This window comes from Papio anubis, chromosome 7 (assembly GCF_008728515.1).
Source record: "Papio anubis isolate 15944 chromosome 7, Panubis1.0, whole genome shotgun sequence".
Classification (NCBI taxonomy): Eukaryota; Metazoa; Chordata; class Mammalia; order Primates; family Cercopithecidae; genus Papio; species Papio anubis.
This window is the reverse complement of record NC_044982.1, coordinates 88,505,446-89,082,161: the sequence shown is the minus strand read 5'-3', so window position 1 is coordinate 89,082,161 and position 576,716 is coordinate 88,505,446. Positions and strand designations below refer to the sequence as shown.

Genomic DNA, 576,716 nt, shown 5'->3' with positions numbered 1-576,716 from the left:
TCAGTCGCACAGCTGCCTGGTAGGTGACTGGAGGTGTTGATCAGTGCTTGCTGGGATTTCGCTGATGTGGTCCCAACCTCCCCTGCCTCCCTCCCCACCCCATGATGGCAGAAGAAACTCGACAGAGCAAATTGGTGGCAGCAAAGAAAAAGGTAAAAACGCACCATGTCATGGCCCCCCAACCCAGCCACAGATCCCCTCTGATGACAAGACCACTGCCAGAGACCATACCACTTCTGAGGCACATTGGACTGGGCCCCCCAACCATGGCCTCTCTGGGTTCCCCCAACCAAAGTCTTGTCAGTCAGCCCCGCCCCTTCAGCAAGCAGCCCAGTCCCTGCCCACAGCAATAACCCCAGGGTGACTTTGGGCGGGTGATTCCTGGGGTTCCCCACTCCATTACTGGGCCCTTACCACCTGCCACTCCAAGCTTGACCCCCCTGGGCTCTTTGGGCTCGTGTCTCCAAGGACCTGGGTCCCCCAGGCGCAGGCCCCGCCTTTGGTAGTCATCCCTGGGTGACTTTGGGCTGGTGACTCCTGGGGCTCCCTGCTGCAGACTTTGCCCTCCCCTCCTGCTACCTCAAGGTTGACCTCCTGGGTTCTGTGTGGTGGCATCTCCAAGGACCTGGGTCCCAACCCTGTGTTTCCCTCCCTCATCATGGAGCAGCTACTCAGACATCACACTGATGTGGTCCTTTCCCCCAACCAGGAGGAGTGGAATGTAGTGATGTCACAGTCTGCCTAGGAAGTGTCATTACTGCAAGACCGGCCTTTGGTCTTATGACACAGTCCCCTAAGCATTCTCACCCCATTTCTGGTTCCTCTGGTCACAGCACAAATTTCTAGCTGGAAGGGGAATGGAGACTATAGGACCCAGGAGCAAGAGGTTTCAGGCTGCCTCACTCCCTTCACATAGACATTGACAGTGGGGAAAGCCTACACTTCCCCCGTGAGCGCAAAACATTAACAGTATCTCTGGGTGGCAATGGGGGATGGGTTTGGTTTGGCTTTTCTCCCAAGCTTCTACTTTCCAGAGAGATTTCAACATTTTTTTTCTGAGTTCTCCACCTCATATTCTGATTCTCCATGGTTCTGGGGCCAGACTGCCCTTCATTCAGTGGTCTCTGAAGTGAGATTTGCTCATCTTCTGTGGAATAGATCTTGGGAAACTGAACTTGACAGCTTGAATCTTCCTCATATTATCTGAACCTGGGGTACTCTGAGTGCCACAGGATAAATGTGGGACATCTTTCTGAAGCATCAGTTTCCCTTGATTCTCTTGAGATCAAGAGAAAAAACAATAATGTACTTAGGGATGTCACATAGGTCACCTATGTAACATAGGTTTCTAACAGTATACCAGACTTCTCTCTGAAATGAGGTTTGGGTTGTCTTCTTTCTGATAAATTCCCAGATTTAACAGAAAGGCTTCCTTCTGCCATGAGGACACATTGATATAAAATTTGAGAGGTACTGGTACACTGCTTCACACTAATAGACAAGTGAGGATGTATGACTCTAAACCACATGGCATACAGTTCCTGCCTACTTAATGTTTACTTTTTTACCTCTGCCTCTGGTTTTGGTCCCTGGCAGCCACTGTTTCTTGGCAAAACCCCAAAGCTTGGAGTCAGAAGACTGAGTTTCAAAGTTCCAGTGTTACATTTTTTTCTTTTCTTTTCTTTTTTGTTTTTTTCTCTAGCCATGATATCAATCCCCCTCAGTCACTAAATGATTGTACCAACACCTTGTACAGTTGTTGGTATCATAAAATCAGATGGTGTATAAGAGTATTTTGTAAAAACTGTAAGGGAGGATGTGGCTGTAGGGGCTGATAGTACTCATGAGTATTACTGCTCTTCTCTCCCACAGTTAAAAGAATATTGGTAGAGAAAGAGCCCTGGCATTTCAGCAGGAGCAAAGACGAACAGGAAAACAACTGGCAGTGGCCCTGAGACAGCTACTGCTGATGGTTGCCACTCACCTGGAGATGTGAGTCTTGGCTGGCCAGGCTCCTGGGAACAGGGGGCCCAAGGGTCAGTGGAGGGTAATTGTTAAGATTGTGAATGGACTGTTAGGTACTGGTTAAGAATTCTGGGTTTGAATCCTGCCTCTCCGTCTACTAGGGATATGATTTAGGGCAAGTTGCTTGAGCTCTTTGGGCCCCTCTTTTCACATCTGTATAATAGAGGTGGTATTGTTTGACTTCCATTTGTGAAGTTTAAATGAGATTTGTCATTGTTATTTTTATTTAACCCCTAGTACATGACCTGCTGTAAACACCCAGGACACCCAGGATATGGTCATTGCTGTTTGATTTTCCTCATCCCCAGTCTCAAGGGGAAGCCAGGACAATGAGAACAGTCACTTGCCATCAGGACTCACTGAAAGGGTCCCAGGGTGGGATGGTGGGGAGATAAGAACCATGAGAGAAGTTGGCACAGAGGAGTTTTGGGAGAAAGGGTCCAAGATAGGCAGAAAAGAAAATGTTGCCAGTTGATGGGGAAGAAAGGAAGTCAGAGGGCTTAGACACTGAGGTGGACAGAGCATCTCTACGTACACTCTCATCTCTTATAGTCAGCAACAGGTATCCATGGGGAGGGCCCTACATCATCTGCTACCCTGAAGGATCTGGAGGTAAGAGGCTCTGGGCGGAGGTGCAGTGACCCTGCAGGCCAGCCTTCCAAGCTTCTCCCACAGTGGGGACTGGGTGCCCCTCTGCCAGCTGAGACAGCCCACACACACCCCAGCCCTAATGATTGTTCTCTCTACTTCTTGACCCACTCCTCCTCCATGTCCTCCTTACTGCATGCACCTCAGAGCCCATGCCAAGAACCAGCAGTAGTCCTGGACTTGAGGTCTGTAAAAATCAGTCAACTGAATAACACCATCAAATCTTTGGTAAGAGTCCAGTGGGGTTCCCTGATTCCACGTTGCCAATCTTGGGTTCCAGTTTCCCCTTGGGGCCCTGAAGAAAGGGCCTGGGTGCCCCTGGTGCCAAGGACAAATAGGGAGCTGGGGCACCCAGGCCTCAACTGGAGGGAACCCACAGCATGCAGCATGGCTCTTCTTTTGCTGCCCTCTTTGCTGACTCTCTCCTCTCCAGACACCCCTGCTTGAGTCCTAGCTACACACGCCCTGGGGTTTTTGCCCCTCGGGGAAGTGCTAGCCTGACTGGTTGTCAGGGGCCCCATATTTCTGCCGTGACTCAGTCCCTAATTTGCTCTTTGATTCTGAACAAGCCACCTCTCCTTTTTGGGCTCGTGTTTCCAGAGAAGGTAGGGAATACCAGAGTATCTTTCTGTTGGTTCTGAGAGTCAGAGATTTAAAGGCCCCCTAGAATGGAAACCTTAGGGCTAAGGGTTCCTGTCTGTCCTTTTCCATCCTATATGTGCTGTGAAGAACCGTACCTGGTCCATACATGCTTAGTAAATGTTTATTGAATGAACACACTTTTCTAAATCACAAGCTGGCAGAAGGGGTGGCCTCTCTCAAACTCCATCTCTAGAGGCTTATGTTACTCTCCTCTCAAGAGATTCCAGATTCAGACTGAGTTCTGTGGCTGTGGTTGAAAACCAACAAAGACCCAAATCCTCTGTCCTTGGGAGCTTGAGGAGAGTTTACCAGGTAGTGTTCCCTTTGGGTCTGAGAACTTTGCCTTTAAAATCCTTTCCTGGCCACTGCCTGCTGCTTCCTGGTCTGGGGAATAGAGCTGAGGGGGCCACCTTCCATCACCTTAATTTGACTCTCCCAACAGAAAGAACAGAAGAAACAAGTAGAACATCAGCTGGAAGAAGTGACGTGATTTCTTTGTTTGCTCACGACATGACTGCTGGGTTTGGGGGGCGCTCAGATGTAGAAGCCCTGGTCTCGTCTCACCCACTCCCAGCCTAGGGAATAAGGCTCAACCCTCAGATTCCACCCCATCCCTACAGGGTCCCTGATAACCTGGTCCCATGGGTGGGCCTGTCCTGGGGTATTGGTGGCATTCTGGGGGCCTGTCTCTTGCTGTGCCATCTCTGCCTCCCCCTGGTAAGAGCTCTGTCTTCCTCTTCCTACAGGAAAAGAAAGCAAACAATGAGAAACAGAAAGCCAAAAGGCAGCTAGAGGTGAGTGGAGGGTGTGAAGTTTTATCCTGTCCTCCAGAGAATGTTTCTTTCCTTCTCTTTCAGCACTTGCTTGGCTTTTCTCCCAAAGGTTCAAATCCAGAGATTGAATATACAGAAAGGGAAACTAAATACAGACCTGTATCACATGAAACGTTCTCTCAGATACTTTGAATGTAGGAATCTGGGCACCCTGTCATCCTTCAACCTGGCACTTTGACATGTCTTTAGGGGGAGTTCTTTGGGCCCCATCTCAACTGTCTCATTACAGATGAATCCAAGGATCTGGCTGGCCGCCTGCAACATTCATTGCAGTGTATAGCAGAGTTAGAGTGGGCTCTCTCTGCTGTCACCGCCACACAGGAGAAGAAGGAGATCAGTGTGAGTTCGGCCACTTGTCCCTTCCTCTGGCAGCTTGGCTTCCTAGATGGAGGAGTGAGCCTAAAGCTCCATTCTACAGGATGGAGTGTCCTGCCCAGAACGCAGCATGGCCTTTTCCTTCTGCTTTTGTGTACGGTTGTTAGAGCAACCTGGGCTGAGTCAACTGTTGTGGGTGAGTTGGGGGGCACTGTGGGGAGTGAGTACTGGATGCAGAGCTTGGAGGCCAAGTGCCTGCCCTGCCCTTACCTGGCTGTGGTCTTGGCCAAGTCCTAGGTGTTGGGTACTTACTTGTACTGTGATGGTACAGAAGAATACCTTTAATATGTTACCACTTCTGTAGTGAGAGGAAGCGTGTGTGTGTGTGTGTATGTGTGTGTGTACATACTATGATAATATACATAAAACATGTCTTTAAGGGTTCATTAAAAGCTCAGGAGATAGCAACAGGGTGGCTGGGAGACACTTCCCTGTGTTCCTTCTGAGTTTTAGACTATATGAATGTATCATCCTTTCAAATAGTGAAAAAAGATTAATTTTCACCTTCCTATCTGTGCCCCTACCCCCAACAGAAAAATTGGCTTGGGAATTGGATAGACCTGGGTGTTCAAATCCCAGCTCTGCCTAAGTGATCTTAGGCAAGCACTTAACCTCGAATACTCCATGTTTTTTCATCTACACAATAGAGGTAATCATAGTAACTGTCTCCTACAGTGGTTGCAAGGATTAAATGGGATTGCTAGCATGGTACCTGGTGAAGCACTCAATAAAAGTTCAAACAGTGGTAATAATAACAGTAATAACAAAGCAATATTATCTGATCTCTCTGGATGTCTGTTAGCCAGCTGTAAATTCGATCTTTTCCCTGTCCCTTCCAACTTGACTGAGTTCTTTTAAAAACCAGACCATGGGCTTGGAAGTGCCTTGATCTTTACTGACCGAGTTGTATATTGAGCCAAGCCCTAGCCCTTTTAAGGGGCACTGTGTGGAATGCCCCAGGTCCCACAGATTGGAAACTTCTCACTCTTCACCATCCAGACCTCGAGCCGCGGTAAAGCAGTTATTGAGTAGCAGTTAGAGCAGTCCATACGGGAGCAGGCACTGCTGAAACACATGCGACACAGGTGAGGTTTTGCAGAGGGAGGGATGTGGAAGGAAGATGACCCCAGGTGGCCAGGAGCAGGTAAGGACCAGTGACGGCCCTTCCTAATTTCTGTGCCCGTTCTTGCAGTTGAAGGAGTTGCTTAAACAAGTCCAGCTAGAGAGAGATGAATATGCTTAACACATAAAAGGAGAGAGGGCCTGGTGGCAGCAGAGGATGAGGAAAATATCTCCGGAGGGGAGCTCTGACCCTTCAGTCCCCCACCTTCAATAGGTCACTGGATCTTTCTGGGCATCTGTAAAATGGGAACAGTACAGCCAGAGGTGGTCATGGGCTTTATGGAGGTGGGAGCAGAGAGGGAGATGGCAGCCTGTCCAGCCACCAGCCCCTCTCTCCAGGGCCCTTTGCCCCCGTGCTTTGGGCAGGTTTGCACATTGGAGAAGGAGAAGAAGCATGATACACGTCGGGTAGAGAAGCTGGAGAGGAGCTTGTCCAAACTCAAAAACCAGAGGGGTAAGATGGGGCTGGCATGACCTGGGAGCAGGCCTGGCATCAGAGGGCCCTGGGAGTGGCTTAGAGTACCCCAGGGAGGTGGGTGGATGGAAGGGCTTTGAGGCAGAGGGAAAGAGGTCTGTGCCAGGAGATAGCAAGTCTTGTCTCCATGAGCCTCAGTGTCCCCATCAGCAAAGAAGGCCCATTGTCAGCCACCCACAGTGCTCTCTATCTGAAAGTGGTTCGGAAGATTGGCTACCATCTGGGTGCGAGGAATTATTAGCAGTGTGGTCAAGTTTGGGGAGCCTGAGAGGAGCTGTGCACCAACAGGAAGTGTTTTTGTTTGTTTGTTTGTTTGAGAATCCAGAGGCCCTTATTGCCTGCTTCCTTTCTCCGCTGAACCCCTGCCTCTGGAGCCTCCAGCAGTGCCCTCTGAGGTGGAGCTGCAGCATCTGAGGAAGGAGGTTGAGAGAATGGCAGGAGAACTCCAAGCCCAGGTGGACAACAATCAGCGCATGAGTGTCCTGATCTGGGGGCAAAAGGAGAGGCTTCAGGAGCAGGAGGAGAGGCTTCAGGAGCAGGAGGAGAGGCTTCAGGAGCAGGACGAGAGACTTTAGCAGCTGGCTGAGCCACAGAGCGGCTTTGAAGAGCTGGTGCGTTGCCCACCTGGGGAGCCTGCCCTCCTACCAAGTCCTCCAGGCCTTGGTAGGGGCGTTTTAGCCCTCATGTGAAATGTTATTTCCAAAGGCACCTGTGAGCCAGAGCGCTGCACTGGAGGCAGTGGAGAGAGGGGATGATGTTTCTCACCTGCCTCCACCCTTCCCGGTGCCATGGGAGGCAGACACCAAGTTCTTGGTTCTCCAGCTGCAGTGGGTGGCTGCTGATTGCTTCTCTCTGTCCAGAACAATGAGAACAAGAGCGCACTGTAGTTGGAGCACTAGGTAAAGGAGCTGCAGGAGAAGCTGGGCGAGGTGAAGGAAACAGTAACCTCCATCCCCCATCCAAGAAGGGCTGGGAAGCGAGCACCAGCCTCTGGGGAGGGGAGGTACCAGGACAGAGGCCGCTCCAACCTGGGGTCAAGTGGCCCCAGCACCCTCCAGGGCAGTCCTGTGACTGTTTCTTGCTTCCTGCCCTCTGACTATTAGACATGTGGAGCCCTGGGCTCCTCCCAGGTCTGGACATCATCATCCCAGCTAGAGGTATGGAGCCCCCAGTCATAGGGGAAGAGACAGTGGTATATGAGGCTCCTTATTCTAGGCACGGCGGCTCATGCCTATAATCCCAGCACTTTGGGAGGCTGAGGCAGGAGAATCACTTGAGGTTGGGAGTTTGAGATCAGCCAGGCCAACCTGGTAAAACCTCATCTCTTATTACAATTACCAAAAAAAAAAAATTAGCCAGGCATGGTGGCACATGCCTGTAATCCCACCTACTCAGGAAGCTGAGGCATGAGAATCGCTTGAGCCCAGGAGGAGGAGGTTACAGTGAGCTGAGATTGCACCACTGCACTCCAGCCTGGGTCACAGAGTGACACTCTGTCTCCAAACAAAACAAAAATACTCCTTAGATTAAAACTGGATTCCAGCCTCAGTTTCACAGGTCACCATTCAAGTACTTTGCATCTCTAAGTCTCTGTTTGTTTAACTTCAATAGGAAGTTATCATTTTCCTTACAGAGGAGTTGAGGATTAAATGAGATAATACTTGGAAAGCATTAGGCATGTAGCGCACTTAGCAGATGGTGGTTGTCTCCCACTGCTTTTCCACCAGTCTGTGGCCTACAGTTTAAATGATGAGAAAAGGGTATGAGATTTGAGGCTGGGGAAGGAGGCATGGGGTTCTAGGAAAAGGAGGCAGTCACTTAGGCCCGGAACAAGGGGCCAGGGGCCTGGGCAGGCGATAGAGCCCCACATTTCTCTCGCTACCCTATCAATGGACCCAGAATCTGGAAGCCAGCCACCACGTGCCCTCACGCCCAGGGTCTTCCTGCAGGTGAAGCTGAAGAGCCAAGAGGCTCAGAGTCTGCGGCAGCAGCCAGACCATTACCTGGGTCACCTGCAGCAGTATCTGGCCACCTACCAGCAGTAGGTGGCCGCCTATCAGCAGCTGACCACTGAGAAGGAGGCACTGCACAGGCAGTTACTGCAGCAGACCCAGCTAAAGAACCAGCTGCATCAGCAGGAAGCTTGGGGCAAAGCAGTGGCCAAGATGGCCCACCAAAAGTTGCAGGAGACCCAGGGGAGGGAGCTGCTGAGGGGGACTCCCTGGCACACTCCGTGCCTTCTCACTCTTTCCTTGCCCCTTAGGAGCGTCTGGAAGCTGCCAGCCAGCAGAACCAACCCCTACAGGCTCAGTTGAGCCTCACAGCTCTCCCTGGGGAAGGTACGGGGACCTGCTCAGAGGAAGAGGAGAGAGCCCCAGGAGGAAGGGGGACTGTTAGCAGCACAGGATTAAGGAGTTGGAAGAGACCTTTAGAACAGCTGGTCCTTATGCCGACTGGGTGCCCACACTAAGTTCGGCATCAATATGGTGACTTCCTGGGAGCGGGGTCCACCAAGTTGCCTAAGGATAGCTGAACTGGCCCAGGTCAGAAATGGAACAGGTCAGAACTCTCGCACCGACTAGTAGTGGGACTGTGCCTGGGCAGCATAGCAAGATCTTGGTTCTTAAAAGTAAAAATAAAGAACAGCAGCTTATTCCTCTCTGGGTAGGGGCTGGCTCAGGGTTACACAGTGATGGTGGAGGTAGAGGTGGGCCCATAGTACCTCCCTTGTTAGGTTGTCTAAGGACCCTTTTGGCCACCCCCCACAGGAGATGGAGGAGGACATCTGGACAGTGAGAAGGAGGAGGCACCTCAGCCCATGCTGACCGTCCCGGAGGACCTGGAGAGCTGGGAGGCCATGGTGAGCCTGACTCCCCGTGCACCCATTTTGCCACCTTCCTGTGTGCTCCCTCCAAGACCCCTTTATGCTCTTGGTTTCCCTGCCTTCTGATTTCTCTGGACCCTCACCCCATCTGGGAGCCAGTGGTCAGACACCATTTCACCTGTGACCAACAGGTGCACTTTCTGAGGCCCCAAGGGAAGGGGCTGCACTCCACCTCTCTGCCCGTTTGTTCTGTGTATGCCCCCACAAGAATGCTCACGTCTTGTCTTCTGGTGGCATTTTACAACTCCACTGAAGTCAGTGCCCAGGAGGAGCAGGCATGGTTACAAGAGCAGGTGAAAGAGCACAGAGTGTGCTGCCAGCGCCTGGCTCACCCGGTGGCCTCTGCCCAGCAGGAGCCAGAAGCAGTGATCCCAGCCCCAGTGACTGGGGCCGAGTCTGTGAGTGGGGAGACCCACCAGGCCCTGCAGGAAGTCATGGAGAAGCTGGAGGTGAATGAGTTTTGGCATGGGCCAAGAAGGGCAGGGGTGGGGCAGGTCGCTGCCAAGATATGACCCCATTATATTGACTCCAGAGAGGCCTTCGGACCTCCTGGAGGAGAAGGTGGACCTAAGGGAGTGGGTGGAGAAACTAGAACTTCGATTCATCCAGTACTGGAAAGACAGACGCCATCAGTGAGCTGGAGGACAGGGCATGGCAGTGGGAACTGCAGGGCTGTCAGAGGGGTCTCAGTGTCTGAGCCCTGTCCTCCCTCAGGAAAGTTCATCACCTTATAACGGAGCCAGGAGGTAGTGCCAAAGATGCGGCACCGGGAGGAGGACATCATCAGGCCCAGGACAAGGAGGAGATGAAAGTAGGGTGTGCAACATCTCTGATGGGGTGGGGGTGGGCATGAGGGTGGGCACCGGCATGACAGCTGAGGACCCCTCCCTCCAGGTGAAGCTGCTGGAGCTGCAGGAGATGATGCTGTGGCTTGTGGGGACTACAACAAGGGGCACGGCAAATACCTGGCCACTGCCCAGAACCCTGCTGATGAGCCCAGTCTGGGAGCCCCAGACCCCCAGGAGCTGGGGGCTGCCGACAAGCATGGTGGTGAGTAGAGTCCTCAGGCGGGTGGGCAGGCAGGGGCAGGGGAGGCTCGCACTGCGCTCAGATCCCCGCCTCCCTCTCCCCAAAGATCTTTGTGAGGTGAGCCTCACCGACAGCGTGGAGCACCCAGGCTTGGACATCAACCCCTGTGTGCCATTCTTTTGCCGGGCTTGGCTGCCGAGAAGGAGATAAACATCACCATCATCAAAGAGCTGGTCAAAAAATTTTACAAAAGGAAACAAGTTATGGGGTTAATCGCCTACCCAATTCATTTACTTCATTGGAATGTTAGAGCCACTCATGGTTATTTGTGTTTCTAATTTATAATTGAAGTTTATTTGTAAAAAGTTAAAGGAGAGTGGGTCTCTGTGACTTTCACTGATGTTCACTCTGGCATCCTTTAGCATTTTTCTTTTTTAATTCCATAATCGTTGGTCATTAGCATGCATATCGAGTTTGCCCTTACATGGTGGGAGGTCAAACACACAAACCCCCACTATTTGCACAAAACTATTGTCGCTGGTTTGGAATAGGCTGCTATGCTTTTTTAATGTCATTGCAGCATGTATGTTCATTATGGAATTCAGATAAAAAATATGTGGTTTGCCCTCAAGTGTGCACTGGTTATTACTTTGTAATGTGCCACTGTGAGTACTGACATTTAGAGTTGTTTAAAGGCTGAGAACTGGAAACAGCCTTTCCCCCGTTTTCTGTGTATTGGTGATGGGAATAATGACATTTTGGGGGAGCTTTTCAAATCTCACAGAAGAGGAAAGTGGCCTGCTCTGGCAGGTGTGTGCGGGATAGAATGTGTTTCATTTGTTCCGGTGCCAAGAATGAGCGCTGTACTATGGTAGTTCCCCCAGGATTTGTGTGTGCTCTGGGCTCATGAAGATATTGCACCATGAGCTGCAGCAGTTGTACTCTTTCTCGATGACCTAAAAAGGGATTATTTCTGAGGAATGAAAGGCTCCCATCGTTGACTGTAGATGATGAAAAAACAATCAGTTCTAAAACCAAAGCTGATTTTTAGAAAATTTGAAAGTATAAATTAGCCCTATCCATAATATAGTTTCTCTAAAACTTTATCTGAGTCATTTAAAAATAATATAAGTATTAAAAAATGTAACTGCTATCTTAATGTTCTGAAATAAGTTAAAACATTTTAAAATACGAATACTGCAGTTTAAAAGAAAGAAACGGTAGGAAGGAAAAGTAGAGAAAGAAATGCCAGTTCCAGTCCAAAGCTTTAGTTGCCAAGTTTTCTTAGAATGAATTTTACCAATTTATGAATTCTTGTAAACAGAATGTATAATGGAAATACTGAAAGACTTTTGCCTGAAGTGGCATTATTGACTGCTGGTGTGATGCTACTGTAATGTAATAAATTATTAAATTGTTGCAAAGTGCCGTTTTTGCCTTAAAATTTTATTTTGTGAGTCTTGAAATCTATAGTATTAAAGGTATTGATACTGCGCAAATGCTGGGCATGCTTGGCATGAGATAATCTGTTTCATTTTTACGAAATTGGAATATAACTATGCAACTGTTTATTAAAAGAACACAAAATAAAAAAATTACGGGATTAAAAATGTTATGGGGTGAAAAAGTTGTGGGATAAAAAATGTAAAAAATTTGTGGCAAAAAAAAGTTGTGGGATAAAAGTAGAAAAAAGTTTTATGAACAGTTACAAAAGAAAGTTATGAAAAAGAAGTTATGGGATTTTTTGAAAAGTTATGGGATAAAAATAAAAATTAAAGGCAGGCCCCTGTCAGCAAAGCCTGGAGAAGTGGGGCTGGAGTCTCCACTGCCACCATGTCCCTACCACCCCTTCCCAGTCACCCTGTTACAATTAGGGTAGCAACACAAGACCTCTGTCTACTGGGGAAAGACAAACAGACCCTTTGCCACCTTGACCAGCGCTGAGTCCTTAGATTTCTGGATGATGATGATTGTTATTTAAGAGCCAGAGGCTGGTGGAGTTGGTTTGTTCGGAGGAGGTCTGATGGTCTCCTTACTCTCACCATAGCACGTTTTCCCTCAGGGGGTCTCCAATCTTCTTATTCAGAGAGGTAGCTGAGGCGGGACAGTGGGGCGAACTGTGGACCAGGTGAGGGCATGGGCTGCTGGGGTGGCCCCCTTCCCCGATGTACATATTGTGTCTGTGTAATGTTTTGTATATTCCAGAGGGTAGGACCACCCCTGTATCGTAGCTAGCGGAGGTTGGAGCTGGCACATGGGGAGGAGGGTCTAATAATTATTTGTGGCTGGGAAACTTATTTATTGCTAGCATAGGACAGAGGAAGGAGGAGGGGATGGAGTTGTGACTCCCTGGTGATTGGACTCCTGTTTATTTTGCTTTTTATTTTGGAATAAATGGATTTAGCCATACTGCTCGGCCTGGTGTGTTCCCATTTCCCTCACTGGGTCCTGGAGTTTGTGCCACTGAATGGGGAGCCCCAGAGTGTCTGAGCATGTCCAGCTGGGCTGTTGGCGACCTTCCAGACCTGTTACCTGTTGCTGCCTGGTGACACCTGGGGGATTCCATGGGGACTGCTATGGAGCCTATGGCGTGCAGTCCAGCCCTGACAGCCAACAGACTCAGAAGCCTGATCTGGCGGTGGCCGGGAAGACAGGTACCAGCACATAAGGGCACTGACCTCCACCCACCCCAGGCTTCTTCCGTTCTGTCCCCTTGCCTCCCTCTACTGTCTGCACCTGGTGGCCTGTTCCATCTGTCCCTCTAGAATGCTGGCTGCTCCTCAATCTCCCTCCAGGCTGAGTTCATGGCAGCCCCCTGTTGGCCAGAGCCAGCTTCACAGGATAAGAGCCAGCTAAGCTTCAGGGGCTTTCCAGGAAAAGTGTCGCTTGGAAAGGGTATGGCCTTTTCACCACTCCCAACAGCACTCTAGAAATGGCTTGGTCTTTCCCCTCCTGTGAGCTCCATAGAGAACACGGCCAGCAGAGGATGCATTTCCCCATCATCCAGAAATGGGTTTGATTCTCAGCCAAGGGACAGCAGGACTGGCAGAGACTGTCAGGCCACACAGAGGCCTGCACAGCACTGCCATGCTTGGTTGGGGGCGGGAGGGACAGCAGGTGTTGGCTGTCCACAGGCCGGGCATGACAGGGAGGCTCACTAGAGGTGGTGCCCTTTGGAAGGCCAATGTTAGGGGACAGATTTCTCTTGTTGGGGCACAAGACTCCACAAGACCAGCACGGTGACTGATTCCCAGTGCTAGAGGCGAGGCGGTCGGCCACCTGTTGGGGTGTGTGTGTGTGTGTGTGTGTGTGTGTGTGTGTATATATATATAGGTATTTATAGATATTTATAGACCAGGGCAGGGGCGTACCACAGAGGGGGCACAAGTTTTCGGCAATGGTCACACCTGGATGTGTCTGCTCACCACTACAACAGACTAAGTCACAGATGTAGGGGGCTGGCTTTGGGGCTGGGGGAGCCATTGTCAAGTCACAGAACAGTTGCCCAGGCAGGCTTGGAAAGGGAGGTCTCCAAGAAGTGGAGGGATCTGTTTAGAGGTCGAAGGGGTGCCTGGGCTCTGAGGACGGGATGGTCTTGCCTGACCCAATTGACTGGCAGTTGGAGAGAAAGCAGAGAGAAAACAGGAGAGAGAAAAGCGAGCAGAGAGCTGGTGAGGCAAGTGCAGAGCACAGATGTGCCACAGCAGCTGTGGTAGGGCCGGGGAGGGGAGGGCGCATGTGTGAGTGTGGCAAGCTTCCTGGAAAAGAGGGGTTGGAAAGGAAAGGGGAGGAAGATGGAGGAGCCGGAGCTTCATGGTTAGTGCCTGGGGGCTGCGGCAGCCCTCCCCACCCCACACACGCTGGCCTCTTCCAGGGCACCCAGGCAGTGCACCCACCGTTCAGAGCAATGCCAAGCCCCCTCGGACTTCCCTCTTCTCTGGTCACCCTGTCTTCCAACCCACTGGCCCAGGGCCACCTCTCGCTTTTTGGAACCCAATGCAGCAGCCACCAGACCTGATAGAGAAGGAACAGTGCTTGAACCAGGATGATGAAGCTAAAAGGGATGGATGGCTGGAGTGATTGCCGGAGCTTCCTCTGGGCAGTCAGAAAGCCCAGGACCCTGGGGGAGACAGGGAGGGCAGACAGCCAGATGCCATAGGCTATAGACGTATACGTCTAGGAGGGGGAGCCTCAGCTTGTTGGGGGTTGCAGGTCACACAGGTGAGGCTGGGCCCTTCCTGCTGGGAGAAGCAGAAGAAGGAGAGTCCATGGCAAGGGAGATGGGCGGGCTTGCTGGGCGGAGCTCAGCCAGGCCAGCAGGCACTGTGGTCCCCTTGGCTGAATAGCAGAGGTGACCTCTAGAAGCAGCTGGCCAAGGTGCGTGACTCTGCTGGCTGGCAGTAGTGCTTCAGTGGGGGCCAGGGACCCTGCCTTCAGCCACACACTAGCAGCTATGATGGTACCTGGGAGGGAGAGAAAGGGGCTGTGTGTCCCTGCCTGGCCTGTGAGGTGTGCTGTGGGTTGATCGTGTGTATGGAACTCTCAAGGTTTTATCCTAGATCACTACTGGATTGCCGACAGATGGAGGAGGTGGGACCCTGACTATCACCCCTGCTCTGCAGTGGATTTGGCTCTCAGCACTCCCAGGCTGGGAGCTGGATGCCCTCCCCTGGCGCATGACTCAGACTGCACAACAGGTACAGTGGGCCCAGGATGACATTGCTAGGCCTCTGGCCACCTCAGAGTACAGCCCCACACACAAGCCTCTCCAGGATCTCAGCCCTTACACCATAAGCTCCAGAGAGCACCCATGTCTGCCAGCTTGGGCACAGAGCCTGCTCCAAGAGCTCCCAGGCCCAGTCATGGAGGCTGGGGTGCTTTGGGGCTACTGGGGGCCAGCCCTGGTACCTCCATTCGGCCAGGACGCTCTGCACCTGCAGCCAGGAGTCGTCAATGGGCCCCCATGGGCGTGCTGATGGTGGTCATGTTGATGTCACCCATGATGCTGAACGCCTCCTTCAGCATGTGGTGCATGTGCGGTATCTCGTCGCGCCGCTGTGCCTGCTATGCTGATTCCTCCATCAGCGTGTTCTGGTCCCCATGCGAGTACAGGTGGGACAGCAGTTCCGAGAAGAGGAACTCCTTCGTCTGAGAGTGGGCAATGAGGGAAGGAGGTTTGGACCTGATACCTGTGCTGCCCTGGCCTCCCACCAGGCCCTGGTGGGACTGTGTGCTGGACTTGGAGTCCGGAGTATGGCTTTTCAGATGTGGCTTCTACACCACTTAGACTCAAAGATCTGCCTCCCCACTGCCCTTTTCTCACTCAGATAGGGACACCGAGATCCAGAGGAAAAGTCACCTGTCCAAGGTCACAGATCTGGGAGGGGACCCTGGACCTATCATGCTACCAGGACACCTGTCTACTCAGTTTTTTCAAAATGTTTTTGGAGACAGGATCTTGCTCTGTCACTAGGCTGGAGTACAGTGGGCGAGATCACCGCTTAGTGCAGCCTCAACCTCTTGGGCTCAAAGTGATCTTCCCATGTCAGCCTGTTGAGTAGCTAGGACTATAGGCAGGTGCCACCACCAAGCCCAGCTATTTTTAAAATTTTTATGTAGAGGCCAGGTCTCACTATGTTGCCCAGGCTGGAATCAAACTCCTGGGCTCAAGCTATCCTCCCACCTTGACCTCCCAAAGTGCTGGGATTACAGGCATGGGCCACTGTCCTCAGTCCCATGTTATACTTCTGAGACACCTCTGGTTTGGACTATGTGTCCCTCCCTGTACCTGGTCCCATAGGGCTGGTCGGCATCTCCCCCAGGCCAACATGGCCACCTGCATGCCCTGTGCCACAGGAGCCCCCTCCCACCATGAGGCGGTGCATGCACGTTGATCATGATGTGCGTGGTGGTCTTGGGCATGACACCAACCATGAGGTCCCACACGGTCTTGTTGATAATGGCCATGTAGGACTCCACCAGGTTCTGGATAGTTTTCTTTTACCACTCCAGCTGTGGGTCCATGGAGTGCATGAAGCTGTTGGAGCCATTCTCCTTGCCCTTGCTGTCCTGTCATGGAGCACACAAGGGCATCAGGGTGGCCAGGCCATGCAGCCAGGCTCCAGGGATCCCTGGGATCTCAGCCCCTCCAAGGGTACCTGGAACATTGAGGCACAGAGAGAAGCAACTGGCCTGAACACACACCCAGCTCTAGAAGGTCTCACGCCTCTGCCTCTCAGGACCACAGACTCCTGTGATTCAAGTATTGTCTTAGTTCTGACTCTAGTATCCAGAATTTGCCTCAAGTTACCAATCCAGAAATTGTAAAAGAACATCTCCAAGTTCCTTGCTTGAAGACCTGGCCAGAGCTTGTGCCAGGCTGCAGATGCCTGGCAGGAGGCAAGAAAAGGGCACACTCACTTTCCCCTTGTCCTGGGAGGCCCACACACCAACACTGCCACCCCCACTGCCACCAGGGAACACAGCAAAGTAGACACACACAGAGAGGAAAATGGGAAGGGTTGGGTGAACCTGGGACACTGCACCCCAACTTTAATGTGCTGTTGAATTCAATTAGCTAATATTCTGTTGAGGATTTTTGCATCAATATTTATCAGTGATACTGGCCCGTAGTTCTCTTTTTTGGATGTATCTTTGGTTTTGGTATCAGGATAATACTAGCCTCGTAGAATGAGTTTGGAAGTCTTCCCTTCTCTATTTTTGGAATTGTTTGGGTAAGGTTGGTATTAGTCTTCTTCAAATGTTTGCTAGAATTCAGCAGTGAATCATCAGGTCCCAGGCTTTTCTTAGCTGGGAGACTTTTTATTACCACTTCGATCTCATTATTTGTTATTGGCCTGTTCAGGTTTTGGATTTCATCCTGGTTCAATCTTGGTAGTCTGGATGCGTCTTGAAATTTATCCATTTTTAGGAGGTTTTCCTATTTGTTTGCATATAGTTGCTGATAATAGCCACTAGTGATCCTTGGAGTTGTTTGGTATCAGTTGTCATGTTTCCTTTTGTTTGTCAATGTTGTTTATGTATTTTAAAAACCTTTTTTTTTTTTTTTTGAGATGGAGTCTTGCTCTGTCACCCAGGCTGGAGTGCAATGGCACAATCTTGGCTCACTGCAACCTCTGCCTCCCAGGTTCAAGTGATTCTCCTGACTCAGCCTCCTGAGTAGCTGGGATTACAGGCACACACCACCACACCCGGCTAATTTTTCTATTTTTAGTAGAGACGTGGTTTCATTATGTTGATCAGGCTGGTCTTGAACTCCTGACCTCATGAGCCGCCCACTTTGGCCCTGCAAAGTGCTGGGATTACAGGTGTGAGAAACTGCACCCAGCCCACATTTTGTTTTTAAATTTTACTTATTTACTTTTTTTTTTTTCTTTAGAGACAGGGTCTCATTCTGTTGCCCAGGCTGGAGTGCAGTGATGCAATCATAGCTCACTGTAACCTTGAACACCTAAACTCAAGAGATCCTCCCACCTCATCCCCATAAGTAGCTGGGACTACATGCCTGCACCACCACACCTGGCTAATTTTTCTAGTTTTTGTAGAGAAAGGGTTTTGCTATGTTGCCCAGGTTGGTCTTGAACTCCTGGCCTCAAGCAATCCTCCTGCCTTGGCTTCCCAAAGTACTGGGATTACAGGCATGAGCCACCATGCCCAGCCTATATATACATTTTCTTTTCCAATTTATATAAAGTATGCTGTATGCATCCTTATGGAATTTGTTTTTTTCACTTAATATTATATTGCTAAGATTCTTATTGTTGTTTATAGCTGGCGTTCATTCTTTTTGACTGCTTGTGACCTCACCAGAAGATAGAGATCCTGAGATCTCTTAAGAACTGCTGCTGGGAGTATACACTGGTATGATCACTTTGGAAAACAGTTTGGCTCCATCTCATAAGGTTGAATATTCACACTTTTCCCAGCCTAGCAATTCTACTCTACATGCAAGAGAAATTTTTGCCTATATAAAACAGGGGATGTGGACAAGGGATGTTCCTAACAGCTCTGTTCAAAATAACAAAAACCTATTGCCCATCAACTGGAGAGTAGGTGACTAAATCGTGCTTTTTATGCCCTTTGATTTCCTGTAGTCTTATGATGCAAGTGGCTTTCCCATGGCTAGCTTGGGGAGGGGGATACTCTTGGCAATCTGTGGTGGCAGTCCTGCTTAGCTCTAGGGCAATCGGTGCTGCCCAAAACAAGAGTAAATAGAACAAGGTGCCCCATTGAGCCAATTCCTTGGGTCCCTGGAGGTACAGGCTTGTACCTGTAGGAAATAGCCACCATACAAATCAGTCTCTTTAAATGCTTCTGTCACTGGGCTGAGTCCAAAGGACATCCTCCTTTACAACGTTACAAAGTTTATTAGGGCTACCATTTATCAAGCATTTATCATGTGCCTGATCATGTACTAGTGTACTAATTGCATGCATTATTTTATTATTTTACTTATTTACTTACTCATTTATTTGAGATAGGGTCTCTTTCTGTTGCCTGGGCTGGAGTGCAGTGGTGCAATCACAGCTCACTGCAGCCTCAAACTCCTGGGCTCAGGTGGTCTCACCTCAGCCTCCCGAGTAGCTGGACTACAGGCATAAGCCACCAAGTCCAGCTCATTTTTTAAAAAACATTTTCATAGAAATGAGGTCTGGCTTTGTTGCCCAGGCTAGTCTTGAACTCCTGGCTTCAAGTGATCCTCCTCCTTCAGCCTTACTATTGCATTTAATCTTCACCATCACCCGATAAGACTGCCTGGGGGTAGGTGCTCCACACAGTAGCAATGTAGCAACCTTCACTCGTAGATAACAAGACTCAGTGTAGTCAAGCAACTTCTCAAAGGTCACACAGCTGGAGGGTGGCTGAGCCAGGATGAAGATCTAGGACTCTAAAGCTGGTGCACCTGTAAATAAGAAAATCTCTGGGGGTTCAGGATAGCTTCCTCCCAAGAAATCTTTCTCCAAAGTTCTAAAAACAATGACAGATCCATCTTTCACAAAGCAAACAAAACTAACAGCCCCTTCATTTTAGAGGGGTGGGAGGGGCGATAAAGATTAGCTAAGCTCCAGGGCATCCCATTTTAATCCTACATATTTATCAGGCAACTGCCAGCACAGCACCCCCAGCCTAAAGAACCACACACAGCTGTCTCTGTGGGCATGGTGTGTCCATGGATGTAAAGATTTTCCAGTGTGTGCTTACAGGGCAGTGGCATCACCCTCAGTCACAGGGTAAAGGGCAGCTAGGCCTGGTCTGCTAGGCACCACCGTGAGAATCTGCTGAGCTTTCCAACTAGTTTATCTGTTGTTTGCAATGAAAAATGAGAAAAATCTCTGCGGGTTCAAGATAGCTTCCTCCCAAGAAATCTTTCTCCGAAGGTTCTAAAAACAATGACAGATCCATCTTCCATAAAGCTAACAAAACTAGTTCCCCTTCATTTTGGTGGGGGAGGAGGATAAAGGTTAGATAAGCTCTAGGGCATCCCATTTTAATCCTACATATTTGTAAGGCAGCTGCCAGGACAGCACCACAAACATAAAGAACCATGCCCAGCTGTCTCTGTGGGAATGGCGTGTCCATGGATGTAAAGATTTTCCAGTGTGTGGTTACAGGCCAGTGGCATTATCCTCAGTCACAGGGTAAAGGGCAGCTAGGCCTGGCCTGCTAGGCACCACCGTGAGAATCTGCTGAGCTTTCCGACTAGTTTGTTTGTTGTTTGCAATGAAAGATGCCCTGAAAAGAAGGTGTGTGGGTGGGAAGGGTTCTGATTTGAGGTCCCCTGATCCGGGCATGATCTCCTTCCCCAGTGGCAGGAATCAGGGTACTCCATCTGTGAACACAGGCTCAAGCTATGACCCCCAGCCCCCTCTTTCAACCAGGTGCCACCCTCTGCTTCTCTTCCATAGACAGCCTAGAGCTGCCAGCATTCCCTTAGGATCTGTGCTCTCTGGCCTGGCTTAATTTTTTCCTCTCCAAAGAGCCATCTGTAGGGCCAGACACCAGCAAAGTCTAACTCATTACTGGATGCCAGTTCCTCTGCCTGACTTTCAGTGATTCCTACCTTACCCTGGGGTTTTGTTTCTTGTCTCAACAGTAACATTTCTCATTCCTCCACAAGTTGAATTGCTCACTCCAGCCAACTGAAGCATGCTCTTCTTGACACAGTTAGCTCTAGGCACATGGTTGGTGCAACAACAACAACAAAAAGAGCATTATGTCAATTTCATTGATCAACAAAAGTGATGACTCCACTGCCAAGTCAAGTTGATAGTGCCTGGGCCTCTGAGTTCAAGAGCCTTCTAGACAAAGAGCTCTGAGCTGAAACATGAGCATGCACACATGTGCATCTCTCTGGGTCTGATGAGATAATTTGTATTCTTGGTTGTCATCCTTGAGCATTTTCCTACCTCATTAATTCACGTGTTGCCAAAACAATAATAATCAGAGCTAATAACGGCTAAAGCTGAGGACTTTCCTGAGCCAGGCAGTGGCTTCAAAAGCTTTGAAGTTTTCACATAGACTCTCATTGAATAATTTCTGATTTTCAGATCAAGAAACTGAGACTTACTATCACATTTGGGATTAAGTTTAAAAAAAAAAAGAAACTGAGGCTTAAAGCTGGCAAGTATTTCACAGCCAGCAAGTGACTAAGTTGGAACCTGAACCCAGGCAGTCTAGTCCCGGGATCCTGTGCCCTTACCCATTATCCAGTGCTGGCTACACCAAACTAACCTGTGCACATTTTCAACTCTAAGTGGGTGACATATTTTTCACTATATTTTATGTAGGTGACTTTCAATTTGGGGGTATTCTATTTACACAATCTATTGAGCTGGATATTAACTGAGAACAAATAGAAACTAATGAACTCTGAAAAACAAAACACGAGCAACATGATGTCACTGCAAAAGACAAAACAGCACAGAGCCTTCTTGTGACTGTATTTTGCTAACAGTCCAGGAGCTAATTATCAGCCTGAACTCAGCAGTGCTCTGTTCCCTTGGGAGACACACAGGCACACTCACTCACACTCAAGAGAAACACACACACTACAGTTGGTGGTTGTGCCACCCTGAGCCTCCAGTAGGGGAGTGTGAGGAATGGAGGGACCAGACGGGTTGGGCAGAAAGGTGCTGGGTCAAGAGGAGGAGGGGGCAGCTGGGAGCCCGCACACGCTCTGGACTAGTGTATCCCCCGGTTTGAGGGGTGAGGGTTGAGCGGTGAGAGATGACGGTGACGATGGCAGGGTGGGGGCTGCCCTTTCCCAGGCTGTAGCGGGGGCGGTGGTGCTGCTGCCCTTTTAAGCTGCCGCTTGACAGGAGCCGCGCCTTCTGTCGGTGGAGTCCGTTACAAAGGGAGCAGCCCCCCGGGCCGCCACACAGCTCCCCTCCAAGTCCTCCGTGCCCCTTGCCATTTTCCATAGGCACTCCCACGAAAGTTGAGGCGGCGGGGAGAGGCGGAGCCGCCAGAGCTCGGACGGGCTGTCCCGCCAGGTCGTCGCGGCAATGACAACGGCGCAGGACCGTCTCCCCTTCCGCGCCCCTCCGGCAGGAGATGAGGGGAAGATGTCCGTGTCAGGGTTCAAGGCCAAGCTTAAGTTGCTGGCTGTTCTATCTTCCACGAGAACAAGGAGCCTGGAGCCGCCGCCCAGGCTCCACTGCAACATCACCGTGAGGCGCCCGGCGGCGGCTTCGCTGGGCAGGGCGAGGGCGGAGAGGGGGCGCCCGGAGTCCCGGGACAAAGGGGAGCCTGCCCCGGAGAGGCCCCAGTTCCTCGCCTACTTTCTCCTGCGACTAGCCCGGCCCCGGCCCTGGGACTGCGCGAGGCTTGGCTGGGAGGAGGCGGAGGGTCAGTCTCTCCGGCTCCTCGCGCGGGCCTGGCTTGGGGGCTGCTGGCCCGTGTTGGCCCCGGTCGCCGCTCCCCGAGGTTGGAGCCCGTGCAGCAGGAGCCTTCTCGGGACCCAAGGTCGCCCTCAGTCAGCCGGCCCGCTCCCGGGACCGCGACAGGGCGGGGCAGGGCCCTCCAGCGTTGTTTGAGCCCAGGCGCGGAAGGGAAAAGGCGTTTAAGATTTTCGTGGGTTTTTTTTTTTTTTTGCCTGGGCGCGGTGGCTCACGCCTGCAACCCCAGCACTTTGGGAGGCCGAGGCGGGCGGATCAGCCGAGGTAAGGAGTTCGAGACCAGCCTGGCCAACATGGTGAAACCCCGTTTCTACTAAAAAATACAGAAATTAGCTGCGCGTGGTGGCAGGCGCCTTAATCCCAGCTACTTGGGAGGCAGAGGCAGGTGAATCTTTTGAAACCGGGAGGTGGAGGTTGCAGTGAGCTGAGATCAAGCCATTGCCCTCAAACCTGGGGGACAAGACGGATACTTCTCTCTCTCAAAAAAAAAGTTTTCTTTTTCTTTTCTTTCTTTCTTTTTTCTTTTCTTTTCTTTTTTTTTTTTTTTTTTTTTTGAGACAGTCCCACTCTGTCGCCCAGGCTGGAGTGCAGTGGCGGGATCTCGGCTCACTGCAGGATATATCTCTTGACAGTCCTCGGGTTAAAGAGATTCTCCTGCTTCAGCCTCCCGAGTAGCTGGGATTACAGGCGCCCGCCACCAAGGCTGGCTAACTTTTGTGTTTTTTTTTTTTTAGTAGAGATGGGGTTTCACCGTGTTGGCCAGTCTGGTCTCTTACTCCTGACCTCAAATGACCCACCTCTGCCTCCCAAAGCGCTGGGATTCCAGGCATGAGCCACCGCGCCAGGACCCAAGGCCCTTAAGTTTTAAGGCCTCATTCTTCAGTCAGGTTTTCCTTGTTCCCGCCTGTTCAGCCAGTTGTTTTTAAGTTGGTGTTTAAGGAGAAACTAACAATGAAAACGGAGTCGTTGACGGAGAAAAAGTTGGAATGCAGCCTCTGGTGCTGTTTGAGCGATCCCTCTCCCCAGGGCCTGGCCGCGCTGCTGTGTTCTGGAAAGGCCCATTGTACCGTGGAGGCGGCAGGTAAGAGTCCTGTACAGGTGCTCTGTCTGCTTTTCCTTTCAGGCTTCTGTGTCAGCTGTTTTTCCCCTGTAGAATGTGTCCCTGACCTCCACCCCTTAACCCTACCCAATTTGTCTTTACATGTCTGACCGTCAAGGCTCTTCTGGGTCATATTCAGTTCATGCTGATATTTTCCCTTCCTCCCGTCTTTAGTCCTTGCTATTTTTGCTTTGGTCATGTTATGCTATATTCTGTAAGCCTTTGTGCTTTTTATCTTCCAGTCAATAAATGCTTGGTAAATATTTATTTTATTGAGTATATGACCCTATTCTAGCTATATTGTGCTTGAACAAAAATCTTAACTGCCTTGTAAGTTAACTGCTAAGAATTTGTCAAAAGTGCAGAGATAACATCAAGAACTTGTCATGGATAGTACAAAAAGGTCTCTAAGGACTTGATGGAAGTCTGTAAATTGACTTCACATGAAAGAGAATGTAAGCAGTGAAAATATGAAGCATGACTGGAGAGCCAGAGTGATAAAGCAAGCATCCCTTTCTCCAGATCCTTTGTAACAGTATTATGTGTCTCTTTTAGAAATCATTCTGAAAGATAATGCCAACTCAGAACCTAGGACACCATCCAGTGGGTTTCTGCAGCTTAGGTGGTTCAATTCCTCATCAGCACCTTTGTTTTCTCTGCCTCAGCTTGCTTACAGTGATGTTCTCAGTAGCTGTAATTGCTGTCTCTGAATACTTAAGCATTTTTTTTAGCTCAGAGGGGAATATGTGCATTTTTATTTAACCAAGTGTTAGAATTTTTACTCAGCTTTTGTGGGCTCTGGGTTATCTACTTGGTTGTTTAGTTGTAAAATGATTAGCGGGGAAAACCGTGTGTGTGTGTGTGTGTGTGTGTGTGTGTGTGTGTGTATGTGTGTGTATTTTAAGTTTCTTTTGTTGTCAGAGCACTTAGAATTTTAGTTTATATGGTAATTCTGTCAGTTTACTTTATTCTCCACCCCAGATTTATTGAACAACCAAGTATGAAAGTAATGTGTCCCACAACCAGCCTTCAGAAGAATTACAACTGCTGTATGTCTGAACTTTCTGTTTTTTTGTTTTTTGTTTTTCGGGGTTTTTTTTTGAGACAGATTCTCACTCTGTCACCCAGGCTGGAGTGCAGTGGCACGATCTCGGCTCACTGCAGCCTCCGCCACCCAGGTTCAAGTGATTCTCCTGCCTCAGCCTCCTGAGTAGCTGGGATTACAGGCACCTGCCACCCCACCTGGCTCATTTTTGTAGTTTTAGTAGAGATGGATTTCACCATCTTGGCCAGGCAGGTCTTGAACTCCTGACCTCATGATCCACCTGCCTCGGCCTCCTAAAGTGCTGGGATTACAGGCGTGAGCCACCGTGCCTGGCTCTACTTTCAAGAAGTTTGTGCATCAATTTTCAAAAAATTATGATATCAAAAGAGAGCTGTGTGCAAAAACTGAACATTCTGGCAAGCAGTTTAGCTTGCTGGTGCTTGAGATAGAGCCACACATTGGTCTCAGTGAATTTATGGAGAAAGATAGATACAGAAAGTTATTTCTAAATAAGACCAAAAAATCATTTTCTTAAACAGTGACAGGTAAAGAGGTTGTCTTGGTTAACCTTGAAATGTGTTGCCCTTGATCAAGACAGTTTTATGGTAGGGATGGTAGTGGTGATAAACTTGTTTGAAATTTGTCCACTTATAGTAATCTTTGTGGTAGCCATCACAGACAGTTTCATCCTCACAGGCCTTAAAATTACTGTAAAAATAGTAGAATGAAGGAGAAACAAAGGACCTGAATAATTAGATGCTTAGACAATTGTAATGTGTTTTCATAACCGGTGAAAAAGAACAGTGTTAGAAGCACTTAAACATTCTACGTAAGGAACGCTGCCTGAATTTATATTGTGATGTTTGAGCACCATTCACTGTTTAAACACTGTCCTATTGCAGGTCATATTTTAAAGACAAATAGAAAACTTACCTTTTCAAGATTGATATGAAGCTTAACTTTATCAAAATTACAAAATTTGAAGCATATGATTGAAAAATATTAATGCATAGGTTTAAATACTGGTCATCATTTTAGATGTCTTTCAAAATAGATTGTCTCTTAAATATAAAACTGAACAAACTTTTAACATGTTGTAGAGTTTGTGCTGAAGGTTAAGTTTCCTGGGGTGGTGGACATTTTATAATATGGATAACAGGACCTTCTTATTTTAAGAAATTTAGAAAATTTTTAGGCAAAACTAGAAAATATTACCGATAATTCTACTACTCAGAAGGTATCACTATCAGAATTTTGTATGTTTCCAGTCATCTGCTCATCTCTTTTCTCCTATGCTTGTATATGTTCCCTCTCCCTTGAAATATCAGATTTTTTTTGTAATCTGCTTTTTCACTCAACAATATTGTAGATCTATGTCATAACTTATTCCTCTACAGTGGCTTCAGTTATTGTGCGCTTTCTGTTGGATGACTGTACCATCTAGTCAGTCAGTTTCCTGGTACTGAATACATGGTGTGTGTGTGTGTGTGTGTGTGTGTGTGTGTGTGTGTGTGTGTGTGTTTCTACCTTAACTAATGCTTTAGACATCAATAGGTAGAGCTAAATGCTTGAAACCTTCCAAGTGGTGGTTTTCAGTTCTCATTGCTGAATTGGTTTCTAGAGATGGAACAAATTATTTGTATGGTAAGTTTTTTTTTTTTGTTTTGTTTTTGTTTTTTGAGACGAAGTCTCGCTCTTGTCGCCCAGGCTGGAGTGCAATGGCGTGATCTTGGCTCACGGCAACCTCCGCGTCCTGGGTTCAAGTGATTCTCCTGCCTCAGCCTCCCAAGTAGCTGGGATTACAGGTGCGTGCCACCACACCGGCTAATTTTTGTAGTTTTAGTAGAGATGGGGTTTCACCATGTTGGCCAGGCTGGTCTCGAACTCCTGACCGCACATGATCCACCTGCCTCGGCCTCTCAAAGTGCTGGGATTGCAGGTATGAGCCACCATGCCCAGCCTTTTTTTCTTCTAGGTACCCGCTTGTATTTATCAGTTTGGTGAAAATGTTAGAAAGTGTGCAATAAAATGGGCATTCTCACAGTCATGGCACAAAGTATAATTATCTAGAAAGCAGTTTGGCTTTGTAGAAACTTGCCTAACTTCTCCTCGTTTAGGCGAGATAAATTCTGACTACCCCAAGGTGGCCAACCTTGTCCCTGTGATTCCAGGTCTCCCAGAAGGAGAGGTCTAGTCTCAGGGAAAACCCACATTTTCTTGGCTTAGCCCACCTGACAGCTAATCACTGGAAATGGGTGGGCTGGTCGAGTCCTGTAGTCAGGTTTTGTGTCAAGAGAGGGAGGTGGAAAGATGGGAGGGAGGTAGCAAAACTGGCCTCAATGGAACTCTGTAAGTTAATATGGAATGGCAAAGGGATGTTTCTTTCAATGAAGAAATTCTAGAGAAGGAGAAAGTGGAGGAGAAGGCAGCAGTTCTCAAAGTTTTGGAATCAAGACTCCTTTACACTCTTAAAAATACATTGAGGCCGGGCGCGGTAGCTCAAGCCTGTAATCCCAGCACTTTGGGAGGCTGAGGCGGGCAGATCACGAGGTCAGGAGATCGAGACCATCCTGGCTAACACGGTGAAACCCCTTCTCTACTAAAAAATACAAAAAACTAGCCGGGTGAGGTGGCAGGTGCCTGTAGTTCCAGCTACTTGGGGGGGCTGAGGCAGGAGAATGGCGTAAACCCGGCAGGCGGAGCTTGCAGTGAGCCGAGATTGTGCCACCGAACTCCGGCCTGGGCGACAGAGCGAGACTCCATCAAAAATAAATTAATTAATTAATTAAATAATTATAAATAAATACATAAAAATAAAAATTCAATTCTTTAATTAGCCATGTTTCAAGAGCTGAATAACTACATTGTGCAGTACTGATTTATAGAATATTTCTGTCATAATAGAAAATTGTGTTAGATTGTGTTTATATAGACTGAGAGGTCTCTCAGGCAGATTTTTCAGAAAAGAAAGTAATAGAAATTCTAAAACTAAAGCAATGTAATATGTGAAATAGCCTAAATTAAGAATTCAATGGATAAGATGCAGAGAGATCATTAAATGGAAGAGATGGAAGAAGCAACCATCAATAATGATGAAAAGAGAGACAAAAACAGAAAACATGTGAAAGGAGATAGAATAGTCCATAATTTTATATTATGCATGAACTTGTGTTTGCATATGTTCATATTCATATATATATATTTCTTGCTGTTTATGCTAGAGAAATGACATGCATATGTGTGCCTGGATGTTTAATCATATATGATTTGTGATCAGTAAAAACACAGAAACATCAAAAATGTTCATCAAAGCATTAAGTTCATGAATTATTGTATATTCATACAAAGAATCCTATCGAGCATACAAAATGAATGAAATATGTGACTCAAGAACATAAACAAATTTGAAAAAGAAAATGGACTGTAGGTAAAATCATACACAAAGACTACATGCTTTATGGTTCCATTTATATACGCTTAAAAGGAAATTCTTAAGAGTGGTAACTAAATATAATAAGGAATTATTGCCATAAATATTTGAACAGTGTAGTAACTATTCCTGTAGTGGAAGAAAGGGGGCTGTGACTGGAAGAGCAGACAGAAGGCTTCTAGAGGGCTAACAGTGATGGTTTCATATACAGGCAGTGGCTCCTTGGCTTTCTTTCCACACGGGTTTCTTTCACTTTCTCTGATGCCTTCCACTCTGCCTTGCCACAGGGGTTTTGCACATGTTTGTTCCCATTCTGATAGCCTTCCTTCCTTTCCTTTTCACTTTCATATGCCAGGTCAGCTATCACTTCCTCAGGGAACATCAGCCCCACCAGATGTGGAAAAGTTTCTTTCTTACTCTCTGAGAAGGACATTCATTCCTTCCATCCGAGTATGCTTCAGTTTGCAATTTTGTAATGTCTGACATTATTGAAGTAATTGTACCAAAAATGCAATTGGTATAACTTTCACCATTGAACCTCCAATGTCTTACACATTGGCTAATAATGGCTTGTTAAATTAATGGATGAATATAGTTAGACAGCTTGAATTTTGTGTCTAGAACATGTACATCTAGTAAGCGGCAGGATACAGGGACTAGTTGTTCCGCCAAGTTTTCTGTCTAGAGATAGGGAGTCATGAATAAATAAGGGCTAGCCTAGCTAATAGTGTATTTAATTGCTCTGGAAGAGGCAAAAAAAAGTCAACCAAATGAAAAGGCAACCCAGGGAGTGAAAGAAAATATTTGCAAACCAGATGTCTATTAAGGGGTTAACATCCAAATTATCTATGAAACTACAACTCAATAGCAAAAGAAAAACCTGATTAAAAATGGGAAAAGGACTGGAATGACATTTTTCTAAAGAAAACATAAAAATGGCCAATAGGTACATGAAAAAAATGCTTAACATCACAAACCATCATGGAAATTCAAATCAAAACCATAATGAGATATCATTTCACATGTTAGGATGCCTATTATTTAAAAAGAGACAAGAGATAACAAGCATTGGCAAGGGCGTGGAGAAAGAGGAATCTTTGTACACTCTTGGTGAGAATTTAATTCAGTGTGGTCATCATGGAAAACCACATGGAGGTTCCTTAAAAACAAGTAAGTAAATAAAAAGTTAACTACCATATGATCCAGCAATCCCACTTCTTGGTATATATGCAAGGAAAACATATCAGTATCTTAAAGAGATATCTGCACTCCCATGTTCACTGCAGTTTAATTCATAATAGCCGAGATATGGAAACAGACTAAAGTATCTGCCAACAGATGAATGGATGAAAAAAAATGTGGTATATATACAGTACAATATATATGGAAAAGAGGAAATCTTGCCACTTGTGACAACGTGGATGAACCTGGAGAATATTATGCTAGGTGAAATAAGGTAGACACAGAAAGACAAATACTATATGGTCTCACTTATATGTGGAATCTAAAGAAGTCAAATCCACAGAGGCAGAGAGTAGAATGGTGTTTGCCAGGGGCTAGGAAGTTGGGAAAATGGGGAGAAATTGGTGAAAGGATATAAACGTCCAGTTATAAGATTAATAGGTTCGAGTGATGTAATTTACAGCATGGTGACTATAGTTAAAGACACTGTGTTGTATAGTTGAAATTTGCCAAGAGTAGATCTCAAGTGTTCTCACCACACACAAAAATCCAGTAACTATGTGAGGTGATACGTGTTTTACTTAGCTTTATTGTGGTAATCACTTCACAACACATAAACATATTAACTCATTATGTTGTATACCTTAAACATATATAACTTTTATTTGTCAATTATTTCTCAGTAAAGCCAGAAAAAAATAGGAGCAAAACATACATCTCTTATAATTCAACCTTGATGCCTTGCTCCAGCTGTAATACATTTGACCCCTTTTCAAGATCTACACTCCCAGTTCTCTGGGTTACATGTCTTTTCTGAAGTATTTCTTTTCTTCTTCTTCTTCTTCTTTTTTTTTTCTCATCTTTATTTTCTTATGCTTTATGTCATTTTCCTGAAATGCCTATCTCTTCCTTCTCTGGATTACTGTTTGTCTGACAATGTGTTCCATAGTTTAAAATTCTGAAACAACGGCAACAACAACAATAAAACCAGAATACCAGCTCTTAAAACTAGAAGATTTTTAAACATTGTATTATGCAACAAAACTTGACACAACTTGAACTCATTTGGTGGCAAAACCTGATCTGGAAACACGGGAGGCAAAATGTGGTGCTGTCCAGTGCTGGAATAGGTGTGACTTTAAAATGGCATACACTTCACATTGTCATTCTCAAATCCAAATAAATAGAACTCTAAATTTTGCAACATAGATGTCCCCAAATGCTCTGTATAAGATTGAATATACACTTTGTATTGTGTCTTGCATTTCATAATGATTGATAAATATTGCCATGTAGAATGCCAAACCAGTGAGTGATTATATGGTTTTATAAGGCTCTGTCAATTTCAAACAACAGGTAAAATACCTATCTCATGTATGATGCTGGAAGCTAGCTGATATAATTAGGAATATTGGGACATTTTTTACCCCAAGAAGTTTCTATTCTAGTGACGAATGCCTACACAGATGATAAGACGGTGAAAACCTATTGAGGGTTGAATGTAGAATAAAAATAACAGAATTGGGGTATATGTATAATAAACACAGAGTAAAGTTTTGTGATATTATAAATTAGAGTAGGTAGTTTTAGAGTTTTCAAAGTAAGAAAAGTAATACATTAAGGAACATATTTGCTTAGAGAAGTATGATTCATACCAGTGTGCAAAGAAATAGAAAAATAGAAAAGCAATTCAGATGATCTCAACTTTATTAGTTTTCTAAGAAACACTCAGTATGTAATATAGACTGTAGTAACAGTCTGAAAAGTTAAAAGAATGTAACCTTAGAAATAAAAAAATTGCGGGGTGAAGAATCCATTTCCTATTTTCTGCAGACTTACCTTGGAAAATTTGAAGTATTCATTGTGCAGAGCATGTGGTTACATTGAGGTTACTGTTGCCCCACTACTTCATGGAATACACCTGTCCATGCTTCAATTTTTGAATTAAAAAAAAAAAACGCCTAGAAAACTAGTAGTTCTGACTCACACTCTTCCATGCCAGTTGTTTCTCTAATTTAGTAATAGTTATTGGTATTTTCCCTTTTGATTACATGCAATTTGCAGCCTGGGATCCGAATTTGGAGTAAAACACACAGGGATCCAGTGTTAGAACAAGCACTTAGAACGAAAAGACTTTAGAACTGAAAGCCAGGCTGAGGCCTTGGGTCAGATCATTAAAGGGTTTCAGTTTTATTGCTGGAACAATGTTTGTACTTTTTTTTACTTAATATTTCCATGAAAGTAAATATGACTTTCTCTTTTCATTTAAATGAATTTATCATACTTTAATATATCTTAAAATAATAAATTGAGTTACTACTTCAAGTCATGTTTATTATTAACGCGTGTCTCTGCCATCACCTGCAAAGTTCAGTTAAATATGTACCATCTAACGAGAGCAAGGACTATTCATGTAGATTTTCAAAATTTACTTAAAATTACGTCCTTTACAATCACCTCAAATTATTTCTTTTCTTTTTTTAATTATGTTTTGAAAATATCTAGCTGTGTAATATCAAAAAAACTTTTGCCTTTTTTTTTTTTTTTTTTTTTTGAGACGAGGTCTCTCTCTGTCACCCAGGCTGGAATGCAGTGGCGAGAGCATAGCTCACTGCAGCCTTGAACACTTGGGCTCAAGCCATCCTCTGTCCTTAGCCTCTTAAGAGTAGCTGGGATTACAGATGCATGCCACCACGCATGGATACTTTTTGTTGTTGTTGTTGTTTTGTTTTTGTAGAAACAGGGGTCTCACTCTATTGCCTAGGCTGCTCTCAAACTCCTAGCCTCAAGTGATCCTCCCACTTTGGCCTGTTTTTGCTGTTTTTGAAAGTTGACTGAATTTAGTTTAGTTAAATAATGAGCCAAATCAACAATGCTATTCATAAATAGAGAGACACAGGCTAATTCATTTGAAAGAATAAAAAAGCGTGTTTGTGAGTGGGTGGGTATATAAATAATTTGAATGTAAATAACAGAAAATCTGTTTTCTTGAAGGTAGCCCATTGTACCCGCCTCTCCATTGTGTAGCTGGACCCTGCCCTTCATCTTGGGCCTCCTGCCTGGAGAAAACTGCACCATAATGCCACTAACTTCCACTAATTGGAGTCTGCCTTTCCCTCCCCACTCTCTTTCCTTCCCATCTCTACCCCCAATTAAATCCCTAAACTTTGCTGATTAACCATTTAAACATCTTTTTAATCCATCCATTTTTTCACTTTCATTTCTTCATAGCTAACTCTCTATGTGAAGCCACCTCACCTTTTTCTCAGAATGTCAGCTATTATGGCCTAACTCCCAGTCATTCCAGGCTTGCATCTGCCCAAACTACCCTCCACTCTACCCCGTGCTGTATTCTAAACAAGAAATTTTATCCTGTTGCTTCCCAACTTCAAACTCCTCAATGACTTGCAAATGCCTTCAGCATATAGCTGAACATGATATGCCTCATTTTATTTCTGTAGCCTCATGTTTCCCTTTTCACTGTATATTTCATTGTGTATTACAGTTATACTTTGAATTTCTTGAAGTCAGGGAAATTGTCTTATTCAGTGTTGTATTCCCAGAACCTAACACAGTTTCTGCTATGTAGCAGGTTTTCAAGATAATTTTTATTTTAAATTTCAGTTTGATGAGTTTAAATCAGATAAATATATGACTTTTTGGCATCCCGAGTCTATTTCTATTCTTTCATTTTAGAGTTTAAGTAAGCTTGGGCTACTATGAGAGTTACTTGAAAACTGTTATCCAGATCCTCTGGAGGTTGAAATACTGGTAATAGAAGCATCTGGTCCGTTGTCAGTTCTAATTTTGCTCAACCCAAACTGGCAGATAGAAATACTTGCTAATAAAGGCCGACTCATGATACACCAAAAGTGGCAATCGGCTGGGTGCAGTGGCTCACACCTGTAATCCCAGCACTTTGGGAGGCCAAAGGGGTGGGGGGGGGGTGGATCACCAGAGATCAGGAGTTCGAGACCAGCCTGGCCAATGTGGTGAAACCCCGTCTCTACTAAATATACAAAAATTAGACGGGCATGGTGGTGTACACCTGTAATCCCAGCTACTTGGGAGGCTGAGGCAAGAGAATCACTTGAACCCAGGAGGTGGAGGTTGCAGTGAGCCAAGATTGTGCCATTGCACTCCAGTCTGGGCGACGAGCGAGACTCCATCTCAAAAAAAAAGAAGAAGTAAAAAGGCAGTCAACTCTTCATTTCCAGAATTAATATTCAAAAAAATGTTTCCTGGTGGATGAGAACAGATCTGGTACTGTGTTTTATTCTATATATATTTCCTTGGACTACTGTAACAAACCTGGTGACTTCAAACAACAGATATTTATTCTCTTGTGGTTCTGGAGTCTGAACATTTGAAATGAAGGTGTGGATAGAATTGGCTTCTTCTGAGAGCTCGGAGGGAAAATCTAACTCATGCTTCTTCCCTAGTTTTTGGTGGTTGCCAGCAATCTTTGGTACTCTTGCCAGTGGCAACCTAACTCCAACTTCTGTCTTCATCTATACACGCATCTCTTCTGTGTGCCTGTGTCTGTCTCCAAATTTCCCTCTTCTTATAAGAACATCAGTCATATTGGATTTCAGATCTTTAGCAATCCAGTGTAAATTCATCTTAACTTTATTATATTTGAAAATGTTCTATTTCAAATAAAGTCACCTTTACAGAGCCCAGGTAGAAATGAATTTTGGGGGAGTACATTCACTTTTTTGATGAATATAACGTAAAAAAAGTTGAGTATAAAAATTAAAATTAGAAAAGTATTTTTAACATGGAATGAGAATATTATTTTCAATGAATCATGTTTGTTAAAGTATTTCAATAAAAAAATGACAAAATCCAAAATTGTAGTAAATGTTTAACAGTTAATTAAATACAGGATCCTGAATCACTGACAGACAGAAATATTCTCTCAAGTTAGAAATATAGAAATGCTCAAGTGTAATTTAATATATTTTTTTCTGATATATGATCATCCAAGATCAGCACCAGCCAATCTCCTACATATGCCTTTCCTTAACAGTAATGGCAAATACTAATAAAATATGCCTTATCAAATGGAATTATTTTGTGTTCATGGAAGTCAAACAATTTTTGAGTAAGGACTTTTTCTGGCAAACTCAGGAAAACCATTTTTATTGCTTCATTTAGAAGAGGACATGGAAATATTGAGTACAAGAGAAGATGACTTTTTTAAAACCAATCTTTACGTCATGATTATTAGAAGCTGTGACACTCCCCATGATGAAGCACTTAAACATTTTAAGGATATTCATTCACAATATTGAGATATCAATTTGCACTTTTTGGAAGGCAAAAGTTAAAATGAAGTGCAATCCTGGAATAATTTACAATGAATAGCAAAAGTATTATGAATGGACTGAAACATTCAACAAATATCTATTTAGTACTGACTATGTGTGAGGCACTGTTCTATTTGTGGGGAACAGTGCAGGAAACAGAGGGACAAAAATCAGGCTCTCTTGCAGCTTGCATTGCCCTAGTCATGCTGAATATTCTCCACCTGTTCCTCTGGCTCCGCTTCTCATACTTCAGTGAGCTTTGAGCTCTGGTCACTGACTCCTAAGTACTGATTCACTTTCTACACTCTGGCTTTGTGTTGCTTTGACCAATAAAAGACAAAGACAGCAGATCAGAGGTTGGAGGAGAGATCAATCTGAGTGTGATTTCTCAGGATCCTTCCCTGCTGAGGCATAGCTTGGCAGTGCCTGATTTCTGCTACTTAAGGCCATATCTAATAGGTTCAAGTGTCTGTTCCTTATCCTTCCTCCTTTAGATAATGGAAATAGCTTTAGTCCATCTAGCTTTCTTGTAACTTGTGAAATTCTTGAAAACTGCGTACATATTTATAAATAGCCGTTTTGTTAAATTCTCTTTAATTATCCCCTTTGAATATGCCTTCTGTTTCCTAAAGAACCTTAAATGATGCATGGGGTTAGAAAGGAAATACAAATACATGAGATATTTGAAAAAAAAAAAAAAAAGACATTTTAGCAGATGCTGTCAGCAACCCATCCATATCTCCTTGGCTTTCACCATTTTTGGGTATACTCCCTATTGACAGGTCTTCAACTGAGCACTCTCTTTGGCTGCTACAGTTTGCCAGGCTTAAAGATAAAGTAGATTGGGCATACTAGAAATGAATACATTCCTTCCATTTCCTTCCCCAAAGCAGCCATCAACCAATAACTGGCAGATGGTGTGGACCAAATTTTCAGCTTCTTGGAACCTTGGTTGGATCAACTCTGGGTCATATTCACCCTATCCTTCTGAGTTTCTTACTGAGCCTAGGCACCTGGTGCCCACAGCAGTATGCTGCTTGAAAACAAACCTTTTATTGGCTTCCTTTCTTCCCTGCCATATTTTTCCACTCCAGTGTTGGTGATTCCTAGGATTATCCCACAAATATACATTCTCTCTCACACACACATATACACATGCCCATACAAACACTACACAAACTCACATTCTTGTGCAATAGTAAGCTCTGGAAAGTTCTGAAGAGAGGAGACATGCACACTTTTTAGGCTTCAATGGGCCCACTCTGGATATTGTGTTGACAGAGATTTGAAGGGTTGTGAGGGCAGACACACTGAGACTCTTTAGGGAGGTTAGTTCATCTGTTAGTTCATCTGTAACCACATTTTAATGTGTACCTCTTCAAATATTTGGGTCTATGCATATGTGTTCACATTTTTGCATAAAGTGGGTCACAACAATGCAATGTTTTTGCAGTTTGCATTTTTTTACATAATGTATCCTTGACGTTCTTCCATATCAGCACACGTGAATCTAATTATATTCTTATTAGTTTAACTATAGCATCAGCTGCATAATTATACTACTTTAATTATCAATCACATTTTAAATTTATGTTTAATAAGCTTTTAATTTTTAAATAGTTTTAGATTTACCAAAAAATTCGTAAGATAGTACAGAGACTTCTATACAGCCCACATCAAATTTCTCCTATTATTAACATTTTTCATTAGTATGGTACTTTTTTACAATTAATGAATCAATATTGATCTATTATTAACTAAAGCCCACACTTAATTCAGATTTCCTTAGTTTTTCTCTAGTATCCACTTTCTGTTCCAGGATCCCAACCACAATAATATATTACATGTGGTTGTCATATCTCTATAGGCTCCTCTTGGCTGTGACAATTCTGCTGGTCTTCATGTTATTGATGACCGTGATCGTTCTGAGAAGTACTTGTTAGTTAGTTTATAGAATGACCCTCAATTGGGATTTGATGGATGTTTCTCTCATGATTAGACCGAAGTTATGTCTTCTGGAGAAGACCACAGTGGAAAAGTGCCATTTTCATCACACCATTTCAATGACATATTGTCAACAAGGCATATCGCTGTTGATTTTCACTTTGATTAGGGTAGTGTTTGTCAAATTTCTCCACTGCAAGGTTACTCTGTTTTTGGTTTTTTTTTTTTTTTTTTTTTTTTAAATTTTCATTTGGTGTATTGCTCAGGGTTCTCTTAGAGGGACACAACTAATAGGATAGATATACATATATATAAAGGGGAGTTTATTAAGTATTAGATTTGACAGTCACAAGGTCCCACAATAGGCTGTCTGCGCCAAGCTGAGGAACAAGGAGAGCCAGTCCGAGTCCCCAAACAGAAGAACTTGGAGTCCAGTATTCGAGGCCAGGAAGCATCCAGCATGGGAGAAAGATCTGGCTGGGATGCTAGGCCCATCTCTCCTTTCATGTTTCCCTGCCGCTTTATATTCGCTGGAAGTTGATTAGATTATGCCCACCAGATTAAGGGTGGGTCCACCTTCCCCAGCCCACTGACTCAAATGCTAATCTCCTTTGGTAATACCCCACAGACATACTTAGCAATCAACACCCTGCATCCTTCAATCAAGTTGACACTCAGTATTAAGTATCACATATGGCAGTCTTTGGAAAGAGGTCCCTATGCACAGCCCATACTTAAAAAACAAGGAGTTATGCCCCATCTCACTGAGGGCAGAGTATCCACATAAGCTATTTGGACTTCTTCTGACCAGAATATTTATCTATTTTTCCCATTTATTTATTTACACATCATTTATTGTTAGTCTGAATTCATAGTTATTTACACTTTGAGTTATAATACTACTGTATTTTTTTCTGTTGCTCAAATTGCTGTAGCTTTTGTTGAGAGCTCCTTCAGTTGGTTTCTTTGTCCCTGACATATCCCCATTACTGAGCGTTTTAGGATATTTTTGTTTGTTTTGTTTTGCTTTGCTTTGCTTTAGCACTTCCTTACTTCAGCGCTCCCATCCTCCCCACCCTCGGAGAGTTTGTAATATGGTTAGATCCTTTCGTCACATTCTGCATTCTATCAGGGATGCCTTTGACCTCTAAATAATTGATTTTTTAAAATTTGCATATACCAAGGAACAATTTTTATGTTTTATAGTTCAATTGGTTTTGACAAATACATAGTAGTATGTATCAAAAATTACAGTATCATATAGGAGATTTTCTGCACGTTAAACAATGTCCTGTGCTTTACCACTCTCACCCTGTGTTGAAACTCTGGACACCACTGATCCGTTAATTATCTCTATAATTTTGCCTTTTTCAAAATGTCATGTAAACTAAATAATGCAGTATGAAGCCATGGCCTTTTTGGCCTGGTTTATTTATTTATTTATTTGAGACGGAGTCTCGCCCTGTTGCCCAAGCTGGAGTGCAATGGCGTGGTCTCAGCTCACTGCAACATCTGCTCCCCGGGTTCAAACAATTCTTCTGCCTCAGACTCCAGAGTAGCTGGGATTACAGGCACACGCTACCACGCCCAGATAATTTTTTGTGTCTTTAGTAGAGACGGGGTTTCACCATGTTGGCCAGGCTGGTCTCGAACTCCTGACCTTGTGATTTGCCCACCTTGGCCTCCCAAAGTGTTGGGATTACAGGCATGAGTGCCTGGCCCAGCCTGGTTTATTTCATTTAACAATATGTACTTTAAGGCTCAGCTATGTGCTTATGTGGTTTGATAATTCCTTACTTTTTATTGTTGAATAATATTCCATTGCATCAAAGTATAATAGTGTGTTTATTTGCCTAATGAAGAACTTTTTAATTGATTCCAAATTTGGCTATTATGAATATAGCCACTATAAACTTTACCTGCAGGTTTTTGTGTGGTCAATTGTTTAAAAAACGTTCAGTAAATACCCAGAAGCATGACTGCTGGGTCAAATCATAGTACTATGTTTACCTTTGTTAGAAACTGCCAAGCTGGGTCTTCCAAAGTGACTGTATCATTTTACATTACTATCAGCAATGAATGAGATTTCCTGTTGTTCCATATCATCAGCAATTTGTATTTTTGGTTTTTTGGATATTAGCCATTCTAATAAGTGCATATCTGGTTGTTGTTTTAATTTGCAATTCCTTAATGACAGATTATTAGAGTGTATTTCATGTGCTTGTCATCTGTATATCATCTTGGGTAAGATGTCTGTGCAGATCTTTTGCCCACTTTTAAATTAGGATGTTTGGTTTTTTAGTGTTGACTTTTAAGAAGTGTTTGTATATCCTGAATACCAGTCCTTTATCAGATTTTTTGCTATGCAAACATTTTTTCCCAGTTTGTGGTTTGTGTTTCCATTTTCTTAACTTGTCTTTTGCAGAACAGGCACTTTAGTTTTAATAAAGCCCAACATCAAACTTTTCTTCCACAAATTGTGCTTCTGGTATTAAAGCTAAAAGCATAACCAAACTCAAGTTCACATAGAATTTTCTCATGTATTTTATTCTAGAATTTTTATAGCTTTATATTTTACAGTTAGTTCTGTGATCTGTTCTGAGTTGATTATTGTGATATGTATAACGTTTGTTGTTAGGTTCTTTTTTTGCACACAGATGTATAACTGCTTCAGCATCATTTGTTGAAAATATAATTCTTTCTCCATTGAGTTGTCTTTTCCCCCTTTTTAAAGATAGCTGACTGTATTTGCGTGTGCTACTTCTGGACTCTCTCTTCTCTTCCACTGATCTATATGTCTTATTTTAACCAACACCATGCTGTTTTGATTATGGTAGCTTTATACTGAATATTAAAACCGGGTAGCATGAGTCTTCAAACTTTTTTTCTCTTCAGTATTATTTTGCCTATTTTAGGTCTTTTTCTTTTCAACATAGACTTTAGAATCAATTTGCTAAGAGCTATTAAATATAATTTTAATTTTTATTGCTTTTATTTTGAATCTATATATTCAGTTGACATCAAACAATATTGAATCTTCCAATCTATGACTATGGAATATTTCTCCATTTATTTAGATCTTCTTTTAGTCTTTTGTCATGTTTTGTAGATTTCTACATATAGACTCTGTATATATTTATACATATGTAATTCATTTTTTGGTACTAATGAAAAAGTTTTTTGGTGCTATTGTGATTGTGTCATTCTTTTTTAAAATTCTGAAATGTTTGTTCATGGAATATAGGAAATAAATTTATTTCATATATTAACCTTGTATCATATTGACCTTATTGATCTTGGTGGTATTTTTATTTTTTAACATTTCTTTGGAATTTTCTCCATTGTCAACCATGTCATCTGCAAATGAAGACATTTTATTTCCTTCCTTTCCAATCTATTAACATTTTCCTTCTTTTTCAGATATTACGTCAGTTATTTCTTCCAGTAAAATGTTGAATAGGAGTTGTAAGAGAGGGTATCCTGGCCTTGTTTCTAAACCTAGCAAAAATACTTCCAGTTCCTCACCATTAAGTATAATGCAGGATTTTTTGTAGATGTTGTTTACTGAATCAGTTACTTTTTAAGATGACATAACGCCTAAGAAGCTATGAATTCAGATGAGGGATATTATTTATAGATATTAATTCCAGTTAATTATTCTGAAATCATTCCTGTTATTATTTACCACAATTTAGAAGTTATGGTTTTAGTAAAAATAGACCTTGATTTACTTATATGTGGAAATATTAGAGAAAACAAACAAAACAACCAGGGAACTGGAGGTTAAAAAACATAAAAGTAACAAACTGGTGGTATCAACTTTGGAAAAGAAGCATCGGGAAAAGTGAAGGAGGCTGAGATGAGATAACCCTTAGCTAGCTGATGAATGCTGATGGGAAGAGATTGGAATTACTCTCATTTGCTATAACCACAGTTGAGCTCGAGGGAGTCAATATCAGTAAATCCTAAAATTAGAGATGGTCTAAGTATTGAAAGAAATAGTACATGCATACAAAAATATCTCTAAACATATATATTACTCTCAGAAAGCAACATATCAACAAAACAGTCAGGGAAGTAATCTTGGAAAGTTTCTGGAAATTAAAGGAAGGTAAATAAAAATTCACTGTAAGACAATTCTCAAAAGAAGATACTTACATGACCAACAAACGCATGATAAAAAGCTCAACATCACTGATTATTAGAGAAATGCAAATCAAAACCACAGTGAGATACTATCTCACACCAGTCAGAATTGCAATTATTAAAAAGTCAAGAAACAATAGATGTTGGCGAGGTTGTGGAGAAATAGGAACACTTTTAAACTGTTGGTGGGGAATGTAAATTAGTTCAACCATTGTGGAAGACAGTATGGTGATTCCTCAGGGATCTAGAACCAGATATACCATTTGACCTAGCAATCTCATTACTGGGTATATACCCAAAGGAATATAAATCATTCTACTATAAAGACACATGCACATGTATGTTTATTGTAGCACTATATACAATAGCAAAGTCATGGAACCAACCCAAATGCCCATCAATGATAGACTAGATAAAGAAAATATGGAATACTATGAAGCCATAAAAAGGAATGAGATCATGTCCTTTGCAGGGACATGGATGAAGCTGGAAGCCATCATCCTCAGCAAACTAACACAGGAACAGAAAACCAGACACTGCATGTTTTCACTCATAAGTGAGAGTTGAACAATAATAACACATGAACACAGGGAGGGAAGCAACACACACCAAGGCGAGGGGAGGAAACTTAGAGGTTGGGTTAATAGATGCAGCAAACCACCACGGCACACGTATACCTATGTAACAAACCTCCACGTTCTGCACGTGTATCCCAGAGCTTAAAGTAAAATTTTTTTAAAAATTTAAAAAAAGAAACCCTAAAAGAACAATTTCACTGTACACCACCAATTATTGTTCTTATAAGAGATATGCTGTCCTTTTTTTTAAGCCCATTAATGGGCAAAACCTCCATAGGGACTTTCATAAATGTATGCAAATTTTAATTTATCAGATTTATTTTTCCCAGAAGGTCTTAAACTATTCAAGCGTGAGCTCTACTATTATGTGGTTTTTTAAGAATATGTGGCCTGTATATGCACTGTATTTTCAGCATAGAACCTAATGCTGATTTACAATTGATGCTTTAGTACTAGTATTCATAACACAATTATTAAAATATTAAATTGGAACTAAAATTGGTAACATGTCTAAAACTTCTGGAAGCATGTTTGTATTAAGTGAGATTTTCATTTGCAGGCCATTTGCTCCAAAAATCACTGGAAACAGAGACATTTCTGAGAGCAGAATCCTATAGTGGGTGAAGGGAATTTCCTTATATAATTGTATTTGTAAGATATCAAATGGAAAATGAGTCCTTTTGCGGTTTCATTTGTTATCCTGAAAGCCTATGGCATTGACTTCAAAATGCTATAGGCTTTGAAAACTTCCAAACCCTAAATGATCAGCATTCCTACCTGACATATAAACAATAATAACACTGAAGAATCAGATATATTGTATACTCAGTAAAAAAATGAAAAATAACACATGTAAGTAAAATCAATGATACTATGCTACATTGAAAGTAAAATCTTACAGGTGAACTTAATGAGAAACAGCAACAAAAAACCCTCAAATCAACATTGCAGTGTTTTTTGGTTTTGTTTGTTTGTTTGTTTTGTTTTTTGTTTTTTGGAGACAGAGTCTCACTTTGTTGCCCAGACTGGAGTGCAGTGGCACAATCTCCACTTACTACATGCTCTGTCTCCCGGATTCATGCCATTCTCCTGCCTCAGCGTCCTGAGTATCTGGGACTACAGGCGCCCACCACCACACCTGGCTAATTTTTTTTTTTTGTATTTTTAGTAGAGATGGGGTTTCACTGTGTTCACCAGGATGGTCTCGATCTTCTGACCTCGTGATCTCTCCGCCTTGGGCTCCCAAAGTGCTGGGATTACAGGCATGAGCCACTGTGCCCGGCCTCAACATTGCATTTTTATACTTAAAGCTCTATATGTTTTTCTAAATAAGACTAATCCATCAATTGTGATTTTTTTGAGGCATAAAATGAGTACAATGGACATGCATAGCCTAGCATTTTTAAATTATTCAAAGTATTGTCAATAATTAAAGACAATAATCATAAACTAAAGTCATAGTTTCAAAGTTTAAGGAAATTATTTTTTAAAAGTAATTATTTACTGATAGGGAGAATAATGAATTCAATTATTTCTGTCTTACTTTACGACAAGGAGAGAGACGTCAATGAAGCCAAGTTTGTTTTACAAAATTGCAAGCAGGTGGTTGCTTGGCCAGGAGGATAATCTAAATTTCTTGATTCATATCAAGAACCGCTTGCTTCCTCCTTTATGACAAAATTTATTTCAAAGACATTTTGTTATCCCTTGTAATTCTACTTGGAACTGAGTCCATTTAGAAGAAAAGCGAATTATACTTATCATGGCTTTAAAATAAACAATGAGTGTCACACCACTGGCAGTTTATACAGTGTGATTTGAAACTCAGTGCCAATTTTAAAACACAATTTAATAGACAATCAAAACTTACCAAGGATTTCAGTGGAGATATACAAATAGAGTTTTGTGTTAAATAAACATAAGGCAATTTGAATAACAAAAGCATCACTTACCATGATGGACAGATTTATTATTGGCAAGAATCAAATTATTGAAGAGAGCTTATAGGGGAAGCCTATAGCTATCTGAATTTCCTATAAAACTCCACAGCAACTAAACAAAAACTGATGGAAGAATTTAAGTTGAACTTGGATTAAATTTTTACATGTATCCTAATGTCAGCAACAACGTTATGGAAATAAATGTTTGTGGTTTTCAGGTTTCTTATTAATTTAGAAATATGCTATTGTCTGCTTTGGATTAGCGAGGAAATAGAGTGCATTTTCTCCATATTGTGGTAATATATCAACAACATTCAGCAAAAGCTCCAGCTTTAAAGACCACTATTACACACGAAGGCAGAAGGAAGTCTGTTGCATACTGGAGGTTCTAGCTGGTGATTCTACACACTTAAATCCTCCTGACTGATGAATAACCACCCTCCATGAGAAGGCCCTCCTACTGGAAGCTCACATGTAATGGTGTTAGAGGAAAGTTATGCCTAATGAGCAATTCAGAGCCACTCAGTTAACTCTTTTGTCAAAAAATGACATGCCCTAGTTTGATCCTCCCTTCATCCAACAAAACCTAGTACTAAATAGCATGCTTTAACAGGGATTGATGTTTTAATCTATATAGGGAATAATTAGCAAAACAAGAACTTGAGTTTTGTTCTATTAAATATATTAAGGACCGACTATAGCTTTGTTAATGTCTGAAATAAATCTGGAAACAACAACAAATCTAGACATCTGCTTAGTTTGTAACTGAAGTAAAATGAGTTTAATTAGAAATTAAATAGTTGGATAAATCAAAATAGGGCAAAAACATGGAAATACCTGTAATTAATTTGGAAATATTTGATAGCAGAGGTGAATGGTGGTTACTCAAATAATTAAATCTGCACTAGGAGGAGGCTTTACTTTGGTGGATAAAATAGGAGCAAAAAATATGCCTAATATTGAATATCAGCCATTAAATTTCATATATTTTTATAAAATGATTAGTATGGTGCTGTCAATATAAACTGAAGCATGTATCTTAAAATAACTGCAGAAGAATAGATACATTTCAAAGACTGAACATGGCATTATTTGACCAAACAAATAATGTGTAGAAATTGGCTTATTTCGTTTGTAGCAACTCAGTATAATTCTATCTAATACGAGGTGTATAGATGATAAATAAATGCAGAAATATCACAAAGCAAAGTAACTTCCTAGAACAAAGCCAGTTTTTAATATTCTTATTGAAAATAATAATGAAGAGATATATATATAATCATATATGTATATATTTTAGATTATTAGTGATTATTTAGGAAAGGTCTCACAAACATTTTAGGATATAAAAGTACTTTATATCCTAAGAGAGGCTATCATGTTATACTCAATCAATAAGCTGAACACATTTGACTGCAGTACCATGTAAATAATAATAATCATCTCCCCTTGGAACAAGACATGGTTTTTCATATTTTCCTTTCATCATATCAGAGCCTGAAAAATGCCTGGACCCCTAACAGACACATTCAATGAATATTTGTTGAATGAATGAAAACAATACATACTCTATCATATATTCTCCTTAAATTTCAATACAGTAAGAAGAGTTTAGAATGGTTAGCTTCCATTATTCTCAATTAAAGATACCATGTGGCCTGTATGGCAGAAATGTCTCTTCAGAATATTTAGCCTTTGATTCTATAATGAACTCAAAAACAACTTTTATGTTAATGTCTGAAATCAAGAACTCTATTATTATAACTGTATTTCAGATTAGTGTTCAAAATCTACTTGAGGTTTGATTATCTGCTTAGTGTCCAGAATCAGAGCAGAACCAAGATTCCTTGTCATGTCTCTGACTGGAGAGGAGGAATTTTCTAGTCCCTGTCAACTGAGGGTACAGCATTTATTCCTGGGCCTATGTAGGCAGCTTAGATTCAGCTTTTTGCTTGAAAACACATACAAATCTTATTGTCTGGCCCTGCAACAGGAGCACTGACATCCAAGCTCCTGGAGGATCTCAATACATGCAAAATGCACTTGATAAAAGTCAACATTTGTTAGTTGTAGTTATAAAGATCTTAGCAAATCAGGAAGATAAGGAACACTTTCAAGTTGACAAAACCTACCGTGAATATACTACTAAATTGTGAAAGACTGACGAATACCCTCTAAGGTTGAGAACAAGATAAGGATGTCTGTTCTCACCATTTCTATTCAACATTAGGCTGAGGTCTTAGTGAAAATAATAAGGGCAGAAAAAGAGATAGAGGCATGCAGACTGGGAAAAACGAAACTGTCTTTATTAAGGCATGTTATAATTAGCTGTTTAGAAAATCTCAGAAAGGCTACAAAAATACTAAATTGATTTAAATGTGAAATTTCCAAGGTCATAGAATGCCAGGTCAACATATATATATTATATGTGTATATATATGTGTATGTATATATACTATATATATATTATGTGTACTTATATATACATACACATATATAATATATGTTTTTATGTAATCACACCCTTGTATATGAGCTAAAAATAACTGAAAATTGAAATTAAAAAGCATAATACCATTTGCAATATATCAAAAACATGAAATTATTCAGAATAGATCTAGTAAAATATAAGCAAGGTTTGTGTGCTGGAAATTAAAAATCATTGATAAAAAAATCAACATAAAGCAATGGAGAGATACACTATGTTTATGGAATAAAAGACTAAATATTATTTATATCTCAATTCTACCTAAAATTGATTTATAAATTCAATTCAATCCCTATGAAAATCCCATCAGGTATTTTTGTTGAATTGACAAGCTGATTCTAAAACTTATGTGAAAATGCAAACCTTGAGAATAACTAAAACAGTATTTTAAAAGAACAAATGTGGAGGATTCATATGGTTTGATTTAAAGTCACACTATAAAGCTATAGTAATATAAGGTTGCATTGAGGTAGTGTAGAAATTTATAGAATAATTTGGAACAGAATATAGTGTCTAAACATAGATCCACATATATATAGCTAGCTAGTATTCTACAATGATTGATTTTCAGTGGTGAAAGAAGAGACTTTTGACAAACGATGCTTGATGAACTTGGTGATCATATGAAAAAAGATGAGTCTTGATCTTCACCTTTCTTGTTATAAAAAATATTAAGTTGAAGTAGATCAGAAACCTGAATGTAACATCTAAAACTCTAGAACTTCTAAAAGAAAATATCTGAGAAAATCTTTATGAACATGGTTAGGAAAAGGTTTCTTAGATAAGGTGAGAAAATGGGATAAATAATAAAAATAAACATAGAAAAATTAGACTTTATAAAAATTAAGAACTCCTGCTCTTAAAAAAATCACCATTAAGAAAATTAAAAGATAATCCACAGAATGGGAGAAAATATTTGCAAATCATATATCAGATAAGGAATTTGTATCCAGAATATACAAAGAATTCTTACAACTCAATATTAAGAAGTCAAACAATTTGGTTTAAAAAATTAGGTAAAATATTTGAAAAGACACTTCACCAAAAAACAATGATAGTGATGACAAATAAAAAGATGACCAATGTTATTAATCATTAGGAGAATGCAAATTTAAACCATAAGAAAATGTTACTATTTATTGGAACATTGAAAATACAGATAAGGTAACAAAACCATGTTCTGGTAAGGATGAACAACAAAACGCTCATATGTTTTTGATGAGAATGTAAATTACTATAGCCACTTTGGAAAACAGATTAGCACTTTATGTTATAAATTCATACATGCACTTATTGTATGACTGAGAAATTCCATTTCCAGGTTTTGACCAAGGAAAATGAAAATGTATGTCTGTACAGTATCTGTACATGAATGTTTATAGCAATTTTATATGGGACAACCCCAAACTGAAAACAACTATGGTGTCCATTAATTGGTAAATAAATAAACTCATTGGGGCATATCCATACAATGAAATGCTACTTAACCAAAAAAAACCAAAAAACAAAAAACAAAAAGTAATGAAGTACTAATACATATAAAGACAAGACTTACTTTAAATGCATTATGCTAAGTAAAAATGTTAGTACTTTTCTCCTTGTAATGAATCGCAGTCTGTGAGGAGACACTTTGAGAACATGCAAGCAGGATACTTCTCATCCACCTCTTCCCAAAGATAAGTATTCTGATATTTCTTGCCTGAATTATTCTTTACCACCATTGTTGCAAATGGTATTCCCCACCCTACCTCCCTCCCACCGCCACTCCATGACGCTTCCTTTCACATGTATCAGCTGGCACACTAATTTGAAGAAATGTTCTCTTTTCTCCTCTGCTTATTTATCCGTTTGTGTATGCATGTATCTGTTTGTTTGCTTATTATAATAGATGAATAATTTCCTACTTTATTTAATCATCTTGTTTTATTTAATCGTTACAATCCATTGCAATCCTCATTTATTTTGATACTCAAATTGTCCCTAGATTTGGTCAGCAAGAACCCCTTCAAGGTATTGCCTATTTCTTTTTGACATGTCCCCATTGTTTTCTTGAGCACTTCCTCTCTTTCTGGCACAAAAAAGATGTTCCAGTTTCATCATGTGCCTTCTTTGTCCCAGCCCTGGAGCCAGACATTTCTCCAAGAGGCTCTTGTTCCTTTCAGTAGGGACAGGTATTCAAAATCATCTGCGCACAAAATTCACTTATGGCACTTAAGGAATTAGTGCTTCTTTTGTGGGTAGAATTAGGAGAAAAATAATACATATATATGTGTGTATATATACACATATAAATATATATGTGTATTGTGCATACATATATATCTGTCTTATACTGAGACTCTAATCTGTTTGCTTAGCTACATTTGACTTAGGTGCCAATTTCAGCCAGAATTAGGAGAGGGAAGAGATGAGGGAGGAGGAAGAGTGAGAGAGAGAGAGAAAGAATTCCTCAGGATCACTTACAAAGTAATTTCTAGAAGCAGTGAGTAGGAGTGGTTGCATTTTACTTCTGGATTCTGAGCATTAACTTTTCACATTCATGTCTATGAAGATGTTTTCTGTTCCAATGCTAACCTTCAACTGGGCTTCGATGTGGGGAGGGAAGAGTTTTCAATTCATCTGTACCCATTTGCTTTTCAATTTCTCCTGCATTTTACTATATCCTAGAAAACCACTACTCAGGTACAGGTACCTGGTCTGTACCTGTACACTTAGCTTTAGAAATAAAAATTATAAGGTAGAATTGAAAAGATAATGTTTGAATAAATGGCTTAAGAATGCCCAGACCACCTAAGAGAAAAATGAACACTATATAGATTATGTTATCATGCCCACAGATCACTGTCATAAATAAGACTCCATGAACAAACCTTGAATAGTGTGCACTGTTCTGTGGCCAATTCATTTGCCATTTTGAGATATTCAGCCACTCAAAGGATTTAAATCAGGAAGAATTTCACAGGATCTATGATACAGTCTTTTTAAAAGCCACTTTAGATAGTCATTGTATTTTCTCATTATATTTTAAGCAAGCACAGAACAGGTGGGCAATACAGCTTAGTTGGAATGGAACAAAGGAAGATTTGATACTTTTTTAGGAGCTTTTACAATAGAATCTATTCTTTAATGGATAGCATTATGAGAGAAAATAAGATTATAATGGAATAAAAAGTGGTCTAATGTTCATTCAATTTAGTGGATATGTTACAAGATTATTTCTAAAATCTTTTGTAGATAAGACTAGATGCCTTTCTTGGTTCTGTGACTGGTATTACTCTATCATAATTTCTGAGCCCTTCACTAAAAATGTTTTACTGCACATACTAAAGCATATTATATAAAAGATAGTGAGCTATGGTGCAAGATACTATGCAACATGCCCCCCAATATTATGACTACCTCTCCACCTATTTATAGATAGAATTTACATGGTATAAACAGGTTGGCAAATATTGTAATTGTTATAAAATGATTTTTCAAAATCTGTATTTGTATCTAACAAAATACTAAAAAAGAACTGTGTCAAAGTGTTAGAATTTCATAAGTCTTTTGTGCCTAGAAATTGCTGAGATGTAAACCTTTTTTCATGAATGCTTTCTCTACTGATTCCTCCTCGCCCTAAGTCGCCGAGTACTCTGCCCCTTGCTCTTTGTACTAAACACAGACAAGAGTGAGTGGTGTTGGTTATGATTAAAGCAGAAGACATTTTCACTGCAATGAGATGGAAAAGTATTAGCAGGGTCCTGGGTCTTGAGAATCCTTGATCTGGTTTCTATGGCTATCACAGGCTCCTGAAAAAGTTACATAGTGAGGACACAATGAACAAGGAGACACTTTTTATAATTAAGGCTTTGACCCATGTGGCCACGTCACCCTGGCATACTTGGTGACATCACCTTTGAGTCTCAAGGATGCCTCTGTCCCTTGGGCCAACAGCTTAGATACTGTGTCCTATGCCTACACTTAATTTTGACTTTTGGGTTTTAACTACTCCTAGGATGAAAATGGGCAAGTAGCAATTACTTCAAGGAAAAGACGGCTGAAGGAAGTAGAGTTTTGCTTCTTAAAGTTGGGAGCAGCTGAATTGTGTTCACTAAGAATATCCTCCCAAATCCTGTAAGGCCTTGGTTAGTTGAGTAGGGGGAAGTTGGCAGAAAGCTCAGTGTTAAATTGCACCAGGATAAATTTACTTGTTCTTTTCCACTGAACTCCACATTGATGGCCCAAAGTTTCTATCTTTGACTTGTATCATCTTTCTTCTATTGAGTTCACACTATATGTTAAAATGTACAACTTATTGTTATAGCTATTTCCTAGAAGTATTTCATCATTAATCTGTTTTCAACTCAGATGTTATATTGTCAATAACAGTTTCCTGGTGGTCCTCTGCAACATTTTTTTAAATGACCGAAATGGTCATAGATCCCAACTGATGTAAAATTTACAGCATTATGCATTCTTTTTCTGGACATATAACTATATAATCTGAGTTACAAAAATCAAAGAAACTAATTTAATATGTGAATTTCTGTCATTGAACATTTTAAATACCTTGTATTCAAGATAATATCACAGATTATATACCCAAATTAATGTAAATGCACAGAGGACAACATTATATTGTCAAAATCACACTGACACAGAATCTCAGAAATAGAAGCTTCCTAACAGAAGGTTAATATTTTCTGGATATAATACAGCAATAATAAAAAGTAAGCTCTGGATTAGATAGAAATCCAGGGATTTAAATCCTGGGGATTGCGAATCTAAATTTATGTTCAGTATAAGTACATGCTATTGTAAGACAGTTATCCATGTGTTCCTTACAATTCTGCATATCTTACAAGTAGGGACACTGACTGCCCTTTGGACTACTTCATCATGGATATTTGTATAGTAAGCCCCGGAAAGTGGAGTGTGTTTCTCTGGAACAAAGACCAAGCTGGCTTGGAGCCTTAGAGATTGTGATAGTGTCACCCTGCCGAGAAGAAGCAGGTGTACCTCCTGTTATAAAAGCTGTGGGTTCCCTAAGCTCAGGGTTTCTTTCCTGTAATCAAACTCATTGTGTCAGCATGTGCCATCTGACCATCTTCATACTGACTTGTGTAAAGTGGGCTTGGAGACTGATGCAAAACATGCTGGTCTTCTGGCTATTGTTATTGTTGTGAGAGAACCATATCATCTTCTGCCATCATTCCTAAATCTGTGGTTGGATAACTTGCAAGAAGGGTAAAATCTCAGAATATTCACATTTTTATATGTGCATCATACTGAAAAATGTGTGAATGGACGTGGCAGAAATAAACATTTGGAAAAGTTTCCATTAAAGGGTTTGCCTAGATTCAAGGACCTTTATCACAACCTTTATCACAAAATTTAAATTTGAACAGGCCAGGCGTGGTGTCTCACGCCTGTAATCCCCGCATTTTGGGAGTCCGAGGCAGGTGGATCGCCTGAGGTCAGGAGTTTGAGACGAGCCTGCCAACATGGCGAAACCCCGTCTCTACTAAAAATACAAAAATTAGCTGGTCATGGTGACGTGTGCCTGTAATCCCAGCTACTGAGTGACTGAGGCAGGAGGACCACTTGACCCTGGGAGGCGGAGGTTGCAGTGAGCCAAGATCACACCACTGCACTCCACCCTGGGCAGCAGAGTGAGACTCAGTCTAAAAAAAACAATTTACCAGCCTAACCAACATGGTGAATCTCTGTCTCGACTAAAAATACAAAAAAATTACCCGAGCGTGGTGGTGGGCACCTGTAATCCCAGCTACTTGGGAGGCTGAGACAAGGGTATCACTTGAACCTGAGAGGCAGAGGTTGCAGTGAGCCGAGATCGCATGACTGCACTCCAACCTGGGCAACATGAGCAAAACTCCATCTCAAAATAAATAAATAAATAAATTGAAAACTATCAATAAACTTTCTAAGGGAAATGACTAAGGATAATTGCATTCCTGAAAAATTTACAACGCTCAGAAGCAACTATTTCACTCATTTTTTTTTAAATTTGGAAACTATTTTTATATGTTTAGTTATGCAATTTTTTTTTGAGACAGAGTCTCACTGTGTCGCCCAAGTTGGAGTGCATTGGTGAAATCTCAGCTCACTGTAACCCCCACCTCCCAGGCTCAAGTCATCCTCTCACCTCAGCCTCCCTAGAAGTTGGAACCATATAACTTTTTACTTTTCTGTTATCTCAGAGGAAAAAATATTTCTCCTCATTTTCCTGCCTGAACATTTCATTCCTTTCTTCTTCACTCAGACCTCATTATTTTCTCTTTTTTGCCACATTCTCACTGAGGTGCTAATTTACTTCTGCCAAGTGTTTTTAGAGTTATAAAACTGGTTCTTCCAGCATTAGGCCATCATGTACTTTCAGGTTAGATAAGACTATAATTTATCATTAAATATGGTAAGACTCTGATGAAGATTTTTTTAAAAGAGAGTAGTTGGCATATTAATATGAATTAGTAAGGGCCAGGCATGGTGGCTCATGCCTATAATCCCAGCTACTCGGAAGACTAAGGAAGGAGGATTGCTTGAGCCCACGAGTTCAAGACTATAGTGGAGCCGGGATTGCACCACTGTACTCCAGCCTGAGTGACACAGCGAGAACCTGTCTCAAAAAACAAACAAACAAACAAAAAACAAATCAATCAATGGGATAGTACAAAATGTTAGAGAGCAGCATAGAGAGAGTAGGGTGCCTTGTCTCATATTAATCCAAGCACAACATTTGAGGTCCTAGTAGGGAACACATAACACACTGAGTTTTCATTAAAAATTTTAATAGAGGAACTGTTTATAAAGTTGTGGAGAAGGTGTGGGAAAACAAAAATGGAGCATCTGGTGTGAGCAGCAGAGCAACCATAACCATCCCTGAACCTAAAAAGGGAAACGGAAATGGGGGTTTCAGAACCCAGACCTGTGGCAACATAGCTGAGGACAGGCCTCCAGGAGGAGCTGGGTCTTTAAGACAGGAACAGCACCACTGCCAACCCAAAGCTTGGCAGGGACAGGGTCAGAACAACCAATGCCTCAGCTCCTATTTCCTCCACACTTTCTTCTCCTGATGGTGCTAGACAGAACCAGAGCCAGAGGACTGGAAGCTGTGACAAACCATCCCAGGGGCAAACAGGAAGGGTTGGAGCCAGATAGAGAATGGACATGGAGGGGTAAAGAGAAGGTACTGGAAGCATCAGCTGAGGGGAGCTTTCAGGAAGATACACAGAGAGCTTGGTGTATGTTCTACTACTATTATTATTGTTGTTTTTGTTGGGTAATATGTAGGGACTTGGACCTGAGTCATGCTTTAAAAGCTTAAAGGTCAGAGACTGGCTTGAGCTGGAGAGTGCAGACATATTTTATTTATTTATTTATTTAGAGACAGAGTCTTGCTCTGCCGCCCAGGCTGGAGTATAGTGGTATGATCTCAGCTCACTGCAACTTCGGCATCCTGGATTCAAGCAATTCCCGTACCTCAGCCCCTGTGTAGCTGGGATTACAGGTGCCCGCTACGACACCCAACTAATTTTGGAATTTTAGTAGAGACAGGGGTTCCATCATGTGGGCCAGGCTGGTCTTGAACTCCTAACATCAGGTGATCCCCCAACCTTGGTCTCCCAAAGTGCTGGGATTACAGGTGTGAGCCACCGTGCCTGGCCAAGAAATATTTCCTTAGGAGAGAAATGCTTCAGTATCTCCAGAAGTCTGGGCAAAAGTTCAGTTATGTTTTCTTTGGGCTAGATGTTGGCCTTACGGAAGAAATATGGTTGAATTTATCTTTACTAAAAGGAATTTTACCCGAGGAGATGATTGGAGATAACGGTAACAGAGGGATGACCTCTGGCAGTTCATAAGCATCTTGCCAGATATGGGGGCTGAGGGTGGGAGTGGAGGCTGTGGTGGGTAACATCAGGGATGGGTTTCCCAGGAACCCATGTGGCCAATGGCAGAGTTGGTTTTGGACAGTTGCCTCAGCCAGAGGATAACATTGTCTGATGACAACTCTGCTTACATAAAATGTCATCTTTTCTCATTCTTACAACTTCACTCCCTGAGCCCAAGCAGTAGCCAGTGAGTGTGACGTAAGAAGAGGCAAGAGAAAGATGTTGACCTCACCCCAGCTTCCCACTATAGGTTTCCCAGACTCAATAAAAACAAAATGATGAAATGAGAATTTTACATTGACTGTGTTTTGATTTACGAGACTGGATTGGAATATTTAGTCTTTCAAAATGACACTATAAATTCATGCCTGAGCACAACAAAGACGGCTATACTATCTACCTGAGATTTCATCTAGAATTGGTATAGAATAAGTCCACAGACGTATTTTAAAGATAATGATATGGGAAGAGAAAGCCATCTTGTAACTTCCTCTATAACAAGTCCCATTCCTTCAATAAAGTGTAACATTTACACCAATATATTGTAAATTTGTATTCTCCCTTCCCTGACTTCCCACTCTGCCTACAATCATGCTTAAGTTTCCCACATTCTAAAAATCGTCCTAACTATTGACACTGGTAATACATTTAGCCATCAGTTTCAGCTTCTTTTCTTTGTCAAATACTTGAAATAGTAGCTTTCGGTAGTATTCTTAGTTTTATCTTTTGAAACTATTTTGATTTAATTGTTTTAATATTTTAATCTTTAAGTCACTTTTAGAATTACTTCTATATGAGTATCACCAGTGACTTTATATTACAAAATGTAAAACAAGAAACAAAAAATCTGGTGGAGTTCCTGAAGATCTCCTTCCTGGAGAACCTTGATGTGTGTTACCTAAGATGGTTCTTTTTCGGCCAGCTGCATTACTTATTTGATAATCGTGGAACTCCCCTTATCAAATGATGAACAACCTGGATTGATCCTCTAAATATTTCGTTTTTTGCCTCTTTAATTTTCTTTATTCTTATCTTTGTATTAGATATTTTTCTGAAAGTTTTTTCTTAAGTTTCTAGTTCTGTAATCCTTTTCTCCTTCCACTTATTTCTTCAATTATTCTCTTCGTTATGTAAAATTTTAATAAAATTATACATGCATTTTAAAAATAAAAAAATCAAGTGGTATGAAAGATTAATAATGAAAAGTGATCATTGTTCATCTTCTAAACCATTATGCTCCCAGGGATAATAATACTAATTCTGATAGCTATTTTTCTGGTCTTTATTGCCATCTATCTAAATAAAAGCTTGTTGTGATATCTTGACTTATTTATTTTAGCATTATGTACTGTCCTCTGATTGTGCATTAGTGATATGGTTAAACAATATTCAAGTGATTCAATAAATCAATTTTAGCATAATGTTGACTAGCAAATATTATTTGTTTCAGTTAGTAAATTATTTCTTTTTCACTTAAGTACAACTTTTGCTTTTCCTAGAAATAAAAAACATTCTACTTTTTGTTTTTCTTTGTTTTAAACATACTTTTCTAATTACCAACTAACTCTTGTCATACTTCAAATGATTGATCAATCAGCTATTTGTCTAGGATCTCTCCTACATCTCATCTGGATGTCCCACAATCATTTTTATCATTAATAGCAATCATATTATCTTTCATTTTAGAATTTTGTATATATGGTTAATTTATACTATCAAACTGAAATTATTTAAGAGAAGAATCTTATCATCATCATCTTTGACCTCTTCAGTGTTTAGAAAATGCATGTTACTCGAGTTTAAATGAATTTGATTAAAATAGTTGATTTTAAGTAAGTATATGCTATATTTGCAAAGAATGTGTTAACCTAAAAATAATTGACGAATTATTTCATAAAATTGCTTATACAACAAATGTCATTTTAAAATTTGCTGTTCTATTTTAAATAATAAATGCATTTTAGTGTATGCAATATGAAGCCATTCATAATAAAAATGCAGTTATCATGAAGAAATAAAATATGACATAAAAAATATTCCACTTTAAAAATAAATAAAACACATTAGTAGTGATTATCAATTTGTTAGAAGTAATCTTGACTCCTGGTTCTCAGAAAATTATCTCTATGTATAAATAATAATGTGTTTATTGATATGCTAAAACATAATTGCTTGACAAGAAGCCCCTTAAGTATTTTATTATTTTAAATACAAAGTGAGTGATTTTGTTTTGAGAAAATTAATGATCATTATTCTGCAGTTACTTTTACATTTGTTATTATAAAGTAACAGTTGTGATTTAGCAAACTACTTTTTAATATTGATGTGACTAAATTTATTTTTGGTTGCTAAATATGTGAGTCAATATAGAAAGTTAAATTTAATAAAGTATTCATTTGTTTTTCTTCAATATCTTAATACCATTAATAGATAGTGAGACTTGTATTATTGTGATAAAAGATTGTTAATATTTTGCATGGACACACACATTGCCTAATATCACCCATCTTTATTTCACACGATCCTCTATGGGTATGTCGTGTTAGTGGTCAATCTAATCATTAAAGCCTGAATACTAAACTTCATTTAGTCACAGAGTTTTGTCTTTACACTTTTTAAACATTTTCTTACATCCTAATTTGGAGCTACTCAACTTGTCAGCGACATCTCTATTAATATGTAAGTTGAAATCAGCAAATATTTCTTATGAAAATCTTTAGAATAAAACTGAGGAAAGAATTAAAATGCCCTGTTTGTAATTACTGGTATAGATCTCCATACCGATGTCATCCTAAGTGTATCTTAGAGTGTTTTTAATCACTGGTGTATCTACTTATCTTTTCCCCACCATTAGTATTAAGAGCAGTTAGCTATTTACTTTTTAATCTTCTATAGATTCTTAGGTCATAAAGAATGACTAAAGTTAAGCATTTGGGGGGCAGAAGTCAAATTAACCTAAATAATATTTTTTTTCTACTTTTCCTTGTAATAATATATCAGATTGTCAGTGACCAGATTATTTATGACAATCAATTGTAAGAGAAGAATACCACGTTAGTTTGGCTTGAAAGATATATGTCAATAAAATCTTACAGAGTCATTTGTGCAAATAACTATGTAATTAAGATATTCAAGAAAACTTGCCTTAATTTTTAGAGGTTACTTGGTAAAAATCAAGAGGGGAAAAAAAGGATGGAAAGTCTAGCTACTGTTCTTAATTTCACTGGTGCACCATTTAAATGACAAGTTTTATTAATTTCACAATGGCAATTACCATGGGAAGAGTACTTAAGAGCTGCACATAACTGAAGCATTAGATGTTATTTCCTTTTAGCTATTGCCCAAAATGAGGGTGGTACCTTTGTCAGTTTAAATTCCTCTAAGTATGTAACTCCTATACTGAGTATACATTTTGTAAATCCTTGAAAAGTATAGTAATTATATTCATTGTTATGTTACTACCAGTCATTGCAATTTATAAAAGTTCCCTGAAATGATACATAGAATAAAATTTTTGCATTATCAATTTTAGTGCAATAGTGAATAACATATGTCTGATGCCTAGATAGAGAAAAAAATCATAAATACATATCAAGTTAAGTGAATCTTTTGTGAGAATTACACAAGGTGGGAAATAGAGTGGCAGTTAAGAGACTCGGGTAAGAAATTTAGTTACAAATGGAACTAGGAGCTTCTCGGTGAAAAAAGAAGTAAGCAAATGTAAGGAATACGAACCCTGGAAAATAGCAGAAGGGAGAAAGATTAAACTGGTATCTGTTAGAGCAGAAATCTGGGCCGGGCGCGGTGGCTCAAGTCTGTAATCCCAGCACTTTGGGAGGCCGAGACGGGCGGATCACGAGGTCAAGAGATCGAGACCATCCTGGCTAACACGGTGAAACCCTGTCTCTACTAAAAAATACAAAAACTAGCCGGGCGAGATGGCGGGCGCCTGTAGTCCCAGCTACTCAGGAGGCTGAGGCAGGAGAATGGCGTAAACCCGGGAGGTGGAGCTTGCAGTGAGCCGAGATCCGGCCACTGCAGTCCAGCCTGGGCGACAGAGCGAGACTCCATCTCAAAAAAAAAAAAAAAAAAAAAAAAAAAAAAAGAAATCTATAGTAAAATGTGGGTGTTCTGATGAATAAAAGGAGACTTAGAATGGAAAGAAGAGCTAAAGGAACTGAATGCTGGATTGTTGATTGCTGTTTATTATGATACCACTGACTTCTATGCAAAGCGTGATTTCTAGGTGGCAATACTTGATGTGAGGGGATCAGGTAGAAGTTACAGCAGATGATCTCTGATCGAATCTTTGAGGAAGGAGTAACTTGGTTCTGAGACTGCTTCAGAGATGTTCCAAAGTCCTTCAGGGCAAAGTACTCGAGCAAAATCACCATGCACCGGGTATCATTTTCTAAGCCCAAGAGCATTACATGTGTTCTTTTTCTATTTTCAAATTTATTGTCTGATTTATTTAAATATCCTATAACATTTGAAATAAGGGTCTCTTTTTAATATAATGAAACATATCAGTATATTTGTTCATGTGTATGTATTATATTTAATATTTTATTGATATTTGCCTTATCTGTTTGAATATTTTGTGTATTTTATCTTTCATGACCTTAGAGAGGGAAGAAAGTCTTTAGCATCATTTTGAGTCTATCTTTTCCCGTTTGTCATTTCTACAGTTAATGCAGTTCTTGCTTTATGCATTTTGAAGCTGTGTTATTTCATACATAAAGTTTCACAAGAGATAATCATATGTTATAGCATTTTCCTTTTACATTGTATGTTTCTCATAAAATACCCATCTTTAAAGTTGGACATCTGAGCAATAAAATATTGTAATCCTTTGTATAAACATGTCCAATATTATCAGCAATTGGATGTATCCAGATTGTGATAGTGTAAAAACACGGTTCCTAAAATACATTATAGTAAAATAGGAAGAACAATGTTATATAATATTTCCTTGCTAATTTTATTTAATATTTGGATACCAGAAGTATTTTGTAGTATTCATAAATCACTGCACAATCTGTTTCACATTTACCAGTTATGTCCCCCGTAACTTCTCTGCACATCCAGACTTTTCTACACATTATTACATACTTCCAAGGTATGCTATAGTCTTATTAAATAAGCATATTTGATTTCAAGATGCCACTTCTGATCACTGTACATTGGCAAAAGACTAAAATATTGAAAACTCTCTACGTATTTCTATAGTGGAAGCACAAACATAAATTTTTATATTAAAATGCCCTGTAGGTATCAACTTATTAAATCTTCTTTAGAAAACTTAAATTTTATCTCACTATCCCTCTAGATTATTCTATTTTACTGGGGAAAAACATAAATCCTTATTTTTATCAGCCTTTTCATTTGTTTTACATGCTTTTTGGGTGTAGGTGTTGTTGGTAGGGGAAGTTTTATTGGTCAAAACAGTTTGGGAAATGTTTCATTGCTCATAGCCTTTATACCCCTTCTTGGAGACTTAACATAAACATTAATTAGCATATTTAAGACCATAAGAAGTCTATTTTACTGCCTTTGCAATATTTTTTAACATCTAAGGAACACAATTTGATAATTTTACTCTAGATACATTTATTTTAAAAGCAGGTTCAGGAAGGCTATATAACTTCTTAATGCCAATGAAAGATCAACTTTTGTTGTAAATTCAAATAAACAGGAATATTCCAAGGGCAAGCTCCTTCTGTGGTCACTGTGTGTGTTCCCTCCCAGTGATCCTGCTAAACCACATGTTCTATAGAAATGGGGGCACACTGACAGGTTTGCATTTTCCACCCTACACTTCACACACTGCTGGAAATGCAAGCTTCTCTTTTTGTGGTTCAAATGATTAACACATTTGATTTTATGTCTATTGTCTTTCTAGCTCTATTTGAAATAAAATATTCCTATTGCTTATGAAATTGTCTATAATGATAAGCCTTAATTGTCAATGTAACAACAACTGTTGTGGTAAAATAAGCAGTGGACTTTGAATTAGACAACAGAGGTTTAGCGTCTGGCTCCACCACTGCTGAAATATGTGATGTTTGAAAAGTTATTTCAATTATATGACTCTTCTTCCTTAAATGTAATCATGTACATAAGACTATTCGTACAGATTTAATTATATGACCCTTTTAAGGGGAAAAGTATTACTGTTTTGTCATTTTGCTTTCTATATTTAACAAAAAATCTCCTGTTAAATGTTTGGAGGTTATACCAAAGTTTTAGCTTTTCACATCAATATGTTGCCCTTCTGGAGAGTTAACACTATTTTGTAAAAGATATTTCTAGAGAAATCTCACTCTGCAATTAGAACTTGCTTTTTGAATAGGTCAAGATTAGTGTCATAGAATGAAGATGTAAGAATTTGAAAAGGTATTTGAAATAACCTTGCTTTTCAGTGTCTCTCTTCCTACCCATTTCATTGTTGAGAAAATGGATGACTAGAGAAGCTGAGAGAAGCTAAATTACTTGCAACAAGTGAGTGACAGACCTGGACATTGAATCCAGAGGCCCCTAATTTGCTACTCTCCCAACTTTCTTGTAACGAACCATTTGAATTATTCACAGGAGTAAGAAAATGGCTTCTCTGCCCAAAAGCAACTCACGATTCTACCAAGTGACCTGAAATGTCAATACAGATGATATCCGACTTACCCTGGTTTGAATTAGGATTTCTTTACTTATATGATGGATTTATCAGGACATAATTCCATCCTCAGTGGAGGAGCATCTGGACTTAAAATGGTTCAACTTACAACTTTTCAGTTTTACAATGGGTTTTTCAGGGTATTAAATGCATTTTCAACTTAGGATATTTTTGATTTCCAGTGGATTTATTGGGACATAACCACATTGTAAGTCTAGAAACATCTGTCTTAGAAACTTAAAGGCTTTGTTATCTTCAAATATATCTTAATGAAATGTAAGTATCTTTGAAAAAATAATGCTTTAGTAAATATTCATCTACATCCAATTATTTTTAATGGTATTAGACAGACAAGGAGAGCCATAGCAAAAAACAAAAAAGGGACAATAATAAATTATATTTGGTGAGTGACAGTTGATAGGGTGGAGATTCATTCTTTTGCTGAATATCTTAAAAATTCCTGCATAAAATCAAGCTTCTTAGCAGAGCACACAGAACCCTTCATAAGCTGATAATTCTCTGGCTTCATTCCTTTCATTCCCATTCAGTCTTAAATTCTAGGCAAACTGAATACTGACTTGATACTTTCCATCTGGCATACATTTTCACTTTTTGTTCCTTTCTTTTTGTTTTGTTGTTTTTTTTAAAAAATTCTAAAAGAACTTTTTTAGAGACAGGGTCTCACTCTTTTACCCAGGTGGGAGTGCAGTGGCACCATCCTAGCTCACTGCAGCCTTGACCTCCTGTGCTCAAGTGATCGTCCTGCCTCAGCCTTCTGAGTAGCTGGTTCTATAGGCATGCACCACCACACCCTGCTAATATAAGATATATATATATTTAATGTGGAGATGATATCTTGCTATTTTTTCCATACTTCATATATTGTGAACACAGTTCCTGTCTCATTATTTTTTCTTTATCATTGCAATCCTAATCATTTTGGAAGTTTAATTCAGGCTTATTGCTTCTATAAAGCCTTTCTTAATCAATGTCTGAATCATTTAGGTCAAGTTAGATGTCCTCTTCCTTGGCAATAACCCATTTGCACTTAATTGCTTTGCATCGTAGTTTCTTCATTTATAAAATGGGGATATTGACATTGCCTACTAGGAGTGCTGTAAGGATTAATACATGTAAAGTGTTTAAAAGCGTTCCTGAAAAATAAACGTTATTTTTAATGTTATTTTTATTGTAGTATGCTTTAATTACATGTCCATCTTTTCCACTAGACTATGAACTATTATAGGGCAAAGAATGTTACAAACATCTTACTTAAGTGATTATCATTTGTGTAATATACACCCTGTTCCTATCATACTGTCTGACACAGAGCAGGCAATATTGTTTTTTCACTGATTAGAAAGGTGAATTCTGCTGGGAGAATGAATGCACCTTTTGTCTACCAGGGTCTCTATAGTGCAATGTGAGCACTATGAGAACAACATAAGAGTCTTGAAATTCCAAAGGAAGTTGTGTTTGTCTTTGATGCAAAAGTTGCCAAGAAACAACACTAACTGTGGAAATGTGTTGGTGTCAAAAACAAGTTTCGTGACTTTATAGTTTTTCTAAGAAATAGCCCTCTCCATAAAATATGTTTTACTGGCCTCATTGAATAGTTTATTCCTTTATTTGTATCATATGTATAAAGAATATAATAGAGACAAAAGAAAATAGTGTAAAATTTGAATCATTTTCCATATGGATTCAAGTCTCCAAGAAGTTAATAATAATTTATACTAATAATAATGACTGAGACTCAATATTTATGGAAAACTTATCCAAATGTAGATAACAGCACAATTCGTGATGTGCTTTGATTGCTCTGCAATGGCAGTTTTTAATAAATATTGAAATTAGGTGATAATCACTAGCATTATGTATTGTTTATTAGCATTCAGATTTCCATGAATAGGGATGCCCTTTTACACATTAACCTCCTTTCAAAGAACTTGGAGAAAAGACCTAATTCCAAATGCAGTAATATTTTTCATACTTTTTCATTCTTCATTATTTATTGTAGAAATGTGTGCATACTCCTGGGGTAGTAAGAGAGTTCATTTTTACCCAGTCATGTCTAAAATAACTCTGAGCTAAAAATATTCTCCCTGGTACACAATGCAAATAAGCCTACCATGCAATTTTCGTGGTTGATTCTCAGCAACTTTTGTAAAACTTAAGCTCTAAAATATTTGGAATCTTATGGCAGTAAAAATAGTAGGAACATCCTGTTTTATATACTGCCATAAAATATTCACCAGAACGATGTCTTTCTGTACTAGAAATTCTTAGTTTGATTGCCTGAGAGAAAGAGAAATCTTTTTAAAAGAAAAGAGAGATATTTTTAGTATTTTAATAACAATTAAATTTTTCGCTTCAAAATTCATTAAATAAGTGTTTGGAATAAATCCTATAACTAGAACATAGTCCTGAGCATTAAACAGTCATTTGCAAAGGGAAAGGCAAGTGGGCTGATAAATATGGGAAAAAAAATCTTGAGGACTACTAGTAGATTCTATTTTATAGACATTTGAGAACAAAACTATAGATTTTTGAAGGTGAATTTTCATCAAAGAAAATACTTTGAATACATTATGTTACTGGAATTTAAACATGGATTATCTTTTAGTCTTGGGGATCCATTTTCTGAGATGGTGATGGGAAAGATGTTGGTTTTCAAGTGGAATCTCAGCAGTCATTTTCAGAGAAAGTTAGAGAACACAAGTATGGAAGATGCCTGATTCTCAAAGAGTCATCTAGTTTTGGGATTACCGCCTATGTCCATGGAAGTAAAAGTCCTCTTTTTCTTTGTACCACTTACTGAGATAAGTGATAAGTCTGCTGCAATTAATTTTATTAGTTACATTCTATTCATTGGTTATAACTATATATATACTCCGCCTCCCGGGTTCACGCCATTCTCCTGCCTCAGCCTCCAGAGTGGCTGGAACTGCAGGTGCCCGCCACCATGCCTGGCTAATTTTTTGTATTTTTAGTAGATACGGGGTTTCACCATGTTAGCCAGGATGGTCTTGATCTCCTAACCTTGTGATCCGCCTGCCTCGGCCTCCCAAAGTGCTGAGATTACAGGCATGAGCCACTGCGCCCGGCCAGTTATAACTATGTTTTAAATATAGCTGGTTTATAAGAATTTAACCTATATGCCATACCATAGTTATTGCTTCAGAAGCCAAATGTGATTTTATTATGGTCATAAAATTATTTTAGATACCCTCATACCTCTTATGTATCTGAACTGCCCAGAAACTTTCATGATTATAATGTGCTACATAGATGATCACTCAGCAGAGGAGTCTACCTAGATTTAGCAAAAAATGTATTGAGATTGATATGATTAGTCTTTGTGTCCCCACTCAGGTCTCATCCTGAATTGTAATTGCCATAATCCCCATGTGTCAAGGGAGGGACCAGGTGGAGGTGATTGAATCACAGGGGTGATAGTGAGTGAGTTCTCATGAAATCTGATGGTTTTATAAGGGTCTCTCTCCTTCACTTGGCACTTCTCATTCCTGCCACCCTGTGAAGAAGGTGCCTTGCTTCCCCTTCACCTTCTGTTATAATTGTAAGTTTCCTGAGGCTTCCCTAGTCATGCTGAACTGTGAGTCGGTTAAACCTCTTTCCTTTATAAATTACCCAGTCTCAGGCAGTTCTTTATAGCAGTATGAAAACAGACTAGTACAGAGATGAATCTTAATTTTTCCTTTCAGAAATGCTGAATGCTGTTTCTAGATTTGTAAAAGTGCAGTGTGCATAAGCTGCCTCAGTGTGATACTTTCCTTTTTTGAGACTAAAGAAATTCAGGTACTACTATATGGTACCTCGGAATTGTCATCAAGAAGTTTTAAAAGCTGACTTGAGTGCATTTCTTTGATGCTCCTCCTAGCAGAAATTAGAACATGTATAAACTATTATCGATATTTCATCAGGGAAATCTTGAAATATATGATAAATTAAATTTGGAAATTGTTCTGAAGCAATGAATGAACTCTCTAGATTAACTAAATGAGGATAAAATAAAATATTCCTGTTTATTTTCACTCACAAAATAGTTGTTCTCTAGCTAATCAAATATCCATAATAATGATGAACCCAAAAAGTTTTTATTTTACCTGATATGTATTATAGTTAGTTCAAAGTTCAATAGAAATCTTTCTTTTTTAAATTTTTGTACACAAAGTTCAACTTTACCTAAGGAAATGTTAAGGCTATTTTTACATTGAACTTCATTTTTTTTTCTTTTTTTGAGATGGAGTCTTGCTCTGTTGCCCAGGCTGGAGTGCAGTGGTGCTATCTCAGCTCACTGCAAGCTCCACCTCCTGGGTTCAAGTGATTCTCTTGCCTCAGCCTCCTGAGTAGCTGGAACTACAGGCGTGCACCACCATGCCCGGATAATTTTTGTATTTTTAGTACAGATGGGGTTTCACTATGTTGGCCAGGCTGGTCTCAAACTCCTGACCTCGTGATCTGCCTGCCTTGGCCTCCCAAAGTGCTGGGATTTCAGGCATGAGCCACCGCACCCAGACTGAACTTCAATTTTAATACCACTTGGGTCTTTATGTATTTTAACTAGTATGAATCTTATGTTTTTTCTTACTTAAAAGCATCAGTAAAATGCATTTTAAGATTAGCTGCTTGTTCCTCATAAGGTTTTCATGCATGAAAGCTGGTCAACACAGAAGGAACATAAAACTCATTATTGGCACTAGTTCAGGTCTGTTACATTAACTGGCCTCATCACAAAGCACTCTATTGTTTGCTTACACATTGAAGCAAAGTAAATGAAGGTTAGATAAAGTTTTACCAATAAAGCAAAATATCTGGCCATTTCTAGTGTTTTTCTTTTACCTTTCTTTTGAATCTTAGAACAAACCTGCCAGATAGGTATTACTTTTCCTCCAAAAAACTGAAAAGAAGGGAGGTAATAACTTATCTAAGGTAATAAGTCAGCACATATGTATTCCCCAACCAACCCCCTTTCACTCACTCTCTCTTCCTTTTTTCCTTTATTCCCTCTTCCTGATTCACTTGTTAAATACCTACTATATGCTAAGCATTTTTATTGTTCCTAGGGTTTCAAAGATTTGGCATGTTCCTTCGTGCCCAAGTTGCTGGAAGATACCAATATTCAAATAGAAACCATAAGCTAGAATGTAGTATGATAACACAGATTCATGCACTGAATCCCTGCAACGAGGAGCAAATAGGTAACATTCTGAGGGTTGGGGTGGAAGAATTGGGGAAAACTGCATATAGGAGACTTAGCCATATAAGTAAAATAATAACAGTTTTTCAAGACAGGAAAAAAAAGGCAAGGCAAGAAAGGATATTCATGACAAAGAGAATTCAGAAGCAAATTCACAGAGGCATAAATTAGGTTATATATTTAGAATAGCACAATTGCCCCCTATACATTATGGTTGGAGCACAGAAAAGAATGGAAAAAAATAGTCTAGGCAGAGTGCACAGAGGTAGTCAAGAAGATCATGATGATTGTGTATAACAAACAAATGAGTGATTTGTTTGTTCTATACAACATCTTCACAAATGGAGTCATGCGGAGTAACTAAGCTCAAATTCAGCACATGCAAACATGTACACGCACAGGGATAGGTGAGTGCTTTTCTACTTTAATATGAATTTGAATATTAATTGGATCATTCTTTCTTTATATTGGATCGTTCTTCCACTCCCTATTATATCTGGTCCAAAATAATCCATTTATATTACAAGTTTTCCCCGTGTATGCATTTAAATTTAAAAATTGTCTCTAGACAAAGGGAGACAATTTAAGATTTTAAACCAATATGGCTAGAACTATGTCTGAGAATTGCCTACCATTATAGGATACTCTTTTATAGACTATAAAGTATTCCTAGATAAGAGCAATGGGTAGGGGTAGAAGTAGCATATTCTAAGCTCAGTTGGTCAAATACATGGCTAAGTGTTTTTAGATAAGTAAAGTTTCACAGCTCTTGGAAAGGACTGTGCACAATTACTGTACAGTTGACATTCAAACAATGTAAGAGTTGGAGGTGCTAGCCATCCATGCAGCTGAAAATCCAAATATAATTTTTGACTCTCTCCAAACTTAACTACTAATTGCCTACTGTTGACGAGAAGCCTTTCCAATACCATAAGTGGTCAATGAACACATATTTTGAATGTTGTATGTATTATATACAGTATATACAGTATTCTTACAGTAAAGTAAGCTAGAGAAAAAGAAAATATTAAGAAAATCATAAGGAAAATAAAATATATTTACTATTGATTAAGTGGAAGTAGATCATCATAAAGGTCTTCATCCTCATTATCTTCATGTTGATTAGGCTGAAGAGAAGAGGAAGAAGAGGTGTTGGTCTTGATGTCTCAGGGCAGGCAGAGGTGGAAGACAATCTGTGTGTAAATCACCTGCACAATTCAAACCCATGTTGTTCAAGGGTCAACTGCATTCTTGAAAATTGCTAAAAAAGTACATTGTAAATGTCACCACAAAAAATAGTAAGTGTGTGATGTCATGCATATGTTAAATCAGCTCAATTTAGCCATTCCACAATGTATACATTTTTGAAAACATAATGTACACAATATATATAATTTTGTCAATTAAAATGAATAACTACTTTAATTTAAATAACTGTACACAATCTCACAGACAATCTGAGGCTCTACCATGGTGGACTGAAATTGAAAATCTCCTGACTTATTATCAATCTCTTCTATTAGAAGGAGAAGGAGAAAAAATGTCTGTTCTTATTTTTATGTCTGATATTTTACTTTTTTTTTTCTGTCCTTTTCCATTCTCTTAGGGAGATGAGAATATTGGCAATATGTTAAACAAAAGTCTTTTCCTAAATAAAAATTATTATTTCTCTAATGCAAGCCATTGTAATCAGAATTGTAGGTGCCACTAATGAGCCTGAATATGTTGCTCTTCTCCAGAGCACAATCATTAAAAGTAATTAAGTTGGTCTTGGGGAAGAGTAGGGTAAAATGGGAAAGAGAGCTTTACATTTCTTCTCATATTACTTTATTTTCAAATAAATAAAGTCGCCTGGGCGACAAGAGTGAAATTCTGTCTCAAATAATAAATAAGTAAGTAAGTAAATAAACAAACAAACTGAAAAAAAAAAAAACCCACATATGGGAATACTTTCTTTACTGGCAGAATCTTGCTAGATATATGCTAAATAATATTCTCTTTAAAAGGCTCCAGAAATAAGACATAAAATGGGAGAAATAACTTCCAATAAATTGCTGTGCTAGTAAGAAAGTTAAAAAAAACCTACAAAATATCCAGAAACCAAAAATAAGATCAAAGGACATACAAGATGATGAAATATATTCAAATATACCCATACTTCCCTAAATATGAATGGACTACACTCTACAGTTGTATTGTTGGGGAAAAAAAAGCAAATTCATCTACAGGAGATTTACAAAGACACTTGAAAAACGCATGAATTTGAAATGGTTGACAGTGACAGCACAGAAGGTTCAAGAAAATATTAAATAAAAGAATTGAAAGCTATGATAGCAACAGTTATAACAAGTAGCCTTCAACATCACTTTTTACTGCTTCTGCCACTCTATCTCCTATAAGTCACCAAGTCCTATGTTAAATGTCTCTTAAATGTTTCTTCTTTGGGATGATTAAAACCTTTTGGAAACAGTGGCGATTATTGTGCATTATAAATGTAATCAATGACACTGAATTGTACCCTTAGTAAGGCAAGTTTTCTGTTGTATATATTTTACCAGAATAAATTTTTTTACAAAAAAAAAAAAAGTCTTAATTTAACCCTCTCTCTTAATCCAGGAAAATTCTCCGTTAGTGAAGGCTCCTTCCATGAACAACTTATTACTTCCTAACTGGCCTTCTTGCTCTCCCTGTTTTGTCCTTCAACCCCTTATCAGCAAGGAAGCCAGAGTGATCCTTACGCCATTATTCTGCCTAGTAAGGGTCCCCGACCACCATCAGTAGTTTTACTCTGTCAGTAGGTTAAACTCCAAACTCATTAATACAGCTTCATTATCAGCCCCTTCATTTTCCACACCCTGCAAATCTCTGCACACTCATCCTTTAGTGTATCCTGCTTGACATCTTGCCTTGAACTGTGTTCAACTCCTCAAACACATGCTTTCTTTAAAATCAAGGTCTTTGTCAGGCTCTAGAAAACCCTTTCCCTTTCCCATCTTCCATCTTCAAGCCAACCTTTCCCATTTCTCTAGCTAATCCTTGCCAAGTCTTCAAATTTTAGCATAGGCATCCCTTCCTGCAGAAGCCTTTTCTGGTTCCCTAAATATAGTTCAGGTGCATATTTACCTAATAATTGCACTCACTGCACATTATTAAAATCACCTGCCTGTAAGTCTGCATATGTCATTATATTATAAGCAGTAAGGTCAAGAAATATGTCTGTTGTATCAAACATTTAACATCTGGGTCTACAACTATGTTAAATAATTGTCAACTTACAATGAAAATGTTATTTATTGTTTTGTAAACACCAATACAAGAAAATCTCCTGGATGATAATAGTAATTGTGTCTATTACTAGATAGTACTAAATAGATACAGTGTCACAACTCTGGAATAGTCTACATTTGAGGTTAAAGGTTTTTGTTGTTGTTTGTTTGTTTGAGACAGAGTCTCGCTGTGTTGCCCGGGCTGGAGTGCAATGTCACAGTCTCGGTTCACTGCAACCTCTGCCTGCCAGGTTCAAGCGATTCTCATGCCTCAACCTTCTGAGTAGCTGGGATTACAGATGCCTGCAACCACACCCAGCTAATTTTTGTATTTTTAGTAGGGACAGGGTTTCACCATGTTGGTCAGGCTGGTCTCAAACTCTTGAACTCAGGTGATCCACTGGCCTCAGCCTCCCAAAGTGCTGGGATTACAGGCATTTAAAGTCTTTCCTGGCATTGATCAATAGGTAGAAAGAGGATAAATTCTGAATTGTTTCCCCTTAACATGACAATTTGTTTGGTGTACATTTATTTTGAAATGCTACCAAAAATTTTCTTTAAACTCATTCTACATGAGATGTTAGTTAAAAACAAACACTAAATTCATGTTAAACTTGCCTTTATTTTTTATTATTTCATAGTTATCTAACATAGAATAAAAAGGGTTAAATAAGAGGGGATCAGAGCGACAGAAATCCTCATAATCTGGAAGCTAAATTTCCCATGAGAAGTTGAAAAGCTTTTAAGGAGAGAAGAACAACACATAAGGATATCAGAGTCAGAGACAACATTAAAAAAAAAAATCAGAGTCAGAGACAACGTTAAAGAAATTGGGGCCAGGTGCTGTGGCTCATGCCTGTAATCCTGGCAAGGCGGGTGGATCACGAGGTCAGGAGATTGAGACCATCCTGGCTAACCTGGTGAAATCCTGTCTCTACTAAATACAAAAAAAAATTAGCCGGGTGTGGTGGCAGGCATGCAGCAGGCCAGCTTCAGGAGGAGGCTGAGGCAGGAGAATGCGTGAACTTCCGAGGTGAGGCTTGCAGTGAGCTGAGATCGTGCCACTGTACTCCAGCCTGGTGAACTCTATCAAAAAATTGGTCTGACATTCCAAACACACGAGAAATTAGAAAATTAAAATTAATGCATGAAGCATTCTGCTACGTTCAACCTCCCTAGCAACAATTTGCATCCATATGAATTTTTATATTACATACTTTGACTGTGAAATTTAATTAAAATGATTATCGCGCCAGCTCCCTTGACTTTACTAAGTTTCACAGTTTGAATCTTTACTTTTGAAACATTTTATTTTCATAAAATATCATGCATCACTAATGGTCTTGTCAGAATTTGCCTTCAGAAGAAATGACAACTCATCGAGTTCAAATATATCCAAGTAAATTTAGATGGAATGACCTAGGAACCTTGACTCAGGGTTCAGTCAATATATAAAGTGAATAAACTGAAAACTGTCCCTGTAGTTCCAAATTTGGCCTTGATGTTCATTCATTTCAGATGGAAGCTCTCAAGGGAACACAGCAAGCGAGCTGTCTTCAGAGCTACTGAAATGTTAATTCTGCAAGAAAATAACTGGATAAATAACAACAACAAAATGAATGAATGAATGAATGAATGCCAGATACTATAGTAAAAAGTATTTTAGGGATAGAGAAGGACTAACATAAAGATAGAGTCATTTATCCTATTAAGTTTTGGTTCCTATTTTTTCCTCTTTTCTCTGTCTTCTTTTGACCCCAAAGTAAGCTTGCATGCAAAAATGTCAATGAATAAAATGGATGCCTACACTAAAAATGCGATCTAGTTTGTTTCCTAGGCATTATTTCGAAAAAATTGCAGTCCATAGTTTTTATTTGACATTATCTTAGATTTTCTATGAAAAGGGGGAAAAGCCTGATTCTGATTCCTCCACTTGCCACCCAGAAGCACTCAGTAATTTTGTGGAAATGTAATTGATTTATTTTTGTTTACTTGATAAACTCAACACTTTAGCTGGCAGGACGTCAGACTGAAATGCAATTTTACAGTCTCTTCGAAGGATGCAGTTAGTCAAACATCATGTAGCTAAAGTATCCATCTGGCTCCTGAATGTCTTCAGGACATGGAAGTAAGTGCCCTGGTTACAGGTTTCTCCAAATGAGCATTAGGAATATTTCCTTTTCTCTTCATCCATGTTGAAAGTTTTTTTTGCATTGTTTTGTTTTTGTTTGTTTTTAATTTTTCCTGGCATTATATACTGAACTCCAGAAGATGAGGATGCGGATGGTTGAGATATGCTTTTGGAACTTGGGATTAATAAAGACAGATGCTAAATTCCTGAAAGCATTAAAACAGTAAGACCTGACACTGCATGTTAAATCATTGTAAGCAAGATCCTAACAGAGCATTTGTGATTCGTAAAATAAAAATTAAAAAATAATAGTGTTCTGGGTTCCCTGGATATTTTACATCACAGGGGAGGAAATTAACAACAAACAGCTGAAGCATTTGTCTCTCCATATTGTAGCTGCTGGTAATCTTCAGCACTGCAGATCATGCCAAATAAGGTGGAAAATCTGTGTGCTTTCTGAGTACTCTTTAAATTATCAAATATTATTTTAATGTTGTCACTAAACATGTATACAAATAATTCATAAGGTGGCTGTTTTATGATTAAATTGGTTTATCAGTATTATGACTTTAGAATTATACTGAATATATATGTTTATATATATACGTATATGTATAAAAGTATATTTAGTAGAAAATCTTCACTTTAGATTTTTCTAATCTCTTAGTTTGGGCATATTATATGCCATCTGAATATTTAAACATAATGTTTATTTTTTGTTTATGTGTCACTTTATTTTGTATTTACATCTTAGCAACATTTCTTTCAATACTTCCCAAAGTAAGTGATATTTTCTGAATATCAGTGAACATGGATGTCAGTGAAAAGACTAGAGGCCTGGAGTTTTAGTTTGGGGACTGCCACCAGTTATAGGTGTGGCCTTGGTTTGTCACTTAAATTTTCTGGGTGAACAACATTTCTTCATCTGAAAAATTAAGAGTGTTAATTAAATTAAGTGATTCAAGGTCTTCAAAGCATCTCTGTCTGAATGAAAATGCATGTGTATACTTAGAAACAAGTGTGAAACTTTTGTGTAAGAATAGCAAATAAGAGCAGTGACAAATAAGTGAACTAGATGAAATAAACTGACAAAAGTAACAATATAAGTATATTTTCACATTGTCACCTTTGATTTTATGATGACTTTGAGAGAGCTCAGAGTGGGATTCTATTTTCCAGTAAGCAAGAATGAGGTTCACTAAAAATATATGACTTTCTCAAAATTACCGAAAAGATTACTCCATAAAACAAAGTGAATACTATCTTTTGACTTCCAGACAAGGTCTATGCACAACTCCTAATTGTAGGTCTACATATGGTAGGCGACTCTTACTACAACCATTGTTTATGACAATATAATAATAAGCTAATATAATTGTGCATAATTTGTGCATAAATTCATGAGAGAATGATTTAGATTATCATTGACAGAACACTGGCTGATTTTATTGATGTCTGCATTGACCTGGAGCGAAGAGGTATTTGGTCTGCTTTGGTTTTAGATCCCCATTTAAACTTTGAAAAGGAGGGCATAAAGCTTTCTCTGGTTAATTCTGAAAGTCTTCTATGACAGTTTACTTACAAAGAACAGTTAAGAAGTGAATTTAATAATGAGGTGCAGAAAATATGGTAAAGCATCTGGATCTCTGCCTCCTTGAATCTAGGTAATGATTTGGAAAACTGAGATTTTAAAAAAAATTATGCCATCAAATATCATTAAACACCAGAGGCATGTGTTGTTGAACTAGGTCTTATACCCACCACACTGGACCATATGTTTTCACATAAATACCTGCTTAACTACATTACGATAATATTTGTACACATTTTAATCACATTCAAATTACATAAAAACACAAATAATAAGATGCACTGGGTGAAGTAAAGCAGCAACGATTACAAGTGTTTACATGTTAATGCCCTCTTGTGTTTGACATAATATTCAATTTAAGGTTGGAAGTAGATGGGAATGGGGACATTTCATTTCAAGTGATATTTTTTCTCCTTTTTCTGTAAACATGACAGAGTACTTTAGCTAAATTTGAAGGAGGGCTTTTCCAAATACCGGAAGCAGCCTGAGACATGTTTCACCATTGGTTGCAGAAAAAATTGGGTAGTGTCAACGATGAGAGGGTTATCAAAGATGCAGAAGAGGAAATGGGTTAATTGCTATAGGATCACAACCCTCAAAACTGAAGTTGAACTTTTTAGAATGCTTTACAGTGGGAGGGCACTGGTGTAGGCCTGGCAGCCGTCTTTGTGAAGGTAAAGCAGAGAAATAGACAAGGAAGCAGGGTAAGGAGTGTCTTACCATTCATTCAATAATTTTACGTAAAATCTCTCCATGTCAGTCAGGCACTGTACATTTGCTCTCACCTATGTCTGCCATCCCCATGTTCAGAGCCTTTTAACCCCTTGTCAAACCTTTCCAGAAAGTGACACTCCCATACTTGCTTGCACTGAGCTGGGAAGTAAAGTGTAGTATCTGGTAGCTACTTAAAAAGATCTTCCGTCAACCCTGTTTTTAGCTCCATTTCACACTCCTCCCATCTAAGGAAGCTGATTCTCCACTTTCTGAGCCGCCTTGGGGTTTATCAGTAAATAGAACTATATCTTTCTGGCAACCTGAATATAGGGTTATGTTTCACCTTCTCTGGCCTACTGAGTCAGTTACCACCACACCAGATTATACAATTTTGTCAATGTGGGTTTTCTGCCTGTTGTTTCCTTTTCTACACTCTTTGTGCTTATAGTTTATGCCTTTAAAAAAATTCCATTACATACATTTTAGTGGTGTTTTGGGAAGATGGGGAGCTAAATGTATTTAAGTGGAACTTCTCCCCACTCTCTCTTTAATCCTCTCCAATCAGACCTTCATCCCCACAAATCCACTGAAATGCCTTTGTCGAGGTTATATACGTCTTACTTGCCATTTCAGGGCATTTGATGCTGTCGGTTAACTCCTTGAAATACTTTCTTTCTTTGACCCCTTAGACACACACACTGTACAGGTGTTCATCTGATTAGTTGTGTCTTCTTGGTCTCCTTCACCGTGTCCTTCCTCTCAAGAAAGTCAGGGTACTTATGGGCTCAATTCTAGAACATCTTCTCTTCCAATTCTAAACGTATTTCCTGGTTGAAAAAATCCGGTCCTCTAATGCCGAATGCCACCTCTGTTGATGATTCCCGTATTTATTCGTCTAGCTCTGACATCTGTCCTGGGCTCCTGATTGTTTTATCTAACTGCCTACTTAACATGATTCTCCAGATGTCTAACAAACATTCAAATTGTATGTTTCCAAAAAAGAACTCTTCATCCCCCATACTTCAACCTCCAATCTTCCTTATCTCGGTACATAGCATCGACACTCACTCAACATTTACACATCCATGTTATCAGCAGTCTCCTTCCCTACCTTCAATATATAATTCAGATGGAATCACGTTTCCACCATGGAACCAGCCACTGTCATGCACTCCTGCAAATATTGTCATCTTTTCTTCTTAGTTCTCCCTTTTTTTCTCTACAGTTAGTTCTCAACGGACAGAGATGTTTTAAAAACTTAAATTAGTCACTTTATCCATTCATGCTCAGATTATCCCAGTAGTGCTGAATCTCTCTGATCTGCTCTCTCTTGGCTTCTCAGTTCATCCCCATCCTCAACCTCACTCACTCCAGTCTGGCCACACAGGCCATCTTGCTTTCCCTCCATTGAGCCACGCTTGTTCCAATATTGGGACTTTTTGTAATCACTGTTTATCTCTGACCAGAAGGTACTCTCTGCTGCTTATGAACTACTCACTCCCTCATAACACGTAGACATTTTCTCTCAATTGGTACTTCTTCAAGGAGCTTCCCTATGATCAAATCTACCTCGTTTACAGTCCCTTCATTTTTCTCCCTGCCACTTATCTCCTGATATTCAACATATTTACTTGTTTATTTTCTATTTCTATTTCTATTTCTTGAATGTAAGCTCCATGAAGGGTGAAGAATTTTTCTGTGGTCCTTACCTCTTCATCCCCAGTACTTAGAACACATGCCTGGCAGGGAGTAGACATTTGTTGAATATAAGGGTGAGAGAAGAAAAAATGGAAGAGAGGAAAGCATGAGGAAGACCTGTATGCTCCAATCCACTCTCTCTAACCTTCAGTTAGGAGGGTATGTGGATGGCTGAAATATAAGCGAAGGTTACATGGGTTGACAGGCGCAATGGTGGGATATGGTCTTTATAAACTCAGTATACTCTTTCATAAAATGATATAGAAGAGAACTCCATTGATGTGTGGCTTTCATAGCCTGTCTTCAGTTCTTGCTTGACATAGATGTATCAGCAGGCCTAGCACAATGCCAGCCACTTCAGGGAAAAGTGACCCTCAGCTGGAGTTAAGGGTGGACTCCCAGATCAATGGCTTGGGCGAAGGACTTAGCAGGTGCTCACATTTATTAACGAAGAAAGCTTCTTGGAGCTTGAGCCAGTTCTCTGCAACATCACTGACTAAGACAAAGATCTCACTCATAAGTAGAATCTGAAAAAGTTGATCTCATAGAAGTAGAGAGTAGGGTGGTGGTTACCAATGGCTAGGGTGGTTGGGGGGCGGGGGAGTTGAGGAAATGTTGGTAAAAGGATATATAATTACAGTTAGGAGAAATGAATTCAAGAGCTCTATTCTACATCATGGTGACTATAACAAATGATGATATGTAGAATTCTTGAAAAATGCTAAGAGAGTGGATATTAAGTGTTCTCATCACAAAAATGACAACTATGTGTGGTAATCAATGTGTTATTTAGCTAGATTTTACCATTTCACAATGAACATACACTTCAAATATGTTGTACATGATAAATATGTATAATTTTATATGTTAATTTAAATATACATTAAAAGTAAAACTTCACCAGGCAGAGACTGCAAACACAAACCAGAAGTGACAAAACACCCAGGGTAGAAAAGGGCATTGCCGGCCGGGCTCGGTGGCTCAAGCCTGTAATCCCAGCACTTTGGGAGGCAAAGGCGGGCGGATCACGAGGTCAGGAAATCGAGACCATCCTGGCTAACCCGGTGAAACCCCGTCTCTACTAAAAAATACAAAAAACTAGCCGGGCGAGGTGGCGGGCGCCTGTACTCCCAGCTACTGGGGAGGCTGAGGCAGGAGAATGGCGTGAACCCGGGAGGCGGAGCTTGCAGTGAGGCGAGATCGCGTCACCGCACTCCAGCCTGGGTGACAGAGCGAGACTCCCTCTCCAAAAAAAAAAAAAGAAAAAAAGAAAAGAAAAGAAAAGAAAAGGGCATTGCCCTAGAGTTGATCAGATACAGCCATAACTCACACTGGGGGCAACTGAAGCCCGATGTCCACGTTCCCCAACAGGGACACACATCAGTCTCCCCAGTCAATGTACCCAGTCATCTTAGGAAGAAACGCTTCTGGAGGGGAATCAAATCTTTGAGACAAGACATTTTTCTGACTCAGAGACTGAGGCTTTCCTAAAAGCGTGGTTTTAAATATTTGATTGAACTGAGATGAACTGATTTAAACATTATTTTTTTCCCAATCAGCATATAAAGGTTGATGAAGGGGACGTGAAAAGTTATTTTAATAATCTTACATCGTTTTTTCATCCTTTTAAATGTTAGCATTAGTTGTCTTATGGAATCCCGCTACATAGTTCTATATTTCATGTGACTTGTACTGCTGAATCAGATCAGACACATAGAAAGGACAGGGCCAGGCCACATGCCTAGAAAGAGGCTAACAGTGTTATTATACAATGAGAAAACCTACTAAACAACAAGCTCATAGCTATCTGGACAGGGAGAACTATTCAAAAGGGCTTATCTAAAGCAGGTCTTGACAAACAGAAAGTGCTAAATAAATAAACTCAACAAGGAAACAGAACAGTGGGTAGCAGTATAAACAACTCAAGTGTCTGCTTCAGAGAGCAACACACACAATGTTGAACCTGCAATAGCAATGTGGGCTGAAATCTTTATCATAACACTTGAATTGATGGAGGAGTCCTCCATTGCAGATATTTTGTGATCCAAAAGAGAATAGGAAGTGAATTCAGAAGGAATGTTTGAGTGAAGTGTCACTTGTCATGACTCAGCTCTGATAGCAGATTAAACAACCACGAGAAAAGCAGTGGGAAGAAACAAAGGGAGAGAGTAACGACATCCCCTTGAAGGTTTTGTTCAGAAAAGTTAATGTTTGGAACTGTCCCATGTGTGCAGTCTGTCGACCCCGGCTTAGCTGCATAGGAACAGGTTTTGGGCTGGCACATTCCCTTTTCAATAGATAAACAGTCCTCACAGCCTGTTCTGGGCTTGTCACCTTGAATAGGAACAGCCTTCCACATTTCAGACTCAGTGTGCTCTCCTTTGTTCTGCTTAAGTGCATGCTTCAGTGGCCCTCATGCATGCCCCTAGCTTTCTGTATTTCAGACTCACCCCCTGCCCCCGCCAGGGTAAGGCTTCAAGGTCCTTTCACTACAGCAGGAGGTGGGCTATGTGCAGTTACATCATCCCCTCATGTTGGCTGGGGAATAGATCCCTGGCCGTGGTGGTCTGCAGTATTGCAAGGAGCTGGATCATGTGCACTCTCTCTCTTGCTATAAACGCTGCATCACTATCGCCTAGTGTGCACATTGTCCGTTCCCAACAACTTCTAATTATGCACTCATCTCTCCCCTGGATGGCACTCATCAACCTTTTAACACTGGCCCCACAGCCAGAGCAACAAGCAGTAAACTAGTTAATTTTGTTCTTAGCACATGTACATTTTGTAATACCAGTGATCATTTTGATTGACTTAAGTAAGTAGGATCATACTTTACACACATGTGAAACAATGATGAATGTTGTATTTCTCTGGCATACAAAATACTAATTCTGAATCCTATGCGGACTTCTCTCTAGCTGAACTCATTTTATACAAGTAAAAGAACTTGATTGGGTCACCACAGACCTGATTACCTTATTTGTTGTAAGAATGAAACTGTTTATGGAATTTGGCAAAGCAATATTTAGAAAAGTAACAATTTATTTGGGTTTGAGAATAACACAGTAGCATGATCGTAAAATCTCATGAATTATTCTTCTACTCACTAACAATTTTATGATGTTTAGGAAGAAAAAAAGTTTTTTATGATTTTAAAATAAAAGAAATCAAGATCTCTTCAGAAATGTTGGGCAGGATCCAATTTTGTGGAATAAAGCTGGGAAACAAAATGGACCTTTGAGAATTAGAGAATCTTGTCTCTAGCCTCAGGGATGAAAAACAACAGTAGAAAATTGCACCGCTATGTGTAAATGCGTGATGATTCCTTGCTGCACTGAACTCATGATTCTCAAGATTTCAACTAAGTCTTCTCATTTGAAAGGACAGGAGAAAAGGAATATTTTCTAGGCCTCTTCCAGGTTTTGGTACAGCTAGTAGATGGAAATCTTTCTAGTGTTCCTCAACGCTACAAACAGCTTCATAGGAAGAGAACATCGTTAGTGCTAACTAATCAGGACCTACAATGAATGCATTTGGTAACCAAAGTCAAGAAAGGTTTACTCAACCGACTTGAAGAATGGGTCCTCTAGTAGAGATATAAAGAAACTGCCACATCCTTTTCTTCCCTTGAGATATAACTCTGGAAAGCACCCCCCTCACCTTTACTTGAAGTGTCTCATTACTTGCACAATTTCTGCCAATGTTAGTGACAGAGAGATTTCCATGCATCTTGGTTAGGATGAGACTTCTACATAGAAAGACAATAATTAGAAATCTGAGCAACAATTACTTTAGAGATCAAAGCAATTTCTTTAATTGCTTTATGACCCAGGATGCCAACTGAATGGAACTAATACCTCCTCTATCAGGGAACAGAACAATTTCCAGATAATTATATAAAATGTGCTGTTGTAAATAGTGCTGCAATAAACATACGTGTGCATGTGTCTTTATAGTAGAATGATTTATAATCCTTTGGGTATCCCATCAATGATAGACTGGATAAAGAAAATGTGGTACATTTATACCATGGAATACTCTGCAGTCATGAAAAAGAAAGAGTTCATGTCCTTTGCAGTGACATGAATGAAGCTGGAAACCATCATCCTCAGCAAACACAGGAACAGAAAACCAAACACCACGTGTTCTCACTCATAAGTGGGAGTTGAACAATGAGAACACATGGACACCGGGAAGGAACACCACACACCAGGGCCTGTCCGGCTAGGCTTCTAGGTTTTTCATTATCTAAGTGCAACCTGCTTTACTGGACCTATTTCTCACACTGTTGTTCTTACCCGTTATGCTTTCTGTTCATATTGTGGATACCTGCAATTCTAAGAATAGTGCATAGTCTTTTATTTCTCTGGATATTTGCACATGCTATGCCTTATACATGAATATCTTTCAGCCTCACCTATGAGAATTCAGTCTTCACTTCAGAATTTCTTCAGAAATTTCCTTGCAGTTTCTCTAACCATGATGTTTTCAGGAAACACACTGGAAAATATTTGGCAAGCTTGACGCCATTCTGTCTTCTCATATTGAAAGCAGACATGACTAATCCATCACTACAGTCTTCACAAGTTGCATGTTCACAACACATTTAAGCACCCATTACCAAATATTAGCATCAGCATATAAACTAAGCTCTGTAAACCTAGCTGGGCATATTAGTCAGTTTTCACACTGCTGATAAAGAGATACCCGAGACTGGGCAATTTACAAAAGAAGGAGGTGTAATTGGACTTACAGTTGACACTTGGCTGGGGAAGCCTCACAACCATGGCAGAAGGCAAGGACAAGCAAGTCAGGTCTTATGTGGATAGCAGCAGGTAAACAGAGAGCTAGTGCAGGAAAACTCCCCCTTACCATCAGATCTCATGAGACTTACTCACTATCATGAGAACAGCAGAGGAAAGACCTACCCCTGTGATTCAATTACATGCCACCAGGTCCCTCCCACAACACATGGGAATTCAAGGTAAGATTTGGGTGGGGACAGAGCCAAACCGTATAATTCCAACCCTAGCCCCTCGCAAATCTCATGTCCTCACATTTCAAAGCCAATCATGCCTTCCCAACAGTCCTGCAAAGTCTTAACTCATTTCAGCATTACTAAAAAGCCCATAGTCCAAAGTCTCATCTGATTTTTTTTTCTTTCTTCCTTTCTTTCTTTCTTTCTTTATTATTATTATACTTTAAGTTCCACAGGGTACATATGCATAACGTGCGGTTTACATGTCTTATGCTTGTGTATTGGTGTGCTGCACCAGCTCGTCAGCACCATCAGCTCGTCGTTTTACATCAGGTATAACTCGATGCAATCCCTCCCCCTCCTCCCCATGATAGGCCTCGTGTGATGTTCCCTTCCCGAGTCCAGAGTGATCTCGTTGTTTCGGTTCCGCGGTGAGGAACATGGGTTGTTTGGTTTTCTGTTCTTGTGATGGTTTGCTGGAATGATGGACAAACATCATTGTCCTAGGGACGCAGGCTCATCCTTTTATGAAACATAATTATTCCATGGGTGTATATATGCCACATTTTCTAATCAATCTATCACTGATGGACATTTAGGTTGATTCAAGTCTTTGCTATTGTGAATAGTGCAATAAACGTAATACATATTGCTATAGCATGATTTATAATCCAACTAGGTATATACCCAGTAATGGGATAAGCTGGAGTCATATGGTATCTAATTCTAGATCCTTGAGAATGTATACAATTTTCCATAATGGTTGAACTAGTTTACAGTCCACCAGCAGTGTAAAAATTGTTCCTATTTCTTCACATCCCTCTCAGCACCTGTTGTTTTCCTGGTTTTTAATGGTGCCATTTTGCTGGTGTGCGATGGTATCTCATTGTAGTTTTGATTTGCATTTCTCCTGTTTAGCCAGTGATGATGAGCATTTTTTCATGTGTCTGTTGGCTGTATGAATGTCTTCTTTGAAATGTCTGTTCATATCCTTTGCCCACTTTTTTGATGGGGTTGTTTATTTTTTCTTGTAAATTTGTTTGAGTTCTTTGTAGGTTCTGGATGTTAGCCCTTTGTCAGATATGAGTAGATTGCCAAAAATTTTCTCCCATTCTGTAGGTTGCCTGTTCCTCTAATGGTAGTTTCTTTTGCTGTGCAGAAGCTCTTTAGTTTAATTAGATCCCATTTGTCCCCGATTTTAAGCACTGCTGCCGTTGCTTTTGGTGTTTTAGACATGCAAGTCTTTACCCCATTACCTATATCCTAGATAGTACTACCTAGGTTTTCCTCTAGGATTTTTATGAGTATTAGGTCCTAACATTTAAGTCTCTAATCCATCTTGAATTAATTTTCGTATAGGAGTAAGGAAAGGATCCAGTTTCAGCTTTTCACCCACTTAAGCTGCTTAATTTCCCAGCACCATTTATTAAATAGGAATCCTTTCCCCATTTCTTGTTACATCAGATCTTGTCCCAGAGATCGGATGGCTGTAGATGTGTGGTATTGTTTTCTGGGGACTCTGTTCTGTTTCATTTGAGTCTCTATCTCTGTTTTGTTTTGAATTACCATGCTGTTTGAGATTCTGTAGCCTTGTAGTATAGTTTGGGGGAGTCAAGGTAGCGTGATGCCTCAACTTTGTTCTTGCAACCGGTTGTCTTGGGATGCGGGCTCTTTTTTGGTTCCATATATATAAAATACAGTATGGAGTTCCATTCTGCCTATAGTACGGAAATCAAAGCAAGTTAAAGATTACTTCCTAGATACAATGCGGGTATAAGCATTGGATAAATACAGCCATTCCAAATGGGAGACATTGGCCAAAACAAAGGGGCTACAGGCCCCATGCAAATCTGAGATCCAGCAAGGCAGTCAAATCTTCAAGCTCTGAAATGATTTCCTTTGACTCCATGTCTCACATCCAGGTCACACTGATGCAAGATGTGGGTTCCCATGGTCTTGGGCAGCTCCACACCTGAGGCTTTGGTGGGTACAGCCTCCCTCTTGGCTGTTTTCATGGGCTGGCATTGAGTATCTGTGACTTTTCCAGGTGGATGGTAAAAGCTGTCAGTGGATCTACCATTCCGGGGTCTGGAGGATGGTGTCCCTCTTCTCATAGCATCACTAGATGTGCCCCAGTAGGGACTCAGTGTGAGGGCTCTGACCCCATATTTCCCTTTCACACTGCCCTAGCAGAGGTTCTCCATGAGCCCCCCACCCCCACCCTGGTTGCAGCAAACTTTGCCTGGGCATCTAGGCATCTTCATACATTTTCTTAAATCTAGGCCGAGGTTCCCAAACCTCAATTCTTGACTTCTGTGCACCTGCAGACTCAACACCATGTGGAAGCTGCCAAGGCTTGGGGCTTCCACCTTCTGAAGCAACAACCCGAGCTGTACTTTGGTCCCTTTTAGTCATGGCTGGAGTGACTGGGATGCAGGACACCAAGTCCCTAGACTGCACACAGCAGAGGGACCCTGGTCCTGGCCAAGGAAACCATTTTCTCCTAGGCCTCTGGGCCTGTGATGGAAGGGGCTGCTATGAAGACCTCTGACATGCCCTGGAGACATTGTCCCCATTGTTTTGGGGATTAACATTGGGCTCCTAGTAACTTATGCAAATTTCCACAGCTGGCTTCAGTTTCTCTTCATAAAATGGATTTTCTTTTCTGTCACATTGTCAGGCTGCAAATTTTCTGAACCTTTATGCTCTGCTTCTCTTTTAAACTGAGTGCCTTTAACAGCACCCAAGTCACCTCTTGAATGCTTTGCTGCTTAGAAATTTCTTCCACCAGATACACTAAATCATCTCTCTCAAGTTCAAAGCTCCACAAATCTCTAGGGCAGGGGCAAAATGCTGCCAGTCTCTTTACTAAAACATAACAAGAGTCACCTTTGCTCCAGTTCCCAACAAGTTCCTCATCTCTATCTGAGACCACATCAGCCTAGACCTTATTGTCCATATCACTATCAGGCTTTTGGTTAAAGCCATTCAGCAAGTCTCTAGGAAGTTCCACACTTTCCCACATTTTCCTGTCTTCTTCTGAGCCCCCCAAAGTGTTCTAACCTCTGCCTGTTACCCAGTTCCAAAGTTGCTTCCATATTTTTGGGTATTTTTTCAGTAATGCCCCACTCTACTGGTACCAATTTACTGTATTAGTCCCTTTTCATGCTGCTGATACAGACATACCAGAGAATGGACAATTTACAAAAGAAGGAGGTTTAATTGGACTTATAGTTCCATGTGGCTGGTGAAGCCTCACAATCATTGTGGAAGGGAAAGAGGAGCAAGTCACATCTTACATGGATGGCAGCAGGCAAAGAGGGAGCTGTGCAGGAAAACTCCCACTTATAATAACCATCAGATCTCATGAGACTATCACGAGAACAGCACAGGAAAGACCTACCCTCATGATTCAATTACCTGCTACCGTGTCCCTCCCACAACACATGGGAATTCAAGATGAGATTAAGTTTCAGAAGATGAGAGGAAACTCACCCAGCACTTATTCTTCTGGATAACTTCTTGCCTTCACAGGCCCAAGCTCCTTTCAAGATGGCCCTTTCCTTACAACTCTCTCATGCTAGATTCCAGAAACTCCTCCTCTAGCCTGTTCTGGCCAAGACAGTAATGGCTTCACTGTCACTAAAATAGGGCACTTCACTTACCTCTGTTCTTTTCCTATACACTGTTCTTACCTTTGTAAATAAGTTCTTTATTCAATCTTCTGCAATTACCTTTATTTGTTTGTAACAGCCAGCTGCTTTCTGCTGGTAAACTGACTGACATAGTAGGAATTTTGAAGCTACCAGTTTAAATAGAAATATAATTTTCATAATTAAGTGGGATTTATCCCTGGGATGCAGGAATGGCTCAACATACACAAATCAATATATGCTATCTGCCACATTAACGGAATGAAAGACAAAAATAATGTGATCATTTATATAGATGCAGAAAATGTGTTTCACAAAATTCAGCATCCATTCATGATAGATACTCTTAATAAATTAGGAATAGAATGAATGTATCTTAACATAATAAAGGCCATATATGACAATCCCACAGCTAACATCATACGTAACAGTGAAAAGCTGAAAGCTTTTCCTCTAAGATCAGGAACAAGACAAGGATGTCCACTCTCACCACTTTCATTTAACATGTTACTGAAAGTCCTAGCCAGAGCAGTTAGCTAAGAGAAAGAAATAAAAGGCATCCAAATAGGAAGGAAAAAAGTTAAATCGTCACTGCTTGCAGATGATATGATCTTATATAGAGAAAACCATAAAGACTCCACCTAGAAACTGTTAGAACTAATAAAGGATACAGTAAAGTTGCAGTATAAAAAAATGAACATACAAAAATAAGGATGTTTCTACAGTAACAATGAACTATCTGAAAAAAAATTTAAGACAACAATCTCATTTACAATAGTTAAAAAATTATGTAAGAATAAATTTAACCAGGGATATGAAAGATCCACACACTGAAAAGTACAAAATATTGATGAAAGAAATTGCAGAAGACATAACTAAATGGAAAGATATCTCATGCTCATGAACTAGAAGACTTAATATTGTTAAAAGTTTATGCCACCCAAAACAATCTACAGATTCTGCATAATCCATATCAAAATTCCAATGATTTTTTATAGAAATAGAAAAATCAATCCTAAAATTTGTATGGAATCTCAAATAGCCTAAGTAACTTGATCAAAATGAACAAAGATGACAGCATCACATAACTCAATTTCAAAATCTACTCTAAACCTATAGGAATTAAAACAGTATGGTACAGGCATAAACAAATAAATACATCATTTTTGGTCAATTGATTTTCAATAAAGGTGCCAAGAACACACAATAGGGAAAGAACAGTCTCTTCAATAAGAGGTCATAGGGAAAGTGAACAACCACACACAGAAGAATGAAATTCAACTTTTATATTACACTAAATACAAAAGTCAACTCAAAATGGATTAAAGACTTAAACCTAAAACCAAAAACTATAAAACTACTAGAAGAAAGTATAGGGGCAAAATGATACAACATCGATGTAGGCAATAACTTTTTTAGATTTGACCTCAAAAGCACAAAGCAAAAACAGACAAAGAGGATTGCATCAAACTAAAAACTTCTGCATAGCCAAGGAAACAGTCAACAGAATGAAGAGACAACCTACAGAATATAAGAAAATATTGGCAAACCATGAATGTGGTAAGGAGTTGATATCCAAAATATATAAAGAACTCAAAAGTAAGAAAACAAACTATCTGATTAAAAATAAGCAAAGGATATGAATAGACATTTCTCAAAAGAAGTTATACAAATAGCCAACAGATATAAACATACCCAACATCACCTATCACAAGGGAAATGCAAATTACAACCACAGTAAGGTATTATCTCACATTTGCTAGAAGGGCTATTATCAAAAAGTTGAATGACAACAAGTATTGGTGAGAATCTGAAGAAAAGGGAAATCTTTTTAACTGTTTGTGAGAATGTAGATTGGTACAATCATTACGGAAAACAGTATGGAGCTCCCTCAAAAATTAAAAATAGAACTACCATATGATCCAGTAATTCTACCACTTGGATATATTTCCAAAGGATATGAAATCGGTATGTCAAAGAGATATCTGCACTGTCCTGTTCATTGCAGCACTATCACAAGAGCTAAAATATGGAATCAACATAAGTGTTCATCAGTGGATGAATGGATAAAGAAAATGTGGTATATATACACAATGGAATACTATTCAGCTTTAAAAACGAAGGAAATCTTGTCCTTTGCAACAGCATGAGTAAACATGGAGGACATTGTATTATGTAAAATAAGCTAGGCACAGAAAGACAAATACCTCATGATCTCATTTATATGTGGAGTGTAAAAAATCCACCTTATAGAAATAGGAAATAAAATGGTGGTTACCAGAGGCTAGGAAATGGAGGGACTGAGGACATGAGGGTCAAAGGGAGAAAATTTCAGTTAGGGGAAGTAAGCTCAAGGGCTCTATTATACACCATGCTGATGACAATTAATGCAAATATATTGTATATTTGAAAATTGCTAAGAAAATAGATTCTAAGAGTTGTCCCCACAACAGAGAAGAATGTGAGGTAAGGTATATGTTATATAGCTTGATTTAATCATTCTACAATGTGTACCTATATCAAAAACATCATGTACAACATAAATATATATAATTTTACTTGTCAATTAAAAAAGATACCCTTTGGTTGTTTCTGTACATATGTATATGCATATTTGTATAGTTTGGATATTTGTCTTCACTCAAATCACATGTTGAAATATAACCCCCAGTGTTGCAGGTAGGGCCTGGTGGGAGGTGACTGGATCATGGAGGTGCATTTCTCATGAACAGTTTAGCGCCATCCTCTTGGTGCTGTCCTCTTGATAGTAAGTGAATTCTCGGAAAATCAGGTTGTTTAAAAGTGTGAGTGTCACACCTCTGCCTCTGTCTTGCTCCTGCTTTCGCCATGTGGTGACTTCTCCCACTTTGCCTTCCACAGCTAGTAAAAGCTCCCTGAGGCACCTCCAAAAGCCAAGTAGATGCTCGTGCCATGTCTCCTGTATAGCCCACAGAACCTGAGCTAATTAAACCTATTTTACTTATAAATTAGTCAGTCTCAGGCATTTCTTTATAGCAATATAAGAATGTTCTAATATACATATAAACACATCTATTTATATATTTTTACATTTAGTTGTGTTTATATGTATACTATACATAATTATTAAAATGTAAAATACTTTTTCTGATGACACAAATGCTACTTCAGTGTGCAACTCATTGGACTAATTTGGGAGACTAGAAACCACAGCTCTTACAGTGAATAATTATCCTTTTATTTGCATTGGCCAGACTTTGCAAAATGTCACTCTTTTGGATTTGTGCTTAGCCTGAAATTTTGCTCAACATGGGTCATTCCATTCTTGAGATAATTTTATCCTTTAATGTTTAGTTGTCACCTTTCTTCAATTTGAATTTCTTTGATTTGCCCACAGTCTTTTCCCCTTGAACATGCTGTCCTTAACAATGGTTGCACACAACTGTTACACTTCCACTTTAAAACGTATGAAGTTATCCTAAGTGAGTAATGAAAGTGACAGAGATCTCTTTCACCTCTGTAATAAAGTCCTGTCATTCAAACATGGAGAAAGTTTTTAGAAAATATGCTTGCTTTCTTATTTGAGAATATTCAATGCTTTTACAAAAAGAAAATAAACAGAAGTGATACAACTGACAACAATGTTAAGCATAGATCGTGAGAAAGCCTAGCTTAGGATAAAGAAAGAGTGAGAGAGAGAGAGAGAAACTTTATAGGATGTGTTAAGTCTAGGTGTGAATAAGCAAGTAGTTTTTGCTACATAGGCAGAATTCAAAAGAGATGTTAGCTAGATGATGTACGATGATAATCTCTAAGATATGTTAAAGATAGAAAGAATAAGTGGGTTACATGATGTAAAAAATACAAGAGTTTCTTCTGAAAAAGACAATATGGAAAGACTGAATCATAAGATATGATTCTCTCAGATCACAGTTATTTTTAAATTCACTGTCCATTGGTAGCACATGCAATAGTCCCCTGATGGCGCCACATATGCTATGCCCAATAAATACAGATAAAACCCACATCTGTTCAGCAAGCTAACTGGTGATGTCATCTGTAGTCAGGAATACTTGCCTGATTATCTCAAAGAGAGCAAGTGTATTCTGTTGCCCCAAGCATCATCTGTTGGCTCCCAACATCAGTTGGGAAGGGTGATAAAGCAGAGAGAGAGAGAGAGAGCATAAATGTGTTAATGTGTTAATCTAAAATCTATAATTCAGGGAGGATGGCCCTTCTACCTGCTTGAATCCTACCTTAGCCCTTTTTTCTTTCTTCTTGTTTCTTGCTATGTATTTAAAATAAATTTGATAAGTGTGTGATTGAAGAATATTAATTTTGACAGTGAGTTTTCTCTTCCATGATCTCTGAATGACCACTTTCCTAGAAGTGTCCTGCAAAGCTACTATTGCATTAATTTTCCTACATGACTGTTGCAAAAAAAATTCTGGTCTTCTATTTGAATTCTGTGAGATTATCACTTATTAGGATCATATGATGTATTTTTAAGATGACTGGATAATGCCATTCATCCATGTGGTTATCAGGCCTATTACTTGAATCCATGTATTCTTCTAGGCCAAGTCGCTACGCTGACACCATTTGTGATGGTTAATTGTAGTCGTTCACCTTGACTGGTTTCAGGAATACACAGATAGCTGGTAAAACATTATTTCTGGGTATGTCCGTGAGGGTGTTTCTGGAAGGAATTAGCATTTGAATCAGTAGACTGAGTGAAGAAGATCTGCCCTTACCAATCCGTGTAGGGACTAGATAGAACAAAACAACAGAGGAAAGGTGAATTTGCACTCCCTTCTGGAGCCGGGAGCTTCTCCAGTCCTCAGACAACAGAGCTCCAGGTTCTCAGGCCTTTGGACTCAGACTGCATTACACTATAGACTTCCCTGGTTCTCCTGCTTGCAGATGGTGTATCATACGACTTCTCAGTCTCCATAACTGGGTGAGCCAATTTCTGTAGTGTATCGCCCCATGTATCTCTATCTCTTTCCCTTCTTTATACCTATTTATCTAACCTATCTGTGTCACATTAATTCTGTTTCTCTGGAGAAGCCTGATTAATACACCATCTTATTCAATTAAAGTAGTAGTGCTCAAATTTGGTTGCTCATTGGAATTACCCCAGGAGTTCTGGAAACTGAGCTGCCTGCTTTAGTGCTGTCTGGGGCTAACATACATAAAAGGGTTTCAACTGAGCCATGTCACTGTTCCTCTTACCTTGACTTCCATAAGCCCAACTGCACCATTCACAACAGAAAATAAGAATGCTTGTCCACTTCTACTACAAAAGGAGCTAGGATGAAATTGGGAGCCAATGGTCAATCTTACGGTAAGTACGTTCAGGATTTTGAACAGTTCTACAGCATTTGCAACCACCAGCACTTTCACAAATAAACCTTCATTGCATTGTCTGTCCTTATTGACTCCCAACTGCACATATGTGCAAAATCTTTTTAAAAAGTCTAAAATAACGCATATGCCGATATCATTTTGACTCAAAAACTACATAATAAAGTGATTTCTTTATTGCCAATGTTTTTGATTTTTTTCTGCTCCTTGTTTTATTTTTCTTGTAACCAGACCAATCTTTTGCATAGTCTCTGTTTCTTATGCTATTTACTTTTTCTTCTGTAAGCTTGCTCTCATATGACTTTTATTCACTGCTTTTCATAAGATTTTGTACTTTGTGACTTGCAGGATATTAATTAAATAAATAAAAGTAAAACTTATAAACTCAGGAAATCAAAGAGTTTTTAGTCCATTCCAGTTTTAATTTATCTTTGTAGGATCTGAAATATGAAGCTTTACTAGCAAGGGAGGTGACTTAATGTAAACCACATGGATTTTGGAAATTGAGGTTTGAATCTTGGTTTAGGTAGTCTACAACCTTGAGAGAGTTATTTATGTATCAGCAAAACAAGGCTAATAATATCAAACTTTCAAGGTCATTGACATACATACATATATATATACATGTCTATGTCTATCTGTCTATCTATCTATCTATCTATCTATCTATCTATCTATCTATCTAGTATTTGGAACATATTATTGCTCCAAAATGGTAGCTACTAATAGCTTGCCAACTCTGGGCTAAAGCAAGATTGATGACTGGGGTGATGGGTTGGTGAAATGCAGGTCTTGTCAATTAGTTTTCAGACATACTTTCACAATTATTCTAAGTAAAGGGCACCAAAATCTCCAAGAGGAGAATGAAAAAGAGAAGCATGACAGGTAGGATGTGGATTTGAATATAATATACCCACATGACATTCCCAATGACTTATGACTAAAGGCAGGCAACCTTTTATAGCTTTTAATATTGCAGATAAAATTACACAGCCTAGTATCTTGCAGATTTGCTAGCTAAAATCTTAATGTGTCTGAATGATCCATTTTATTTTGAAGATTACATCACTTCAACTTTTTAAAAAAGTACTTATTGCAGGATACAAAAGAAGATTAAGATATGGTTCTTGACCCCATTGAATTTGTAATTGCAATAGGAAAACAAGCTATATACAGTTGAAGTAGTTTAGATAGTGCTACAGGATGGTATGTGATTTCAAGTTTATGACTGACATAGATAAGTACAGATAAAGTCTTTGGAGAAAAAGATCAATGTTGGCTAGAATTGTCTGAGAAATTTTACTCAAAGTCATGTGACTTGAGCTGGCTTTAACATATTTTGAGGTTAAGGGATGGAGGGTATTTTCTGATATCAAATGATTTGAACTATGGTTTCCTATCACATAGGGATTCATTAAATTATATTTTACTTGCTCTAATTTTTCTTAGAGTTGCAGGGTTATTCATTTTTAATGTCTAATTTTCAGGCTCTGACATCAAAGGGAGATATTTAAGGAATATTCTGTTGCTTTAGTGCTAAACACCTTGCTCTAGCAGAAGTGCCACACAGCTTCTCATTTGTAAAACTTTATGCATGTGCAGGGAACTTATTGCAGTGTCAAGGTACAAAAATTCTTTCAATTTAAATTATCTTCACAATGAGAACCAAACTTTAAAATGTCTTAATGAAGAAAAACCCATGCGACCGCCCATCCATTCCGTCTGCCTTCAAATGCCCTCTTCCCTTTACATATCTAATTCTTCACTGGCAGTAACAGATCACTGCACGATTTTTGCTGGAGGAAAAAAACAGTAGGAGCTTTTCGTAAAGCACATTTGTGTCTCTGAAGGTTTGAAGTCAAAAACTAATATTATGAAGAGAGCTGATTTTATACTTACTCTGACTGAAATTAAAATGAATATTGGTGGTATCTGGAGGGATTTTGTGAAACAATGCCAGTGGAAGAATTAGAAACTGAATATATACATACACATACACACCTTTATGATTAAGATGGCATGGGGTCCACTGAAGCCAAGTAAGAAGCTGTCAAACTCATCGGTCTTGATTGGCTTTCATCTTAAATGCACTTGGTCTGACACCATTGCATGAGGGGAATGCACACTCTATGTGCCGGGGAACAAAAATTAAATCTCCTTTCTTGTAGCTGAATGCTTTCTCTTCAATCTAGCCTCAGTCTGAATCTGGCTTCTAGGGCAAGACTGAAGATACACTGGAGTTAAATATTAAATATTATTTTTAAAATTTCAATGCAGACTGAAACTAGCTCACTTCTGTCCTAGTCAAGAGAAACAAAATGAGATAAATACACAGCAGTACTGAGAGTAATATGGGCTCAGGGTTTACATGAGCAGCTCAGAGATTTTTGGAGGACTTCTGAAAGACAGGAAGTTAATGGGATTCTATTTACGTTATAGTTTCCTGGGGCTGCCATAATGAATTACTACACACTTGGTGACTTAAAACAACTGAAATGCATTCTCGTGCGGTTCTGGAGGCCAGATGTGCAAAATCAAGGTGTTGGCAGGGCCGTGTTCCCTCTGCAGGCTCTGGGAGGGTCCCAGCCTCTTCAGTTTCTAGTGGCTTCGAGTGTTCTTTGGCTTGTGGCTGCATAACTCCAGTTTTTACGTCCATTTTCACTGCATGAATGACCTTTCCCCCTATGTGTCTGTGTTTCAAATTACTTGTTTTTTAATTAAAAAATAGCAGTCACTGGAATTAGGACCCTAAATCCAGGATGGTCTCCTTTTGAACTCATTAACTTAATTACATATGCAAAGACCCTATTTCCAAATAAGATCACATTTTCAGTTACCTGGGGTCAAGACTTGAACATATATTTTTTTTGGCCACTATCCAATCAGCTACACTATTATAAGAATAAAAGAGAACAGAGTTGCTAGTTGTCTAAAATTTGCCCAGAAGGGAGCAGAAGAAGTAGGGAAGATGGATACTATTGTTAAGGGTAGGGCCTCAGGAGGTGTTAAGCTTCATGTGAGCAACTGAGTAGAGCAAAGTTGTAATGGAACAAAACTCAGGGAAGTCATTGAGATTTTGTGGATGTATAGTTCTATCTCCTTCCAACTTCCCTTTCTCTTCCCTTCCTTTGGCCCATTCTGAGATAAAAGCTGGCAGAAGTGCCTTTACTCCTGACCTTCTTGCTAGCTACGACCAGCAAATAACACTCTCATGTAATAAACATTTTTCCTGAGTAGGGTTAGTCCTTTGATTTATTATGATTCTCTGGCATTTTAGGGCAATCTCAGCTGCTCTCCTGCTGACCTCAAAGTTGTCTTGACATGCCTGTCTGCACATAGAGTTCAGAGCCAGCCTGCTCACTCAGAAGAAAGACCTGCTGATGATGAAATCATTCACAACTGAAACAAAATCTTATAGAAGCTATGTGTGTCAGTCATCTAGTTCCTTCACATGAATATAAATAGAGAATCAAAGATCATCAGACACACGCAGAAAACCCAATACTAAGAGAGAATGATCAAGATTTTTCTGATAGTTCATATCAATTATGACAATGTCTAATACTGATAAAGAGATTACTATGCTCCAGACACTGAATGAAACTCTTCAGGTGAAAATACAGCAAACTTTGAAAAAATTTAACTTACTAGCTTCAGAATGATTTCAAGAAGGTATTGCCTCAATTTTCTCTGTCCAAAAAATAGGGTTGTTAGAGGATTAAATGAGTTTCTACATGGATGCACTTAGAAAAGGTACTAGCATAGTTGTATCAAAAGAGCAGCTCTCATTCAAAAGTCATTTCCTTGGAAAAAGAATGATTTCTCCTTTTCTGTATCACTCTCAGTTCAATCAGTAGAACATTCGTGAGAAATTCCCCCATGATCCAATCACCTCCCAGCCGGCCCCACCTCCAACATTGGGGATTATTACAATTCCACATGAGATTTGGGTGGAGACACTGATCCAAACCATATCACCTCCATACACATTAATTCTTTTATTACTCAGAGCTAGAGTACCAGGGATGAGATTGCTAGATTGAAGGGTATGTCTAGTTTTAATTTTAATAAGTGTTGCCAGATTAGTTTCCAAAAAATGCCATAACAATTTATGTTTCAGCAACAGTGTACTAGAGAATGCTTTCCCTGAATCTTTGCCCACAACACATATTAACATATTTTGTTTTTAAATCAGTTTGATGGGTATAAAGTGGTGTATTGTTTAATTTGCATTTTTCTAATTACTGACAAACTTCAGCACCATTTTATCTTGGTCATTTGGATTTGCCCCTCTGTGAATTGCCGTGTTAATTGGATTAGATTGATTTGCATATGGCAGAAAAACCAAAAACAACAGAGGCTTAAATTGGATAGAAGTTTATTTTTGTCCCTTGTAAAAGAATTCTGGAGGAAGGGAGTGCGGGATTGTTATTATGGCTGTGCAAAGTTATCAGGGACCCAGACATCTTCTAGGGCTGCATTTTGCTCTCCTTGGGGAATGGCTGTGGTCCTCGGCCCCATGTTTCAAGATGGCTGCTAGAGTGCCAGGCATCACACCCTCATTCCGACCAGCAGGAGAGAGGCAGGCACAAAGGAGGACACACTCCTTCCCTTTAAGGAGTCTTCTTGGACACAACACACAACACTTCTGCTTGCATATATTGGATCAGAACTTAGTCACATGGCTATATCTATCTGCAAGGGAGGCTGGGAAACATGGTCTTTCAATTAGATAAATGGCAACTCTGAGAAACATCAGGATTCTATTACTGAGAAGGAGGGGGGTTAAGGAGATGGTAACTGAAGTAAGTACCTAGAAATCTCTGATAAAAGTGCCTTCCTTTTGCCAGTTTTGTTTCCATTTGGCTATTTGCCTTTCTTTTATTATTATTATTTTGTCAATACAGATGGTCCCGAATTTACCATGGTTCAATTTAAGGACGTTTTGACTTTACGATGGTGTGAAAATGATATGCATTCAATAGAAACTACGTCAATTTGGAATTTTAGTTTTTTCCTGTGCTAGCAATGTGCGGTACAAGATCGTCTGGCAATGCTGGCCAGCTGCAGTGGTCACAGCTCCCAGTTGGTCACTCAGTTAGGAGAGTAAAGAACTGATACTTTGACTGGGTGCAGTGGCTCACGCCTGCAATCCCAGCACTTTGGAAGGCCGAGGCGGGCAGATCACAAGGTCAAAAGATCAAGACCATCCTGGCCAACAAGGTGACACCCTGTCTCTACTTTAAAAATACAAAAATTATCTGGGCATGGTGGTACATGCCTGTAGTCCCAGCTACTCGGGAGGCTGAGGCAGGAGAATCATTTGAACCCGGGAGGTGGAGGTTGCAGTAAGCCGAGATTGCACCACTGCACTCCAGCCTGGCGACAGAGCAAGACTCCATCTCAAAAACAAACAAACAAACAAACAAAAAAACTGATACTCCACAGTGAACTGCATTGCCAGAAGATTTTGCCCAACTATAGGCTAATGTCAGTGTTTCGAGTGTGTTTAAGGTAGGCTAGGCTCAGCTGTGATGTTTGGTAAGTTAGGTGTATTAAATTCATTTTCAACTTAACAATCATTTCATCTTACAATGGGTTTATGCAGATATAACCCTATCTTAAGTTGAAGAGGCTGTGTATACGTATGTATATGTGTATTCATATATCATTTCTTTGGAGCGTTTTGGATTTTGGAATTGTAAACAAGAAATTTGTGACCCCTATTTTACAGAGGAGGAAACTGAGACACAGAGAAGTGAAGTAACCTGCCTGAGGTCACACGGTAGAGGTCTAAGTCAGGATTCAAAGCCAGCGGTCTGGCCCAGAGCTCCAAGTCTTTGGCCTTATAGCACTTTGCCACCGCAATGGCGTGATCGGTGACAGGCCCACTGTCTGGCCTGGGACGGGTCAGCTGAGCCCCCACTTCTGAGAGTGAGCCCTCTAGCTGCTTGTTGCACACTGGGCTGCTTGTTGCACACTGGGGTTGCAGGCCTCCTGACTGGCTGGCTCCTGGGAGCCCTGTCCTCCCACAAAAAGCCAGCCAGGCCTGAGGGCTCAGGGCTCACAGGTCCGTGGAAATCAGCCCCAGGTGACTGCTTCCCACCTCTGCCCATGAAATGTGCCTCCCAGGCTCCAGGTTTCCCCTGCAACACAGGCCCAGGGTGTTCCCAGTGCCGCACATGCAGCATTTGCTTTGCTCTGAGGCCATGGCATTATTGACTTAAAATAAGCTGCTTGGACTTTTAAAAAACAAAGCATCTGCACACGCCGTAGCCCTTTTCCTTTCCAGCTGTGCTGGGGAGCATGGCAGTGGTGAGGGTGGGCAGGCCCCTTCCTGTCGCGTAGGTCAGGCCCCCCCCCCCAACAACTCTGCCCCATGCTCTGGCCCCTCTATCAAGAGCCATTTCTCATTTTTTCCCAGAGTGAGGTCCAGGTGTCTCCATCCTCCCAGGCCTCCGGCCCCCGCCCAGGGATGCCTTCTGTGGGACCATGTCTGCTCTCAACTGGGCCGCTCTCCGAGCTCTCTCCATTTTATTACCCTGATGCCTGAAGCGGTGTTTTTTTTGTTGTTGTTTCTGGAGATCTGAATACACAACACTTGGGGTTGAGTTTTTTTTTGTTTTTTGTTTTTTGTTTTTTTTTTACTTTCCTGGCTGGAGTCTACTTCTCTAAGGGTGGAGCTGGGAATGAAGAAAAGTCCCGAGCACATTGCTTTAGAAACCTAACGTAGTGTGTGGTCAAGTGGAAACTCACAGGCAGTCTCTTTTGGAGGAGAGCGAGAAGGGCAGGCAGGCAAGCCGTGGGCTCCCTCTTCTGGGCCTGCCGAACACGGCCTGCTCCGCCCATGCCTCACATGGTCCTTGCAACCCAGGACTTGTGTTTTTTCTCCCCCTAGTCAATTTAGTCCTTTATTTTTTCATTCTCCATAGAACATTGGTTTTGTAACACTCAATACAGTCTAATATATACCATTTAGACAAAACTTCCACCTTATGAAAGATCAGCAAAAATACATCAGCAAAGATATAACTAGTGCATTTATAAAATACATCATTACAAGGAAACCAAACGATCACACACAATAATCTTCGTATTTGACATACTGGTTACAGCCTAGGAGAGCTCGCTAAATGCCAGTGTCTGGTAAGTGATTCATATATATAAGCTGTAAACCAAAAACTATCTGAGACAGGTCTCAATAAATTTAGAAGTTTATTTTGCCAAGGTTAAGGACATGCTTGGAAAAAAGGCACACAAAACCACAGGAACAATCTGTGGTCTGTGACTTTTTCCAAAGATGATTCGGAGTGCTCCAATATTTAAAGGGGAGAAGTGGGCTGGAGGGGAACGAGGGAGGGATGGTCGCATTACTGAATCCACATGTTGCAAGAAAGAAACAGGTAGGGGAATGGTCAAACATGTATTCAGTTTTTCTTTTTCTTTCTTTCTTTCTTTTTTTTTTTTTTTTTTTCTGAGATGGAGTCTCACTCTGTTACCCAGGCTGGCGTGGACTGGCGTAATCTCAGCTCACTGCAATCTCTGCTTTCCAGGTTCAAGCGATTCTCCTGTCTCTGCCTCCCGAGCAGCTGGGATTCCAGGTGAACGCCACCATGCCCTGCTAATTTTTTGTATTTTAGTAGAGATGGGATTTCACTGTGTTGCCCAGGCTGGTCTTGAGCTCCTGAGCTGAGGCAATCCACCCGCCTCGGCCTCCCAAAGTGCTGGGATTACAGGTGTGAGCCACCGCGCCCGGCAACATGTATTCATTTTGTGCTCAGAAAATTAGCACTTTACCCAGGATAAAGTGACCATAGAGTAGCTACCTGTGGAGATATCTGGCCTTTCATCTGTAGCTATCTGCTTAGGAACAGAAAGAAAGGCAGTTTCTTGCGTGACCCAGCCTTCAGCTTATTTTTTTTCCTTTCGGCTTAGTGAACTGGAATCCTGAGACGTTATTTTCCTTTTACAAAGCAATAGCACTGATCAATCCTAACACCTCTGAAATGTTAATTCTTGATCAGATAAACCTAAAATAAATCAACAAGAGTACCGAAATATAACAAGGATGAAATCCAAAGTTCTCGGTAGGGGCAATGTTTCATAATAAGAAGAATGTTGAATTGGGAGCTAGTACATTTGGGTTCTTGTCTTTTTCCTGGATGATCTTGGGCAAATAATCTAGGATATTTGATTATTTGATAAGTGAATAATCCTTCACTTTTATTTATTTTTACTATTATTTTTATTTTTTGAGGCAGAGTCTTGCTGTGTCGCCCAGGCTGGAGTGCAGTGGCGTGATCTGGGTTCACTACAATCTCCACCTCCCAGGTTCAAGCAATTCTCCTGCCTCAGCCTCCCAAGTAGCTGGGATTACAGGTGTGTGCTACCACGCCCAGCTAATTTTTGTATTTTAGCAGAGACAGGGTTTCACCATGTTAGCCAGGCTGGTCTCGAACTCCTGACCTCAAGTGATCTGCCCGTCTTGGCCTCCCTGGGATTACAGGCATGAGCACCATGCCCAGCCTAAATCCTTCACTTTTAAAATGGGAGAGTTGGCTGCATGGTTCTGTATGCTCTTTCTAGGTTTAACTTCATGATTCTAAAATCTTTCATGCTGGTTCCTTTTGGTGTTGCAAAATGTAATCTCCAACAATACTAACTGGGTAGCTGGGGTGAATCCAGCTCTTTCCACACAAATCTGCTCAAATACTTGTCTATCTTCTGAGCCCCAAGAGAGCTCAGTCCTCAAATTAACCAACTATGATGACAGGCTTCATGAAGCTAACAGCTGGTTCTCCACCAAACACAAACTCAAGATCGGCAGTTTTAAAGGTCTCAAAATCATGGTTTGAACATCCTCACCGCTGGGGCAAAAAGGGACACACCCTAAGTTTCTGAATTCTCATTATGTACCACCTCACAAATTCTAATCCCAGCCTCTTTCCTTATCCCTTACTAAGGTTCTCCAAGCTTCAATAAGCACCTGCTATATGCCAGGCCCAGGGCAAGGAACAGACAGCCCTGTCCTCAGAGGGCTTTCAGTGGAGGGCAGTGTTTCTAAACCTGTGTGGATATTCCAATTCCGGGGCATGAAATTAATTGAGGGAGCTGCCCAGCATCCTACAAAATGGAATAGGATGGGCTGGAAAACAGCAAAGGTCAACATCATGTGTGGCAAGGGCAGGCCTTTCTGCTTGCCTGCCTGCCTTCCTTCCTTCCTTCCTTCCTTCCTTCCTTCCTTCCTTCCTTCCTTCCTTCCTTCCTTCCTTCCTTCCTTTTCTTTCTTTCAGACGGAGTTTCGCTCTTACTGCCCAGGCTGCGTGTGCGTACCTGTATTCCCAACTATTTGGCCCCAGGAGGTTGAGGTGGGAGGATCACCTGAGCCCAGGGAGGGTGCAGTGAGTACGATCACACCACTGCACTCCGGGCATGGGCAACAGAGTGAGAACCTATCTCAAAAAATATATATAAAAAGTAAAGAAAAAAAAAAAGAAAAGAAATGCATGTGGCTGCTGCTGCTGGGGGAGGTTGTGGCTCTGTGCCCTCCAGGGAAGGTGACCTAGCACAGAGCACTCAGGTGCAGGCTGGACAGGCCAGGACTGCAGGGCACACAGCCAGCCCTGTCAGCTGGCCCCAAATGAGCCTCATGCATTGCAGACACTTAGGAAGCAAAGCCTTTCACCAGGACGCTGGACAACTCACGACACACAGACTATGCTTAAGGCCGACAGCTAAGGGAGGAGGTCTGACCTGGAAGAGTAGGTTGTTACTTGTCCTTCCTTTGTGATGGGAGCTGACACTGACAGAGGAAGCCATGGCACCTTTTTCCAGCTAGTAGGAGGGTGGCCCCATTTCAGACCTGTTGTTCTGTTTTTTTTTTTGGTTTTTTTTGGTTTTTTTTGAGATGGAGTCTTGCTTTGTTGCCCAGGCTGGAGTGCAGTGGCATGATCCTTGGCTCACTGCAACCTCCGCCTCCTGGGTTCAAGTTCAAGTGATTCTCCTGCCTCAGCCTCCCAAGTAGCTGGGATTACAGGCACCTGCTACCAGGCCCAGTTAATTTTTGTATTTTTAGTAGAGACGGGGTTTCGCCATGTTGGCCAGGCTGGTCTTGAACTCCTGAACTCAGGTGATCTGCTGGCCTCAGCCTCCTAAAGTGCTGGGATTACAGGCGTGAGCTGCCACGCCCAGCCCTGAGCTGTTGTTCTTGGCATTCTTAACACTCCCTTTGTCGTCTGCACTTGATTCAACTAGGGTATTCTCTGCCCTAGTTAAAAATGTCAGGTATCATTACAGATGGCACCTAGACTAGGCAGATACTCCCTTTTAGTGTCCCTTCCAGAGGCCTGTGCTGTCATCCGTCATGGCCTCAGCCATTGCACCTTCTACAGTCACTTCCAGTACAAGCCTCTGCTTTCCGCTTTATATCTCCAGGGCCCAGCCTGGAGCCTCAAACATAAACACATGGAAAGTTTGTTGACCCACAACCTACTGACTGTCCAAGTGACTGAAAACAGAGTTTCAGAACTTCCTGTTGCTTCAAGAAATTCCCACCAGGAAAAGTGGGCTTTAACCCACAATCTTCTCCTGTATGCAGTTGCGTTTCCAATTTTTTTTTTGTTTGTTTTTTCTTTGAGATGGAGTTTCGCTCAGTCACCAAAGCTGGAGTCCAGTGGCATGATCTCAGCTCACTGCAACCTCCACCTCCCAAGTTCGAGAAATACTCCTGCCTCAGCCTCCCGAGTAGCTGGGATTACAGGTACTCCCAGCTAATTTTTGTATTTTTAGTAGAGACAGGGTTTCACCATGTTGGTCAGGCTGGTCTTGAACTCCTGACCTTGTGATCCATCCGCCTCGACCTCCCAAAGTGCTGGGATTACAGGTATGTACCGTCGAGCCCAGCTGCCTTCTCTATTCAGTCATCTCAATTGCAGGGCCCTTCCCTGCTCCCCAGGTGGGCTGGGTTAGGAAGCCAGGACACAGGCTTCAGTGAGCCCTGAAGTGGGCTCCCTTCCCTCCCAGATCTGGTTCTTCTATAGTGAATTCTTTCCTGGCTGTCAGCTCCAGCTTCCTCCCTGAGAGGTACTCAGACAGCCTTCTTTTCCTTTTGCCCTGGGAGAAGTATTTGTTCACTTTTTTCCCCCCCGGGAGACCTGAATTTATTCTTTAATGGAAATTTAAGCACTTTGAATTTCATCCAGCTTCTGCTTTATTATCTTAGAGTTAAATGCTAATTTTTGTTTTTAAGAAAAGCCTTTCAGTTTTTTTTTTAAGTCTTGAATCCAGTCCCAGTACAATCCAAAAAGATGGGTTTATTACATCAGGATCCTAGACAGACGAGACTTTTGCCTTAGAAGGAAGCAAATAGTATCTGGTTCACCCTCTGCAGTTTGTTAATTTAAAAAAATCTCAGTTCCTCTTATTTCCCATGCCTGGCATACAGAACTGGATCCAAGTTTTGGGGACATGAAGCTTATTATACAATTTTGGGCATAGGTGTTGTCCTCTTGATGAGAAAGAGACAAAGTTACAGATAGACTTCAGTGCAGGGCCTTGGACAGGGCGGCTCAGGTGAGAGACTCCAAGCTTAGGCTTTGGTGCCTTCACAGTAAACCCGCCTCTGCAACAGGGATGTTCTGTGGATGCCTTGGGTGCTTCCTGTACATTCCTGTGTCATTTTACCGTCAACACCGGAACAAGAAGTATTTCCTGAGTAGGTACTTTATACATATTACCTTGTTATCTCCAGGTAGTGCTATGCCCATTTTATCATGTCTGTACATAAGGTAGATACTTCATTCCCCTACAGGGGAAAAAAAGAGCTTACTGTTCCCAGTAATTCCAGGAAAAGGCATGGGAAGGGCTCCCATTGTCTGCCTTGGGTGATGTCGAGCTGCCTTAACCTGAAGGCTTGACAGTGGGGGTGAAGGGTGGTGACTCCCCCAGGGAACAGCAGGACATTGGAATCAAAGCAGGTGGCTGCTGGCTGCAGAAACAGAGGCCTGCGGTCCCCAGGGTGCCAGGCCAGTATGCACTCCATGTGCCTCAAGGGTTGGATCGTTAAAGTGGGTGAAAGGCATTTGGCTGGGCTGGGGGCGGCGGTTCACGCCTGTAATCCCAGCACTTTGGGAGGCCCAGGCAGGTGGATCACCTGAGTTCAGGAGTTCGAGACCAGCCTGGCCAACCTGATGAAACCCTGTCTCTACTAAAAATACAAAAATTAGCTGGGTGTAGTGGTGCATGCTTGTAGTCCCAGCTACTTGGGAGGCTGGGGTGGGAGAATCACTTGAACCTGGGAGGCAGAGGTTGCAGTGAGCCAAGATCGCGTCATTGCACTCCAGTCTGGGTGGCAAGAGGGACACTCCCTCTCAAAAGAAAAAAAAGAAAGGCATTTGGCTGAGTCTTTGCTAGAATGTGGGAGGGCAGGGCAGAGGCAGGGCTAAGACAATAACTTCAAGATAACTTCACTCGAGGCAGGGTGGAAAGTGCACTGAATTCATCCAACAGCCTTAGCTGTACGTTCAAGGTCGGCCTCATTCTCCCCAGCAGGCAGGTGAAGAAAGAGGCTCCATGGCTTGTCCTGGCCCAGCCCTTCCGTGACAGTGCCTTTGGCCTCATGGACTGAGGCTTCAGGAAGTTTGCAACAATGTCTTCGGGTCTGAGCACTCGTGTGACACGTGGAGGACGTCCTGCAATGTGCTGGGGAAACACCCTCATTTGTCTCCAGTGCTGGGGATTACCTGGGGAAGAGCCACCCGTTGTCAATTCCCCAAGCCTTGTAATACTTTCTCGAACTGTGCTTGGGGGCCCTGGAATTTGTGTAAGAAAATCCATGGGTCCACATCTGGGCTGTCCTGGTAGAGGGGCCATCTGTACCCCTCCCTCACTGTGACGGGTGGCATTGTGTCCTCTGAGGACGCAATGTTGAAGCCCCACCCCCTGTACTGCAGAATTGGTCCCATTTAGGTTGTTGCAGATGTAATGAGTTAAGATGAGGCCATGCTGGAGTAGGGTGGGTCCCTAATGCAGTGCAACTGGTGTCCTTATAAAAAGGGGAAATTCAGACCCAGAGACAGGCTCACACGTGGGGAGAACGCCACGTGAAGATGAGGGCAGGGATGGGGCGAGACCTACAGGCCAAGGATTACGGAAGATTGCGACAACCACCAGAAGTTAGACAAGAGGCCTGGAGCAGTCCCCACTCAGGGCCCCCTGGAGGAACCAACCCTGCCTCACCTTGATCTCAGACTTCTCGACTCCAGAGCTGTGAGTCGATAAATGTCTGCTGTTGAAGCCGCAGTTTGTGGTACTTCATGGCCATCCCAGGAGGTTAATAGATGCACATCATACAGCCCATGACCCCAGCAGGCCTGCAGGCTCTGGCCGCGGCTGTTGGAAATGGCCTGTGGCCTGCCCGAGGGAGACACTGACAAGGCCTCCCAGGCTGCCATTAGCCTCCTCCGGTCTGCCCTGACTGGCTTTCCCCCTTTCTCTTTTCCCAAAACAAACCCCAGCCCTCTTGGGACTCATTCATTTCTGTTTACCAGAAACTCAGCGTGTAACTGTCTCAGAGCTGTTAAAAGTGCCGCCTCTTCACCACAGGGTCCTTGCCTCAATTTAATTAGCCTGAGGAAATTTCCAGACCCTCCCTTTCCAAAAGGCTGTTTGGAAAAATTCCTCCCTGGGTGACCTCTGGCAGCGTGAGGGGCTGAGGGCTACCATCCTCCCTGGCAGTGGACAGCTCTGCCACTTCCCCATGTGCATCCTCCAGTCAGTTACTGGACATCTCCAGGCCTCAGCTTCCCCACCTGTGCAGCGGAGGGCTGTCAGGAGGATTAACTAGAACACTGAGGTGCTTGGTATGTAGAGAGTCCTCTGCATGTGTTGGTTACTAGACCCTTTGTTCATGTTATTTCCATAGAGAATAAAACAAAACAGGAACACCTGCTTGGGGGAGGGAGGGTGCAGGAGAGGCTGTCCAGCTGCAAGCATGAGAGAGATTTATGTGTGTCATTTTGAGCCTCTTAAGTGGCAGATCCTTCCAGGGAGGGACAGTCCCTGAGCCAGCATCCCCAGCACCCCCAGGGAGTTAGAAAGGCCAGACCTAGAGTGCCACCCAGGAACACTGCACCAGAACCTGCATTTTAACACCCAGGGATTGGGGGTGCCCCATTACAGAGGCACTGCTTTACTGCTGGGGCCACCACCCATGCAAACCCTTTGCCTCAGAAAGACCAGCCCAGATGCCTCCCTCTAACAGAGCCAGCATCCCCGGCTACCCTCTGGTTCCTTCCCAGGGGTGCTCCTTGCATTGCTGTGACATGGCCCTCACTTGCACCCCAATTCATTGCTCTTTGCAGACACTTCCCTCCCCCAGCAATGTGACTGAGGAAAGAAGGAGGGTTCTATGGTGAGTATGAGGGATGTGGGCATGGCATATCTGGGAAGGAAAGGGGGACACCTGACACCCCATCCCAGTTCTCCAAAGCCCTCAGAGCTTGCAGAAGAGCTCTGCAGGAAGGAATAGGACTGGCAGAGGGACAGAGCCTCTCTGTCAGGCAGAAGTCAAGTTGAGTGATAGGCACCCACCTGGACAGCTGAGACAGGGTCTCAATGTCTGACCAGGCTGAAGGGGAACTTGGGAGGGCTGGTCCTTAGCAATGGAAAGGTTGGCGTGACACTGAACTCTGCCTCTCGAAAGCCCAGCCCCACCTATGGGAGACGGTAGCAGCAGAGGTCACCAGTATTGCTTAGAAGCAGCCCACTGCAGACCCCCTGTCTCCCCTACCCCCACCCTGGGCACCAGAAGGGTGAGCCCCCAGGAGAGGGCAAGGCCAGCTCAGGATCAAAGTTCAGCCTCCTCTCCAGCTCCAAGACTGTGGCTCTGGCTGGAATGGGGAAGGGATATGAGTTTCAAATGGAGCTTGAGAGTGAAGATTTAACCAGTGAATGGGATGGAATCCTAGCTCCTACAAGGAGTAACCAAAAGAAGTCAAAAGCTTATGGCTCCCTAATAAGGACTTAGGGAGTTGCTGTCCAGTGGGAAAGGGGGTTCTACAGTTGAGAGGTAGATGCTGGAGGAAACCAAACCATGTCATGTATAAACCCTAGGGGAGAGTCTCCTCAACCACATGGCTCTGCTGACCCGTGGTGAGGATGAAATGGATGAGGATGCAGACCCTGTAACTGGATCAGTAAAAGGCCCCACCACTCAGAGCAGTGAACCTTCTGCTGAGCTCCTTCACCCACTGTTCTTCCTGCTCAATCAACTCTTAGGCCTCCACATAGTCCTTTCTTTCAGCCTGAAGAGAGGTTTTCATTACCACCCATAGTCCTTTCTTTCAGCCTGAAGAGAGATGTCCATTCCCCCCCCCCCCGCCCCAGTGCCCTGTGCATTAGTCAGGGCTCCCAGTGAAACAGAACCAATAGGAGATTCATATAATAAATAATTGCCTCCTGTGACTGTGGAGGCTGACAAGTCCCAAGATCTACAGTTGGCCAGCTGGAGACCCAGGAGAGCCGGTGATGTGGTTGCAGTCTGAAGCCAGCAGGCCCATGACCCAGGAACAACTAATGCTTAAGTTTGAGTCCAAAGGCTGGGGGTGGTGGGGGGCAACAAATGCCCCAGCTTGAAGGCAGTCAGGCAGGAGGTGTTCCCTCTTACTCATGGGAGGTCAGCCTTTATGTTCTATTCAGACCTTCAGCTGAATGACCACTTTCTCCCTCTCCTTGTGGTCCCATCAAACTCCTGGGAAGGTAATGAACACTTGCCCTCCTACTTCCTTGCCTGCCTCAGCTCCTTGGCCCACTCCAGTTGGGTTTCTGCCTCCTACACTGTCATTGAGTGAGTGGCCGATGGCTCATTGACTGCCAAGTCCAGTGGATATGGGCAGCCACACCTTACTTGACCTCTTTGAGACTCTCAGCCCTGCTGGCCTTGCCCCATCTTCAGTCCCTCCCAGGGGTTTCTGAGGTGCCACTGTGCACTGCTGGTGTTTTCACAGCACTGACTGCCACTTTCTGGCTGGCCCCTTCATCTTGTTTGCTGACTCCTGGTCTTGTGTTTCAGCCTCTAACACTGGTGTTACCAGAGATGTTGTAGGTTCTCTTTCATCCTTGACCCTTTCCCTGGGTTGGGTCACATCCTTTCTGCCCACTCACCAATGGCCCTCAAGCCTGTCCCAAACCTGTGGAGAACCCACAAGGTTCTCCACAAAGAAGAACCTTGACTTCTGCCTGTTTTCCCAACCTGTCTCTCCCACTGTTTCTGGACATTTCTGTCCAGATGCCTCAAGACACATTGACACACAGTCTTCCCCAAACAGAACCCTTTATCTTCCCACTCACTCCCTTGATATAGCCTATGGCCCCAACACCAGCCCCATACCATCCTGTACTTCTCCCTCTCCTCATGGTCAATGGCACACAGACACTGCCAGCTGAACCTCTTAATCCCCATCACATCCATTCCTTCTTCCTCATCCTTATCAACACTTCAAGTTGTCCAGCACCACTTCTTGCTTCCTTTCTAGCCTCCCTCTCTCCCATTTTCCCACATTGCTGGAATGATCTTGCTAAAATACAGTTTAGTTGTATCTGCCCCAACCCCCAGCTCTGGAGGCTATTACACAGAGCTGCTCATCATTTGCTGTAATTGTCATGCCCTTTCACTTATCTGTGGCTTAGCTCATACCATTCCCCCAGACCAGAGTTATTCTTTACCCTTTCTGCCTTATCACAAACTGCCTGGAAATAATAAAGCTTAGATCAGGGCAAAAATATAGAGAATAGAAGAATGATAGAGAAAATTAATGAAATGAAAGTTGGTTCTTTGAAATGATAAAAAAAAATTGACAAACCTTTAACTAGACTGCCTAAGGAAAAGAAAGAGAAGATTCAAATTACTAAAATCAAGAATGAAAGAGACAATTCCAACTGCATTTTTTTCAAATATAGACAAGATGATCTTATAATACATGTGGGATTAAAGGAGCCCAGAATAGCCCAAACAATCCTAGAAACAAGGTTGGAGGATGCACAGTTCTCTAATTCAAAACTTACTACAAACCAACAGTAATCAAAATTGGCACAAGAATAACCATGTATCTCAGTGGACTAGAACTGATAGTCAAAAAACGTCCTCACATTGAAGGTTAATGGATTTTTTTTACAAGAATTCTAAGACCATTAAACGGATGAAAGAATAGCCTTTTCTACAAATTATAAATTCTCATCTCTACCACATACCACATACCAAAAATTAACTCAAAATGGGTCAAAGATCTACATATAAAAGTTAAAATTATAAAAATCAGAAGAAAACATAGGTTCGAAAACTTGTGATCTTGGATTAGGCAACAGCTTTGCAGATGTGACACCAAAAGCACGAGCAATCAAAGAAAAAACAGATAAGCTGAACTTCATCAAAATTACAAAACATTATGCACCAAATAACACTATCAAGAAACTCAAAAGACAGCCCACATACTGGAAGAAAATATTGCAAGTCATATATCTGGTAAGTGTCTAGTTTCTAGAACATATAAAGAATTCAAAGAATTCATACAACTTAAAAAGACAACTCCATTTAAAAATGGAGAAAGAAATTGAATAGGCATTTCTACAAAGAAGACATAGAAATTACCAATAAGCATATGAAAATATGTTCAGTATCACTAGTCATTAGGGAAATACAAATCAAAACTAAAATGAGGTACCACTTCACACTGACTAGGATAGCTATAATAAAAAAAAAATAACAAGTGTCAACAAGGATGTGAAGAAATTGGAACCCTTATACATTTGTGGGTGGGAATGGAAAATTGTGCAGCAGTTGTGGAAAACAGCCTGGCAGTTCCTCAAAAAGTTAGATGTCCGGTTACCATATGGCCCAACAATTCTACTCCTAGGTATATATCAAAGAGAACTGAAAACATATGTTCACACAAAAATGTGTACGTGAATCTTCATAGTGGCATTATTCGCAATAGCCAAAACAGAAACAACCCAAATGTCCTTCGACTGATGAATGTATAAACAAAGTGTGATAAATCCATACAATGGAGTATTACTTAGCCATAAAAAGATGTGAAGTATTGATACATGCTAAAACATGGATGAACCTTGAAAATGTTGAAGAAAATGTCAGTGAAGAAAGAAGCTAGATATAAAAGACCACATATCGTATGGTTTCATTTATTTGGAATATCCAGAACAGGCAAACCTATAGAGGCATCAAGTAGATTCGTGGTTGGCAGGGACTGGGAGGAGTGCAGAAATGGAAGTGACACCTAATGGGTAGAAGGGATTTTGGGAGACGATGAAAATATCCTGGAATTAGATCATGGTGATGATTGCACAACTTGGCGAATGTGTCAAAAATCACAGAAACGTATCCGTTAAGATGGTGCATTTTATGCTACATAAATTGTATCCCAAGAAAACCTGGAATCTAATCTAGGATCACACATTGCATTCATTTTTCATGTCTCTTTAATCTTCTTTAATTTAGAACACCCCAACTCTTTTCCTGCTCCCTTTTTTCATCACATTGGCATCTTTGAAAAGTCTAGGCCAGTCATTTTGTAGAACGTCCCACAATCTAGATTTGGCTTGTTTCCTTATGATTAGATTCAGGCTAAACAACTTTTTGGGGAGAAATTAATTTTCTTAATGTTTGTTGTTAGTGTAAAGAAATGCAAATGATTTTTCATAGTAAACTTTAACCAGTAACCTAGATAAATTATTTCATGAGCTTTGATGTTTTGCCTGTTTTCTTTTAAATTTTTTTATGCATACAATCATATTATCTGTAAATAACGACAGTTTACTTTTTCCTTTCCAATCTTCACCCTTTAGTTGCCTTTTCCTGCCTTACTGCACTGAACAGACGGTTATCTCCCAAACCTCCTAACATTAATCCCAGGCAACCATTAGTCTGTTTTCCAGCTCTGTAACTTCGTTATTCCAAGAATAATGGAATCATATAGTGTGTAACCTTTTGAGATTGGCTTTAAAAAAAAAATACTTCCCTTGAAGTCCATTCAAGTTGTGTGTCAATATCGACATGATTTTTAGAACCAGATTGCACAGATCTATTAGAGAACTGACATTTTCAAATATTGAATATTCCAGTTTATAGCACAGTATATTGCTTATTTTATTTATATCTTTAAAATTTTCTCTAAATGTTCATCTTTTTCTTCTTTTTTAAAAAAGGTGGTACATAATTTTAATTTTACTCCCCTTTTCCTATGCTTTGGAAGATTTTGTGTAGAAGCAGTGTTATTTCTTTCTTAAATGTTTGGAAGCATTCACTGGCAAAATTGTCTGCACCTGGTTTTCTTTGTGAGCAGATTTTTAATTACAGTATCTTTTACAATTTTTTTGCTGGTAATGTGTTTCTCAATGCTGTTTGTCTTTCAGCCTCTATTTCTCCTTCACTTTTCGATGGATATTTTCACTGGGTATAGAATTCCAGTTTGGCAAGATGGCATCAAGATGCCATTCTTTGTTTCCTGGAGTCCATTGTTTCTATTTTAAAATCAGTTGTCAGTCTTAGTGTTGCTCCTTTGAAGATAATTTTCTTTTTTTTTTTTTTCCAAATGCTTTCAGATTTTTCTCTGTTTTTGCTTTTCATTAGCTTGCTGTAATGTCCCTAGATATGGTGTTATTTCTATCCTTCTTGGGAATTATAGTGCTGCTTGAATCTGTGGTATCACATCTTTTATTCATTTTTGAAAATTCTCTTCTTTTCAAATGGTGCTTCTGCTCCACTCCATCTTCTCCTTTCCTCTGTGACTCCTCATAACAAATATGCTAGATATTTTTACCCCACTCTAGATGCCTCTTATATTCCTTCTGTATTTTCCAACATTTTGTCTTTCTGTGCCTCAGCATGTATTTTTTTTCTGATTCCATCTCCCAATTCACTTTTTCTTCAGTTGAATTCAAACTCCTATTAAACCAATCTATTGATTTCATAATTTCAGTTTGTTCTAAAGTTTTAAGATTTAGGATGTCTATTTTGAATCCTTTCTCATTCTCTGACGAAATACTTTCATATTTCTTAAACAGATTAGTTATAGCTGTATGAGGTTTATTTCTGATAATTTCAAATCCTGGATGCTCCAAGGATATGTGCCTACTGTTCATTGATTATCTTGAGTTTTGTTAATATCTTAACCTCTGCTATTCCTAGCTTTTTAAAAATTAAATGCTGGGCATTATATGTAGACATTTAAGAGGTAGTTTGAGGTTCTGGATAATTGTGTCTACCTTTTAAGAGGATGACTTTTTCTCTAGGTAACGAGACTAGAAGCACTAGTTACCCCAAGTCATCTTAACATAATCAGGGACTGACATAATTTTGCAGTTGGTCTTCAGTTCCTTTGAGGGCTCATCCCTTTTTAGTATCCACAAGTCAAAATGACTTCAAATTCTGAACTAACTTCTCTGGGATTCCTTCTTTTTTCCATAATTTCTCCCTCACTTCTTTGCTTGCCAATGATGTCAAGATTTTCTGTTGTTCTTGAGGGATAGCCGTTCTGATCCACTCAGTCTACCATTACCGAGGATGGAACCTATTTCATGACAGTTTGTTTCTTCATATGCTTTGTGACTTTTGATTATAAAATCATGTTCCCTGTCACTATCTTTGAGAAATCGTTAAGGCCTCAGCTTACACCTTTTGGAGAGAACTTATATTTGCTTATGCTAGGTGCCAGGAAGCACAGTCAATTTCAGATCACTTTAAATAAAATTTCTGGCTGAGAGCAGTGGCTCATGCCTGTAATCCCAGCACTTTGGGAGGCCTAGGTGGGTGGATCACCTGAAGTCAGGAGTCTGAGACTAGCTTGGCTAAACTCCATCTCTGCTGGGGTAGAGAAACCCTATCTCTACTGAAACTACGAAACTTAGCAGGGCATGGTGGTGGGTGCCAGTAATTCCAGCTACTTGGGAGGCTGAAGCAGGAGAATTGCTTGAACCTGGGAGGTGGATGTTGCAGCGAGTCAAGGTCACACCACTGCACTCTAGCCAGGGTGACAGAGCAAGACTGTCTCAAAAAACAAACCCAGGCCGGGTGCAGTGGCTCATGCCTGTAATCCCAGCACTTTGGGAGGCTGAGGCGGGCATATCATGAGGTCAGGAGACTGAGACCATCCTGGCTAACTCAGTGAAATCCTGTCTCTACTAAAAATACAAAAAATTAGCCAGGAGTGGTGGCAGGCACCTGTAGTCCCAGCTACTTGGGAGGAGGCTGAGGCAGGAGAATGGCGTGAACCTGGGAAGCAGAGCTTGCAGTGAGCCAAGATCACGCCACTGCACTCCAGCCTGGGCGACAGAGCGAGACTCAAACAAACAAAACAAAACAAAAAAACACAAAACTTTCTATTTGCAAGGGGGCTTCAATTTTCACAAAAAATATAGATTCTTGCCCTCTTCCTAGTCAAATATGGACAGGTGGTTAAGAATGTGTTAGGGGAATGTTTGTATCTTTCCTTCTGTGTTCACCCACTGAAAGCATTGACTTCTGGGATTTCTGACTTTATGCAGGGGCCTCTGATTAGAACTCTTCCTCCAGCCCAGCTCCCCTCCGACTTTTGTCATTTGTACCCAGCACAGTTCAGTGTAACTGTGGCTGTAGGCTGCTAGAAATCAGCAGAAGCCTTCAGGACAAAGTTCAGCTCACGCGTATGGAATTTTGATTCCAATGTAATTTCCGCCCTCTGATTATTTTCCTTACTCTATTGCTATCTCAGTAGAACTTTAAATAAATGAATAAAGCTAAAATTATTTTATTTGCCATTTTTATATGTAATGATCTGGGAGGGATTCTTGAACAGATGTGGTCTACCGTTTACAGCTAATATGTAGCTGCCTGCTTTCACTATGTTCACTCTTAAGATTAATACAATGAAAAACAATGCTGATAATAGTGGTTTCTTTTCTTTCTGCTTTCTCCAGTAATTAGCATATGGGGGGACATTCAGAGGACAGGATTTAGGATCAGCAGACCTGGGTCTGCCTCCCAACTCCACTGCTAAGAGTTGAATCAGTCCATGCAGGCCACTTAATCTCCCCATCCTCAGCCTATTCTTCTGTCAAATTGACAATATAATCCCCTAGTTTTAGGGAATTTTGAGGAATACATCAGATTACCAAATCATGAGTTCCTTGAGGTGATAAAGACTGAGCACTTACCATGTGTAAGGCAACCTTCCTAAGTGCTAGGGATACAACAGTGAACAAAACACACAAAAATGTGTGTGTGTGTGTGTGAGTGTGTGTGGGTGGGTTGGTGTGGGTGTGCACATGCATACATGTGTGGTAGCAGACAATAATATAAGAAAAATAAAGTAAACTATATAATGTTTTAAATGGCAGTAACTGCTATGTCAAACAACAGTGCCGACGAAGTAAAGGGGCTAGGAATGTGTGTGCATGCCTGTGTGTGCATGTTTGTCACCTCTGCATCCCAGACACCTAGACACGATCTGGCACACAATGGAAGCTCAATGAATGTCCAATGGGTGAATTAACACTCATAGGACACTTACTACCATGCCTGGCAAATAACAGTAGCTTTTGGTTTTAGAGTGGATGCGGTTGCTTTTGGGCTCGCCTCTTTATGTCCAGTTGATGGAAGTAGGTGCTGGGTCTCTAGAGGCTCACAAAGCTGTACTTGGCTCAGGAGTTATCCAGATAAAAACTAGGATAGAAATCCAACTCCCCTCATCCCTCCATCTTTCACCCCTGCAAATCTGTTGAGCTCCATGAAGCTTTCCTCCCAGGTGACATTGTTGCTGCTCTACTTATGGGACAGCACAGGGCACACGCGTGCGGGACAGAGCTGACACCTTCCTGTCTGGGCTCTTCCAGCCTTCCCTCTAGAACAAAGCGGGAAGCCTCAGGTCCAAGGTGAGAGCCGCAAAGGCCGCATTGAACGCCCAGGTGCACGCCCAGGTACGGGCTAAGTGCGCGCCAAGGTGCTCGGGAAGGGGCTGATGCGCGGCCGCACTGCCGGGCGGAGTGCACAAGTGAGGGCGTCCGGCCGGCAGGAGGCACTGTGGCGTCGCCGTGGGCCGAGCCTGGCGAAGCGCTGCTCGCCCAAGATCGCGCAGCTTGGTGAGTGGCAGAGCCTGGCTTTATACTCGCGTCTCGGACACCAGTGTCCGTCATCTTCCCACGTCCGTGACTCATTGTCCTTCCAATGCAGGCTGCGGCCTCTCAGCCCAGAAGACCCTGGGTTCTGGCACAGGCCTTCCCTGTGGCAGACGGAAGGAAAGCCGACAAAGGGAGTTCACCGGGTTTGCTTGACTTGCCACGCTCTTGTCTCTCCGTGCCAGGTTTAACCTGGGAAGTCACACATAACTTTAGGGCCTCTGATGTCTTCAGTGTCCTCGAGGCCCATGCTGCTCAGAGCCTCACCTGGCCGCAAACTCAGGTGCCAGTACTTGAGCGTTGCACCTTGAAGTGGGAACTGCAGAGGATTTTAATGGCACCAGCTCCAAACATTTCGCCCACAGCGTCTGCAGTCCTCCACTGTGGAAGGCAGAATAAAGACCCCAAGGGTGTCCACGTCTTACTCCCCAGAGCCTGTGACTTTGCCGCCTTACATGGCAAAAGGGAATTACAGTTGCAGATGGAATTAAGGTAGATTAATTGCACACACAGAAACACCCATTTTTGTGTGTTTTGTTCACTGTTGTATCTATCCCTAGCACTTAAGAAAGTTGCCTTACACACAGTGAGTGCTCAGTTAATCTTTATTGACTCAAGGAACTCACAATTTAGTAATCCGATTTATTCCTCAAAATTCCCTAAAACAAGGGGATTATATTCTCCATCTGACAGAAGAAAAGGCTGAGGATGAGGAGCTCAATGGGTAAGGAGATTAGCCTGGGTCACCCAGGTGGGCCCAATGCAATCACCTGTCCCTATAAGGAGGAGAGGCAGGAGAGAGAGAACAGAGATGGCAGGCAGCACCAGGAGGTTTCAGCCCAGTTTTTCTGGCTTTGAGGATGGAGGATGGGCCACAGAACAGGGGAGCCTCTGCCTAGCAGCTGGAACAGGTAAGGGACTGGGTTCTCCCAGTGAACCTCCAGAAAGAAACACAGTCCTGCCAGCAGCTTGATTTTAGCTCAGTGAGACTTCTTTTTACTCTTTCGACCTCCAGGACTGTAAGATCATAATGTGTGTTGTTGGAAGCCACCAAGTTTGTGGTAATTTGTCACAGCAGTCGTGGGCCCACTGACACACTGGTTGTGGGCCTTGTGTCCAGAGACCTCAGCTAAAACGCACTGGGGACCTGGTGGTGTGTGTTAGGTATAGTTGGCTTGCTGTGTTGTTCAAGTCCTCTCATTTCCTTTCTTACCTTCTGTCTGGTTGTTCTTTCCGTTATTGAAAGTGGGGGACTGAGGTCTCCAATGATTATTGTAGAACTATTTTCCTCTCCAATTCTGTCCCTTTCTGCTCTGCATATTCTGTTAGGTGCTAAGTGTTTATAACTATATATTGTTGCCATATTGAATCTTTTCTCGATATATAATGTTCTTTTCTCTTGTAACCTTGGACAAAATACAGACTATTTAGACTATTGAAAATCCTGAAAGTGTATTTGAAACATGCATGTGGAAATGGTTTTATTTTTTTCAGTTACTGCTTTCAACTGTGTGTTGGTTGAAACTCCTTTCCCCTGAATAGAAGATCAATTAAAATAACCCAGCTTGATTCACTAACTTGTCAACTACTTTTGGTCAGTCAGATCTTGTCTTTGGCCAGAGTTAATCAGCCTAACCCGTTGTCCCCAGATCATCAGTGCAGCTTCACCTGGGTACTTGTTATAAATGCAGATTCTCAGGCCATGCCCCAGAAACTCTGGAGGTGGCCCTGCAGTCTGCGTTTAACAAGCCCTCCAGGGGACCTTGAGGTGTGATAAACTTTGAGAATCCGTGGTAACCCATCTGCAGAGATATTTCTATTATTTCAACAATTATATTTTAAAGATTTTACTTTTCTGGAAATACTTTTAAAAATTTACCTAGTTTTTCATATATCTTGATTTTTTTTCTCTGTTTTTATTCCTTATTTTAGGTCTTTGGTAATTTTAAGCCAACTTATCTTGTAGGCTCTGTTTTGATCATTCTACTCTCTTTCCATCCCTGAAGTTTATTGACTTGGAGTTGCCATTATTTTGTAATTTGGAATTGTGAGCTGGTCTTAATGGGGACTTCATCTATTGGAATCTTCTGTACCTTACATGAGGGTGGGTGCCTCCAGAGTGCTTTTGGGTTTGCTTCAGCCAGGTGCTCAGTGTACCAGCCCAGGACTGCTTTTCATACCCCTGTTTTGACTTGGGGTTTTTCTGTCCCATGCGTGTCATATACAGCCTAATCTCATCACATGAGTATGGGCCTCTGATGAAAAATTCATAGGAGAATCATTTTCCCTACTCAGAGCCCAGGCCAAGTCTAATATCCATGACATAACTGCCAGTGGGAGAACTTTCTTCTAGATGATGATTACTGAGAGTGCATCCTGCCCTAGAAGGACCCCTCATTTATGAGTGTTGCAGGGCAGGTCCAAGGCTTCCTCTCCCATGCCTCACAGCATTAAAACCCAAGTCCCTAGGTCAGGCACGGTGGCACATGCCTGTAACCCTGGCACTTTGGGAGGCCAAGGTGGGCGGATCACATGAGGCCAGGAGTTCAAGACCAGCCTGGTCAACATGGCAAAACCCCATTTCTACTAAAAATAAATACAAAAATTAGCCAGGCTTGGTGATGCACATCTGTAATCCCAGCTACTCGGGAGGCTGAAGCATGAGAATCACTTGAACCCAGGAGGTAGAGGTTGCAGTGAGCTGAGATTGTGCCACTGCACTCCAACCTGGGTGGCAGAGCGAGACTCTGTCTCAAAAAGCAAAACAAAACCAAGCCAAGCCCCTGAGTTAGTGAGAGGATACCAGCCCTCCCCAGGGCAGCCCTGGTGGGTGGGAAGCTCATGAACTTGTATATCTAATTGTTGGTTCCCAGTTCATCTTTTGGCCTTTACTTTCTATAGAACTAACTCTGCATTTAGAGTCTGTTCTACTGCACCAAGCAATTCTGAGCGTATTGCAGTGGGTGTGCCTTTCAGGTTACCTAGTTTCTCATATTGCTGTAAATAGAAGTCCCCTGATAGCTCATTTTGAAACGTCAATCTCTCTTCCCTTCTCCAGCTAGTGCAGGCTAAACCTGGTGCTTCCATAGATGGAGAGTAGGGTAGGGGCAGTTGCACATGACTCTCCTGCTTCCCGGCACTTGCCGTTCTAATGGTGGGGTCAGGAAGAGGGGCTGGCAAGGCGTGACTGTGGTGAGCTCTCCTCTTGCTCTTCGGGTTGTAACTGCTGGTCCAGCTTACTGTCCACAGCTCTGCATAGGTAGAAGGTGACCAGAAATCCTAGGCATTGATGAGGTTCAGCTGCCCCTATTGACCTCCAGATGGTGGCCTCATGGTGCGTTCTGGCCTTCTGCTCCATGACGTGACCCTGTAGCCCCAGTCTCCTCTGCCGTTCAGGGTCTTCAGCCTGGGCCCTAGACACACATGCCACATCCATCTTCTCCCCTCTTGGAACCTGAGGACTCAAAGCTCTGTCATCCCCTCTCCTCTGTCCCCATTTCCTGTTTCCCTGGCTATAGGAATAGCTGACGATGCCCATTTGCCGCAAACCAACCATTGCTCAGAATTCCTCCAAACTCAGTCATGCTCTGAGGGCATGTGAAAAGAATGCCCTGCAGAGGAGGAGAGATTTGTTCATGGCCTTGATGTCATTTGAGATTCTGAGTGTCCAACTGGGGAAATGAACATCTCCAGGTGGAAACAAAGGGGGCTGGAGAAAGCTGCCCACCCCAAGCCAAGGGTCCCTGTTTTGCTGGGTCTAGCGAGGGACTTCCTGTCCCCACTGCTCCACTCCCTCCTCCAGCCCAGCTCTCCCTGAGGTAGATGGCAGCAGAGAGAGGAGCCAGGGCTTTCCAGGTCAGGCTAGAGTCCTCAGGGGAGCCTGCTGGGAGGTGGTTTTCTGCCTGAAAGCAGAAGTGGTGGTGTGACAGTCCATGGACACCGGAGTAGGGGACAGAAAAATTGTCTCAGACCTCATCTGCAATAAAAATGTGTACAAAGGCCTCCCATCCTAGGGGCCGGTATGTGCCTAGAAAGTACCCCTTCTGGCTCTGCCAACAGCCGTACCAGCTTCATTTGCTGGAGGTGAAGAGGCAGCCACATGGCCCTGGACTTGCTGGCGTGGTGGGTCCAGTACGCAGGACTTGACTGTGCAGCAAGTTCTGTGTATTTGTGCACAATTAGTCAGATAGCCTCTCCTGGGGAACCAGTTCATTCCAAGCCAAGAGTAGATGAGTGGGCCCTGTGCCCAGGAGACAAATGACTGGTGACACAGAGGTGTTTCACTGAAGCTCTGCCGGGGGACCCATCACAGCCTCTGCCTGAGCGCTGGCTTTCAAGTGCCCTGGGGCCGAGCCCTGGGAATATCCTTGTTTATCTGCAGTTGCTGGCTTGGCTCCTTTTCCCCTTTCTGTCTTCCTCCCTCTCTTTGGGGAGCAAGCTGCCCACCCCCACCCCTGTACCACTGGGTCCTGAATGTCAAAAATGCCAAGGAGGTTCTGGCCTCAACTCAGCCTCTCCTTGAGGCAAATCACTTCACTTGGGAGTGGAGGTTCTTCAACTTTACACATCCCGGTTACCCGGGGGGTGTGGTGAGCATCAGATGAAAAACTTGGGAGGGGGGAAGTTGAATGCTGCTTCTGAAGGCTTATCCAGGGTGAGAGCTCATCTCCCTCCTGCATCCTGTCTTGCCTCACCAAATTGCCAAAGCCAATGCTCTGTCACTTGGGTTGGCCAGTCCACTCCCCGCCTGCCTGTCCACCCACCCCAGATGCTAAGTCTGTGGTGAGGAGGCCCATGCTGGGGCATGAGAAGTTTGGGGGATGAGAAGGAGAACTGTATCCACCAGGGAGGCCCCTGGGTGAGGAAAAGATGAGACAGGATGACACTCAGGAGATGCCGCCTTTCAGGAGATGGACCTTGGAACGATGACTTTTCCCTGATAACTCTAGACTGTGAGCTGTACTGGCCTCTCTCTGAGCCTGTGCCAGCCACAGAGATGTGAAGGTTGAGATATTCCATGCATCGTTGGCTGACAGGTAGCTGTGTATAGCCATTCTAGAGGGGGATCTTGTTCTGCTTAGTGACATTGATATCTGTATCATTCAAGTGCTAGACATTTTGTTCGTGGGCATATGTCCCAAAGATTTGCACACAGAGTGACCAAGAAGTGATTTATCACAGTATTGTTTGGGGACAGTGGAGTTAGAGGCTAGCATCCTTTACTGGAGAATGGGTGAGTAAAATGACAGGTTGTCACATGGGTGACCCACAGCCACAAACAGGATGGATACCCATCACCATGGCTACAACCTTAAAAATAGTGCTGAGTGAGAAAAATAAGAAGCAGGACAAAATCTCTAACACCACATCATTTGTAGTAACCTGAAAACACATACCTATCAATCAACTTGTCAGGTTTCTCAAGTTTGCAAAGGAAAAGAAAGATAAACACTAAATGCAATAGAAGGGTTGAATGTACAAAGGTGGGAGTGGAGAATTGGGATAAAGAGGAATAAGTAAAGTACAATAGGAGCAGGACCTCATGTGGAGAAATCGTGCTAGCACACCATGAACTGAGCAACTGGTTAACTCTGCCCCTGAAAGAAAAGGAGCAGTTAAAGCCCTAAAGAAGTGAATGTCAGCTACAGAGAAGGGATACACACTATTCATCACTAAAGCATGGGCAAAACTATGATCACAGGGCCAGCCCTTCCCTCTCCTCCCATCCACACCAACAGCACCAACTGTTGGCTAGGTCTAGAGCAGAACTCTTCCCCTTTGCCCTCTAAGAACAGACTCTGAGATGTGGTGACTGCTCCAGGGCAATCTCCCTCTTCCCAAATGACACCAGAGGATCTCTTTGAATGGTGAAGGCTCAGCATCTTCATTAGCTTCCTGCTTTAGAGAAAATCTACAGTACCTAGCTCAGTGCCTGGCAGAAAGTTGATCCTCAAATAATGGATGGATGGATGAATGACCATACCTGCTTGGTAGCTGCTTAGCTTTGGTTGGGCCAGAGGAGAATCAGTCAAATGATCCCTGTGGTGTGCTGAACACTGCAAAGGTGCCAGAATAAGACCCCATGCTAGATCTTGAGGTGTTGTAATCTAGTTGAGAAACACTAGGCATATGTTGTGGTTCCAAAACTTGTCTTGGCCATCTAGTATGTACTGGGCTTTTGCTACCAGTTGGGGTAAAGAAATGAGTACAATGGGTCCCAGATACAGATATAAAACAGATAACCTGCAATACGAGCAGTGACTGAGATACACCAAGAGTGTGGGGAGTGCAGGGAATGTAACTGGCAGGCAGTGGACCTAATGAGTGAGTCCTGAAGGTGTCAATAGCCCAAAAAACAAAATTATGAGTTAGGAAGATTTATTCTTTTCAACTGCATATGAAAATATTTGTCAAAGAGGATCTCTACAAATTTGAGCAGTAGCTGGTTTCTTTTTTCTTTCTCTCTCCCCTCGACCTTCCTTCATGGGTGATTTGGGACAGAGACAATGCCATGGGCTCACCAAATCATATTTTACTTTCCTTTCCCTGGGCACAGTGGAAGACTTTTCCAGCACCACTTGCAATTAAGTTGGAACTATATGGTCATAGTTTGGCCATTGTGGTGCAGGAGGAAGTAAGGTGTACAACTTTCAAGCCAGCTGCAACCTCCCTTGAGCCATCATCCATTCTCTCTTGCCCTTCCACGGTGATCTCAGTGGGTACATATTTACATGGCAATGTCACAAGATGAAAGAAGCTTGGATCCCAAAGTCACCACTCAGAAAAATTGCCTAGGAGAGCCAGTCAGCCAGCCCTGGTTGTGATATGAGTCACTGAGATGTGAGTTTATTTGTTCCTGCAGCAAGGCCTGTTCTATCCTTACTAATATGCTAGGTACACTGCTTTCCAAAGTAGCTATTTTGACGAACCACAGCTCTTCTTAAAAAATCACGCCAATTTATTTTATTTATTTATTTATTTATTTATTAGAGACAGGGTCTTGCTATGTTCCCAAGGCGGGAGTGCAGTAGCTATTCACAGATGTGATCATGGATCACTGTAGCCCGGAATTCCTGGGCTCAAGCAATCCTTTTGCCTCAGCCTCTTAAGTAGTTAGGACTATAGGCATGTGCCACTAAATTTATTTTATTTCTTAACAGCTTTATTGAAATATAATTTGCATACCATACTATTCACCCATTTAGAGTGCACAATTCAGTGGTTTTTGGCGTATTCAGATTTGTACAACCATTACCACAGTCAATTTTATAACATTTTAGTCACCCCTAAAAAGAAACTCCATCCTCATTAGCGCCCAATTCTATACCCTACTACTAGGCAGCAACTAATCTTCTCTCTGTCTCTATAGATTTCCCTGTTCTGTATATTTCATATAAATGGAAGCATAAAACATATGGTCTTTGTGACTGGTTTCTTTCCCTCTTAATATTTTAAGGTTCATTTGCATTATTTTCTTTCATTCTCTCATTATTATTATTTTGAGACAAGGTCTCACTCTGTCACCCAGGATGGAATGCAATGGCGCAATCTCAGCTCACTGCAACCTCTGCCTCCTGGGTTCAAGCAATTCTCCGGCCTCAGTCTCCCAAGTAGCTGGGATTACAGGTGCATGCCACCACACCTGGATAATTTTTTTTGTATTTTTATTTTTTATTTTTATTTTTGTAGAGACAGAGTTTCACCATGTTGGTCAGGCTGGTCTTGAACTCCTGACCTCACAAGATCCACCAGCTTCGGCCTCCCAAAGTACTAAGATTACAAGCATGAACCACCACACCTGGCCTTGTTCTCTCATTATTATAAGCATCCTAGTGTGTGTGAAGTGGTATGTTATTGTAGTTTTGATTTGATTTGTTTTTCCCTGGTGACTAATGATCAGCATTTTTTCTTCTACTTGTCATTTAAAAATCTTCATTGAAGAAATTCTATTTAAATCCTTTACCCATTTTTAAAATGTGGTTGGTCTTTTTAGTGTTGTAAGGGTTCTTTAGATGTTTTCAATGTTAGAACCTTATCAGAAATATGTCTGGCAAATGCTATCAAGAAAGTTAAAATGGGAGAAAAGTGTCTTTTGAAGTGAAAAGTTTTAAAGTTTTATGAAGTCCAGTATATTAATTTTTTCTTTGGTTGCTTGTGCTTTTGGTATAATAGCCAAGAAACCATTATTTAATCCAAGGTCATGAAAATGTACCTGTATTTTCAAAGAGTTTTATTACTTTATTACTTTGGTTCTTAACATTTAAGTCTTTTTTCCATTTTGAGTTATTTTTTTGTATATGGTGTAAGGTAAGGGTCTAATTCATTATTTGGCTTGTGGATGTCTAGCTGTTCCAGTACAATGTGTTGAAAACAGTATTCTTTCTCCCACTCAATGGTCTTGCCACTCTTGTCAAAAATTAATTGACCATAGATGTGCAGGTTTATTTCTGGACTCTTAAGTTTATGCCATTCATCTATACGTGTATCCTTATGCCTGAACCACACTGTGTTGATTACTGTAACATAATCCCACTGAAATTGGGAGATACAAGACCTCCCACCTTGTTTCTCTTTTTCAAGATCGTTTTGGCTATTTTGGGCCACTTACATATCCATATGAATTTTAGGATTTTTTTTTTCCTTTGTTGCCCAGGCTGGAGTGTAACGGTATAATCATAGCTTACTGTAGAGTCAGTCTCCTGGGCTCAAGCGATCCTTCCACCCCAGCCTCCTGAGGACCTGTGATTACAGGTGCATGCCACTGCACTGGCTAATTTTATTATCTTTATTTTTTTTATACATGGGTTGTGGGGATCTCTTTGTTGCCCAGGCTGGTCTTGAACTGACTTCAAGTGATCTTCCCACCTCAGCCTCCCAAAGTGCTGGGATTACAGACGTGAGTCACCATGCCTAGCCTGAATTTTAGAATTAGCTTTTGTATTTCTGCGTGCACACACACACAAAAAAGGGCAGTTGGAATTTTGTTAGGAATTATATTGAATCTGCAAATCAATTAGGGATACTTGGTATCCTTTGACCTACATCTTCCCATTCCCCTGCCCCATAACTCTGATCCTGGTAACCACTATCTTAGTCTCCATATATTTGACCTTTTAAAAAATATTCCACATGTAAGTGAGATTGTGTGATATTTTTGTGTCTGACTTAATTCACTTAGTGTAATGTCCTCCAGGTCCATCCATGTGGGGACAAATGGCAGGATCTCCTCTTTTTTAAGGCTGAATAAAATATTCCATTGTATATACACCACAGCTTCTTTATTCATTTGTCCATTGACGGACACCTAGATTGTTTCCATATCTTGATTATTGTGACTAATTCTGCATTAAACATGGGAGTGCAGTATTTTTATGAGGTGGTCACTTCATTTCCATTGGGTATGTACCTGGAAGAGGGATTGCTGGGCCATATGTTAGGTCTATTTCTTAATTTTTCTCAAATGTCCATACTGTTTTTCATAATGGCTATACCAATCTACATTCCCACCAACAGAGTTGATACAAGGGGTACAAAGGGTTCTCTTTTCTCCACTCTCACTAGCACTTGTTATCTCTTGTATTTTTTAATGATAGCTATCCTAACAGGTGTGAGATGGCATCTCATAGTGGTTTGGTTTACACTTGTCTGATTGGTGGTGTTGAACTCCTTTTCATGTACTGTTGGCCATTTGTATGCCTCTTTGGAGAAATATCTGCTCAACTCCTTTGCCCATTTTTAAACTGGGTTATATGTTTTCTTGCTATTGAGTTGCATGAGTTCTTTATACATCTTTGATATTAAACCCTTATCTGATACATGGTTTTTGCTAATCTTTAGATTGCCTTTTCATTTTGTTGATTATTTTCTTTGCTGTGCAGAAGCTTTTTAATTTGATGTAGTCCCATTTATTTATATTTGTTTTTGTAGCCTGAGCTTTTGATGTGATATCTAAGAAATCATTGCCGAGGCCAATGTCAAAGAGCTTTACCTTCTTTTCTTCTAGGAGTTTTAGAGTTCCAGGTCTTAGGTTTAGGTCTTTTCTTTTACCCATTTTGAGTTGATTTTTGTGTGGATAAGAGTCCAGTGTAGGGTAAGAGTCCAGTTTTATTTTGCATGTGGAAATCAGTTTTCCCAGGACCATTTATTGAAGAGACCATCCTTTCCTCACTGTGTCTTTATTGGTACCCTTGTTGAAAATTAGTTAACCAATTATGATTGGATTTATTCCTGTACTCTATTTTATTCCACTGGTCAGTATGTCTGGTTTTATGCCAGTACCGTAGTGTTTGATTACAATAGCTTTGTAATACAGTTTTGAATTGGGAAGTGTGATGCCTCCAACTTTTTTTTTCCTCAAAATTAATTTGGCTGTTTGGAGTCTTCTTTGGTTCCATATGAGTTTTGGGATTCTTTTTGCTATTTCTATGAAGAATATCATTGGGATTTTGGTATGGATTGCATTGAATCTATATATTGCTTTAGGCAGTATGGACATTTTAAAAACATCAATTCTTCCAATTCATGAGCATAGAATGTAATTTTCACTTATTTGTGTCCTCTTCAGTATCTTTCATCAGTGTTTTATAGTTTCAGTGTACAGGTCTTTCACTTCCTTGGTTAAATTTATTCCTAAGTATTTTTTAATGCTTTTGTAATTAGGATTGTTTTCTTGATTCCTTTTTCAGTTTGACCATTATTTGCGTATAGAAATGCCACAGATTCTTGTATGTTGATCTTATATTTTGTAACTTTATGTAACTCATTTATTAGATCTAACAGGGTTTTTTTGGGGACTCTGGCATTTTCTACATATAGGATTATGCCACCTTCAAATAGAGGTAAGTTTACTTCTTTTTGATTTGGGTATCTTTTATTTTTTTTTCTTGTCTAATTGCTCTTGCTAGAACTGCTAGTACCATGCTGAAAAGAAGTGGTGAGAGTGGGCTTCCTTGCCGTGTACCAGATCTGAAAGGAAAAAGCTTTCAGTTTCTCCCCATTGTTTATGATGTTAGCTGTGTCTTTTTCATGACTAGCCTTTATTATCTTGAGGAACCTTCCTTCTATACTTAAACTGTTAAGAGTTTTTTTATTATTATGAAATAATGTTGAACTTTGTTGAGTGATTTTTGTGCATTAATTGATATGATCATGTGGTTTTTGTCTTTCAGTCTGTTAATGTGATGTATAACACTGATGGGGTTGCATAAGTTAAAACAGCCTTGCATGACACTTGATTATGATGTGTAATATTTTTGATGTGTTATTGAACTCAATTTACTCCTCAAATTTTATTGTGGATTTTCACATCAATGTTCATCAGAGATATTGGCTTGTAGTTTTCTTGTGGTGTCTTAGTCTGGCTTAGGTATCAAGGTGATGTTGGTCTTATACAATGTGTTAGGGAGTATTTCTCCCAGCTCTATTTTTTGGAAGTGTTTAGGAAGTGTTGATATTAATCCTTTGAAAGTTTGATAGAATTAAGCTGTGAAGTCATTTGGTCCTGGGCTTTTCTTTGTTGGGAGATTTTAAATTACTACTTCAATCTCTGCAGTATTAGCTCCAATTTCATTTCTCATTTTATGTATTTGAGTCTATTCTCCTTTTTTCTTAGTCTAGCTAAGGGTTTGTTGATTTTTTTTTCAAAAAAACCCCAACTCTTTATTATTATTATTATTATCATTATTATTATTATTTTGAGGGGGAGTCTCCCTCTGTTGCCCAGGCTGGAGTGCAGTGGTGTGATCTTTGTTCACTGCAACCTCTACCTCCTGGGTTCAAGTAATCCTGCTGACTCAGGCTCCCAAGTAACTGGGACTACAGGCATATGCCACTATACCAAGCTCATTTTTGTATTTGTAGTACAGATGGGGTTTCACCATGTTGGCCAGACTGATCTCGAACTCCTGACCTCAAGTGATCCACCCTCCTAGGCCTCCCAAAATGCTGGGATTATGGGCATGAGTCACTGTGCCCAGCCTATTCTTACTGATTTTTTCCCCCTATGGTTTTTCTGTCCTCTGTTTGGTTTATTTCTGTTCAGATTATTATTTCCTGCCTTCTGCTAACTTTGGGTTTAATCTGTTCTTTCTCTAGTTCCTTGGGGCATAATATTAGGCTAAATATTTAGTGTTTAGTTGGATTCTTTCTCTCTCTCTCTCTCCTTTTTTTTTTTTTTTTTTTTTCAATGGAGTCTCTCACTCTATCACCCAGGCTGGAGTGCAGAGGCGTGATCTTGGCTCACTGCAACCTCTGCCTCCTGGGTTCAAGTGATTCTCCTGCCTCAGCCTCCTGAGTACCTGGGATTACCGATATACAACACCATACTCTGCTAATTTTTGCATTTTTAGTAGAGATGGGGTTTCACCATGTTGACCAGGCTGGTCTCAAACTCCTGACCTCAAGTGATTTGCCAACCTTGGCCCTTCAAAGTGCCAGGACTACAGATGTGAGTCACCACACTCAGCTTTTCTTCTGTTTTAATGTAAACATTTATTGCTATAAATTTCTTTCTTAGACCTGCTTTATGCTGCATCCCATAGGTTTTGGTATGTTGTGTTTCAATTGCTATTTTTCTCAAAATATTTTTAAAATTCCCTTTTGATTTTCTTTTTTCTGTGATTCATTGGTTATCCAGGAGCATGTTCAATTTCCACATACTTATGAATTTTCCGAAGTTCCTGCTGTTATTGATCCCTAGTTTTATATCATTGTTTGGAAATAATACTTGGTATAATTTGTCTTCTTAAATTTAAGACTTATTTTGTGGCCTACGATATGTCTATCCTGAAGAATATTTCATGCATACTACAGAAGGATGTGTATTTTGCTGCTATTGAATGGAAAGTTCTATATATGTATGTTAGGTCCATTATGTCTAAAGTGCAGTTCAATTTCAGTATTTCCTTATTTTTTGTCTAATTGATCTGTCTATTGTTGAAAGTGGGATATTGAGTAAGTAGTCCCCTATTATTGTATTCCTACCTATTTCTCCCTCCATGTCTATTAATATTTGCTTTATATAGTTACATAATCCAATGCTAGGTGCATATATGTATACAATTATGTCCTTATGATGAATTGAGTTCTTTACATTAAATAATAACCTTCTCTTTTTCTTGTGGCAGTTTTTGACTTGAAGTCTATTTTATCTGCTGTGATTATAGCCACCCTGCTTTCTTTTGGTTATCATTTGCATGAAATATCTTTTATCCCTTCACTTTCAGCCTGTTTGTCCCTAAGACTAGTGTGGGTCTCTTGTAGGCAGCATATCCTTAATCTTATTATTTTTAAAAATCCATTTAGCCATTCATCTTTTGATTAGAGAATTTAACCCACTTATATTCAAAGTAATTATTGATGTGTAAGGACTTACTGCCACTTCATTGTTTTCTGGTTGTTTTGTAAATACTTTGTTTCTTTCTCTCTTGTTCATCTTTGATTTGATGAGTTTCTGTACTGCTGTTTTTTTTATTTTTTATTTTTTATTCTACTTTAAGTTCTAGGGTACATGTGCACAACATGCAGGTTTGTAACATATGTATACATGTACCATGTTGGTGTGCTGCACCCATTAACTCGTCATTTACATTGGGTATATCTCCCAATGCTATCCCTCCCCCCTCCCCACAATACGACCCGGTGTGTGACGTTCCCTTTCCTGTGTCCAAGTGATCTCACTGTTCAATTCCCACCTATGAGTGAGAACATACAGTGTTTGGTTTTCTGTTCTTGCGATAGTTTGCTGAGAATGATGGTTTCCAGCTGCATCCATGTCCCTACAAAGGACACAAACTCATCCTTTTTTATGGCTACATAGTATTCCATGGTATATATGTGCCACATTTTCTTGATCCAGTCTGTCACTGATGGACATTTGGGTTGATTCCAAGTCTTTGCTACTGTGAATAGTGCCACAATAAACATAAGTGTGCATGTGTCTTTATAGCAGCACGATTTATAATCCTTTGGGTATATCCCCAGTAATGGGATGGCTGGGTCAAATGGTATTTCTAGTTCTAGATCCTTGAGGAATTGCCATACTGTTTTCCACAACGGTTGAACTAGTTTACAGTCCCACCAACAATGTAAAAGTGTTCCTATTTCTCCATATCCTCTCCAGCACCTGTTGTTTCCTGACTTTTTAATGATTGCCATTCTAATTGGTGTGAGATGGTATCTCATTGTGGTTTTGATTTGCATTTCTCTGATGGCGAGTGATGATGAGCATTTTTTCATGTGTTTGTTGGCTATATAAATGTCTTCTTTTGAGGAGTGTCTGTTCATTTCCTTTGCTCACTTTTTGATGGGGTGGTTTGTTTTTTTCTTGTAAATTTGAGTTCTTTGTAGGTTCTGGATATTAGCCCTTTGTCAGATGAGTAGATTGCAAAAATTTTCTCCCATTCTGTAGGTTGCCTGTTCACTCTGCTGGTAGTTTCATTTGCTGCACAGAAGGTCTTTAGTTTAATTAGATCCCATTTCTCAATTTTGGCTTTTGTTGCCATTGCTTTTGGTGTTTTAGACATGAAGTCCTTGCCCATGCCTGTGTCCTGAATGGTATTACCTAGTTTTCTTCTAGGGTTTTTATGATTTTAGGTCTAACATTTAAGTCTCTAATCCATCTTGAATTAATTTTCATATAAGGAGTAAGGAAAGGATCCAGTTTCAGCTTTCTACTTATGGCTAGCCAATTTTCCCAGCACCATTTATTAAATAGGGAATCCTTTCCCCATTTCTTGTTTTTCTCAGGTTTGTCAGAGATCAGATGGCTGTAGATGTGTGGTATTATTTCTGAGGACTCTGTTCTGTTCCATTGGTCTATATCTCTGTTTTGGTACCAGTACCATGCTGTTTTGGTTACTGTAACCTTGTAGTATAGTTTGAAGTCAGGTAGCGTGATGCCTCCAGCTTTGTTCTTTTGACTTAGGATTGTCTTGGCAATGCAGGCTCTTTTTTGGTTCCATATGAACTTTAAAGCAGTTTTTTCCAATTCTGTGAAGAAACTCATTGGTAGCTTGATGGGGATGGCATTGAATCTATAAATTACTTTGGGCAGTATGGCCATTTTCATGATATTGATTCTTCCTATCAATGAGCTTGGTATGTTCTTCCATTTGTTTGTGTCCTCTTTTATTTCACTGAGCAGTGGTTTGTAGTTCTCCTTGAAGAGGTCCTTTACATCCCTTGTAAGTTGGATTCCTAGGTATTTTATTCTCTTTGAAGCAATTGTGAATGAGAGTTCATTCATGATTTGGCTCTCTGTTTGTCTGTTATCATTGTATAAGAATGCTTGTGATTTTTGCATCTTGATTTTGTATCCTGAGACTTTGCTGAAGTTGCTTATCAGTTTAAGGAGATTTTGGGCTGAGACAATGGGGTTTTCTAAATATATGTTCATGTCATCTGCAAACAGGGACAATTTGACTTCTTCTTTTCCTAATTGAATACACTTTATTTCTTTCTCTTGCCTGATTGCCCTAGCCAGAACTTCCAACACTATGTTGAATAGGAGTGGTAGAGAGGGCATCCCTGTCTTGTGCCAGTTTTCAATGTTGAGCTGTTTTTATTTCTTTCTCTTTACTTTTTGTATCTGCTATAGTTTTTCTTTTTCTTTGTGGTTACCATGAGGCTTACATGAAACTATAGACTATTTTATACTGAAAACAACTTAACTTCAGTCACATACAAAAACATTAGACTTTTGCCTTCCCTCATTTATATTTTTGATGTTAAAATTTACATCATTTGATATTATGTGTCTCTTAATATAACTGCTTTTCTCTTTTACTAGTTTGGTCTTTAACCTTTATACTATTTGTATCTATATATACTTTATAGAACTGTACTTTATATAATAATATTAGAGTATTCTAGAGTTGACTATATATTTACCTTTACCAGTGAATTTCATACTTTCATATGTTTCCATGTTAGTTATTAGTGTCCTTTTATTTTCACTAAAAGAACTCCCTTAAACATCTCTTGTAAGGAAGGTCTAGTGGTAATAAATTCCTTCAATTTTTGTTTGTCTGGGAAATATTGTTTCTCACTTATTTCTGAAAGGCAGCTTTGCTGAGTATATTAGTATAGTTAGCGATTTCTTTTCAGCACTTTGAATATGTCATTCCATTCTTTGCTGTGTGCTGAGAAATCCGCTGATGGTCTAAGTGGCATTCCCTTATGTGACTTGACATTTTCTATTACTGCTTTTAAAATGCTCTTTGTCATTGACTTTTGATAGTTTAATTATAATGTGTCTTGGAGTGGATTTCTTTGGGTTTAATCTATTTGGGAAAAGTTGAGCTTTGTGTATCTGAATACCCATGTATCTTCCAAGGCTTATGAAATTTTCAGCAATTATTTTATTACATAAGCTTTCTTTCACTATCTTTGTCTCTTCTCCTTCTGGAACTTTCATAATGGAAATGTTTGTTCACTTAATGGCATCCACAGGTCCTATAAGCTGTCTTCACTCTTTTTCATTCTTTTTTTTTCCCTCCTCTAATTTCAAGACTCATCTTCAAGTTCAGAGATTCGTTCTTCTCCTTGATCTAGTTTGCTGTTTAAGCTTTCTATTGTATGTTTTATTTTGTTAACTAAATTTTTTACCTCCAAGGTTTGATTCAATTTTTATGATATCTCTTTTGTTGACTTTCTCATTCAGATAATGAACTGTTTTCCTAATTTCATTGAATTGTCTATCTGTATTCTCTCATATCTGAGTTTTCTTAAGGTCACTATTTTGAATTTGTAAATTTCCCTTTCTTGGGAGGTCAGTTGCCTGAAAATTATTATGTTCCTTTGGTGATGTCATGTTTCCTGGCTTTTTCTTCCTTTTTTGGGGTGGGGAGGGTAGTGGGGCAGTGTCCCATTGTCACCCAGGCTAGAGTGCAGTGCATGATCATGGCTCACTGCAGCCTGCAGCCTTAACCTCTCAGGCTCAAGGAATCCTCCCACCTCAGCCTTCTGAGTGGCTGAGATCTCAGGCATGTACCACCATGCCAGGGTAATTTTTTTATTTTACTTTTTTTTTTTTTTTTTTGTAGAGACAAGGTCTTCCTATGTTACCCAGGATGGTGTAACATAGGAAGTTACGGGGAACATATTCAAAATCCTGGGTTCAAGTAATCATCCTGTCTCAGCCTCTGAATGTGTTTGTTGGGATTACAGGCATGAGCCACTATGCCTGGCCTTTTCTGGCTTTTTCATGTTTCTTGTGTTCCTGCATTGATGTCTGCACATCTGATGGAATGATTACCTTTTCCAAACTTTACAGAGTGTTTTTTGTAGGGAAAGTCTTAGTGTATCAGCTGGGAAGAGTGTGATGGTTCTACTCTCCATCTGAGTAGATACAGTAGTATAACCTCCATGCAACTGCTTCAGCTATGATCAACATCAGCAATGACTGGGTGCCTCAGTAACCTAAGCTATAGGAATTTGTGGCAGCAGCAGTGGCAGTGTAGGTTGTCAGGATCCTAGGTGACAACAGCTTTTGAGGTCCTCCTGTTTTTTCTTTTCCCCACAATAAGAAGACTAGCTGAGAGGACTTTTGATGTTCTGACACAGCCCACAAGCAGCTGGGGCAGTGTGGGGTTTCAGGTCACAGATGACAAGAGCAAATGTGGAACTTGGGCCTTAGGCTCAGGGTCTTGTGAACCAACTGTGGCACCTGGGTCTTGGGGTACAGGTTCAATCTCTGAAGGCAGGGTTGGGTGCAGACTGCCCACAGAGCCAGAGTCTGTAATCTGAGGCAACTCCCAGCAGCTTGAACCCAGGTGGCCAGGTTGTAGCTGTGACTCTGACTCTAGGGGTTAGGGAATAGCACTGGCCTAGCTTCATAGAAGGGGTGCTCTGGAAGTGTGGGCCTGGGGATCAGAGTACAGCTGCAATTCAGGAACCAGAGCCAATAGGGGACAATGGCAACTCAGGCCTAGGGGGAATGAAACACTATGTAGTCATGACACTGGACCCTGGGATGGTGGGACATGGGAGGCTCTGTAAGGCAGGGTGAGGCTGCAACAAGGACCTCAGATTAGCAGAGTTCAGCTTTCACTTGGGTCCACAGCACCAGCTGGGGAAGGAGAGGCCGGGAGTAGTACAACAATGACACTATTCCTTGTGAGTGAAATGTCTCAGCAGCTCAGACTCCAGGGGTGGGTCCAGTTCCAGAGAAGCAATGCACTACGGTTATTTGCCCAGTAGGATGGGTGTCGCAGCTTTGCCACTGCCCTGTTTCCTGGGACACAGGATACCATGTCAGTTCATTCTTGGGATGTGCCACTGCTTAGCTTGGCCAAGGCACTAATTACGCAAGAGGTGATGAACCATTGCAGCTGAGGCCTGGGGAAGTGTGGCTGCTCAGGGTACCATTGCTGGAATGCAGGGTGCCATTTCAGTTCTGGCTTGGAGAGTACGGATGCTCTAGACAGCCAATGTATTATCTCCCCAGGAGGCAGTTTTCCACTTCAGCTCAGGCCTGGAGGGGCAGGGTACAGTAGCAACTAGGAGTTGTAGATGAAGTAGTTCTATAGTAGCATGGCCCCATGGGGTAGGGTGTAGCATCAGCTCTTCTCAGGGATGGCAGACCACCAGGTAGGGATGGCTCAGTGGTGTCAAAACCTCAGGGATGGAAGGGTGCTGAGAGTGCTGTGATCACTCATTCCTGGAGGAGGACACACTCCAGCAGTGATTCTGGTTCCAAGATGTCATAGCACAGTAGCCATGTAGACCACTGCAGTGGGACACAATGTTGACTCCTTCTCTTGGGGGAGCACAGCTGTGTGAACTCCAGGCAACTCCCTAGGCTGGCCTTAGTGCCTGTGAGAACTACAGGTGTCCAAGGTGATAACGGAGGCTGCTGAAGTTCTTACCTTTTCTCTGTAGGAAATAGTCCCTCCTAGTTTTTAGTTGATCCCAACTGGGGAATGGGGTGGCAGAGGTGAGGTGTGTTCTTCCTTTCTCCATGTGGCAATAGTGGGTTTCTTTGCTCTACAGGGTTTCTGCTACTCCTTTGATGTACTTTGGTGCCCTCCTTTAGTTATTTTCATCAAAAAGTAGTTGTTTATTTGTTGTGTTGGCTGTCTTTGTGGGTGGATGAGTGCTAGGGTCTTCCAGTCAGTCATCTAGGTGATGTCACTCTAAAAGTTCCCTTCTATTCCTAGTGTGTTGTTTTTCTCATGAAAGAGTGTGGTATTTTGTCAAGTACTTTTTCTGAATCTGTTGATGATGATGCTCTTCCCCCTCTTTTTTTCCTATTAATATTTAGTTCTCTCACTTCTATTGGTATCTGATATTATTAAATTAACATTATCTGATTAATAAGTGGTATGCAGAATAATGACAACTCAGAGGCCCAAGTCCTAATCTTCAGAACCTATAAATATATTATGTTGTGTGGTAAAAGTAACCTGTAGATGTTAGGTTAAGGTTCTTGAGGTGGGGAGATTTTCTTGGATTATCTGGGTAGAACTAATGCAATCACAAGAGTACTTATAGAAAAGATACAGGAAAATCAGAATCGGAGAAGATGATGTAATGACAGAAACAGAGATTTAAAGATGCTATTTAGTTTGTGTCACCAGATTTACGGTAACTTGTTACAGCAGCCATAGGAAACTAAAGCAATTACATTGATTGATTTTCATATGTTGAACCAAGGTTGCATTCCCAGGATAAATCCCACTTGGTCATAGTGTATAATTCTTTTAATATACCGCTATATTCTGTTTGCTACTATTTTGTTGAGGACTTTTGCATCTATACTCACAGGGATTTTTTTTTTTTTGGAGACAGGATCTCATTCTGTAATGCAGGCTGAAGTGCAGTGACACAATCATAGCTCACTGCAGCCTTGAACTCCTGGGCTCAAGGGATCCTCCCACCTCGGTCTCTAGAATAAGACTACAGACATGTACCACTACACCTGGCTAATTAAAAAAATTTTTTGTAGAGATGGTGTCTTGCTATGTTGCCCAGGCTTGTCTCAAACTCCTGACCTCAAGCAATCTTCCTGCCTTGGCCTCCCAAAGTGCTGGGATTACAGGCATTGAGTCACTGTACCCAGCCTCATAAGGAATATTGACCCATAGTTTTCTTTTAATGACTTTGTCTGATTTTGGTGTCAAGGTAATATTGGCCTCATATAATGAGTTGAAAAATGTTCCCTTATTTTCTATTTTTGGATAACTTGGTCAAAGATTAGTTAGCTCATAGTTTGGTAGAACTCACTAGTGAAGCCATTTGGTCCTAGCCTTTTTGCATGTGTGTTGAAAGTGTTTTGATTAGTGACTCAATCTCTTTACTTGTTATAATTGATTCATATTTTCTATTTCTTCTTGAATTAGTTTTGGCAATTTTTATCTTTCTAGAAATTTGTCAATTTCATCTAGATTATCTAATTTTTTGGCATTCAGTTCATAATATTCCCTTATATCCTTTTTATTTCTGTAAGTTTCGTAGTAACATCATCTTCATTCCTGGTTTTAATACTTAGAGTCTTCTTTTCTTTTCTTGGGCAGTATAGCTAATAGTTTGTCATTTGCGTTGATCTTTTTAAAAGAATTTTTATGCTCATTGATTTTTTTCTCTCATTTTTCTATTTCCACACTTATTTTTATTATTCAAATTGTTATGCTTGCTTTCAGTTTAGTCTGTACTTCATGTCCAGTTTCTTAATGTTGAAGGGTAGGTTATTTATGTGATCTTTTTTGATGTGAAAGCATATGTAGCTAAAAATATCTCTTTGAGCACTGTTCTAACTTTATTTGATAAGTTTTGGAATGTGTCTTCATTTTTATTTCTCTCAAAGTATGTTCTAATTTCCCTAACACTTTCTCCTTTGATTCATTGGTTATTTAGAAGTATGTTTAATTTCACATATTTGTGCATTTCCCAAATTTCTCCCTATTATAGATTTCTAATTCCATTATAGTTGGAGAACAGGCTTTGTATCACCTGAATCCTTTTACATTTATTAAGACTTGTTTTATGGCCTAGCATAGGGATAATGTTCCCTATGCACTTGAGAAGAATGTGTATTCTGCTATTGTTGGGTGGAGTTCTATAAATATCTGTTAAATATAGTAGATTAATGACATTGTTCAACTGTTCTATTTTATAAGTTTGTAATTGTTAGATCTTCTTGATGGATTGACCCTTTTATCATTATAAAATTATTTCCTTGTCTCTAGTAACAATTTTTGACGGAAAGTCAATTTTGTCTGAAATTATTATAGCCACTCCAATTCTCCTTTGATTACTGTTTGTGTGGCATATCTTTTGCTATCCTTTTATTAATACTTTCAACCTCTATGTGTCTTTAAATCTAAAGTGAGTCTCTCATAGATCACATAGTCAGATCATGTTTTTATTTTAAATCTGTTCTTATAATCTATGCCTTTGAATTGGAGAGTTTAATACATTTATATTTAATTTAATTACTGACAGGGTAGAATTTATGTATGCCATTCTGCTATTTGGTTTTCTATAAGTCTTATATCTTTTTGTTCAATTCCATCATTACTACCTTCTTTTCTGTTAAAAATATATTTTCTGTATATAATCTCAATTCCCTTGTTTTTTCTTTAACAATATATTTTTGAGTTATTTTCTTATTTGTTGCCCTGGAAGTTTACCATTAACGTCTTAATTTATAACAATCCAGTATGTAATAATATCAAGTTAATTTTAATAGTATACAAACACTGTGTTACTATATAGCTTTGTTCCCTCCTCCATCCTCATGTTCTTTTTAAAAATAATGTATTACATCAACTAGTCATTATAAGTAATTTTTTTTTTTTTTTTTTTTGTCTCGCTCTGTTGCCCAAGCTGGAGTACAGTGGTGCAATCTCAGCTCACTGCAGCCTCTGCCTCCCGGGTTCAAGCAATTCTCATGCCTCAGCCTCCCGAGTAGCTGGGATTACAGGCTCCCACCACCATGCCTGGCTAATTTTTTTGTATTTTTAGTAGAGACGGGGTTTCACCATGTTGGCCAGGCTGGTCTCAAACTGACTTCAAGTGACCCGCCCGCCTCAGCCTCCCAAAGTGTTGGGATTACAGGCATGAGCCACCACACCTGGACCATTATAGGTAATTCTTAAAACAACCTGAAAGTTAGGTATATTTATTCTCATTTTATAGATGATGAAATTGGCAGATAGTGTAGTTAAGTAACTTCTCTAAGGTATAAATGCCTTAAAAAAGTGGTAACTGAGATTCAAGCCCAGGTTTTCCTTACTCATTTTATTTTTACTTTCGACCACCAGTATCTCTTCCTCTATTTCCCATCTCTATCATAATGACTTGGCAAACCTTACCATTTCGACTTCTGCCAGTCTCTGTAAGGTTAGAAGTTTCTTCTTTAACACCAAAGTTTCTCTCTCATGTAATAGTGAAATGCAAGGTGTCTACAGATGATAGTTTCATGATATTAGGGTATAGATTTTTTCTCACTGCCCTGGTAGTTTCTTTTAAATCTTTCCTTTGATCTCTACTGTAATAGTTTTTTTTTTTTTTTGAGACAGAGTCTCGCTCTGTCGCCCAGGCTGCAGTGCAGTGGCACGATCTCAGCTCACTGCAAACTTCGCCTCCCAAGTTCAAGCAATTCTCTGCCTCAGCCTCCCAAGTAGCTGGGATTACAGGCGTCCACCACAACGCCTGGCTAATTTTTGTATTTTTAGTAGAGATGGGGTTTCACCATCTTGGCCAGGCTGGTCTTGAACTCCTGACCTCATGATCCACCCACCTTGGCCTCCCAAAATGCTGGGATTATAGGTGTGAGCCACCCACCGTGCCTGGCCAATAAGACTTCTTAAAAATGAATTAATATTTTATCTTGAAAATTATAAATATTTATGGTATATAACATTATTTGAAATATATATATGTTGTAGAATGGCTAAATTTAGCTAATTAACATGCATTACCTCATGTATTTATCATTTTTTTGTGGTGAAAACATTTAAAATCTATGTTCTTACTGATTTCTGAATATATAGTACATTGTTAACTATAGTCACCATGCTGTACAATAGATCTCTTGAACTTATTCCTTCTGTATATCTGAATTTTACATGCTTTGACCAACATCTCCCCAACACCCTATACCCCAGCCCCTGGCAAGCACCATTATATTCTCTGCTTCTATGAGTTCAACTGTTTTAGTGTTCTGTTTGCCTGTTTGTTTTTTTGTTTTGAGACAGGGTTATGCTCTGTCGCCCAGGCTAGAGTGTAGTGGCACGATCTCGGCTCACTGCAACCTCTGCCTCCCAGGCTTACGCAATTCTTCTGCCTCAGCCTCCCTAGTAGCCAGGAGTATAGGTACCTACCACCACACCTGGATAATTTTTGTATTTTTAGTAGAGACAGGGTTTCACCATGTTGGCCAGGTTGGTCTCGAACTCCTGACCTCAAGTGATCAGCCCTCCTTGGCCTCCCAAAGTGCTGGGATTTCAGGTGTGAGCCACAGCACCCAGCCTAGATTTCATATGTGAGATCATGTGGTATTTGTCTTTCTGTGCTTGGCTTATTTCACTTAACATAATATCTTCCAGGTTCATCCAGGTTCTTGCAAATGACAGAATTTCCTTCTTTTTAAGGTTAAATAGTATTCCATTTTGTATATACAGCCACATTTACTTTATTCATTCATCTGTTGATGGACACGTGGGTTGTTTCTGTATCGTGGTCTTTGTGAATAATGCTGCCATGCACATGGAAGTACAGATATATCTTTGACATACTGATTTACTTTGTATATATACCCATATGCCCAGTAGTAGGATTGTTGGGTCATATGGTAGTTCTATTTTTAATTTTTTGAGAAGGTTTCATACTATTTTCTATAATGGTTGTACTGATTTACATTCCCACCAACATTCCCACCAACCATGTACAAGGGTTTCCTTTTCTCTACATCATTACCAACACTTGTTATTTTTCATCTTTTTGATAATAGTTATTCTAACAAGTGTGAGGTCTCACTGTGGTTTTAATTTGCACTTCTCTAATATTTAGTGATGTTGCAAATTTTTTCATATATCTGTTGACCATTTGTATGTCTCCTTTTGAGAAATGTGTATTCAGATCCTTTGCTCATTAAAAACAAATCAGGTTATTTGTTTTCTTGCTATTGAGTTGCTTGAGTTTTTCAGATATTTTTGATATTAAACCATTATCAGATGTATGGTTTGCAAATATTTTCTCCTATTCTGTAAATTGTCTCTTTATACTGTTGGTTGTTTTCTTTGCTGTGTAAAAACTTTTTAGTTTGCTATAATCCCATTTGTGTATTCTTGCTTTTTTTGCCTGTGCTTTTTGGGTCATATCCAAAAAATCACTGCCCAGACTAATGTCATCAAACTTCCCCCTAAGTTCTCCTTTAATAGGTTAACATTTTCAGGTCTTACGTTTAAGTTTTTAATCCATTTTATTTTGGTATACGGTGTGAGATAAGGATCTAATTTCATTCTTCCATATGTGGATATCCAGTTTTCCTAGCACCGTTTAATTTACACTCTCTTTTCCCCCATCATGTATTTTTGGCATCGTGAAAAAATCAGTTGCAAATGTGTAGATTTATTTTGGGGCTCTCTCTTCTGTTTCCTTGGTTTATATTTCTGTTTCTGGGCCAGTAACATGCTGTTTTGATTACTATACCTTTTTAGTACATTTTGAAGTCAGGTAGTGTGATGCCTCTGACTTTGTTCTTTTTGCTCAAGACTGCTTGGGCTATTTGGGTCTTTTATGGTTCCACGTGAGTTTTAGAATTGTTTCCTATTTCTGTGAAAAATGTCATTGGAATTTTGATGGGAGTTGCATTGAATCCATAGGTCACTTTGGGTAGTATGAACATTTTAACAATATTATTTATTCCAATCCAGGAACACAGGATATCTTTTCACTTATTTAAGTCTTCCTCAATTTCTTTTATCAATGTTTTATAGTTTTCAGTGTATAGGTCTTTGCCCTCCTTAGTTAAATTATTTCTATTTTTTTGACAGATAGTATTAAGTGGGATTGTTTCTTGATTTTTTTTCTCATATAGGTCACTGTTAGTGTATTTCTTTTATGCTCTAATTATAAATTACATTTCTATACATCATGTGTCCATTGACAGAGGCCTGTTTCATATAGTTGCCTTTTAAAACAGGAGAAAAGGAGTTACAAACAAAAATTCCAGTTGCAGTGTCTTTTATATCTACCTGTGTAGTTACCTTTATCAGAGCTGTTTATTTCTTCATGTGGATTCACATTTCATTGCCACCTGTCCCTCCTGTCTTCATTTATTCCTCCTCACTGTCTAATTTATCTTCCTTCCCTATAGTTTCAGATATCCTTCCATTCCACCCTACAGGCCTGTAAGAGTTTCACTTCCTGCCTGTGCAGCCACTGACCCGCGCTGCCTTTGGAAATCACTGGTTACAGGTTGCCTTTTCTCCCTGTCCTCATCCCAAGCACAATGTGAAAGCATCTATTTCCCAGTCTATGGGAATATGATCCACTTGAAGGCAAACTGGCGTTTTAAAAAATCATATTTCCCATCCTCTCACTAGAAGACTGAAGCAGTAACCTCTAAAGTGTCTGTTCTGCTCTAGCTAATTGCACATGGCTAGCAACCATTAAACAAAGCAGTTACCCCGATAAGCAGATATTGGGCTCCAGTAGGGATGCTGTAAAACACAGGGTGGACTTAGTAATGGGTTTCTGGTAGGAACAGACCACCGGGGCTGGCCATTAACACTATGTTACTCAGGGCTATTGTTCATGGACTAATCAATTGTGAATTAAAGTTCTGAGCCATGTATAACTTATTTGTGGCACGGCGTCACCATTAATCATGTTCTGGAATGCCAAGAAAAGACTGAAGTGAGCTATGCGTTGAAGGTTTAAGGTTTCTTGAAACCAAGCTCACTTAACAGTATTCATGAGTAGATGACGTATTGTGGTAACTGGTCCTTGGTATTAGTCCAATTTCGCGGTGATCCCAGGGGCTAGATAGCTGAGCAGATGCTGAGGTTTCTGGAAAACAGTGACTAGTGTTCAGCATGAGTCTGGGGAGAAACCATATATGGCATATCTTGTATTTTCAAAGCTCCAAATGAGACCAAATGAGGAGGAAAGGTTTAAGATTTCCACATAAAATTCAAATGTTGTATTGGGCTGGGGAGAGAGAGAGAGGTCAGATTTCCTTGCAGTTTGGGACTTCCTTGGAACTCCATAGTACTAGAAACTGACCTTAACATGAGAGTCAACTTTGGAGGGAGACGACACAGAGCAAGCTTGGAGTTGCAGAGACTTCTAACCTCTAGGTACTTTTTAATGCTCCTGCTACAGCTACCACTATCATGAACAACAATCACACTGGCTACCATGTCTTTGGACCTACTGAGTGCCAGGTGCTGCCCTAGGTGTCTTGTAGACATTAACATATGTAGTTTAATGTTCAGAGCACTATTCCATGGCAAGTTGTATTATCCCTATTTTAAGATGGTAAACCATGTAGCATGTGTATCTGTGGCATTGAACACACACAAATTCCAGGTTGGGGGGCTCCCCATGAAGCATGTTCTTGCCACCTCTTCACTGTCTCTATAAATCTACTCTTTGGGACTGGTTCTCCCCCTGACCCTGGATGAAAGTTTTGGTCCATGAATTTTTTTGGTCTCTCCAACATAATAAAAATAGTTTCCCGGTCAACTTTCTCAAGTCAACTTAAGTTGCAAAATATGGTCTCGATTCAGTAATAAAACTATCCAGTTTCATGGCATAATACAACTCTTAATTTCATTTAAAGTTGAATCTATTCTTCTCTTCTGGCTTCAGGAGGAAGCTTGCCTGGGGGAAGAGTCTGCAGTAAGCCTGTTGGAGCTTTCCCCACCTGGGAATTCTTCGTCTTCCATGGGCTGGGGTCAGGTGGAGGGGAAAGGGGACCAGGAAGGTTCCTTCTTGGCAGGTACTGAGGTGACTATCAAATATGAGTGTTCTCTGGGCCTTGCAAGTACTCAAAGCTGACTTTGCCTCGTAGAGCATGTTCATAGGTGGCCTGGAGATACAAGTCCAGAACCCTGTTATCTGCTGACATCTCTCCCCTGCAGGCTGATGTGGAAGATGGGCTTTTCTCCACTTGCGGTTAGTACTCCTCCTTCAGCTCCAGGGATGCTGATGGATCACAGCTGGTATTCTCCCATTGTCTCCTCACCACACAGTCCCCTTGGACAGGACCTAAGCCACCCAACATTGGCTCTCTCTCATACATGGACCCCACTCTCTCTACCCTGACACACTCTGAAAGTGCAGGCTGAATCTGGTGCGGCTACCTCTCTTCCTCTGCCCTCAAAGTAGCTAGGTTGCCTGCTATAGACTGAATTGTCCCCCTGCTCCCCATTCATATGTTGAACCTTAACCCCCAATGTGACTGTATTTGGAAACAGGGCCTATAAGAAGGTAATTAGGGTTAAATGAAGCCATAAGGGTGGGACCCTGATCCGTAGGATTAGTGTCCTTATGAGAAGAGACACCAAGAACTCTCCTTCACTCTTTCTCCAAGAGTGCTCAGAGGAAAGGTCATGGGAGGACACAGCAGCTGTCTGCGAGCCAGGAAGAGCATCCTCGCCAGAAACCAAACCCTGTTGGATCTTGATCTGGGACTTCCAGCCTCCAGTACTGTGAGAAATAGAGTTCTTTTGTTTAAGCCACTTCTATGGCTTTCTGTCACGGCAGCCCCAGCCAACAAAGGGCTAATCTCTTACTGTCTGGATTTCTCAGCTGTGAGCCAGGCACCCATCCACTATGCTGCTTAAACATCTGGGTACATGCATGGTTTGAAGTTCCTTTTGAGGTCTCCATGTAGCCCCTCTTCTTTTCTAGGCCCAAGAGGATTGGGAGGGACCATCTGCCTCTCCTCATTGAAAGGGCTGGCATGAGGCTCAGAACACACCAGTGACTCTCTCCAAAGAAATCTTTTAATCACCAGAGCCCAACATTTTTACATCCATACCATGGGTAAGGGGTTTTGGTTTGATAGTTTGGGGTCAGGTATTGTCTTGGGCACATGGTATCTGTGCATATTGACGTCAGTCCAAACTTCCGTTTTCACATCACTTAGTAACCAGTTGGTGAGAAACTAGGCCCATGTCTTGAATCCGGGTCTCTCTGACTAGGATTTGTGGTCTTTCCAAAACTATATTGCACTGACTCTCTGAAATATAACAATTTCAGACTGTAAACTCTTGAGGGCAGGGCTGTGTCTGTCATGTCTACCACTGTATCTCTTGACTTCTAATGTGCTTAGCACAGAGCCCCTGCTATTGTGGATGTGGAAATTGCCATGTGCATGGTGGCCAGTGCAGTGCCTGGCACATATGAGAGCTCACTCAATATTTGTTAAAACTGTGGAATGGAGCGGAGAGGCCAACTTTCTGGTGCTGGAATGGGAATTGGGAATTACATGAGCATGCTAGGGCCTGGAGGTCAAGGAGGTCTGCTCACTGAGGAAGCTTTCTGGTCACTGCCCAAGGGCTTCCAGGTCTTTCTGGTCACTTCCTAAGCTTTCTGGTCACTTCCCAGGCCAGGCTCTTCCATTTGGGTCCAGTTTCTACCTCCTCCCTGCTTTCTTTCAGGCATACATGAGTCATCTTCTCCCCGCAGGGGCTTAAATCTTGCCTGGCCCCCAGAGTTGACAATCACTGCAGGACAGAGCCACACCACAGTAAGCAAGTTACAGTTCTCTGTGGGGAGCTGGCATCCCAGCCTGGAGGAGGAGACCCTGTCCTGGGCCTAACCGGCAGATAGGAGCTGAGTCATGGTTTGGCAGGTCAGCCTTGGCCCCTGGCTAAAGCAAAGGGGAAAAGCATCAGAGAAGAGCACGGTTAGGACAAGAGACTGAGGGTCATTGCTGCTTTCAGTTTCACCCCTCATGTGCTGTGTAACCTTGACAAAAATCTTCACTCTCTAAACAAGCCCGAGTAGGGAAGTCTGCCGGCTAATGCTTTGCATATGTATGTTGCAAGGAATAATGAGACAGGCTCCACGAAGCATGTTTTGTCCTTAGGGGACAAACAGTACACGCTATTTATTTCAAGAGCATGGCTTAACTAGCTCATCCAGCTTAGCCCAGAAATACCCCTGGCTCTCCTGGCATGATCTCTGTAGAAGCAAGAAGGTCTAATTAGGTGTCCTTTTCTGCCTGGAGCCCAGCTGGCCTGCTCTGAGCAGAAGGCAAAATGCTGTTGATTTGGCATTCAAGGTCCCACGTATCTGTCCATGGTTGTGTCTTGAACTCATTCATTCATCAGGAAATCTTTATTGAGTCCTTCATCTGCACCTGGCCCTGTGGTGGACCCTGGAGGTAGGGGGCAAAACTGGAAACATACTGGCCTTTGGATGTCTGGTTTCAATTGCTATCAACTCCACAATGCTGCACCTCATATGCCAGCAATTTCCCACCCTCCCCTGTTCCCTTACACAGTCTCCCTGCTGCCCAGAAAGTCCTTCCCCTCCTCTGCCTGCCAGAACCTCACTTCTCCTTCAGGTGTCCTCTCCTCTGTGAGTCTCCATGGACTGCATTCAGCAGAGTGGATCACTCTTTGCTATGTGGCTCTGTGAGATGTGACAGCCTCTCTGGTTTTGGTCTTCCTGGTGTGGAATGTGGCTGCGCCCACTCCGTGGAGTGGCCAAGAGTCCTGGATTATTTTCAGGGGGCTTCATGACTCCAAGCCAAGCAGGATCTCATTTTGAGAGGGGTTCACCCATCAATCTGCCTCAGGACCCAGACCCCGCAGCCAGCATTCCATCCAGCCTCTGGGAGGCAGTTTTAGTTCAGATAAGGCCATGTGTTGTAGCTTTACAGAGAGAGGGCTGGAGGGCAGGGTGCATAGACAGAAGGTACAGAGACTCCAGGATGCTTGCATTAGAATAAAAGGAGAAGAAGACGTACTTTGGTGTTTGATTTATTGGTGTGCTCTCCTTTAAAAGACAGCCTGGAAGAGTCTGCCTTATTTTCCAACCTCAGGAGGAAGCGCAGTCCACGGGCAGGCTGAGGGTGGGTAGGTGGGGCGTGGCAGGGCCGGAGGTAGCTGCTGACCACCTGCCTTGATGTAACCCATGACCCATCTCTTCGCCTCCCTTGGAACCCACCCATCCTGGCAAATGTGCCCCATGTTCCTGTCTCTAATCCTCCCAAGAGTCCTGACCACTTTCTTCTTTACCCTCTTTTAAAATATACGTGAAGAGAAAATGTGAGGAACAGCAGGACCAACAGATTAGGAGGCAGCTGCCCTTGAGAAGATGGTTTGTTACTCATAGTTCCCAGGACAAGGGAGTGTGCCATGGAGGGTGGTGCCAGGAAGCACAGGACTGACTGGGCAGGAGGCAGAGGCAGCAGGAAGAAAACGTAGACAAGAGCCTCTACTGTGGTTCCGTGGGAAGGACTGGGCAAGGCAGGGTCAGCAGGCTAGGGATTGGCCTGTTTGATTAATTTCTGCAGGCTTTGGGGTGTTGGGCCTGTCTCTAGTTGCCTGGTACTTGCCCTGGGGCAACGCGGTGGGGGGCCTGGAAGGAGGGGGGTGCGGCCTCTGGATTGGTTGGCTCACATTTGAGAAGCACACTGCCGGTGAGTTCTTTACTCTCTCTAGGAAGTAGTCCTGGGAGGGGCCATCCCTTCAGGGTTGGCAAGGCCCCAGATGTCAAAGCATCAGGAAACAGAAAATAAAAGACATGGTTGGATCTCCTTACACCCAGGAGCACAGGTCTCTGGCCTCCACGTGACTCTGCACCTCAGCTCTGGATTCTCATCCCTGGTGGGGCCGGGGGTCCTTTGTGGACAGGCATGGGCCTCATGCCACTTGAGTGGGGGAACCTGGACCCAGCCTATGTCCTGCCCAGCACCCACCAGGGTATGGCATGACAGAGACTGTGGAAAGTGGAAGGCGCAGCTCTGGCGCCCACCAGGAAGGCATGCAGGGAGGGGTGGTGTGGGCTGTGGTATGCGGGATGCATGGAAGAGCAAGGACCCCGGGAAGGACCAGAACAACATGCAGGGCCACAAGAAAGAGGCTTTGCCCTTGCCTGGAATTCTTATACTTTTCTGAAGGATCAACTTACACAGAGGGGTAAAGCAGATCGGATGAGATTCTTTTGGGTTAGTCAGAAGTGTGGCACCCAGAGTTACCTGCAGGCTTTTGCTGAAAGCAATCATGTGGCACAGCTGGGAATGACCCCACAGCCAGGGACTGGGCAGAGGGGGGGTATCTAAACAGTGTGGCCAGTGCGTCCTGGTTTGTAGACCCCTGGCTTAGAACAATGGGGGTCCTAGGCAGGCATGGGCAGGGGGGCAGCAGGGGGAGCACATTGACTGGAGGGCGAGCTGGGAGAGCTTTGAGTAGGAAGCAGTAAAGGGAGCCCCTCTTAGTGGTCTGAAAAGAGTTACTCTGGTATCGGTGAGGTGGTAGGGAGCAAGGCTAGCCAGGAGGCTACTGCAATAGGCCTGAGCCAGAACAGTGTCCACAGGGATGGACATGTGGGAATTTAAAACAAAGGACATGGGCTGGGTGTGGTGGCTTACGCCTGTAATCCCATCACTTTGGGAGGCCAAGGCAGGAGGATCACTTGAGGCCAAAAGTTTGAGACCAGCATAGTGAAATCCCATCTCTACAAAAAAGGAAAAGAAAAAAAAAAGTGACAGGACTTGGGGTTGTTCTGTCTATGGGCTGACTCTCAGGTTTCTCACTTTTGTAAAAACGGAGGAAGGTGGAGCCACTCATATATTGAGACACATAGGCCCCGGGCAGGAGCCGGGGGTCTGAGAAATGACCACTGTCAACTGTGGGAGACTCTGGAGGAAGGAGGAAGTGGCGCTCCCCACAGTCTGTTCCATGGAGTGCTAATAGCTGAACTAAACAGCCATGGCTATGGCCACTCTCAGCACTTTAAGATATTATTCCATTCCCTCTGGCACCTGCTGTCAGACTGGTATTCCTTCCAGGGTGCCTGTCTTTTCTCTGGTTGCTTTTAAGATTTCCTCTTCCTCCTTGATTTCTGTAGTTTCAATATGATGTATGAGGTATGGATTCACCTCTGTGTATTCTGTCACTCTTGTCTTCAATTCTTGCACATCCCCAACCATGATCTCAATACATTTCCTCTTCCATTTCTTTGATTCTCATCTCTGGAGTGGCGTTTAGACAAAAGTCAACACCTTTCAAACTCTTTGCCTTTTCTTAACTATACCTTTTTTTCTTTTCTTTTCTTTTTTTTTTTTTCTTTTTTGTGAAATGGAGTCTTGCTCTGTCACCCAGGCTGGAGTGCAGTGGTGTGATTTTGGCTCACTGCAACCTCCGCCTCCTGGGTTCAAGCGATTCTCCTGCCTCAGCCCGCCGAATAGCTGAGATTACAGGCGCGTGCCACCATGCCTGGTTAATTTTTGTATTTTTAGTGGAGATGGAGTTTCACCATGTTGGCCAGGCTGGTCTCGAACTCCTGACCTCAGGTGATCTACCCATCTCGGCCTCCCAAAGTGCTGGGATTACAGGCTTGAGCCAACGTGCCCTGCCTACACTTTCATTTTTAAAAAAGCTCCTTTGCCTCTCTACACTGCCTTCTGGGTACAACTCTTCCCTCTTCCACGTAACTTTCCCATTCACAGCCCTGTGTGGGATTCCTTTGTCTCTAGCATTTACCCAGGGCTTTGAGGTTTTCATTGTAACCACTTTGCTCGTCAATTATAACTTTTTTTCTTGTTGGTTCTTTTCTCTACTTGATTTTGTTTCATGATTTCCTGCTCTTTGATCTTTTTGAACATCCTAAAACAATTGTGTAAGTCTAGCTCATAAATAAGCCACTGACCTTGTGCAGATAGACACGGCCGTTCATCCTGACCAGCCAGCTTCGTCTGGACAGAGAGAGCCACACAGGACTCCTCACTGGTCTGACCCGTCAATCCACTCAGAAAAGCACAGGCCGTGCCATCAGGAAATGATATTTGGGATGAGTGCAATGTCAGAGGCATGAAGTTCATTTGAGGGTGATTATGAGGGAGGCATTCAAACTTTGAGAACTTGGCTTTGCGGAGTTAGATCAGAAAGACAGCGGATCTGATTTCTCTTTGGGCAGAGGTTTGTTTATTCTGTATTCAGAGCCAACAGCCGTATTCGTTTTGAGCTCACTTAAATATTTTTCCACATTTGGGCAGAGTCACTCATTTCCAAGAGAAGGGCACAGTAACATATTGTTATGACTCTCTGAGGACAGGGGACTGTGCATTCATCCTACATCCCCTACCCTTGTATCTGCCACACTGCTCAATAAAAGTTTATTGACTTACATTGTAAAATGGTTGTTTAATATATGAGTCATGATATAAATTTTTATATACCATAACTTACATTTTCAGATGGGTGTTACAGCCACTTTGGGAGCCTCTGTCTTAATTGAGCAATGTGGCCATTGCTCCAGAGGTTGCAGGAACCTCATTGAAATTGCTCTATGGCCATTAGATATGAGCCACAGTAGACTGTCCCATGTCAGCTCTGTGGCCACACTTCACATGTATGCATTGTGTGGATGTATATATGTGCGTGTAGATATATATAAGATAAAAATGCAATATTATAACGTAACATGTATATATTACATTCTTATTTAGTTAGAGAAAATATTGGCAAAACCCACTAGCATCTCAAACTCACACCACTGCAACATTTGCAACACCCTCTCTTCCTTTCCTGTATCCCAATTTAACAAAATGGCATTTGGCTCCCACTGAAGTTTCAAAATCTTTCAGTATTTGATAGGTCAACAGTTATAATCGTATGTTGACTTTGCAATATACTATTTTAATGATGTGTTAATACAGAGCAATCCTTGGATGGGATTTCCAGAATTGCTGTTTTATAACTATCAACTGGCATGTTAAAACTAACCTCAGTGGCGAGAAAGCCAGTTGCTGGGGATGCATCGTGAGCCAAAGGATTGTTGAACGTGTGACTGGCACACACAGAAATAAGTTGGAAGTGAGCATGCAGAGACCTCTAAAACTTCTAAAGAACAGTCTGCAACGATCCTGGGTGGGTAATTTGCAAGAGAATTCTTAAAGGGTACTTGGTATTCTAAAGGCTCAGTAGAAACACAGCCCTTAGGGCAGCCCCCAAGTCCCCAGGGACCTACCAGCTGTCCCTCAGTGGAAGTTTCTGCATCTATGATGGGGCCAAGTCAGAAGTGGATAATCCTCTTAAATTGGAGAAGGTGGGAAATAATGCAGGAAATGGAAAGGGAGGGAAGAGGGAAGGAGATGGATGTAGGGAGAGAGGAGAGAATAAATACACGAGAAAGAGGCAGAAAAGTGAGAAGGTAAGATCGGGGGCATGGAAAGATAAAATTTTGGAGAGAGAGACAGGGTGGGGAGGAAAGAGCTTGTTGGAGACTTAAGGGACCCTGTCATTTTCCCTGAGCCTCATCACAGCAGTGCTGGGCTGTTCGTAAATATGGATAATGGTGGGATCTGTGGTAGCCCTGTTAAGGGCTGACGTTTATCCTGATGGCTCTGCCAGGAAGGAGTTTTGTTTTGGCTCTACTGGGCTCCAGCTACCAATGAATTCTTTTTTTTTGTTTGTTTCTTTTTGTTTTTTTGAGACAGAGTCTTGTTCTGTCACCCAAGCTGGAGTGCAGTGGCACAATCTCGGCTTACTGCAAACTCTGCCTCCCAGGTTCAAGCGATTCTCCTGCCTCAGCCTCCCGAGTAGCTGGGACTACAGGTACACACCACCATGCCTGGCTAATTTTTGTATTTTTAGAAGAGACAGGGTTTTGCCGTGTTGGCCTCAAGTGATCTGCCTGCCTCAGCCTCCCAAAGTGCTGGGATTACAGGTGTGAGCCACCACACCGGGCTTCCAACAAACTCTGATTCACTTTTTGCCACAATGGGATGGATTCCCCCAGACATGAGCGTCTAGTCTTTTCCAGGGGAAATCCCAGTGTTCTCCTGAGAAATTCTAGGAGGAAAATCTTCATATTTCTTGGTCTTTTTAAATTTTCTAGACAGGGTCTCTATCTATCATCCAAGCTGCAGGGCAGTGGTGTGATCATGGCTCACTGCAGCCTCAACCTCCTGGGTTCAAGCAATCGATCCTCCCACCTCAGCCTCCCAAGAAGCTGGGACTACAGGAATATACCACTACACCTGGCTAATTGTTTATTTTTTTGTAGAGGCGAGGTCTTGTTATGTTGCTCAGGCTGATCTTGAACTCCTGGCTTCAAGTGATCCTCCCGCCTTGATCCTCCTCCTAAAGGGCTGGCATTACAGGTGTGAGTCACCATGTCTGGTCTTCTAGGTCATTTTTTAATGTTGTCCCCTGAAATGTTGTGGCTGCTCAGGCTCTGAAAGGGGATGTCTTTCTGAGGAGGGCTTCCAAGCCACGGGGATGACAAGTTCACAGCACACGAGGCATGTCAGTGGTCCCTGGTTAAGGAAATCCCAAAGTGGGTGAGCTCCCATGTCACGCTGGGTCCCAGCCGGCATGCAGGCTTGTCCTGAGGATACCATGAACCACGCAGTTAGAGCTTTTATTCTAGAGACACCAGGTGGTGGTGCCACATCAGGCTTTTCAATGATCCTCTCCTAGACCATGAACGTTCTCTGCCTTCTGAGTCGTCACTTTCCTATTCCACAGATAAAATGAAAAAGCGAGAAAACAGCTTCTATCACCATGACAGCCACCTGGAAACACCTATCTCTGTTGGCAACGGGGAGCATTTGGAAAGTGGTAAGCATCTTTTCCTTATTGATTTACAACTGGTTGTCCAGATGTTTGTATCATTTGAGGTATAAGCCAAAAAAAATTATTAGAATATGTTTGATTAGGCGTGGTGGCTCATGCCTGCAATCCCAGCACTTTGGGAGGTTGAGGCAGGTGGATCACTTGAGGTCAGGAGTTTCAAGACCAGCCTGGCCAACATGGTGTAAACCCCACCTCTACTTAAAATACAAAAATTAGCCGGGTGTGGTGGCATGCATCTGTAATCCCAGCTACTTGGGAGGCTGAGGCAGGAAAATCGCTTGAACCTGAGAGGTAGAGATTGCAGTGAGCCAATATGTGCCACTGCACTCCAGCCTGGGCGACAGAGCAAGACTCTGTTTCAAAAAAAAAAAAAAAAAAAGTTAGAGTATGTTCTTATTACCCAGTATAAACATGTCCTGGTATAATCTTTAGCTTATCTGAAAATAATGTAAACAATAGAATGGGAACTAACAAAGGTTAAGTATATTCACTTAGCAGGTACACATGCTGGGCACCGGGGCTCCAGTGATACAAAAGTGCTACATGAGTTCCCTGTGTGGGGAGCTTGCTTTCTAGATGGGAAAGTGACACTACACAAGCAAAAACGTTAATAATACTGGGTTATGAGAAGTACTAAGGGGTGCTTAAAGACAGTAACTGTGACTGGGAGGCCATGTTAGCTAGATGCTTGGAACAGCTGTGTGAGGGGTCACGTGGGAACTGAGACATGACAGATGCAGAGATTTCAGCAGTGGAAAGACCATCAGGATAAGAGGTGGGAGTGTTACCTAAGCGGGGAGCAGCACCTGCTGAGGCCCGAAGGCGGGAAAGAGGGCGGAAGCCTCGCAGCAGACAGAAAGGAGATTGGCTGGGCATCCTGTGTGGGAAGGACAGGGTAGGAGAGGAGGGAACAGGGGTCTGAGAGGACCACAGGGGTGAGAAGCTATCAGAGGGTGTTAAGCAGGGAATGTCACTTATGTTTTTGTTATGATTTACGTTTTTCCGATATTACCCTGGCTAGGGTGTGGAGAGTGTGTCGGAGGGAGACGGTCAGGAAATGTGATAGTCTGAACGTTTGTGTCTTCCCAAAATTCAGATGTTGAAATTTAATCCTCAGTGCAGTGGTGTTGGGAGGTAGGGCCTATGGGAGGTGATTAGGCCACAAGAGTGGAGCCCTCATGAATGGGATTAGAGTCCTTACTAAGAGAAACCAGAGAACATGTTCGCCCTTCTACCATGTGAGGACTCGGTGAGAAGGCAGACCCTTCAAGTACGGTGGGAGTCCTCACCAGACACTGATTCTGCTGGTGCCTTGATCTTCCAGCCTCTGGAACTGGGAGCGGTATGTCTCTGTTTGTAAATTACCCAGGCTAAGGTGCTTGTTATAGCAGCCCTAATGGACTATGATAGGAAGGTACTGCGGGGTCCTGGTGAAATGTCTGTGACTTGGCGCAGAGCCACCATGTGGCAGTGAAGATGGGGAGAAGCGGGCAGATTAGAGCCATCCTTTGGAGGTAGAACCAATGGTACTTGTGGCTGAATTGGGTTGAGGATAGGAAGGGAAACCGAGGAAAGAAAGGTGACTTTGATGTTTTGATATCAGACATTAGTTGGTTAGTGGTGCCATTTACTGATTTGGGGAAGCCACAGTTAACTGGGAATTTAATTTGTAAAAAATCTAAGTTTAAGGCATATGGTGTATGATGTGGTGTGCCACACAGATCCTCCCTCAGGACTGACGGGTGTCCCCCACTGCCAGGAGTGGTGGCTGCTCACAGCTGAGTCTGTCCCCAACACCCTCTCAGCAGAAGACAGCGAACTCTCAAGATGGCATTCGTCCTGTGATATATGAAGGCCTGCCCCCTTGCCTCTGTTTGAGACAACTGTTCCACTCTACAGCGCCCCATGGTACCTGCCTGTGCCAAATCCTTTCTCACCCATCACAGGATTCCCGAGGGCACCTCCCAATCAACCTCCCCACAAGCCTCTATCTCAGACTGGCTCCTGAGAACCCAAACTAAGGCAGATGGTGCCAGGAGTGGTCCTAGGAAGCAGACCCTAAGATAGGACTTTGGAGCTGCCATCACCTGCCAGCTGGATACAAGGAACCCCCGTACCACCCCTCTCCCCCCACACCACCCCCCTCCCCCCACACCACCCCCCTCCCCCCACACCACCCCCCTCCCCCACCAACCTCCCAGGAGGAAGTCTCTGGCATCTGTATGGACAATGATTAAGCCTTCACTGATGGTGCAATAGCTCAGTCATTTGAAAGATACAGGGAAATAGAAATTCAAAGGCAAAGAAATTAAGTGGCTGTTGCAAGCGTTAGCGATGCACTGGAGAAAGACAATAAAAATGCTACAGATGATTCATCACTAATTTAAGGTGAAGTGTGAAACGAGGCCTTTATGTCCTAAGGGGACAGAAAGAGCTGAGGATCAGGCCAGGCTTTAATGGTAATGACTACAGAAGCTTCAGAGAAGGTTGAATTCTCAACCCCAGAAAGTTGGCTACATGAAGGTCACAATCCTGATTAGGAGAGAGTGGGACTCTGGGATTGGAATGCGCGGATACCTCAGTAAATGCCCTAAAAACTGTGAAACCCCACATTCTCTAGACGTTTTCCAGCCTGCAGAAGTGGCCCTCTCTTCCCTATTAAAGTGATCTATCACTGCTCCCTTGCTTAAAGATGATGCTGAGGCCTTTGCCTTGTAAGATAATACAAATGCTGTGTTAGAATCAGGATCTCCCCCACCTTCCCTCCTGGTCACCAGATTCCTAAGTCACAATGTAACTCGGGTGGAGGGGGAAAGGAACTAGATCCCGAAGGAGCTGCAGGCCCTAGCGAGAATGGACATGCAGATGCCAGGACAGTGTACCATACCGGATCTGAGGTGCTGGATAAGGAACGGCGGACATCAAGGTAGAAGGGGGAATTCTACCTCTTGCAGCGGGAGTTCTCTGCATGGATTTAACTCCCTCCCGAGGACCCTGAGAGACAGATGGCTCACAGAATCTTGGGGACAGTGATGGTCTCACAAAGTGCAGTAGAAGTGTTATGGTAGGAGCCGGACATGGTGGCTCACACCTGTAATCCCAGCACTTTGGGAGGCCGAGGCGGGCGGATCACCTGAGGTCAGGAGTTCAAGACCAGCCTGACCAACATGGCGAAACCCCGTATCTACTAAAAGTACAAAAAAATTAACCAGGCGTGGTGGCGGGCATCTGTAATCCCAGCTACTCATGAGGCTGAGGCAGGAGAATCACTTGGACCCGGTAAATGGAGGTTACAGTGAGCTGAGATTGTGCCACTGCACTTCAGCCTTGGTGACAGAGCTAGATTCCATCTCAAAAAAAAAAAAAAAAAAAAAAAAGAAGTGTTATGGTAGGTAGAGACAGAGGGTTCAGAGGAGTCAGAGGCCGGGCCTGCTAGGGAGGATATTCTCTGTAAGGCTGGAACACCTTCCCAGCCCCCCTCTGATGTTCCATAGGAGGGTCTGAGGGAAACTCCTCCATTTCCCAAAGCAGTGAGGAGGTCCTGCTGAAAGGGCAGCCGCATTGTGGAGAAGTTCCAGCAGAACCGTCCCCTATAGGTCATGGCTGACAGCAGGGGATGCTGTGCAGAACTGGGCTCCCTGATAGCAATTAGGCTAATAGGATCCCTAAACAAAGCCATAGGGTAAGCCCTTCGCAGTCAGAAAAAGGGTGGGTGTAAGATCATGATGAGCAGCAAGGTCAGAGAAGGAGCAGAGGGGACTGAGCTACAGATAGCGGTTGGAAATAGTTAATAGAGCCTTACTAGGGCAAGACAGATGAGCAGCCAACTTCCCATCTATAACTCTATTCATTGTATATTTATAGTATTACTCAGTTTACACATTCAATAAAAAAGGATGATCACAAGAGCAACCATCCTGTCAAACATGATATCTTGCTCAGTTTCCAGTCTGAACTGGTTTTCATGCCCAGAATCCATTGACTGAAGGAGAGGCTGGGTCCCAGGGAGAGAAGGGTATAAGTTAATTGCCCCCAATCTTTCCCCAAAGGAACCTACAACCATTTACTTGTTGGAGAGAAATATATGCAGACATTTAGAGGACTGTTGCACACAGGATCCAAGTTGACACTGATACCCCAGATACCGAGTGTCATTGTGGTCCCTGTTTCAGAGTGACAGCGGATGGAGTTCACATAATAAATGGGGCCTGGTCCAGGTTTGGTTCACAGTGGGTCTGGTGGGTCCATGAAGCCTCCCAGTGATCGTTTCCCCTTCCCTAAATGTGTAATGGTAATGGGTGAACTTGGTCCTTGGCCTGTAGGGTAGAGAACTACTGTAGTGGGGAGGGCCAAGTGGAAGCCTGTGAAACTGACTCCCTCTCCCCAGGTGTGCAGAGCACCCTTGACATAACTAACTCTATCTTAGAAAAAGACTGCGTTATATATTTCTTTTTTTCTTTTGAGATGGAGTCTTACTCTGTCCCAGGCTGGAGTGCAGTAGTGCAATCTCGGCTCACTGTAACCTCTGCCTCCTGGGTTCAAGCTATTCTCCTGCCTCAGCCTCCTGAGTAGCTGGGATTATAGGCACGTGCTATCACACCCAGCTAATTTTTTTGTATCTTTAGTAGAGATGGGATTTCACTATGTTGACCAGGCTGGTCTCGAACTCCTGACCTCGTGATCTACCTGCCTTGGCCTCCCTCCATTATATATTTCACAGGGCACTTTGCCAACAAGGATAAGGAAACTGTTTTGCTTAGGAAACAAATAAAAAAATTAAGACTGCATCCAACCAGATAAGGTCACAAATAAGCATACTCTTCTATTTAATACTATCAGCTCTCACCAGAGGACTCTGTGACCATAAAGAACAGCCCTTCAGCAGCTTGAACAGGCCATCTGAACTGACACCGTCTTGCAGTCACTTATGATAAGAACTTGGCATCTGCCTCCAAAGGCTCTGCCGTATCAAAGGCGCTTCCTTGCAAGACCAATGGACCGGCCAACCCAGCCCAGGACTCCTTTTGTCTTACTTCCTCTGGCCTGGTTGGTTAATTCAATCTTTTTCTCTTGATGTTAAATGTTACTTTGTTTACTGTGGAATGTTTACTCTGTAACATTTATATAGTGACTATGTATATTATTATTATTATTATTTTTGAGACTGAGTCTCCCTTTGTCACCCAGGCTGGAGTGTAGTGGCGTGATCTCTGCTCACTGCAATCTTCACCTCCCAGGTTCAAGTGATTCTCTTGCCTTGGCCTCCAGAGTAGCTGGGACTACAGGCACCTGCCATCATGCCTGGTTAAGTTTTGTATTTTTAGTAGAGATGGGGTTTCACCAAGTTGGACAGGCTGGTCTTAAACTCCTGACCTCAGTTGATGCACTTGCCTCGGCCTCCCAAAGTGCTGGGCTTATAGGCGTGAGTGACTATGTGTACTATTATGCATGGTTTGCAATATTGACTGACCTGTTGGAGGGGCTTGAGCCCGGTGCCCGTGGCTCTGACTACCAAGTGAATGGATAGTACTAAGGAGAACTGCATACTTGGGAACTCCAGGGAACTTTGGGCTTGTGTGATTGAAATGGCATCAGTAAAAGTCTGACACTGTAGAAAGATACAAATGTTTGTGGACCTGGTTATCTCTAATCTTGCACTACTCATGACACCAGGCAAGACAGTAAATCAATAGCGATGTTGCAACCCAGTGAGAATAGCATATTTGATTCTCATTCTTAAAGACCTAAAGGATGCTGCTGTGGTTGTCCCCATCATATTTCCGCACAGTTCCTCAGTCTGGCCTCTACAAAATTCAGAGTGGATCTTCTCTGACCACAGTGGACTACTGCAATTTTATCCAAGAATGAGCCCCACGCAAACTGCCATGCCAGGTGTGATATCTTTGCTAGAGCAGATGAACATGATTCAGATGCAAGGAAGATGGTCAGTGACTGGGGGAGGCATTCATTTCCATCCATATTAGAAAGGAAGAGTTGGGGCCAAGGAAGTGTGACAGACACAAGTTTCCACTTGTCTTCCCTGGGGCTGATGTTAATTCTATTATGATATAGCCTGAGAGGGCCTGGATTGTAAAGACTCTCCCAAGAACTTGGGCTGATCCACTGTATCTGTGACATCACGTTAATCAGACCAGATGAGCAGGAAGTGGCAAGTTAACTAGAGGCCGTGGTAGGACACATGGACTCTAGGCTGGGGGAGAAAAGCCCCATGGAGATTTGAGGGCCTTTTTTTTTTTTCTTTTTTCTTTTTTGAGATGGAGTCTCGCTCTGTCACCCAGGCTGGAGTGCAGTGGTGCAATCTCAGCTCACTGCAACCTCTGCCTCCCGGGTTCAAGCAATTCTCCTGCCTCAGCCTCCCAAGTAGCTGGGACTACAGGTGCATGCCACCACGCCCGGCTAATTTTTGTATCTTTAGTAGACATGGGGTTTCACCATGTTGGCCAGGATGGTCTTGATCTCCTGATCTCCTGATCCACCCGCCTCGGCCTCCCAAAGTGCTGGGATTACAGGCATGAGCCACCGTGCCCGGACTGAAGGATCATTTTATCGGTGAAGTTTGTAGGAGTCCAGTACCTGGGGGCGTGTCAGGACATGCTCTCCAAAAGGAAGGATACTTTATTGAATCATGCCTCCCCATCATTAAGAATGAATTACAATATGCCAAAAGCCTCTTTGGCTCCTGGAGGTAGTCCAAGGAGAATCGTTCCCTGGCAGTAGGACTGAGCCTAATGGAACTGGCTCCATGTGCCAGGCTGGACATCAGCTGCTGGACAGTGCCTGTCATGTGCCTTCCCTCCTTTTAAAATAGGGAGTGTCTGCAGTGGTTGTCTTATGCTGTTGATACCATCTTCTCTTGACCCTCTCAGTGGAGGGAAGAGGATGTCTCTCTTTAGTTCACGGGATTTTTAGAACCAGTGCTCAAGGACCTGTGCCTGGGGAGCCACGCTGGAGGAGCCACATCAGCACCTGATTCAAGGGATGCAGTCCTGAGCCTGATGCTGAAAGGAGATGAGACTTTAGGGCTGAGGTGGGGGAGGGGTGAGTGTATTTTGCATGTATGTGTGAGTATGCAGGTTAATTTTATACATCAACTTGCCTGTGTGAAGGGATGCCCATGATTTCCGGAAGTGTCTGTGAGGCTGTTTCTGGAAGAGATAAGTGTCTGAATCCATAGGCTGAGGAAAGAAGATCCACCTTCACCAAGGTGGGTGGGCACCATCCAATCTGCAGAGGGCCCGAATAGAACAGAGAGGCTGAGGAAGGGTGAATCTGCACTCTCTGCTGGAGCTGGACCATCCGTCTTCTCCTCTGCCCCCAGAACTCCCGGTTCTCCGGCCTTTGGACTGAGACTGAATTGCAGTGGCAGCTTTCCTGAGTCTCCCGCTGGCAGACAGCAGATGGCAGGACTTCTTGGCCTCCAATCATCATGTGAGCCAATTCCCATAATAAATCTCCTCTTATCTATCCTCTTGGTTCCGTTTCCCTGGAGAACCCCAACGAATACAGGGGATGTGTGTGAATCTTCTAAAAATGGCCATAACAATGTTCTCCACTCCACCTGCTCTTCCAGAACCCTGACACCACCCCCAGCAAGAGGCAGACGCTTTGTCCCCCCCCGCCCTTAAACTCAACTGAGCCTTTGTGCCTGCCTTGCTCCTGGAGTATGGTGGGAGTGATGCTGTGGAAATTTTGAGTTATCACAAGAGGTTGTGCAGCTCACTCTCGGGATGTTTGCCACCAAAATCCCACCATCCCTTAGAGAGGCCCCTTGCAGGTGTCCCGGCTGATGGTCCTAGCTGAAGTTCTGACTGGCAGCTGGCATCAGTGGCCACAGGTGCAAGACCACAGCCTTTCTGACCCTTCCAGTCTCTACTTGTCCTTTGAGTCACCCCAGCAGAGGTGAGTGGCCCTCCCCAAACCCCCTGCTCAAATTGCAGATTTAGGACAACTATGAAGCGCTATCTTAGTCCCAAACTTCCCAGGGGATTGAGTATGCACGTGGAGAGTCACGCGTGAGTACAGACGTGGGCCGGGGTGGCTGTCAGGGCCCAAAATGTTCACTTGGAAAAGAACAGGGTGTACGTGGTTTAGAAAGTCTTGAGTCCAGGTAATATGACCTAGGGAGAAAGTATATAGAAAAGGGTGGAGGGCTGAGCTTGGGGCACTTCATCACTAGCCAGATGGCGGGGAGAGGGGAGGAAAGTCAGCAGTGGGTGGTGCTGCAGAGGGGCTGTGTCAAAGGGGAGGGCTGCTGGGAGCTGGGGAACAGGACACTAGGATGTCCACGCAACCTGATGCCATGAAGTCATTGGTGACCTGTCAAGAAGAGCGTTAGTGCAGAGCAGAGGGTGAAAACCAGGGGAGTTCATGACCAGAGGTGAGGAGGTGTGTGGAGTGCTGCTGGGGTGGTGGGGGGGGTGGATGTCAAGTGATGGTGGGAGGGCTGGCTTTTCAGGAGGGCTGGGCACTGCTTCCTTGTCAGGCAGAGAAGGTGGACTCATGCAGGTAGGTTTGTACCTGGAAGCAGAAATGCAAGGGCTTTTGCTGAGACCTTTTACACAGAGAGGGCGCTGCAGTAAAAGCTTCCAACCCCAGCCCTTCTAGTCTGTGTCCAGGTCAGTGAACAAACCCACAGAGGACATCCTGACCTTTCTCTCTTCGGAGCTGTGCTCCTCTGGCTCATTCCCAGCTCTGTGCATCTCCAGGCTTCTCTGCCCTGTGGGGCTGTGGGCTCCTGAGTAGGACGGCTGTGGGCTCCTGAGTAGGACTTCTGTTCCTTTGCATTCTCTGCGGTTCTAGGAAGTGCTTGGTCCCTGACAGATGCCCACTCAACACTTGCTGATGGAGAGCTTGTCAATTTCATCTAACAAACCAGAATCACTGGGCCATCCAGAAATCGAAGCAGAACATGAAGAAATTCCATGCAAACAGGGCTGTTAAAAGCCAACCCGCCAGAGAGGGCAGAACGGAGGAAGGACAAGAGGGTTCCACATCCTGGAGGCAGGTGGGCGATGGTTCTCAAGAATTAACACAAACCATGGGTTTTCCAGTGACCAGGGGGCTGTGGCCAGTATGTTGTCTGTCAAATTATTTATTTCGTTAGTGAGATTTCTGGGTGCTACTCCATTTTTCTTTTCTTAGATAGGGTCTTGCTGTGTTGTCCAGGCTGGAGTACAGTGGCACAATCACAGCTCACTGCAGCCTCCAACTACTGGGCTCGAGTGATGTTCCTGCCTCAGCCTCCTGAGTAGCTGAGAGGGACTACAGGAGTATGCCACCACACCCAGCTCACTTTAGTAGACAGGGGTCTCACTATTTTGCCCAGGCTGATCAACTCTTGGCCTCAAGTGATCCTCCCATGTCAACTTCCCAAAGTTCTGGGATTACAGGTGTGAGCTGCTGCGCCTGGCCTGCTTTAGTCTTAATAGAGGGCTCTAAGGTTGTGGGTGTGGAGGTTTCTCCTGACTCCGGGAGGAGATGGACTCCCCATCCCTGTAAGCTGTGACATGTGTGTTCCATGTCAGGCCCAGATGGCATCCAAATGGCTGTGGTTGTTCCCACTGTGGTGGTGGTGTGGCACCCCTGTCCTGTCCGCAGTGCTGGGGGATGCGCGGGGCCGTGACTTGCTGTCACATCTGCTGGCGGAGGGAAGCTGTGAGGGCTCTTGGCAGGGTTGTGGGGTGGGGGTAGCGGGTGGAGAGTTGAGCATGGCTCTCCAGCCAGCATGGCTAGGGCCTGCACTCTGCAGCACAGGTCTTGGAGCCTGGGCTGCTCTGCCAGTGAAGTGGCTGCTCTACATCAGATGCACAGGCTCCCAGCACAACTGTCAGACCCTCATGTCCCCACCCAGGGTTTTGCAACCACAAAGGGATGAGGCCAGGACTGAAGGATTTGTTAGCACTCGCTCATGGAGATGCAGCCATCCCTCAGAACTGCATTTCCCAGTGACCTCTGACACCAACTCCAGCTGTGGCCAGCAGGCTCCCCGCAGCCAAGTCCCTGGCAAGCCAGGTGACCGCCACAGTGGGGAAGGACACAGCCTCCCCGTCAGCCCTGAGGACTGGCTTTCGTCTTTTACTTCACAGACAGCTTAAAACCATTATGGAAAAACATTTTATTACACATATTCAACTTGCTTCCAATGAAATGATTAATTTTTCATGTATAATGGCATCCAATGTTTGTCTTCTGTTTTTTTTTTTCCTTTCAAAACCAGCACCAAAAAGAAAGTAAAACAAAAATACCATGGGTACAGTATGTAATGCAAGTTAACTAATGGAAAATATATACATTTGACTCTGAAATGAAAAAAGAACAATAGTATTGCCATTGAGGCTCTTTTCCTGCATTCTGATCATATCAAGCCATGGTCAACTGAGAGGGTTTCATTTTGCACCAATAAAAATAGCACCATAGGATCGTGAGGCTCTAGTTAGTAACACGTGTGCAAGCACAAAGGTACAGTACTTGAGGGACGGTACAGGGTGTTGTTAACAATACAGAGACATCACTGCTGTGATCAGAGTCTAGTGGAACAAGAATGTCATGATGGTTTCACTGACATCACTGCTCGTGCCATGAACAGGAAGGCAGGCTGGTGGATTTCAAGATAAGCTAAAAGGCTGGGCACGGTCGCTCACTCCTGTAATCCCAGCACTTTGGGAGGCCGAGGCAGGTGGATCACAAGGTCAGGAGAATGAGACCATCCTGGCTAACATGGTGAAACCCCGTCTCTACTAAAAATACAAAAAAGTAGCCGGGCGTGGTGGCGGGCGCCTGTAGTCCCAGCTACTCGGGAGGCTGAGGCAGGAGAATGGCATGAACCCGGGAGGCGGAGCTTGCAGTGAGCCGAGATCGTGCCACTGCACTCCAGCCTGGGTGACAGAGCGAGACTCCGTCTCAAAAAAAAAAAGATGAGCTAAAAGAGCTCCAAAGATGCAGACTTTAGGGGAACTAATGGGGGTGTCTGACAATAACCCAATCAATCCTTTTCATTCTGAGGGTGTGGGGCCCTTGCCAGGGTGACCAGGGGGCATATTTAGAGGCCCGGGGCCCATGCAGGAGACCAAGCTAAGGCTTCCTTAGTGAGCTAGCTCAGCTCTGCTCCTTGGCTGCAAAAGTCTAAATGTCTTTTGGTGAATTAACAGTTCCTTTGGGGATGAAGGAAATGGAATCTCAGCTCCCCGAAAATTTTGAGGGCTTTGTGAAAATGGGAATTCAGGGGAGTCTGCTGGTGGCCAGGCCTGACGGGGAGGACAGCGTTCTGCACAGGCCCCGGGGTGAGGGTGGGCCGCTCCATCCTGACACTCTCAGTTCTTTCCACAGAGCACCCACGGAAGTTTCTCAACACGTCTCGTTGATTCAAGTGGAAGTGAGTAAATTCCCTGACATCCCTACCGCTTCTCTGCCTCTGGGGTAGTCCAAACACAAACACAGCTCGTCAGACAGGGTGGAGAACACAGAGAGGTTTCTTTCTGATTTAAGCTAACTCTACTGTTGTGACATCTAACAAAACAAAACACAGAAACACAGCACCAATAAATCAAGAAGCACTGGGAGATGATCCCATGGAAATTAGTCCAAGTGAGACCTTCTGTCTGAAATCAGGGAGGAGGTGTGTTTCTTATGGTAAAGTCCTAGAACATAAGCACCCATGAAATGCCCACCAAGTTGGTGAGCAAAACAGGCCTCCTGGCATCTAGGGTCTCTATTTCCAGCCTTCCTGGCCTCCTTGCAGGCAGAGTTCTACCATCTTCTGTGTTCTCAAAGAGGCCACTCTGTTCATCTGCTACCAGACGTGAGGGGGCTGCAGGAGGGAAGGACCTTCATCATGCATCATCCTTGCCCCACCAAGAAGACGGGTCAGTGATGACAGGCGTGATGATAATGGCTACCACAAAGTCTGGGCTATAGGAAGGCTCAGTGGGTGTGCAGCAGTGCGGGCCGGATGGCGTTCCTCCCCTGGTCCTGCCACATCAGGCTGCTCCGTGCCAGGATAGAGCAGTCAGGCCTTGCTCTATACATCCTAGGCCTGGGTTTTTGTCCTCAGAGGTCCCAAATGTCGTCTTCAGATAAATGGCCAAGGTTGGTAGAAAGCCACTGGGATGTGGTACAGCATCTCTAAGGTGCAAAGCTTTAGGAAGTGCGGGCCAGAGTGGATGCTCCCGGAAGGTGGGGCAGATGCCCATCTGCCCCAACGAAGCTGGCCCAAGCTTACCTTTGCCTTAGGCAGCAACCCCATCACCACAATTACCGTTTCCCATTTCACAGCACCTTGAAGAAAGGCCCTTCTGTTTCCCTACACGGTGGACAGCAGAGCTCTGAAAATTAGATGCTTCCCCAAACCCTCTTGGAACATTCTTCCTATGTGGGTGGTGTGAACTGCGTGGCACTGTTGTCCTCGTTGGCATACATAGATTTACACTCTCAGGGACGAGACTTCCAAGGCAACACCTAGGATTTAGAGACTATGTTGTCAGAGACAGGCATGGAGGCAATGTCCTGGTTCTCATGTGGTCAAAAAGGTAGATGAAGAGAAAACGTGGGCTCAGCAGCCCGGCCCTCTCCAGAGAAGCCACGGGTAGAGGCTCACCAACACCTGCCCCTCCCTCCAGGGTGTCGCCGGCTTTCAGAATAAAGCCTCTTCTAACATGTCTCGTTTTGGGGATGTTTCCTCCATGATATACCAAGCACTGGGAATTCAAATGTCGAAAGCGAGCCAAGACAGGAACACTAAATGATGTCTCTCTCTTGACGGTTGTCTGCCAGAGGTGCTCCCCTTCGAGGTACCTGGAATCCTAGAAATTAAAGTTATTTTGTGACTCATGCCTACTTTTTCCTCACTGTAGAAAGCCATCCAGTGGCTGTTAACAATATATTAAGTACAGAAGCTTTAATGGCAAACGTCAAGTCCACACTCATGTTCTATGCAGTTGTATTCTTGTGGTAGCCTTGTGGGGGCATGGCCGCAAGGCTGATACGCTTGGGGGTGGGCGGGTTTCAGACCTCGAGTCTGAGCCTTGAGTGACCCCCGGGGCTGCGCGTCACGAGCTTGGCGGTGGCTGGCGCATCTTGTTTGCATAGAAGTCCCTGCAGGTCTGGCAGCAGCGCTGGTACCACCGCATGTCCTGGCAGAGGTTCTTTTCTCGGATGACCCGGCAATACACTGTCCACTGGTCTCGCGTGCATTTGTAGGTCAGAGCAGCTAAGGGGACAAAAGAGAACACCCAGGGTCAGGGATGGCCTAGGCATGTCCTGATGCACGCCCAGGGAGGGCTTGTGGTCCCACCGTCTGGGCTCCCTCACCCTTGTGCACATGTCAACCCTATGCACTGATTAGGCTATGCCTCCCAGGGCACTGGGGGTGCCACTTTCTGTCACAGGGACGCACCCTTGCATCCAAACCCAACCACATGACAGCGTGGTGGTCTGGCTGCCTCTCCAGGGAAGAGGGCACAGGCCACCTTGCTTCCAAGCTAAGTGACACTTACTGTTTTGTGGCTGAGGGTACCATTATTGTAGGCATTTATAAAACAGGACGACATGGAACAGTGAACATCAAAGGACCCCAAAAAGCATGAGGTCCAAGACATACAAGTGGCCCAAATATCCTTCAGGGTCTTGATTGTACAGAGAGAAGGCCCTGCTTGAGGGTGGTCTCTGGAAGTCACCAAGCAGGCCCGTGCTTGCAAAAGCCACAACTATACTTCCGCCAGCCCAAAGGCCTCCCCTGGAACAAAGATGCTACAAATCCCCTGCATTTCAGTGAGTTTCCAGCCTCAGGTAGGAAAATATTTCTCAGGGACTTCTATTTAGCAAAACAGAAACTCTGTTAAAAGGAATTATATCGTTGTTTTGTATGTGTTGAGACAGAGTCTCACTCTGTTGCCCAGGCTGGAGTGCAGTGGCGCAATCTCGGCTCACTACAGCCTCTGCCTTCTGGGTTCAAGCGATTCTCCTGCCTCAGCCACCTGAGTAGTGGGGACTACAGGCACGTGCCACCACGCCTGGCTACTTTTTGTATTTTTAATAGAGACAGGGTTACACTGTGTTGGTCAGGCTGGTCTTGAGCTTCTGACCTCAGGGATCCACCCATCTCGGCCTCCCAAAGTGCTGGGATTTACAGGCGTGTGCCATCACACCCGGCCAGATCTTTAAGTGCTCCTCGTCTCCTCGCATCACCACTGACCTGGGGCATGAACTGGTAAGAGGCCAGGTTCTGAGCACCCAGGGCCAAACCACGCACACAGTCTGCAGCCCTCCACCACACCTGTCTGCCGCTCGAGCATCAGCCTGGGGTGTGCCCCACGTGTGCATCCTCACGGCATCATGAAGGATGTCCCTGGAGCTTTCATTTCTGGAAAGAAGCACTTCCCTTCACATTCCTCATGCACAGGAAACCTACAATGTCTGTGGAACATCCTTCTGTGTTGGGCAAAAGGGTGAGGGGGATGCTCAGGGGCCTGTGTTTGAGACAGCAGTAAGCAAACACCAGTTCCACAACAGGGAATGGAATTCCATCTTTGAAACCTCTTCTACAGAACTGACACACGTCAGCCTTGTGTGACAAGTGAGGCCCAAGAAGGGGGCTTTCTAGCTGAAAGAACCTCACCATCAGGGAGGACTCACTGGGCAGGAGACACAGCAGCCCCCGGGGAACTGGGGCCAGTGAAGACACTCACCAAGGCGGGGGGAGGTGATGGTGTTGGCGTTGATCCTGTCGTTGCAGACCTCCTGGTAGCACTGTCTGTAGGGGGCAGGCTTCGAGAGGGCGGGGCACTCGCTGCCGTGGCGCCCTGTGACCTTGTGCATGCACTGCACCACCCGGGACTGCAGGCCCTTCCCGCAGGTCGATGAGCACTGCGGAGACAGGACAGCCTGAGTGGGGGGCTGAGACGATGGCCTTACAATGCGGCTCCCCCTGGGCTGGGGCATATGTCATGCCCAGGCACTTGCAATCATTCAGGGCAAAAACAGCAGCTGCCTGATGGAAGACTTTCAAGATGCTATGGAATGCATGTTTGTGTCTCTGCAAAATGCAGATGTTGGAGCCATGGAGGTGGGGGCTTTGGGAGGTGAGTAGGGTTAGCTGTTATGAGGGTGGAGCCTCCACGCTGGGAATAGTGTGAGAAGGGAAAGAGACCCAAGCTCGCTCACTCTCCACCATGAGAGGATACGGTGGTCTGTACATCAGGAGGAGGGTCTTCACTAGACACCGGATTTGTCAGCACCTTGATTTTGACCCTCCACCTCCAGAACTGTAAGGAATTAAACGTTTAAGCCACCCAGGCTTTGGTACTTGGTAACAGCAGCCAGGCAGACTTAGATGTGAGACGCCTGCTGAAATCCTACCTCCTGCTAGCTGCATTCCACTGCTCGCCTCTGCTCCAGCCTCTGAAGTTTCTGAGATGGTGAGCGACATGGCTTGGTGGCCCCCAGGAAGGACTGGGCCTGATGACCACAGCGGTCTCCCCAGCACTATCTGCTGCATGAGGCTTTGGGGCCTTTGCCCAGTCGTGGGCATGGAGAAGAGCCCGGTAATGACTGGGGCTGAATTTCCCACAAGCCTGGAGGATTGGGGCTTAGAATTTAAGTAGAAGAAAATGAAGTACAACCTTTCTTGCATACCAGAGTCACGCACTAACATGTGGCTGACAGTGTTCATTTAGACACACATCCCTGGCTGCTAGTATCTCCAGCCCTAGCATGAGGAGGTGGCGTGTTCGCTAAAACCAGGTCAACGAAGTTGAGCAGAGGCCCCCAAATTCCCAAGGAGTGGACCTGGTAAGACTTTGCTCTGTGGTTCTGTTCTCTGTCCCTCCTCTTCACTTTTTTTTTTTTTTTTGAGATGGAGTCTTGCTCTGTTACCCAGGCTGGAGTGCAGTGGCGTAATCTCTGCTCACTGCAACCTCCGCCTCCCTGGTTAAAGCGATTCCCCTGCCTCAGCCTTCTGAGTAGCTGGGATTATAGGCACCCGCCACCACACCCAGCTAACTTTTTTGTATTTTTAGTAGAGACAAGGTTTCACCATGTTGGCCGGACTGGTCTCGAACTCCCAACCTCAGGCAATCTGCCTGCCTCGGCCTCCCAAAGTGCTGGGATTATAGGAGTGAGCCACCGTGCCCGGCCTTTCTTCACACTCTTTACAGCATTTCCCAGGCAGGAACTGGCTGCGTATCTGTGTCCTCTACTCAGATCCTGCTCTTGAGCTTTTGGGCCCTTGCTTTCTCCCAGGAGCCCTTGGAACGGTCTCTTCTCCCTTACATTGGCCTCTTCCCAGGAAGACAGCCAGGTCCATGAATATACTTTCTGTCTGGTGTCTACCAGAGCCCACACAACCCCTGATTTACAGGGTTCTGAGAGCACTCAGCAAAACCAGGTCGGCAGCCCAGCCGGAGTTAATAATGGCACCTTGGGGTGGAGAGAGGGGAGCAGGGCCTGGAGCAGCCTTGTTCTCTGAATGCCACATGTGGTGACGGAGGCAGGTGCCCTGCAGGTCCTGTGCTTCCCATGTCCTCACTCTTGGTCCTGACCCTGGCCTTGTCGGAGAAAGGACCTTCCTGGGGGCCATGCGGAGTCTCTAGACACAGGCCGAGTGGGAGGCGGTGGTGTCCCATCTGTGCCTGGGAGGGCTGTCTGCTCCCAGGAGGGGTTTCTGCCAGCCAGACAGATTCCTCAGCTTCCTTGCCTGACAAGCAGGTTCATGTTTTGTGTGTCTTTTTTCACTTTAGAATGATAAACATTCAGAGGGAATGTTGCTCTAAAGGGGCACCGGTTTTTTCAGCTCACAAAGGAGGTGTGAAAACCACAAGCAGCTCCCCTGTGGGCCCCTGGCACGTTCAAACTGGAACCTGGGCTGTGACCCAACAGGCCAGGCCAGGCCTAGGGCCTCCACTTCATGCCTTGTTCCTTTCTTAGATAAACCCTTCGGAGGCTGCTTATGACCTTACAAATACATACATTACACATGCAGATTTCAGGGCTCCATCCCAGACCCAGCAGTCAGCATCAGGCACATGGAAGTTTGAGGAGTGCTGAGGTTGAGGGATGAAGTCGCACAAGGAGGTTCCCGCCTTGAACACAGGACAGGCGCTACAGCAACGTGACTCTTGCCCTGTTGGCGTTGGGGGCACCTTGGAGGAAGCTGGCTGCACACTGGGATTTACTGCATGGAGCTTACCTGGTGAGCTTTGAAAAATCCCACACCAATACAATCAGATGGTGGAGGAGGTCCCAGGACTGAGGGCTCAGTGTGTTGAAAGTTCTCCAAGTGGTTACAATGGGCATTCAGAACCAAGAGCCTCTGACTTAACCTGAACCTCCCCGCAGGGCCCTGTGGAGAATGCAAAGAGCTCTCTTTTCTTCCTGTTAAGGAGTAGTTGTGTCTTTGCACACACAAATACATATAACTAAGCAAGAACAACATCCAGACGCAGCCCTGACTGCAGTTTATAGCCAGATGACAGGTATGCCTGAAGGTAAGGGAGCAAAGGCTTTCGGTCAAAATTCTTTTTAGAGGCCAGGCATGGTGGCTCATGCGTTTTGTAATCCCAGCACATTGGGAGGCTACGGCTGGTGGATCATGAGGTCAGGAGTTTGAGACCAGCCTGGCCAACATAGTGAAACCCTGTCTCTACTAAAAATACAAAAATTAGCCAGGCATGGTGGTGTGCACCTGTAATGCCATCTACTTGGGAGGCTGAGGTAGGAAAATCGCTTGAACTCGGGAAGTGAAGGTTGTGGTGAGCCGAGATTGCGCCACTGCACTCTTGCCTAGGCAACAGAGCGAGGCTCCGTCTCAAAAAAAAAAAAAAATCACTTATAAAAGCAATCTGGTAAGTAGTTGTACCCAGAAACTGAGAGTCCACACAAACGTGGTGGATGAAGGAAAAGGCCAGTGTTCCCAATGCAGAACAAAGCCACAGAGCCGAAAGCTAAATGCAGAGAAAAGTCATGCCAATCCCCTGCAAAACCATGCAACCTGTCCACTGACAGCAGGACACAGACTGAAAAAGGGCAGCATTTGAGTGAAGTCAGATATGACCATGTGTCCTCTGGCAAACCGACAGGTGACTCAAAGTGGAGCTGGTGACGATAAGACCAAGATTGCAATCACTAGGTTGCACCATACAAAACTGCTTATGTTCACCTGTTTTGACCTCAATGCATCCATTTCATAAGGGCTCCATTTTATAACACACTAAAGAAAATAGTAGAGTCCTGGAGCAAGATGGCCGAATAGGAACAGCTCCAGCCTCCAGCTCCCAGCGCGAGCAACACAGAAGACGGGTGATTTCTGCATTTTCAACTGAGGTACTGGGTTCATCTCACTGGGGGTGCTGGACAATTGGTGCTGGTCTGGGGGTGCAGCCCAACCAGCAAGACCTGAAGCAGGGCAAGGCATCGCCTCACCTGGGAAGTGCAAGGGGGAAGGGAATCCCTTTTCCTAGCCAAGGGAAACTGAGACACACAACACCTGGAAAATCGGGTAACTCCCACCCTAATACTGCACTTTACCAAGGGTATAGCAAACGGCACACCAGGAAATTATATCCCACACCTGGCCGGGAGGGTCCCACGCCCATGGAGCCTCCCTCATTGCTAGCACAGCAGTCTGAGATCTAACTGCAAGGCAGCAGCGAGGCTGGGGGAGGGTCGCCCACCATTGCTGAGGCTTAAGTAGGTAAACAAAGCCTCCAAGGAAGCTTGAACTGGGTGGAGCCCACCGCAGCTCAAGAGGATGTGGAGAAATAGGAACACTTTTACACGGTTGGTGGGATTGTAAACTAGTTCAACCATTGCGGAAAACAGTATGGCGATTCCTCAAGGATCTAGAACTAGAAATACCATTTGACCCAGCCATCCCATTACTGGGTATATACCCAAAGGATTATAAATCATGCTGCTATAAAGACACATGCACATGTATGTTTATTGCAGCACTATTCACAGTAGCAAAGACTTGGAATCAACCCAAATGTCCATCAGTGACAGACTGGATTAAGAAAATGTGGCACATATACACCATGGAATACGATGCAGCCATAAAAAAGGATGAGTTCGTGTCCTTTGTAGGGACATGAATGCAGCTGGAAACCATCATTCTCAGCAAACTATCGCAAGAACAGAAAACCAAACACTGCATGTTCTCACTCATAGGTGGGAATTGAAAAATGAGATCACTTGAACACGGGAAGGGGAACATCACACGCCAGGACCTATTATGGGGAGGGGGATGAGGGGAGGGATGGCATTGGGAGTTTTACCTGATGTAAATGACGAGTTGATGGGTGCAGCACACCAACATGGCACATGTATACATATGTGACAAACCTGCACGTTGTGCACATGTACCCTAGAACTTAAAGTATAATAAAAAGAAAATGTGGCACATATACACCATGGAATACTATGCAGCCATAAAAAAGGATGAGTTCATGTCCTTTGCAGGGACATGGATGAAGCTGGAAACCATCATTCACAGAAACTATCACAAGGACAGAAAACCAAACACCACATGTTTTCACTCATAGGTAGGAACTGAACAATGAGAGAACACTTGGACATAGGGTGGGAAGCATCACATACTTGGGGGCCTGCAAGGGGGTGGGGGGTTGGGGGAGGGATAGCATTGGGAGAAATGCCTAATGTGGATGACGAGTTGATGGGTGCAGCAAACCAACATGGCACATGTATACCTATGGAACAAATCTCTACGTTGTGCACATGTACCCTAGAACTTAAAGTATTATAAAAGAAAAAATAAAAGATAAAAAAAAAAAAATAGTAACATTTCTAAATTTGAATGTTTATAATGCATAACTTTAAATATGAACGTGTAACTACATCAATACATTACTTAATGGTAGGCATTTAATGAGTCCACTTATACCACTAGAAACTTTTATATCTAAATGGGTTATGTAATTTAAAAGAAACCCTGCTTCCTGGGAAAATGGGCTTATCATATAATCAGGGTTCATTTCTGTGAATTGGCACGTATGAGGCCCACTTAAGAACAGCGGGCCGGGCACGGTGGCTCACACCTGTAATCCCAGCATTTTGGGAGGCTGCAGTGGGCAGATCACCTGAGGCCAGGAGTTCGAGACCAGCCTGGCCCACATGGAGAAACCCTGTCTCTACTAAAAATATAAAAATTAGCCGGGCACAGTGGTGAGCGCCTGTAATCCCAGCTATTTGGGAGGCTGAGACAGGAGAATCACTTCAACCCAGGAGGCAGAGGTTGCAGTGAGCCGAGATCACGGCACTGCACTCCAGCTTGGATGACAGAGCAAGACTCTGTTTCAAAAAAAGAAAAAAAAAAAAAAAAAAAGGATATACCTGCTGACTGCTGACCTGCAGGCAACACCAATATCCCTTTTCTCTTCAGATCTTTCCTTGGACCATTGGCCACAGTGCCGCCTCTACTGCAAAACATGTACCCAGGAGGGAAAGCCAGGCATCTTCCTATTTCTTCCTGGAGAGGGGAGCACGAGGTGGGGGGCTGCTGGATTTCTGGGGAGGAAACTGCACAGATGGATGGAGGAGCCCACCTCACTCCCCTGCATCTCTTGAGGAGGTGCCCTACCAGCTGGGGAGTCAGCCCCACAGAATCACTGCGGTTAAGGGGCTCAGTCCTACAGGAGTGCCAGGAAGGGCTTCCGTTTCCTCTGTGAGTATTGCTACTATGTATGTGAAAATCACACAAGGGCAAGGGCTTCACCCTGTGGGTTTATTAAAACCAAGTGCAGCATTGGCACGGTTTCTGCCTGGAAATGATCAATGACCATCCTGAAACTCAGGCATTTAGGGTGACCTTGCAGACAGATGTCCCCTCTGAAAGGTCTTAGTGTTGTGCAGCCTGCTCTGGGGCTGAGGGGAAAAGGCTGGCATGTGGCACATCTCCAGCATATGCAGGTGGTGTGCCTGCTCTTCCCAAGGGATCCCTCATAGGCCTCCACGGCAGCGTGGAACATTCCACAACAATCCTCACGGCTGATGCTGGCCACTGAGGTTGGCAGGGGTCCATGTCTTGCTCAAAGTTGCAGAGGTAGGAGTGGCAAGTGGTCCAGCAACCCCCATCTCATGGACTGAATTCCATCGTCCTATGTGAATAAGAGGTTGTACTGAATGGAGCTTCAATTGGAAGCGGGAATCAAAGAACCAGGTCACTGCCCATCTCCACCATTTACTCATTATCTTTCCTAGCCTGGGTCACTGGCTTTTAATTTCCAGTCTATAAATAGAACTGCTCCATGAGATCATGGAAGGGTGTCTCAAAAGTCCTTCAACAGGGACAGGTGTCTGTTCTCACTGTTCACTAGTGTCGCCATGAGGCAGGGCCAGGTCAGGGCCAGGCGGGAGGTGGTTTTGAGGGCAGGTGGTCCCAAGGGCTCTGCCCCTTGTAGGCATTTTACTCTCATCAGAATTAGGGTTTGCTTAATTCTAGCTGGAGTCCTAGTGGGTGCTGTTCACACAGCTGTGGGCTATGGGTGGCTCTGGCTCACCTGGAAGAATTTTTGAGAATTTTGGGGTGTTTGCTTAACTGCCTGGAGCTGTGTCTGGGCCAGCCCCCTAGAGGATGCTTCCATGTGTTAGGTGAGAAGACAAGTTACAAAGTGGCATGTACAGAAGCCACCCCGTTTTAATATAGATGTGTATGTACCTATGTAACAGTTTGGAAGACAAACCATTATAAAAATTTATCATGTCAGCAAATGGTTTCTGGGACTAATTTTCCTTTTAGTGTGTTCTATAGTAGGAGCTGCATTTATAATTAAAAATAAAACTGGAGAATTCTGCCAATGACTCTTTGGTGTAACCTGCTGGTGGCCCACCATCCTAACCAGCTGCATTTTCATTTGAGCTGAGGTGGTGCCAGGCCTGCCCTGGCCTAAAATCCACAGGTAATATACTCTCCTTAACCAGAGTTTTGATGCAGAGGCTGTGCGGTGTGGGGCACCAGGGGGAAGGGGGGCCTGTTGGCATGCTACATCCCCACTTACTAGCAGTGTGACCTCAGGCAAATGACTTAACCTCTCTGAGCCTCAGTTTATTTGCAGCATGAGGATAATAAACTCTTGTTTACAGAATTGTCTCCTGGAGTAGAGGCAGTGTGGAACAGGAGCCTAGCGGGGGGTCTCAGAGTGGAGCTCAACAAATGCTGCTGTTATTATTCTCAACAGCAAATGCACGGCCAAGAGCACAGACAGCTGGCCAGGGAGCTCCTGGAGCCCAGCAAGGCACACTGCGTCACCTGGCCCACTCCCTTAGCACTCCCTGGGCTGCCCTTAGGTCACCAGGCCCTCCACAGGCAGGTGCAGACAGCCCTGTCTGCCTGGCTCCCTGAGTTGATCTGGCAGCCAGACCTCGGGGAGCACAATTAGAGGCTGTTTTGGTCCTGAAGACAAACATGATTCCAGACAGGTCTGAAGGGGCTGCTGTTGAAGGACATCCTCGTAACCTGAGCTGGGCGGTGGTGGGAAGGATAACAGGCGCATGGGGTGAATTCCTTTTCTGTTGGCTTCCCCTGAGGCTTCAGCTTTAATTGAACAGTGAGGAGACTGCAGTGTCTCCTGATAGCATCAAACTTGCCCCAAGCATCGCTGTGAAGGCATTTTTTAGGCTTTAATAATCCAAGCAAACAGATCTATAAAAAACATATCTGGTCTTGTTTGAAGCTCTCACTGACAGTCCTTTTGTCAAGGGGCTCATCACATCCACATTTCATGTGGCTTCCCAAGACTCAGGTAACTGAGACAGAAATGGAGGCAGCAATAAATTTAACCGAAAAGCTCCTTGCCAGGAAACCTGAAGTGAGTGGAGCCCCCACCCCAGCAGGTGCCCATAGCCGTGCATCTGAGCTGGCCACCCGGTGGAGAGGCAGCCTCCGCATCCGCCCACCACCCTTCCCAGGCAGGGAGGGGGTGTCATCAGAAAAACAGTAACAAAATTGTTGATGCGCAAAGGGCAAAAGGTTCACGGCAACAAAGGGAAGAGGTTCAATTTGGATTTACTCATGTGCTTTTTTGTGCAAATTATTTCATGAAGTTACTGTGAAAAAGAGATTTCCCTTTAGGTAGAGTTTCCAGCAAAAAGAGAAAAGATGTTAGGTTCCCCAGACCAATGTGATAGTGAGACACTGTGCAAGCGTTACTAGCTTCTTTAATAATAATAGAAACGGCAGTCGCCATCGCAGCAGGGCCCACCTCCTGCCTGTCTGCTGTGTACAGGGCACCAGGCTTATGTACGAGCTTGTTCATCCTCACACTGACAGCTGCTGTGGCCAGAGCTCAGAACACAGTAGGTGCTCAATAAGTGGTGTCTGCTAGGGATGCGGCACCACCTTTCAGAGAGGCAGAATGTGAGGTTTCAGAGTGTCCATGTGAGTCTTCCCAAGCCACACGGCTAGCCTGCCCCTGCCTCCCACCTGCCCGCACCGCCCCCGACAGGGAGGAACCAGGTCTCCATCACCCCCACCCTGATGACATCCTTCCCCACAGCGGGATTCCCTTCTCCTAGCTTCTCCCAGCTGTAAAATCACAACTGTAAATAACACCAGATCCCAACAGGATGTTTTGAGAATTAGCCAGAGGAGGCTGTAAAGCTCTCAGGAAGAGGAAAACACTCCAGGAATGTCAACTACACGCCTGGGCTGTGGTTCCTGCAGAGTGGCCCAGGCAGGGCTGCCCCCCACTGGCTCCCCCCACTGGCTTTGGGGTGAGCACAAGCCCAGGATGGGGTGAAATCATGCAAGGCTGAACTCTGAAAGCACAATGAATGCACCCCCATCCCCACTGAGTGAGTCTCTGAGGGGCCAGCCTGCCTCAGGCTGGTTTTGGATAGCAAAGAAAGAGACAGACAGAATCCTGACAGTAACTGCATTTTCTGCTGAAAAGGTGCTTGGCTGGTGAAATGTCAAAAGCTCTTCAAAAGCATTTTGAACAGATTTCCCCCCGAGACTTGGCATGAGCAAGGAAAACCTCAGAAGCGGTTGAAACCTGAAATAGCAGTGTTAAACAACAGTGAAAATCCCCACTCCCTGTGCCATCGCTGAGAAACAGGAAATGCTTTCATAGACACACACCCCCTCCCACTCCCCCTGCGACGCCTGCTTTCTTCCTGGCAGTCTCAGCTTCAGGTGTCCCTCATTCCTCCGAATTCGCAGCCTGCTGACCTGCACATTGTGGCTGGGACCTTCTAGCCAGGGAACCAGGAGGCTGAGGTGACCCCCGATGGCCTGCAGGGACCGGGTCGCCTCCAGAGCTCTTGGGGACTGAAGCGCAGAGGAGACCACGGGACAGCTCTCATCCTCTTTCCCGGGGCTGGAGCTGTTCCCTGTGGGCAAATTTGCTTCCCATCACCCACTGCGAAAGTTGCAACGAGACAGCTGCCCCAGGCCATGCCGCCATCACGTGTGGGTACTCAACCACAGCACGCACCATTTATGGGGCCTGAGCTACACTCGATGGATGGTTCTTCAAATACATAAACATTTTACAGGCCCATATAAGAAATGAGATTCTGATGAGAGACGAGGCTGATGACTGCCCCAGATGGTGATTGTGAAAATGATGATGATCAAAAGCCCCTACTGGGCATTTCCCCTGTGCCAGCGCTGGGGTGAATGCTATGCTTGGACGCCATTCACTCCTCAATCAGCCCTATGAGGGCTACCCCCAGACTCATCTGACGGCGGATGATGCCCACACAAGGTGAGACGGGGACAGCAGCGGGGCTGGGTTGTGAACCTGTGTTGTCTTAACCACCTGTGCTGCTCTGAGGTCAATGACAAAAATAGCACTACTTAGGGATGATGGCTTCTGACTTACTAGCCACATGCAGGCAGTGATTAGAATCTAGAGTGTGGTGGAGACGGGGCGTGGGGTGACCAGGCTCCCCCACTCTCTGATCTCTCACTCCCTGCAAAGGCGGCTGCTTTGACAAGGGACACTGAGCAAATGGAGGGACGGCGCGGGGCCCAGGAGATGGAGGCACTGGCCTTTGGACCATTCAGCATGGCCGTGTGGCCCACCTCACTTCCCTGCAGCCACCCCTCCTGGCAATTTCCTGGGACCTCACTGCTCTTCAGCAAGCTCACTGCTCTCATCTGAGCATGGTCTGGGTCTCGAACTTCTCTCTGTAAAGCACGGATGGCTCGATGGCGGGCTCTGTGGACTCACACACAGTGTTCCACACTAAGGAAGTGTCTGTCCCCACTCCTTTTTGCCCCTGCCCAGAAAAGCACTGAGTTTCGGTCACTGCCTTTCACTGGCTGCTCACATTCCTAGGAGTGATGGCAAATGGAGGATCTACCTCTCTTGGCCTGGATGCAGAGTGCTGGCTGCTGCCATGGCACAGTTTCACATGTCCCAGAAAAGGGCCCCAGGGTCCCCAGTGCCTTGTGCACTTGAGTTTTGATGCTCACATATTCTTCAATAAGGACTCAACTTTTAATTTCACAATTAAGGGGAGGCTAAACATGCAGGATCTCCTAGAGGGATAACAGATTTACATTACAGTGTAAATGATTGACTCAAAGCCTTTGGGGGAGCAGATTGCGATGGGCGTGGTGGGCTGAGGAGAGAGCAGACAGATACTTGATTTAATAACGAGCACGTGAGCATCTTAGACTCAGCTCCTTCTGGTTTCAAATTCGGAATCTAAGCCTCCGACATGATCTTGCACTTTAAGCCAAGGTGGGTTACCAGCCCTGCCATTTTCTAGTTGTGTGACTTTGTGAAGAAAGCCATATCACCACTCTGAGCCTCAGCTTGCTCATCTGTAAAACAGGGACTGACGGGTGAGGGTCCAATGACACACCCTGAGTGAAGGTGCTTTGTAAATTCTAAAGCAACAGCAAATGTCACGGGCCAATGTCACTGATCCCAATAAAAGCTGTCTTACCCTCTACCTGCACCCACCCCCAGTTGTGGCTCCCCAGGCAGGGGCTGTCTGGATCCCACAGTGCTGACTTCATACCTGCTCAGTGGGACTTAGCATGGGACACTATAGCCAGCTCCTTGTCTGTCTCCCTTTAGGCAAGAGTCATTGTCCACTCTTGTACCACCAGCACAGGGTCTGGCACAGAACAGCAGCTCCAGAAATGCCGGCTGAACTGAAGTGACTTGGCCACATGCCCACAGCAACTGGGGGCCACAGCCGGGCAGGCAGGCCTTGCCGGCTGGGGTGGGGCGGGTGCGTCAGGCCACACCAAACAAGTGCGGGCCTCAGAGATGGTGTGTCCACATTGAAAACTGTCTGTAACTACCCTCTTGCGTGATACACTGCTAAGGTTATGGAACTCGAGCCTGTATCTCCCTGCCTAGAACATAGAGAGGTATCTAACAGCTGGGTTTCCGGGGAGCACAACGACATAGCAAAATACACATGAACTCGACCTCAGACTGGTTCTCCCTGACTTCCTCCTAGGGCTCAGAGCACACAGATCCTTGAACATGTACTGCATCATTTGACTCGAAAGGCCTCTGAGAGGCACTGTTATCTCCACATTACAGACAGAAAGAAGGCTGGCTTAGGCTGTGAGGGTGCTCAGAGGCCTTGCAAGTCAGATCAGTCCCCTCCACTGGCACCAGGGGCTCAACGACCACTTTCTTCTTTTCAGTATCAGGGAACACCGTTCTCTTCCCTTGGTCTATTAAGTCATGGTTTTCTTTAAAAACATCATCCATTAGAATCCCTCCAGAATGTGTTTTTCATTGGAAACATCCCATCATTTCAGTGGTGATGAATGCTCAGAAGTCATGCCATCTAGAAAGAAAGGAGATTTCCTCCTCCCCCATTTTAAGGGCCCGCCACCCCCAGAGTGGAATACATAGACCCGGCATTCAGTGGGTGAAAACAATGATCGGCATTGTTTTCTGGAAAGAGCTACTATCCCGGGTGGGAAGGCAGCTGCAGGTCATTTTTCAAACATACCAGAGTGATAGGAGTGCTCTAGGCAGGGATGGGAACATGACTTGTGTCCCTCACACATGACCCTGGTTAGGGTTTTGCTGCTGGCCGAGGTCAGGATGAGGGGTAGGGGAAGGAAGAGAGGGGCCCCATCTTCCCTAGGGGCCTGCCTGCCTCCCCAAGGCTCTGAGTGGCAGGAGTGCTCAGCCATCCCTGCGCGTCCTCTCCCAGCTAGCACCTGCAGCATGCTCTTGGACTGGCCCGTTCCTCACCTCCCTGGAAACAGTCTCATCTTTCTCAACAGCACCTTGGGGTGAAGTGAGAGGAGACTGCTTGGATGGGGATATCAAAGCTTCCATCTGCTGAAAGATTCACCTTTTGAGCTCCCTCTATTGCGACATAGCGAGGGGAACACCTGCTTAGCCCAGCACGCTGCTGCTGCTGCAGTGTTTGCCTCCCAAGAGCTAGAACTGGACAAGAAATAGAAACTGGAACAACTGGTTACATGAACAACCTTCCACAGATACAGTGATACATGGAGAGTGTTCAGCCTTCTCTCTGCTTTCCTTTTGGGCAATTTGTCAGCTGCCTTCAAATGCCAGCACATGACGAGGTTTGGTGGCTCGTTACAGGAAGGAAGCCCTGGGTGACTGGTTTAAAAATGCAGTGGAACCCATGGGTGCAACCGTGGCGCCATCTGCAAGCTGGACAGCAAAGATGACACATAAACCATACGGCAAATCCAAACAGTTCAAATCAGACAAAAACGCTGGGGAAGCCTCATCCCGTGGAATCTAATTAGAAAGGTCTGGTCTCCAGGGACTGAGGACATGGGCTCCCCACCACCACCCTGGGGAAATGTATTCTTCCCACTTCTCCAGAGAAGGCAGACAGGGAAAAATGGGCAAGTTTCTCTACCTGGGGGGAGGGTACTGAGGGGCAGGTGGTGTGGGGGGTGCCCAGCCCCCAACTCTCCCAGGTGATGGCAGCAGGAGGGAGGGTGGTGAGGTCGACAGTTGGGGTCGGGGTCTCTTGGTTCATGTCTATGCAGCCCCCACCAGCATGCTCCTGGTACACCACACACACACACACACACACACACACACACACACACACACACAGTGCCAACTCCAGTTTAATGTCCCTGCGGGCCCTCTCTGCTTGCTAAAACCAACCTTCCCCCAGCTCAGCCTCAGGCTCAGGCTCTGGCTCTGGCTGGGGACCCTTGCTAAGCCCTCTTCATAACAGCCTGGTGCACACAATCGGATGCCATCCGATGCCAGCTCCAGACAGTGGCTGATACAGTTTGGGTGTCTGTGCCCTCCAAGTCTCATGCTGAAATGTGTCCCCCAGTGTTGGGGTGGGGCCTGGTGGGAGGTGTTTGGGTCACGGGCGTGGGTCCCTCAGGAATGGCTTGCTGTCCTTCCCATGGTCATAAGTGAGTTCTTGCTCTGTTAGTTCACCAAGAGCTGGTTGTTAAAAAAAAGTCTGGGGCCTCCACCCTCTCTCTCTCTCGCTCCCTCTTTCACCATGTGACATGCCAGCTCCACCTTCTGCTGCAAGTAAAAGCCTCCTGAGGCCTCCCCAGAAGCAGATGCCAGCACTGTGCTTCCTATACAGTCTGCGGAACCATAAGTCAAATAAACCTCTTTATCAATGATCTAGTCTCAGGCATTCCTTTACAGCAATGCAAAGTAGATTAACACCGCAACCAAGATGTCACCGAGGCCCTCACATCCCACAAATCCCTCTTGTTCTTACTGCAGTGACAGCTTGTCAAACGGGCTATGGCAAAAGTGGGCACAGTGACTCCAACCCCTCACTCTTCTGAAAGCCTGGAAGTGTTATTCACAGCATGGCTGGTGAAGAGAGGACGGCCAGGCAAAAGGCTTCATCTTACCTGACAGGTATTCCCGGAGGGCTGAAGGTCCTGTCTGGGGAAACTTGCAGTGTCCTTGGCCAGGGAGGGACCACAAACAGCAGACGAGGGAAGGCTCATGGGCTGAGTGAGCCACGCGATGCGTGAGCACCAGGTCCTGGGCAGGACTGCTGAGTGTTATTCCTGTCCATCCTTTGGTTGTTTTGTGGCTCCTCGTACCAGGAAGGTCAAGGTACTTAAGAAAGCAAAAGTGTCCAGCTAGTCCTCAGAACCAGAATGGTCATGCTGAGGAGAGCCAAGCCCTGCAGCCCAAGATGCCCCTCAGCTTAAAGGCGCCATCATGGTTCCTACCCAATCCCTTCTTGCTTGGTTTCCACCAAACAGCCTGAACACTGAACTGGGTCCAGGAGCTTGGACTCTGCCGGGGTGTGGGCGAGGCAGGTAACTGCTCTGAGCCTCCATTCCCTCTTCTGTGCAGCAGGGGTGACAACCTTGGCTAGAGGGGACCAGTGACATGAGGCACAGGGGTACCCCACAAAAAGGAAAGTAGTGCTAGGCACTCCAATCCCAGATGGGCAGGTGTGGCCCAGGCCTAGAACTGACCACTTCTTGCCTCCGCTCCTGCCCCGGACCCCTGTGGGCACAGGCGCCAACAATAGTGCAGGCTGCATTTAGGGCGTGGTTACTAGGACCCTTCCAATTCCCTGATGACAATGACAGCTTTATTCCAGTACACATCTGAACACTTAGTGTCCAATGTTATTCTGCCTGTTACTGTGTTAGGCAGGTCCGCTTCTACATCTTCTGGACTCTCTGTAACCATGTAGGTATAAGGTAATCATCAATTCTTTAGATGATCCTGCACATTTGCCAACGTGCTACTTATGGATCAGAACCTAGTCTTTTGATAGCTCACCTATATGTCTCTGGGCTAGAATCAGTGACCTTTTTCAAGCTAGGTCTGGATGTGCTTGGATAGAGAATTTCTCAGTGTTGTCTATAAAAGGCTGGAAGCCCTACTGATAAGACAAGGTTAAGTCAGATCGGAATGAGTTATAACCCTGGGGATTGTGCCCCAAAACCCTGTGACCTTTGGGTGGCGGATTTTGGGCAATGAAATGAAATGGATTTAGTTGTCAAAGTGCTTAGACGCATATATTAACATTCTGAAACCTCTAAGCATCTCTGAGAAACAGGCAGGGCCAGTGTTTACGATTCCCATTTCAGAGATAAAGAGACCAAGGGGTCAGAGAGGTTAAGGCACGTAAGTGGAGAGTCAGAGCTGTCATTCAGTCCCTTAATGTCTCTATTGCATGAGTTCAAGTCCTCATGGCTCGAAGACCTTCCTTCCTTCCTCCCTCCCTCCCTCCCTCCCTTCCTCCCTCCCTCCCTCCCTCCCTCCCTCTCTTCCTTCCTTCCCTCTCTCTTTCTCTCTTTCTTTCTTTCTTGATGGGGTTTCGCTCTCTTGACTGAGCTGGAGTGCAGTGGTGCAATAATGGCTCACTGTAGCCTTGACTTCCCTGGCTCAAGTGATCCTCCTGCCTCAGCCTCCTAAGTAGCTAAGACTACGGACATGTGCCACCACGCCCGGCTATTTTTTTTATTTTGATTTTTATTTTTGTCTGTTTGTTTATTTATTTATTTATTTATTTATTTATTTATTTTGTAGAGACACAGTCTCCCTATGTTGCCCAGGCTGATCTTGAACTTCTGGGTTCAAGCAATCCTCCTGCCTTGGCCTCCCAAAGTGCTGGGACTACAGGTGTGAGCCACGATGCCCAGCCAAAGCACATGTATCTTTTGTGAGAGCTTTGAAGTTAAGTTTCTCTGCCAGCGTAAGATACATCCTGGCAGCTCCATATTAAGCTTTATTAACATCCAAGTAACTGTGTGGCATCCCTGTTTGGTTTTGGGGAAACTGGACTGACAGGCTCAGTTCTGTTGCCTTGGTCAGATGTTTTGATTAGGGAGTAAATAGGAGGGAGGTGTTTTAGGTCCTTCTCAAATTCACTGTTATCCAGAATAATAGTGCACCTTAGCACTACCAGGCAAACAGGGAATTGGGAAATTTGGTTTTTTTTTTTTTTTTTTACTCAAAGGGTTTGGAGAAGTTTGTGTTCTGACTTGGGCTGATGGGAAGGTGGTAGCATTTCTGCAGGGATCAGATTCTGATAAGTTTTGCCTTCCAATGGAAAAACCATTTTTCCTTTCGTAAAGCAGAGGCAGAAGCAAAATTACCTGCCTGAGCCATGTTGCCACATTTTCATAGCAAAGCCAAAACCTAAATGTTCAGGTGAAATTTCAGAAATAACACCATACATCTACAACCATCTGATCTCTGATAAACCTGACAAAAACAAGCAATGGGGAAAGAATTCCCTATTTAATAAATGGTGTTGGGAAAACTGGCTAGCCATATGCAGAAAGCTGAAACTGGACCTCTTCCTTACACCTTATACAAAAAATAACTCAAGATGGATTAAAGATTTAAACCTAAGACCTAAAATCATAAAAACCCTGGAAGAAAACTTAGATAATACCACTCAGGACATAGGCATGGGCAAAGACTTCATGATTAAAACACCAAAAGCAATGACAACAAAAACCAAAATTGACAAATGGGATCTAATTAAACTAAAGAGCTTCTGCACAGCAAAACAAAACTAGCATCAGAGTGAACAGGTAACCTACAGAATGGGAAAAAAAATTTGCAACCTATCCATATAACAAAGGGCTAATATCCAGAATCTACAAAGAACCTTAAACAAATTTACAAGGAAAAAACAAACAACCCCATCAAAAAGTAGGTGAAGGTTATGAGCAGACACTTCTCAAAAGAAGACATTTATGCAGCCAATAAACATGAAAAAAAAGCTCATCATCACTGGTCATTAGAGAAATGCAAATCAAAACCACAATGAGATATCACCTCATGCCAGTTAGAAAGGTGATCATTATAAAATCAGAAAACAACATGCTGGAGAGGATGTGGAGAAATAGGAACGCTTTTACACTGTTGGTGGGAGTATACATTAGTTCAACCATTGTGGAAGACAGTGTGATGATTCCTCAAGGATCTAGAACCAGAAATACCATTTGACCCAGCCATCCCTTTACTGGCTGTATACCCAAAGGATTATAAATCATTCTACTATAAAGACACATGCACATGTATGTTTACTGTGGGACTGTTCACAATAGCAAAGACCTTGGAATCAACCCAAATGCCCATCAATGATAGACTGGGTAAAGAAAATGTGGCTGGCACACATATACCATAGAATACTATGTAGCCTCAAAAAAGAATTAGTTCATGTCCTTTGCAGGGACATGGATGAAGCTGGAAACCATCATCCTCAGCAAACTAACACAGGAACAGAAAATCAAACACTGCATGTTCTCACTCATAAGTGGGAGTCGAACAACGGGAAAACGTGGACACAGGGAGGGGAACATCACACACCAGGGCCTGTTGGGGGGCAGGGGACTAGGGAAAGGAGAACATTAGGACAAATACCTAATGCATGCGGGACTTAAAACCTAGATGACGGGTTGATGGGTGCAGCAAACCACCATGGCACGTGTATACTTATGTAACAAACCTGCACATTCTGCTATGTACCTCAGAACTTAAAGTATAATTAAAAAAACTGTCTAAAGTGAAGATAATGAACATTCAGCTCAAGTAAACGTTTTTTTCACACAAGGAACATATTGGCAGTCAATCATGTGATTAGAATATGCATTAAAATGTTGGCAAAAATGCTAGCCACTAATTCCAACATGTTTAAGATACTGTGTAGGCTGAGCAAAAACCAATGGCTCTAGGTCAGCAGTTTGCAATCTTTGAGTGAAGAGATATCAGGAGAAGCAAGCAGGAGTTTTTCAGTTGCTAAGACCATACAGAAAGACAAACATGGTCTATGCTCACAGGAGGCGTGGTACAGATTTTGTGAAAAGACTCTCAAGAAAACCCACTAGAAGGTTCTTACAGGTGGCAGTGGTGCTCACCTTGGTCCCCAGAAAACGGGAATCATTCAAATGTATCAGATGAATGAAAAAAGAGGGGTTAAACAACAAATCATTTTTTTACTTGGAGAAACATTCAATGGCCCTTTATTCACCCTTGGTCTTGAGAGTGCTGACCCCGCAGCTCTGTGATACCCCTCCCTGCTCCCACCTCAAAGCCCCCTGCCCTGTCTGTCCCTGCATCTCCAGGCCCTTGCCCAGGGGTCCTGGGAGTGAATGGAAGTGATGTTTGCCCCAAGTGTCCCCATGGCAGGAGGCTAGGGCCTGCCAGCCCACTGCACAGCATGGCAAGCCTGGCATCCAGGGCACGGGCGTCCTGCCTTGGGCTGCGTTTGGGTTCCTTCTGCATGCATGTGAAGCAGTGGGGTTCTCCCAGTGAGCCCCAAGGGGCAGTGCTGGTGCGGCCTGTGGGAGAAGCAGGGGAGGAAGCACACGGGGTCTTGGGTAGTGGCAGCAGGTGGAAGGAAAGTGAATGTGCCTAGTTACGCTGGGATTGCCGTGTGGAATTGGGACGCATCACAAGAGCTGAGCTCCCGACCCTCGAGCCCCCTGCACCGGGGCACAGAGAGAAATGCCAGCAGGCTGCTCTCACCGTAGACCAGTCCCCGGTTTTCCACTCATAGCAGCCTGAGTAGTCCTCGCAGGCCTCCTCGGCTCTCGGCCTGGTGGAGGCATCGCATTTCCCTTGTGAGTTGGTGCACGCCACAGTCCGTTTCCGCACCCCTTTTCCACAGTTGGCAGAACACTGCAAGACACCATTCGAATATTTAATCCAGTTCCAATTTGATTCAAGTCCATCAGCAGCTATTAACTCCCTCCGAGGTGCCAGGTGTGGGATGATGCAAAGACGAAAACCCACACTTCTGTCCTCAAAAAGCTCATGGTCTACAGGGTCTTATGCACATGGTCCCAGCTGGGGCCCCAGCCAAGTGACCAGTGTTAGGGAAGGGACCCAGGAATCAGGAGTGGGAAGAACCTGGGGTACTCATAAGGTCACATGAGGGGAGTGGAATTCAGTGGCCACTTGTCAGGTCCAAAAGCTTAAGGCAATACATGAGCTCAAAGGGCAGGTGTGTGATGGACCCATGAGTGCTGCAGGGAACAGGGCCCAGCTGGAGCCAGGTGAGGCCCTGAAGCTGAGTCCCAGGCCCCAGATCTTCCCAGATGGCCTCCAGGTGCACGTGCTTTGCTTGGGCCAGTCTGGGACAAAGACCTCGCTCCAGCCGGGAGATAGAGGAGGCAGAAGGAAGGAAAAGCCGCAGGTGACTTTCTCGTGAGGCAGGTGGAAAGCCTTCGCAGAGAGCTCCAGTGAATGTTTTAACGCAGACACCAAGAATGGTGACAGAGGCATGTCCCCTGTGGTAGTTTACTTACTTGCGGGAGACCTGGCAAGGGGCAGTGGGGAGGGGACCTGGGCAGGGCCTGTGGGTGATGAATGATGTGCACGCCCTCCAGAGTTCAGGATTCCCAGCAGCAAGAAGGTGTGAAGAGACAGAGGGCGTGACAGGGTGTCAGCACAGCAGATGGGTGCTCTGGGGTGCATCTGGAGCCTGTTCCTGACATGCCCACCACAGATCTTGGGGAGGGACGGTGCCTGGGCTGGCAAGAGCACTTACCATCTCCAAAAGCAAAGCAGAAGGAAGCCCAGGCAGAGCTGACCCATAGCCTCAGGAGGACAAAACTCACAAACAAGTTGGCCCTGGGAGCCCTGTCCCTGACACAGGCGTAAACACATAACTTTTAGAAAGATGGTGTGCAGAAGGCTGGATTCTGCTAAGGCGGTTTCATACTTGCTCACTTTACCAAAAATATGGCAGGCTACAGCAGTGACTTTCTTGAGTTATAACAAACTCAACTTTAAAAAGTTCTAGGCCAAATTCAGTAGTTCACACTCATAATCCCAGCACTTTGGGAGGCTGAGGTGGGAGGCTCACTTGAGGCCAGGAGTTCAAGACCAGCCTGGGCAACATAGAGACCCCCATCTCTAAAGAAAAGAAAGAGAAATCCCACTGTGTCCACTGGAAAAAAGGTACATAAAGGACAAATGTTAATCTTGATATTTGTTATTAACATTTATCCCAAAATATGATCTAGCTTTCTCTTTTTTTTTTTTTTTTTTTTTTTTGAGATGGAGTCTCGCTCTGTCACTCAGGCTGGAGTGCAGTGGCACAATCTTGGCTCACTGCAAGCTCCGCCTCCTGGGTTCAAGCGATTCTCTTGCCTCAGCCTCCTGAGTAGCTGGGACTACAGGCGCATGCCACCACACCTGGCTAATTTTTGTATTTTTAGTAGAGATGGGATTTCACCATGTTGGCCAGGATGGTCTCGATCTCCTGACCTCATGATCCACCCGCCTTGGACTCCCAAAGTGCTGGGATTACAGGTGTGAGCCACCACGCCCAGCCTCTCTTTCTTATGAATTCAACTAAGCTCTTTGTCTAAAGATCCTATGAGGTTTTCTTTCAAGGCTAATTTAGGCTGGTTTGAAATACACATGCTTCAGAACTGGCTGCAATGTCCCCTTCAGGGAGTGGACAGAGTCGCTGTGTGTGGAGTGTGGAGCTGGTTTAAAGGGTCCTCGGATGCCAGGGGTCAGTCCATGGTGGGCTTTGCATGCAGGAGCAGGGGCAGGAGCCCCGGGGCACTGCACTGGAGGGCTACCCCTTGCTTCTCTGCGTGGCAAGGTTTCCTGACCATTTCAGCAACTCTGTCCTCACTGTCTGACTTGTGGGCTACCCCTGGCACCAGCACCCACATAACTTGCTCCTCTGCAACCAGGAGCCCATGCACCATTTCTGCCTAAGTTCACTGTTGCCTGGTCTTTACTTTGCATTCCTCGCCTCTTCCCCTTGAATTTCAAGCTCTGAACATCCAGCCTATTTCTTAATCAAACCCTGACCCTTAACTAAACTCTGACCAGCAACCTATTCTCTTTCTGAAGCCTTTGTCTGAGTGGTGCCGCAGGCTGCTGAGGACAGCTCCAGCTCCAAAGGGGCCTAGGAGGGTGCCCTGCGGTCTCTCTGCTTTCCATCATGGGCGGGGCCTGCAAGCTGAGGACAGGAGAAACTCACTACCTTTTCCTTCCCTCTGGATATTTGATCTTTCTTCTAATAAAGTCGGGAAGAAGCTGGGGGTAGGTAGTGAGAGCAATCAACACAGCTGGTTGGATAAAAGTGACCACGTCGACAAAAACTCTCCCTCAAGGAACTGAAACCCATTTGCTTCCAGCGGAAGACAGACTCACTTTGGGACTTCAGTACTTGGGAAGCGGCAGAAGTACCAGCTTCGCGAGCTTCCCGTGGGGAATGATTTGATTCCAAGTTAAATGTTCAGAAGAAAGCGTTTTGCTCAAGCCTGGGCTAAGCCAGAGTTAGGCTGACTGGTGTGGTGCTCGTTCGGGATTAGGATTAGGTGTGCACATAGATACAGGCACAGAGAAATTTATTTAAATCTTGCTCCCACTGTCTCACATTTTCCAAATGCAGAGATCTTCAGTGCTGTAATGATAATTGATGATGTCAGGCTTGTTGGGGAGGCATTTTTTTCCTCCATAAAAAGAGTCTGAGTGGAATTTTTTTTTTTTTTTTTTGAGACAGAGTTTCATTCTTGTTGCCCAGGCTGGAGTGCAATGGAGCAATCTTGGCTCACTGCAACCTCTGCCTCCCGGGTTCAAGTGATTCTCCTGCCTCAACCTCCCAAGTAGATGGGATTACAGGAGTGCACCACCATGCTTGGCTACTTTTTTGTATTTAGTAGAGACAGGGTTTCACCACTGAGTGGAAAATTTATAGTTTTGATCTGATCAAAGCACAAATCTTACTTGGATCAAGAGCTAGGCAATTAAAACCCAAAGGCTCACCTAGGGTACTGGAAAGGGGAGGGGGCTGAATACCTGCCTCAACTCTGCCAGCAAGCAGCCGAAAAAAATCCCTCTAATGTTAAACTGACAAATGTCAGCATATATAAAGAAAAAAAAAACAATCAAACAACAAAATCTCAAACTCTCTTCCTTTCCTAAAATATCATAAAATGTAGGATAAAGATTCAGATCTATAAACAAATACATGCCACAATCTGTTTGAAAATTAACCTTTGTTTTAGAGCAGCCAATGGCAGAGTTTTCCTTCATTAAAAATGGGCTGAATACTTTTTTATTCAAAATAATTCCAACTGTTTGGCAATAGAGGGAACTTTAAAAATATTTTCCACACTAAAGAGTGTCTTGGATGAGCCTCTCTGAGTTTCCTAGACTACTGTGGTGGAAGACCTGAGGGAAGCCTGTCCTTTATTCAGCCTTTTCTTTTTTTTTTTTGAGTTTTATAGCCAAACAGTCAAAATCATTAATGCAAAGTCAATGCAAAGCCCTGAAGGATGACATCACCAAAGATAAAATCGTATTCCCAGGACCAACCTTCAAAGTTAAGACTTAAGGCTTAATCCACTTCTTTCCAAAACATTTTATGGCATGAGATTTGTAACTCCAACTTGCACACTAAAAGCTGTCCCTCCTGGCATCTGACTCTTGTAATCTACAAAGACTGCTGGGGGATTAAAGGAAAACCTTTGAAACCACCTTCCCAGCCTGAGCACACCACAGTTAAATACACTCAAAGGAGAATTAAAAAGTCGGTCAGTATCTGTCTGTCCTATCTTGATGTGGGAATTTTCATAGGAAATGGGATCAAATAGTCCTTCACTGTGGTGTCAACATGCACATCATGAGAGACATGGTATCTGTGTTTTTGTAGCCACGCTGTTATCTGAGATGGAAATTAAGAACACATGAGCTATAACACAACTTCGAGCTGACCTGGGGGCGAGCGAGGGCTGGGAGGCACCAGAATGTCACCAATACCGTGGCACCGTGTTGGAGTCCCTGTGGCTGAGTCCTGGCGGCAAGCCCAGGCACCCACCTGTGACCACTCAGATGCCTCCCAGATGGACAGGCAGTCCTGGCCTTCACAGCTCTGCACTGCCGCCGGCCGGGGACCCGGGCAGTAGAGGGGCCGCGTAGCGATGTGTGTGCCGTTCTGCAGCTGGTACACGCAGGTCACCTCCCGGTGCTGGAAGCCTTTCTCACAGGTCGCCGAGCAGGGGCTCCACGGACCTGCTACCCACCTGCCAGACAGGAGGAAAGAGAGAGAGAATGACTCGGGTGAGAGGCCAGCCTCTCTGGAAGGCCTTCCAGCCGGATCCTGGAATTGCTGCCCTGTGGTGGGAAAGAGGGAGGCAGACTCAGGAAGCTTTTCAGTCAACCTTGGACATAATTCAGAGTATCGGCACAGAGGGAGTGACTTGAGCGGTCCTCTGGTTGGATGGTCTCCTCAGCACAGACATCTTTCTGCAATCAACACCCCTACGGCAGACGGAATTATCTGGTCACGGCCTCCATCTAGGGAATTATATATCTGCCTGTTGTCACAGGACCTGCTTCTTTTGACAGGGTGTGAGTGAACAGGATGCTGGCCGCGTCCCGGCAGAAGCTCTGAACGTGGTTATGCAGTTTGGCTCTGATTCTCTTTGCTTCTTACCCTCTGCTGGGAGAACAGTCCCAGTACAGGGAATGCCCCTACAGACAGCCTGCACCACTACCACCTGCACTTCTGTCAGTGACCGAGATGTTGGAGTTGTTTGTCACTGCGGCAATACAGGATTGATACAGCCATTGACAAAGAACCCCCCACCCTACACCAGTCCCAGCTTGATTAACTGGAACTAGGCCCTCCCTGCTTTCCAGAGCCTCCAGGGATGGCTGTGATGCTTGAGAGTGGCAAGTTGTGGGCTGTGGGAAGACAGAGGCTGTTGAGTTTGGCATCTGAAAGTGTTCTTCTAAAACTTCGGCTCAGAGCCGGGCGCGGTGGCTCAAGCCTGTAATCCCAGCACTTTGGGAGGCCGAGACGGGCGGATCACGAGGTCAGGAGATCGAGACCATCCTGGCTAACACGGTGAAACCCTCGCCTCAAAAATACAAAAACCAGCCGGGTGAGGTGGCTGGCGCCTGTAGTCCCAGCTACTGAGGCTGAGGTAAGAGAGAATGGCGAACCCAGGAGGCGGAGCTTGCAGTGAGCTGAGATCTGGCCACTGCACTCCAGCCTGGGCAAGAGAGTGAGACTCTGCCTCAAAAAAACAAAAAACAAAAAACAAAACAAAACTTCGCTCAGGCCGGGTAGCTCACGCCTGTAATCCAAACATTTTGGGAGGTTGGAGGCAGGATCACTTGAGGTCAGGGAGTTCGAGACCAGCCTGGCCAACATGGTGAAACCCCATCTCTACTAAAAATACAAAAAATTATCCAGGTGTGGTGTCGCATGCCTGTAATCCCAGCTACTCAGGAGGCTGAGGCAGGAGAATCGCTTGAACCCAGCAGGTGGAGGCTGCAGTGAGCTGAGATCGCACCACTGCACTCCAACCTGGGTGACAGAGCAAGACTCTGTCTCCCCCAAAAATAAAAACAAAAAATAAAACATGAAACTTCAGCTCCCTGCGCGACAGCCTGATGATCCGATGCAGCAGGCGTCTGTTGGCCTCAGGTCGCTGCACAGCAGCTGAGCAGCTTGGGAATCATGCTTCCTCAGGACACACATAGGCTTTCCAGTGCCCTCTGGGGAACACTGAGGGATCTCCCCTGCTTGGTTTCTGGATGAGGCAACTGGCTTTGCCCTTTCTTATCCTGCCTCATAAACTCCTTGCTCCCAAGAGTTCACCACCTGACAAAGCAGCTTGACCTGCGCACCGCCAGGTCTCACAGCCACTCAGTTCCTCCTCATTAGTCAAAAACAGTCCTGAATCCCGCCCCAAACCAAGTCTGATCATGCCGTGCCAGGCCATCCCACTGTTGAGCAATGTCTACAGCTTTTGCCCACTGGGAGGATCCTTTGAATGGGTACTGGATGGTGCCAGCTGTCTCTCACTTTCCAGTCCCAGCTGAATGGCTCATTTGACCATCCAGGCGCTGCAGATTTACTGAGGGCCTCCCATGTGCCAGGCACCTTCTAGGTTCTGATGAGTAGGCAGTGAATGAAACAAAGTCCCTGCCCTCTGAAGCTTACATTCTCAGGGGGGCAGACCATATATGCCCAGTGAACCACATATATCACCATAGCATACATAACAAATGTACTAGATGAGATTAGAGACCGTAACACACAGTCACAAGTGCTTTAGAGACAAGTCAAGCAGTGTGAGCAGAACAGGGGGTAGGTGGGGGTGACTGCTATCTTACAGCAGGATGCAGGGAAGGCCTCACTGGGAAGAGGACATCTGAGCAGAGCCTGGGAGGAAGTGAGCCCTGTGGCTACACGGGTAAAGGCTTCCAAGGCAGAGGTCACAGGGGTGCAAAGGCCGTGGTGGAGGGGCACGCTGGTGGGGTGGAGGCAGAGTGAGGGAGGGGAGAGTGAGGGGAAAGGATGGGATTTGGGAGGCAGAAGGGTGAGATTCCTAGGGCCTGGCTGGCCCAGGTGGCTGTTGTTCAAATAAGATGGAGTCCTGCAGGGTTTTGAGAGAGGAGTGACATGTTCCTTTTGGCTCTGAGAGGGCCACCGGCTTGGTATGGATACCAGTTTATAGTGGGCAGAAGAATGGCAAGGCGACCAGAGGAGGCTCCTGCAGCAGTCCCGGTGAGGACGGGGCTGGTTTGAACCAACTGGGGTGGCACTGGCATCTCTGGTGCTAAGAAGACAGAGCTACCTGGGCTCTTCCCCTCCATCCCAAACTGTCCCTCCTTGTTCCAGGGCACCTCTTCTGAAGCTAAGTCCTAATCCCCTTGGCAGACTCATGACTCTGTCCTCAGGCTTCCGGGGCCTACTCCAGTGAAGCCCTTCTTGGATCCATGGCTCACATGGCAGGGATGGGAGCCACAGTGACTCCCTTGGGGTGCAGTTGTGAGGACAAGTGGCACATTGTCCATAAACTGCTTACAACAGTGTCTGGCACACGGACACCCATGCAAATGTAACTCTTAGCTATCATTGCTGTCACTGTCTCCTCGGAAAGAGATGGAGAACTCCTGCAGGGTGGCCATGAGTCTCATCTCAGCACCCAGCCACTACTCAACACGAAGAGAACTGAGCTAAATTCTACACATTTCTCCTAGTTCATTTCTCCTAGTTCTGGTCTTTGGAGTAACCCAGAGACCTTCTTAAATATGTGAAGACAGCTCTTTTGTTCCCCTTTAAGTTTTCTCTTCTTTTGGCCAAAAGAGTTTGTGTGGCAGATGTTCAATCCCTCCCATTCATTTTCTACTCAGTCACTACTTTTCTTACAGTGGACAACACGGCCCAGATGTGGCCTGGAAGCAGCACGAATGAACGTGATGAATAGGGACAATAAGCACACACACACTAAAAAACTAGCCACTATCTCCTTCTTTTTTTTTTTTTGAGGTGGAGTTTTGCTCTTGTCACCCAGCACCCAGGCTGGAGCACAGTGGCATGATCTCGGCTCACTGCAACCTCCACCTCCCAGGTTCAAGCGATTCTCCTGCCTCAGCCTCCCGAGTAGTCGGGCTTACAGGCATGCGCCACCACGCCCGGCTAATTTTTGTATTTTTAGTAGAGACAGGTTTCACCATGTTGGTCAGGCTGGTCTCAAACTCCTGACCTCAGATGATCCACCAGCCTTGGCCTCCCAAAGTGCTGGGATTACAGGCATGAGCCACTGTGCCCGGCCCCAACCATACAGCTCCCCCAGAATACATCTTAACACTAAAAATATAGAAGAGACATAGTCTCAAATAAAGGAGACATCTTTAAAATGAATAAAAACCTATGTTTATTTCTCTCATTACTCCTGAGAAACGGTGAAAGCTTTCAGAACACACTGGTTTCTAGAGTCATCACTGTAGAAATATTGACCCCAGGACACAGATCTTATGCCTGCTGGGGGCTATGGTCAAGAAAATAGAAGAACACTAGAAGGTGCTCTTGGAAGGAGATACGGAAAATATTCAGTGGGGCAGACATTTACTGAGCGTCAACCAGGTTCACTAGACTTCTGGGCCTTCATAGGACCCAACGCTCTCTCCAAGATGAGAATGACGATGGCCATGACCCAGGCATGACCATTACCCATGAACCTAGAATAAGCCACATCTCTCCCAAAGGAAAAAAAATGTCTGTACCTGGGAAGAAGAGGCACAGAATAGGAGATTGGTACCTGTGATTCTTTGCTTACAATCACAAAATAAACTGGTCCCTTTCCTTTTTGTTTTAAAAAAGGAAACTGGTTATAGCACAGAGAATTTTGACGGTAGCGAAACTGCTTTGTATGATGCTATAATGGTGGAAACATGTCATAAATTTGTCCAAACCCACAAAATATGCAACACTGAGAATGAAGCCTAAGATGAACCATAGACGTGGGTGATAATGATGTAGTGATGTGTCAGGGTAGGTCCATCAGCTGTAACAAATGTAGCATCTGGCGGGGCAGACCATGCGTGCCTGCAGCAGGCAGTATATGAGAAATCTCTCTGTACCTTCCTCTCAATTTTGATGTGAACCTAAAAGTACTCTATAGAATCAAGTCTAGGCCGGGCGCAGTGACTCACACCTGTAATCCCAGCACTTTGGGAGGCCAAGGTGGGTGGATCACCTGAGGTCAGGAGTTCAAGATCAGCCTGGCCAGTATGGTAAAACCCCATCTCTACTAAAATACAAAAGTAGCCCAGCGTGGTGGTGTGCACCTGTGGTCCCAGATACTTGGGAGGCTGAGGCGAGAGAACTGTTTGAACTGGGGAGGCAGAGGTTGCAATGAGCCGAGATCGCACCACTGCACTCCAGCCTGCCAGCCTGAGGAACAGAGTGAGACTCAGTACCCCCGGCTCCCGCCTCCACCGAAAAAAAAAAAGAATCAAGTCTATTAAGATTTAAAAAAAAAGCCAAAACCAAAAAAAAAAAAAAGAAATTTGAATGTGATTTTCTTTTTTAAAATAGGGACTCTGACTTCATCAATGTTACCCAACTTGATACTATTTCTATATTTTAAGCAGCCAGATTAAACATATTAATCTCCCCATCCTGGGCTTCTTTTTGTCTCTCATGAACTGACTCCCACTGGATCTCCTTTGTCTTGCCCTTTTGCAGTTGACTTTGTGAATAAAGACGTCAGGCTTTAGGGTGAGACCTGTTTGGCGCTATTGTGCTGAATCCAACTGTGAAAACAGCTTTGAGTCTGCTCCCGCCTTTGTATCTGCTGTGCTTCCAGGGTCAAGCCTGAGAAGTGGGGCCCCTATGTCTTGCTCATGGGGATGCCACTTGGCATGCCGTAGGCCATAGGATGCATTGCCATTGCCAGCACGTGACCACGGCAGGTGCTCTAGTGGACGTGGGCGGTGATTCTGGCCAACACACAGGTCACATCCAAGACACACGGAAGGGACAGGGGATGAGTTGGGCAAGGATCAGTAGTCCTGCCCCGGATGTCTCTACATCCCCTGTCCCCTTGCTGACTTAAAAAGCCAGATCTGTGGGGAAACAGAGTCAAGAGGAACGTGGAAAAAGCAAAAATTTCATTCAAAAAGTTTTGTATATTTAAGAGGCTTCCCACAAAAGTGATTTCTTGATTTGAGCAATTTGGAGAAATGGCCCTGGTAGGGGCACTGTTTTCACACGGGAGATTCCCGCAGAGTGGCGAGGGGTGGCTAGCTGTCCAGCCTCTTCTCTCCTTTGCCTCTGGTGCCAGAATGGAACATACCTCAGGCATCCCTCCTTCCTGCTGTCCAGCCCTTTCCAGTGGAGTTCTTACAATCTCCCTCCTCGTCGCGGCCCAGAGCCTCACAGTGGGAGGGTGACACAGCCCCCAGCACCTGGGGTGTAAGTGCAGCACACGGGTGCCACCCTGCTCCTGAGCCAGGGATTCTCTGCCATTCATCCCTCCTCTGGGGCTGCCTCCCTCCTATGGTGCAATGGGCATTGCCAGATGGACTGATAAACTCTCGTGTCCTGGGGCCAGCTGGAATTAAAAAACAAGCTCCACCTGCCGACAGTGCAGCCTCCTGACCCCACCATGGGGGAGCTCGAGTCTCCCCATGACAGAGGAGCACAAATACACTCATGACTGCGGGTCCCACACCGGGCAGCTCAGGGCACAGCCCTTGCTCCACGCCCTTCCTTCCTCTCCCGCTCCTACTTCCCAGCTCTGCCTGGGGTTCTAGATATACAGTCAGAAATATGGCTCAGCCCTAAGGAGCCACATAACCAGCTGGATCAGCAGCATACGAGGCTCACTCCTGTAGAGGAGGTGAACATGGGGCCATGGGGGCCCAGGGAGGCACCTTGCTCTGCCTCAGGGTTGGGGAAGTGATGTCTGAGCTGAGTCTCAGTCAGCAGGGTTAGCCGTGAATAAGCTAGGCCACTGTATCCTGGTTTACTCAGTTTTAAACTCTATTATCCAGTGTTAGAATGGTACATAGCCACTGAATGGCTATGTGGATGACAGATTAAAAAACAGTATGGTAAGATATTTGCAGCTTCAAAGAGAATAAAACACCTAGGAATCCAACTTACAAGAGATGTAAAGGACCTCTTCAAGGAGAACTATAAACCACTGCTCAGTGAAATAAAAGAGGACACAAACAAATGGAAGAACACAACATGCTCTTGGATAGGAAGAATCAATATTGTGAAAATGGCCATACTGCCCAAGGTAATTTATAGATTCAACGCCATCCCCATTAAGCTACCAATGACTTTCTTCACAGAATTGGAAAAAACTGCTTTAAAGTTCATATGGTACCAAAAAAGACCCCGAATTGCCAAGACAATCCTAAGTCAAAAGTTGAACAAAGCTGGAGGCACACGCTACCTGACTTCAAACTACTACAAGGCTACAGTAACCAAAACAGCATGGTACTGGTACCAAAACAGAGATATAGACCAATGGAACAGAACAGAGCCCTCAGAACAATACCACATCTACAGCCATCTGATTCCCCACAAACCTGACAAAACAAGAAATGGGGAAAGATTCCCATTTAATAAATGGTGCTGGGAATTGGCTAGCCATAAGTAGAAAAACTGAAATGATCCTTTCCTTACTCCTTATATGAAAAATTAATTCAAGATGGATTAGAGAGACTTAAATGTTAGACCTAAAACCATAAAAACCCTAGAAGAAACCTTAGGTAATAATTATTCAGGACATAGGCATGGGCAAGGACTTCATGTCTAAAAACACCAAAAGCAACGGGCAACAAAAGCCAAAACTGACAAATGGGATCTAATTAAACTAAAGAGCTTCTAAGAAAGCAAAAACAAAAAAACTACCATCAGAGGAACAGGCAACCCACAGAATGGGAGAAAATTTTTGCAATCTACTCATCTGACAAAGGGCTAATATCCAGAACCCAAAGAACTCAATCAAATTTACAAGAAAAAACACCCATCAAAAAGTGGGCAAAGGTTATGAACAGATACTTTCAAAAGAAGACATTCATACAGCCAACAGACACATGAAAAATGCTCATCATCATTCACCATCAGAGAAATGCAAATCAAACCACAATGAGATACCATCTCAAATTAGAATGGCAATCATTAAAAATCAGGAAACAAATAACAGGTGCTGAGAGTGATGTGGAGAAATAGGAACACTTTTACACTGTTGGTGGGACTGTAAACTAGTTCAACCATTGTGGAAAAACAGTGGCTTATGCTCAAGGATCTAGAACTAGAAATACCATTTGACCCAGCCATCCCATTACTGAGCATATACCCAAATGATTATAAATCCATGCTGCTATAAAAGACACACACACGATGTTTACTATGCACTATTCACAATAGCAAAGACTTGAATCAACCCAAATGTCCATCAGTGACTGGTGACCTCAGATTAAGAAAAATGTGGCACATATACACCATGGAATACTATGCAGCCATAAAAAAAGGATGAGTTCGTGTCCCCGGTAGGGACATGGATGCAGCTGTCACTCATTCTGGCAAACTATTGCAAGAACAGAAAACCAAACACCGCATGCCCTCACCGTGAGGTGGGAATTCAAACAATGAGATCACTTGACTCCTGGAAGGCAACATCACACACCAGAGCCTATTATGGGGAGGAGGGAGGTAGGAAGGCATTAGGAGTTATACCTATGTAAATGATGAGTTGATGGGTGCTGATGAGTTGGTGGGTGTAGCACACCAACATGGCAATAAGCATACATATGTGACAAACCTGTGTTGTGCACATGTGCCCTGTGAACTTAAAGTATAATAAAAAAAAAAAAAAGAAAAGAAAATGTGCACCATATACACCATGGAATAATTATGCAGCCATAAAAGGGATGAATTTGTCCGTCTTGTAGGGACATGGATGAGCTGGAAACCATCATTCTCAGCAAACTATCGCAAGAACAGAAAACCAAACAACACATGTTCTCACTCATAGGTGGAAATGAAACAACATATTCACTTTCATTGGACACATGAAGGGGAATATCACACACTGGGACCTATTGTGGGGAGGATAGCATTAGAGATATACCTAATGTAAAGACGAAAGTTAATGGTGCAGTGACACCAACATGGCGCATACGTATACCTATGTAACAAACCTGCACATTGTGCACATGTACCCTAGAACTTAAAGTATAATAATAATTTTTAAAACCTAAACTTCAAAAAATAATAATAATAATAAGAAGAAGAAGAAGAAAGAAAAATGTGGCACATATACAACTATGAATACTCATGCAGCCATAAAAAGGATGAGTTCGCGGTCCCTAGGACATGGATGCAGCTGAAACCATCATTCTCAGCAAACTATCGCAAGAACAGAAAACTCAAATCAAAGACGCTCTCACTTATAGGAACTGAACAATGAGATCACTTGACTCTGTACGAAAGATCACAATAATCGGGCCTATTAGGAGGGTGAGGAGACAGCATTGTAGGATATACCTATGTAAATGACGAGTTAATGGGTGCAGCACACCAACATGGCACATGTACACATATAAAATAAACCTGCATCAAGCAGTACATAAAAATTCCTAGAACTTAGAGTATAATAATAAAAAAAAAAAATTTGCACACCTGTGTTCACAGCATCATTATTCACAATAGCCAAAAGGTGGAAGTGACCCAAGTGTCCACCAAAGGATGAATAGATAAAGTGTAGTTTATGCATACAAGAGAACATTACTTGGTTATCAAAAAGGCGATTCTGATGCATGCTATGACATGGATGAGCTTTATGCCAAGAGAAAGAAGGCAATAACCAAAGGACAAATCCTGTGCAATTCCACTTATGTGAGATCCCTGGAGCAGTCAGATTTATAGAGACAAAGTAGAATGATGGTTGCCAGGGGCTGAGGGGAAGGGGGAATAGGGAGTTAGTGTTCAATGGGGGCAGACTTTCAGCTGAAGAAGACAGGAAAGTGCTGTGGTTGGATGGTGGTGATGGCTGCACAAGGTGAATGTACTTACTGCCACTGAACTGTACAATTACAAAAGGTCAAGATGGTAAATTTTATGTGTATTTTACCACAATTTAAAAAGATGGTATCAGTGGGTGGTTAGAAGCAAGTTGTAAATCAGTGAAGAAAAGTCACAGAAGCAGTGTTTCTTAAGCCCCAGGCAGCTGAAGGGGAGAGCAGAGGGCTGTGCCCGGGGTGCACACGTTCACGCTTGCAGTGCAGGAGGAGCCGTCTACAGGGGTTGCTGTGTGGTCTTCATGCACAAGCACTCCACAGCGTATTTTAGCTGTTTTTCAGCTAGACTTTTTGCTTCTGATCTTGACAAATCTCAATGAGATATGGGCAGAAAATGACTTTCTTAAAACTTTTTTTTTTTTTTTTTTGGTGGCATAAAGAAATCACTTCACCCAAACCACCTACAGGAGCCCACCTACGATACTGGAACAACACTGTGCAACTAAACACCACAGTAAAATCACACTGACTCCAAATCCAGTAATTTGGGAAAGAAATTATATAGTTCTGTAAAAGAATTTATATTCCAATTACATTGTAGGCCCTATTTTTTTCCACTAGTAAGCCCTAAAAAACGTTAACAGCAACATTTATTAGCTGAGTTTGAGTTAGCTGCTCTTCTTAAAAGCATGATACTGTAATTCTTTTTTTTTTTTTTTTGAGTGGAGTCTCACTCTGTCACCCAGAATGGAGTGCAATAGCGCAGTCTCAGCTTACTGCAGCCTCCACCTCCTGAGTTCAAGGGATTCTGGTGCCTCAGCCTCCCGAGTAGCTGGGATTACAGGTGTGCTCCACCATGCCTGGCTAATTTTTGTATTTTTGGTAGATACTGGGTTTCACCATGTTGGCCAGGCTAGTCTTTAAGTCCTGACCTCAAGTGATCTGCCTGCCGTGGCCTCCCAAAGTGCTGGGATTACGGACATAAGCAATCACGCTCGGCTCATTTTTGCAGTTTTAGTAGAGATGGAGTTTTGGCATGTCTGCCAGGTGGGTCTTGAACTCCTGGCATAAAGTGATCAGCCTGCCTCAGCCTCCCAAAGTGCTGGGAGTACAGGCATGAGCCACCATGCCTGGCTGAAACTGTAATTCTTTAGGAAGCCACAGTTAACACTTCTCTAATTCAGGGCACCCCTTCTCCCGTTCCTCTGCAGGAGTCAGAACGGACTCTGCTTCCTTTCCTGCCTAGCAGCGACTCAGTTCCTCTGCATATGCTTCAAGTTAAAGCATCCTAATGAGATGCTTCAGGCAGCTCAGTGACCACATGAGACCCTGTATTCTTATTGCTACTGTAACAAATTACCCCCAACTTCATGGCTCAAAATAACAGAGATTTATTATCTTGCAGTTCTGGAGATCAGAAGTCTGGCATGAGTCTCTCAAATCTAGAACCAGGGTGCTGAGAGGGCTGGTTCCTCCGGGAGACTACAGGGAAGAATCCATCTCCTGCCTTTTCCAGCTCCGCGCTGCCCCATTCCTAGGCTTGGGGCCTCTTCCTCCATCCTCAAGGCCAGGAGTGGCGGGGGAGTGTTTCTCACACTGTCACTCCGACCTTCTCTTCTGACTCATCTCCTACGTGGAAGGACCCTTGTGATGACCCCAGACTCACCCAGATAATCCAGAATAATCTACTTTAAGGCCAGCTCATTACCAACCCGATAATCCGTTGGCCTTAAAATTTGCCAGTAAAAGGACTGCCAATAAACGCATCACAACTGACTACCAACCTGTATTAGTTTGCTAGAATTGTCAATAAAAGTATCACGAACTGGGCGACTTAAAAGAACAGGAATCTATTCCCTCACAGTTTTGGAGGCCAGAAGTCCAAAACCATGGCGTCAGCACGGCCGGTCCTCCCTGAGGGCCCTGATGGAGAATGTGTTCTGTGTCTCTCTCCTAGGTTCTGCTGGCGGCTGGGAAGCCTTGGTGTTCCCTGGCATGCAGAAGCATCACTCCAGCCCCAGCCCCAGCCTGCATCTTCCCACAGTGTCCTCTGTGTGTCTGTGTCCTCACATGATCCTCTTCTTATAAGGACACCTGCCATATCGGATCAAGGCCCCACCCTACTTCAGTATGATATCATTTTACCTAATTACATCTGCCACGACCCTATTTTCAAATAAGATCACATTTTGAGATACTGGGGGTTAGGACTTCAATAAAAGAATTTTCAAGAGGATGCAATTCAATCCATACCACAACCTTAAGACCATCTGCAACCTTAACTCCTCTTGGCCACACAGGGTCACATATTCCCAGGTTCTACAGATTAGAATGTGGACACCTGTGGGGGCCGTTATTCTGCCAACCACACACTCACTGCGTTCACAATTCTGAAAAAACTCGCTCCTATTTAAAATTCAATTTATATTTACATCTTGATTTGGCTGAGATTTAAACTAGGTAAGGGCCTTGTGAGGTCTGCTGAGATGTGACAGTTGTTGGAAAGAAACAATGGCATCATCAGGGTCACACTTTTCTGACACAGTTATTTTATGTTGAATATAGAGTAAATCTCAAATGCAGGTAGCTGAAAAGAAGACCCTGGTAGGTGGTTATTTTCAACAACTTTAAATCCTCAAAAAACAGCATGAGATGTTGTATTACGACACAATCGGGGCTAACAAGTGGTTTGTCCAGGGGTCCAGTGTCAACTTTGTGCCTCCCCAGAATGTGTGAAAAAGGAGGCTCTGGTATCGACTGAGTGTCTAATCTGTGCCAATCTCTGTGCTAGGAACGTTCCCCACATTCACTCAATCAAAGTAAGGAAACAGGTGCCTGTGTGTGATTCTCTGAGCATCTGTTAGAGAAAGACCAATTTCAGGTGGGGCATCAAGCAAGTCACACATACAACATCACAGCATAAAAAGAAGGGTGGGAAAGAGTCCCCAAGCTCCAGAAAATGCAGGCCAGGCCAAAGGCAGCAGCCACTGGCTCGGTCAACCCGCTCAGCCTCAGCTAGTTTGCTCCCAGACACGTGAGTGTCAACCTCACGTTGAGTCCTGAACCAAGGGCTAGGACACTTGACTCAGTTTCCCTGCCTTCACGAAGCTCAGGCAAGCGTGTGGTCCTCAGCGGGAGGGGAAAACATAAAAACAGACAATTTCTTTACCATCTCACAAGTGCTGGGAAGGAACTGGAGCTTGGGTTGGGTCCTGAAGGTCAAAGTGGAGCTGGTCAACCTAATAAGCAGGGCTCAGCATTCCGACGGAGTCCAGGAGGCAGAAGGGTTGTGGTGCAATTGACAAGTCTGGGATGTCTGGTCCACACCTTAAGGCTGGGGTGGGAGACAGGTGGCCTTTGGTGCACCCAGGAATCATGTGCCATAGGGCAAGATGATGGCTTTCCCCAAGACAGTGGTAGCAAGGGGACAACAGGCCTTGGTGGAAGCCCTTTTTTTTTTTTTTTTTTTTTTTTTGAGACAGAGATGGAGTTTCGCTGTTGTCACCCATGCTGGAGTGCAATGGCACAATCTTGACTCATTGCAACCTTTGCCTCTTGGGTTCAACTGATTCTTCTGCCTCAGCCTCCCTAGTTGGAAGACTCTTAAAGGGTGGAGATGACAGGGCCTTTGGTATGTGGGGTCAAAGAGAAAAAGAAGGCAACAAATGTCAGGCTCAGGACTCTGAGCCCAAGAATGTTGGTGGTGCCTCCACTGAGAGACAGCACCCAGGAGAGGAGCTGGCCTGGGGTGAAAGGGTGGCCCTGCTTTAGAGGCTGGGTTGAGGGGCCACTGGGCGCAGTGTCAGGCAGTTCAGCAGATGCAGTCTGCAGCTTGGGGTGTGGTCAGGTTGGAGACATAGGGCTGGAGTCATTAGCAGGAAGGTCATGGGGGAAACCAAAGGTAAGAAGGACTCATCCAGAGAGCACAGACACAGAGAAGACAGGCTGGAGGGCAGGGGCTTGGGGAATGCAAGCACCTGGGGGAATGAAAGCCTCCAAAAGGGATGCAGAGGGGGTGACCACCACCAGGCCAGGGATGCCGGGAAGGGACTGCACCTGTAGTGCTGGGGACTGAAAGGTGTCTTTGGATTTGGCAGCAGAGAGAGGCTGTTGGCCCAGAAGAGGCCTCAGGGGGAAGTAAGGGATGGATGGATGAAGGAGAGGGTGGTCTCAATGCCTCTTAAGAAATGTGGTCTGATGTCTGCAAAGTGGGGTCTGCAGACCCTCCCTCTCAGAGAGGAAGTGAACTTTGGAAACCGGCCTGCCCAGAGGTGCCTGGGAGTCGGAGGGGGTGTGTGGGGGCCTGTGAGCCTCCGGCCTAGGGTACTGTGTGAGGAAGAGGAGAGGACAAGGGGATTTCTGTGGCTAGGGAAGCACCGAGAGTGAGCAAGAGGCAGAAGAAGCCACTGAGAACAGACTGGGAGTTTCCTCCTGCAGACACATGGGGATGGGACCCTGCCCACAGGCGGTGCCTCACGTAAGTCATCCAGGGGCAATATCCAAGTTGTTGGCAGCTAAGGAGGAGGAGGCCAGAGCCCAGGGCCCAGGAGGACACCTGAGGGAAGGGCTTGGCCTTGGCCAGAGCTGGACTGCCGTCTCCCCTTGGGGTTTGGTGACGGGCCTGGGCTAGTGGATTACAGCATCCTGAAAAAGAGCCCAGCCTGAAGAGTGATCTTGTCCCTTCCTGTCCCAGGGAGACTTGGGCAGTCTGATCTGGAAAGCGAGATTGATCAGAGCTCTCACTTCTCATTTATTCTCTGCCCTGAGCTAGCCTGAAAAAACAGGCTCGCACCTACCCCTGGTGGGTCAGCCCTGTGACTCTAACATACATGTGGTCACCCCTCCAGTTTGTGCCCTTTTTTCTTTGTTTGTTTTTGAAACTGGGTCTCACTCTGTCACTCAGGCTAGAGTGCAGTGGTGCAATCTTGGCTCACTGCAGCCTCAACCTCTTGGGTCTCAAGTGATCCTTCTACATCAGCCTCCCATGTAGCTGGGACTACAGGCGTGCACCACCATGCACAGCTAAGTTTTTGATTTTCTGTAGAGACAAGGTCTCACTATATTGCCTAGCCTGGTCTTGAACTCCTGGGATCAAGGAATCCTCCCTTCTCGGCCTCCCAAAGTGCTAGGATTAGAGATGTGAGCCACTGCGCCTGGCGTGCCCTGTCCTTCTCTACCCGCTGTCTCATTCTCTTGCCCACTGTAACTCCCAGATGAAGAGGCATGAGACCTGCTGGTTTCCCTTTACAGAGGGAGAAACCAACCTGGAGAGACAGCAAGACTGGCCTCGATCCCCCCCATTCCTATGTAGGTGGGTCCCCTGTGCCTCAATTGAGGAGCTTTTTTATTCATATAATCCTACTTCCAGCACGGGTGCACCTGACCAGCCTCATCATGACACCCTGAAAGTTCAAGGTGCCCACATACTAAAATCAGACATTCTCAAATTCTCAGAAGGACCCTGGGGTTGGACAGACCCAGACTCAAGTCCTCACTCCACTGACTCCCCAGCTGTGTAACCTTGGGGGAGTCTGTGCTCAAGCCTCAGTTTCCTTCTTTGTAAGATGTTGCTCTCACGTCACAGGCTTGTTGGAGGCACGGCTGAGGTGACTTCTACCGAGCACTCAGCCCAGGCCTGACACTCCACAGGCCTGATAAACCCCAGCTATTACGACTGTTGTGACTGTTATTCTCCATCCAAGCATCGGTCTCGTTAAGAGGAGTTGCTGTTCCCCCAAAACCCTCTGGAATGGGCAGTCTATGTGGACAATCCAAACCAAAACAGAGATGGTCACATTCATCTGAATTTTTTTTCTAACTTTCAGTAGATTTGCATGATTCAGATAGGAGGGACAGGACACTCACAGCTGAAGGCCTCCGAGTACTGAATCTTATTTTGGATTTACCTCCTGTGAGCTTTGGGTCTGATATGGTTTGGCTGTGTCCCCACCCAAATCTCATCGTGAATTGTAGCTCCCATAATTCCCATGTGTCATGGGAGGGACCTGGTGGGAGGTCATTGAATCATGGGGGTGGGTTTTTCCTGTGCCGCTCTCATGATAGCGAATAAGTCTTGAGATGTGATGGTTTTATAAAGGACAGTTCCTCTGCACATGCCTTCTTGCCTGCCACTACGTAAGATGTGCTTTTGTTTTCTTTTGGCTTCTGCCATAATTGTGAGGCCTCCCCAGCCATGTGCAACTGTGAGTCCATTAAACCTCTTTCCTTTATAAATTACCCAGTCTCTGGTATGTCTTTATTAGCAGCATGAGAACAGACTAATATAGGGCTCCTCATTTGTAAATCAGGGGCAAGAGCATTGGGCGTGTGTGTGAGGACTGAATGATAAGTAAATATATTGGGCATGGGGCATCCAGGAGGCGCCTGCACAGGGGATGCTCCAGGCATGCACATCCCTTCCTTCTCTCCATGGCGCAGGACCAGGGAGAAAGCAAGCACTTCGCTCTGCTTTGCTGTGGGAGGCAAGGCCCTTCCCAGTGCACCTGCAACGCTGCTCTCCATGCATGTTATGGGCCTGTGGGTGAGAGGCTGTGACAGGAGCTGGCCAGCCAACAGCCCATGCTCCCAGGCCCTTCCCAGGAAAGACCAGCGTCAGAGGTTCCCATCTGCCTGAGACTGGGTCCCTCTCACAGCTCATGGCAGATGGCAGCCAGCAACTCTGTTACAAAAACAACCAAAACACACCTTTAACATGTGCTGTGCATAGTCCTGAAGACCTGTGGCTGCTTTTATTGAACAGATGTCTGCAAAGAAGGAGTGAGGTGGGGAGGTACAACTGTGACTTCACTAGCTGGGTTGTGATGTTCTCCCAGGGGATCTAGTGGGACACTTTACAGCAACACGTGAGGCTTCCATGCAGCCTTTCTCCATTTAAAACTCGAGAATTATGAGTTCTCATATACATGTCCCCGAAAAGTAATATTGTTCCCATATTTGCTTTTTGAAAGAGGAAATGAAAATCTGCAGCGCATTGTGAGGAGCCCTGCACCATCTGCGCATGTGCGCGTCTCTGGAAGCAGGCAGTTCTACTTGCAGAGAGGCCCCACGATGCAGAGAACACTGTCTTTTGCTAACAGTAAGGACTACTGAGAAACCACTTTCACCCTTAAATCCTGTAGAAAACACTGATTTCGAGGCTTCAGTGACTTAGTTCAACCCTAAGAATCGAGATGGGTGATCGGCCAGGGTCTTTCCATGTTTTCCTGAAAAAATCCTTGGGCCATGATGGTTAGTTCTCATTTGCTGGGGAAAGAGACAGAAAGGAAGGAAGGAAGAAGGGAGGGAAGGAAAGAAGGAGGGATGGGAAGGAGGGATGGGACGGATGGGAGGAAAGAAGGAGGGATGGAAGGAAAGGTGGGACAGCAGGGAGGGAAGGAAAGGAGGAGGGACGGGAAGGAGGGAAGGAAAGGAGGTAACGAAAAGAGGGAAGGAGAGAAGGAAGGAGGAAAGGAGAGAAGAAAGGGAGGAATGAGGAAAGGAAAAGAAGGAAGGAAGGGAGGGAACAAAGGCAGGCAGGAAGGTTTTCAACACTTTGATAAAATATGGTTTAAGGGAAAGTATTTCTAAAATAGATTCTCTGGTTATTACACCAGCTAAGCCTTTTTCAGAGCTTCCTATGTACCAGGCAATGTTCTAAGCACTTTACATGATTCAACTTATTTGATCCTTGCTTTGATCCTATAAAGATCCATTCTACAGGTGAGGAAACTGAGGTACAGTCTCCAATCTCACTCAGGTCACTGCAAATGCCATTAATTCATTCTTGTTTATGGCCGAGTAGTATTCCATCACATAAACATACGACAGTCTCTTTATCCACTTGTTGACTGATGGGCGTTTGGGTTGGTTCCAAGATTTTGCAATTGGGAATTGTGCTGCTGTAAACATGCTAGTATCTTTCTTGTATAATGACTTCTCTTCCTTTGGGTAGATACCCAGTGGTGGGATTGCTGGACCAAATGGTAGTTCTACTTTTAGTTCTTTAAGGAACTTCCACGCTGTTTTCCATAGTGGCTGTACTAGTTTACATTCCCACCAGCAGTGTAGAAGCGTTCCCTGATCACGGCATCCATGCCAACATCTACCATTTTTTGATTTTTTGATTATGGCCATTCTTGCAGTAGTAAGGTGGTATCGCATTGCGGTTTTGATTTGCATTTCCCTGATCATTAGTGATGTTGAGCACTTTTTTCTTATGTTTGTTGACCTTTTGTATATCTTCTTTTGAGAATTGTCTGTTCATGTCCTTTGACCACTTTTTGATGGGATTGTTTTATTCTTATTGTTTTGTTTGAGTTCATTGTAGATTTTGGATATTAGTCCTTTGTCAAATGTATAGATTGTGAAGATTTTCTCCCATTCTGTGGGTTGTCTGTTTACTCTGCTGTTCCTTTCACCATGCAGAAGCTCTTTAGTTTAATTAAGTCCCAACTATTTATCTTTGTTTTTATTGCAGTTGCTTTTTAGTTCTTGGTCATGAAATCCCCGCCTAAGCCAATGTCTAAAAGGGTCTTCCCAATGTTATCTTCTAGAATTTTTATAGTTTCAGGTCTTAGATTTAAGTCCTTAATCCATCTTGAGTTGATTTCTGTTATTAGGTGAGAGATGAAGATCCAGTTTCATTCTCCTACATGTGGCTAGCCAATTATCCCAGCACCATTTGTTGAAAAGGGTGTCCTTTCCCCATTTTTATGTTTTTGTTTGCTTTGTCAAAGATAAGTTGGCTGTAAGTATTTGGGTATATTTCTGGGTTCTCTATTTTGTTCCATTGATCTATGTGCTTATTTTTATACCAGTACCACGCTGTTTCAGTGACTATGGTCTTAGAGTATAGTTTGAAATCAGGTAGTGTGATGCCTCCAGATTTGTTTTTTTTGCTTAGTCTTGCTGTGGCTATGCAGGCTCTTTTTTGGTTCCATAAGAATTTTAGAATTGTTTTTTCTAACTCTGTGAAGAATTATGGTGGTATTTTGATGGGAATTGCATTGAACGTGTAGACTGCTTTTGGCAGTATGGTCATTTTCACAATATTGATTCTACCCATCCATGAGCATGAGATGTGTTTCCTTTTGTTTGTGTCATCTATGATTTCTTTCAGCAGTGTTTTGTAGTTTTCTTTGTAGAGGTCTTTTGCTTTCTTGGTTAGGTACATTCCTAAGTATTTTATTTTTTTGCAGCTATTGTAAAAGGGTTGAGTTCTTGATTTGATTCTCTGCTGGGTTGCTTTTGGTATACAGTAGAGCTACCAATTTGTGTACATTAATCGTGTTTCTGGAAACTTTGCTGAATTCTTTGATCAGTTCTAGGAGCTTTCTGGACTTTAGGGTTTTCTAGGTAAACGACCATACTGTCAGCAAACAGTGACAGTTTGACTTCCTCTTTACCAATTTAGATGCCCTTTCTTTCTCTTGTCTGATTGCTCTGGCTAGGACTTCCAGTACTATGTTGAAGAGGAGTGGTGAGAGTGGGCATCCTTGTCTTGTTCCAGTTCTGAGAGGGAATGTTTTCAATTCTTCCCATTCAGTATTATGTTGGGTGTGGGTTTGTCATAGATTGTTTTTATTACATTGAGGTATGTCCCTTGTAGGCCGATTTTGCCGAAAGTTTTCATCATAACAGGATGCTGGATTTTGTCGAATGTTTTCTCTGCATCTATTGAGATGATCATGTGATTTTTGTTTTAAATTCTGTTTATGTGGTGTATCACATTTATTGACTTGTGTATATTAAACCATCCCTGCATCCCTAGTATGAAATCCACTTGATCATGGTAGATTATCTTTTTGATATGTTGTTGTATTCAGTTAGCTAGTATTTTGTTAAGGATTTTAGCATCTATGTTCATGAAGGATATCAGTTTGCAGTTTTCTTTTTTGGTTATGTCCTTTCCTTGTTTTGGTATTAGGGTGATGCTGGCTTCATAGAATGAATTAGGGAGTGTTCTTTCTTTCTCTGTCTGTGGAATAGTGTCAAAAGGAGTGGTACCAATTCTTCTTTGAATGTCTCATAGAATTCTTCTGTGAATCCGTCTGGTCCTAGACTTTTTTTGTTGATAACTTTTAAATTACCATTTCAATCTCGCTGCTTGTTATTGGTCTCTTCAGGGTATCCAGTTCTTCCTGATTTAAGCTAGTAGGGTTGTATTTTTCCAATACTTTATCTATCTCTTCTAGGTTTTCTAGTTTATATATATAAAGATGTTCATGGTAGCCTTGAATAATCTTTCACATTTCACTGGTGTCAGTTGTAATATCTCCTGTTTCATTTCTTAATGAGGTTATTTGGATTTTCTCTCTTCTTTTCTTGATTGATCTTGCTAAAGGTCTATCAATTTTATTTATCTTTTCAAAGAACCATCTTTCTGTTTATCTTTTTTTATTATTCAATTTCATTTAGTTCTGCTCTGATCTTGGTTATTTCCTTTCTTTTGCTAGGCTTGGTTTGTTCTTGTTCCTCTAGTTCCTTGAAGTGTGACCTTAGAATATCAGTTTGTGCTCTTTTAGTATTTCTGATGTAGATGTTTAGGGCTAAGAACTTTCCTCTTATCACTGCCTTTCCTGTATCCCAGAGATTTTGACAGGTTGTGTCATTACTGTTGTTCAGTTCTAAGAATTTTTAAATTTCCATCTTGATTTTGGTTTTGACCCAATGCTCATTCAGGAGCAGGTTATTTAATTTCCATGTATTTGCATGATTTTGAAGGTTCCTTTTGGAATTGATTTCCAGTTTTATTCTACTGTGGTCTGAGAGAGTGCCTGATACATTTTCAATTTTCTTAAATTTATTGAGGCTCGTTTTATGGCCTATCATATGGTCTATCTTGGAGAAAGTTCCACGCACTGTTGAATAGAATGTGTATTCTGCAGTTGTTGGATGAAGTCTTCTGTATATGTTCTTTTAAGTCCATTTGTTCCAAGTAAATCCATTTAAATCCATTATTTCTTTGTTGACTTTCTGTCTTGATGACCTGTCTAGTGCTGTCAGTGGAGTATTGAAGTCCCCCACAATCATTGTGTTGCCGTCTGTCTCATTTCTTAGATCTATTAGCAATTGTTTTATAAATTTGGAAGCTCCAGTGTTTAGGTGCATATCTGTTTAGGATTGTGATATTTTCCTGTTGGACAAGGCCTTTTACCATTATATGATGTTCCACTTTGTCTCTTTTAACCACGGCTGCTTTAAAGTTTTTTTGTCTGATATAAGAATAGCTACCCCTGCACACTTTTGGTGTCTCTTTGCATGAATTGCCTTTTTCCATCCCTTTACTTCAGTTTATGTGAGTCTCCTAAAGGCAGCAGATCGTTGGTTGGTGAATTCTTATCCATTCTGCGGTTCTGTATCTTTTAAGTGGAGCATTTAGTCCATTTACATTCAATGTTAGTATTGGGATGTGAGGTACTGTTGAATTTGTCATGCTATTTGTTGCCTGTGTACCTTGCTTTTTTTTTTTTCTTTTTGTTTTTTAATTTGTATTTTTGTTTTAAAGGTCCTGTGTGATTTATGCTTTAAAGAGGTTCTGTTTTGATGTGTTTCCAGAATTTGTTTCAAGATTTAGAGCTCCTTTTAGCAGTTCTTGTAGTGGTGGCTTGGTAGTGGCGAATTCTCTCAGCATTTGTTTGTATGAAAAAGACTGTATCTTTCCTTCATATATGATGCTTACTTTTGCTGGATACAGAATTCTTGGCTGATAATTGTTTGGTTTGAGGAGGCTGAAGATAGGGCCCCAATCTCTTCCAGCTTGTAGGTTTTCTGCTGAGAAATCTGCTGTTAATCTGATACGTTTTCCTTTATAGGTTACCTGGTGCTTCTGTCTCACAGCTGTTAAGATTCTTTCCTTCATCTTAACTTTAGATAACCTGATGACAATGTGCCTAAGTGATGATCTTTTTGCGATGAATTTCCCACGTGTTCTTTGTGCTTCTTGTATTTGGATATCTAGTCTAGCAAGGCTGGGGAAGTTTTCCTCCATTATTACCTCAAATCTATTTTCCAAACTTTTAGATTTATCTTCTTCCTCAGGAACACCGATTATTTTTAGGTTGGTCATTTAACATAATCCCAGACTTCTTGGAGGCTTTGTTCATACTTTTTACTTTTTTGTCTTTGTTGAATTGGGTTAATTCAAAGACCTGTCTTCGAGCTCTGAATTACTTTCTTCCACTTGTTCAATCCTATTGCTGAGACTTTCCATAGCATTTTGCATTTCTATAAGTGCGTCCAATGTTTCCTGAAGTTTTGATTTTTTCTTTATGCTATCTATTTCCTTGAATATTTCTCCCTTCACTTCTTGTATTGTTTTTTGGATTTCCTTGCATTGGGCTTCACCTTTCTCTGGTATCTGCTTGATTAGCTTAATAATTAACCTCCTGAATATTTTTTCGGGTAAATCAGAGATTTCTTCTTGGTTTGGATCCATTGCTAGTGAACTAGCGTGAGTTTTTGAGGGGGTGCTAAAGAGACTTGTTTTGTCATATTACCAGGGTTGGTTTTCTGGTTCCTTCTCATTTGGGTAGGCTCTGTCAGAGGGAGGGTCTAGGGCTGAAGGCTGTTGTTCAGATTCTTTTGTCCCATGGGGTGTTCCCTTGATGGGGTACTCTCCCCCTTTTCCTATGGATGTGGCTTCCTGTGAGCCGAACTGAAGTGATTGTTGTCTCTCTTTTGGGTCTAGCCACCCAGCAAGTCTACCCGGCTCCAGGATGGTACTGAGGCTTGTCTGCACAGACTCCTGTGATGTGAACCATCTATGGGTCTCTCAGCTGTGGATACCAGCACCTGTTCCAGTGTAGGTGGCAGGGGAGTGAAATGGACTCTGTGAGGGTTCTTAGCTTTGGTGGTCTAGTATTCCATTTTTCTGCTGGTTGGCCTCCTGCTGGGAGGTGACGCTCTCCAGAGAGCATCAGCTATGGTAGTATGGAGAGGGACCAGTGGTGGGTGGGGTCCTACAACCCCCAAGATTATATGCCATTTGTCTTCAGCTACCAGGGTGGATAGGGAAGGCCCATTCAGGTGCAGGGAGGGGTGGGCGTCTGAGCTCAGACTCCCTTTGGGCTTGTCTTGCTATGGCTGCTATGGGGGATGGGGTTGAGGTTCCCAGGTCAATGGAGTTGTGTACCTAGGAGGATTATGGCTGCCTCTGCTGAGTCACCCAGGTTGCCAGGGAAGTGGGGGGAAAGCCGGCAGTCACAGGCCTCACCCAGCTCCCACACAATCCAAAGGGCCAGTCTCACTCCCAATGTGCCCCCTCAACAGCCCTGAGTCTGTTTCCAGGCAGTGGGCAAGCTGGGCTTGAGAACTTGCCCCAGGCTACCTGCCTCCCAGCTGCGAAAGAAAAGGGCTTGGTTCTGCCCCGGCCTGTGGAAGCTACACACTGGATTTGTGCCCTCCCCTGAGTTCTGGCCAGGAGGCTTCTTGCCCGTTCAAATTACTACAAAGTTCAGTTGGAGAATTCCTTCTCCCTGTGGTGTTTCCCCCCGACTCCTCTGGCTGCCCTCCCAATGGATCCCTGTGGTGCCAGGCAGGAATGGCCTGCTTGGGGACCCAGGGAGCTCCCTTTCTCGCTGCTTCCTCTGCTTCTGTGTTTCGCTCGACTCTCTAAACTGACTCAGCTCCAGGTAAGGTCGGAAACTTCTCCCGCAAACAGACCTTCATTTTCTCCAGTGGCGGTGTGTGTTTGGGAGAGGATGCTCTCCTTTTCCCACTTTCACAGTTTGGGCACTCACAGTATTTGGGGTGTCTCCCAGGTCCTACAGGAGCAGTCTGTTTCCTTCAGAGGGTCTGTGGGTCCTCTTGGGGTTGCTGGTTTGTTCTTGCAGTTGATCTGGGGCTAAAATTCATGATGTGAATCTCTGCACTTTGCTCTGTCCATCTGAGTTGGAGCTGCCAATCCAGTCCCATCTGCCATGATTCCTGACCACGTTTCTATTTAGCTATTCATCTGTCAATGAAAATTTGGGTTGCTTCCACATTTTGACTATTACAACTAATGCTACTTTGCAGCACTATTCACAATAGCAAAGACATGGAATCAACCTAGATGCCCAACGACAGTGGAATGGATTAAAAAATGTGGTATGTAGACACCAGGGTATACTATACAGACATAAAAAAAAAATGAGATCCTGTCCTCTGCAGGAACATAGATGGAGCTGGAGGCCATCATCCTTAGCAAACTAATGCAGGAACAGAAAACCAAATGCTGATGTTCTCACGTATAAGTGGGAGCTAAATGATGAGAAAACATGGACACAAAGAGGGGAACAACAGACACTGGGGCCTACTAGAGAGCAAAGGGTGGGAGAAGGGAGAGAAGCAGGAAAAATAACTAATGGGTACTAGGCTTAACACCTGGGCGATGAAATAATCTGTACAACAAACCCCTGTGATGTGAGTTTACCTGCATAACAAATCTGCACGTGTACCCCCAAACCCCAAATAAAAGTTTAAAAAAATAAATAATGCTACTTTAAATATTTGTGCAGAAGTTTTTGTGTGGACGTATGTTCTCATTTCTGGGAAGATACTTAGGAATAGAATTGCTGGATCATACAGTACCTCTGTGTTTAACAATTTGGGGAATGCTAGACTGTTTTCCAAAGCAGATACATCATTTTACATTCCCACCAGCAGTGGATGAAGGTTCTAGATTATCACCATCATCATGTATACTTCCTATTATGTTTTTTTTGATTATAGTCATGCTAGTGGGTGTGAAGTGGTATTTCATGGTTTTTTTTTTTGTTGTTGTGGTAAAATATACATAATGAAATTTACCATCAAATCCATTTGTAAGCTGTACAGTTCAGTGACATTAAGTATATTCAAATTATTGTATAGACACCACCACCATCCATCTCTGAAGCTTTTCATGTTCCTACACTGACACTCTGTGCCCACTAAACAATAACTCCCTATTTCCTGCTCTCCCTAGCCCCTGGCAACCACCATGCTACTTTCTGTTTCTGTGAATTCACTACTCTAGGTGCCTTATATAAGCAGAATCATACAGTATTGTCCTTTTGTGACTGGCTTATTTCACTTAGTATAATGTCCTCAATGTGCATCTGCGTTGTAGCCTGTGTCAGAGCTCTTTTCCTTTGTAAAGCTGAACATGGAAATCAACTAAGAGGAGACAAATAACCTAATCAGATAATGGGCAAACAATAGAAAAAAAAATCACATGAGAAGAAATGTAAGTATTTCCTGATATGGGTTGGCTCTGGGCCCTCACCCAAATCTCATGTTAAATTGTAATTACTTGTGTTGGAGGAGGTGCCTGGTGGGAGGTGACTGGATCATAGTGGGGGCTTTTCCCTTTGCTGTTGTCATGATACTGAGTCAGTTCTCAGGAGATCTGGTTGTTCAGAAGTATGTTCCACCTCTCCCTTCTCTCTCTTCCTCCTGCTCCAGCCAGGTAGGAAGTGCCTACTTCTCCTTTGCCTTGTGCCATGAGTGTAAGTTTCCTGAGGCCTCCCCAGCCATGCTGCCTGTACAGCCTGCAGAATTGTGAGCCAATGAAGCCTCTTTTCCTTATACATTATCCAGTCTCAGGTAGTTCTCTGCAATGTGACCACAGACTAATAATCCCCCAAACATCTGAAAATGTTCAACCTCACCACAGAGCAGGGGAGTTAAAAAAAAACAAATGAGGAGGTGCCCTTTCACACCCATCAGACTGGCAACACTAAAATATGTGACTAAGCCACATTTGGCCACGATGGGAGAAATGGTTCTCACATGGTACTGGTAGGACGCTATCGACAGGTAACCCCTTTAGAGTAAAGCTCAAGGTGTGTATAACCTATGCCTTATTCCACTTCTAGGGATAGTTTTTTACACATGTGCCCAAGAAAACCAGAAAATGACATTCACTCCATAATTCTATAAACCCCAAATGGCAATCCAGTGTCCATTAGTGGCAGAATGAATACATGTGTAAGATGAAATCATATAGAAAATGAAGGCACCAGAGCTACAGCAGCAACACGGAGAGTTCCCAGAGGCAAGACAGATGTACATACCCTAAGAGACTATTTAAGACACAACAAACAATACTCTGTTCTGTTTGTGGGTATATACATACATAGTGCAAGTCTGAAAATTTGGGTGGGATGAGGTACATATATACCAATGGGGAAAGGAGGAGAATGGTACTAGGGAGGGGTCAAAAAGGACTTCCAACATATCTGTAACATATTATGACTTAACGGATATGAAATGAATACAGCAATTGTAAAGATTTGTTAAAATTGGGAAGTAGAGACGTGTTTATTAGTTAATCTCGGTACTTTTCTGTACTATGAAAATTTTTATAAGAAAAATACTTACAGAAGCTATAGTCAGGCCGGGATGTACTAACTGACATTGGCTGCAGTGAGTGGTTGAGAAAATAGGCAACTGAACACGTGCTATCCGGTGTGCGACCACACCTGCACTCCAGCCCACTGAGGCCAAATGTTGCCACGCCGTTCATTTTTAAAAGTAAGGCTGAAAATCCAGAGTCTTACTGCAATCTCCTGATTTAAAAATGTTGGAAATGAATCCTAAAACCTTTAGACGCCTGTGTGGGCCAAGCTATGTCTGCGTGGAATTTGGCCCTGTGGCCTCTAGTCTAGGACTTTACACTTTCCTATCCCGAGGCAGCAGCTGCCGTGGTTCTGAGCCTAAGCTCCAACAGCCAGATGCCCATCTCCCTCCAGCTCACACTTGGAGATGATTCTGCACCACTGGCCTGCACACAGGTCCTTGTCATTGCTTTCTTTGTTTTGATCACCAAATTCCTACTATGCACATATGCTAGCTTAACAGGTTAGCCCAAGCATCTTGTCCTAAGAAGATTCGGGAAAAAAAAAAAGACTCCCACAGCATAACGACGTGGCATAGTTTTCCCAGGACAGCAGTCGGAATGGTACCCATCAGAAAAAAACAAACACCAAAGTCCTGAACCAAGTAGGCTGCAGAAAACACCCAGGGGACTGATTAACACCAGCGGGAGTCCCTGCCCAGCTGGCCCAGCTGCCCGGCCCCACAAAATTATTCAATGTGAAAACACACAAGCAGACCTCCCCGGCACTCCACCCCCGCTGCTGCTCCACTTTGGACATGAAAATATTCAGAATTTTACAAGGCTCTCAGAAAATGTTCCCGGGGCAAGGTAGGGAGGTGCTCAGCAGGCTGAGTGAGGCAGCTCTGCATGTCCTGTAGGGGGACACAGAGGAAGCGCTCCCTTGGCAACTGTGTTCCAAGGGGCAGAGGCAGGGCTCCAACAGGACTGAGCTGGCTGCCTGGGGCTCTGGCATGCAGCTTTATGAGCAAGGGAATTCACAGCTCTGCCTGAATCCCCACCCACAACTACCTTTAACTGTGAGCTGCAGGCTCACTCCCTGACTCCCACAAGGCCATCAGGAGCCAGCCAGGCCCCTCGACAACAAGGTGCAAGGTGACTCTCCATGGGTCTATTTTGAGTTCCTGGTGCCTCTTAACATGCTGCTGCTAAGTTAGAAGCAGTGACCCTGGGAGTTATGGCTTATAAAGTTCATGTTCATGGTGAACTTGAAAAGAGGTTTCCCAGGGGCAACAGACATCCAGGCTGGAGCCATGTGGAGACAGCTGATGCCTAGGGCCCCCGTCCTGACCCAGTGGCTGGCATTTGGCTGTGTCTATCTCCTTGCACTAACTCAAGTGACTAAGGGTGTTTTGAGACCATGGCATGTCATAATCATCTTCAGTACAGATGACAGCTTTGTCACTGATAGCCTCTCTTCCTTGTTTTCGCCTGCTTCCTCCTGGGCTTCTCCAGCGCTGGGAGCTTCGCTGTTCTCCCCTCTACTTCTCTATCTCCTCCCTCCCCCATTTTCTAAGCTAGGTTGGCTCTTTCCTTGGTTCAGTCTGTGGCTTCTTTGCTCCCATGGCTCCCTTAAAAATAACTGTTTGGGGACATTACCTATGCCATGTTCCTTCAGATACTAGGGAATAGGGCACAGGGGACCCCTGACTCTCCACCTGGGGAGCTTCAGGCCGGTGTGTTCACCAGCCTAGAGGACAGCAGGGAATCCTACCACGCCTATGGTTCTGGGTGGGTGTGCCTGTCACAGACCACTCTGCTAGTCCCCATCACTGAAGGCTGGTGGCCACTTCTTTTCCAAAGACCAGACATGCAGGGTTAGGATCTGGGGGTCATCTTAGACTGCTCTCTGTGCCACATTCAAGCAACCGCTAAGTCCCACCAAGCCAACCACCATGAGGGATCTCAAATCTGCCTTCCCCTCCCCATATCCATGGCCACCCTTAGCTAGGGTGCCATAACGGTCTCCTAACTGTACCGCCCCCGCAAAAAACAAACATGTAATCTCTTTTCCCTTCCAAGTAACCTATGCTTCTCTGCCACAGCTCCAGTCTGAAACCTTCGATGGCTCCCTAGTACCTAATGCCTTTCATAGCCTCAGCCTAGCATTCGGGTCCCAACCAGTCTGATGATTCACTCATTCCTTCAGCCCATGCTTCTTCCTGTACAGCCTGTTCCACCCAAGGACTGCAGATGTTTTCAGGAATATATACAAAGAAACAAAAGACTCTGGACTAAGAAAAAGAAGTACCAGGGTAGGTGAAGGTAAGGGGAACAAGCCTTGTCGCCCTGGCCCTGGCCAGCCACATGTGCTCCTCCCTCCCAGGCTGTTGGTTATTCCTTCACCCAGACATGCTGGCACCGGTCCCTCTGCCTGCACACCCTCCTCATTTCTCAGTTGGCCAATGTCAAGCGCCTGCTCCTCCATAGGTCCTAGATGTTCTCTCTTCCACTGCTGGCACATCTAAGGCGCTCCAAATGACCTAAATGATACTGTTCCTGCCAAGACTATTCTGACCTTGCTATGACTTGAGTACTCCTAGGAGTCAAGAGGCTCAGATCTAGTTTGGACTCCCAGGCTAAGTCTCTGTTGATCTTGGCTACTAAACTTCCCGGGCTCAGATTTTCCCATCTGTGAAATGGGTTGAAACTCATTTGTTTCTCACGTGGATGTGCCAACGATTGATCCTACATGGTCAATCTGTTATCACCCAGTGCCCAGTGTCCCCTTCTGGATGGATGCAGGCCCCCAGCAGGCATATCACAGAGCAGACCAGGAGCTGCATGCACCGCGCCCCCACGCGCTGACTTAGCTACAGCCCCCACCTCCTCCTCGGCAGTGGACCCCACTAAGGCAGCGTGTGCTGAGTCCACCCTAAACCTTGGCTCTGGCACACTGGAGAGAAAGTTCGTATTAATGTTGCTGGCTAACAAAACAACCAGCAGTTTCCTATAAAAAGTGACAGTGGGATAAATCTACATTAAAATATTCATGCCCTTTATTTCACTTCACAAAAAGATCTAAACACCCCAACCAAACACAGTTACAGCAGCTGCCGGGCAGATGTTCTTCAGGCGGGCAAAGGAGAGACAGTAATTAGTCTCAATTAAGTTCTCAGTAAATTATGTAACGGAGACCTTTAGCCACCCGGCCCTGACTGGTTTGCTGAGCCAAAGGCAGTGAACCTGGTCCAAAACTATTTAGAAACTCTGGATTGCTTTGGATAATTCATGTTCTGAGTAAATTACAGAGAGTTTTGGCATGGGAGGAATAATGAATACTATAACCACTTTCAACTGAAAATAATAATTTGTTAATAATTTTAATAGCTAATGAGCTATAGAAACCATGTTTGTAAGCCTTCCAAGCAGAAAGGAAGGAGATTGATTTTATTTCTGGCTATATGAAGCTTAACGGCATTCACTCACTGCATGTACCTTTGAGACTTTTGCTCAGCAGGTATCTTGTCACATGATCTATTTTCACCGGAGCACTGCTTCTTCCTGAATTTTCAAAAACAGTTTCCTAAGGGTCTGCTCAGCAAAGATGTTTCTGTCTAATCAGGCTTTAAGGGTTTCTCACCAAGAGGCACACAGGAGACTGGCTGGCTGCCATTCTGCCTTCAAGACCCTGAGAAAAGAGACTCTTCCATCAAGTCCTGTTGAACCAAGTTTTGTGATTTTTCTCCCTTGTCAACTTTTGTTTTTAGGTGAACAAAAGAAAAAAAAAATTTTTTTTGAGAAAGAGTTTTGCTTTTGTTACCCAGGCTAAAGTGCAGTGGTGTGATCTTGGCTCACTGCAACCTCTGCCTCCTGGGTTCAAGTGATTCTCTCACCTCAGCCTCCTGAGTAGTTGGGATTACAGATGCCTGCCACCACGCCTGGTTAATTTTTTTTTTTTGGTATTTTTAGTAAAGATGGCATTTCACCATGTTGGCCAGGCTGGTCTCCAACCTCCTGACCTTAGGTGATCTGCCTGTCTCGGCTTCCCAAAGTGGTGGGATTACAGTGTGAGGCACCGTGCCTGACCAAGAAAATTTTATTTACAGAATTGTAGAGAATGTCCCACTCCCTGGTGAAATACTGTATTTGGGGTCACTCAGAGTCCAGACTTCCTCTCTTCATCCACAAAGGCCTGGTCACATCTTGCTGTGGGTGGTCCTTGTCCAAGTCCTTGCCTTCTCCCTATCTCTTCTGAAAGTAAGACTCTAGCACAGAGCCTTGTGCTTCTTAAGGACCCCATGAATGTTTTCTAAATTTAATTAAATTCCATGGTTCTCTATGAAGAAAACGGACAAGTGACCCGGAGCTTACAAAAATGATCTTTGTGCTGATCTCCAGGGCATCCTGGGCTATTCTCACTCACTTTAGTTTATCTCTCCTGTTGCCATATTTTCTGCTTAGTAGAACTTATAAATATAATTCATGCACATTGTAGAAAATCTGGAAAGTACAAAAAATATAAAGTGAGAGAACCAAAGGACACACATGATTCTAGTCTTTTTTCCTAAACATCTTCCTTTAACATCGATGTCACACCACAAATCATTTTATATTGTGCATCACTATTGACAGCAGAAGCAATTCCCATGCAATCAAAAATCTTTTCTAAAGGTTGACTTTTTTTTTTTTTTTGAAATGGGGTCTTGCTCTGTCACCCAGGCTGGAGGGCAGTGGTGTAATTATAGCTCACTACAGCCTCGGACTCCTGGGCTTGAGCAATCCTCCTGCCTCAGCCTCCCAAACAGCTGGGACTACAAGCACATGTCACTGCAACTAATTTTTAAATTTTTTTTTGTAGAGCTGTTGTCTCATTTTGTTGCTCAGGCTGGTCTCAAACTCCTGGCTTCAAGTGGTCCTCCCACCTTGGCCACCCAAAGTGCTAAAGATTAACTTTTTAATGCTTGTATATTACTCTGTCATACAGATAGAGCCATACATTACCGAACCAGTGCATACTTGGCCATTTGGGTAGGTGCCAATTTTGTCCATATTTTGGATGATTTCCACAGGGTAGAAATGGAAGTCCTGGATCCAAAGTGATGAGCAACATTATTCAGAGGGCCAGGGAGGAGTGCTTGGATCTCTCCATGATGGGATCTCATTACTCTATGACCCGGCCATGCCTGCCCCACTAGCCTGTTGGGTATGCTTGTTCTCTAGTGACGATGCTTTACATTTGTGAAGGCATTGGGGCAATGTTTCCATATGTCCTTCTGTGTGTCCCTTGTGTCTTCTTTCTGCCCATGCACATAGCCCTTCAGCTGTTCCTTAAGAGGCAGCGGTGTCCAGGCTACAGTCCCTCCACTCCACTCCACTGCTTTGGATGTTCCCTGCCAGTCAATGTTTCCTTAGAATGTGGCCTTGACAAATACATGTCTAGTTGCAACATGACCTGCTTCAAGTAAATAAACAATAAGAACCACACTAATTGGACCCTTCCATATGCCAGATGTTATGTGCTATAGTCTTCACTTGATTCCCAATTAGATAAGGGGGGAGCTCCTGTGAAGTAACCTGCTCAGGATCACACAGTCAGTGAGATCTGTCTTAGATTAAGAGTGGTGTGCTAATGTTGTCTCCTATAGCCAATACATTTCTCTCTGTATCGCCTGTAGTTTATATAAATGGCTGCTGTGTTATTTGAAGCATAAATATTCATAAGTGTTATATCTTCATTGTAAATTAAGACTTTTAATGTAAGTTTCCTTGTCACATTTAATGCTTTTTGGCTTGAAGTCTATTTCATCTAAAATTAGGATTGCTACCTCTGCTCTCTTACTGTTTTTGCTTCCCTGGAATACCTTTATTTTTAGCCTTTTTAAATTAGTTTCTTTTAGGTTTTTTTTTTGTTTTTGTTGTTTTTTTTTTTTTTGCATACAGCATATAGTTGGGTCTTTGTGAGCCAATTTGAAAATCTTTTTCTTTTTCTTTCTTTCTTTTTTTTTTTTTGAGACAGAGTTTCACTCTTTTGCCCAGGCTGGAGTGAAGTGGTGTGATCTCGGCTCACTGCAACCTCTCCCCCCGGGGTTCAAGCAATTCTCCTGCCTCAGCCTCCCTAGTAGCTGGGATTATAGGCACTTGCCACTACACCCAGCTAATTTTTTGTATTTTTAGTAGAGACAGGGTTTTGCCACACTGACCAGGCTGGTCTTGAACTCCTGACCTCAGTTATCTGCCTGCCTCGGCCTCCTAAAGTGCTGGGATTACAGGCGTGAGCCACCACGCCTTTTCTTTCAGAAAAAGAAAATCTTTTCCTTTTAACCAGTAAGCTAGGCCAATTCCAATATACTTGATCTCAACTTTGTAGTATTATTTAATTATAATTACTGTGTATATTTTATTCTGTTTTCTGTGTTTAGATGTTATTTCTTTGCTATTTATTTATTTTTTGGTATTTAAAGGTTTTTGTTTTTGTTTTACTCCAACCATTTTTGATAGTTTTATTCAAGTATCACATAAATACATAAAAGTATATAAATTATAAATTATATGTATATAGCTTGACAAAATTTTCACACAGCAAGGCTTGCTAACTACAACTCAGATGAAGAAAAGGAACATTACCAGAACCTCAGAAGGCCTTCTCATACTCAGTTATGAGCCTCCCCCAACAATTCTGACTCCTATCATCACAGGTTTGTTTGGTGTGTTTTTGAACTTTATATAAATGAACTCACGGAGCATGCACTCTTGTCTTTTGTGTCTAGCTTCATTTGTGAGATTGATCCAAGTTTTGTAGAACAATAGTCTATTTTCATCAGTGTGTCATATTCATTGTATGACTAGACTACAATCCATACATCGTACTGTGGATGAACATTTGGGTTGTTTCAGGTTTTGGCCTCTTATGAATAGCACTGTTCTGAACATTCTTGTACATGTCTTGTACAACTTGCTGGCATATTCCTGTGTGGAAGCTAAAGCAACTGCATATTAAATGGGAGGCTAAGGCAACTCCATCTTGAATGGTTATCCACCAGGTTGGCTTAACTGACTGACTATAGTTCCAGGAAGGCCTCCAAGATTTCCAGTTTATCTACTGTTGCTTGTGTAAAAGCAGGTACATACCATAAATTGCACTCTTTGGTCAAACAACCATATGCTATCACACTTCAATTGTCCTACAAATCACATCTGAACCATTCCTTGACCTGGGTCTGGGGGACAATGGCATGGGGATCCACCACTTTGTCTTGCTGCTGCCCAAGGCACAGACATAGCTTCTGTTTGTAAGTCCCTATTAAATGTTTCTTTCTAAGAAACTGGATTTGTCAGCCTCTTTGGCCTCTCAGCTTCCTCAGACTTTGGGGAATGTCTGCATAGCTCTGCCCACCTTGAAACAATCTAGGACTAGAATTTCTGGGTCATGAGAATTTGTACGATTAGACAAATAGATTTCCAAAGTGGTTATGCCAATTTATACTCACACTAGTAATGACAGAGAAGTCAATGGCTCCATGTCCTTGCCAAAACATGGTATCATCTGTCTTTTCTATTTCAACCAGTCTAGTGGGTGTGTCAGTGGTATCACATTGTGTTTTAATGTGTACAAGTGGAGAATACAGATGAAGGCATTATTGGCAAGGAGAACAGGGTGAATAAGAGTTGGGAGGTGCAGAAGTACCCATACCTTTGTAAAATACACTTCGTCCTCTCTTTCCTAATCTCTTATTATCTGGTTTATCAGTTTTTAATGATATCTCTTGACTTCCACCCACTGTCTAAACAACAACCAATGTTATCATTTGATTCTCTGGCTTTCTATTTTTTTCTTTATTTTTATTCTTTTATTCTACTCTCCTTTTTTCTATTGCTTTTAGTTGCATTCTTTTCATCTTGTCAGAGCATATAACATTTGCATATTATTTTCCATTCCTGTATCTAACTTTGTGTTAGTCTTAGCTCCACAATTAAACATCCTAAGATGCTCACCATCAGCCCTTGTACCACTGACCCCAGTCATCTCTTGGTTAGATGGAGAGCATCCTATGATAGTAGTGGGATTGGCAAACTACCGCCTGAGGGCCAAATCCTCCCTGATACTTGTCTTGGTGAATACAGTTTTATTAGAATACAGCCCTGTCTATTTGTTTATACATTGTTTATAGCTGCTTTTGGGCCACAATATAATTGAGTAGTTAAGACAGAGACTATGTGGCTTGCAAAGCCTAAAATATTGAATATCTGTCATTCACTGAAAAAGTTTGCTGATTCCTGCTCCAGTAGATTCCTCAAGAAGGGCTCATGGATACAGTGTCCTCAGCTCTTACCTATTTAAAACTGTTTTTCTAAAGCTTTGATACTTGAAGGATAGTTTAGCTAGTTATAAAATCTTCAGTTCACATTTTCTTTCTTGGTCTGATCTGTGAGGACATCATGCAGACCCTGAGAACTGGGAGTCTGAGTCCCATGAGCCACAAGGAGTGCGTTGGGAAGCAGAATAAGTTCCCCATTCTGAGAGGAGCCCTACCACTTGATAGCCATACATTCCTGTGGAGTCTCCTAACCCCACGGCAGTCCCCACTGGGGGGCCCTGCCCAGAGAAGTCACATGACAGGAGGCTGCTGACAAGCTGTACAGGCAGAGCCACAGACAGACCCTCTAGGAACTGGAGCGCCTGGATGATGAGCCATCAGCCATCCGTGTCCCTGCTTCATCCATAACAATATTATGGGAAGCTTACTAAGTGCTCTGCTGACCTGACCCACCACCCAAATAACCCTGTCAGACAGGCGTGGAATGTTCTCATTAAACCCTCACACATTTGGGGTACTCATGCAGCCTTCTTTTCAAAAATGCATGCAAACCACTGCCTAAATCATCCCTCATCCTCTAGATGTGCCAGGGGTTGACAGCACTCTGAAACGGCATTCTTTGGACCCGGCCATTTATCTGTTTGGGAAATTGAGACCCAGCCCTCAGACCCCTGGCTCTGCTCTTGTCTGCTGTGATTTCTCAGAACCAGTCAGCAGAGCCTCAGATATGACAGCTGTAGAGTTCTGTAGCATCTTGGATTGGATTTTGTCCTGGAATGGGGTTTTGGACACTTCTAGAAAATCAAAACAGTGATCATAAAAATGACAAATTTAGCTCTTACTGTGTGCCAGGAACTGTCCTGAGCCATTTATTTCTCTTAACTCGTATCATTCTCATGACAACCCTCTGAGGTAGGAACTCTCTCAGTCCCCTGTCATACAGAGAGGCTGAGTGGCCTGCTGCAGGTCCCCTGCTGGCAGCAGCAGGGCTGGGATGGGAACCTGGCTGCTGGAGTCCTCACTCCACTGCTTCTGCTTCTCAGGGCTTCCTCCTTGGTTTTCTTGAGCTGCCATGCTCTCTGCCTGCTTTCTTCTACCTTTGCCTTTTACCTTTACCCTCCTTCTTCTTTTTGAAAAGCAGCAGTGAACCTGCACTTTGCCTTTTGTCACTTTTAGCCTTAACAGGCATCTCCTTCTCAGTTTTCCTTATTTCAAGGGCCAACTTAACCACAAAAAGCTGTCTTTGTCGAACGTTTCTTAGTAGGGCTGTTTGCGGACAGCTCGCTGTCTGGTCTGAGCTGCTTGCTAAGGCTCCAGACTGTTTCCTCCTTCCCATTGCTGCATGCCTCAGTGCACTTGGGTCTTTCCATCTGGCTCACCCCGAGCCACCGGGGTGAACCCCTAGTCCTGAGTATGTCTCCCATCTTATATCTTGTTGGGTCAGTTGTGATTATGGAGTCAGAATGGAATCTTCCCGAATTTCCCCTAGGTGCTGAGCTGTATTGACTTTCTGTAGCTGTGGGAACAAAACTACCTCTACTCTGACCTTTACTTATTCTATTAATATCTTCTCAAAACATAGGGATCTAGATTTAACCCTGCTCAGTTTCCTTTCCTGACTGTGGCAAACTGCAAAACACAATGGTCGTTGCTTCCCAGGTTGTCAGGAACCTTCCTGCTTTATAAGAAATAAAGTCAGGGTAATGAGCCCTTTCATTCATCCATGTATGCCTGAGAGAAGAGAAATGGGGAGTGCTTTGTCTGTCAATTAGGGCCTCCGGCTGCCTCGTTTCCATCCCCAGCTCCAGTCACCACGGCTTCTGCCATGCAAGGCCTGGAGCCTCCTGCAAAGTCCTGCCTTCAATCTCCACTTGGTTAGGTCTCTGCCTTGTGCCTCTCTCCCCTAGTGGCCTGGGCTCTGGGCCCTGAAGCCCTCAGGAGATGAGGTAACGGACTACCTTTCCCTCCTAGATAAGCCCCATACTGAAGGATTTTTGCATCTGCTGTTAGATTCAAGTCACAGGACCCAATTCACCAAATCTGGTGATTTCCACCATGCTTTCTAAGTTAAAATGTCAAGGGACCTTCGTTACTGTATGCTGGTGGTTCTCAGTGCAGTCCCTGGACCAGAATCATGAGTGCTATCAGAGCCCTAGCTAGAAATGCAAGTTCCCAGGTCTCACTCTGGATCTACTGAATCAGAAGCTCTGGGAGTGGGGCCCAGCACTCTGGCAGTCACCCAGTCCCCTGGGGATTTCAGCGCAGTAGAGCCACTAGACATATCAGGAAAATAATCACCCGAGGCCTGAGCCTTGCTTCTGATCAGCTCTCTGAGAGGTGCTGGCCCCCAGATCACCCTTTGTACTCTCTGACAACTCACTGGGCAGGTGCAGCTGAAATGTTTTTCCCTCCCTGTTCTCATGATTCAGGGTAAAGCTCTCTCCCACTGGCCAGGGAACGTCCTCTTCCCAGGAAGCGGATTAAGAGTCATGGAAGGAAAACACGACTGAGCCGTGGGCACGGTGTGGGCCAGGGCATGTTCATGACCTCCTCAGTGCTAATTTCTGCTCTTAATGTCCTAAGGAATTCCTTTAGGAAATTATGTCCTTCAATTTCACCAGGCTCCTTCCTTCAGTGGTATGTAAACCCAAATACAGGTTAGCAGACAGAAGTGCTGGCAGGACCCAGCCTTTCACATCCACCCACAAAGGCAGCCTCCTCACGCTCCCCCTACCAGGGCTCCAGTGGTCTGTAACGAGCCACCGGGGGATGGCACACCTGTGAAGTCTCTAGTCACACACTGAGCCTGAAATCCAATCTTCGGGTTTGAATGACGCTGAGACCCTCCCATAATCCTTTTTCCTTCCCTAGTCTTACCCCCATCCTGCTGATGATACTACCTAAAGTTCACAGGTGGAGAGCTCAGAAGCATTCAAGAAGTTACAAAAGAACCACTCAAGACTTTTCTGCTGTTGCAATTTACCCTGAAATATGTATAAATTATATGAACTTGTTCTGACAAGAAGGGGAATGTTAGCATACTGTGGGACCTGTCCCCAATCTTTTACTATCTGGAAAATACCAACATGGGTTTAGATTACCTAGTTATAACTGTATTAAAAATGTGTGTGTGCACACGCACATGTGTATGTGTGAGGAGTGTCTTACGAAATAATGGATAACCCATGAAATGTTGGGGTCCAACAGCTGGCTGATGTTTACCGTCGATATAGTTTTGTAGTTGAGCAGTGATGACAGTTTTGGCTGGTGTTCATGGAGTGCTTACTCGGGGTGAAGGAATTTATAGGCATTACTTCACTTAATCTCCTCGAGACTTCTATGAGAGATGTTCTCATTTCCCAGTTTTACAGATGGCGAGATCATGTAACTTGCCTGTGGGTTTGCATGCAGCTAGGGGTGAGGTGGGGACCTGAGGTCAGGCTCTCAATGCCCACCATGTGAAGCTGCCCGTGGGTGAAATGGATGGAATATTTCATTCTTTTTCTGGCTAGCTACCGAACCTAACAAATTGCATGTCTTTTTGCCTCTACATGATAAGTAGATGATGATCTTGCTATTGCTTCCAACTTTAAACAAATCCATTTCAAGAAAGGCTGCTGTAAAGCATAAGCAGGTAAAGGAAGGATTTAAAATATGTCTGCAGAAACTGCTGCTGAGAGTGGAATGAGTAGGACTAGAGGGAGAAGTCAAGGTGGGCTATGGGTAGGACACAGCATGGGTAAAGTCGACCACAGGCTGTACCTAGAGAGGGTGAGCGACTTAACTAGAAGACAATCCAACACACACCAGGGTCCCAACCAGCCTCTGATTTCCACCCCTTTATCAATGGAGCATCTGTCCAGGACAGACATCTGCCCCCTAATGGGCAAATGCTTATGCCACTGGAATGAAATCTCATTTTCGACCTAATGCCACTAACCATAGAGATGAGCAATTCCGGGATGACTGAGGCACATTCCCTCCACCAGTATCAAACAATCCATGTATCTGTTCAAATGACTTACTAAGACCTACTGAGCTCTAGGCACTGCTGGGCACTGGAGACTAAGCTGCACACCCGGTGATTTCCACATTTGTAGAGTACTACATGTGGCAGCTTGATTCTACAAATAAGTTCCTGACGAACATCTGCTGAGTGAATTGAGCACTGATAAGGTCCTTGCCCTTATGGGGAAGAGGAACAAGAAAAAGAAAGGGAAGACTAAAGAAACAGAGTCGCACAGACTTTACAGGAATGATGGAGGTGTCGTGTCTATACGTGGCACTTGGCACAGGTAGATGCATTATTTAGCTATAGAGGACAGCATGGAGGTTTCAGAAGCTGTGGGTTTGAGTCCTGAATGGGTAGGTTAATTCCTTACCCAGAAAATCTCAGGCCTAGGCCACAGACACACCTCTCCTTCTCCATTGCCTAGCAACTTGCATCACTGGTCACTTGGGGTCTGAGTGAGAGTCCCTCCCAGCCCCTCCAAGCTCAAGGTCAGCTAGGCATGTGTGCTTGTCTTGGAGGTCCAGGATGGCACCCGTCAGCACCTCTCACTGCCTAAACCCCAAATCTCTCCAGGTCTCCTGGGAAACCACCTTCATATTGAACCGCTTGTGTTAGATATGTCCTGAATTTTAATTTCTTTTCTAGTATGGGTGCAGATAACACCAACAACAAACCAGAAAACTAACTAACTACAGCATTCTGAGAAATTGCTCTAGTGTTTAATCCCAGAGCTTTGGGCCTTCGGGCTGTGAGTTTCACTTCCAGGGAAAGGAGCCACTCCAGCTTCCCCTTGATAGCACTCTGAGTTAAATGCCACTACAGTACTGCCTGATGAGTCTCTTGCCCCGCTTTTGAATATCGATTTAGAGCTGCCTTGGTCAAAAGGGTTCTTTGTCATGCCATGGCAGAAGCAGGTTGTACTGTTTTTAAAATGAAAATGAAGAAGCAGAAAGTATGTAAGATTTAAAGGAGGAAAACATTGTTTTGCATTTTGTTACCAGAATGGGCTGGGAAAGCTACTTAATGACTAAGCGTCTCAAAGTCTTCATCTGTAAAATATGGTGAATACGTCGACTTTCCAGAGGGACTGTGGGGCTCCCTAATCCACGAGACAGCCAGCAGCCACTTCCTCCTTTCTCTCCTTACTGCTGATGAGCAAGAGTGAACTGGCCCATTCCCAAAGAGCGCTGCCTTTCTGCTGCTTCTGCACTTTACACCTTAGCAAGAATACAATTTCTGAGTTTTCAAATCCTCTACTTTTACAATAAAATCATTTTCAAGTACTGTTTTGAGAGAGAGAGAAAAAAAACAAAAACGGGTCTCTGGAATTTATGGGCCCACACTAAGCTCTCAACAGGAAGCAGAAGGCCCAGTGAGCAGGGCTGAGCCAGCAGCTGATGAGTCCACTGCACCCATTTTTTTTTTTCCCCCAAGCCATCGCACCTGATCAAATTACACTCCGGGGACTGGAGATTCTGTTGGTACAATCTTGAGGTTAAAATAACCAGGATAAGTCTGAGTTTGGTAACAGGTTGTACCACACCCAGTCACGAAGAGTTTGGAAAAAAAACTCTCATGCTTTGAGAATCATACAGCTGCTGATGTTGAAAGTTCCCATCCAAGAGTAACATTCCGGTTGGGCTGGCTTTTCCCAGTACACGGGGATTTTCCAGTACAGTAGCCCTCTTGCTAACAGACTTGCCTGCTCTCATTCTAGCTGAGAGCAACATGGGTTGGACAGTCTTCATTTCTCAGTCTTGGTTAGATCATGACCTCAGCCTGTCTCTCCATTGGACTTAATAATTTCTGCCTGTCTCATGTCATCTTCCTTCTTCTGGTGAGAGTTGAGACACCTTGGTTTTCTTTACCATGCTCCCGTTTGTTGGCCAACAGCAGCAGAGCACACGAGCTGAGAAAGACTGATCAGACTTTGCAGGAACCTGGGTTCTGAGCAGAGTGACCTTTGGAGTGGATGCAGGAGCCGCTTCAGCCAGCTCTGGGATCTTCTCTCCCAGACCAACTTTTCAGTGTCTCTTCAATTTTGGGAGCTACTCCACATTCTTTCTATATTCTCTTATCTTTTTGGGAAAGGTTCAGATTTGGTTTCTGTGGCCCAGCGAGGCCCAATTGTGCTCCAGAAGCCGGTGGTGCCAGGATCACCTCCTTGCATGTCCACACCACAGCCCTGGCTTCGGAGCAGACTGGGGGACTGGTGGGGACAGAAGTTTTATTGGCAGTGATGCCATCAACTTATTGGATGGTCTCCTTACCTCCCACTATACACCAGCGTCTATCCAATGGAAGAAAGAGGTTGGCTGTGTTTACTTCTCTAGGGAAGGTATAGGGTCCCCCAAGCCCTTGTGAGCCCACAGTGCCTTGACCCTGCTGGTGGGAGCAACTCTTTCTGCAGAAGCTCCAGGAAGGGTAGATTCCAGGATTAAAATTCTCCTGGGAAGAAGCACAAGCCTAGGATCCTCAAAGTGGTTCACAGCACAGAGTGGTACATCAAAAGTGCATCTGTCGGCGAGAGACCACAGAGTATTGAGACCTGTGGGGCTGTCTGAGCCAGTACTTCCCTACCTGACATGCCCACAGAATCCCCTTTCCCTCTAATCTTGGCACAGACTGTGCTGTGGGAGGTAGTGCTGTGTCCGCGGTCACTGTGTACATAGTGCAGAGGCCTGGCCGGCCAGCGAGGAAGCTGCAGGGCATGTAGTCTGCAGCCTGGGAAGCACCTGCCACTCGCAGGCTGGATGCCTGGCCTCACCTGAAGAGCACAGTGAGCCCCTGCAGAAACGGGATGCCACTGCTGGGCTTGGGATGAAGGACCCCACATGTGCACCACTGCTTGTATCGGAGCTGGTGTTTGTGGCCTTGGCCAACAAGCAGCCCAAGACAGTTCACTTGCAAACTCTTTCCTTTGACATTTAAGCCACTAAGTCCCTCTTGGAAAATGTCCCAAACAGAACTGGGGAAAGGGCCACTGGTGGCTTCAGATGTCTCCATCCTGCTCCTTTGTGTGCCTGACACCTACTTGTTCTCCTTATTCCTCCAGCCTTAAAACCTCTCTTGGAAAAGGACCTGATAAACTCATTCCCACATAAGAAAAAGTTAAAACAGGTTCAGCCTCTTCCCTCTCAGTGCAATGTCCTTAGCTCACTGATAAATCTTTCATTCTATTCTTTCCTTAATAACCACCTTAGCATAAACATGCAGGCACACAGAGCTGGAAGTCCACATTCCTTGGAAAAGGAGAACCTGCCTGTCTCCCAGCAAATGCCCCGTCACCCCGGGGACCTAAGATTAATGTCATACTCCATGAGGAAAACTCAAGCACTTGGAACATTTGTAAAAAGGCAACCCTCAGGTACTCAGGGTGCTCGGCTTTCAAAAGCGCAGTAACTTTGAACAAAGGCCAGGCATGCAATTCCCCAGCAATGCTTTAGATGGTTAGAAATGACCCAGGTTTCACGATATTAGCTCTGACAGGCAGCCCTGAATGTTTATGAATCTAGCCTATGTGAGGTCTTTCTAGAAAGGCTTAAATGGTTTCTTAGAGAGGAACAGATGTAAAACATGATCATAAGGGATGTGCTCAGTTATTTTAAAAAAATTAATATGAATTCTGGAGTATTTCCAGAGTACATATATTACCTAGGAAAAGATTTATCCTGTGTGTGTGTGAAGGGATCCTGGCCACGACTTTGGTTACGTTCTTATTTTCACTGTCTCAGCAGTGTGTAATGTTTGCTCATTCTTATTCTGATGTTTCTGTTTTGGGGTTTGAGGCAGAGGTGCAGGGGATGAGGGGGAAAGGAGGATGGCACTTTTTTCGGGGTAGGATTTCACTGACTGGGGTGAGCAAATCTAGGCATTGATCCTCAGGTGTGCCAAGCCTGGGGGCAAGCTGGGGGCCACCAGGAGGACAGGCGGGTCTGCATGGTTCCAGAGGGACCCCCAGAGACTGGCCTCCCTGTTCAGTTTACAACACCCTTTTTCATCTTGTCCAGTACTAAGGTAGGTGGGCTCAGGCCAATATTAAGCAATGTCAAATCCTGCAAGAACTTGGTAGTATGTGGTATAAATATGAACAAGAAATGACCTAGAAAATGAAAAGATGACTCACCAAGTTATCGTTGTTGAAATAACATGCAGAGAACATTGTTATTCTCTGCAGGTTATGGGTGTACAAGCTACTGCTCAGAGACACAGGGAGTCCCATCCAGGCTCCACTGCAAGTGAGAAGCACAGAGAACATGGGGAAAGAAAATCCCTGACTCCCAGTTCCAAACCCAACCAGCCTATGGGAGGGTGTCTCCAATGTGAAGCTTGGGATGGCTTTTCTATGAGGCTGCAAAGATGATGGCCGGCCCAGGGAGAAGGATTAGGGCTTCTCTGTCAGAGTCTTTGGGAATGACAGCCATGGCGGTGCATGACTTGCAGGAAAGGCCCTCCAGGGGAAAGGTAAGGAGGGCGCAGAGAGGCAGCAAGGAGAAGGTGCACTGTGAAAGGGCCTGCCGAAGCACAACAGACCACACTGGGCAAATTCTCTGTCCTAAGAATCCCCACCAGAGGCGCTGGGAGAAGCTGAAACTGCGCAGCAGGAAAGGACAGAGGAGGTAGTGACATAAGCAGCCCAGCATGATAAAAGGCAGCTGCTAAACAAGATCCATTGATGCCTGCTTGAGAAGGGACAATTAGGACATTTCTAGTACAGGCTCCTGACTGTCTCCACTGCCCCAAGTCCCGAGATATCGTGAGCTTTGGGTTGTTGTGTCAGCCTTTGAACTCACGGGAGCCTGTGGAAGGCCTCTCCTTAGCTCCCCAAGAGCCTGCAACCATAAATGTGCACTTTTTCGTGAGTTTTTTTAATAGCATTAAGATATAACTTATATACCACAATTGAACCGTTTGAAGCATACAATTCAATGGTTTTCATTACAATCTAGGATATTTTTATTACAACAAAAGAAACCCTGTAACCCTTTAGTTATCAACCCCCAATTCCATCCCTCTCCCTCCTCATTAGCCCTAGGCATCTACCTTCCATCTCTATGGATTTTGTCTCATCTAGACATTGCATCTAAATGGAATTTCATACGTGACCTTTTGTGTCTGGCTTTTTCCACTTAGCATGTTTTCAGGGTTTCTCTGTGCCAGAACTTCATTCCTTTTTGGGGCTGAATAATATTGCACTCCCTGAATATATTGCATTTTGTTTATCTATTCTTCAGTGAATGAACATGTGCCATGCTTCTACCTTTTGGCCATTATAAATAATGCTATGAACATTTGTGTACAAGCTCTTGTGTGGACATGTTTTTATTATTCTTGGGTATACACATAGTACTGGAATTGCTGATTTGAATAATAACTCAAAGCAGAACTTTTTGAGCAACTGCCAGATTTTTTTAAAAAAGTGGTTGTGTCATTTAATATTCCCATCCCAGTGTATGAAAGTCCTGATTTCTCAACATCCTCATCAACATTTGTTACCATCTATCTTTTTGATCACAGCCACACTAGTGAGCGTGAAGTGGAATCTCCATATGGTTTTGATTGGCATTTCCCTGCTAAGGATGCTCAGTACACCTTCTTTAGAGGAATGTCTATTCAGATCCTTTGTTCAGTTTTCAGTTTTCAGCTAGGTTCTGTGTTATCTTATTATTGAGTTCCAGTAGTTCTTTAGGTTTCCCTTTTTTATTATTTATTTTTTTATTTTTTTTGAGACAGAGTCTCACTCTGTAGCCCAAGCCGGAGTGCAGTGGCATGATCTTGGCTCACTGCAACCGTCACCTCTGGGGCTCAAGCGATTCTCGTGCCTGTCTCCTGAGTAGCTGAGACTAAAGACATGTGCCACCACACCCAGGTAATTTTTTGTATTTTAGTAGAGACGAGGTTTTACCATGTTGCCCAGGGTGGTCTTGAACTCCTGAGCTCAGGAGATCCATCCACCTTGGCCTCCCAAAGTGCTGAGATTACAGGCATGAGCCACCATGCTTGGCCTAGATATTCTTAATATAAGTTCCTTATCAGATATATAATTTGAAAATATTTTTCACATTTTTTGATTGTCCTTTGTCTTTTGAGACAGGGTCTCACTCTGTCACCCAGGCTGTAGTGCAGTGGTGCAATCTCAATCTAGATTCACTGCAGCCTCAACTTCCTGGGCTCAAGCGATCCTCCCATTTCAGCCTGCCCCCCACCACCCAAGTAGCTGGGACTACAGACACACACTACCATACTAGACTAATTTTTGTATTTTTTGTAGAGAAAGTGTTTCACCATGTTGCCCAGGCTGGTCTCGAACTCCTGGACTCAAGCAGTCCTCTAAAAGTGCTGGGATTACAGGCGTGAGCCAATGCACCCCACCTCCAACTGCATTCTTTTTGCATGTGGATAGCAAGTTGTCACAGCACCATTTGTTTGAAAAGACTATTCTCTCTCCATTGATTGCTCTTGGCACCCTGGTGGAAAAGCAATTGACAATAACTGTGAAGATTTATTTCTGGACTCTTAGTTATATGCCATTGTTCTTTATGTCTATCCTTATGCCAGGGCCACACTGTCTGGATCACTCTAGTTTGTAGTAAGCTTTGGAACTGGGAAGCAGGAGTCCTCCAACTTTGTTATTCTTTTCTAAGACTGTTTTGATGATTTGAGGCCCTTTGCAATTCCATACGGATTTTAGGGTCACGTCCCCATTTGTGGAAGCAAGACGGCTTGAATTTCGATAGAGATTGCACTAACTCTATAAATCAATTTGTAGAGTACTGTTATCTTAACAAGTCTTCTCATTCATGAAAATGAATGTCTTTCCATTTATTGAGATATTTTTGTAGTTTTCAGAATATGAGTTTTAAAATTCTTTTATTAAATTTATTCCAAAGTATTTTATTCTTTTTGATGTTATTATAAGTGGATTTTTTTCTTCACTTAATTGATGCTATACAGAAATACAATTGATTTTTCCTTATTGATCTTACATCTGCAAACATCCAGAACTTGTTTATTAGTTCTAATCGTTTTTAGAGATTCCTTAGTATTATCTGTATACAATATCGTGTCATTTGTAAATACAGACAGTTTTACTTCTTCTATACAAATATGGATGCATTTTATTTCATTTACTTGGGTAAATGCCTAGGCTGGAATCTTTAATAAAATGTTGAATAGAAATAGTAAGAGCAGATACTGTGTCTTGCTCCTGATCTTTGGAGAAAAGCATTCTGTCTTTCACTTTTAAATATGGTGTTAGTTGTGGGTTTTTTGCAGATGCTCTTTATTTGGTTTCAGTAGTTTGCTTATGTGTAGGACTTTGTCCATTTTCTGAAAGTTATCTAACTTAGGGCATACAGTTGTTCATAGTGTTCATTCCCAATCCTTTTTATTTCTGTAAGCTCAGTAGTAACATTCCTGCTTTCATTATTTAACTTAGTGATTTACGTCTTTTTTTCTTGGCCAGTCTAGCTAAAGACTTGCCAATTTTGTTGATTTCTTCCTATAGTTAACTTTTGGTTTCATTATTCTGCTCTACTGTTTTCTACCCTTTATTTAATTAATTTCTGCATGAATGTTACTATTTCTTTCATTCTACTTGTTTTAGGGTTTGTTGCTCTACTTTCCTGTCATTACATGGAAGGTTAGTTTACTGATTTGAAATCTTTCTTCTTTTTCAATATAAGTGTTTACAGCCATAAATATCCCCTTCAGGCCTGCTTTAGACACATTCCCGAAGTTCTGTTACGTTGTGCCTTCACCTCCACTCATCTCAAAATATGATTTCTATTTGACCCACTGGTTGTTTAGGAAGGGTACTGTTTAATTTCCATGTACTTATGAGTTTCTTAAACTTCTTTCTCTTACTGATTTCTGATTTCATTCCATGGTGGTCAGAGAACATACGTCATATTATTTCTATTTTTTTTGTGTTTGTCAGGTTTATTTACTGGCCTAGTATATGATCTATTCTGAATAATGTTCCGTATGGAAATTCTGCTGTTGTTAGGTGGAGTGTTTTCTAGATATCTATTAGGTTTGGTTGGTTTACAATGTTGTTTAAGTTTTCTATTTCCTTGTTGATATACCTTGTTTTTAAAATCCATTATTGAAAGTGAGGTTTTGAAGTCTCCAGTTACTATTGTTGAGTTACGTATTTATTCCTTCATTTCTGTCAGTTTTGCTCCATGTATTTTAGGGTCTTATATGTTTATAATTGTCATATCTTCCTGATGGATTGCCATTTTATCATTATAAAATGTCTGTATTCTAGTAATATATTTTTATAAAAACTCTTTTTGTCTGATATTAGTATAGCACTCCTGCTTTCTGCCTGCATGATATAACTTTTTCCATCTTTTTACTTTCAATGTATTTGTATATAAGTATACACTCAGAAGGAGAAATGAATAATTCTTATCTGTGGACTGTTCATTGCTGTAAGAGAGTCAGCGAGCACTGGACTCTGCCAAGAATGACCAAAAAAGGCCCAAGGCAAAGGGGAAAGGACCGTTTGGAGAAGCAGCCGCCAACATATCCAAGCTCATTCTGAAACCGCTCAGCAATTTCACAAGTTAGGAACCCTTCCACTGTTGCCCTTACTGCACAGCCATTTCTTCTATGGGCTGATGTTTCTTCCACAACCTGGAGAATACACAGCTTCCCTTCATTTCTGATAGATCGCTTTGTAATCTTTTTGGGGGCAGCGGTTGTTATTGTTTTTGTTCTTTCAGTATTCCTCAGACTAAATCTCACCTTTTCCCTTTACTTCTCCTTTCTTGAAATTGTGACATAAAAAGTCAAATGGAAACATCAAGTGCTTGATGGTCTTCATATTTTATTACTCAGAAAAGTCAGGAAGAGAGAAGCATCTCTTTTGATGGGTTGCAGAGCCTACATGCAAAGCGTTTCCCAACAGGAGAAATCCTGTCGCCTGTGAACCTGGCACCAGGGCGTTCTCTCATTCTCTGTAATGATCAAACGAAGGGATGGTCAAATGACCCCCCAAAATAAAAAAACCTCTGAAAATGCTTTCTTGTCCTCCATCTTGAATGTTTCTTAATTTAGATCAATAAGGTAAGGCTTCAAAATTTACCACTTAATTTAAAGACAGGCGACATCCTGAAATTTGTGTCAGAAAAAGTTCCAGCATTTTGGCAATGTAAATTTCTCCTCCCCACTCACATACCATCAACAAGGCATGTAACAGACCACAGATTTAGTCACAATTAGATTTACCTATTTTAGTTTAGAAAAAGACAGGAAAGAAAATGTTTATGTTTCAGACTAGCAAGAAATTGATTAAAAAACCGTATCTTTTCAGATTGTGGCTGTAGCTAAAGATCCACATATTCCAGTGACTTCATTCTTAAGTCACAATCTCTCTCTCTCTCTCTCTCATACATGCACGCGTGCACACACACAAAATATGCTTTAATAAAAAGGAAGGGATTCTATTCCATTTTAACCCCAAATAAGGCCAGCCTGATTAAGATAATTGAGGAAGGAGAACAAATTTAAAAACCAAAGACACTTCCTTGAAAATGACTATTCAATTCAATTGCCAGTAAGATGTTGAATGTTCTTTTCTGAATCACTCTAATTCAATGTACAGTACAGCATGTACTGCCTGGGAAGAAGTTCAAATCATAAATACTATAGGGAAATATCTAATAACTTGGAATGGCCTTTTTCAAGTGGCGAATAAGCTTTTAAAGACTGCAAAAATGTTAAATCTGGTAAAGCACAAGGTCTGTGCGCCGGGACAAGTCCACTTCATTGCCAGCTCCTGCCTCCTTGCTCCAGGACCACCTGAGGCTGGGTCTCAAGGGTCTCGGCACACAGTACTGCTCTTTGGATGCTGAACGATGGGGAGGACTCTTCCCTGCAGACTGTGGTCAGCAAGGTGAAGGCTGCTGGCCATGGCCATAACAGCTGAGCTGATCTGTGATTTCTGCCACGCCTGCCAATGTCAGGGCCAGGTTTGTCTATGTTTTTGTGTTGGTGTGTGAGATGCTGGGGAGACGCCATCTGCCATGCGTGTCAGACTCCAGATTCCATATGGTTACAGCAGGGTTTGGGAGAAGTATCCACAGAGCTAGGATTAGAATAAAGAGGTGCTAATGGTGTGCAGTTGGGAAAGCAAAGGAAACTGTCAGGAACTCAATGGAAAAAGGGTTGAAGAAAATTAAAGGGAGATCAGGAGAAATAAAGGAAAGTATAAAGGAAAAAGACAAACATCTCTGCCATTTTAAAGGTCAAAGAGTAACAATAACACAGAAAGGCTCTTTCACCTTGCCAGGTTCAACAATGGGTTGCATTCTGGCTTGTTTAATAAAGTTCACACCATGGGATTCTTGGGCTCTTCTTCCAGGTTACAGGCTCTGTCCTCCACTCAAGCCACCCCATCTGAAACAGCCATTTGTAATCCAGACCCTCCACATCTCCACCTCACCCTCTTGCCCAAGTGCAGTTTTTACTTGTGTGTCCAATCTCCCTGATTTTCTGGCATTTATTTCCTAAGGTCAGTCTTTCCACTTTTCTTCACTTACTAGCATGAATCCACGTAACCACAGGTTCTTATGAAAGACTCATGACAACTAGATCGTGCCATGCAATAATTCAAATTTTGTTGTCCAAATATGTGTGTATGTATAATAGCTGTACAGAAGTCCTCCCTTATCTGTGGCAGATATGTTCTAAGACCCCCAGTGGATGCTAGAAACTAAGGCTAGTACTGAACCCTGTATATACTATGCACAGATTTCTTTCTTCTTTCTTCACAATTTCATGGGTAGAAGATTCATTTACTGTAGATCTGAGCAACCTCAGCATACATTTTTTTTCTTTCCTTATTAAGTTGAAGACTTTTACCTTTCCATTTATAGGATGCATTTTATAGCTTCTCTTTAGCACATCTGAGTTGCCATCGTCACCACTCTTGTTCTTTGAGACCATTATTAAGTAAAACACAAGAACTATGACACCCAACAGTCGATCTGCTAACTGAGATGGCTACTGAGTGACAAACAGGCAGGGAGCAGAGACACTGTAGATCCCCTGGACAAGGGGATGATTCACATCCTGGGCAGGACAGAGTGGTACGGTGTGAGATTTCATTACACTACCCAGAACAGCAAGCAACTTAAAACTGATGAATTATTTCAGAAATTTTCCTTTTAATATGTTTGGGCAATGGTTGACCCTGGGTAACTGAAACCACAGAAAGCAAAACTGCAAATAAGCAGGGACTACTGTACATAATACGTATATATAGATGTATATTGGGCATGTAGACATATTTACATGTGTGTATGTATATATGTATGTGTATGTATATATGCATAGATCTATCTTGTTAGGACTTGCAAGAGCTTTAAAATCTATTATCAGATTATATATTTCTTTTTTTTAAAATTTATTTATTATTATTATACTTTAAGTTGTAGGGTACATGTGCATAACATGGAGTTTGTTATATGTATACTTGTGCCATGTTGGTCTGCTGCACCCATCAACTTCGTCATTTATCAGGTATAACTCCCAATGCAATCCCTCCCCCTCCTCATGATGGAGGGCTGATTGATGATGTTCCCCTTCCTGAGGTCAAAATTGATCTCATTGTTCGGTTCCATGGTGAGAACAAAGTCAGGAAACAACAAGGTGCTGGAGGATGTGGAGAAATGGTTTCACTGTTGGTGGGATTGTAAACTAGTTCAACCATTATGGAAAACGGTATATATGGCGATTCCTCAGGATCTAAGAACAGATGTACCATATGACCCAGCCATCCCATTACTGGGGATATACCCAAAGGATTATAAGTATGCTGCTATAGGAACTACATGCACCGCGTATGTTTATTGCAGCACTATTCTAATAACAAGACTTGGAATCAACCCAAATGTCCATCCCAGTGACAGATTGGATTAAGAAATGTGGCACATATACACCATGGAATACTATGCAGCCATAAAGAAGGATGAGTTTGCGTCCTTTGTAGGGACATGGATGCAGCTGGAAACCATCATTCTTAGCAAACTATCACAAGAACAGATTATATATTTCTTTAGCCAAACAATAAATCCTCTTTGATGAGTCATGGCACTTTTAAGAAAAAATACAAGGTCAGATGGTTCAGAATAAACAAATCAAGAAATTAGCAAACAAAACCAGCCTAGGGCAGGCATCCAGGCACTTCCTGTCTGGGCTCTCTAAGGCAGATTTTAGGTGCTATTTTCTCTTGTTTTTCAATTTCATTTTCTTCTCGGCTCTAAGTAATTCCACTCATTCTTTAAGTCTGATTCACATGATTTTACAGTCAGGAAGGGAGTGGAAGGAGGTGGGAAAAGAGAAGTGGTGGGGAGGCAGAAATAGAATATTTATCAAGTTACACAATAAAAAGAAATTCAGTATTCTAACATGTTCTCCTTTGTATAATAAGAAAATACATTCCCTAAGCTAATACCTGCAGAGCTCTGGCTCATGCTGAGGGTGTGGTCCCAATATCTCAGTGGGCAAAATGAGAGTAATCAATAATCTGAGATAGAGGCCAGCAAACTCTTATGCGTGGGCTAAGTCTGGCCTGTGGGGTTATTTTTGTACAACCCAAGAGTAAAGAACAAATTTTACATGTTTTAAAGGATTATGACTCAAAATATAGAAAAAAATGTGCCAGAGACCACATGTGGCCTGTGAAGGCAAAAATATTTATTCTCTAGACCTATACAGATGAAGTTTGCTGACCCCCGTTCTATGGAGATACTAAGAACGTGCTTCTGAAATTGCTTTTAGTCTGAAGTGTGTTTGGCTTGAACTTGGCTAAAACATGGCAAGACTGCAGGACTGTGGTCCATCAAGCCAGAATGACTCTGAACTTTCTGTAGCAATACACACACTTGATGTTATCTATCATAGGCTTAGCACAGCTCTGTGGCACTCATTTATAGAGTTTACATTCATGTTTGTTTATGTCACTTTGTTTTATAGGTGTTTTCCTGCATGATTTTCTGTTTTCAGTTTTGCAGTGCAGCAAGGTTCTCTCTTAGAATATACATGGGAGGCAAAATCATGAACTTGCTATACTGGCCCACTTGTTGTAATGACCAGAGGGCTTTGTTATGGCACCTTGAATTAATCTGGAATCTAGCTGAAATATGAAGATGTGATCTGATTACTTCTCATCTGTCTTTCACTAAACCTGGGAAATTTTTGATCACTGTTCCTTAAATGATTATTATCTGCTCCATCTTCTTTCTCCTCTCCTTCTGTGACTCCAATTACCCTTATGCTAAAATGCTTGATACTGCCCCACAGGTAACTGAGTCTTGCTCATTGTCAACAATTTTTTCCCTCCCGTTTTCTAGACTGAATAATGTCCAAACTTCTATCTTCAACTTCACTAATCTTTCATCATCTTACTCTATTGTTAGATCCATGGAGTGAATTTTTAAAATTTCAGATATTGTATTTTTTAGTCGTAAAATTGTGTTTTGTAGAGTATCTTTTTTTCTTGAGATTCCCTAAATGTTCTGTGACCATGAGCATAGCTTTCCTTACATTTTTGAGCATAGTTACAATAGCTGCTTTAACATTCTTTTCTTCTAATTCCAACATATACGTCATCTTGCAGTCAGTCTCCATTAATGGCCTTCTCTTTTGAGTATGGATCTGTTTCCCTGTATGACTAGTAATTTTGGATTGTACCCAGAACACTGTGAATGATACACTAATGAACAGAAGTACTGTTCAACAGAAATAAGATGAGAACTGGATATATAATTTGGATTTTTTTTTTTTTTTTTGGAGACAGAGTCTGGCTCTGTCACCTAGGCTGGAGTGCAGAGGCGTGATCTCAGCTCACTGCAACCTCCATATCCCAGGTTTAAGCAATTCTCCTGCCTCAGCCTCCTGAGTAGCTGGGACTACAGGTGTGTGCCACCATGTCTGGCTAATTTTTGTATTTTTAGTAGAGATGGGGTTTCATCATGTTGGCCAGGCTGGTCTCAAACTCCTGACCTCAGATGATCTACCTGCCTTGGCCTCCCAGAGTGTTGGGATTACAGGCGTGAGCCACCATGTCCAGCCTGTTAATTTGGATTTTTTAGAAGACACATTAAAATAGTAAAAAAATCTCGATTTTAATTTTAGTAATTTTGTTTATCCCAATGTATCCAAAATATAATCCTTTGGGATGATTATAATCAAAGTAATCACATGAAAATTAAGATATTTTATAATCTAAAATTATTTTATAAAATTAAGACTTATAATCTCTGTTCATACTAAATATTTAAAACCTCGTGTATATCTTATATTTATAGCAGATTTCAATTTGGGGTGGCTAGTGACTACCATATTGAACAATGCAGTTCTAGAGTATCATTTTAGAAGAATATTGAATGTTTGTTTTAGTAGGCAGCTAATTTGCTGGAATAAAACTCCAGGCATTGTCTCTCTTGTGGTGGGCAGCAGCTACCATCTCAGTTCAGGTCTTCTAGCCTTAGCTGTGCTATGTGGGGTCTGGCGGGGCTGTCTTATTCTTAGATTTGGCCTTAGTCTCTAAGAATTCCCAGAGATTCTTGAGATACATGCAGAATTTGGGAGTCCGCTTCTGTGGCTCCCTCTTTTCTGGAGTTTTTCCTTCTCAATTTCTAGCTGCTATGGGTTTCCCTGAATATTCTCCTTTGATGGCTTAACCAGTAAAAGATGGCAGGTATCTATCAGACTTTTAGTTAGTCTCAATGGAACTAGGGCCTTCATTTGGTTAAAGAGCTGTCAACATGGGTAATTCAATTCCACGCCACTCTATTCCTCCATTTCTTTATTTCTCTTCAGTTTCTAATTGCTTTCTAGCTTTAATTAATTAATTAATTTTTGAGATGGAGTCTCGCTCTGTTGCCCAGGCTGGAGTGTAGTGGCACGATCTCGGCTCACTGCAACTTCCGCCTCCCAGGTTCAAGCAATTCTCCTGCCTCAGCCTCCTGAGTAGCTGAGATTACAGGCATCTGCCACCACACTCGGCTAAGTTTTATATTTTTAGTAGAGACAGGATCTCACCATGTTGGCCAGGCTGATCTCGAACTCCTGACCTCAAGTGATCTGCCCGCCTTGGCCTCCCAAAGTGCTGGGATTACAGGCGGGAGCCCCCTCTCCCAGGCTGCTTTCTAGCTTTTAAACAGTTGCTTTTTATACTGTCTCCAGAGTTTGTAATTGTAATCTGCAGGAGGGTTGGTCCAATATAAGCTACTCTATCACTACAGGAAGCAGAACCCTTGATTTTTAAACTTTATCCCTGGAGTCCCACAGAGGAGCCAGGACCTACTGTGAGAGGTGGAAAAGGCAGAGTAGACTGGCCCACTCTGCCACATTACGTGTGTGTCTCAATTCAGTGGCAGCAGCTTTCATTTCATCTGTTTCATTTTATTGGTTTCTGTGCATAATTTTAAAAAGACTTGGGTATAAAATAGTTTGAAAACAGAACTGATTTTAAAATATGCTTCTCGAATGGAGCCCTAAGACCTTTTTGCTCAATCATGCCATTGAACTCAAGTTGACCTCTCCTCCTCCATCGTCTCTTACCCTATTTTCCAATCACTTCACCAGGGCCAGGCCATCTTTAGTTTCCAGAGAAGAGGCTGTAGCCTGTTAGACTGCTGAGTCTTTACAGTGGCAAGTCCTTTCTGTGGCCCATGAATGTGACTTGTTGAGGGACTGATCAATAGGTTTGTAGTACGGCTGCTCATACCGAGGGTGCTCAAGCAGATTTCCTGCAGTGAGCTCTTCCTCCAGGCCTTCAGCCTTAAGGGTGGAATTTCATTCTTAATTTGGCAAGGAGCACAGCAAATCATCGCAGCAAGCCTCACCTTCTTTTTTTCCTTCCTGTCTCCTCTCTTTCTCACTCAAACACATTTTAAGAGTTTGACAAAACAAAGGGGGTTGGTGCAGAAGCCAAATATGTTGTGAAACTCTTGTACTAGGCGAGCGGCACAAATTGAGTTAAGAAACCTAAAAAATGGAAATACTAAACACCCAGTCTAATTGGAAAAGGTCAACATGCCTTAAATGATACACAGAACCGCAAAGCAAAAACCATTCACCTCAATTCAGAGCAGAACGGAAGGTCAAAGGGTGACATGACACAATGTAATGGATTTGCCGAAGTCACGCTAAAATGACTCGAAAAGAGGAGGCTTAGCTGATGAACACATTCCACACAATTCATCTCCTGACAACCCAAGAGAGTTCACATCGGTAACACAGCCATGAAAGCTGGGGTTGGGACAGAAGTTCTGATTGATCCCAAAGAACAAACACCAAGATCCACACTCATTGGCATGACTTTCAGCCACTGAAACAGGTCACCCACAACATTAGCCTGTGTGCACCCTTTCTCCTGGACACTCAGATGCCAATATTTGTTTCCTTCTCCACCAAGACAAAGTAATTTGGGGAAGCCAATGGGTACTGGTTAAAAGTGTGGTGGTGGCTTTTTTTTTTTTTTTTCCTGTGCCATGAGATGTTACTAATGATCTCCTACAGAATGCCTTCCAGTGAAGACTGTATTTCCATCAGAGTTCTGGCTCAGTAGCTAGAAATTTGGTAATCTGAGCAAGCAGAAATCACTCATCAACAATAACGGAACATAGCATAGAGCAGTACTGTAGCATTAACTGCCTATTGCTCCCCACCATTGATGGTGCTGCTGCCCCAGATTCTGGTGGGTCCAAGCTACAGAACAAAACCCAGCTCCTTACCGTGACTGGCAGGGGTGCAAGTTGCACCTTCGGACCTGGGGCTCTGGGCGGCTTGCTTGAGGGCAGTCACTGTCGTTCACCAGAGTTGTGGTCTTGTTGACAATCCGTGTGCACGAGACGATGGTTCTGCGCTCCCCTGGAAACCAAACCACAGGGAGCTGAGAGACTGTGGCCTCACCCACCTGGAAAGGCTGGGCTTGCATGCCCATGAAGGAATGTTTGGGTGCTGCTGATGGGCACTTTGTCATTTAGAGTGACTGTTGTAAATGTTGTGTGGGTTTGTAGAGAAGAACTGTAATTGCAGGGAGGAGGGTGCAAGACACAGAAGGCAGAGTGGGGCCCTGGAAGATTCTAGAACAGGATGAGAAAGCAGCAACACCTCAGATCAGCCGTGTCCTTGGACAGCTTGGGGTTCGTTGATTTGGGCCTTTAATTTCCAAAGATTGCTCATCTTTTTATCTTCTGGATTGATGTTTAAAGTCTATGGAGATCCGATCTCAATTAAATACTTACACATCAGCCCTCACTAGAGAGTCTGGCTACCTATTACAGAACTCCTGCTTGCTGGGGAGAAGTGGGGGACAAGGAGTCTGGTCTGGAAGACACGCAGACCTGCATCCTCTAGACAGGCATTCCAGAGCCATTCTGAATTTATCTAGCCAGCCAGCTGGTACTTATGGCGGAGCTCCCACCTGCTCTTGAGAAGCTTTGCTAATCCATTATCCCAGTTGGATGTAGCCCTTCTTTTGGGTGTTCCCAGAGCACCCTAAACACTGCATGGCAGGCAGGCCTTTGTCAGGCAGGCTGAGTGACTGGGAGTTACGAGGGTGGCCCTTGGAGCCAGGCTGTCTGGGTTCAAGTCTTGGCTCTATCACAAATAGCATCACAGTGACCATAGTGTCGACAGTTGGCCACCATGTTTCTGCATCTCGGTTTCCTCAAGCAGGCTGGTTTGCTTAATTTCTCTGTGCCTGAGGGTGCCTCAGTGATGATTAAAATAAACAAATATATATGGTGTCCATAGAACGGAACCTGGCAGGTGGCTAACACTTCATGTTAGCTCTACTGCTGTCATTATTATTATTATTTGGGGAGAGTGACAATAAAAGATTAATAGGGAGTCGAGCACAACTATTTGGATCCTGGGCTCCCTGCTGGTCTGTGTCCTGGGCAATTTGTCACGTAGGGATGACTCGAAATCATGGAGACCTGAACTCCACCGCCAGTTCCTGCTGCCCCACATGGCAGCCTTTTGTGAGTACAGAAAGCACAGAACTGCTTTCAGCTGTGGTGGCAGGTCTGACCACTGTGTTAGGAAGCTGGAAGTCATCAGTGTCATAAAAGGATTGCCATCAAGTCAACAGCAACAGAACAGCCTGCCCCTGACCCCAGGAGAGCCTGTTTACTCTTCCATGTGGGCTATGCTTAGTTTGCGACAAGTTGCCCAAGAGGAAAATCTGGCTGGAATCAGAGGTAGATGTGTTGGCTGGATTTGGAGGTTGAAAGGCCATCTGCACAATGGGCAGCTAAGGGCTGAGGGGGAGAAGGTCCCCCGGGGAGAGGTACAGAGTGGAGGATGCAAGGCTGATGGTGGTATCCAGAGGCTATGCCAACTGCCACAGGGCTGCTGCAGGAAGAGGCTAAGCACAGACAGTGAGGGTGGTTGGCCAAGATGCCCAGGAAGAAATTCCTGTGTGTCTATAACTCCTACCCATGAAAAATGGGATGAGTCCCTTAAATGGTAAGCAATGCTTTACATATTGGACATCCAATAAAACTTATCCAAGCAGTTAATAGATGCTCAGGACTAGGGATGGCAGGGGCTATGCCCGGGCTTCCATTCCGTCATCCAACTCTCTGGGCTGGCCTACCAGAGTCCAGGTCAATCTTCTGTCCCAACTCTGTGCCCACTAAAATCCACCCACCCTGTGTTCCATCTCCCATGACCCTGCTATGTTCCCTGCTAGGGTGACAGACAGCACTGTACTAAGAAACTGCTGACTCAGAGTTCAGAATGACTTCCTACTGCTCCCTCTCAATGACACAACAATAAATACAATGCCTTGTGGTCATATGGATTCTTGCTGTATGACAGGCTCTTTGGCTCACCCTGCAGACCCTGCAGGGGGCATGAGAGCCAACTATCCTATTTTAGAGGTGAGGGAACTCGGGGTAGAGAGAGGAAGTCATTTGCTGAGGTCAAGCAGGAAGTTGTGCAGTCAGGACTCATGCTAGGAATGTTTCACCCGACTTGCAGGACTTTTTCTTTCCATTGTGTCCTGGAGTGAGGTGACTGTGGCCAAGAGGGAAGGGAATTTGGGAGTGGGCAGAGACATGCTTTGGTGCCCCTCCAGCAAGCGGCAACAGTTGAAGGTCTATTCTGTTTATTCCCAGGGTCCACCTGTCACACCCAAGACGTAGTCATACATCAGCCAAACCCCACTTCACCCACAGGTCAGAGCTGGGGGGCCCTGAGCCCCGGGCAAAGCAGCGGTATGGGCATGATCCTAGTGTGGGAGTTGGGAAGACTCTACCCAAGTATTCTGCAGAGAGATTTTCGGTGGGGTATGATTAAATTCCCATGGAACTACAGGTTACAAATTTCCCAGACTCTGTGTGCTGGCCACAGATGCCTTTCTCCTTCCTTCAGCAAAACCCCACACCCAATAGGCCACGGCCCACGGCCACTCACCTCCTCCACACTGCACACTGCACCCTTCCCAGCCGCTATGGGTCCAGATGAACAAAGAATCCTGCGGTTTTTCTGGTTCACTTTGATTTTCCGCAGTGTGGTTTACAGGAACAGTGTATTCATAATGAATTCCATAATCTTGGTCGTGAAATAACAACACCTGGATCAGCCGAAAACAAAAGGCCATTTTGAAAAGGAACGAAGGCCCACGGGATTGCCAAATCTGCACACACAGGCACACCGTGGCTGTTTCTCTATGAGGGGTAACCAGCTCTTTTCTGGGGCTGAAAACAGGTTTGACTGAGGGTGCTCCTTTGTCTTAGCCCTGGATTCCTCAGGGACTCAACTTGGGAGCAGGGCGAATGCAAACCATCATCAGGAAGTTCTATTATTTCCTACCCAAGAGAGAGACCAGCTTAGACTAGGAGCTTTAGGATAAGCAACTCTGAAACCTCTCACTGCGCTTTTCATGGAGAGCTGCTCCACGCAGAGAACAGTCCTGCGTGTTCACCCACAAAGCTGCCCTTGCACACAGGAAAGACATGGATAAACTTTTACCTAGAAAGGCATCAGAGCAAGTGCGGTGACTCTACTTCTTTGGAAATGAACATCATCCTTCACTCCCCATCATCAATCACTGCCATGTCAGTTGGTCCAGAGAGTCAAGGGTAAGGCAAGCTCAAGGGCAAAATGCAGCTCACTGCCAGAGGACTTTGGGTGGCATCGGTTTGAGAGTTCAAGGATGCAAGAGGCCTCCACTGCCATGGGAGCCAGGATGATGACTGTACCCAAGGGTGGCAGGAGCCAGGCTCAAGGCTTCAAGCCAGGAGTGCAGTGGAGGTAGATGGAGGGATCTATCATGTTTTGTGGGAAACTACCATACAGCTTGGAGACCTTGGATCTGAAATCCTAGTCAGCAAGAATATACAGAATAGATGGGTTTAGAACGGCATGTGACAAGTCTTGTAAAGACAGCAGGTGTATGATCAGTTTTATTTATCTAGACACAATGGTGTCAAACAAGCCCTCTTGTAGGAGCTTAACATGGTTTGTCTGTGGATAATGAGTCTTCAAGCTAAGCCTGGAAGCAGTGAGTGCCCCTGGGTCTAAGTAACTAGCAGATTCACTTCCAGCCTGAGACATCCGAGAGAATGGGCCAGCAGGCACTAAGGGGAGGGTGTGCATGGCCCACCTGACTTGACTTGGGGCAGACCAGGTCAAAGTGTACCAGACAATGGGAGCCATTTCCCTCCAGCCATCTCTCAGTCTCCAAGGCTGAGTTGTGGGGTTGGGCTGCAGTGCTAAGAGCAAACCTAACTGCATCAACATCCACGGCTTCACCAGAGAGACCTGGCGTAACACATTTGGAAAAATGCCTCCAGTTAGGAAAACAAGTCCACCAAAAACCAAACTAGTCTTAGAAAGAGATCTTTATCAGCTCAGTATGAGAATAAGACTGGTGAATTGAGAATTCATATGAAACAAATTTCATGCAATTTTGTAGCCACGTATTTTGTGTGTGTGTGTGTGTGTGTGTGTGTGTATAATTGGTTTCAAATGCAGGTCCTCATGGTTCTTTGGGTGCTACAGATTCTGCAAACAGTGTGTACAGCCCAGTTTGGGGACAATGGCTTTCTATATAGAGGCAAAGGGGCACCTCTCATTTTCAGTTTTAAAATCTTCAAGTGACAATCACATTTTGAAAGAAAAGCCATCAATATTAAGCGAGGGCTGAAACTTCAGTTACGGTAGTAGTTGCTTTCTCCGAGTTTTGTTCATCCTGGTCTGAATGAATCCAGGCTGCGTACTTTGCTTTAACGGGCTAACAACTTGCTCAGCTTACAAAAGCTTTTGGTGAAAAGGGAAATACACTCACATTGGCGTTTGCTAGAGAAAGCAAATTCTCATGTTAACAGGTGAGGTTTCAGTACAGGTTTTATGTTTTGCCTCCTCTCGTAGTCCCTCTGAACAACTGCTTTTAACTCGGAATAGGAGGATTTGTTCTGTGACTAGGAAACAATCTTATCCCAGAGAAATGACTTAGGTACACATTATTAGGTCCCAGAAACCTACTTGCAGGAACGTATTTGCAGTGGATTTAGCGGGCTGAGTGGTGCACTGGCAGATTTCTACGTGGTTGAGATTGCACATGAAAACTGCCTTGCCTTTGTCTACCCAGAAATCGTAACGGGGTTCACACCACTATGGGGTAACGCCCACCCTGGGTGCCAGTGCTCCTTGGCAGAGCAAGCCTCCTTGGGAGATTCCCTGGGTAATGGCTAGAAAATCTTTTGGGTGTCAATTAATCTGGAACACTTACAGGCTGCCAGAGATCACAAATTAATGGGGAAGAAGAACTTCCATGGAGAGACTCTGGCAGGCACTGAGGACAAAGTGTGCTTTAATTACAGGGGCACAAGCTGCCACAAATCCTGTTTTTTGGAAGGAGACACAGAATCAATAATGAGCTATCAGAAGTTAGCCATGAGAACTCCTGGATCTTGAGAAGGAAGCAGGGCGTTCCATTCCCTGGAGATCTCTGACATGTTTAAAAGCATGCATCACTGATGTTTCAGTGGCTTGCATGGAGGCCTCCCTGAGACAACAGGTAGACAATGGTGCCCTGGCCTGGCCCAATAGCACACAGGTTTCTGGAGATCATCTGGGGAGTAGGACACCCGCATCATCTGATCCCCCTTCCGGATTCCCAAATGCCTGTTGCAAGCTGGGTCTGTGAAATCTAAGGGATGCTAGTTCGGACCTGGAGTCAAAGTTCATTTGCAAAAGGTAATGATATACACTCTGTGAGGGCAGATCTATGCATCCCACTATCTGATGTGAAAACAGACTTTGAGTGGGGCTGTCTGCTTAACGAGGTCAACTCTCCCTGGCTGCCATCCACGTGGCTAAGCATTTCCTTCTTTGAGGCAGCTCCTTTTGAAAAAGATAGGAGCTCTGCCAGGGAAGAGCCAGGGGAAGCAATGACAGAATTCTGAAGCAGGCAGTGCAAGGGACTGGAAAAGAAAAGACCCAGAGAAGGGAGAGGACTGAGCAGCAGGGGACCTCGTAAACCCCCGGAAGCTGGATGCATTTCCTGCCCCCAAGGTACCAGGAAGAAGTAAACTGGAAAGTAAGCTGGTAGACCTCTTGGAGCCATGCCCCCTAAGACAAGTGTGGAAGCCCAGCAAGTTACCATCAAGTGCAGCGGTAGTTTCGTTGGTCCCTTGGCAGAAATCTTCTCCCATAACCCCCTTCTCACATAGCGAACAGTTGTGCCTGCAATCTGGAACTCTCCGGGGAGCTCTATCTTCCAGTCACTGTTGATGGATCCCTTACCGGAGTCTTTGAGAGCTAGAAAGCAAATTGAAGACCAAAGAATCAAGGTGCTGGGGGTGGGGGTACCCAGCCTGTCTTTAAAAGGAATCTGTGGCCCCTGAGTGGGGCAGATGTCTCCCCTTCCACAGGGGGAAGGAGGGAGGCCTGAAGCAAGAGAAAGGGAGTACTCTGTGTACTAAGAACAAAAGCCTGGACTGCAGGGAGCACAGAGCTGCAGATCCCTAGGATCCCCAGGGAGAGCTGTGGGATTGATGGGCACCTTCCAGCCTGGGCTCCTGTCTCGAAACCAACTCAGATAGCTGGGGTTAGGGGTGGAGGGGCAGGGAATGGGGACAACCACGGCCTGATCTCATTTCACTAAACTTACCCAGCAGATGGTTTTCTGCCCAATGAATTCATTCCATTTTAATGTGTCCTAGGCTACAAACCAGGTTTTGCTGTTTCAGCAAAACAAATGAGTTCCCTGTCCTATTACCTACCTGGGGCTCTAGGAGGAGAGCAGCCCATCTCCAGCACCTCTTAAGGACCTGGTATCTCCATACTACTAAAGTGGATGTCCCTTCAATCAACAACCATTACTCTATTAAGTATGAATGTTTGGAAATCCTAGCCACCCACAGATGTGGTGGTCACACTCGGCAGCTGTGGATGAGCAGTGGCTGGGGGCTGAGCGTGGCAGGGGAGGGGCACTCTCATACCCTAGCTCTGTGGGTTTCAGGTTCTCATGTTTGCTGGCCCACATCTCTACCAGGGACAGCCTGTGTCAGGAGAGGCTGAGAATCAGCATGCTGCTGACTGGCCGTAAGCAGAAACTTGGTTTTCCACACAAGCCATGTATTTACTATTTTCCGAGGCGCTCACTAGGACTTTTCTTGTGTCTTTCCACCTACGGGTGAAGACCATGTAGTTCTCATGAGGACAGCACTCTGCAGTGCCATTCTATTTTGTTGTTGCTGTTGTTATTTAGGAAAAAAAAAAAATCCAACAAACTAAAACCTATTCTGGCATTTTAGGAGAAGACGGCAGATGACAAGAGGTGATAGGAAGTCTGTGTCATTTCCAAAAATGGGAACTCCAGGGCACCCTCGGTCCTAGGCCCACACTCCCTACACACACAGCTGGAGCCCCACGGACACCCCAAATTGATCTACATATATCTCCTTGGGACCCTACTCAGTCTATAATCAACGAAATCAGATTCTGCCACATTGACTATTCTCTGCTTACTGAGGCCAGAAATAAAATGCCCACATTTAATACCGATTTTGGAAAATGAGAGTTGAAACCCAAAAGGGGTTTTGGGTACTGCTGAATTCGTCAGCCCCAGGCTGCGGCAGGCCACAAGCAGCAGAGGGACGCTGGGTAGCCACTGGCCTCAGCTCCCGTCTCCAGAACATTATGGTCCCAGTGCTCGCTCCCGGCAAACACAGAGGAGACGCATGCTCAGGGCTTCTGGTGCTAGAGGGACTGCCAAGAGAAACTGGTTCCTCGCTTCTAGGAACTTTCCAGCAGAGTAGCTTCCAGTGGGGTCTCGTATCCAGGGTGGCTAAGAGAGGCTGAGGATTACAGGACTCCAGGGACAGCTTAGGAGAGAGAAAGCCCTACCACTTGGAGCCGAATATGTTTCCCTTCAAGAAACCTGACCCACAACTGAAATGTCCTGGCTATGAAAAGGAGGTGAGAATGTTGGGACGCCCACAGTTTCCTCTCCGTTTTCTCTTCTTCTGCCACCATCTGCAAACTGCCATTTAAGGAGCATATTCTCCAGGTTGGCTCTTTCATATACTCTGACCCATTTACTCTTCTCAACAACCCTCTGAATTATTGTCGTCACTTCATGGGTGAGGCAATGGGGCCGCAGAGAAGTACCTTGCCCAAACTCACAAAGCTATTCAGTTGTAGAGTGGAGACCTGAATCCAGTAGACCAGCCCTACTGCACTTATCACTCTGACAACTTTCAATTCCCAATTCTTTAGGTTATAGCATCAGTATAGATTTTTATGACTAATGCTGAAATATGCAAAGGTAAGGCCTATTTTCAAAAAGGACAAATTCCAGGCTCTAATTGTTATAGGGTTTCATATTCTATATACTCTTACAAAAATGACTAATTTCACGGATTTCCAGTGTTTCCAGTGAGCCAATAATGCAAATATATACTTGGTTATATTAATTATTAGTGAATGTAGGCAAAGGGTGCATGGACATTCATCGTTCTTTCAAGCTCTCTGCAGGTTTAGAAAACTGTCTCTTGCATATGCATGGTTAAATTTGGTCTATTTGTCACCTTACATGCATGGTATCTATTTGGTCTTAGGATCCAATGTGGGCTGGTGGGAAGGAGCAGACAGAAAAAACCAAGGGGCTAGAGTCCTTTAAGACGGCAGTCCCCAGGACTGATTTTGGGGACTAGGGACTGGTTTTGTGGAAGACAATTTTTCCACAGACCAGGGGGCTGGGGGAAGTGGGGTGGCGGGGGATGGTTTTGGGATGAAACTTTCCACCTCAGATCATTAGCCATTAGATTCTCATAAGGCATGCAGAGCCTAGATCCCTTGCACATGCCATTCACAATAGGGCTTGCACTCCTATGAGAATCTAATGCCCCGCTTCTGATCTGACAGGAGGCGCAGCTCAGGCGGTCATGCTTGCTCGCAGGCCACTCACCTCCTGCTGTGCAGCCTGGCTCCTAACAGACCATGGACTGCTGCTGGTCCACAACCCGGGGGCTGGGGACGTCTGCTTGAAGAAACACCTCAGAAACTATAAGTTACGGGAACAGCAGATGTACCCCTCTTCCCTGCCAGTCCCTCACCCTATTTTGAGGGCCTCCTCACCGGGGGCTAAAGACAGACACAGCTCTTACCCCCAGGGAGCTCACAGTTTGGAAGGGAGACAGAGAAAAGATGAACATAACACAATTTCACAAGCTTTATGGTAAGGTGCCTCCGGGGTCTAGGAATGTTGTGGGACGAGGCAGATGGGGAAGGCTTCCTGGGACAAGCCCGCTTTCAGCTGAGTGTGTAGGACAGGGAGGGAGACAACACCACCTGCAGTGTGTGGCTCAGCAGCGTGTAGCTGCCTGCGGAGTGTGAAGCAGGACGGTCGTTCCTGACCCTCAGAGGCCAGGACTGCTAAGATCAGTTCTGGGCAGGGTGATGGAGGGAGGAAGGCACAGCACCCCGTACGGAGAAGCAAGTGGAAGGCGAAGTTTTTTCTACTTTTCGGAGGTGCGGCTGGGAAAAGGAGGCGAGAGATGAAGAGTGGCCTCAGAGGGTGGGAAGGAGGAAGGGGGCTCACTGTGAGAATAAAGGACACCCACGCATGCTGAGGTGGCTTATACAGAGGAGTCAGAGATGAGCAAATGATTTCTTTGAAGCTGTGTGCTGACCACAGTCACACCAGGACCTGCTCCGTAGAACCCATTTCTCTCACAAAGACCAGAGGGAAACCAGGCAGCTGCTCTCCTCCTTGCTGGGCCATCGGCACGGACCGGCTGACTCCCATATCCACGCCCCGCCAGTAACAGACTCCAACATTGGCTGCCCTGGGCTGGGGCCCCAGGCTCATCCCTGGTTCATGGCTTCTGTGAATACCCACTGTGTCCATCACATGGCATCTGTTTCTCCCTCTAAGCAATGGTACCCAAGATTTCTCGTGGGAACATGTTTTTCCTCCTGTCACGTGGGGCTGGACCCCGCAGTTCCAGGCACAGGCCCATCACCCAACCCCAAACAGGGGGACTTTCGTTCACCTTAGAAAAAGGCAGCTTTCTTCCCACAGGGTTTCCCAGAGACTGGACGTGAGCCTGGATCTACCAGCCCACAGGAAGATGTCCACAAAGAGGACAGGCAGGAGTGCCAGTGCGGAGAGAGACCATCGCCACAGCAGCTGCAAGTTCTGGTGTACTGCAAATGCAGCTTTCCAGCTTAGAGCCTGCACGCCTTTCCTCGGGACAGCGTGCTCGCAGCCACACATTTGTGTATCTCTCAGGGAGAGGAAAACACAGGCAGAGTTATTAGCAGGAGGTCAGCAGATCTAAGAGGCATGGGGGTTACTTCCAGCCTTTTCACTTTGGTGTCACTTAGCAAGATGCCAAATTTGCAGTTTGCTGTGGTCCATCTGAAAAATCATAACTTCCTGCAAAAATCAGAAGTTAGTGCTTGACATCCCTTCAAAAGAGATGTCAGCTCAGAGATTCTGTTGGGATGTCAAGATCATTTTTAACAGTGACTAAATAGGTTCATTGTGGAGTCCCATGAACAATGACTTCATGGGGCCATGTCAACTCCAGAGAGACAATGCAGGTCACCTCCTGCCCCCTTCTGTGGCAGCTTGGTTGTTCTCCTGCCTTGCGTTAGCTGCAGAGTGGGGTCTGCAAAGGCCTCTGAGGCTGCAGCTCCAGGCAGGAGTCCTTTCCACAGCCCTATGCATAATGCATTTTTTTTTCCTGAAAGACAACCTTCCAAATTAAATGCATTTTTGGCTCTACAAGTTCCTGTCCCCTCAAACCTTGAGCATCAATGAGTATCTCCAAGCCCCCGTTGTCTCTAAGTATTTTGAGATTAATTAGTGTGCACTTGAAATCAGGATATGTTTGGACCCAGAAAAGACTCCATGGAGCAATTAAAATGATTACAAATGCTTTGATTTTATGGGCAATTAACAAAGCAAAGAACAGGGGATTCCCCCAGTGATTTCATTTTATCTGTGATGTCTGAAGTTCTGGTTTGCTGGGGAGGAGATTTTCCCTTGCTCATTTCGCCTGGGCCGGAGATTGGAAGTTTTAAACCACTATCCAAAACATAACCATGCTCACTTTTGTGGGTTTTGCTCAGAAGCTCTCAACAGTTAGACTTCTATGGGGCACCACATGGGTGGATACACTTTCCTTTGCCACCAGGGCAGAACAAAACCTTTGCAATGAACTGGAGTGTGAGGTTACATGCAGAACGTCCATTTCTGTCTCCGGCTCTTCTTCCTCTCTGTGGACACTCACACACCATCCTGGTCTTCCAGGCACTGTGGGGAAGACCATGAGCCATTCCAAGGAGCGAGGTGGGGGCATTCCTGAGGGAAGGGCATGCTCCTTTTCAGAGCTGGCTGGAGGCAGATGCGAACTCTGACCCTGTCCACATGCGCCTCTCTGGCACAGAGCTGAGCAGAAGCCCGAGTGGGGTTCTTTTAGTCTCTCTCCTTCCTAGCTTCACTGGAAGACCTGACCCACAGTCAACCTACTTCTAATCCTGGCAGCGAGTCAGCTCCTTTTATTTCCACTCGGAGTTCTGCCAGCTCTGTTCTTAGCTATGGATACAAACTGCCCAGGCATTTCCTGTTCCAGGTGGTTTTGAGCAGAAAGCCAGCCAGCGTGGGCTGAAGGTAGGTGGGGTGAAATTCTTCAGGAATTGCTCTCAGCAAATGTGAGAGCAATTCAAAGTTACACTGGGTTGACTTCCAAAGCACCCAGTGCTGAGTGGAAACAAGGCCTTTTTGAACTAACTTTAGAAACATAATGAGTGTGGACCACCTTCAGGCTTGCCCGTGTCCATCAGCCAGGCCCTGGAGTCCTGGGATTATGCCTTCTGGATAAGATAAGGCAGGAAGCTGGCTCTAACCTCCCATGGAGGCCCAGTGCTTCTGGAGAGCTGAGCAGTCACCCCGAGATGTTAAACCAATCTCCGTGGCATGCAGGTTTGTTCTGAAGAGCACACAACGTAGTGGTAACAACAGGCAGGTTTAACGTGTATTCTCCCGTGAAAAATCTCCATCCGGCAGTCTCTGGCCAGGATTGGACAGAGTAATTCTGAGAGGCTCCATGAATTGTAGTGAACTCAGAGGAGCTGGGGAACCTGGATGAGACACCAAGCCCCTTGGAGCTTCAGCTTGCCCCTCTGTGAAGGAAGCAGAGCAATACCTTGCAGCCCATTTAGGGGGATTAGGGATCAGGTCTCTAAGGCACAGGCGAGCTCAGTGATTGGGAGCCACTATCGCAGATGCTATTGTTCTTTTTTTGTATACATGGCCCTCAGGCTTCAGGAGCTGAGGGACGATCACAAGAGCTCATTCTCCTGGGTGGTATCTGCTAGTTAGCACCTGCTGGCCCTAAAGTGAGTTTGAGTGAAAAGTCTGTTTGTACCATAGGAATCAGAAGTTGAGGAGCGATCCAAAGGATTCTAACATCCTCTGCCATTCTTAAATTGCCATGCAAAAGTGGAGATAAGGAAGACACTCCTATTGCCAGACACTTAGGGCTGAGCCAGGTGGAGAAGCCATGCTGGGAAATCTCAGAAGCCAGGGTCAGAAGCCAAGGGACTTACTCGCAGGGGCACCTTCTGGGGCTTGATGGAAGAACCATTAATTCGACCTCCAAGCTGAACTACCTCTTGGAATACCCGGACTGCGAATTTTGAATTAGGATGAAAGGTGACTTCAGCCTCCCACGGAGGGCCTCCAGTACACTCAAATGCATGGGTTGGGAAGGGGAAGGGTAACTTTTTGGCATGATACCAGGTGGTGGGGCTTCCAATGCAAATGCTGGTGAGGCTGACCTGATGTCCTTTGATGGGCAGAAGGAGAGGGAGTAGACACTTTGTGAATTTAGTAAAAAGAGGCTGTCACTTTGAAGCTGCCAAAAGCAGCAAGAGGCCTTGTTTCAGAGTGCATTTTTAAGTGTTGTTCTATTTGCAGAGTGACAGCTGGGACAGCTGGGGAGGAGAGTGCCAGGCAAGGCAGGGACACTGTCCATGCAGGGGAGGTGGGAAACCACAGGGCGGATGAAAATGCATATGGATGTCAACTCCAGGGATGGCAAGGTCTTACCCTGGCAGCAGAAGCACGAGCTGCCGTCACAGCCCCAAGGAGGCAGGGTGGATGGCAGGTGACCAAGCTGCGGAGGAGGTGGCAGGGCAGCTTGGGACATGGGGGGGATCCACAGAGTGTGGTGCCAGTGATAACCCACATGGGTGCTTGGAAACGGGCACTCCTGCCTTCCCCAAGGCAGGTGTGCCGGGGGCATGTTAGCATCAAAGCATTCCCTAACTCTTTAATTAACAGGATTGTGGTCTTCATTGTAAACTTGCCTATTAGATATTTGTTTTGTGTCTGTCTCATCAGACTTTGAGTTTCTCAAGCAGAGACCATTTCAAAGAAAGACTCGGACTTTTGCATAGTCTACAAAGGCAGGAATGTGGACAAAGATGTCATTTTAAAAAAATGAGTAATAAAAATGGAAATAAAAGGGTTCCATGGGTAACTTCAATTTAGCTAAAATCATTTTTTGAAACTCGACAAATCATGTCTTACTTTTTCTTTCTTCAGTCTCAATCAGCACTTTGCAACACAGGCTGAGAGGTGATGACATGAGGACAGCTCAGAAGAAGGGTACCTGAGGAAGATCAGCCACCTTGAGTTTAAGTTTAACCCAAGACAGGAACATGGGATTAAAGCTGGCAAAAGGACAGGGGCCACAACATGTTCCAAGCCAGGGAGGCAGGAGCAGAGGCAGCCTCTGGGCACCCTGCTGTCTCCACTTCTGTGTCCAACTCAGAACTCCAACCACCCTGGGGCTCAAGTCCTGGGCTAACCTTTGCTGGGGTTGACGGGGAGGCTGGGAATTGGGCCAAGGATACTCTCAGAAGGTCTTCTCTGGCTAGGAAGGGACTTATCAGAATGGCTTTGCTCATGTATAGTTAGGAAAATCAGTCCAGAATAGAACCCAAGTCTATGGAAAGATGCAGGTGTTTGTGCTTGAAGTCAATGCGCCGGCCACTAGGAATCTGGAATACACAGACCTTAGTGAAACTGGTGTCCTTCTGGGTTTCCATTAGACTTAGGACTGTTGTTCTTTTTCCAGCTAAGAAGTCGTCCCCAGAGCCACTGGCAGCCCAATGAGGCTTCCTGCAAGTTGGCCAATGGCCTGCACTGCCCAGACTCAATCTGCTTTCAGCTCTATGGGGTTACTTTGGGGAACTGGTAACCTGCCGAATTCCTCACAACTTCCTTCACTCTTCCATGATCTTCCTTCCTGTCCCAAGCTTGTCTTCCATCGTTTTCCTTCCTGTTCCCGCCCCTAATCCACCCTGGGGATGGCTGCATGTTAGTCAAATATGATGGCGCTGTGTGGTCCCCTCTGGGTGTTCCTGTCATCACAATACAGGTGTGAAACCAGCCATAACCCGGGAGGAATGACACTGAACCGATTTACCAGACTGATTATCAAAATCGATTCTCAACACATAAATGGTGAGTCAAGTCATTTTTGTTTTACCCAGAAAGCTGTGGGCAGGTTTATCCTCCACCACACGGATCCTCCGAGCTCCAGCGGGAATGATGGCAGCTTCGATATAACCTGTAGCAACAAATGACATAGAAGTAAACCACACCTCCACCCTGCACCAGAGGCCACGCAGCTGCCCCGGCCAAAATCTAGCTACCGAGCCCCCGACAGTGGCTTCAGAAATGGAGGGCTGGTGCAGCTCTGAGAAATCGAGAGAGCCAAAGAAGGAGGCAGCTCTCCTAAGGCCAGAATCTCCCGGCGGCCTCATTTCCAGAGAGCAAGATTTGCATGTTTCAGGTTGAGTGGTGTTCCCCTCCTCCGCCCTCCCCACCCCCCGCCCCGGCAACCAGAACATCAGCATGTGACCACTGCAGACATATTAAGATGACGTCATCCACGAGTAGGTGGGCCTAATCCAATATTACTGATGTCCTTATAAAAAGGGGAAGTTTGGACACAGACATGCACACAAGAAGAATGTCACGAGAACACAAAGGCAGAGATGAAGTGATGCTTCTACAAAGCAGCCAAGGAACGCCAAAGACTGCCAGCAAACCACCGGAAGTTAGGCAAGAGGCATGGAACAGATCCTCCCTCATGACCTGCAGAAGGATCCAACCCTGCTGATACCCTGATCTCAGATTTCTCACCTCCAAAACCAAAAGACAGAAAGTTTCTGTTGCTTATGCGACCTAGTTTGTGGCACTTTGTTACGGAAACCATAGCAAATGAATACAGCCTGGTATTCTATGTGAATGGCACTTCCCTGGAGCATCAGTGAAAAGTGGCCCTGGTCTCGTTCATCTGCTGGAGGGCCTTTTTCTCTTTGTTGTATTTTGAACTTCCCTGAATATCCATGGGATGACAGCAGAAACCAAGCAATTTGCCCTATGACAAAACTACAGTATTACCTTAAAACACAGTGCACTGTTTCTTGCTTCCGCCGTCTTTGGCCATTTCTGCAGCTATCACACTTGTATAGTTTTGTCCATTTCCTTGCATATTTTTAAGAAGAGTAGGGGGCCAGAACAGCAGGTGGGCAGTGAAGACATGATTGAAGCTGCCAGGGCAGAAGCTGGCAACTGGCTGATGCCTGGTTAATGGGGTGACTGCCAATAAATGAGCCCTACATGACGGTGAGACTCTGAAATGTAGGCTGGTAATAATCTTGGTTTGATTTTTATTTGGGATTTAGACAAGAGTATTAGGCATTTGTTTCTGCAATTTAGATGAGGATCTCAACTTAGATTACAAATCCTAGCCGTGTTGTTCCCAATGTGATCACCAGAATCATGAGTGGAGCTGTAAAAAATTAGAAATTTCTAGGTTCAACTATGTGCAGATTATGGAAATACCTATTTTGAGGGGTTTATTTATTCATTCATTCATTTTCTCACAACAAAATGGCTTTATTTTTATTATCAAAATAGTATACAAAAGTTCAAACAACATACAGCAGAAACCCAGAATTGACCTATACCACATCACAATGAGAAAATTACCCCAAGGAAGTAATATTTTGATCAGCCTTTTCAACATCTCTTAATGCATATAAACATACACATATCATTTTATATGAACAGAATATTATACGTACTTTTAAAAGATCAGTATTATACAACTTCAAAATAATTAGTTTTGCTAGGTAATGTATGTCTAAGGTACAAAATTCAAAAATTATAAATGGATCAAGTAGAAAGTATATTGATCTATAGGCTATATGAGGCATTCTATAGCCAGCTACATTTTTAAAACTATTTATAGTAATTTGTATATTGTGGCTGAGTTTCTACATAGCTAACTTAACATCTGCTAATATGACAGTTCTGTTTCTTCCTTTCTAGTCTTTATGCCTTTAATTTCTTTTTTACTATTCTGGTTGCAACTTACAAAACCACATTGTAAGGAAAATGAGATTGTGACATCCTTGTATAATTCATGATGTCACAGGAATGCTTCCAAAGTTTTCCCACCGAAAGAGATTGCTACTGTGAGAATAGGATAGGTATCATTAATCATTTATCAGGTTAGGGATATTCTCTTTTTTGTTTAAATTTTACTTTAAGTTCTGGGATACATGTGCTGAACGTGTAGGTTTGTTACATAGGTATACATGTGCCATGGTGGTTTGTTGCACCCATCAACCCATCATCTAGGTTTTAAGCCCTGCATGCATTAGGTATTTGTCCTAATGCTCTGCCTCCCCTTTTCCCCCATCCCCTGACAGGCCCCAGTATGTGATGTTCCCCTCCCTGTGTCCATGAATTCTCATTGTTCAACTCCCACTTATGAGTAAGAACATGTGGTGTTTGGTTTTCTGTTCCCGTGTTAGTTTGCTGAAAATGATGGCTTCCAGCTTCATCCATGTCCCTGCAAAGGACATGAACTCATTCTTTTTTATGGCTGCATAGTATTCCATGGTGTATATGTGTCAAATTTTCTTTATCCAGTCTATCACTGATGGGAATTTGGGTTGGTTCCAAGTCTTTGCTATTGTAAACAGTGCCGCAATAAACATATGTGGGGACATTCTCTTTTTGAATACTTAGTGTGCTAACAGTTTTTATCATGAAGAGGTATTAAAGTTAATAAAATGTTTTTGTACATCTACTGAAATCATCATACTGTTTTTCTCCCAAACCATACCAAGATCTCAGAGTTGAACTGTGATCACACTTGTCATGGTTTAGATGATACATGGATCCATGTCTTAGCTTTTTTTAAAAAATTATTTCATACATGTGGCGTTTGCTTAGTTTTACATAAACATTTATCATTTTTTTCCCTCACCATTTCTTCCCCATATCAGACCATGCTTCTGGTATCTTTTTTTCTTCCTTAAATCCATGTGAAGGTCCTTTAGTGTAGGTCTCTTGGTTGTTGTAAACTCTCTGGCTTTGTTTATCTATAAATGTCTTCATTGACATTCTCTTGGTTTTGAGAAATGGTGTTCTTGGGCATTTGATTCTAAATTGATTGTTATTTTCCTTCAACACTTGAAATATACTTTTCCACTGTCTTCTGGCTTCCCTTATGATATCAAGAAGGCAGTCATCATTCTGAGTGTCGTTCCTTTCTAAGTGGCCTGTCTCAGCGATACTCCTTGGTGTTCTGCAGTTTCACCACGACATTTCTGAGCACGGATAATGGGGAAATACCGGTTGTCAAATTTCTCCAGTCACATTTTACCTTTAACGTCTAAGAACTATTAGACTACTTATAGTTTTGTATCAACGTTTCTTGGGACACAAAGCTATATTATTAGTATGTTAATTTTTTCTGATCTATTTGGTTTTCTTTTGAACATCAGAGTATATATGTTTATCTCTTTTGTCTTCTGCAGTGCTTATTTTACCTTTTATTTTTTATTTACCCTGCTTGGATTACTTTGTGCTTCCCAGGTTAGATCAGATCAATCCCTTGCATTGTTTCCTACCTTTTATCTTTTAACTGTTTATTAATTTGTAAAAAAACAATGCAACTGGTTTCTATGTATTAATTTTGTACCCAACTTCCTGAATCCTCTTATAATTGTCATATTTTCAAGGTTAATTGTCTTAGGTTTTCAAGATAAATAATAATATCACAATAATATCTACCACAGTAATAGTTTTACTCTTTTGAAATGTTTATGGTATAAATATATATATTTCTCTCCCATTCAAGTACTAACCAGACCTGACTTTAGCTTAGCTTCTAAGATCAGACACATTCAGGGTGGTGTGGCCATAGTTATTTTTCTTTTCTAAATGCATTGGTGAGCACCACCAGAAAAATGTTAAATATTCCTGGAGAGAATGTACACCCTTGTTTTGTTTTTGATTACAACAAGAATGCTTATAGTGTTTCGCTGTTGAATATAATGTGGGCTTACAGTTATATATAATATCTCATATATAACATACTTTATGCATAATATAATCATATTAAAGACATATACATTATTCTCATATTAAGAGTTTTATCAGGAATAAAGGTTGAATTTTACTGCATGCCTTTTCAGCATCTAAGTGCATAGTTTCCTCTTGCTCTCACACCTTGTTCTATTAATAGTATAATTATATGAATATATTTACTAATATAAAACCAACTTCATATCTCAGAATAAACCTTATTTGGCCATAGCATAAAATTTTAATATGCTGCTGAATTGTTTGCTAATATTTAGAACTTTTGCAACATTATTACTAAGAATGCTCTGTAATTGTTATTATGCTTTCTTTGTTGGATTGGGTTTTGGTATCAACATTATTCTTGCTTTAATTAGGAGTATTTCTATGCTTCTATAACTTACCTGTGTTGATTTTATGTAGAGTCACAATTGGGAAATTATTTTTTCAATCATTCATTTCAAACAGGTTTTAAACTTATTTACAGAACCCAGCAATGTAATCTCTTATGATTTATTAATTTCCTTTATACTTTATTTCCCTATTCGCTATTATTTTACATATTTGTACTCTCCTACCCCCACTTGGCTCATTAAATGAGCAAACAGTGGAGCTGTATACTATTTAGTTGGATTTCTTCATCCTGTCCCTTACCAATAAATTCTAGTTGTTGTTTCTGTTTTATTGAATGTTTTTCCATAGGCCTGTATATTTATACTTCTACTGTGTAACTTATCAGATGTAATTTAGTCCCTGGATATTACAAAATAAGGAAATGAGAATAATTACAGTACATTCTACTTTCTCACATCCCATTTCAACTTTTATTGTATCATTTTGACATTGTATTAGTTTGTAACATTTACTTTTTACTAAGGTAATTCCTATAGTTGTTTTAGTTTTAATCCTAAAAAGGAATTTAATGTTTGTTATGCATTCTTCTGCCAGTTTCTCTAATAAATTCTTGCTTGCCTCAAATTTGTTCCCTTTGAGATGGACTTATGGGAATTATATTTTCTGAAATATAATACTGTATAGCAAAAAATAATTGTTCATTGTCCTTATCCTTGAATGTCAGTTTGGCTGCTATAACATGTTGGGGTCATACTTACTTTCTCTGAGGCTGTTGTATGAGTGGCTCCATAAAATGTGACCATGGAGAAGTCTAAGGACTGCTGGTTAGATGGGATGCTCAAAGGAGTCTTACCTTTAACATCTAATAACTAATAGGCTATTCGTAGTTTTGTGTCAACTTTTCCTGGATACAAGGCTATATTATCAGTACATTTTTTTTTTTTTCGGATCTATTTGGTTGGTTTTTTTTGGGGGGGCAGATATCAAAGTATATACATTTGTCGCCTTTGTCTTCTGCAGTGCTCATGTGATCTTTTATCCTTGGGACTTTTTGTTTATTTCCATTTTCCCCTGGTGTTTTTCTCAATCCTGTCTTCCGAGTTTCTTACTGCACTCTCATAGTGTTGATATTCTCTGTCTGCTTCCATGTAGACCTGGTTTTTGTGATGGATTCACTGACCTCTCCTACAGTATGTCCTCAGTTCTGCTAAGTCACGTTTCATCTCTCTCTCTTGCTTCATTGCGTCACCGTTTCTTCATTGAGGTCTTGTGTCTTAGCTATGAATTCTTAGTTTCTTTTTTTTTTTTTTTTTGAGATGGAGTTTTGCTTTGTTGCCTAGGCTGGAGTACAGTGGTGTGATCTCAGCTCACTGCAACCTCCACCTTCCGGGTTCAAGTGATTCTCCTACCTCAGCCTCCTTAGTAGCTGGGATTACAGGCGCCCACCAACACGCCCAGCTAAGTTTTGTATTTTTAGTAGAGACGGGGTTTCACCATGTTGGCCAGGCTGGTCTCGAACTCCTGACCTCAGGTGATCCCCCTGCCCCGGCCTCCCAAAGTGCTGGGGTTACAGGCGTGAGCCACTGTGCCTGGCCTTTGAGTTCCTATTTTATCAAGGCGACTGTTGATCACTTTTTGAAATTCATGGCAGTAACATTGGGTCACAATTTACATCTTTTCCTTGGTAACATTTTGCCAGGATTTTTAAAAAGTCATTTGCTTTCCTTGTCCCCTTTATCTTTTTCCTATTGCCAGATACTTGTATAGATCCTGTGCTGGTAAATTTATTTCACATTTTAAAGTAAGACAAGTTCTAATCATACTGGTTGCTTGCACTAGGTGTGGTAGGGAGAAACAGGACAGTATTGTAGGCTAACCAGACTTTCCTTGGTTTCCTTGGTTTACAGTAAAATTTGTTAGGACACAGGTTTATTGATATCAGTGAGTTCATTGTCATTTTCCTTTTAAAAAACAACATATATTTTGAATTTATACAAATACATGTGAGTATATTTTCTCACTGTAAGAAGTTTAATACTACACAAACAAAAACAGCATAGTATTTTCATATTTACATTTGTCTCACTTCTATGTTAGGAGTAACTCAATATATCATATTACATTTTCAATTTTTAAAAACATGTCTCAGATATCATATATGTTATGTATAGCTCTACTTTATTTATTTTTTTGCTTAAATCGCTATGAAGTTTATATAACTACTCGCCTATTAATGGACATTTAGGTTGTTTCAAAATTTTCACTATAAGAAACAACACTATATCATATATGAATATGCACACAAAACCCCTCAAACCCCTCCACAAAGTACTAGCAAGCCCAATCCAGCCACATGTAAAAAGGATTCTACACTGTGATCAAATATGATTTATGCTAGGACTCAAGCTTGGTTTAACATATGGAAAAATCAGGCTGGGCACAGTGGCTCACCCCTGTAATCACAGCACTTTGGGAGGCTGGGACAGGTGGATCACTTGAGGCCAGGAGTTTGAAACCAGCCTGGCCAACATGGTGAAATCCTGTCTCTACTTAAAGAAAAAAAAAAAAAAAATACAAAAATTAGCCAGGTGTGGTGATGTGCACTTTTAATCCCACCTATTTGGGAGGCTGAGGCATGAGAATCGCTTGAACCTGGTGGGTGAGGGTTGCAGTGATCCAGGATTGTGTAACTGCACTCCAGCCTGGGCAACAGAGTGAGACTACCTCTCAAAAAAAAAAAAAAAAAAAAAAATCAATCAACGTAATCCTCCATGTTAATAAGGGGCAAAATCCACAAGATCATCTCAATAGGTGCAGGAAAAGCATTTGACAAATTTCAACACTCTTTCCTGATAAAAATACTCAACAAACTAGGAATAGAAGGGAGCATGCTCAACCTGATAAAGGGCATCTACAAAACTCCACAGCTAACAGCATACTTAATGGTGAAATACTAAATGCTTGTCCCCTAAGATAAGGAACAAGACAAGGATGTCCTGTTACTCCCATTCAACACTGTACTAGGAGTTCTATCTAGGGCAATTATGCAAGGAAAAGAAATAAAAGGCATACAGATTGGAAAGAAGAAGTAAAATTATCTCTATTTGCAGATGCTAAAATATTTTATAGAGAAAATCCTAAGGAATCCATTAAAAAACCTATTATGACAGGTTCGGTAAGATTGCAGGATAGAAGGTCAATATATAAAAATCAACTCCAGGCCAGGCGTGGTGGCTCACGCCTATAATCCCAGCACTTTGGGAGGCCGAGGCAGGCAGATCACAAGGTCAGGAGATCAAGACCATCCTGGCTAATACGGTGAAACCCTGTCTCTATTAAAAATACAAAAAAATCAGCCGAGTGTGGTGGCAGGTGCCTGTAGTCCCAGCTACTAGGGAGGCTGAGGCAGGAGAATGGCTCTGGGAGGCGGAGCTTGCAGTGAGCCAAGATGGTGCCACTGCACTCCAGCCTGGGCGACAGAGCGAGACTCCATCTCACCAAACAAAAAACAAAAAACAAAACAAAACAAAAAAATCAGCTGCATTTCTAGATGTTAGGAATTAACAGTTGGAAAATGAAATTTAAAAAGCAATTCAATTTAAGTAGCATCAAAAAGAATCAAACACTTAGGAATACATTAAAAAAAAAAAACCTGGAGGGTTTGTAAGTTGAAGACTACAATACATTGCTGAAAGATACTAACAAATATCTAAATAAATGGAAAGATATTTTATATTCTTGGATCAGACGACATTGTAAAAATGGGACTGCTTCACAAATTGGTCTACAGATTCAATGTAATCCCTATCAAAAATCCCAGCATTTTTTTTTTTTAGCCAAAAATGACAAGCTGATCCTAAAATTCAGATGAAAATGCAATAGACCCAGAATAGCCAAAACAATATTTCAAAAGAAGTAGAAGAACTCAGATTTCCTGATTTCAAAACTTTCTGGCTACCTATACCAATCAACACAGCAAGGTAATGGCATAAGGACAGTCGTTTCTAACAATGGAATATAATTCGGAGTCCAGAAAACAATTTTTTTTTTTTAACAAAGGTGCCAAGAATATCAATCGGGGAAAGAACAGTCTTCAACAAACAGTGTTGGGACAACTGGATATCCATATGCAAAAGAATGAAGTTGTACTCCTACTTCAGACCACACAAAAAAATTAACTCAAAAATGGATCACAGATGTAAATATCAGAGCTAAAACTAGAAACCTCTTGGAAGAAAACGTAGGACTAAATCTTTGTGACCTTGAATTAGGCAATGGTTTCTTAGACATGGCAGCAAAAGCACAAGCAACAAAAGAAAAAATAGATTAACTGGATTACATCAAACCTGAAAACTTGTGTTTCAAAAGATACCATCAAGAGAGTGAAAAACCAACTCATACCCTGTGAGAAAATCTGTGCAAATCATTTGTCTGATAAAGGAACTGCATCCAGAATATATAAAGAAAGCTTACAACTCGAGAAGAAAATGGCAATCCAATTTAAAAATGGGCAAATGATTTTAACAGGCATTTCCCCAAAAAAGACATATGAATGACCAACAAGCAAATGAAAAGATGCTAATGATACATTAGTCATTAGGGAAGTGCAAACCCAAACCACAAGGACATACCACATTGTGCCCACTAGGATGACTCTAACAAAAAATAGTAAGTTGGAGAGAACATGGAGAAATGGTAGCCCCCATTCATTGCTAGCAGAAACGTAAAGTGGTGCAGCCACTTTGGAAAAGAGTTTAGCAGCTACTCCAAAAGTTAAACACAGAATTATCACTCACCAATTCCACTCCCAGGTATATACACAAGGGAAATGAAAACATGTCCACATGATAACCTGTACACAAAAGTTTATATCAGCGTTATTCCTAATAGCCAAAAAAGTGGAAACAATCCAAATACCCATCAACCAATGACTGTATTTATAAAATATGATATAGCCAAACAATGGAATAGTATTTGGCAATAAAAAGAAGCATTGATATATGTGACAACATGGATGACTTGAAAATACTATGCTAAGGGAAAAAGCCTGTCAGGAAGGACCACATATTATATGATTCTATTTACATGAAATATACACAATAGAAAAATTCGTACATATAGACATTAGATGAGTGGTTGCCTAGGGCTTAAGAGGGTGATGGGGAATGACTGCTACCGAGCATGGGGTTTCTTTTGGGAATGATTGTGGTGATATGGCACCATTCCTTGGGGTGATCAGCCAGCTACCTGGTAGCAGGTTGATTATATTGGACCTTTTCCATCATGGAAAGGGCAGTGGTTTGTCCTCACTGGACTAGACACTTACTCCGGATATGGGTTTGCCTATCCTGCATGAAATGCTTCTGCCAAGACTACCATCTGTGGAGTCACAGAATGCCTTATCCACAGAGCATTCCACACAGCACTGCCTCTGACCAAGGCACTCACTTTACAGCTAAAGAAGTGTGGCAGTGGCCTCATGCTCACGGAATTCACTGGTCTTACCATGGTCTCCATCATCTTGAAGAAGCTAGAAAGAACGGTGGAATGGCCTTTTGAAGTCACAATTACAACGCCAACTAGGTGACCATACTTTGCAGGGCTGGGGCAAAGTTCACCAGCAGGCCGTATATGCTCTGAATCAGCGTCCAATATATGGTACTGTTTCTCCCATAGCCAGGATTCACAGGTCCAGGAATCAAGGGGTGGAAGTGAAGTGATACCACTCACCATCACCCCTAGTGATCCCCTAGCAAAATTTTTGCTTCCTGTTTCCCCGACATTATATTCTGCTGGCCTAGAGGTCTTAGTTCCAGAGGGAGGAATGCTGCCACCAGGAGACACAACGATTTCATTAAACTGGAAGATTGGTACCCACCTGGACACTTTGGGTTCCTCCTACCTTTAAGTCAACAGGCTAAGAAGGGAGTTACAGTGTTGGCTGGGGTGACTGACCTGGACTATCAAGATGAAATCAGTCTACTACTCCACAATGGAGGTAAGGAAGAGTACACATGGAATACAGGAGATCCATTAGGGCGTCTCTTAGTATTACCATGCTCTGTGATTAAGGTCAATGGGAAACTACAACAGCCCAATCCAGGCAGGACGACAATGGCCCAGACCCCTCAGGAATGAAGGTTTGGGTCACTCCACCAGGAAAAAACCCATGACCTGCTGAGGTGCTTGCTGAAGGCTAAGGGAATACAGAATGGGTAGTAGAGAAAGGTAGTTATCGATACCAGCTATGACCACATGACCAGCTGCAGAAAGGAAGACTGTAATTGTCATGAGTATTTCTTCCTTCTTTTGCTAAAAATATGTTTGAGCATGTATACACTTGGACTAAGAAAATATCTTTATTTCCTTTTCCTTTGTCAAGTGACATAAGATTTATTGACTTCATATAAGCATATAAGTATTATTAACTTTATGTAACAGTATTTGGGTTGGGGATGGGTGTGTTTCCGGTTGTACGAAGGATAGCTGTATTATGTTAGGGGTAATTATGACCTTATTATTGTCTTTATTTGAAGATTATGTATGATCTCAGAAGATGTGGATGGGTTCAAGTTGACAAGGGGTGGACTTGTGATGGTTAATACTGAGTGTCAACTTGATTGGATTGAAGGACACAAAGTATTGACTCTGGGTGTGTCTGTGAGGGTGTTGCCAACAGAGATTAACATTTGGGTCAGGAGGCTGGGGAAGGCAGATCCACCCTTAATCTGGTGGGCACAATCTAATCAGCTGCATCGAATATAAAGCAGGCAGAAAAACATGAAAAAGAGAGATGGGCCTAGCCTCCCAACCTACATCTTTCTCCCATGCTGGATGCTTCCTGCCCTCAAACATCAGACCCCAAGTTCTTCAGTTTTGGGACTCGGACTGGTTCTTGCTCCTTAGCTGGCGGACAGCCAGCTGGGACCTTGTGATCAAGTTAATACTTAATAAACTCCCCTATATATACACACACATACATACGTACACACAGATATACACATACACACACACTACTTAATAAACTCCCATATATATGTGTGTATGTGTGTATCTCCTATTAGTTCTGTTCCTCTAGAGAACCCTAATACATGGCTGCATAACCTTGTGCATGTGCTGAAACTCATTGAATCGCACACTTTAAATGGGTGAATTATATGGCATGTGAATGATATCTTTATAAAGCTGCTTAGAAAAGAAATAATACTTCTATGAATGGCTTTGTACATGTCTTCTTGTGCATAAATATAATGTCCTACCAGGTCAGCTAATGTGAGAATCACTGAGTCAAACACAGGCACTGCTAAGTTGACCTTGGTTTAAATACTATTTAAGCCAATCCACACTATATGAGAGTAAATGGTTTATTCAAAGATTTCTAAATACTTGACAAGATCAATCTTCTTAACATTTGCTAATCCATTTGGTAAAAAGATATTGTCATAAGTTTAATTTGCATTTCCCTGATAACCAATGAGGCTCAGTGTCCTATATACTTATTGACCATTTGTTTTCCCTTTTCAGTTAATGGCCTTGTTCTTAAGCTTTGCCCATTTTTCTACCATCTTTTATTTAGTTGAGATGCAGTAGTTTAAAAAATGTGTGTAACATATATTACTATAATTTGATATTTTTTGGACTCAAACTGTTTACTTACTAGACATGTTGCAAAAACTGTCAGTCTATCATTTGTTATTTTTTTGCTTTTACTGCTTTTTTTTTTTTTGAGACCAAGAGTCTTGCTTCTGTTGCCCAGGCTGGAGTGCAGCAGTGCAATCTCGGCTCACTGCAATCTTTGCCTCCCGGGTTCAAGCAATTCTCCTGCCTCAGCCTCCCAATAAGCTGGGACTACAGACACGTGCCATGATGCCCGGTTAATTTGTATATTTTTACTAGAGACAGGGTTTTACCATGTTAGCCAGGATGGTTTCCATCTCTTGACCTCATGATCCGCCCACCTTGGCCTTCCAAAGTGCTGGGATTACAGGTGTGAGTCACCGTGCCTGGCCTTATTGCATGATTTTGATAGTCTTTTTTCTTTTTTTTGAGACAGGGTCTCAGTCTGTTACCCAGGATGGAGTGCAGTGGCGTGACCTCAGCTAACTGTAACCTCTGCCCCCGCACCCCAGCTCATGCGATCCTCCCACCCCGGCCTCCTGAGTAGCTGGGACTTCAGGCACACACCACCGTGTCTGCCTAATTTTTTTGTATTTTTTGTAGAGGCAGGGTTTCGCCATGTTGCTCAGGCTGGTCTGATAGTCATATTTTTAATTTTTGAGATCTATTTTTTGTTTTCTGATTATTTCTTCCCATGGCATTCTGCTCTTATTTTGTGGGTACAATATCATCTTAAATCTTTCTACAAATAGTTATTAGAGAATTTGAACTTCTATTATTTGAGTTACTTTTTCCGTTGGTCTTTTCTTTTTTATGTCTTTTTTTTTCCCAGTTTATCTTGGTTTTTCTCATTCATGTTGCAGACTCTCCTTCAAGAACCAGGCAGCTGGGAGGTCTCCTGTGGGGATGCACAGGATTTGTTTACTCTCAGGATTAGCTTTCTGCTGGGTGCAGGGAGCTGTTGCTGTGTTGGCAACCAAAATACCAGAATGAAGAGGTGTTTCCTAGAGGTGCTGTGTTGTGGTAAAACTCCTAGGGCTGCTGTGTTATGGTGCTGGCCGCAAATATTTCCAAGGTTTTCTCTGGAAATATGGAAGTAATACATTTCACCACCTACTTAAACGTGTGTGACCATGTGGCTTTGAACAGTAAAATGTGAGCGAAAATGAGGTGTGTCTCTTCCCTGCAGGAGCCTGAAGCACATCCGGGTCTGGTTTGCCATACTCCCTTTCCTGGCCAAGGTGACTGTGGCAGCGTGTGAACAGATAAAGTCTCTGCCAGCCTAGTTCCAGGAGTGACCTCACTATGCAGAGCCTCTTGCCAACCCACAGTGGGCAAGCAGCAGGGGCTGGAAGCAGACTTTTGTGTTAAGCCACTGAGATCTGGGAGGCACTTTTACGTTAGTTTTGTTTGCTTGTTTATTGCAGCAAAACCAAGTATATTCATTCCATTCCATCCATAGATGAACTTCCACCTGAGATGTGCTTGTCCTCCCTAAACCTTTCAAGAACTGACTTTTCATTCATTTTCAGGTGATCTTGGGAAGACGAGAAAACAACCATATGTTCAATTAGCCAGAAAGAGTTTCTCAGCCAGAAAGTTTAGCAGTGTCCTTCAGCCTTGACAGTAAATGCCTTGGCATGGTTGCCATTGACCTAGTCTAGGATGTTTACAAATAAATGTCCTGCAGGATGTTTGCAGAGACTTCACAAATGTACACAAAATCTAGTTTGAGGGCAGTGGGCTACTCACTGTTGTGCCCTGATCCCCAGGCAGTTGTGTGGTCATCTAGTATGACCCTTTCCAACCACATCTGACTTGGGAATAGTGACGCTGGCTTGCCACAGCAGCCGGCACATGGTCCCTTCCCCTCCAGTGGTTCTAGGGTGAGGGCAAGGTTTCTTGATTAAAAATTGTCTTTGCTCTAGGAAAGCTTCTCTACTGAAAAATTCTGGCCACAAGAAAACCAGCTTTTAGGATTATGGCACAAAATATTCTATAGCAGATCTCTCTTAGAGAAATCCATTCCTTCTGGGGAGTTTCAACTGTGACTGGATTCCAGGCATGTAAGGCAGTAAAATGTCGAAAACTGAGACAAAAGCTGTTCAGGGTCAAAGTGATCAGAATCTTTTTCAGAGGAATTTCCACTCAAACTACCAAACATGCCTGGAAACAAGATCTGCTTGTGGGGGATGAGCTGTTCTTGAAAGAAGCTGCTGTTGTATGGAATCTTTTGCAACTAACAAACCTTGGCATTGGGATCACCAATCTGCAGAATCCGACAGAACTGATTGGGCCCTATCAGTTCCTTTCCCTCATTCCACAGCAAGGTACCTTTGCAGCTGATGCATGGTATCCACATCTATTTTTAAGCTTCACTACGGCACAGGATGCAACAGTGAAAAGACATCTGTTTTCTGTCTTTTCTCATGTGCCCCTGGTGGAGGTGCTGATGAAAAGCAGGTCAGGATGGACTCGCTACTCAAGTGAGCTCACCCTCAGGTGACCTCTCAGCGCAGGGCAGTCCTTATGCATGCACTCTGCTAACCGTTCGGACAAGTTTCTCTGTTCGTGATAAAAAGAACCCAGCCAGGCGCAGTGGCTCACGCCTGTAATCCCAGCACTTTGGGAGGTTGAGGCGGGTAGATCATGAGGTCAGGAGTTCAAGACTAGCCTGAACAACATGGTGAAACTCCATCTCTACTAAAAAATACAAAAAAATTAGCCAGGCATGGTGGCACGTGCCTATAATCTCAGCTACTCAGGAGGTTGAGGTGGGGGAATAGCTTGAACCCGGGAGGGGGAGGTTGCAGTGAGCTGAGATCGTGTCACTGCACTCCAGCCTGGGTGACAGAGTGAGACTCTGTCTAAAAAAAAAAAAAAAAAAAAAAAGAACCAATGAAAAAGTCCCTGAACTGAAAGGCAGGCCCTCTGTCCACAAACCAGGGAAACTGCCTCAGGCTAACAGTCCTCTAACCCCTGCTCTGACCCAGAGCTTCCACCTGAGGCATGTGTGAAGAGCCACCAGGAAGGGAAAGAGTACCATCACCAAGTCCCAAAGCTTCTTGGCGTCTCTCAGGCCAGACACCCCATGATGTGGATGCCAGATACCACCACACTGCAAGCATGAAGAATAATTATGAGGTAGGATTTACTCTCAGAATTTACAAGATAGATTCACATTTTAGGTAAGGTAGGAAGGCTTTATCTTTGGAGTGATTTCCCATTCTAGCTTCAGCCACCAAGCAGGAGAAATCCAGTTACAGGAACATGATTTGGTTTCATGAGGAAGCCATGGATAAAATCCAATGCCTTTGCCATGGTTCCAGGAGAACACGCCATTTCTGCCCTAAGGACCAGTAGTAAGAAAGAACTTCAAAGTGATGCTGACCTTTAACCTGTCTCAAATCTTCTAGAGTTACTATTACTAGGCTATGAGCAATTTCCCTGTGAAATCATTTTTGTCTGAATTTCTCGAGTAGACTTGCTGTTAGATGATTTGGGGCTCCCATTTTCCCTCATGTTTTCAGGAGCATTAACCATCTTTGGAAGAAAACCATTGGACTGAAAAGGTACCATGATGGACTAGAGGTAAAACCCTGGCTTATGTGTACCTGGACTCTTTCCCCCAAAATCAGAGTTCTTTTTTGTTTTGTAAATAGACCATAAAATGTTTGGAGAGGCATTTGTTATGGTTTTCTCTTGTTACAAAAGTTGTTCACAAGAATATTACTATCTTATGTTTCTCTCTAAAGGTTGTTCCCGGTTCTAATTGAAAAGAACTCATTGTTTGGGAAGCCTATGAGGCTAAACCATGCCTTAGTTCACCCCTCACAATGGGAGGCCAGCGTAGACAAATGAAGACCAGAAGCGTGTTACCAAATGCTCCTCTGCCCATAGGGAAACCAGTCCTGAAATACGAAAATTTTTCCATGGAGGAAGGTGCCAGCTAAGGCTAAATTCTCTGGCATGCCGGGGTATTTTCTGCCAGAGCACCAGGTGTGCTTGAGGGGAAAGAAAACTCACCCCCAGCATGCTAGGGTATGTTTCAATTTGGGCTCTTGATCCCATGACTCTATCTTTTATAGCTTTAAATTTTGTTTCATCCTATAATTTTTCTTATGGTAATCAGTCTTCAACATCAGTTTATGTAAGCATTTAATGGCCTCTGCGTTTATCCATGGCTTCGCACACAACTTATTCCCATCGATTCTGTTCAGAAAACACTCAGGTACATGAGCCAGGCAAGAGCCACACCAAGCATGTCACTGCTGGGACGACACGTAACATCCAACATCTTACATGAGAAACACTTGGGAACAGCCTCTGCCATCACACATGTGGATACCTTCGTACAAAGATCATTCTTAACTGAGAAAAAGAAATACGTTGTAATTGGTTTATGTGCACATTTTATGATTCTTCATCACAGTGTAAAGAAGCCTCATTTTGTACTATCAGCTCATAACAGTGAATTTCCGCCCCCACGAGATTCCACAACCCACACAAAACAGAGCATGGAACCTGGCATGTGGCAGGGGTTCTAGAGGAAATTACTGAACAAATGTGTGACACACGATCTATCCACATTCAAAAGGAATCCTCACCCCACCCTTCCTTTTAAGGATTGATTATGTGAAAAGGTTCTCTGCAAGAACAAAGAGCAAAGGGAGCCAAAGCCCACAGGTATCCTTGGCTGGTTCTCAGTGAGGACTCTAGTCCAGGTGTGTCCTGGCTGCCCATGGGCCGGTCACCTGGAGACTGACCAGCCACCTTTTCAGTGCCAAGGAGCAGGGTGGAATAAAGATAATATTGTTAAAATGGCAATTTAATGAAATGAAAGCATCATACCAAGAACGCTCAAATTACTAGGTTCAGATAACTCAACTGTCATAAGCCAGCCCAAGGCATGAGCATTTTGAAGCCCATCCATCAGAAAAGCAATATGATAGCCAAGTTGAGTTGATTCCTTCCATAGATAAGTAGCTGAGGACCTCATTTGTTCAAAGTTTGGAAGCAACAGGCTGGAGGGCAATAAACATCCTACACTCAGGACACCACTTCCCCTGACGCCACACTGGGACCTCTCATGACAGAGAGGGAGATTTGGCTCTGCTGGGCTGGACACTTTGCCACGCGTGGGTCTGCCCTGGATTCTCAGCTGAGGAACTTTGGTAAAAGGACCCATAGGAGTTCAGGCAGGGGTCAGGACTTCGTAAAATTGGGCAAAAATCCAGCATTTGATTCCGTTTTATCTTTCTGATGTGGAGTTTCTCTTTGATATCCACCCGGAAGGGTGATAAGGCATTCCTCCTTCCCTCATTCTTTAGAGGCGAGCAGAGATGAAAGTTACCTTCCTATCTAAACTGATAGGTCTGGTGAATCCACCCACTCAGCTGTGCTTGGCGTCACCAAGATGCCTCTTGACCTGGGGTCTTTCTGTGATTTCCATGCTGGGTCTTGCAAGGATATGTTTCCCCTTCAGCCTGAAGTGTCCTCCTGCTACCCCCACTATCAACTGATTTCTACTTGTCCTTTAGTGCTGGGGGCCACCCTCATCTTTTGGAGGCCTAAGTCTGGTGCCCCACCAGAACTTGGGGTCCCACAGCATGCCTGCTGGGCTGCCTCCACCTCATGCTCACATAGGCTAATGCTGTTTGCCTGGGGGTCTCCTCCCTCAACTGTACCTGAGGTGGGGACAATAACTTATTTCTGTATACCTGCTGGTTAAAATGTAGTCATGCTGCATAAATAATCATTGCGTGAATGGGCTTGGGGGTAACCATTTGTATCTCTGTCTAAGTGCATTCCAGTATGTCAGACCATGATGACAGGTTTGTGTTGAATGAAACTATACAAGAAAGGCAGCCAGTGACTCATTCATGTGCAAACGAGTACTGCAGGCAGATTTTCAATATATAGAATCCATATTGATATGGGCTCACGTTCAAAGACTCCAGCTGTGAGGATTTGAAAAAAAAAAAACAAAAAACAAAACAAAAAACTGCTGTGTACCTTAAAATGAATGTGTGACAACTGGTAATCACTCAGAATGACAGTCCAGGCAGGTGAAGTGAACGTGTGCTTATTTTTGTCTGAAGGTTTGGTAAGGCTTCTGTGCCTTGGCAGCTGGAAGGACACATGCTAGGCTGCAAGCCAGGGTTGGGGGAGTTACCCAAGGAGGCTTCAGTATGGTCTGTCCTTCCATGAGGGACTCACTGTCATGGCCATAGGGGTCTGACCTCACATTCTAGACAGGGATGTGGCCCAGGTTGGGGTGGATGGAGAAGGGAAAGGGGTGGGCAGGACAGGAGGATGTTACTGTGGTCAGATGAATGGGTCTGCCTGGGCCAAATCAAGGGCTGGCATACAGATCAGAGTCTGGGCAAAGGAAGACCACTTTTGACCTTAATCTGGGTTATCTCAGAAGTGAGATCCTATGCTAGATGTGTGGTAGAACTTTCCTTTGTGTTCTACATACAGAGTTGCCCAGGGTTGGGGATGGGGGTGGGCCTGGCTGTACCTGACTTGTCTTCTACAGAATCACACACTTGTAGTCAGTTCTCTTTATGGGAGCTCAGTACAATGTTCAATTTAATAAACGAAGGGTTCTAATGCTTCTATTAAAAAAGAAAAGCCAACAATAAGTAGTAACCCTTCACCAACTGCAGGAGTTTTGCTCCTAAATGTTGAATCAGCTGCAATAGGCAAGGTCAAATTCTCACAGGAGCCCAGGAGCTGGGGTACCAATAGAGAAAATGGCATCCAGTATGCCAAAATGAATAGCAGAAATGGGCCATGCTCTGGAGCCGTGCTGTCCAGGAGAACCTTCTGGGATGCTGGGAATATTTTCTGCCAGTGCTGCCCAACACAGGAGCTGCTGGCCGTGTGCGGCAACAGAGTACTCAAAATTTGCCCAGTGAGACGGAAAGATGAACTTTTAAGTTGGTTTCATTTTAATGAATTACAGTTTGGATCGTCTCCATGGGCCAGCGGCTGCTGAACTGGACAGTGCAGCTCTGGAGGCCACTTTCCCCCAAACCAACCTGCTCCTGCCTCTCCTTTCTCTGTTGACGTGGCAGGCACAGGTTCTCACACTAAGCTCTGTGCCTTGCTGACTAGCTATCTGCCTTTAAAATCCACCTGAAATTTCATTTTTAAATTTCATTTTGCATTTGCATTTTCCTCTGGTTTTGCTTTCACAGGGTGCTGCAAAATGTTGGTGCAGTAGGTTGCCTTTCCCACAGGCATCTAGAAGGAACGTTTCTTCCAGACCAGGTTTCCTATCCACACAGAGAAAAGCAGAGAGGAGAGCACGCCTCACCTTACGGGGCTGTTCTGTGGGACAGGGAGGCATAAATGTGGTTCTGTTCTCTTGTCAGGTGGAAATGAACTGAAAAGCTTCTATGCAAAGCAACTTGTGGAAATTAAAATAAGTTTCTCAGCTCCTTCCTCCCAACACAAGTTCTCCTGGTGATGGGGGGTGAGTGGACACTCGCTAAGGCTGCCAGAGCTCCCTCCCCAGTGGCTCGCCTGCCTCGTGCTCCCCTCACTAGGTGTCAACCACAGACGCTTTCCTAAACATTGTCCTCCAGGATGGGAGATCAGAAAGTCGTGTCCCATGTAGGACCAAACAGTCTGCAGCTGCAAAAAGCATGCTAGCAGAAAGATGAAGGCGGCCCATCAACCGAATCCTGGCATCCCTCTCTAGGGACAGTGCTGAGGGATGTCTGTGCCTGGGGACCAGGAGGCTCGGGTACTCCGGAGTCACAGTTGGCAGTGGCACCTGAGACTTTCCAGACTGTACGGCTTCATGCATGTTTTAGAAATGTAAGTGCTATCTTACTTTTACTAACAGAAAATTCAGACACAGAGCAAACGTCTTCCAACAACAGGTAAAATGATTTGGCAAGTGTCTTTACCACCTTCTCTGCCTGCACATCAGAAGGAGGGCTGCCAGGAAGTGCTGAGCTCCTGGCACAGGGCAGTTACCACTGATTCACAGACCTCGGGCTAAGCGGGGAACTGTTTCCGTTCATGGCAAACTACTCACTACTAGCAACTTGAAGGCATCATTCTTGCTCAAATGTCCTTCCTTGCTTTTCAGAAATGAAACTGAAGTTCCAGGTCACCTATCCACTACCGTCTAGCCCTTAAATATGAATTGTAGGGAAGATTGCAATCAGTAGCTTTAGGCAAAGGACACACAACACTGAGCCACAGCAGCCCTCTGGGCCAGCACTCACCTGTCCCCCGGGCGTGGCTGAAGTCACCCTTCACCACGTGGCAGGTCTTGCCGTCTCCGTTGCAGACCCCGCATCTGTCTTCTTTAGCCGCAGACCCAATGATGCCATCACAGCCGATTTTCTAAAGAACCAGAAGGCCACGTTATTCTGTGGTTAAGACTCAGAGGGATTTTAAAGAGGCTGCCCTGAAAGGCTAACTTTTCCATGAGGTGCAGCAGGCATGGGGCCTGGGGCCCTGATCCATTCAGAGGCCCAAGAAAATATTTTAATTCAGGAGAGAAAAAAAAAATGCACAGAATCCAACCTGGATTATATTTGTCTTTATACCCACATAGTTGTCAAGTGTATTTTTTGGTATTTGTTCTGGAGGACGGAGACCCATGAAGGCACAAGTGCCCATGGAGGTTACACTGAGGTCTGATGCCCTGACTGCCTGGAGGCAGAGACCCTGGGAAGGGAGTGAAGCCCGAACGCTCACACCAGCTGGTGCAGCCACAATTTCTCATGATGGGGCTTCCCCTCTGGGCTGTGGAGGTCGCCTGTAACTTGGCTGAAACAGCCAGTAGTCTCAGAACATACAACGGAAACCACAGACTTTTCTAACAAGGAAGGGATGCCCACAGCTCATTCAGGCATGGGCCCCTCTTTTCTCAGGTAGGGAGAGCTAGTCTACGAAGAGCCCTATCTCTCAAACCTTTTTAACAAGGCACGTCTGAGAGCAGAGGAGAGGCTGCCTCTACCCTAGGTGGGCCTGAGAAGCACAGCCTGTTTTCTAAAAAGCAGAGAAAGGTTTTGGACTCCTTTTTTCTTTTTTTAAAAAGTGAGAATTTTGTATTCTGCAAAATAACCTAAATTTATACGAAACACTGGGTATTTATTTATTAGCTAGATTGCCTAAATGTCCCTCCACATTTTCCCCCTATAAAGCTAATGCTTCCAGAACAAGAACTGGGTTTTTCCCACTGCCTTGCACCCCAGATTACATATTGGCACTTCAGACTCCAAAGGAATCTACAGCCAGAAATCAAGATCCAAGATAATCCTGGTGGAAGTGATTTAGTCCTTTCCCGTGATGCCTGGACAAGAAGCAGCACCGTGCTTCCCCCTCACAGGCACTCCTACCTGCAGGCAGGGCTTGGAGCAAGCACAGAGCCTGGGGTGCCAGGCTGACTGCACGCGGATCCCTGGAGGCAAGTGCCTGGCCCACAACTCCCCAAAGACATCAGCATCCTCTGTTCATTATGGCAGCCGTTCTCCTACTTAAGTGTGCATCGGCCTCACGGGGAGGGCTGTTAAAACACAAACTGCTATGTCCTGGCCCTAGAGTTTCTGACCCAGCAGGTCTGGCTGCACCTGAGAATGTGCATTTCTAATCGGCTCCCAGGAGATGCTGAGGCTGCTTGCTGGCAGCCATGCGATGAGAACCGCTGCACCATGGCATGCTACTCAAAGGAATAGGCGAATACTCTTCATATTTAGTAACCCTCAAGTCTCATCCTTGGAGCCTTTTATTTTTTTTGAAAAAGATTTAATGGGAAATTACTATTGTTCTGTCCAAAAATGATAGCATAACTGGACGGATTCCAGGGAAGACTTTAAGATGTTCTAAAAGCTGAGCGAGTTGAGTCTAAAAATTACCATGATGAAATCTGAAAAAGGGCAGAACTTGAATAAAAGATCAAACTTGTTCAAAGTTAGTATAAAAAGAGGAAAAGGGTAAAATCGAAGGCTTTAGTGGCCAGAGGACAGCAAGAAGCAAATGGAGAAGAGTGGGCTTAATGGTGGCTAGGGAGATGTAGGTAACACATCAAGACACAGATGGTAACTGGCAACCAACTGCAATGCTTTGCCAGGGCGGACCATCCAGTAGCGACCTGGAGGGAAGCCAGCTGTGATGAGGCACTGTCAGCCTAGAGCATGGTGCAGGGCTGCCTGGATTCTTGATGTGGACTGCTAGCCAGCTGCTATCAAGTTGCTCAGTATAAAGATTACAGGGGCTGGCTGGGCACGGTGGCTCACACCTGTAATTTCAGCACTTTGGGAGGCTGAGGTGGGTGGATCACAAGGTCAGGAGTTCAAGACCAGCCTGGCCAACACGGTGAAACCCCATCTCTACTAAAAATACAAAAATTAGCTAGGCATGGTGGCACACACCTGTAGTCCCAGCTACTCGGGAGGCTGGCAGGAGAGTAGTTTGAACCTGGGAGGCGGAGGTTGCAGTGAGCTGAGATCGTACCACTGCACTCCAGCCTGGGCAACAGAGCAAGAGTTCGTCTCAAAAAAAAAAAAAAAAAAAAAAATTTATAGGGGCTAAGAATATATAGGGCTAAGAGTAGCCAAGATCAGAAAATGTCCCTCAGCATTGTTTAAAAAATGCCCAGACCAGATCTGTGCAACCACATGTCTGTTGCTTTGTTTCACTTCAGAGCTCCAGTGCATGGTCTCCATACTTGCTTCTGGTAGGGCCACAGGGCTAATGCCCACAGAGCTGGTCTCTCCTGCTGGCCTCTTTCCTGGCACCTGTTCTGGCTCCCACCTGGGCTTTCTCATCTCAGGTGCTCTCTGCTGTAGACCTTCCCTACACTGGCTTCCTATAATTTTCAAACCACACCCTTGCTTGGTAGGAGTGAGTCTCTGGCTTCAGGCCTGGTTCCTTGTCCTGCACCTGAGTTAAGGTTTCCTGATTCAACAGCTTCTAGATGCCCCATTTGGTCCAGTTTCCCCTAGCCCCAAAGAAGGGCGTTTTTCAGGTCAGGTGCAAACAGGAATGCATACAGGGTTACCCTTTCAGTTAATCCTGGAGACCATCCAGGGGCTGGGACAGGTCCATGGGTTCTGCCCACTCTACCTGGTGTTAGTTCAGAGGCTGTCTGCATCTGGAGGCAGGGAATGCAGGGATGTCCGTGGCTGAAGAGCAGTGAGTCTAAGAGCTGATGGGCGACAGCCACAAAATCTGCCAACGAGGGCATTTTCTTCCATTGTTTCAGTCAGCGCAAGCAACTTATAACTTTGGCAGAAACTGGGATGGTTTTCAAAGGGCAGCTGCCATAGGACACAACTGAAGTCATTAATTCTGAACATTAGGGGAGCTTTGATGATTTTATTTATGAGGCTTGGTGTTCCAAGAGAACAACAAGACCAAGCCCGAGGAAACTCCAGGCAATAAACCCTCTCAAGTCTTCCCATGTTATCCTGGTGATCCTTAGTTACTTTCCTAGGAATCTTCATCACTCATTTCTCAGCTTTCAAAGCAGGCCTTCAAGTTCCTGGCCAGCATTTGCTGGTCGCGCCCTGTACCGCCGGCTAAATCAGGGTGTGTGTGACACCAAAGGACCAAGGGACCAATGCTCCACGGCATAATTAAAGGCATGGGATGGGATGGTATGGGATGGAATGGTGGGAAAAGCACAAGTTCTTTACTGGTCAACACAGCTCCTGTGAAACATGCAAAAAAAACATGGAAAAGCTTTAGTGCTCAGATCCGGGTGCTGAGGAGGGCACAGGATGGGCCGTGGACAGTGGGAAATGCCTATCTTTGGCTCTCTGAGTCCTGGATTCCACCCCGGAACTTTGCCCCTGTTGAAGATAACCAGTGACAACAGCCTCCTGGTCATCACACCTAGTAGACGTGTCTCCAGCCTCATCTTTTACCTCTTGCTCTCAGCATCCGCCATGTGTAACACTCACCCTTTGTTGTACATGTATTTATTAATCCATGGTGCCTGTTATGTGCCTAACCTGGGAATAAAGACATGTAAGATGGAGGGAGGCACCAGTGTGGATAACAAGCAGACACCCCAGAGTGTGTGCCTGAAGATGCCCCAGAGGCCAAGGATGGCTCCTGTCTGATTCTCCTCCCAGCCCCTGGATGACTCCTCCCTCCTCTCGCTTATTTGACTCCCTGAAAGAGAGTGGGGGCTCCCTGCTCCTTCTGCTTTTTTGCTTTCTTGGTAATTTCACCTTCTCCTTATTTCAGCCATCACTCTCATGGAGAAAGCTCTTAAACCCAATTCTCCCCTCACTCTACCCTAGCTCTCACTACTAAGCCTCTGCTGAGCAACCTCTCCAGACTTTCAATATAACAACTTCTCCTCCAAAGCTGCCTGACTTCTTAATTCTAGTTGGACACCCCCTGCCACTGTCTTGGAACTGACAGACAGGTATCCTAGCCTGAAACCTCCAAGCCATTTCTGACTCTTCTATTTTGGGATGTACCCAGTTAGTTGGTGAGCTTGGGTTTTTTGTCCCCTGAAAACCTCTATTGCCTACTTCTCCTCCATGTTCTCCTCCACTCCCTAGTTTACACCCTCCTTACTGAGAACATGAACTATGGGAACATTTTTCTCCTGCCTGCAGCCAGACTAATCTCCACATGATGAAAGAGATAAGATCTGTGGCCACAGATCCCCACTGCCTATCAAAAATGTTCACACGTATGAATTTAAGACCATGATCTCATCTCAGCTGCTCACCAACTCAACCTCCCTTCTTCCCGCTCCAGATGCACAGTGAATCCAACCCGCTCCAGCCCACTCTTGCAGGCCCTCCCCCTCAATGACCCCTCAGCCAGGTGGGCGGCTGGAATAGCCTCTTAACTCATTTTCTTGGATCTACTCGAATCAGTTATCCATAACCAAGATCGCTTCACTCCTCTGCATCAATTCTGCCTGGGCCCTGGCTCCTTTGTGCCAGCCCCTGCCCTCCTCTGTTGCTGGAATGCACCCATCTCCCTCTTGCTTCCCTCTGCCTGGAGCTGTTTGTCCCCAACTCTCTGCCAGGCTGGCTCCTCCTCAAAGGCTGTCTCCTCTAAGAGTCCTGCCATGCCACCTGCTCACTGTCCTCCTCAGCCACAGTCCCCCACTGGGTCTCTCTATGGTGATATTTTCCTTTCTTCTTCACACATACCAATCTCTGGAATGATCATGTTTGTGACCTGACGTGGTCTGTCCGTATGCTGGACAGCGACAGGGATCCTCTTGGTCCTGCTCCCCAATGAAAGCCCAGCACACACTATGGTGTGCAGCACTCAGAATGTGATCAACAAATACCTGATGCAGGAATAAACGAAATTCCACCCTATGTGTTTTCTGCTATGTCTAAGCGGAACCTCTTCTTGGTTGTTAAATCATGCCTTCACCTCTGGTCGTTGGGTTTCCACGTGCGTATGTGTCATCTCCCTAACCGACCATAAGCACATAGAGGACTATGTCTCAGAATTCTTTGTATTCTTGGCCTTCCCCCATCCCCTGACACACGCAGTGGCTGGTGTGGTGTTAAGCACATGTGTGTTCAGTTAGTGCGTACAAATGATGACCTCTTATCAGCCTGGGGAGTTTAGTTTTCTCATATTTGAATTGGGACTTCCTTGTATAAGTTTTGATGGTACTTGTTTTTTTTCTGGCTGGAATAAGCAGTACTTGCTTTCTTCAACTTACTAGCTATCTCCCAACTACTGCCTCATCCTCTCTCTTCTGTTGGAGGGAGGTCACTGACTTCTTGAATGACTTTTAAGCAAGGGAAGATTTTAGGCCAGCTGCGCAGCCGTGACTCCAGGATTGACTGGGTTCCTGGGTGAGTGCCACCAGGGCCTGTAGTGCCCATCTTCCTCTTTCTTGACTTCATTCTTGTTTTGCTAAACTACATGTAACTTCTGCAGAACGGAGGCATGGAAAATAGAATTTCTGAGTTCTTCCGTGTCTCAAAATTAGTTTCCCTGCGTGCTTGCTTGATAGTTTGGCTGCACGGAGAATTCCATAATTATCTCAATTTTCTGCCAGGGTCAGTTTTTTTCTGTTTGTTTTTCTTGGTCTTTCTCCTTCATGCTGCTGGTTTTCTTCAAATAGCAGATGATGTCTGGTTGCCCACTCATATTTGAGTAAAAGCAACAGAAAGGCCGACCGAAGGAGATCTACATTTGAAGCTGGGCACTGCTGCATGGTAGGTTTCCTTTCGTGACTAGTGGGAGGGAAACTGATCTCTAACTCCAACTCAGAAGGCTGGGTGCCGTCCTCAGCACAGAGGCCTCCCTGCCTGCTCTGGGTTTCCTCAAACAGTCCGTTCCATGACCCTGGAAAGCAGCTCCGTAACATTTTACTTGACAAGCTCTGAGTGTGGGGTGGGGTCAGACACCGTCAGCCTGGTGATGCACCCTTGGACTTGTTTTTAGCCCACTCTTCACTTCCGACCCTCCATTCTCAAGCCCACAACTCTCCGGTTGGGCTGTCTTTTCAGTTGCGACTCTCCACTTCTTCCAGCTCAGGTCTCTGCTGCTTTGTTCCTGCATGACACTTCCATCCACTTCTGTGGTCCAGAAAGAGGTGGGATCTTTCCCCTGGAGGCTCCTGCTTCCCTTCACTGCTTGTGCTGGTTTAGTGGAGTCCCGCACGGAAGAGGCAGGAACATGTGGCTTGGTCTGCCGGCTTCAACCAGAAGTTGTCATGGGAGGTTAATCAGAAAAAAGGGGTGCAGGGAACGACCTTCGGGTTTCAGGCACTGCTCTCCATAAAGGTTTGGCACCCACAGTCACACACGTTAGAGATGCCAGTTGTGGGGTCATGGTGCAGGGAAAGGCAGCATGTGAGGAGCATTGTGAAGATGCAAACCCAGGCTTAAGTGCCAGGCACGCTTTCCTGCACGCTTGTTACCTCTGCTTTACCTGGGGGTCCTCTGAGACCAGGGTCTCTCTGAATTCTCCTAAACTTCCCCAGTAATTCTACCTGCCTCATAGATAATCTCTGGACATGAAATAGGAGGCCAATAAATTCCTGGCAATGAAAGTGGTCCACTGAAATGGGCTCCAGATTCCAGAACCACTGAAATCCTAAGAACACATAATCCATCCATCCAGCCACCTTTTTTTTCTTTTTTTTTTTCCTTTTTTGAGATGGCATCTCTGTCACCCAGGCTGGAGTGCAGTGGCATGATCTTGGTTCACTGCAACCTCCACTGCCCGGGTTCAAGCAGTTCTCCTGCCTCAGTCTCCTTAGTAGCTGGAATTACAGGCATGGACTACCATACCCGGCTAATTTTTGTATTTTTGGTAGAGACGGGGTTTCACCATATTGGCCAGGCTGGTCTCGAACTCCTGACCTCAGGTGATCCGCCCACCTTGGCCTCCCAAACTGTTGGGATTACAGGTGTGAGCCACTGCACCTGGTCTCTTCTTTCAATATGCAATTAAAGGCTTTCCTCTAGGCCAGGGTATAGGGAAGCACAGATTAATCAGATGCAATTCCTCCACTGAAAGTCAACAGGCCCTGAAGGTGTTTTGGCTTGGTATTCATCAAGCCCAGGATATGTATATAAAAATTATGGTACCAAGGAAGTAGGAACTGAATTGGAGAATGTTGGCCACAAGTGTGCACAAACCAGTAAGGCAAGCATAGCTGGGTCTCAGGTACATTTGGGTCTGTCCACCGTCCAACGGGCAAAGTCGTGTGTCAGCTGGACTCACTCTTTGCATGTCAGCAGCTCCAGATGCAGTTGTGTATCAGAGACTTATTATCCCAGTTTCTTTCCTTCTGGAGGCCAACAGTAGGAATCATTAATGATGGGACTCTTGATTTATAGGGGCTTGCTGAAAAATATACAATGTTTGTGTTACTTCCCCCAATTCCCTCCCAATTTTATGAGTGCCGTTAAGTTTAATTTCAGCATGTTAAGTAATTTGTGACTCACTGAAATGAAACTTAATTCATTCCTCATAAAAACAGAATAAAATGGTATTTCCATGTTTCATGTTATGGTTTGAATCAGCCTATTTGAAGCGTAGTGGAATCTACTCAAAATGCCATTTTGAAGCCTCTCATCCCCTACCAACTAGTTACATTCCTTGACATTTCCCAGAATGCCGTCTGTTACCCCAAAATAGCACAATTTATAGCTGAAGGGGAAAGAGAGGGAAACGCTAGTAGGCAAACCGCAGCAATATTTCTGTGAGTGCTGTCTCGCATAAAATGTGGGTGATTTGTATGTTTAATCTGTTGTAATTAGACAATTATTACCAATGGATACAGACTCTCCACTCATTAGGCCCCTGAGATTTTAAAATTACAATTACTATTATTTTTCTTAACCATTTTTTTCTTGCTTTATGCATTCACAAATGCCACAGGAATCCAGAATGTTCCATCTTGGCAATTACTGCAACAAGACATAAGTACTATATTTGAATTGAATTTGTGATCTTATTTAAGAATGCTCAATTTTTATAAAAGTTCATTAACTATAACTAATAATTTGGAGTTTTGTGAGCATCGATTTAAGAGTGGGCTGAGGTTAATCTTTACAGTATCTGGCTGAAGAAAGTACTGTTAAACCAATAGCAGATGGCTTTTTAACTTCCTTCAGAAAGCAGGTTGTTTCTCAGGGTTTTAACCTGGAGAGGTGCATGCAGGCAGGTGCTGTTGCCACCCGTCAGGATGGTGGCTTTTTTGTAAAGACTGGTGGACTGCCCGGAGGCAGCGGGTTACCAGGGTGCAGCTACCCAGGAGATGGTGCTTTCGAGAACTGGCAGGCAGGGTCTCTGCAGTGGCAGGGTAAGGCTCCCAAGGAACAAGAGACCACCACTGAGCATCATGAAAGGTGTCTCCATCTGCACCTGCGCACCCCCGTGACTCTACTTGATTAATGTGAGGCGCAGTGCAGCTGCCAGCCAATTCCTGCAATGATGATGACAATGGTGGAGGCACTGGAGATAGACTGGGGCTGGTCCTGGGGATGGAGTGCCATCTGGGAACAGGAAGGCGTGCACCCCAATGTCACTCCCATCACATCTGCAATGGACTGGATGTTTGTGTCTTCTAGAATTCATAAATTGAACCGTTCATACCAACGTGATAGTATTTGGGAGTGAAGCCTCTGGGAGGTGATTAGGTCAAGAAGGGGTAGAGCTCATGAATGTGTTGGTGCCTTTGTAAGAAGAGGCTAGGGAGCTAGCTCTCTCTCTTATTTTTATTTTTTTGAGATGGAGTCTCACTCTGTCGCCCAGGCTGGAGTGCAATGGTGTAATCTCGGCTCACTGCATCCTCCACCTCCCAGGTTCAAGCAATTCTCCTGCTTTAGCCTCCTGAGTAGCTGGGATTACAGGCACCCATCACCACACCCAGCTAATTTTTTTGTATTTTTAGTAGATACGGAGTTTCACCATGTTGGCTGGGCTGGTCTTAGAACTCCTGACCTCCAGTGATCTGCCCACCTCAGCCTCCCAAAGTGCTGGGATTACAGGTGTGAGTCACCACACCTGGCCTCAAGAAAAGGGTTTTTTTTTTTTTTTTTTTTTTTAAGATATCCTCTCACTCTGTCACCCAGGCTGGAGTGCAGTGGCACAATCTTGGTTCACTGCAACCTCCGCCTCTCAGGCTGAAGTGATCCTCCCACCTCAGCCTCCAGAGGAGCTAGGACTACAGGCCTGCACCACCATGCCTGGATACTAGCTCTCTTTATGCCATGTGAGGACACAGAGTGGCAGCAGTCTACAGCATGAAAGTGGGCCTTCACCAGAACCGAATAACACCGGCCCCTGGATGTTGGATTTCCAGCCTCTAGAACTTGAGAAATAAATGTCTGTTGCTTATAAGCTACCCAGTCTAGTGTATTTGTTAGAGCAGCCTGAATTGACTAAGATAACACCCAAGTGCAGAACAGGGTTGGGCTCAATGGTATCCTGATGACTATAGACTTAGGCCATTCAAATGCCTTGAGCAGCATCTTGTCTTTGATTCCACTGACTAAAGGTTTCATTGTCATAGTATGGAGAACATCCACTAGTTGAAAAGGCTATGATTAAAACCAAGGTCACGGATGGGGCCCATTGGCACAGATCACACAGAGCAGAAACTATGTCCAGCCAGTAACACAGACCCCACTGGCTAGAGAATTTCAGGATTCTTAGAAATGCCTCCCCATTGGCAAGAACGCTGCAGAAGATGCTGGCAGAGGCTGGGGGTGGCTTGGCTGGTGCTGCTCTAAAGGGTGCAAGAACTCTAACTTGGGAGGAACGTTAAGTCGTTAGGCAGGATGGTCTGTGCAAGTGTGTAATTTAGGAAGGACACCAGCCCTGCACTTGGCTGGTTAGAAGTTCACCAAGAACCATCAGCAATGCCTCATTTCAGTAACAACGACAAGGGCTTTGTCCATACTGCCTAAGGGGCAGGGCCTTGGACATTGTTTGTTACAAGGAAGCAGCCAGGAGGGGCCGGCTCAACCACTCATCACTACCTCCCTCCCTGTAAGGCTGCTGTGCCAAGACTCTCGGGCACCAGGCGCTTATCACCCACACTTATCTGTATTTGATAACACAGCCAGGCAGTGCCAAAGGAGTCTGGGTCTTGTCAAACTTTTCCCTGAAAAATCCCAGTTTCAGACTGATTTGGCCTTAGCAGGAAAAAAACATCTGTTTGGGTTGAAACAGTTTGCTGCAGCAATCACCCTGGAAGTTGTCTCTGTGTCTGTCTTTATGCCTTGCTTCCTCTTGTTCTGTTTGTCACGCACACTAAAACATTGATGCTTATGCACTCTGCTAGGCACTGAGCAGGCAAAGCGCGTAAGCGGATCTGCTGTCCACATGGGCAAGTGGACCTGACGCCTGGAAGCCAGCATCTGGCTCAGCCACAGTTCTGTGAGGGCAATGCATGGTGATCCTGTCACTGATCTGCCTGCTCCAGACATCAGGAGCTGCCATCGTCACTTGCTCTTGGTGGGCTCCCCAGTGGAGGACACAGTTGAGGGAACATGGCCATAGGATGACGGGAACAGGTGTGTGTGGCAAGGGCAGAAGGCTCCCTGGGTGCTGTGGTCTGAATGTTTGTGTCTCCTCAAATCCATATGTTGAATCATCACCCCTCAAGGTGATGGTGTTAGGAGGTGGGATCTTTTGGGAGGTGACTGGGACATGAGGGCAGAACCCTCAAGAACAGAAAGAGACTCACAAGAGAGCTCCCCAGCCCCTTCCACCATGCGAGGACACAGCAAGAAACGCTGTCTATGATAAGCAACCCCTCATCAGATCCCAAATCTGCCCGTGCCTCAATGCCTCAATCTTGGACTTCCCAGCTTCCAGAACTGTAATAAATGTCAGTTGTTCATAAGCTGCCTGGTGTATGGTGCGTCATTACAGATGCCCAAGCTAAGATGCTGGGGCTCTCTCACAACATGCCCAGCTTGACCCAAGTCACCAAGGAGTACGGTGCCTGTGGCATAAGTGAGGTGTCACGCCCCTCTAGACATGGAAAATACACAGCTTCTTGACACCCAACCCCTATCCCAGCTGCTGTATCACCTCAGGAGGTGCTCATTCTGAGGGACAAAATGGGAGCACAGAGTCATCTCTGCTACCCCAGGCCAGGAGCCCCAGCTGGGGAGGTTAAGGGCTACAGGTGGCCCCCAGCTTGGGCGGGGTTAATATAGGTGGAGGGCAAGCTTCCTTCCTTCTTCTCGTGTTCCCTCCCTCCTTTTTTTTTTTTTTTTTTTGATGAGACGGAGTCTTGCTCTGTTGCCCAGGCTGGAGGGCAGTGGCACGATCTCAGCTCACTGCAACCTCCGCCTCCCAGGTTCAAGCAATTCTCCTGCCTCAGCCTCCCGAGTAGCTGGGATTACAAGTGCGTGCCACCATGCCCAACTAATTTATTTTTGTATTTTTAGTAGAGACAGAGTTTCACCATGTTGACGAGGCAACTCCTGGCCTTATGATCCTCCTGCCTCGGCCTCCCAAAGTGCTGGGATTACAGGCATGAGCCACCACACCCAGCCTCTCTTTCTTTTCTCAAATGATTTTTATCACTGTTCTAACCAGTTATGGCCATCCAGCCCTCAATGCCTTTGGGACTATATACCAGTAGATGGGTGACCCCCGACAGCTGGGCGTATCTATCTGCCTGGCGTTACCTGCACAGAAATTGGCTCAGTTCTGCCGTCTCTTTTGCACTAAACAGAGCCTGGCCTGTGCAGACATCCTTTAGGTGCATCTTAGTACCCTGCCTACCTTCGTCTTAGTCATGATGCCTAAAGCAATTTTCAGTCTTAGAATATGTTGTGCCTGTTCTTTCAGCCACCTCCACTCCTTGTTGGCCTAGCGCTCAGTCATTACTGAGCTAGGGGTGGTGCGCCAGGCAACGCTGGCTGCAGGAGGCGGCATCGCTGGGTGCCTTCCTAAGAAAATCCACTCCCCGAGGCCTCCTGAGACCTCTGCTCTACCCCACTCCCTGTCTGGGGAGAGAGAGTCTCTTCTCCAAAGCCCCACCAAGGACTGAAGAAGTACGTCACCTGGCACTTGCCGTGCACGCAGAGATCGGTCTCGTAGGGCCCGCAGGGTGTGCCGTCCAGGACCCTGTCGGCCACCAGCAGTGGGGACTCCTTCCCGAGGGGTGAGCAGTAGAGTTCACATGGCTTATCTGAGGAGGGAAAAGTTGGGGGACGTTGACATGGGAAGGTGTGCGTGGGCCATGCAGGGCGCAGGTACATGTGGGCAGTGGGAAACCCTGAGGAAGAGAGATCGGCACAAGTCAATAAAGGTGCATGAGCTCAGGTACAGGCTCCAGCTCCTCTAAACAGCAAGTGGAAAAAGACCCACAGTCTCAGGAATGACAGCGCAGGTCTGAGCTCTGGCTGCCTTTTCTCATCTCTCTATCCTTTGCAATGATACAGCATTTCCTTTCCCTTAAGGCATAAAATATATCCGGCTGAACAAAGGAATAGTTGTGTGCTAATCTCTAGTTGAATACACGTCAAGGGTGAGCGGAGCCACTCTTACAGCAGGGGTGCGAAGGGAGGGGGAGGGGAAGGTGAACGAGAATGGCTCCGAGTGGGGGGAGTGGCTCCCAGGGTCTCCATGACAGTAGCTTTGGTAAGAGCTTTAGTGCTCCCCTAGCTGCTGGGTGACAGTTGCAGAGCTGTGCTACGGGGCATGGAGATCCCACAAGGAAGTGAGTGGGAGTAAGGGGGACAAAGGGGACATGTGGGCTGCTAGGATAACTTACATGAGCCGCATGTGCACTCAGCCAGGATGGAAACCTGGGTTTCCCCTGCTCCTAAAAACACGTGACCTCCCAGAACACGCCCAGCTCCCAAGTCTTTGCCCAGGATGCTCTCTCAGCCTGGAAATCCCTTGCAGCACCTTGCCTTGTACTGCCCAGGAAGCTTCCACCCTGCAGCTCTTCCCTCAAGCCAGCTCTGACGTGGGGTAGGACTAGCATCTCCGCATGCTCTGTGCACACACCTCCATTAAAGCGCCAGCATCTGCCTGTTGTCCTAGAATTGTCTGGGCACCTCCCAAAAATGAAGGGATTTATTATAAGGCAGGTCCCACTGCTAAAGGAGTGTGAGAGGGATGACTTTTAATCATCTTCAGATTGAAGTAATGCTGAGTCTGTGAGCTCTTAGAGGGCCAGGGACTTAAGCTTTCATTTTTTGTCCCCACACTGGGCCCAGGACCTGGCTCACAGAAAGACTCAGTGTGTGTGTGTGTGTGTGTGTGTGTGTGTGTGTGTGTGTGTATGTGTGTGTGTGTGTATATATATACACCTATATACATATATATGTATACGTATATATACATACACACATATACGTATATACACATATACACATATACGTATATGTGTGTGTGTATATGTCTGTGTGTGTGTATATATATATACACATATATAGAGTTTGGTTTTTTGAGACAGAGTCTCGCTCTGTTGCCCGGGCTGGAGTGCAGTGGCGCAATCTCAGCTCACTGCAAGCTCCGCCTCCCACGTTCGCGCCATTCTCCTGCCTCAGCCTCCCGAGTAGCTGGGACTACAGGTGCCCGCCACCATGCCCAGCTAATTTTTGTATTTTTAGTAGAGATGGGGTTTCAATGTGTTAGCCAGGATGGTCTCGACCTCCTGACCTCGTGATTTGCCCACCTCTGCCTCCCAAAGTGCTGGTATTACAGGCATGAGCCACTGCGCCCGGCAAGACTCAGTATATATTTTTGAACAAATAGGTTTAATAGATTTTGTTCTTCTGTAAGTAACTGAGCAAGAGGAATGCATTTTTCCCCTCTCTCTTTTTCTCAGTCACCTTACCCTAATGCTATCTATGTGGTTACTTTGCACAGGGGGAGAGTCAAAGACCTTCATCCTCCTTGCTGCTCTTTGTCTTCTCCACCAGGCCTCCTCAGTGGGTCCTTCTGGTGGCCTGGGGCTAGCAAGAACAGGGACAGAGAGAGGCTTCTGAGCCGACCTGGCCTCGGAGGACCTTGGCAGAGTTCTCGTCAGGGCAGATGTGCTGTCTCGTGATTGGAGGACTAAACCACCCCTGTGTTCGGTCGCTTTCCAGACCTTCTGTCCCACGAAGCTCTGCTGCTGAGCAGGCTCCGTAGGAAATCTTGTCTTACAGCACTGGAAAGAAGCTCCAGGAGTGTGGTGGAAATGCTTCACTCAGTTCTTCCAGTTAGCTGTGGGGGAAAACATCTGCTCGAGAGTAGACTGGAGATCTTAAGCTTCCCAGGACAGCAGAGTAACGATGCCTCACCATATATCCATTCACCAAGCAGGGACTGAGCCCCTCCCTCATACAAGGCACTCTGGGGGCATTTCTGGGGAAAGACAGACACATGATGTTTGCTTCTGAAGGCCCCAGTGGGCTCATGGACAAGTACATAGCAAATCCAGGATGAAGCCACATGTGACAGGTCTGATGGGAGCTGTCAGAGGGCTGGGTGCAGCCTGGAAGGAATGACTCATTTCCTGTGCTGGCAGGCTAGGGGCAGCTGTCCTTCCATTTGCAGGGAAGGACCTCAGGAGGTGGCTGGTGGAAGGAGAACTCTGGAAGATGGAGACGTACACTGAGATTAGCTTGAGGGAGCTTGCTTGACAGGGTCACTGAGGTACCCTCTGGGGCCCTGAGGTTCCCCAAGCATCTTGGGGAGCTGGTGGGAGACATAGAGCAACACAGCCCCCAGCGTGGGGTCTACTCCACATACTGGGCTGCCTCTACTGTTTCATTGAAAGCAAGGGTCCCTTGGCTGAAGTGGATTTTAATTACCTTCAGACTGAAATGTAGACTCAGTACTGGGAGTAATTGAGCTTTGAGGTGAATTGTTCAACAGTAGTAAGGATGACGAAATCATAAATGACATTTACTATCACTGTGTTCCAGGCAGCATGCTAAGTACTGTCTATTCATTTCAGGTGGGTGCTGTCATCGTTCCATTATACAGACATGCACACAGGGCTCACAGAAAGTGCTCGACTGTCTGCAGTTGGCGGGCCACGCCCCAGCCTCTTGGCTCCAGCCTGGTTCTTTTTCCATCATCACAATTTCCTCTCTAAACTGAGAACTCCTAAGGCCAAAACTATCAAGAGCAAAGTAGCATTGCTAAAAACAAATCATCAGTTTCATGCATGTTTCTGGCTTCCGAGTGTATCCTCTGATTTGAGCAGAAGTGGAAGTGGGACTTGGGTAGAAAAGCAGAGGCTGTTTTTGAGGCAAGTTAGAAAGGCCAGACTTGAAAAGGATGAAGGCTGTTTATCTGGACTCTTTAGGGTGAGCAGAGAAATGTGGACTCTGCAAAGCAGGAAGGCCAACCTCAGCTGAAGGGATGCTGGCCATGAGCCTCACAGGAAGGAACGCTCAGCTCCACCTGCATGCAACTCTCTCACATGCAGACACCGCCCTCCACAGCTTGGATAGCCGGGGACACTCGGGCTCCAGAACAGAGTCTGGAGGTGGGGCTTCCCTTCCCTGCTCAGTCAGAACTCTCCATTTGTCCATCTTCTCTTTGAGGCCTCTGCTTGGAATTCAGGGTACCCACACCTCTAGCAAACTATATGGCATGATCTCCCAAAGGATAAGGTTCTTAAAATGTGCGGAGGAGGCTCCGAATTCCTCAAAATTCTCTATTTCCCTCCAGGTTGCCTTAGGTGGGAGATTAATCTCCAGGAATAAGACCCCAATAAATAACATGAGGTGGTGGGATTCAGCTTTGGGCACAGCATCAACACTCTTACGTTCCCAGCAGTACAGAAGGAGATCACATTTTCTTAAAAGTTATACAACCACACACTTGAAGGAAGGAAGCTTGGAACGTGCCATCTGCATGGCTGGTGTGTGCTCAGATGGAATTCTGACTGATGCTGCAAAGCCTGGAGCCAGTCTGGCTTCCTGCTGGCCTGCCTGGCATTAGGACTTCTGCTTGGCTGGAGGCGGTCACAGGCAGGGCAGGGAAGATGGGCTCAGAAGCTTGGGAGCCACATGGTCACATGTGCCCGCTGGAGGTTTGAAACCTTCCTCTGCAGTGAAGAAGACACTCGTGGCTCTCAGTAGTCTCACTGCTCTCTCTCTCTCTCTAGGCCAGCAGTTAGAAGGTCTTAGTATGGTGGAGACACTGCTTTATTTTGAGTTCATCACAGCATTCATCCAAGTTCTCCCTGGTCCTCTGTGGGGGACACATGCTGAAGGGGCTACTTAGACTCCTGTTCCCAAAGCTGCCCACCCCGGCCCCCTCATCAGGCCCTGGCAGACAGGCCTCTGTGGATTTGACCAGCAGTGAGCGCCTGTCCATAGCTGGCCTATTCCTTGTCTCTTTCCTGGGAACTCAGTACTGAAACTCAGATGCAGAGAAGTCATGTCTGCTCATGCTTGATGGATCCCAAAGAAGGCCACACTCCTTTATATGTCATTCAGAAATCCAAAAAGCTCCGAAAACTGTAAGTGTTGTCTTCCATTTGTGGCAAACACATTTGGCAGCAAAACCAGCCTGGACTGATGTGAGCTCTTGGTAGTGTTAGTATCCCCCTTAATGAGGTTACCTGGTGGACAGACCCGCGTGTCTGACTATGGGGTGCTTTCCTGGAGCCCACCAGTGATACAAGTATTTGGTTGGTGCACCATTATTACCTTTTGAACACATAAAATGCTCTGCAACCTGAAATGTATGTGGCCGAAAAGGATGTGGATACGGGATGTGGATTTACATAAGAGGTGCCGTGGGCTACCCTGCCAGCTTGCACGTGGACAAGTTCTGAGAAAGCCAGTGCAGTGGGTGCATGGGGGTGTGACTGCCAAACACAAGCTGCAGAGACCACCGCGCTAAGGTCCTGACATCTTCAGCTTTGCAACAGCTTCCCTCCTTTTCATTAAGCAGCCCCAGCTGGTTTGGCGGAGCTGGAGTCAGAGAGTCCTAACCATCACGCCCTTCATCCCCACAGCGGCTCAGACCTGGGGGGTTCTGCTGTGCCAGGCAGGAGGAGCTGGGAACGCACAGCCACGTCCAGACGCAGCCTTTGCCAAGCTCTCCGACACTTCAGTGGGCCCGCGGCCTGCTGGCCTGGGCAGGGAGGACTGAACTCTTGAAGGTTTCCACTTCAATGAGATTCCACGGGAAAAGCAGAAACAGGGTGGGTTTGGCAGTGGGCCATCTCAATGGGTTTCTGTCTAAAGGCTTTTCCATTTAGAAATATTTTCTAAGGAGGGTCTTTGTCTTCTTTTGGAGGTGGGATGGATTTGTGGTCCTGAATCCTCGCTTGGAAAATCTACCTCTGCAAGAATTCCTTTTTCTTTTTAAAAAAGGGAGAGAAAAAAAAGAAAAAAATTTAGCTTCCCTTCTCTTGAACTGTGCGTCACTCGCCAAAGAATTCCGCGGCGATAGCACTGCTATGAATAGGGCAGTCATAATGGGCTTCAGAAGAGCCCGGAGCCCAACCACAGGAATCGTTCCTATCATGGCTCAGCTAGAACTGTGCCTTTTATACATGGAGTTTTCAGAGGAACACTTATAATCCGTATTCTCCTCCTGCCTTCTAAATTGGCCCTTTATTATTTTGTTTTTACCCTTTAGGAAATGCTCCTTTTAAAAGTGCTGGCTTCTGTTTGTATTTGAGAGAGAAATGCAACTGCAGATGGAAGAAGTCAGGGCGATTCTAACCCAGAGGAGGACGTGTCGAGCTACCTGTGCAAAGCCCAGAGCGTGGGGTCTCTCCTTCAAACGTGAGATACTTACTGCCTGTTAGCTGTCCTTATCAAACAGGGCTGCTCTTTTCAGATCAAAGGTGGTGGCACTCTAGTGACAATAACTTATGACTTAGGCAGAGAGACACAGAAAGTAAGTGGGTGAAAGGTCACATTCCCAATCCAAGCAGCTCCCCAAAGAGCCACACCGCAAGGCTTCCTGGGTGGAGGATCTGGGCAGACTGAAGTCCCAGCCACTGTGGTGATAAGGCAACCAGAGAGTCCAGCCATCCAAAAGCGGTCAGAAGGAAAACAGAAGTTTAATCTGGACTTGGAGAAAACTGTGGAAAAACAGACATTTAAGTGGGATTTCTGTGTTGAATAAATGAGACAGGAGCATTGAAAACTGAAGCAGGCAACCAGGGAAAGAACAACTTGGTGCACGAAGTTGAGCTGAAATTTGAAGAGCGCGAATCTGTCCCAGACCTGACCTCTTCTTGCTCCTGCAAAGTGGGAGCGGACAGTAAAGAGGTCTAAAAGCATCTTTATCTGGCATGCTGGGGAAAGCTGAAGGTTCGGATTCAAGGCTGCTTCTCATGAGAACCAAATGGCAGCTCTCTCGCTTCCAATTCGGGGTCTGGGTGTGCCTGACACAGTGGGAAGTCTCCTGCTGCCTCCTGCCACCTCCTGCATCCGATTCATGGCCAGGCAGAGAGAGGCAAAGGTCCACGTGCAAGTGCATGGCTCTAGTCACACTCGTTCTTTTGAGGAGGGCAGGTCTCCTCTCTCCCTCATCTGCAGGGAAAGTTCAGTGTGCAAAGGCCATGTTTCTCTTGAATTCTGCTGGCGAGCTGATGGCACAGCTACGTTACACAGTCCCTGAAGGTGGCGTTCTTTTTAAAAAAGGAGAATGACAGGGGCTCCCCAATACTTTTAAATGAGTCCTCATTTGAGTGGGCTGGTGTTATCTGCTACAGTTTAGAGCATCACATGTTGCTTTACGAGTCAGCTCAAAGAGGATGGGTCAGGCTGTTAGAGTAAAAGCTGCAGATCTGAGGCTGCTATTCCAGAGATGCCTGGGCCTACCTTCACACAGCTATGCACACTTGAACTTGCAATCGCAGACCACCGAATGCAGATTTCAAAGGCTCTTCCCATCACGGGGAAGAAACAAAAGACCTGGCATCCGAACGTCATTCTTCTGCAAAACATTTTTGAGGCTGTCTAAAAATCGGGCCCAGTTTCTTGAGTTCTTCTTCAAGCTCCCTCACCCCACACCCATGAAGTCATGCTGTCTGTCTTCTTCAAGTGTGGGAAGCCAGATGACAGCTGCCTATTTTCTGTGAGTCAGCTGCTCTGGAACTGGGGTCAGCTCCCGCCCTGGCCTCTTGTCAGCTGCAGGCGCTGAGAGGAGTCCTGTAACCTCACTCCCTCTGATCTTCTGCACAGCTTGTTTTGCGTATTAAACGAGACAATGTAGGTAGAGCTAACTTGTGTCTTGTACGTGACATACCGATAAACGGGCTCATATGTCATCATTATAACACAAAGTCTTGTTTCCTAAAGAAGAACGGTTTTAGGTGAAAAAAGAAAAAAACAACAACAACCCTGAGGCGGGCCCTGGGGTGTCCTTATCTATTAAGGACATTAATTAAGCAGACATTACAAATGTATACATGACACACCACCTAGAACTTCATCAGCTACTGGAAATGCTGGCAGTGGCCCAATGGGGCAGAGCCTCTTGATTCAGGAGAAAGCTCTTGGAAAGAAAATGTGACCTGTGCTTATTATCATCTTTCCCAAGTTGTAAACTATTCTCAAAATGTCCCCCAACATCCTAGCCAAGGATTAAGAGCCAATACAAAATAAACCAAGAGAAGCAATACAGGGAAGCATCTGCAATGGAAAGCCAGACAGCAGCCACACCAACACACTGGGATGCTCCTGTAAAGTCTCGGTCTCCTCAGCTTATCCTGGGTCCCTCTACACATGGCGCCAGGGGCAGGATGCCAGCACAGCCTCCTTGCTACAAATGGGGTTGGAGGATGCACCTGGCCTGCTGCCTGCTTCAACAGCTGCAGTTGGAACATCTCAGAGAGTTGGGTCATTCAAGGTCAACCCCACAACTTACAAAGTTGGGCTGCAGCTAACTTGGGCAGAGGACTGGAGTGTCTTGCTGGGTTGGTTTGGGAAAGGGGATGCTCCCCGGCTTCCCTAGGTGGTTTGTATGTTCCTCGGGGAGGATAGGAGGTTGCCATGCAAGGACATGCCATATGCCTTTACCATCAACCACCACAGCTGTCAGCAGGCCTTTCTTCTTGGTGCTCAGCCGGTCGTGTGCCTGGCACTGCTGGTCCCGGAAGCTGGGCAGACCCTTGGGGCAGGGCAGGTTCTCGCAGACCGCGTGTTCCACACTGGCACCCGGGCAGTGTGTGCCTCCAGGCCCAGGGCTAGAAGGAAGACGAAGGTCTGCATTAACCAGATGGTGCGACTAAAGAGCAGGAGAGCTGTGTTTCTGTCTCTCTTGCCAGGAGCGGGGGAGGGCAGGGCAAGGTTTCCAAAGCCACCCCCTCTCTGCTGTTACAGACCAAATGCCCACAATCCCAGACCCACATTGCCGGCATGTTTAAGTGAACCCTCTGAAACGTGCATCTGAGAACTGCAAATCAAGGTCATATGGAAAGAGAAGGCAGTGAGTATCAGTTCAGCAAGATCCACCCATTGCGTCCTTCATCTGATCTGAACTTAAAATTTGGCCATGGGTAACACTGAAAACCCAAAGGACATTTTTAGAGTGTGTGTGTGTTTGTGTGTGTGTGTGTGTGTGTTCTGCAGGGGTCTTCTCTGACATGAAGACCTGTAAATGGCCTCCAGGTATACTCTGGAGGTTAAGTTTCAGGATGAGTAAATACATAGCTCGTTTACTTTATAATGAAAAGAATAAGAACAAGGAGTTCACCTGCTCGTGGGCTTCGAGTGGAGACCAGTTAGATCTGGGCTGCACTATCTTTGCCTAGGCAGGTGTGAGACCACACATGGTCAATGCTGTGGTCTTGGGTCCTAGATGCTCTGTGCCGAGGCTGGGGTTTTAAGCCATTCTGGAGACCCAGGCTGTGTTCACTGGCCAAGTCCACACGTGTGAGGGCCTGGCTGGCCAAAGCATGGCTCTGCCCTGTGCTTCTGCAAGGCCCCAGGGTGTCCTTGGAGGACTCAGGCCTGGGCAACCTCACTGGTTCCATTCATTTCCATGATGCCAAGGTCATCATGATGGAATAAGATTTCTTATCCACTCCCACCCCCAACACTTTTTATTGAAATTCAGCCTACGAAAGAAAGAAAAGGGCACACGTCCAAACTGTTCTGGTCAATGAATTCCCACAAATCACACACACCTGTTGGCCAAATGTCATCTCGACACACTATTCATTTCATGTTGTGTATTTCTTTTTCTTCCTTTGTCATTTTTCATGTTCAGAGAGCAAGGCCACCCTGCGATTGTTGCTTTAGGGGAGAGAGATAACAGCAGAAGACGGCAGAAGCCTTTGGGCTTTCGTGTCATAAAGGTCTACACCAGGGGTTGAAAAGCTGTTTCTGTGAAGGGCCAGATAGTGAATATTTTTGGTTTTGTGGGTCATACAGTCTCCAATCACTCATCTGCCACTGTAGCACAAAAGCAGCTAGAGATAACATGTAAAAGAACAGGCATGGCTGTGTCCCAATAAAACTTTATCAAACACCTGGTGGTGAGCCAGATTTGGCCCACGGGCCTTAAGTTTGCCAGCTCCTGGTCTACACAGATGTCTTGGAGAAAATATCCTGATGAGAAAGGCCCCTTTCATACTTCTGTCTATCTCATACACACCAGAAAACAGTTCCCTTCCCCAGGAGAAGAAGAGATCTAGAGAGATTAAACCTACTGGTGGCCCCATAGTGGGGCTCTGCTGGTCTTCAAGTTAGGCAACAGCTAAACCTCTAGAAGGTTGATGGAATCTGAGAAAAGAGGGGATTTGTGTTCTGCTTCCTGTCTAGAAAGCAAGGGAGGCATCAGTTTCAGAGAAATGATTGCTTGGTGTGTTTAGGCAGAAGGGGCTCAGACAGCCTTCCCAGGAACCCTGGCCCAGGTACCACTGGCAGACAGAATCAATCAAATCCTGTGCCACGAAGCACAGTGTGGAAGGAGCAGAGAGGGGCTGGCCCCCAAGAGTTACATGTATCAGCAGGAAAAACATCACCCTGGCAATAAGTGAGTCTTCATGAGCGGGCGCCAGAGAAGGAACAAGAGAGGCAGCAGATGCAGCATGGCACAACGTTTCAGGCTGAACTAGGCCCACAAAACTCTATGCAGAGGTCCTAACCTCTGGTGCCTCAGAGTGCAACCAGATTTGGAAATAGGGCCAACAGGACACAGATAAAATTAGTTAAAATGAGGCTATACTAGAGTAGGTTGAGCCCCTAATCCAATATGAAGTGTCCTTATAAAAAGAGGACATCTGGAGATACACACACACACACACACACACACACACACACACACACACACACACAAAGGGAGAACACCATAAGAAGATGAAAGCAGAGACTGGGATAATCCTTCTATACTCCAAAGATTGCCAGCAAGCCACCAGAAGCTGGGAGAGAGGCCTGGAACAGATTCTCCCTCACATTGCTCAGGAGAAACCAACCCTGTCGACACCCTGATTTGGACTTCCAGCCTCCAGGATCGTACAACAATCACTTTCAGTTGCTGAAGCCACCTGGTTGGGGGTCCTTTGTTATGGCAGCCCCAGGAAACTAAGGAACCAGACAACATAGGGACCAGATGTTCCTCACGGAATTTAGATGCAGACTCAGAGAAAGCAGGACAGACATTGAAGTCATGAGGAACACAACATGGACTGGAAGGGAGTATAAAAATACAAATTAGGTGGGTTTGTAGAAGAATAAAGGAAGCTACATTTCCTACACACTTGAGTATAGACTGCGATTGGTGAACATCATGTGATTAACTTCCTAAGTTGTTACTGAGTTTCCATTAGCGCTTCAGTTTCCTCCCTTTCCAGTAGCTGATTTCTCCAGTTTTACATCTGCCTAACCCACATACAACAATTACCTTTACCCCTGACAATGAGGAGGTGGAGAGGAGATGTGATATGATATGATGTAAGAGAAATGGATCCAGAAGAAAGTGGGTCTGGAGGTGGAGCCCATGGGATACGACACGTGCCTTGGCACACCTCCCTCCAGATCTGCTTATGCTGCTGCTTCTCCCTGACAACTTCTCCAACAGGCAGTCTCTATGTGGCCCCTTATCTAGCTCACAGACCCCGTAATCCCCACTTCCCACCTCCTAACCCTCTGTCCATCTTTGAGGTCACCCCCACCCTATTTTTCCTTCCTACCTAGACCATCTCCAAATCTTGTTTGGGTTTCTGCTATGTTGCTTTCCAGGAACAACCTTATGAAATGGAGAGCTGTCTTCCTCCTGTTCCTCTTATTTGGAAGGATCTTATCTTCCAAATATCTGGGTTCTGTGTTCTCAGCAGAGAGCATTGAACAGGATGGTCTTCAATAAGTAGTAAACTGAGTTGAACTATATTATCAGAGCTTATCTCAAAATGACCGACAGAGGGAATGATGTCAGGGAAGAGAGCTGAGGAGGAAGCACCGGGAATCCATTTCTCCATCCAGACAATAATCATACTGGCAAAAACTATCTGAAGAAACTATTGTGAAACTCTGCAGTCTACTTGAAAGCCTGCAGCTTCCAGGGGAAAGCCAGGTCAATTTCAGTTAATTTTGCTCAATTTCAGCCTTTAGTGTGGTAACAGTTACTGCCCATCTTTCACCCCAAGGCAGGCAGCTATGTCTGTGCTCCTGGTGCAACTTTCCGGAGTCAGGATGAGCAATAAGGACCATATCTTCCAAATATCTGATTTCTGTGTTCTGACTGCTAATTGCCACTTTCAGTTGTTAAGGTGCAGATGCAGAAGATGGCTGGCATTGTTGTAACCTCCACCAGGTGAAGTGGCTTCCAGGGGATTTCCCTCCTTTTTCCTTTTAGGAGCCAGAAATTTAAGCACAAAGACATTTAAAAACAACTTCATCTAGGAGAACTTAGAAAGCCACCAGAAATTGCTAGGAAAAGACACAGGCTCAAACAAGACCTGATAAGACCTTAAGCTTTCACTTCAGGTTGATTCCTGATCCAGGGATACCACTAAATCATAAAACAAAACAAAACACCCTGGAGAAGGGGTAGAACCTATTTCTAGAGTTACTACATTCTAAGATTTGAATGTCTAGTTTTTCATGAAAACATCATAAGGCATACAAAGAAACAGGAAAGTATGGTTCATTCAAAAGAACAAAATATATTGGCAGAACCTGTCCCTGAGGAAATCCAGATGTTGGCCTTGCTAGACAAATACTTTAAAACAACTGTCTTAAAAATGCTCAGGAACCAAATGAAGGCACAGATAGAGTCAGGAAGACAATCTGTAAACAAAATGGGAATATCAATAAAGATATGGAAATTAAGGAAACAATGATAAATTTTGGAATTGAAAGTATAAGAACTGAAATGAAAAAATCCACCAGTTCAGGGCAGATTTTAGCAGGCAGAAGAAAGAATTAGCAAACTTGAATACAGGACAATTGAAATAGCTGAGTCTGAGAAGTAAAAAGAAAAAAATGTAGAAAAGCAAGCAGAGATAATCTGTGGGACACCATCAAGTGGATCAATGTATGCACTATGCAAGTCTCAGGAGACAAAAAGAGAGAAAGGGGTTAGAGATTATTTGAAGAAGAAATGGCTGAAACTTTCCAAATGTGAAGAAAGACGTGACTCTACAAATCCAAGAAGCTTGAGAAATTCCAAGTAGGATACAAGGACCCATACTAAGACACATTATAATTAAACTGCCAAAAGACAAAGACAGAACCTTGAAAGCACCAATAGAAGAGTGACACATCCCATACAAGGGATCTTCAACAAGATTATTAGCCAACTTCTCACCAGAAACCTGGGAGGCCAAAAAGAAGTGTGCTTACATATTTAAAGTGCCTCAGAACAGAACTGTCAACCAAGAATTCTATATCCATATAACTGTCCCTCAAAAATCAAGGTGGAAATTAAGACATTCGCAGATAAACAAAAAATGGAGAAAGTTTGTTACCACTAGACCTGCATTACAATAAATGCTAAAGGGAGTCCTTCAAGTTCAAATGAAAAGACACTAGATGTAACCTGAATGGAGGAGGAACAGGCTTTTCTCCCTGGTCCTGGTATGTGGCTTCTCTCAGCATGCTTCTTCAGTGGCTTGTGATGCATTCCACCTCCATGTGGGCAGCATTCTCCTATACTCCAATGGGTAGCTTCCAAGCACACCAACTTTTTGGATAGATTCCTATCCTGGTTTGAGATGCAGTTTCCTCCCTTGGAACCTTTCCCTCACACCCTTAAGTGTGACTTCCCAGAGAGTGCCACCAGTACAGAACCGCTACAAGCCTCTCCCTCATTCAGTGGACGCCAGGTACACCCTCTCTAACAAGGTACAAGGAATTTCATTCCTGGATGAAACTGTGGTAGCAGCTACTGTCCGTCCTTCACAGTAGCTGTGTGTGGGTCCCTGTCATACAGATCTGTTCCTTCCTTGGGTGCTCTGCCTCAGACCTAAAGACACTGGATGCCACCTGTATCTTGTCTTCCTATATTCCTTAGAGTTCTCTTTACCTCTCAGTAAGTTGCCATTACTCCAACCACCTGTTACAGCTAATATTTCCTTAAACTTCCCCTGATTAAAAAATATGACCAAAAGAATGGATTTTCTTCAGTTTTATTTAAGTCATTATTTTGAACAACATGAGAAAGGAGAGAAGTAATCCACTAGGTGCATGATTTGCTACCTAAATAATCCCCAATTGCTATGTGGCAGGACCCTGCATGCGGTCCTTCATTTATGACTGACTCTATAACACAGGGCCTCTACAGTTACATCAGTGAGGGCCTCCTGCATGTGCAGCTGACCTCTGAACAATGTGAGGGTTAGAAATGCTGACCCCTCACATGTAGAAAATCCACATACAACTTTTAACACCCCAAAAACTTAACTATTAATAGCCTATTATTGACTGGAAGTCTTACTGATCACATAAATTAACATGTTTTGTAGGTTATATGTATTTCATACTATATTCTTATAGTAAAGTCAGCTAGAGAAAAGGTTAAGAAAATCATAAGGAGGAGAAAATATGTTTCCTACTCAGTAAGTGGAAGTGGATCATCATAAAGGCCTTCATCCTTATCATCTTCACATTAAGCAGGCTGAGGAAGAGGAGGGGCGGTCTTGCTGTCTCAGGAGCGGCAGAGACAGAATAAAACCCATGTATAAGTGGATCTGCACAGTTCACACCCATGTTGTTCAAGAGTAAACTGCACATTGGTCCTGAGACAACAGAAAGGGGCACCCTCCATCTGTGGCATAGAGAAGACAGAAGGAGAATCCTTGTGGAGGAGGGTATGGCTAGCAGAGTTTCCACAGATGGCTTCCTGACACAAGTTCTGGGGGAGGACTCAAAGGAGACCCCAACTTTCCCAAGGACCCCACACTGGGCTGGGTGGATGAAGCTTGGATTGTGTGGACACGGGGGCTTCAGGAGACAGTGTGTGGGGCCAGCAAGTGCAGCAGGGGACCAAATCCCCAGAAGCAAATGGAGAGACTACCCTCACACAGTCTCAGGAGCAGAGGGCGGGGCTCTTATTCACTCTGGAAGTTGCTCTGAGCTACACAGTAAGGAGAAAAACAAAACACTTCTAGGGAGACTAAGATGACAGAAAGCCAACTTGGCATGGCTAAAATAAAGAACAGTTAATATAAGAGATTCATAATAGAGTTATCCCTTCCTAGGAGCTGAAGGCGGGTCTGGTCTTTCCCTCAGCCTCTCCTGTGAGGGCAGGAAGGCACAGGCCTGCCGGGCTCCATCGCAAGGCTCTGAGGTCCCATGAGGCCTCCAGGGGAAAGCCAGCAAGTTGCAATCTCATCCTGAAATGAGGACTGATCCCTGAGGACCGGGAAGAAACTTCAAGGAAAGAGGCACTTTCACATAAACAGTGATCATAAAACAGCCAACATGCCCAGAGGGCTCCCACTTTGCTGGCCCTTCTAACCCTTACTTCATTAAATCCACATACAGAATCAGAAGGTGCTCCTGACTGCATTCTTTGGGTGAGGAAACCAACGCTCCAACAGGCGACATAACCACTTGGCTGATGAGCAAGAGGTGGAGAGAAGAAATGTAGCGTGCAAGAGCTCCTGAACCCAGCAGGAACAGGCGCCCTGCCTCTGGGAGGGGCTGCCATTGGCCACCACGAGGCCTGAAGGACAGCCTGACTCACTGACCAGTCATCGGGGTGTGATGAGTTTTTAAATTTGTATTTTTACTATCAATCAACAGTTTCTAGTTTTTCTGTTCTAGGACTTTTCCTTTTTTTTTTTTTGACAGAGTCTTGCTCTGTCATTCAGGCTGGAGTGCAGTAGTAAGATCTCTGCTCACTGCAACCTCCACCTCCTGGGTTCAAGCGATTCTTGTGCCTCAGCCTCCTGAGTAGCTAAGATTACAGGTGTGCGCCACCATGCCCAGCTAATTTTTTTGTATTTTTAGTAGAGATGGGGTCTCGCCATGTTGGCCAGGCTGGTCATGAACTCCTGGCCTCAGGTGATCCAGCCACCTTGGCATCCCAAAGTGCTGGGATTATAGGCATGAGCCACTGTGCCAGGCCTGTTCTAGGACTCCTAAACATGAATGAAATAGAAGCTTAGATACAAAACCAAATGGCTTGCATGAGTACTTCACAGGAAAAGGATATTCAAATGGCAAATAAGGAAACAGACGGATGTTCAGCCTCCCTGTTGATGACGAAAGTACCAATTCCCCAGCCAGTTACTGCTACACATCCATCAGAACGGCCAAAACCAGAGAGAATTACTGACAACACCAGCGTCAGTGAAGACATGGGGCAAGTAGAAAGCCACCACAGCCATGGCAATGGAGATGGCACGGCCATTCTGCAAAGCTGGCAAGTTATGTAGCACACATGTGCACTCCAGGGGCCAGCAACTGCCCTCCTACTGCACCGACACATATCTGCACGTGCGCCCCAACACACACGCTCGACCGTGAGGAGCAATACTGTGCACGGAGCTGTGCTTCTTTGTATATTCTACCTTCATAAGTTTGTTTAAAAATAAGCAAAAGAGTAAGGTAGAGAGGCTTTGGTGAGAAGCTGAAAGTGTGGAGAGAAAGGAGAGCTCTACCCCAAATTTTCCCAAGCGCCTGCAGAACAAGGACCATCTCCTGCTGAGGTGGTCCTCAGTGCCTTGATAGACACAAGCACAGAGCAGAGAAGGTTTGCTGAGATCAACAGGAGCACATGGCAGAACATTTGTCCCTTTCTTTGCGAGTGGATGGACAGGTAGAATCAAGATAGGCTGGAAGAGAAAGATGCCACTTTTTATTTTCAGGTTTGCTGTATTAAATGAAGACAGACCAGAAGATAAAGTCACAACAGTGGTTTGGACCAGCTTCACCATCCAGAGACACAGGGCGCTCAGTAGAAAGCTGGTAGTTCTGGCCTCTGCCCTGGTAGCCCCTGGCTCTGTGAGCTCTGAGAAGGGAGCAGGGCAAAGCCATATGATTTCAGAAGGGCTGCCGAGCTGCTAACGCACCCTCACGGCAGCAGACATCCCAGTTTTAAGGCCTCCTCTGAAAGATGTCCAAGTAACACATGTAACTTATGCTTCAGTGTAGATATTTGAATTTTAAAAAATTATCCATATGAATGCCAGGTCGCTGGCACATCGAAAGCACACAGATGGGGGTTCACTGTGGAAGCAAAAACCAATTACAGGCACATAACTTTACACCAGCCGTCCTCCCACCGTCTTAGCAGGCTAGCTGCCTTCCTCTCCCTTTCTGGTGCACATGGGCTGCATCTCATGGTGACCCGGCTGTGTCCCAGCTCCGCACTCCACTCGCCTGCCCGCGCTGCACCTGCTGGGATGCAGCTGGCTTTTCACACAAGTGCATCTGAGCCTTTCTCTCCCCTCCCTCCCCAGCCCTTCCCTGCACACTAACTGTCCAGGGGTAACAGAAGGTGAATTAGAGATGCATTTTCTACCTTGTAGTCTTTTGACGTAACTCCCACCAACAGCAACATAAATTATGGCAGGAAAGGACGGGCCTAGGAAGCTGGTTTGGAAACACGGATGGTCCCTAAGGCCTCCACGTCAGCTAGCAAAAAATAAAAATTCCGAGAGCTGTGAAGACCAAGACTAAAAAAAATAATTGTGTGCGGGGGGACTCTCTTGCCAGTATTTTTGGACAGTGAATAAACCAGCTGCAGAAGACAGGGAGCGGAGCCAGGAATATAAAGTGAAGGGGGTGAGGAGGGAGTCGTGGGAGCGTTCCAAGCCTGAGACCTACATAGCAGTGAGATTGGGACATCCTTGTGAAATCTCGAGGCAGTAGGCCTGGTGATTTAAGGAGTGAGATGGGGAGAGGACACTGTTTTCGTCAGAGCTTGGCTCTGAGGCCCTGGTCAGCTGTGCTTTGTAACAATCACCACATCAGGGCATCCTGCAGAAGCACGCTGGAGGCTGCAGCCTGGACTTCATAAAACACGCCCACGTCCTGCGTCGCTTTGGGAAGCATCCGAGATGGTTGCTAATCCACCCACCCAAGGCCTGTCCCGCCTCTTCCCATTCACCTGGGCTGGATCCATGGAGGCGAGAAACTCCATAGAAAACTACATGGGAAAAAGGAGCACGTTGTTTTCATTCACAACAGAAAACAGAGCCACACTGTCACTGCGAAAGATCAAACAGACTACCAATATTATAGGAGCAAAAAGGTATCACTTCTCTTACTGGGGAAAAGTAAGGCTGGGTTCTGTGCTGAAGCTTGTTCTCAAGGTGATGCCGAGAACCCCAGGATGTGAGCTGTTGCCTTGCTGGAGAAGGGCAGGCACAACAGGTGACAGATGGGCCTCATGTGGCCATTCATAGCATCTGGGCCTCAGTGAGGGGGGATGATACAAGGGAATGAGGCCTACCTGGTGGTCTGCCACTTTTGGCCTAATCGTTTATGATCACGTTTGTGTTTCAGTGAAAAAATGATATTAGGGATGTGTTTTGGAGGCACTGGTATTGCAGAGAGATTGGTTTTCCTGGGCAAGTGCATGTCCAGGCAGGAAGGCGGTCAGCACATTTTATGGAGCGGCCCCTCTGCTGTAGGCACGGAAGGCGGCATGGTGTCCAAACAGGTGTGGCCTGTCCTGGGCCTGCACAGAGCTCAGCTCAAAGGCCAGTGGGGAGAACACAGTCAAAACAAGTGAGCAAATACATAACAACAATAACAGCTGTTACAACACCTGTAATGCAAGGAAGAGGTCCTGAGGGAGAGTTAAGCAGCACCCCATTTTAAGCAGGGTGTCAGGGACAAAGATCTCTTGAGAAGACATTTACATTAAAACCCAAGGAAGGGCAAAGGCAAGTTAAGGAAAGGGAAGACAGCACTGAGGAGGGTCCTGGGGTTGGAATGCTGTGGCTGAGAGCACAAAGGAGGCTTCGAGGCTGCAGGGGGCTGAATGGTGGGTGCCCTCGCCCTCAAAAGATACGTCCACTTGGAACTGGCAAATGAGACCTTATTTGGCAAAAGGGTCTTGGCAGACATAATTAAGCTAAGGATCTGGAGATGAGACCATCCTGGATTCGGGTAGGCCCTAAATTCAATGACAAGTGTTCTTCTAAGGGAAGAAAAGGTGGGAGGACACACAGAGAAGAGACCATGTGAAGTCAGAGGCAGAGATGGAGGTGATGTGCCTCCAAGCCAGGGAAGGCCAAGGGTTGCCTGGAGCCACAAAATGGATTCACCTTTGGAGTTTCAAGAAGGAAGCAGCTGTGCTGACACCTTGATTTTGGACTTCTGGTTTCTAGAACTGGGCTCCAAACCTGGCCTGCCACTGCCTTGTTGTGTGACTTTGGGCAAGTTACCAAACTTCAGTATAATTCTATTTTTTTTTTTTTTTTGAGATGGAGTCCCACTCTGACGCCCAGGCTGGAGTGCAGTGGTGTGATCTCGGCTCACAGCAAACTCAACCTCCCAGGGTTCAAGTGATTCTCCTGCCTCAGCCTCCCAAGTAGCTGGGATTACAGGCACGTGCCACCACATCTGGCTAATTTTCATACTTTTAGTAGAGACAGGGTTTCACCATGTTGGCCAGGCGGGTCTTGAACTCCTGACCTTAGGTGATCCATCTGCCTCAGTCTCCCAAAGTGCTGGAATTACAGGCGTCAGCCACTGGGCCCAGCCCCCTGATTCAGTTGCTGTTTTTTTTTTTTTTTTTTTTTTTCGGTACAATGAAGATAAAAATAATACCTCTCCCATAGGGCTGCATTCAATGATTTCCTACATAAAAGCCTAAGGGAACCCAGTGCATGGTGCGGGTCTGCTGCATTCACCACCCTTCTCATGACCAGACGTGGAAGAAGCAGAAAGGATGTAAGAGGAAGCTGCACGGACTCAAGGGCTTTGGACTAAAGCAATGTAAGGATGGTGGTGCTATTTACTGAGAGGGGAGATGTGGGCTAGGAGTAGAGGTCCCAGTTTAGAAAGGGTCCTGTTTGAAGTGTCTGGGAGAAAACTAAGAGGAGTTGGTGGGACTGCACCCCTTGTGGGTAGGCAGGGATTTTATCTGTCTTTGCTTCTTACTGCAGGCCCACGCCTAGCAGAGTTCAGGCGCTGGCATGGTTTACTGAAGGCTTCGCGTTGGAAAGGCTTCACCGGGAAGGGGCGTGTGGCTGGGAGGAGTGAGAACACTGCAGGCTCTTTCGGTTCCTTCTGCCATTGCCCTGCCCCACAGGACGATGCTGCTCAACAACAGAGATTGGACGTGAAGGTGCATCAATGACTGTAACAATCTGATGTGCTGAGACCCACAAACCCTCAGGTGTCTGTGTACCGAGGCCCTGCAAATTATCCCATTCCTCAATGATAAAATACAAGAAAAAGCAAGGGAAAGAATAGCCATGACTATCATGGCAAGGGAGAGGGAGGACCTGATGAAGAAGAAAGATTTTGACAACTTTGTGATTTACAGAACAGCCTCTCTCCTGGGGCCACGGGACCTGGAGGAATGGGGTGAGAATCCCAATACTAGACACCTCATGGCAGGGCAGGCCAGTGAGAGTATAGTAATGCAGCTGTCTGAACTGGGCGGTGTTTAGGATCCTCCCAGAGCAAAATGCCCCTGGGGTATCCCAGAGCAACCACGGGAGGCGGGTAGGACAGCAAGCAGTTCAGATGGTGAAAGCGGTCCTTCGGGCTACCAATGCAGGGGAAGCCCTAGCTAATATCATCCCAAGAAAGCAGACCACACCAGTTCCCTTCAAAGAGGCACCTACGGCATTTGCATAGCGTTGATAACTTCTTATTCTTGTAAGTGTTGCCCTCGCCTGAAGACAATTTAAATGTCGACAGTGTCAGGACACTGGGTCCTTCAGGCATTCGGAGGTTCTGATATCCTCCTGCTATGATGTTTACTGGGTGTCATCTGTTATGAGATAAGACACATAATGTGCCAAGAAGATCGATCTTCCACCAGGCCCCACAAACTCCAATCACAAACGTGGAACACCCATGACAACCACAACCCCTACCAGTTTCTCTCTGCACTTAACAAAGCCTTAGGCAGGGAAGGGCAACTGGTCCCATCCCCGTTCTTCCATCAGTGCTAATAATAAGAGGGGCTGCTTATTAAATACACAGCAAGGATTTTCTGTGCATTCCTGTGAATTCTTCCAAGTTTTAGATGAAGAGACAAGTACCAGCCATCAGCGCTGTAAGAAGTCATGCTGGTGGCCAGGCACGGTGGCTCACACCTGTAATCCCAGCACTTTGGGAGGCCGAGGTGGGCGGATCACCTGAGGTCAGGAGTTTGAGACCAGCCTGACCAACATGGAGGAACCCTGTCTCTACTAAAATTACAAAATTGATCAAGTGTGGTGGCGCATGGCTATAATCCCAGATACTTGGGAGGCTGAGGCAGGAGAATTGCTTGAATCCAGGAGGTGGAGGCTGTGATGAGCCGAGACTGTGCTACTGCACTCTAGCCTGGGCAACAAGAGCAAAACTCCATCTCAAAAAAAAAAAAAAAGTTGTGCTGGGATTTGAAGATCTGTCTGTCCTGGCTTTGAAGCCTGGCTCTTCCCACTCTACCATGTCAGCGCCCTCTGATTGATGCAACTAAGGCCAGGGAACAGAAGGGTCTTGAGGTCACATGACCATTAACCAACAAGGTCAGGCCCAAAGCCATGACTCCAAACCCAACCCTCTCTTCATGGGGCCAAAGGTCAAACTATTAACTTCAACATAGAGTAATGCAAAAACTACAACCACTTTCCATTAATTTCTCGCCATTTAGCTAAACAGGGTTTCTAATCATCTACCCATCTATGCCCTTAATTAAGAAGTCATTCCTGGGTTGGGTATGGTGGCTCACGCCTGTAATCCCAGCATTTTGGGAGGCCAAGGTGGACGGATCACGTGAGGTCAGGAGTTCGAGACCAGCCTGGCAACATGGCGTAACCCCATCTCTACTAAAAATACAAAAATTAGCTGGGAGTTGTGGCACACTCCTGTAATCCTAGCTACTTGTGAGGCTGAGGCAGGAGAATCACTTGAACCAGGGAGGCAGAGTTTGCAGAGAGCCGAGATTGCGCCACTGCACTATAGCCTGAGTGACAGAGTGAGGCTCCATCTCAAAAAAAAAAGAAGTCATTCCTAACAGACTAAACATCTACTACGTGCCCGACACTCTGCTGGGTGCTAGAGGGAAATGTTTTAATAAGACATAATTAATACGTAATGCCAATTCTTATAACATTGCTGGAAAAATGGTGTTCCTGTCACTGACTAAACTAGGAACATAAGCCTTCCTTTAATCCAGAGGTTCCAACATTGGCTGCTGTTGGAGTCACCTGGGAAGATAAAATATCCAATTCCTGGGTCCCACTCTTAGTGTTCTGCGATTTGATCAGTTTGGGGTATGACCTGGGCATCAGGATTTTTAAACACAAGAGGCATTTGCTAATTATCCATCAACAGGACTTAATTGTGGAGATTTCTTTACAGTTATTATTTAGAACTTGCTCATTTTCAAAATTGATGTGATACAACTGCTGACACACAAGGCACAAAACAGATCATTAAAAGAAATGGTAAGAAATGGGAAGCTGCATTTGACCCAGCAATCCCATTACTGGGTATATATCCAAGGATTATAAATCATTTCTACCATAAAGACACATGCACATGTATGTTTACTGTGGCACTATTCACAATAGCAAAGACTTGGAACCAACCCAAATGTCCATCAATGATGGACTGGATTAAGAAAATGTGGCACATATACACCATGGAATACTATGCAGCCATAAAAAACGACAGGTTCATGTCCTTTGCAGGGACATGGATGAAGCTGGAAACCATCATTCTCAGCAAACTAACACAAGAACAGAAAACCAAACACTGCATGTTCTCACTCATAAGTGGGAGCTGAACAATGAGAACACATGGACACAGGGAAGGAAACATCACAAACCGGGGCCTGTCGGGGGTTGAGGGGCTGGGGGAGGGATAGCATTAGGATAATTACCTAATGTAGATGACGGGTTGATGGGTGCAGCAAACCACCATGGCACGTGTATACCTATATAACGAACCTGCACGTTCTGCATATGTACCCCAGAACTTCAAGTATTAAAAAAAAAAAAGAAAGAAATGGGAAACTTCAAGAAAACAAGGGAAAAATCTGTGATGATGGAATTATCATCACTGAGCCCAAAATTGATCCCTGAGTTTTGTGGAACAAATGTACAAAGGTAAACAGGAAAGGTCATGGTGTCATTAGAGTCAATAAAAAGAAGCCAAAGAGAAAAAAACTAAAACATTGTTTTTCTAATAGTTATAGGAGGATCCATGAAAACTATTAGGATGAAGAAGACAGCTGAACCCAGATACTCTGTGAGTCATGAACCATCAGGCTGCTCCCACATCAGCAGACAGCCAATGTGGAATGACCCCAGACTTGGTAAACCACGAGGCAGGCAGGAGGAACTGTAATACAGCTGTCTCCGAAAATCTTTCCACTGGGGCCCAGGGAAGGAATGAGGGAGTCAGCTCACCCCAGAGTCTACCATATTCATGTTCACAGAAAGAGCAATTTAAGCTGAGATGTCATTTGACACACACGAGGCCCCTGCACCCTGGACCTTGGCTTGGTTTCATCTTTCTTATCTTCTGATGCTCATCGGAAGACAGACCCTGCTATGTGTGAGGCAGCGAGAGCTGCAGTTGGGAAACTCCAGTCGCAGCTCGTTGGGGTATGGCTGGTCAGGGGGACTTACGGGGGGTTGTCACATTTCCTCTGCCGGAAGCGGGCTCCCGTCCCACATGTTCGGCTGCACATGCTCCAGGCGCCCCACGGGCTCCAGTCTCCGTCCACATGCTCTGGGATGGGCGTCTTGCTCACACACTCCCCCGCGCGGCACCACTGAAACACAGCGGGGAGGGCCAGGGCCCAGGCACTCAGCAAAGCTGCTCACTGCAGCCCGCCAGGCCCCAAAATGCCACACTGCCAAAAACCCATTTTCTAAATTTACACAAAAGTACAGTATGTTTCAGCGTTTGCATGTTTGCTAATTTTAGTGACATGCCTTACTTACTCAAGCTGACACTCATATCCCTGTAGGGTTTGGATTTTGCCCTAAACTTTCAGATGGATGTGCTCCATTGGGATTTTCTAAATCCCAGGGAAAGGATTAATCTACATGGCTCATGAAGAGACCTGGGCTTCTGCAAACTTGGCTTGACACGAGTGCGTTTCTCGCTGAGAGGCAGCATGCCCCAGTTGAGGTTCTGAACTTGAGAGTTGGGTTTGTTGCTTGGTGATGACACAGCCAGCTCCACGTGAGTTGGTTCTTTTTGAGGATAAGACGAGGTCAGCCCTATAAAACAATTTCTCAAAGTGCACAGCACATACCCTCAAGTGCTAGATGTGATTTTTGTGGTTCCCAATCATGGCATCAGAGCAAAACTTGACTACCTTTTCAACTCTTTCAATTCTTGCACTAGGACTGGAGAGAGGCCCTGCGGCTGCAGGTCCTGAACACCTCTTCTAACACCTCCCTATCTCTCCTGCACATGAGGAACAGGCTCATTCTCTCAGTTAGAATTGGGTAATACTGTTCTCACTGAATTCTTTTTACAAGCACCTACTGGGCATGGCAGGTGATGTTCTTCCATTTAAAATATACTGGTGAAAGCGTTCCTTTTAAGTAAATTCCCTTACATGATGAAAGGAGTTAATCTAACAAAAAATGTTAAGTAACTGATGCTTGTATCTTACAAGAAAAAGGAATGAGGTGATGTAGGCACCACTCTGTGCCCAGAGTGGGCTCCATGGGCGTTTCTGTGGTGCCTGGGAGATGTTTCAGGGGCTCGTAAGTAGAGTACAGACAGTGTTTCAGAAGGAGAGGTGCCAATTGCCTGGGAGATGTGGAGCTGCCTGTTGGGGGCAGCGGGAAGCCAGGGGTTTACCTTGTCTGCCCCACACTCGGTGCCATCCAGGGGAGGGTCCAGCTTGGTCTTGCAGGATGTGTCTCCTTCTACCAGGCACCACAGTCCAGCACACATCAGATGCTGCAGGACAAGGGAAGGAACCGTAATTGTGGAAAACACCGACACTCACAGGTCACAGCTGAGGTCAGAGGTGTGGCCCAACCACTGTTTCAAATTTGGGATTTGAAATGTATGGGGAAGCCAGAGGGTCATGAGTCTGTATGTCTAAAACATAAGTGCATCACTTGAACTGGCTCATTTAGCACAACAAAATTCTGTGCATCTACTCCTAGGAGGGTTTGTCTCAAAGAGTTGAGTACAACAGCTCCAACAACCACTGAGGGCCTAGGAGATATCAGAGGCTCAGCCCAGGCCAGGAGCAGCAGCCCCTGCTGATGAGCAAACAGGAGTGATGAGCAAACAGACATCTTCCATTTACAGCAGTGAGGGGTGGGGCAGATACCCAGGGGCTGTCCAGGGGACACAGTTTAGAAAAGGATCTAATCAAACCTTGTCAGGGAGGGCTTGCTGGAAGAGGCAGCTCTGAAGTCAACGCCACATGGCTAGGCAGCCATTGTGAGGCCAAGAAGTGACAGCCCAAAGGGCCATGAAGGGCTGGTACCCCCATAGGGTTACAGGGGCAACCTTCTGTCCTCCCTGCAGTCACCTGTTTCTAGCTCAGCTGAGCTGTGCACAATTTTTTATAGTATTTCACCTAGAGAACTTCCAGAACATCTACCAACACACAATTAAAATAATTCCACTGAAACAGGAATTGGCATTTAAACACAGACTCACAATTGTATCATTAGGAAACTAGGGCATCGACAAAGTGCTCAGAAGGAGACAATTTATCAAAACCACGAAGGCAGACATAGCCAGTGTCCTCTCTTGAAGGACTGATGTGCAGACAGCAACCTCAACCATAAGGGACAGGAGCTGGATAACTCCCTATCCCGCCCGGGGGAAAGGGAGATGATATTGAGGCAAGTTCTACATGCCTCTCAGAGGGTCCTGGGGGGATGGCCCCACTGCCGACAGCACTCCCTTACTCATGGCAGTCACTTACTCATGATTGCACCTTTCTTGACTGTTCTCTCCCTCGCCCCCTTACAGTGCTTCCTGGGATCACTTCCCAGATAAACTACTTGCACCCAAATCCTGGCCTCATAGTCTGAAAATTGAGAACAGATGTACTTAAAGATCTTGTAAAGACACAGTGATTCCAGGATGACAAACCCAATCATGGCTAAAAGGCCCAAGTTGGAGCAGGAAGACATCACCCTCCGGGGTGTGGCCAGGGACCTGCTACTTCACACTGCGCAGGATGAAGGTCAAGGAACTCCTGTAGCTGGTGCAGCGAGGTCACTGTGTGGTTTGCAAAGGGTGTCGTGCTCAGTTTAGAGGTCTGCTCTTCCAAGTAATCTCAAACATCTGCATAGAATAGATGCACAACTGTGCTGTCTAAAATCAAACAATTTTTAGAAGTTGAAGGGACAAAAATAAGAGAAAGGGAGGGAAGGCAGAGCTCGAGGGGGCTTTTAAAGAGAGATAAGAAAAGCCCATAGCTCCTTCTCATTTTTCAAGTATGTCAGAGCTGATCTGTGCCCTCAGTGGATGACTCAAGTGGAATACTGCACATGGGGTTCAGAAAAGCCTGCACATTCCCATGATTGTTCACCTCTCAAAGGAATGGTAAAAAGATGAGAGCCCCAGTGCAGCACAGCTGGTCCTATAAAGACCGACTGCACCTCATCAGATGTTTGATTCCACGCACTCTGACCTGAGAGCTCTTCGAGAGTGTGGCGTTCGTGTGCGGACATGTGCTCACAAGACAAGGCTGACCCAGGGGGAGAATTTATGGGACAGAAGTGCTTGGGATCAGGAGAAATGACCACTCCATCAGGAGAAAGAGGAAGAAGGTGGTGTCAACTGTTTGTTACGGATTTTATAGACAGGGCTTTCTCATGAAACTTTTCTAACCATCAAAGAAAAGAAGAATGAGGTTAGGCAAAGATTTCTTAAACAGAACACAGAAAGGACTAACCACAAAGGAAGAAAACTAATGAATTATACCATATTAAAATTAACAACTTCTGTTTACCAAAAGGCAACTGTAAGAACACAAGAATATATTTGCAATACATAAGAGATTTGTAATGTATATAACCAACAAAGTGTTTGTATCCAAAACATGATTTAAAACGAACAAAAACCTCCTACAGATCAATTAAGAAAAAGACCCAGTAGAAAAATGGGCAAAAGTCTTGAACAGACACTTCATAAAAGAGAATGTTTAAATGGCTAGCAAACATATGAAAAGGTGCTCAGCTTTTTAGTCACCAGGGAAGGCAAATTACAACCACCATTAGATACCCTGACACACCAGCCAGAACAGGCAGAATGAAGAAGATGGAGAACACCGCTCATTGGTGACAATGTGGCACAGTGGGTCCTCTTGTACGCTGAGAATGAGATTTTAACTTGGTTCCACAGCTTTGGAAAACTCTTTGGCAGTATTTGCTGAAGCTGAAGACACACACATTCTAATACCCAGCAATTAGAATCTTAAGTATGTAATGAAAAAAATGTGTATGTGTTCACCAAAGTCAAGAAAGTTCACTGAAACACTATTTTCATTAGTTCCACGTTAGAAACAACCCAAATGCCCATCAAACGCAGAACAAATGAACGATGGTATATTAGAACAATGGAATACTGTATGATTTCATTTACATACAGTTCAACAACAAGAAAGATAAACTTATAGTGTTGGGAGTCAGGATAGTGGCTACTTTTGTCATCAGCTTAAGATCAAAGAAAACGGGAATGACAGCAAAGGACAAGTTAGCACTGCAGCCTCTCATCCAAGCTTGGCCACCAGCACTGCTCTGTGCGCCCAAGCTAAGTGGTCACCATTCTTGTGATACATTTTCACTACTGAACAGATGCGGTGACTACACGAATGCTTGTCATCACCTTGATGACACCTGCATTCATGTCATGCATTGCAAATGACAAAGTGCTCTGGTTCCTGTCATCCTGAGCCTCATGGCAGCCCTGGGAGGCAGGCAGGAGGGTGCCTTCTCTATTTTTTCCACTTTTCCAATGAGGAGGTCAATGTTTGTGAAGGTCACGGAGTCTGAGCTGGGTTAGAAGCACAAGACTCACAAAGAAGAGAACTAAAGTGATGTAAAAGAAAAGGCATTTGAATATAAATTCAAGACCCTCAACTCAAATGATGGAAGGTCTCATTCTCAGATTGAAAAGCAAAGCCCCCAAGAAAAAATGGTGCAAAATAATGAGCCCAGACGCATATCCTGATAAAGTTACTGGGTTTCAAAGATAAACCAGAACACTCTTTGGGTAGCCGGCACAGATAATGGGGAAAGAGCTCGGGCTGTGCAGATGTCTTTGCAGCAGCCTCTCTCTACAGGCACTGGAGTGAGAGATGCTGATACAGACACAAGGAAAGGCAGAACATGTGGCCCAGGAAATTTATATCAACTAAACGCTTGCTCAAGTACTTAGGCAACGGAAAAACATTTTTGAACTTACAAAGTAGTTAAATCCTTTTTTGGAGAAAATACCAGAGGATGACCTTTGGACAACTAAGAAATGACTGGAGAACCCACAGAAAATGGGCCAGCAGTGAGCACTAATCAAAGTATTGACTGAAACCAACATAGGGATGGGAGTTAGAGAACAGAATGCACGGGACGGAAACCCAGACAAGGCAGAAATGGCAGAGAGAGGAACCAGCTGGGAAGAAAGTGCACTGGGGCAGGGGCCGTGGGAGGCTGTCTATATGTACATCAATGTCTTTATCTTTTCTAGCTGGGGAAAGAGCAAAGTATAACAGATAAAATTTGAAAACAGATATAAGAACTTTCAAAGGTAAAATGTTAACCACAAAGAAAAATAACAGAATTGGGTGGTGAAGAAATGAAAGGGTGGGGCTTGGAGGTGGAGATGCATTCATCATGCTCAGGCAGCAGGCACCCTAAAGAGAAGGGTGACTGACTGATGAACCTTCTGCTTTCAGTGAATAGCAGACTTTATGGCAGACAGGGCTGCTTTTCCAGTATGCAACAGCTGGGTACCATAATAAAGGATAGTTCTCCCCCAAGTAAAGGAAATATTCGAGGAAGCAAATACAAAACCCATACCCAGCTGTCTTTCTACATACACACCACTGTATACCAATCTGTGATGAGCACATGCAAGGGTGGGTTCCCCTACGGGCAGGCATTGGTTGCCAACACCAACACCCACCATTTCACTGCCAACACCAACAACCACCCTTTCACTGCAACACCAACACCTACTCTTTCACTGCCAACACCAACGCCCGCCCTTTCATTTCTTCCACCACCCAATTGTGCTATTTTTCTCTGTGGTTAACGTTTTACCTTTGAAAGTTCTTATACCTCAGTTGGCACTGCAGTTGGGAGAAGTCATCTGGGGCTGGCCTATCTCAGATGGAACAAAGTCAGGAGCTCTATCTGAGACACCTAGGTTAAACCAGGGAATCTGGAAGGGTGTTTACCAGTTCTGAAAAGGATAGAAGCAGTCCCTTTTCAGAAAAAGGGGCTCTGGTTGAAACAAATGTAAGTTCTCCTAAAGAGAGCAATTTAGGATCTCAAAATTCCATGGTTACGTCCAATAAAGTATAAACCCACAATCAAACATGGTAATGTGAGTGATGGTCAGCAGCAACAACAAAAGATTTAAACTCCCAAGGTGTTTGGGTAATAAAATTGTCAGATACAGAATGTATAGTAACTATTTATAAAGAAATAGAAGATGAGATTACATAAACAAGCCAGCAGCAATATATTAATACTGTTGAATATAAGAAATTGGAAATAACATTTAAAAACGAAATATATAATTGTAAAAGAAAATCAATAGATTCTAACAGCCCTGAATGAGAGAATTTGTGACTAGAAAACAGATTTGAAGAAATTATCCAGAATGCAGCCTGCAGAGAAAAGGCGGGGGGAATACAAAAGATGCGCTAAGAGATCCGAAGAACCAAGTGAGAAATACTGATGTATGTGTCTAATCAGACCCAGAAAGAGAGAATAGAAAGAATGGGGCAGAGAGAATATTTGAGAAGAAAACAGCTGAAATAGGACACATGCCATGTAGAATAAAGACATTCTCCACTTAGGGGCAGGAGGCAGTGTTCTACTATGGCTGCAATGATCTCTCTTAATATCACACCCTTGTGTGACTCCCTCCTCTTAAACATAGGCTGAAACTACTAACTTGCCTTTTTAAAAAATTTAAAATGCTTTAATATACATTTTAAAAAACAAGAAGGACAAAAAATATCAGTGATTTCCTGGTAATAGGGGAAGAGACTAGCTTCAAGGAGCATGGGGGGTATTTTGGGTGATGGACCTGTTTTGCAAATTGATTGGTTATATAACTCTGCATTTGACAAATTTCAAAGACTGGGCATTAAAAAGGGTGAAACAGAAAAATCCAAGAAAAACATAAGGGTTGGCTCTTTGGGGGGGAAGTAAATCAGATAAACCATTTGTTAAGCAACACAAGAAAAAGAGGAGAAAGTATAAATAACAACAAAGAATAAAAGAAAGGAGAAAATATCCAAAATGTAGAGAAATTTAAAACAAGTACCAGGGACCACTTAGTTCTATGTGTATAAGCCTGAGATGAAATGATTTTCCAAGAATGTGTAAGTGAGCAAAGCCATCGCTCGGGAAAGACTAGAAGTATATATACACTCATTGACATAAAAGACCCAGAGGATGTTTGGCAATATCCGAAGGCATTTTTTGGTTGTCACAACCAGGAGGAGTGCCCCTGAGCTATAGGGGGCAGAGGCCAAGGATACTGCTAAAGATCTTGTATTGCACAAGACAGTGTCCTACAACAAAGAATTATTCAGCCTAAGACACCAATAGCGCTGAGGTTGGGAAACTGCTACAGAAAAACTCAACAGAGTGACAAAAGGAAAAACAGTAAATGATGATGGACTATCCTGCCAGACAACAGCTTAGCTGGGTGACCAAGGCTAGCATCACCAGTGACGAGACATAATGACCACATCACCCCCGCGGTATCCTTCCCAATAATGTGGAACCTCAATCTAGTCATAAGAACACATCAGATAAACCCAAAGGCAAACTAACAGACTGGTACTCCTCAAAAGTGTCAAGATCATGAAAGACAAGGAAAGGCTGAGGAACTGTTATAGATCCGAGGAGACCAGAGACACGACAACCAAACATGAAATAGGATCCTGGTATAGAGAAAGGACATTGACAGAAAAACTGGTGAAATCTAAATGTATTTTACTTAACAGTATTGTACCAAGGTTAATTTCCTGGTTTTCATAATGGTTCTATGGTCATGTAAGATTTTTTTATTTTTATTTTTTTATTTTTGAGATCGAGTCTCACTCTATCACCTAGGCTGGAGTGCAGTGGTGCAATCTCAGCTCACTGCAACCTCTGCCTCCTGGGTTCAAGCGATTCTCCTGCCTCAGCCTCCCAAGTAGCTGGGACTACAGGCATGTGCCACCATGCCTGGCTAATTTTTGTATTGTTGGTAGAGATGGGGTTTCACCATGTTGGCCAGGCTGGTCTCGAACCCCTGACCTCAGGTGATCTGCCTGCCTTGGCCTCCCAAAGTGCTGGGATTACAGGCATGAGCCACTGTGCCTGGCTGTGTAAGATGTTAACATAACAGGAAATTGGGTAAAAGGCATATACTATTTTTTGCAGGTTTTCTTTAAGAGTTACAATTGTCTTACAACAAAAAGTTAAAAAATAACACAATTTTTAAAAAAGGATGGGGCAACTCTACACTAGTCCTGACCAACTCCAAGACACACACACACACACACACACACACACACACACATATATATATATATATATATATATATAGAGAGAGAGAGAGAGAGAGAGAGAGAGATCTCCAGTAAAGACGTGTGGAATACATGAATAGGATGAATACTTTCATCACTAAACCAATGCCGGGCAAACTAAGCAGTCACCAAGTCCAGACATCATGGAAGTTCTTTATCAGGGTTGCCTCTTTCCTACCCACATCAACCTTGTGAGACAGACACTTCCTAATCCCATTTTACAGATGAGGAAATGGGTGGACCTGTCCTCAGAACACAGGCTGCTTCCCACTGGTTATACTATCTCTCCCTCAGTCCCCAGTTTCCCCTTCCTGCTTCCTCTGCAATCATGCATTCTTGGTGTGAGTGCTCATCCTCTCATCTGCAGTGAGATGGGGCGCTCTGTGCTCAGCGACATGCCGTTCCCTCCGCCTGCGGAGTTCTCCCTGGAAACACTGCTGGGCAGCACGCCCCCGGGGTTCAGCGAACCGTGGTGCACTAGAACAGGGTGCAAACACACAAAGGGGCAGCTGTCCAGGCCAAATCAGGGGTGGGGGTACTAAGACCTCCTCTCCCACTCCCACCCCCAGCGGCAGCACCTGAGTTGCAGCGGAAAGTCACAGTCCATGCACATGGCAAGGAAAATGAAACAGCTCTCTGGTTCTAGCATCTGTCACCTCACTGGCTACGCTTATGGTTTGGCAAGAGTCATCCCCAGCACGTTTTGCTGCACAGTTCCTTGAGGGGCTGCATGATGAGCCAGCACCAAGCATGCATCCCTGGAGCGCTGTGAAAATGCGGGAAGGTTTGAGCTGCTCAGATGGCACCGTTGCTCATGTACACAAGCCACTGCCACTTTTCTTCAACTGGTGGTGTCCCTGTCAAGGACCGTGAAGGTCATGTTGCTGTTCTCTTGCCTCGTCCTCTCTGGGCATCCGCTGAGGGTTTGGAGGGCAGCGCTAACTCAAAATGATACTGAATGAGATGGTTATATAAAGTCCCTCAAAAATGTGCTGCTGATAACACAAGCCAAAAGGGAGAGAAAACAAATGCTAAGAGCTGGATGAAAAAGTGACTAATCCAATTTTTCCACACATACTACTGCAGTGTGGAGTCTTCCCCAGGCGAGCATGCCAGCCCCACTCCTGGAAGGCTTCCTGAGTCCTGGGAGGCCACTCCTTCTATGTTCCTGAGGGCTGCAGAGACCGTCACCTGGCTGGGGCTGGGGGCTGCCAGGTGAGGGTGGGGCCCAGGCCTTCAGCTGGCAGCGGGGACAAGAAAGACAGCTCACAACTGGCATGGTGTGGAGAGCTCTCTGAAGAGGCAGTCTACTGTAAACTTTCAAACACTTCTGGAAAATTAGGACCATCTGCTGCCAAAGTCCAACGGCGCTGAGAAGCTGCAGATGCTGAGCAGGAAGCGGAGACCGAGACAGGCAAGACAGCTTTCGGCCTGGCATCCAAGTCCATGAACTACCGCACTACCGTGCAGCCCTGTCTGAGAGGGGCAGGGCGAGGCTCTGGGACCTGGCCAGCCACCCATTCGGGCCACATCCACCGGCATTAAAGGGACAGACCTCACTTAGATGAGCAGTTTCCTAACTAAGCTGAATGGAAGAATCTCCGGGGAAGTTGTACAGAAAGACAGAAACCTGAAACCCATCTTCCTGAAGACTTTTAAGACAGAAAATCTGGAGTAAGACAAAAAAAATTCTAACAGTCTCTAGAGGACTCTAGCAATCTACCAGGTTTTAAAATACCAGGCATCAGAGAAACAAACTTTGTTACCCCAAGGTGGAATTTTGACACCCCAAGTATCTCTATCCATAAGATGCCCATGTAAACCTCTGCAGGACGTGAGAAAGGACACAAGGCTGGAGACTGGGATTTTGCCCAGGGAGAGTACTGGACACTGGAAAGCAATCCTTGGGGATTCCAGGCTCCCAAGAGGGATGGTGAGGACAGCACAGGGAAAGATATGGGAAGGGACAGGCCCACGCGATCTCAGCTAAACAGTGTCTCCTCCTGTCCCTCTGGCTCCAGGCGACAAGGTGGCAAGAATGAACACTACCTAACATTTATTGAATGTGTGCTACATGCTAAGTGCTTTAATTCAGTTACTACTAACGCTCATGACTTCACAATGATGGCTAAGTAGAATTTATATTCCCATTTTGCAGATGAGAAGACTGAGACATAGTGAGACTAGGCAACTTGTTCAAGAACAGAGGCAGAATGGGGCCCTGGAAAGCCTGACTAGAGAGCCCTTCTTAGGCACTGTGTGATACAGAAAGCATCTCCAAACTGTACCAAAAGGCAATTAATGAGAAAAGAGCAAAGGAGGGAATATTAGGTAGAAAAAATTGTCTAAGACCCTCCAATGCCTATGACCAGTCTAGATCCTGTCTTCCTGAAATGATTGGCTGACAGCTTTGTGCTCAATAATATTCTTAAACAACGACACAACATGCACACCTCAGGTTCTTGTGATTGCTATGACATACAGGCACATATATATGCTCGTGGCAACTAACAAGAAGAGTGTGCATCCCTTCCAAGTACTACTGTGTGGCAGCCATGCCTGGGCTATGGAGCCATGATGGTGGAATGCATTCCTGGGAAGCAGCAGGGAAAGGGGTGGGTGGTTATTACACAGCACCTTTCAACTAAAAGCCTCCAGGACCAGGGTGGTGGTGACGAGGCAGATGAACACCTCTCTCATGTTAGAAAGCGGTAGGGCTTTGTGAGGCAGGGATCACGGTCAGGACAGTACCCTAACTGCACCCCTTCTTGCTCTGTCTCTAGCAGCAATACATACTCTTCCTTTCAGCTGACAGCACCTGCATTGGGCCTTTTCACCCTCTGCTTCACCTGGAAGAGTATCTGAGCTTAAGTAGCTTGAAAGTGTTAAGTAGCAACTTTCCTTTGCAGTTACTTTGCTGACAGAGACAGGAGAAACTTGTAATCATAAAAAAGACTGATTGGGCTAATTGCATAAAGTTTATTTCCCCTTTCTAATAAATATTTACCATCCAATGTTTATAACTTTTACGTTTGGACTTTCTTGAAATGCTTTATTGAATTAAAAACATCACATTACCATTGGCTAAAAGAGGAGACAGCTGTATCTGCCAATAACTTTTGTAACAAATGCCAGCTATTGATGCCAATTTTTTTTCTAGTTCATATTTCCATAGACAGCTTTGAGCCTTACAACACTAGCATTCTGCAGACAGACATGAAGGATTCAGTGGTGATAGTGTGCCTAGGGAGAGGTACTGGACACTGGACCCGCACTAGTGTGTGGGCCTCTGGAGTCCTAAAAATTAATACGGACTGTATTTTAATTTTTCTCAGTTCCCTAGTATGCAAATATTTGAGAAACCAGCAACCTGGTTAATATTTAAAGCCTACACTGCTCCTAAAGCAATTGCAGCAATGCTTTTCCAAGGTTATTTACCTACACCTTTGAGTAGGGAAATGATCTTTAAAATGATTGGTCTTCAAACAGCTATGAATCGCGAGTGGCAGAAGAACATACAGAGAGGACCAGTCAGAAAGAAGGTCTGCATTCAGAATTCCACCCAGCACCTGGCCATTCTGTGCTTCTGGAGATACCTGATGGACGTTTCTCAGGGTATGTGGTGAATGCATAATTATAAAATACATAAGATAACCAAGAAAACAATTAAACTGGAAGTGTTTTCAAAATATAAAACACTCTAAATTTGTAAGCTAGTAATGTATGTGTTTTTTTGTCAACACATAACAAGATCTGGCCCTGGGTCTACTAACCACCATAATTTTGAATTGGTGAAGAGTCTAAATGGTATTTTGAGATGTCGGCCACAATTTACATGGTATAAAAATTTCTGTGATTCCGTGGCCGGGCATGGTGGCTCGCGCCTGTAGTCCCAGTACTTAGGAAGGCTGAGGAGGGTGGATCACCTGAGGTTAGGAGTCTGAGACCAGCCTGGCCAACATCGCGAAACCCTGTCTCTACTAAAAATACAAAAATTAGCCGGGCATGGTGGAAGACACCTGCAATCCCAGCTTCTTGGGAGGCTGAGGCGGAAGAATTGCTTGAATCTGGGAGGTGGATATTGCAGTGAGCCGAGACTGTGCCATTGCACTCCAGCCCTGGTGACAGAGCGAGACCCCATCTCAAAAAAAAAAAAAAAAAAAAAATCTGTGATTCCTAATCACAGTGGCAGTCACGGGTATGGCTAAGACTGCTGTGGTTTGCCGCCAACATCCAGGATGGAAGAGAATACTAACTTCCATTAGAACTTGAAGAAAAAGAAAAGTGTAATCTCTTTCCTAACCTGGTTCACCAATTCTCTGAAATCTATCCAAGGAACTTAGGTAAGCAGCCCTGCCTTGGCACAATAACACAGGTGTGTCGATGAGAAACGCCACCCCCTGACACCAGGCAGGTCTCTCCCTCCTACTAGGGAACAGTGTGGGCTCATTTTGAGGCAGGCAAGCTATTTTCCCTCAGAAGAGGCAGCAGCAACATGAAAACTGCCCATCACTAGTCATGATGGTATTTTTTTCAAAACATAATCTACCCAGTTTCTTTGCTTACTTCTCTATATATCAGAAAAATAAAAAGCAAATGTTCAACTCCTCAGCACTGGCGTGGCTCACAGTTTTATTCTCTTGGCAGTGTCCAGCCTCTGTCATATTTCATCATTTTTTGTCTCATAATATACTTAAAAGTTCTAGAAAATGTTAAGATAAGATACAAAGACATACACACACATCCCCAAAACTGCTGGCCCATTAATGCTCAGGTGCTTTTCTAAGCTACACTCGGGCTCCGCACACAGAAACACCAGTGAGGGGATGACCAGTTCTTAGCAACAATCTTCGTGGGGGCCCAGGGCTTTGGAATATGAATAGTGTTCTTAATTCCTAATACGAATGGGATTAAGAGAACAGAGTCCTCCAAATTTTTAGAGTTGTAATTCCTTCACCCCTAAAACTCCTGACTATGAATATTCTTCTTTTGTTTTACAGCATCTAGCAAGTAGTAGTATTTTTCGTGTTAAAGGAGGCCAACATTGGTTTGAAGAATATTGTTGAGAATTTTGCATCAAAGTTCCCTCTGAAACAACTGCAGACACCTTAAGATGTCATGACATCACTGGTGTGACTGCTGATGAGAAAACTGGACCATTAGTGTTATCTTTCTGGATATACAGGATAGTCATGGTGCCTCAGGAAGACACACATCTAAACTGAACATGTCAAGAACCCTAATGGGAATTATATACGTTTCTTAATGGCATGGAGTATAAATGGTTAATATGCATTTATGATCCATCCTAGCATGATCTGTTTCTACTGTGCTTCATCACAGGAATAAGCAATATGTGATGATATTTTCTTTTCTTTCTTGGCATATTAGCTAAAACTCTGTTGTTAGTTATTGGTTGCTTTACAGGTGACATTGTAATCTTTAACTCGTCACATTCTGCCATTATGTAAAATTATTCCAGGCCAGGCGCAGTGGCTCACACCTGTAATCCCAGCACTCTGAGGCAGGGGATCACTTGGGGTCAGGAGTTCGTGACCAGCCTGGCCAACATGGTGGAACCCTGTCTCTACTAAAAATACAAAAATTAGCTGGGTGTGGTGGCGCACGCCTTAATCACGGCTACTCGGGAGGCTGAGACAGGAGAATCGCTTGAACCTGGGTGGGTGGTGGAGGTTGCAGTGAGCTGATATCGAGCCACTGTACTCCCGCCTGGGTGACAAGAGCGAAACTCCACCTCAAAAAAAGAAAAAATTATTCCACCTCACATATAGTAAAGAAACTGTATAATAGTATACAGTTATGCATCACTCAACAATGAGAATATGTTCTGAGAAATGCATCAGGCAGTCCTGTCATTGTGCAAGCATCATAGAATGCACAAACCTAGAAGGCATAGCCTACTACACACCTAGGCTCTGTGGTGTAGCCTATTGCTCCTTTCCTCCTAGGCTACAAACCTGTATAGCACTGCCTTCTGTAGGCAACTGTAACACGATGGTATTTTGTGTATCTAAACATTGAAAAGGTATAAAAATATGGTATAAAAGGTTAAAAATGGTACACTCTATGGGGCAGTTCCATTATAATCTTACAGGACCACCATCACGTATGCAGCTGATACTGACTGAAACGTCATGATGAGGAGCATGACTGTACTTCCATTTCTCCCTTTCTGGCCTTTGTACAAATTTACTTTTATGTATATCAAAAACTCTAAACTAATGTATTAGTTTCCTATGGCAAATCTGTATTAGTTTCCTATTGCTGCTACTACAAACTTAGTGGCTTAAAACAACACAATTCTCTTATAGTTCTGGATGTCAGAAGTCCAAAATTAGTCTCACTGAGCTAAAGCCAAGGTGTCAATAGGGCTGGTTCCTACTGCGAGGCTGTGAGGTTTCCTTGCCTTTTCCAGCTTCTCATAGCTGTTGCATTCCTTGGCTCATAGCCCCTTCCTTGCATCACTCCGACTTCATGCTTCTATTGCAACATCTCTTATTACTCACCCTGATCTCCTGCCTCCTTCTTATTAAGGACTCTTGAGTACACTGGGCCACCCAGATAATCCAGGAAAATCTCCCCATCTCAAGGTATTTAGCCACACCAGCAAAGTCCTTTTCACCACATAAAGTAACATTCGCAGGTTCTGGGGATAGGACATAAAGATCTACCACAATTATATTCTTACTGTTTTTCATAAAACACAGTTGTTTAAATGATCAATGATCTTTTGAAGACTTTGAGTATAGCTAAATCTATCATATATTTGCCCATGAAATTACTACTTCCAGAGCTCTTCATTTCTTTGTGTAGATCCATATTTCCATCCAGTAGCATTTTCTGTGGAAGATTTCCTTTAATATTTCTTATAACGTGGGCCTCTTGGTGATACATTTTTTTTTCAGTTTTCAGAAAAACTGCATTTCACGTTTAATTTTGAAAGATATTTTTGCTGGGTATAGAATTGTAGGCTGACAGCCCTTTTTCTTTTAGTACTTTACAATGTTTCTCCGTTGTCCTTTCACTTATACTGTTTCTAATGAGAGGCATATTGTCAGTTTTACCTTTATCTGTATATAACTTGTTTTTTTTTTCTCTGGCTCCTTGAAGATTTTCTCTTTTCACTGCTTTTAAACAATTTGATTATAGCAAGTATTTTTCTAGATTTCTTTATGTTTCTTGTGCTTGGGGATCCTTTAGCTTCTTGAATCTGTGGTCTTACAGTTTTCATCAAATTTGAAAAATTTTTGGCTAGTATTTCTTCAAATATTTTTCCTGTCCCCTGCCTCATCTCTTTTAGAGGTGTTAATTACATATTTATTAGGCCACTTTAAGCCTCACAGGTCGCAAAACTGTATTTTGTTTTCAGTTTGTGCCTCAGTTTGGATAGTTTTGATTGTTTTGTTTTCAGGTTCACCAATCTTCTCTTCTACAATTTTTAATTTGCCATCAATCACATTCAGGGTATCTTTCATTTAAGATATTGTAGTTTTCCCTCCAAGAAACTCCATTTTATCTTTTTTTTTTTTTTTTTTTTTTAGCTTCTTTCATTTTTTATTTATTTATTTATTATTATTATACTTTAAGTTCTAGGGTACATGTGCATAACGTGCAGGTTTGTTACATATCTATACTTGTGCCATGTTGCTGTGCTGCACCCATCAACTCATCAGCACCCATCAACTCGTCATTTACATCAGGTATAACTCCCAATGCAATCCCTCCCCCCTCCCCCCTCCCCATGATAGGCCCCGGTGTGTGATGTTCCCCTTCCCGAGTCCGAGTGATCTCATTGTTCAGTTCCCACCTATGAGTGAGAACATGCGGTGTTTGGTTTTCTGTTCTTGTGATAGTTTGCTAAGAATGATGGTTTCCAGCTGCATCCATGTCCCTACAAAGGACACAAACTCATCCTTTTTTATGGCTGCATAGTATTCCATGGTGTATATGTGCCACATTTTCTTAATCCAGTCTGTCACTGATGGACATTTGGGTTGATTCCAAGTCTTTGCTATTGTGAATAGTGCCGCAATAAACATACGTGTGCATGTGTCTTTAGAGCAGCATGATTTATAATCCTTTGGGTATATACCCAGTAATGGGATGGCTGGGTCATATGGTACATCTAGTTCTAGATCCTTGAGGAATCTCCATACTGTTTTCCATAATGGTTGAACTAGTTTACAATCCCACCAACAGTGTAAAAGTGTTCCTATTTCTCCACATCCTCTCCAGCACCTGTTGTTTCCTGACTTTTTAATGATTGCCATTCTAACTGGTGTGAGATGGTATCTCATTGTGGTTTTGATTTGCATTTCTCTGATGGCCAGTGATGATAAGCATTTTTTCATGTGTCTGTTGGCTGTATGAATGTCTTCTTTTGAGAAATGTCTGTTCATATCCTTTGCCCACTTTTTGATGGGGTGGTTTGTTTTTTTCTTGTGAATTTGATTGAGTTCTTTGTAGGTTCTGGATATTAGCCCTTTATCAGATGAGTAGATTGCAAAAATTTTCTCCCATTCTGTAGGTTGCCTGTTCACTCGGATGGTGGTTTCTTTTGCTGTGCAGAAGCTCTTTAGTTTAATTAGATCCCATTTGTCAATTTTGGCTTTTGCTGCCGTTGCTTTTGGTGTTTTAGACATGAAGTCTTTGCCCATGCCTATGTCCTGAATGGTACTACCTAGGTTTTCCTCTAGGATTTTTATGGTATTAGGTCTAACATTTAAGTCTCTAATCCATCTTGAATTAATTTTCGTATAAGGAGTAAGGAAAGGATCCAGTTTCAGCTTTCTACTTATGGCTAGCCAATTTTCCCAGCACCATTTATTAAATAGGGAATCCTTTCCCCATTTCTTGTTTCTCTCAGGTTTGTCAAAGATCAGATGGCTGTAGATGTGTGGTATTATTTCTGAGGACTCTGTTCTGTTCCATTGGTCTATATCTCTGTTTTGGTACCAGTACCATGCTGTTTTGGTTACTGTAGCCTTGTAGTATAGTTTGAAGTCAGGTAGCGTGATGCCTCCAGCTTTGTTCTTTTGACTTAGGATTGTTCTAATGTTCTAATGTCCTTGACACAGGTAATTATCTCACCTGTGTCATTACTAGGTTGATTTTGATTGATTTATTTTCCCCCTCATTATGATGGATATATTTTCCTGCTTCTTTGCGTGCCTGGAAGTTTTTTATTTGATGCTAGACATTGTGATTTTATTTTATTGAGTGATAAATAGTTTTGTACTTCTACAAATGTATCTGAGCTTTGTTCTAGGACTGGGTTAAATTACTTGGAAATAGTTTGATCCTTTGAGATGTTGGTTTTAAGCTTTATTATATGGGACCAGATCAGCATTTAGCGTGGGGCTAATTTTCCGTGTTACTGAAGGAAAACCCTCTTGTGCCCTACTTGGTGACTGTGTGAGCTCCAGAGAGTCTTCCCTCTAACTCTTTTAGATGGTTCTTTTCCTGGCCTTGGGTAGTTTTTCACACACCTCTGCTGACCACTAAACTGAACATTCACAGGGGACTCTGCAGATTCCCAGTTCTCTCTGCAGCTCTTTCTCCAGTGGTCCTCTGCCTTGTGAACTCTAGCTGCCTTAGCTTCCCTGTACAACCAGCTCTGTTTCCTCAACTCAGGAGGACTCAGAGCTGCTCTTCTGCAGCTCTCCCTCCCTGTGCCACTGCCTGGAGACTGCCCAGGCCATAGGACAGGATAATTACAGGGCTCATCTCACTTATTTCACATCTCTCAAGGATCACAGGTGTTTGCTGCTTGGAAATCATTGTTTCATAAATTTTACCTGTGTTTTTTTATTTGTTTCATAAGGAAAATAAATCTGGCCCTTGTTACACCCTCTTGGCTGAAAGCAAAAGTTGGGATGAGAAATTTAAAAGCAACGTTAGGACTGTGATCATTTCATTACATGATATCCATTTCAGTCCGCAAGGGCATGAAAGAGAAATAATGGCTATAAAAGTCAATTATGGCACTAGATTAAAAGGCCTTTCTGATTGGCTCCGGTGGGTCTCTGGCTGCATGAACAATACAGGTTTTAAATGATGCTTAATTTTCCATATCTCCCAGGAGTTCAATATAGAGAAATGCTTATTCTGGAGATGTACAGATAAATTAGCTCTGTCCCCTCACAGATGGGAATCGGTGTTATCCAGAAAGGTAGTATCTCCCTATTGGGCACCAACCTTATTGACAGACCCAGTTCCCAGTACTTGTCATGTATTAACTGACCAGAAGCCTGAGGATTTACTAATGAAGACTCTAAGGCATTGAGAGAGATGATCTCTAGGAACCAGCTGGCAAGTCACTCACTGCCAGACTCTTTGCACTACCTTGAATGGCTTCTTGTCCTTGGAAGAAGCCATGAAAATGGTTTATATGAACCCCTGCAAGAAAAATGACAAGGTCTTATGTGTTACGTTGGTGAACCAGAGGAAAAATGTGAAATCAGGCTTATAGAGTAATACATTGCACAGGGAGGTCTCTAACGGTTTCTTCCTCAAATCTGAGCTATTCCACAAGTTCATCAACAGCTGAGGAAGCCACATAAGGAAGGTTTAACAAATCTGCTGTTAGGGTCATGTCTGGGTCTCAGCACAACACATACTTAATGAGCACCTACTATGTGCCAGGTACTGCTCAAGGCAGTTGAGAAACACTGGTGAGCACAAGCAAAGATTGCTGCCCTGGAAGGGTTTATAATCTAGAAGAAGGAGATACAGATATAGCTACAATCAAAAGGTGAGCTACAGAGTATATTAAAAGATGGTAAGTATCTGAAAGCAGGGCTTTCCTTTAATGAATTAGGAGATGTGAAAGCTGCACAGGTGGACAGGGGAGGGTACTAGACTGTCATCTTAAAGAGGGTGGTCAGGGTAGGCCTCATTGAGAAGTTTATATTTAAAAACAAAACAAAAAACAAACAAAAAAAAAACAGAATCAAAAAAGATGAGGGAATTAGTTATGCGGATACCTGGGAGAAGAGTGGCAGGGAGGAGGAAACAGCCAGCACGAAGCAAGTGTGTCCCTGCTCGGGTCCAAGAAGAACAGAAGAACCAGTACAGGTGGAACAGAGTAAGTGCAGGGGACCATAGGGCAGGATGAGGCCCAGAAGGAAGAAGGGAGGGGGCACACACCCGCACCAACAAGGCAGCATTGCACGGAAGAATTGAGGGATAACAGCATATGTACCCTCTCCTGCCATACCCAACATCAACTACAGCACAGGCAAAACCTACACACAACCCTACAAAAGCAGGGAAGGTGCAGACTGTTGATAGAGCAGGGCCTGGAGCCCTGAAGTGTGGCACTGTCTTCACCTGGACTTGACTGATACATGTCCCAGGCCTAGGGCAGCATGCCCCAAGTCCTTGGTTCTCAAAGGGTTCACAGGGAAGCATCTGGTCTTCTGCATTTTCTTCCCCAAATGAGTATCAGTGTGTTGGAGAGAGTGAGTTCTAGATTTCTCTTCAAAGAATCAGTATGTCAGTATGTTCAGTTCTTTGTCCTCCATTTTAGTTTAACTGCCTCATAGTTTCCATAAACAACCTTTTCCACCAGTTTTAATCAGTGGTTCACATCTGTTCCCCTGGTCACCTGCTTTGACCTGAGTCACCCCTGGTCACCTGCTCTAACCTAAGTCACCTTTAGTTTTTAGTTCCCTGTTTCTAACCGTCTTTCCTGCCAAACTGCTCACCTCGCCACTCTGGCTCATACCCTTGCTCTCTTTAAAATAGCCAATCGGAATTAGCTTAGACTGTGCGGTCCAACCCTAGCCAAAAGGGGAATGACACAGCAGTAGGGGCTACCTGCGACAGGAATAAGAACCCCTTCCCCTCCCTTGCTCAGGTGTATTCTTGCCATTGCTCCATCCACGAGTGACACTTTCTATCTTTTGCTGAGAAAATTCTTTGAGCACTCGTTCTTCTTTTCGGCACTGAGGAACAAGCATTTGTTTCTAACAATCGTGACATTTTCTCCAGTGTGCAGTCACTGCTACCCCACAGTCAGATTCCTCTAAAGCAAGTGTCACTAGCCTTGCAAGCAGGACAATCACCACTGACCAGCTGAGGCTGGTGGCCATCAAGGGGACTGTCATTCCCTCACTCCCCTAAGAAATCCTTTCCGCTAGTTATTGGAGAGGAAAACACACATTTATTATATTGCTGGCGAAACTCTCAGGGCAAAAGCAAGCAGGAAAACATATTTTGCAGTTCCTTGGGAGCCCAGGAATAAATGTTCAGCTTCAATGTAACAGGCACATGGGAAGATCTCACTTGATATGCATTTGGATTTTGAGTTTCTAGGGAGAAAGGAGTCACAAAGCTGAGCGAATCATTGCTTGTTGCCCTCTAATTGAATTCCTCTAATGAAAAGATGATTCTGAAGGAAAATAAAATACTACATCCCCTGCCTCCTCTCTTTGGGGTCTGTCTTTGAATGCCAGTAGCTTTCCTTTCCTCCCTCAGTAACAGATATCCCTGGGCTTGCCTTCCAGCCCACCTCTTTCCAGCTGGGTGAGCCTGGCTTGTTTCCTAATCTCTCTTAGCTTCTATATTCTCATCTGTTAAAATGGGTTTAAAAGCCCTTGCCTTTGGGGTTGCAGTCGGGGTTGTGTGTGACAGTGCAAGGACAAAGTCCAGCCTGGGAGACTGTGAGTCCCCAGTATAAGTGTCTCCCTCCCTCTGTCCCTCCTCATCCAATGGGGATGCAAGTGCTTGGCTCCTAGAAGGGAAAACAGCTCCAGCTCTCAGGCAGTAGGCAGTCTCTGCCCAGCCCCCACCCCACTTAATCCTGCCCTGTAGGACCAGCTCAGCCTGGCCTGCCACATCTCACTGGTGGAGGACTCCAGAGTGGGCAGAGTGAGCACTCTGTCTCTTGGCTCAGCTGGGCACTATCCACTTCCCCACTCCCGGTGTCTGGGGCCCGTTTCTCTGCGTGACGTCCTCCCTGGTTATCCCATCCACACAATCTCATGCTGTCTCCACATCATCAAGGGACTCCCTGAAACCTGCTCTTTCCTGGTATCTCTGTAGCATCCATGCACTGTAGGGACTGAAGAGGCAGACAGGATGCCTCTTGGCAGGCACTGTGTATGTGCATGAGAGCCTTCACGCTGAAGCCACACAGTGGCTGATGGTGAGTTTGGACACTGCTGCAGGATGCTGGGGACAATCACATCCTAGGGCTCATCACATCTCCCCATGAAGGTGTCCTTCAACCCTGCTTCTTGGGGTGGGAGGTACAGGCATCCAGTGGGAGGTTGACATGGGTGACAGCTTCCCATTAGTCTCTGGAGGGGACCCTTGCAGGCATGCTCCCCAGGGGAATGGCAGGGCAGAATCAGCACTACGGTGTGGATAAACGTCCTTTGGGGAAACAGCCAGCAGGAGGCAACAGCCTGGTTTTAAGGAGCTGCTCTTTTTTGCGACCCCAAAGATGGCAGGCAATGCCCCACCTGTAGGTTGTGCCCCAATTTCCTAAACTAACTTATACTTAGACAGGAAGCACTCAAGAGGCAGCATCTGTCTCCAGGAGTTCGGGCTAATGGGCACTGGGACTGCATTCTGGAGGCAGCCTGCATGTACGTGTGTGCCTTGGTGCTGCTCCCAAGTGCTTGCTCCAGGAACCTGCCCAGCCATCCACACATCCTCCTTGGGACCAGGTGTGCTTCTGAGTGCCAGTGCTGGGACAGCCCTTCCTCAGGCTGACCACCTGCTGCCTAGCTGCTGAGTTCCTCATACCCCTAGCTGGCTCCCCTATTTCTGTCCTCTCTCTCTACAGGATGGTGCAGGCTCTGCTCCCCTAGTCCTGTCACTGCCAGGGCCAGGTGGACCACAGGCTCCTGGCCTTCCCCTGTGGCCAGGGCCTTCCCTGTCTGCTACACAGATGGCCACAGGCATGGAGACTGTCCTGCCCTGGGTACCCACATGCCCCTCTTGGCACCCCCCACCCATAAAACCAGTCAAGCCACGGACCTTGGTGTGTGCATCATGGTGAAAAAGTGTGCACTCAGGGGTGAATGAGACTTGAGGGCAAATCCTCGCTCTACTACCTACCAACCAAGCCATTTTGAATGTTTGCTTACTTTGACTCGGTGTTGTCATCTGGAAACCATGGACAGGATCTCGGGAGCTATGGTGATGACTAATTGGGATCATACATGTTGGAAGCGTTAGTACCAAACACATAGGTAATGTTCAATAAGCGGTAACTGTTTAATGGGGTTATTATCATATAATCAATTTATTACTTGTTAGATTTTCCCAATTTGATATGCTCAAATGTTTAATAGTTTTAACCCTCTTGTTTATCCATGCGGGGTTTGAAGTCAGGTGACAGTGTCCTGCGTCTCTAGTGTCCTAAGTGTTGCATATTAAAATATTAGGCTACCGGAGTCAGTGGTAACCCTGAAGCATTCCCCTGCAAAAGTGCCCGTGTGGGGGACTGTGTGTAGACATGTGCCTGCAATTGCATGTGTAGGTGTGTATGTGCGTATGGCTATATGGGGTGCACATGTGCAAATGCCTGTGAGGGTGTGTTTATGCATGTCTCTGTATGCGAACGTGTGTGTGCATATATATGTATATGTGTGCCAAACGTGTGTGCATACATGTATACGTGTGCTTGTGTGTGTATGTACATGTGCTGAGTGTGAATGCCCATGTCCTCCAGCAGAAGCCAGAACTGCTGCGGGAGGGCTGGACCCATGCTCTGTCCCGAGCCAGTCCTCCCAGGGCTGCTTACCTCCATGTTTCTGCAGAAGGTGGCGTTGGTGCCAAACAGGATCTGGCACTGCTCGTTGGCACTGTAGTGCATGCCTGGCAGCTTGTGCGGGAGGCGTACTGTGTGCTGGCTTCTGGGATCCGTGACTTGCAAGCAGGTGCTGACTTTTGACCTGAAACAGCCGAGAGGCAAGGTGACTTGCAAATGTGCTGCCTAGGTTTTTGTTTTGTTTTGTTTTGTTTTATTTTGAGTTTTCAGTCACTGAGAAGGAGGCACCTCTACGTTCTTTACGGAAAAAGGACGCAAGTACTGGACACACAGACTGCGCTTTTTTGCTGTGCATTCCTTTTTCTACATGGCCAAATGTGAATCTTCGCTCTGAAGGCAATAAGAACCTGGAGACTCGGGAGGGGCGTAGGAATGACATCCACGAGGCTGATGGACTTTTATTGGGGAGTTTGAAAGCTTTCTTTGATGAAAATGATTTTGGAATAGATTATCATATCTTCTTAGACTATGGCTTTGAGCAAATACTATCATGAATAAAGAACAAGTTAGACTTGTTTTACTTTACATAAAATCAAAGTGCTTATTTCCGACTCTTCAGGTTCTCTTCCAGTGCTTGTGGCGCCTCGGTGTTTCACTTGACCACACTGTCCCTGAAAGCCACTGGCAATACCTGCCAAGGACTTCAGGATTTCAACTGGGGTGGGAGCATTAATTTACAATGAGAGGTGCATCTCTAAAAGAGTGAACGGGGGGCTGGGTTCGGGGGCTCACGCCAATAATCCCAGCACTTCGGGAGGCTAAGGTGGGTGGATCACTTGCGGTCAGGAGTTTGAGACCAGCCTGGCCAATATGGGGAAACTCCGGTCTCTACTAAAAACACAAAAATTAGCCAGGCATGGTTGTAGTCCCACCTGTAGTCCCAGCTACTTGGAAGGCTGAAGCAGGAGAACTGCTTGAACTCGGGAGGCTGAGGTTGCAGTGAGCCAAGACTGCGCCACTGAACTCCAGCCTGGGTGAGAGAGTGAGACTCTGACTCATAAATAAATAAATGAATACGTGAACTAGGGATTGCGAGGCTCTGGCTCTAAAGGAGGTTACTTACTACAATGCTTTTATTTCTCAATTTCTAAAGGCAGATGGTTTAAGGCAGAAAACCCAGCCACTTGCCAACATTATTAAGGAAAAAGTTGCATGAACACGAGACACACAGACTGATCCTGGTTTACTTCTTCTGGGCTCAGACACACAATACTTCTCACCAGTGGGACCAGTGCTATGTACGTGAGCAAATAAAAACACCCCATCTTGGCCAGGTGCGGTAGCTCACACATATAATCCCAGCACTTTGGGAGGCCGAGGCAGGAAGATCACCTGGGATCAGGAGTTCAAGACCAGCCTGGCCAACATGGCAAAACCTCATCTCTACTAAAAATACAAAAATTAGCTGGGTGTGATGGCGCATGCCTATAATCCCAGCTACTGGGGAGGCTGAGGCAGGAGAATCACTTGAACCCGGGAGGCAGAGGTTGTAGCGAGCCAAGATCGCGCCACTGCATTCCAGCCTGGGAGACAGAGTGAGACTCCATCTCAAAAAACAAACAAACAAACAAACCAACCAACCAACCCACTCCATCTTGTCACCATGACCCTTGTGGGTAAAGCGAAATAACATCGAGGGACTTACAGCATTTCTTAAGATCTGTGGTATCAAATACTCAGTGGGAAGTGGACTACATTAAAAGTAATGAGTGCATTTTTAAGCTGGTTTACCACTGAACAATATCCCCATCAACAGGGAACGTCATGAAAAAAGACCTGGGATGGCCCCTTTGCCACTACATCCTGAATTCACCGGGTACTTGAACGTGTTACTGGACTGAGAAGCTCCATCTGCAGGTGAGACTCGCCGACTCACTGCTGTCTCCCAGGGTGCCTGAATTAATACGGCTAAGTAGTTCAGTGACCAAGGTCTGCACAGTCACTCTGTAAATTCAACCCTGAGGTCTTGACACTAAGGGACCCGCCCCATCCATGGGTATAAACTGTTTGACAAAGGTCTGAAACCAGATGGCCGATTCTTCCACAGAAATCTGAGAATGGAAGGGTGCAGACACCTTCTGGGAAGAAAGTAGCAGTGAGATAAACACAGCCCTCCCCTCCCCAGAGGTGAGGAAGGTCAGCAAACCCACCCCGCAACCCCCAGCAAATTCACTCCCTCTAGGGAAGCGGCCTCCGTCTCCACACCAGGAAATGCTCCATTCTGCAGCAGCCCAGGGGCGCCCCAAGGTGGTGACCACTGCAGAGGAACCAAATGGTTTCTTTTCAAGACAGGGTAACTATGCTGATATTTCAATCGATTGGCAATTACGTAATGATCACCCACTGTGCGCCTGTCGCTGGAGCAGATGCGCACGCGGGAGATGTTCTTGCCATTGTAGGACACTCTGCGCTGACTGCCTCTTGAGGCTAGATGCAAATCCCAAAAGAGAGTCGTTTCTCCACTTCACACTTGCTGAGACTCCAATACTTTTGTCTTTTGGAAGTACTTCTGATTGCATTCATCCTATAGAATAACTCCAGGACTTACTTGAGGAAGTTTTCAAGGTCATCTCGGCTGCAGGAGGACCAAGAGAGGTCACTTGGGTTCCGGCCTTTCACCCACTCTCCCGACATGATGTGGGACCTGCCAGCGCAGGATGAGTGGTCATCATCGTGGTTCATGCCCAAGCTGTCCAAGAAGGAGAAGGAGAGAGGGATGCTTATGCTACAGGCTTCTCATTTCCAGTTCCAGGTGCAAGCGGACCATGCTAAGCTAAATCAACTCTTAAAAACAAGAACTGACATAAGGTGTATAAGTGGTTCTCACAGAGCAGACCCACAGTCATGTGTTTTCAGAGAAACAGAAGGCAAGGATTTGTTTATTTAGTGAATGAAGATAAATTGAGCAAATGACAGACACTAATAGCATTCACCAAATAACAATAAATCAATGAAGTATATTAACTCTGATAATTAACTGTGACATGATAATTCTTAAACTCTAAGCTTCTGATGGTTAGACTTGTTTTCTTACATTAAATATTCCAATGTTCATGGTTTAGGTGTTTCTGTTCCTTAGAGATAATTCACTGTGCTAAGAGGAATCACTGGGTACCATCCTAAACACTGACTTATAGAATGTTCTGAATCTAAGCCTTCAAACTCATTACAAAGTATGGCTTTTCTATCTTTCGCTTCTAACAAGATCACAGCTGTCACCTTCCCTATTCAGCTATACCTGAGAGATACCAGGATGCCTGTCTCAACCTGGAGGGCTGATCACACTGTGCACTGAACTGTGATCTTAGCTTATACACTTGCCCTCACTGGGGTAAGCCAAGACATGCAGCACACAAGATCCAGTGGCCCACAGTTCACTGACCCAGAGTTCCTTATGACCCAACTTGTATAAGGATGACCATCTTTCAACAATCTCAGTACAACAACAACAAAAAAGAACACATACTTTCCTTCATTCAAAAATATTAGATACTTTCCAAGTGCCAGGTAACGGACCACAAGGAAAAGACCTCAAATCACTGCCAGCTTCGGAGAAGAGATAAACACTGACAGAGATAATGATAAAAGAGGTTTCTAAATTCTGCTCTAGAGCCACATTTTCCTAGTTTGCTCATAGATGTCTGACCGTCTTCCGTCAACTCCCCTGCTTGGTGCTTCACGGTGGTGTTCTTCCCAAGAGAAACCCATCCTGTCTTCTCCTCTGCACGCCTGCAGGCCACCCCCACACCCTTTTGCCTACAGAGATGCTCCCCTGGCCAACTCCCAAGTGGAGTTGGATCAGCTAAAGTCACTCATGTCATTTGGAGGATCCGCTGCCTGGTGTTCATGTGTTCTGGAACTTTGGGCTAGCGGGTCCCTCTCTGATCACCCATATGTGACTGCCCCCATCAGTGGAGGGGCGGCATCCGTACCAATCTTCAATTTTATTTATTCTTAAACCTACTGATGCCAGTGATACTTGTTATTTCAATTCATACATGTGGTTACATGTTGGGTTAACCAACGAAATATACGGACAAACACCAAGTTGTTGTTCTCATGAAAACAGATTTAGCCAGTAGCTAAGACAGACTGCCATCCAACTGGGTGTGGGCAAGACAACTGTGAAAGATGAGGAATAAATCATAAAAATCTGCTCCCAGGCTGCTTCATAAGTCTTTTATAATCCTTTCTATGTGTATACACACACACACACACACAACACATATATTAAAGAAACTGGATTCAAACTCTCATTATAGGCATGCTTTGTGTGAGGAAGGTGTATTAGTCCATTTTCACACTGCTATAAAGATACTACCTGAGACTGGGCAATTCATAAAGGAAAGAGGTTTAATTGACTTGCAGTTCTGCCAGGGAGACCTCAAAACTTACAATCATGGCAGAAGGTGAAGGGGAAGCAAGGACCTTCTTCACATGGCGGCAGGAGAGAGAAGCACAAGCAGGGAAAATGCCAGATGCTTATAAACCCATCAGATCTTGTGAGAACTCCCTCACTATCACAAGAACAGCACAGAGGAAACCACCCTCACGACCCAATCACCTCCCACCTCGTCCCTCCCTCGACACATGGGATTATGCAGATTACAATTCAAAATGAGATTTGAGTGGGGACACAGCTAAACCATATCAGAAGGTGACATGGAAATCCAATTGGCAGATACCCTTCCTCAAAGAGAAGGCTTCCCCTCTGTATTACAAAATTGATGAAAAAAGCTAATGTTTTTATAGCTTAAGTTAAAACAAAATGTCTAAGGCACCTACGTATAATGTGTTGATTATTTCTCCACTTGAATCAATTTTTTGCCTAATTGGTCAAGTGACCAACTATGGTCATGTCTGAAAAGGGAGTGTCTGCATCACCACCTAGGTATGGATGGCCACAGTTTTGCTTGGTCCAGGCCTCTGTCAACCTCAGACCCTACTGACTGGAGGCCCACAGGCTCTTCCAACTCACCCTGTTTTCTCAGGGCAGCAGTAACTGGTGCAAAGCAAGCATTTGATAAACACATTTATTGAATGAATTATCTGTTTAATAGTGAAGAAAGTGCCAAAAAATACTGGAGAACTCATATCCATGACAAGTGTATTGATTGGGCATGGTGGCAGACTCCTTGGCAGAACGGCAAAAGCCACCTCTCATTAGATTCAGTCTCGTCCTCCTGCCTCAGTGTCAGGTATCCATCCAATTAGGGTTAAAGGAAGACTGAAGAAATTATCAGACAAATCTGGCCAGTGAGAACAGTTTAGCCATATTCTTTTTTTTTTTTTTTTTTTTTGATGGAGTCTTGCTCAGCCGCCCAGGCTGAAGTGCAGTGGTGCGATCTTGGATCACTGCAACCTCCGCCTCCTGGGTTCAAGTGATTCTCCTGCCTCAGCCTCCTGAGTAGCTGGGACTAGAGGCATGCAACAGCACGCCCGGCTAATTTTTGTATTTTTAGTAGAGACAGGGTTTCACCATGTTGGCCAGGATGATCTCAATCTCTTGACCTCATGATCCACCCACCTTGGCCTCCCAAAGTGTTGGGATTACAGGCATGAGCCACTGCTTAATGATCACTTGGTTGAATAAAGTGAGTTTTATTTTTTCAATGCAATTACTCAGCTTTTTACTTCACTTTTGGATGAGCAACAGAACATGTTTATTTATATACAAGTGCATGAGAAAGCAATCTCCATTCAGCTTTAAAAAATTCTGTTACAAATAAAAAAATTTTAAAAATATATTCATCCTTGGCACCAAAAAAATTATTTTTACTTTCACTGTCAGTATGAATTCTTTCTTTTTTTGAGGTTCATTTTCTTTAACTGTATTTTATGGTGGAAAAAGCACTTCACATGAGAGATGCCTTCTGAAGTTTTTAAGCTTACAATACAGTATTGTTGGCTACAATTGCAATGCTGTACAGCAGCTCTTTTGAGCTCCACTGAAACTCGATGCCCACTGATTAGCAGCTCCCCCTTCCTCCTCCCTCCAGCCCCTGGCAATACAAGCCCACTCGTTGATTCTATGAATTTGACTATTTTAGATGCCTTATATAAGTGGAATCCTGCAGTATTTTTCTTTCTGTGACTAGTTTATTTCATTTAGCATAAAATAAGGGGTTAAGTTTTAAAACACATAAGAAACTCCTACAACTCAATAGCAAAAAAACTAACAACCCAGTTAAAAGTGGGCTCAAGAATTGAGAAGACATTTTTGTAAAGAAGACATACAAATGGCCAGCAGGTACACGAAAAGATGCCCAATGTCACTAATCATCAGAGAAACACAAATCAAAACCCCGATGAGATACCACCTTACACCTCTCACAATGTTTACTATGAAAATACAAAAAACATGACAGATGTCTGCGAGAACGTAGAGAAATTAAAACCCCTGCGTGGCACTGGTTAGAATGCAAAATTGTATAGATGCTATGAGAAAACAGTATGGAGGTTCCTCAAAAATTAAAAATAAAACTACTGTATGATCCAACAATTCTATTTCAAAATATTTATGCAAAAGAATTGAAACCAGAATCTCCAAGAGACATCACTCCCATGTTCAGTTACAGCATTATTCACAATAGCCAAGATATGAACACAACCTAAATAGCCACTGATGGATGGATAAATAAAATGCAGTCTATGCATACAATGAAATATTCAGTCTTAAAAAAGGAAATTCTGCAATATGCAACAACATGGATGAACCTTGTGGACATTATGTTAGGTGAAATCGGTTTTTAATTTTCTTCTACCTGGTAGCTTTTTCTTTCTCTGTTTCATGTTAACTGTTGAAGGAACTGACTGGTTTTTCAAGTACACTTAGCAAAGGACATCAAAAGTCAACTATCTTAAATTTGACTTAGGGTTTGTCTTTCTTTAAATAAAACTGTTGAGAGAATTCTTAAATGAGTAGGTCTTCTGAAGGTTTTGATGGATTTCAATGAACTCTGCCGAATGTACAGAGGTTATAGAAATAAAATGTCTCATGAAAAAAGTGGCTCCAGCTGCCATCTCATGGTGTATCCATTGCATGTGGACCAGGTCAAATTGCTATCTGCAGCCTTGGCAGGCATGGTCCTTATCAGCATTAACAACGTCTCTTCATAAGGGTCACAACTCACAGACCCTGGTATCCTAGTCTGAGTCACACAGACCATAGTCTCTACTTGGAACATGATCTTGCACTTGGAAGCAATGAGGCAAATGCAAGGCCTTCATTGTATCAATGACGTGAACCATTCAGGAATGTAAGCCTAAGAGAAAGGAACATTTTGTCTCTTTAAGGAACGTGCATGGTTTCAGGAAGGCACAGGTTCTGGAATCATGAGCTGGGTTCCGGGGGGAAATCATCTGGGAACGTACACAGAGGTTCCATTTGCCTGGGTCACTGCCCCTCAAATACCCTACTCAGAAAACCCGTTTCTCCTGGAACAGCCCCCAAGTAAAGAGGGTGTCATTAGCTGCAGCGTCAAACGTTACAAAATTTGCATATTCACCAAACGGATACAGCGTTATCTTACTTTGAGAAATATTCAAGTCCCTTAAGAAAACAACTCTCCCTGTAGGCATTCTCTAAAACCTCTTTCCCTACCTTGACCTGGATCAGAGGCATCTCCCACCTCAGGTAATAAGAACTTTTCAAACCTAGGGCACAAGTCGATGGAGGATCAACACATGAATTAATTATTCTAACTGTGCACTTGGACAAGCTGCTCCCATCCTCCCTGGCTGGGATCTCCCAGGCAGCTACTAGAAGGGTTTTCCAAACATCGATGTTGCTCAGAAAACCACAATGGGAGGAGACCCAAGCTCTGGGAGGATGGTCTCACCATTTAAGGAAGAAAATTTCATGAGTTTTCTCAGTGGTCAACTTGGTTATCAAATGAAAGGGGCTCCTTCTTCCCACAGGGCCTCTTCTCCTGGCCAGAGAACCTGGTGATTCAGGAGACACACAGGATGGTAACAAAAGTGCTCAGAAAAGATGGCTGTGCTGTTGGCAACTCCATATTCCTCACAGGGATCTGGCCGACCGGAGCACACTGTGTCCCATGAGCATTTCACTCTGCCAGCCCAAGAGGACTTCCCCCAAGGAATGTTCCAGACAGCAAAATCAGCCGAGTGGGATTCTTGGGTTTCTGGAGCTTGTCTCTAATATAGATCAAGCTTGATCTGCTCTAAAATGTTTAAATGCTAACTAAGTGGCTCATCACTTTACAGTTTGATTAACTAGCATTGGACTGGGAGGAGTCTTGATACCTGAGGTTGACATCAACTACTGTCTAGGCTATTTTTAGTTTAAATTAAAGATTACTTTGACTGAGAAACTCATGTTATTTTAAGTTTATGTCCCAGGGCATTTATTATTTCTGGCAACATTATATTTAACGAAAATGTGTGGTGTTAAGTACGCCCAGTAATTTTAACTTTCAGTGACTGTGGGGCTGAGGGCACAGATGGGTCTTGTGTCTCACATGGCCCAGCTTTATCAGACGCAGTCATGGCTTCATGGCCTTGAGTTGATTTTATCTTAAAATAACATGCTGTTCTTTATTTGTTTGGGGAGACACAAAGCACACCATGCGGCGAGTTCTGAGAGGATTCCCACAGTGCTCGACCCCTCCTGGTTTCTGAATCTCACAGGAGATGAACAGGTATTCTAGACTTGGGACATCTGCCACTCTGGAAGTCTCAGCTTTACCTGGCTCTGAGCCTACCTGTCTCTCAGAAGCTTTGGGATTTTGATGTCAGGTGTAGGAGTCAGGTCCAGCCTCACCTCAAAGCAGTCTTGGCTGAGTTTGTGGAATGAACGCCTGGAGTGGGATGAAGAGCCTGGGCTCCCATGAACATAGCTTCTCCATGGAAGGCTGGCTCCAGCCCTACTTCCATAGCCCTGTGGGGACACTGCCTGGCGATTCCTATTCAATAGATGTTTATTGACATTGCAGTAACTGGAATGGCCCATGGCAGTTTCTAAGAAATAGTGGACAGATGTGTATTCGTTATTGCTAATCAACATAACAATAATTAACAGGCCAGCTCTGCACTAAAGGGGAAATTCTCCAGTCAGTACCTCTTGCCAAGGACCAGATTGTGCCCCCAGTCTTGGGCTACTCAGAAACACTAGCTACAGGATTAAATGCCACTAGGGGATAGCACACTGCACTCATTTATAGGTCGAAGAACAGGGTCAGTTCCCATGATCATCAATAACCCCACTTACGGAGAACAAAACAAATAGGCAGCAATAGCAGCAAAAGCCTCTCACTGTGGAGAAGGTACTTGTGTTTTGTACAGAAAAATGAGCCCACCAGTTTTCAGGGATTCAGCAACAAGGCAAACACCAGAGTAGATTGGGGGTCGCCATAGATTTAGCTATACTTCAAATGCATGTAGTACCATGTCATCCCAAAACAGTACAAAATTCGGAATCACCAATGGGTAAATAATGACCAACACAGTGTTGGTGTTCAGTGTGTTTTTCTAGAATAGACACCATCATAGCAGGTAAATATGAATAATACTCATACAATATACACAGCCTCTCTAAGCTAACCAGAGTACTGAAATGACAAGCAAACACTCAATTCTTGAATTTACATACATGGGATTTTGACGTAAGGTGCATGAGTCAGGTACAGCCTTCACTCAAAGCAGCCTTGCCTGGGTTTGTGTAGACGTATATACGTATATATAAGTGTAGATATATACCTGTCCTATATACCTATATATATAACTATATATAGGTATATATAACTATAGGTATATATACACCTATGTATAACTATATATAGGTATATATACACCTATGTATAACTATATAGCTATATATAACTATATATAGTATATATAACTATATATTATATATACCTATATAGTTATATATACCATATAGTTATATATATAGCTATAACTATATATATAACTATATTGTATGTATAACTATATATGTATATACCTATATATACTATGTAACTATATACCTATATATAGTTATACATAGGTGTATATATACCTATATATAGTTATACATCGGTGTATATATACCTATATATAGTTATACATAGGTGTATTTATACCTATCTATAGTTATATATACCTATATATAGTTATACATAGCTGTATTTATACCTATGTATATAACAATATACCTATATATAACTACATACACCTATATATACACACACCTATATATAACTATATAGTTATATATAGGTATATTATTATATACATAGGTATACATATACCTATATATAACTCTATATATACCTATATATAACTATATATACCTATATATAACTATATAGGGCAGGTATGTACCTACACTTATATATACGTACATATATACACACATACATCTCCATACATTTAGAAGATTCATATCAAGTGGGCTTTTAACTTTTAGCAAAAATTCAACTTATTGAAAGAGAGAAAGAGAGACAGAGAGAACGAAGCATGGGAGATTCTGTCCCTTATTCCAGCCAGCAAGCATGTGTTTGCTTGTGCACCCTGACACCCTGAGAGGGTATGTGATAAAGCCGTGTATCTACCCTTCTCTTGGGGTTTCTTGCTGTGAGCACCACGCCATGCTGAGGGTGACTCTGGTGTTTCATGATCCACAATTTTTTAATACAACATGGGTAGGAGGTGTGGAGTCTTAATATTTGAAGTCTAAATTTTATAATTTTATTTAATAGACAGGGTCTCACTCTATCACCCAAGCAGGAGTGCAGTGGCATGATCACAGCTCACTGCAGCCTCAAACTCCTGGCCTCAAGTGATCCTCCTGACTCAGCTTCCCAAGTAGCTGGGATTATGGGTGCATGCCACTATGCCTGGCTAGTGAAGTTTAAATTCTATCTGATGCTCTAAGAAATGGCTGCTGTTTCCAACAGTGGCAGGAAATCTGGGTATGCAGGATGTAGACAGACACAGTTGAATATGGTGCTTACTAGGAAATTTTCAAAGATCATTTGGACCACACTATTTTCACCTTTCACCTTACTTTAGACTCTCACTCTGTCAAAGTGCAGTGCCCTGGGCTGCTACCATTTTGTCTGAGCATTTCACTTATTTTACCACTGTGTCTTCACAGCCTCCAATGAAACAGGGATAGGAGCAGCCATCATCTTCCCCATTCTTGCTGAGCACCTTTGAAGGCTGTAAGAGTAGAGCAATTTGCTCAAGTCATGCAGAAGAGCAGAATCTGCACTCCTGGCTGGCCTTCTTTCTCTGAAACTATCTTTCCCAGCCAAGTTAACAGTATTAGGCATCAGGCCCTAGCTGCTTAGTCTCCCATATTCAGCACACCTTCCTCCACCCATGCACTCCAGGGACAACGTGCATACACAGTGGCCAGCTCCAAGTCCCAGCCAGCCTCCAATGTCCTGATGGTTTTGATGAGAAGGTGTGGGCAGCCAGGGAGGATGACACAAAATACCTCTTCCCATCTAGAAGCAGCCCTGGCTTTGCAGTCAGACCAACCTAGAAGAAAATGTCAGCTCTGCCTCTTGAGAAAGAAACATCACACCTCTGAGCCTTAGTTTTCCCATCTGTGACTAAACAGGGATAATACTGAACGTCATTCATTCATTCACCAAGTATTTGTTGAATGCCTTCTGCATGCCAGATACTGTTCCAGGCACTGGGCATACAGAGTTTACATTCTCTAAAGGAATGGGGGTCAGGGTCACATGGGAAAACAGTCACCAAAGTGCCTGGCAGTAGTAGGTACAGTAGAGAATGGCCTTGCTTCTTCTAGGCACACACATACACTTGACCAAAGCAAGTTGCAGCCCCCAAGCTGCAAACTCAGGTGCTCTCAGACAGCTGTGGTCTAAGGAGGGAAGTCATACTGTAAGGCAGGTGGGCCGGTGGAGAAATGAAAAGTTCCCACCCCACTCCAATGCCTTTGTATTCCATTCTTCCTCTGCAATGAGCTAACAGAACAAAATCTCTGTTCTGGCAGATGTGTCTCAGAGGCCCACTGTTCTTGGTAAGTGGCTACACCCATCCAGGACTGCAGATGTCCTTAGGACACCTCTGAAGGACAATCACTGATGACCACTCATCTATACCATGTGTTGCTCTCCATAGGAAGGGGATGAAGATGGTGGCCTAGGGCAAAGCCTCCCATTCTTTTCGGCTCCCAACAGTAGATCTAGGTTTGAATGCAACAGGCCACACTCCTCCTTGCTTCAGTGTGTGTGCAGTAGCCTGGACTCGGTAAAAGCTCAAGGGACATTGGACTATAGGGCTGAAGCTCCTGCTATCTCTGTGAAATGCAGTTTTCTGGTCCTAATAGATTCCATGGGCTTGCCAGCTCCTGCCACTCTGATCCTGCTCCCACATGACAAAGATAGTCCTTAGGGAGTGAGCTGGTCTCACCTTTCTCCACTCCATCAGCTCTTAGAGCACAGCTGGACACAGAACGGGGATCAATCAATGGCTTGACATGAAAGCAGCACATGAGCACCTAGGTCCATGTAATGCACCATCAGTACACAGGACAGAGGCTACCCACAGTGTGCATTCACCCCAGTGCCTCATGTGCATGGCGTGGCTTCATGATAGGATGGTCCCAATATGAACACACAATGACACAGGCTCCCAAATGAGTGACACCTGCTTGGGAGGCTCCCATTCTCCTTCGCACAATGTCCTCACTGTTTAGAGCATCCAAAAATGCATCTAGAGCCAATGCAGGCAAACGGCCTCATGACTTGAATAGACTCTGAGTCAAAGATTTGAAATATTTCACAGAAAAGAAACCCATAAAGTTATGTTAGTTTCTGACCTGGGAAACCATTCTGTTGTGAGGGGGCTTGCTAAAGCTGATTGCAGTTAGAAATTCTGAAGATGTTTAGAATGATGTCATAACGATGGAATAAGAATATAGCCTCCCCAGGTGATTAGAGGACACAATGCTGATTCTGGTGAAAAGGCTGTAGGGTGTTAAGAAAACCTCTGCCTGGCATCAAGACAAATAGAGGGAGTAGAAGCAATGAACCAATTCTTTTTCCTTTCTCTCTTTAGTCTCTTTTTTTTTTTTTTTCCAGAATGACCTTGGGTATTTTGAGAACTTTATTCTTCCCTATGATTTTAGTTTGTCAGATTCTATAAAAAGTCATTCTAATTTGGGATTGCAGTGAATACACTAATTTGGGGGGAAATGGCATCATTAGAAGCTTGAGTCTTGCCATCTTAAGACATAGGGCACCTCATCATTTTGCCAGGCCTTTTGTGAATGACCTTGGTCAATGTTTTTAGTGTGCATCACGAAGGTCTTACATTTCCTATTAGCATCATTCCTGGGTATTTCATGTCTTTGGACGACACTGTGAATAAGATCTGCTTTTTATTCTTTTGTAATTATTGCCTGTACATAGGAAAACTACAGATTGCTGCATGTTGGTCTTATGACGCAATACCATGATGAACATCTACCGGCTCCAAAGGCTTTTCAGATGATTCTTTTATAATATACAGACAATTCTCATTGTGTCTCATCCCTTTCTATATTTACACCTTATTTCTTGCTTTCTGAAATTGAACAGGACTTCTTTTTTTTTTTTTTTTTTTGAGACGGAGTCTCGCTCTGTCGCCCAGGCTGGAGTGCAGTGGCCAGATCTCAGCTCACTGCAAGCTCCACCTCCCGGGTTCCCGCTATTCTCCTGCCTCAGCCTCCCGAGTAGCTGGGACCACAGGCGCCGCCACCTCGCTCGGCTAATTTTTTGTGTTTTTAGTAGAGACGGGGTTTCGCCGTGTTAGCCAGAATGGTCTCGATCTCCTGACCTTGTGATCCGCCCGTCTCGGCCTCCCAAAGTGCTGGGATTACAGGCTTGAGCCACCGCGCCCGGCCAGGACTTCTAAAATAATATTAAGTATCAGTTACAACATGGGCACCTTTACCCTGTTCCCATATCGACTGGAAATATTACTAATGTTTGCACACTGAATACATTTGCTCCAGATTACTCATAGGTAGATAAACTTGATGAGGTTAAGGAAGCTTTCTTGTAAATAATCATTTGTAAAGCCTTCTTTGCTGCTACAGTGCGATGGTCCAAGGAGAAAGAGATCATGGTTAAAGACCTGACAATAATTATTATGGGGATGTTAAGCAAGGTTCCTAAACTCCTGGGCTTGTTTTCCTAGCTGAGAGATGAGGGGCACGAGCCAGGTGGCTATTAAAAGGTTTCCAATCTAGAAGGGAATAACTTCATGATTCTTGATCTAGGAGGCTGGGCACAATTTAAGGTATAGTTGTTATTCATTCTTTCAAGAGTAGATTGTGCACTGTCTTGCACCAGGCATTTATTTTGCAGAGCACCAGGCCCATAGCAGTGAGTGACACACAGCCCCTGCAGGAAGCCCATGGCCTGGTGGGGATCAGAGAGAAGTCAGCAGGCTGTTGGTATATAGCCTAGGCCAGTGCTGTTCAATAAAACTTTCTGCGATGATGGAAAAGCCTCTATGTGGGCCGTCTGATATCATGGCCACAGGCCACATGTGGCTACTAAGAGTTTGAAATGTGCTAGTGTGACTGAGGAATTTTTAATTAAGAGAAATTTAAATAGGCACAAGTGACTAATTGCCAGCACCCAGACCACACAGGTGTAAGTGAGAACGTGACTGGCTAACTTGAGCTAGGAGCCCTGGATATCATCTCATTGGGGATCATCATAGTATATCTTTGCCCACAGATTACTTACAGATACTTGGAGAAATAACCCAATCCCGTAACACGGCTGGAGAACAATTAGTGGCCAGGTGTCGACATCAGGAGCTGAAAGCATGGCACTCAGAAAACGGAGCCCTTTGCCTGTTATCATGTGACTACTGACTCTTCATGTGATCTTAATTTATACCCAGTTTACCCTCCAAAATGGTCGTGCTGATGCTGTCATCAGTGAAAACTCTCCAAATTCCAGGGCTGCTGTGGATTTCTTAGAAGTGAAGAATCAGAACCAAAAGTTCTTTGCACAGCATCCAAGTGAAGGAAAAACCACCAGCCTGCACTGTGTGCTTTGGACAGTGATAGGATGCTGGAGTGCAAGTATGACCTTAAGCAGCAAGCGGGACTCCCAAGCCACCTTCTTACGGATGGCACGCAGTGTAATTAAACCTGGGATCTCCTCAGTTTCTAATGAATTTAGTCAAAGAATGTGCCTTCATCTGCTAAAAAAGCGCATCGTGAAATTTAATGAGGCAGAGCAAGGGAGATAATTGTAATGCTAAGAGGTCTTGTGAGGCTCTGCTTAGGTTTTTAAAGGACGATAATATATGGAGAAAACCTTTTACTTAGGAAGATGAATTCATGAAAGCACTGAGCTCTTCTGAAACTACCCATGGACATGACGAATGTCACAGGGCCCGAGCTGCTCTCCCTTCTGAGGCCTGCTCTGGCCCAGGACACAGAAGTGCTCCTGGCCAAAAACCCAGATGATCTGTCAGAACGTGGCGAAGCCGTGTAAACTTTCCACTCTAAACACCACAGGACGAACAAGGGGGGTACGTGTTGGCTTTCTGGGACTCCTGTTCCCCTTTCAAGTCTGCGGCGGGCCTCACTCAGGCCCCAATGCATCTGTTAGAGGCAGGTGTGAGTACAAGGAGGACTCTGAGGATGCAGCTCATGGCTCCATTCACCTCTCCTGTGTACGGGGTGTACAGTGAATGATGGGAGGAACCACCTACTGGATTTTGGTTTCAGCGTGGCTCTAGTACAAGACCATGTGCATGGCTTATTAAGCTAGAACACAGCAGAGTTGAAGAGTACAAAGTGCTTCTCTTTAGAGAAATGTACTCCCAAGGTTCTGCCAAGGAAAGACTGCTGGAGCGGAGCGCTGTCAGTATCACGGAACTTTGTTGAAGGAAACAGGGTGATTTGGTGAGAATAAGAATATGCTTTCTGCTTCTGAGCCTAGAGAGTAATTCATCTAATGGTGCTGCAGACACAGGGCTGGGACAGGGCAGGAAATGGAAAGACGGCTAAAACTTCCCAAAGATGAAAACCCCAGGCTAACACAGTCTACCCTCCAGATGTCGAGGAGGAACTCGCTGCTAACAGCGCATAGCAAAAATTATGTGTAAGTGGAGAGCAATTCCTCAGTTTTAGGGAAACCTACAGTCACTCCAAGTCTTAAGTATCTGTTTCTTGCGGAGTGCTACAGAAGCAAGCACATCAGAAGGTCAAGAGCAAATCCCCCCATTCAATGCAACCTCTGGGGTCTGCACCACCCAAGCTCTGTGTATTGGGGGATGTGATTCTTTCCCTTCCCACCTCCAGTCCCCCAACAATGTCCTGCTCCCAGGCTACCTGTCTGCTCCTACCCTCTCGTTAATGTCCCTGATTCAGAGGAACCTCCCTTTTCCCCCACAGACGCTTTGTATTTTAACATCATCTGCCTTAACACATTATCCAGAGGAGTGACTATAATGGGAGATGTGTTGGGCACTGTAGTGGCCAAAGGGGTGGTGGTAGGGGGCGGTAGTAAAAACGACGCTGGTATCACCACCGTGGGCTTTGTTCATCATATTCCCTTCAAGGCGGGGATTCATACACTCCTGGTCTATGAAGGTTGCTACTCATTCAAGTCAGAGCCTCGGGAAGCCCAAGGCATTCAGAGGGCCTGAAAAGATACCCCACATTTCTTCCATTCATGCTCTTATCCATCCACCAGCACAACTTCCACTGCCCATCACATGGCAGGCATGATGCTAAGCACTTGTGTGTGTATGGAACATGCACCTAAGGTACAGGCAAAGGTGGAGCCACCCCTCAACACAGATGCTAAATGGGATGCTGTGTGAGTGGGAAAAATATTGACAGAGAAAGGAAATACTCCACAAGGGGTACTCATGCCCAGCAAGTGGGGAGTACCTGGGAAAGAGAACTGTTCTCAATGTGACAGCCACTACTCATTACGTATATTATCTCACGAATTCATTATTATTATTCCACTTCACAGATGAAGTAACAGAGGCCAGGAGAAGTTGGGAAGCTTGCCTGAGGTCAAATAGCTGGTAATTGCCCAAGCACAGTTTGAGCCCCGGCAGCCCATGCATTGAACCTTCATACATGGTCCAGTCATTGAGGATGCAATTGCCCCCACACTCAAACGACAGCAAAGAACTGGTACCTGCTAACCTGTGCGGAAGTGGCCATGTGGAGGCTGGCAGCCCTCAGGTACTGTGAACTGCATGCTCAAAACCAGCAGGCAAATCCCTCTTGGGGTTAGAGGTGGAGAGCCAGGGGGCAACTGCTCATGGGGCACTGGGACTTTCCTGCAACACAGCGTGGATGTGGCTTTGAGGAGAACAGGTGTTGAGAAGCAGCTAAAAACTTCCTGGACCAGCTTGAAGCAATGACACCTCTGTTCTCCGGGGCCACTCCTGGGGGCACTCAGTGTCCCAGGGCATTCAGAAGGGGTGTTTGGGGTTGGTTCCCTTCTTCCTGGACACCTCCTAGTCTCTTATCATAAGTGCAGGTCCGAGACGTTACCTGTGCCTACCCTCTGACTTTCCCACATACACCCAAGGCTAGAAGAGGAAGCCAGATGTGGCTGGCACCATGAGATGTCACGTGGGCACCAAGTCCACATGGGCTTGGGAACGATGATGGGGGGCATGGGGTGGGGGTAGAGAACTTTGAAGTTCTTTGTGACATTCATCCATCCTCCCCTTTTAGTTACCTTAAACTTTTGTACATTAAAAACATTGCCAGGAGACTGCTGCAGAATGTTGACTCCTTTTACAGTTGAGATCCAGGCCTTAAAGAGCTGCAGGCTTTGACACTTAAAGGGCCCTTGTAGCCCCTTCGTCTGAACCTATGCGGAAACTGAAGTCCAGAGAGAAGCAACCTGCCCACGGCCTCACAGTCAGCCGCAGAAAGTCCCCCAGCACGCAGGGACTCCTAAATGCTGGGCTGAAATAAGCCTTCCGGCCTACCTCAAAGGTTCTACCTTTGCATAGTCCAGCCACAGAAACTTGAAAAGAGACATCGAATTGGGAACCATTAAAAGTCCCTTCGCGGATTTCAAAATGAAATTTGGTTTGCTCTGGTAAACCTCACAGTCAGCTCTCAAAACATCTTTTAGAAGTGTTTATTCAGAGGAAATGCTCTAGGTCAATAGGTTTTCTATCAGCCCGTTTTTCTGCCCCAAAGAAACAAAAGAACAGCAAGTATTTTTGTTTTCCTTTTAAACTGCCTATATCCCTGAACTAGACAAGACTTTTTGAATTCCACCTAGACTTAGCAACTTGGGTTCCTTGGAAGCCGAGATTTAATAAGCTTTCCACTGACAATTTTGACTGGTAGATTTCTCAGGGAGGGTTTATCTCAGCCAATAGCAGGAGAAGGCCTGGCTGGTGGCACCCACTAATTTATTGAGTAGCTAAAATAAGTGCATGGTAGAAATTCAAAGGATATCAAGGGCTGTGAGATGAAAATTGAGCCCATCCCCCATACCAGCTTCCTAGGTGCCTGCTGCCCCACTTACGGGCAGCCCTTGTCACCAGTTCTCCTACGGGGAGCCATTTTAATGGGCAGTAGAAACCAGCCCCTAGCACTTCCTATACCCTTCAAAGGCCAGTTGGAGGAGGGGATTAGCTGACCTGCAGGAGGGGCTGCAGCTGAGAAAGCCTGCTGCCTCCAAAGTTCAAAGACCTCCCAGGGATGTCTGACGGGACAGATGCTCTGGGCAGCAGACAGTGCAAGGACAGACTGCTTCCTGCTCCTAATGGCCTTATCCCCTTCCTTCCTTCCTTCCTTCCTTAAGACCCATAAGCCAGGAGGGACTTTATGGCCTCATTATTTGGATGCTGCCTTTCCACCTGCCCAGGAGGCTGGGGTGGGAGCAGGGGTGGGAGCAAGGGCAGGAGTGCATCCTCTTCCATCCCACCTCGCAGGGCTATGAAATGCATGTCACAGGTCAGGGAGGTCTGAGGGAGCTGTCAATCAAGTGACACAAGCCCTGACCCCTGCATGCTCTTACAACATCCCTGTACCCCAGGGCCTTTGCTCATGCCCTTTGCCCCATCTGGATGCCACTCCCCTCTCGTGGGCCTAGCTTCAGGTCCCATTCTTCCTGCAGCAGCCCCAGTCCTCGCCAGCAGAGAGCATCCCTCCTGCTGAGCTCCTGAGCACCCCAGTGGCCTTTCGAGGTCTTTGGAGAACCCCCAAAAGCAAGACTGGTCATGCTTCTCTACACCTCAATGGCCCAGAACCTCCCAGCAGCCTGGCTCAGTGCTCACCACATGGAAGGGGCTGGCAAATGTTCATAAATGAATGGAACCAAGCACACAACAAAATAAAAACAGCTTCTCTGCTTCTAAGAAGATCCTGGTCACCTGCTCCATCCTGACTCACCTCTGGTCACCTGCTCTGTCTTGACTCATCCCAGTCACCTACTCTGACCTAAGTCACCTTTAGTTACCTGTTCCTAATTGTCTTTCCCGCCAAACTATTCACCCCACCACTCTGGCTCATACCCCTGTTCTCTTTAAAATAGCCAATCAGAATTAGCTTAGACTGTGTGGTCCCACCCTAGCCAACAGAAGAACGATACAGCAGTAAGAGCTACCTGCATCAGGAATAAGATGCCCCTTCCCTCCCTTATTCAGGTGTGCTCTCACCACTGTTCCATCTGCGAAGAGCACCCCTTCTGCAGACAGTAAATTTGCCTTGCTGAGAAAACTTTTTGTCTGAATGCTAATTTTTTCTTGAGGTACCGAGGAACAAGCACTTCTAACAAAGGAACAAGCTATTTTTTTTCTCTTCTTCTTGCTTTCCTCTTTTTCCCCACTTCCTACTTAGCTTTTTAGAAATGCAATTACAGTCTTTTACCTCCTCTTTACCAGACACTCCCTACAGGGCAAGTTCGTTTATGTGCTTAGAAGCTCCAGAGCAGAACTCTCACCCACCAGGAGGTTGCCTTGAGAGAGAAGTCGATTTACAACCCAAAGTATGCCTGCTAGAGTTTTTGGACACCCTCACAAACTATTTCTGCCCATGAGGACCCCAAGTCAACCACCTGGTAGACAAGGCACCAAGCTAGCACACGGAGCCCCAACCTGCTGATTTACCTCCTTCTCTGTCTTTTAAAAGTGCTCACCTTCTGCTCCAAAAGGGAAACAATACCCCTAAGGCAGGAAGCCTATCCTTCCTCCCCTAAGCTAACTTTGGAATAAAAAGTCGCTTTCTTTATACCAGACCTCACTCTTGTTCACTGGACTCTGCAAGTGGCAAGCTACTGAACCTATGTCTCAGTTACACTATAAGCATCCCACTGTGGCTATCACTCCTGGCTGCACGTGAGCATCACTTGGGAAACTTTTAACACACCAATATCTGGGGCCCACCTCAGACCAAGTAAACCAGGCTCTCTGGAGTATGGGCCAGGAATCTGAATTTTACAGGGACTCCCAGGTGAGTCTAGTGTACCACTGGAGCCAAATGTCACCGCTAGAAACAGGCTGTCGGAGAATAGCTCAGGCAGGACCAGAACCACAGCTTTCTCCTACTCTGAGCTGAGATCCACCTTCATGCATCTTCCAGGCACAGTCCCCCACCTGCCTTACTGAAAAACACAGTTCAAGCCCCCTCTTTACAATGTGACAGAGCTCTTGTTCCCATTTAAGCTTCTCTCCTTTTGCCCACAAAGTCCAGGGAGAAGTCCAAGCTGATACAATGGCAACAACTCGCACTAACTTCTTAGCTAGGCAATACAACATTCAGGACAATCATTTATTGGTTAAAGTCAACATTCTCACTGTTATTTCTGCTCAGATTCCCAATTTTGGGTGAGACAGGGGAGGGAAATAGTGTTGGCAGATTCTGGACACAACTAAAATACAAGGCCCCAATGTTTCATCTAGATAGTCTACCCTGACAGGGAATATTCTAAGGAACACACAAAGTTCAGGAACTGTAATCACACTGCTGCTAGGTTACTAAATCCTAGTTTGTGCGACTCTGTCTCAAGTATCCTGGGTATTCCACAGACTCATTGTTTTTCTAACACCAAGGGCTTGTTTTTGAAATTTCCATGCAGTTTAGTCTTTGGGAGTATTGTTACTGGTATTTCATTTACTTTTTAAATATACTTTTGAGGCTCTTCTAAAGCAATACTTTTTTACCTTAAAAAAATATTCACTTCTCCTAGTATAAATTATAGCTTCTTGCAGTAATCATTACTGCTCAACTGGCATTCATTTCACAGGATAAAAATATATTCTTTTGGCTGTCTTAATGACTGTGTACACAACTTGTCCTCAAACCCTCTCTGGATTTTGGCTCAAAGCAACGTTCATGTTAAGAGGATGGAATGTGGTTTCAAGCAAGGCACTGAAAGGATTGCATAAACGATAATGGATACTTTTACTAGCGGCAACTTTGTAGTTGATAATGGGTCATTAAGACAGGAAAAGAGGCTCTTTCCACAAAATCTCATCTGAAATGGAAAAGGAAAAGGTGTTTCAGCCAAAAAGCCTCCCACTGTCAATAAAGAGTGGTTCCAGCAGGTCCCATGCCTCCCAGAATGTGCAGCCCTGGGCAGAAAGTATCAGGGAAAAAAAGAAGCACCCACCTTCCAGCATTTCCCAGTCCTGCCTGCCAACTCACCCTCCCCTCGTAGCCTACTGCAGCCCAGCTGTGATGGGATTCAATCTCACATTTGGAGTGAAACAAGAATCAGAAAAAGCAAGGGTACTCAGCTGTTCCAGTGCCTATGCCTTTAAAAAAAAAAAAAAAAAGTAACTCTGATATTGCCATTTATTTAAATGTCTGCTTTCAACTTGTGTTTATGGAAGAAATTAGTGCCAAATTTGGCAATCAACAGAGCAGAGACTAATTGGTCTGGAACACCAGCTGTCCAAGGAACAGCCTTCTGTCCTTTTCCTTGGTCAACTGGCACAGCCAAAGGATTTTCCTTCTACTTCAGGTAGGAGGTCAGCATGATTTCACTGGACTGAGGCAGTAGAGGGCTCATGCATCTACAAACATCGTATGCCCCCCAGCCCCATTTTAAGGTCTTCAAGAGAATCCTAATTCTTTAGGAAAAGAAAACCAACATTTCAACTCTTAATGCATAAAGGGAGCCTGAACAGCAGCTGACTTCTAGGTGAGGGAATGTGTTCCAGGGTGTGATGGAGACTCTGAACTCAGAGTTGAATTTATGTGGCTTGGTCATCTGTACTCTTTCTGGTCCCCTTTCGTCTCTTGGTTCTCAGTCCTAGGAGACCACCAGCTCATTCTTGGCCTTCCTCAGATCTCACCAGTGTCAACTTCAGCTTGGGGTGACCTCGTTGTCTGTGTGAACGGTGCCCCCGGAGAGTGCAATGGAGTCTGCCTGCTTATTGCTTGGCAAGATTCCACACGCCTTTCCTCTCTTCCACACCCTCCAGTCCCAAGACAGATTCATCACTCTCAATGTAACAGGCATGTAAACATTTATTTTTGGCAGCCAAGTCTTTTCTTTTTAGGACATAAGAAATTATGAAATGGATTAGCCCGGCAGCCGAAACAAGATAGGGGACCAACCCCTAGACCATGGCCTGCCCTGTGATCTGTCTTCCAGGCCCTGCTGCCCAGACCACAGGCGCAAACTCCCTCATGAGGTGGGTGCCACTGTGAAAGAATGAGGAAGGTCTGCATTTCTATGCTTCCAGAACCACCGGCCAGTGGCCAACCACTCTCCAATGGGAAAGGAGGCCTAATGATGGCAGTGAAGAAAGAAGAGTGGTTATTACTGATGGAGAGAAGGGACGATGAATGCACGGTGCTTCAAACAGTACACGGCATGGAGGAAGGGCTCTATCAGTGCTGCTCTAACAATGAGGAGGAAGATGACATTTACGACAACTGCTCACATTAAGGAGCACAGGTTCTCAAACTAGGCTACATGTTGGAGTCACCTTAGGAGTTTAAAAAAAAAATACAGATGCCTAAATCCCACCTGTAGAAATCATGTTTTAATTGGTATGAAGTGTGACTTGGACATCTGGATTTTTAAAAGATCCTCAAGGCATTTTATCTTTTCTCTGTACAGCTATAGATTCACAGAAAGTTGAAAGGAAAAACACAGGTAGGTTCCATGCAGCCTTCCCCCAGCCTCCCGCAATGGTAACATCTTGCATAAATACAGTATATCAAAATCAGGATTCTGACATTGGGTACGATCCACAAAACTTGTTCTGATCAAACCACTTATACATGCATTCATTCATATGTGTAGAGCTCTATGCAATTATATCACATGTGTATCTTTGTGTAACCACCACAATCAAGAAACTTAACTGTACCATCACCACAAGACTACCCTTTTATGACCATGCCCACTCTCCTCCCCTATCCTTTAAACCCTGGCAACCACTGATCTGCTCTCCATCTCAATAACTGTTATTTCACAAATGTTATATAAATGGAACCATGCATTATGTATGCTTTGTAAACTAGCTTTTTAAAATTTAGTGTAATTTCCTTGAGGTCCATCCACATTGCTGTGTGTACCCATAAATTATTTTTATTGCTAGGTAGTATTGCAGGATATGACATACCACAGTTTAACTGCTCACCCATTGGAGCACATTTAGGTAGTTTCAAGTTTTGAGCCATTATGAAGAAAAGATTTGTTATGAATATTCATGTGCAAGTTTTTGCATGAAAATGACTTTCCAATTCTCTGGGATAAATGCATAACAGTGCAATTGCTGGGCCATGTGGTAAGTTTTAAAAGGAACTTTTCCAGAGTGGCTGTACCATTTTACATTTGCATTTGTAGTTTCTTGAAGTAGGAACTTATGATTATTCATTCGCAATCTTTCCTCTTTTCTAATGTAAGCACTTAACAGCTATACATTTCCCTCTCAGCACTGCTCTAGCTATATCCCACAAAATTTGATCAAATGTGTTTTCATTTTCATTCAGTTCTATGTATTTTTTATTTCCAATGAAATTTCTTCTCTGACTTATGGTTTATCCAGAAATGTGTTATTTAATTTTCAAGTGTTTAGAGATTTTTCTGTTGTCTTTTTGTTACTGATTTTCAGTTTATTCCGTTATAAGGTCAGAGAATATACCTTACATGATCTCAATTCTGTTAAACTTGTCACAGTTTGCTTTGTGCCTCAGGATGTAGTCCATAATGCTGAATGTTCCACAACAGCTTGAAAAGAAGGTGTACTTTGCTGTTGTTAGATGGAGTGTTCTATAAATGTCCATTAGATCCTGCTGGTTGATGTTTGGTTCTATATCCTTGCTAATTTTCTGTCTAGTATTTTCATCAATTGATGAGAGGGAGGTTTTGAAAATAGCTTTTTAAAATTGTGGATTCATCTAGCTATAATTGTGGATTCATCTACTTTTTCTCTCGGGTTAGGTTTTGTTTCACGTATTTTGAATCTCTTTATTTTGGTACATATACATTAAACGCTGTTGTATCTTTTATGGTGGGTTGACCTTTTTATCATTATACAATGTCCCTCTTTGCCCCGGTAATCTTTCCTCTGAAGTCTATTTTTTCTGACGCTAATATAGTGATTCCTGTTTTTTTCCAAAATGAATGTTTGCATGATGTATTTTTTCCATTTTTAAAATTTTACTTTCAGTCTACCTATGTCGTTATGTTTGAAATGAGTTTCTTTCAGAGAGCACAGAGTTAGTTCATATTTTTAAATCCATTCTGCCAATGTTTGTCTTTTAGCTGGAGTATTTTTTAGATCACTGAAAGCAATTACTGACATGTTAGGGATTAAGTGTGCCATTTTATTATTTGTTTTGTTTCTTTTGTTTCTTTTTTTCTAGACATCCTGTGGGTTACTTGAACATCAATTAGAGTTTGATTTTGATTTATTCATGTTTTTAAAAATATCACTCTGTATAGTTTTCTTAGTAGTTCTTCTGGGTATTACCACATACACACATCACAGCCAACTGGTGTTGACATTTCACCACTCTGAGTTAAGTAGAGAAATATTACATTTATTTAGATCCTTGTACCCTCCCCACAATGCACTGTCTTAAGTGTTCCATCTACATACATGAAATGTTATAACTTATGCTTCAATGCTAGAATATGACTTAAAAACTTTATGAAGTGAACAATACTCTATAATATGTAGTTCTACTTTTACCCATTCTGTTCTTTCACTATTCTTCTGTTGTTCTTTTGCCCATTCTGGTTTGAAGGATACAGATTCTTCTGCTACCATTTTCTTTGGAGAGCTTATTCCAGCCATTCGTTAAGGGTCTGTCTGCTAGCAACAAATTCTATTAGATTTCCTTTTTCTGAGAATGTCTGTATTTTCTCTTCATTCCTGAAGGATAGTTTTATTTGACATAGGATTGGAAATTGAGAATTATTTCAATACTTAAAAAAAATCTTGTGCCACTTCATTTTGGCCTCTCTAGTTTCAGATGAGAAGCCTATTGTCATCCAAATTGCTGTTCCTTTATAGGCAATACATTGTTCCCGATTTTTTTTTTTTCAATTTTTAGTTTCTGTGGGTACATAGTAGCTGTATGTATTTATGGGGTACATGAGATATTTTGATACAGGCATGCAATGTGTAATAATCACATCAGGGCAAATGGGGTATCATCATCTCAAACAACCCAATTACACTTTTTTAGTTATTTAAAAATGTACATTTAAATTATAACTACAGCCCTGTTATGGAACCAAATACTAGGTCTTATTCATTCTTTCTAACTATTTTTTGTACCCATTAACTATCTTCACTTCCCCACCAGCCTCCTATTACCCTTCTTAGCCTCTGGTAACCATCATCCTACTCTCTGTGAGTTCAATTGTTTTAATTTTTAACTCCAACAAAGAAGTAGAACATGTGAAGTTTGTCTTTCTGTGCCTGGCTTATTTCACTTAATGTAATGACCTCCAGTTCCATCCATGTTGATGCAAATGATAGGATCTCATTCTTTCTATGGCTAAATAGTACTCCATTGTGATAAGTACCATATTTTTTTTTTTATCCATTCCTCTGTTGATGAACACTTCAGTTGCTTCCAAATCTTGGCTATTGTGAATAGTGCTACAATAAACATGGGAATGCCGATATCTATTTAATATATTGACTTCCGTTCTTTTGGGTATATACCTAGCAGAGAGATTGCTGGATCACATCATAGTTCCGTTTTTAGTTTATTGAGGAACCTCCAAACTGTTCTCCATAGTATTGGTACTAATTTACATTCCCACCAGTGTATAAGGGTTGCCAGCATTTGTTACTGCCTGTCTTTTGGATAAAAACCTTTTTAACTGGGGTGAGATGATATCTCATAGTAGTTTTGATCTACATTTCTCTGATGATCAATGATGAACACTTTCTCATATGCCTGTTCACCATTTGTATGTCTTCTTTTGAAAAATGTCTATTCAGATCTTTTGTCCATTTTTAAATCAGATTATTAGATTTTTTCCTAAGAGTTGTTTGAGCTCCTTATGTATTCTGGTTATTAATCTCTTGTCAGATGGGTAGTTTGCAAATATTTTCTCCCATTCTGTGGGTTGTCTCTTCACTTTGCTGGTTGTTTCCTTTGTTGTGCAGAAGCTTTTTAACTTGATGTGATCCCATTTGTCTAATTTTCCTTTGGCTGCCTGTACCTGTGGGGTATTACTCAAGAAATCTTTGCCCAGACCACTGTCCTGGAGTGTCTCTCCACTGTTTTATTTTATCAGTTTCATAGTTTGAGGTCGTAGGTTTAAGTCTTTAATCCATTTGATTTTTGTACATAGCAAGAGAAAGGGATCTGGTTTCAGTTTTCTGCATATGGATATCTAGTTTTCCCAGCCCTACTTATTGAGGAGACTGTCCTTTCCCCAATGTATGTTCTTGGCACCTTCATCAAAAATGAGTTCACTGTAGACGTATGAATTTGTTTCTGGGTTCTCCATTCTGTTCCAATGCTCTGTGTATCTGTTTTAAATGCCAGTACCTATGCCATTTGGTTATTACAGTCTACAGTATAATTTGAAGTCAGGTAATGTGATTCCTCCAGTTTTGTTCTTTTTGCTCATGATAGCTTTTGCTATTTTGGGTCTTTTATGGTTCCATATAAATTTTAGGATTTTTTTTCTATCTCTATGAAGAATGTCATTGGTATTTTGATAGGGATTGCATTGAATCTGTAGATTGCTTTGGGTAGTATGAATGTTTTAACAGTATTTATTCTTACAATTCATGAACACTAAATATCTTTCCACTTTTTTGAGTCACCTTCAATAGCTTGCACAGTGTTTTATAGTTTTCATTACAGAGATCTTTCACTTCTCTGGTTAATTCTTAGATATTTTGTTTGTAGCCGTTATAAATGGGATTACCCAAGGCTTGCTGTAACCACTACCTGGATACTGCCTATGTTCTCTCAAAGTCCCAGGGTGCTACAATCAGCAGGTGGCAGAGCCAGCCAGACTTGTCCTTCCCTTCAGGGCAGCAAGTTCCCTTGGACCCCGGGTGGATCCAGAGATGCTGTCCAAGAGCCAGGCACTGGAGTCAAAACCTTAGAAATCTACCTGGTGGCCCATTCTACTGCAGCTAAGCTGACACTCAAACCAGAGACAAAGTCGTTCCCTCTCCTCCCTCCCCTTTCACAGGCAGAGGAGCCTCTTCCTGTGGCCACCATCACCATGCAAGGCCCACGGGGAGTACTGCCAGGCTACTACCAGTGTTCACTTAAGGTTCAAGCACTCTTCAATCAGTTTGTGGTGAATGCTGCCAGACATCAGACTCACCATTTAGGGCAGTGGGCTCCCCTCTGGCCCAGAACAGGTCCAGAAATGCTATCCAGAGCAAAGGCCTGAAACTGGGGACTCCAAGAGCCCACTTGGTGTTCCACCCCACTGTGGCTAAGCTCATACCTAAGGTGCAAGACAAAGTCCCTTTTACTTTTCCCTCTGCTTTTCTCAAGCAGCAGGAGTCTCTTACCATAGCCACCACAGATGGAAAAGTGCTGGATCTCATCTGAAGCCACCACATCTCCGAGTCTAAGCCAAGGTCCATGGCATACTACCTGGGCATGCTGCTGATTATTCAGGACTGGCTAAGGGCTCTTTAGTCAGCAAGTTATGAATGATGCCAGGACTGGGTCCTTCCCTTCAAGGCAATGGGGTCCCTTCTGGCTAACTGTGTGTCTAGAATTGTCATCTGGGAGATGTGGCCTAAAATGGGGGCCTCATGACCCTGGCCGGTGCCCTACCTTACTGTGGCTGAGCTGGTATTCAAGATGCAAGACAATGTTCTCTTTACCCTTCCCTCTTCTCTCCTGAAGAGGAAGGAAGGAGCTATTTTTGTTGCTGCAAGCAGCATAGCCTGGGGTTGGGAGAGGGGTGGCACAAGCACTCCCTTAGCCACCTCAGCTAGTGTCTCATTAAGTTGCATGCCCCCTAAGTCCACTGGCTCCAAGTCCAACATAGCACCAAGACTTAACTAGCAGTTTCAGTACTTGTGGCCAAAACTGTCTTTGAAGTTTATTTAGAACCCCAGAGCACTTTAGCCCACGAAGGTGAGGCCTGCCAACACTCAAGTTTCAACCACTGGGATGGGTGAGTCCCCTTCAAGCTAGGGCAGTCTAAATGCTCCCTCCATGGATGTCAGCTGAGTTCAGCCCAGTTTTGCTTTCCACTGTGCATTAGGCCATTTTTCACACTGCTATAAAGAAATACCCAAGTCTGGGTAATTTGTAAAGGAAAGAGGTTTAACATGTGGACTCACAGTTGCACATGGCTAGGGAGACCTCAGGAAAATTACAATCATGGCCAAAGGCAAAGGGGAAGCAAGGACCTTTTTCACATGGTGGCAGGAGAGAGAAGAGCAAAGGGGGACGAGTCCCTTAAAAACGATCAGATCTCGTGAGCACTCACTCACTATCACAAGAACAGCATGGAGAAACCATCCACCAGGTCCTTCCCTCAAGACATGGGGATTATGGGATTACAATTTGAAATGATATTTGGGTGGGGACACAGAGCCAAACCATATCACACTGTGACAGGGCAGCATTGAGTTCAATGCAAAGTCCCACACTCATTGTGCTATCCCTCTGCCAAGCACAGAGATTACCTACCTCTCTGTGCCACACTATGACTGTTGTTGAAGGGTGGGGGAAGAGGTTGCATTGGCAATTCAAGACTGTCTTTCCTGCCATCTTCAGTGCCTCCTTCAGTGATATGAAGTTAAAACTAGGTACTGTGAGTGCTCATCTGATTTTTGATTCTTATGAAGGCACTTTTTGTGTAGACAGCTGTTAAATATGGTGTTACTGTGGGGTGGTGGCAGGGGGTGACAATTGATGGAGGCCTCTGTTTTATTTGGCCATCTTGCTCCTCCCTCTGGTTGTTTTAAAGAGTTTTTTCTTTAAGGAATTTAGTTTTGATGTGCCTCAGTGTGAATTTCTTAGAGCTTATCCTATTTGGGATTCACTCAGCTTCTTGAATCTGCGGGCTTATGTCTTTCACTTAATTGGGACATTTTCAGACTTTATTTCTTCAAATATTTTTTCCAGTCCCATACTCTTTTGCCTTTGCTTCTAGGATTTTTTTTTTTTTTTCCTTTTTGAGACAGAGTCTCGCTCTGTCATACTGGCTGGAGTGCGGTGGCAGGATCTCGGCTCACTGCAACCTCCACCTCCTGGGATCAACTGATTCTCCAGCCTCAGCCTCCTGAGTAGCTGGGATTACAGGCATGCACCACAAAACCCAACTAATTTTTCTATTTTTAGTAGAGATGGGGTTTTTCTATGTTGGCCAGATTGGTCTTGAACTCCTGACCTCAAGTAATCTGCCTGCCTTGGCCTCCCCTAAAGTGCTGGGATTACAGGTGTGAACCACTGCGTCTGGCTGCTTCTGGGATTCCTGATACAAGTTTGTATCTTCCACAGATCCCTTAGGCCCAGCTCATTTTTTCCAGTGTGTTTTCTCTGTTCATATTGAGTGAATTATATTCATCTAAGTTCACTGATTCTATTCCATCATTTCCATTCTACTAAATTCCATCCAATGATAATTTTGTTGTTGTTCCTATATTTTTTCAGTTCTATAATTTTCATTTAGATTTAGTTCCTCTGTAAAATTTCAATTTCTTTGTTGAAATTTTTTGTTTCAAGAAAATTTATAATTAATTGTTGGCAGCATTATTATGATTTATAATTGTTGTTAGACAATTCCAACATTTGTCACTGGTGCCAGTTGATTGATTTTTCTCAAATTGTGGCTTGCCTAGTCCTAGTATGACTAGTGATTTTCAACTACATCCTGAATACTTTGGTTATTATATTAGGAGTCTCTTGATCCTGTTTAAATATACTATTGTAGCAAGCCATCACACTGTTTAGGTTTGCCATGTAGGCCTGGCTTACTTTTGTGGGCTTTAATTCTAATGATAGTTTAGTTTTTAGAGGCCTTGCCATGTTATCCCAATCTGCTTTGTTTTAATGGTGTTGTTGAGGCTCCTCTTCAGTCGTTGCTGGTGATATCTGTGGGGGTGAAAGGCACTTCCCTGTGTTACAAGGTGTCACTGAGCCACTTCCTGTAGTGGGGTCAGGGAGAGAGAAGCTTCTGGGTGCAGGGACAGCAGGGAGACAAGGGGTTTTGCTGCTGCCACTGCCGCTGCTGCTAGCAGATAGAGCTGCCCACCAGTGTCCTGGTTGTGGAGCACAAGTTGAGTAGGCCTGGGGTTTGTTGCTGCTGCAGGTAGAGTAGCCAGCTCACTATGTCGTGTTTATGAAGGAGGTCTCAGGCTCCCCATGCGGTCTCTGTTGGGCTTTGTCTCCCCAGTCCATTGGCCAGGACGAGCAGGCTGTTCTTGAGTTTTATGTCTAAGACTGTGGACAGCTCCAGGTTGCAGGCCTCCACGTGCCCCAATCGGGATATGTGGGGAGAGGAAAAGAAAATCCAGAGAATTCACCGTGTTGTCGTTCTCAAGTCCTGGGGCCCCTGGCCAGTGAGCCTTCTTCTTTCCAGCTTTCATCATCATTTTATTGTTGTTGTTGAATAATCTCCAGGATATCTGGTTACATTTAGAGAATGTTTCCTTTATGTTTTTCTGAGGCTGTCAGTGTCCCCATTACACGGACGAGGACACTGGGGCACATGGAGGGTAAGTGATTTGTGGTAAAGCTGCCTTCAGGATTTTTTCTTTGGGGACCAGACCCTGGCTACACATTTTAGCAGAACCTCTGAGGCCCTGGGGCCCAGCGTAGGTTCTGTCTCTCCTCTGTGCCTCCTGACCAATGCTGCCACCTGGGAACTCGGCTCCTGCCTCTGGTCTGTCACCACCTTCCCTCCGTCCATCATGCTGTCGTGGCTATCACCAGATCAGACTTCCCATAGTCCCCTATCACAGCCCCTTTCTTCTGGGGGCCCTGCCCAGAGCTCTGGGGCCTGTATGTGGCAGGAATGATAGGGCCCTGTCCCACTGTGGCTTGGGCTCACCACCTCTCCTCCTCCCAGCCCCATGTCTTTTGTTAATTACTCCTCTATTACATCAGGCTGATGCCTACTCCTCTGTCTCCAAATTCAGACATGCTCCTCAGTGACCATTCTATTTTCCTGGGCCAAGACCACCTGCCTCCTCCCTGAGGATGCCTAACATGGACAGTGCACATGAAAGCAATCTGAAAGTCTGTGGCTACAGACATAGTGGTCAGCAGTGTGGACACTGAGACCTTACTTCCTGGTTCAAATCCTGATTCCATCACTTATAAACTCTGGGACCATGGCAAGTTGCTTAAGTTCCCTGTGCCTCAGCTTCCCTACCTATAGAATGGAGAGAATGACAGGAATTACCCCATGGTATAGTTGGGATGAATTAATAGACATAAAGCCTTGAGAATAAGCTCGTAGATCTACCACTGCTCAACAGGGTATACATGTTTTAAGTTTTGTCTTACTGCCTGTGAACCCACAGCGTGCATTGCTCAGATCCTGGTCTCTTTTGCCCCGCATGTTGACCCCATGTCACATAATCAAGAACATGAGGGTCTAAAGTGAGATCAGAGATCACTTCAAACCTCTTCAAACTCCAAAAATCTCCACTTCAACCCCTAAGCCAGAAGGCAGCATCTTTGTGCAAACTCGCCAATGTGAGAAAATCAACATTTCCCATTGCTTGTGAAGAACTCCAACGTTAAGAACGCTCTTCAACTAAGTTGCAACCTCTTTCCCTGTAACTTGGAGCACACCAGTTCAGCTCTGCCATCCGGGGCTGCGCAGAGACCCCTCATGCCCTGGCATCCTCCAAAGTATCCCCTGCACACCTCATCCACATAAAGACACTCAGTTCTTCCAGCTGTTTCCTTCATCATCCCCTTCCCTTGCATATGAGTGTGCTTCTGGCTCCTGAAGTCCTTCTTAAAACAGACTTCCCATGCTGAACACAAGCCTCTTGGTGCCACTTAACCCCTGAAGGGCATGGCAGGACTAACACTGCCTTCTTCATTTCCGAAGATGAGGCTGGTGTTAATAAAGCACAAGAACACACTGGTTTTGTGAGTGTGCAGCTAACAATTACTCCACACCTACGGGACGGTCAATTCGTTTCATCTCTTATGCCAGCCCTAATCTACTGGCAGTGGCTGCCTAGAGTTAGGAAGGCCTGTGAGTTGCAATTCAGTGGAGAAGGGAAGGTCCTGGGATCAATGAGTAATGTCAATGAAGTATGAGAAGGAAGTAGGGACAGATATGCTTGCTGGCAGTGATACTGTCATTAAGCTGCATTTCTCCCTCCATCTTGTACATTAGTTGATCTGAGACTCAACTGATATTAAATGCCATCTGGAAAGCTGTAAGGCATATGGCGAGTACATGGACTTCAACACTGACAAAGGGCCTGAAGCCTGGCTCTGCCATTTACCAGTGGAGTGTCCTGGGCCTCTTCTTACTCTCTATAAAATGCAAATACTACTACTATTATAGGATGGGGCAAAAATGAAATGCAATCATTCATTGCTGCATTTGGCCACTTTTCAAGGTGACCAACAACTTCATGGACTCTGAATTGCTGCATACCCTTTTCCCTCCCATCTTGGTGCCATCCCAATGTCTGATGAGCATACTACCTATCTCCACAGCCAGGTCATGACTAAAGCAGTCACATAAGCAGTGATTCCAGCACCCTCAGGCAGGCAGGAAGCAACTTTCACAGGCAAACTTCCCTCTACTAATATGCATGCATTAAGTAAGGTTATCCATCTGTTACAAACTCCTTTAACTGCAGCAGTATCCAGCTCACAGTTTTCCATATTTCCCCCATCAGGAGGGCTGAGAGTTTTGCAGAAACCTGAGCAAAATTTTCCATCCTCTATCTTTGCACAATCCTTGGATGACTTCTAGGATTGTCTCTTTTATTTCTGAGAGCTCACAAATTATGTTTGATGAGCCATTCGGGAATGTTTCCTATAAGCAATATTAATATCATAAGTTGAAATGTATGCCATTTGTCTCATTTCCCTTTTGCAAGATGGCATTTGCCTATCTCTGGCATTCCTTCCCTTTCTTCATTGCTCTTTTCCGCAATTATCAATGTGGTCTGGCACTCCCATTTGCAAATAAGTTCTTTTAATCTGGACCAAGAGAGCCAGACTCATGTGAAGCAACTATTGACCTCTCATCACCTCCTCCATCACCCAGGACCTCAGCCCCCACTGGTACAAGGTGCACTGCACATCCCTGGTGTGTGAGGTGAGACTTGCTGGGTCATTGAGATGGTGATGAGCATGCCCATGACAAAGTCAGAGCAGGCACTATCTGTCAGCGTGCCCATTGTGTTCAAAAGGGGGCATCTTTACAACCCTTTGCAAATCCCTAAGGTTGAAAGCATGATTGCCTTAGGGTACTCTTTGACTTTCTTTCCCTTTGGTAACCAGCCCTCTTGGCTTTCCTTCCTGAGCCACCTTTTACAAGGAAATGAGTTTTACAGTCACTTTGTAGGAGTTGCTATAAACACAAGGACCACTGAAGACTAAGGCCAGGCAGGTACCAGGCTCAACCCGTAAGAGGTGAACCAGCTTCTCTGGACACATGATTCATGTTGAAGCAAGAAGTGATCTGGTTCCTGGACTTTAGGGTTCATGCTAAACCCCCAGATTCCAGAAGTTTCCAACCAGCATTTGAAGGCTGCTCTGGTCTTCTAGGCCATGGGTAATAATATAACAAATGTGGAAAGAGAAAATGACGCTTTTCATACCTGACCCAAGACACCCCAACAGGCTGACCTGCCAACTCCGTATTTCACCAAAAGGGCAGCCACGGGACCAGCTCTTCACACACAGTCCCTGGAAGTGAGGGTGGGAAGAAGATACCCTCTAGGACCCTCACAGTCGCTCACACCTCGGCCTCTGCCCCCAAACTGAAAATAAAAACTGAAAGGGAGACCAAAAAAGGGCAAGAGAGCAAAGTCAGCATTTCACAGACAGGGACCTGTAGTCTGCCTTTTTGGCAAGTCAAAGGGCACCAATAACCAGGCGGGGTGGTGTGAGCCTGTAGTCCAAGCAACTTAGGAGGCTAAGGTGGGAGGAGCACTTGAGCCCAGGAGTATCAGGCGGCAGTGAGTTGCAATCACACCACTGCACTCCAGTCTAGGTGACAGAGCGAGGCCCTCTTTTTTGTGTGTTTGAGGTGGAGTTTCACTCTTGTTGCCCAAGCTGGAATGCAATGGCATGATCTCGGCTCGCTGCAACCTCCCCCTCCCGGGTTTAAGCGATTCTCCTACCTCAGTCTCCCGACTAGCTGGGTTACAGGCATGCACCACCATGCCCAGCTAATTTTGTATTTTTTAGTAGAGACTGGGTTTCTCCATGTTGGTCAGGCTGGTCTCAAACTCCTGACCTCAGGTGATCTGCCCACTTCAGCCTCCCAAAATGCTAGGATTACAGGCATGAGCTATCACTCCCCACCATGAGGCCTTGTCTCTTAAAAAAAACGAGAACATACACACAAAACCGGCTGCTTCGGGAATTTTTAGGGAGTGTCTAACATTCTTCTTCAGTGTTTCCAATAGTTTTGCGGCTTCCTTCCATCTTCTATGTGGAAAACCCCCATTTCACGGGAAACCCCAAATCAAGTTGACCAGCATGTTTCAATACAAGTTTGTAAACATCCAAGAGTTTGATATGCTCAAGTTTAGCCAAAAATGTACCAGGTTTTATAAAGTGCCAAGTCAAATGTTTGGACTAGAGTGAGGTCTCTTTGACAGGTAGGATCAGTGGTGGCTGTACAAGGCATACCTGCTAAGAAACCTGGTCTCCAGGTGGTAGAGGAGGCTGAATGTAAACCTAGCGTCAAATTGCAAAGACAGTCGACAACCCCTGGGAGCCTTCTAGCATTGCACAGCCAGCAAATAAAGCATGGCCAAAGAGCAGGGACCAGAAAAGAGATTCCAAAGCCAGGGTATGAAAGCTATCCCGAAAACACCCCTGCAGAACCAAGATGGAAAAAAAGTAGTTTGCTTTAACCCACCAAGTTATATACACCTGCAGCTGCAATGCTGAGCATTGGACTGAGGAATGAGGTAAACCAAAAGGTCCACCCCTTGGATGCCTTAGCTATTTGTCTCAAACTATCATGTTGTACACGAAACCCCTGGCAGGCCTGAGCCCTGCATTTCCAACCAGCAGGCTCCCAGGTGATGCAGCTGCTGCTGGTCCGAGACTACACTGTAAAGTGCAAGGCCCGAGATGAAGTCCTAGGGTGCTTCTCCGCTGTTGTGCAGCACCAAATGTGGGGCTTCTTCACTCTGCCAGATTCTGAACTGGGCATGGGATGTAGGAGTTCTAGATGAAAACTGTTAAATCAGAAAGGATGGCTCAACTGGGGGACGGTAACATGGAGGGGGACTTTGCGAGCTTGTTCTGCTGAGTAATCCACGTGTGGACCAAGTAGCTGGCAGGAAGTTGACTGCCTTTTTCTTTATAACTCTCTTCCTGCTGTTGGGAGTAGTTTCTGACATCCCTGGGTGATCACAGAGCATGTGTCACAAAGCTGCACAGGCCCTTTATTAATTCAGATGCTCCCCCAATGCAGAGCCACCAACACAGCCAACTACAGGCTCACTAGGTGTCATTTACCAAAGCAGCACATGCTCCTGTATGGAAGGAATAACAGGAGCATGTGCTCCTGTTGAAGGCTCCCCTGACCAGAAACCAACCCATGCACACCTTTGGGTCGTCAGCAGGCATCTTGTCACTTGTCTTCAGTGTCTGAAGCTGCCTCATGGTAGGCGTCCTTCTGGATCTCCTATGGCCGTGGTAGGGGGATACTATGATCAAGTTTGACTTCTAAAAACTACCACTGTGTGGATGCCCTGTCTTTCTCTTTAGCAATCCACCTGGATGCAATCTGGGAAAGCCATGGCCAAGGTGCAGGCACAAGTTCTGGCCCCGACATGATACACCACAGCATCACAGGGCCCAGCTTCTCCCAGTGGTTGCCTGCCTCACTTCCCTACATCAGCATCAGCAGGGGCCTTGAAAACCCTAAGACTCTTCCCCACCTCAGTTCAACACTGACCAACCTGCCTTCCTTTCATTCTCTCTTGGCTGCTGATACCAATCACAAGTGAGAAGCATGAGTCACTGAGGTTTACTTAGCACAGGTCCTCTCAACACTGTAGAAGTGAGGCTCTGCTTAACAAGAGGATGCCCTACTCATGCTTCCAGCGACTTGCTAAGAAAATGATAACCTCCCTCATTCTATATTCATCTACTGCTGTATATTTTTTTCCAAGAAAGGCCATTCCCAGATCCTCATGCCGGCCCCTGGAAACTATTGTCTGTGCTCTGCTCTGATGTCAGGAACAAAGTGCATGATTCCATGGCTCTCTCAGATCCCCTGAGCCCTTCTGCTGGCCCTCTCTGTCTGCCACTGCCATTTGGCAAAACCACCACCTTTGCGCAAAGTGAGAGCAAGCCATCTGTGACCTCAAACAGATGGAGATGAGAAGGGCCCTTTCCCAGAATGTGCCATTGACTGGGCTGAATCCCCAAAGGCATACAGGTTTCTTCCAGAGGCCACAGGTTGGGCCTGTCCACTACAGGAGAGGTCAGTTCCAGAATGAGAAGAGAATGGTTGACCGGAGCAAGGGCACAGGGACGGCACGGGGAACCCCAGGAGGGGCAGGTCTGGAGAAGTCAGGTATTTGGTTTCAAGTTGTCCACTGGCAGTGGGCAGTAGGTGCACAAGGGTTCCAGGCAGGAAACCAAACACCTGGAAGAATGGGGACACTCCTTCTACAGAGAAAGCTGCATCAGATCACACCCCTGCCACCTGAGTACTAAGGCAACCCTAGCTGTGTAAGCCAAAGGTGTCTTTCCAAGTAAAGGTTAAGTGAGTCCAGTTACCAAGACAGCCACCTGAACAGGGCTCAGCACTGGCCCTGGTTCTGTTCACGTGTGGAAAGGGCACTGTGCCTTGGCCTGAGCTTCAGGTCCGAGACTCCACTCAGCCACATAGCACCGTGGGAAGGGAGGTGGCTCACCATCTGCAAAATGACGACTCTGGACATCCCTTCCAGCTCCAAGAACCACTCAGCTGAGGCTGCCAGAAGCTCTGGCACAAGAAAACTACATCGCAGCTAACTGCTGGAAGAGTCTAGAAGTTCTGAGGGGATTTCAGAATCTGGTTCTTTAGCCAAACTCAACTTTCCTCCTGCCTCCTCAAACACTATCTTGGATGTCATTATTTTAGGCAAGGGAATCTACCTGATAATTAAATGCAAAGGATTCCTGGGGCAGAGACAAACACCAGCACAGCGTGTGTAACCTGCCTTATTACAGTAACACAACTCTGGGGGCAGAGGAAGTCTCTCCACGGCTGGACTTCCTATCATGATGCTGACATCCAGCCAACAGCTGTTGGGACATGCTGCTCAAAATACAGGTGGGACTGCATGTGCCTGCTTGCTGACAGGCTTTTAAGGCCTGTCTGTTTGAGTTTCCCTCCCTCCCAGCCAGGCATCAGGCCTGGCCTGGTGGGATTTGGGAAGGCTGTGGCTGAGGTCCTCTTTGGAACAGAGGCTCTGGGTTTTCCAGACAACTGGAAGAAATGTCGTCGCCTCGCATGCGACTCCACATCAATGATGAAACTCCAAAGGAAAGCAATGCAGTTTCTCCACAACCTGTGAATGCAGGACCATGAGGAATTACTGCTGATGGCAGTAGAGCCATTCAGACAGAGCCCACAGTCACAAATGCTCCTTGCTGCTCTAGTCGCTGCAGCAGCACCTCCCATCCACGATTCTCTGCTGGGGAGAGGCCAGAAGGAAATTCTGCTTTTATTTGTGTGGGAGAAAGGGAGCGGGGAGGAAGCGAGAAATCAGGCAAAGCTGAGTGGGGCAGAGCAACAGCTGTCCCATGGGTCCTCCACAGTCACAAGCTCATTCTATCACGGCCAAGGCACCAGGAGGTTCATGGCTTGTCAAAGTGAAGAACCCTACAAATCTCACCAGCAAAACACCCTGATATGACTTACGCATTGCAAGCCTGTATCAAAGTATCTCATGTAACCTATAAATATACATACCTTCTATATACCCATAAAAATAAAAAATCAGTAAAATATAAATACACAAATAAAAGGAAATAAGACCTGCATATTTTGAACAGCTCTGGAATTTGGGTAAGACTGCCATGCCCAGTGGATGCTCACACGCTGACTTTGATGCAGGGGCCAAGTGCAGAGGAAACTGTATTCAGGAATCACTCCAAGCTCCCCAGAGGGAAACCTGAGAGCCCTTAAATGCTGCAAGCGCCACCAATTACCCTTCAGCAGAGAAGGGAAGACTGCCTGAGGCTGTGAGAGCTAAGTGGGAACTGGGGATGAGGCCCAGGCAGGAACCTGCTGGGAAACCTGTCTAGAGCCTGTCCAAGGCTCCAGCCCTTCCTGGGGGAAGGCACCCCCTTTTCTGTTCCTCCAGGAAGGCCAATCCCTATGTGAACACAACCACAACTGCCCTAATTCCAACTAGAACAAAAGCATGCTCCCTCTCCCTCCAGGATTTCCAAACAGTTATGACAGTCTCAGAAACCCTCTCTCTGCATACCTTCCTTTCAACGCTGGCCCATCTGATGTCTGTGCTGGGTGCAGCACTGTGCTGGGTGCTGCACCTACTGGGTGCAGCAATAAGGCCAAACATTTGAGGCAGGAGCAGCCACCACCCATGGCCATCTGCTGGTGGGCTACCTGCCTGCCTAGATCTGTCCTGTGTCCATTCTGTGTCCCCACAGCACTGTGCCGGCTGGCTCCTTCTTAATACAAATCACAGACAAGCATTTCCATGCTTCACACATCTGGATAATGGCTTGCTTTCCTTCCTGTTCTGGGACTGAGACAATTTCTTTTCATTTGAACCATGTCAACTCCAGTTATGAGAGCATTTCCCTCGCATGGCTCTCTCCCCGCCTTCCCTCCTCCCCATCACGGCCCAGACACGCGTCCACCCACTGCCCACGGACCACACTTCTCAGGGATCAGATTCCTTCACATTCTGAGCTGCAGGCCAGGCAAGCACGTCCTTAGCCAATGTGGCATCCTTCCCGACGTCCACTGTCCCAAACTCACCTTGGCACAGCATCACATCTGGCTGGAAGCATCCAAAGTAATGAAAATTAGAGGAGACCGAGCTTCACCTGTACCTGGTGGCATCCCCACCTGCCCTCTGTCCTTGCAGGGCCCACCTATCCCTCTACCTGCTTTCCTGCCTCATCCGGGTCCAGGCTTCTGCCCGGCCCATTCTTCCAGGGGCTTCACCACAGGTCACTTTACGCTTTGTGCCATGCCCTCCTTGAGGTCTCCCGGGAGCTGATGGAGTAGAGACAGGACTAAGCCTGTCTATGGTAGCAACATTCAGAATGGCCGGGTTCCGAGTGCTCACTCGGAAGTGGCGAGGCGCATGGAACTCAGGGTGACCGAGAGAGAGAGGTGAAGCGGGCAGGTTATTTTTAGCATGGCCGGGCTCAGCACTGAAGGATACCCCGTGTTGGCTCCCCAGCACTGGGGCCTTGGAGGCATCGGGTAAAGAGACGGTGGCAGGAACGCGGGCGAGGCCAGAAAGAGTAACAACGAGACCCCTCCGATGTTGCGTCTTCCGCGGTTCTCCACCTGGGATGTGAGGAATCTCCTGGAGAGCCTTCCTGAGCTTCCCCCACAAGAGCGAGCGCATCAATCAATGGTGGGTGAGGCTGGGCCACTGCATTTCTAGACACCCAGTGCTCCTCCTGTGCATCACTGCCAGGCATCATCTACGCCAAGTTCCCAGCTTTTGTCAAGACAGTGTTTTCCAGAGGCCACAGGCTTGGCCTCTCCACTACAGGAGAGGAATGGAAAGAGAATGGTTTTTTGACCGAAGCAAGGGCACAGGGATGCCAGGGGAAACCCAAGGAGGGGCAGTTCTGGAGAAGCTCTTCCCCAAGGAGAGGCTGCAGGAGGCTGAGCACATGCGTGGCGCTGGTGCCACTTGGGCTGGAGACCTTCCACGGTTTGGGCTGGCTCCCAAGGTCAGGCATTTATTGAACCCTGATCTGGCTCAGGCTTATCTAACAGACACTCCTCAATTCAACAAAGGCAGAGGTTTATTTTCCACAATGAGAAAGCTTTTTATTTTTCTATATAAAGATATATCCTTTTTGTTTTTCTGAGCGGGTGGTGGATGGTGCACAAAGCAGACTCCCTCCCTTCTATTGTCACCCGACCTAGAAGGTCCTGTCTCTAGACATCTCCCAGGAGCTTGCTGCCTTACCTGATTGAGATGCAGGCAGGCACAGGGTCCTGGGCTTACCTAGGCCCAGAACGACCAGTGGACACTTGGTTCTGTGCCCGCCTGCCTGCAGCTGCACTAGGACCAGCTCCTCCTGCCAGGCACCTCCCCTGGACCTAGCTGCAGCATACCAGACCCACTTCCCTCCAAACACAAGGCACTCTCAGCAGCCTTCATAGAGCTATGCACTTTCTTTTATACTGGAGCTTCCAAATCACAGCCAACAATAGATGCTACAATTCCAACAGCTGCATTACACCCAGTCACTTTAAAGTCACACTAAAGTTACTGCCAACTCCCTCCTTGATCTGGGTTTTATTTTTGCTTTTTCTCATGGGCAGTCAGCACAGAGTTGAGCTTCTACCCGTCATCAGGGGTCAGTCCTTCCCATGATCAACCAGAGTTAAGCCTGAAAAGCAGGGGCCTGAGAGAAACAAATGCTTACTTCTGGCTTTTCCTCTTTCTCTTTAAAACCAAACTGTGATTGGCATATTGGATGCTGACATCCAGGACAAGGCACCCTGTCCTGGTTTCTTGAAGGAGAAAACCTGGGGCGTGTCATCCCAGCTGGGCTGTTTCTCTCAAGGAACTGCCCCCTTTCCATGGATCCTGTCTTAACAAGGATCAGCCGGTAAAAGATGCCTGTTGTAGCCATCTTCCCATGTGCAGGGGCTGCTGTTTTCTAATGATCACCGCGGGATGGAGAAAGGCAAAAGGAGACCCCGGCTAAATACACTCACTTTAAGGTGCATTTCTCAAGCTACCGCTATGGAAAGGGACACAGCTGTCTTCCTCACACTTAACACGGCCAAGATTTCTAATTACTAGCTGAACCCAAAGGTAGCACACAGCTGCCCATCAGAACAGCCTTTCATGGGCAAGAAGGCAACCGAGGGCATGCGTTTGCATTTAGGAACCTCCAGGCTGTTGTCAGCATGACTGCTGCTCAGCTTGGACTCTGCCTCCAGGCAGCAGCAAGGGGGGCCCTTCCACAGCTTCTCACACAGCACCTGCACCAGGACTTGCCATCCCCCAGCTCCTGTCCACAGCAGAGCTGGGGAGTCTTCTGCAGCCCGCTCCTTTGTCAGGGCAGAGAATCAGAAAGCTGTTACTCTAATGAATCCACAGCTTCAGCTCAGCGGTTACAAGGAAGTTAATGATGATATATGGGAGGCAGGATCCTTGAGAAGGCCCCAGGCAGGGAGCTTTTAAAGTCTCAGATTCATTTATGTATTAATATGTAAATGGAGCCTGTTCCATGCTTCTGGAAAACCACAAAACTACTGACCATTTTCATTGGCATCACTTTCATTCTAATAGTCTCAGACTTATGTTAATTAAATAACTGGCCCATTGTTTGGTCTCAAAAAAAAAAAGAAGCTGTCAATCTCATCTACGGTACTCAAGTGTCCTAGGGAACCTCTCTCCATGATATGGTCATTGTCCTTGGTCAGCCAGCAGCAGCTATACACATGGACATTTACTTCCCTTAAACTGAGAGTACCTTGGTTTTTGACTCTACAAGTTCTCTTCTTTATTATTTATTTCATGTAATTTATATCCTTATTTTAATGGGCCTATTGCAGTATGTATAATCATATAAGTGATCCCAAATCATATTAAGTAGTAACTACAAATTTTAAAGAAGCAATACTAGTTTCCTAACCTGTAAAGTAAAAGCTACATAATACCTACCTCATAGGACTGACTCAATGGCATGATAAACACACAGCATCTCACACAGTACCCTGCACATAGTAGGTGTTCAATACATGAGAGATCTGATCCGAGTTAAACATCACTAGTATGTTATTAATTCATGGCCAAAGTAGCATTATTGATATTACCATGGCAAGAACTTTAAATTTAATTATAATTTAGGACCTATTTGATTGCAAATTGGATTAGAGCCAGTTTATTGTACCAAATAAATTATGTTTGAACTATTTAAAATAAAACCATGCATACAAAGAGACGCTAGAAAGAGAAGAGGGAGGAAAATATAATTCCAGGATATAGAGAGTTAATTGCTGAAAATGAGCCCTAAATCTAGCTTTGTGTTTTCTGACAGCCAACGCAGAAACAAAATCATGTTAATCTGTGCAACTCATTGTTTGATAAGTGGAACATGTAGCTCATACAGAAGTGGAATTTTTTTCCTGACAATCAGATTTTAGGGTAGCTGCTCACACCAATCGCCCTACGAAGCACGTTAGGTGACAAACAGAAGAGCCGCACCTTTGCGTGCTATGTGCAAAGGCACACACGCAGACACCTTCCCCCCAGAAATGTTTCACTTTACCACATTCCATGGTAAGGGACCAGTGGGTGAGCCACCTGGAGACTTTTTTCACATAAGCTAAGGAGTATGGAGTTTAATGGATCCACTGTATTCCAAAATATAGAACAGTTTTCAGGTTTTGCATCTGTGAAACAGCCTGGCCGGTGACTTCACTGAGCGTGCAGGCTGGTCTTGGCCTTTTCCAGCAGCCCATATAGCCTGGAACCACAGCCCAGTAACCAGAGGGGCCTGCGGATGGGGAGGACATGGCTTCACCCTCGGGGATCTGCTTCCTAACACTTGTGACTAATCAAAGTTGACAGACTTCCCTGGGAAACCTGTAATTACCCGAAGAGGGGGAGGGCCAAATGCTAGCAAGATTTATTGGCTTTGATTAACAATAAGGTGTTTGTTTTTGTCGCTAATTAGAGTTGAATAGCAAGCTATAAAGAGTCCTACAAGAAATTCTAAACGGTCTATAGCTAAAGGGTACTAAAGTGTGTTTGAATCTAACCATTCATCTTTGCAGACCTCCGGTGCAGGGAGGCCAGTGTTTGAAAATGGCCCTCTGTATTGTTAATGTCTGATGAGAAAAGACCTCCATGCAGCATGTGTGCGCCCACACATATGTGCAAATGGCACTTAGCATGTGCCATGCTGCTGGATGCTGGCGTGGGACATTGCAGTTCATGTAACTATAGCTCAACTCACCTTATTTAAATTGACTATTCAAAGGCCCATAACAGCTCGGGTGTTGGTAAGTACTCTGACATCCCTGCATCCTCATAATGATTAGGTAATTGATTCTTAGGTACTATGGCATGCTGGTTGGGTCAGTCCCTTGATGGTGGGAAGATGTTTGCCAAACTCATTCTGATTTATGGCTTTTTTCCCCAGCAGATCACTCTTGGATACAGGATTTTAAGAACTCAGATACAAATAATTAATTGCAAATTAATGCAGTTGAACTTCATTTAAAATGCAGTTGACTAATACAAATGCAGTTGAACTTCATTTAAAAAACAGTATGGGCAAAGAATTGTCAACAGTATTTTTAAAAATAGTGTCAAGATGAGACAACTGTGTACTCAGAGACAACTTGTCATCTTGCTTCACCAGGTCCTGGGTCAATAACATGGGATTTCCTCCCTACCCCAGGAAATGCGCATAACATTATTTCCACTCTCTGTACCTACTCACATCATGACACACAATAGGTAGGGAAAGGCCAACTACCAAACCCTCTACAGGAATGGAAACAATTAAGATGGCACTAGATAAACCAAAACAACAACAAAAACATGCAGCCAAAAAAATGGATGAGTCCCTGTCCTTTGCAGGGACATGGATGAAGCTGGAAACAATCATTCTCAGCAAACTAACACAGGAACAGAAAACCAAACACTGCATGTTCTCACTCATAAGTGGGGGTTGAACACTGAGAACACATGGACACAGGGAGGGGAACATCAGACACTGGGGCCTGTTGTGGGGGTGGGGGACTAGGGGAGGGATAGCATTAGGAGAAATACCTAATGTAGGTGATGGGTTGATGGGTGCAGAAAACCACCATGGCACGTGTATACCTATGTAACAAACCTGCACGTTCTGCACATGTATCCCAGAACTTAAAATATAATTTAAAAAGAAAAAAAAAAAACAGCAAAAACAAAACAAAACAAAAAGGTCATAAAATCAATTCAGTGGATGTGGACCAGCATTTTAAAAAGTGAACAGAATATAAACTCACTAAAAGTCATCACTCATAAACAAACAAACAAAAAGTAAAGCCATAGATATGGCAAATGCTTGAGAAAAACAATTGCTTTTATATTCCTTCTTATACATTGACTTTACTCTCATAAAAACTAGAGTTAACAGTTGAGACCCCAGGCATCTAACTGTGTAGGTCATTAGGAAACCTTTACAATAAGTTTCCCCCAAGAACTAGATTTCCATTTAATTATGTTCTATTCAATCCAATATAAACCTTTCCACTGTTCTGCATGCTCTGGCCTCCTCAATTTAATTTTCTTTTAAGTTCTTAAGCAGTCATACCACAATCTTTCCTTCAGAGAAACATAAAACAGACATCTACTCTAGGAAAAAGAATAACCCTCAGGTCACAGTTTTAGCATTATCTGGCTTTCTGCCACTTGAGGCTTCCTGCAGGTGATCACAACCTGGGGCCAGCCACTCAACAACCCCTCCAGGAGGTTGCCTCAGACTCCCCCTAAGGCAAGCTCTAAGGTTCTATGGTTACTTCATCCTAAAGAGAAGAATCGCTGCATGCAAAGACTCTCATCCACAGCTGTTAATTCTTCAAAACTAAGACACTAAATTCTACGTTCAGAAAGTTGGACTTTAGAATTGGCAGAAAAGGAAATGGAAAGTCAATAGTATAAAGATCCATCCCATTATGTGAATAATAGACTTGGAGTGAATCAAAGATCATGCTCATCCCGGAAAGAAGTACAACTAAATAAGGACATCCTGAGAAGAACCTCTTCTCTCTACTCTGTTGGCTTTAAGAATAGATGTGCACATGAAATTAACATTTCAACTCTCCAAGCCAATCAGTGCAGTAATCTTGTGGGGTCCCTGAGGGTTGGGACCCTGGTGTACTGACCTGGGTCCTTTATTGCAGAAGCAGCAAAGGCATAGAGCAGCACTGTTTTAGAACTTACAGAATTCAAGTGAAAAATCTGTATTCAAAAAAGGATTGAAAGAAAACAGGACGACACAGAGTCTGATACTTACTTGTGGCCCAGCTCATGGGCGATGGTAAAGGCCAAATTGAGACCATTGTCTTCGGCAAGCACACACTTCCTCTTAGCACTGCACACACCTCCTAAGTAAGCAATTCCTGCAGCAGAGACACAAAACACATCCTCTTCAGAACGCGGGAGGCCCTGGTCTCGCCAGGCAAGTCCGCACGGTCAACAGCACGCACGGTCAACGTCACACACAATCGAGGCAGGCACACTGGGACAATGCTGACTATGAGTCTCAGCCCATATGGGAAGGGTTTGTGTATGATGCTTTTGTGTTCACCTAACAAAAACAATAACCACCGCAAGCATCCATCAGGCATCTAATACGCGTCAGGGGGTGTGCTGAGTCATGTACTCATAGCACCTAACTTAATCCTCATGACCCGGGATGAGGGAAACTGAGGTTTGGAAAGGAAAGGTAACTCTCCCAAGGTCACCTGGATGGGCACCCAGTGCTGGGATCCTACACCAGATCTGTCTAACTTCAGTGCCCAGGGCTGGGACCAAGTGAGGCCAGCCAGGCAAGGCACCCAGGGTACAAGGTTTAAGAGGCCCTGGCTCTCAGGCAATGCCCCTGCACCCACACACCCTGAGAGGGAGGAAGCGCCTCCTCACACTGCACATCCCGGGCGTGAGCCGGGTTCTGTGCTGGGTCTCATGGACAGCAAGCCCCGGAAGGCTGTGCAGAATGTTCTGAAAATGCTTCAGGAGCCCTTGAGAGAGGAAGACCCAGAGAAAGTGGAGACAGCGCTGGGAGAGCCAGGACCTTGAAGTCCTCAGTGAGGACTAGCCCGTGAGCCAAATGTGTGTCTCCACACACATGTGCTTGCCCCTAAGGACTTCACTCTAAGACAGGAAACCCGAACCATACACACCAGGAGAAATGCAATGCAGGGCAGTGGAGGCTGCGTCCCAAGGTTGGGCGGTGTTGGTGGGACAGCAGGCCAGCCACTGCAGGAGGGGCAGGCGTTTTCCAGGGGAGGAAGGCGGCTCTGGCAAAGGGACGTGTGGGATGACACAGGGCCCTTGGATGCCAGCCCCTCTGGGGAATGCTGGGAGGGTGGCCACAGCAGGGGTGGGGAGGGCAAGCCCATGCTGGCCACACTTCTGGGGACTGACCCTCCAGGGCTCCCCACCACAGCACTCCCTGCACCCAGGAAAGACATGTCTCACCCCGCAGGGACTGCAGGGCTTCTCAACAGGGCCTGCTAGGAAACCTGACATCTGCCCTCCCACGGGCGTTTAACCCCGAGGACAGTTCCTCGATATGCCCCTGTGTGATACACAAGCGGATGGTGGAATGGGGTGGCTGTAGGAGCTCAGTACTCCCCTGGCTGTGCCGTCACATTGGGCGTGGGTGGGCAGCGGCTCTGCTGGCATAGCACCATGGAGTGGATGGAGGCTAAACACAGCTGGACTCTGCCCATCAGCCCCATGCCCTGGATGGGCTGTGACTACCCAAGGAAGGAGCACCTGCTCTCCACCATGGGCTGTCCCTCTGTCGAGCTGCACACTGCTCCATTCCAAGGGCTCCTTCCATGAACTTGCCTGAGATGTCTCAGGAGGGAAGGAGTTGGCAGAGGGCAGGGGAGAATGGGACAGGGGAACCATTTCATTAAAAACGACCCCTCCTCCCTGCTCCCAAAGAGCTAAACCAGCATCCTCTTCGCTGATGTCCAAATCCAACTGCTGCGGAGCTCAGCCACACACAGGGTGGTCCATCTGATGTGGTGTGGCTCTGTGTTCCCACCCAAATCTCATCTCGATTTGTAATCCCCATGTGCCAGGGAGGGACCTGCTGGGAAGTGATTGGATCATGGGAACAGTTTCCCCCATGCTGTTCTTGGGATAGTGAGTTAGTTCTCATGAGAGATGATGGTTTTAGGAGTGTTTGGCAGTTATTTCCCCCCCTCCCTCCGATGCACTGTGAAGAAGGTGCCTGCTTCCCTTTCCCCTTCAGCCATGATTGTAAGTTTCCTGAGGCCTCCCCAGCTATGTAGAACTGACAGTCAATTAAACCTCTTTCCTTTATAAACTACCCAGTCTCGGGTAGTATCTTTATAGCAGCATGAAAAAGGACTAATACATCCTCCTTCCTCGTCCTCTCCACGAGGCACAGAGGAAGCTCACATGGCCTGGCTCCACAGAGGTGTGGCTCCAGGGCTCATGTTCCACACACTGGGCCCAGGTACCTCACTGTGGGTCTATTTTTATTTGGAAACATGCAGTGTGCTTAGTTAAAAATAAATAAAAGACAAATTAAATGTTATTTTGCCTCAAGATGCTTTTGTGGCCACGTGGATGTCACAACTCAGCAATGCAGACTATTGAAAAGAGCAACACGACAACCAGAAAGGATGCAATGTGGTTTCTCAGTACCTTCAAGGTCATTATTCTGGTTTTGTTTAAAAATGTTTTGTGGGTTGCTTTTACAAGTCTACCAGTGAGTAGGTGGAATGCTGCTACATAGCCCTGATGGTATGTGCACGCGGCCCACGTGGGTGCATGCACACGCTCAGACACACACCCAGCAATGCCCACCCAGCCCTGGCTGCAGCCTCTCTGGGTCAACGAATCAATTAGAAACAATCAGATCTGCACACTCTGGAGAAGTTGCCTGGTGAGGGGGAAGGGAGACACAGTAAGGCCAGATGTGCTGAGCTTGCTGTCCTGAGTGTGCCCGCCATGGGCTCTGATGCAGAACTGGCAGACCTCACATGCCACACAAACACTTCCCTCTGGCCTCAGCCACACTCAGCATTCGGAGGAGGCAGCCCTGACTTTCCACTCTAATTAGGTAACGTGCAATGCTAGAGGAACAGTGAAGCAAGGAGCCTTCCAATAATTGCATTTTAATTTTTCCAAGGTGCAGATGATTTTTTTTTTTTTAACTAGAAAACAAAGAATCAGTTTATTTACAAGAAATGCTCTTGCACAAAGGTGGATTAAGGTCTAATGCTTTTAATGATTTATTCCAATCGTGACCAGCCTGGTCATAAAACTGAGCAAGGAAAAACACATAAAAGAAACAGCTCCTGACAACAGAACACAAGAGCTGTGTGTTTATGAGATGAGGTGGAAATGCTTAGAATGCACAAAACAAAGTCTGGAGAAAATCCCAGGTTGTTGTAAAATAAGAGCTACGGGGGGAATAAACGGTAATTAAGCCATCCAGCTTCAGCAGAAAACAAAGCCCACCACTATTCCTTGTTACTTAAAAGAAACTGCAGTCTAGGGAAGGCAGAGCCCTGGAGACTCAGAGATGCCCCCGCCATCTCAGGCTGCAGAAGGCACCAAGCTAGAAAAACCCACCAAATCCCCATGCTGGTGCTTGTCAAGAAATGAGGAAAAACCAGTTTTCTCTGTATTGATTTATTAAAAACTGAGGTCTGTGACACTACAGTTTCGCAGTCAGTACACTGCTAACTTCAGTGCTGATGCTGTGGAACCTTCCGAGGTAACCGGAATTCCCTTAACGCTGAGGTGAGGCTTTTAGACCCTGCAGTGGTGCTTTCACCGGCTTTCACATCCAGCCTTCTATGATTTAAAATTCTCCACAGATCACAGAACTTATTTAAAAATTTTAAAAAACATCAATTCCACATGTTTGCATAGTTTCTTGTAACAAAAGGGAGGCAGAAAGGCAACTGGAATTTATTAGTTGTGCCTCTAAATGGGCAAGACTGCTCTGAACACTCAACCCTCCCTTGCTTGGCAAGTATGACTGGTCTCATTTTATAGATGGGGAAACAGAGGCTCTACTACACCCCTGACAACAAGTGTGTGCTTGTGTCCTAAATGGTGGCTCACTCCAACTCTACTACACCCCTGACAATAAACACACTCTTAAAAAAATCTGAAACACAGACGGTAAAAATGAAGGGGTGTGGGTCAGGCGCGGTGGCTCACACCTGTAATCCCAGCACTTTGGGAGGCTGAGCTGGGAAGATCGCCTGAGGTCAGGAGTTTGAGACCAGCCTGGCCAACATGGTGAAACCCCGTCTCTACTAAAAATACAAAACTGGTGGGGAGTGGTGGTGACACCTGTAATCCCAGCACTTCGGGAGGCCGAGGTGGGCAGATTGCAAGGTCAGGAGATCGAGACCATCCTGGCTAACATGGTGAAATCCCATCTCTACTAAAAATACAAAAAATTAGCTGGGTGTGGTGGCAGGTGCCTGTACTCCCAGCTACTCGGGAGACTGAGGCAGGAGAATGGCATGAACCCGGGAGGTGGAGCTTGCAGTGAGCCGAGATCGCACCACTGCACTCCAGCCTGAGTGACAGAGCAAGACTCTTTCTAAAACAAAACAAAAACAAGACAAAAAAAACCCACCCAAATTAGCCAGGCATGGTGGCAGGTCCCTATGGTCCCAGCTACCCCAGAGGCTGAGGCAGGAGAATCACTTGAACACGGGAGGTAGAGGTCGCAGTGAGCTGAGATCCATCACTGCACTCCAGCCTGCGTGACACAGCAAGATTCTGTCTCAAAAAAAAAAAAAAAAAGAGGGGGTGTAATGAGTTCTTCTGAAACCTGGAGCAGCTCATTTAATTTATCCAGAGAAGAGGCTCCCATCCACTAGCTCTGTGACCCATCTTCCCAGCCATGCCAGCGCAACACAGGTGCTCATCTGTCTTCTTTCTCTTCCTTTTCTCAGTAGAAGCACAATTTTATAGAGAAAACTGGGTGAAGAGGATTAATCAGTTTCTTTTTCAGTAGAAAACTACATGATATAAGCTCATAACTCTTTATCTCAGGGCTGACCACTCAATCCTCTCTAGATTTAAGGAATAAACAACAAACAACTGTCTAAACTCTGATTGATGCAGTAAGTTGTTGCATATAAGCCATCTGCAGCTGGTGGCCTTGCTGCCCATTAGTCCAACCTTACAGGGTCTGCCTTTGAGAGGGATGGCTCCATTTTTCCCACCAACTGCTCAACTACCAAACACTGTCACGGTTATTGCTGGAACATCAAGCTGTCAGTCACAAGAGAGCAACTGGCATCTGCCCATACACCAACCATAGTCATGGATACTGAATTGCAGATTCACGCTCACTGATAAGTCCTTGTGTTCTTGCAAACCTAAGTGGATATGGGTGTGATCTGAACAGGTGAACAGCACTTAGGAGCAAATGTCTTAGAGTCTAGGATGTGACAAAGGAAAACTAACCACAAAGGAATAATAAAGTTGGACCCCTACTTCACACCACATTTAAAATATAAGTCAAAATGAATTAAAGAGCTAAATGTGAGCGCTAAAACTATAAAACTCTTAGAAGAAAACTAAGATGGAAATCTTCCTGACCTTGGTGTAGACAAAGCCTTCTTAGCTATAACATCAAAAACACAAGTGGGGGTGGGAAAATCCTAACCTCTTGCAACAGAAGAGTGGCTGAGGGGGAAGGGGCTGGGATTGAGGTGGGGAGTCACCTTCATTTCCACTGCCAGCCCAAGCAATGAATATGCTGGCACATTCTCCGAGGAAGCCTTTCAGACTTTCCCCTTGGCAATTGTGGTTTTCTGTGGACTGGGAGTCATCCAGCAGTTATGACCTCACAGGCTAACTCAGTGTGTTGGTTTGTGTGTTATAATGCCATGTGAGCTGTTGCTTCGTGATGGGGTTTCTTGGTTATGGGTCAGAGTCAGGAAAGGCTACTTCTGGGCCTTGCTCCCTAGGGTTAATGAGACCACAGCTTAGGACACAGATGTCCTTGGCTTCAGTTTCTCAGGCATCTCCAGGATCCTGGACTTTGGGAGGAGATGCCGTCTCTGGTAAGAGAATCACATGAGTTCCCACGGATGACTCGAGGGTCCCTGGGCTGGAGGCGTCACTCCTACAAGATAACATTTTCATGTGTTCTGTGAGTCAAGGGTACGTGGAGGAATAAACCGGCCCTCGGATTTACAAGTTAGAATCAAAAAATTTATGCTAACAGTTTGCTCTAGAAACTAAAACACGCCAGGAGAGGGGAAGGAAGGAGAAATGCGTAAGTAGTGATGTTCAAAAGGCCACAGCCAACTTGAGTAAAGTGCGTGGAGATATCCTGCAGACTACCCACCCAGACTACCCAGAGAAGATGACGCTCATGTCAGCAGGACCTGTCACATGGGAGGGGTTCTCCAGGGAGCAATGCAACATTTGTCAAATCACAGTGTGCCTCTCTTCGGAGAACCCCACAGAGTCTCAGGGGCTTCTGAAACAGGCCCTGATGCCCACCAGAAATGGTCCCAGGCAGGTTCACCTCAGGACATCAGAGGAGCCTTGAAAACCTCTTATCTTGACAAACCCTTTGTCAAGTGTTTCCTGATGGCCTGTATGTGACAGGCCTCGTGCCGGGCAGAGTCGAAGCTGAGCAGGCGAAGGCCTAGGGGAAGCGGCCTCCAGGCCACTGCAGCAAGAAGACAAAGCAGCCGGTAGAAAGATGAGCAGGGATGTTCCAAGCCAAGCACCAGGGCCTGAAGGGAGGGTGATCGGGTCTCTGAAAGACAGCTGCGCCAGTGACCCAGCCCAGATCTGGCCTCTCCAGAGGGCAAACAAGTGGAAACTGGAGAGGAAGCTCCACACTGAGCCGTGCACTCACTGCTCCCTGTTCCTCCCTCTGGGTCACCTGTCACAGCTGAGAGCCCCTCACCGAGCCACGCCCTCATTCTGACTACTCTCTCGGCAAACTCTCCCGGACCACGGGTGGCTCCCTGTGTGGGGAGCACCTGCAGGCAGCACCGTGAATGCAGCAGGTGATGAGCATCTTTGAGTTCCCCTTCAGGAGACCTCTGGACCTCTGCAGGTACTCCCTGGCCACCAGAGAAGAACCCTGTCTTTTAGCATTTAGCATTCAGGAAACACAACCCCCGACCAGCCTGCTGGATCGCTGTACCTCAGCAGCACTGCACCGTCGCCTGTGTGCAGGTTCCGGTGTGTGCACACGTGAGTGTACGTCTGTAGACACGGGCATGGCCAGGACACCCTTCCCCTAACTGGAAGCATGAGGCTGATGCCCACACTCACTCCTACGGCAATGGACCCTAGTGAATTTTGAAAACTATAACACACTCACATTCTCTATCAACTGCACTGCTTGGCACTTACTTTGGTCAATAATTTTAAAATGAACTTGGCTTAGTCCCACTTCAATGACAGCTTTCAGCCTCCTCTATCTTCTCTCACTGTAAAGGTTTCCCCTTTGCTGGTGGGTTAGAATGCCCTCCCTCTCCCTAGGGAAAGCTGGGGTTTTAGGTGGGGGTGAGGCTGAGAAGAAGTGTGATATGTTTTGGCTAAAAATAATCTCCTCCATGTGGGGAATGGGACAACTAAGTCTTCCATGGGGTCAGATATCCCCCAAGGGAATCTGGGAATGAATCGAATCTCCCTTCGGAGTTTCAAATGCACATTCCTGACTCAGCCTTCCCAAGGCAGCTGTCTGAGGTGTGTGCCTAGAATCATAATCTTTCTCAACATTTCTGTTTGAATCACATTTATTAGAGTAGCCACAGGCAGGGCCATGAGTGAGGGCTGCTAAACTGAGATGACAGCCAGAGCCAGGAAGAAGGCAGAGTAGGGGCTGGTAAGAGCAACCACATGCATTTTAATCATGCTCACTGTTATGAGCTAAACTGTGTCCCCTTGAAATTCAGAGGTTGAAGCCCTAATCTTCAATGTCACTGTATTTGCAGACAGGGCCTTCAGGGAGGTAATGAAGGTTAAATGAGGTCAGCAAGGTGGGGCCCTGATCCAACAGGTCTGGTGTCCTTATAAAAAGAAGAAGAGACACTAGAGGTATTTCTCCCTCCCTTTCTCTTTCCCTCTCTCCAAGTGAGCACAAGAGGGCAGGTGAGGACACAGTGAGAAGGCAGCTGTCGACAAGCCAGGAAAGAGATTCCTTATCCCAAACCAGTCCTACTGGCACTGCAGAGTTCCAGCTTCCAGACCCGTGAGGAATAACTGTCTGCTGTGTAAGCTGCCCAGTCTGCAGTATTCTGTAAGAGGAGCTCTAAACAGGCTAATACACCCAGAGTGCACCCCGGGTCCCCACAGAAGTACCCTGGGTCCCCTTGCTCACACAGGTAACTGACAAGCGTGGTGACCACCAGAACTCACCACGCTCATTTGCCCCACAGCACTGCAGCCACCTAATGCGCCATGGGCTTGGCCTCGATGTTCACAACATGGTTTAATAACAAGGAACCGACCTGGAAAGCTGTAGGAGCTTCAGGTTGAACTAGTTACAAAAATGCTTGGTAGAGAAGAATGAAAAATATGGTGGAGTGGGGGTGTTCTGTATTTAAAATCATATAACACCTTGGCCAGCTGCATCTGTAGGTAGAGAAGTGCCATTCCTCAGTCATTTAACAATGGGGTACCTTGCAAGTTACAGCCAGGGATGTCCATCAGGAGACACTAGGGCACCGGGAAGGGAGGTGAGGGAATCACGACAACATGCGTGTGAGTGATGTGGACCCATCGCTCACATCATCGGCCATTTCTATTTGCAGGAGACTCCCCAGAAATCCCCAGGCCTTATGAGATGTTCTAAAAAACACTCAAACACAGCCTTGGAGGGAGAAGCCAGTTTTAAAAGACTCTCATAAAAGTAATATACTGCTCAGTCTGAAGAATCAGAGGCTAAAATCATCTCTTCAAGTCCCCAGAAAATCCCAAAGAACTCCAGGGGAAGGTGGTGATAGGCCAGAGAGCTCTGGAAGCTTCCAGGTCTGTTGCAAGCCACACCTGGCACAGAGTAGGCTCTTCCAGGTCTGTCAGGAACCCACGAGCCTCTCCTGGCACACAGTAGGCTCACAAAAAAGGAGCACTGCTGCTGGTTCTGCTTAGCAAATCTCAAGGCAAACCAAGCGGCAACAGGCATTCTGGGTGTGCAGAACCAAATGCAGCAAGCCAGAAACATGTGCTGGTTTTTCTTTTTACCTTGACTCATTCAAAAATCACAAATGCACAAGGCCAGAAGACAGAAGGTGCTCATCACTACAAAAGCCCAGGAAGTGGGTACCAGTGCAAAGGGAAGGGGCTGTGGCTGGGACGGGGACCACCTACAGGGCTGATAGACTCTACTGCTTGACCAGGATGCTGGCCACAAGGATATCTGCCTTATAATAACTCATTTAGAGATAAAAAAGTCAGGTCAGGGTTACCCCAGAGGGACTAGTGACCAGAAGGGGCATGAAGAGGACCTGCCCGGTGGCTGATATCGTCTTGTTTCTAGATCCAGGTCATCACTAACCATTACACAAAGCTCATCAGTTTACAAATATTCATTGAACAGTACACTTAGATATACTATCCATAGGTAAATTATGCCTCAATTATAATTTAAAAGATAACAAAGGGATACACACATGCATGTGAAATAGAAGGAGAAGATGGCCTTGGTTTAAGAATCTGGGAAGAGTCAAGGTCACTGGACAATCTAGATAAGGGTATATCTTTGGTATATCCAAGGGTCATGGGTTGATGAAGCCTCAGTGGTATGTATTAGTCAAAGTCTGCTTTCACCTGCAACACCAGGCTTTACCTGTATTACTCCTATTTCTCGGACCATATGAGTCATTTCTAATTTACCTTTACTGCCTTGCAAGGACTTTTCCAGTGGTACATTCTTGAGGCTTGCCTGAAACAACCTTGAAAAACAGCTTCACTCCCTCTCATAGCTGTACTTCTGAAGGATGAATAAAATGCAAGGCCATGCATGGAAATATTTGCCAAGTTAGCAAAAAAAAGAAAAAAAAAAAAAAAGGAAGAAACAAAGAAAGAAAAGCATTCTCAAAACAAGTAACCACATTTCTTGCTAAATGCTTAGCCCAGCAAAGCCCATTCTTTGGGGGACGAAATGTGGACTTTTAGTGAAACCTTGGGACAAGGGTAAGCACTTCCAGTCTGCACGTTGTTCTAGACACCTCTCGGGGCCCTGCTCGTGGGCTGTGCACAAAGGTCAGCCCAGGCCTCAGAGCAGCTCTGGGCACCAGCTCCTGAACACCAGCTTCTAAGTTCAAGTCCATAAATCACTCCCTGGCAGGGCACCACAGCTACTCCAAAAAAGAAGTAACCCAAACATGGGAAGCCAGCCATCATTTGGGTGTTGACTCAACAGTCATGAACTAAAGTCAAACTACCATGACAAGCCCTCCCTTCTGATGGCCCAGGGGAAGCCCTAGGACAATCCCTGCCTTCACTGATAGGATGCAAAAATGACGGCATTCCATTTTATTTTATTTTATTTTATTTTTTTAAAAAAAGCCTCTTAGAAAAGAATGTTGATGAGAGCCACACCATGAAGTCAAGTGGACACTAAGATTACAAAGAGGAAACAACTGACTCATGGCAGAATCAGTGGCAGGCAAGGAAGATGGCCAGCCTCAGAATTATCGCCAGCGTGGCAGAAAGTGGATGGTACAAAGTCTCAGGCCCCATCTTCAGGGTGAAGTTATGTCCCTGCTCCATGCTTATGCAGGCAGCTCATTACCTGTAGGCTACATTGGGTTTCAGAATCATCTCAGACTACGGAAATAGCATGCATGTCAGTGTCTGTCTTTAAAATGTCAAAGGCCAAGAAAAACAAATGTTCTTTACCTTTTAAGCGATTTCATACATTTCCAGGTTGCTTCTATGCCTCTGTGGTGGTCCACACCCTGTGTCCTCAAGAGCCAGGGGCTCCTGTTTGAGCTCTGCTATGGCATTCCCCTGAGGCTGGTTAGCCTGGCTGTCCGATACTGCCCCCAGTCTCAGTCCACACCAATGGGACTTGCCACCCCAAACTGACCCTTCAAGTTTTGTTCAAAAGCTTGCAGTCCTAGTCAACCTCTCTCTTCCCTTCTCCCACCCAATCTTAGTAATCATCAAGTCCTGCCATTTCCTGCTACTCACAGACTCTGGGATTTCTTTCTTTCTCACTGGTCCCAAGCCCAGGCCTTTGTCATCACCTTAAGCATTATTAGGAAATCTCCGTAGGCATCAGCTTACTTGCCTCTCCCCACTCCAGTTAGTCCTAAAACATCTGGACTCGAGTGCCTCCTCTCCACTGATTCTCCCCTGATCCTGCCCAGAAACACCCCTCCAGGTGCCCAGGTGCCCAGGGCCCATCACGATCCCTCTGCTGCAGCATGAGCCAGTCAGGTCCTATGAACAAATCTTATGCTAGGCCTCTCTAGGCCAGCTTCCATAACCATTCAACTTACACAGCACAGTGTGGCTTAAACACATTATCAATAAGTTCTGCAAATGAATGAATGCATAGCACCCCTGCCAACCTCATCTTCATAAAACACCATCCTCTGCTGCTTAAGAAATGGGCTAGAGGCCAGGTGCGGTGGCTCATGCCTGTAATCCCAGCACTTTGGGAGGCCGAGGTGGGCAAGTCACGAGGTCAGGAGATCGAGACCATCCTGGCTAACAACATGGTGAAACTCCGTCTCTACTAAAAATACAAAAGAAAATTAGCCAGGCATGGTGGCGGGCACCTGTAGTCCCAGCTCACGGGAGGTTGAGGCAGGAGAATGGTGTGAACCCAGGAGGTGGAGCTTGCAGTGAGCAGAGATGGCGCCACTGCACTCCAGCCTGGGTGACGGAGAGAGGTTCCATCTAAATAAATAAATAAATAAATAAATAAATAAGAGGGCTGGAACAGGGAGGAGTAAGTAATAAGGCGGCGGCTGCTAAACACTAACATTTGTCAGACACTTACTATGTGTGTACCAGGCCCTTTGCTAAAGATTCCCACGCGTGATCTCATTTTATCCACACCACCACTTGGTGAGGTACATACTGTTATTATCCTTGCAGTACTACTGATGAGGAAATTAAGACTCTGAGAAGTCAACAACTCATCCGAGGTCAAACAGCGAATGAGGGGTGGAGCTGGGATTCAATCTCAGGTCTTCGGGGCCAGAGGTCCTGCCCTAAAGCACTGCATCAGAGGCTGCAAGCTGGCAGCCACAGAAGGATTTCAATTGCAGGAAGGTTTTATTTAGCCCATTTAGGATTTAAATGAAAATTTTAATCAGTCACCAACAATTAAAAATTAGAAGAGCCAGTCGGGTGCAGTGGCTCATGCCTGTAATCCCAGCACCATGGGAGGCCAAGGCAGGTGGATTACTTGAGGTCAGGAATTTGAGACCAGCCCAGCCAACATGGCGAAACCCCGTCTCTACTAAAAATACAAAAATTGGCCGGGCGCGGTGGCTCATGCCTGTAATCCCAGTACTTTGGGCAGCAGAGATGGGTGAATCACGAGGTCAGGAGATTGAGACCATCCTGGCTCACACAGTGAAACCCCATCTCTACTAAAAATACAAAAAATTAGCCAGGTGTGGTGGCAGGTGCCTGTAGTCCCAGTTACTTGGGAGGCTGAGGCAGGAGAATGGCGTGAACCCGGGAGGTGGAATTTGCAATGAGCCGAGATTGTGCCACTGCACTCCAGCCTGGATGACAGCGAGACTCCGTCTCAAATAAATAAATTAATTAATTTAAAAAGATACAAAAATTAGCGGGGTATGGTGGCCTGTGCCTGTAATCCCAGCTACCTGGGAAACTGGAGAATCGGTTGAACCCGGGAGGTGGAGGTTGCAGTGATTCGAGACTGTGCCACTTCACTCCAGCCTGGGCAACAGAACGAGACAACTTCATCTCAAAAAAAAAAAAAAAAGTTAGAAGAGCTTACATAAAATGCAAATTGCCTGACTTCTAAAAATATTGAGTAAGTGGAGAATGACAGACTGTTCAATAAATGGCACTGGGACCACAGGTGTCCACAGGGAGATGAATGAATTAAACTCTCAACCTCATGCCAGACACAGAAACAAACTCTAAATAGATGAAATACACAAGCATGGAAACAACTTTGAATCTGTCAGAAGAAAATGTAGTGGGATGTCTTTATGCTCCCAGAGTAGTAAAGATTTTTTAAAACAAGAAACAGGAAGTGAAAATCATAACAAAAAAGATTGAGCTATTTAACTAAATCCACACTGAAAACTTCTATGTGAAAAAAGGTACCATGAACAAAGTTAAAGACGAAGAAAAGACACAATGAAGACATTTTCAATTCCTAAAACCAAAGATTTAAAAAGATATCCAACCTACCTGGGCAGAGAACTGAGAAATAAAATCACAAGAAGACATCAATTCACACCCGGCATGTGGACAAAACATAAAAAATTCTGGCAATAACCGGCAAGGTTATCAGGATTAAAGACTCCCAGATGCTATTAAAGAGAATATAAATTGGTATGTTGGCCATTTTAGGAAGTAATTTGACCCACTGAGAAAGGCTGAAAGGTGTGCAGAAGTCAGGAAGTGGTTATATCCTGGGAAGCGGCAGTTCACCATCCACGCTGCACTCGCGCACTTCCGTGCTGTTGTGCCCACCCACCTGTCCCTGCTGAGAGGAATCTCGGTAGCCTCTGATGTGTATGCACACGTATGTACACATGCATGTGCATGTACCACCACCCCACGAAGGGATGCTATTATCATCCTCATTGACACATGGGGACACCGAGGCACCACAAAGGTAAGCAAATCCCCCAGGCTCATGCTGCAACCAAGCAGGAGAACCTGCTGAACCCAGCCAGTCTGGCTGAAGATCCCCTGTAACAGCAGCAAAGGTAAAGAGTACTCTGCCCCAGGGACTGTACGGCAAGCCTGGGAGACAGACTCATAGTCAGGCCCGTTCATAATGCATTCCAGGGAAGAGAGGAGAAGCCTGCCAACTACGATTAAAAGTCCAGGGAGTTTCCTATTAAAACACAAACTAACAAGGCTCGCACACTGATGTCTTTAACCCTTGAGACTGCAAAAGTTAACATGCACGCGTGTATTTCTTGCAAGAAGCTTTATAGCTTTCATCAAATTTCCAAAGGGATTCACAACCTCAAAAAGGTTAAAAACACTAAACATAGAAATCCCAGAATGTAATCAAAGACATTCCCTAGGAAAAAAGTCCTCTCTGATGAGCCAAGTCAGACCAAAAGATCCCGGGAAAATTATCCTCCAGCCCTTGGGGGTTACCCAAGCATTCCTCAGAAGGTGATAACCAACAATGCTGTGTAGAATGTGCTTTTCGTTGCCAGATCTCAACTAACTGGCACATAGAAAACATGAGGAAGGGTCTGATATTATTCACCAACAATGTCACTTGTAAAAGAGCAGCCAAATTGACTCTTTGTTATGCCTGGGGCTGGGGTGGGGTGAGGTGGGAAGCAGCCAAGGTAATGCATAGGGTGACATGTACATTTTTGTCAATTAGGTACATACATTTAATTTAGAAAGCACCCTGAGTTAAGCATCCAATTTAAATTAGCCTGTAATTGTAAAGAATGTAAAAATGAAAGGAAAAAAACCGCTGAGGGATATGCACATATCCACAGTCTAACATATATATGATTTACAAAGGTATACTCTTGAGTGTGTATATATAAAATACAAATTTTAAAAAGAAACCACTCTATTCTGTTTGGACAAGGTCACTACCTGTTCCCTGGTCCCAGCTGCAGGGTCTTTATTGTATCTTGGTATGTTTAACTGGTTGCATGAATTGAACATACATGGAGATGGACTTGACACAGCAGAGTATATGCTGACAATTGTAACAAGCTGTCTTTGTTTTCTGCAAATAGTATTTCTAAAAACTGGATTTGTTTTGGGTTGATAAGAGGAAAAACATGATATAACAGCCATTTGTTGATTGTGTCCTCCATTGGATGGATACTGACAAATCACCATGATTGCTCAGAAAATCAATGTGAACATCCACTCTGTCAGAGTCTAAGACCAAAGAAGCATTTACTGCTTCCTCCCCGTCCACAGTACATCACCACACATACCCTGGGAACACCCCATGCCAGTGCCTACCAGCAAGGGAACAGAACAGAGCTGTGTTATTTTCCTAAATCATTCTCAATCTTGGTCTAACATAAACAACCCACCAAACAAACACAACTTGGAGACAAGGCAGGAGAATCATTTTAAAATGGGATCCAAGACCTGAGACGCAAAGCAACAGCCTGCCCAGATCCTTCTATTCATCCTATCCCTTCCAAGACTGGTCCATGCCAGCATAACCTTTGAGCATCAAACATCAGAAGGTCTGTATGCCTCAGCCCTGTCAAGGGGCAGGTTTCTCCTTCGCCCTCTCCTGCACCTGGGAGCAAATGCACTACCTGTAGAGAAGGGCCATCCGGCCCCGCCCCAGCTGGGACTCCTAGAGGTCAGATAGATGTGCTGAGCCCCTATGTCAAAGTTATTAAATGTTTTAGTTTTGTTCCATTGTAGCTCTTTTTTTCCGTTTTCTGATGATTTTACAAAAGAAAGCAAGCTGCTTAGAAGGCCCTGAAAGTGAGGAGGGGCAAGAAAGATGACTAGTTACGGAGGGTGAGGGTTGCTTTTGTTTTGTTTTTTGCCAAAAAAGCCTGGATAGAGTGATCTCAGTTATCTGGCGCTCTCCTAAATGGAACCCCAGAGTACCTCCCATGTGGAAGAGTCCCTGGATTTTCCCCCAGCCCACCTTCTCCCCCTTCAGCCATGTTGATGACAGAGAAGATGGGAACTTAGAACCCATTTCTCATTGGAGAGGAAAACTTGTCATCCAGCTTTGCGAAGAAGGTTCTACCTTATGCTCATCGCACATTATCTTTGCTATGTGCTAAGATATCATATTTAAAATGCCAAAAAAAGGAACAAAAGAAAGAAATGTAAAATACTTGAAGGAGCTTGTATTATAACATTAATATTATTGGGAGTATCTGCTTTCCAGGTGGATGTGATTCACTCATTATTCTAGTCCTGCTGTAGTCCTTTGTAATTTGTAGTAATTATGTAATTGTGGTAATTATGCTTTTTTTAATTTAAAAAGTATAAAAATAAAAAACTTGGAAAAGCAAAAAAATTTTTTTAAAGGAATAAAATGGGATCCATCCTCCAAGACTCTCTTCTGGAGGAGAATGGGACTGCACATGCACTTTTATTGGCCACATCTTAATGGTATTGCTGACCCGGCCATGCTCTACTCTTCCCGGCACTGGAAATCACAGAATGTTCTAGTTTCACATGCTCAGCCCACCATCCACGTAGGAGGCTGAAATCATTTCTTAATGGCACCTGTATTATGTTCCTCAGCTATTCATCCCAATTCCAAATACGCGCAAGCAATATGGCAGATTTCCTCTGAGACGGTCCTCGATTATCACTGTGAGAACGACGACACCATGAAGGAGTGAAGCTTTGCTGTTGCACTGTCCCATGACAAGTTCATTACTGCCCTGCAGAGACAATTCTCTTTCAGGAGGAAAGAACTGCCCATTCTGCTCTATTGTCCCATAGATCTTTTACACCTCCATTTGGCATCGTGAAATAAAGACTAATTCCAACCCTCTCAATACAGAATCTCCCATCCAAAAGCATAACAACCCAAGAATGTGGACTGCTATTTCCTGACCTGTGCCCGGCAGGCTCCGGCTACAATCAAATGCAGCCCTCGTGCCTGCGTCTAGAATGCAGTGGCAATACTAAATCAGACGGACTGGCAAGGCCAGCAATTAAACCAGAAGTTGGTGAAGCAAACTTCCCAAAGTGAAGCAAGATGCTGATGTGGAAGATCAGCGGCTCGTGAGACGAGGTGACGATTTTCCTGAACTCTTTGTTAGATTTCATGTCTGGATCTCGTCTGGAACATCTACCAAATGGATTAGGGCCCAAATGTCTGGCATTCTTCTGATAACTCCAGTCCTGTAACTGTCCCACTGTCATAGCAGAAGGAACCTCACTGCTAGCCTTGATTTCAGTATGACTGATTCTCCTTCACTGTCTGAGTTTGTGCACTACAGACAACTCCATGTGGAGTCTTTGCACGGCCAACAGAGAACTTGACAGCCCCTGAGATACCTGCCCTGGTCACTGCTGCCCTTGGGTAACAAGCTGGCCTTCCGGCTGACAGTCAGGGAAGTCTCGGGCTGGCCTGATCTAAGTGACTCAGTCAGCAGACCCTGAGTGTCCTTCTCGGTCCTTCCCCAGGAGTAAGGATGATCCACAAGACCCCTGGGCTGCTCTGCAGGTAAGGGCAAATGGGCCTCTGCAAAGGAAGCTGCTAGTGCATTTCCCTTCTCCTGCTTGAAGACACAGGTATCAAAACATCCTGCTGCTGGCAGGATGGCCAGCGACCTCCAAGACTCCATTTGCCTGAGGATGAATAACTCAGATTCAGAGTTTGGGTGTTGCTGACTCTCCCCAGGAGAACCAAGACTGTGCTTACAAGAGCAGAGCTGACTCAGGAGTCACTGTTCCTAACATATCCTCAGCTCCCTTGGCCATTCTTGGGAATGTAAGCCACAGGGAGATTTATCTTTGTGTCAGCAGATTGTGAGTGGGGTGAGAAGGGCAGGCTCTGGACTGGGGTCTGCATTTGAGTCCCTCTCTGTCACTTCCCACCTGGGTGACTATGGCAATGGTTTAATCTCCCCCAAGCCTTGTGCCCCCTTTTGTAAGACAAAATTAACACCTACCTCATGGAATTGAGGATTAAATGAATAATGAGAGAGAAGTACTATTCAGAGTAAACCCTGAACAAATACTATGTAACACCACAATTAGTTTGACCAACTCCAAATTTTTTCTTAAAGTTTAACGAAAGGTATTTACCAAGCCAAAACTCTGTGCCAAAAGGCACAGAGCAATTCCACAATGATTGGCTGTTTAGTTGCCAGTGTAGAGGCAGTGAACCTCTAAATGCTTTTATCAAGATGACATCTGGAAAGCTGAAGAGAGAAAAGCAAACAGCTGAGGGTTGGGAAAACACCCCCTTCACCAGCACCAGATGCCACTCTCTTTATCTGCACTGGGGGCCAGGACAAGGTTGGCCACAAGAAGATGCCAGCAAATTACAACATCTGGAACTGCACTGTGCCTACTTACCTTTGCTCTCCTTGCCTGACCTGGATTTTGCACTGACTCCCTTTAAAGACAAGCTCATGGAATGCTTTTTCCCAATGCTGACACCTGTCCCGACAGTCTGCTGTCTACCAAGCTATCGGGATGCTTTATCCAGAGGCTTATGGCGCCCATCTTGGTTAGGTCCTGACGTTCCAGGCCCACCTAACAACTCACCCCTGCTCATCAAGGGGAAAGAGAACTCTTTTTAAAGCTTTTTCAGATTTTGAGATAGGTGAATTTGTAATAATTAAATAACAATATTTTACTAAGATTAGATTCGAAACACACATTGAATGCCCTTCTTGGAAACAGCACATGTTCTTCTGTTTTCTGAGGTCAGGGTGCCTTCCTGCTCTAGATTTCCTATGCATTTAATCAAACACAAGTCTAAAAATAATAAAATTAGTTTCCTGAGGCCGAAAATGCCGTCTTCAAGAGGAAGAGCTGATATTAAATCTATAATTAGACAATAGGGACATGGGACATGGATTTGTGTTTCAGCAACATCTTTCTGATAGGGAAAAAGAAACAGGATGCTTCATGTTCCACAATATAAAATACCTGTGTTTCCCACCAAAATGTCATCTGGGACAAGGTAGGGAAGGAATACTGTTTTTAATAAGTGGTACTAGTACAACTGGATATCCACATGCAAGAAAACGAATTTAGACCCCTACTTCACATCACATACAAAAATTAACTTGGAGTGGATCACAGACCTAAATGTAAGGGCTGAAAATATAAAACTCTTAGAAACACTTTGGGAGGCCAAGGCAGGCGTATCACCTGAGGTCAGGAATTCAAGACCAGCTTGGCCAACATGGGAAAACCCCGTCTCTACTAAAAATACAAAAAAATTAGCTGGGCGTGGTGGTGGGTGCCTATATTCCCAGCTACTCAGGAGGCTGAGGCAGGAGAATTGCTTGAACCTGGGAGGCGGAGGCTGCAGTGAGGCGAGATCATGCCATTGCACTCCAGCCTGGGCGACAGAGCAAGACTGTATCTCAAAAATAAACAAAAAACAAAAACTCTTAGAAAAAAAAACATAAAAGCAAATCTTTGTAATCCTGGGTTAGGCAATGATTTTGTAGCTATGACACCAAAAGTATAAGGGATAGGAAATGACTACATCAAGGTTAAAATTTTTTGTGCTTCAAAAGATACCATCAAGAAAGAGAAAAGGTTCCCACAGTGGGAGATATTTGCCAATCATCTATCTGATAAATGACTTTTACCTAGAATACATGAAGAATCCTTAAAAGTCTATACCGTATATTTTGAAACAGCTAAAAGAGAAGAAGGAAAAAAGGAGTGATTGAATGACTGACTGATTAATGGGATCCCACTGTGGAGTGCTGGAGTGCAGTGGTGCAACCAGGGCTCGCTGCAGCCTCAACCTCCTGGGCTCAGGTCATCCTCCCACCTCAGCCTCCCAAGTGGCTGGGACTACAGGTGCAGACCACCATGCCCAGGTGCAGACCACCATGCCCACTGTAGAGACAGTGTTTCACCATGTTGCCCAGGCTAGTCTCAAACTCCTGGGCTCAAGTGATCCGCCCACCTCAGCTTCCGAAAGGGCTGGGACTGCAGGCGTGAGCCACTGCACTTGGCCAAACAGAGGATTTTAAATTTTCTCATCACAGGAAATTATAAATATTTGAGATGACAGATATGCTAACTAGCCTGATTTGATCATTCCACAATGTAACATGTACTGAAACACACTGTACCCCATAAATATATACAATTATGATTTGTCTTTTAAAAATAAAACTCTTGGAAAGAATCCAACACCACCTCTCAGCAAAAAAAAAAATTCTTCCAACTGAATAAAAAACAAACACAATTTTTGAATGGGCAAATGATCTAAATAGACATTTTTCCAAAGCAGAAATACATGTGGCCAATAAGCATAGGAAAATATGTTCAACATCAGCCATTAGAAAAAGGCAAATCAAAACCACAATAAGATAGCACTTCACACCCACCAGAATGACTATAATCAAAAAGATGGGTGTTGGCAAGAATGCAGAGAAAAGGGAATCTTCCTACAATGCTGATAGGAATGTAAAATGATGTAGACACTCCCCATAGGAAAAGAGTTTGGCAGCTTCTCAAAATATTCAACCTAGAATTACCATCTGATTTGAGCAATTATATTCCTGGTCGTACATACGAAAGAACACAAAACGTGTCCTCATAAAAACTCATACATGAATGTTTACGGAAGCATTGTTCACAATATCAAAAAAATGGAAAGAACTCAAATATGCATCACTGAAAGATAAGCAAGCAAACATGTATATGTACATCTAAACATGTATATGCAATGGAATATGACTTAGCAAAAGGAATGAAGTTCTGATACATGCCAAAACAAGTATGATGTTCTGATATATGTTAAAGCATAGATGACCCCTGAAAGCATTATGCCAAAAACGAAAAGAGCCAGACACAAAAGGCCACATACTGCATGATTCTGTTTAGATGAAATGTCCAGAACAGGCAAATCCACAGTAGCTTAGTGGGTAACTAGTGCTTGGGGATAAGGGTGTTGATAGGAAATGTGGGAAGACTTCTAATGAGTACAGGGTTTATTTCTGGGGTGACAAAAATGTTCCTAAATCAAATTACGGTGATGGTTGTGTAATTCTATAAATATACTAAAAACCACGGAAGTACATAGCTTAGGCAGACTTTATGGTATGGAAATTGTACTTCAAAAAAGCAGTTATAAAGATGTTATAAAGCACACAAGGTCAAAATTTTCTTTTTTTTTTTTTTTTTTTGAGACGGAGTCTCGCTCTGTCGCCCAGACTGGAGTGCAGTGGCCGGATCTCAGCTCACTGCAAGCTCCGCCTCCTGGGTTCACGCCATTCTCCTGCCTCAGCCTCCCGAGTAGCTGGGACTACAGGCGCCCGCCACCTCGCCCGGCTAGTTTTTTGTATTTTTTCAGTAGAGACGGGGTTTCACCATGTTAGCCAGGATGGTCTCGATCTCCTGACCTCGTGATCCGCCCGTCTCGGCCTCCCAAAGTGCTGGGATTACAGGCTTGAGCCACTGCGCCCGGCCCAAAATTTTCTTAAAAGCAATGTTTTTTTCCCACGTATAAGAGTATAACATAGTAGATATTCTCAAGAACACTGAAGAACTTAAAACAGGAAAATCACCACCACTCATAACCCCATCCCTATATGAGAGAACGTTATTGTCCTCAGGGCTTTTTCTATCTGAAACCCAGTGTTTGATCCCAGTTTGAGGCAAACTGCCTCCCAGAGCATCCAGAAACCCTGGAATTACATCTTCTAGTTGGGCTCACTCAAAGTCTTCACATGGACAAGGAGAATTTATGGCAACTTCAAGGAGAAAGCACAGCAGCTTCACGCTCAGGAGATGGCAAAGGAAAGAATAATTCTGACTGTTCTGGGTAAAAGTAAAAGGCCCATTCATCTGACCTGGGAATGCTGGAAACCTGGAAGCATTCGGAAGTCCCAAATGCTCCCTTGATGCAAAAAGATACAAACCATTCATTCCTCTAGTTCCTTTTCTCCCTTTAATCCTTTCTACCTTCCACTGAGCATTCTTTATAACAAGTTTTAAAATAATATATGCCAAAACTGCCACAAGCACTTTACATCTGTTACCCCACCACAATTTTATGAGGCAAGTACAATTGTATTATTCCCATTTTGCAGAGTAGGAAAATGAGACCTCACATCCTAGGCTCGTGTCTACTCCTAATGCATCATCATGGTACCTTCCAATGCATGAAGTCTCATCACCAATTCATCCACTCATTTATTTATTGAACAAGAAGCATGAATCTGAAAGTCTGGCCTTAGACACTCTTCATAATGGACAGCAGACATGTCGATGTCAGGCGTCCCTATCAGCACACTCCCCAGCAAGGGTCAGACTAACGCTCGAAAAATCAGAAACATTCAGTAGTCTGAGATTTCACCAGTGCCTCCTGTGTCTTTTTTGTTCAACTGAAATAAATCCATCCTAAGTGCGGTGGCAGCGGAAGTATATGCTTTTCTTGTCTTTGCCCTCTTTCTTCCTTTCCCCACAAACCATTCACTGTGAAAATATTCAAACATAGAAAAGTAGAAATAACACTAACATGATCGGCTCTATTCCCTCCACTTAGATGCAATAACTGATAATATTTTCTCCCATCTGCTCTACCTCACTATTTTTTATTAGGATATAATTCACACACTATTAAGTTCACCCCTCTGAAGTATATGATTCAGTGGTTTTAGTACATTCACAAAGTTGTATAACCATCATCATGACCTAATTTTAGAAGATTTTCATCACTCTTATAGCTAGGGTGATGAAAGATGTGAGATCACACCCCACTTCCTCCTCCCCAAGCCCCTGGCACCCATTAATCTACTTTCTGTCTCTGCGCACTTGCCTCTTCTGGACACTTCACCTAAACGGAATCGTACAATATGTGGCCTTTTGTAACTGACTTCTTTCACTTAGCATAACGTTTTCAAGGGTCATCCACGTCACAGCATGTAATGTTAGTACTTCTTATTGCCAAATAACATTCCATTGCATAGATGTTCCACAACTGATGCATCCACTCATCAACTGATGGACACTTGGGTAGTTTCTACATTAGGACTATTATGCATAATGCTACTGCAATTATTCATGTACAAGTTTTTGCATGGACATATGTTTCCAATTCTCTTGGGTACCTACTTAGGAGTGAAATAGCTGGCCATAAAATAACTCTATGTTTAATTTCTTGAGGAACTGTGAATATGCTTCTTGATTTCCAATTTAACACCACCAGTTTGATGGGCAAACACTTATTTTTTTTTAAGCAGTGAGACCTACAAGATGCTCACAAATCTTCTCAATTAAATAACACAATTAGCTTCCTGATATACACAAAAATATGCTGGAAGTGTTTAATGCCCACCAAAGCTATGCCAATAAACTTTAGTCTTTTTTTTTTTCTTAACAACAGTGACACAATTTGTCTCACTGCTTGTAGACTCTTGAGTCCTGCATAGCATATGTGTGTATGTTTTAAGGAGACAGAAGATTTTGCTACAGTACTGGACAGCTCACATAGTCATATAAGGTAGTAATCTGTACTATTTGTACAAACTATACGCAAATAAAGTCATTCTGAATGGTCAGTCATTGGGAAATTTTATTCTATAATACCTATAGTTCTTTTGGAGTAATAAACTCTGCCCTGAGATAACAGAGGTTCTAATATACTTCCACCTCCCTTTAATTACAATACATGAGTGCTCCCTTGCTCTAAAATCAGCCATACACCAAGTTAGTCATGACTACCTGCTGAAGCCTCGGCACGTGTGCAAACCCCCATGTCATTCTCATGGGATCGCAAGTCCTTCCTGAAGGCTGTTTCTGGAAATGGATGAAGAATGCCTCTGGGGCAGGTTTGCCAGGTGGTCTGAGAGCAGTTGGGAAATTGTCCAGAATTCCATTTACTTCCAAGAACTTCGGCTCCTCTTAACAGGGCCTGAAATAAGGCCACTTGTTGACTTCTGCCTGTGCTCAGGGTTGGCCCGGCCTTGCATACTCCTTCTGCTCTTGGGCTGACACCTCTGCCAGAGGCCCCCCTGGGGTCTCTGAGAAGCCGTGCAGGCATCACCTGAGGGCCTCGAGGCCATCACCACACAGGGGCACGCAGTCTGTGATCCACTCATCCCGGTGGATTTGTGCAAACCGTTTTATTAAACTAAGTCATGCCTTAGCCTTAAGAGTGCTTTGATGGCAGTTTGATCTCACCACTGCAAGAGCGGGATCAACTGCAACCCAGCAATTTGCAATGTGACTATTTCCTTGTAGCTACTGAAGATTCATCCACACAGAACAAGGTGGACGGTGCTACAGACACTGAAATAGATCCCAGAAAGGAAGCAGAGTGCCAGGTAACCACCGAGGAGGTGCCGCTTCATGCAGACGTTCTCTGCCTTAAGTCCTGGCATCCGGCTGTGGATGTCTCTTAATACCATGCTGGCGGGCAGACGAGATGCTCCTGCCAGCCCACTTAGATCAAAGGGGCCACGGCACGTTTGAACAGAAAGACATGATAAAAAGAAGTGTGGCTTTGTTCTACCGCATCTTCTGAAAACGCCGGCAGCCCTGCCTGGGAGCAGGCAGATCTGATCGGTTCAGTGCTGCACTGGGAGAACACAGAACCTGGCAACATGTGTACCTGGGCGGCCTCCATGTCCTCCCTGCACCAAGCACACAGGCTTGGGACCAGGTCCTCTGGCCCAGTCCATCCTAGCACACAAACATCTACCATCCAACATCCCTGGAGGACCGGACTTCTCCACCTGAAAAGTTTGGAAATACTGGGGGCAGGGGGTGTTACATGACTGAGGGGCCACGCCTGGACAGAGGCCAAAATGGCCAATGCTCTGCAGTATGGCAGACACTCCTGCACAACGAGAAACTGTTCCACCCATGTTGCCAACATGGCTGCCATTAAGAAATGGTCTTTTCAGGGTAAGAGTCACAAACTCGAATGCTATGGACCAGGCAGGAAGCCTAAGGGGGAGGCAGGCACCCTTCCAATGGTCTTTTGAATTGTGTTCTTCTGACATGGACACACTTTGCCGGCATTCGAATCACAAAGGGGTGTTTCCTGGGATTTAATTCGACGAAGAAAGATATTCTTTCACATTTCTTCCCTTGAAACACTCAGCACTCTCACCCTGTTTTCCATTTTCCCACTTTTGATAAAGATGCAGGTATAGGAACATTTCAGTTTTTCTCTTAACTGCACCACAAGGAAAGTAATAGCATAATGTGAGGATGAGAGGCACCTGTCACTTAGCATCACAGAAGTGGGACAAGAGGGCATGGTGGGGACTAAGGCAAACTGGAAACTGTCTAAAGGGGACAGCCACTCCTTAGCTCCAGCTGACTGCTGCCATATGGGGATGTGGGCCTGGAGGTGCCAGATCTTTCCAAAGCCACCAAAGAGTCAGTTATCTCCTTTTTTAGGAAAAAGCATTGACTCTTTTTTAGTGTTAGAAAACTAGTAACAAAATATTAAACAAAACATGTTTGAGACCAGATGCAGCCCCTGAGTAACTAGTTTGCTACTTCTGCACGAAGTATATAATCATGTTTCAAAGTGCTCTCTCTCCCTACACTGGCCCTGAGCTCATCTCATGGGGGCAGAAGCTAGATGTTGCCTTCCCAGGAAGCCAGGAGCAGGGCAAAGAAGGCAGGGACCCACTCTAAGAGGAGATGAACAAGAACCATGGTGACTCTTGTCCTGTGGTGTATGGTGATGTACTAGTCAGGGTTCTCTTAGAGGGATAGACCTTTATGTATATACATACACACACACACACGTGTATATATATACGTGCATGTATGTATATATGTATATGTGTGTATATACACACATATACACATGTATATGTGAGTGTGTGTATATATATGTGAGTGTGTGTGTATATATATGTATGTGGAATTTATTAAGTATTAACTTATACACTCACAAGGTCCCACAATAGGCTCTCTGCAAGCTGAGGAGCAAAGAGAAGCAGTCCGAGTCCCGAAACTGAAGAACTTGGAGTCTGATGTTGGAGCATGGGAGAAAGATGTAGGCTGGGAGGCTAGGTCCATCTCTCCCTTTCATGTTTTTCTTATTGCTTTACATTTGCTGGAAGCTGATTAGATTGTGCCCACCAGATTAAGGGTGGATCTGCCTTCCCCAGCCCCCTGACCCAAATGTTAATCTCTTTTGCCAGCACCCACACAAAGACACCCAGGATTAATATTCTGTATCCTTCAATCCAGTCAAGTTGACACTCAGTATTAACCATCACGGTGGGGATGTCCACACTGACCACTGCCTTTGGAGTGTACTTGGCGATTACACAGCAGAGACATAGCAAATGTAATTGTTTAAGTGCAGTGAGTACAGGGGGGTGGGGGGCACGGATATACCAGCGAGGGAGAGGTAACAGGATAGGGAGGCTTTGGTGGGCGGTAACCTCCTCCTTCGCAGCCAGCCTTTGTGATTTTTGCAGCAGATGTTTACAAGGGTAAAAGAATTGAGATACAGACAAGGTTACTACATCATAAATTACTCAGTCATCACAAGATTTCAAAGAGGAAAAAAAAAAAAAAACCTCAAAAGGGATTTGATTTGAGAGTGAAAACGCTTGCCATTGTGCAGAGGGAAAATATTCTCCTTTATTATAAGGTCCTCGTTCTTCACCCCCAGTGCAAAGGCGAGGAAGGTCACTGTTTTCCCCAGTACTCTCTCTGATCTGCTGGAACCTTCTCCTAGGATTACATCTCCCAAGCAGCCTTACAGGAACACAGAACACTCTTTGTCCTGCACTGACTGCACCAGGCACTGACATTCTAGAAAGGGGACTCCCTCCACTTCCAAAGAGAGCCTCCGGGGCCAACCCCAAGGCTCCCAACAGTCCTACTCTTTGTCAAAACAGGGCCACCCACAGATTTTAAGGGTAGAAGCAGCAAAGGAAGCTGTGAGGTGGTCAGGCAACTTCAAGAACCCCAGAGACTTAACCACCAGCATTCCATGTGGACCCAGGAGCACCCAGAAGTAATAAGCCCTTGGATGTGGCATGGATCTTCAGGGCTGCCTTGCTCATCACAGCCTTGCTAGAACCAAGTCCTCCCTTTTACTCACCACCAATTTCACAGCCACGGGGAACTTGCCTTTGTAGGCTGAATTCCACAAGAAATATACTTCCCTCCAGTTGCAGCAAAACATGCAGCTGCTATTGCGCCAAGGTTGGAAACATACTTTACCATCTTGGCAAAAGCCTTCTGAGGGACACAGCAAAGATTTTACAAAAGGGCTAAAAGATCCGTTTTTTTGTTTTTGTTTGTTTTGTTTTTTAAGAGTTGGGAAGAACATACAAATCATTCCTCTGTCATGTCAAAAATGTACATGGTTTCATTAAAATAACTGAGTGCCGGCACACAGCTCAAAATAGGATCCAAGAGGGGACAAAGGGGACTTGGGGGAGCTTCCCCGATAGTTCAGAAAGAAACCCCAGCAGCAGCCATTCATTCAGTCCTTACAGCAGTCATGGCCTCTGTGCCCTTTCAGTCCTTACAGCAGTTATGGCCTGTGTTCTGGGTGCCACTCCAGGGTGATGTCAACCCAGCCAGAGAGGTTCCAAGACAGTGGAGGACCTGGGTTCTTGGAGTTCCCAGGGAGGCCACAGACTGCCCAGCAGTCATGACATGAGTTATGCCTCCAAAGATAAGCAGGAGTCAGCAAGGGGAAAAAGGAGGCTTGGTCCTTCAGGCCTGAACCCCCAAATCTCCAAGCACATAATCAGATGTGGTTTTGAGGGACCATAATACAATGAGAAGCACAACTGTATACATCTACATCCAGACCACGAAGTGAAGAGAAGCTTTTCAATGAAACTGAACTCGTGATATGGACACATGCAGAGGTCAAGACAAGACACCCAGTGGAAATGGGATTCTGGAGGAATCCTGTAACACTCTCACTGTACTTGCACATCTGGGCTTGATATGCCTGGAAAGGAGAGTGCAGGGTCTTTCAGCAAACGTGGGTGGAGGTGGACCATAAAAGACCTCAGAGGATGATCTCAGTTGGGATTTTACCTTGTGGACGTAGAGAAACCAATGGTGAATTTTATACAGGGGAGTGACGGGATTAAATTTAAACAGAAAATAAGTGATAATTCATTGGTTGGTTTGATCTAATACAGTATCTGGTACATAGTTGGTAACAATAGCTATTAGATTGAGTCCTACATAATTGCTAATAGCCAACGGTTCTGATCTACAAAAATGATAATTTCATGTGAGTCAGCCTAATATTTGTGATGTGATGCAATTAAGTGACAAATAGATGATGTCCATCATTTCAAAAGACACTAAAATAAAGATACTGGGCAGAATAAGAAAAGCAGGGGCTGTTCCCACCTGGCTGTGTCCTGGCTCTCCTCCCTCCCACCACGATGAACCCCTGCCCACGGCCTCAGGCCCCACCTCTGAGCACTGATGAACCCCAAGTGCCCCCTCAGTCAGATCTCGCTGTTCAAATCCTGATCTGTGTTTCAACCATCTCCTTAACACTTCCACCTGGATTTCTCACAGGCTAAAGTCAAACCTCAGACTTGGGCCCAGCTCCAAATCAAAGCGGTTTCACTTCAGCCCAAATAACCACTGTCTATTCCGCTGGGAGCAAAACTGAGATCCTCTGTCTTTACCACCCACCATGCATGAAACACCTGAAATCCTCACTACCCCCTTCAATCCTCCCCATTCCACCTCCAATTCATCACTAAGTCATGTCAATATGGAGATCTCAGATTCACCCACTTTTCTTCATCTCTCCTAAATGACTGTGCACTTGGTTGCAAGTAATAGAAAAAAATGGTTTAGTCAGAGAGGAGACACCATTGCTTAACACAGAAGTCTGGAGAGGCAGGCGACCCTGGATTGATTAGGTAGCCCAGTGATGGCATAGGGCTGGATGGGCAGATCTGTGGCCCTCCTGGCCTTTCCCTCATGGTCCCAAAACAGCTGCAGAAGCCCTAAGCACTATCCTCACACAGCAGCTTCCCAGGGTGAAAATCTTTCTCTGAGGCTGCCAGCAGGCCTTTGCTTAGATTTCCCTGGGCTAAGTGGGATTGCACAGCCACTGCTGTAAGGGAGACCAGGTAAGTGATTATCCAGGAAAAGGAATGGACTGTTGTGACTGGCTTCATCACCTGAGGGTGGGCACACAGCCCAGCAACGTAAAAGAGAGGGACATGGGCCGGGCATGGTGGCTCAAGCCTGTAATCCCAGCACTTTGGGAGGCCGAGACGGGCGGATCACAAGGTCGGGAGATCAAGACCATCCTGGCTAACCCGGTGAAACCCTGTCTCTACCAAAAAATACAAAAAACTAGCCGGGCGAGGTGGCGGGCACCTGTAGTCCCAGCTACTCGGGAGGCTGAGGCAGGAGAATGGCGTGAACCCGGGAGGCGGAGCTTGCAGTGAGCTGAGATCCGGCCACTGCACTCCAGCCTGGGTGACAGAGTGAGACTCCGTCTCAAAAAAAAAAAAAAAAAAAAAAAAAGAGGGACATGGCTGCTAAGTCCACAACTAGCAATACCTTCCATACCCACTGTTATCTCAGAACAACTGCTTTCATTCCTGACTTTGCTGCCACTGAAGTAAACATGACCACGTCATTCTGCCCATAGCACTTTGATGATGAACCGCTATACTCAGAGAAAATCCACGATTCCTTACAGAGCCCTCAAGGCCTTGCAGATACGGCCCTGCCTTATCTCTCACCACTTGGCCTCCTTCGTGTTCCTCAAATGCTCCAAACTCTTTCTTGCTTCAAGGTTTTCAGAAGGGGCCATCTCCTGACCTACATGCTCTTTCCTGAAATCTTTACATGGCTGACTCCTTCTCACAGTTCAGATCCTACCCTTGATGTTACTATCTCCGAAAGGCCTCAGAAGAGTCTACTTTGACACCATCCAGTGCCGTGACCTCTGCATTCAAGAAACCTGGCCCAGTTTACCATTGTATCTATTTGCATGACCAGTTATTTTATGCCTGTCACTCTGATTAGACTGTAAGTGTTCTGAAGGCAGGAATCTCATCTGCTTTGTACATCACTATAACACTGGTACCATACTCAAAGCCTGACAGGTACAGATGTTCATGAACACTGCTGAATTCATTATTGATCAATTAGTGCATTAATGAACTAATTGAAAGAGGAACTGGACCTAGGGAAAAAGGAAAACTCAAGGGTGAGAGTGAGCAGGTACATTTAGGGGAGGATGAGGACACAGACCCAACCCAAGTAGACATGTGAGAGACCATGAGAGTGCTGGACAGACACAGGCAGGTGAGGGCATGAAATGCTAAATGCCACATTTGGCATGCTCTTGGAGAACTCTTATTCTCCACCCCTCGTGTTTCCATGCGGAGTGAGCTCTGCCACAGCAATGCTCTGCCTGGCAAGGGCAGGTGCCTTGTTTGTCCATTGGTCTGGGGGAAGGAGCTGGCCCGCTCACTAGCCCCCCAACCCCAGCTCTCCCTGCCTACCTGTGGGAGGATGGGGCCCTGTGGTGGGCTCACCACCCACAGTGGCACCTCCCCCTATGAGGGGGCCGTTGCCCTGTGTCCCTGTCTGTGACAGTTGCAGAAGAGAAGTTGGATAGTGCTTCCGTTAAATTTCAGGGAGCAAATTGGATCATTCTTAGGTGAAATATTCAGTGACATTTGGGCCTCCTTCTCCAATCAGTTTCTTTTTTTTTTTTCATTTTATTTTTATTAAGCACTACATAACACATTGATCCAATCAGTTTCCTTGGCAGTCATGCTCACAGACACTGTGACTACCACTGGCTCCAAGCTTGGGAGCAGAAGACGGTTCTTATGAAGACCCCAACAGAGTAGCTCACCATTCACACTGCAGGTGCTGAGAAGCCGATGCAGCTTGAAGTCCTGCACAACCCAACAGCTTAAAAATAGGATACAAAGATGGTTTCAGGCTATGAATCACTCTCCCTCCTAGGTAGCTCTCCCCACCCACTCCCTACACTGACAGAAGTGACCATCGACTGAGCTCCCAGGCCTGTTATCTTGTATCCTGCCCTGCAACTCTGACATGAAACATGAGTGTTGCTGATGCCTTCCCTTGCAAATTCCTGCCTTACAAATCTCTGCTGATGTCTTGGTCCATGGGACGATCACTCTTACTTCAGTGGCTTCTGTTCTATGATGTGCGGTGGTTCTGCGTATTGACCTGGATGCTCACTTCACATTCAGGAAGGCTTCTCTCTGGATTGAGCTAAACAGGACCCAGTCTCCTGGCTGCAGTCCAAACAATCCACCCTCCGTTGACCTCAAAGAATCATATGATGTACCAGAGGCAACCACTCAAAGGTCACATGATCCGTTGAAGATGCCGACACCCCTCCCCTACAACAAAACACCCACAGAGCCTCAGGAGAACTAACTGCAAAGTTCCCTCTCCCTGACTAAATGCAAACATCTTCCTTTGAAGTGTAGACAGGAGAATGCACGGGCAACTCTCTTGCGATGGTGAAGTACTGAGCTCCAGTAAGCAGGTGGACACAGAGCCAAGATGAAAGGCCACAGCACCTTCCCTGACCAGCAGGAAATTGCCCCACCGCCACCTGAGATGATCAGTGCGGGGAAAGCCTGCCTGCATTGGCCTCCCTCACAGCTGAGGATGCATCCACAGCACGTCAACTAGCTCCAACTCACTCTGCCCCCACCGCCAACTACCCAGCCCATGTTGAAGTCCTAGAAGCTTCCTGGCCAAGCTGCATGAGCATAACCAACACTGGGCACTTAAATGTAACCAGGAGCATATTAACTGAGATGACAACTCAGAGTAAGTAGTTTTCTCTGTTACTTTCTCCACAGTTTGGGCTTGGAGAGGAGCACAAACACATCACGAATGACACCCACGGTGCACCAAAGCCCCCCTTGCAGACACCTATCTTTGTGGTACCCTCAAAGAGAGCTCCACATTCTACAGAGCCCATCAGATGAGCGTCCAGGGCTGAGGGCAGGCTAGACAGTAACAGATTCTTGTGTAGAACTCTCTCCAGATGCTGGCTGGTACAGGGTTGGAGAAGTCATCCATGCCATAGACACACCAAATCTCACAGCAGGGAGGGATCTGAGGCCAGCAATGATGCAAGGAGACCAAGGGGTGGAGGAAATGGGGTTAGACTGGGATGGTCTGCAAATTGCAGTGGCATGATGGCCAAAAAATTCCTGAAAAGTCTAATTGTCCTGAGGCATCTTCATAACAGCCACCTTAGTCCTGACCACTGGGTTGAGATGGGAGTGACTGGTATTTAACTTTTTTTTTCAGGTGCAATCATTCAGCAAAAGCTTAGGAAGTACTGCATTTTGAATGAAAGTGTTTATTGTTTAAATGAAGGCACCAAATATAGTGGGTGACGACAATACTTTGAAGAAAGATAATTATAAAAATGAATTTAAACACACATGCACCTAGCTACGGAAACATATCTTAGCAGGAGAAGCAAAGTCCACTGTTGACATCAAACACCTCCTGACACAGGTCTCGGGAATGCCTGGGGACCCAATTAGGGGGCCATCACTCTGTCTCCCAGCAGCCAGGGGACAAGAACAGCCTACAGGAGAGGAGACAGAGGGATTAGCAATAAAGCAAGGTATGTCTTGGAAGGCAGCCACCCTTTCCACCCAGTGCTGAGAACTCTGTTGGCACCAAAAGGAATTGTGAAGTTGGCAACCCCATCAGAACACAGAGAGAGAACCTGTACATCCTGGGAGGGAGATAATCCAAAGCAGTCTTTAAAATAAATACTTCCATCGGGGAATTTAAGTACTTTGTATCTAGCAATGGTGTGCCTCATTATTTTCAGGACTGTGTTATGTTATGGCCTACGCTGCTTCAAATTCTGAACTCATGCCATTTGTCAAAGACAATAAAATACCAAAGGCACAACTACTTATCAGATAATCCAGTGAAAATTTTAATTGAGGCTTCAGTGTAATTCCTCTTGGCAATGACCCCTACAACTCACTCTCTGGCTAATTCTCATTTCATTAAAGACAATTCCCAGTGTGCATAAGCTTCTTATCTCATAAACTAGCCACTGAAACTCCACAGGCAATAATTGCCCTCCTACAGAAACAACCAGCACCTCTCATTTGCTGGCCTGACAGGGACCATGAATGGGGAAGAAAAGAATCCTGACCAGTTACTGATTGTGATCTGTTTCCTTCTCCACTGACCGCCTGTAATCAAATCATTTTTCTAAGTGTTACAGAGCTGGTCTGACTTGGGATAAAAACGCCTTCTCCCAAGCTGATGTCACACAGTGTGTGATTTCCTGGTGTGTCCAAGGTTTCTTAGGGCAGGAGGGAGTCTGGAGTCACCTACTTGATTGGTCAGGGGCCGGTTTTTCTTGAACTCACTCAGTCTTGTCCAAAATGGTCTCGATGGTCTGTGGCCTCCTTCTGAGCTTTGGGTATGTATTTTCTGGCCTCAGATTCACCCCTGATTGTATTAGGTAATCTTAGAGTCATCCCCAGGAGAAGAAAATGATGTGTAGTAATTCTTCATCCTTTTTCTTCCTTTTGAGCCCAATTTGGGCTGAGCACAAACAGAATAAATCTTGGCATCATTCTTAGTCTCCACATCTAATTCCTGAACCTTCATTTTACTTGTGAATTATACTTACTCTAGAACTTAATAGAGTAACAAAAATGAATCAAGGCGACCTTGCCCCCACTTGAATTGTCTTATGGTCAAGACCTGTTTTCCCTCAGCTGAAGTAATAAAGAAATTTACACTCACAATATGATAGGCAGAAAAATCGGGTTGGGCTGGGGATACCTGGCCAGAGGCAGCTTTAGATTTCATTACAAGCCTCAGAATGTAGAACTTTCCTCACCAGAGCCAGATTAACCCCGGCTAGCAGCAGAAGTCAAACCACCTGGGCAGGACACCGACACCTGCCTGCAGCATGGAGTCAGGGTGGGAGGTGGGCTCCCCCCTGCCAGCACCTTCCCAACTCCTCTCCTTCCCCTCAAGGCAGAGATGAGGTTCAAGTCCCGGGTATGGACCCAACATTCCTGGGCTCTGAAAGCCTGAACGAGATGAAAATAGTGCCAGACACGGAATGAACACTTGGTGTTCCCAGACTAACATCAAGTCATGCAGAGAGGTGACACATTCTCCCAGTAAATCCACTTTCTTTTAACGTGAAACACACTTGGGGGACGTGGACACCCAATCCGCTATTCCCTCCCCTCCTTTTGAGGGCAACAAAGGTCTCACCTTGGGCAGCCACAAAGGGCTCTGTTGGGAAGTGCAGGACGCCAAGTCACCAGAACTGAAGCCTTCCTCTCTGTGTCAGTGGATAAGTTATGTGACCCCACTGAGCCTGTTTCCTGAATAGCAGGAGTGACTTGGCCATTTGGCCCATGCAGGACAGCCTGCCCAGGCCCTCCTCTCACTGCCTCCTCACAGTTCTTCGCACCGACACCATGGAATTTGCATCTTCAGGTCTCAGTTGGAGGCGGCGCAGATCGATTCCACTGCAGCGGGTCTCACAGGCAGAAGCCATCTCACACTCCACCCCAGAGGAGGAATGCTATGAATCTCCAAGGTCCACTGCCCAATTTCAGTTTTTAAAGGGAGAGTATTGAGGTATTCAATAAACATGGTTTGAATCTGAGGTTCCTCTACCTACTGCACAGATGAAAAAGGGTGTTAAACGGTACAGAAGAGGCCGGGTGCGGTGGCTCACACCTGTAATCCTAGTACTTTGGGAGGCCAAGGATGGTGGATCACCTGAGGTCAGGAGTTCCAGACTAGTCTGGCCAACATGGCAAAACCCTGTCTCTACTAAAAAGACAAAAAATTAGCCAGGCGTGGGGATGGATGCCTGTAATCCCAGGTACTCAGGAGGCTGAGGCAGGAGAATCGCTTGAACCCGGGAGGCAGAGGTTACAGTAAGCCAAGATCGCGCTACGGCACCCCAGCCTGGGCAACAAGAGTGAAACTCCATCTCAAAAAAAAAAAAAAAAAAAAGGGTACAGAAGACTAACTCACTGGAAAGTGATATGTCACCCTTCTTTAAGATGGTGAACTGGAGTCATAAATGGAACTGGAAATTCCCTAGCAGTGTGTCCTGAGTCCTTTATCTCTCCAAACACCATTACACGGTAGATGGGCAAGTTTTATTAGCTCAAAAAATATGTTTAAATGTTTTAATTAATGAAATCAGTTGTATTAATAAAATTCATTGCATCTCTCATGTGCAGTCGATGGAAACACAGTGGGGGCATGAAGATACTGGGTCTGTATTCCCACTACACAGGCAAAGGACAGAGAAATATGCAATGTCCAGTAATAACTGAGAACTAAATGGAGAGGCTGCTTCTGTCTCTCTGAGGAGACGCTCTTGAACAGAAACCTAAAGGGGGAAAGAGAGTGAGCTATGGAGATGTCAGGGGGAGAGCATGCCGGGCCCAGGAAGAATGGGTGCCAGGCTGGAGATGGAGGCAAGCTTGGCGAGGGAAGGAGGAGGCTGAGGCAGATGTGGCTGCCAGGGATGAGCAGGGGAGTGAGCACTAGGAAGGGAGGTGGGGAGGAGAACCCCGGGCCACATGTCCTGGGTGCCCCACTGATCTGTCAATTCTATCTTAAGTGTCTTCAGAAGCCATTAGAAGATTTTGAGCAGGGAACCCACATGATCTGGTTTATGGTTTAAAAGTAACCCTCTGCCTGTCATGTAAGAAAAAACTGTTGAAGAGGAAGCTCCGTGGCAGGGAGGACACCCAGCAGGCGAGGGCAGCACAGGCCTGGACCATGGGGGGAATGGCCGGTGTGTTCAAAGAGGTCTGATCGAGATTCTATTTTAAAGGTAGAGTGGGCAGGCATTGCAGATGGATTAGAAGTGTGTATCGGGCACCTTCAGAAACAAAGACAGTACAATAGCCAGTCGACTACTAGAGAGAGCTAATAAAACTCACAGCCACCGTTTTCCATGAGGCAGACAGGCGCTGTGCCAAATGCTTTATGTTCATTCCACATTTGATCCCCAGGACACCGCCTGGCATGTGGTAGTCCAGTCCTGATGCCACCAATAAGAAAGATGAAGGACACGGGCCCACGGTCATGTACTGGGAAGGAGCAGAGCCAGCTGCCTCCACAAGCCCCTTCTTGCACTCTGTGACCTGTCTCCTTGGCCCCATCCATAATCCCTGCTTTTCCAATTCCCTCTGACTTACCCACACAGGGTGTGCAAAGCTGGGTTTGGGGGAAAACGACTCCTTGGTCCAACACAGTTGACTGCCTTATTGCTTCCTCTTCCAGGATGAAAACCTCCTGGGGTTTCCACTTTATCTCAAAACTTATGTTTACCTTGGCATTCGCAGCTCTGTGGCAGAGAAACGCTGCAACCAGCCCGTAAGGCAGCCCCAGGGACTCCCTGATCGCTCCTCTGACTGCTGCCTCTCCGGGAAATCTTCCATTTAATCAGCAGCTGAGCCAGGGTGGAAAGGAAGGGGCCATCCCAGCTTCTCCCAAGGCGCCCCCTCCACAGCCTATGCACAGCTGTTTTGTCCTGTTTGATTTTGTAACCACGGGGTACAGGAGACAATAGAAAATATCTGGAATATTGTGCAACCAAACAAGAGAAAGGCAGTGGGAACATGAGGAAAGAAGCATGAATAAGCTGAATTGGCTTAAAAAAAAAAAAACAAGGTATTATGTTCACGGAATAAAACCCCGGAATGCCACTGGAAGACGGAAGAATGCTGGGCCATGCCTCCTGCTGCAGCAATTCGAGAACAAGAAGGCAGATGCGGGCCCACGATGAGACAGGATGCAGGAGGTGCTCAGGGGGAGAACTGGAGGGGAGAAATAGCCTTCATCAAAAGCCGCTTCTATCAGCAGTGGTGTGACCAGGATTGAATGTGCTAGAAAAGCCATGCGTTGTGCTTGTTCTGGGAAGAAAGTCAGTAGGGCTGGTGGCGGGTGAGGGCCTGTGCAGTGCTAGCCCCCTGGTTACTCACACAGGTGCTGGGCACCTGGCTTTCCTGAGCATGCAAAGTTCCTCCCCAAACTGACCTCCCCTACAACCCCACACCATGCACACACATACAGCCAGCAGAGTTGAGCCCTCCCATCTCTGGTGTTGTCCATGCCCTTCTGTCTCAGGTGCTGCCCAGCAAGACTCAGATCAGTGGTTCTCAAAATTAAGCATGTGTCAGAATCTCCAGAAGGCTTGCTAAAGCACAGATGCTTGGCATCACCTCAGAGATTCTGACCCAGAAGGACCCCGAGGAAGCTGAGAAGGTGCATTTCCCATACCTTCCCAGGTTTTGCTGAGGCTGTGGTCTGGGATTACCCTTTGAGAACCATTTGCTTCGGGCAGCTCTCTTCCCAAACATCACCACAGAGGACTTCTAGGGCCCTCTCTGACATCAAAAGGCGCCAGGGGGCACTGAAACAAGAACAACAAAGCCAATGCTGACGGAGCATTTATTATGAGTTCTGGGCCCTTTACCTACACTACCTCATTCTATTACCTTCAATCTACAGATCAGGAAATGGAAACACGAGGACAAGTAATTGCCCAGGCTGTACTCTAGGTAGTAAACCTGGGATTTGAACCAGGCAGAGGCCAGGCTCAAAACCACAACTCCTTCTGCCTCTCTTATATACCAACATCAAGTTTATGGAAAAATCTGATGAGGTGGCTGAACATTTGGGGCAAATCCGATTCCTTGCATGACAGTCAGTACCCTAATGATCACAGATACCCACAGTCCCCAGTGATTGACTCAATTACCGTCTCTAATGTGGGTCAGATGCCAGAGTTGCACTGACTCAGAGCAAGAGAACACAGGAAGTAACTCGGAAATTTCCATCATCACTGCTTTTTGTAAAAAAGTAAATGTTTACGATATTTGCACAAGTAATCATGAAATGACAGTAAACATCGAGGAAGTTGCCCCGTATTCATGTCACCCATGACATTAAAAAAAAAACAAAAACCAACAAATCCCAACAAGAAAAGATCCCTAGCCACAATAATGCAAAGCAGGGCTTCTCAGAGTGTGGGCCTCACACCAGCACCAGCACCATCCACAGCCCTCCCTCAGGCCCACCAAACGCCAACCTCTGGGGTGAGGTCCAGCCAGCTATGGTTAAAGGAGTCCTCCAAGTGATCCAGAGGCATGCAAATCTACAAAGCCCTCTTGCTAACACTGAACAGCTAACACGGACCCTCTTTAAATCTTTACAAAAAATATATATATATATACAGTAGTAGCTGACTTCTGTAATCCCAGCAGCTTGGGAGGTTGAGATAGGAGGATTACTAGAGACCAGGAGGTTGACACCAGCCTGGGAAACACAGTAAGACCTTGCTTCTACATAAAATAAAAACATTAGCTGGGCATGGTGGTGTGTGCCTCTTGTCCCAGCTACTCAGGAGGCTCAGGTGGGAGGACTGCTTGAGCCCAGGAGGTTGAGGCTGCTGTAAGCTATGATTGTACCACTGCAATCCAGTCTGGGCAACAGAGTGAGACTCCTGACTCTAAAGAAAAAGAAAGAAATACCAACTACTTGTTCCATGCTCCCTCTCCTCTTCACCCCAAACAGAGCCAGGAATGAGTCTGTCACAGGAGGGAACTCTACAGCTGAATCCCATGGTTCCCAGTTTCAGTTCCCCTCTCATCTCTGCACAACATGAGATGAGTTCACTTGGAGTCGCTCCCATGATCCTCAGACTCAAATCTGAAGCTGCAAGCCGGATTCCTCAGGCCCCCAATACCTGCCCCTGCATTATCTTACCCTCTCAGCAGAAGCCTAACTGGGATGTCAGGCCAGCCAGGTTCCTCCCAGCTCCACCATCAGGTTACTATGCAGCTCGGTGTGGAGCCCAGCCTCAGCGCCTTCATCTGTGAACCGGCGCCTACAGGAGGTGACTCCATGGAAGGGCTGAGGTCAGAGTACAGCACCAGGCAAGCAGGAGGCTCTCCCTCAGTAAGCCTCAGACCCCTGGGCTTCTGTTCTTTGCTTTAACTGCTTTTTGGGGTCTCATCTCCCTGCCTTTGCCTACATTAGGACTCACCCCTGGGAAGCCCCAGCTCTGTCCTGGCACACGACGATAGGAAGAGGGTGGCTGGGCATGATGTCCTGGGGCAGGCTGAGCAGACACAAGGACAAGATTCACAGAGCAGGCATTGTGCTGGAAGGATTCGATGGGCAAGCCTCACAGCAGTCCCATGGGGAAGACACTGCGGTCTCAACACACAAATAGGGAAAGGAGGAATACTGAGGGTTTATTTTCTGTTTTTGTTTTTGCTTTTGTTTTTTGAGACAGAGTCTTGCTCTGTCACCCAGGCTGGAGTGCAGTGGTGCAATCTCAGCTCAGGGCAACCTCCACCTCCCAGGTTCAAGTAATTCTCCTGTCTCTACCTCCCAAGTAGCTGAAATTATAGGCACGTGCCACCACACCTGGCAAATTTTTATATTTTTAGTAGAGACAGGGTTTCACAACATTGGCCAGGCTGGTCTCAAACTCCTGACCTCAGGTGATCCACCTGCCTCAGTCTCCCAAAGTGCTGGGATCATAGGTGTGAGCCACCGTGCCTGGCCAACACTAAGTCTAAGTGATTTGCCCAAGGTCAAGGAAATGGCAGAAGGAAGACTCAAATCCAGGTCTGATCAGGAGCCCCGCAAAAAAGAAGCAAAGACAGAGTGGGCCCAGGGGTACCCAGCTTGCTCCCACTGTGGGACAGCCACCCACTCTGACTGTCCACTGCAGGGACCCTTCCTTTGCTCACAGAAATTAATACTGTTAGCATAGGCAACCTCAACACTTCTAAAGACCCTGGCCTGCAAATAGGTTGCAAATGAGTGTCATGTCCAAATGTCACCTTCTCAGCAAAGCCTTTGGCCACTCCAGGTAAAATTTCAGGTCCCAGCCCCTCCACTTCCTACCCCTCTTATCTGCTTTCCATATTCCCTTTATCACAGGCCTCCATCCACACTCTAGAGTGTACTTACTGACTTCACATGAGTTGCATGCCCTCCACTAAAACATCACCCCACAAGAGCAAGGGCCTTTGGTGCCTTGAGTGTCCCCAGGGCTGGAGCAGGGCCTGGCATACAGTAGACACTCAACAGAGTTTTACTGAGTATGAATGATGGAAAAGCAGAATGTCGGTGAGGACAAAGATCCATCCTGAAAACAGAACCTGTGACGGACGCAGCAAAGGAGAAAACACAGGGTAAAAGCAACAACGGGAATTTAATACCTGCCAAGAACAAAATGAATGGGCAAAGGTCTGGCAGACGAGACCAGAGTTAAGCCCTCAGGCTTTGCTGTGAGTCAGTCTGAGCCCAGCTCTGTCACTCACGAGTGGCATAATTTCAGACAAGAAATGTATTCTTTTAGGGCCTCAGTGTCCCCATCTGCTCACAGGAATGATACATCACTTAAAATGCTATTGAAAAGTGAGAAAGGCTGGGTGTGGTGGCTCACACCTGTAATCCTAGCACTTTGGGAGGCCAAGAAAGACAGAATACTTGAGGTCAGGAGTTCAAGACCAGCCTGGCCAACCTGAAACAGGTGAAACCCTATTTCTACTAAAAATATAAAAGTAAGCCAGGTGTGGTGGTGTGTGCCTGTAACCCCAGGTACTCAGGAGACTGAGGTGGGAGAATCACTTGAACCCAGGAGATGGAGCTTGCAGTGAGCCAAGATCATGCCACTGCACTCCAGCCTGGGCAACAGAGTGAGATTCTGTCTCAAAAAAAAAAATAAAAAAAGAAAGAAAAGAAAAAAATAAATGTGAGAAAGAAAAGACTGTAACCCAACTGTCTGGGATCAGAGCCTAGCTTTGCTGCTTACAAGCTATGTGCCTTCAGGCAAGAGATCTCCCTCTCTGCACCTCAGTTTTCTCATATGCAAAATGGAAAGAACAGCAGCACCTTCCACATAGTGTTGTGCAGATTAAATGGCCCAAGACCACGAAGTTCTCAAGAAATGGTAGCCGTTCTCAGTCTCCCTTTCATCACTCCTGCAGGTGCGGGATGAGGAGCGGCACTGCTCGTGGTCTTTCCTAACTGTCAATAATGACTGGTGCAGGGATACTGCAGTCGACCCTGCTGAAAGCAACACTCTTCAGCTTTCCAAGGCTAAGGGAAAAGAAGGTGTAGATCTCGGCATCATTCCCAGGCCTGTGAGACGCTGGACTGTGTGGACGCCCCTGAGCACGGGGATCGGCAAGAAAAGGTTACCCTTTGTGGAAGCAATGAGAAGGGAGGTCTCTCTGCAGCGTTGCAGGAGGAAGTGCTGGAGATGAGCCATGCTTTGACATCTAATGAGCCACCAGGTTCCCCTAGCTGCCTGGTGCTACTGGAGCATGGTCCAGGGCACTTCAGAGAGAAGGGAGATGGTGTGGCCAGGAGGAAGGTGGACTTGGACACATGCCAATCCTATGCAGTTGATTTGACAAAGAAGTCAGGTGGTGGGAATTCCATCAGGGCCTTACAACCCTTGAAGATGAGGGATGGTGAGCCCTCTGGGGAAAGATGTACCCCACCACCACCCCGCCCCACCTTCAGGATCGCCCTCCACCCTCAGTCAGTAAAGGAGGAGGTGGTCGCCAGGTGAAAACCTTTACCGGATGTCCTGCAACCAGATGTCTGTCTCTCCCTCAGTCACAACGAAGCCAGTGTGTGCCCAACCCCAATGATCTAGGCTGTGCAGCAGATTAGTGAGCCTGCTCCATGTGTACCGGGATCAGTGTGGGGATCCAGTCATCACTGCCCTCATTCCTGTATTCAGCTGCTGCTCAGGAGGGGCCCTGGGCTCCACCTCAAGCCCAAGGCTGGCTCTGGGCCCTTAATGGAGACTGGGAAGCTGCTGGTCAGCACCCAGACTGCCACCAGAGACCAGAGCTGCAGGCACCTTTCCAATCCCCAGGCCTAAGTGACTCCTATTTTCAAGGAGCAGCAATCTCTCTGCTGCTTCTTCCTCCTCAGCCCCAGATGCCTTCAGCAATGTCAGGAACGTGTTCCAAGACCACAGCAAAGGCTGAGGGGTAGCAACATATGCCAATGTGGCCAAAGGATTATTTTGAGCTGAAGGCAATGGAGAAGAAGCAGGTACAAGAGAGCTTTCTGTCCTCCCACTCTCTGCCAAAGAGCAAGACATGAATTTGTAAAGATGCTCCCCTCACTCCTCTACCAGGAAGAACAGAAGTTAATCATTGGAGACAACTCCAGACCCTCTTCAGTCCAGAGGGCACCCGAGGAATCTACATGACAAACTCTAGTAATGAGCCTTCATCTTCCATCAGTTTCCCCACAGCTGACCTTCCCACAATCTGCCACCCAGAAGTCAGTCCTTTTGTTTCATCTTGTCACCTCTAAGAACGTATTGTTCTTTGTCAAGATGCAGTATAAGCCCAAGTTCTAACCACCCCTCTGTGTTCCTCATTGCTGAGAGATCCCAGCTCATACTCAACTTCTGTTTGTTTTTCTCTTGTTAATCTGGCTTTTCTTTTTTGAGACGGAGTCTTGCGCTGTCGCCCAGGCTGGAGTGCAGTGGCAGGATCTCAGCTCAAGGTAACCTCTGCCTCCCGGGTTCAAGCAATTCTCCTGCCTCAACCTCCTGAGTAGCTGGGATTACAGGCACCCGCCACCAAGCCCAGCTAATTTTTGTATTTGTAGTAGAGACAGGGTTTTATCGTGTTGTCAGGCTGGTCTTGAACTCCTGACCTCGTGATCCACCCGCCTTGGTCTCCCAAAGCGCTGGGATTACAGGAGTGAGCCACTGTACCTGGCCTAATCTAGCTTTTTTTTTTTTTTTTTTTTTTTTTGAGACGGAGTCTCACGCTGTCCCCCAGACTGGAGTACGGCAGCGTGATCTCAGCTCACTACAAGCTCTACCTCCCAGGTTCATACCATTCTCCCGCCTCAGCCTCCTGAGTAGCTGGGACTACAGGTGCCTGCCACCACGCCCGGCTAAATTTTTGTATTTTTTTTTAGTAGAAACAGGGCTTCACTGTGTTAGCCCGGATGGTCTCGATCTCCTGACCTTGTGATGTGCCCGCCTCGGCCTCCCAAAGTGTTGGGATTACAGACGTGAGCCACTGCGCCCGGCCATCTCTATCTAGTTTTAAAACATTTTCATCACCTCAAAAGAAAACCTTATACCCATTTAGCAGATCAGCCGTTTCCAATTCCATTCTCCACCCCTCAGTCCCAGCTCCTGGCAATCACTATTCTGCGTTCTTTTTTTTAAGATAGAGTTTCGCTCTTGTTGTCCAGACTGGAGTGCAATGGCACAATCTCGGCTCACTGCAACCTCCGCCTCCTGGATTCAAGTGATTCTCCTGCCTCAGCCTCCCAAGTAGCTGGGATTATAGGCATGTGCCACCATGCCCAGCTAATTTTGTATTTTTAGTAGAGATGGGGTTTTACCATGTTGGTCAGGCTGGTCTTGAACTCCTGACCTCAAGTTGTCCACCTGCCTCAGCTTCCCAAAGTGCTGGGATTACAGGCGTGAGTCACTGTGCCCCGCCACATCAGTCTAATTTTCAGGGTCCCAGCCAATGAACCTAATATGGGTGGAGGAAAAAGTTAAATTTTCTTCCCCTACAAGTCCAAGACTACTTTTTAATTCTTCACTCAAGATTCTGGTTCTATCCCTCATTCCACCACACCCTGGCAAGTCACCTGCCAAAGTTGTTCTTTAAGCCTGAACATAGAGATAGTGCCAAAGTCCTCTTAGTCCCCACAGGGATGGAAGTCTTCAACGCTTTGAGACCTCAAAGTATCTCAAGGGCAGGATCTTGCAGATACACACACTAGCACTTCTGATCACTGCGGTAATTTCTTTAGCAAACAAAGCCTCAAATCTCAGTATCTCAACACACTTTGCTTCTCACTCGTGTAACATCCAATGTTTCAGGGACCACTGCTGTCAGTTCTGTGGACAACCTTAGCCAGTCGGCCAATGGAGAAAGAGCCCCCAGGTGCCATTCATGGAAGCTGGACCAGGCCTAGAAATAGCTCGTATCACTTCCACTCCCATTCCACCAGGCAGAGGGCAGTCACTTGGCCCTCAGCTCTTTCCTTACCTTGACTCAGCTCACCTAACCATGACTCAGGCCTTTCCTAACCATGATTCAGTTCTTGTCTAACCATGACTCAGCCCTTTTCTATACATTAGTCAAGCTTAGTCCCACCACAACAGCACTTGTTAGAAATTTCTAATCCAAGTCGTCTATGCCAGTAAGTCCGAAGGTTGCTTAAACTGAAGTCCTAAATAGTAGCCAGGCCCAGATTCGGTCTCTGGTAGAGCAGACCAACAGATCGCCCTGATGTAACCTTCTTTCCCATTCCTGAAGCACTTCAGCTGCACATCTGTAGAAATTGAGGTTAAAAATTCAGAGCCAACTTAAGATTTCACAAGGGAGGGTTAAGGTTCTTCAAATTAATGAACTCACAAAGACCACAGGAGCCTGGTGGACTGCCTGAAATATGCAAGCTACAAACAAACATTCTCCCTCAAATTGCAGTTCTGACTCCAGAGGGTCACTTGCATCCTGCCCTTGTGGTTAATTCCAAGCACCGCAATGGCTTCGGCATGACTGACCTTGCTCTTTACACCATGAGTCCAGTGGCTGAGCAGTCACTGGGAAAATGAACTCTTGGCTCAACTCTAAAGCGGTGATTTTAATGCCAGATGCAAATGAGGACTGTCCGTTGTCCAAAAATATCAGTGGTAACTTCAGTAAGTCTCAGTGCCCGCATGGTCCAATCTGGCCCTGGAGTCTAAGCCAAAGAAGCATAGCCTAGCAACCAAAAAAGAAACTTGCAAAGGCACCCTAATCTCTACTTGCATGTCCTTAAGAACATTTAAAAGGGCTCTAGTGACACTTCTTAAAATGCCCCCTCCTCTCTCCATCCTCTCCCACTTACTTCAGCCTCTCCCATCCTGGGTGGTACCTCTCCTCCCAGTCCTGCACACACCACCCTCAAACCCTGCACTATTTGTGTCTCATCACTCCAGGGGAGAAAGCAGGAGGAGCCCCTTTGCTGGGAATTGTCCTTCTCCTATCCTGATCATTTTTCCTGGACAAAATCTCAAAGAAGTGCTAGCAAATAAAATTCACAACACTACTCCCTCTGTCATCTTACTTCTTTCAAAAAATTATGGAAAGTATACATAACATAAATGTACCATCTTACCTGTTTTTAAGTGTACAGCTCTGTGGCATTAAGTACATTCACATTGTTGTGCAACCATCACCACTGTCCATCTACAGAACTTTTCATCTTCCTCAACTAAAAACACTCTGCCCATTAAACACAAATTCCCCATTACCCCATTCCTCAGCTCCTGGCAACTGCCATCCTACTTTCTGTCTCCATGAATCTGACTACTTTAGGTGCCTCAAGTGAGTGGCATCGTTCAGTATTAGTCCTTTTGTGACTGGCTTATTTCATTCAGCATAATGTCCTCAAGGTTCACCCATGTTATAGCATGTGCCAGTATTTCCTTCCCTTCGAAGGCTGAGTAATATTCCATTGTGTGGATATACCACATTTTTGTTTACCCACTCACCCCTCTATCAACACCTGGGATGTTTCTACATCCTGGCTATTATAAATAGTGCTGCTATGAACATGGATATACAAATATCTGAGTCCCTGCTTTCAATTATTTTGGGTGTGTATCAATAAGTAGAGTTCCTGAATCATATTTTTTAATTGTTTGAGAACTACAATTAGTTGGTACAAATACCATAGCAGATGCACCATTTTGCATCCTTACCAGCAGTGCACAAGGGTTCCCATCTCTCTACATTCTCGCCAACATTTGTTATTTCTAGTTTTGAAAGTGGTCATCCTGGCTGGGTACCGTGGCTCACGCCAGTAATCCCAGTACTTTGGGAGGCCAAGAAGGGTGGATCACCTGAGGTCAGGAGTTCCAGACCAGCGTGGCCAACATGGTGAAACCCTATCTCTACTAAAAATACAAAAAATTAGCCAGGCGTAATGGCAAACGCCTGTAATCCCAGCTACTTGGGAGGCTGAGGCAGGAGAACTGCTTAAACCCGGGAGGCAGAGGTTGTAGTAAGCTGAGAACGTACCATTGCACTCCAGCCTGGGTGATAGAGCAAGACTTCGTCTAAAAAAAAAAAAAAAAAAAGAAAGAAAGAAAAGAAATGAGACGAAAGTGGTCGTCCTAATGAGTGTGATTAGTCATCCCCTTTAACCCTCACAATGACCCTAGATACTATTATCCCCATTTTCCAGATGAGAAAACAGAGCAGGGGATATTAGGTAAGCGTATCAGTCTATTCTCACGCTGCTAATAAAGACATACCAGAGTCTGGGTATAAAGGAAAAGAGGTTTAATGGACTCACAGTTCCACATTGCTGGGGAGGCCTCACAATCATGGCATGAGGCAAAGAGGAGTAAAGTCATCTCTTACATGGTGGCAGGCCAGAGAGAGCTTCTGCAGGGGAACTCCTCTTTATAAAACCATTAGATCTCATGAGACTTATTCACTATCACCAGAACAGCACACGAAAGAACTGCTCCCATAATTCAATTACCTCCCACTAGGTCCCTCCCATGACATGTGGGAATTATTGGAGCTAGATGAGATTTGGGTGGGGACAGGCCAAACCGTATCAGTAAGTCACTCAAGGCCAGTGGTGGACAAGCAAGATTTGAATGCAGGTTTAACTGCAGAGCCAATCTTGTCCACCACTGTCCTTGAGTGACTTACTGATACGATTTGGCTGTATCCCCACCCAAATCTCATCTAGCTCCAATAATGCCCACGTGTCATGGTAGGGACCTGGTGGGAGGTAATTGAATTATGGGGGCGGTTCTTTCGTGTGCTGTTCTGGTGATAGTAAATCTCAAGAGATCTGATGGTTTTATAAAGATGAGTCATGCTTGTCCCCGCTTCTCATGGGTGGCATCTGGTGATGGACTCAGCCTTCATCATGGAGATGAAGGGCCCCTGCAGGTGGTAAACAGGACCTTGAGGGCCACTGTACAGGAGACTGTGGTGGGAGCCCTTCCCTGGTTCTCAGCCTGCGATTTCCTTGGCTTGTTCCAACCAGAGCAGGGGCCTTGTTCCAGCGGCACTGGCTGCAGATGGTACCTGTTCTCCTTGCCTCTCCTGCACCTCTGAGTGCAGGCTGTTTATGAACAGGCAGCACACAGGCTCTAAGAGCTTTTAAGGACTCACAGTTACAGAGGAGGCATCACATCAAGGCCTAGTTTCCATTTACGATTCTATTCCCCCTCCTGTTTTCGGGGAGGGTTTTGTTGGTTTCTAACAAACCTAATAAAGGGTCAGGCTGACTCAGAATTGCACGACTGGACTAAGAGCCCCACCGTAAGGCAATGAGGCATGGCACTGCATTCCAAGCTCGTCATGAGGCGCTCCTTGGCCATGAGGAACAGAAACACCGAGAGAACAAGAGAAACTCCTTCTGCTGTTGTCATATTGAAGCTGTGAAAGAATGACAGGGCAGTGGGCTTTGGACTGACACCAATATCACCAATATCTTGTGCAGGTTTGCACCTGCCAACCTGGAAGGGAGGTCTGTTTCAGAATCCCCTTGCAGGCAGGGGCCTGGGAAGGTACTCACCAGCCACCTCAAGGAAGGACACTCTTACAGGACACTTACTTTCCCAGCCAGAATGATGAAGGGGACTCTGGGCCTGCATTTGAAAGGTCATGGCTGGAAACCCTGCAAGGGGAGCTGCTTTGCTTGCTCAGCCCTCTTGCTTTCCAGCCCAAAAGGCAATCATGCACAGCCCTGCGTTTTGTTGGTCTCTGTCTAGTTCCAAAGTAAATGTTGGTTCTACATCTCCAAAGGGCTGGTAGAAGCCCATCCCATGCAAAAACATACCTACATATTTTCACCATTTTCTAATGTATTTCAGCCATTATGTAACCTTAGACACAACCCTGGCAAGAAGAACAAGAAAAGTTGAACTTGGTCCCCTGGGGCAACTGGTTTCAGTATGGACTTCCAGCCAAGTCTCAAACACAAACCTCCCGCAGTGGGATCTTATTTTGTTGTTCCCAGGGCAGACAGATCTTCTCGGGAGGATCTAACAAGCACTGGTAGAGAACTTACAGATTTTGCAGGCATAGATGGAGCCTCGCCAGGCCTTAAGGTATGGGAAGTGCACACACTGCACACGTCCATGTGTGTGCATGCCCCCCAGGCATGCATGAGCGTAAAGGTACATGTATACGTGTGTACATATGTGTCTGGTATTTGTGTGTAGGTACAGATACATGCATCTTACGTGTTTATTCACCCCAGTCACTATCTTTAAGCGGTGCACAGAGCAACCACACAGAGGTCAAGGCAGGAACGTTCTCAGGATCACCGGTCCTTGTCCTCTTCTGTTCTCTTAGGCATAACATCTCCTACACACAGTCTTTTGCAGATCCTCTCCAACAATCAGACACAACCTAATTGGCATTCTGCAGGAAATACTCTACTGACACTTAAAGCTAAACCTGTGAGAAGGGGAACTAGTTTCTTAAAGCCCACACTTTTTTGTTTTCCAGGCAACTCAATCAGCCAAGAAATCCAAGCTGAATTTGTGGGACACAAAGCCCTAAAATGAATAGCATGCGACTTTCCTAAGTCTTTTAAGCAGATGGTCTATTTTTTAATAGTATGATGAAAGTGAACCTTGCCAAAAATTTCTGCACTCTTGATGGCTAGATGTAAGCATATTTGATTCCCAAAATTGAAACCTTTCATAAAACCTCTCAAAAAGCAAATAATATGGTCAAAAGCATAATTATAAATACCAAGGTAGCCTCTGACAAACAGATGAATTTGCTAAAGACCGCAAGTTGTCTAATTTGGGACAACAAATATGTAATTAAGCCTTCCCCTTTGTAACCTTCTCAGAGTAGACACCAAAGACATAGCGCGGATAAGCCCAGAATAGGACCCAAAAGTGAGATGGGTCCTAGATAAGGAGAAAGCCACTTCAGAACTTACTCATTTGAAGGAGTCATTTGCCCTCAGAAGCAATGCCTGGAGACTACACTTCTTTTTTTTTTTTTTTTTTTTTAAATTATATTTTATCCATTCTATAGCCATATTTCATCATAGCTTTAATTTTACATTTTGCTATAGGCTAGTGATATTAATTTTTCATAAGCTTATTTGCCATCCATGTGTCTGTAAAGTATCTGCTCAAGTGGTTTGCCTATTTATTTATTTATTTATTTATTTATTTTGAGACAGTGTCTCTCTCTCTCTCTCTCTCTGTTGCCCAGGCTGGAGTGCAGTGGCACGATCTCGGCTCACTGCAACCTCCACTTCCCGGGTTCAAGTGATTCTCCTGTCTCAGCCTCCCGAGTAGCTTGGATTACAGGCATTCACCACCATGCCCAGCTAATTTTTTGTTTTTTGTAGAGACAGGGTTTTGCCATGTTGGCCGGGCTGGTCTTGAACTCCTGACCTCAAGTGATGCACCCACCTCGGCCTCCCAAAGTGCTGGGATTACAGGCATGAGCCACGACACTTGGCCTGGAGACTATACTTCTAACACAGAATCTTAAAGCACAATTGAAATTTGCCTTCTGTCAGCTTACAACGAATAACAATACGGTGGAACAAGCAAATAGGAGAGCCCCAAGAAGCAAAGAAACCCAAGAGGTAGTCTAGCCAGTAAAACTTTATTTGTATCTCAAACATGACTTGCTAGCCTCACACAGCAAAACTTTCAACACCTCTTTTTGAAAATTGAAAACCACCCTCACAGAATGAAGACGTAACACCACCACGATAACACAGAAAATGTTGGCTCACTTGGGACGGAAATTCCCCAGAGGGTTCTACGCACCAACCAGCAAGGACGCCAGGGCTAAGTGAAGGGTTACAGGGTGACTGATGCAGAAGGGAGGAAGTACAGTCAGATGGGTCCATTTTCATATGTTTGCTTTCATGCATAAAAAGAGGCATTTCTTTCTTACCTAATTGATAACATCACAGGGTTCACAGCTTCTCTTCCTCTTTGACACATTCAGTTAATAAAAACTCAACAGGTCCAGCACACAACACCATCCATTACCCACACCCACTCCCCCTCACCTCTTGCCAGTTCCCCAGCTCCTCTTGGTTTTGTGGCCTCTTGGTGGGCTGGCCTGACACAGATTTCCAAAACCGATGCTTTGTTCCCAAACACCACTGTCCTGGCCAGCAATATCCCCCACCCTCACTTCCTCCACCCACATGCTCTTCCTCGCACCGGAAGGGCAGTGGGCACGTCTACCAAGCTCCCCTCAGGCCACCCAAACCTATCAGAGACTGTGGTACCAGTGCCAAGGGTGACGCGAGGAGGGGGTCCTTCCCCCCAAGTTCAGGGAAAGCCATGGGTCTCTCAAGCCACGGCCGCTGGGCCCCAGCGCACAGACCAGACTCCAAGCTCCCCTACAGCATCAACCCGGCCTTCAGCCTGCAACAGAGGAACATCTCCACTTCCTCCTGTAGGATCGCCCCTCCCCTTCACTGGACGAGGAAAAGGGAGGCCATTTCATTAATTAAAAAATATTAGGAGACCAAGCAAGGGGAAAAAAGAAGACTAGCTTGATTTACACTGGCACAAAACCCACCATAGCTCAATTTGGAGGCACAGGTAGGAGAAAACCAAAGCTCCACATCCACTGAGCATCACTCAGATGCCCGCCTGCCCAGCCAGGCTTGGAGAGAAGCAGCTGCTGTCTTCAGCCACTGCCAGAGAGAGGCCCAGAGGGCATGCATCTGGAAGAGAAACGCAAAGGGCAGGCACGACCTCCCGAGGTCTCACCTCCGCCACGTCCCTGTCTTGTCACCTCCCTCTTCTCACCCAGGACAGCACCTATGTCACAACAGCGGCTGGAAAGCAGACAGCTCCAGATGAAGAATTCAACAGAGGAAAGGAGCACACCCCACAAAGAGAAGGTCTGACATGCGCAGAGTGGGGGCCACTCAGTGAGGGCATGGTGGCTTGTTCCAGATCCTCCTGCCTTACAGTGACTTCCTCCAAGGTGGAGATCAGCAGAATTCCCAAGGGGTCATCCTTGCTCTCCTTCCCATTCCAACAAAGCCTAAGAAGCCCATGTCAGTGCCAGGAGGGAGGGAAGGAGGAAGGGTCCTTCTGGTGTGACCCTTTTTTTTTTTTTTTTGAGACAGAGTCTCACTCTGTTGCTCAGGCTGGAGTGCAGTGGTGTGATCCCGGCTCACTGCAACCTCCACCTCCCAGGTTCTAGTGATTCTCCTGTAACAGCCTCCTGAGTAGCTGGCATTACAGGTGCCCACCACCATGCCTAACTAAATTTTGTATTTTTAGTAGAGATGGAGTTTCACCATGTTATTCAGGCTGGTCTCAAACTCTTGACCTCAGGTGATCTGCTCACCTTGGCCTCCCAAAGTGATGGGATTACAGGCATAAGCCACCACCCCTGGACCCGGTGTGACTTTTTAAAAGCATGCCCATTCATCTGCTCACTCAAGTCCACCCAGTACAGAGGAGTGTGGTGAGGCCTCTGCACTGCAGGGCTCAGGAAAATCAGGGCTTTGGAAACACCAACTTTGCCTACATCACTAGCACCCCTGTGAAGCCTAGAGATACTAAACCTTATGTTTCATCTTCACCAAAAGATATGAAGGGTACAGTGGACACTAGTCATCTTGGGCTGTCTGGCATCCATTCTCCCGCCTGGCTAAAGCACACTGATCCCCTTTGGGAACCTTTACCTTCATGGGAGGTGCCGTTGCCTCCCCTATGGAAGCCCAAAGGCCAGAATCTCCCTCACTCCAGTACAGGTGGGGTGGGGTGGGGCAGACCACAGGACCCTGGGCTGTTTTGGGGAGATGGAGGTCACTCCCCAGCCGTGGTGGCACATGGACCAGACAGGCCTTGCCACTAACTTCTATGTGATGTCAGTGGCCTCTCCACTTCTGGAGCTCCCCCAGGTGCTGCCTGTGTTCCAAGCCAGTCTCCCAGCCTGGTGGCAGCCCCCTTCTGATAGGTGCCCTTGGCTCATTCCTCACAATCAGGAATGCAGACTGGGCAATGGAGACAAATGGGCTGATGCAGAGAAGAGTATTTTTCATGGAAGCCCCAAACCCTCGCCGCGCCTCAGAGTTTATTGCAGTGCTTCATTCAAACTGAGCTCTGAAATCTATTTTAAACTATTTTAAAAACACTCATTAAAACACTTAACAAGAACAGGTTACCCTTGGGGGACTCCTGACGGTGGGGTTAGGCCATCAGGAACCTTCTGGAGGGCTGATGACATTCTTCACCTCAATCTGTGTTGTGGTTTCAAGAGTAGAGGCATAGGACTGCACAACTAGGTGGATGTACTGGATGCCACTGATTGTACACTTAAAAATGCTTTCTGGTGGCAAATGTTATGTATATTTTACCGCAGTATAAAAAAGCACGATTTAAAACAGAATTCAAGATATTGCTTTAAAATGATTTCAAGAAATACCAGATTAAGCCAAAAAAGAAGAGTATAGGCATAAATTAAAAATTCATCAAGCTTTGCCCTCTTTACATATATGTGAGCTGCACCCTAATTAAAACAACAAAAAAAAAAACGCTGTTATATACCAAATTACACTACGCTGGCAACCCAAAGCTTTCCTAGTTATCTCGAGGTACCAGACAGCTCCTTTTCTACAGAACTCAAGACACAGCATCTCGAGCTCGAGCTGGATCCCAAAGTTTCAAGGCAGCTGTTGAAAATCTCTTAGCGTTGGCAAGCATGCATCTAAGTGACTCAGATGATTTTTCCATTCTGTGCAATCAAAACAAAATATGAAAAATCAACTGGATATTGGGATGAGAAAATCATAGACATGGAATACAGATAAACGGGTGCCAGCAGTTAGGGAAGCGGAGGGTGGCAGGGGGTGGCTCTCAAGAGGCAGTCCAAGGGGGCGTCTCAGCAGCCATGGAACCTTCTATTCCTGATTGTCATGGTGGATGGACAAAGCTGCCCATGTAATAAGACATCACAGAACTTTATACGAAAGCATACCAAAAGATGAGTGCATGCAGAAACCAGTAAAACCTGATTAAGAGCTGTAGTCTAGATCACTCTATCAGGTCCATCTATTTCCTGGTTCTGAGAGTGCACTGCAGTTACGTCAGATGTTGCCACTGGACAAAGCTGGGTGATAGGTACAATAGACCTCTCTGTACTCCTTTGGCAATTATCGTGACTATATAAGTATTCAAAATAAAAACATTTTAAAGTCCATAAATAAATTGGATGCTGAGATCAATATACGACTGCCATAACCCGTTTTTATATTTTTCTGTTCATCAAATCATCCCATTGTTCTGACTGGTTTAATCATCTGTACAAGCAAAATATGACACATTAAAATAAATGTATACTAATAAAACACCATATAAGTTTAATTTTTTAAAAAAAGAAAAAAGGCACCTCCTCCTTTGGAGAAGCTGAAAATCACTGACGTATTAGAAAGAACACGCAGTGGGGATCAGGAAATAGACTGGTTCTGCCCTCAGCTAACCAGCTGTCACATGAAGAACAATGACTCCACCCAGTCCTGACCATTAAAGGACTTTCTTGTTAAGGAAGTGAGACGTATGCACCTGGGAGGGGATATGAGGACATAAGATGCTCCCTAGTAACATGTGGCAAAGTATCAAATGAATAGTGCTATGGATTGACTTGTGTCCCCACAAAATTCTTATGTAGAAACCGTAACTCCCAATATGACTATAGGTAGACAGAGGACCTTTACAAAGCCGATTAAGGCTGGCCGGGCACAGTGGCTCACGCCTGTAATCCCAGCACTCTGGGAGGCCGAGGCGGATGGATCATGAGATCAGGAGATCGACACCATCCTGGCAAACACAGTGAAACCCCGTCTCTACTAAAATTACAAAAAAATTAGTTGGGCATGGTGGCAGGCACCTGTAGTCCCACCTACTCGGGAGGCTGAGGCAGGAGAATTGCTTGAACCCAGGAGGCAGAGGTTGCAGTGAGCCAAGATGGTGCCACTGCACTACAGCCTGGACAACAGAGCAAGACTATCTCAACAACAACAACAAAAGCTAATTAAGGTTATATGAGGTCACAGAGGTGGGGCTCTAGGCCAGTATGACCGGTGTCCTTGCAAGGAGGAGAGACAACAGGCAGGTGCACACACAGAGGAAAGGCCACAAGAGGACACAGGAGAAGGCAGCCAGCTACAGCCAAGGGGAGAGGCCTCAGGAGAGGCCAAATCTGCCGACACTTGGATCTAGGACTTCTAGCCTCCAGATCTGTGAGACAACACATTTCTGTTGTTGAAGCCACTCAGTTTGTGTGGCATTTTGTTATGGCAGCCCAAGCAAACCAATAAAAAGTAGTATGGTGATGTGGCTTAGGAAAGGAGAAGATGCTTGATTTGAAGCAGCTGCCTGCTCTTCACCAGGGGCCTGAACACAGGATATAATCACAATTAATGGCATATTCCCATCAAAAGAGAAAACTTTTATATATTCAAAAGAAACTGAAAGCTAGTTATAAATCCTATGGAAGAAAACCACACCATTGGATACATGGTTTTAACGAACACTGGAATTGGAATCCCTTCACCTGCAAGCATGCATTCATTCATTCATTCATTCAGTTCTTCTTCATTTAATCAACCAACCAAAAGGAGTGACCAAGCCTCTCAATCCAGTGCCAGGTGCTGAAGGACACATAGCCTGGAGGCCAGAGCTGGGCTCTGTGTTGCTCAGGGGCTTCCAGGGGAGAAGTATAGGCAAGAGCTACACGATTGAGATTGTGTCTCCACGGGGCAAGCCAGGAAGCAGGAGGAGCATGGAGCAGAGGCGCCCTGGACAGGGGTACTGTGGCCATGCCTGACCCATGAACCCCGGGAAAGAGCAGCCACTCCTAGAAACAGTACATGCCTGGCAGCCCTGTTGACAGACAGAGGTCAGTCTGCATAAGCCTCCATGGCCCCAACCTGACCTGGGCCTGTGTCAGCCAGCCCTCCAGGGAAGCATACTTCACATGGCCTTTGGCTAGCAATTCCCTCATGGAGACAGCCCCCAAATAACAAAGCAGGAGGAGTTGGCTGGTTACTTCTTGACACCTTGCTCTCAGATCTGTTTAGAGGACCGATTAAGTGTAATATATTAAAAATCATTTTGTAAACTCTAAAATGTGACATGAATGGTAGCTATCATTAGATTTTGAAGGGTCTTGTGAGTCACCTAATCCAAAATGATCATTTGATGGATTAAGAAACCGGAGCGGAGACACACCCAAAGCCACCCAGCTGGCACGTGGCAGAGCCAGAACAAAGGCTTGGGATTACTCACTGCCGAGGCTCCACAAGAAGCTCTGGTTTTCAACATGTGAATTTCATAACATTATATATTTTTCACACCTATACTGTTTTCTTCGATTTTACAATTCTAAACATACACGATTCACAATTTTGATTCTGGCAATGCAATACTATATTTCGACCTCCTGATGAACAAAGGTTTGTGTTATGGCAGGCAAAACTGGAAACACCCTGGGCACTGTGCCTGTATTAACCAAACACTGTGTTCCTACACTCAAGAATGGTTTCCATTTGAAATCCATGAGAAGTCAAGAGCAAACCAGACATAACTGAGGACAGGAGGCAAAGGAAAATGGCAGGTGAAGGGGAAGGTGAGGGAGGGAAAGTTAGAGTCGGAGGGGAAGGTAGAGGGGGAGGGGAGGGTAGAGGGGGAGGAGAGGGTAAAGGGGGAGGGGAGGGGAAGGTGGGGGGAGGGGAAGGTGAGAGAGGGAAAGGGAGAGGAGGAAGGGAAGGGGAAGAAGGAAAGGAGGTTTTCTCAGCACTGTATGCCATTTTCAGTGCTGTTTTTAGTCACTAAAAAGCGAGGAGCCTGGCACCAAGGTAAAGGGTAAAGCTCAATAAAGGTCATTTGCATGCATGAGAACAAACTGCTAAGCTTCCATCTCATGACCACAGCTGTGTAACTTGGTAGGCTGCCTCTCCTGCCTGAGTGACCAAAATGCTCAGAGCCAAATGCAACCCCAACTGCAGACCCCTTCGAACAGCCTGGTGGCTCTTCCCCTTGGTGTCACTCTTCATAGCTTCTTCATCTAATGCCTTCTGCCATAAATAACTTAAAAACATTTCAGGAAAATAGCAAAAGGAAAGTCAAAGACCAACTTACAAGAAGGAAGGCAACAGAATGTGCAGTGCTTGTTTGAGGACAGCTCCTCCACTGTGATCAAGAAGTCTCCAGATTCTCCCAGGGTATCAGCCCCTTAGATTATTATTTCAACTCTAAACTTACCAACAGTGTCACACGGTTCATCTTTGTGTACACAGAAATCTGTCCTAAAAAAAAAAAAAGAAAGCCATTATCAGGTATATGCAGTATCCCCAAGACTGGAAGAAGAAAACACTGTCAATTAACCTCAAGTAGTCATCCTGCAATGTTATTGTTCCAGTGGTCACAGGCCACAGTGAATGATAACAAACAGCAGCGTTTGGCAACAGTAACCCATCCACATTTCCCAGGGGTAGGTCCACTTACCCCACATGAGAATCTTCTTTTACAGATGAACTATTCTGTACATAACAGTTGCTGAAGGACTCCTTTCAGCAGCTGAAAATGTTTTGGAAGATGTTTGCCAAGTCACTGATCAGAGACAATTCTCAGACAATAGCATCCAACTGCAGTGGCTTCCCCAAGCTACTCTACTTGGGCAGCAACTGGTTTTTGATGCTGTAATGACCATGCATCACTTTAACGAGAAGACAACAAAAAGTCATCTCTAAAAACTGTATTCCTCTACTATGCAGCCATAAAAAGGAATGAGATCATATTCTTTGCAGAGACATGGATGGAGCTGGAGGCCATTATCCTCAGCAAACTAACGCAGGAACAGAAAAGCAAACACTACATGTTCTCACTTGTAAGTGGGAGCTGAATGATGAGAACACATGGACACATGGTTGTACACACACACCAGGGTCAGCCGGGTGAAGGGGGCTCAGGGAGAGGGAGAGCATGAGGAAGAATAGCTAAAGGATGCCAGGCTTAATACCTAGGTGATGGGTTGATCTGTGCTGCAAACCACCATGGCTCATGTTTACCTATGTAAAGAACCTGCACATCCTGCACATGTAACCCAGAACTTAAAAGTTGAAGGATTAAAAAACTGTATTCCTTAAAGCTCCCCAGGATCCCCTGGGTGGGTGGGCATCTGTGGACCAGTGAGACAGCAAAGATACTTGAAACCTGGTCCAGCCCTGGTTCTGCAGGTACAAGGGGTTCATCTGGCTTCCTGTGGGGAAGTCAGGGGTCTGGGCTCTTCTTTCCTAATGCTGGAGCATTCCTATGATTCTTTATAAGTTCCATGGTCAGGGGTCGACCACGGAGGGTTGGCTGGGGCAGGACTCAGCCTGGGAGCCGTGTGAGGAGCCACAACCTGGCCCAGACATGGCCCCTCCCAGGCCCCACACCCATCTTCTCTCAGGGCCCAAAGAACGCTTGAGATCCACACGTTTCATAACCTCACTCCAAAACCAAGGGAACTTTCAGGGAAATGGAGGATTATCATAAAGAGATGAAAAGGCCTAGTGACTCGATTTTTCCATCAGACTCCATTTTAGAAGATGAAGGAATAGGCGACAGAAGCAACACCGGCAGAGGGGAAACCAAATAAAATTAGGGGCATAGATGTTCTCACTGGCCCAATACCTATCTAGCCCCAGCCCAACATTCAGCACCCTTCCCAATTCTGGTGTTTTGAGCGGCACACGTGCGCGCGCACACACACATTCATACAAAGACCAGGCTGGCCCAGGACCTTGCTCCAGGGTTTCTCAGAGTTGTGAACAGTATATGTTTAAAGCTTTGCCCCATTGCCTCAGCTGGGCAAAGCGAGAAAGGGACCCAGGCCTCAGTCTGACAGAAGAGAAATGAAGCTGCTGGCCAAGGCCAAGGCAGGCGCCATTTTGCAGAGAGCCAGCCCTCTGGCTGAGGAGGACTCCACCCCCGCGCGTTCTCCGATCTAATGGCCACCCTGAGGGGAAACAGGCAGTCTCGAATGACAGACCCCAAGGCACCACCCACTGCTTCACCTGAGGAAGAGGTGTGTTCAGCTCAGGGAGGGAGAGCTACACTCAGAGGCCTGTCTTGAAAAGGTCAGCTGAGTCTGAATCTCTATCCTTCCCATTCAAGGTCCTTTCTCAGAAGAGAAGCAGCAAGCCACCTGCCTGCAGGGGCGGCTTTATCTCCAGGGAACCTGGCTTTGTTCCATTCATTATCAGGGGCATCCACTTTTTATGTCATCCCACTGCCAACTCATGTCAAACCGCCAAGCAGGGACTGTAGCGTTCACTTCAGGAACGAAAAAAGTGAGGGCTAGACTCGGCTCCCAGTCCCGACATCCATTGAAACTCCCAGGTGCATTCCTCGAGGCTGACGTGGATCTGCATGACAGGGCTGGCTTTGTGGGTGTCTGACCCATGCCCTGGGCTAACGCTCTGCTGTCGCGGGGTCCCATGTTTTCATTTTGCAGGGGGCACCACAAGTTACACAGGTCGTCCTGTGCATAACTCACAGCCAGGCATACAGTTGGGACTCAATAAATTATTTCATTAATTGACTGACGTTTCCAGACCCTTTCAAGGGGTCCTGCAAGCTACCCAGCAGCCATGGCCTCACCAGCATTGGAAGCCTGGGAGCATAACACCAAGTTCCACGGATACTTACTGGGACCTCACCACGAGCAAAGCCTGGCAAGAGGGTCCCTTGGCAGAAGGTGAAGGGAAGGGTGTCCCAAGGAGTTAGATGGTATTACGCTGGAGGGGAAGGTCTGGCCAGAGGGATCCTGGTGGTGCAGCTTTGGGCCAGCTGTGTCTGCTGTGGCGCCTTTCAGGCACTCTCACCCGGAGCACAGGCCCAGGCTCAAGGAGGAGTTCTTGACTCCAGGGAGGAGTTCTCTGCGTTCTCAGCTTTCTGGGTCAGATGTGGAGCCCAAGGTGAAGCCCTCCTAGGTGCTGAAGCCCCCTGAGCCCTGGCGTCTGTGTGGGCTCCGTGTGGCCCCAGGCCCAGTCCACTCAGGGGTCCTTTCTAGTCCCAGCCACAGCTGCAGAAAACCCAGCTTCCACCGCTTCTGGCTCAGCAGCTCCTACTGGACATGACGTCATCCTCACATTCTCTGCAGCAGCCACTTAGCCACCTGTTTGTCAGGGAATGTCTGGGAGAATACACGGTCCGGCTTGGTTACAGCCCGGAAGGTGAAAAGAGAACCTTAAATGGGAGGAAACCCTCACATTGGCCAGTCCTAGCTCAGGACCTGGAAGCTGTCCCCTGAGCACAGCCAGGCCTGTGCAGCCTCAGCTCGGGTTACAGTGGGAGGAAAGGACAGCTTCTCCAGGGCGGCAGCTGCCTCGCACCCAATCTCCTTGTGAAAACATCAGCCCATTATTATCTCAACCTAGGGAATTGCAGCTCTTTACCTCTAGTCATTAAACAAGGATTCCTGGCCAACTCAGCTTCCTGCCCGACTCCAGAGCTGCCTCCCCCGTCCTTTAAGGAGATCCTCAATTTAACATCTGCGAGGACTCAGAAGACAGGACATGCACTGATCTGTTCAGTCCAGCAGCTCCACGGCAGCAGGTGAGAGGGACTGTGATTGCTCACGTAGCTTCAAGGCGTCAGCCCAAAATGCAGAAGAAAGCTCAAGCTCCCGGGCTGGCAACAGGTAACAGCTATGCAAGAGGCCAATCGCATTCCTCATCCAGAGCCCAGCAGCCTGCGGCTGACGAAACCTTGTTTTCTCTGTCCCTGGATGAAGACACTGCCCATGCCCCCAGCATCCTCACCCAGAACCACTCCCATGCAATTAGGATCCCTCTCCAAGGTGTTTAGTTAGAACAGAACATTTTTACTCTGAATTTTTTTTATTGTGTTACATGAACATAAAATTTACTATCTTTACCATTGAGTGTAAAGCTCAGTAATGTTAATTAAATTCACACTGTCATGCAACCATCACCACTATCCACCTCCAAAACTTTTCCGTCATCCCACACTGAAACTCTGCACCCATGAAATAACTCCCCATTCTCCCTTCTCCCCAGCCTCTGGCAACCACCATTCTTTGTCTCTATGAATCCGACTACTGTAAGTACCTCACGTAAGTGGAATCATGCAGTATTTGTCCTTGAGGTTCATCCATGTCATAGCATGCGTCACAATCTCCTTCCTTTTTAAGGCTGAGTAATATTCCCTTGTGCATATATAGCATATTTGTTTACCCATTCATCCATCGATGGACATATAGGTCACTCCCACCTTTTGGCTGTCATGAATAATGTTGCTATGAACATGAGTGTTCAAATATCAGAGTCTCTGCTTTCAATTATTTTGAATTTCAGTTCTTTTGGGTTCAGAAGTGGGATCATATGGTAACTCTAGTTTTGAGTTTTTGAGGAACCATCATCTGGTTTTCTATTGTGGCTGTACCATTTTACATTCCCACCAATGGTGCACAAAAGAGTTCCAATTTCTCCACATTCTTCCAACACTTGTTATTTTCCATTGTTCTGTGTATTAGTCCATTTTCACACCGCTGATAAAGACATACCCAAGAATGGGCAATTTACAAAAGAAAGAGGTTTAATGGGCTTACAGTTCCACGTGGCTGGGGAGGCCTCACAATCATGGTGGAAGGTGAAAGGCACGTCTCACATGGCAGCAGACGGTAAGAGAGCTTGTGTAGGGAAACACCCCCTTATACAATCAGATCTTGTGAGACTTCTTCACGATCCCGAGAACAGCACAAGAAAGACCTGCCCCCATGATGCAATTACCTCCTACCAGGTCCCTCCCACAATATGTGGGAATTCAAGATGAGATTTGGGTGGGGACACAGCAAAACTGTATCATTTTGTTTTACAGTAGCCACTGTAAAAAGTGCGAGGTGTAGAAAAGAACATTTTTACACAAAATATTTCCTCTGTGGTAAGTGAGAAGGGCGAAAAATGAAAAGAAAGTCTAACTCACAGCATCTTTGCACTGAGGGTGCGTCATGACTGCCGAGGTCTCTTTGTAAAAGGGCTAATACAGATGTCTTGTCAACAGTCATCTTGGTGACATTTATTGCCTCTGAAAAAAATGCCATTCATCCCCAAATGCAGACTACTTACAAGTGCTTTCTCCGCTCAATGAAAGGAAATAGCAGGAAAGAGAAAACTTCTTCTGATATAGAGAAAATTATCATAAGCTACTAATTTTTTTTTAACAAAACACCAGAAATTATAGATTTTCTACAGTATTTATAAAATCTATTTTCAAAGTAGAAACCTTGGGAGTTTAGCTGCATATTCCACAGATGATGTTGTTTAGCGTTCCTCTCTAGGAAAGTCTTTCAGACCAAATATAATTACCATTTGGAAAATCAGCTCCATTTACTTATGATCATGCACAGACACGGTTCCCAAGGACTCCTGTTTGCTCCCCAAATCGAATCCACTCTCAAATCATGGTACCCTTAACCTGAATGCTATGACACCTGGGGTATTCTACAGAAAGTCTCACAGTCCCCAAATGCCATTGCAGAGTGCCTCGAGCAACAGCGGCCTCTGGCCAGTGAGTGTGGGCAGCCACTGCTCTTGGGGAAGGCGCCCAGTGCTCACTGGAGTGGGCAAGTCCAGGTCAAAAGCATGAACCAGGTCATGTTCATCCCTTGGTCCCTGATGCCTGCTACTGCATTAGCCATGTTACAGACAATCGGAATTATTAAACAGACTTTTTCTAAAATGTCTCTTCAATAATTCTGATTGTCTATGATAGAACTTATATATGGATTATATATTTAATCATATCCTGTAGAAGCAGCAAGTGTTCTCCTAAGGGATTGGCACACTACAAAGCACACTGTTAAATGTGTAACAAAGCATACTGAGGGCTGGCAATCGACGAACCATCCAGTGGAGTGAGCATGCATCTATTTGGTAATGGGTGGTGGCCTTGTGTCTATTGTAGGAATTTTTTTTTTTTTTTTTTTGAGACAGAGTTTTGCTCTTGTCACCCAGGCTGGAGTGCAATGGCATGATCTCAGCTCACTGTAACCTCTGCCTCCCGGTTTCAAGCAATTCTCCTGCCTCAGCCTCCCAAGTAGCTGGGCAAGTATGCACCACCAAGCTCAGCTAATTTTTGTATTTTTAGTAGATATGGGGTTTTTTAATGTTGGCCAAGCTGGTCTCAGACTCCTGACCTCAGGTGATCTGCCCGCCTCAGCCTCCCAAAGTGCTGGAAATACAGGCGTGAGCCACTGCCTGGCCTATTCTGGGATTTTTGAAAGGAACGAAAACTGCATTGTCCGGTGTCTGGGGCTGAGGTCACAGAACTTCCCCAGATGACTGAGACATCATGGGGCTCAGAGTTTGTAGCACATGGCCTAAGAAATGCAACCAAAAGCCTTTCTTGACTCAAAACCAAATGTTAAGTGAGATTTAACTCTTTGTGGAGGGCCAGGCGTGGTGGCTCACACCTGTAATCCTAGCACTTTGGGAGGTCGAGGCGGGCAGATCACCTGAGGTCAGGCATTCCAGACCAGCCTGGCCAACATGGTGAAACCCCCTCTCTAATAAAAATACAAAAATTAGCCAGGTGTGGTGGCACACGTCTGTAATCCCAGCTACTCAGGAGGCTGAGGCAGGAGAATTGCTTGCACCCAGGAGGCAGAGGTTGCAGTGAGCCAAGATTGCATCACACTGCACTCGAGCCTGGGCAACAGAGGAGACTCTGTCTCAAAAAACAAAAAACAAAACAAAAAAACCTTTTTGTGGAGAAACAAACTGCCCCCAAGCTAAAGATATGATAAAATTCTCCCTTCCACAACTTTATGTCCAAATTCACAGAGGAAAAGCAAGCATGCAGTTTGGGAAGTAGTTTCTTTAAATTAAAAAAAGTCGTTAAAATTCAAAGTTGACATATTCTTAGCAACTCTAATAAAAAGCTGGTATTTTTAATCTAATGGATTAAGTTATTAAGGAATATTTCTGTGTTTCTTGTAAAGGGAGAGTTTTGGTATGAACATGTAACACATTTTGTTTACATTATTAAAGTAAAGCAACCAAAGAAAAATCAGTGTTCCTCAAAGAGGGTTGAAACATAAGAAAAAAATGATATAGCCACATCGACATCAACGACACACAATAGTTGTATCCCCCAAAAAGAAATCGTCCAAGTCCTGACCCTCAGTACCTGTGAATGTGACCCTTCGTGGAAAAAGGGTCACTGCAGGTGGAATCAAGGTAAGATGTGGTCACACTGGAGTAAGGTGAGCCTAAATCCTATGACTGTCATCTTTATAGGAAGAGGGAGGTGTGGACAGAGAGACACGCAGGAAGAACACCATGTGACAATGGAGGAGGGACAAAGAGGGACACAGCTATATGCCCAGGCATCGTACTTCCCTCAAAGGTGGATACCACCGTTAACCCCCACTTACTAATGAGGAAACCAAAGCCCAGACAGGTGGCCCAAGGTCTGATTTCCAAGCCTGAATTCTTAACAACATGCCTATTTCCTCTCTGAAGGGAAACATCTCTTCCCTTTCGCATGTCAGCTACAGGCCAAATCCCGTCTTACCTGGTCACAAACACAGCAGCATCCACCAGGGGCGGGTCGTCCTTCCCGCCGGGAACCTGGTTATTGCCAAGGTACCGTGCTCCTCCATACTCCTCGTTCTGCCAGTGACAGAAGCTCTCCAGGGACCGCTCACCATGGTGCCCAATGGACAACTTAGCCTAAAAGAAATCGGGACAGTTAGACACACAAACACCTGGGAGGCCAGAGTTTATATCCAGACTATGGCAAGGACGTTAAGGTGGAGGCAGTCACTCACTGAGACATCATTTGATGACTCATCGCCCTCGAAGAAAAGCCTGACGCCAGTGGGTATATGGCATAGATCCAGAGAGACCATCAGGGGCCTTATATAGGTGCAAATGAAGACTATGTTGTTTTTTAATAAAGCATCTTATTTTCTGCAAACAGAACAGTATCCCAAACCACGCAATGCTCCCTCAGTCTCATGGTGATGGCTTGACTTGGCAGGTAACATCAGCGTGTGGGAAGGCGTGCCATTGAAAGACGAGAAAATAATGCTGCTGTGAACCCAAACTGGGGTAGAAGCTCTAATGTAGTTTCAGAAGGGAAGCCACGATGCCAGAGACCTCGTCATCAAGCTTTTGCACATATCCTAGAGACTCCATACGAGACCCTCCGGGAGTGGAGGGGGATGTGTGTGGGCTCACTGCTTAGGGTTCCTTGAGATTCTCAGCAGCCCACCCTCACACCATGCTTCCAGTACTGATGCCGGCTTTCCTCTCACACTGGCAAAGCCACAGAGGGTGATGGACACCGGCAACTCCCTGGAACTCCGCTTAGCATTCAACAGCAATTGGGAAGCTCCAGGCCAGCCACATTTTCTGCATGCTTGAAAGGTGCCTGTGGGACTTACCGGACGTTGTCGTAGCAGGACAAGCTTGGTCACTTGAATGTTAATTTTAATCCCCAGGCTCTGGTGCTGAAACATATTGTATACCTATCAAGACAGAAAAAAGAAATAAAGATATAAAGATTAAAAATTTTTAAAATACAGTAGTATCCTGAATGGGAACTTGGGACACAGAAAAGAGATTATGTAAAAATAAGGAAATAGAAATAAAGTGTAGACTTTAGTTTATAACACTGTATCAGTATTGGTGCATTAATTACAACAAACATGCCATTCTAATATGAGAGGCTCATAATGGGGAAACTATGTATGGCAGTTCTCTGTACTAACTGATCAATTTTTCTGTACATCTTATTCTAAAATACAAATTCCATTCATAAAAAAATTTAAAAATCAACATTAAAAATATAGGTTGTATTCTTCCAGTATGAAAAAAAACTAAAGAATAATTACGTGAAATTCAAATGTCAGTGTCCATACATAAAGTCTTATTGGAACAAAAAATACATATGTGAGAAACATAACCCAGATTTTATTTAAAAAGTTGTCCAGGAAAGCCAAAAATGTCCTTAAAAATGGATTTGCCAAAAGAAAAATGTAGATAAGAGAAACCTCTAGAATCATACACATGTGTGCAAACATACATATACAGTATGCTTATGTATATGTATAAAGCTAAGCTGGAAATAGTTGGTTTAAAAAACACACACACACACATAGGAAAGGTGGTTTTGAAAAAAAGAAAAAAAAAATCCTTAAAAATGGATTTGCCAAAAGAAAAATGTATATAAGAGAAACCTCTAGATTCATACACATGTGTGCAAACATACATATACAGTATGCTTATGTATATGTATAAAGCTAAGCTGGAAATAGTTGGTTAAAAAAAACAAACAACAGGTGCTGGAGAGGATGTGGAGAAATAGGAACACTTTTACACTGTTGGTGGGATTGTAAACTAGTTCAACCATTATGGAAAACAGTATGGCAATTCCTCAAGGATCTAGAACTAGAAGTACCATATGACCCAGCCATCCCATTACTGGGTATATACCCAAAGGATTATAAATCATGCTGCTATAAAGACACATGCACACGTATGTTTATTGCGGCACTATTCACAATAGCAAAGACTTGGAATCAACCCAAATATCCATCAGTGACAGACTGGATTAAGAAAATGTGGCACATATACACCATGGAATACTATGCAGCCATAAAAAAGGATGAGTTTGTATCCTTTGTAGGGACATGGATGCAGCTGGAAACCATCATTCTTAGCAAACTATCACAAGAACAGAAAACCAAACACCGCATGTTCTCACTCATAGGTGGGAACTGAACAATGAGATCACTTGGACTTCGGAAGGGGAACATCACACACCAGGGCCTATCATGGGGAGGGGGGAGGGGGGAGGGATTGCATTGGGAGTTATACCTGATGTAAATGACGAGTTGATGGGTGCAGCACACCAACATGGCACAAGTATACATATGTAACAAACCTGCACATTATGCACATGTACCCTAGAACTTAAAGTATTATAATAATAAATAAATAAATAAATAAAAAGAGAGAGCATGGTCCTGCTGACATGTTGATTTTGGACTTCTGGCCTCCAGAGCTGTGAGAATAAATTTCAGTTGTTTTAAGCCAGAAACACACACACACACACACACACACACACACACAGAGGAAAGGTGGTTTTGAAAAAAAGAAAAAAAAATCCTTAAAAATGGATTTGCCAAAAGAAAAATGTAGACAAGAGAAACCTCTAGAATCATACACATGTGTGCAAACATACATATACAGTATGCTTATGTATATGTATAAAGCTAAGCTGGAAATAGTTGGTTAAAAAAAACACACACACACATAGGAAAGGTGGTTTTGAAAAAAAGAAAGGGCAGAAGGCTGAAAACTTCCATTCTGGGCTTTCATGCCTAGGGTTTAAGGGGACCTTCATGAAGGGGCTGGGGGAGACAGATGCCTGCTGCTGAACACCAGCCTGTGTTACTGCTAACTCTTGCCACATCCCACCAAGGCGGGCATCTCCACCACTCTCAACTGGGAAACAGGGAAACCAGTTCATTGAGGTAAAGCCACCTGTGTGAGACCCACAGCCAGTCACAATGGTTTGATTCAAACTCAGCCCTGTCCAGCCAAAAGGTCTACATTCCTTCTTTATTTCCTCAAGTCCCATTGTAACCAAAGTTTGTCACTGAAATAAACTGCAGTAACAGAAAAGGACCTATCTTTCCTAATTTTGCATATCTTGTTGCAGAACTTAATCGTAAGGACCTCAACATCAAGCAGTCACAGGAAAGCGATTCAAAAGGAAGAGAAGGGAAACCTGGAATAAGGCGAAGGAGTCAAAGTTGACATGGATGGAAAAAGCCCACTGCAGCTGACGAGCTCTAGGTCATTATGACTCTGCCGAGTTCCTTTTTCGTAACGCGGAGAAAGCAGGATTGCGAGAGGTACGTGAATAGCGTACTAAAGGTGGTGGCGGTTGGAAGGTGTGGAGGGAACAAGAATGAGAATCTTTTAAATATTCTACTTGGTTTTTTTTTTTTGTTTTTTTTTGTTTTTTTTTTTTTTGAGGCGGAGTCTCGCTCTGTTGCCCAGGCTGGAGTGCAGTGGCCGGATCTCAGCTCACTGCAAGCTCCGCCTCCCGGGTTCACGCCATTCTCCGGCCTCAGCCTCCCGAGTAGCTGGGACTACAGGCGCCCGCCACCTCGCCCTCTACTTGGTTTTTACCTATAGACATAACCCAGGAGGGAGAATTTTCTAGCAGGAACATTAAAACTTTCTCTAGCTGGTGCTGTGTTCACACTATCAATACATCAGCAGCAGCAGCAAGCGACGAGCACGGTAGACAGCATCGCCAGGGTCAACTCAGGCCAAGCGGAGCCGCTCAACACGGCCGAACCCAGCCCACAAGTGCTAGAAGCCAGGCACGCAGTGTTTGAGCATCTCCGTGACAAAGGAATCAGCTGTGTCACTGCTTGAATTTTACTCTTTGAAAACCATTATTACAGTTAAAAACAAAAACAAAAACAAAAACCTATCTTTGTGTGACGTAATATTCCTTCACACAAGGAAAAATAGAACACATCCAGTTGTTCTGCTCTCACTTTTGTTATTTTCAAAATCTCCTTTCCTCAAGAACTAGCTGTCGTTTTCTTAATACTGGACCATCCACAAGCCAGTTCTGAAGTCATGCATTCATTACCTATCTCCAAGCCTGGGAGAGGAAGGGGGAGGCACCTAACTTGTTCCTGTTTTGATAGTTCCAGAACCATCCAATGGCTGTAATTCAAATCTTCCCTAAAATATTCAGCATCAGAATTGGGTCTAAACTGGTAAATTTCAGCTCAAAACATGAAAATTAGGAAGAATGAAAACCTGAAGTTATGAGGGAGAAAATTCAAGTTGCACAGTGTTCATTGAGATTGCACAGCACAATCTAAACACTGCCTGTCACGTCAACCCCAGTCAAAACCAAAACATTAAGGAAAACTACAGATTTAAAGAAGTAACATGAGAAAGCAATCCTCAGTGATATTCTGATATGCCACAAAAGGAAAGACTGCAAGGAACAGTGCAAGTTTCAGGAAGAATAAAACTGTAGCAACAAGCTCCCTTGTCAAAATCACCCATCTTCTCCTTGGCGGGCTGATGACAGTTCAGAGCCACGTGCACTCCATACACCATTAGCCCAAAGCTCAGTCACCTCCCTTAAAACAAATGCCACTAAAAAGATGGGAGATGGAAGGGGGATGTGAAAGTTTCGTGCTCCAGGGGCCGCGGGGGAGGCAAAAATGGGAAGGTGTTTAATGGGTACAGAGTTTCAGTTTTGCAAGATAAAAAAGCTGTAGAGATCGATCGCACAACAATGTGAACATAAGAATACTGAGCCACATAGTTAAAAATGGCTAAGATGGTAAATTTCATGTTAACTGCATTTTACTACAATTAAAAGTACAAAGTTAACTCATTAAAAAAAATAAAGCTTCATGCTCTAAATAATGTTCTTTAGCAAGACTTGTAAGAAGACATTTCCTCTTGACATGTAACTAGGGCACTGACATCTAAGAGAGCAGGTACCAAAGCCTGAGCACAGCTCAAGCACTTTGTCACCTGCCAGGTGCTGACCACAGGCTCTGACAAAGCTCAGAGCACAGGGCAAGGCGCACATTCGGAATCTCCCTTGAGGTCCTGTGCCAAGCCAGGCGAGCCAGAAGAAAATCCGATGACAGCCACAAAACACAAAGTACAAGCCTCAAAGACATGTAACAAAGTCTTTGCTTTTCTTTTCCCATGGAAACTCATGCTCAGGAGAAGTCTTCGAGGCAAGGGCTACATGATGTTTAGGGAGACACCTGGTTGGGGCGGGAACAGCACAACCAAGCGTCTGGAAATTCTGTCTCCGGCGTCCAGCTCTGGCTGCGTCCCAGCAAGTGTTCAGCCCTGGCTGTGTTTGTCACATTTCCTTGGCAGCCTAGGGGCCTAGCAGGGTGGACCTGCTGCCAGCAGCACACTACGGCTTCTCTGGCTAGGCAATGTGGGGACACAGTAAGGAGGGGCAGACAGGGACCACAGAAGGACCCGTGGTTGGAGGCACAAGGAGAGGAGCTGCTCACCACACCAGGCTGGGCTTCACAAGGGCACCACCTGCCTGTATAACCCAAGGTTTCCCTAGAGCCAGACAGGGACTTGTGGGTGACACTCTTAGGTTGCATACACCGCTATTAAGACCCCCAAACAGGAGAAAGCTATGCTCTGTAGCACAGTGTCTGAGTGGGGTCCCCAAAGCAGCAGCACCGACGTTACCTGGGCACTTGTTGGAAACGCACATTCTGGAGTCCACCCCAGCCCCCACTGAATCAGAGACCCTGGGGTTGGGCAGGCCATCTGTGTTGAACAATGCCCCTTCCCCACCCTGCTCCAGGGCCTCCACCCCCACCGGAGTGTGGGAACCAGAGTGCTCTAGCACGATGCTAGTCTTGCTGGTCACCAGAGAGAGGCTTGTTGTCTCTTTCACATGGTAATTTAGTAAAATTGATGTCATTTTCCCTCGAAACAGAACTTGCCTGGAACAGCTCAGGTTGTTCATTCCATTCCACGGTCGTTAAGGAAGCTAAGAACAACCAAAGCTCTGTCAAGCGGCCCCATTTTCCAATTTGGCTGCCCACACCCACGGTTTCTGGTATCAGCACCACCTGTTTCCGTCTGCAATTTGTTCTTTAAAATATTCCTGCTCCTGTGTCACCGCCATCCCAACCAAAGGAGAATCACGTGACATACACAGGAAGCACCACAGCACATCCGGAAAACCCGCAACAGTGGGACCAGAGCACCGCTCTGCAGCTTGGGTCAGCTCGGGCGCCTGGCTCGATGGAGGCTTCACCCTCCACACGTACCTGCACAGGTGAGTGGTTTGCCAGGGACACAGACCCAGGAGCCGAACTCCATTCCCCCAAGTAAGAGGCAGGCAGAAGCATATTTTAAAACACTAACCAGAGCACATTACTCTTCTGCTTAAGCCCATGCAGCAGCTTCCCACTGCCTGGAACAAAGCTGCTCTCCACACCCTGGTGTCCCCGCCTGCAAGGTCGGCCTGTCCGCTTCTCACTGTGCCCCCACCACCCCCCCATCACACACAAGCAACCAGCTATTTCTGTGCTTCTCCAATGCCAGCCTGACCACCACTGGCTGGCTGCTTATGTTGGCTTAACACCTTCCCCTCTAAGACCACCTCACTCCTCTCAGAGAGATGACCCTGAAACCTCTGTCACTGCTGTCACCTGGTTCTCTGCATAGCACTCACCATGCTCTGGTTTTCCTTCTCACTAATGTGCATGTTGAATGCTGCCTGTCATTCCTACTACATGAGCTCTGTGAGGATGAGACCTCTAGTGGTCCCTACTCTATCCCAGGAGAGGACACAAGGGTCCTTAGCACACACTAAGTGTCAATTGTTTTTATATTGCTGGTGAAACAAAGATAACAAAATTTACCATCTCAACCATTTTTAAGTGTACAACCATGTACTTAACTGTAGTGTTAATTACATTCATGTTGTTGTACAATTAACCTCCAGAATGCTTTTCATCCTCCAACACTGAAGCTCTATACTCAAGAAACACTAACTCCCTGTCCCCCCAACCCCACCCTCATTCTATGACTTGGATACTGCAGTTACCTCATGTAAGCAGAATCATTTAGCCCTTGTGTTTTTGTGACTGGCTTATGTCACTTGGCATAATGTCCTCAGTGTTCATCCATGTTGTGGCATGCGTGGGAATTTCCTTCTTTTTTAAGGCTGGATGATACTCCATTGTATGGACACTCCACATTTGGTTTATGTGCTCATCTGCCAATGAACACCTTGGCTGTTGCCATCTTTCGGCCATTGTGAATAATGCTGCTGTGAACATGGGTGTACAGACATCTCTTCCAGGCTCTGCTTTCATTTCTTTTTTTTATTTTCATGGTAGGTCTAAATGAATATATCTTTATTTATAATGTCGACATTTATTTTAGATTCAGCGGTATGTGTGCAGGTTGGTTACATGAGTACACTGCGTGATGCTGAAGTTTGGGAATCACCCCATTACCCAGGTACTGAGCATAGTACCCATAGGTAGTTCCTCAGCCCTTGCCCCGCTCCCTGTCTCCCTTCTCTAGTAGTCCCCAGGGTCTGTTGCCATCTTTTAAAAAATTTTATTTCTAACTTTTGTGGGTATGTAGTAGGTGTACACATTTATGGGGTACATGAAATATTTTGATACAGGCATACAATGCATAATTATCACACCAGGGTAAATGGAGTACTCATTTATCCTTTGTCTTACAGACAATCCATTTACACTTTTAGTTATTTTAAAATGTACAATTATTGACTATAGTCACCCTGTTGTGCTATCAAATACATTTTATCCATTTTTCTATTTTATTGTTGCCATCTTTATATCCACATGTACCCAGTGTTTAGCTCCCATTTATGAGTGAGAATATGCAGCATTTGGTTTTCTGATCCCACACTAATTCACTTAGGATAATGGCCTTTAGCTGTATCCACGTTGCTGCAAAGGATATGAGTTTGTTCTTTTTTATGGCTGTGTAGTATTCTATGGTGTATCTGTACCACATTTTCTTTATCTAGTTTACCATCGATGGGCATTTAGGTTGATTCCATGTCTTTGCTATTGTGAATAGTGCCATAATGAACATATGCATGCATGTGTTTTTATGGTAGAATGATTTATATGCCTTTGGGTATATACTCAGTAATGGGATTGCTGGGTCAAATGGTAGTTCTGTCTTGAGTTCTCTGAGAAATCTCCAAACTGTTTTGCACAGTGACTTAACTAATTTACCTTCTCACCAACAGTGTACAAGCATTTTTCTCTGTGCCTTGCCAGCATCTGTTATTTTTCTGACTTTTTAATAATGACCATTCTCACTGGTGTGAGATGATATCTTGTAGTACTGATTTGCATTGCTCTGACGATTGGTGATGTGGAGCATCTTTTCATATGTTTGTTGGCCATGTGTATGTCTTCTTTTGAGAAGTGTCAGTTCATGTTTTTTGCACACTTTTTAATGGGGTTGCTTTTGCACTGTTCAAATTCCTTATAGATTCTGGATGTTAGACCTTTGTCAGATAGTTTGCAAATATTTTCTCCCAACCTGTAGGTTGTATTCTTATTGAACTACCAACATCATTTTCACAGAATTAGAAAAAACTATTCTAAACTTCATATAGAACCAGAAAAGGAGCAGAACAGCCAAAGCAATCCTAAGCAAAAAGAATAAAGCCAGAAGCATCACATTACCTGACTTCAAACTATACTAGAAGGTTACAGTAACCAAAAAACATGGCACTTGTACAAAAACAGACACACAGACCAATGGAACAGAAAAGGAACCCAGAAATAATGCCACATACCTACAACCATCTAATCTTTGACAAAGTTAACAAAAATAAGCAATCGGGAAAAGACTCCCCACTCAATAAATGGTGCTGGGATAGCTAGCTAGTTATATACAGAAGAATGAAACTGGACCCCTATTTTTCGTCATATGCAAAAATTAACTCAAGATGGATTAAAGATTAAATGCGAGTCCTCAAACTATAACAACCTTAGAAGAAAACATAGGAAATACCCTTCTGGACAGTGGCCTTGGTAAAGAATTCATGACTAAGTCCTAAAAGCAATTGTAACAAAAACAAAAATTGACAAGTGAGATCTATTAAACTAAAGAGCTTCTGTGCAGCTAAAGAAACTATCCATTCATTTCTTTATGTACCCAGGAGTGGAGGTGTTGGGTCATATGTTATATGAGTAAGCTTCTTTCATACTCTAGACTTTGTGGTAACTAGACACATTGCTGGGATTTTGATTGACTGATTTTTAATTTTTACTTTTTAGGAGCCAAAGAGAAACTACTGCTGTATTCATTGAGTTAAACTGTTCCCAGGAGGTGAGCTCTAGAGAATGGCAGGGACCCTCTTCCCACCATTGAAACCTCAGTGGATGGAGACTCACTCTGCCAGCCCTAGCAGCCCCAGAGCAGTCCTGTTCCCTGGATTCCCTTCAGGGCTCTGAATCCTGGAGGAGGGACAGCAGGCAGTCAGGAAATGTTCTCGGGACAGAGAAGCAGCAGCAGGAATCCAGCCTGAGAGGTCAAGCCTGCATGACCAGCCCTCACTCAATCTCTCCTGCTGCCTGGCTTCCCAAGTTCCCTCCAGACTTTCCCCAAACTCTGAGCTTGGAGACTCAGTCCTCATTTGGATGCTGGATGCCTCCCTCTATACCTCCAAAACTGGGATTCCTTTTCTACTTCAGCCAGCCCAGATCCAGCTCCTGTTGCTTGTAATCAAAATCCCCAACCAATACAAGAAGGGCCAAATGCATTGCTCTAGGGTTTACAAGACTCCTTTCTTCCTTGTTCAAAAATGAGACCACTTTGCATGATGCCAGTTTTCTTTGGTACCTCTTCCACGCTTCATAAGCCCTTAAAAATGGCCAAGGTGGATCTGCTCTGACTCCAGCCATTTCTTCTTCTGTGACTCTGGAGCTATTTCTTCAATAGTTGTGGATAAGAAGCCATTGGTAGCTGCCAGGTATTCTTTCTTGGTGCTGGTTTTCTTTTCAACCATGCATGTTCTATCTTCTCCATCTTATACCACCCTTGGTAAAAGACAAGACCTAGAGGAGATGGCGCATAGTTCAGTAGCCTACCTCAGGGGCTGTGTAGGAAGGGTAAACGTATTATTACATTTATGCATAAACACTTTCAAACAGAGTTTAATACACCATATCCGTGGGATGTGCTTGGAATACAAAAGGCTTTCCAGAAGCGAATTTGCCAAGGAATTAAAAAAGTAAAGCCAGTGTTTGTTTCTGTGACGTCAGCACTGAATCCTTTGCAAAGGATGTTGGTATACGGCATCAGTCATTCATTTATGCATTCACTGACTATACAAATATTTCTGGATCATCTCCTTCATAAGTACCAGGCACTGAGTAAATGTTGATGGTATAGACATAGTCCCACCTTGATGAGCTTACAGATACTGCTAAGGGAGGCGATTTGTAGGATGTTTTTAAAAATTGTGGTAAAATATGCATAACATAAAATTTTACCATTTTAAATATTTTTAAGCTTGCACTTAAGTGGCATTAAATATATTCCCATTGTTATACACCATCACTACTACCCATCCCCAAAACTTTCTTCACCTTATAAAGCTGAAACTCTGTACCCATTAGACAACTCTCCATTCTCTCCTCCCCCTCAGCCATCTGGCAAGCACTATTCTACTTTCTGTCTCTGTGAATTCACTACTCTACGTAAGTGGAATCATAGTATTTTTTCTTTTGTGACTGGCTTATTTCATGTAGCATAATGTCTTCAAGGCTCATCCATGTTATAGTATGTGTCAGAATTGTTTTCCTTTTTAAGGCTGAATAATATTCCATTATACCTATATACTATATACTATATTTATTTACCTACTCATCCACCTGTGGACACTTTGGGTTGCTTCCACCATATAGTTATGGTGAATAATGCTGCCATGCACATTGGTGTATAAATATCTGTTCTTGTCCCTGCTTTGGAGTAAACATTTTTGAGTGTTTACTCAAAAGTGAAATTGCCGGATCATATGGTAATTCTGTTTTGTTGAGGAATCGTACCGTTTTCTATATATTTCCACTAATCATGTACAAAATTTCCCATTTTTCCACATCGTTGTCAACACTTTGCTCTTCTGCTTTGTTTTGCTGTTTTATGTTATTGTTTTTGTTTTGTTTTATCATAGCCATGGGAATGGATGTGAAGTGGTACTTTATTGTAGCTTTAATTTCCATTTCCCTAATGATTGATGCTAAGTATCTTTTCATGTACTTACTGGTCATTTGTACATCTTCTTTGTAAAAATGTCTACTCAAGTCCTTTGCCATTTTTTAAATTAAATTGCTTTTTTTTTTCCTTCCTGGGTTTTAGAAGCTTTCTGTATATGCTGGATATTATAAAATATTTGATCTGCAAATATTTCCTCCTATTCTGTGGGTTGCCATTTTACTCTGTGACTAGTACCCTTTGAAGCACAAGAGTTTTTAATTTTGATGAATTCCAATTTGTCTATTTTTCCTTTTGCTGCCTGTGCTTTTGGTGTTGTATCCAAGAAATCACTGCCAAATCAAATCTCACAAAACCTTTCCCATTTTTTCTTCTAAGAGTTTTACCTCTTCTGTTTAGGACTTTAATCCATTTTGAGTTAATTTTTGTGTATGTTTGATAAGGATCTAACTTTGTTCTTTTGCATATAGATATCCAGTTTTCCCAGCACCAAATCTTGAAAAGACTGTCACTTCTATATTGAAGGTCTTGGCATCCTTATCAAAAATTATTTGACCATCTACATAAGCGTTAATTGCTGAGCTCTACTTCATTTTACTGGTCTTTGGGTTTGTCTTTATGTCAGTAAAGTGTTTTGATTATTATAGCTTTTGAGTAAATTCTGAAATGAGGATGTGAGTCTTACTTTGTTCTTTTCTTGAAGATGGTTTTGGTTATTCAATGTCCTTTGAGATTTCATATGAATTTCAGAATGGATTTCTCTATCTCTGCAAAAAAGTCATTGGGATCTTGATAGAAATGGCACTGAATCTGTAAACTGCTTTGGATAGCATTGATATCTTAACAATAAGTCTTCCACTCCATGAACATGATGGCTTTCCATTTATGTCTTCTTTAATTTCCTTCATTGATGTTTTACAGCTTTCCAAGTACAACTCTTTCCCTTATATGGTTAAATCCTAAGTATTTTACTCTTTTTGATGCTACTGAAGACAGAACTGTTTTCTTAATTTCCTTTTCAGATTATTGTTAGCATATAGAAATGCAGCTGATTTTTGTAGTTGGTTTAGTACATGGCTACTTTGCAGAGAATTTATTAGCATTCTCTCTGTCTCTCTCTGTGTATATGTGTAAGATTTAGGGTTTTCTATATATAATAAATATATCATCTGTGAACAGAGATCATTTTACTACTTCTTTTCTTATTTGGATGCCTTTAATTTCTTTTTCTTGTCTAACTGCTCTAGCTAGAACTTCCAGTATTATGTTGAATAGAAGTAGCAAAAGGAGGTACTCTTGCCTTGTTCCAGATTTTAGAGAAAAAGTTTTCAGTCTTTCACCACTGAGTGTAATATTAGCTGTGAATATATTATATATGACCTTTATAATGTTGAGGTAGTTTCCTTCTATTCCTAGTCTATTGAGTGCTTTTATTATAAAAGGCTGCTGAATTTTGTCAAATTATTTTCCTGTATAAATTGGGATGATCATTCTTCATTTTGTTAATGGAATATATCACTTTTTTTATTGGTTTGCCTATGTTGAGCCATCCTTGCATTCCAGGAATAAATCCCACTTGATAATGATATATAATCATTTTAATATGCTATTGAATTTTGTTTCCTAGTATTTTATTCAAGACTTTTACATCAATGAATATATGGACTATTGTTTTCTTATTTATAAGGGGCTGTAGTTTTGTTTCTTTTCTTTGGCTTTGTTATCAGGGAATGCCAGTCTCACAGAATGAGTTAGGAAGCGTTCTCTCCTCTTCAGCTTTTTTGGAAGAATTTCAGGAGGACTAGTGTTAGCTCTTTTTTAAATGTTTGGTATGGTTTACCAGTGAAGTCATAAAGTCCAGGGTTATTCTTTATTAGGAGGTTTTTGATTACTGATTCAATTACCTTACTAATTATGACTCTTCAAATTTCCTATTTCTTTGTGATTAAGTGTTGGTAGATTTTGTGTGTCTAGGAATTTGTCCACTTCATCTAGGTTACCCATTTGTTAACATGCAATGGTCCATAGTACTCTCTTATAATCCTTATTATTTCTGTAGAATGGGTAGTAATGTCCTTGTTTTCATTTCTGTTATTAGTAATTTGAGGCTTTTTTTATCAGTCGATCTAGCTAAGGTTTGTCAATTTTCTTAATCTTTTCAAAGAACTAACTCTTGGTTTCATTGGCTGTATTGTTTTTCTGTCCTTTTCTCTCTGCTTTAATCCATAGCTAAATCCAAAGCTAAATTCAAAGCTAGCAGAAGGAACAAAATAGCTTGTTCTTCTTCTAGTTCCTTAAGTTGTAAAGTTAGATTGAGATTTTTCTTCTTTTTAAATGTAAGCGTTTACCGCTATACATGCTATACATTTCCCCGTAAGCAGTGCTTTGTCCTTGTCCCATAAGTTTTGACATGTGTTTTCGTTTTCATTTATCTCTAAGTATTTTCTAATGTCGCCTGTGATTTCTTATTTGACTCTTTGGTTATTTAGTAGTATGTGGTTTGATTTCTACAAATCTGTGAATTTTCCAGTTTTCCTTCTGTTACTGATTTCTAACTTCACCCCATTGTTGTCAGTGATGGTACTTTGTATAATATCAATCTTTTCAATCTGTTGAGACTTAATTTGTGACCTACCACATGGTCTATCCTGCAGAACATCCCATGTTCCCTTGAGGGAAAAGAAGTCTTCTATTGTTGTTGGGTAGAGTGTTCTGTGTATGTCTGCTAGTCCAGTTGATTTATTGTGTTAAGTCTTCTCTTTCCTTTTCTTCTGTCTGGTTGTTCTATCTACTAATGAGAGTGGGGATTGAAATCTCCAACTATTATTGTATAACTGGGTATTTCTCTCAATTCTATCCATTTCATTTCACATATTTTGATGATCTATTATCAGATGTGTAAATATTTATAACTGTTCTATCTTCTTGCTATATTGGACCTTTCATTAATACATAACATCCCCTTTGTCTCTTGTAAGCTTTTTGATTTAAAGTGTCTTTTGTCTGATGTTAGTATAGCTACTCCTGCCCTCTTTTGGTTACAATTAGCATGGAATTTCTTTTTCTATCCTTTCACTTTCAACCTCTTGTGTCTCATCTAAAGTAAGTCTCTTGTAGACCACATATAGTTGGATCTACATTTTTAAAAAATTCATTCTGCCATCAATTTCTGTCTTTGATTGAAGTTTAATTAATTTACATTTCAAGTAATTACTTATAAGGAGGGACTTACTTCTGCATTTTGTTATTTGTTTCCTATATGGCTTATAATAGCTTTGGTTCCTCATTTCCTGCATTACTGACTTCTTTTGTGTTTAGCTGATTTGATTTTCTTTCTTTTATACATATATATGTGTGTGTATATGTATATATGTATATATATGTGTGTATATATATACACATACACACACGTAGTGAAACTTAATTCCCTTTTCATTTTCTTTTGTGTATATTCTCTACTTATTTTCTTTGGGGTTACTATGGAGATTATATTTAATCAGGATTAAAGTTATAACACTCTAATCTGACTTTACACCAGCTTAACTTCAATGGCATTAAAAACCTCTGCAGCAGAATGGTTTTTTTTTTAAAGCAAATAAATATGGAATTGTAAATTCAGATAAGGACTACCCAGTAAAGAGCAGACTTTTATGATGAGGAAAAGAGGGTGGGCCTCATCAGAGGGATCAGCAAAAAGGGTCCCTCTGAGGGGACATTTGCACAGAGTCCTAAAAGGCAGAGGAACTCATTCTGCAAGACACATAAGCAGAGCATTCCTGAGAAAGACAGTAAGTCAAGTTTGGGCTGCCTGGTGAAAGTCAGTGTTGAGATGGCAAAAATAATGGCAAAGCAGATGGGCCCTGGCCACACAGGCTGAAGGGCTACATGAAAGGCAGGCAGTGGGGGGCCTTCCCCATCCAAGGCAGGGAGAAGCCACAGAGGGGCTCAATGCTGCCTAGTGACAAAGTTCCAATTCTGTCAGAAGAGGACTTTGCTGATTATTCTGTAGCAAGGATTCAAGGCGGAAAAAAATGGAAGTGAGGAGCCTGGCAAGGAAGCTCCAGCAGCTGTCAAGGCCAAAAATAATGGCAGTCAGTCCAGGGTGGAGATGGAAAGAAACGATGGGTTCCAGACATACTTGTCACCTTCAACAAGGTAACATGGGGTTCCTCAGTCCTGGGCTGGAGTCCCTGCCCTACTGTGTACTCACAGGCTCTGCATCCTGGTTGTGTCACGTCCCAAGCCTCCATTTCCTTCTCTGTAAAATGGGAATGACAAAATCCACCAAGTATGACAAGGCAGTAACATGGAGGCACTTATCTGCTGTCTGGGACAGCTGGTGCATCATAAGCAATCACATCTTCCCTTGGGGCCAGTGGTTGATGCTAATCAAATACATCAAAACCGTGAGATGCTGTGAAAACCTGGAGCCAACACCTGATGCCAAATTCTCCCAGCTTTGGCCACGTTATCAGCTCTCTGAGGCACTGTTAGCCCCCAGTCTGCCTTGGGGACAGGGTCCTGTCTGGGGTCTGCCTTGGCAGTCAGGTCAGCATACATGGGAGAGCCAGGCCTCCGACCATAGAGACCTAAGTGGGAGGGTGGGAGGGAGTGGGTGCCCAGCCATCAGCACGAATCATGCTATTTCCCACAACTCGGAAAGAAATGTGTTGGAATGAAGGTGGCAACCAACTCTAGCAGGTTTCCTTCCAAATCTGGAGGGGTTAAGGAGACAGGGCCACTCCCATCCCACAGCCCCACAGAAAACATGCTCTGGAGGGAAGCAGATGGGCTCGATGGCATCACGTTCTGCTCTCTGTTCCAGGGGGCTTGTCTAATGACAGGCCTTCTGGCCCAGCCACAATCCTTTCCCTTCCTCCCAGCTTAAAGGTTGTCTCACTTGCTAACAGAAAGCCCTTTTCTAAAACAGCCACAGGCAGGAGAGTTCTTTGGATTTCCTAAACCAGGATTTGAAGAATTGAGAAAGGGAGGTGCTGGTGGAGGTGGTCTTGTTTAAACAAGGTGTCACGTCTAAACGGAACTTGTTTTTCAATTTACTGAATGGTGGTCCAGGGCTAGAGCGGCAAGAAAGGGCTGCTGCGGTGTGAGCCCACTTGGGCTGGGGGGCTGATGACTCTGCTTCCATTTGCCTTCTGGCTTGGATCAAAAGGGCCCGGAAACCCCAAGTATAGATGACAGAAGGGCTCAGAGTCATCACACTCAGCCCTTCTCACAGCGGGATCACCTTTATTAGGCAGGCCTCCTCAGGAAACATCTCAATCCAAACTTCACATGTTGGCCCCAGGTCTGCCCTCAGCCCCTGGCTCTTGAGCCTCTAGCGTCTTAGTACAAGCCCCTGAAGAGGGGTGAAGGGTGTTCAATCAAAGGCAAGAAACAGAGCCCTTCAGTCTTTACGGCCCATGAGGGGTGCGGGTGGGAAGGCCTGTCTCCATGTACCAACCCCATTCCCTTCCCACTCCCTGCCTGGGATCAAACAACCACCCCTGCCTGGATGATAAATTATGAAAGCAAATATCAAAGTAGAAGTTCTGCCTTATTACTACCTTAGCTGTTGTAATGAATGTTTATTCCTTGCACTTGTGCCCTGGATAATTTTTAAAAAGAGAAAGAAAAAATAATCTGCAGATGAAAGCATCTGGTACAGAGCCAAGCCTCTCCAGCCCTCATCTCAGGCATGCTCCGGGCAGACTGGAGCAATGCAGCCCATCATTAACCGGCCACCGGGGAGACCTGGGTTTGTGCACATGAGGAACATGGAACTATTTCTCAGAAATGAGCACCATCAAAAGTTAACACGGAACTATTTCTCACAGCTGAGCAACATCAAAAGTTAACCTAAGCAATTCCATTTCCAGGTGTATGCCCGAAAGAATTGAAGGCAGGGACTTGAACAGAGATTTGCACACCCATGTTCATAGCAGCATTATTCACAATAGCAAAAGGCGGAAACAACCCAGGCACACACTGATGGATGAATGAATAAGAAAAATGTGGTGCACGTACGTGCAATGGGATACTACTCATCCTCAAAAACGAAAGCCATCCTGACACGCGCCACAACGTGGATGAACTTTGTGGACATTATGCTGAGTGAAATAAGCCATTTGTTCACAAGAGGATAAATACTGCATGATTCCACTTATATGAGGTATCTAGAGTCATTAGATTCATACAGACAGAAAGTAGAATGGAGGTTGGCAGGGGCTTGGGGAGATAGTGTTTAATGGGTAGGAAGTTTCCGTTTTGGGGATAGTGAAAAAGTCCTGGAGGTGGATGGTGGTGGTGGTCACACAACAAGGTGAATATGCTTTAGGCCACTGAGCTGGTACACATAAAAATGGTTCAGATGGTGAATTCTGTATTACATATACATTTTACCACAATAAAAAAATAGAAAAAGAAATTTGCCAAAAATTTTTTTTTAATTAATGGAACTTCCAGAGTTGATGACTTTGAAGGAGGGGTGGGAGCAGCATGGCACCCTCACATGCCCACCGAGGCCACGTCGGAAAGCAGATCCCTGGCCCAGGGTCCCGGGGGCCTCCTTGGCAAGTGTGCCTTGCAGAAGAGCCTGGCATGTGAGGAAACGTGTGGGTTCAGTGGCTCAATATGAGGCCTCTACTCTCTGAGTGCTGCCAAAGCAGCCTCCCTCCAGAGCACAGCAGGGGTGACGGGCATGGAGGAGACAGAGGGAATTTCCTACAGATAGAGACACGTCCCAAAAGCAGTCCTGGAAAGTCTTCAACAAAACGGAGGACAAAGTACCAGAGATTTGTCCTCCTGACAAGCAGGATTGTCGTGGGGGTCCCCACACCTACTGGGCCCAGAATTGGGGTCCTCAACATTGATTTCCCTGTGTGGCTGGTTAGGGGAAAGAAAGGCTTGACATGGTCGTCATAGCTCTGCCAGTGACTTCCCGTGTGACTCTGGCAATGTCCCTGAGTCTCCCCACTACGGGGCCTCCTTCAGTCTCTGGGCAACAAGCTGTGGGATCCCATCCCCACAAGTGGAGAATCCTTTGTCCAGGCCACCACATGGTATCCTGGTATCCTTTGTCCAGGCCACCACATGCCACCAGGCCTCCCAGACACCACAGCCCCAGCTACACAACTACCAGAGCTGAGATCCCAGCGGCAATGGTGCATTGGAGGGTTCATCCAGCTTTTGTGTTCTTTCCCATTCACAGCCCTGCCCCAATCCACCTCTAAAACCCCAGACGTCCCTCTCAGCAACATAACATCCACACATGGGCAAAGAGCCGCCTGCAGACCCTGTCCAGCCATGAGGACCACCACCCTCCGCTATCCTCCCAGCACTCTGAGCTCCTCCCTTACGCTTCATGTCAGAGCCAACTTCCTCCCCAGCACTTACCCCTGAGCTCCAGAGCTCATCACACCAAGCAAACAAGGGTGCCTATGGCCTGGGCAGCCCAGGCTCTGCACCTTCCCTAGACCTCAAGACCTTGGCTGCAGCTGGCCCAAAGGCCCTGCAGATTCCAGGGATAGGCATGTCATCTCCCTATCCCGCAACACAACCCACGGCTGCTGTGTCCCCACTGAAAACTCAGGCCCTGGGTCATTCCCCACTGCACCCATGTCGTTTAACCTTGCCCTGTCCTCTCGCGTCACTCCCTTCCATAAGCAGCCTGACCATTTGTGGCCAGGCACCACGTACTCACTGTGGCCAGAGCTAAATCCCTGACCTCCTGATAAGAAGCAAGCTGAGAGAGGTTCTTTTCTCTTATAAGTGGCTGGGCAGGAGTCTAGCCCAGGCCTGAGGCTAAACCTCACACTCGGAACCTTCATATCCCTTTCCCTCTACAAAGTTCCCCTTAACCCAGATTCCACCTGACTAGGCTTCCCTCTCCTCTACTGTAGCCAAGATCAGCAACTTGGCTGTTTCTACAGCTGAGTTGTAGCTGTTTCTACTTCTCACTTCCCATTCACTTTTCAGTTTGTTCTCATTAAGCATCTAACAACAACACTCCCTAATGCCATTCCATCTGGCATTGTTAACCAGTCTCCTCCTGCACCTGTCACCCCTTCTTCAGGACAACCTCCTCCCAGGTCGCTGCCCCATCCCCCCAGGGCTGGTGCTCCATGGGCTGTCTTTGGACAGCTTCTCTACTCACTGATACATTTCAGCCAGGCAATGCTGCTCACTCTCCTACTTCAGCTGTCAGCTGTAGGCTGAAAAGCCCGGGTCCCTCTTTCCCACCAAGACCTCTGTCCTGATTTCCACCTTGAATTCAGTTTGTCCAGAATGGAAACTCTTTGCTGTGGCCCCAAACTCATTCCTCCTCCTTTTCTCAGCCAATGGCTCCACCGCCAACCCAGAGGCCCAGCTTGAAGCCTGGGTGTAGAAGCCTGGATTTCTCTTGCCTCCTCTTCCTGCCTCTCTAACCCCCACATCCTGCCAGTCACCAATTCCTGCAGCTCCTTCCTCTTACGCCAGCCCCTCCTCCATTCCCACTCCAACCTCTCCCACACTTGCTCCAGCCCCAATGCTCCACGACACTGCTTCCCATTCCAATTCACCCTGCACACAGCTGCTGGGCTGTTCTTCCTAACATCAACCTCAGCACATTGCTCCCCTTCCCTTCAGTGGTCCCACTTCTCAGGGTAGAGCCCCTGCTCCTCAAGATGCCTGGCCCTCCCTCCCTCACCCAGCCCTATCCACATCTCCCACACCCTTATGGCTCCCCGCTCCCGCCATGTCAAATGACTTAGTCCTTAAAAACGCCTGGGAAAATGAATGGATGGGTAAAGCTAGGATGCCCTTGAAAGTTCTTCAGGGTCTAACATTTGAGGAGTGCGGCCTCACCACCCACCCATCCCCATCTAAAGGTTTCCCTCCATCCCTATTTGACAAATCAGATGTAGACAGATGTGGGCATCCTGACTCCTTCCTTGGTTCCCTCAACTAGGCGACCTCTCTCCCCACTTCTCACCAAACAGTAAGCTCTGTTTTCCATAGAAGTCAGAATTTGTTCCTCCTGCTAGACTATGGACTCCTTGGAGCAGGGTCTGGGATTCACATGACCTCGAATGCCCCTTGCACTGGGTCTGATGCATCGCAAAGCTTTTGGGAAGCCTTCTGGTAACAAGTGGCCCCGTCACTGAGCAGATCTGGGCACTTCACACCACACCAGTGTGGAGTCGAGGGCAGGCGCTCTCCCATTGGGATGTCCCCCAGTTACTTGCCCTCCTCGATGCCTGGAATCACCAGGCTATGTTCCCCTATCCCCTAACCCAGTGTCTTCCTCACTTGAGGAGATGAGGACACAGCACCCGCTTCCAGATCTCTCATCAAGGAGAAAACAGAGCCCCCCACGTCAGGACCCCAGCTCCGGACTCACCATGTTCATGACGGTCAGGATGAACCTCTGGGCGGCCTCGGCCCCGTGGTACTGCACCATGTCGGCGTCGGCCACCACCAGGGTCTCCACCGTGTGCTCGCTGGTGAGCTGGATGGCGTTCCTCCGCTCCCGCCAGTCCCGCGAAGGCCTGCCCCGCCTCGGCTTCTTCTTTTCTAGAAAATGATGGAGACATTTGTGCAGTCCTTGGCTTACCGACTTCCAAAACCATGCAGCGAACAGGCCTTCTGTCAAGCCTGCCCGAGAAAGTGGTCTGTCTCGACAGGCCTAGAGGGGCCCAGCACCCAGCAACCTCCACTGTCACATGGGTGCCCCAAGTTCACTCATGTGGGGTGAAGCTGAACCAACAAAAGGGTAAGAGCTATGAGGCCAGATGAGGGGTCCACTGGAACCCAACTGCCACCACCGCCGGGGAGGCCAACGGGGCTGAGGGGCACAGAAGAGAAAACCCACTCCTTCAGAGGAGCATGGAGAGCTATGCAAGTATGCAAAGAGAAGGAGGCCTGGACCAAGCGGGCAGGGGTCTGAAAGGCCACACCCAGGGTGGATAACTGGACCAAGGAAGCTGGGCGGAGGGGACAGGACACTCCCCTGGGGGCAGGAATCCCAATAACTCTTCTCGGACTCAGGAATCAGGAGCCACAAATGTTGGTAGACATAAAAAACTATGCTTTTTAAAAAAATACATAATCAGAAGAAAAGTCATATGACCTACATCCAGGCTAAAATGTAAATCTTCTCTTTCCTCACAATAGGGAAGGATTAGTAGTAAATGTGTGAGTAATTCTCCACTGATTCTTTAGATAATCTATATCCCTGTAAAATCTTACTCTGATAAACAGCTATTGTTATTAAAGAGCCCACACCGACAGGTCCAAAGCTGCCATAGTCTTTGTACACAGGAACACCTCTGACCAACACAACAGATTAATATGAACAGCACGCATTTTCAGAATCTGAATATAAACAGGAAGGCTTTTCTTTCATTTGATAGTTATTTCCATGTTAGCACTAGCCTATATGGACACATCTCTGCTACACACAGTCTACATATGCACTAACCGGCTTCATAAAGTGACCCAAATCTTTCCAGGACCACAAGTGGATACAGTAGGCCCTCTTTATCTGTAGCAGCTATGTTCCAAGACCTCCAGTGGATCCCTGAAACTACAGACAGTACCCAACCCTACATCTACTAGACTATGTTACGTCCTATGCATACATACTTACGATAACGTGTCGTTTATAAATTAGGCATAGTAAGAGATTTACAATAACTAATAGAACTATAACAATACACTGTAATAAAAGTTATGTGAATGAGGTCTCTCTCTCAACATATCTTATTGTACTGTACTCACCTATTTTTAATCCCTGGTTGACCGTGAGTAAGTGAAACTATGGAAAGTGAAACCACAGATAAGAGGTAACTACTGTATTGTGAAATAATCTGAGATACGGGTCATAATTTACAAACAAAAATGTGCTATACAACACAATTACAATCACAAAAAAGGGCAAAAAATAGAAATATACAACTATAGATAAAGCCAGCAACAGTAAAAAGGTACACAGCCATTAAAATCATACTATGAAGATGACTCAGAGATCTAGAGAGAAGCAGATATAAATCTGCATACACAGTTAGATCACAATTTTGCAAAAATCTTACATACAAGTATCTTCAGGCCCCAAAGGAAAATAAATACTAAAACACCTAGGAAGAACCAAAATATGAATAGTGATATGTGATCTTCATTTTCCTATTTTCCTCTGTATTTTCCAAATTTATATAATATGCAGGTATTACTGTATTTTAAAGAAATATCATTGAATTTGAGAAAAACACAAGCATCACTTTTAAACTCTAAATGATAAAACAGAAGCCCTCGAAGGAGAAAAGTATGCCATCTGATTTATCACAAAACAGCAAAATGAAGTCTTCTCAGCCTGCAGGATGGGCCTCCTCCCTCAGAGCCAGGCCCATCTCCCCTCAAGTCTTCTGGGCCTCAGTGATGGAATAAGAGAAGAAAGTATCCATTATAAGACAAAATCAAGGTCCTAGGTAGCTCTGCCTTTGCACATTGGCAGAATGAAAGAGGCCACTGGTGGAAAATCTACTGACCTACACCCACACTCACCAGCCAGGTTATCTCTGACCTGACCAGCCTGGAATTTGTGAAGAGCCACTTTGTTTCCATTTTAAAGCTGCAGAGGTGATGGGCCACCCAAGCAGGACCTCTGTTGTAACCAACACACCCTCGTTCTCCCAGGCGATCAGTTATGAGCCAAATGGCAGCCGTGGCCCTTCTCAAAGTCAGTGTTGATAACCCATTTCTCTGAGTCACTATCTGCAGATGCTCCCCACATTGGCTGTTCAGTACTTGTTTTCACACCTTGTCATGTATTTTTAAGTTCCAGTACACAAATAACTGCATTCCTAGCATGGCCCAAAGGACACATTAGGAATACTTCTCTAGGAGCCAGTTAGCATCAACATGTAAGGGCTGAGAGCTCTCTAAGAAAGTAGCCCATCACTCCCAGAACAGAGGGACAGGTTGTTCCTGGACACTTAACATTTCAAAAATCCTGCACTGCACTGGGTACAGTGGTTCATGCCTGTAATCCCAGCACTCTGGAAGGCCAAGGAGGGCAGATCACTTGAGGTCAGGAGTTCAAGACCAGTCTAGCCAACCTGGTGAAACCCCGTCTCTACTAAAATTACAAAAATTAGCCAGGCACGGTGGTGCATGCCTGTAATCCCAGACACTCGGGAGGCTGAGGCAGGATAATTGCTTGAACCTGGGCAGCAGAGGCTGCAGTGAGCCGAGATCACATCACTGCACTCCAGCCTGGGTGACAGAGCAAGACTCCCTCCAAAAAAAAAAAAGAAAATCCTGTACTGGGTATGTGTCTTTCAAGTTTACAAAGAAAAACTAGTAAGACCTGTGCTCCCTAGGCCGCGGAGAGTTACCCTAACAGGGTGCCGTAAAGAGTGACACACTCTGAGTTAACACATGCCGAGAAGGTGCGCTGTGGTTTTCACAAGCTTCCACTAATGACCGTCATTTGCTCCTTTCCTTTCCCCCATTCCCTGGCACACAGGTGGTGGGAAATAAATGCTCACCAAACAAATGCATGCAGTGGGTAAAGGGGTGAATAATGACGCTTGCTGAACAGCCCATGTTGCAGGGCAGGGCTTGCCATAAAATGAGTGTTGAAATCCCTGGATTTTGGAACTGCTGACAAGACACCGGGGACTTGCATTCCTTTCCAATGCACGTGTCCTTCCTGGGGTACTGGCAAGTAAGAACAGGAGCACTGAGGGGTGGGAAGCTAGAGGGCACCTTAGCCTTCTCCTCCCTCACTGATCTCAACCACTCCCACAGCAGAGACCCACAGCCATCATTTCTGATGATCATTCCTTTTCCTACAGGGAGAAAAGAACCCTAATAAACTTTTACCTTTAATTCTCTAAACTGCAAAAATATGCTTGATAATGTTGCACAGATGCCAATATTCACAGATGATAGCATCTTCAAAAGTAAGAAGAAAAACACTAATTTCAGAATAACACACGTGCTGGATTCTGACCTCACCAGAGAGGTCAAAGTGCAGGTGGGTGGGCGTGTGGTCAGCTGGGGAGTGTTCCAAGCTCTGCTCACCACCAGCCGTCTCCAGCTGCTGTGGGAATGAAGGGTGGCTCTCGCCCTGCTGATGAGGACATCGCAGTCATGTCAGGCCTCAAGCCTTCTCCTGTTGTCACAGACACCAGGAATCATTCTTGAAGTCAAGCCCAGCAGTTTCTTTCGCCAGCACCTTGCTGGAGTTGGTACTGACTTGGAAGATTTTCAGTCTCTGGCTTCATATTATTTTTTCTTACATCTGCACTCCCTTTGCCTCAGTTATCCATTAGAAAAGAAAATTTTATGTATTTATGTAAGATACCTCAAATCCTTCTGGAACAAGATAAAGAGAAAAAGACAGAAATGTACTTTTAGAATCTTCAAATTATAATTTACTCTTCAAGTTTGAGGACTGCTAAAAATGTTGAGCAAATATATAAACTGTCATTGTAGTTACTAGTTCTCCACTTTGAAAACTAATAAAAAAAAAGTGTCTCAACTGTGAATTATCAAAGCTCTGTATGGAACAGATACTCCTTCAGTTTAGAAAGGATACAGTATCCAGGTATTTATTAGGGAAAAACAATAGGTAGATCAAAAAACATTTGGCCTGAAAATTCAAAACCACAACCCCTCTCAGAATTCCTTTACTTCCTGCTACGCAAGAAGAATCCTTGCATCTCAAATCCTACCAATGCCATTTCCAAGGAAGACCTGGGGAATGGATGAGTTGTATAGGCAAGGAGTAGCCTGCTCTTGCCACAGACCTCTGAAATCCTAGCTGCAGGAGATCCCACGACCCACATGAATGCTTGAGCTGGCAGGGAGAGCTGCTGAGAGAGGTGGCAGGGGCAGGACTCCAGCCTGTGTGGAGCCCAGAAGGTTTTGTGTGGGAACAGGTACAGTGGAACATGGCCAGGGATGCCCATCCCCCAAGTCTCACCAGGACCTTCTGGTAGCTTTAGCCTTTGGGTGACTGCTGGACCTGCACAGACCAGGGTGATCTTGACCATAGGATGAGGACAGTCTGATCTGAGCACCACCCCCAATGTGCCAGCCTCTCCTAGGGTCCCAGCATGGTCACACCAGCTTCCAGCACTGCCTTCGATACCCAAACAGGGTGCTTCCCAAGGGGGCCTCATCATAGCTCCTTCATGGGCAGCCTGCATCTAACCACTGGAGACCTCCAGCAGACCAGCCTCCACTGATGCGAAAAGTCCACAAGCAGCCTGCCCCACTGCTTTGTCAGCAAACACTCACCCAAAGATCCCTCCCACTGCTTTGCTGGCACACACGTATAGGCAGACTTCACCTCCCCTCCCCCGAAAACACAAATGTGCATGTGCCCCCTGCTGCCATACCACTGACGGCAGAGCACATCCCACCGCCCTAACCACCTCCACTGGGACTCCACTGCTGCTGAGGCACAGGCAGTCTGACATGCCACTATGGCTTCTGGTACACATGAGCAAGCACAGATCCCACTTCCACTGCTCCTATGAAGTGCTGTGGCCAGTACTCCACATCGAAGTGTTGGGCCAGCAGACTGGGAACACCTCAGCCTCTCCAGTGCATCAGGTTATTAACTGCAGAGGACCAGAAAACAAAGTTGGGAAACTCATACCAGCATCCCAGAGTTAAAGCACAGAGCCCATAGGTGCTGAGCTGAGCCTTAGCCCTCTGAAATCTTCTAGAATAGAAGGCAGTCAACTGAGCTCACCTTATACCACAATCAAATGCTGAAGGACATCAAAAAAACCCATCCAAAGGACAGCAACGTCAAAGAGTAAAGGAACATCAGCCCACGCAGACAGGAAAAATGCAGTATAAACACACTGGCAACTCAAAAAGCCAGAGTGTCTTACCTCCAAATGACCACACTAGATGGTTCTTAATGGTTCTTAACCAGGCTGAAATGACAGACACAGAATTCAGAATATGGATAGCAATAAAGATCACTGAGATTCAGGAGAAAGTTGACACCCAATCTAAGGAATACAAAATGATACAGGAGCTAAAAGATGAAACAGCCATTGTAAGAAAGATCTGATGGACTTTGGGAGGCCGAGGTGGGCGGATCACGAAGTCAAGAGATTGAGACCATCCTGGCCAGCATGGTAAAACCCCATCTCTACTAAAATACAAAAATTAGCTGAGCGTGGTGGCACACACCTGTAGTCCCAGCTACTCGGGAGGCTGAGGTGGGAGAATCACTTGAACCCAGAAGGCAGAGGTAGCGGTGAGCCAAGATCACACCACCACACTCCAGCCTGGTGACAGAGCAAGACTCTGTCTTTAAAAAAAAAAAAAAAAAAAAGATCTGATGAAGCTGAAAATCTCACTACAAGAATTTCATAATGCAGTCGCAAGTATTAGCAGCAGAATATGCCGAGTTGAGGAAAGAATCACAGAGTTCGAAGATAGGTTCTCTGAATTAACTCAGTCAAACAAACTAAAGTAAAAAAGAATGAATAAAACCTCAGGAAATATGGAATTATGTAAAGAGACCAAATTGATGAGCCATGGGCATCCCTGAAAGAGAAGGAGAGAAAGCAAGCAACAGGGAAAACATATTTGAGGATATCATCCATGGAAATTTCTCCAACCTCAGTAGAGAGAACAACATTCAAATTCATGAAATACAGAGAACCCCTGAAAGATACTATACAAGATGACCATCCCCAAGACACACAGTCATCAGATTCTCCAAGGTTGACATAAAATAAAAAATATTAAAGGCAACTAGGGAGAAGAGGTAGGTTGCCTACAAAGGGAACCCCATCAGGCTAACTGCAGACTTTTCAGCAGAAATTCTATAAGCCAGGAAAATTACGGGCCTGTACTCCAATCAAGAATTTGGTATCCAGCCAAATAAAGCTTCATAAGTGAAAGAGAAATAAGATCCTTTTCAGAAAAACAAACGCTAAGGGTTTTTAATACCACCAAACCTGCCTTACAAGATGTCCTTAAGGGACTGTTAAATACGGAAAGGAATGACTGTTAATGGCCACCACAAAGACACATTTAAGTAGACAAACCATTGACACTATAAAGCAACTACACAGTCAAGTCTATATAATAACTAGCTAGCAACATGACAGGATGAAATCTGTATATATCAAATATTCACTTTGAATGTGAACTAAAGGCCCCAATCAAAAGCCACAAAGTGACAAGTTGGATAAAGAAGCAAGACACAACTGTATGCTGTCTTCAAGAGACCCATCTCACATGCAAATGACACCCATAGGCTAAGAGTAAAGGGATGGAAAAACATCTACCAAATAAATGGAAAACACAACAAAACAAAAAAGCAAGAATTGCTATTCTAATTTCAGACAAAACAGGCTTTGAGCCAACAATAATTTTTTTAAAAAGACAAAGAGGCCGGGCGCGGTGGCTCACGCCTGTAATCCCAGCACTTTGGGAGGCCGAGACGGGTGGATCACAAAGTCAGGAGATTGAGACCATCCTAGCTAATACGGTGAAACCCCATCTCTACTAAAAAATACAAAAAACTAGCCAGGCGAGGTGGCGGGTGCCTGTAGTCCCAGCTACTCGGGAGACTGAGGCAGGAGAATGGCATGAACCCGGGAGGCGGAGCTTGCAGTGAGCTGAGATCCGGCCACTGCACTCCAGCCTGGGCGACAGAGCAACACTCCGTCACAAAAAAAAAAAAAAAAAGGGCATTACATAATGGTAAAGGGTTCAATTCAACAAGAACACTTAACTATTCCAAATATATACGCACCCAACACAGAAGCAGATTCATAAAACAAGTTCTCAGAGACCTACAAAGAGACACAGATAACTACATAGTAAGAGCTGGAGACTTCAAAACCCTACTGACAGTATTACATCGATCATCAAGGCAGAAAACTAATAAAGATATTCAGGACATGAACTTAACACTTGACCAAATGGATCTAACAGACGACTACAGAACTCTCCACCCAAAACCAACAGAACATACATTCTTCTCATCTGCACATGCCACATACTCTAAAATCTACCACACAATCAGCCATAAGACAATTCTCAGCACATTCAAAAAAACCCAAAATTATACCAGTCACACTCTCAGAAAAGTGCAACAAAAATAGAAATCAATACTAAGAAGATCACTCAAAACCATACAATTACATGGAAATTAAACAAGCTGCACCTGAATGACTTCTGCATAAACAATGAAATTAAGGCAGAAATCAATGAATTTTTTTGAAACTAATAAGAACAAAGATATAACATATCAAAATCTCTGAGAAATAGCTAAAGCAGAAGATGAAGGTTGATATGCCAAATGCTGTCACCAAAAAAGTTAGAAAGATATGAAATTAATGATCTGACATCACACCTTGAGGAACTAGAAAAACAAGAGCAAACCAACCTCAACCCCAGCAGAAGACAAGAAACAACCAAAATCACAGCTGAACTGAATGAAATTGAGACATGAAAATACTGTACAAAAGATCAAAAAAAACAGAACTTTGTTCTTCGAAAGAGTAAATAAGATTGGTAGACCTCTAGCTAGACTAATAAAGAAAAAAAGAGAGAAGATCCAAATAAAAATGACAAAGGGGACATTACCACTAACCCCACAGAAATACAAAAAACGTTTAAAGACTACTATGAACACCTCTATGCACACAAACTAGAAAACCTGGAAGAAACTGATGAATTCCTGGAAACATCCATCCTCCCAAGATTGAACCAGGAAGAAACTGTATCCCTGAAAAGACCAATAACAAGTTTCAAAATTGAATCAGTAATAAAAAGCCTACCAATCAGAAAAAGCCCAGGACCAGACAGATTCACAGCCAGATTCTACCAGATGTATAAAGAAGAGCTGGTACCATTCCTACCGAAAGCATTACGAAATATGAAGGAGGAAGGACTCCTCCCTAACTCATTCTATATGGTCAGCATCGTTCTGATGCCAAAACCTTGCAGACACACACACACACACACTCTCTCTCTCTCTCTCAAGGCCAATGTCCTTGATGAACACAGATGCAAAAATCTTCAACAAAATACTAGCAAACTGAATCCAGCAGCACATCAAAACCTAATTCACCATGATCAACCAGGCTTTATTCCTGGTTGCATAATAAATTCCTGGTTGCATAAATAATTCGTGGGATGCAAGGTTGGTTCAACATATGCAAATCAGTAATTGTGATTCATCATATAAACAGAAATAAAACCCAATGCCATATGATCATCTCAATAGATACAGGAAAAGACTTTTGATAAAATTCAACATCCCTTTATGTTAAAAACCCTCCACCAACTAGGTATTAAAGGAGCATACCTCAAAATAGTAAGAGACATCTATGACAAACCCACCACCCATCATACTCAATGGGCAAAAGCTGAAAGCATTCCCCTTGAGAATGGTAACAAGACAAGGATGCCTACTCTCATGACTCCTATTCAACATAGTACTGGAAGTCCTAGCCAGAGCATTCAGGCAAGAGAAAGAAAGAAATAGAAGGCCTCATATAGGAAGAGAGTAAAGTCCAACCATCTCTGCTTGCAGACATTATGATTTTACAACTAGAAAATCCAATAGTCTCTGCCCCCAAAAGCTCCTAGATCTGATAAACAACTTCAGCAAAGTTTCAGGATACATAATCAATGCACAAAAACCAGTAGCATTTCTATATACCAACAACATCCAAGATGCGTGCCAAATCAATGTAGTCCCACTAACAATAACAACAACAAAAAATAAAATACCCAGGAATAAGGCTAACCAAGGACACGCAAAATCTCTACAGTGGGAACTACAAAACCCTTTTCAAAGAAATCAGAGATGACACAAACAAATGGAAAATCATTCCATGGTCTTGGATAGAAAGAAACAACATTGTTAAAATACCCATACTGTCCAAAGCAATTTATAGATTCAATGTTATTCCTATCAAACTACCAAAGAGATTCTTCACAGGATTAGCAAAAAACTATTCTAAAATTCATACGGAACCAGAAAAGAGCTTGAATAGCTAAAGCAATTCTAAGCAAAAAAGAACAATGCAGGAGGCATGACATTACCAGAGTTTATATACTACCAGGCTAGAGTAACCAAAACAGCATGGTACAAAAACAGACACATAGACCAATGGAACAGAATAGAAAGCCCAGAAATAAAGCTGCACACCTACAACTACCTGATCTCTGAAAAAGACAACAAAAACAAGCATTAGGGAAAAGACTTCCTGTTCAATAAATGGTGCTGAAATAACTAATTATATGTAGAAGATTGAAACTGGACCCCTTCCTTTCACCATATACAAAAATTAACTCGGGATGGATTAAATGCTTAAATGTAAAACCTAAAACTATAAAAACCCTGGAAGAAAACCTAGGAAATACCATTCTATACGCAGGCCCTCCTTACCAAAGACTTTGTGAGAAAGATGCCAAAAGAAATTGCAACAAAACCAAGAATTGACAAATGGGGCCTAATTAAACTAAAGAGCTCTTGCACAGCAAAAGAACCTATCAACAGTATAAACACAAAACCCACAGACTGGGAGGAAATATTTGCAAACTATGTATCTGACAAATGTCTGATATACAGAATCGATAAGGAATGCAAGTTAACAAGCACAAAACAATCCCATTAAAAAGTGGGCAGGCCGGGCGCGGTGGCTCAAGCCTGTAATCCCAGCACTTTGGGAGGCGTGAGGTGGATCATGAGGTCAGGAGTCCAGAGACCATCCTAGCTAACATGGTGAAACCAAAATCTCTACTAAAATACAAAAAAACCGAGGCGTGGTGTGACGCCTGTAGTCCTTCTTCGGGCTGAGGCAGGAGAATGAAGCGTGAACCTGGGGCGGGCTTGCAGTGAGCGAGATCGTGCCACTGCACTCCAGCCTGGGTGACTGGCGTGAGACTCGATCTCAAAAAAAAAGTGGGCAAAGGACAAGAACAGATACTTTTCAAAAGAAGACATACACGTGGCCAACAAGCATATGAAAAATTGTTTAACATCGCTAATCATCAGAGAAATGCAAATCAAAACAACAATGAGATACCATCTCATACCAATTAGAATGGCTATGATTAAAAAATCAAAAACTAACAGATGCTGGCAAGGTTGTAGAGAAAAGGAAATGCGTATACACTGCTGGTGGGAATGTAAATTAGTGTCAGCTACTATGAAAATAAGTTTGGAAATTTCTCAAAGAATGTTAACACAGAACTACCATTCAACCCATTATTGAGTATATACCCAAAGGAATATAAATCATTCTAACAGGAAGACCCCTGCACATGTACGTTCATCACAGCACTATTCACGATGGCAAAAACATGGAATCAATCTAGATGTCCATCAGTCATAGACTAGTAAGCAAAATGTGGTACATATACACCAGGAAATACTATGCAGCCATAAAAAAGAATGAGATCATGTCCTCTGCAGCAACATGGATGCAGCTAAAGACCATCATCCTAAGTGAACTAGCAACAGAACAGAAAACCAAACACTGCATGTTCTCATTTATAAGTGAGAGTTAAACACTGAGTACACATGGCCACAAAGAAGGGAGCTACCTATCAGGTACTATGCTTATTTACCTAGGTGATGAAATAATAAGTACACCAAACCCCCACGATGTGATTTACCTGTGTAACAAACCTGCACATGTACCCCTGAAACTAAAATAAAAGTTAAAAAAGAAAATAAAATAAAAATATACCAACAAAAAGTCAACATGGTAGCTCTTGTGATAAAAATTATAAGAGATACTAACCTGATGTGCACAGAGCTGCCCACCAAGCACTGAGTCAGGACTATATCCCATTCTATAGATATGCAGACTGAGGCAAAAGGAGATTTGTTAACTATCGTGCCCAACACCACTAACCTAGTTGACTGGGATTCCGGCCCAGGCATCCTTATCACCATCCGTTCTGCCCTGAAATTTGGTTCTGAGTTTCCTAAAACCAGAGGGGGGAAAAAAAGAAACATGCCGGATTGTAGGTTTGTCATTCTCTTCCAGTAGGAGGAAGGATGCCATTCCTTAGGGATAGATAATATTTTCCAAACACCAAATTCCCAAATAAAAATACCAAGGAAGACTCCACAGAGGGACCATCCGGTGATACAATAGGCAGTATTGTCGACATCATTTTATGGCAAATGCGATCATGAATTTTGTTTAATTATATCCTATAGGAACCTTCAATAATGCCAAAGGGCCTACAATTAAAATACTCATCAAAGGGAATTCCAGAAAGTGTTCAATCCGTGTGTTCCAACTTGGTAGCCTCAGGGGTCCCTTGGTCCAGGGAGAGCTATTATCACACCCAGAAGAGGGGCCAAGAAAAAGGGGGAAGGATGGGAGTAGGGGGAACAAAACTCCAAGAAAGGTCAATGACAGAGGTGGCCCAAGTTGGCAGGAAGAGGTGAGGTGGTGACTTGCGTTTCCTGAATCGGAATGGCACTGGTCAGCAGATGGTCTTGTTTTTCCCTGGGTGGCATGACCTAGGAAGGGCCCCAATGGGCAGCCCACCTTAAGTGCAAAAAGTCTATAGTCCCCAGGGCTTGGCTGTTACATAGAACACGTGGATAGAGATAATGCTTTTTTTTCTGTACCTGCCCCATCAAAAACAAATTCAAACTTATAAATTAGAAGTAACCATGGGAATGGCAAAACCTCTCAAAACAGACCAAACAGAAGACTGGAACTCTGGCGGTCACCCAGTGTGCCCCAGGATCCCCCAGCCATCCCACCACTGATGGGGGGTCTGGACAGCCAACCTCAAGGGGCCTTGGAATGCCTCCCGGCCACCTACCCCCAGCTCTCCTCCTCCAGGCTATACAGCTATTACTGTGCACTTTGAGAGTCTACACCTGCCTTCTTGACTAGACTACAGGGACCCAAACATTAACCTTTGGACCCATTCCAACACTTAGCACTGTCTGGTTTATAGTAGTAATTCAATAGGCACACTTATTGAATGATTTAAAACTCTTTGAAATTCCTAATAACAAGATCAGTTTTAGGAAACTTAACATATATGTCCTGAAATGAAATACGAGTCACTTCCTCCACCTAAAAGGGAGGGGGCAAAGCTAGTCGTAAGGTGACCAACTTTGACATCTGACAGAGCTGGTTAGAATCTGCCCATGGACTTACAGGGTGACAGTGGGTGAGTCTCCTTGTCTATAAGACAAGATGATAATCATTCTGCCTTAAGGTAGATGTGGGATTAAGAGACCCACGCATAGCCTCTAACACAGGGTCAGATATATAATAACACAACCAAATCATGCCACTTGTCTTATTTCTATCATCTTCATGGCACTGCCATTATTGCTATTAATTATTAGGGTCTAAGTACTGATTTGAAAATTTTGCATGCCCCCAGAACCAAACAGCAAGCTTGGATTGCTTTTATGAACACTACAGGTCTGAATGGTCATATTCTCCAGCTGCCAAGAGCTCCAGTCTGAACACTCACCAAAAACTTTCCTTCCATATTTCCTACTCTGCAGGAGGCGTGAAAGAACTTCTCTCCTAGGGCCACCCTCCATCACACAAAAATGAATTGGAACTGATACAAAAATAACAGTTTTGAACCAGATGCAGTGGCTCATGCCTGCAATCCCAGAGCTATGGGAGGCCAAGGTAGAAGGATCCCCTGAGCCTAGGAGTTTGAGACCAGCATAGGCAAAAAAAAAAAAAAAAAAAAAAAAGCTGGGGATGGTGGCATGCACTTGTAGTCCCAGCTACTCAGGAGGCTGAGGTGGGAGGATCACTTAAGCCCAGAGGTTGACGATGCATTGAGCCATGATTTTGCCACTGCACTCCAGCCTGGGCAACAGAGCGAGACTCTACCTCAAAATAACAGTTTTAAGAAGGGTTCCCCAACATCCCACTCTAACATCCCAACATTCCAGGGGAAGGGGAGATTTTAATCATCAGAAACATGATAAAACAAAATGTGGCTGCCCGTGAAAACCAGCTATTTGAACTGTGAAACATTAGCGACGTTTCACTTAGGTGGGGAAAATGAAAATCAAATGTCTTTCACCGAGATGGAAAGCAGAGTGCAAGAGTCCTTCTCCTTGGGAGAGAGATCAACTGCCACAACAACTGGGCTTTCTGTGTATCAGCCTTCTGTCCCTCTACCTCCTGCCCCCAGCCACACCAGTGCTTTTTCAGGACACCAAAGTCACCGCTATCGCAGCATGAAAAATAGTAAGGCATGTGGATTCTCCTGCATGTCCAACTGTCTTGTATCACTGACCTTCTTAAAAAGCATGAGATATAATAAAAATATCTTCAGACTGGGGTTCAGGAGCCCTAGATATTCACCCAGGCCTCAACTTTGTGCCCTTGAAGGTTTTACTGAACAGAAAGGTCTCCATTTCCCATTCTGCCTCTTGTCTCCCAGCCCCTCTTCTGCACTCTGCTCTATGACTCTGGGGCTGGCAGCCTAACTATTAAAATATTTCCCAGACCACCTTGCCAGCTGGCTTCCTGCTGAGCTCTGTCAACAGGTGGCACTAGAGGGAGAATGAAAGGCAGGAGGTGGGCAGATGGGGTTCCTTGTGTTTTCAGCTCAGTAGGGACAACCATACTGGACAACTATGGTTCCAGCCTCCAACTCTTGGGCTACTACAGGACCCAGCCTCCCCATGCTCCCTCAGAGGTGCAGCCACCAGGGCACCAGGGACAGACCAGGGTACTCCCTCCATGATCTGTCCCCTCAGAGGTATAAGCCACAGCCCCACAGCCCCCTCCTTCATGTTCTGTGATCCTGGAAATTCACCTTTTATTTCTCCAGCCCTAGGATGATACCTATCTCCCGGGTTACATCAGTTTCCCCCTTTGCTTTTGCAGACGCTGACATTGACATAACCAATTCCCTATGTTAAATCCCTCTGTTAGAAATACCTAGCATGGTTCCAGTTTTCCTGGCTAGACACCAACTGACATAGAAAGGGTCAGGCCTTGAACTACTGCCTATATTTCATTCAAGCTTCAAAGACCTCCTCCCAGGTGTGGAACTAAGGATTGACTTCTTTTCATCATAGATATATCAGGATATTGAATACGCACTTCCACACTACAGAACACTGCAATAGACAGGAAAACTGGCCTATATTCTGAGTTGCCATTTAACAAAAACCATTCAATAGGGTGTCCTGTGATGGGAATTAGAGTATCAAAGTGTACCATAGATTTCTCAACAACCTATCACCCACATCTAAGAACTTGGGGACAGTGCTTAACAGATTCAGAGTCAATGTGGGAAAAGTACTAGAGAAGGAAACCCAAGCCAAGCAGTGAGCTGGCAGTAGGTTTTCAGGTGTAGCACCAAGTTTGAACAAATGCACTTGCAAACAACATGCTTTCCAATGAAATTGTCAGGTCCAAGAAAACTGCTTTGTGACCACTTTTTTTCCTTTAACAAAAGCAAGAGATCTGTTTATAGAAAAATCACCTTCTTAACTGGAAATGATAGCTCCACATGTGCAGAAGAACTCCCAGCCAGGTGAAGTTTTCCACAGCTGCATAAATCCAACATCGTTGAAACATAATGGCTTTCTCTTTTTTTTTTCCAAAAGGCAAAAAATAACTTTTGCTCTCCAAGTTTGCATTCTTTAAATAACTTCCCCCAAGGCCAAGTCATTTTTATAAAAGGCATCTTTTTCATGTAAATTCCTTACAAAGAAAGGTGGAAAATAACGGTTTTTTGTTTAGAGGCTGGTGTGTGTGTGTGCATGCGCACACGTGTGCATTTACAGATATATGATTAAGATCCCAAATGAAAACAGATCTGATGAAATTTGGAGTCTAAACTCTGTCGCCCTACTAGAAAGGAGGTATGACCCAAGCCTGTACTCCTGAATACAGCAGGCCAGGTAGGGAAGCCAGGCTGGACCTTCCCATGCATGGTTACAGCCATGTAGATACCAAGCAGGGCACGTCTGCCTATGGATGAAGTTGAAAGATATTCACTCAGTTAAATATTTATTGAGAATCCATGTGTTTTGGGCACTGCCACAATGTAGGTCCCCATCTAGAAGGCAGACATGAACCAAATGAACAGAAGAATTAAACATTCTACATGTGATAGGTACTAGCAAGGAAGAGGGGACAATGCTATGAGGATAATTCCTCACTGACCTGGATGAATGCGGCGACCAGTCACTGAATTGTGGACCACTGGAACATGGCCAGGTAGGAAGAAAGCATTGTGAGTTCTGGCCTAATTGAGTTTCAGGTGCTTTAGAAGCATCCAGGTGGAGATGTCAGGCTGGCTGCTGGCTGTGCGGACTTGGGAGCTCAAGAAGCAAGGGAATACTTCATTCCAACGCCTCAGAGCTCACAGCATTCAGGAATCATTAGTCCCAGACCAATCCTTTAGAGACCTCAAAACCACACGGCTAGATAAAAGGAGATGGGACTAACACTACAGAGACAGAGACAGAGAGGCCCAAGCTACAAGGAGAAGAGCAGAGGATGAGATCCCAAGAACCAGGGAAAGTGAAGTCTTGAGAGGCAGAGTAACACCTGCAACACAGCAGAGTGCCCAGGAAGGAGGGGCTGACTGAACAACAAGGAGTCACGGCTGGGGCCTGGGAATGGGGGTTCTCAGTGAGAGCGCTCCTGGGGGCAGGTGCAGGCAAAAACCAGACTTGAGAGGGCTGAATGTATGTTTGGGAGGTGAGGAAATGGTGCAAACTTTGGAGAAGTCTGGGGAGGAGAGAGACAGGAATGCAGCTAGAAGGTCCTAGAGTCAAGGGAAGATTTCCTTGAAATGAGAAAAAATGGAAACATACAAATGAAGAAACCCAGGCCCACTGAGGACTACCTCCCTTGGTTTCTACTGCTCTCCCCTTCCAGCCGCATTTGAGGATGGCAGCTCCAGACTCTCAGCCAGGAAGAACGAGGCTTCTACTGCACTCATAGAAAGGGAATGAGTGAACTGTCATTCACTCATTGTCAAGGGAAAGGACAACTGTCATTCTGCAAGCCCTCATCAAGCCCCGATTCTGGACGACCCTGCATTGGGTGCTCTCCCAGAGGGAGGGTGAAACTCATCTGAGTGTTTACATGTTTTTGCATGCAAAAACTCATCAGTCCCATAAACACCCCCCGGACGAAAGAACTGTGCTGGGCACACACATCCAGGAACCGGCATAGAACTTCCAGGGAAAGTTGGCTTCCAAATGGAGGGAGAAAAAAGGGAAAGCACATTCATTGCATCAGGGAAGAACAAAGCTGGACCACCATGTACATGCACAAAGAAATAGAGAAAATGCCAGTTAGCATCATGCAGAAGCTGAGTCTAGTCCAGTAAAAATGCTTCAGACTGGCTGCCACAGGATACTCCAAAAATAAAGCAGAACACCACATTTTCTGGTTAATTTTGCATCACCCTTAAACCTCTGTTTCAACCTCTAATAAATATTCAATGCACTTAAATGAAAGAAATTCACTTCTCACAGTCCCAGAGTCTAGAAGTCCAAGATCAAAGAGTCAGTGGGGTTGGTTTCTTCAGAGGGCCACCAGGGAAGGACTTGTTCCAGGCCTCTCTCCTTGGCTTGTAGGTGGCTGTCGCCTTCTTGTCCTCACAGGGTTGTCCCTCTGTACATGTCTGTGTCCAAATTTCCTCTTCATCTAAGGACACTGATCATATCAGATTAGGGGACCCACCTTCATCACCTTATTTTAACTTAATTACCTCTTTAAAGACCTTATCTGCAAAAACAGTCACATTCTAAGGTGCTGGCCTAGTTAGGACTTCAACCTATGAACTTGGGGGAGACACAGTTTAGCCCATAAGATACTCATCTTTCCTGCCTCAAGAGGTGTGGACAAGGCAGGCCACCCTTGCATGCCTGGACGTCAGGGTGTGTGTGTGTAACCACCGTCAGAACAGTGGCGGGACTCACAGGGAGGACAGTCATCTCAGAGCCCCACCAAGACACATTCAGCAAATCCTCAAAAAACAAATGCCAGTGCTTAGAATTATCACATGCTTCTCACCACCACTTTTCAGCGAAGTCTACTGCTGAAAGATTACACTAGCCTACAGCACCTTGACAGTTTTATCTTCTAAATTGATGGAAAAGAAAAAAAAAAAAAGAACATTCCCCAAACACACAGCTTGGGGGAAGAAATTCATTAACGTGTTCATGTTTTAACCAGAGCAAGACAGGGCAAACAAAAGCCTGAAAAGAAATCGAGGGCTTCTCTGCACCTGGAATCCCCCATTGGGATCCTGGGAATGGTTTCTTTTGACAGATGGTTTTTCATCTTTGACAAGGAAGTAAGAGAAACTTCAGACACCTCAGAAATTCCTCCACCTATGCAAAGGAGCCAGGCCATTGTGTGACTAGCAACCCACACTCTTCACCTTCATCACTTTCACACAAAGTCACCTCTCTCCCATTCCCCCAAAGCACCAAGCACACCCTATGGGGGCCTGAGGTTATGTCCCTACCGCTGCTGGATTTGAGAATAGGAACAGCCTTCTTCCCTCTGTACCTCTTGTGCTGAGAAGGGCACCAGGAACACAGGTGGTGTTTAGTCATTGTTTTTGAATGAATAAGTTAATGAGAGAATAAAGTAAATGAACAAATTAACAAAAGAATCAAACAATCCTTCAGTCCTCTTTTCAGAGGATTAGCAAACAACATATCCTTGGCCCTGTATGGCTCTGGAGTCAGGGGTTCTTCCAAATGTGTCAAACACCTCCAATATGCCCAGGGCTGTTTACATTCAGGTGTCCTTCACTCTTCCAGAGGCCTCCGGAGTTTCACAGAAGCCCAAGATGTCCCTCAAGATGCGGGGGGAGAGAGAGACAGAGAGAGAGAGAGAGAGAGAGAGAGAGAGAGAGAGCGAGAGCGAGAGAGAGCTCAAACAACCAACCATAGGCCTAGGGGTGAGAAAAAAGTCAAAATACTTCTCTTTTGGCCTAGACCCATCATCAGAATGGCATTCTTTCCCAAAGAACCCCCTTCCCAAATGCCAAGGACCCTTCAGAGCAAAACAACCTGCCCAGAAAGCTCAATCACCTGAGCCATGGTCCTTCTGGACCCACGGTGATATTGAGCTCACTGGCCTCCTACTCCCAACTTTCCAATGCCTCCACTGAATTGCCAAGAGGGCAGTGCTTCCTTGATAGCCAGGTCAGCCATTTCTTGAAGTGCTTCCACGTACAAAGGAGCCTTGGGCTCCACCAGGGTGAGCAAACCAGCCAAGAGTCAAGAGGCAGAATTCCTTGTTAGGCAACTCACAAATGCACTAGAACCCCTCATTCTCGATTTCCTAGAGCCTCCTGTGGCTTCCTCTAAAATGCAACTAGGAGGGTACCACATCATCACATGGGCTTTCATGAGTTCCAGCATCCCATCTCTTGCCCACATCCTGGCCTCCAGAACATGCTGCAGCTCCATCTGGAAAGTTATTTTCCCCAGCAGTCACCTAACTTGCATGCACACCCCAAGTGTCACTTCCTCAAAGAAGCTTTCCTGGGTCCCTTAATCTAAACCACAATAGCACATTTTTCTTTTCCTTGGAGCACTCACTATTTGTAATCATTTAATTGTTCTGTGTTTAATATTAGCCTCTTCCACCACACAGAAAGCTGAAGAGCAAGGATCACCACTCCAAACCTAGTGCCTACTATGCAGTGGATATTCAAGAAATAGTTTTAAAATAAGTGAAAGAGAAGATGGCCAAATAGGAATAGCTCCAGTCTCCAACTCCCAGCGCGAGCGACACAGAAGACCAGTGATTTCTGCATTTTCAACTGAGGTACTGGGTTCATCTCACTAGGGAGTGCCGGACAATCGGTGCTGGTCAGCTATGCAGCCCGACCAGCGAGAGCTGAAGCAGGGTGAGGCATCGCCTCACCTGGGAAGCGCAAGGGGGAAGGGAATCCCTTTTCCTAGCCAGGGGAACTGAGACACACAACACCTGGAAAATCGGGTAACTCCCACCCCAATACTGTGCTTTAAGCAAACGGGCACACCAGGAGATTATATCCCACACCTGGCCGGGAGGGTCCCACGCCCACAGAGCCTCCCTCATTGCTAGCACAGCAGTCTGCTATCTAACCGCAAGGCAGCAGCAAGGCTGGGGGAGGGGCGCCCGCCATTGCTGAGGCTTAAGTAGGTAAACAAAGCTGCTGGGAAGCTCGAACTGGGTGGAGCTCACAGCAGCTCAAGGAAACCTGCCTGTCTCTGTAGACTCCACCTCTGGGGACAGGGCACAGCTAAACAACAACAAAAGCAGCAGAAACCTCTGCAGACGCAAACGACTCTGTCTGACAGCTTTGAAGAGAGCAGTGGATCTCCCAACACGGAGGTTGAGATCTGAGAAGGGACAGACTGCCTGCTCAAGTGGCTCCCTGACCCCTGAGTAGCCTAACTGGGAGACATCCCCCACTAGGGGCAGTCTGACACCCCACACCTCACAGGGTGGAGTACACCCCTGAGAGGAAGCTTCCAAAGCAAGAATCAGACAGGTATACTCGCTGTTCAGCAATATTCTATCTTCTGCAGCCTGTGCTGCTGACCCAGGCAAACAGGGTCTGGAGTGGACCTCAAGCAATCTCCAACAGACCTACAGCTGAGGGTCCTGACTGTTAGAAGGAAAACTATCAAACAGGAAGGACACCTACACCAAAACCCCATCAGTACATCACCATCATCAAAGACCAGAGGCAGATAAAACCACAAAGATGGGGAAAAAGCAGGGCAGAAAAGCTGGAAATTCAAAAAATAAGAGCGCATCTCCCCCGGCAAAGGAGCGCAGCTCATCGCCAGCAACGGATCAAAGCTGGACGGAGAATGACTTTGACGAGATGAGAGAAGAAGGCTTCAGTCCATCAAACTTCTCAGAGCTAAAGGAGGAATTACATACCCAGCACAAAGAAACTAAAAATCTTGAAAAAAAAACTGGAAGAATTGATAGCTAGAGTAATTAATGCAGAGAAGGTCATAAACGAAATTAAAGAGATGAAAACCATGACACGAGAAATACGTGATAAATGCACAAGCTTCAGTAACCGACTCGATCAACTGGAAGAAAGAGTATCAGCGATTGAGGATCAAATGAACGAAATGAAGCAAGAAGAGAAATCAAAAGAAAAAAGAAGAAAAAGAAATGAACAAAGCCTGCAAGAAGTATGGGATTATGTAAAAAGACCAAATCTCCGTCTGATTGGGGTGCCTGAAAGTGAGGGGGAAAATGGAACCAAGTTGGAAAACACTCTTCAGGATATCATCCAGGAGAACTTCCCCAACCTAGTAGGGCAGGCCAACATTCAAATCCAGGAAATACAGAGAACGCCACAAAGATACTCCTCGAGAAGAGCAACTCCAAGACACATAATTGCCAGATTCACCAAAGTTGAAATGAAGGAAAAAATCTTAAGGGCAGCCAGAGAGAAAGGTCGGGTTACCCACAAAGGGAAGCCCATCAGACTCACAGCAGATCTCTCGGCAGAAACTCTCCAAGCCAGAAGAGAGTGGGGGCCAATATTCAACATTCTTAAAGAAAAGAATTTTAAACCCAGAATTTCATATCCAGCCAAACTAAGTTTCATAAGTGAAGGAGAAATAAAATCCTTTACAGATAAGCAAATGCTTAGAGATTTTGTCACCACTAGGCCTGCCTTACAAGAGACCCTGAAGGAAGCACTCAACATGGAAAGGAACAACCGGTACCAGCCATTGCAAAAACATGCCAAAATGTAAAGACCATCGAGGCTAGGAAGAAACTGCATCAACTAACGAGCAAAATAACCAGTTAATATCATAATGGCAGGATCAAGTTCACACATAACAATCTTAACCTTAAATGTAAATGGACTAAATGCTCCAATTAAAAGACACAGACTGGCAAACTGGATAAAGAGTCAAGACCCATCGGTCTGCTGTATTCAGGAGACCCATCTCACATGCAGAGACATGCATAGGCTCAAAATAAAGGGATGGAGGAAGATCTACCAAGCAAATGGAGAACAAAAAAAAGCAAGGGTTGCAATACTAGTCTCTGATAAAACAGACTTTAAACCATCAAAGATCAAAAGAGACAAAGAAGGCCATTACATAATGGTAAAGGGATCAAATCAACAGGAAGAGCTAACTATCCTAAATATATATGCACCCAATACAGGAGCACCCAGATTCATAAAGCAAGTCCTTAGAGACTTGCAAAGAGACTTAGACTCCCATACAATAATAATGGGAGACTTCAACACTCCACTGTCAACATTAGACAGATCAATGAGACAGAAAGTTAACAAGGATATCCAGGAATTGAACTCATCTCTGCAGCAAGCAGACCTAATAGACATCTATAGACCTCTCCACCCCGAATCAACAGAATATACATTCTTCTCAGCACCACATCGCACTTATTCCAAAATTGACCACATAATTGGAAGTAAAGCACTCCTCAGCAAATGTACAAGAACAGAAATTATAACAAACTGTCTCTCAGACCACAGTGCAATCAAACTAGAACTCAGGACTAAGAAACTCAATCAAAACCGCTCAACTACATGGAAACTGAACAACCTGCTCCTGAATGACTACTGGGTACATAACGAAATGAAGGCAGAAATAAAGATGTTCTTTGAAACCAATGAGAACAAAGATACAACATACCAGAATCTCTGGGACACATTTAAAGCAGTGTGTAGAGGGAAATTTATAGCACTAAATGCCCACAAGAGAAAGCAGGAAAGATCTAAAATTGACACTCTAACATCACAATTAAAAGAACTAGAGAAGCAAGAGCAAACACATTCGAAAGCTAGCAGAAGGCAAGAAATAACTAAGATCAGAGCAGAACTGAAGGAGATAGAGACACAAAAAACCCTCCAAAAAATCAATGAATCCAGGAGTTGGTTTTTTGAAAAGATCAACAAAATTGACAGACCACTAGCAAGACTAATAAAGAAGAAGAGAAGAATCAAATAGATGCAATAAAAAATGATAAAGGGGATATCACCACCGACCCCACAGAAATACAAACTACCATCAGAGAATACTATAAACACTGCTACGCAAATAAACTAGAAAATCTAGAAGAAATGGATAATTTCCTGGACACTTACACTCTTCCAAGACTAAACCAGGAAGAAGCTGAATCCCTGAATAGACCAATAGCAGGCTCTGAAATCACTGTAATTTTGATTTGCATTTCCCTCATGACTAATGATGTTGATCATCTCTGTATGTGCTTATTTTCCATTTGTATATTTTCTTCAGAGAACTATCTGTGGTGGTTCATACTGAGTGTCAATTTGATTGGATTGAAGAATACAAAGGATTGATCCTAGGTGTGTCTGTGAGAGTGTTGCCACGGGAGATTAACATTTGAGTCAGTGAGCTGCGAAAGGCAGACCCACCCTTAATTTAGGTGGGCATAATCCTAACCCTGCCAGGGAGGTTAGGATACAAAGCAGGCAGAAAAATGTGAAAAGAGAAACTGGCCTAGCCTCCCAGCCTACATTTTTTCCCGTGCTGGATGCTTCCTATTCTCAAACATCGGACTCCAAGTTCTTCAGTTTTGGAACTCTGACTGGCTCTCCTTGCTCCATAACCTGCAGACAGCCTATTGTAGGACCTTATGATCATGTGAGTTAATACTTAATAAACTCCCCTTTATATACATAAAATATATAATACGTATTTTATTATATACATATTCCATTAGTTCTGTCCCTCTAGAGAACCCTAATACACTGTTCAAGTCCTTTATCCATTAATTGAGGTCAATGTCATTCTATTACTGAGTTACAGGAATTCTTTTTATATTTTAAATACAAGTCTCTTACCAGATATATGATTTAAAGAAGTCTTCTCCCATCATATGAGTTGTATTTTTACTTTTTTGATGGTATCCTTTAAAACACCAAAGTTTTTAATTTTTATGAGGTCCAACTTATCTGTATTTTCTTTGGTTGCTTGTGCTTTGGGTACCATATGTAAGAAACCATCGCCTAAACCTAGACCACAAATACTCACATCTATGTTTGCTTCTAAGAGTCTGATAGTTTTAGCTCTTAAATTTAGGTCTTTGATCTTCCCTTAATTCTTAATTCTATTCCATATGTGATTATATTTGTATCAGTTAGACTTCACTCTGTTCAACAGTTTTAATCAGCTTTTTATTTTTATTTTACTTATTGATTTTTTTTGAGAAGGAGTTTCTCTCTTGTTGCCCAGGCTGGAGCGCAGTGGTGTGATCTCAGCTCACTGCAATCTCCGTCTCCCAGGGGGTTCAAGCGATCCTCCTGCCTCAGTCTCCTCAGTAGCTGGGACTACAGGTGCATGCCACCACACCCGGCTAATTTTTTGTATTTTTAGTAGAGATGGGATTTTGCCATGTTGGGCAGGCTGGTCTCGAACTCTTGATCTCAGGTGATCCGCCCGCTTTGGCCTCCCAAAGTGCTGGGATTACAGGCGTGAGCCACCGCACCCCACCTTAACCAGCTCTTTATGTCATGACTTCCCTATTCCCAATCTCTTAATTTTGCTTCAGCTCAGAATAAACTGCAGTGATGTCTTCAAGCAATCCTTCCCAGAATAAAGGCAACCAGGGTATATCATCTCTAACCTCTTAGGTAGCTAAAAGCACCCCTCAGTCGCCTGTACTCTTGAACAATAACTTGTCTGAGTGTCATATCCTTAGGGCACATATCCTTAGGGCACAACCCCTGCTCCTCCCAGCACTGGAGTCCTGGCTCCACTGTCTTCTGGGACTCCGTATCACAGATGACTCTGTGGCCTGCCAGATTTTCATTTCCTTTGAGTAGCCCATTTTGTCTATTTGAATACTAGTATAATTTTTTTAATCTTATAATTCACAAATTTTGCCAGAATAAATCTAACTGTGAGTCCATGTTAATTCACTCTGACTAGAACAGAGTAAGCCTTTTATCCTGAAAACTGAGATTTGTTTCAAACCTCCCGAAAAGCCTTCATTCATTATAAATCTTTGATCAATGCTCCTATTCTGTCTTGGGGGAAGGGTTCTATCTGCAGGGATTCCTGGATTGGATTTCCATTCTCTGTAATCCATTTCTAGCACTTTCTTTCTCACCACTGACTTCTTTCCTTCGCCTCCTGAGGGAGTACCTCACAGTTATTCTCATCCCTAATTTAAATGCACAATGTCATTTCTGCTCTGTACCACTGCCTTTGTGCATTATGATCTGCTGTAGCAGACTACAGTACAGTTGACCCTTGAATATCACAGGTTTGAACTGCGCAGGCCCACTTATTTGTGGATTTTCACCTCTGCCACCCAAGACAGCAAGACCAACCTCTCCTCTCCCTCTTCCTCTTCAGCCTACTCAGCATGAAGAGGACAAGGATGAAGACCTCTGTAATGATCTACTTCCACTTAATAAACAGTGAACACATTTTCTCTTCCTTATGATTTTCTTAATAACATTTTCTTTTCTCTAGCTTACCATATTGTGAGAATACAGTATACAATACACATTGTTTATGTTAACAGTAAGACTTCCAGTCAAGAGTAGGTTATTAGCAATTAAGTTTCTGGAGAGTCAAAAGTGATACTGAAATTTTCAACTGCATGTTGTGTTGCAGGGGCAGAGGGGGATAGTCAGTACCCCTCATCCTCAAGCCTGCACACTGTTCAAAGATCAACTATAAAAAAGAAAAAAAAAAAAAAACCTTATAAAGCTTATCTCATCCAGGTCTCATTTATTTTAAGCTTACTGTTGTAACATCTCAACCTGGTCTGGATGGCTCTTTGTTTCTTAGAAGCCCTAACTTCTTTCCAGATTTGTTTATTTACTTACCTATTTAGGATGCCAGATTCCTAAAATTGATTCTGGTCCCTGAAATAAATCCTTCTCAAAGGCTGTGGTATTTATAATCAGGTCTTCCGATGGGTTTGCTCTATTTACTCAAATTCCAATGACAAGAGCTCTGGCAAAAGCCAGTGCCAAGACCTGCGTGCACAAGTCCCCCTACATGGCCCTGGTTCATGTCCCATCTCAGATCGGCTGCTAGAGGGCAGGCAGGTGCACCCAGGGGCTCACAGGCATCGGCCTACTCCATTCTGCTGGGCCATGGTGGGGTCTTACACTTGCCCCAGAGACTGAGACTGTACATTCTGAGGACACTCAGATCTGGAGCTACCAGATGTGTTCATTATCTTATTGTGGGGGTGGTTTTGCTGATGCAATCACATGTCAAAACTCATCACATTAGGCCAGGCATGGTGGCTCACACCTGGAATCCAAGCACTTTGGGAAGCCAAGGCAGGAGGACTGCTTGAGCCCAGTTCAAGACCAGCCTGGGCAACATGGCAAGATACCATCTTTAAAAATATATATAAATTTAAACAAACTCATCACACTGTACATTTGAATGTGTTCAGTTTATTACATGCTAATTTTATCTCCATAAAGCTATAATCAATTAACTGAGCAAGGACACTCAGTGACTACACCACGGCTCTGACACCAAAGGCTGCTCTAGGCCCAGTGCCCAACAGTTGATGCACGCCAATGTCCAAAGCTGGGCTGAAGAGCCCCATACCCAATATGCTCTCTCCAAACTGTGGAACATGCCCTCTCCTCACTTGAGTTGTCTCTGATCCCTCTGCACAGTGGCCCTTTGTCACTAGCAGTGTCACCTACCTGCAGTTATAGAGGTGCGAAGAGGTTTTAAATAAGGCCCCCAAATTCTTTGACAGTGAGCGGTGGGGTTTATCTCTCTGCCTTTCAACCTGGGTAGGTCTCTAACTGCTTCAGCCAATAGAGTACCTTCAGAGTGATGCTCTAGGATTTCTGAGGCTGATCCTCAAAGGCAGCGCAGCTCCTGCTGGTCCTGCTGGAACTCTTGCTTTGGGAGCCCTGGGGCCAAGGAAGAAATATGCCTGCCACCATGGTATGGACGCCAAGCTGCAGAGGCCACAGGTAGATGCTCCAAGTTGTTGTCCTCATCTTCAAGTCATCCACCTCCAGGCCAGACACATGAATGAGACACCTCCAGATCACTCCAGCCTCCAGATTTCAAGTCTTCCCGGGTGAGGCCCAGATACCGTGGAACTGAGAAAAGCTATGTCCACCGTGCCTTGTCGAAATCCCTGACCTGCAGAATCTATGAACTTATTGAAAGGGCAGTTTCAAACTACTCAGCTTTGGGGTAGCTCATCATGCAGCAGGAGGGACTGACGCAGCCGTTAGCGTGGTAACTTCTTGGTTTCTCCCACGCTTGAACTCGGTAGAACCCCTCACACGCTGCTGTGCTTCCAAAGCCCAAAGCAGGGATACAGCACCCCCTTGAATTACCTGAGCCAACCTGGACTTGGGCAACGGGGCATCCTGCAAGAACACAGTCCCAAAGAATTGCTCTTAGAATGGCCTTTCACCTAAGCACAGTCCACACCTTGAACATGACTTCCTTCCTCCGCTGACCCTGAGAGAAAGGAGAACGAGGCTAAGAGAGGACCATGGCAGGGACTGAGGAGCACTTCATGAATGCCTGTGAGCAAATGCCATCTCAAAAGTCTGGGTTCAGGAGAAAAAGGCAAAGACTGACAAAATTATCTAGGCCACTTAAGAGGGCTTCTAGAGTTGTGCCCTGTCCTGCAATAGAACACCTCTTTGCTTCTGGGGACCACAGCAAACTAATGAAGTTGTCTATCACTAGCCCTACCCCAATGCTGTGTGATGACCATGTTATAGGACAGGAGAAAAGACTCTGCTTCTTGGACACAGTGATCAGTCCAGGATTGGGCACATGACCCAAGCAGGGCCACTCAAATCCTTCCACGAAGTTTGGTGTGACTGGGTTCGCAGGCACCAAGGACCACGAAAGCGGCAGCTGCCAGGGGCCACCTGTGCTGTCATCAGGAAAGACCTACCTGAGATTTAAGTCAACTCAGAGTGAAACCGAAGTAAGAGATGGCAAGAGAAAGTGAGGAAGTCCCAGCCACATTTCTGTAAACCCTGGGTCCAGCCATGACTAAAGCTCATATTACCTGATGGGCTTTTCACATGAGTCAATAGATTTCCTTTTATTTATTTTTCTGGCTTAGCTTGAGATGGAGAGAGGGCTAAGCAATGCAGGCCTCCTGCCTCTGGTCCCTAAATGCCCCTTCATGTTTATCCAGCTGTAATGGGAACCATGCCGTTTCACTGTGATGAAAACAGCTGAACATTTGAGGAGGAGAAAATGAGATAGCGGATGTCACGTGCCGGGTGCAGTGCCAGGTGTGTGGCTGGCGTCCTCCACGAGCTTCTGAAACAGCACAACAGTGTGGGTTCCCACAGACCCCCTGCTGGGACCTGCCACCCACCACACACCCCCAACACCGCCACACCTGGGCGACAATTTTGCTCATCTGTAACGGTGCCCTGTAAAAAGAGTCCAATAATCACAAATCTGCCCTAGACAAGCAGTTGTGTTTTTTCTATGAAAAATACAAAAATCAACCAAGAAGTATGTTCTAAGCAGCTGGTGCATATCCTGCCAAAAACGTCTCCACTTGACAGGATTTACTCCAGCTTTCTTTAAAACAGTAAGCTCATCTACTTCATTTAAAATCTGACCCACTTTACAAAAGTCTCACTTTTTAAAACAACTTTTCAATGACATCTATTACCAAAAACATTATACCCCGGAGCACAACGATCTCCACTTTTTCTCCCACATACACAGACAACTCACACACACCCCACAAAAGGCCTGATTGTCCAGCCTTGTCAAAAAGTTATTATAAAACATTTTATTTTATCTGGCAGCCAGAAATGATGTTCAGTTGTCTGGAACACAGGCTGCTAGCGGCTGCCTGCCACAGACAACTGGAAGGAAAAAAGCAAAAGACGACAGTTGTAAATCTCAGAATCCCCAAAGATAAAGCAAGCGGGGAACTCCATCATTCGCTCACTGGTAGAACCCTCAGGCTTCCTGAGCAAAATGCCCCTGTCATTCACACTGGAAGCAATTAGAGGCAGATTCCTGCTGCAACTTGAACAGCTTCCTTCTTTTGCTATTGCTAAATGCTTTCCCTTTTTAGGTAGTTACTGATGTATCATAACTCCAAGTAACTACTCTTTAATATGGTTGAAACTGGAATGTCTTCAAGAAGTCTGTACTGTCAGTGTTGGAATCATAAAAAAAAAAAAAAAAAAAGTAATGGGAAAGGAAAACAGAATCCCGGGCTTAGCCATCCAAGTTTGCCCTGGCTTCTTCTGCCAGCTACTTTCTCCACGAGACAACCCGGTGTACATCACCAGGGGAGTCTGACTAAGCAGCAGGAAAGGCCACCCCAGGGGACAGAGAGGGACACAACTCATGCACCTGGGCATATCTTGGGGCTTTGTGCCCGGTCAGATGAGGTAAGAAAGCCACACCAGACTCACAACCATCAGTCCCTGTTCTTGTTTCTTCCCAAACCTCTGGGTCCCCAAATACAGCAAAATGGGCATTTTGCTCGGGGGAAACTCTGATTTTCACAACGCAGATGTCCCAAACAAATCTATGTTTTCAACAACATGGTCCTCATTTCCTACAGAGGTGGGACGCTGCATGCCCACAGAATGGCCATGTGGCTGGGGGCAATTGGCAGGCAGAGGTGGCAGGATCGCTTGAGCCCAGGAGTTCAAGAAAATCCTGGGCAGCACAGTGAGACCTCATCTCCACAAGAAAATAATCAGCCGGGCGTGGGAGCACACACCTCTGAACCCAGGTACTCGGAGGCATGTGGGGGTGACGTGGGAGGATTGCTCAAGGTAGGTAGAGGCTGCAGTCAGCTGTGATTGTGCCACTGCACTCCAGACTGGGTAAGAGGGTGACACCCTGTCTCAAAAACACACAAAAAATGGAATGGCTGTTCCCCATGGCTGTGACGGCAGTCAGCACTGGGATGGAACTCGCTGCAACCTCGGGGGCGCCCCCTGCCGAAGGCCCCTCAGTGAGGATGGATTTCGAGACAGGAGTCAAGCTCTGGCCTGCCTCAATCTGGGGCCTGTCTCACCAACCTGGCTGCCGCAGAGTCCTCTCTAACCCCAAACCCATTCCCACGGGCTTCTTGAGATTTCTGAAGCCTACAATGTGCCAGGCATGTGGACAATGTACAAAGGCACAGATAACACAAGCCATGCCCTTTCTCTGGAATCCACGTGAAGTCCAGCAGTTTCAATGCCTGGCTCAAATCTTGCTTCCCCAGGGAGCATCCCCCAATCGTCATCATGACCTCTTTCCTCCTCTCCTCCTGAGCCCTGGGCCCACCGTCTGCCTGGCGATCTATGTGGCCAGGCCTGTTCCAGGCACTCTCTCTCCCTGCTGCCCCTGACCACAGTAGCCAAGGCCTGTACACACGTCACAAACACAGCAGAGACCCTGGGACCCTTCCAGGGGCAGCTTCAGGGAAAGGCATCAGGGATAGGAAACAGGAAGATTAGAGGCAGATCACCTGCCGGCAAGGGACAATGTCCCCCGAAGGATGCACAGATGCTCTTGTCACTGCAACAGCCAAGCCGCCCTCGAGGCTGGGAAATGCATATTTATACTAAGGCAGGCAGCTTTTCAAACTCAGAGGCGAGCCAAGCAGGCCCCTGACAGAAATTAACGGATGTGCCGCTGAACACTCTGCACCAATAAGATGATTAACTGCCTCCCAGAAAGGAAACCAACAGGCCAAACACGATTCAGACAACACCCCTAGGGACAAAGCAGGCAGGAGACTCTGAACCTAAGCTGTGCCCGCTGTCGACTGTCAGCCCCACACAGGGAGATGAGGGGGAAATAAAGCCTCCCCCAAAAGCACAGTGAGAGAAGCAGCCACGGCCGTGGTGGCAGTAGAAACAGTTTATCTTCTAGGAGTGTGTTGTATTTCTTTAAATATTGACACAAAGAATGGCTCATTCCCTCTGCAGAGGCCCAGCAGGCCAGGCGCTGGCTTCTTAAGAAATCCATGGACCCCAACCTATAAGCTGTGTCTCTTTGCTTACAGAGAAGAAAGCCCCCTTTCTGCTCCCCAGTTCTGGAGCATGCCTAAGCACAGGGTGTAGTGTGGACACCAGAGCAGAAGGTCCCCTGCAGCAGATGTGAGCGAGACCTCTGTCCCTTCACAGCTGGTCCCAGGTTGCATGCACACCACCACGAAAGCCGACCACCAGTGACACCTGACATTTTCTGCTCCACTGGGTGGGAACACTCCTGGCCTTATTGGACTTTTCCCCTAAGCTTCATTGTCCGGCTCCGTCCAAACGCCATGACAGGGAGTTTGATCTATGACTTGCTAATGGATTGAGAAAGGTACCAGCTCCTTCAGCCCAAAGGCAGTTTGTGCAACCCCATACAGGTTCCAGCAGGCAAAGTCTCTGTCTGGTCGTGCACATGAAATTGCCCGTTGCTTTGGAAAGAAGGCTTTGCAAAAGGAACCCACTGCATTTGCAGCTGGAAAACACTCAACAAAACTGGGCAGCAGCTGTCCCAGTGAGACTTTCTGCTGGGCTTTTCCATGAGAAACTCATGTACTGAGAAAGCTAGACCTTTTTGCAAAGGAGGAAAAAATGCAACCTGAAAGCCATTTCTTAAAAAGACCAGAGTGTCTGTTCTCCTTCCCTTGCCTCGGGTGGACTTTTTGGCCAGAGGCCTCCTGCTGGGAGGGAAGCCGGGTGTGCACTCTCAGTCACACATTCTCCCGGCTCTCTCCCTTGGAGGGAACATGAACGCTGCTGATTCAAAAATCAGACACTACTGCGGGAGCTGGCAGGGACCTCTCTCTCCACCCTCACCGCCCCCTGGAACACCAAGCCAGCACCGAGGCCATGCGCTCACTCAGTCACCTGGCCCATGGCCTTCTGGGGGCCACCATCCCTTCTCCAGCCTCAGGGCTGGACCAGCTGCCAGGAGCTTCCCTGAGCCACCTGGACAGGCCCAGCCAGCGTGCACTTTAAATAATAAACTATGAATTCTTGATCCGTCTGCAGCTGGAGGCAGATTTTCCTATTTAAGCTGGAGGCCTTCTCTGCTTTGAGTTACTAAAGTGGGGCGGGCATGTGTTGCATAAGAGTCCAGGGGAGAACTGGGAAGAGACGACACCACTTCTCGTCCAATTCCTGTGTTTGGTGGAGTTGCATGTGAGAAAAAGGATTCAGACACATACGCACACACACACAAAAAAATGGCATCATACCCTTTTATTTTTTGTTTCAATGTTTGGATTTTAGCTTTTCTTTCTTAATCAAATAATAGGAATATTCAAGAAGAGGTGCCTGCCCTATACATTTCTGGGTTCTCAGAGAGAACATGTCCAACAGGTAAGTGAAAAAGGGGAAAAAAAAATACTTAATATTGACTGTGATTGCCATGCTTAGACTTGTGGGAGAAAAAAGGAAACTTCTTTATATGTTGCAGTAGACGGATCAAGAATGCATGGTTTATTATTTAAAGTGCACACTGGCTGGGGCTGTCCAGGTGGCTCAGGGAAGCTCCTGGCAGCTGGCCCAGCCCTGAGGCTGGAGGAGGGATGGTGGTCCCCAGAAGGCCATGGGCCAGACGGCTGAGTGAGCGCATGGCCTCCCCACACCCCAGGGATGTCCACATCCTAATCCCCAGAACCTATGAAAATGTGAACTTACATGGTAAATGGGGCTTTGCAAATGTGATCCAGCTAAGGGTTTTGAGATGCACATGTTATCCTGGATTATCTGCGTGGGTCTGATGGGTCTTCAGATGAGAGAGGCAGAGGGAAATCTGACTACAGAAGAGAACTGTCAGAGTGATGCAGTGTGAAAAAGACCCAAACAGCCACTGCTGGCTTTGAAGGAGGGGGAAGAGGCCATGAGCCAAGGAATGCAGGCAGCCTCTGGGAGCTAGAAAAAATGAGGAAACAGATTCTCCCCGGGAACCTCCAGAAGGAATGAAGCCCTGCTGACACTTTGATTTTACCCCAGTGAAAGATTGCAGACTTCTGACCTCCAGAGCCGTAAGATGATACATTTGTGTTGTTTTACAACACTAGGTTTGTGGTAATTTGTTAGAGCAGTAATAGGAAAGTAATGCTTGAGTCTTGCCTTCCTGCCAGAATGCCTTGGATACAATAAAGACAATGAACTGCAGATACAGCATGATGCTCAGTCCTTCAGGAGTCAGCAACACACTTCAGGATTCCAGAAAACCCAATGAGGCAATAAGAGTGGACTTTCTGGAGAAGGTGACATCCAAATTGGGCCTCCAAAACCAAGAGAGTTTTTCAAGAACAGTACAAAGATAGACACAAAAACGCCATTCCATACAGTCCCATGAGCCTAAGTGTAACTGTAATGTACCAAAGGCCCTGTGACCTAGGGATCTGCAATCTAGGGTGACCTACATTAAGTAATAATACATAAGTAAAGGCGGATCCTTACACACTTAAATTGGAAAATCAAGATACAATTTTCTAGGAAAATACAATTGACCAAAATTGATCCCATAAGCACACAAAGCTTAAACACATGAATTTTCACGGAAGAAAGGGAGAAAGTTTTGAATTAACTATAGTCACAAAAAAGCATTAATCTGAGAGAGTTCCACAGGGGATTCTACCAAACCGCTACAAAACAAATAGCCTCCATGTTTCATAAATTGTTTCAGAGCACCAAAAATAAATGAAAGCTTCCATACTTCTTTTCACAGAGCTATAATACTAATATCTAAACTGAAAATAACACATATACACACACCCAGGAAAATTGTAGGGCAATATCACATATGAATATGGATGCAAAGAGCCTAAATAAAACATTAGCAAACAGAATGCAATATCACTCTTAGGAAAGAATACACCACAACCAAATGAGATTTATTCCAGAATTTAAGGTTGGCATAACATTAGAAAACTATTTACATAATATGCCATGTTAATATATCTATGCAGAAAAATTATATGCAAGTCTCCATGACGTTGCAACAGTGTTTGGAAAATTTGATTATCCATGTCTAATTTTTAAAAATATGCCCAGCCGGGCACGCCTATAATCCCAGCACTTTGGGAGGCCGAGGCAGGCAGATCACAAGGTCAGGATATCGAGACCATCCTGGCTAACATGGTGAAACCCTGTCTCTACTAAAAATACAAAAAAAAAAATCAGCCAGGCGTGGTGGCGGGTGCCTGTAGTCCCAGCTACCTGGGAGGCTGAGGCAGGAGAATGGCGTGAACCTGGGAGGCGGAGCTTGCAGTGAGCTGAGATTGTGCCACTGCACTCCAGCCTGGGCTACAGAGCGAGACTCCGTCTCAAAAAAAAAAAAACAAATACACCCACGTGGGCCAAATCTGAGACCATTTGGGCATCGAAATAAATAAATATAGAAATGAATATCTATGGGGTAAAATAAGAATCTACAAGTCCATGCAGCTAAACACAACCTTGGCCAAGTAATAGAAGTTACAAGACATACAACATGTGCCTCCTGATAAGATACACTGAGAAGGACACATCACTTCTTTCCTGTTGGAAACGTACACCCCAAATGTAATCATGAAGAAACATCAGACAAAACCAAATTTAAAGACATCTTACAAAATAACTAGTCTATACTAATATTTTGGAGGGGGGGAAATGTGAAGATCAGGGAAGACAAATACTAAGGAACTAACCCAGATTGGAGAAGACTCAAGAGATATGACAGCTAAATGCAATATGTGATTCTAGACTGGATTCTGTACCAAGAGAAGAAAGCTATAAAAGACATTACTGTGACAACTGGAAAAATGTAAATGCAAATGGCGCATTAGATAACATTATTGTATCCCCTAAGTCTATCCTTGCATGAAGTAAGAGTTCTAAGAAAATTTGTATGTATAGATAAAGGGACATGATGTCAGCAAATTAGTCTCAAGTGGTTCAGAACAAACTGTGTGTGGAGGGAGAGTGGGTTGGAAGAGCAAAGAGGGTTGAAAGAGGGAAGAGAGAGAGAACACTATAAAGAGAGAAAAATGTTCATCAGTGAATTTGGGTAACAGATATACCAAAGCTCTTTGCTACTACAGTATACCAAAATAAGAAGCAAATCAAAAGTATGGGAGAATACTGTACAAGTAAAGGAGACAAGGATAACAGAGAAAATAGTTATTTTTGAGTCTGGGTGACTGGAAAAAACTGGTGAGAACATGGACAGGCATCATCAGACAAGACTTTGGTTCAGAAACACCAAGTTAGCAGGAACAGACAGTGCCTGCAGCCAGCCACAAAGATGGGAGGCTGGGGACAGAGAGTGGGACATATGCTGAGTGGGACTGGAGCCAGGAAGGATCCCAAGGCAGTGAGAAAAAGAGCAGCAGAGACCTGGGACACCCTGTTTGGAAGAAGAGGAAGAAGAGGAGCCTACCATCCTAGGAGAGTGCGTTTTATAAACCGGGAACTGAAGGAGGCACAAGGAACGAGGGGTCCCTCGTGTCAAATGCCTCTGAGGGACAAGGGGGAAAACCCCGCCGGCTCTGTTGTAATGGCATGACCTGGGGCAGGTCCCAGGTGGGAGACATCAGTCCACAGAGCCTACCTGATCTCAGAGGTAAAAGCAAGGATGCTAGGAATTCTGGGCTGGAGGCCAGGAGGCAGGCAGGCAGCATGGCAGGTGGGCGGGACTTTCGTCCTCTGCCCCAGGTATGGACTGCAGGGGCGAGGAGCCCACTGGGTGGGGCACTGCTGCTTCCTGTGGCAGCCGCAGCTGCCAGCCTGCTGACTCGGTTCATACCTCTTTTCTCTCCCTCCACCCTTCCCAGAGAACACGGCAGGGAATCAGAAACCGATCAGGGGATTGGAGACCCTCTTCCCCAGAACACATCCAGAACAACACTGGTGATCAGCTGACCTCAGGGAGGGTGGCCGTGTGAGGGCAGGGACATCTCTCTCAGGATCTCCACTGCTCCGAACAGGGCTTAACACAGCTTAACGCAGCATAAAGGAACACTAGTCAAGTGAATACATCACTGTCCTAGATAAGAGGACACGTTACAAGTGTAAATGCAGAAGGCTGCCCGCTGTGATGGCTCACACCTGTAATCCCAGCATTTTGGGAGGCTGAGATGGGTGGACTGATCCAGTCCAGGAGTTTGCAACAAGCCTAGGCAACACAATGAGACCTCTGAATCTACAAAAAATATTTTAAAAAATTACAGAGGCCTAAAAATATACTAAACTACTTTAAAGACACACACACACTCACACACACAGTCACTGAAAGCTTAAAAGTATATAGAATTTAACTCATACTTACATGAAGCCTCATTTAAACACTGCCCCCAGTCCTGGCTTATCCATTTCCAATTGTCTCCAGATCAGCCCAGAAAGCAGGGACCAGAGGGAATCACAGGGGCAGGGGGGTCCCTCTGAGGTGAGAGGGAGTGCCTTTGTGGATGACCCTTGCAGAACCTAAGAGGCTCACTGGCCAAGCCTTGAACACTCCCGAGGAAATCTCCAAGCTGCTTTGTGGAATGAATCTATTTTTTACAAAGAAGGAAGGATGAAAGAAGGATGGGAGGAACATAGCATAGATCAACGGGTTGTTCACGCAGGAAGACATTTTTCTAACTGACTACACAAGGTTTTTAAGAAGGTAACACGCTTTCTTAAGCCACTAGCATTTTGAGAGGGTTAGGGCCCCAGCACTGTGCACTGATGGAATCTGCCATTGGCTGCCTCCCTAGGATGCCCTCCTGAGGTACCCATGCCACCCCAACTTCTGCCATAGCTGTGGTGGCAGCACAGCTGGCCCGGCCCCTCCTCAAGCATGTGACACTGGCCTTTTGCTTTTTTGCAGGTTTTCTCACCTAGAAGCCCACTCCCTTGGCCTGCACAGGAGCATCTCAGAAATTTGGGAGCCGAGAGCCCCTGGATCAGACTTCCGCTCTCGCCATCCGTGGGTCAGGTCTGGGGGGCCTTCTGTGCACGTCCCAGTGTTCCCTTCAGAATCAAGCCCGTTGCCTGCAGCAACAATCTTGACACACACTCACTCACCTTCCAGTGGATTTTCCACTGGATGCCAGTGGATCTTCCTCTGCCCTGTCTCTCTCTCCTGCTTCCTGGAACCCCCTCCCTCCCCGACACTAACCACCTCATCTCAAGCTTGGCTTTTGGGAAACCCACTCTATGGATATTTTTCGTAGACAGATGATACCTTATATTTTAATAATACTTTCTACTTCATGAAATTGCGTTTGCATGAGTTCATTTAACTTGCAACCTGGAGAAGCAAAAATATCAAGACATGCATTCCCTCTCTTTCAGAGATGAGGAACTGGAGGAACAGGAGAAACCGGCTGACTTGTCTCAGTACCTCTATGTGCTGGGAAGCAGAGGCAGGCCCTGCTCGAGGCCACTAGGCCCATCCAGGGCTGTGTCCATTCCCAGCCACACAGGTGGGCAGCAGGCAATGTCCCTCTTACAGCATCTGACAGGCTCCACACAGTCATACAGCCTCCGGGGAATAACAACGGCAATCATCATAGTTTTATAGAGTGATATTATTGGGTTTTAGTTTTATTCTTCCCAAGGGTAATTACCAATTATCAACACACCACCCTTTCCCAAAGGGTGGGTGTCCACTCACCTGACACCTCAAAAGAAAATCCTAAGATTTCCTCAGTCATCTGTCTAAAAAACACATTAAAAATGGGATGGAGGGACTTGGATGAAAACATAGTTCATATCAACCGAACAGCAGGGTCTGAGCTTCTCCTCAAAGCGTGTGAGGCGTTAAGCTTGGAAGACAACGGCAAACACAGAAATGATGACAACTGAACACTTGGGGTGTAAAAGGGGCCCCGTGGGCTTCTCTGGAAAGCACTGAAGTCCCAGAAACAATTATCTGGTGACTTCCACAGTGCCCCTGCCCCATGAGCACCAGGGAGACAGGAAATGAGGACCTGTATTCCCAGCCTCAAAGCAGCAGAGGGTCTGCTTGACCCTCTGTTCTTCCAGGACGAACCCTCGCTCAGGTGACCCCTAACATCAGCTCCAGATCCCTCCAGATGAGCTGGTGGGGACATATCAGAAATGCCACAGGGCTGTGCTCTTGCAGGGCACCCAAGAAACACCATGCGAGGTGTGTGGCCCCAGGGAACAAATTCGGAGCATTTTTGGGGGGACGACACTGAGAAAAGAGACAATGCTTGGACTTGAGGTCAGCAAAAGAAATAGTAAGTCTTCAGACTTACGAGGTATGCCTGTGGTTTTCTTCTCATGTTATGGTGACAAGGTAGCCTTTCTGTTCCTCTGCCATGGGTACCTCTATGGGCATAAAGCTGGGCACGGCCACCATTCCTGGATTCGTTTCTGAAGCCTGAGCTCCCAAAAGAATAACACCAGGGACAGGGGGCAGCCGTGAGTTGAGGGACCAAGGCTGAAGCGGCCAAGAGCAGAGCAGAGGGCAGCATCCTGTGAATGGGACATGCACTTTTCAGTAGTGACCTGAATGCCAGAGGGACTGAGGGCCCATCCTGAAAGTTCTGCCATTACAAAGCCCCAAGACATTTGCAGGACATGGAAGGGAAGGCTTCCATCAATGACTGAGGTGACAGCTCAGAGTGCATGATCTGACTTTCAGATGATAAGACTGTGACATTTCTGACACACTTGAGTCCGAGGAATGAAACAGTCACACTGTTTCATGAGGGGTAAATCATTCAGGAATCATTCATGAAACACAGTCAGACAACTAGAAGGACCTAGATATACTATACAAAATCTAACACTCCCCTTATAATTTTTTTTTATACCAGCTATGGTCTGAGTGTTTATGTCCCCCTCAAACTCAGACACTGAGACCTAATCTACAATGTGATGGTGTTGGAAGGTGAAGCCTTTGGGAGGTGATTAGATCATGAGGGTGGGGCCCTCATGAATGCTATTAGTGCCCTTATAAGAGAGTCTCCAGAGAGCCAGCTAGCCCCTTCCCCCAGAAGAGGACACAGAGAGCAGGCCCCTCACCAGACACTAAGGCCACCAGTACCTTGATCTTGGGCTTCCCAGGCTGTAGAACTATAAGAAATAAATTTCTGTTGTTTATGAACTATCTACAGTTTTTGTTATAGCAGCCCAAACAGACTAAGACCGTTCCTTAGGCAAATGCAAAATAAAGGAACGGGAAAATCTCCTGTGCCAGAAAGGTGAAGAAATCTCATGCCTGGAAGAGTGAGTGATCTGAGGCTCAACAATGTAGCATCTGTTGGGCCCAAATACTGGCCTACTGGCTGAAGGGCCAATGTTAACCTACAACATGGAGATGGGGGATCTGGCCAGGACCCCAGAGCAGCTGGGCAACCCCACCCAAGGCACAGGAGGTGCAGGGAAGTCTGCCTGCATTCAGAGTTCAGGATACCAGTGGGACATGGGCAGGGTCCCCAGTACAAATCTACACAAGTAGATCATCCTGTGCTGCTGATGGCCTAAGGAGAAAGATTAAAGGAGAGATGATATGTGCACTTGTGGAAAAGCCCTGGGGCATCTGGCAGAAGTGCATGTGAAATGACTCAGTAAAGATTTTTCCATAATCCAGGGCATAGGGGACTCCCAAAGAGGGTAGAATAGCACTGGCGACAGGGGGTGGCAGTGAATTGAGGGACCAAGGCTGAAGCAGCCAAGAGCAGAGAAAAGGACAATGTCCTGTGAATGGGACATGTGCTTTTCAGCAGTGACCCAAAAGCCAGAGGGGCTGAGGGCCTATCTTGAAAGTCCTGCCATTACAAAGTCCCAGGGAAGCAGGGTAGCAGGGAGGGTACATCAGCAGAATTTGAGCTCACAGTATAAAATTACAATCCACATGTGAAAACGGTCCAGTTTCAGGGAGCGTGAGCTGACACTCCTCAAGAAATTCAGAAGCTGGCCAGGCACAGTGGCTCACGCCTGTAATTCCAACACTTAGGGAGGCCAAGGCAGGCAGATCACCTGAGGTCAGGAGTTTGAGAACAGCCTGGCCAACATGGCGAAACCCTGTCTCTACTTAAAAAAAAAAAAAAAAAAAAATTAGCTAGGCATGGTGGCACACACCTGTAGTCCCAGCTACTCGGAGGCTGAGGCAGGAGAATCGCTTGAACCCAGAAGGTGGAGGTTACAGTGAGCCAAGACTGTATGATCGCACTCCAGCCTGGGTAACAGAGCAAGACTCCATCTCGAGGAAAAAAAAAAAAAATTCAGAAGGTGGAATCACTCAAAAAAAGACTTCAAATAATAATACTAAAAAGATCTAGGCCAGGTGTGGTGGCTCATGCCTGCAATCCCAGCTATTCAGAAGGCTGAGGCAGGAGAATCACTTGAACCCAGGAAGCAGAGGTTGCAGTGAGCCGAGATCCTACCATTGCACTCCAGCCTGGGCAGCAAGAGTGAAACTCTGTCTCAAAAATAAATAAATAAATAAATAAATAAATAAATAAATAAATAAAAGATCTCAAGTGATAAAGGAAAGGTAATGGCGTCACGAAAGAATAGGACACTATAAAAAAGACAGCAGTGGAAAAGAATCAGATATAACTTCTAAAAGTATTGAATATAATTGCTAAAATTAAAAACTCAGTAGAACATTACATGGAGATCAGACCTAGTTTAAGAAAAATCTCGTGAACTGAGAAACCAATGACAGGAAATTCTCTAGAATAGAGAACATAGAGATGGAGACAAAAACGCAAAAAGAAGACACAAAACATGGAGGAAGAAATAGTGAGGTCCACATATATCAACTAGGAATTCCAGGAGAAGAAGTAGGTAATGGGAAGAGGCACGTTTCCACAAGAGGGAGGCTGGGAAAATCTCGATGAGTCCCAAACAGAATAAACATGGGAAGTCCACAGGGAATGCTGCAGAACCCAACAACAGTCCTGCAGAGAGAGAAGGCAGAGCATTACACAGAATCTAAAATCAGAGGGGCAGAGGACCCTTCGTAACAAAAATAGAAGTCAGAACACAGTACAATAGTATCTTTAAAGTGTTAAGACTCAACCTAGAATTCCGTATTTGGCTAAATCATCACTCAGAGGAAGGGTGAAGGCCGAGCACCATGGCCCACACCTGTAGTCCCAGTACTTTGGGAGGACGAGGCGGGCCAATTGCTTGGGTCCAGGAGATGGAGACTAGCCTGGGCTACATGGTGAAAACCTGTCTCTAAAAATATGCTAAAAACTAGTCAGGTGTGGTGGTGCATGCCGGTAGTCCCAGCTACTCAAGAGGTTGAGGTAGGAGGATCCCTTGAGCCTGGGAGGCAGAGGTTGCGGTGAACCAAGATCACACCATTGCACTCCAGCATGGGAGACAGAGCAAGACCCTGTCTCAAAAGGAAAAAAAAAAAAAAAAAGAGTAGGAGTAAAATACAGTTTGGATGAAGCAAAAATAATAATTTAGCCATTTGCAAACCCTCATTTAAAAATGTTCTTCAAGGACATTAAGCCCAGGGAAGTGGGTTGCAAGAAACAAAACTGAGCAAGCTGACAAAGATACCAGTAAATCTAAATAATTCTAACTGCAAAAACATGATTACCATTCATTAAGAAGAGACAAAGACAAAATATGGTTAAATTAACAGACAATAATAACATATAAAATCAAAGTTAAAGCATTTGAAGGCTCTTGTATTATAAATGAAAGAAACCTGATGCCTCAGACTTCCTTTATATAGATTTTTTAAGGCAATAACAACAAAATTTTAATAGATTATCAAACTTCCACACCAGTGAAAGAGAGAAGGGGAAAAATTTTTTAAAAGTTGGTCAAGCCAATAGAAATAAACAAACAACAAAAACAAAAAGAAACAGCAGCAAAGAAAAAGCATGGTATAGCAAACAGGTAACAAAATATAAGGTGCTAGAAATAAAATGAATTCTGGCAATAACACTAGAAACATGAAAACACTAACCCTGCCAATGAAAAAACATATTCCCAAATTTGATGTTTAAAAAAAAATTCAAATACATCTTACTTTTAAGAAACATACATACGTCATCATGACAGAGAATGACTGAAAATAAAACTAAGGGGAAAGAAACATCATGCAAACATTTACCAAAATAAAATTTGACTGGCAATACTAACATTAGCTGAAAACATCTGGAAGGACAAAAGTATTACCAGGGATAAAAATGGCCCATTACACGATGATAAAAGGAATGGTTCACCAGCAGCATAGCTCCTACACCTGTGTGCACCAAACAATACTGCCTCACAACTTATAAAGCAAAGATCAATAGAATTAAAAGGTAAAATTGGCCAAGCTACAATAAGTTATGAGATTTTTAATATATCTCTAAAACAAATCAAGCAGGTCCAAAATAATGAGAATATAAATGATTCTGACATCACAGTAACTTCAGTAAATGGGCATATAGAACACAACAATTAGAAAATACATACTGTTTGCAGTAATTTGAGATTATATACTCTTTCCATTTATACATAAAACATTTATTAAAACAAAAACATCTATGTTCTAGGCCACAATGCAAATCTCTACCATTACCAGTAAATCAATAACGTATGGAATTCAGTATGCTCCAAAGCATCTAATAAACCTAACCCTCCTATAGATAGCAACTATAAACTTGAACAACATAAAAAAATCCAAACACCTGAAGGTTGGAAGATGTGGGTGGAGTCAACACTCGGAAGACAGGAACAGCACAGGAGACTGAGGGAAGGCCTGGTCAGTGCCATGCAGATGGGGTAATGCCCCAACAGAAAGCTTGCAGCCCCTGTGATCTGAAGAACCAGAGGACAGAGTGCAGGGCAATAAGGTGACTGGAAAGTATGGGGGAGGCATGCTGGAAAGGAGCGATCCACAAAGGGGAAGCCCAAAATTCTGTATATAAATTCTACCCAATTCTCAGGATGATGCCTACATGGAAAACAGTCTACCTAAGAATAAAATAACTGAGATTTGAGTTGCCACCCGAGATACAAATTCTGCAGTCTGAGTCCAACAAAATTAATTGCCAGCTAAAATACTCTCCAGAGTAATAGAATTCAGAATCTCCACATTACATTTACAATATCCAGAACACAATCCAAAATTACTTGACACATGAATAACTTGGAAGATGTGACCCCTTTTCAAGAGAAAAGACAATCAATGTAGACCAAACCCAAAGATGACGCAGATGTTAGAACAGCAGACAAGAATTTTGAAGCAATTATTACCATAATGCTCAAGGACTTAAAGGAAAATGTGCTCATGATGGATGAAAAGACAGGAAATTGCAGCAGAGATACTGACACTATTAAAAAAAATGGAAATATCATATGTGCTACATTCTCCATTGTTATACTAGAATTATAAATCATGTTGTAAAGATACCAAAAAATTATATGAAAAAATAAAAATTCAATTAATTTATAGCATAATATTTACTTTCTGTCACATGCTGTGTTTATATAAATTAACTTAATCATCTTAATTTCATAAAATACATACAATCATTATTACCCTTTTACAAATAAAGAAATTGAGATACTTTAAAGGAGTGAAATAAATAACACAAGGTCACTCAAGCTAGTGGTAGAGACAGGAAATCAAATCCAGTAAATCTGTCTCTAAATTCTTACCACTATACTGTACTGCCTCTCTAGAGAAAAAGTATGTAGAAATTACAGACTATTTAGAAGTGGGTACTAGAAATATTACATATGAAAATTTGTATGTATCTGCAGGTGTGCTTACAGGCAAATGTGTAGCCTTAAATATAGAAATTTAAAATGAAGATAGTAAAATTTACTGAGCTAGGTATTTTACTCAAGAAGTTAGGGAAAAAGCAACAGGACTAAACGTAGAGAACATTTTAAAAAGGAATAAAGGAAAAAAATAATAAAGCTACAAATAGAAATTCAAAAATAAAGAAAAATAAGACCAAGCTAGTTCTCTGAAAAGGTTAATAGACAAAACTACAATACAGATAAATGAACCAGATTTGCATTTAAGATGGATAAATCTAGACGACATGATTGTGAGTGATAAATGCAAGTTGCACAGCATAAAATCATTTACGTAGATTTTAAAACATACAAAACAATACAGTATGCAGTTTATGACTACATATCATAAGTGCTATAAAAGTATAAAAAACGGCCAGGCGCGGTGGCTCAAGCCTGTAATCCCAGCACTTTGGGAGGCCGAGACGGGCGGATCACGAGGTCAGGAGATCAAGACCATCCTGGCTAACACGGTGAAACTCCGTCTCTACTAAAAAAAATAGAAAAAAAACAAACTAGCCGGGCGTGGTGGCGGGTGCCTGTAGTCCCAGCTACTTGGGAGGCTGAGGCAGGAGAATGGCGTAAACCCGGGAGGCGGAGCTTGCAGTGAACTGAGATTCGGCCACTGCACTCCAGCCTGGGCGACAGAGCGAGACTCCGTCTCAAAAAAAAAAAAAAAAGTATAAAAAACATGGAAAGGAAGGGTTCCCCTATGTCAGGTCAGTCTGGTGGTTGCTTCCAGGGAATAAGCCAGAGCCATGACAGGGGGTAAGAATGCCATCAGTCATATCCATAAATGTTCATTTCTCTCAAAAAAAAAAGAGAAGAAATCATCCCAGCACTTTGGGAGGCCAAGCTGGGCAGATCACCTGAGGTCAGGAGTCCAAGACCACCCTGGCCAACATGGCAAAACCCTGTCTCTCCTAAAAATACAGAAATTAGTCGGGCGTGCTGGTGAGTACCTGTGGTCTCAGCTACTCGGGAGGCTGAGGCAGGAAAATCACTTGAACCTGGGAGGCAGATGTTGCAGTGGGCCGAGATCACGCCACTGCGCTTCAGCCAGGGCAACAGAGTGAGACTCCATCTCAAACAAACAAATAAATAAACAAATAAAAGAAAAAAACTCTGAAGCAAATCTGACCACATGTTAACATAGATCAAGTCTGAATGCTGGATACATAGGTTTCTGTTTTGTGTTTTGCCTGTTGTAAATATCTCATAACTCAAAATAATTTATACCTGCTACATTCATTTATGTCTTTACTGCCTATCTCCCCCACCAAACCCTAAGTTCTCTGGAGGCAAGGACCATACTATGTCATGTTCGCCATAGTATGCAAATCTGACCAGTGTCTGGAGGGTCAATGAGTAGGGAAACTTAGCATATGACCTGAAAGTGCAACTCTCTGTCTACAAATACTAAGATTCCTTGATTTCCCTGTGGATTTGCTCAAGAGGCAAGAATGACAGATTCAAGAATACTAATAAGAGTCTTTAGCTCCCAGCTCAGTGCTCTGTAGTGCCTCTCTCTCCCTGACTTAATACAGAACAAGGGCATTGAAGTGGTGTCGATAGTCAAAAATGAGCAGGTGAATTATAACTACAGCAGCTGCAGCAATAGCCAACATGGATTGGCCCTAAGTGGCAAGTCTGTATTACCTCATTTAATACTCACAAAAGCCCTAAGAGGTAGATGACATTAGGAAGAAACAGCAGCTCAGAGAGGTTGGCACCATTCTAACTTGCCTGAGGTTACACAGTCCCTCAAATATTTATCAAGAGCATAACTGAATAGCTGACCAGCCAACGATGGTGTCTATCATTGTAGACAAGGTCCCTTTGGGTGGCCCATTTATAGTTTCCTGTAAATGTGATTTTTACCTTTTAGCATTTATGAGAGTTCTCTTGAACATGCTCCCAGAGTGGCTGGAAGTGGTTACAGCACCCCTGGTTCTCGGCGTTCCTCCTCAATTATCCTACAACAGGCATTGCCATCCCATGGTGCAGGTAAGAAAACAGAGGCTGTGTGGCCTGTACTGTGCACCACACCCCCGCCCACTACCCCAGAACCCTGCCAGATTCCTATGTTGAAGTCCTAATCCCCAGGACCTTAGAATATGTGTGCATTTGCAGATAGGTTTTTACAGGGGTAACTAAGTTAAAATAAAGTCACAACAGTGGGCTCTAATCCAATGACTGGGATCCTCCTAAGAGGAAATCTGAACAGAGACATGCACAGAGAGAAGACCATGTGAAGACACATGGAGAAGACGGCCAATACAGTTTGGATGGGTGTCCCCTCCAGATCTCATAATGAAACACGCTGCCCAATGCTGGAGGTGGAGCCTAGAGGGAGGTGGTGGATCCCTCCTGAATGGCTTAGTGCCATCCCCATGGTGATGAGTGAGTTCTCACTCCATTAGTTTATGCAAGAGTTGGCTGTTTAAAAAGACCCTCACCTCTTCACTCTCTCTCTTGTTTCCTTCTCACTTGCTCCCTTCTCTCACCATGTGACAGGCTGGCTGGCTCCCCTTCGTCTTCCACAATTGGAAGCTTCCTGAGGCTACACCAGAAGCAGATACTGGCACTATGCTTTGTGTACACCCTGTAGAACTCTGAGCCAAAATAAAGCTCTTTTCTGTGTACATTAACCAGCCTCAGGTATTCCTTCAGGGCAACACAATCGACTAACACAATAGCCATCTACAAGCCAAGGAGAGAAGCCTGGAACTGATCCTTTCCTCATAGCCTCAGAAGGAAACAACCCTGTCAACACCCTGATCTCACACTTTCGGCCTCCAGAACTGTGAATAACAAATACCAACAAAACAATAAATTTCTGTTACGCCCCCAGGTCTGTGGTGCTTTGGAGCAGCCTCTGTTGCTCCAAATACAGAGGTGCAGAGATATTAAGGGACTCTTTTTCTGGAGTTACGCCAAAGGGAAACAGAATTGGGCCTCTACCACGGTTCTTTTTTCTCTTTGTAGAATAATTCTTAAACTACTGATGTCTACTTACAGAGTTAACATTTATATGCCAATAAATATTTAAAATATTAACCTGAAAAAACTCAAAGTAGCAATTTAATGCCATTCCTCTTAGGTTCTGCTTCCAGTTAAGATATAGAAGGACAGGAAAGACTCCAACTACCACTTTTACAACAAAGAACACCAGATGAACTACAAAATCATATTTTATTTTATCCACTGGGAGAGCTAAGGTCTCAAAGAAGTGTAGAGGAACCAAATTTCAGAGGGATGGAGCCCTTGCTGAGCAAAGATCAGCAGCTACAGTTATCCCTGGGGCACAGGTGGAATGAGGAGCTAATTAGCATCTAAGCTGTGGAAATAAGGATGAAACAGCCAAATGTTAACTGTGTAGGCTGGAATAATGGATTACACCTGGATTCGAGATGTTCTAAATCTACTCCAGACTTCTAAGTGTGTGATGGCTGGTAGAAGTCAGGACAGGAATGGAAACAGTGGTAGCTGCATAGTCACGTGAGTACTGGCACCTACGCTCTATATGGGGAGAGACCTAAGCCTGCCATAAACCTTTGCAGCTAGTGGCAAACCCAATCCAAGCCAAACCACTTCAAATCCCAATTAAACAGAATGGCTGACCTCCTCATCCTAGCTGCCTCTTTGTCACCCTAAGAGGAGCCAAGTGAGGACACAAGGGTGTCATACAAAGAAGTAATTGCAGAGAAGTGAAGTTTGGGCAAATGTTACCTGACGTCCAAACTCCTGCTTTACTCGTCAGCTGCATGAACTAATGTCAATGATGTCTTTAGTGTTTAAGCCAGTTTGATTTCTGTCATTTCCAACCAAATGAATCTTAACCCATTTATGCCTGAGGTTGCAAATTTTTTTTGTGAAAACTCAGACCTTGGCAATGACCTTGAGCAGTAGGGTATAAACAACTTCCACAAGCTTAGTGTTCCAATGATGGACACTAGGCATAATTGGTACAAAGCACAAGACCGGACCAGTTGCACATTACAGAGGATATACACGTATTATACAGGCAAATTCTTGCATAAATTAGCAATACACAGTTTCTAAAGAGTTACCGTATCCATCAAATACTCATTGACATTACCTTTATAATGTTATAAATGAACAAGACAACACTAGAAAATAACCACCATGAGTTTTTAAGATAATGATAACAGAACTTAACCTATAAAGTAGACATCAGTGCTTCACAGAAACCACAGTTGGAGGCAAAATCACGTTCCAATGAGCTCACCACCACTCAGCATATCAGTGGGATTCCTATGTTGCAAATGTTAATGGAAAATTACTCTTCTATTTCACTTACTACCATATACATGTGAAATACACCACGGGTGAAGAGAGGAAGATTCATATTGTTACTTAAGAGCATGAAAATGCTGGGAGGAAGATTCTAAACTGAATCATAATGGAGAAATTAAAATAAGCACTGAAGGAAGATTAAAAGGTTAGAAGTCAAAATAACTGTTTAAAAAATCAAGGAACATTTCAAAATATCCAAGGTACTATTTTAGTTTGCCAAGTTCCAACCTGGAGTGCTATTTTATGGATCAGTTTATCAGGCCCCCAAAATTAGAAGCAATGTAGGAAACAGGATCAGACTGTCCCCTCGCCTGAAGCCCCAAAGACCACTAGAAATGCAACCTCAGTAGTGTCCAAGGGAAAGAAACATTTCCCAGGTGGCCTTTGCTGTGTCAGTCCTTCTAGCCCCCACCCCTGCTCGGACATAAAATCCTGATCAGCACAGCGGTGCACCTGGGCTCACCTTTCAAGTACACTGAGTGCTTCACGGAGGAAGTTTCTCAGACTCCTCCTCACCTGCAAGAGCAGACAAGGCTACTCTCAGACCATGTTCAAGGCTATCATAACACAGGGTCAACAACAGGGCATGAAACCTATGGCTGCCATGTTCAGCCAGGAAGAGCACGTTCCCATGGGAAATCTTGGATTAACCTGATTAATCTTTCTAGGAAAGATTAGGAAACTTCTAGGAAACTTCAAGAATGTACTTTGCAGATGTCCCAGTAAATTTAATTTTCCTGATTTCTAAACTCCTGATGCTTGAAAGCTAATCCAAACGAGATAGGGCCTAACTGCTCATTAGCTCAGCCTATTAAAAGGCCCGTTGTCCTTCTCAGGACAGCCACATTTACTGAATATTTCATGCAATGCAAGAAGGACCAGAAGCAAAATATGTAACTCTCCTCTGCGTCTGTGTTCCTCACTAGCGCAGAGACTGAGTCTGGCACAACCTTAAATATGCACATTACAGCCTGCTCAAAGCAAGCTGATGCAAGGTTTGAGAGCAGGGAAGGAGAGATTATATTTTTAAGCAAGTTCAGAAATTTCTCCCTACAGTCTTGAATGGCTGCTCTTGTTTTAACTTTTTCCATCACATCCACCCCACCCTGGTTTTGTTAATTTTATTTCCTCATTAAAGGCTAAACAGTCTATCAAAAGAATGCCTCAAAACTCTTCTTAGAGACAAAAAGACAAACACAAGCACCATTTATCATGTTGTCAGTGATCCTCAGTATCACACGACTAAAGAGGATGGAAGGTGGTCATTAGACAAACATCCCATTATCTCATCTACAAGCATGCTGAGTTCTGACCATGGACTAGCGGCTGATGAACGGTGGCGTGAGCAGAGGGAACAGTGAGAAGACATATTTATCCTTTGTTTCATTGCATGGCCCTGCTTGAAGGTGCTCAAATGGGAAAATCCACTCCTGATGGCCCACAGGTGCTATTCCTCAGGTTTAACAGTCCTTAGTGATGTGGTTTTCAATACCAGCTGAACATCAGAACCACCTGGGAGCCTTTACATTGCCAGATGTCCTCAGGATGTCTAATTAAAGTGGTTCTCTGTGGGTGGGACCCAGGCGTGAGGAGTTGTTAAAGCTCCACAGGTGAGGCCAAGGTATACCCAGGACTGAGAACCACTGCCGTAGAGAAATCTCTCTGCCTCTGCGCCGGTACGTCAAGACAGAACGAGGTAGAGTCAGGGGCTCAGGTTAAAAATAGCACACTGGGGAGGGTCAGGCATAGTGGCTCATGCCTATAATCTAGGGACTTTGGCAGGCCAAGGCGGGAGGATCACTTGAGCCCAGGGGTTCAAGACCAGCCTGGGCAACATGGCGAAACCCCACCTCTACCAAAACAAAAATTAGCCAGGTGTGGTGGTGCACGCCTGTGGTCCCAGCTACTCAGAAGGGAGGATCACCTGCGCGCAGGAGGTCAAGGCTGTGGCAAGCCATGATCATACCACTGCACTCTAACTTGGGTGAGAGAGTGACACCGTGTCTCCAAAAAAAAAGCCATACTGACATCAAGCCCACACACAACCATGAGACTTACCAAAGACCCTGTTTCCTATTAAATGGTATTTTTTAGGTACTAGTAATTTTATTTGGTCCTCCTTACTTTTGTAAGGATGCAGAAAAAAACAGAAAAACCCTAATGACTCCATTTGAGACTCAAAGCTCTCCTGAGGTTTCAGAGATGCCCTCTATCCAGCACAATCACCTCTAATATCCACCCTGCCCACCCAGACTAGGCTAAGGAGAAAGTCGACCTACTTCCATCACGTCCACACACAGCAGCTGAGCTCAACTGCAAAACCTGTTTGCAAATAACAAGGTAATTCTAAAGCAGTCACATAATTTATTCCCAATGTCACCAGGATACTAAACCAAGACCCATTGTTTCCAATATCACCAGAATACTAAACTAAGACACACTGCATTTTCATACAAAGGTAAGTCTTTAAACTACAGAAGCACAGCCCCCAGAAGTCAGCAGTGGGGTCCCACGATCTCCTGGGAGGAAATGCCACCTGTGATCCAACTTCATCTGGAGACATTTGCAGCCCCATGAAATGTTCTTAAACATGTGATGGGTAATCAACATTAAGGATGCTCAAAGAAAGACCCAGAGTATAAGAGCCCCAGGTTCTCCCCCTACACTGCATATTAAAATCACTTTTAAAAACACTGGAACCCAAATCATACCCCAGACTAAAAAAGATCAGGATGCTGGGGGACAAGCCAGTGCATGGCATTTTTTAAAGCAGTGGTTCTCACACTTTAGCACACATCTGGAGGGCCCATGAAACTAGAGATTACTGGACCCTCCCCCAGAGTTTCTGATTCACAGGTCTGGCCTGAAAACGTGCATTTCTAACAAGTTCCCAGGTGATGCTGATGCTGCTGGCCCAAGGGCCACACTATTATTAAGAGTGAGCTCCTTGTCAGGGCACCAGGAGGAGGGAATTCTCATCCAAGCTTGGCTACAAACCTGGGGTTTGATCAATAAGCCCTAGAGGATTTTTGGACCTCAATTGCTCTTGATATATAAAATTGAGGTACTGCATGAAAGAGATCATGGGTTCCTTGCAGAAATAAAACGATGACTTTTTCAAAGGGCTGCTGACACTAAGACACATAGAAAGGAAAAGGAAGTGGTCTTAGGGCAATAAAACAGCTTTTGAAATATAGGGGAAGGTAAGTTCTCACTCACGTGGCTTCAGTGCACTTGGAGACACACAAAGGATGCGGGCTGTGCGTGTGTTCTAAGCCGGTCATGCTGCTGCCCTGACTCACCTGTTAGAACCTTGCAGAGCTGCCCAGATCTCTGAGCCTCGGCAGAAGGGTTGGGAGTCAAAGACCATTTGCGCCTGATCAGATGCTCTCGTCCACTGAATGGGCCCTGGGAGTTGTTGAGGGGCTGGATTAGCACCTGCTCCTGCCCAAGCTGAATGAGGCCAACCTGTCCAGAAAGGAGAAGGAAACGCAATGTCGGTCATCCTCATTCACACATGCCCATGGCTCCCTCCACTGCCAGAGGAGCAGGCAAGGTCACCTAGGTGTGAGTTCCATGTCTGGGCTCTTTTCTTTGCAAATTGGTCAGATTTACCTGAGCCCAAGAGTGAGCTTCTGTGTGACTTACAAACATACCACAGAGCAGCTGCGTTGGGGGTGGGGATACAGACACAGGTACAACAACATCCATTTTCCATGTTGCCTTTCAGAGAAGATGAACTATTTCATTATCAAATTTTTTATTTTAAAATTATTTTTTAAGTTACTTTAAAAATCATCCTCACAAAAGTCCACCTGGGAGGCAACACTGAAATTGTTGGGAATGATATTTATATTCCTAATGGAAAAATGTATCTTATCCTGGGTATATTAAAAGTAATGTTAGTATTGTTTTGACAGCATCAAAACAATTTGCCCTCCTTCCCCAGGCACCTGCTGCTAGTTTCCCTTCTTATGTGGAATCAAAATGGTAAATTTCTCAAGGAAATCGAACCCAGGCAGGGCCAGGGGAGGACCTGGTTTGTACACTGATCGATGCAGTCACCATCCCCTTCTCCTGGGAACGATCCTGAACTGCCTTTGATTGCACAGATTCAGGAGATCTGGGGGATGAGTCTCAGGGGGTCACGATATCCTTTCTTGTCTCCCTCTTTCACCCTCACTTTTCAAAAGCCATGACACACATTGGTTCTCAAAGCCTAGCGTGCACCCAAATCACCTGGAGGTCCTGCTGGAGCCCAAGAATGTGCATTTTTAAGAAGGTCCCATGTAATACAGGGACCACACTTGGAGAAGCAGCACTCCCTCCCACACGCAGAGCTAACTCCAGGCTCAAGTATAAAGCTCACTTAAGCCAAATGAGATAGACCCCCTCTACGTTCTGAAAGGATGCACCGGTACCAAGATTCCTGGAAAGTACATCAGATCAACTAATAAGATCGCCTGCAACCTTGCATCCCCAAGATACAGGGTGAGGCCATACTTACCGCTCTAAGCATATTTCAAGGTTTCCATTTCATTAGAACTTTTGCCAAGAACAACTCAAAGAGTTTACTGCCCAAATAAAACTGTCTCAAAGTGGCACTGCATGACCTGCAGGAGAGCACAGCTTTCCTCCCTCTCCTTTAAAGTGAAAACTTGAGTTTGTTCACTAGGAAACTTTACGGAAACCGAAGAAATGGAAGAGGGTGGCCACAGTGGGATCTGCAGAGCTCCATCATAGCTGTGCACAACGCAGCCTCGGTGCAGAACACCTGAAAACTTCAGCGGTCAAGATAGGGTGGGCAGGGTACGGCACAGCGCGTGGGATGCAGCCCCGCGTGGGAGGAAACCCCTGCTCCCTAGAGGATACGCTTCACTCTAATGAGGGGCTGGACTCACGTGGAAACACCCTGGCTGTGGGTCAAACCCCTCCCCGCAATCTAGCACTTTCAAAGCCAGTTCTTATTCGTTCAGTCTAGAGTTTGTATTCACAAACCCCGGTATAAAAAGCCGTTAGCTGTTAGTTCTAAGGCCGAACAAGTTTTTCAAGACAGGGAGATCTCACCTTGGTGAGAAATCCTACACAGACACACTCATATATACATGCAAAGCATCACTTAGCACCTTAGGGAAGGTTTTTCTTTACAATTCTCAGGGACCCCATGTGCTGGTTTCTATAAACTTAAGGAAGAAAACAGCAATGCTGGGGAATGATGGATACATGGACTAGTGGGTCCTCAACCTGGCAGCCACTTGCCCTCTTGGGCTCCAACCTCAAGCAGGGATGTGGCCAGGAGTAGCACCAGCAGGGAGGGGCTGCACAGGGCCCTCACCCCGGGAACCAGCATGAGGAAGGGCCCTGCCTCCTCCTCCCTCACTGTCCCTAGCCTCCTTCAAGCGTCTCTAACACTGCCATTGTCAGCACACCACCAGTGGTCAAACGTCCTGTTGAGAAGTGCCACCTGTGCATTACACGCAGTCTTACGCCAAAATACCCACCAGCCCTCCTTCTCGCTCCCTCACTCCTCTCTTCCCTAAATAAACCCCCCTTCCCTGCAGCCCCCTGCACTCTTAAATTCCAGCCCACTACCGCATGTTATAGGACACTTTCACGACCTAGCGGTTTGTTCCACTGAGGCAAGATCAGAATTATTACTCCTGTTTTTGTCAATGACTGCCACATAACAGTTACTCAAAAAGAAAATATGTGACTGAAAATGCAGTTACCTGTAAGGACTGCCTGCAACCCCCTTGCTCAGGGCTTCTCATCCCCGGCTACATATTGATATGATTTGGGGAGCTTTGAAAACTCCTGATGCCTCAGCCCTACTCCAGGCCAAGTGAATCAGAATATCTAGGGTGGAGCCCAAGGAACTGATATGTTTTCAAAGGTGACCAGGAAAATTCAATGTGTAGCCAGGGTTGAGAAGCGCCGTCCTAGCGTTTAACTGGGTGCTGGAGACCCTGGACACCTACTGCCTTGATTCCATGTAGAGAGGTCCTCGGATCTGGAACCCGGGCTTTCCTCCATGGAGCTCTGCGCACTACCCTTGCTTCTAGCCCACCACTGCACGTGGCCCCAAGAGCTGAGCAGGGCTTCTTGGATCTGTGTGACTCCTGCAGTCACCATCTATGTGGAGAAGGGAGACTCAGGGAAATGTTTGTCCAAGGCCTCTTCTGTCCCACTGATGGTGGTAAAGAAATACCAGCAATGAGCCTGTGCCTTAGATACAGGAGGCCTGCAACCGTCCTCCAAAGAGACAAACTGTGTAGAAATAAATGCCTATGGCAGACAGAACCGGCAACCCTCAGGCCCCTTGGTTTTAAGGGATATAACAAAGCCCCCAATGAAATGGTGCTCTTAAAAGAGAAATCTTAAGTTTTGCAGGATTTGGTATGCTATACTAAAGAAGTGTGGGTCAAATAAAATGGATCAGGCAATAACTTGATATTTCAGCAGTTGTGAGTGGTTACCTTTCAACTCTCTTTGTTGTGGGTACTTGCTTTGAAGGGTTCTGTTAAGACAGAGTTGTAAATCAGGTATTGTTCACTCCACACCACCTCCTGCCTGAAGCAGGACTAGCTCTCACTGCAGTGTGGAGAGTGTGAAAGACACAGCCGTTTTTATCACCTAATGTTAGCACAAGTTCACTCAGAAAATGCAGTTAAGATAACAGAGAAAGTCTCTCCTGTATGCTTCAAAGCAGTATGCCTCTGTGGGAGGGGACAAAGTCACATGACTCCACAAAGATGGCAACGGAATTGCCTTTCTTCAGGAGTCTGTGGCTCCTCGGTTAACGGGAGTGGGTCTTAGGTCTCCTTCTCTAGGTCAAGATGGGTTGAGAGGATGGGGCCAAAGGGGTGGTGAGTTTGCTTCCTGTAGGGACCAACCTGCTTCCAAGAAGAAAAAGCCACGGTGTGACTGCAGATCCTCCCGCCCTGCCTCTGACTCTCCGGTGGGCATGCACCTCTTCCCGTGAAAGGAGCCTCCCCCACACAACACAGCCATGCGGGGCTTCCCAACCTGCACCCCTTCTGAGGCATCACCCAGAGGGCCCCTCCCCCAGTCCTGCTGCCACCACCTCAAATGTGAAATGCCTGAGCACAGATGCTTGGTCTTCTTCCCAAAGCAGGCCTCTCCTCAGTAATGTCAGGGTCCCTCACTTCAGTGTCAGCCCTTTCAGACCACTAGTCAGTGTCAGCCAGCCAAAACGGACTGCCAGCCTGCCCTTCAGAGTCCCTCTCCTGTGGACTTCCTTCCTTTCTGAGGCTTGCCTTGGAGGCTTGAGCCTGGTCACCGCCCTGCTCTAAGTGCTCCTCTCCTCCAGTCCTCCCCATACAACTATCCCCAGGATTCCTCAACTACCCATCCTCCATTGCCTCTCAGCCAGTGACCCTCAGAGTGTCCTCCTAGAATGGCCGCATCAGCATCCCTTGGGGAACTTGCAAGAAATGCAAGCTCTCAGGCCCACCCCAGGCCTGCTACATCAAAAACTCCAGGGTGGGGCCCAGCCATCAGTTTAACGGGCCCTCCAGGGGACTGTAATGCGGGCTCAAGGCTGAGAACCACTGCTCTAGGATAAAGTCCAAATGCCTTTGGTTGGCACCCATAGACCTGCCCCATTTAATCCACATGCCTGCCAGTTCAGTTCCTCTACCCCCATCTCTCCCTTAAAACCACCACCCCACCAATCCACTCATGGGTCCCTTATCTCAGGACAATGGGGCCTCAGTGCCTTTTCCATCACTCCTCCCTCCTGGAATCTGAAGCCTACCTTCCTCCCTCCCTGAAACCCCGCCCTGCCTAGTTCCAGGCTCCAGCACACCTTCCTCCAGGAGGCTGGGACTGTCTTCCCAGACAGGGCCTGCATTGTCTTTCTCTCTGAGCCTTGCTGGGCGGCCTACCAGAGCATCCTGCACATGGCAGGTGTGTGATAATGATCGGCTCATTCAGGTAACAGCGATGACTGATCAGCTGATGTATAACTGGAAAAGTCTGGGAACAGCCTGCAGGGCAAGAGAAGAAGCCTGTTTTTAATGCCTTAATGTGCCAGGCTCTCACTAAATGATTTCACAGACTTTATCTTCTTCCATTCTATCAACAGCCTTGCAAGGCCCATGTTATTTACCCCTGTACGGCTGCAGGCAGAAAGGTTCAAAGGACTTAAATGACTTGCTCAAGATCGCAGCTCTGAATGGCCATACGGTTTCATTTCCTAAGAAGCAAGAATGTGACCATGCATCTGGGGACCTGTGCACAGAAGCAGGTCCAGGGAAAAGTTAACCAACGACTCTGCATGGTTCCCTCAGATGTACTGGCTGCAAAAAACATCTTCCCCATCACACACATCCAAGATCACGCAACTGCAGTATTTCAGAGTTCAGGAAATAAGCTCCAAGAATGCAATCAGTCAAAGAAAACTGCTTCAGTTCATCATCCCATCTTTTACTTCTTTTTCATTTTTTTAAAAATGTTGTCAACTAAACAAAAGTTCAAAGTGGGAAAATCCAATATGTGTCCTAGGCGATGCTACTGGGGAGCTTGGTGCAGAAGCAGTCAGTGCCTGGCATCCTAAGAGGAGTCAGCCCAGCCTGGAGAGCTGCAGCTGGATGAAGCCCTGGACAATCAGGAGGAACACAAGAGTATGCAGTGCTGGAGAGGACAAACGGGTGTGAAGAGAAGCCACCATGAGGCCACAGGAATGTTGTTCCAGAGGTGGCAGCCAGAGGCCTTAGAACTTTCTGAGTTCTTCCCTCCAATACTTCCATGCCTCCAAACTTCACGAAACTGTCTTTGCCCTTCTTCGATTCCTGCCAAAGTGCCCCTTAACATCCACTCAATTGTTTCTTTTTACAAAGTTCTATATATGTGCTTTGTATTCTCTGTATTCTCCAAATATATTTATTCTGCACACGAGCAATTCTTCAGCAATACTAGGTAATCACTTAGGACTACGTACTTTCCTCAGACCTGTCTCAATATAATGATGTATTCTAATGCAGTCCCTTCCAATGGGTCTCCACACCATATCATTTTTGACAAGACTAATTCCTACTCAGCTGTTCTCCATCGAGTGAGGCTGCATTATAAAGCTGGGCAATTTTATAAATCAATCAAAAGGGTTTGATAACTCTTTTCTAAAGAGAGAGGTAGTAACATCCCAAACCTGCTTCTTCATCACAGGAGTCATGCAAATGCAGGCTGCCCTCTTAAAAGTGGGGTCCTCAACACTTCTAACCTAAGCTGCCTACTCATCAGCTGGCTGAGCTCTCCCAGGCTGGAGTACATTGGTGGGATCTCAGCTCACTGCAAGCTCCACCTCCCAGGTTCAAGTGATTCTCCTGCCTCAGCCTCCCGAGTAGCCAGAATTACAAGCGCCCACCACCATGCCCAGCTAATTTTTTGTATCTTTAGTAGAGACGAGGTTTCACCATGTTGGCCTGACTGGTCTTGAACTCGTGTGCTGGTGGTCTGCCCATCTTGGCCTTCCAAAGCGCTGGGATTACAGGCGTGAGCCACCGCACCCGGCTGCCCCCATCTATTCTTACCTGGACTACACTTGCTCCCCTAGAAATTAGAGGTGAGCATTCTCTAAAAGTTCTCCAGTGGACTGGAACAGCTGTACAGAACTATGAACGTCCTATGTCCCACAAATGACGTGCTACCAACATGGACACATGGTCTGCAGTCAGGCTGACCAGCCGGAGTGAGGATGAGCTGGGCCACCAGGTTGACCCCAGTGATTCCAAATAAGAGTCCTACAGCATGTGGCTGTGACAACAGAGGAGCTATGGTAGGAGGATCCCTGACCTTCTCACAGTCCTTCAAGGTGCCCTGGAAAGTGGTTATGGCTTAATGTTTTGCAGCCCAGAGCTCCCTGGTGGTCTGTCCGGTCTCCCCATTTCACAGTGTGCCCCTGGCAGGCCACAGCCTTGGCCAAGAAGGGGTGGACACATTCCAGTGGGAGGCCTTCCCAAGCTTTGTGAGTATCATCCAAGGAAGGATGGCCACTGCTCGGCAGACCAAACCCGACAGCAGGGGCCTCCAGCCGTCCCCTCCTCTCGTTCACTCTTCCTAAAACAAGCCCTCCAGCCACTCACTTTGGACAAGCTGCACAGATTCTTTTCACAGCCTGACACTCATACTGATCTTGAAGTGCCTTCTCTGCTAGCCTGTCTACCTATGAAGTTCAGCCTGATTCCAATTCCACTGGCCTTCCACGATCCGGTCCTGGTCACAGAGGCAGTTGATCCGAACTTACATACATTCTTGAGGACTGGAAAGGCCCTCCTCATACACCTAAAGTTCATGCTTTGAAATGATATGCTCATAAAAACACTTCCAAAAAGCCTATGCTCTAAAGACTCTTGGAAATGTAAATACAATGAAGAAGCATAAACAGAAAACAATCAATACTTAAGTCTATATAGTCTTTGAAGATCCAAAAAGCTCAGTTGGCCTAGCTTTTCAAGATAAGACACTAAGAAAGGAACGCCGCAGGCCCATGACTGTCTGCTGTCAAAAGAAGGAGCAAAAATAGAACAGGTGCTTTACTCTCCATGGCCCCTAAACAGCTAAGGAATGATCTATTATAATAATGCATCTCCTTTAAACAGCAAACATCTCTGGAGATAAACAGCACAGATTCCATGCAACATGGAACAGAACCTGTGTGCCCCCAGCCCAGGCACTTAACACTCTCTGCTGAGCCCTTTAGGAGATGTTCGATACAGTGGGACTTACCAGCAATTAACATGATACTCAACATCCGGAATGAAGTTTTGTTGAACGCAGCCACATCCATTCGCTTGTATGCCTTCCATAGCTGTAGCTGCTTTCACACTAAAAGGGCAGCTTTGAGCAGCTGCAACAAAGGCTATGTGGTGCACAAAGCCTAAAATATGTATCTGATCCTTCAAAGAAGTTTGCCGACTCTTGCTCCTCATTTTTAGATACAAGGACACTTTGAAATGCTCCTCATCCACGGCCACCAAAAATCATCCACTTATAGCCTCCCTTCCCACACCTTATAGCCGAGACTGTCGTAGCAAATACACACACAAAACTCCACGTCTCCACTTCACAGAGCTTCCACCATGGTCAACAGGGACTAACACAACATCACCAGCCGCCTGAACTGAGAACCAAAGTCAAAGCTAGTCTGCAATGCAAACTTGGTTAGCCCAAGTTTCTGTTGCTTTCTTTTCTTTACACTTTCAGGGCCACCTTGCAAGCAAGGGATCCACCTCCAAGTCACCCCATTGTCTCTTCCCTCCTGCCTTCAACATGTACGGAGGGGGAAGTGTCCAATGTCCAGCTCACATGAATGGGATGAACAAGGCAGACTAAACAACAGAATTTAAAAGCTGAAGTCTTAGAGGTACACCCGCCACTGGCACACACTGAACTCAGCCTGTTGGCCGGGTTCCTTTATCTAAAGCACAGCACCCTCACATGGTGCTGAAGGGAAGGACAGTCTTGCTGAGAAGCTGGCTGAGATGCCATCTATGAAAGGGCCCAGCCCTCACTCTGCGAGGATTTTAAATCAATGTTATCCAGCTTTCCACCTCGGCTCCTTCACAGATAGCTCCTTGCTGGAAACTTTACACCAAGAAGTATAAACTCTGACCTCTACAGAAACTCACTAAACCGCAGCAAATGGGATTCAGATGTTTCCATGTACAGTACAATGATGTGACTTAGACTTTAAACACTTTGGCAAAAACAGGAAAAATGATGTGGGCCTTCCAGTCCCTCCCAGAACATGATACAGCCTTGACCCAAGCCCTACAGTGATCTGAGCCTTTCTCACTCCTACTTAAGCCTCCTTGCCCACAGCCCACATTCCCTGCCCCAAGTCCACGTTCCCCACCCCAGGTCCACATTCCCTGCCCCCAGGTCCACATTAGCTCCTTCCTACCAGGCCCCCTCCAAGGGTCTATATCACTTTCCTTGGTTCACCAAAGTTGCCTATTTTTCCCAGCTGAGCAAAAGCAGATCATACCCTAATCAGAATTCAGAAAATTCCTGAAAGGAGAGCCAGGCTGAGCTAGGAAACTATACCCAGAGATACCCACAGCACTGGGAAGAAAGGAGAGGTCTTACATAACACCTTGCACCCCCAGGTCTTCTGGCTTCGTAGATTCTCGAGGATTTGCCAGAGACTCTGTAAGGGCTGGAGAATTCCAGATGGCGGCACAAGAAAAGGTGGAAATGTGGGGAGGAGTTTCTTGTGCCTGGGAAGGACAGACACAAACTAATATCAGAAACTGCCTCCAAAGAGGCCAGTCAAGACAGAAGACAAAGAGCATCCCTGCGGTTCATGCTCTGGGTCCATACCAAGCTTCGCTGGGGGCAGCCCATCTGCTGGCCATGTGTGCTGCTTTCAGGGCACGATGGAGAAGCTGAGTGCTCGTCTGGGCACCAGTGTAGCCACATGATCAAGTGTGTGCACAGGCAGGGCAAGTGCACACAAGAACCCCCCGGCCCCCGGGAGTACCTGTTACGGGTGCCTCAAATGCAACAGGCCAGGGACTTGGGGGCGGGGAAGTTACTACCACAGCAAGGGAGCTCCTGGGGGCAGGAATAGGGTTCATCACCAATGTAAGCACCCCTCAGGCCTGGTTGTGGGTGGGCACCAGACAAATGCCTACTAATAGTATAAGGAACCAAAGACAAACACCCTTTCTCTCCTGTCTCTTACGTTTCAGCTAAGAAGAGCGGGGTGAGCCGCGGCCTGCCTGGGTACCTCTCCAAACTTCCTGTTCCAGGTACAGAGAGAAGACTCAAAAGGAAGGGAGGTGAAAGCCCACTCCCCCAACACCACGTCCAAGAACAGAACACCTACACGCACATAGGTACTCCCGTGACATACAGGCTGATATAGCGGTGTAGATGCAGTGCTCTGTCTACACTGGGGCCAAGGCGCCTCTGTCCAGAGCCCTGACAGTTTCATCCCTGCCAGATCTGCGCTCCCTAGGGCGGGCGGCGTATACCCCATGCAACCAGCTACGCACGGGTTCCACCGGCCGCAGAGGCGCTGGACTACCATGCTGCCCCTCCCACTCCCTTTCTCTATAGTGGGTACCGAAAGCCGGGGTGGGGGGTGGGGAGAGGTGGAAAGGCAGGAGGTTCCCTCCGGTTCCCCTGGAGGCTGGACTTCCAGCAGAGGCGCCCCATCCCCACCCTCCACGGCGACCACCCTGAGCCGCAGCAGACCCGACCGGCCGACCCGGAGGGGGAGCGGGCAGTACCAGGCCGCCGGCGGCGCCGCAGGCGCTGAGCGAGACGAGAGAGCCGGGGTGGCCGACTACACTGCCCGAGTAGAAGCACAGCTCGGCGGGGCGGCCGCGGCGCCCGGCGGCGCCCGCCTCCTCCACCTCGAAGCCTCGGGACAGGAAGCGCAGGTCGCGGCGCAGCTGAAGGTACAGGTCGCGGCCGAAGGCCGGCAGGTGCAGCAGCAGGGCGCGCTCTCCCGGCCGGGCGCGCGGGGCAGCTGGGGGCGTGCGGGGGCGTCGCCGCCGTCGAGGCCCGGGGGCTGAGGGCAGCGGCGGCAGGTGCACGTCGTCTGGGCGCACCCGCCACGGGAGCACCACCTCCACGTCGGCCGCCGCGTCGCCGACAGCTGCGGGGAAAGAGGAGACGCGTCAGCGCGGCGGGGCCCGCCCGGACGCCCGCCCTCCCGCTGGCCGCCAGCCGCGCCAGCGCGGGGACAGAGCGACCCGGAGCTGGCGCTGCCTTCCCTTCCCTCGCCCGGCACCTCCACGCTGGCCGGCGCCACCCGGGGAGGGTCTCCGGCGCAGCCGCCCGAGCACTTCCCGGGACGGCGCCGCGCATCGGAAAGCGGAGACCCGGCGGCGGCGCGCCTGCCACGGAGCCACCCGATTCCCGTACTCCGGCAGCGGCCCGCGTCTTCTCCGCTCCGGCGCCGTCAGCCATCCCGCCGCCGCCCCAGGGCCGCCAGGACGCCGCGAGAGCGCACAGGGAAGGTAGCCGCAGGATGCGGGGCGAAGAGGGCTGTGGGAGGGGGCGCTACCTGTGCCCGGGTCCAGTCCCCAAACCAGCAGCAGCAGCACCGGTAGGACGAGCGGAGGCAGCAGGGCGCCGTCACACATGGTACCCGGGACCGGCAGCCCCCGGACCGTGGCGGCGAAGCAGGAGCGCGCTAGGCGGCGGCGCCAGCCGGAGTGAAGCCCTACAGCCTTTGGAAAAAGTAATTAGCGCTGCGGACAAACCCAACGTGGTAAACCCCGAGCCCCGCCTTCCCCTCGGAAAGCGGGAGGGGATTGGGCCCTCGCTTTCCTCCGCCCCGCCTCCTCCTTCCCTACTGGTTGGGATGGGTCGAAACCATAGTGCGTAGTTAGGTTGTCAGCACTTTCTTACACGTGGTTTCTGGGCAGTGGCAGGGACACGGCACCAGGAGGCGCGCGGGAGCCGACCAGGGCCGTGCGACCCTGGAAGAGCCAGAGGATGCGGGGCTGGTCTTCAGAGCTTGTCCTCATTTTTTGGAAATCTTCTCTCAGCCTGCTGCCCAGTTTGCCGGGAAGATAGGCCGGAAATCGCCCCGGCCAAGCGGTTTCATCCAAAACTGCATATACTCTTTACATCTAAAGTTAGGTTTTAGTTGTTTGTGGCTGGAAAGACTCCCAGTCCACTTTCCCGCACACCTGAGTTTGCACCTGAAGGCTATATCCGCGGCGTTTATCCAAACTCTTCACACGTCCTGTCGTCTTTAATCCCACAGGATCCAGTGCAACAGGCATGTTTACACCCTCTTACAGATTGAAAAACTGAGGAAGAGAGAGAACTTAAGGAAAAACGCTTAAGTTACCCAGAGAGTTCCTGTTGGAGCAAAGACTAGAATTTGTGGTCCTGATTTCTGGCTTGGTGCTTATTAACAGCAGGATCCCCCCGCCCCGAGGGAGGCAGCACTCAGTGTTACAGGTTAGGAAACTGAGGCACAGAGTCCCAAAGCCTGGACTTGAACGTGAGTCTCCCATAACAGAATGAGTTGATCCTTTCCTGCCAGAATATAACTGAGGTCTGCAGGGAAGGTGACTCCATTAACTTGCTGAATAGCATCTTGTAGAGGCTCACACCTGTAATCCCAGCACTTTGGGAGGCCGAGGCGGGCGGGTCACGAAGTCAGGGGTTCGAGACCAGCCTGGCCAATATGGTGAAACCCTGTCTCTACTAAAACTACAAAAATTAGCCAGGCGTGGTGGCACGCACCTGTAGTCCCAGCTACTCGGAAGGCTAAGGCAGAAAAATCGCTTGAACCCCAGGGGCGGAGATTGAAGTGAGCTGAGATGGTGCCACTGCACTCCAGCCTGGGCAACAGAGCAAGACTCCATCAAAAAAAAAAGAAAATTAACTGAAGTGTAACCATAACCAATCTCAGGTTTCACTGCCCTTCCCTGTCCTGCCCTCTTCCATTTTATCAAAGCAGAAAGGTTATAGTTCCCCACTGGATGCTGCTTGAACCCTGGGAATCTAAATTCATCACAGGATTATATATCATGTGAAGGAATCTATAACACTGTCCAGCTTCCCCGAAATATAATGAACCCCAAGGCTGAACAGTGGCCCTCCACAGAGGCTTGCCACAAAAGGGGCTGCCACTCACTGCTTGGCACCTACAGTTCTGGGGGCATCTGCACAGGTCCTGCTCTTGGCCAGGCCTGGGGCTGGGTTTCTCCCCCTTGCCTCTGTCCAGGTCAACAGCCTCAGACAACTGACAACTCAGTAGCATTTTCTGGCAGCACAAGAAACCCTGATGATTGAGGTGATAGATACCCCATTTACCCTGATGGGATTATTACTCATTGTATGGCCATATCAAAAAATTTCATGTATATACATTTTATAAACATATACACCTACTATGTACTCACAAAATATTATTTTTTTAAAGATATCACAGTAAGCCTCTTAGTGAATCTTTTTGTCAAAAAGAGTCATTTATAAGGCCTGCCACTGAAAACCATGGAGTATGGGCCACACCACCTCACAAGCACAAGTCAGCCCGAAGTAGCCATCACCAACCTATCAGATGATGCTCAAATGCTAAAATTAGTCCATAGGGACATGAAAACTAAAACAGAACGATACTATTTTATCTCCCAACCAAAATTAAACAGCTTAGAAAAATCAAGAATTAGAGAGGACACTCTCCTGCCCATGGGTGGGAGTATAAATGGGCACGGCCACTTTGAGGAACAATTGGGCAAACTGTAAAATTAAAGTTTTACTTTAGTTTTAGTAAAACTAAAAATGCACACATTCTACAACTCTGTAATTCCACACTGGTTAATTACTCCAGGGAAACTCTGGCACATGTACAAGAATGTTTGTTCACCAGGGCACCTTATTAAGAGCAAATAATTGCAAAAACTTGAATGTTCATCATTACATAAATGGCTACTTGAACACCATTAATTAAAAGAAATACAAAAATCTCATATGTGTAACAATGTGGACAGATCAAGATCAGTTACCAAATTTTTCAAAAAATCAAGTTGCAGAATGATGCACACCAAAAAAAAGTATATAAACACACAGACACATATGACATAATCTGCATGGATTCAGATAAATGTATGTAAAATCAAAGAGAAAAGTCTGGAAGAATACACACCAAACTTTGTTAGGGTTTATTTTATTTTATTTTTTTTTATTAAATTGCATGTTGAGGAAAGACACTGCAAAAGGAATATAAAAACCTGGGACCCCAATTCACTCTGCCAAAAGAAAGTCAAGCTGAAAGCTGAGTCATGCAATAAGCTGCCTTTTCTTTTATTCCTAAGCAGATAGCTACAGATAAAAGGTTAAACATCTCCACAGGTAGCTGGTAGAGTAAGAGGGAGAAAGAAGAACTGGAAAAGTGACATGAAGGCAAGATGGTGTTCAGTGACTACATGTTGCTCCTGTCCCTGGATTGGATTCCAGCACCAGGGACCTGTGTCTACTGCTGCACTGTTACAATTATCATGGTTGATTCTGGATCTACCAAAGTAGTGCTCCCTTGACCAGGGCCCAGTCTTCATTGCCACACCAGCAACTTCCAGCACCTGTTGCATGGAATCCTTACCTCTGCCCCGTGCCATCTGATCTCCTGCCAGGGCCTCTTTTTGGCAGACGTTAGCAAAAAGCCTAAGAAAATGTAAGGGAGTCAGAGAATGAAGGTTGCAGATGTTGAGCTTCATAAAAAAGCAGAACCTGGAAGTGGGTATGTGGGGCTGGGAGACAGATCCGCTAAAGGTCTTAATCTGGCCACCATGAATCTGAATTCCCTTTGCCCTTCATCCTTGTGTTCAGCAGTCATATTAAAAGTTTAAGCCTCCATGCCTTCAACTTTCTCTTTCACAGCATTTCCTCCATGATACTGTGAACTGCCTTCCGCTACCCAAATCCCAGATCCTCCTCAGTCTTGAAACCGTCCCACTGTGCCCTTAGGAGCTGCTGCTCCACAGCCTAGATCTGCTGCCTCTTCTCTGAGCATTCTGTAGTTACGAATGGAACTCCTTTGAAAATGTAAGGTGGGAACAAAATTCTACATTTCTCAGCATCTTTTTTGCCCTGAGGATGGTCACTTGTCACAGTTCTGGCCACTGTGATAGAAGAAGCTACTGGCTAGAGTTCTAGGAGAGTTCATTTGAGGAGCTTCCTTCTGCTGCTGTATACCCTTTTTCACTGTGTCTCTTCCTCTTTGCTCCTGACTGGAATTTGCATGTGATTGCTGGAATTCCAGCAGCCATCTGGTAATCATGAGGAAGAGTGCCATACCCCTGGGAAGCAAAAAGCTCAATGAACTCTGGGTTGCTGATGACATCTTGGAGTCACCATGCCAGACCTGAGCTGTCTACTTCTGCACTTTTTGCTATGTCAGAAGAAATTATACTCTTGTCTCTTTTAAGCTGTTGCTATTTGGGTTGTCTGTTATATGCAGCCAAACTCAACCCCTAACAGATACACATATAAACAACTCCCATCCCCCACCCTGGGCTCTGGGCTCCACAATTTCCTCCTTTAGTGACCTTCTGTGCTACGCTGCCCCAACTGTCTACTCTCAAAGTCACACCCTACACCTTGTCATCACCCCTAGCTATTCCACCTTCCAAAACTTGAACATCCACCTCTAACCACAGTTTCTTGTCCTCCCAGCATGCTCTTCCAAATGCTTCTACCTCAGAAGGTCTCTCAGTCTGCATCTCCCAACCCACCAGCTCTCTTCACTTGCCTCCCTATCCATTCCTTGCATTCCAGGCCCTGTGACTCTGAAAACACGCTTGCCAATATGCTCAGCACCCTCCCCTATGCCTTTTCACTGCAGTTGTCAGGCAGAACTACAGGCCTGGGTAAACTCAACCCTCTACTCTCACTGAGCGTGTGGTTGAGCTCTGAACACCACAGGAGCCAAGCATGCAACAGGGAAATCTGCAGTCACCTTCTTCATTTGAGCCATCGCCAGGCCCACCATTGTTACTACACTCCTCTGCTCAACTCCCCTTTCTCTCAATGCGAGATGATCTCGAACCCTCCCCTTCTCAACTTCGCATTCCTCATCTCATCACCTTCTTTTGGCAGCAGACAAGCACCCACTTTAGAGAAACATCCCCTAGTCCAGAGTCTTAGCCATGGTTTGAAGGTTTATGTCTCTCCAAAATTCATGGTGAAACTTACCTCATTGTGCTGGTATTAAGAGATGGAGCCTTTTGGGTTGAGGCCCAAAGTCATGAGGATTCTGCCCTCATGAATGGAATTAATGCCCTTATTAAAGAGGCTCAAGAGGGCTTCCTGGCCCTTTTGCCTTGCATCCCTTCTGCCATATGAGGACACAGCATTTGTCCTCTTCAGAGGATGCAGCAACAAGTTGCCATCTTGGACACAGAGAGCTTACCAGACACTGAATCTGCCGGCACTTTGACTTTGGACTTCCCAGCCACCAGAATTATGAGAAATAAATGTGTATTATTTATAAATTACCAAGTCTAAGCTATTTCGTCATAGCAGCAGGAATGGACTAAGGCACTCCTCCTCCCAGCTCCAGACCATGTATCCAGCTGTTCAGCTGACCACTTCAAAGAGCGAGACCATGGAATGTGATCCAGTTTCAAGGAGGGATGAGAATGTTTCAAGTCTGCTTTTGCTTTTGTTTGACCTACAATTAAGAAATCATCCAGTGGATGATGGAAGGATCATGGGACACTGATATCATTTGGGTACACATTGTACTTGTTTGGTTAACCCTATTTGGATAAACTGTTGTATGCAGCCAAGGTCATCTATGATCTAATGTCTTCATTAGAAGACACTATTCACCAGAGTACTACTTCTCCTGCCCAAGCTCCTGATGAGGATTGGCCAGCTGAAATTCAGGGTTAAATCCAACTCCATAACCCAAGGAACAGCTACTCCCTGATGCTGAACAAGGCCAAAGCCATATACTGTGAACAAGCACAAAACAGAGCAAGCGAAGCCCAGACAGCTGCCTCTCCTGCAGTTGAGGGTGACTTATTAGCAAAGAAAACATTTTATTTTTGGAAAAGAGTTTTAGATTGGCTTCAATGCTTGGACAAAAGAGGTCAGCCCTGCAAGGTCCATGACACTGAGCATAGCTACAGTGTATTGAAAGCAGGCATTGCTGATGCCCACACAGCCCTAAAAATTGCATCTCAGTGCCCATACAATGTATAAGTTTAGGCAATTCAACTTCATGGTGAACTTTTCAAGGTAAATTAGTTGAGAAATATCAAAAAAGCATTTGCCAAAGTAACACTTTGACGTTTCAAAGAGTTGATCTAGAACCAACCTTTCATACAGTGGTTGAATAGTGAGACCAGTTCCTGCAGATGACACACCTGCTATCTGATGATGGAACCACACCATCCCCAGAAAAAAGCCCCATTATTCTGTGTTCTGGAACAGAACAACAGCATATCCCAAAGTGGTCCTGAATAAAATGTACATTATACATTAGGCTGTGCAGGGGGTGATGGGGAGAGTCCAGGCCACATCCCTACATCACTCTCATCACAATTATGATCTGATTTACAGAAAACAATATCTTTGAAGTGGCATTAAAGTGAAACTTCTGGATGAGCAAACATGGGCAGAGGTCTACATTTAACTAAGTAGCTTAATTTATAAAAATGTCTGTCCTCAGTCAAAGGCCAAGGAAAAAGCAATGGTAACTGCATTCATTCATGTACTCATTAGCTCCTTCAACCCTTTTTCAGTGCCTACTTTCTGTGTGCCACATACTGAGATGCCAAATGAAGAGGCAGCAGCATATAAATTGCACTTTTTTCCCACAGTTTTCTATAGAGCTCTGTTATGAACTAGACACTGTTCCTGGTGATGGGGATTTGGAAATGAAAAAGTAACTTCTCTGCGTTCTATCTAGTGGGGGAAGGCAGATATAAAGAAATAATTTTGTGGGAATATAAAGTGGTACAGTCACTGTGGAAAACAGTATGACTATTCCTCCAAAAATTAAACACAGACTTACCCTATGATCCAGCAATTCCATTTCTGGATATATACACCAAAGCTTTGAAAGTGGGGACACAAACAGGTATTTGCATACTCATATTCATAGCAGCATAATTCACAATAGCCAAGGAGTGGAAGCAACCCAGGAGTCCATCAACAGAGGAGTGGATAAGCAAAGTGTGATCTATTCAGTCAATAGAGGATTATTCAGCCTTAAAAAGGAAGGAAATTCTGACACATGCCACAACATAGATGAACCTTAAAACATTATGATAGGTGAAATAAATCAGTCACAAGGGACACATACTGTAAGATTCCTCTTCTGTGAGGTACCTGGAGTGGTCAAATTTATGGAGACAAAAAGGAGAGTGGTGGTTGCCAGGGGTTGAGGGGAAGGGGGAATAGGGAGTTAGTGTTTAATTAGTCCAGAGTGTTTTGGGGATGATGAAAAAGTTCTGGAAAGAGATGGTGATGCTTGTGTCATAGGATGGACCCTGAAACTGGGGTTCAGCCTGGGAGGCTACGTGGGTTCTTGGCTACATGAAGGAAAGAATTCAAGAGCGAGTCAGCAGAGTAAAATGCAAGCACATTTATTAAGAAAGGCAAAGGAATAAAAGGGCGGCTACTCCATAGGCAGAGCAGCAGCATGGGCTCTGCCTATGGAGTAGCCGCCCTTTTATTCCTTTACTTTGGTTATTTTACTTTGGTAAATTTATTCCTTGGATAAAAGTATCCTTACTTCGGTTATTTATTCCTTTTCTTTGGTATAGTTATGGTATTTTTTTATTATGTGATAAGCAAAGAGTGTATTATTCATGAGTTTTCTGGGAAAGAACTGAGGGTTCCTCCGCTTCTTAGACCACATCGAGTGACTTTTAGACATTGTCATGGCATTTGTAAGCTGTCATAGCACTAGTGGGAGTGACTTTTGGCATGCAAATACATTATAATGAGCAGTGAGGACGAGCAGAGGTTGCTTTTGTCACCATCTTGGTTTTGGTGGGTTTTGGCCAGCTTCTTTACCGCATCTTGTTTTATCAGCAGGGCCTTTGTGACCTGTATCTGGAGAAACCTCCTCTGAGATGCAATTCATTGGTTCCTGGGGTAACCAACCTGCCTCCCTGGCAGCCAATGACTCATCCGGTGACTAAGAATGCCAACCTCCTGGGAATGCAGCCCAGCAGGTCTCAGCCTCATTTTGCCCAGTCCCTGTTCAAGATGGAGTCGCTCTGGTTCCAACACCTTTGAGAGCTGCCGGACAATGTGAATGTATTTAATGCCACTGAAATTACAAATGATTGAAATGGTAATTTTATGTTATGTACATTTTACTACAGTAAAAAAATGTTTTGGAAAAGAAATCATTACTTTTTTTGCTAAGATCTTGTTTCATCTTAACACACACGAGATGCCTTGTCTTAATTTTGTGGACAGGCAAGGCTGAATTTCGTTTCACAGATGGAGGACTGAGATTTGGGGACAGAGGGCGGGAATTAAAAACAAGACAAACAAGAGCCTTATAGGGGCAGTGTCCTTCTGAATCTGATCCCTGTTGTCTTGAGAGCTGCGGTGAGGGAAACTCGCCTTCAGGGTCCTCAGGGTCAAAGCAATTTGTTGCCCTTGAAATAGACAAAGCTCCTAACCTTTCCAGTTTTTATGAACAGCTTATTCTGATGGGCAGTGACTTTTTCCGACCCTGTTTTCAGGAGCTGACTCCTGGCGGGTTGGTTGTAGGGGCTCTCTTGGGTGCTTCACACACAGCAGTCCTGTTGGGGTGAAGGTCACCATCACTGTGATAATTATTGCTGTCGTCATTGAAACTACCCAGCCCTAAAACAGCATGGGCTCTGCCCAGAGCCTCCGTGCTAGAAGCCCACACTTAGAAATAGAGGGCCGAAGACAAAAGAGGACTGCGGGTTCTTGGGCCAAACTTGACCCTTTCAAATCCCCCACCTCGGGGATTTCGTTAGCTGGGGATTGGTGTGCCCGGATTCCAAGACCCACGCGTAAACTCTCTTTATAGGTGGAAGAAGGCCTTTGCCTCAAGGCATCGAGAGATAAAGGTGAGAGAAACAAGGGTACGTGGGGGATTCCACCACAGCCTCCTCTGAGACTCTCTTCACATTGGTTCCAGGAGTAACCGACCCCGACACCTGGCAGCCAATGAGATGCCACATCCCCTCCAGCAGGGGGCGGCCGGCCAGCGTCAGTCCTGTCTTCCTAAACGAGCATTGGTGGGAAACGCAGGCACCAGCTCCCTCCCTGCTCCAAAGCCCTGTTTTTCCAATTTGTATTTCACTACTTTCCTGTTGAGCTTGGATTCCAGCCTCAAATTCCGCGATCTGGCCAGCATCCTAATCCCCGAGTGAATCTTGCCAACCACTCTGTGGGGCCTGTGTGCTTCCTCCTGGGTTTTAGGGCGCTGGCAGCGTCCGCTTCACCATGAACGGGCGCCCCAGCCTCCTGAGGCCTTCTTGCCTGACTCTGGGAATGGCCACTGTCCAGAAATCCCCGCGGCCCTCCATGCTTGCTCACTCAGTCAGGCCCTTGTGGGGATATTGCAGAACAAGTCCAAGTTACTATCCCTTTAAATACAAACTTTTCAGTCTAGCTATTACCAGTCCAATCCGGAGTGCCTCTGTGCCCTACTTTACCTGATGTGCCAAGCCATCAGCTTGGCTCTGCCCTCCACCAGGCGGTGCTACTGAAATCTCAGCCAGCCTCAGAGTTGAGTGTCCAGGGCCTTCAAATGTCCCCATCCTTGAAAAGGCAACTCCAGTGGCATCTTCTACAGGGAGACCAGAAGCAGCATCTGTCCAGGAGACAGCACTGGCAGTCCCCATACAACTCAATCAGCAGGATGAGGGCCCTTCGTGTTAGGCTCCAGCGGAGCTGCATCCCACCCCCTCTCTTCCCCTGAGAACAGCTGTGAGAAGCCGCCTATTTTTCATCGTTCTGCAACACACCTTTCCCTTCCTTGGGATATTTCTCCTCTTTCAGCATTGCCCCATCAGGGTTCCAAAGCCCCGTTTCTCTCCTAGTTCTTTCTTTGCTCAAGAAAAGCAGCGTGTCTAATAAACTGAGCTATGTATGATTCACTGCCAGTACAGACTGAAAAACAAAATAAACTCTCATTCACAGTCCTTTGTTGCATAACAATAAGGACACGTTCTGAGAAGTGCATTGTTAGGCAATTGCATCATTGTGCAAACAATATAGAGTGTACTTACACAAACCTAAATGGCACAGCCTACTACACACCCAGGCTGTAGGCTGTGCTCCTAGACTACAAACCTGTACAGTGTAGTACTGAGCACTGTAGGCAACTGTAACACAATGGTAAGTATTTGTGTATCTCAACATAGAAAAGACACAGTAAAAATACGATATGAAAGATTAAAACTGGTATACCTGTCTAGGGCACTTACCATAAGCTTAGAGCTTACGGGACTGGAAGTTGCTCTGAGTGAGTCAGTAAGTGAGTCATGAATAAATATGAAGGCCTAGGACATTACTGTACACTACTGTAGACTTTAAAACCCTGTACACTAAGCCTACACTCAATTTATTTTTAAAAATTTTCTTTCCTTCAATAATATATTAACCTTAGCTTACTGTAACTTTTCTACCTTATGAATTTTTAAATTTTTTGACTCTTTTAATAACAGCTTAAATACAAACACATTGTACAGCTATACAAAAATATTTTCATTCTTCATATCCTTATTCTATAAGCTTTTTTCCTGTTTATGAAATTGTTTATTTTTTACTTTTTAAACTTTTTGTCAAATACTAAGACACAAACACACATTAGCCTAGGCCTATACAGGGTAAGGATCATCAATATCACTGTCTTCTTTCACATCTTGTCCCACTGGAAGGTCTTCAATGGTAACAACACACATTCTTAGTAAATGCAAATAGTCATGGCTCAAATTGATGTAGTAAAGATAGACTATTCAATACGTGGTATTGGACAGCTGTTTATATACTCGTACAAACCTAGTTAGATTCTGTGGTGGTTCAAAAGTATATCCTCTAATTATGACCTGCTTGCCTTCAACAGGTGTACCTAATTCCTCTGCCTGGAAAGTGTGCTAGAATTACTGACTTGCTTCTAATGAATAGGGTATATTGGGGGTGATGCTTTGTGAGTTCTGAGACTAGGTCATAAAAAGGATAGAACTTATTCCTGAATGTTGCTCTTGGATCACTTGCTTTTTTGGGAACCACCAGCCATGTCACGAGGACACTCAAGCAACCCTGCAGAGAAGCTCATGTGTGGAGAGGCACTTCTTGGAAAGGAGGCCAACTTGCCAGAACCAACTAACTTGTCATGTGAGTGAGTCATTTTGGAAGCAGATCCTCTAGCCTCAGTCAGGCCTTCCAGTAATTTCAGTCCCCAGCATTTGAGTCTGCCCCAAACACCATGAGTAGAGACAAGCCCTTCCCACTGTGTCCACCCTGGCTGAATTCCAGACCATTAAAAAAACAAGAGAAAATAAATTATTATTAGTGTTTTGAGTCACTAAGTTTTGGGCTAATTTGTTATGCAGCAATAGCTAACAACTACAGAGTCATAACACAAACTAAAATTAATTCTAAAGCACGTTAAAGATTTATATGAAAGCATTCATCTGATGGAGGTATGCAGGAAGTGGCCATAAAAAAATTTAGGGCACCCAAAAGCAACCTGTAGGCTGAGCAGGGTAAGTACATCTGCAAGAGCAGCCAGATGGCTGGTTGATCCCTGTGTGTGGCCTCTCTACCCACCCATGGTATAGGTCCAGGAATGGAACTGTTTAGCTTCCCTAGGAAACAATGAATGTGGTGCTTGCATTGTGTTGTTGACACCATCAGAGAGGAAATGGAAGTCCCAGTGTCCAGAAGCTAAACAGAAACACACACACACAAAAGACAGAAGGAAAGAAAAAAAGGGCCAAAATATCACACAAGAAGGGGAAATATAGTCATGATACATGCTTAGCTTCAGAAAAGATTTATGTAACATCTATATCAAAATCATAATGTAAACACTGTGCAATGATTTTCAACTTTTAGAATCAACCAGAAAGAAATAGCAAAATATATCATTCTGACTGCAGAATCAATTGTAAAAGTTGTAATCCATAACAATGTCAAAGTAAGAGTAGATAACAAAGAAGAAGAGATGGAAGTTAAAAAGAAATGAAGAAACGTATACGGGGCAAGTTCCTTCATCTTCCAAAATGAAGAGAAAAATATTGCCTATAGTTGATAAAACAAGAAGTAAAGATATACATGTATACTTTGAATTTACAAAGGTAATTAATAAAAAAATAAAAATCTCATATTGGGATGGGAATATGATAAAAAAAAAAAGTGAGGTAAATCCTTATCCATCATTGTAGTACATCACTTGCCATATCTAGTCTTGACATATAAAAATTATTAAGAACAATTTTTTAATGGTATGAAGAAAATGATCAGAAAAACTAAAACCAGAAATAGTTAAAAGGATTGCTTTCAGCAGTGAGTCTAGGGTAGAGAGATTTGGGCAAGGTGTTATTATTTCACACTTTAGGAACTTCTATATCATTTTCTTTAACTATTGAATGTTTTACTTTAAAAAATTAATAAATATTTTTTTTAATTCCAGAATGGTTCTTCCTTTAATATACATATTATCTTTGTTTTTACAACTAGGATGGCATTTGTATAACATAACTTACACAAACAAGTATTTAATTCTTACAATAATTCTGCCAGGAAAAAATTATTATCTCTCACTAATAAGTGGGAAAAGTGAGCTGAGAAATGCTAATGACTTGCCCAAGATGACTCAATAAGTTATTTCTTTGAGAGTCATAAAATCTTAAAATATTGACTATGTCTCACAAATGTCTCATGAAGAATCTCACTTTATAGATAAAAATGTAATGTCAACAAAGATACAAAATTTCCCACTGGGTCACAAGGATTTAAAGAGTGAGCATGGTTCCTATTTCTCTGTGGGACATGGTGACCATCTATGTATGCGTCGGAAAGCTAGAAGCAGGAGGAACTAGGCAAGAAGCGGTGATCTAACCATAACCCTTTGACATAGGTGTTATTATTAACCACATTCTATACTCAGGGCAATAGTGCCAGAAATAAGCATTGTGTTTATCAAGGTTGCACAGATGGTCAGTGGTGGAACTGGAATTTGACTCAAACTCTGGGACCCCAGAGACATGCACTCTATCATTAAGCGAGGAAATGGGAAGAAAAAGGGAAGTCCAACTTACCTGTGAATGGATCACGTGATGGTTGTAGTGATTCTCTGACTACAGAGTCTAGGACAATGTTTTTCTCTTCTCAGATTCTTAGTTTTCTTATCTGTAAAATGAGGAGTTGAGATAGATTACTTCCCATTTATGCTCGAACTTGTAATGCAGCAATTCAAACAATTCTTGGAAACAGAAACAAGGACCTGGGAGAGCCCTGGCACATTATACGCACTTGGTTATGTTTACTGAATAAATGACTAAATAAAGAAAACAATTTAATAAAATTAGAAATTTCTGAAGACTCCATGAACTGTCAAGTGGCCAGAGATAAGAAAGCATAAAATCCATCTCTCTCTGGATTCATTGACTGTCATTCTTCTCTGAAGTAACTTCGATTCACCAGGTTTATGTAGGTTCGATTAAAAACAATAATAACAGCAACAAAAGTCCAGATGTAAAAGTGTGCCCTGCTATCTAGAGAGGGAAGGGATAAGGAAGGCTTTGTTCTTTAAATAACCCTGGGATTTCTTTGCAACAGTCCCCGTCTGGGCACCACATCTCAGGAGTGTGTATTTTAACGCCCAACACCTAAGCCAATTGACACATAGCAAGTACTTGGTAAGAAATATTATCCAAATCACCAGCAGTTTACGGGTTTCTCCCCCTTCTTATATATGTCACCTAGAACTTTCTTCCAAAATCAATTAAGCTTTTAAACACAAAGCTGGGCAGAAAAACTATGATCAGATCTCAATAACTAGATTGTATTTATCCAAAATCCTTGGTTGCAAGTGTCAGAAATAAACTGAGCTCGAGTGATCACAAAGAAAGTGTTTGTCTGATATTCTAAAATCAATCATTGGAATTCTCAATATTAACAGACTGTAAAGGAGAAATCACATGGTCACGTCAGAAGACACAGAAAAAGCCTCTGATAACACCCAACATCCGTTTCTGATTAAAACACACACACACACACACACACACAAACAAAAAAACAAAAAGATCTCAGCTAACTAACAACAGAGGAGACCTTCCTCAACCTGATAAAGGACATCTATGAAAAAACCTACAGATAACATCATACTTAATGGTGAAAGACTGAAATGCTTTTCCCCTAAAATCAGGAACAAGGCAAGGGTGTTGGCTCTCACCATCTCTTTTCAAACACTGTACAAGAAATTCTAGCTGATGTAGTCAGGCAAGAAAAATAAGTAAAAGGAATCCAGATTGGAAAGGAAGAAGTAAAATTGCCTTTATTCACAGACACCATGATCATCTTCATAGGAAATCCACACAAAAATTTACTAAGACTAATAGTAAGTTCAGCAAGACTGTAGGATATAAGATCAATATACAAATTTCAATTGTATTTCTATATACTAGCAATGAATAAACATCAGAATTTAAAAACAATATTAACAATAGCATAAAATAACATAAAAACTATAGCATAAAATACTTAGGGATAAGTCTGACAAAAGATGTGAAAGACCTGGATATTGAAAACTATAAAATATTGCAGAGAAAAGTTAAAGAAAGAAATAAAATTAGGCAGACTTAACCAGGTAACCCTGGGGCAAGTTTTCTTCCTCCCTATTCAACTGCAGCTGATGCACTCCTGAAAATAACACCTCCTGGCTGGAGGCCAACCAACACAAAACCAGCGCACTAAACAAAAATACAACCAAGGACCCTCAGAGTCCACTTCACTCCCCTGCTTCCTCCACTGGAACAGGTGCTGGTATCCACAACTGAAAGACCTGAATACAGATCACATCATAGGATTCTTTGCAGACACTCCCTAGTACCAGCCCAGAGACTGGTAGCTACACTGAATGCTACACTCAGAAGAGCAAAAACAATCACCGCACTTCGGCTCTCAGGAAGCCCTATTTCTAGGGCAAGAGGGAGAAAACCACATAAAGGGAGCACCTAGGGGGACAAAAGAATCTGAACAGCAGCCCTTGAGTCCCAGATCTTCCCTCTGACATAGTCTACCCAAATGAGATGAAACCAGAAAAATAATTCTGGTAATATGACAAAACAAGGTTCTTTAGTAGCCCCAAAAAAATCGCACCAGCTCACCAACAATGGATCCAAACCAAGATGAAACTTCTAAATTGCCAGAAAAAGATTCAGAAGGTTAAGCATTAAGCTAATTAAAGAGGCACCACAGGGGAGAGAGACAGAAAGAGAGACAGAAAGAGAGAGAGAGAATTCTCACTAAATCATTCTATGAAACCAGTATAACCCTAATACCAAAACCAGAGAAGGACATAACAAAAAAAGAAAACTATATACCAACATCCCTGATGAACATAGATGCAAAAATCCTCAGCAAAATACTAACTAACCAAACACAACAGCATATCAAAAAGATAATCCACCATGATCAAATGGGTTTCATACCAAGGATGCAAAGGTGGCTTAACATCTGCAGGTCAATAAATGTGATACACCACATAAACAGAATTAAAAACAAAAATCAAATGATCATCTCAATAGATGCAGAAAAAGCATTTTTACAAGATCCAGCATCTCTCTTTGGTTAAAACTCTCAGCAAAATTGGCATAGAAGGGACATACCTTAAGGTAATAAAAACTATCTATGACAAACCCACAGACAACATTATACTGAGTGGGGAAAAGTTGAAAGCATTCCTCCTGAGAACAAGAACAAGACAGAGATGCCCACTTTCATCAGTCCTATTCAACACAGTACTGGAAGTCCTAGCCAGAGCAATCAAGACAAGAGGAAGAAATCGAGCACATCCAAATTGGTAAATAGGATGTCAAACTCTCACTCTTTGCTGATATGACCGTATACCTAGAAAACCCTAAAGACTCATCCAAGAAACTCCTAGAACTGGTAAATGCATTCAGTAAAGTTTCAGGATACAAAATTAATGCACACAAATCAGTAGCTCTGCTATACACAAACAGCAACCAAGCTGAGAATTAAATCAAGAACTCAATCCCCTTTACAATAGCTGCAAAACAATAAAATACTTAGGAATATATCTAACCAAGTATGTGAAAGACCTCTACAAGGAAAACTACAAAACACTGCTGAAAGAAATCATAGATGACACTAACAAATGGAAACACATCCCATGCTCATGGATGGGTAGAATCAATATTGTGAAAATGGCCATACTGCCAAAAGCAATCTACAAATTCAATGCAATTCCCATCAAAATACCATGATCATTCTTCATAGAACTAGAAAAACAATCCTAAAATTCACATGGAACCAAAAAAGAGCCTGCATAGCCAAAACAAGACTAAGCAAATTTGAAAGCATCACATTAATTGACTTCAAACTATACTATAAGGCCATAGTCACCAAAATAGCATGGTACTGGTATAAAAATAGGCACACAGACCTATGGAACAGAATGGAGGACCGAAAAATAAAGCCAAATACTTACAGCCAACTGATCTTCAGCAAAACAAACAAAGGCATAAAATGGGGAAAGGACACCCTATTCAAAAAATGGTCCTGGGAGAATTGGCCAGTCACATGTAGAAGAATGAAACTGGATCTTCATCTCTCACCTAATAACAAAAATCAACTCAAGATGGATCAAAGGCTTAAATCTAAGACCTGAAACCATAAAAATTCTAGAAGATTACATTGGAAAAATGTTTCTAGACATTGTCTTAGGCAAATACTACATGCCCAAGAACCCAAAAGCAAATGCAACAAAAACAAAGACAAATATATGAGACTTAATTAAACTAAAAAGCTTCTGCACAGCAAAAGAAATAATCAGCAGACTTAACAGACAACCCACAGGGTGGGAGATAATCTTCAGAATCTATACATCTGACAAAGGACTAATATCCAGAATCTACAAAGAACTCTGACAAATCAGCAAGAATAAAACAATCCCATCAAAAAGTGGGCTAAGGACTTGATAGACAAATTCTCAAAAGAAGATATACAAATGGCCAATGAGCATGTGGAAAAATGGTCAACATCACTGATTATCAGGGAAATGCAAATCAAAACCACAATGTGATACCACCTTGCTCCTGCAAAAATGGCCATAATAAAAAAATCAAAAAATAATAGATGATATGTATATGGTAAAAAGGAAACACTGTTACACTGTTGTTGGGAATGTAAACTAGTATAACCAGTGTGAAAATCAGTGTGGAGATTGCTTAAAGAACTAAAAGTAGATCTATAATTTGATCCAGCAATCCCACTCCTGGGTATTTACCCAGAGGAAAAGAAGTCATTATACTAAAAAGATACTTGCATACGCATGTTTATAGCAGAACAATTTGCAATTGCAAAAACATGGAACCAGCCCAAATGCCCATTTGTTGAGGGAAGTCAGGGACCCCGAATGGAGGGACCAGCTGAAGCCATGGCAGAAGAACATAAATTGTGAAGATTTCATGGACATTTACTAGCTCCCCAAATTAATACTTTTATAATTTCTTACACCTGCCTTTACTGCAATTTCTGAACATAAATTGTGAAGATTTCATGGACGCTTATCACTTCCCCAATCAATACCCTTGTGATTTCCTATGCCTGTTTTTACTTTAATCTCTTAATCCCATCATCTTCGTAAGCTGAGGAGGATGTATGTTGCCTCAGGACCCTGTGACGATTGTGTTAACTGCACAAATTGTTTGTAGAGCATGTGTGTTTGAACAATATGAAATCTGGGCACCTTGAAAAAAGAACAGGATAACAGCAATCTTCAGGGAACAAGGGAGATAAGACTTTAAACTCTGACTGCTGGTGAGCCAGATGGAACAGAGCCATATTTCTTTTCTTTCAAAAGCAAATAGGAGAAATATCTCTGAATTCTTCTTCTCATCAAGGAACATCCCTGAGAAAGAGAATGTGCCCCCGAGGGTAGGTCTATGAATGGCCCCCATGGGGGCAGCCATCTTTTACGGTCAAAGCCGAAGGGATGAAATAAGCCCCGGTCTCCTGTAGTGCTCCCAGGCTTATTAGGATGAGGAAATTCCCACCTAATAAATTTTGGTCAGACAGGTTGTCTGCTCTCAAACCCTGTCTCCTGATAAGATGTTATCAATGACAATGCATGCCCAAAACTTCATTAGCAATTTTGATTTCACCTTGTCCTGTGGTCCTATGATCTCACCCTGCCTCCATTTGCTTTGTGATATTAATACCTTGTGAAGCATGTGATCTCTGTGACCCACACCCTATTCATGCACTCTCTCCCCTTTTGAAAATGGCTAACAAAAACTTGCTGGTTTTACGGCTCGGGAAGCATCACGGAACCTGCCAACATGTGATGTCTCCCCCGGACACCCAGCTTTAAAATTCCTCTCTTTTGTACTCTTTCCCTTTATTTCTCAAACCAGGCAAGACGCTTAGGGAAATAGAAAAGAACCCACGTTAACTATCAGGGGCGGGTTTCCCTGATACTCATTAATCAATGAGTGTATAAAGAAAATTTGGTATACTGATCCCACAGAAATACAAATTACCATCAGAGAATACTGTAAACACCTGTATGCAAATAAACTAGAAAATCTAAAAGAAATGGATAAATTGCTGGACACATACACCCTCCCAAGTCTAAACAAGGAAGAAGTAGAATCCCTGAATAGACCAATAACAAGTTCTGAAATTGAGGCAGTAATTAATAGCCTACCAACCAAAAAAAAGCCCAGGACCAGACAGATTCACAGCTGAATTCTACCACAGGTACAAAGAGAAGCTGGTACTATTCCTTCTGAAACTACTTTAAACAATAGCAAAGGAGGGAATCCTCCCTAACTCATTTTATGAGGCCAGCATCATCCTGATACCAAAACCTGGCAGAGACACAACAAAAAGAAAATTTCAGGTCAATATCCCTGATGAACATCAATGCGAAAATCCTCAGTAAAATACTGGCAAACCAAATCCAGCAGCACATCAAAAAGCTTATTCACCACAATCAAGTCAGCTTCATCCCTGGGATGCAAGGCTCGTTCAACATACACAAATCAATAAATGTAATCCATCACATAAACAGAACCAATGACAAAAACCACATGATTATCTCAATAGATGCAGAAAAGGCCTTCAACAAAATTCAACATGCCTTCACGCTGAAAACTCACAATAAACTAGGTATTGATGGAACATATCTCAAAATAATAAGAGCTATTTATGACAAATCCACAGCCAATATCATACTGAATGGGCAAAAACTGGAAGCATTCCCTTTGAAAACTGGCACAAGACAAGGATGCCCTCTCTCATCACTCCTATTCAACATAGTATTGGATGTTCTGGCCAGGGCAATAAGGCAAGAGAAATAAATAAAGGGTATTCAAAGGGGAAGAGAGGAAGTCAAATTGTCTCTGTTTGCAGATGACATGATTATATATTTATAGAACCCCATCATCTCAGCCTAAAATCTCCTTAAGCTGATAAGCAACTTCAGCAAAGTCTCAGGATACAAAATCAATGTGCAAAAATCATAAGCATTCCTATACACTAGTAGTAGATCAACAGAGTCAACTCATGAGTGAACTCCCATTCACAATTGCTACAAAGAGAATAAAATACCTAGAAATACAACTTAAAAGGGATGTGAAGGATCTTTTCAAGGGGAACTACAAACCACTGCTCAAGGAAATAAGAGAGGACAAACAAATGGAAAAACATTCCATGCTCATGGATAGGAAGAATCAATATCGTGAAAATGGCCATACTGTCCAAAGTAATTTATAGATTCAATGCTATCCCTATCAAACTACCATTGACTTTCTTCACAGAATTAGAAGAAACTACTTTAAATTTCATATGGAACCAAAAAAGAGCCTGCATAGCCAAGACAATCCTAAGCAAAAAGTGCAAAGCTGGAGGCATCACACTACCTGACTTCAAACTATACTACAAGGCTAGAGTAACCAAAACAGTGTGGTACTGGTACCAAAACAGATATATAGCCCAATGGAAAAGAACGGAAGTCTCAGAAATAACACCACACATCTACAACTATCTGATCTTTGACAAACCTCACAAAAACAAGAAATGGGGAAAGGATTCCCTGTTTAATAAATGGTGTTGGGAAAACCGGCCAGCCATATGCAGAAAACTGAAACTGGACCCCTTCCTTACACCTTGTACAAATATTAACTCAAGATGGATTAAAGACTTAAACGTAAGACCTAAAACCATAAAAACCCTAGAAGAAAACCTAGGCAGTACCATTCAGGGCACAGGCATGGGCAAATACTTCATGACTAAAACACCAAAAGCAATGGCAACAAAAGCCAAAATTGACAAATGGGATATAATTAACCTAAAGCGCTTCTGCACAGCAAAAGAAACTACCATCAGAGTGAACAGGCAGTCTACAGAATGGGAGAAAATGTTTGCAATCTATCCATCTGACAAAGGGCTAATATCCAGAATCCACAAAGAACTTAAACAATTTTGCAAGAAAAAAACCAAACAACCCCATCAAAAAGTAGGCAAAGGATATGAACAGATGCTTCTCAAAAGAAGACATCTATGCAGCCAACAAACATATGAAAAAAAGCTCATCATCACTGATCATTAGAGAAATGAAATCAAAACCACAATGAGATACCATCTTATACCAGTTAGAATGGTGATCATTAAAAAGTCAAGAAACAATAGATCCTAGAGAAGATGTGGAGAAATAGGAATGCTTTTACACTGTTGGTGTAAATTAGTTCAACTGTTGTGGAAGACTGTGGCAATTCCTCAAGGATCTAGAACCAGAAATACCATTTGACCCAGCAATCCCATTACTGAGTATATACCCACAGGATTATAAATCATTCTACTATAAAGACACACGCATACGTATGTTTATTGTGGCACTGTTCAAAGCAAAAGTCTTGGAACCCACCCAAATGCCCATCAATGGATAAAGAAGATGTGGCACATATACACCATGAAATACTATGCAGCCATAAAAAAGGATGAATTCATGTCCTTTTCAGGGACATGGATGAAGCTGGAAACCATCATTCTCAGCAAACTAACTCAGGAACAGAAAACCAAACACTGCATGTTCTCACCCATAAGTGGGAGTTGAACAATGAGAACCCATGGAAACAGGGAGGGGAACATCACACACGGGGGCCTGTCAGGGGTTGGGGGCTGGGGGAGGGATAGCTTTAGGAGAAATACCTAATGTAGATGATGGATTGATGTGTACAGCAAATCACCATGGTACATGTATACCTATGTAACAAACCTATGCGTTCTGCACATGTATCCCAGAACTAAAAGTATAGTAAAAAAAAAAAAAAAATTGTTTTAAAAGAAAATGTGATATATCTATATATATATATGCACCATGGAATACTGCTCAACCATAAAAAGGAAGAAAATAATGGCATTTGAAGCAATCTGTATGGAATTGGAGACCATTATTCTAAGTGAAGTAACTCAGGAATGGAAAACCAAACATTGTATGTTCTCACTCATAAGTGAAACCTAAGCTATGAGGATGCAAAGGCATAAGAATGATACAATGGACTGTGGGGACTTTGGGGAAAGGGTGGGAGGGGGTTGAGGGGTAAAAGACTACACACTGAGTACAGCTTACACTGCTTAGGTGATGGGTGTACCAAAATTTCAGAAATCACCACTACAGACCTTATTCATGTAACCAAACACTACCTGTTTCCCCAAAACCTATTGAAATACAAATAAATTTATTTTTTTAAAAAAAGAGTATGCAAACACAAGCCACAGACTGGGAGAAAAATATTTTTTAAAAAAGAAAGGAAGAAAATTAAACATAGAATTACCCAACATATAGAAGAGAGGTTATCAGGTGTTGAGGAGAGAGGAGAATGGAGAGTTATTGCTTAAAGAGTATAGAGTTTCTCTTTAGGATGATGAAAAAGTTTTGGAAATAGTGGTGATTCCTGCACAGTAATGTGAATATACTTACTGCTACTAAACTGTACACTTAAAAATGGCTAAAATGGTAAATTTCATGATATGTGTATTTTACCACAATAAAACACACACACACAACAAACACATAAGGAAACACATAGTCCAACTTTTTAAAAAGGGTAAAGATTCAAATATACATATAACTAAAAAAGATGTATAGATGGAAAATAAATTTTGAACAGGTGCTCAATATCATTAAGTAGTCTTTAGTGAAATGCAAATTTAAAACCCCAATAAACTAACCACACCAAGTGTTGGTGAGGATGTGAAGGAATTGGAACTTTTTATACATTACTGGTGAGAACATAAAATGGTACAACTTTGGAAAACATTTTGGCAGCTTCTTAAAGAGTTAAACATCCACCTACCCAGCCATTCCACTCTTAAGTGTGAAAGCATGTATCTATACAAAGACTTGTACATGGAATGATCATGACAGTTTTATTTGTAATATTGCCAAATGCAAGCAACCAAATGCTCAACAGGTAAATAGACAAGCAGACTGTAGAATACAGAATATACAATGGACTAAACAATAATGAACTAGGTATACCTGTAACAATATAAATGAATCTCAGAATAACTGTTTAGTAGGGGAAGCCAGATTCAAGGAAAGAACAGATGTTCTTTTTTATGGCTGCATAGTATTCCATGGTGTATAGGTACCACATTTTCTTTATCCAATCCACTGCTGATGGGCATCTAGGTTGATTCCATGTCTTTGCTATTGTAAATAACGATGTGATGAACATATAGGTGCACATGTCTTTTTGATAAAATGACTTACTTGCCTTTGGGTGTATACCCAGTAATGGGATTGCTGGGTCAAATAGTAGTTCTAAGTGCTTTGAGAAATCTCCAAACTGCTTTTCACAGTGGCTAAACTAGTTTTTATTCCCACCAACAGTGTATAAGGGTTCCCTCTTCTCCACAGCCTCACCAGCATTTGTTGTTTTTTGACTTTTTCATAATCGCCATTCTGACTGGTGTGAGATATTATCTCATTGTGGTCATGTCCTTCACAGCAACGTGGATGGCAGCCATTGTCCTAAGGAATTAACCCAAGAATGGGTAACCAAATAACGCATGTACCCTTTAATCTAAAATAAAAGTTGAAATTATTTTTTTAAAAAAGAGCACACAGTATTATTCCATTTACATAAAATTTTAGAAAACGCAAATTAATGTGTTGACAAATCAGTGGTTGCCTGGAGAAGGGGGCATGCAGAGAGGTACACGGGGAATAAATTATAAAGGGACTGGAGGAAATGCTTGGAGGTGATCAGTGTGTTCGCTATGTTGATTGGGGTGATGATTTCATGGACGTATACATCTGTAGAAACATGGGTGTATACATATGTTAACCTGTATTCTCAAATTGTCCGCTCTAAGTATGAGCAGTGGGGGTTGAGAGGAAAATAATAGTAGAGAACAAAAGCAGAGCTTGGCAAGGCTCTCTGCTGACACCGTGCAGAGTGCGATGAAATCAGATCTGTCCAACTAAGATCTTGTGGAGGGGTAGGGGGGTGGTGGAAGGTGGAGGCAGGAAGGGAGAGAAAACAGAGGGCGGGAAGAAGGGAAGGAGTGAGGGAAAGAGAGACAGCGAAGAGAGGAGAAAGGTTAAGTGCATTCCGTGGAAATTATTCGCAGCTCCGCTCGGCAGAAAGGCCTTGGCTGGGGGCCAGCCGACGCCTGGGCCATCTAAGGGTGAAGTTACATGGTTATCAAATTCCCCTTGCCTGGAGCCCCTGGCAAGAAGTTGTTGCCAAAAACAGAAGGAGGGGGTGCGAGAAGGGAGGGAATCAAACCTTTCGTCTCTCTTTTTTCCCCAGGACCTGGTCTCATGCTTCCCCTCCTCATTTCTCCCAGGGCACCCCTCCGACCGCCGCTGCCGAGGGGTTTCCCACGGGAGTTGGACGAAGCGTGGGACGATGACAGGCGCCTGGCACTGGGGTTTCAGAGTCGCGAATAGGCCCTACAGGCCGGGATGGAACGCCAGTCCCCACTCGAAGCCACTTCCATAGAGCCCGGACCAGGTGTGCAGCGTCCCCCGCCTTCACCTGGGCTTCTTCCCTTCCCCTCGCGGCCCCGTGCGCCCTGGAGACAGCGCACCAGCGCCCTCTGCCCCGAACCCGGGCTGCCGGGCCAGAGGCGGCGGCGGCGGCGTCTCCACCGAGGGAAGGTCGTCCCCACGCGCTCCGGCCTCAGGGCGCCTCTCCACACGGCCTCGCAGCTTTCCTGTCCTGCCCACGGCCGAGGCCGCGGCTGTCGGGGTGGCCTGGAGGGGTTCAAGGCCGGGCGGGGGGCGGCAGGACTTGAACTGGCGCCTGCTCTCGCGGAGGCATCAGTAGAGCTCACCCCTTTCTCGGGAAAGATTTTATCATTGATAAAACGGAGTCCCCAAAGCGAAGGTCTAACGGGCGGCCAAACGCACCCCGAGGGCCTTCAGGTGGATATCCTGGGCCTCCGCACTCCTAGCGGCAAGGGAAGAGGGGCGGAGGGAGGCAGGGCGGAGTGGGCGGCGGGGGAACCTGGCAGAAGAGGGTGGGCGAGAAGGGAAGGAGGGCGTGTCAGGGAGGGTGGGGAGGGGCGGTGGGAGACCATAGGTAGGGTGGGACCGGAACGTTGAGAAAGGAGCCAGATACCAGGGACCACAGCTCCCAGAGAAGGGACCTACTGGGTCTCCTTTCCTGCCCTCGCTCACCCTTCCCATCTGTCTCCCATTCACTCTTTGGTTTGATCTGGTGATTCTCTGTCTGTCTCTGTCTCTGTCTCTGTCTCTGTCTCTGTCGCTCTCTCTCCCTCTCTGCCCCCTCCTTCCCCCCCCAAACCTGGGCTGCTGCACTAGCTACACTGAGGTGCCCAAGTCGGCACAGTCATGGTTCCTACAGAGGCTGCACTAGCCCCTGCAGTAACCCCCAGCCAGGCGTTTTCCTGAGCACTCTCATCGGAATGACCACATTTGGTCACTCTGTTCTTGGATGTCCCTCTTGTGCCGGAAGCACGTAATTTGACTTGATTTGTTAACTTGCTCCCGATTTTTTTTTTTAAATTTTAAGAGATAGGTATAATGAGATGGTTGTCATGGCCCATTTAATAGAATCAGGGACCAAAAAACACCCATCATTCAACTTCCCATCTATTTTGTCACCCTAGCAAGGTTTCTTTGCTGGGTGGGGAAAGAAGCTGACTCATCCTTACCGCCCTGATAATTCCTTTAACCACTGATTTCTTTACTGTCTCCATAGTTTTGCCTTTTTCAGAATCTCCTATAGTTGGAATCATACAGTGTGTAGTTTTAAGATTGGCTTCTGTTATTTAATAATATGCGTTTAAGATTCCTCCATGTCTTTTCATGGCTTGATCCTCCATTTTGCTTTTCGATCCTCCCCCCCACCTCCCGGCCTTCCTCCTTCCCTTCTGCATGCCACCCCCTCTTCTGCCAGGTTCCCCCGCCGCCCACTCCGCGGCGGTACTAATATTCTGTTGTCTGGGATGTACCATATCCATGTGTGGCTTTTTGTGTGGACATAAGTTTCAACTCATTTGGGTAATATCAAGGAATATGATGGCTGTATCGTATGCTGAGGGTATATTTTGTTTTGTAAGAAACTTCCAAACTGTCTTCCAGTATAGCTACACTATTTTGCATTCCCATGCAATGAATGAGAGTTCCTGTTGCTCTGTATCCTCACAAGCATTTGAAATTGTCAGCGTTCTAGATTTTGGCCACTCTAATAGGTATGTAGTGGCATCTAATTATTTTAATTTGCCATTTTCTAATGATATATGATGTTGAGCATTTATTTGCCATCTGTATATTTTCCTTGGTCTGTTCAGATATTTTGTCTATTTTTAAATTGTGTTTTTATTGAGTGTTTTTTTTTTTTTTTTTTTTTGAGACAGGATCTCATTCTGTCACCCAGGCTGGAGTGCAGTGGCACGATCATGGCTGACTGCGTCCTCGACCTCCTGGCCTCAGATGATCCTCCCACCTCAGCCTCCTGAGACTACAGGCACATGCCACCATGCCTGGCTCATTTTTTGTAGGAGGAGGGGATTTGCCATGTTGCCCAGACTGGTCGCAAACTGCTGGGCTCAAGCAATCCACTTGTCTTGGCCTCCCAGAGTGCTGGGATTATAGGTGTGAGCCATTGTTCCTGATCTCTTGTTGAGTTTTAGAGTTCCTTCTACATATTGGATAACAGTCCTTTATCAGATATATCTTTTACAAACATTTTCTCCCAGTCTGTAACTTGTCTTCTCATTTTCTTGACAGTGTCTTTCTCAGAGTAGAAGTTTTTAATTTGAATAAAGTCCAGCTTATCAATTATTTCTTTGAAGGATTGTATCTTGGGTGTTGTATCTAAAAAGTCATCTTCAAGCTCAAGGTTGTCTAGACCTTCTCTTATGTTATCTACTAGGAGCTTTATGTTTTTGTGTTTTATGATTAGGTCTATGATCAATTTTGAGTTAATTTTTGTGAAGGGTGTAAGGTCTGTATCTAGACTCATTATTTAGCATGTAGATATCTAGTTGTCCCAGCACTATTTTTGAAGAAAAACTGTCTTTTCGCCATTGTATTGCCTTTGCTCCTTTGTCAAAGATAAGTTGACTATATTAGTGTGGGTCTGTTTCTGGGCTCTGTACCTTTCCATTAATCTGTTTGTCTATTTCACCAATACCACACTGTCTTGAGTATTGTACCTTTATAGTAAGTCTTGAGGCTGGGTAGTGTCAATCATCTGACTTTGTTCTCCTTCAGTATTTTTATGGCTACTGTGGGTCTTTTGCTTCCCATATAAACTTTAGAATCAGTTTGTAAATATCCACAAAATAACTTGCTGAGATTTTGTTTGGGATTGTGTTGAGTCTGTAGATTGAGTTGGGAAGAACTGACATCTTGACAATAATGCATCTTCCTATCTGTGAACATGGAATATCTGTCCATATATTTAGTACTTTGATTTATTTCATCAGAGTTTTGTACTGTTCCTCATATAGATCTTATACATATTTTGTTAGATTTAAACCTAAGTGTTTCATTTTGTGGGGGTGCTAAATGGTATGTGTTTTTAACGTCAAATTCCACTTGTTCATTACTGGTATATAAGAAAATGATAGATTTTGTATATTAACCTTATATACTGTAAACTTGCTATAATCACTTCTTATAGGGTTTTTTTTTTTTTTTGTCAATTCTTTCAGATTTTCTCCATAAAGGATCATGTCATCTGAGCACAAAGACAGTTTCTTTCTTTCTTCCCAATCTAATTATCTTTTATTTCCTTTTCTGGTCTTATTTCATAAGCTAGGACTTCCGGTGTGATGTTGAATAGCAGTTGTGAGAGGGGACATCCTTGACTTTTTCCTGATCTTAGCAGGAGAACTTCTAATTTCTCACCATTGAGTATAATTTTACCTGCAGGATTTATTTTTTTGTATGTGGATGTCCTTTATCAAGTTAAAAATGTTCTCCTTTCTTCCTAGTTTGCTGAGAATTCAGGATAATTTGATTGGGGTATAATTACAAGCAGTAAAATGAACACATCTGAAGTGTTCATTTGAACATTTTGAGAGTGGTATTCACTCAGGTAACCACAGCTCCAAATAAGACATAGAACATTTCTATTACCTAAAAAGTTTCATAATTTCCCAGTCAATTCTCCCCACCCCAAATAAAACCACTTTCTAATTGCTATAATCTAAGATTATTTTTCCCTGTTTTTGGACATCATACAAATGATTCCATGCAATATGTATCTTCTCTGACATCTTTTGGCCAACATGATATTTTGGAGATTCATCTATGTTGTATCACTAGTTTATTCTTTTGTATTACAGAGTAGATTCCATTGTATAAATATAGTTTTATTTATCAGTTCTCCTTGATGGACATTTGAAAATCTATTCACTATTTGGCTATTATAATGGTGTCTTTTGATGAGCAGAGAGTTTTTAATTTAACATTTTACTTCATAGTTAGTGCTTTTTGCATCCAATCTAAAAAAACCTTTATCTACATCAAAGTCTCAAATACATGTTCCTATTGTAGTTTTATTGCTTTAGCTTTCACATTCAGGTCTATGATCCATTTCAAATTAATTTTTGCCTCAGGCATGAGTAAAGGTTAAGGTTCACAGCAACTTCTGTCTCCCCGGCTCAAGCGATCCTCCAGCCTCAGCATCCTGAGTAGCTGGGACTACAGGCATGTGCCTCCATACCTAACTATTTTTATTTTTTTTCTTTGTATTTTTGGTAGAGGTGGGGTTACACCATATTGCCCAGGCTGGTCTTGAACACCTGAGCTCAAGCCATCCACCCACCTCGGCCTCCCAAAGTGCTGGGATTACAGGCGTGAGCCTCCGTGCCTGGCCTATTTCGTAGATTCTAAGATGCATATTTTTTTTTCACATTTTAGCATCTCTGAGGTTGGGGTGCATCTTAACGTCATTGTCCACAAACAGACCTGTGCTGTCATTTTCCCTGTGTCTGCACGAACTTGGTAGTTACACCCTTGACTTGACTGGGTGACCTCAACCTTTGATGTTTCAATCAATGAACCATTCAGGGATCATTGAGATCATTTGCATCTTGCTTATTTTCCTGAACATCTTTTGTTGACATCTTCTATTAAAATCAAGAAAATTCCAGGATCAAACTCCCAGATGTCAACAGCTTGGAAGGGTTCAACACACTTTTAAGACATTTTCTGGCCAGGCACAGTGGTTCACACCAATAATCCCACCACTTTGGGAGGCTGAGATGGGCAAATAACTTGAGGTCAGGAATTCAAGACCAGCCTGGGCAACATGGTGAAAGCCTGTCTTTATGGAAAATACAAAAATTAGTCAGGCGAGGTGGTGTGCACCTATAATCCCAGCTAATCGGGAGGCTGAGTTTGGAGGATCACTTCAGCCAAGGAGGTCAAGACTGCAGTGAGCTGTGATTGTACCACTGCACTTTAGCCTGACTGACAGAGTGAGACCCTGTCTCTGGGGGTTACGGCTTCAATGTATGGGTTTGGAGGGAACAAAATTCATCCCACAAGATGATAGAGACAAAAACAAACCAAAAGAAAAATCCCAGCACTTTGGGAGGCTGAGGCAGGCAGATCACCTGAGGTCAGGAGTTCAAGACCAGCCTGGCCAACATGGCGAAGCCCCATCTTTACTAAAACTACAAAATTTAGCCAGGCGTGGTGTTGTGCGCTTGTAATTCCAGCTACCCAGGAGGCTGAGGCAGGAGAATCGCTGGAACATGGGAGGCAGAGGCTGCAGTGAGCCAAGATCACACCACTGCACTCCAGCCTGAGCGACAGAGCAAGACTCTGTCTCAAAAAAAAAAAAAAAAAAAAAATGCAACTGAAGGAAACATACTATGCAGAAATATTTTGAAGAAAACTTCAAAAAAACGTTATTAGTCTTAGAGATATGAGAAGATATTACATCCATTAAACAAGAATAATATACCATAAAAAAAATTCAAAGAATGAAAAGGGCTCTTAAAAGTTCAAAACATGGCTGGGCAGAGTGGTCACACCTGTAATCCCAGCACTTCAAGAGGCTGAGGCAGACAGATCACCTGAGGTCAGGAGTTTGAAACAAGGCTGGCCAACAGGGTGAGACTCCATCTCTACTAAAAATACAAAAAATTAGCTGAGGATGGTGGCGTGAGCCTATAATCTCAGCTACTTGGGAGGCTGAGGCAGGAGAATTGCTTGAACCCAGTAGGCGGAGTGCAGTGAGCCAAGAAAAGAAAAAGAAAGAAATTCATGAGAGCTGAGCATAAGCCACACTAAATGCACACTCAGGAAATATTAATACGTATCAGTTATGTTTTGAGGATGTATGTTCACAAGTACAAAACCTCTGGGGAGGCCGAGGCAGGTGGATCACAAGGTCGGGAGTTCAAGACCAGCCTGGCCAGCACAGTGAAACTCCATCTCTACTAAAAATACAAAAATCAGCTGAGCGTGGTGGCGGGCACCTGTAGTCCCAGCTACTTGGGAGGCTGAGGTGGGAGAATTGCTTGAACTTGGGAGGCAGAGGTTACAGTGAGCCAAGATTGCACCACCATGCTCCAGCCTGGGCGACAGAGCGAGATTCTGCCTTTTCTATCTCAGAAATCCCTGGAGTCTGCCTTTGCTTGGGAAATTAGTTTATCCAGCTATACTTGATGGAAAACCCAGTGCTTCAGTAACAGAAAGAACTTTGTGGTGTAAGCCATTCTGGAATAAGTAGACAGGCTGGAGGTCTCTTCCGTGGAATGCCAGTTAGCTGTATCCTACAGACAGACCCCAAACAAAGACTCCATCCCAGGGACACAATGGCTCTGCCGAAGCTATGACTCTGGAATCAGGACACATTGGTTGTTCTATCTGGACATATTTCTCTAAGTAAACAAGTCACTCTTCCTTAAAGTAGTTGTTGTGTTGCTGTATTCCCATCACATTCCCAGGGGTGTGAAACAGACTCTCCAATCTACTAGAGATGGGGCCATTTTCTCAGCAACACTTGCTTATTATATCCTGTTAAAGAATCTTTATTAAAGTATAACCTGCATATAGAAAAATGGGCAAAACATAAATGTATAACTCCATGAACAATTACGAAGTGAAAACCTATATAGTCAATGTACATATTTTTAAAAATACAACATTGTGGCCGGGCACAGTGGTTCACATCTGTAATCCCAGCACTTTGGGAGGCCAAGGGGGGGCGGATCACTTAAGGTCAGAAGTTCGAGGCCAGCCTGCCCAACATGGAGAAACCCCATCTCTACTAAAAATACAAAATTAGCTGACATGGTGGCGCATGCTTGTAATTCCAGCTACTCAGGAGGCTGAGGCAGGAGAATTGCTTGAACCCAGGAGGCGGAGGTTGCAGTGAGCCAAGATCATGCCATCATGCTCCAGCCTGGGGTATAAGAGCGAAACTCTGTCTCAAAAAAAAGCAAATACATTGCCATCACACCAAAAGCCCCAAACAGTATCAGCTACCACTGCTATCATTACTTAAACATTGTGGTTTAATTTAGCCAATTATTGAACTTTGAAGTGTACATTTTGATTTTTTAGTATATTCACAAGATTTTGCAGCCATCACTATAATTTAATTTTAGAGAATTTTTGTCCTCTGTCAAATAACCCCTCATACCCATTCACAGTCACTTCATACTCCCCACATCCTGTCCCTAACCTAAAGACCTACTTTTTGTCTCCATAGATTTGCCTCTTCTAGACCCTTTACATAAATGTAATGAGTCTTTTGTGACCAGCCTCTTTAACATAGCATAGTGCTTTAAGGTTCATCCATGTTGTCAAATGTATGGATATGTCATATCTTTTTATTGCCAAATAACAGTCCATTGTGTGGCTGTACCAATATTTTATGTATTCATTCCTCAGCTGAGAGACATTTGGGTGGTTTTCACTTTCTTGCTATTAACAATAATGCTGCTCTGAACAGTTGTGTAAAAAAAAATAAATAGCATCCTACAATTAGTATGGAAACAACAGAAATTTATTTCTCATAATTCTGGAATCTGAGAAGTTCTGTATCAAGGATCTGATAGATTCAATGTCTGGTGAGGAAATGCTTCATAAATGGTTCATAAATGGTGCTTTCTTGCTGTGTCTTCATAGTGGAAGGGGCAAGGTCTTTCTGGGGCCTTATTTATTTATTTATTTATTTATTCATTCATTCATTCATTTATATATTTGGAGATGAGGTCTTGCTCTGTCATGCAGGCTGGAGTGCAGTGGCACAATCATTGCTCACTGCAGTAGCCTTGACCTTCTGGGCTCAAGTGATCCTCCTACCTCAGCCTTCTGAGGGGCTTGGACTGCAGGCGTTTTCCACCACATCCAGCTAAACTGGAGCCTCTTTTATAAGGACACTTATCCCATTCATGAGTGCTCCATCCTTCTGACCTAATCACCTCCCAAAGGCCCACTTCTTAATATTATCACTTTGATGATTAGGTTCCAAGATATGAATTTTGGAGGAACACAAACATTTAGACCATAGCCCTTGCTTAATGCGCTGTGGACAGGAATATACTCTGTCCCATTAAAAGGAATCTAGTGAGGCTTTCTTTCTGGCCCAGCAGATGGTCAGTTTAGATTCATGTTCCATGTGTACTTGACAAGAATGTGAAATATATCGCAGCTTTATAACATGTTTTCTATGTGTTAATTAGGTCAACTCTTGTTGATGTTGTTGATAGCTCTTCTCTGTCCTTATTGGCTTTTTGTTTGTGTGTTTGTTTTTGGTCTATTTCTTCCATCGACTATTGTGAGAGATGTGTTAGTCTTCCATTGTAGTGAATTTGTCTATTTGTCATTTTAGTTCTGTCGATATTTATTTCATTACTTCTTGATAGGTTTTTATAGTAATGTAATTTATCAGGGGAACCAGCCCCCAATATTTCAACGTAGCCCCCAATATTTCTATTTTCCCTAAGTGTCCACCGGTCTGAGAAATAAAGAGAAAGAATACAAAGAGAGAAATTTTACAGCTGGGCCTCCGGGGGTGTCATCACATATTGGTAGGACTGTGATGACAACCTCAAGCCACAAAACCAGCAAGTTTTTATTAGGGATTTTAAAAGGGGAGGGGGTGTATGAACAGGGAGTAAGTCACAAAGATCACATGCTTCAAAGGGCAATAAAGATCACAAGGCAAGGCAAAATTAGAATTACTGATGAGGGTCTATGTCCCACTGTGCACTCATTGTCTTGATAAACATCTTAATAGGAAACAGGGTTCGAGAGCAGACAACCAGTCTGACTAGAATTTGCCAGGCTGGAATATCCCAATCCTAGTAAGCCTGAGGTTACTGCAGGAGACCAGGGAGTATTTCAGTCCTTATCTCAACCACATAAGACAGACACTCCCAGAGCGGCCATCTATAGACCTACTACCCCCAGGAATGCATTCCTTCCCCAGGGTTATTCCTTAATGGGAAAAGAATTCAGCGATATTTCTCCTTCTTGCTTTCTGCAAGAAGAAAAGTATAGCTCTATTATGTCCGACCCCACAGGCAGTCACACCTTATGGTTATCTTCCCTGGTTCCCTGAAAATCGCTGTCATTCTGTTCTTTTTCAGGGTGCACTGACTTCATGTTGCTCAAACACACGTTTTACAATCCATTTGTACAATAGTGGTCCTGAGGTGACGTACATTCTCAGCTTACGAAGATAACAGGATTAAGAGATTAAAGTAAAGACAGGCATAAGAAATTATAAGAGTATTGATTGAGAAAGTGATAAATGTCCATGAAATCTTCACAATTTATATTCAGAGAGTGCAGTACAGACAGATGTAAGAAATTATAAAAGTATTAATTTTGGGAACTGATAAGTATCCATGAAATCTTCACAATTTATATTCTTCTGTCTCAGCTCCAGCCAATCCCTCCATTCAGGGTCCCTGACTTCCGGCAACAATAATTCACATGCTTTTAGTTTCAACCATTCTAAGCCCTTATCTCTGCAGTATATCCCTTGTAAACAGCTGACAGTAAGACCCAGCCTGCATCTGTTTTCCCCTTCTTCCTTGAATATAAATGTAGAAAGCTGGGCTTTCTTTTGAGAGCTTGGGAGATTTTTGTCTCAACTCAAAGAGACTAGAGGATGACCCATCTATTTTTCATTAGTTTTAAACTCAGCTTTTTTACTTCCTGTAGAGTTTCAGAATTTGGCAAAGGTCTCAAGGCTCAAGCTGGTTGTCTGTAGCCTTTCAAACCCCCAGTTTTATCACCACATATGAGGTATGGATCCAAGTTTATTTTATTTATTTATTTATTTTTGCATGTGGATATTCAATTGTTCCAGCACCATTTGTTGAACTTTAAACATGCATTTAAAGGTGTGTATACATGCTGATTTGTCAAAGGGATAGACTGGGCTAGTTATTTACCTATATTTCTCAACTCTAAACCTTCCTTCTAAATCCTGCTCTGTGCTGCTGGGGCTGAGGCTCTACAAACTGTATGTCCTAGACTCCCTTGCCAGTTGGCTTTCTGTTACATCTGCCAATCAGAAGTGTTAATAAGGGACTGCTGTTGGGAGAAAAGCTGAGAATTGGGAGAGAAGTTGAGGCAGGGCTTGGAACATGTCCGGGGCCCAGTGTCTAAAACCCCTCTTGGTCTTTGGAATGTGTCTAGACTTGCTGACTCCTTGCTTCTAGCACTCCCATTATCTCAAGTAGCCATATGTTTCAAAGAACATGCTAAATCATCACAGCTGTAGCTCACTCACCTGATACACCGCTTCCTTTCAACCCCTACATCCTCACCACCTGTTTCTTTGTTTGATCACCAATAAATAGTGTGGGCTCCCAGAGCTTGGGGCCTTCACAGCCTCCATACTAGTGTTGGCCCCATGGTCCCACATTCTCTCTTGTCTTTTCTCATTCCTTTGTCTCCGCCAGACTTCGTCACCCCTACAGCCTGGTGTTGGGTCCAATCACCCCAACAACTGGAATACAGAAGGGATTAAGAAGAGGATTCCTTCCTAATTGCTAGCTTCTGTTAGCAGTAGCTGATGCCATGACCCCAGCTGCCAGCTCTCAGTCTTCACCTGAGCCAGGTGGCACCCCTTTGAGAAACAGAGTGCTACCCTTCACCTCCTTCACTTGCCAATCTGGGCTTCCTCAATGGAGGTCCCAACACCCACGGGTCTGTGTCCTCTTCTCAGAGGTCCCAGCACCAGACACAGGACTCCTCTTCTCAGTGGTTCAACCAGCAGCTTCCAGGCCCTGCCACATATACAGAGCTTGGGGATCAGCTATAGAGAGCCAATCCCCTGGGAACCCATTAGTCCAAGGGGGCCTCTCCTCCAAGTGCCTACATTCTGGAAAAGGCTTCACCTCTATTTTCTGCAGTCATGATACCTGGGTAACTCAGTGCTACCTTTGGATTTTTCTTAGCCCTTCAACACCTATGTAAATCTGCATGAGGCCTCCACTGTTTGAATACAGTGTGATTCCCTGCTGAGCCCTAACTGATAACACTGTGTTTCCAGTGTCCCTCATCCACTAGACGCAGTGGTATCAGGAATGGTGTAGTATTTTGTTATAAATTTAATTCCTTAGATGGACACACAGAGAGCCTCAATAAATATTTTTAATCCATCAATGCAAGGAATGTGGTTGTCGGAAGTCAGCCAAAAGTACAAGTTTAAATCTAAGCTCTGCCATTCACAACTTGGGTGACCTCAGCTTCTTTTTTGGAAATGAAGTTCATATTTTCCGAGCACTTTTTCTGTGCCAGGTGCTTCCAAATGTATCTCATTTAATCCTCACAACATACCTCAGAGGAAGACATTATTTTTACAAGTAAGGAAATAGAGGCTCAGAGAGATGAAGTGGTTGACTCATGCTGTCTATCTTGTAAATGGTGGGCTGTGATTCCCACACCACTGGAGTTTCTGGAGTCAGGGGCTGCCTGGACTCAGGGGCTGCCTGACTCCAGAAACCATTTTCTGTGCATTTCCTGTAGCTCCACCTCAATTGCTTTTCTTTCCTCATCTGTGGACTGATTAAATAAAATATATCATTTGGATGAAATTAGATAAATAATTCTGAATGCATTCTTTTTTAGAATAAATGAACTGCAGTTCAGTACTTTATTCTTGCTAACAAATTCACGGGCCTGGTCTTTCCATTCATGTGTCTTCTTTTCTTGCTTTTTTTTTTTTTTTTTTTTTGACAGAGTCTCGCTTTGTCACCCAGACTAGAGTGCAGTGGTGCCATCTCGGCTTACCGCAAGCTCCACCTCCCAGGTTCAAGTGATTCTCCTGCCTCAGTCTCCCGTGTAGCTGGGATTACAGGGATGTGCTACCATGTCTGGCTAATTTTTGTATTTTTAGTAGAGACAGGGTTTCACCATGTTGGCCAGGCTGGTCTCGAACTCCTGACCTCAAGTGATCTGTGCACTTCGGCCTCCCAAAGTGCTGGGATTACAGGCATGAGCCACCGTGCCCAGCCCCCATACGTTTTCTTGCTGGTCACGCTGCACACCATCTGCTAAGTTGCCATTTCTGCCTGGCCATCTCACTTGTCACCCTCTCATCCCTGACCTGATCCCAGTGTATCTGCTTTTTCATGACCCAGGGATCAGATTCTTCTGCAGAGGACAGCCCTGCGAGGTCCAGGTTACCGACTCCTGCTCAAGCACATGTAGAATGCGAACCTGATGGTGTCTGGGTCCTTCAGTAGTATTCGCAGCAGCCTACTGAACTCTGCCTTCCAAGATCCAGTTCATATTTTAGGGCCCCAGGGTAAATGTTGCAAAGTCCTTCCCATTTCCCCTGCCTCAGAACAGCATCATGGAAAGCCTGGAATGGAAAAAGAGAATGAGCCCAAACCCAGCAGCTTAGGCCATGAGGCATTCTTATTCCACATCACTCCACATGACTCCATATTTGTTGCCTCCACATCTGTTCCAACCCAACTAGGCTGGTGCAGGAGGAGCCCAGGGGGTCCTGCTTATCACTGAATTCCTTTACTGATTCTGTTGTTTTAAAGAGAAAGAATCCCCATGAAAGGTCGACCACAGGAACTGGGGACCTGTCAATGATCCCAATAGGTAAGGAAGACTCCTTTGCAGTGAGCTCCAGGGGACCTTTCAACCACTCACAGTGACCAGTGGGAATAGTGAGAGGTGACAATGTACTAGCAGCCCTCACTCTCAGTGCCTGCTTGGCCTCAGCATCCACTCTGGCGGGGCTGGCCGCCACTCTGAGTGCCGGGCCCGCCGAGCTTGGCCCGCACCCTCCAGAATGCACTTGGAGAACTTTTCTGTCTAGCACTCTGTGTCTAGCTAAAGGATTGTAAACACACCAATCAGCACTCTGTCAAAATGGACCAATCAGGTCTCTGTAAAGTAGACCAATCAGCTCTCTGTAAAATGGACCAATCAGCAGGATGTGGGAGGGATCGGATAAGGGAATAAAAGCAAGCTGCCCAAGTCAGTACTGGCAACCCGCTGGGGTCTTCTTCCACACTATGGAGATTTTGTTCTTTCACTCTTTACAATAAATCTTGCTGCTGCTCACTCTTTGGGCCCACGCTGCCTTTAAGAGCTGTAACACTCACCACCAAAGTCTGTAGCTTCACTCCTGAAGCCAGCGCGACCACAAACCCACCAGAAGGAAGAAGCTCCAGACACATCTGAACATCTGAAGGAACAAACTCTGGACACACCATCTTTAAGAACTGTAACACTCACCGCAAGGGTCCGCAGCTTCATTCTTGAAGTCAGCAAGACCAAGAACCCAATTCCGGACACAGTAGGACGCACAAGGTGATGCCAAACCTGGCATAATGGCTGAGAACCTTGACTCATCCCAAATCCCAGAGTAAATGCAGAGCACCTGAGGCAGCTGCCAAGGGACAGATGTCCTTTCATAGCAGCTCTGGACAAGGCCCTCATTTATTTCTGTCACCTGCCCCTCTCTCTCTTTAAAAACCTAGGCATTTTGTCCTCTTTTTCTCATTTTTGTCCTACACAGGAACATGAGAGCCACCTGGTGGAAGGTTTTATTAGCAAGGAGGACGAGGGAGAGTTTGGCAGCTCGCCAGAGCTACAGATTGTGGAGAAGCAGCTAAGACAGCCCCGAGAGAGGAGATCTGTGCTATCCTGGGGCACAGGCAGGTTGATATATCAGCTGCAGAACAGTGTCTAGACCAGAAGCCTTTGCTCACTGTGAGAGACAGGCCGGGTCACTTACTTGCTCACCGCGCGTGGGGGCTGAGTGATGTCTGTTAGAGATCCATGGAGGCCCTTTGTCAGATGAGTAGATTGCAAAAATTTTCTTCCATTCTGTAGGTTGCCTGTTCACTCTGATGGTAGTTTCTTTTGCTTTGCAGAAGCTCTTTAGTTTAATTGATTCCATTTGTCAATTTTGGCTTTTGTTGCCATTGCTTTTGGTGTATTAGACGTGAAGTCCTTGCCCATGCCTATGTCCTGAATGGTATTGCCTAGGTTTTCTTCTAGGCTTTTTATGGTTTTAGGTCTAACATTTAAGTCTCTAATCCATCTTGAATTAATTTTTGTGTAAGGTGTAAGGAAAGGATCCAGTTTCAGCTTTCTACTATGGCTAGCCAGTTTTCCCAGCACCATTTATTAAATAGGGAATCCTTTCCCCATTTCGTGTTTTTGTCAGGTTTGTCAAAGATCAGAGACTTGGAACCAACCCAAATGTCCATCAGTGACAGACTGGATTAAGAAAATGTGGCACATATACACCATGGAATACTATGCAGCCATAAAAAAGGATGAGTTCTTGTCCTTTGTAGGGACACAGATGCAGCTGGAAACCATCATTCTCAGCAAACTATCGCAAGAACAGAAAACCAAACACCTCATGTTCTCACTCATAGGTGGGAATTGAACAATGAGAACACTTGGACACAGGAAGGGGAACATCACACACCGGGGCCTGTTGTGGGGTGGAGGGAGGGGGGAGGGATAGCATTAGGAGATATACCTAATGTAAATGACTAGTTAGTGGGTGCAGCACACCAACATGGCACATGTATGCACACATAACAAACCTGCACATTGTGCACATGTACCCTAGAACTTAAAGTATAATAATTTTAAAAAAAGAGAGAGATCCATGGAGGCCAGTGGTTGAGGCTCTGAAGGGGACATGGCTGTTGCTGTGGGAGCAGGGAGCCAAGAAAACTGCCAAAGCAAGCAGCCTGCTTTCGGAGCCAAGCCCCAAGGGGCAGGTGTCGGGGCTTCCATTCAAGTGTCAAGTGGGAAAATTTCAGCCACTTTGCAGAGACTCCACCAATCCTGTGTTGAAGCCAGGCCCCAATTGTGACAGCAAGGGGCCTAAGTCTTTTACCAAAAGGTAAAGGAAGGTACCCAGATGGGCCAAGTAGTACTATCACCTTGGGCAAGACCTTCTCCTAGCTGGGATTAGGTTTTCTCATTTAAAACTCCACCCCTCCAGCAATCCTCAATGATGGCCTATTGTTTTCCTAATGCCTGTCCCAGGAAGCAAAGCTCAACAAAATCATGGGTTGCCAGGGATAGTGGAAGATAGAAAGATAAAGCACTGGCTTCCCCAAAGTCAGCAGATGCTGGGTGGAAGCTCCCACAGACAGTTCACGGGAATCCCCAGGCAGTTCTCAGGGCTTTAGCTTCCCCACTCCCTATAACTCAAGAACATACAGGGGTTTCCAATAGAAATGTAAACCTACTAGCCTGGAAGTATTCCTAAGGGGTTGCAGATTGAGTAAGAGGTAAAATATAATATACCGAACTTTTATTAATGTAAAAATGATGCCAATATAAAAATGACACAGATGTTGGAATTATTTGACATTTTTTAACTTTTTATTTTAAAATAATTATAGATTCACAGGAAGTTAGAAAAAAGATATACAATGAGGTCCTGCGCAACCTGCAACCCTGCACTCTCATGTCCCTAGTGATAGCATTTTGCATAACTAGAGTGTAATATCAAAACCACAAAATTAACATTTGTACAACCCACAGTGTATTTGGACTTCACCAGTTATACATGAACCCATTTGTGTATGTGTGTCTGTCTGTGTGTGCATAGTTCTATGCAATTTTATCACACACATAGCTTTGAATACTTACCACCACGGTCAACAGCCAAAGCTGTTCCTTTGGCCACACCTTTATAGCCACACCTATAAAGTGGGGCTGGTCACCAGAAAGACCAACGCATATTTAGAGGTTGAAACCTTCAGACTTATCCTGGCCTCTGGGGAAGAGAGAGGGGCTGAATATTGAGTTAAACACCAATGCCTCCTGACTTAATCATGTCTATGTAAAAAAATTTTCATAAAACTCTTAAATGACAGGCTTTGGAGAGATTCTATGCCTGTGAACCCATCAAGGTGCTGGGAGGGTGAAGTGCTTGAAGAGGCATGGAATTGCCCCTATCCCTGTACCTCGCCCCATGTATCTCTTCAGTGTGGTTGTTCCTGAGTTGCAAATAACTAACATGAGTGAAGTGCTTTCCTGAGTTCTATGAGCTGTTCACGGGAGTTATTGAACGTGAGGAGAGGGAACCCCCAATGTGTAGCCAGTTGGTCAGAAATACACGTCACAACCTGGGACTTGCAACTGAAGTGAGGGCAGTCTTGCGGAACAGAGCCCTTAAACCTTCGGAGTTGACGCTGACTCCGAGTAGGTAGGGCCAGAATTGAATTGAATTATAGGACGCACAGCTTGTGTCCTAATAATTGAAGAGCTGGTTGTTGGAATGGGAAAAAACCCACACATATGGTGTCAGAAATGTTGTGGTAAAAACATTTCAGAACCTGTGATATATGATATGAAATTAAAACAAATCAAATCATAAAGAATAAAAATAAAAGTCAAAACTATTTCAAACAAATTCAGTTCAAAAGAAATCAGGAATCAAGTTATTAACATTAGTCATACAATTCACAATATGATACTCAAGATAGAAAAAGCCAAACTAGTTGAGGCAGACACACATATTAATAAAAGTAAAATCCACCCTGAAGCTGCAAGTATCACAAATAACGTATGCACCAAAACTACAGCAATAAAAAAACTTAACTATGAAAAAATAGCAGAAACTGGAAATCATAACTATGATTATGGAAGATTTTAACTCACCTCTGTCAAAGCATGACATGCCCCAAATAAGTATGAATCTAAATAAAATAATTGATAAGGTTGAACAATATCCTGATAAAATTGCATATACATTTGCAAGTTCCCCTAGAATAGGGGTCCCCAACCTTGGGCCACAAACTGGTGTCAGTGGGCACAGTAGGAGGTGAGCAGTAGGCGAGTGAGCATTACTGCCTGAGCTCCACCTCCTATCAGATCAGTGACTGCTTTAGCTTCTGTTGTGAGCATGGACCCTATTGTGAACTGCACATGTCAAGGACCTACATTGCACATCTATCCTTATGAGAATCTAACTAATGCCTGATGATCTGAGGTGGAACAGTTCCATCCTGAAACCATCCAAACACCCCCCACCCCCATAAAACTGGTCCTTGATGTCAGAAAGGTTGAGGACCACAGCCCTAGAACATACATTAGGCAGCAAAATATGCTAGATATATTGCAAAATATATTAGAGAGTACACAGTTTGACTATAATGCAAAAATAATCCAGAAAATAAAAAAGACATGGGGGATAAATTAACCAACTATCACTTTTTACATTATCATAAATAATATTGGATCAACAAAGAAATAAAAACTAAAATTATAGACTATCTTTAAAATAATTATATGATATCAATACCTATGAAAACAGTATGAAATGGGCTAAAACTGTGCTCGGAAGAAAATTCATAGCCTTAAACACCTACATATCTAAACAAGAAAAGAAAGTGTCCAGCTCAAGAAATTAGAAAAGGAGCAATAAACCCAAGGAAAGCAGAACAAAATAATATAAAGTTAGAAATTAATAAACATGGCCAGGCGCGGTGGCTCAAGCCTGTAATCCCAGCACTTTGGGAGGCCGAGACGGGCAGATCACGAGGTCAGGTGATCGAGACCATCCTGGCTAACACATTGAAACCCCGTCTCTACTGAAAAATACAAAAAAGCTAGCCGGGTGAGGTGGCAGGTGCCTGTAGTCCCAGCTACTTGGGAAGCTGAGGCAGGAGAATGGCGTAAACCTGGGAGGCAGAGCTTGCAGTGAGCTGAGATCCAGCCACTGCACTCCAGCCCGGACAACAGAGCGAGACTCTGTCTCAAAAAAAAAAAAAAAAAAAGAAATTAATAAACATAAGAACTGATCATTTTGGGGGGTGGGTCATGGAGATGAGCTACTATATAGCCTAGTCAAGAAGTAAAGGAAGTAAGCACAATCACACATTATAGATGAAAAGGGCAAAATAAGCATGAATACAGAGAAATTATTCCAGAGATTTTGCAATAATCTACACAAATACATTTGACAAGCTGAACAGAGGAATTATTTTTCAAGAAAATATAGATGACCAAAATTGGCCTTGAGATACAAGACTACCCAACAGACTAATAACAATTGAAGATGTTAAGAAAGCTTCAAAATAATTACCCCCCAGCCCTGCCCCCAAAATCTGTTAAGTTTAAATGGTTTCAAAACTGACAACACCAAATGCTGGTGAGGATGTGGAGCAACAGGAACTCTCATTCATTGCTGGTGGGAAAACAAAATGGTACAGACACTTTAGAAGACACATTGGCCATGTTACAAAATGAATGTACTCTTATCAGATAATCCAGCAATTGTGCACCCTGATATTTACCCAAATGAAACTTATGTCCACACAGAAACCTGCACATGAATGTTTATAAAAGTTTTTTTTCATAATTGCCCAACTTTGGAAGCAACCAAGATATCCTTCAGTAGGTGAATGGATAAATAAACTGTGCTTCATCCAGACAATGGGATATTATTTTGTGCTAAAATGAAATGAACTATCAAACAATGAAAAGACATGGAGGAACCTTAAATGAACTTTACTAAGTGAAGTAAGTCAATCTGAAAATGCTACAGACTATATGATTCCAACCATTGTGGTTGCTAGGGGGTGGGGGAAGGGAGGGATGACTGGGGGAGTACAGAGGATTTTTAGGGCACTGAAACTATCTGTATGGTACTATAATGATGACTGATGTCATGATACATTTGCCCAAACCCATAGAATGCACAGCACCAAGAGTGAACCCTAGTGTACTATGGATTCAGGGTGACAATGATGTGTCCATGCAGGTTCATTAATTGTGACAAGCATTTTGCTCTGGTGAGAGATGTTGATCATGGGGGAGGCTATGCAGGTGTGAGGAAAGGGTTTATAGACAACCACAGAGGATTTTTAGGGCACTGAAACTATCTGTATGGTACTATAATGATGACTGATGTCATGATACATTTGCCCAAACCCATAGAATGCACAGCACCAAGAGTGAACCCTAGTGTACTATGGATTCAGGGTGACAACGATGTGTCCATGTAGGTTCATTAATTGTAACAAGCATTTTGTTGTGAGCTTAAAATTGTGCTGAAATATAAAGTTAATTTTTAATTTTGCTGTGAGCTTAAAATTGTGCTGAAATATAAAGTTAATTTTTAAACACAAAACTAAAATCTATGCTAAAATGCTAAATATGGACAAATAAAATCCATCTGTAAATGAAAAAATAATACACTGTGACCAAGATGGGCTGACCCCAGGAATGCTAGGCCAGTCCAGTAATAAAAAGCTATTACGATCAGACTAACAGGCCAAATGGCAAACGGCTAAATCAACAACCCCAAGATATGCAATTCAACACCCATTTCTGATTTTTAAAAATAAAAAAAGGAAGAATATACATGTCAAACTAAAAGCCATCATCATGCTTAATGGTGAGTAACTAGAAACATAATCTGTAAAGGCAGAAGCAAGACAAATGTAGTCTATATCAACACTAATATTTAACATTAATCTAGAGATAAAAGCCAACGCATTTACACAAAAAGAAAAGAAAAATATTGGAGGAAAAATGGAAAATTATAATTTACATATAATTTATTACTATCATACATAGTAATAAAGTATTTTGATTTATTACTATCATATATAGTAATAAATCATCTGTAAATGATGACTTTCTATACATAGAAAACCCCAATATTGCTGAAAACCTATTAGAAACTTGAGTAGAGGGGTATATATCACAACTATCATACAAAAATCAATAGCTTTTTTAAGTATTAAAAAAAACTAAAAGGAAGTAAAGATCTTATTTATAATAAATCAAAGAGAAAATTAGTGAAAATTAAAGGAAATGTTCAGGGTGTATACAAATAAAATCTCCCTATTTTACTAAGAGATCTAAAATAATTTAACTGAATAGCAAGACAACTGACTCTTGGATGGGAATACTCAATATGATAAATTGTCAATTATTCTAAGTTTATAAATTTAAAGCAACCTTAAAATTGCATACCATTGGGATTTTGTGGGAAGCCTAACAAAAAAAAAAAAAAAACAACCTAGAATTCATCCAGTTTCTAGCTTGGAATAAAATAAATGTTGGAAATAAAATAAAATAAAGATGTTGAATGGGCCAGTAATATTGGGAAAGACAAGAGGAAAAACGGATTATTGATCTAACCATATGAAAACCTATTATAAGACTGTACTAATTAAAACAATTTGGTATTGGGAGTACTTTGGTGAAACATAATGGGAAGTCCAGAAAGAGACAAGAGACACAAAATAATTTAAGGGTGGCATTGCAAAGCGCAAGGGAAAAGAAAAAAAGTGTTCAGCAAATGCCTTGGGAACAACCAGCAAACCATTAAAAAAAAATCCTTATTTACCTCACTCCTTACACCAAAATAAATGCCAGATGGAGCAAAGCGTTCATTAACCCATGTAAGTTATAAAAAGAAGCATGAATGTTTTTGTGTATAGTTCTGTTTAGTGCAGACTTTCCAAGCAGGATGTAGACTCCAAAGACTGTTAAAGACATGATTAATATATTTTACTACCAAAGGAAAAAAAATTGCTCCCCCGTGCTATATATAAAGTCATAAGACCAAAAGCAAACCGGGAAATTTTTATATTACATATGATGGAGAAGAAAGCAACCCCCTTAATTTAATATGAGCTCATAGAAATTTACAAGGAAAAAAACACTAACCCAATAGAAAAAGAGACAAGCAAACAAAAGAACCACAAATGTTCCATCTGCAAATCAAACATGGTAAGATTAAGTCTCTCAGACAGACAAAAAGGTCAGAAGTTGATTCTCATTTCAGAGAAATGGCCACTCAAACACTGTCGGTAGAGTTTAAATGTCGTAGAACAAGGCAATTTGTATCTAGTGAAAAAAAGATATGTGCCTTTTTGACCCAGAAATCCCACTTGTAGAAATTTACCCTATGGTAATTATGAATAGTAAGAAGAGTTAACATGTACTGAGTGCCTGCTATAAGAAAGCAGGGCAAAAAATTCCCAAAATAGATCATCTCATTGAATCCTCAAAATGACACCATGAGGAAGATCCTATGCACTTTTTGTAGATGACTAAACTGAGGGTGAAGAAATTAAGGGACTTGTCAGGTACAGTGGCTCACACCTGTAATCCCAGCACTGTGGGAGGCCAAGGCAGGAGGATGACTTGAGGTCAGGAATTCGAGACCAGACTGGCCAACATGGTGAAACTCCGTCTCTACGAAAAATACAAAAATTAGCCCAGCATAGTGGCCCGAGCCTGTAACCCCAGCTACTCGGGAGGCTGAAGCATGAGAATCGCTTGAACCCAGGAGGCAGAGGTTGCAGTGAGTTGAGTGAGATCTTACCACTGCACTCCAGCCTGGCCAACAGAGTGAGGGAAGGAAATTAAGGGACTTGCCCAAGATTACACAGTATACCATAGAGTAGGGATTTTAACTCAGGCAGTGCTGGTTAAACACTTGCTCCCAGGGATGTTCATTGTAATATTGTAAGAGCTGAAAACTAGAAACAGCTCCAGCTTGCAACAATATGAGACTGGTTAAATATTTTGTGATACATTTCTAAGGATTATACATTTCTAAGGATTAGGGGCAGCCCCTACAGACATGAAGTCCATCTGTGCTGATATGCAAAGCTCTCTATCACCCAGCAGAGAGAAAAAAGCAAGGTACAGACCAGCGTGTTCCACTCAGAGTACAGGTCTTTTTGTGTTTTAAAAATAGATTGCATGTGAATGCTAATAGCCTATATGGAATCTTAGTGCAAATTAGGTAAGGGCAATGCCTCTGGGTGTTCACAGTCCTGGGGGCTTGTAGAAGAGGTGGATCTATGCCTTCATTTCCACGTCACCTGGGCACATTAGTGCAGAGTTTATATGAATATGGATAATAGAAACATAACTGTTTTTCAATGTCTGGTTGAGATGGGTTCCAGGACCACCCCCACCCAACCTGTGGATACCAAAATCCCCAGATGCTCAAGTCCCTGATATAAAATAGCAGAGTATTTGCATACAATTGTGCGCCTTCCTTCTGTATACTTGAAATCATACACTGTTAATGCGATGTTAACTAGTTGTTATAAGGTACTGTTTAGGGAATAAAGACAGGAAAAAATGTCTGTATGTGTTCAGTACAGACCCAGTTCCTCCCCCTACCCACAATATATTCAAATTCCATCCATGGTTGGTCAAATCCATCCATGAATTCAGAACCATGGACAGGGAGGGCCAACTGTATACACAGAGATGACATAAATATGCAGAGTAGAGCCTAAACCACAGACCCCCCAAGCTCACTGTCCTTATTAGAATAATTTGAGTATTCCTTATTTTCATTAGTATAATTTACTATTCCAGAAGACTTTTGTCATGCGAATAACTATATTGTTCATTTGAGGACCTTCTCACAAGACATTAGCTTGGTAGACAGCTTACTCCTAAAAAGCCCTGAGACTCTTTGAACACCTCAGGACTTTGGCATTGCTGCTTTCACCAGTCCTAAGCTGTGATATCGCCATCCTCAGCCAATCCTAGAAAGCTCAATGCAGTAGGGCCTGGTGAGCAGTGCTGCAGCTCTGTCAAGGAGGTGCTCTCCCTTACTGCCATGAGCAAGAAGCTCAGAGCTGTCTTAGCCACAAGCTGTGTTGCAGTCATTTGGGGAGCTGGCAGGGAGCAGTGGGTACCTCCTAAAATAGGCATAAGGGTGCTTGTGGATGGAATCACATATAATGTCAACGTGCTTCTCTTTGGGAGAGAGACTGTGCAGAGAGTTTTTTACTTTCCATTTTTGCATTATTTGAATGCTTTATGCGCATGTATCACTTTTATTACTGTTTTTATTTATGCCAATGGCGATTACCTGGTGGTAAGATTATGGGCCTTTATGTCTGCTTAAAAAAATTTTTTTGCATTGAAAGTTCTCATAAAAAAGAGATTATGGTCAATAATGTCAGCTATCTAAGGTAAAAGTAGCTAGCTTTTCCTTTTTCATTTTAATAACTTAAAAATTATAATACATATGGAAAAGTATACAAATCAAGTGTACCATTTGATGATTGATCACAAATTGAACACACCCATGTAACCACCACCGAGGTCAAGAAGTAGAACGTCACCAGCATCGCGAAAGCCTGTAGGGCCCCCATAAAGACACAGCCCTTCCCTTCACCCCAGAGATAGCCACTACCCTGACTTTAGCATCATAGATTGGTTTTGTCTGATTTTGAATTTTATAAAAAACAGAAACGTAAACTATATATTCATTTTGGAGTCGATTCTTTAGCAAAACATTAAAATTGTGTGATGAAGCCACATTGTTGCAAATACCAGTTTGTTTCCATTGTTATATGGTATCTCATAGTGTAAATATACCACAGTTTACGTATCCATCCTACTCTTGGTGGACATTTGGAAAGTGTCCATTAGGCAATTATGAACATTGCTGATAGGAGCATTCACACACATGCCTTTCGTTTCTACAGTTGATCCTTGAGTAATACAGGTTTGAGTCACATGGGTCCACTTTTACATGGATTTTCTTCAGCTTCTGCCACCTGGAAGACAGCAAAACCAACCTCTCCTCTTCCTCTTCCTCCTCTGCCTACTCAATGTGAAGATGACCAGGATGTCATGATGACGCATGTTCATGTAATGAAGAACAAATACATTTTTCTTCCTTTTGATTTGCTTAATAATGTTTTTTCTCTAGCTTACTTTATTGTTAAGAATACAGTATGTTAACATAATACATCAAACATACAAAATGTATGTTAATTGCCTGTGTATGTCCTTGGTAAGGCTTCTGGTCAACAGTAGGGTATTGGTAGATACGTTTTTGGGGAGTTAAGTCATACATGGATTTTTCAGCTGCCTGGGCAGTCAGTGCCTCTAACCTCTGCATTGTTCATGCGTCAATGGTATACCGAGAAGTGAAACTGCTGGGTATAATATATATGTATATTCAATTACAGAAAATGACAAACTGGTTTTCAAAGTGGCTATGTTGATGACTGTTATGAAACCTCAGTTCTTGCCTTCTTAGTTCAAAAAAATTTAAACAAGAGACACAGCAAAGAGGATGCAGCGTAGAGCAATGTATCACAAAAAACACTCTCAAAGTTAGGTGCGGAATAGACTACACCCTGAGAGAGGAGCAAAGCGGGCTGCTCCTCAGGATGAGACAGTGTTGCCTGTTACTGGGGAAACTCCTTTTATGGGAGTCTTACATGGTTATTCACAAGAGGGTGGGAAGACATGTTACTAGTAAGCATGTTCTGGGTGGTCCTCTGGGTGCATACATGCAGTAGCTGTACATGCTTGTGCATACATTCATATATTGCATGTCTCATTAGCATCTTAAATCTGCACCCAGGAGTGCATTTTTTACAATTATAATGAACAAAGGGTCAGTCTGAGGACAGGTAAAATAAAAAAGCACATGCTGTCTCCCGGGGTTGTTCCCTACTTGGATATACCTTTGCTTGAATGAGCTTGACTACAACGCGAACGCCGGGGCTTATTGTGCTGATGATGCGGTTGCCACAGTTGCTGTCCCAAGGACTTGCTGGTTGCTTCCCTGACTACCTCTCCTGCCTCAGCTGCATCTGTTTGCACTCCTCCAGCTGTGTGAGCTCTGCTGGCTCCACGTGATTGCTGTTTGGTACTACATAATTATCAATATTCTGGTAGGTGTTTAGTGGTATTTTATGGTGGTTGTACTTTGTATTTCTCTCGTGATTAATGAAATCGAGCACTTTTTCATGTGTGTTAGACATTTGGATATGGTCATTTCCAAAGCATCTGGTTAAATGTCTTGCTCACTTTTTTCACTGGGCCATCAGTATGTTTTCCTTTTTTTTTTTTGAGACAGAGTTTTGTTCCCAATGCCCAGGCCAGAGTGCAGTGGCACCGTCTCGGCTCACTGCAACCTCCGCCTCCCAAGTTCAAGTGATTCTCCTACCTCAGCCTCCCGAGTAGGTGGGATTACCAGGCGCCCGCCACCACACGTGGCTAATATTTTTGTATTGTTATTAAAGACAGGGTTTCACCATGTTGGCCAGGCTGGTTTCAAACTCCTGACCTCAGGTGATCCTCCTGCCTCGGCCTCCCAAAATGCTGGGATTACAAGCATAAGCTACCGTGCCTGATCAGTGTGTTTTCATTACTATTTTTTGTAGGAGTTCTTCAAATATTCTGAATGTGAACCTTTCATTAGTTCTGTGTGTTGCAGACATTTTCTCCCACTCTATGGCTTGGCTTTTCACTGTCTTAATAGCATCTTTTGACAAACAAATGTTCTTTATTTTGATTTAATATGATGTTAATATTTTCCTTTATAAATAATGCTTGATGTTTTGTTCAAGAAATCTTTGCTTATTTTAAGATATTCTCTTACGTTTCCTTCTGGAACCATTATTATTGTACTTTTTGCATTTAAATATACAAAAATCTTGGAATTTATTTTGTGTATGGTGTTGTTAAGTAGGGGCCAAGTTTAAATTTTCCGTTTTTTTTAGAGACAAGGTCTCATTCTGTCTCCCAGGCTGGAGTTTAATGGCGTGATCATGGCTCACTGCAGCCTCCAACTCCTGGGCTCAAGTGATCCTCCAGCCTCAGCATCCTGAGTAACTGGGACTATAGGAACACACTAGCTAGCACACTCAGCTAATTTGTTATTCTTTGTAGAGACAGTGGGGGACGGGTCTTGCTATGTTGCTCAGGCTGGTCTCAAACTCCTGGCCTCAAGCAATCCTCCTACCTTGGCCTCCCAAAGTGCTAGGATTATACACCTGAGCCACCATGCTCAGCTCTGTTAAATTTTTATCATTAGTGATAGCCAACTGTCCGTATATGCATGAGCTTGTTCCTGGACTTTAATAACAATGTTATTCTTCTATTTGCCTATGCTTGTACTGATTTTGAACTGCCCTAAATATCTTTATAATACGTGTTAGTATTTGGCAGAATAAGTTCTCACTTTGTTCTTTCAAAGATTGTCTTCACCAGACTTGTTTCTTGGCATTTCTGTATAAATTACACACACACACACACATTTATTTTATATATATGCATCTCCAATGACAGCTTTTATTTCTCTCTTTTTTTTTATTATTTTTCTTCTTTTTTTAATTATCAAGGTCATTGACTTTTAGAGAATCAAAGTATTCATTTTCTTTTTTTTATTATTATTATACTTTAAGTTCTAGGCTACATGTGCACAACATGCAGGTTTGTTACATATGTATACATGTGCCATGTTGGTGTGCTGCACCCATTAACTTGTCATTTACATTATGTGTATCTTCTAATGCTATCCCTCCCCCCCTCCCCTCCCTGGCTAGGCCCCAGTGTGTGATGTTCCCGCTGCCTGTGGGTGGATCTCATTGTTCAATTCCATATGAGAACTTGTGTAGTGGTTTTCTGTTCTTGCAATAGTTTGCTGAGATGATGGTTTCAGCTGCATCCAAGCGTGCCTACAAAGGACACGAACTCATCCTTTTTTATGACATAGTATTCCATGGTGTATATGTGCCACATTTTCTTAATCAATCTGTCACTTTGATGGACATTTGGGTTGATTCCAAGTCTTTACTGTTGTGAATAGTGCCACAATAAACATACCTGTGCATGTGTCTTTGTAGCAGCATGACTTATAATCCCTTTGGGAATATCCCAATGTGTGGATGGCTGGGGTCAAATGGTATTTCTGGTTCTAGATCCTTGAGGGAATCGTCACTGTTTTCCACAATGGTTGAACTTCTGGTTTACCCAGTCCTGTGTGTTGCTGAAAGTGTTTCCATTTCACCACCACATCCTCTCAGCACCCTGTTGTTTCCTGATTTTTAATGATGGCCACATTCTACCTGGTGTGAGATGAATATCTCATTGTGGTTTTGATTTGCATTTCTCTGATGGTGAATGATGATGAGCATTTTTTTTCATGTGTCTGTTGTTGGCTGTATGAATGTCTTCTTTTTGAGAACTGTGTTCATATCCTTTGCCTACTTTGATGGGGTTGTTTGTTTTATTTGTAGAGATTTGTTTTGAGTTGCTTTTAGCAGGTTCCTGGATATTAGCCCTTTGTCAGATGAGTAGATTGCAAAAAGAATTTTTCTCCATTCTCCAGCAGGTTGCCTGTTCCTCTGATGGTAGTTTCTTTTGCACTTTTATTGCAGAAGCTCTTTGTTTACTTAGATTCCATTTTGTCAATTTTACGGCTTTGTTGCCATTGCTTTTGGTGTTTTAGACATGAAGTCCTTGCCCATGCCTATGTCCTGAATGGTATTACCCTAGGTTTCTTCTAGGGTTGTTATGGTTTTAGGTCCTAACATTTAAGGTATAAATCCATCTTGGATTGTTTCCTTTTCGAATAAGGAAAGGATCCAGTTTCAGCTTTCACCACTTAGGGCTAGCCAATTTTCCCAGCACCATTTATTAAATGGGAATCTTTTCCCACATTTCTTGTTTTGTCAGGTTTGTCAAAGATCAGATGGCTGTAGGTAGCGGTATTATTTCTGAGGACTCTGTTTGACATTGATTACATATCTCTGTTTTGGGTACCAGTACCATGCTGTTTGGTTACTGCTTAGCCTTGTAGTATAGTTTTGAAGTCAGGTAGCATGATGCCTCCAGCTTTATTCTTTTGGCTTAGAAGTTGTCTTGTAGTAGGCTCTTTTGGTTATATGTACTTTAAAGCAGTTTTCCAATAATTCTGTGAAGAAAGTCATTGGTAACAATAAGGGGATGGCATTGAATCTATATATTACCTTGGGCAGTATGGCCATTTTCCGCAATATTGATTTATTCCTATCCATGAGCATGGTATGTTCTTCCATTGTTTGTGTCCTCTTTATTTCACTGAGCAGTGGTTTGTAGTTCTCCTTGAAGAGGTCCTTTACATCCCTTGTAAAGTTGGATTCCTAGGTATTTTATTCTCTTTGAAGCTGTGTGAATGGGAGTTCATTCCTTGATTTGGCTCTCTGTTACTGGTGTATAGATGTGAGTTTTGCACGTTTCTTATCCTGAGACTTTGCTGGAAGTTGCTTATCAGCCAAAAATTTGGGAGGCTGGGAACAGTAGGGTTTTCTAAATATACAATCATGTCATCTACCAAAACAGGGACAATTTGACTTCTTCTTTTCTAACTGAATACCCTTGATTTCTTTCTCTTGCTGATTGCCCTAGCCAGGGCACAACACTATGTGTTGAATAGGAGTGGTGAGAGAGGCATCCTGTCTTGTAATGTTTGTTTCTTGAAGTATTACAACGTGCTAGAATAGAAAAAATGATGTTGGCTGGGTGTGGTGACTCACGCCTATGAAATCAAGACTTGGGAAGCCGAGGCAGGCAAGATCCCGCAAGGAGCCAGGAGTTCAAGACCAGCCTAGCCAACACAGTGAAACCTGTCATAATAAAAATACAAAAGTGCTGGGTCTGGTGGCGTCGCCTGTAATCCTTGGGAGGCTGAGGTGGGAAAATTGCAGACAGGAGGTAGAGGTTGCAGTGGGCCAAGATTACTGCATTTCCAGCCTGGGCATAGGCGGACTCTGTCTCAAAAAAAGAAAGAGAAAAAGGAAAAGAGAAGAGGAGGGGAGGGGACAGGAGGAGTGGAGGGCAGGGGAGGAGGGGCGGAGAGAAGCTGAAGGGAGATGACAATATTAACTATATTTAGAATGATGGGTATCCTTGAAGATCACGGGCACCCTTATCTTAATAACAGTCTGAAAGGGAAAAGTTTTTCAATAGTTTCAGTATTCCATCATTATAGCATTACAATGCTTTTTCACTTTTTAAAGATACTATTTATCAGATTAAGGTAGTTCCATCCTACTTTGGTAAAAGGGATTTTTTCTTTTGTTGTAACAGATGTATGTTGAATTTTATAAAGGTTTTTAAACATATGGTTTTTTTCCTTTATTTTATAAAAATGGTCAATAACACTAATTTTCAAGTATTACATCAACCTCAAGTTCCTAAAATAAACCCAACCTGGTTTTCACACATTATCTCTTTATATATTGCTGAATTCAGTTTGCTTTCATTTAGGAATTTTGTACCTATGTTCATGATTGACTTAGTCAATAGTTTTGTTTCTTTCTTCTTCTAATGTTATTGTCAGATTTTGACATCAAGATTATGCTGGCCTTATAAAGCAAGTTTGGAAATGTCTGTTCCTTTTGTCCCTGGAAAAGGTTGCATAATACTTGTATTTTTTCCTTAAATATAGGA

General features: G+C 44.4%; 2 protein-coding genes, 2 long non-coding RNA genes and 2 pseudogenes across 10 annotated transcripts; 4 read left to right on the top strand and 2 right to left on the bottom strand.

Moving 5' to 3' along the window:
* Positions 1-74: 74 nt before the first annotated feature.
* On the top strand, positions 75-11,461 carry LOC101006883 (annotated as a pseudogene). Its single transcript, XR_001904644.3, has 19 exons — positions 75-152; positions 1,873-1,992; positions 2,578-2,637; positions 2,821-2,901; positions 3,758-3,796; positions 4,062-4,109; positions 4,198-4,282; positions 4,378-4,487; positions 5,523-5,601; positions 5,708-5,841; positions 6,012-6,099; positions 6,448-6,731; positions 6,981-7,049; positions 8,384-8,459; positions 8,889-8,980; positions 9,539-9,636; positions 9,719-9,815; positions 9,899-10,054; positions 10,140-11,461. The product of XR_001904644.3 is annotated as a golgin subfamily A member 8S-like (transcript).
* A 10,097-nt stretch (positions 11,462-21,558) lies between these two features.
* Positions 21,559-22,900, top strand: LOC116275900 (translation initiation factor IF-2-like). The gene is made up of 3 exons (XM_031668978.1): positions 21,559-21,577; positions 21,652-22,126; positions 22,864-22,900. The coding sequence occupies exons 1-3, from the start codon at positions 21,559-21,561 to the stop codon at positions 22,898-22,900; spliced, it is 531 nt and encodes a 176-aa protein (XP_031524838.1).
* Positions 22,901-157,326: 134,426 nt separating this feature from the next.
* Positions 157,327-524,051, bottom strand: ADAMTS17 (ADAM metallopeptidase with thrombospondin type 1 motif 17). Of its 6 annotated transcripts, none has more exons than XM_021940905.2 (23): positions 523,863-524,050; positions 523,081-523,451; positions 513,127-513,292; positions 462,171-462,343; positions 442,414-442,497; positions 441,540-441,697; positions 434,220-434,263; positions 378,330-378,435; positions 335,067-335,207; positions 332,492-332,642; positions 310,788-310,889; positions 309,596-309,741; positions 294,417-294,583; positions 286,479-286,693; positions 274,218-274,338; positions 254,102-254,182; positions 245,692-245,849; positions 242,499-242,658; positions 239,807-239,942; positions 184,962-185,166; positions 180,641-180,793; positions 161,909-162,086; positions 157,327-160,431 (listed from the first exon to the last, which is right to left on the bottom strand). In XM_021940905.2, the coding sequence occupies exons 1-23, from the start codon at positions 523,939-523,941 to the stop codon at positions 160,271-160,273; spliced, it is 3,456 nt and encodes a 1,151-aa protein (XP_021796597.2). In that variant the 5' UTR covers positions 523,942-524,050; the 3' UTR covers positions 157,327-160,270. The 6 variants fall into 6 exon arrangements, with proteins under 6 accessions (XP_021796597.2, XP_021796599.2, XP_021796600.2 ...); XM_021940907.2 differs by having other exon boundaries at positions 286,479-286,606; XM_021940908.2 differs by lacking the exon at positions 523,081-523,451 and having other exon boundaries at positions 523,863-524,047.
* Positions 171,855-196,252, top strand: LOC116275754. Its single transcript, XR_004184982.1, has 2 exons — positions 171,855-171,940; positions 195,828-196,252. It is a non-coding gene; the product is annotated as an uncharacterized LOC116275754 (long non-coding RNA).
* On the top strand, positions 448,998-451,337 carry LOC116275753. The gene is made up of 2 exons (XR_004184981.1): positions 448,998-449,038; positions 450,853-451,337. It is a non-coding gene; the product is annotated as an uncharacterized LOC116275753 (long non-coding RNA).
* Positions 524,052-531,611: 7,560 nt separating the features above from the next.
* On the bottom strand, positions 531,612-533,956 carry LOC116275751 (annotated as a pseudogene).
* Between the last annotated feature and the right edge of the window lie 42,760 nt (positions 533,957-576,716).

Bases quoted from the DNA above. Each gene is read 5' to 3' on its own strand.
- LOC116275900 (XM_031668978.1), top strand. The intron at 22,127-22,863 runs GTGGGTTTTTTT...CCGCCTGTTCAG, and splicing joins AAAAGGCGTTTAAGATTTTC to CCAGTTGTTTTTAAGTTGGT.
- ADAMTS17 (XM_021940905.2), bottom strand. From the start codon at position 523,941: ATGTGTGACGGCGCCCTGCTGCCTCCGCTCGTCCTACCGGTGCTGCTG. The intron at 442,498-462,170 runs GTGAGTCCGGAG...CTGTCTTGATAG, and splicing joins TCCTGACCGTCATGAACATG to GTATACAATATGTTTCAGCA. The intron at 274,339-286,478 runs GTGACGTACTTC...CTGGTTCTTTAG, and splicing joins GCGTGCACGGCAAGTGCCAG to AAAATCGGCTGTGATGGCAT.